The sequence below is a fragment of the Cynocephalus volans genome, chromosome 6 (genome assembly GCF_027409185.1).
Source record: "Cynocephalus volans isolate mCynVol1 chromosome 6, mCynVol1.pri, whole genome shotgun sequence".
In the NCBI taxonomy this organism is placed as follows: domain Eukaryota; kingdom Metazoa; phylum Chordata; class Mammalia; order Dermoptera; family Cynocephalidae; genus Cynocephalus; species Cynocephalus volans.
Genome location: NC_084465.1, coordinates 51933557 through 52510272, shown reverse-complemented (window position 1 = coordinate 52510272; position 576716 = coordinate 51933557). Strand labels below are relative to the sequence as shown.

General features: G+C 37.2%; 5 protein-coding genes and 1 pseudogene across 10 annotated transcripts in view; 2 read left to right on the top strand and 4 right to left on the bottom strand.

Annotated features, from left to right (window-relative positions):
• Positions 1 to 112139, top strand: part of MAGI2 (membrane associated guanylate kinase, WW and PDZ domain containing 2) — a 1312517-nt gene extending 1200378 nt beyond the window's left edge. For both annotated transcript variants that reach the window (XM_063101323.1, XM_063101322.1), the window contains 2 exons: positions 53254 to 53392; positions 111493 to 112139. In XM_063101323.1, the coding sequence (XP_062957393.1) occupies positions 53254 to 53392; positions 111493 to 112139 (786 nt within the window). The remainder of the gene's footprint in view (positions 1 to 53253; positions 53393 to 111492) is intronic.
• Positions 112140 to 174171: 62032 nt separating this feature from the next.
• On the bottom strand, positions 174172 to 319531 carry PHTF2 (putative homeodomain transcription factor 2). Of its 4 annotated transcripts, XM_063098638.1 has the most exons (19): positions 319387 to 319530; positions 285785 to 285821; positions 284760 to 284839; positions 240338 to 240394; positions 233838 to 233907; positions 233106 to 233264; positions 227109 to 227274; positions 226032 to 226196; positions 217031 to 217217; positions 210065 to 210220; positions 205005 to 205223; positions 198113 to 198241; positions 196443 to 196715; positions 196087 to 196218; positions 193951 to 194037; positions 181082 to 181237; positions 179590 to 179685; positions 177243 to 177368; positions 174172 to 176575 (listed from the first exon to the last, which is right to left on the bottom strand). In XM_063098638.1, exons 3-19 carry the CDS (start codon positions 284802 to 284804, stop codon positions 176555 to 176557), a joined length of 2244 nt encoding a protein of 747 aa, XP_062954708.1. In that variant the 5' UTR covers positions 284805 to 284839; positions 285785 to 285821; positions 319387 to 319530; the 3' UTR covers positions 174172 to 176554. The 4 variants fall into 4 exon arrangements, with proteins under 4 accessions (XP_062954708.1, XP_062954707.1, XP_062954709.1 ...); XM_063098637.1 differs by lacking the exon at positions 285785 to 285821; XM_063098639.1 differs by lacking the exons at positions 285785 to 285821; positions 319387 to 319530 and adding an exon at positions 285402 to 285420.
• LOC134381186 (large ribosomal subunit protein uL11-like) lies at positions 243168 to 243737 on the bottom strand (annotated as a pseudogene).
• Positions 319532 to 319668: 137 nt separating the features above from the next.
• On the top strand, positions 319669 to 323829 carry TMEM60 (transmembrane protein 60). 2 transcript variants are annotated; one of them, XM_063098641.1, is made up of 2 exons: positions 319669 to 320089; positions 323149 to 323829. In XM_063098641.1, the coding sequence occupies exon 2, from the start codon at positions 323199 to 323201 to the stop codon at positions 323598 to 323600; it is 402 nt and encodes a 133-aa protein (XP_062954711.1). In that variant the 5' UTR covers positions 319669 to 320089; positions 323149 to 323198; the 3' UTR covers positions 323601 to 323829. The 2 variants fall into 2 exon arrangements, with proteins under 2 accessions (XP_062954711.1, XP_062954712.1); XM_063098642.1 differs by lacking the exon at positions 319669 to 320089 and adding an exon at positions 321977 to 322044.
• Positions 323830 to 336273: 12444 nt separating this feature from the next.
• On the bottom strand, positions 336274 to 409929 carry RSBN1L (round spermatid basic protein 1 like). Its single transcript, XM_063100180.1, has 8 exons — positions 409347 to 409929; positions 372598 to 372714; positions 364130 to 364770; positions 350728 to 350865; positions 348788 to 348930; positions 345109 to 345276; positions 337004 to 337112; positions 336274 to 336921 (listed from the first exon to the last, which is right to left on the bottom strand). The coding sequence occupies exons 1-8, from the start codon at positions 409927 to 409929 to the stop codon at positions 336280 to 336282; spliced, it is 2541 nt and encodes an 846-aa protein (XP_062956250.1). The 3' UTR covers positions 336274 to 336279.
• A 60379-nt stretch (positions 409930 to 470308) lies between these two features.
• PTPN12 (protein tyrosine phosphatase non-receptor type 12) lies at positions 470309 to 576321 on the bottom strand. The gene is made up of 18 exons (XM_063100405.1): positions 576192 to 576321; positions 536509 to 536617; positions 529277 to 529353; positions 527428 to 527523; positions 525739 to 525777; positions 522736 to 522807; positions 519142 to 519201; positions 517261 to 517403; positions 512088 to 512154; positions 510239 to 510316; positions 510046 to 510144; positions 497122 to 497207; positions 480605 to 481569; positions 476749 to 476826; positions 475666 to 475733; positions 474611 to 474641; positions 471701 to 471808; positions 470309 to 471154 (listed from the first exon to the last, which is right to left on the bottom strand). The coding sequence occupies exons 1-18, from the start codon at positions 576288 to 576290 to the stop codon at positions 471093 to 471095; spliced, it is 2337 nt and encodes a 778-aa protein (XP_062956475.1). The 5' UTR covers positions 576291 to 576321; the 3' UTR covers positions 470309 to 471092.
• Between the last annotated feature and the right edge of the window lie 395 nt (positions 576322 to 576716).

The window sequence follows — 576716 nt, the reverse complement described above, 5'->3', positions numbered from 1 at the left end:
AGTTATTCCATTGCATGAGTATGCTACAACCTGTCATAGTCATCTGTTTTCCCATCCAATGGACATTTGAGATTTTCCCTGTCAATGGACATTTGGGTTGTCTCCAAATTTTTGTGACTAATACATCTTGTACATCTTTCCTGCACACCTATGCAAGATTTTCTCTAAACTAGACCGTATACCTAGAAGGGCACAGATTCTCTTTTAAAATCTAAAGCTTCTAAATTTTAGAATTTTAAAATTTAGAATCTTCCAGATTCTCTTTTAATTTGACTCTCAGACTTTAGTCTGTTACTTAAGTAAATAACACAAAAATATTTTCCTAGGTGGTTGTACAAAGTTATACAAAGTTATACACCGGTCGTATCACCAGTGTAAAAGAGTTTTCCTTACTGCACATCCTCACAAACTTGTATTTCAGACTTTTAAATTCTCTTCTGGTAGGTGGAAAATAACAGACCATTTAGGTCTGAATTTGCGTTTCTTGATTTCAGATGATGCTTATCGTTTTTCTTATGCTTATTGGGCTTTCATGTTCACTCTTAAATAAAAATGCCTATACATATCTTTCCCATATTTTCTGTTGAATATTTCTTCTTTTCATATTGTTTTAGAAATGCTTATATATTCTTGGTGGTCGTTCTTCATCAGTTAATGTGATGCAAATATCTTACCTCAGTTTATGGCTTTTAGTTCCACTTTCTTTCTGATGCCTTTTGATAAAGAGAAAATCCTAATTTTAGTGTAATTGACAACACTTTCCTTTATAGTTTCTACTTTCTGTGTCTTGTTTGAGAAATCATTCCCCAACACGTAGGCTTAAATATCTCTTATATCTTCTTCTGAAAATTTCATAGTTTTACTTTTCATATCTAAGTTTCTAATAACCTAGAATTGATAGAACTATAATTTCAATTTTTCTATATGGATAACCACAAGTCACAGCATCATTTAATGAATATTCCCCCTGCCCCATCTGCAGTGACAGCTCTGTAATAAATAAAATTTCAATAAATGCAATGATCTGTTTATGGATTCTTCATATAGTTCTGCTGGTCTGTTCTTCTACCCCTGCATCAATGACATACTTATCTATCTTTTAATGAGTGCTGAGTCTTGACAAGAAACCACCCTCATACTCAGACACACATCTAAATTCTTCAGCAGTAATTGGATGTTCTTGGGCATTTGCCCTTCCGTATACATTTTAGAATTCTCAAAATCCCATCAAAATTTTTGTTGAAATTGCTTGGAGTCTAATAAAAATGTGGAAAAACTTATATCTTTATAATATCAAATCTTTCTATCCATGAACATGATGTCGTCTATTATTTAGGTTTTCCATAAAGTGCTTAAAGTTTTATAGTTTTTTCCATAACAGACCTGCAAATTTTCCATCTGATTGATTCTCAGGCACTTTGTATGTTTTATTTTTGCCCTTGAATATAATATTTTTTTAATTTTCACACAAATGCATGTGTTGAGTGAATACATGCTCTTTTATTATTTTTTAATTCAATCTTTTGTTTTCATTTCCTTTTTTTTAATTTTAGAGCAGTTTTGGGTTCACAGCAAATCTGAGAGGAAGGTACAGAGATTTTGTATATACTTCCTGTCACCACATATGCATGGCCTCCTTCATTATCAACACTTCCCACCAGAGTGGCATATTCATTACAACTGAAGAACCTACAGTGACGTATCATTATCACCCAACGTCCATAGTTTACTCTATGGTTCACTCTTGGTGGTGTACACTCTGTGGGTTTGGACAAATGTGAATGACATGTATCCACCATTAGAGTATCATACAAAGTATTTTTAGTGCCCTAAAAATCCTCTATGCTCACCTATTCATCCCTCCTCTTCCCTAACCCCTGGTGACCACTACTCTTTTTACTACCCACATAGTTTTGCCTTTTCCAGAATGTCATGTAGTTGGAATCATACAGTGTGTAGCCTTTTCAGATTAGCTTCTTTTACTTAGAAGTATGCACTTCACTTTCTTTCATGTCTTTTCATGGCTTGATAGCTCATTTCTTTTTAGTGCTGAATAATATTTCATTGTCTGGCCGTGCTGCAGTTTATCCATTCACCAACTGAAGGACATTTGGGTTGCTTCCATTTTGACAATTATGAATAAAGCTGCTATGAACATCTGTATGCAGATTTTTGTGTAGACATAAGTTTTCTACTTCTTCGGGTAAATGCCAAGGAGCACAATTGCTGGATCATATGGTAAGAGTATGTTTAGTTTTGTAAGAAACTGTCAAACTGTCTTCCAAGGGGCTGTACCATTTTACATTCCCACCAGCGATGAATGAATTCCAGTTGCACTGCATTCTCATCAGCATTTGGTGTTGTCAATATTCTGGATTTTGGCCATTCTAATAGGTGTGTAGTGGTATCTCATTGATGTTTTAATTTGCATATAATGTGTAGCATCTTTTCATGTGCTAATTTGCCATCTGTATATCTTCCTTGGCAGGGTGTCTGTCAAGGTCTTTGGTCCATTTTTTATTGGGTTATTGCATTCTTATTGTTGAGTTTAAGAGTTCTTTGTCTATTTTGAATAACAGTCCTTTATCAGATATATCTTTTGGAGATATTTTCTTCCAATCTGTGGCTTGTCTTTTTATTCCCTGGACAGTGTATTTTGCAGAGCAGAAACTTTTTATTTTAATGAAGTCCGACATCAATTCTTTCTTTCGTGAACTGTACCCTTTGGTGTCATATCTAAAAAGTCGTTGCCAAATGCAAGGTCATCTAGATTTTCTTCTATGTTTTTGTCTAGGAGTTTTATAGTTTCACATTTTCCATTTAGGTCTGTGGTGCATTTTGAGTCAATTTTCATGTAGGGTGTAAAGTCTATGTCTAGATTCATTTTTTGCATGTGGATGTGCAGTTGTTCCAGTACCATTTTTTAAAAGACTATTTTTTCTCCATACATTCCAGGATCCTAGGCAGACAGAATCATGGTCTTCTCCTCACTCTCTCCACACAGCCACCTCTGCACTCCAGCAGCTCTTCCTGGCCCATGGTCTTACAAAGGGTTGAGGACAGGCACAAACTCACATGCTTCCTGGGGCCTGGCAGGGAACACACACTAGTGCAGAACGACGAGCTGTTGCCTCTCCTGAGAAGCAGCCACTCCTAGCCCAGGCCAACTGTTGATCTGTAGAAACGCTGGCTTCCTCCTTCTAAGTCTCTGATATTTCAAGAGAAACCAAAAATCTGCATTTTCAAAAATTAGCTAGACTGGACAAAAAAAAATTCTTAATTAAAAAAAGCTATATAGGCCACACAAAGCAAGTGTACAGGCAATGTGAGGTTCACATCTACCCTATCTTTGTTTTTTTTGTTTTGCTTTATTTTTATTTATTTATTTATTTATTTATTTATTTATTTTTAAATTTTATTTTGTCGATATACATTGTGGCTGATTATTGCTCCCCTTCACCAAAACCTCCCTCCCTTCTCCCTCCCCCCCTCCCACCCAACAATGTCCTTTCTGCTTGCTTGTCGTATCAACTTCAAATAATTGTGGTTGTTATATATTCTTCCCCCCCCCCGGTTTGTGTGTGTGTGTGGGTGGGTGTGTGTGTGTGTGTGTGTGTGTGTGTGTGTGTGAATTTATATATTAATTTTTAGCTCCCACCAATAAGTGAGAACATGTGGTATTTCTCTTTCTGTGCCTGACTTGTTTCACTTAATATAATTCTCTCAAGGTCCATCCATGTTGTTGCAAATGGCAGTATTTCATTCGTTTTTATAGCTGAGTAGTATTCCATTGTGTAGATGTACCACATTTTCCGTATCCACTCATCCGATGATGGGCATTTGGGCTGGTTCCAACTCTTGGCTATTGTAAAGAGTGCTGCGATAAACATTGGGAAACAGGTATACCTTCGACTTGATGATTTCCATTCCTCTGGGTATATTCCCAACAGTGGGATAGCTGGGTCGTATGGTAGATCTATCTGCAATTGTTTGAGGAACCTCCATACCATTTTCCATAGAGGCTGCACCATTTTGCAGTCCCACCAACAATGTATGAGAGTTCCTTTTTCTCCGCAGCCTCGCCAGCATTTATCATTCATAGTCTTTTGGATTTTAGCCATCCTAACTGGGGTTAGATGGTATCTCAATGTGGTTTTGATTTGCATTTCCCGGATGCTGAGTGATGTTGAGCATTTTTTCATATGTCTGTTGGCCATTTGTATATCTTCCTTAGAGAAATGCCTACTTAGCTCTTTTGCCCATTTTTTAATTGGGTTGCTTGTTTTCTTCTTGTACAGTTGTTTGAGTTCCTTATATATTCTGGATATTAATCCTTTGTCAGATATATATTTTGCAAATATTTTCTCCCACTCTGTTGGTTGTCTTTTAACTCTTTTAATTGTTTCTTTTGCTGTGCAGAAGCTTTTTAGTTTGATATAATCCCATTTGTTTATTTTTCCTTTGGTTGCCTGTGCTTTTGGGGTCGTATTCATGAAGTCTGTGCCCAGTCCTATTTCCTGAAGTGTTTCTCCTATGTTTTCTTTAAGAAGTTTTATTGTTTCAGGGTGTATATTTAAATCCTTAATCCATTTTGAGTTGATTTTAGTATACGGCGAGAGGTATGGATCTAGTTTCATTCTCCTGCATATGGATATCCAGTTATCCCAGCACCATTTGCTGAAGAAGCAGTCCCTTCGCCACTGAATAGGCTTGGTGCCTTTGTCAAAGATCAGATGGCAGTAAGTGTGTGGGTTGATTTCTGGATTCTCTATTCTATTCCATTGGTCAGTGTGTCTGTTTTTATGCCAGTACCATACTGTTTTGGTTATTATAGCTTTGTAGTATAGCTTAAAGTCAGGTAGTGTTATGCCTCCAGCTTTATTGTTTTTGCTCAGCATTGCTTTGGCTATGCGTGGTCTTTTTATTGTTCCATATAAATGTCTGGATAGTTTTTTCCATTTCTGAGAAAAATGTCTTTGGAATTTGGATGGGGATTGCATTGAATTTGTATATCACTTTGGGTAGTATGGACATTTTCACTATGTTGATTCTTCCAATCCAAGAGCATGGGATATCTTTCCATCTTCTTGTATCCTCTCTAATTTCTCTCAGCAGTGGTTTGTAGTTCTCATTATAGAGATTTTTCACCTCCTTGGTTAACTCAATTCCTAAGTATTTTATATTTTTGGTGGCTATTGTAAATGGGCAGGCTTTCTTGATTTCTCGTTCTGCATGTTTACTATTGGAGAAAAGAAATGCTACTGATTTTTGTGTGTTGATTTTGTATCCTGCTACTGTGCTGAAATCATTTATCAATTCCAGCAGTTTTTTTGTAGAGGTTTTAGGCTGTTCGATATATAGGATCATGTCATCTGCAAACAGGGACAGTTTGACTTCATCTTTTCCAATCTGAATGCCCTTTATTTCCTTCTCTTCTCTGATTGCTCTGGCTAGTACTTCCAACACTATGTTGAATAGGAGTGGTGAGAGTGGGCATCCTTGTCTAGTTCCTGTTCTTAAAGGAAAAGCTTCAGCTTTTCCCCATTCGGGATGATATTGGCTGTGGGTTTGGCATATATGTGTTTAATTATGTTGAGATACTTTCCCTCTATACCTAACTTATAGAGGGTCTTTGTCATGAATGAGTGCTGAACTTTATCAAATGCTTTTTCAGCATCTATAGAGATGATCATATGTGTTTGAATTTATTAATATGGTGTATCACATTTATTGATTTGCGTATGTTGAACCAACCTTGCATCCTTGGGATGAATCCCCCTCGATCGTGATGAATAATTTTACATATGTGTTGCTGTATTCTGTTTGCTAGTAATTTAGTGAGGATTTTTGCATCTATATTCATCAAGGATATTGGCCTGTAGTTTTCTTTTTTGGTTATATCTTTACCTGGTTTTGGTATCAGGATGATGTTTGCTTCATAGAATGAGTTTGGGAGATTTGCGTCCGTTTCAATCTTTTGGAATAGTTTGTAAAGAATCGGTGTCAATTCCTCTTTGAATGTTTGGTAAAATTCTGCTGTGAATCCATCTGGTCCTGGGCTTTTCTTTGTTGGGAGCCTTCTGATAACAGCTTCAATCTCCTTTATTGTTATTGGTCTGTTCAAATTTTCTACATCTTCACGGTTCAGTTTTGGGAGCTTGTGTGTGTCCAGAAATTTATCCATTTCCTCCAGATTTTCAAATTTGTTGGCGTATAGTTGTTTATAGTAGTCTCGAATGATTCCTTGTATTTCAGGTGAATCAGTTGTAATATCGCCTTTTTCATTTCTAATTTTTGTTATTTGAGTCTTCTCTCTTCTTTTTTTTGTTAGCCATGCTAATGGTTTGTCAATTTTATTTATCTTTTCAAAAAACCAACTTTTTGATTCGTTGATCTTTTGAATTGTTTTTTGGTTTTCAATTTCATTCAGTTCTGCTCTGATCTTAATGATTTCTTTCCGTCTGCTTACTTTAGGTTTGGATTGTTCTTGTTTTTCTAGTTCTTTAAGGTGAAGTGTTAGGTTGTTCACTTGCCATCTTTCTATTCTTCTGAAGTGAGCGTTTAATGCAATAAATTTTCCCCTCAATACTGCTTTTGCAGTATCCCACAGGTTTTGGTATGATGTATCATTGTTTTCATTAGTTTCAATAAATTTTTTGATTTCCTGCTTGATTTCTTCTTGGACCCATATGTCATTAAGTAGAATGCTGTTTAATTTCCATGTGTTTGTATGGTTTCCAGAGTTTCGTTTGTTATTAATTTCTAGTTTTAATCCATTGTGGTCTGAGAAGATACATGGGATAATTGCATTTTTTTTGAATTTATTGAGACTTGATTTGTGACCTAATATGTGATCTATCCTGGAGAATGATCCATGTGCTGCTGAGAAGAATGAATATTCTGAGGTTGTTGGGTGGAATGTTCTGTAGATATCTGCCAATTCCAATTGGTCTAGAGTCTTGTTTAGATCTTGTGTTTCTCTACTGATTCTTTGCCTAGATGATCTGTCTAATATTGACAGTGGAGTGTTCAGGTCCCCTGCTATTATGGTATTAGTGTCTATTTCCTTCTTTAGGTCTAATAGCGTTTGTTTTATAAATCTGGCTGCTCCAACATTGGGTGCATACATATTTATGATTGTTATGTCTTCTTGATGGATCAGTCCTTTTATCATTAAGTAGTGTCCCTCATTGTCTCTTTTTATGGTTTTTAGTTTAAAGTCTATTTTGTCAGATATAAGAATAGCTACTCCAGCTCGTTTTTCTTTTCTGTTTGCATGGTAAATCTTTTTCCATCCTTTCACTCTTAGTCTGTGTGAATCTTTATGGGTGAGGTGGGTCTCTTGTAGGCAGCATATAGTTGGGTCCTGCTTTTTGATCCAGTCAGCCAGTCTGTGTCTTTTAATTGGGGAATTTAAGCCTTTTACATTAAGAGTTGTTATTGAAAGGTGTTGATTTATTCCTAGCATTTTATTGGTTGTTTGGTTGTCTTAGGTGTCTTTTGTTCCTTGCTTTCTGATTTACTGTTTGTTTTCTGTGTTTGTTGGTTCCTTAGGTTGTAGATAGTGTTTTTGTTTGCTTGTTTTCTCTTCATGAATGCCATTTTTATTATACTAGCGGGTTTAGATTTTTCTTAGGTTTTTATGGCAGTGGTAGTTATTTTTCAGGAACCAAACCCAGTACTCCCTTGAGGATTTCTTGTAAGGGTGGCCGTGTGGTAGTGAACTCCCGCAGTTTTTGTTTGTCTGAGAAATATACTATTTGCCCCTCATTTCGGAAGGATAGCCTTGCAGGGTAGAGTATTCTTGGCTGGCAATCTTTGTCTTTTAGTATTTTGGAAATATCATACCATTCCTTTCTAGCTTTTAGGGTTTGTGATGAAAAGTCTGATGTTAACCTGATTGGGGCTCCCTTATAGGTGATTTGACGCTTCTCTCTTGCAGCTTTTAAGAGTCTCTCTTTATCTCTGAGTTTTGCCAATTTGACTATGACATGTCTTGGAGAAGGTCTTTTTGGGTTGAATACGTTTGGAGATCGTTGAGCTTCCTGGATCTGAAGATCTGTGATTTTTCCTATACCTGGGAAGTTTTCTGCCACTATTTTGTTGAATATGTTTTCAATGGAATCTCCATTTTCCTCCCCTTCTGGAATACCCATGACTCGGATATTTGATCGCTTATGGTTGTCTGATATCTCTCTCAGATTTTCTTCAATGTCCTTGATTCTTTTTTCTTTCTTTTTGTCTGCTTGTGTTATTTCAAACAGCCCATCTTCAAGTTCAGAGGTTCTCTCTTCAACTTCGACAAGCCTGCTGGTTAAACTCTCTGTTGTGTTTTTTATTTCGTTGAATAACTTCTTCAGTTCAGCAAGTTCTGCTACATTTTTTTTCAGGACATTGATTTCCTTGTACATTTCCTCTTTCAGATCCTGTATACTTTTCCTCATTTCATCATGATGTCTAGCTGAGTTTTCTTGTATCTCATTCAGTTTCCTTAGAATTATCACTCGAAATTCCTTGTCAGTCATTTCAAGGGCTTCTTGTTCTATAGGATCTAGAGTTTGAGATTTATTAACTTTTGGTGGTGTACTTTCTTGATTTTTTATATTTCTGGTATCTTTTTTTTGGTGTTTATTCATTGTGGCCGGGTGTTTCACAGTTCACCGGTTTGAGACTAATGACTAACTAGGATGTTGCTGTGGTTGCCAATTTCGTATGGCTCCCTCCGTGACTGCTCAGTTGGCCTCTAGTGCCTCGTGTGTGTGGTTGCCTCAGGTCTTGGGCTTCTCCGGGGAGCCACCTTTCTGGTCAGCTTGTACTCTGCTGGGCTGGTGGATCACGTACCACAGGGTGTGTGATCTCTGTTGAGCTTTCACTTCCCATGCAGGACTTCTCCCTGTTCCGTGTGCTCTGGCCCAGGCTGTTAGATCGTGCAGTGGCAACCCCACCGGGTGTGTGGTTTCTGTCGAGTGTCCGCCTCCCTGGCCGCACGTCTCCCCACTCTGTGCGCACTGTGCTGGGCTGGGGCGTGTCTTCTGCAACCCTCGTCTATCAGCTGGGCCTTCAAGACCCTGCTCGGCACCGCCTCGCCCAGGAAGTCTACCAGGTTTCTGCTGGGCACAGACGACCGGTCTCTCTGGGTGCCTTTGTAGCACTATGTAGATCTTTCTCGGGTCTTGTTCACCTTTGTATCCCCCCAGTATAAACCGAGTCTAGCGCCCACCTGCAGCCTGGTCTCCGGCAGGTTCAATTAGACCTGGGAACTCTCCAACCCTATCTTTGTTTTCTGCTGTAAACAGATACTAGAGCAAGGGGAAAGTGGGGTGGCTGACGGAAGAGGCTGCAGCAGCTTCTCCACCAACAGGGTCTGGGGCCCAGCACAGCCGATCGAGCTGCTCTAGGATGCCCTGATGTATTTTCAGTAGAGACTAATGCAGACCTATTTGAAATGCCTCTGAAATATGCATGCTGAGAAAAATCAGTGCAAGCTCTGGATCCTGTGCCTCACCTTTGTATTTGAAATTTTAAAGACGGTGGCTTTCACACCTTGGAAACTTATTTTGGTGGCCCAGATTACTTAGCATTTGTCATCTCTGCCAGCTCTAAGAGGAGTCTGCTCTCGGAGGGATTCCATTTCATCGTGTACAGATTCTTGTTGACCTCTCAGAGGAATCCCACTTTATCTCCACAGAATCCAGGTTTCTTGTCTGGGCCATGAGTGTGCAGCTGCCTAGCGAGAGGCTTTGTCTGAATTTGTGGAGGAACCGTCTTCACATCTTCTCATATCCGGAGCCTTTGGGGTTGAATGGCATGCCATACAGTCTTGAAATAATACACTACTGTTTCCAGAGAAACAGAGCAGGGAGGGTAAATCAGTTAGTAACAGGAGAGTCTCACACACACAGAATGTCCCAGTGGGAAAAGGCTGGGTGAAAGCAGCGATATTCACACATTAGGGGTCTATCTCAGTTTGAAGCCTCTGGTCACTGATGTATGTAGAAGAACTTGCATTTGCTCCATTTGTCTTCAACCAGCCAATCTAGGACACTTTCACTGATCAGCTCTCTTAAGCTCAGTTTCTTCCTTCCCCTGAAGACTTGCTTACAGGGAAATTCTTACCTGCCTTAGTGACTTTCTTGTCCACTCCCTGTCTTGGTCCCTTTTCTTTTTCCACAGTGTCTTCCTCCCTTGTAAGGAAATATAAGATAGTAAAATCAGCAGGTGCCCTCCAGACCTGATGATCAAATACTGGCCCAACAACTCACTGACTGTCTAGCTCTAACCTTGAACAAGTTACCCTGTCATGGGCTCAGAGCTGCTCCAAAACCTCGACCAAATACTAGGCCTCCTCTGGGCTGTTTGAAGGGCCCCACACACGTGGGGGGAGCAGGGAGAAAGTGTCCTGCTGGCCAGCAGGATCAGTCGAGTCAACCCTAGCAATTAGTGGAATGACAGCTTGTCCTCATATTCTGCAAGTTATTTAACAGAGTCAATTTTACTCATCTGTAAAATGGGAATATTTTCCAGGAAGAGCAAAGTGCCTAGTTCACTATTTCTCAAATTTCTTCTATTCTTCCATCCCCTCCTTCTCCCCAAGGCCTATACTTCTATTAAAATACCCAATACTCTAAGCTCAGAGATACAAAAGCATCTTTTAAGTGTGTGAAATACAAATCAACTCATATTGCTAGATAAAGTGATTCCTTTTCAAAACACTAATCTGATCTATTTGCCCACTGTTTAAAACCTTTCAATGGTACCCCATCTCTTTCAGGTGAAGATTAGACCCCTGTAACAAGGTTGTCAGACCCTGGATATTCTGGCCCCAGCCTCCTCCCAGCGCAGGTCCCCCTGCTGTCAGTAATGCCACCAACCAATCTCCGGGTCCCTGTTATGTCACTGTGCTTCCTCCTGCCCATGGGGAATTTGCACATGTTGTTCCCTCTCCCCTCTCCTCTGGTTAACTTCTCCTCGTCCTTCTCATCCCAGCTCAAGCACCACGTCCTCAGAGAAGGCTTCTCTCCACTCTCCCGCTGGGTCACATTTGCTTACTACTGGCTCTCACAGCACTGGGCACTTTCACAGCGTTTGTCATGGTGCCCCTTTCACATTTACCTGCGCGAGTATGTTATGAAGTCTGTCTCTCCAGAGTGTAAGCTCCGTGAGAGCAGGAACCATGTTCTCTGTACTCCCTGCTGCCCCCCAGTGCCCAGTGCCGTGCACATGGTAGGCACTCAGTAAATATTTACCGTACAGGACACTGCAGGTTTATACCCCAGCTCTGGAAGTTACATACCTAGCTATGCTCACTAAGTACATGGCCACAAAGATACCTGAGGACCAGGACATGGGACCTCATAGGTAACTGAGTGTATGAATATATATGGGAATTCAGTCTAACTCATAGACAGCTTTTTTTATAAGGTGCCTCACTGTAAACATACCATCCTTATTTGGGTACATTTAATTATGGCATATTTTGCAATATCAGTGAGGTAGTGTATGTAGAAGTCTATTGTGTCTAGCATTAAAAAATGCCTTTAATCTTAAACTATGTGACATTTCAAGACTTGTTTTCCTCATATGTAAACTACCTATCACCAAATGTGGATGACAAGGGAAGAATGGAAACAAAGTAAAATAAGGTCAAGCAGGAAATAATGAAGAACTTCAAAAGCACAAGGTATACAAAACATGGCAGAATATAGGTAACAAGATAGGTGTAGGAGCCTACTAGAAAAGGTGCACAGGAGGGCAGACAGTCGAATGATGGGCAAACCAGAGCTTAGCAGAACTTGTGAACTCCGCAGAGCTAAGCCCCATCAGGTCAAAGCAGATAAATGAGCTGAGGAGACTGATGAAATCAAAGGCAAGAGAGAAGAGAGATAACAAGTACTTAAGAGGGAAATAAAGCAGTCTGACTGGAGAAATAAAGCAATTGTATGGGCTCCAGTAGATCATTTCAGGGCTCCTGCATAGCAAAGACTATCCACCCAACACTTTATCACCTCTGGGTGCTGAGACTCAGTAAACCCAGGCAGTCCCTTTCTGCATAAAGCATCATTGCAAACGTGAGATTTTTTCTTTATTGTTTTGGCTCTGCTCCATGGCTTTTAGGAAGAAGGAAAAAAAAACTCTCAAATGATCAAATCTATTACCTTTTTCTTTTTGGAGGCTGACCTATGAACACTGTGTTAAATGAGTTACACGAGCTACTTTCCAGAATGAGGGATTAGATTAGATGTGTTGATTAGAGAAGGGAACCAAGGGGTGCTCTTTTGTCAATTATGCAGGGGCTCATTATCCCACACAGGGAGGGCTCCATTTCTCTGCTCTGTTTCTTCTTCTATCGGATGTCCAACTTTGAACCATTTCAAAAGCAGCCTCTCCTGGGGGCTAGTTAAAGGTTTGGTAAGGAATCAAAGGGTTAGTGTTAGGATTGCGTGTTGGCATGGAATGACAAAGAAGAAGGTTGAATAAATTAGAAGTGAGAAGAGTCTTCGCATTTTAATTATTCATGGTGGATTTCTTTTTTTTTTTTTTTTTTTTTTTGCTTATGGAAAAGAATGAGAAAGTTTACAAACCACTGCTGTGATCCAAAAAACACATTTTTCTTGTCTCTTCAATGAGAGGAAGACTTGTGAGTATAGTTTCCTCTTTTATACTAAGCCATCATTTCTCTGTTTTCACCTGAGAATAAACTAAGATATCTTCCCTCTTCATTGTTACAAAGCCGTGTTCATGCAAATTAGCCATCTGCTCAAGCTTATTTGTCATTCCATCACTCTCCCAGACCTAAAGCTCTTCTGGTGGGTGTGCAGGGGTCACTCAGTTTGCCCAGTTAACCTCCACTTTAATCAGAAAATGGGAGTGAAATGCACTTTGATCCTGATTCACACAGGATTCAGTTGCACAGCAGAGAGATTCAGAGGATATAGAGAATTCGGCACTCTATTGTTAAATGCAAGCCTCAGGCCATTCATGTTTTTTCTTTGGGGCAACCAGAAGCATTAGAACATGCCCCCTTCTTTCCCTGTGGCTGCTTCCTAGCATCTGCTATGCCAAACCGAGAAATGGCATTGCTCCTGCCTGTGGAACATTGCTGCCTCCTTCTCCAGGATAAAAACATCATTACTGTGTCTGACTCCTGGATGGTTCAACTTGACAAGATACTTGTTTTTCAGTAAATACAAGTAGAGATAAAACAAATGTGTAGAGAATAGATACTTCTCTGTACTGGGATCCCTCACCTTTGCTTGATCCCATACGAAACAGCGCAATCCCCAAGACAAGCTTATGGCTCATTATTTGGCAAAGCTTTGAGAGAAAAGGGGTAAGGACTGACATTCTTTGTAAATGCCTAACCTGAACTTCTAACTGCCCATTGGATGTCCAAGGCACTCATTTTCCATTTCACACCAGCCACCAGTTCTTGTGTGCCATCTCAGTGTTTCACGTCTTTGTGTAATTATCTGCCAAAAGGATGAATATACCACTGGCCTTTAGTATGGTGTCAGCAATATTAGTCTCTTGCAGAAGGAGAAGAGACTTCTCAACTTATTAGCATTACTTTGCTTGTGTATGAGACCTTGGGAGAAGTATGACAGCCCAGAAAGAGAAGTTAAGGTCAGATGTAAGTAAGAAAAAGAAGGATTAATGAATATTGGAGAGAGGTCATTTTTAATATTGCCTTCCTTCCTCCAGAAAGGGACGGGCAAGGAAAAATGGGACATATACCTAATATCAAAGGGAATTGGGAGCAAGCTGCCAGGTCAGTGGCCACAGTCAGCTAGTTAACTAGGACTTGTGCTCAGTCCTGAGCAAGGGCTGGCCTGAAGGAAGCCAGGCATCTTGCTTCAGTCTGCATCTTTCTAGAAATGGGCATGTACATTTAAGAAACACAAGTCAAATCCCAAATTATGCATTCTCTCCTTTCCTTCCATTGCCACTGCCAAAATACAGGCCCTCATCTTTGCTATCCTGAACTATTCCAGTAGCCAGATGGGTTCCACCTGCTTCTAATTTCTCTCATTCATGCTTTATACAACTACCAAAATTATATTCCTAAATCACAGGTGTAATCAAACCGCTTTTTTCCTCAAAAGTCTTCAACCACCTGCCTTTGATGGAAGGATAAGATCTAACAATGTTCAGAAGTATAAAAAAAAATTTTTTTAAGTCTCTCTGTAGTCTGGCCCAATGCAATGTTGTACTCCAACCATTGCTGGTTTCCAGGATACACTGTGCCATTTCCCACTTTCATGTCTCCTCATCCTCTTCTTCCCAAGCAGACCATTCTCCCTGTCCACTTCTTCTTTAAAGCCATGCCCATCTTTCAAGGACAAGTTCTGACTATCCCCTGAAGTCTTCACTTACTCCTACCTCTTACCTCCCGCTCCCACCCCATTCAAACGAAGTGCTCCTTCACCAGCACTCCAAATGCACGTTTTAGCTATATTTTCACTATTAAACATATTGAAGTAGAAAAGAGATTATGAATATGAATGCACAGTTTAAACAACATTAATAGCATAACTGCCCATGCAACTACTAGCCACCTTAAGAAACAGAACAAGGCCAGTATTTCTGAAGCCTTCTCAGTGTTCCCATCCCCAGCCCATTACCTTTAACTCCTCTTCTGAATCCTGTGTTTATCATTCCTTTGCTTTTCTTTATAGTTTACCACATATGGCTATATGCCTCAATAACATGTGGTTTAGCTTGACATTTTTTTTCAGCTTTATAGATGTTGTTTGTATTTTTTTTAGCTCAACATCATTTGTGAAATTCACCTGTGTTAATGTGTATTTCTGTAGTTTATTCGTTTTCACTACTGCACAGTTTCCTATTACATAAATACTGGTTTATTTATCCATTTTATCCATTTTTCTGTTGATGGGCATTAGGGTGGTTTCCAATTTTTTACTAGTAAAAATGTTGCTGTTATGGTCTCCCAGTTCATGTGTGCAAGATTTTCTCTCAGGTATATTCTGACAAGATTTGATGGGCCCTGGGGTCTCAGCAACTTTAAATTTTCAAATAATACCAGAAAATTTTCCAAAGTGCTTATACTGTTATGTATACTCCTATATGTAGCATATGAGTCCCTATTGCTTTATCTCCTTGTCAACATTTGATATAAAATTGATATTAAATTTCTATTACCATGGTGAATATGAAATAGTATATGGTTTTAATTTTCTTCCTGATTACTAATGAACATCTTTTCATATGTTTTGAATCATTCATTTTCCTCTTCTGTGGTTTGTATGTTGATGTCTCAGCCCACTTTTCTATTGTTAGTGTTCTCTTCTTATTGATTTTTACACATGCTGGATATTGAATTTTTGTTGGCTATATGTATTTCAAAATATCTTTTCCCAGTTTATGGCAGCTCTTTTTCCTTTTCTTATGATCCCTATTGATAAAATCAACTTCCTGATCTTTGTGTAATCAAATACATATATTAATACTGTATGTTGTTTGCATTTTTATGCTTTGTTTAAGAAATTATTTTCTATCTTAAAGTCATATTTTTTTCTAGAAATCTTAAAGTTGGACCTTTCACGTTTAAATCCACAATCCATCAGGAATGGGGTTTTTGTACTGTATGAGGTAGAGAGTCATCCTAAAAGATGTTTAACCATAAGATTTAGGTTATTCTAGTTTATAGTAAAATTTAATATTAGGTTACAAGTATTTTGATATGCAGTATTATGTCATAATTATCTCTGTTTCCTCCACTTTCTAAGCACAACACTTTAATGCTAGTAGGTATTCGGGGTTTGGGTTTTTTTAATTGGCACAAATGGCAGAACATTGTGGCCATTGGACACATCTCAATGCCCCTCTCCTCCCACTGTGCTTCTGACAATACCAGGCAGATAGCAGTGTAGCAAGGAGCATGATGGCTGCTTTCTCCATCTTGCTGGACAGCTCCTCTCTCACATCCTGCCCTCTACAGATTTCTCATAAACTGCTCCATTCCTCACAAGCACAGCCAGGGAACGGCACTCCTAGATACTAGGGAGTGTTGGTAATGGCCAGTCAGTTACCTCTCAGGAGTGTTATAGGATGCCAAGGAGAGGCCACAATAGAGTAGAACTGATCCCAGGCTGTGTCCAGATCATCCAGCATGGCTCAAGTGTCACAAATCATGGAGAATTATCTGTTGTGTTTTTGGATGCCAGTTTCCTTACCCACAAACTGCCAGTGAAATGAAAATTCCAACGGATTCACTTTGCTCTTCAACCACCAAAGTGAGTTAAAACAGTACTAAATACAAGCATAAAGTTCTTTTCTGAATCATGCAAGCATGAAAGGAAATATTTCAATTCACAGCCTGGATATATTCATGTACTTTTTCATGCTTTCAATTTCAAGCAATTGAGCACGATGTATTTATTCATTATTTACCAGAATAAACATTTCTAGAATATGTGGAGAAACACTGGGAAGTACTGTGGAGGGCAGAGTACCATAAGAGAAAAAGCTTGGGTTTGGGCAGATCCTAGTTTAGACACTTACCAGCTGGGTACCCTCCGCTTCCTCATCACAAAAGGGAAATCAATACGTACCTACCTTGCAGTTTCTGTAACAAATGAGATATTTAATATCAGTGCACAACGCTGTCTCGTGAGTTCTAGACCATCAATAAATTATTATAAAAGTAATGATGATGAAAAAGAGAGGGAGTAGAAGGAACAATGATTGGTTATGATGAAATGACCCAAACCCTACTCTTTGGAAATGTGTACTTTATGATGTCTATACACATCAATAACTCAGAAACAGGCTGACTATAATAAGACCTATACTCATCAAAACCATATTTTTAAAACCAAAAATTGAAATGTGATCTGACAAACAGATGAATCCAAGAGCATATTAGGATCTAATATCAAAAATTGAGATTGTCCCAGAATAACTGAGACATGCAATCCCTATAGCTATAAAAGAAGCACTGATCATTTGCAATAGAAAAGATCAGTATTCTCCCGGGGGAATTCCTTAGAGGAAGTGAGATTTGAGTGGGATCTTGATGGGCCTTCAACAGGTAGAGATGAGAAAAGAGAGAAGAATTCCAGATAGCAGAGGGAGGATCATAAAACAGGACAGAACACATGGCCCTTTCCCTGGGTGCCTTTTTATCATATGGAAAAAATTATAGATAATCTTCAGGACTCCAAAGAATTCCATTGTGTAAGGATGGAAACAGGAAATAATATGGGGTAAACTTAGCAAAATCCTGAGTATATCTCACACCCATATCCTTGTTTCAGGCAAAGCAACTCTGCTCTTATGTATCACTCATTACCTTGCTCAAGTAAAATTTCATTTGTAAAAGACTTGCCACTGCTTAATGAAAGGTAAAAACCATACTGTTGTGTAATGTGCTTGGCCCTAATTCATGTGGCCCTTTTGGTGACCCTATGATGACATTTGCTTTGGTTACTCATCTTGCAAAATTGCGTGAGTCCTACCTGGTACAGAGACCAACTGTATTGTGGGATGTCACTTGGGTCTAAAACCAAATTCTGTTGCTGTTGTTGTTGTTTGGAAACTTAATATAATTTTTTTCCAGGTTTATTGAGGTTATGATTAACAAATAAAATATATATATATATCATATATATATATATGGTATACAACATAATGTTTTGATATAAGTATACCTTGTGTAGTGCTTCCCACAATTAAGCTAATTAATATATCCGTCACCTGACATAGTTACCATTTTGTGTGTGAGTGGTAAGAAAGTTTAAGATCTTAGCAAATTTCAAGTATAAAATACATTATTAACTATAGTTACCAGGCTGTACATTAGATCTCTAACGTACCCTTAGACCAATATCTCCCCATTTCCCCTGCCTCCCGTCCCCTGACAACCATCATTTTACTGTTACTCTAAGTCTGACTTTTTTAGATTCCATATCTTAGCAATATCATGCAATATTTCTCTTTCTGTGTCTGGCTTTTTCACTTAGTATGTCTTCCTAGTTCATCCATGTTATCACAAATCACAGGATTTCTTTCTTTTTTAAGGCTGAATAATATTCCATAATATATATATTCCATAATTTTTTTATTGATTCCTCTGTCAATGGACACTTAGGTTGTCTACATATCTTGGCTGTTGTGAATAATGCCGCAATGAACATGGGAGTGCAGATACCTCTTCAAGATACTGATTTCATTTCCTTCAGATATATATATATATATATCCAGAAGTGGGATTGCTGGGTCATATGGTAGTTCTATTTTTAATTTTTTGAGGAACCTCTGTAATGTTTTCGAGAATGGCTGTGGCAATTCGTATTCCCACCAACAGTGTAAAGGATTTCCTATTCTCCACATCCTAGCCAACAGTCGTTATCTCTTGTCTTTTTGATGATAGCCATTCCAACATGTGTAAGGTGATAGCTCACAGTAGTTTTGATTTGCATTTCCCTAATGATTACTAATGCTGAGTCTGTTTTCATGTGCTTATTGACCATCTGTATTTCTTCTTTGGGGAAATGTCTATTGATATCCTTTGCCCATTTTTTAATTGGATTATTCAATTTTTGCTATTGATCTGTGTGAGTTCCTTACATATTTGGGATATTAATCCCTTCTCAGATATATGGTTTACAAATATGTTCTCCCATTCCATCATTTATTTCCATTTTTTTATTGTTCCCTTTGCTGTGCAGAAGCTTTTGATGTAGTCCCACTTCCTTATTTTTGCTTTTATTGCTTGTGCTCTTGGTGTCATATCCAAAAAATCATTGCCAAGACTAATGTCAAGGAGCTTATTTCCTATATTCTCTTCTGTTAGTTTTACAGTTTCAGGTCTTACATTTAAGTCTTTAATTCATTTGGGGTTTATTTTTGTGTATTGTGTAAGATAAGATCCAATATCATTATTTTATATGTGGATATCCAGTTTTCCCTACTCCATTTATTGAAGAGACTATCCTTTCTCCATTGTGTATTCTTGAAACCCTTCTTGAAGATTAGTTAGCCATGTATGCATGAGATTATTTCTGCACTTCCAGTTCTGTTCCATTGGTTTATAGGTTTATTTTTATGCCAGTACCATACTGTTTTAAATACTACAGCTTTATCATATAGTTTAAAATCAGAACTGTGATGCCTCTAGCCTTGTTCTTAGGATATTTTTCTATTTTTGTGAAAAATGCCATTGGACTTTTGATAAGGATTGTATTAAATCTATAGATCACTTTGGATAGTATGGGCATTTTAACAACATTAATTCTTCCAATCCATGAACAAAGAATAGCTTTCCATTTATTTGTCTTCTTCAATTTCTTTCAACTTTTTAGTTTTCATTATACAGATCTTTCATCTGCTTGATTAAATTTTTTTCTAAGTATTTTATTCTTTTTGGTGCTTTTAAAAATGAGATTGCTTAATTTCTTTTTTACATAATTTATTGTTGGCATATAGAAATGCAACTAACTTTTATATGCTGATTGTGTATTCTGCAAATTTACTGAATTCATTTATTATTTCTCACAGTTTTCTGGTGGATTCTTTAGTATTTTCTATTTAAAAGATCATGTCATCTGCAAACAGGGACTGTTTTACTTCTTTTCCAATTTGGGTGCCCTTTATTTCTTATTCTTGCCTAATTACTCTGGCTAGGACTTCAGCACTATGTTGAATAGAGGTAGCAAGAGTGAGCATCTTTGCTTTGTTCCTGATCTTAGAGGGAAAACTTTCAGCTTTTCCCCACTGAGAAACTTTAAGGACATTAATAGGCTGAAAATGAAGAAGTGGCAAGATATTCCACGCAAATGAAACCATAAGAGAAAATAGAGGTAGCTATACTTATACCAGACAAAATTGACAAAATTGAAGGTCATTATACACTGATATATATGGATGGATGATGGTCAATCCTTCAAGAAGATATAATGATTATAAAAATATATGCAGCCTACATCAGAGCACCTAAATATATAAAGCAAATATTAACAAAACTGAAAGGAGAAATAGACAGCAATACAATAATAGTAGGAAACTTCAGTAACTCACTTTCAACAATGGACAGATCATCCAGATGGAAATCAATAAAGAAACATTGGACTTGAACTACACTTTAGACCTAATGGATCTAACAGACATATACTGAACATTCCATCCTAAGGAAGCAGAGTACACATTCATCTCCAGTGCACATGGAGCACTCTCCTGGGGAGATCACATGTTAGGCCACAAAACAAGCCATAACAAATTTGAGAGTATTGAAATCATATTAAATGTTCTGATCACAATGGTATGAAACTAGAAATCAATAACGTGAGGAAAATCGGAAAATTCACAAATTTGTCAAAATTAAACAACATACTCCTGAGCAACCAATGTGTCAATGAAGAAATCAAAAGGGAAATCAAAAGTATTATAAGACAAATGAAAATGGAAACACAACATGCCAAAACTCATGGGATAGAGGAAAAACAATTCTAAAAGGGAAGTTTATGGCAATAAATGCCTACATTAAGAAATAAGAAAGATCTCAAATAAACAACCTAACTTTATACCTCAAGGAAGTAGATGAAGAACAAACTAAGCCTGAAGTTAGCAGAAGGAAGGAAATAATAAACATCAGAACAGAAATAAATGAAATAGAGATTAGAAAAACAATAGAAAAGATCAATGAAACTAAAAGTTGGTTTCTTTGAAAATGTAAAATTAACAAACCTTTAACTAGACTAATAAAGATAAAAAGAGAGATGGCTGAAATAAAATTATTTGAGTAAAAAATAAAATTAAACAAAAGAGGAGACATTACAACTGATAGCACAGAAATACAAAGGATCATAAGAGACTACTATGAATAATCATGTGCCAACAAATTGGAAAACCTAGAAGAAATGGATAAATTCGTACAGACATACAACCTGTCAAGACTGAATCACAAAGAAATAGAAATTCTAAACAGACCAATAACAAGTAAGGAGGTTGAATTAGTATCATAGCTGAGCTCCCACCTGAAGGTAAATTAGAGAGGCCTCTAGTGAGAAATAACAAGTCAGATGTGTCACATGGGAAACTACAGAATGTTGTAAGATGTGTGTAAGAATCAGTGAATCACGGGATTTTTAAACGATTGGTTGTTTCTATTCCCACTCCTGTGTGCTGGCCTTTTAAAATTGACCACAATATTATCATTGGCACATCAAAGTGCTCTGAAATGAAATAAATACATGTAAATTTTCCACTTACCTCCCAAATATCCAAGTGGCATTAAATCTTACATTGAGAAAAGTTAAGCTAGGAAATAGAAACGTGCTGGAAATGTTGAGAGAACATGGCAACAGTTAGAACAGTGAGACAAAGCAGAATGTCAGCTTTCCGGGCGAACAAAGAAATTGCTTCTTGGTGAAGCAAGGAGACTTATGGAATAAGAGCTTGGGGAATAAGAGCTCGCTATAATGATCAATGGTATCAGTGTTCTAGTAGAGAGGCAAAAGCCCTACCTTTTTAGTGATGTATTATTACTTTCAAATCAGTGCTTAAAATACTTAAATTTGAAAAGAGACACAGTGGTTTTAAGAAGCTTTGTATGCAATTGTGATGCATGTTCCTGGGTTTTACCTACTTTTGATTAGGCTGGAAAAGGCAATTGGGCATTAAATGATAGATTACTGCTGTAAAATATACAAGATACAGCAAAAAAAAAAAAAAATGGTTAATCCTTTATAACTCAGTTGTTTCCTAAATGTTTCACTAAGAAAATGACAGGATGGTTAAAATAATTCCACTTTCATTTAAATAATGTATTTAATTCTTGGGAAAGTGCTTTTCCCTTTCTAAAGACCTCTAAAACATATATGGATTAACTTCATATAACTTTTGTCTGCAAATTACAATTAAGATATTTGAGTTAGTAATTGGTACTTAATTCACTTCATGACACTTCACAAGTGAAGTGGAGAGATAAAGTGTAGGTATTGTGCTAAAACCCAAAATTCTGATATTTACTATATGTAACCTAAATATTTTCAAACTAATTTGTATTTAAAATAAATTTTTATTTGAAAATGGGGTAAAGGCATGCTATTCAGAACACATAAATAATAAAGAACTTTTATGAATTAATAACAAAAATGACAACCCAATGGGAAAAAATGGGCAAAGTACATGCTGAAGAAATGTATGAAAAAGAAGCCCAAATGGCTATAGACATGTGAAAAGATATTTAACATCAGGAAAATGCAAATTAAAGCAATAAAATAGCATTTTACATTCATTGGATTGGCAAAATTTTAGAAGTCTGGCAATTGTAAACATTGGCAAGGATGTGGGGGTCTGGGAACTCTCAGTCACTACCAGTGATAGTGTAAATTGCAGCCACTTTGGGGAGTAATTTGTCAACACCAAATAAATTTGATGGTGCACATGTACCCTACAAATCAGCAACTCCACTCCTATGTGTATACTCTGTTTTTGTTCATATACACCCAGAGACATTTTCAACAATGTTTACTGCAGCACAGTTTTTAATTGCAAATATTGGAGGGAAAAACCTAAATGTTTTCAATAGAACAGAAAGAAAAATGTAGAGTATTTTATATAATGGAGTATTATATAATAGTTAAAATGAATGAAGTATATCCTTTACACAAATATATTTCAGCAATGTAATATTGAGTGAAAAAGCAAGTTACAGAATCACATATGTAATGTATTTATGTAAAATTTTATAACTTGCAACATTATACATTATTTATGGACATACACATATGCAGTAAAAGTCATAAAAACAGGAAAAAGGACACACACTAACTACAGAATAGTTACTTTTGTGGGAAGGGGAATAAATTCAGAAAGCAAGCAGGGAGCTCTAACTCTATCCTGAAGATGTTCTTTTTTATGCATACAGGGTTTGAAGCAAATATCTCACAATATTAACCTAAGTAAAGTTGGTTGGTGAGTGCAAGGATGGTGTTTTATTATTCTCAACTCTTCAGTATTTTTAAACATTACATAATTTTAGCAAAATGAATGGAAGTTTTTATCATAGTTATTAATCTGAGAACAGTTCTCAAAAAGTCAAGTGTGAATTGTACCAAACCCACATATCTATCAGTGAACAAGCAGTTGTTGTTCCTAAATTTAATGATCTAGACCAGGGGTTGGCAAAATTTTTCTTTAAATAGCCAAATAGTAAATATGTTGGTCTTTGAGGGCCATACAGTCTCTGTCACAACTACTCAACTCTACTGTAATAGTAGTACAAAAGCAGCAACAGACGACATGTAAATGAATGAACATGGCTTTGTTCCAATAAAACGTTACTTAAAAAAACAAGCAGTGGGCTGGGTTTGGTCTGCGGGACATGGTTTATGGACTCCTACTCTAAATTCAGAAAACTTTAAATTCCACTGTCAACTTTCAGTCAAGAAGATAACCCCAATCATTAGTATTTTATATAACCAAGTTTAAATTGAATTTGAAAGTCTCCTATTGAATAAAATTTAATGTACCTAACATTTATTCGATACTTACCATGTATGTTGTATAAGATGCTTACCACGTGCTAAGTTTCCATGCATATCTCATCATCTTCTGAACAACCTCATGAGATTGACACCACCATTGGTCCCCCTTTTCAGATATGGAAATTGAGACTTACAGAGCTTAAACGACTCATGTAACATCTCTGAGTTAATAAGGAATGTTCCCAGTTCCACCAAAGCCCATACTCTTAATCATATTGCTACATTGTCTTCCTCTACAGTGTCCTTTATGCCTTTTCAATATGAATTATCTAATATAAGCAATAACAATTAAAATCAAAACACTGTTAGAATAGAACCTGGCATATTAACTTTTAATAATAAACATGCACCATGCACATTTTAGTCATTTTTTAAAAAAAAAAAACAAAAACTAGGCTAATAAGGACTTAAAAGAAGAAATGAAAATGAATTCACTTGTTGATTATCCAGAATGAGAGTAAGTAAAATTGACAGATAATCCACAAACTTCATTGAGTTCCCTGTGTTTATTCTGTTGTTCTTCTCCATGTGGCATAATAATTTAAGTTCTCAGTTGGATCTTTGCAACTATCTAGGAAATGGTGACTCGGGCCACAACCAGAGATAAAAGACTCAGTTCTCCACATTTCGTTTAGAGAATCACCAGGAGTGAGGCCAGCCGCCTCCTTGTGGGGCCTGCTGGGAGCTGCCATTTCACAGAACTGGCCCTACTGACCTGACCTTCCCTACACTCTCCCAATGCAGAGTAGAAGTAAGAGTTGCTCTCTGGGGGAAAACAGAGTTTGTGAAGCATTACCCGTTCCTTCCCCTCACCCCACCCCCTCCCCATGAGGGAAGAAGGCATCATACTTGACCTGTTCCCCACCTTCAAGACTGGAGATGCTTGACTCATCCTTGCTCTCCACCCCATGGGAGACTGACTGATGATTGTTTCTTGTCTAAAATTAGCTGAGCTATTGAATCAGCAGAGACCCTGAGGAGCTGGGGATGAGAGGATACTAGTGCAGAAAGATAGGAAACAAGAGAGAGAGAGAGTTCTGGGGCAGTTTGCATTCCCATCATTTCCCATGGTTGAGGGACACTAGAGAAGGTGAATGGAGCTTAAGCCATATTACTGGTGGGGCATTTGCTGACCGAAGTGACCAGTACAGAAGAGACTGTAGGTTGTATTATTCATAGTGGGGAAGGAGGTGCTGAATGCAAGAGGAAGAGGCCAGCCTCACCTGAATCTCCCAATATGAAGGGGAGGCTCCATAGCAGGTCTCCCAAAGAAGTGACCCAAAGCATCCTTAGGGGAGAGACAGCATTTGAATGTCCACTGAATTTAAATTCCCCGAGGTCAGAAATCTTGTCTACTTTGATCCCCACCATGTTCCCAGCATCTAACAGTCCTTGCCACCAAGTGAGTACTTCAATTAAGACCTGCCATACAGATAACTCCAAGAAGAAGAGGGCAGACTTGCCCCAGCAACTCTTGGTCTCCCAAGGGGACACCACCCCTCTTACAGTACCCTGCCATCAGAGCTTCTCTAAAAGTCTGCAGGGATGAGGAAGAAGAGGGAGGGGTTGGAGAGAGGGAAGAATAACACCCTCTCTCCACTTAAGCAGCTCAAGCCTTCAGCCTAGTCACAAGAGGGGAGAACTCTCAACTGAGGATTGCAATGCTCACTGAGCTAAACTTCTTAATAGCGAAAAATGTTGAAAAAATAATGGATTGGACTGTTCCCCAGCAGGAAAGGCGTAGGGGTCGACAGAGCCCAGCTGTAGCAGTTATTGAGAAAAGAAATCAATTGCACATTGTCTCAGTGACTAGAGACAGTTCATTCAGTTACATTAACAATGTGATATCCTTAGAAAACAAGGATTCTCCAACCATACAAGCCTGTGGAATTGTTTCTCTAGGAATAGTGATGAACTTGAGGGTTTCCATTCACATATTTGTACCCAGTTCTTTTGGTGACGAGTGGCCCACATTTGTAAAATGTGCAGCATCACACCAAGAACAGGGCAAGATTGTACAGAGACAATGAAGGAGGGATCAGCCTCCAAAAGTAGCAACATAATAGTGAACTCAGTCAGGTCTGAGGGACCAGCACTGAGATATATCCAAAGATTACTAGAAAGTGCAAGAAACGGAATGGAAGAGGTGTCAAGGGCCATAGTCCAAGGCAGGAACCAGGAACAGAAAACCAGAAAATGCACTCAAGGAAGCAGAAGACAGGAACAGAGGAAGCATCTCGAAGTGGATCAAGTCATTCTTGAATAGCCACACAGAGTGTTAAAGGCACCTGTCCAACTCAGATTAAGAGGCACGGTCAGTGGCATGGGACAGCTCAAGCTAAATAACCATGCAAAGGTTAACTTGGTATCTTGGTGTCAACAGCACTCACTCTGCATTATTCATTAGTTAATCAGCTCCCAAAGGGAAAAAAAAATACTAGAATTTCATTTTCCAGAGTTAATTTGAATTTTTGTTTCCTCTAGGCCACAGAGGGTTTGTTTGTTTGTTTGAGAATTAAATGAGATAATGCTTCTTTCTAACAAGCCTAGAGAGTATCTGGCATAAAACCATGTTTGGTAAGTGCTAATTATTGTGAAGGGTCAATTTTTTCGTCTGGGAGGTTCACAACTGCATAATAAGCTCTTGGGTAATTAATTGAGAGCTGGATATAGAGAGAGAAATCTACATGCATGTATCCAGTAGCGTAAGGATAAATGTTCACACAGAGAACTGAAAATAATTTGAGTCTAGATAGGATGCATGATAGAATAGTATCACTTTAGCTGCCTTTTTCAAAATAATTAATTATGGAACTCTTTAACAGCAGCAAGTGGTACTCTGGGCTCTGAACATGAGGGGCACCCAGATTCCCAACCACAGTCAGCTCTCATGACCTCACATCAAATTGTGTTTCTTTTCACCACCCAATATTCTATGCATTTCATTGGATGCAGGAGTCATTTTTTAAGAATTTGGAGAAAGAGTAGAGGGAACAATACGCCTGTGAATTAAGATATGCATGGGAAGAAAGTCTCCTTTCGAAAATGGTTGGTTTGCCATGGGATGTATGTGGAATTCTGAGAGCAGCCGCAGCTACATTAATCAGACAGTTATTAACCTAAACTACAAAGTGGGAGAGTTCAAAAAGTGCATTGCGAAGCTACAATAAACCAGAGGCTTTTTATTCTAGTGATTTAAGAAAGCTTTACATTTTTGTTTCCAATTAACGTATCAATAGTGATGTCACTTAAATACTCCTAAGGAATATTATCTCCTCATTATTGCCAGAAAACATGCTGCCCAATTTCATAGCTCAGCTGTTCTCATGCATGGATGGACAATCTGAATTAACTTGAACAGAAACAAGCTTTTTAGACACTCGGCTACATTCCTAGTTGTAAAATTTAAGTAATTAATATGTGACTTTAAATAGTAAAAGAAAATAAAATGGATAATGTTTATTTTGTGCATCTAAATGATAGTGATACAACATTACTCTAACTTTCTATTTATTCGGTGTTAGCATATCAATAGAAAAATTATTGTGATCCACATACTCGTTGCCAATACCATTGAATATTGTGGCAGTGAGTAAAGATTCTCTGGAGAGCTGCCTCAACATTAAGCTGTTAAAGAAAGACTATTTTCATATGGCCAAACAAAGACAGTAGGTCCCAGACACGTGTGTTTTCCCACTGTGTATGTTCCTTATGCAGTGTTAAAATTGGGCACAAGGGTATCCATGATCCTATTGATCCAAAACATCAACCATATAGCTTTGACACTCCAAAGCTAGCATTTATTTGAAGAGAAAGTGGTTCAAGTGATCAGGAAAGTTCAGATCCTTTAGTATTCACTAGGTTTACTCACAATTGTGGCTGTTCTCATCACGCTTTTAATCAAACCTTTCTCCTCCTACTCATGCTTGAATGAACCTGGATTTCAAAGCTATTTTTGACACATGATTATGTGTATTTTTAAACAATGTCCCAAAGGCTAATAATAAATCACAAACATCTCAAATAACTTCTTGTTCATGTAGAAAGATCCTTTAACTTTGAGCCAAGAAAAGATGTACTATCGTGCCTTTCTCCCCTCCTCAATAATGCTGAGGCAGCCTCACAAAGAGCAGGAAGCTCGGGGTTTTGGAATTAGAGAATCTGCATCTGGTCTTATCACCTCCACTTATAAACTATTTGGTGTTTCACAAATTCCTATTCTTCCCTCCCTGAAGCTCAGTCCTCGCCTTAAGTAAGGATAATAGAAACCAGAAGTAAAAGGATTAATAAAATGGGCTGTTTGCCCTCAATGCCCCTGCGTATGTTTTAGTGGGTGTCATAGACCCCTTGTGCTGTTATAACAGAGTACCTAAGACTGGGGGTAATTATACAGAACAGAAATTTATTTCTCACAGTTCTGGGGTCTAGGAAGTCCAAGATCAAGGCACCAGCATCTGGTGTGGGCTTTCTTGCTGTGTCTTTGCATGGCAGAAGGTGGATGGGCAAGAGAGAGCAAACCCACTCCCACAATCCCTTTTTACAGTGGCATTAATCCATTCATGAGGGCAGACCTAAACACCTCCCCAAAGTCCCCACCTTTTGGGACACTGTTGCATTGGGGATTGAATTTCCAACATGTGAATTTTGGGGTACACATTAAGACCATAGCAGTGGGTGTAGAGTAATAATTATCAGCAAGTGCTTCCTTTATCTACCCCTCAAATCAATCAACCAACCATTTTCTCTCTCATTCCGCTGACTCTCACTCTCTCTCTCTCTCTCTCTCACACACACACACACACACACACACACACACACACACACATACACACACACACCAGTTGGTACTGTGCTAAATGCTACAAAGAATTTTGTAGAAGTATAAAACATGATCTCTGCTGTCAAGCTATGTACTGGGAGGTAAATTATAAGCCCCATAAGAGTTTATATCCCAGTGCTTCTTACAAGACTCAGTAAACGCAAAAATTAGCATGTCCCCTTTCAGCCAGTTATGCCAGCAAAGGCATGGCTATGTCAAAAAGAAAAGAGATGCCTCCACCTTGTGGCTGTGGCTTCCTCAGCCAGTCGCTGGCCAAGCATTGCTACTATAAGCTTACCTCTTGTTGCAAGTAGAAGAGGATCGTGCTGTTTTTACTTCTGTACAATTTTTCATCTTCTTCACATTGTGGTAATTATTAGGGACTTCTGTTAAGACCTGTTCTCACGAAATTCAAGATAAGCTTTGGCCAATATTAAGTAGACAGCATTTATTCATTCAAGAACTAAATATTCATCAGTTATCCTGTGCCAGACACCTTAGTCAACAGTGAGCAAGGCACACCCCAACACCCCCTCTCTTAATGTTCCACACACCCTCAGCTCCCACAAGACTCTCACTCTTCCATTAATCATTTATACCCTACACAGTAATAATTTTTATCCCACTACAAGTACATTTTTATTACCTGTTATTTTTAAGGCAATGCACTAGCTCCCACAAGAGAGTATAAAGATAAAAATCCCTCTTTCCAGGAGTTTATAATTTAGCAGGTTCAGAAATGAGAGGGTGGAGGTGGGGGGCTGGCCAGTTAGCTCAGTTGACTATAGCACAGTGTTACTAGCACAGTGTTATAACACCAAGGTCAAGGGTTCAGATCCCCATACCGGCCAGCCACCAAAAAAATTAGAAAGTAATAGATACACAGATATCTAGGCTAAGAGGCAGTGTGACAGCAGATGCTGTAAGAGAGGCATAGCTATGTGCAGCAGACATGGAGAGAAGGGTGGATAAATTTCATCTGGAGTGATCAGCGATGGCTACGTGGAGGATTTGAGCAGAGCCGTGACGAATGGGCACGACTAGAAGATGAGACCAGAGGGTCCAGGGAGAATGACAAGAATAATAAAGAGGACTGAGGACAGCAGCAAAACATGCTGAGGTGGGCAACCCAGGGAAGAGTGGAGGAATGAGAAGTGGGACAGATTCAACACAGGAGAAGGGTGGAGATAAGCCAGAAGGCTGGAGTGGCAAGATCCTGAGGGGTCTTCACACCATGTCGAAGAGTTTGACTCTGTTCAAGAAGTGTGGGGGAGGAGAGCAGGTATTTGGGGAGGAGAGAGACAAAATCAGAAGGGAGCTTTAAAAGATGATTGCCGCAACCATACTGACTGAAAAAAGAGGGAAAGGAGAGGAACAAGGAATATAGAATGACAGCAAGAGAAATGGGACAGGAGAGGCAGCGGCTGGAGACCGAGAGCGGAGGATTGATGGGACCTGGAAACTGACTCGATGCAAAGGAAACTCTGAAGTCAGGCAGTTTTTAAAAGAGCGTTCAACTCAGTAACCCTGATGCCACTCAACTTTCTGTAATGGTAGCTTAAGAGGCCACCCATGTTAAAGTTTTTTTAAGGTTTTTTTTTTTTTTTTTGCTTTTTAGAAAATTTATTTATTTTTTATTGAAGCATAATTGGTTATACATATTTTGGGTGTAACAATGTTGACTATCAGGGCCGAGCACGTGGCGCACTCAGGAGAGTGCTGCGCTGGGAGCGAGGCGACGCTCCCACCGCAGGTTCGGATCCTATATAGGAATGGCCTGTGCACTCACTGGCTGAGTGCCGGTCACGAAAAAGACAAAAAAAAAAAAAAAAAAAAAAAAAAACAATGTTGACTATCATTATTTGTGTACAATATATGATGACCAAGTCATTATTAGTAGTATATTCATTATTGCAAATAGTAATTATTCTTTGTGCCCCTCACCCTATTTCTCCCTAACACCCCTCTCCTTGCCCCTTTCCCACCTCTAGTAACCATAGTTAAAATAAAATATTAAAACAAATAAAGGCTTCCAAAAACAGCTTCTCCAATATGACCTGGGCAAATTACACCACTGGATTTTTGTCCTATTCTTGAATTATTTCTTAAAGCACTCATCTGTCACATTTATTCACTGTTTTAAAATCTGTCCCATCCCACACCCAACCCATCCCGTTCTGGTTCTCCTTTTGTTCCACCTTCTCCCCGATGTCTATTTATTCTCTTTCCTTCTCTGACCTATTCTGTGCCTGGAGGAGGAGGGGAGACTGATTGCTACATCTGTATCACCCAAACTCTCTTGCCCTTTGGTTTCCTGTTGGATTTGGCCAGTGAGATATTCCACCAGGAGATTAGAGGGCAGAAAGAGAGAAAGTACATTAGTTTTCTATCTCTGCTATAATAAATTACCAGAACCTTAGTAGCTTAAAACAACACAAATTTATTGTCTTACAGTTTTGAGGTCAGAAGTTCAAGATCGGTTTCACTGGGTTAAAATCAAGACGCCACGTCTGCAGGGCTGATTCCTTCCAGAGGTTCTGGGGAGAATCCACTTCCTCGCCTTTTCCAGCTTCTAGAGCCACCTACACTTCTTGGCTTGTAGCCCCTTCCTCCAGCTTCAAAGCCAGCAGCTTAGCATCTTCTTTCCTCTCTGACCTCTGCTTCTGTCTTTACATCTCTCTCTCAGACTATGACCCTTGTGATTACATTAGGCCCACCCAGATAATCCAAGATAATCTTCCCATCCCAAGATTCTTCACATAAGCACATCTACAGCATCCTTTTTGCCATGAAAGGTAACATTTTCAACAGATTCCAGGAATTAGGAGATGGATGTCTTTGGGGAGGCCTTATTCTGTCTGCCACAGAGAGGTTGGGGTATATCTTACCCTGTTTCTCCCTGCATTGGCACTGTGGGCCTGGCAGTGTTCCTTCCCTCCACAGCTCGAGCTACAGGCAGGCAGCTCCTCCTGCATGGTTCCAGCTCGCACTAGGCCTCAATAACTTTCTTTCCTCCCCTGGGGTCTTCCAGACTAGAAGTGGTAACAGCACCCACCATGCTTATCCTTCAGTGCCTCAACAGCCCTCTTTGGTTGCCTTAACCCTGCCCACACTTCTAAAACAATCCCTCAATAAATTATCTTCAAAATCCCAGCTGACTGACACACCCACCATTCATCTCAGTATACCTTTTCACACCCTCCGTCACCCTGGTAACATGTCAGATCTACAGCTGGCACACACACAGTAAGGCAAAATGTAAATGCAATGCATGAGATGGTTAGCTTCAGGAAAATAAGGAATTGTTATCATGGGCCAATATAGCAGTCATTGCACAAAGCCTAATGCTTGCACCTGGAAAATAAATATATCTGACAAGTGTGCAGAATACTAATCCCTTATTTCTCTCAATTACATCCAGGGAAGAGAAATAAGAACCAACATGGAGTCCACAATAGAAATTTTCCCGTCTGATTTCCTCATTGTTTATTTTTCAGTCAACTAGGGAAACTGACTTCATGACCTAACCTAAGTGATTTCTGAGCAACTGGATAAACTACTACCTGAGTTGGCAATGACAGCTTTCTATTCTTACTCAGATAATTTTAAGATACTGCCCCAGTCTCTTCTTGCCTGAGCACTCAAACTAGCATATAAAAATGGAATGCAGTGGGTTTTTTTCTTTGTAGAAAATATTTTGCTTCAACCAGCTTCTTTAAAATCTCTTTGCATGCATGTCAGTTTCCACACCTGTGGTTATTTCTCTGTGTTACCTTAGGGATTGGATTATCTGCCCAGCAATCAAGTGAATTCTTTTCCTAAGAATCACAGAACAAGAAATAGCATTCATGTTCTATAAGAATTCCAATGGGCTGTATTTATCAAACCAACAAAAGATTTTTTTGAGTTTTTAAGCTCTCAGTCATATTTCCAGAAAAAACATTTGCCCCATTTCCTCATTTAATGAACCCTCAGTAGTTCAACTGCTTCTCTCCTAAATTCATTATAAAGAGCTTACTACTGTGTTTCCTTTTCTCTCTCCTCTACCATTATGATGATGATGATATTAACTACTACAGTGAATAATAGATGATTATATTTATAAAGTTTAGAATTTAAAAGGCATTTACATATGTTTTATATTATTTGATCACTGTCAAGCCTGGTTGACATATATTAGGAAATCAAATTAAAATTTTATTACAGACCTTTTTAAAATTTGGTTTAAACAATAAGGAACATAGAGTCAAAAAACAAAATTTAAAAAAATAGCTTCGGAAAATTCCTTCTTTCAATCATTCATTCATCCATTGAACAAATATACATGGATATTTCCCTTTTAGCTGAGTCCCTGCCCTTGGAGAGCTTAAAATATAGTGATAGGCAAAAGTCAATGCTTCTAAAGAAATAAACATGAAAAGCAATTGACCCAGACTGGTAGGATCATGGAAGGCTCCCTGGATGATACCATACCTGAAATTGGTCCTAAGAGATGAGTAGGATTTAGCTATTTGAAACAGGAGCAAGAGGATGCAGATTCTAGACAAAAAGGGACCAGCATGTGCAAAGGGCAGAGAAAGAGAATCATTCTAAATACCTTAGATTGGACAACAATGAACTAGCAGAAAAATAAATCAAGAAAGCTATCCCATTTACAATACCAATAAAAAAATAAAATTTAAATTTAACCAAGGAGGTGAAAGATCTGTACAATGAAAACTATAAAACACTAATTAAAGAAATTAAAGAAAACAAACTAAAATGAAATAAAAAGACATCCCATGCTCATGGATTGGAGGAAGCAATATCATCAAAATAACTACACTACCCAAAGCAATCTACAGATTCAATGCAATCCCCATCAAACTATCAATGAAATACTTTACAGAAATAGAAAAAACAATTCAAAAATTTACATGGAACAACAAGAAACCCTTAACAGCCAAAGCAATTCTGAGCAAAACGAACAAAGCAGGGGGTATCACACTCCCTAACTTCAAAATATACTACAAAGTGATAGTAATCAAAACAGCATGGTACTGGCACAAAAACAGACTCACAGACCAATGGAACATAATAGAGAATTCAGAAATGAATCCATGTGCCTGCAGCCAACTGATTTTTTTTTAACACTTACTTGTACATATTTGTGGGGTACAGTATGTTGTTCCAATTCATGCATATATGCACAGAGATTCACTTAGGGCAGACAAAGGAACCAAAAACATACAAGGGGAAAAGGAGAGTCTCTTCAATAAATGGTGCTGGAAAAATTGGATATCTATAAGCAGAAGAATAAAACTAGACCCCTATCTCTCACATATACCAAAATCAACTCAAATTGGATTAAAGACTTAAATGTAAGACCCAAAACTATAAAACTTCTAGAAGAAAACATATGGGAAACCCTTCAGGACATAGGTCAGGGCAAAGACTTTATGAATAACACTTCAGAAGCACAGGGAACAAAAGCAAAACTTAACAAATGTGATTATATCAAACTAAAAAGCTTCGGGGAGTTTCAAGAAGGCAGTGGCTGCAGCGGTTGGCGCGGAGTAGCTGAGGTGGAAAAGGCGGCCACTGGGCCTCAGGCAGCCGGGAAACTTGTGGACGTTCCTCTTGCCATCTCTTAAGGGAGGACCGCTGCTGGTGGCCGGTCGTGGGGGGTGACCGCCACTTTGCCCTCGGTAGGAGAGGCTGCCTCATTTACAGGCAACAGCTTTGAAGTGTGGAGCAGGAAAAGAACTGTTTCTTAGCTGCAAAAGTGAGTCTCTAAACAGGGAACACGGCGCCAGGGCTGCTGTGGATGCAGCCAGGATCCCGGAGGCCGGGGCCGCGCTGAAGGCAGCCAGCTGCCCTATTCAGGATTCGAGGTTTCAGGCCGGCATTAAAGAAGATTCCTGGGACCACCCGAGCCACGCCGTGACTGAACAGCCCGAGGCGGCAACGGCCAAGAACAGGGAAGGCGACAAACCAGAGACAGAGAGTGAACACCCGACCTGGCACAACCCTGTGAGTGACCCCTGGCCCAGCTCTGTTCAGGGGGATTACGCCCACCTGGCTCCCGCCTGCATCACCAGGCCACTCATCGCCCCGGGGCTGCCTCCATTTTCCCAGGTGTGGGCAGCTCCGCCCGGCTCGGCCGTCACTGAGCCTTCCCACTTGCTTGGCCCGGCGCGGGGCTTTCTGGAGCCTGTGGGCTGGCCTCCCCTCCCACTCCCTCTGCGGTTCTCTGGCAGGGCTGGTGGCGGGGGGCGTCCCCGGCCAGTGTCAGGAGGGCAAGGAAGTACGGGCGGGCCGACTGTCACTCCACCACACCCTGGACTCCGGCCCCCGGTAAACTTCCTGTTACTGGGAGGCAGATACCATCTCTGCAGCCACCAGTTCAGAAAAAAGCCTAACCAATTTCTGGTTGGGAATAGTGTGGTAGGAGAGTTCCCAGGTCCACTTGAACCTGCCGGAGAGCAGGCTGCAGGTGGGCGCTAGAGTCAGTCTATGCTGGGGGGATAAAAAGGTGAACAAGACCCGAGAAAGATCTACACAGTGCTACAAAGGCACCCAGAGCAACCGGTCGTCTGTGCCTAGCAGAAACCTGGTAGACTTCCTGGGCGAGGCGGTGCCGAGCAGGGTCTTGAAGGCCCAGCTGATAGAAGAGGGGCACAGAAGACACACCCCAGCCCAGCACAGTGCGCACAGAGTGGGGAGACGAGCAACCTGGGAGGCGGAGACTCGACAGAAACCACACACCCGGTGGGGTCACCACTGCACGATCCAACAGCCTGGGCCAGAGCACACGGAACAGGGAGAAGTCCTGCACAGGAAGTGAAAGCTCAACAGAGATCACACACCCTGTGGTACGTGATCCACCAGCCCAGCAGAGTCCAAGCTGACCAGAAAGGTGGCTCCCCGGAGAAGCCCAAGACCTGAGGCAACCACACACACAAGGCACTAGAGGCCAACTGAGCAGTCACGGAGGGAGCCATACCAAATTGGCAACCACAGCAACATCCTAGTTAGTCATTAGTCTCAAACCGGTGGTCTGTGAAACCCCCTGCCACAATGAATAAACACCAAAAAAAAGATACCAGAAATACAAAAATCAAGAAAGTATACCACCAAAAGTTAATAAATTTCAAACTCTAGATCCTATAGAATAAGAAGCCACTGAAATAACTGACAAGGAATTTCGAGTGATAATTCTAAGGAAACTGAATGAGATACAAGAAAACTCAGCTAGACATCATGATGAAATGAGGAAAAGTATACAGGATCTGAAAGACGAAATGTACAAGGAAATCAATGTCCTGAAAAAAAATGTAGCAGAACTTGCTGAACTGAAGAAGTTATTCAGCAAAATAAAAAACACAACGGAGAGTTTAACCAGCAGGCTTGTCAAAGTTGAAGAGAGAACCTCTGAACTTGAAGATGGGCTGTTTGAAATAACACAAGCAGACAAGAAGAAAGAAAAAAGAATCAAGGACATGGAAGAAAATCTGAGAGAGATATCAGACAACCTCAAGCGCTCAAATATCCGAGTCATGGGTATTCCAGAAGGGGAGGAAAATGAAGATTCCATTGAAAACATATTCAACAAAATAGTGGCAGAAAACTTCCCAGGTATAGGAAAAATCACAGATCCAGGAAGCTCAACGATCTCCAAACGTATTCAACCCAAAAAGGCCTTCTCCAAGACATGTCATAGTCAAATTGGCAAAACTCAGAGACAAAGAGAGACTCTTAAAAGCTGCAAGAGAGAAGCGTCAAATCACCTATAAGGGAGCCCCAATCAGGCTAACATCAGACTTCTCATCACAAACCCTAAAAGCTAGAAAGGAATGGGATGATATTTTCAAAATACTAAAAGACAAAGATTGCCAGCCAAGAATACTCTACCCTGCAAGGCTATCCTTCCAAAATGAAGGGCAAATGGTACATTTCTCGGACAAACAAAAACTGCGGGAGTTCACTACCACACGGCCACCCTTACAAGAAATCCTCAAGGGAGTACTGGGTTTGGTTCCTGAAAAATAACTACCACTGCCATAAAAACCCAAGAAAAATCAATACCCACTAGTATAATAAAAATGGCATCCATGAAGAGAAAACAAGCAAACAAAAACACTATCTATAACCTAAGGAACCAACAAACACAGAAACCAAAGAGTAAATCAGAAAGCAAGGAACAAAAGACACCTAAGACAACCAAACAACCAATAAAATGCTAGGAATAAATCAACACCTTTCAATAACAACTCTTAATGTAAAAGGCTTAAATTCCCCAATCAAAAGACACAGACTGGCTGACTGGATCAAAAAGGAGGACCCAACTATATGCTGCCTACAAGAGACCCACCTCACCCATAAAGATTCACACAAACTAAGAGTGAAAGGATGGAAAAAGATTTACCATGCAAACAGAAAAGAAAAACGAGCTGGAGTGGCTATTCTTATATCTGACAAAATAGACTTTAAACTAAAAACCATAAAAAGAGACAATGAGGGACACTACTTAATGATAAAAGGACTGATCCATCAAGAAGACATAACAATCATAAATATGTACGCACCCAATGTTGGAGCAGCCAGATTTATAAAACAAACTCTATTAGACCTAAAGAAGGAAATAGACACTAATACCATAATAGCAGGGGACCTGAACACTCCACTGTCAATATTAGACAGATCATCAAGGCAAAGAATCAGTAGAGAAACACAAGATCTAAACAAGACTCTAGACCAATTGGAATTGGCAGATATCTACAGAACATTCCACCCAACAACCTCAGAATATTCATTCTTCTCATCAGCACATGGATCATTCTCCAGGATAGATCACATATTAGGTCACAAATCAAGTCTCAATAAATTCAAAAAAATTGGAATTATCCCATGTATCTTCTCAGACCACAATGGATTAAAACTAGAAATTAATAACAAACAAAACTCTGGAAACTATGCAAACACATGGAAATTAAACAGCATTCTACTTAATGACATATGGGTCCAAGAAGAAATCAAGCAGGAAATCAAAAAGTTTATTGAAACTAATGAAAACAATGATACATCATACCAAAACCTGTGGGATACTGCAAAAGCAGTATTGAGGGGAAAATTTATTGCATTAAATGCTCACTTCAGAAGAATGGAAAGATGGCAAGTGAACAACCTAACACTTCACCTTAAAGAACTAGAAAAACAAGAACAATCCAATCCTAAAGTTAGCAGACGGAAAGAAATCATTAAGATCAGAGCAGAACTGAATGAAATTGAAAACCAAAAAACAATTCAAAAGATCAACGAATCAAAAAGTTGGTTTTTTGAAAAGATAAATAAAATTGACAAACCATTAGCATGGCTAACAAAAAAAAGAAGAGAGAAGACTCAAATAACAAAAATTAGAAATGAAAAAGGCGATATTACAACTGATTCATCTGAAATACAAGGAATCATTCGAGACTACTATAAACAACTATACGCCAACAAATTTGAAAATCTGGAGGAAATGGATAAATTTCTGGACACACACAAGCTCCCAAAACTGAACCGTGAAGACGTAGAAAATTTGAACAGACCAATAACAATAAAGGAGATTGAAGCTGTTATCAGAAGGCTCCCAACAAAGAAAAGCCCAGGACCAGATGGATTCACAGCAGAATTTTACCAAACATTCAAAGAGGAATTGACACCGATTCTTTACAAACTATTCCAAAAGATTGAAACGGACGCAAATCTCCCAAACTCATTCTATGAAGCAAACATCATCCTGATACCAAAACCAGGTAAAGATATAACCAAAAAAGAAAACTACAGGCCGATATCCCTGATGAATATAGATGCAAAAATCCTCACTAAAATACTAGCAAACAGAATACAGCAACACATACGAAAAATTATTCATCATGATCAAGTGGGATTCATCCCAGGGATGCAAGGTTGGTTCAACATACGCAAATCAATAAATGTGATACACCATATTAATAAACTCAAACACCAGGACCATATGATCATCTCTATAGATGCTGAAAAAGCATTTGATAAAGTTCAGCACTCATTCATGACAAAGACCCTCTATAAGTTAGGTATAGAGGGAAAGTATCTCAACATAATTAAAGCCATATATGACAAACCCACTGCCAATATCATCCTGAATGGGGAAAAGCTGAAAGCTTTTCCTTTAAGAACAGGCACTAGACAAGGATGCCCACTCTCACCACTCCTATTCAACATAGTGTTGGAAGTACTAGCCAGAGCAAACAGAGAAGAGAAGGAAATAAAGGGCATCCAGATTGGAAAAGATGAAGTCAAACTGTCCCTGTTTGCAGATGACATGATCCTATATATCGAACAGCCTAAAACCTCTACAAAAAAACTCTTGGAATTGATAAATGATTTCAGCACAGTAGCAGGATACAAAATCAACACACAAAAATCAGTAGCATTTCTTTTCTCCAATAGTGAACATGCAGAAGGAGAAATCAAGAAAGCCTGCCCATTTACAATAGCCACCAAAAAAATAAAATACTTAGGAATTGAGTTAACCAAGGAGGTGAAAAATCTCTATAATGAGAACTACAAACCACTGCTGAGAGAAATTAGAGAGGATACAAGAAGATGGAAAGATATTCCATGCTCTTGGATTGGAAGAATCAACATAGTGAAAATGTCCATACTACCCAAAGTGATATACAAATTCAATGCAATCCCCATCAAAATTCCAAAGACATTTTTCTCAGAAATGGAAAAAACTATTCAGACATTTATATGGAACAATAAAAGACCACGAATAGCCAAAGCAATGCTCAGCAAAAAAAATAAAGCTGGAGGCATAACACTACCTGACTTTAAGCTATACTACAAAGCTATAATAACCAAAACAGTATGGTACTGGCAGAAAAACAGACACACTGACCAATGGAATAGAATAGAGAATCCAGAAATCAACCCACACACTTACTGCCATCTGATCTTTGACAAAGGCACCAAGCCTATTCACTGGGGAAGGGACTGCCTCTTCAGCAAGTGGTGTTGGGATAACTGGATATCGATATGCAGGAGAATGAAACTAGATCCATACCTCTCACCGTATACTAAAATCAACTCAAAATGGATTAAGGATTTAAATATACACCCTGAGACAATAAAACTTCTTAAAGAAAACATAGGGGAAACACTTCAGGAAATAGGACTGGGCACAGACTTCATGAATACGACCCCAAAAGCACGGGCAACCAAAGGAAAAATAAACAAATGGGATTATATCAAACTAAAAAGCTTCTGCACAGCAAAAGAAACAATTAAAAGAGTTAAAAGACAACCAACAGAGTGGGAGAAAATATTTGCAAAATATACATCTGACAAAGGATTAATATCCAGAATATATAAGGAACTCAAACAACTTTACAAGAAGAAAACAAGCAACCCAATTAAAAAATGGGCAAAAGAGCTAAGTAGGCATTTCTCTAAGGAAGATATACAAATGGCCAACAGACATATGAAAAAATGCTCAACATCACTCAGCATCCGGGAAATGCAAATCAAAACCACATTGAGATACCATCTAACCCCAGTTAGGATGGCTAAAATCCAAAAGACTATGAACGATAAATGCTGGCGAGGCTGCGGAGAAAAAGGAACTCTCATACATTGTTGGTGGGACTGCAAAATGGTGCAGCCTCTATGGAAAATGGTATGGAGGTTCCTTAAACAATTGCAAATAGATCTACCATACGACCCAGCCATCCCACTGTTGGGAATATACCCAGAGGAATGGAAATCATCAAGTCGAAGGTATACCTGTTCCCCAATGTTCATCGCAGCACTCTTTACAATAGCCAAGAGTTGGAACCAGCCCAAATGCCCATCATCAGATGAGTGGATACGGAAAATGTGGTACATCTACACAATGGAATACTACTCAGCTATAAAAACAAATGAAATACTGCCATTTGCAACAACATGGATGGACCTTGAGAGAATTATATTAAGTGAAACAAGTCAGGCACAGAAAGAGAAATACCACATGTTCTCACTTATTGGAGGGAGCTAAACATTAATATATAAATTCACACACACACATAGACACACACACACACAAATCGGGGGGGGGGAGGGAAGAAGATATAACAACCACAATTACTTGAAGTTGATACAACAAGCAAACAGAAAGGACATTGTTGGGGGGGAGGGGGGGGGAGGGAGAAGGGAGGGAGGTTTTGGTGATGGGGAGCATTAATCAGCTACAATGTATATCGACAAAATAAAATTAAAAAAAAAAAAAAAAAAAAAAAAAAGAAAAATCAATACCCACTAGTATAATAAAAATGGCATCCATGAAGAGAAAACAAGCAAACAAAAACACTATCTATAACCTAAGGAACCAACAAACACAGAAACCAAAGAGTAAATCAGAAAGCAAGGAACAAAAGACACCTAAGACAACCAAACAACCAATAAAATGCTAGGAATAAATCAACACCTTTCAATAACAACTCTTAATGTAAAAGGCTTAAATTCCCCAATCAAAAGACACAGACTGGCTGACTGGATCAAAAAGGAGGACCCAACTATATGCTGCCTACAAGAGACCCACCTCACCCATAAAGATTCACACAAACTAAGAGTGAAAGGATGGAAAAAGATTTACCATGCAAACAGAAAAGAAAAACGAGCTGGAGTGGCTATTCTTATATCTGACAAAATAGACTTTAAACTAAAAACCATAAAAAGAGACAATGAGGGACACTACTTAATGATAAAAGGACTGATCCATCAAGAAGACATAACAATCATAAATATGTACGCACCCAATGTTGGAGCAGCCAGATTTATAAAACAAATGCTATTAGACCTAAAGAAGGAAATAGACACTAATACCATAATAGCAGGGGACCTGAACACCCCACTGTCAATATTAGACAGATCATCTAGGCAAAGAATCAGTAGAGAAACACAAGATCTAAACAAGACTCTAGACCAATTGGAATTGGCAGATATCTACAGAACATTCCACCCAACAACCTCAGAATATTCATTCTTCTCAGCAGCACATAGATCATTCTCCAGGATAGATCACATATTAGGTCACCAATCAAGTCTCAATAAATTCAAAAAAATTGGAATTATCCCATGTATCTTCTCAGACCACAATGGATTAAAACTAGAAATTAATAACAAATGAAACTCTGGAAACTATACAAACACATGGAAATTAAACAGCATTCTACTTAATGACATATGGGTCCAAGAAGAAATCAAGCAGGAAATCAAAAAATTTATCGAAACTAATGAAAACAATGATACATCATACCAAAACCTGTGGGATACTGCAAAAGCAGTATTGAGGGGAAAATTTATTGCATTAAATGCTCACTTCAGAAGAATGGAAAGATGGCAAGTGAACAACCTAACACTTCACCTTGAAGAACTAGAAAAACAAGAACAATCCTAACCTAAAGTTAGCAGACGGAAAGAAATCATTAAGATCAGACCAGAACTGAATGAAATTGAAAACCAAAAAACAATTCAAAAGATCAACGAATCAAAAAGTTGGTTTTTTGAAAAGATAAATAAAATTGACAAACCATTAGCATGGCTAACAAAAAAAAGAAGAGAGAAGACTCAAATAACAAAAATTAGAATTTAAAAAGGCGATATTACAACTGATTCATCTGAAATACAAGGAATCATTCGAGACTACTGTAAACAACTATACGCCAACAAATTTGAAAATCTGGAGGAAATGGATAAATTTCTGGACACACAAAAGCTCCCAAAACTGAACCATGAAGACGTAGAAAATTTGAACAGACCAATAACAATAAAGGAGATTGAAGCTGTTATCAGAAGGCTCCCAACAAAGAAAAGCCCAGGACCAGATGGATTCACAGCAGAATTTTACCAAACATTCAAACAGGAATTGACACCGATTCTTTACAAACTATTCCAAAAGATTGAAACAGACGCAAATCTCCCAAACTCATTCTATGAAGCAAACATCATCCTGATACCAAAACCTGGTAAAGATATAACCAAAAAAGAAAACTACAGGCCAATATCCTTGATGAATATAGATGCAAAAATCCTCACTAAAATACTAGCAAACAGAATACAGCAACACATACGTAAAATTATTCATCACGATCAAGTGGGATTCATCCCAGGGATGCAAGGTTGGTTCAACATATGCAAATCAATAAATGTGATACACCATATTAATAAACTCAAACACAAGGACCATATGATCATCTCTATAGATGCTGAAAAAGCATTTGATAAAGTTCAGCACTCATTCATGACAAAGACCCTCTATAAGTTAGGTATAGAGGGAAAGTATCTCAACATAATTAAAGCCATTTATGCCAAACCCACTGCCAATATCATCCTGAATGGGGAAAAGCTGAAAGCTTTTCCTTTAAGAACAGGAACTAGACAAGGATGCCCACTCTCACCACTTCTATTCAACATAGTGTTGGAAGTACTAGCCAGAGCAATCAGAGAAGAGAAGGAAATAAAGGGCATCCAGATTGGAAAAGATGAAGTCAAACTGTCCCTGTTTGCAGATGACATGATCCTATATATCGAACAGCCTAAAACCTCTACAAAAAAACTGATGGAATTGATCAATGATTTCAGCACAGTAGCAGGATACAAAATCAACACACAAAAATCAGTAGCATTTCTTTTCTCCAATAGTGAAGATGCAGAAAGAGAAGTCAAGAAAGCCTGCCCATTTACAATAGCCACCAAAAATATAAAATACTTAGGAATTGAGATAACCAAGGAGGTGAAAAATCTCTATAATGAGAACTACAAACCACTGCTGAGAGAAATTAGAGAGGATACAAGAAGATGGAAAGATATCCCATGCTCTTGGATTGGAAGAATCAACATAGTGAAAATGTCCATACTACCCAAAGTGATATACAAATTCAATGCAATCCCCATCCAAATTCCAAAGACATTTTTCTCAGAAATGGAAAAAACTATCCAGACATTTATATGGAACAATAAAAGACCACGCATAGCCAAAGCAATGCTGAGCAAAAACAATAAAGCTGGAGGCATAACACTACCTGACTTTAAGCTTTACTACAAAGCTATAATAACCAAAACAGTATGGTACTGGCATAAAAACAGACACACTGACCAATGGAATAGAATAGAGAATCCAGAAATCAACCCACACACTTACTGCCATCTGATCTTTGACAAAGGCACCAAGCCTATTCAGTGGCGAAGGGACTGTCTCTTCAGCAAATGGTGCTGGGATAACTGGATATCCATATGCAGGAGAATGAAACTAGATCCATACCTCTTGCCGTATACTAAAATCAACTCAAAATGGATTAAGGATTTAAATATACACCCTGAAACAATAAAACTTCTTAAAGAAAACATAGGAGAAACACTTCAGGAAATAGGACTGGACACAGACTTCATGAACACGTCCCCAAAAGCACAGGCAACCACAGGAAAAATAAACAAATGGGATTATATCAAACTAAAAAGCTTCTGCACAGCAAAAGAAACAATTAACAGAGTTAAAAGACAACCAACAGAGTGGGAGAAAATATTTGCAAAATATACATCTGACAAAGGATTAATATCCAGAATATATAAGGAACTCAAACAACTTTACAAGAAGAAAACAAGCAACCCAATTAAAAAAAGGGCAAAAGAGCTAAGTAGGCATTTCTCTAAGGAAGATATACAAATGGCCAACAGACATATGAAAAAATGCTCAACATCACTCAGCATCCGAGAAATGCAAATCAAAACTACACTGAGATACCATCTAACCCCAGTTAGGATGGCTAAAATCCAAAAGACTATGAACGATAAATGCTGGCGAGGTTGTGGAGAAAAAGGAACTCTCATACATTGTTGGTGGGACTGCAAAACGGTGCAGCCTCTATGGAAAATGGTATGGAGGTTCCTCAAACAATTGCAGATAGATCTACCATACGACCCAGCTATCCCACTGTTGGGAATATACCCAGAGGAATGGAAATCATCAAGTCGAAGGTATACCTGTTCCCCAATGTTCATCGCAGCACTCTTTACAATAGCCAAGAGTTGGAACCAGCCCAAATGTCCATCATCAGATGAGTGGATACGGAAAATGTGGTACATCTACACAATGGAATACTACTCAGCTATAAAAACGAATGAAATACTGCCATTTGCAACAACATGGATGGACCTTGAGAGAATTATATTAAGTGAAACAAGTCAGGCACAGAAAGAGAAATACCACATGTTCTCACTTATTGGTGGGAGCTAAAAATTAATATATAAATTCACACACACACACACACACATACACACACACACACACAAAAAAAAAAAACCGGTGGGGGGGAAGAAGATATAACAACCACAACTACTTGAAGTTGATACACAAGCAAACAGAAAGGACATTGTTGGGGGGGAGGTGGGGAGGGAGAAGGGAGGGAGGTTTTGGTGATGGGGAGCAATAATCAGCCACAGTGTATATCGACAAAATAAAACTTAAAAAAAAAAAAAACTAAAAAGCTTCTGCACAGCAAAGATAACAATCAACAGAGCAAAAAGACAACCTGCAGAATGGGAGATAATATTTGCAAACGGCATATTCAACAAGGAATTAATATCCAGATATACGAAGAATTCTAAAGTTTTTTAAAAAACTGATTTTAAAATGGACAAAGAAACTGAATAGATATTTTTCAAAAGAAGATATACAAATGGCCAACAAGCATATGAAAAATGCTCAACATCACTTATCATCAGAGAAATGCATAGCAAAATCACAATGAGATATCATCTCATCCCAGTTAGAATGGCTATTATAGAAAAGACATAAAATAACAAATGCTGGTGAGAATGTGGAGAAAGGGGAACTCTTATACATTGTTGGTGGGACTGTAAATTATAGAAGAGCCACTATGGAAAGCAGTATGGAGATTTCTCAAACAACTGCAGATAGAACTACCATATGATCCAGCTATCCCACTACTGGGTATATATCCAAAGGAATAGAAATCAAGTCGAAGGGACACCTGCACTCCCATGTTTATCATGGCTCTATTCCCAATAGCCAAGGGTTGGAACCAACCTAAATGTCCCTCCATGGATGACTGGATAAAGAAAATATGGTATACACAATAGAATACTACTCAGCCATGAAAAAGAATGAAATTCTGCCATTTGCAACAACATGGATGAGCTTGGAGAAAATTACGTTAAGTGAAATAAGCCAGGCACAGGTAGAGAAATACCACATGTTCTCACTCATATGTGAAAGCAAAAAAAGTTGATCTCATAGAAGTAGAGAGTAGAATAGTGGTTACTAGAGACTGGTGGGGAAAGGGGAAGGAAAGAACAGGGAGAGGGTGGTGAGAGGATATAAAATATTAGCGAGATAGGAAGAATGGGATCTAGTGTTCAATAGTAACATAGGGAAACTCAATTAACAGCCAAGTACTGTGTATCTTTGAATAGTAAGTCAAGATGATGTTAAATGTTCCACCACAAAGCAGTGACAAGAGTATGAGGTGATGGATATACTAAGCACCATGATATGATCATTGCACACAGTGTGAATGTCCCCAAATATCATATTGTACTCCATACATATATACAATTATCATGGGGCAGTTGAGAAAAATAAATTAAAAGGAGAAATAGAGAGTAGAATAGTGGTTACCAGAGGCAGAAAAGGGGAGGGGGCGGGGGAACCAGGGAAAGGTTGGTAGACTGGTACAAAGTTACGAGGTTATAGTAAAACAGGAAGAATAAGTTCTGCTGCCCTAGGGTGACGATAGCTAATAATATTGTGTTGTATATTTCAAGATAGCCGGAAAAGAGGATCTTGCATGTTCTAACCACAAAGAAATTATAAATATTTAGGTGATAGATATGCTAACTATTCTGATTAGATCATTATGGAACATATGCATGTATTGAAATAACAAACTGTACCCCATAAACATGTACAATGAAAAAATAAATTAATTAAAATTTAAAAAGACTAAAATAAACAAAGACCTTAGATTGGTATGAAGTGATCACCCAGAGGGCACACAGAGGACAGGGGGAGTGGAGGACCTGAAGAGTGGGGCATCCACCCCAATTAAAAGTTCTAGAAGAGTAAGGAGATTTAGAAAGCAATCTAATAAAATTCTCTGTATGAGATTAGTGTTGGTAATATTTGACAAGGAAAAAGGAAATGTTTGGTGAGAAATATACCAAATTGTAACTTAGAACTCAACTACTTCCCCAATTGGGATACTGCATTATCTTTAAATTTCACATATATTTTCATGTTTTAATTTAGAGGATTTTAAAACTGGAATGAGAAGTGGAAGCTCCTGGAGAGCACCCCCATGTACCTCCGCCAAAGCCAGCCTCCCGGTCTGACTGTCCAGCCAAGGCAACACCCCCACTGTGGGGCACTGTGCCCAAGTCAAAGGCTGAACATTTTTCTGAGCTCTGACTAATCTTTTCTAAAGGGTGGATGCACAAATAATAAAAACATGAAGGAAGGTACATCACCCACATCAAGCAGCGAACCCTCAGAATTCTGCAGCAGCCTGTAACATCTTATACCAACCTGTTTCCCTGACCTTCATGGCCCTTCTAAGCAGGTATGCACTCAGGCATAACCTTGATTAAGGACCCTTTTGTACATCCATTGGGTCATTTCACACTTCTATTTGGATGAAGTTTCTTGAAAGATGTTGGCATGTTTTCTTTTTAAGTGAATACTGTCTAGAACAAAGTATAGAGAGTCTCAGACAGTTTTTTTTTTTTTTTTTTACGTAAGCAAGGCAAATAAAATTCACCATTTGGGTGCTCTCAACATGTGTTTCAACTTCCAGTTGGGTTAGAAATTTTCTGTCTGGAAAATCCTGCTGATTTCATGGGCTCCTGTGCCATGCTGCAGCAACTGTGCACAACAGTTTATAAAAAGATCTGGATCCTATAACAGGCACTTGGATCCCATGTAACTTAACAAAAGTCCAGTGGAAGAAATGGGAATGTTAACCAAAACACTCAATGTAATCCACTGAAAAATATTTTTACTGTAATGGTTATTAAATGTTATCTAACCGGAATTAATCATGAAAATAGCAAATATTAAAGGTCACTGTCAAGTTGAAAATCACCCATCCGTTGTTCCAGCCGGGCCATGAGGGCCTAGGCATCCTGTTCTCAGAGCACCCAGTGATGACGCCTGTAGTAGCAAAGACCTTACTTCTATTTTTTTTCCTGGCACTTTACAATTTCATTCAGTCTCAGTTTCCATTACTTTCTTTCAACCATTTAGCATTTGTTTCCCATAACTTTACCTGTCTCTAACCATTTGTGCAGGTCACCATTATGTAAGTACTCACTTGTCTGTAAGTACTATTGAAATTGTTATGGTCTGGCTGAAAATGCTTAAGGCAGTATTTCAAGACAGCTTGAGGCATGCTGAGGTGCACTAAAGCTTCACTTACCGTGTGGCGAGAATGGAGATATCTGCTCGTGCTATAACTGAGAAGCAACCCAAACATTCACTGACTCAACTGCAATGAACTGGAGGCCCATTTGTCAGGAACTGTGGCAGGTATAGATGACACAAAGACAAGGAGAGTGTTCCGTGTCCATGGGGGGTCTAATGTCAGTGGGAGAAACCAACCCGTAAGCGAGGGATTATGATGGCATTAATCTGTGACCTCGGACCACTAGTCACCAAAATTGTCCACAGAGAAGTCCTTCATGAAACAAGGAATTGAGATTTACCCATTATTATTGGCATAAAATTCTAAAGAAGCTCAATTCTTCATACCTAATTACAATCTAGGATCGTCTAGGACCATGCAAAATAGCGTCTGTGGTGCAGTAGTGGTATGAGGGCAATTAGCAGATTACAACTGGCTGCACACGTTCTTGGCGATGGTCCGAACAACCCTAGGAGCTGGGACTGTCATGACTCGGGGCTAAGTAAATCCAGAATTTAATCTATTTCTTAAAAAGACATGATTGAGCCAAACCAAGTACTTTCTTATAACTCTCATATAATTTGGCTGCAAAAAAGCATATAGTACAGAGTTTACATCTTTTCTTAAACCTAAACTATTAACCACTTAAGAAACACTGAGGTGTTTTCCATGGCAGATTTCCATAATTTCAACCTTCCATGTAGGGTCTTGGCCTTCCAATAGGAAGAAGAAAAAGGTTTTTTATCTGCAGAGCCCCAGGCACCCTCAGGATTTGATACTGGTTTTGTTAAAGAAAATTCTGCCTTGATGTATGAGCAGAAACGTATGGGGAGAAATGCAGAACTTCTTAGGCTGTGCCAAGAGATGAAAATCAACTCACTCAGGTGACCCTAAGACATTGCTTTAAGGTTGTTGATTGCCCCAAGGGGACCACAGATAAAAGTATTTCTTACATAGGAAAATAAAAAATGAATGCATAGAATTCCTCTTAAGTCCTTTGGTCAGTGTCCTTTGGTCGGTTTCCTAAATTTGACATCTCTATGACCCACACAAAGCAACAAACACACACACACACACACACACACACACACACACACACGCTCCTGAACTACCTCCATCTGGTTTGGTTCTTTCTCCCCACACACACCCTTCCCCTCCCTGCCCACTCCATCTCTCTCTCAATTCCAACTGGAAATTGATATTTCAGAAATTCTCTGAGAACAAGTAGGGAGCTTTAAAACGTCATTTTTGTAATGTAGCTCAGTTGAAGATAGCTGTGTAGTGGAAAGAGAATAAAAAGAGACTACATTAGAGTCACAGCTGGTCTTTTCCTTCATCTCTGAAAAAGCTGCAAGTTTTCTCTTTGTTTTATCAAATTAATTCCCCCTATTGTGATGTAGGAAAGTGACACTCTGTGGCCACACACTGGCAACTGCAGTGAAGTCAGATGAGGTCGGAAGGTAACGAGAGAACCCCCTATCCCCCAGACAAATCCATCTTCTACATCCAGATCCTAAGAGGATGAAAGTGAAAGAAGTCACATCCCACATTTATTTAGGAAGCTCCAGTTAAAATGATTATCTGATATTGGAATGAAAACGAATTAGTAAAGGGACACAAAAATCAACTACATTGTATATTGATAAATTTAAAAATTTTTAAAAATAAACTTTAAAAAAAGAATGAAAACAAAAATGCAATATTTTTACAATTTCTGTTATTACAAGAAGAGATAGGAGTCTCAAGGCCGGGTCTGGACTGTTTCATCATTGAGACTACGTCCAAATGAGTGGGCCCAGAGTCTGTGTTAGCCGAGGCATTTTCATAACATTACCTCACCACCACCACCCCCCTAGAATTTTTTTTTTTCTGTATTTGTTAAGTTCTTGGACTATTCGCAAACAACCATTGCTCCCAATGAAGCAGAAAATCAGCAGACCAGACCCCACTGGCATGGAGGGGAGGCTTGGGAGAGATTGAAAGCCCTTAGATGAGGGGCTAAGGACCCTCGACTTGACCTTTATCACAGTAACTCTCTTCTCTTCTCCCTCTGAGAGGACCCTACATGGAAGGTTGAAATTATGGAAATCTGCCAAGCAGTGAGATCAGCCCAGGTTCCTGGGAACTCAGTGAAAATAAGGTCTCTGACTCTTCCCAGAGCCCCATCCCTGAAAACCCACACAGGGGACGTTGGCCCAGCCCGTGTGCAGCCCTTGAACCTCGCTGCTTCCTCACCTCCCGCAGTTTTCAAATCCCCCCTTTTCTCCCATGCTACTTTCTTCTCCCTTAATTCTCATAAGCTCTTTGTAGGAAAAAGGGAAGATAAACACACAAGAGAATGAAAACATCAAATTTTCTAAGTCTTGCTATACTCAAATATGGTACCAGATGTGAATGACTCTTTCTATCACAGCGCAAGATGCTTTTCACCCTTTCATCCTCCACATGACTTTTTGTTGAAACATCAGTCTCAGGACACTAGTGTCCTCAGGCAGCAGTACTTGATTTTTGGGTAGAGAGTGCTTATAACCCCTTTTCCCACAGTTCTCAAGATGCCCAGTGTGGAAATGTTTCACTCATTCATAAATACAAGTACACATAGTGTACCTCATGTCAGTAACACAGTTAAGGAGGACCCTGTCCCTTTGTCCCATCATCTCCTTTCCCACAGCCTCCTAGTGTCTCACTTGGATAGACAATATGACAACCCCACAACTCAGCTCCCTTCTTTGGTCTCCCACCTTTCTCTCCAGTCCACTCTCCTTACTGATGTCTCAGGAAGATTTCTAAACACCACTCTGCTTCCCTAGCCAGGTTACCCCCTGTTTAAAATTTTCAGTGCCTTTCTGTTGCCTTCAAAATAAAGCCCAGACTCCTGAGTAGCATAGCAAACTATTGGCAATTCCCCAAACATACCTCAGTTCTTGGGGTCTTTATATATGCTGCTGTCTCTCTGCCTGGAATGCTTTCCCCCTCCCTCACCTATGGAACTCCTGCTAATACTTCAGAACTCAGTTGAGATGTCACCGGCTCTGGGCAGCTCTCTCTAACTACTCAACCCACCCATTCTGGGTTAGATGTACCTCCTTTCTGTTCCTTAAGTGCTTTGTGAATGTCTCTGTCATAGCAAAGATGCATTGAATAGTAATTGTCTTATTTACCATTTTTCTCCCCAACTAGACTGAGAACTTATTGTAGATAGAGACTGTGCCATTTATCTCTATAACCCCAGTAGATTGTCTGGCACATAATAGATGTTCATAAATTGTTTACTGAGTGAAGACACTCAAAGTCTAGGAGGGAAGACAGAGAATCATAAATCTGCATTGAGGTGTGATAAGTAACAGAGAGGGGTGCAGTGACTAATGAACAGAGAGACTGGACACCTCTGCTTGGGAAGAGGATAGGGTCAAGGAAGGTGCCCCAGAGGAGAAGATGCTTGGGCTGACCTTGAAAACATCAGGAGATCGCCAGGCCAATGGAGAGAAGGCAAAGAGAACAGTGGCACGTGGAAGGGCCTGGATGCCTCAGTCAACGTGATGCATTTGGGAAGATTTTCCTTAGAAGAATGACTTTTGTAACAATAAGAAGAGATTGGAGGGAAAGTGACAGGAGACTATTGGAGTGATCTGAGTGAAGGCCTGAATGGAGCTAGTTAGCAATGGGATACATATGAGGACCAGGACAGATGCAGAGAAGTTGAAGAAATGAGTCCAGTGTGACCCCCAGGTCTCTGGCTTGGGTGAACAGTGATGCCATTAATCAGGATTAGAAATTAAGAGGAAAAACTGCTTTGGGAGAACGGTAATAAGCCCAGTCTACTTCTATTGATTTGGAGCTGCCTGTTGGACACCCAGGTGAAGATGTTTGGTAATCAATTGGGTACGTGAGTCTGAAACTCAGAAGAGAGTCTAGGTAGGAATGAGGACTCTACATATGCAACACTGTAGGAACTTTTACTTCTACAATTAATATAATTTACTTCTACAATTTAATACAGTGCCATGAGGTTTTACAAGTGGGTGAGGATTGCTGGGGGAGGGATAATTGGTCCCATTTCTGCCACTGGCTTAGATACGTGGCCTCTGACAAGCTACTCAACTGCAGATTGTGCCTATCGCCTTCGTAGGAGAAAATACAATTAAGGAAACTTGAAGAGCGGTGTTGGCCCTAAAACAGAATCCTGTCTTCCTGGTTCTTCTGTGGAATGTCAAGCCATGCCAGTGAGACCGACCTCCTCCACTGCCCAAAAACCATACTTCTGAAAGCCACTGAGCACACAAAGGGCTTTACCTTCATTGCATTGGAAGCCTCAGCCCTTACAGAGTCCTCTTTAGGTAGAAGTGTCAATAAACATGTGTTTGCTCCCCCCCCCCACCTTGGGGGTCTTGCCTTAATGCCCTCTTTTCATTGTGATGGCAACTTTTTGTTCCCATTCTTGCCCAGCTGGCAGCATCCACTTTAATCACAATTGGCTGTAGAGAGTTTGTCTGCAATTTTGTCTGCATTTTAGAATTTGGATGGATATCTGCTTTGTTGAAGGGATCCAACTAAAATAACATTTTTGCAAAGCAACTTATTGTGCTTTCCTGGCTAATTTCTCTTGTTACTTGCACTGAAATGAGATATATTTTAATTCAAAGTTTCCTGACAGTAAGGGTACTGTGGGAATTACATGATATGCTCCTGTTTGAACCTCTTTTATTCCAAATATCTATTCACAACGGCTAAATGGGAATTGTTTAAGGAACCGAAGCATTTATGACAATTCAGGAGGGATTGGTGTTTAACCAGCTTCTAGCAATCAGGTGTGAGCATGGCAAAGATTTAGCAAGAGCATCGGTGGTGTATGGAGAATCGAGGATATCACTTTTAATTCAAGGAGCTGTGACAGAAAACTCATCATCAAACTTGAATATCAACCAACCCCTGTTTACAAAGAGGCAACACAGCAGTAGTACCCAGGGAAATTTTAATGATGCATAACAGAAATTCTCAGAGAAGCACAAAAACCAATCATTCCATCCAACATGCTGAATTAGATGCTGCACTAAGCCAAAAGCTGGCAATACGTTCAGTGCAAAGGTCTTAAAATATCTACTTCCTGATTCAAGGCAAAGGTGCCAGGTTATTTTGAATTCTGGTATCATACATATTCCCTGATTTTTTTTTTTTTTTTTAAGGCTAAGTAGTGCACAGCCTCTACTATACCGGCTAACTATAAGTGACATGTCCTCACAACCTCCATGGTCTGATATTTTCATTTCTATAAAGGTAGATGAAGTTTGGTGGTCAGGATGCAGCTGGGGATTAGCCTCTTCTAAGAAGCAGCAGGCTGCATCCAAATTGTTCAAATGCTGTCAGGAACCAGTCATCTAGGGATGCTTTTTTTTAATCTGTTGGAAATGCAACTTGAGATAAACCATCTTTGGCTGACTTAATTTTTTTAAATTAACAGGTAGGAGATCAAATCATTGAAATCAATGGAGAAAGCACAAGGGACATGACACACGCCAGAGCTATAGAACTCATCAAATCTGGAGGAAGAAGGGTGAGGCTGCTGCTGAAGCGAGGCACGGGACAGGTCCCAGAATATGGTGCGTTTCACGTTTTCATTCACCTTTCTTCTGTTTTCTGTGTACCATAAATGCCTATGCTTATTTATAAGACAACATCAGTTCTCTATTTCTACCTAAATATATATTTACCTATCAATAGATCTGTATACACATATGTATACTTAAGCCCGTGATATATATGTGTGTGAGCTCTTTGGCTCCCACGGGGAATGTTTAAAATATCAAATGTAGGACCTTTCAGGGCATCTCTGAGTGTGCAGGGAGATCCAGCACCACTTATATGTTAGAACTTTTGCTATTTGACCAATAGTCTTCTGTTCATTTGAGACCACAGTAATTTATCGATTATTTCCTAAAATTGCTCAGGCCTCAGACTGTCCCACAGGATTTGTAATTGGGGCTGGGAGACAAGCAAAAACAAATCTTTAGGGTGTTTAAGACTTAAACTTTGGTTCATGCAATGGTTGCATTGCCTTGGCATTTAGGAATCAGCCCCAAAATTCACTCCTATGTCGTGTTTATATATGCTCTTGAGGAAGGCATTTTAATTCATAGATTTTAAAGTTATTTCCCAGCAGCCCATTACAGACACCACAGACGGCATGACTCTAGTGTAACAGAAACAGCTGGTGATCATTACACGAAAAGCATCAAAACCTGAGCTAGTCTTTAAAAATCTCAGGGAGTGACAGAGAGACAGAAACAGACAGACATCAGTGAAGACTAGTGCAGATAGTACCTGTTCAGAGTAGGGAAACAGGATCTAACTGCTGATCTGAATAATGAGCATGAACTGTTGATCTAGATAAATTGACTCGCTTCTACCTCCATCCCCTACCCAAAAAACTTCCCCTTTCAAATTATGCTTTTTGTATACATCATCTAAGTAACTGACTAATATCTCCTATTTAGCAGGGCAGATCTATATCCTGAGTTCAGTTGAAACATCTGAATTCAAAGGCCCTTAAATACATGTTTCTAGTGTTTTATGCACCCCTCAAAGCCTACAGAAAGAGCTAGCAAGCCCTCCAATTGAGTCAGAAAGCATCCAGAAGTTTCTCTAGAGCTGACTCTATGCCCAAGGAGATATTTCACCCTAGGTTCCTACCCTTAATGCTTGGATCTAATGAAATATTTTAAAATATTAATATTCGCAATAAGCACAGGACTGATTCTGCTAAGTGGCACTGGTATTAATCCCTTTGTAAAGAATCTGAACTCTTGGAATACAGTAACTTTTTGCACCCTAGAGCATTAACTGATTTAATAATATCAAAGATTCAATAATATCAAAGCAATTGAATCAGTAATGTCGAAGAGATTCTATCACTTCTTAAAATTACCTCATTTTGACAGTATGTTTCATTCCATGGAAAGACCTATTATCAATACCAAGGAATTTTCCATAGAGTTAACGTTGTTCGTATTGTTCTAACAAGTTAATCTTTAAAAGTTATTCTGACTGACCTGACTATCCTGAGCTTTTCATTCTTTGTAGAATCACTATCTGGTCCACACATTCAGCATCCATCACACCAGCTGCTTGTCAGTAGTGAGCAGCTAAAACAATACAGCTGACCAGCCTGTGGCATAACTCAAACTCCAATGCATAAGTATGAAACCCCCTCAAATCATCTTGAAGAAAAAACAAAAACATGTTTTTGAAGAAGACAAAAATTCAAGATCACATCCACATTATTTCATTAATTCTTAGCATGATCCAACAATATCTGGTTAAGGAAAAATTCTCAAGTTAAACAACACAGAGTTTTTTACATATATGGGCACACTTTGGAGGAGCCAATTGTCAACATTGTTAATTACAGCAATATTGCAGAATTTCTTCTAGATATACTCTTCTAAAATGTAATATTAAATCATACTTGCTAGTAATGTTAGAACTTGTCAGCTACTTCTGTTACTAGAGTGACATGACTATAACATAACATTAGAGATGATGTCACAAAAGAAAGAATTTAATAGGGTAGAGCAATCTCCTTTAGAGGAGTAAAAGAATAGTCATAAACTAAGTACACATAAGTTCTTCAGGAGAATATAAGCTGGAAGATGCTTGGTTATGCATGAGAAACAAAGAAGGTTAGGGATCGGGTCAGCATCTTTGAGGATACTGCCATCAAATAACAATTCTGGAATGTCAGAGTGACTAATGCGGGGCAGTCAGGGGTTCCCAAGACCACCCCACATTCAGAGGTTTTCTACAAGGGCTCCTGGGGCACAGAATATAGTTGTCCTGAGAGCTAAGATTTATGACAGCAGTGTAGTGAAGAGACACAGTGGGATCATAAGGGGAAAAGACACAGGCGGGTCTGAAGAATCCACATGCAGCTTTCCTTATGCTTTTCCTCTCCCATGAGGAGTCAACCAGAGCACACTTTTCCCCCAGCAAAAAAAATGCAGCAACCTATGTTGCTACCTAGGGAAATTCATTGGAGACTCAGTGCCCAGGGTTTCTACTGGGGCTGGTGAGGCAGGCACCATCTGCCTGGCACATGCCAAAATTCCATACTCTCAGAAGGAAAACAGGTGTTCAGCACAAACCACATTGCTTGTATGAACAGTTTAGGTACAGTGAGACACCCTTATCATTTAACGAAGGGTTTATATTAGTACAGGGGATGATTTACGAGTCACACTCCCAGACATGGGCTGACGCCAACCTGGCAAGCAGACCTGTCTACAGAGAGCAGTCTCAGGCTTGCTATGTTAACCCTTCTCTGCACCAGGAGCAAGCCAAAGAGGTGGCCACCTTCATGAACTATAGAAACAACCTCAACGTACAAGAAGTGCCCAGAGCTGAGGAACATCAGAATTCCTCCAGTGTCATCAGCTAAATAGGCTACATCATGAAGCAGAATTTTTTGTCCATGATAAACTACAATGTATTTTAATAAAATTCTCAAAGGAGAGTTTGGTAACAAAGCAAAATAATAACAACATAATGACAAAGAAAATGCTTGAAGATGAAAAGAAAATGCTGAGTTTACCAGTAGATAGAACCAAGAATGTAACCCATTTTGTCTAAACACACCCTAATCATGGGGAAACTGGTTTTTCGGATCAAATATGAACTTAAAATTGTTTGTTTCCTTGGTTTGCCTTTTAAGATACTAAACTTGGCCAAAAATCCATCCTTAAAAGATTGTTAAAGTGGATGATCAGAATCCACAGGAGACATACTTAACCTGTTAAGGAACTGTTTAGGCTTAACCAAGCCTGGGAAAGAGCGAACTTTGAAGACGAGGAGACCAGAGAATAACTGTCTATAGAAGGGTTTTAAGTGATACTCACGAGCCCTCCCTCTGATACCTACAGAATTCAGAATTCAGAATAGCTTTGAAGCAAGATACTTATCTGGACTTTTGGACTTGTCAAGGAAAAGCTGATCTCAGTCAAGAGAAATGCAAAACTCTCACTCTGAGTTCTTAAGGTGATCTGTGACAGAGAGATAAGCACAGGTACTATTAAAAGAAAAAAAAAAATACCAAGGGCAATCTGTCAGATCATTGACTAAACAAAATCAGTGTGAATCCAAGTGAGCTGAGGAAAGGAATAAACACGCTGCAAATACGCCCTCCACAATTACCATAAGACTAATCGTCAGATGACACCTCAGCCAATTCAGAGGCATAAATCAACGAATGCAGCCACAAAAGTACTGACTGCACACTGAGGCTGTCAAGCAGATGCAAGGGGAGTTGGAAAATGATAAGGGCTTTGAAGGAGAAGTTGCTTTTATAGTTAAATCCTTGAAGAGAAGCGCAGGAGATAGATACTTCAACTCTAGTCCTCAGGATAAGAATGTGTTGATTATAAACTCGATGGAAAGTGTGAGTTCCCCCACCCCTGACATGCATCTCAACAATTGGCAGAAATAAGGAAACTTTACTCCACCATACTGAGAAAAGAATCAAAAGATGATGCATTAAAAGCAGTGCCCTTCTTAATACTGGTTATTGCTAATCAAATTAAATCCAAAAAGGTTAAGAAAAAAGGAAGACTGCATTATGGTTGTAAAACTGCACAGGAATAAATTATACAAATTAGCTCCCTGTTTTAAAAAACAGGTGTCCTTCATTAGCATTCAAGTAAATACAACATGAACATACACTGATTTATAAACTGAGCCCCAGAGCCAGGATCAGGGGAAAGAGAGGTGCCACTGGATGAAAAAATTCCCAGCACAAGCAGCTCAGACCAAAGTGGAGCATTTCCCTTGGTAACATTTGCTGTTCAAAGTTGATCAAAATAAAGCAAAACAGAAATAGGCTTTTCAGTCCTGGTAGTGCTCTGGCCTGTTTATTCTCTTAAAAAGCAACAGGGCAGGTCTTTATGAATGAAACACTGAAGAAAGTCCAATCGTAGGTGAGGGTCTCAGTGGTTTTAGGAGGCCAGGCAGGATTAAAAAGGATGAAGCAGAATTCTAACAATATAAATGGCCCAGCAATAACTAGAAACCACATGCCCGCACAAAGGGAAAGAGTTAGCCGACTGGTGAATTATACTTCCATCTACACTTCTATTTTCAAAGTTGACTATATCTTTAATAGATTTGACTTAATTATGGACCCTTGGTAAATAAAAGTGTTTATGTTTTGAAGTATAATTAAACTGTACTAAGTAAAGTAACAGATGTGTTTGAACTAATGATTATAGCTAAAGAAATAAAGGGGTCAAATAGTTGCTTAGTTAAAAGTCTTCCTTTAATCAGTAAATAAAAATGACTTACGATAATCATATTGGAGCACCAGGTTAAGCAGTACTGGTCTCTACTTAGATGGCAATTAGAAATCTTTATTCTTCTTTAAGAATACGAGGGTACTTCAAAAAGTTGGTGGAAAAATAGAATTGAAGGTTAATGCAAATCTTTCCATGAACTTTTTGAAGTACCCTCATATACAGTATGCTGCCAAGTAAACATTATGAATATACCCTTATAATCTAGTTTACACTGATTTGTTCAGCAAGTCCTTTCTTCCCTCTGATCATACAAAGGTAAACTCCGTACATTATACCCTTACCAAATGTTCCATATGGGACAAATTCTGGGGTTGATATTATTAATGAGTAAAATTAATATCTCCTCAACTAAACCAGGATTTACTGAGCACCTACTGTGTCTAAGACACTTGGCAGGCACTGAAAGTAAGATTGGCCCTTGGTGAGCTGACAATCTAACAATGAGGTCATGTGTAGCTACTGTTTCTAACAGAGTGGTGACTAATGAAAAGGTCTCGAAGGATCTGCTCTCATGAAAATATTTAAGTGGGTTTATTAATTATTCATTGAGTTTAAAAAGCACTTCTACAGTGTTAAGGATCCTTGAAGAGCACTTGGCTTCTTCAGTTTGTTAAGCATTTCCTTTGTAATATTTATGCCAATAATTTATACTATCCTTGAAGAAAGGACTTGTTGAGTATGGATAAACCCCTGCTTAGACCTTGTCTGAATTATTCTTAATTCCAAGTTAGTGAGTCAAAACTTCACCTAACAAATTTGCTAATCGTTAGTCTTCCCCTGCTGTGGCCATCAGCCACACTGGGAGCCTGGAGCAGCATCGCCTCATGTCCTGGCCTCCCTTCGGTCCTGGCCTCGTGTCCTGGGGCCTCTCGGGTGTGCTGATATGCTCCAGCAGTAAAAGACAAAAGGAGAGTCACCATTCCCTTAGCCTCTTCCTCAGAGACCACGTGTATGAGAGCTTTAAGTGGCTCCATAGCCTTTGCACTAATTCACCTGCATTTTTAATAGGGCGAAAGGCACTTGCTTCAATAATAAATTCTGAAATTTAATTTTAGCTTCTGACATTCATGGTTGAGCATATCTTCCTTTTCCTTGAGAGGCTCCACAAATCACTCAAGAACACCTTCTGCTGAGTAAGAGAAAATGATAAAGCGCCCAGGGAAGGAGACAGGTTGTCTGGCAGAACCCTGGGCTGCACCATGCAAAGAACAGGGTTCTTCCCGACTAAAAGGCTCAAGACTGCTCTCTGAAGCATTTAGGTGACCCCAGGAAATTCTCTAACCATAAAACTTGCAATAGGCTCCTGTTTCATGGAGCCAGAGGCACGGGCTTCCTTAAAGAACATACAACTCTGAAATCCCTTTCCCTGATGCTCAGCAAAAACCTCATTCATTATTTTAAGCATTTTTAGGATGAGAGTGAAATGCCATTTCTTCACATTGTTTTACAGAAAAATTATGGACTATGATGATATCCCTTCTTTTTAGATACTCTTACATAATTTCCAACATGCCTTTTTCTCCTTAAGTATATGTTAAGTAACCCCCTCCCCCACCTGCAAGTCTTCACTTGTTAGATATTTCAAATTCTGATAAAATCTATTAGACCACATAGTGATCAAGAAATCTATCAAGAACCCATTTAGCTCTTGAGGTCCATCTTCCCTCAATTCCCAAACATTTAAGTTTTAAAGGAGATGAGCAGATGAAGCGATATCTTTCCCAAACCACATTGAGAAGGGCACCCCACATGGATCTTGGAAACCAGAATATTCCAGCTTCTCCAGTACCCATTCTGGAGAGTCATATTTTAGGGTCTAATAAGAACATTCCCTTCCTTGCCCCAAAATGAAGATGAGCTCTCCCACAAGAGGGCTGCTTTCCACAAAAGAAAGGCAGCTTTCTTAGAAACTGCTGAATACTGTAAGAACATTGGAATGAACATCAAAGAAGTCACAGATCCAAGAGACTGTTTCTTACATGGAGGGGGAGAGGGGGGATGAAGAGTGGAGATCAAGGAGCAAGGGACAGGGTCAAATATGGAGACTCAGAAAATCTTATGATACAGAAGAAGAGAAAAAATTAACACTTCTTTAAGAGGAGTCAGAACTCTCTCTCTCTCTCTCTCTCTCTCTCTCTCTCATACATATGAACACACACACACACACACACACATACACACACACAGAGCAGTCTTAGAGCAATGATTCAGCCTTTTAAATGCACAGGTGCCTGCACTCCCTCTCACTCTCCGCATACCCTCGGGAGATTCTGACTGAGTCCATCTGGCCCAGCACTCTATATTTTTAAAGTGCCATCCCAGAGAGTCCAGGGAATGTCACGCCCTGGAGATTGTTGGATGTAGCTCCCCTAACTCTGTTGCACAGGCCAGGCCCACAGGAGTTTGGACTTTGCATTGCCCTCTCTGTGTCCTGTTGGCCTCCTGCTGTTTCAGTGTGTACCACACCACACTGCCTCCCCAACCGCCCTGCAGCCTGGCTCCTCCTTTGCCCATCTCTGAATTGCTCTTCATTATAAGACCTGCAGCCATTGAAACCTAAAGAAAGAAAGGATACCAGATTTTCCTCCCATTGTTCTCCCACTTTCCAATTCATGGCTTTTTGACAATTTGAGCCTAGAATATGACCCTGTGGCTCACAGCATGAGAGTGTGGTTCAAGACAAGCCTTCTAACACCTCAGCTAGACCCGTTATGAAGTGGTTGCTACCTGCCAAAGCTGTTTCTCCGCTGTCTGATTTTCTTTTGTCTTAAATAGAGACATTACAGAAAAGGTTTTGATCCCTATGAAGTAGTTTGCCAAGAAAGCCCTGCTGTTCAGACCCTCAAAGCAGAGCCGAATGTCGTAAGGCAAATTCTAGGGCAGGTCTAGCCAGCTTCCATACAGTTGGAAACGTCAAATCTCCAAAGCGTCACTTCAGAGATCCCCATGCCTACTGCCCTATCCTAGTCTTCCCTAGCTAAATTACTTACCAGCTTGAGTTCTTAAACTAGAGTACTCTCAACACCTCTTTCTAGTAGAAGAAATAGTGAGTCCATAGGCCAGCGTTTTTTAAGACTTTATTTTTGGAGTAGTTTTAGGTTCATAGCAAGTTTGAGAGGAAGGTAGAGACATTTCCACGTACCTCTGCCCACACATGCAGCTTCCCCTACTGTCAATGTCCCCCACCAGAGGGGTACTTTTGTTACAACCGATAAATCTACATTGCTACGTCATTATCACCCAAAGTCCACAGTTTACATTAGGGCTCATGGTGTTGTACATTCTAGGAGTTTAGACAAATGTGTAAAGACACGTATCTTCCATTACAGTATCATACAGAGTATTTTAACTGCCCTAAAAATCCTCTGTGCTCTGTCTATTCATCCCTCCCTCCCTCCCAACCCCTGAAAACCACTGATCTTTTTACCATCTTCGTATTTTTGCCATAAGGCCAGATTTTTGTTATTCACCAACTCTGCCTACAGCTTTGCTCAGAGTTAGGATGGCCCCAATGCCCTGTTCTGATAAAAACTTCTCAATATTTCTTTTTAACTAAACTCCCTCAGTCAGGACCAACCAAAGATAAAATCATATAATGCCTTACTCCAAGTTTGAGTTATATGCCCTGACTGTGGGAAAATCTCTAAACATTGAAAATCTCATATTCTTCAATATGCTATTTGGGTTCAAGATTTTTTTTTTTTTTTTTTTGACCGGTAAGGGGAGGGAAACCCTCGGCCCGGTGTGGTCTGCACCACATTCAGCCAGTGAGTGCACCAGCCATCCACATATAGGATCCGAACCCACGGCCTTGGCGCTACCAGCACCGCACTCTCCCGAGTGAGCCACGGGGCCGGCCCTCAAGATGTTTTTGAAGAACAACAAACACGCACTTAGCCCAGACTAAACAGCTGTTAGGTGCAATGCAGCTCAGACATTTGCTTGCAGAATGACATGCTTTTACACTTCTGTAGAAAGGTCTCTGGTCTTTTCAGCACACCCTCTCCAACAAATAGTGACCCTGGCTTTGTCAGGCCCTGGGTTTCAGGGCTGGACACATACATGCATAACGTGGGCATTCTATATGCCTAGCACAGTGTGCAACTCTCTGCTTTTCACGTTTCACTGTAGTTTCTACTCCAGGCTTCACAGCAATTTAGTTCCACCATGTTCTTAACCCTTTTATCTGATCTTCTGGGCATGAGGTTTCCCAGCACATGTGTCGTTCAAGCCTAGTAAAGGCCGTGTTTAAAACCAAATGAGAGCTTTCTGTAGGTGACACTAAAACAGCTTGATTGCTCTCATACAAAATTACTTGCATCCTGGCAGGGCTAAGTGGTAAACTCAATTAATAAATCCCGAAATTTAATTTCCACTTCTGACATTCATTGTTAAGCATTAGCTTCCTTAGCACAGAGAAGTTCTACTTTCCATTTAACCTCGAGGTGTTAGGTCTCCCTCTGTACTCTCCCTTCCCTCAGACACACACTGTGCTATGAAAAACATCCCTGGGGCATAATCCGAAATCAATGTGGAATGCTATTCCATTCTCTCCTTTGAAGCCATATATACACAGCACCACGTGTGGAACCAGTTGGGCACTTATGTGGAGAGGGTCATCCATGTATCCTGGCCAAAAGGGAAGGAGGCTTCCAAATGTCTGAGCTGCGTGGATTAAGTTCTTTTAATCCCATCAACCTCACAGTGAGCACATCCTCCTTACCTCAGCCTGGGTAGAGCTGAGAACACGGGAGCCAGCATTGCAGGGAGCAGTTATTGTCTGTCCTAGGGGCATGTTGCTCGGAGATTATTGACCTAGATACTCTAGAATTTCTAGTACCATCTTGTGTAGGTAAAAAGAACCATAGTCCACGAGTTGAACTAGACACACACAGCCACTAAGAGGCTGGTCTGAAAGCGCAGCACAAGACAGATGAGTAGAGCAGAAGAGGACAGACAAGACACTGCTGCATGCTTTTTCAGCTTTATTTATTCTAGAAAGCAGGTATATCCAGCAAGCCAACTGTGAACTTTGAATATAAATAAGCAAAGTGTTAGAGGTCAGGGGACCTATAAGAATTTATGAAATTTTTAGAGAAAACATAAATATAAACATGGGGACACCATGTCTTTATTTTTTGAATTTTTTAAAATTTAGAAATGATTACTGTGACTGGTTCTCAAATGACAGCTGGTATCACTAAAGCACCCCATTACTAGAAAATTCTACAAGAATTCAGATATTACCATTTCAAATTTTATTAACATTTGTGCCTCCATGAAAGCACCTCAGGATGCCCTCAATATCTTGAGAAAAATTTACTTTTGAAATACATATATAGCTCAGTCTTTCACTAATTTCACTTGCTGCATGCTTGATAGGGTTAGCTTTACTTAAAGTCTTTATTCTTACTACTTAGATAATGTTTATTTGACTGTTCTAAACATACTAAGCAATCTTGATTCTAACAGTAGTAATATATCTTTGTCACTGGTTCTGTTAATTCTAATGATTGGTCCTAGGCTGTTCCTCCCCTTCCTTTAGGAATGGTACCTTCCAGTCTCTCCATGTGCATGAAAAGTGACAAGCATGGGTCCCCATATTTCTACTTATTGGGCCACCCTAAAGACACGGTTTGTAAAATCTGCATGAATATTATCTTTCTCTAATGAGCCTTGGTTTTGCATATGTTTTTAACTGATGTATAATGCTCTCTCTTTCATAGTAGCTTGTCTAATTACTGCTAGAATTCTGGAAAATATTTATAGCTGAGACCTTAAAAGTGGTAAGAATAGGATTTGTGGGTTCATGCAAATTGGAGATGCACCGAGTTCTGTTGAAGGGCGGGGGAAGCCTAGAAGGGCCCCACAGGAAGAAAGGGTGGGGTGAGAACAACGGGGAGCAAGAGCAGAGATCTGCCCCACACACTTCAAAAAGGCCTCCCCGGGCTTCAGTGCAAATAACTAAATTTATTGCCTCTCAGCCCAAGCATGGACAGCTCCAACCTAATCACCCTTTTTGCACCAGACAGGAGAGCCACAGTCACCAGACATTCAAGTCCTAGGAACTCAGACCTTCTGGCACTGTGTGTACTTCCCAGCCTTTGTGCAGCTATCCGCTCAGGGCCAGTCTTCACACCTTCCTTGCTCCATACTCCATGAAGCACAAGTTTGATGAGAAAAAAATTGTTTTAACCCCGTTTGTGACTATATTTTTAAAGTAGTCATAACTTTACATCCAGACAGTATCCACCACTATTTTAAAATGAATGTTCTCAAGCATTGGCTATATTTTAGCCTAACACTGTAAAAATTCTTAAGGAAAGAAAAAGTATCATATATATAAATAAAGCAGAATGTAGATGACAGCCTTGCAACGGTGATTCAAGCAACTGTTTACCTTCCAATACATTCCTAGAGCAGCCCACATTTCTACTGTCAAATCCTACAGTGGCATGTGGCTACTGCCACAATTTAATTGGATCAAGATTTGTAAATGTCATTTTGGCTCTTTAGCAGACTCTAGTACTCATGCTCAGTCTCCACAGTTAGCAATGTAAGTATAAATCAGACTGACACATTTCTCAATTCTGGTTTGATTCTACCCCATTCACACTGTCACAGCCGTGGCTAAGCATCTCTCCACCAAATTCTTTTCAGCAAGCTCTCTGAATCTTTTCTAAAACACGTTTTCCAATTGTTAATGACCCTGTTAATTACCATCCAGGATTGGTTTAAATTTAACATGAAAGACAATATCATTAACTAAATGAATTATTTAATTGGCCTACTGCTAACTAAACATTTCCTTATTACATAGTTTTATGTCAACATGCGCGTGCGTGTGTGCACACGCAGCATCCCGGTCATTCCTTGAAGTTGTCTACAAAAACAAGTTTTAAATGTATCATTTCTCAAAGTGTCTGTCTCTCAAGAATACCTTATTGATCAGGGGAAAGCTACGAGAGGGCGTAAGGCAGGAAGCTGCCATGTGCTAGAAAAGGTACAAAGCCATGGAATGATTACTGGGGAAATCTAGCCCAGTGACCACAGTTTAAAGAGATATAGATTTCTGTTTCTGACGAAAGAAAGGTCTGTATTTGCCATATAATTTACTTTAACAGTCTGTAATCCATGAGGAAGTGGGGGCCGGAATCAATTCACTGGAGTCACTAACTTGAAAGAAAGAGAGAGGGCTCTTTGTGGTTTCAGTTCAGTTCCACAAACATCTATCAAGTGCCTCCTGTGACCCCAGGCACCTTGGTCAGTGCTACGGATATAAAGATTAATAAGAGAGGCTCTGCCATGTGCAGTCGCAACCTAGCAGGGGAGACAGGGAGAGAATCAGGTGATGGTGAAAATATGAATAGTATTGGCAAAGGGTGCTGAGAACCCAAAGGAGGCAGTATACTGAATCTGCTTGGCAGAGTTGTAGAAGATTCCACCCAAGAGGTGACATTTTAGCTGGGCCTTGAGTGACAAGTGTGATTTCACCAGAGTGGGCAAGAGGTTAGGCTTTCCAAGCAGAGGAAACAGTTTGAGCAAAGTCAGGGGGACATGTTCAGAACAGCTATGACATAGGCTCGATGGGAAGGGGGACAGAAGAAATGAAAGAGGGGCTCTGTTAAAAAGGGCCTTCTATGTCAAGCAAAGGAATTCCAAGTTTGTATAATCACATGGCACCACAAAATTGTAAGTGGAAGGGTAAAAATATCTGTATTTGGAAATATACCTCAGTATATGTTAGATGGGTTTTATAGGAAAATGCAGGCAGTTAAAATGTTATTGCAAAAGTTGAAGCAAATGGTGTGAGGGCAAGAATTAGGGAAGTATTGGTGGAAATGGCACGTTGGAGTTGGATTTTGGAGATATTTCAGATGTTTCATTGACGGAAGTAACTAAACTTGGTGAATTATGAACATGAAGGAAAAGATCAGGAAGGAGGATGGTGGTTCAGGGCTGGGTGGAAGATGATGCCAAGAAGTCAGCAGGAAACACAGGGGAAGGAACAAGTGCAGGAAGACGGATAATCAGGTTAGCTTGGGACCTGAGTTTCAGGTCCCTGAAGGATGCTTAAGTGAGGCAGCCCAGAAAGAGGGCGTGTGGGTGAGGCACTCGGGAGCCAGAGCCAGAGCATTTGGGGAGTCCTGGAGGGGACAGCTAGAGCCACGAGTGGGGACGAGCTTTCCCAGAGAGACCCCATTACGTGAATAGGGAGGAGAGTCCACGTGGCACAGGCACACTTGAGTGACAGGTAAGAGAAGGTGATGAAGATCAGGAGAAGCCAGTCCAGGAGGCAAGAAGAGAACCAGAAGAGAAGAGAGAGATGGAAGCCAGAGAGGGTGTTTCAAGGAGGCTACAGGGAGAAACACCCATTGTGTAGCTGGAAACGTGGTTGCTCAGCCCTGAGATGGGCTGGGAGGGGGTAGGGAAGGAGGAGCGGGGAGCAGGGACTAGATCCAGGTTTTCCTGCCTGTTTTGCACGATGCCGGGCACACAGCGCTCAAGGACTGATGGCTGTGGCAAGGATTGTGGGTGGGAAATGGCTTTCACCTGCTGCTCCGTGGAGCTCAGCACAGGCCTCCTCCCACGCTGCCCACGTTCTGGGCCACGCCGGAAATCCACCTCGGTAACTGCGCTCCTACTCGCTCCAGTCGTGCGGACCAGGCCCTGGCTTTCTGGTTTGTTTTTTCAAAGGGCGGAGGTGGTCAGAGTGCAAAGATGAATAAGACACCATTTCTACCCTAAAGGAACTCTCTGTATGGGGAATGTTTAAGGAAAACCAGGTACCTGATGCTTATAAAAAAATTCTTTAATCACACTCTTGTTGAAATCATTTATTATGTTACTTTCCTGGCTTGATGTACAAGGTATTCCAAAAACAGGCATGCTCTGCCTAATTTCTCTTTCCCTATGACATATCACATTTTGAAATCTGTGTTTCATCAAGACTCCAGTGAAAGTGTACCCTCAAAGATCACCATTCTCACCACGGCAACAAAATCCAGTGACTGACTCTGTCCTTTATCCCCTGGGTCAGTGTTCTAGCTGGAATTTCTCTTACCTCTCTGATGGCTCCTCCGGGGTCTCTAACTCTCTTCCCATCCCTAACAGCCCTCCCCAGCCTGTCCTTCAGGATCTCATCTGCTCTCGCATTTCCACCTGTCACCACTATGTGGATGACTCTTGTGTCTCTTTTGCCATATCTGCCTTCATTCCATAGATTGATCCCAGACTTCCAACTGCCTGCTAGACATTTCTACCCAAATACCTCACGTTTATGTATTCAAAATTGTATTCACGATCTTTCCTCCTAAAATGCTCCTCCTCTTGAATCACCTATTAATTAGGGACCATGAACCCTCTTAGTTGCCCAGCTCATAACTATCTTGATTGACTTCCCCCCTCGTAAATATACAAACAGCTCCCAAGTTTGAGCAACACTTCTCTCATTTGTCACAATGGCCCTCTTCTCCAATCCTGTCGTTCTACCCCAGTTCAGTCCCACTCCCCTGGATTAAGTAGCTTTCTGCCTTTCTTCCTTGCTGCTATGATCAATGTTCCCTGCTCGATGCCACAGAAATTGTCTTAAAGGATTGACCCACTCAAAAACCTTTTCCAAAAAAGTTCCTTATATAAGTCTCCAAAGCTATCCATGATTTCTCTGCGTCCTACTGTTTAGACTTATCTCTTATCTCCCACATTGTCCTGTTACATATTTGTGCTCCAGCTACACTGGAACACTTGTCATTGTCCCATATTCCTACCATCATGGTTGGGCACATGCTGACCCCTTGGCTTCGAAACCCCTTTCACCAAAACATGTCTTCCTTCAAGAACCAGGTCAAAGGCTGCCTGCTCCATGAATCCTTCTCCACGTGCACCTGTGAGAAGTAGTCTCTCAGTCCTCTGAACTTCCCTAGTCCTGTATACATCTCTCCTGCTCTCTCTCATGCTCTGTTTTACAACATAGATAATAGTGTCCACATACTTCCTCCCCTTAATGAAATTCAGACTCCTCGAGGCCAGGAATGTTATGATATTCATATTGATATTAACCTAGGTTCTTGATACAGTGCTTTACAGATTGAGGACAAGAGAGAGTGAATAAATAAGTGAATGAATGAATAAATGTCTTGCTATCACAAAGTCATCAATTGGACAACAAATTTCAGTGTAGGTTTTTGTTGAGATAGTTATTGAAGCCATAGAAATGATAGCCCAAATTTTCACTGACCCTCTCAACCTAATCCAGCAGTAGGGGTTTTTTTCTCTTATTTTGTTTTTAATAAATTCCTGCCTATCCACGTAATGTCTCTTTCTGTTAAAAGTATCTCTTTGTGTTAAGAGTTGAGTGAAGAAAAACTGGCTAATTGAACGTTTCAGGTCATTGTTTCTGGTTCATCTAAATTTTATTGTTTATGTAAAGTGTTTTCTCACAGACTGTAGTTGTGACCTATGTTGGCAGCACAAACTGTAGTTTAACATGCCAGAGTTGCATCTGTGCTACAGAAATGTCATGTATAGCACAGTCTCCTGGAGACTCGAGGCAAATGGGACCTGTGGAACAGGTGCTCATGTTAAGTCTGAGAAGGACTCTGTGCCTGCCTTTCTGCTGTGGAAAAGGGGTCCCCACAAAAATTCTCTAAGCTCCTTTCTAGCCTTCCACATCTATAGCAAGTTCAACCAAATTTATCTCTTGGATGTCAGCCATTGTTCAATGCTATGGGAACTACAGAAAAAAATGTGGCATTGTCCTTCCCCCTGAGGAGCTCTCCATCTCACTAAAGAGCCCCACAAAAAGGGTCCTGACATACCCTTGAGGAACTAGTGGGTTTGGGATGGCCAGAGAGGAGGGCAAAGGGCTCTACAGTTTAAAATGCATACAGGATATTGCGGGAGATGATTTTGAAGCTATGAAGTGAATGACATGCCCAGAGCATGGGGTTCCTACAAAAAGCAGAGGCGGAGAGATGCCAGAACCTGGAATGCTTGCAAGAGGCTGATATCTCGAAACTAACAACAATGAAGAGGCACAGAAGTTTCTCAAGCATCACATTGCCATGGCCAAAGAAGTGCTTTATGGGTATGAAAACATTTTTGGAAAGGGTTTTCAATCCTGGCTACCTATTACAATCACCTGGGAAATCTGTATGCAGAAAATATCCATGGAGGCTCCTCCCCAGACTAATTAAACCAGAATGAGGCCGGGGGAGGTGCAGGCAGAGGCGTGCTTCTGTTGGTGGTGGTAACATACTTTCAGTTCAAAATAATGAGCAGCCAGACCTGAGAACCACTGGACTAGAGGCAGATCAGATAAGCTTTTACAATAACCTAGGAAATGCAGGGATGGGGAAATGAGGTGCTGAAAACAGTAGAAAGGAGGTACAGGACAGTGTGCAATACCAAGAGCCTGGAAAGAAGAATCAGACTTGGTGTCTGGTGGTATTAAGGAAATAAGAATTAAGGAGGACTCAAAAAATATCCCCAGGTTAGATCCTAAATATTTGGGAAAATAGCAGAGCCATTGTCAGAAAAAAAAAATAGGAAAATTCAGAAATGATGCTGTTAAATAGCTGGGTGACCTTTCATGAATCACTTAGTTTCTCTGGGCCTCAGTTTTCTTATCTGTAAAATGATAAGGTTCACATATATGATGGCTTAGTTCTTCTCAAATGCTAACTTTGATAGTACTGTGAGCGAACTAATCTGGGGGTATAAAAACATGGAATTTTAAGATGTATGTGGACATTCAAATAGTGACTCACAACAAGCAATTGCATCCCAGTCATGGGTCTTCAGCAGGTAAAACCTAAAAGGCAGGTGGAGTCCTCAGGGACGAGCACAGAAAATTAGGGGAGACAGGGAGGCCGGCAAAGGAGAGGAAGAACACAGAAATTCCCTCATTGCCTGCCCCAGGCTCTGTGTCATTTCCCTGCTACCTTACAACAGGTGAGCAGTGACACAGAGGCTACTCTCCCTCATAATCCCAACTTTAGTGTATAGACACAATTACTTAAAACAACCACTAGGAGGTGGTTTTATACACTGGGTTCGGTGAAAACTTGTTTCATGTTAACGTAGTATCTTCAAAAAAATGAATTAGGCCTTTTTGTAATTCATTATGAAAATTTACTGACACAGATAAAGCAAGTAGCAGGAATTCTTAATGTCTCTTTTTATATTCAAGATGTTTCTCTTTTTTTTTTTTAATATAAAATGCCAGAAAGGAGAAAAATTATCCTTTCCAAGTGAAATACACCATATATTGATGGCCTTTTCCCATTATAGCCCTCAATAGGTAATAAGCTATTGGGCGTGCAGCAATAAATATCTTGAGCTTGTTTTTAAGGTGAAATATCAGGTGATTCTGGGCCAAAAAAAAAAAAAAAACTCCCTCCTTACTCGGCATTTGAGTGAAATATTGATTGCCTTTTGGTGGTCAGATATGATGAAACCATGTCCTAGTCTTTCTACATCCAAAGCCTTAGGACACCTAAAAGATCTAGTTAGAAATTTTGGTTGTGCCACGGTTGTTAAAAGACACAAAGAAGAGAGTTTCAAGATGGCGGCGGCTGCGGCGGCTGGCGCGGAGTAGCTGAGGTGGAAAAGGTGGCCACTGGGCCTCAGGCAGCCGGGAAACTTGTGGACCTTCCTCTGGCCATCTCTTAAGGGAGGGCTGCTGCTGCTGGCCGGTCGTGGGGGCTCAACGCCACTTTGCCCCCGGCAGGAGAGGCTGCCTCATTTACAGGCAACAGCTTTGAAGTGTGGAGCAGGAAAAGAACTGATTCTTAGCTGCAAAAGCGAGTCTTGAAACAGGGAACACGGCGCCAGGGCTGCTGTGGATGCAGCCAGGATCCCGGAGGCTGGGGCCGCACTGAAGGCGGCCAGCTGCCCTATTCAGGATTCGAGGTTTCAGGCCGGCATTAAAGAAGATTCCTGGGAGCGCCCGAGCGGCGCCGCGACTGAACAGCCCGAGGCGGCAGCGCCGAGAACACGGAAGGCAACAAACCAGAGACAGAGCGAGCGCCCGACCTGGCACAGCACTGTGAGTGATCCCTGGCACAGCTCTGTTCGGGGGGTGGTTGCCCACGCGGCTCTCGCCTGCACCACCAGGCCACTCACTGCCACGGTGCTGCCTCCATTTTCCCAGGTGCGGGCAGCTCCGCCCTGCTCGGCCATCACTGAGCCCATTTGCTTGGCCTGGCGCGGGGCTTTCCGGACCCTGCGGCCGGCCTCCTCTCCCACTCCCTCCGCGGTTCTCTGGCAGGGCTGGGGGTGTGGGGCGTCCCGACCAGTGTTGGGAGGGCTAGCAAGTACGGGCGGGCCGACTGTCACTCCACCACACCCTGGACTCTGGCCCCGGTAAACTTCCTGTTACTGGGAGGCAGATACCATCTCTGTGACCACCAGTTTGGAAAAAAGCCTAACGAATTTCTGGTTGGGAATAGTGTGGTAGGAGAGTTCCCAGGTCCGCTTGAACCTGCCAGAGACCAGGCTGCAGGCGGGCACTAGACTCGGTTTATACCGGGGGGATACAAAGGTGAACAAGACCCGAGAAAGATCTACACAGTGCTACAAAGGCACCCAGAGAGACCGGTCGTCTGTGCCTAGCAGAAACCTGGTAGACTTCCTGGGCGAGGCGGTGCTGAGCAGGGTCTTGAAGGCCCAGCTGATAGACGACGGGTGCAGAAGACACGCCCCAGCCCAGCACAGTGTGCACAGAGGGGGGAGACGTGCGGCCAGGGAGGCGGAGACTCGACAGAAACCATACACCCGGTGGGGTCGCCACTGCACGATCTAACAGCCTGGGCCAGAACACACGGAACGGGGAGAAGTCCTGTACAGAAAGTGAAAGCTCAACAGAGATCACACACCCTGTGGTACGTGATCCACCAGCCCAGCAGAGTACAAGCTGACCAGAAAGGTGGATCCCCGGAGAAGCCCAAGACCCGAGGCAACCACACACACAAGACACTAGAGGCCAACTGAGCAGTCACGGCGGGAGACATACCAAATTGGCAACCACAGCAACATCCTAGTTAGTCATTAGTCTCAAACCGGTGGACTGTGAAACCCCCTGCCACAATGAATAAACACCAAAAAAAAGACACCAGAAATACAAAAAATCAAGGAAGTACACCACCAAAAGTTAATAAATCTCATACTCTAGATCCTATAGAACAAGAAGCCCTTGAAATAACTGACAAGGAATTTCGAGTGATAATTCTAAGGAAACTGAATGAGATACAAGAAAACTCAGCTAGACATCATGATGAAATGAGGAAAAGTATACAGGATCTGAAAGAGGAAATATACAAGGAAATCAATGTCCTGAAAAAAAATGTAGCAGAACTTGCTGAACTGAAGAAGTTATTCAGCGAAATAAAAAACACAACGGAGAGTTTAACCAGCAGGCTTGTCGAAGTTGAAGAGAGAACCTCTGAACTTGAAGATGGGCTGTTTGAAATAACACAAGCAGACAAAAAGAAAGAAAAAAGAATCAAGGACATGGAAGAAAATCTGAGAGAGATATCAGACAACCTCAAGCGCTCAAATATCCGAGTCATGGGTATTCCAGAAGGGGAGGAAAATGGAGATTCCATTGAAAACATATTCAACAAAATAGTGGCAGAAAACTTCCCAGGTATAGGAAAAATCACAGATCTTCAGATCCAGGAAGCTCAACGATCTCCAAACGTATTCAACCCAAAAAGGCCTTCTCCAAGACATGTCATAGTCAAATTGGCAAAACTCAGAGACAAAGAGAGAATCTTAAAAGCTGCAAGAGAGAAGCGTCAAATCACCTATAAGGGAGCCCCAATCAGGTTAACATCAGACTTTTCATCACAAACCCTAAAAGCTAGAAAGGAATGGGATGATATTTTCAAAATACTAAAAGACAAAGATTGCCAGCCAAGAATACTCTACCCTGCAAGGCTATCCTTCCGAAATGAGGGGCAAATAGTATATTTCTCAGACAAACAAAAACTGCGGGAGTTCACTACCACAAGACCACCCTTACAAGAAATCCTCAAGGGAGTACTGGGTTTGGTTCCTGAAAAATAACTACCACTGCCATAAAAACCTAAGAAAAATCTAAACCCGCTAGTACAATAAAAATGGCATTCATGAAGAGAAAACAAGCTAACAAAAACACTATCTACAACCTAAGGAACCAACAAACAAAGAAACCAAACAGTAAATCAGAAAGCAAGGAACAAAAGACATCTAAGACAACCAAACAACCAATAAAATGCTAGGAATAAATCAACACCTTTCAATAACAACTCTTAATGTTAAAGGCTTAAATTCCCCAATTAAAAGACACAGACTGGCTGACTGGATCAAAAAGCAGGACCCAACTATATGCTGCCTACAAGAGACCCACCTCACCCATAAAGATTCACACAGACTAAGAGTGAAAGGATGGAAAAAGATTTACCATGCAAACAGAAAAGAAAAACGAGCTGGAGTGGCTATTCTTATATCTGACAAAATAGACTTTAAACTAAAAACCATAAAAAGAGACAATGAGGGACACTACTTAATGATAAAAGGACTGATCCATCAAGAAGACATAACAATCATAAATATGTACGCACCCAATGTTGGAGCAGCCAGATTTATAAAACAAACGCTATTAGACCTAAAGAAGGAAATAGACACTAATACCATAATAGCAGGGGACCTGAACACTCCACTGTCAATATTAGACAGATCATCTAGGCAAAGAATCAGCAGAGAAACACAAGATCTAAACAAGACTCTAGACCAATTGGAATTGGCAGATATCTACAGAACATTCCACCCAACAACCTCAGAATATTCATTCTTCTCATCAGCACATGGATCATTCTCCAGGATAGATCACATATTAGGTCACAAATCAAGTCTCAATAAATTCAAAAAAATTGGAATTATCCCATGTATCTTCTCAGACCACAATGGATTAAAACTAGAAATTAATAACAAACGAAACTCTGGAAACTATACAAACACATGGAAATTAAACAGCATTCTACTTAATGACATATGGGTCCAAGAAGAAATCAAGCAGGAAATCAAAAAGTTTATTGAAACTAATGAAAACAATGATACATCATACCAAAACCTGTGGGATACTGCAAAAGCAGTATTGAGGGGAAAATTTATTGCATTAAATGCTCACTTCAGAAGAATGGAAAGATGGCAAGTAAACAACCTAACACTTCACCTTAAAGAACTAGAAAAACAAGAACAATCCAATCCTAAAGTTAGCAGACGGAAAGAAATCATTAAGATCAGAGCAGAACTGAATGAAATTGAAAACCAAAAAACAATTCAAAAGATCAACGAATCAAAAAGTTGGTTTTTTGAAAAGATAAATAAAATTGACAAACCATTAGCATGGCTAACACAAGGACCATATGATCATCTCTATAGATGCTGAAAAAGCATTTGATAAAGTTCAGCACTCATTCATGACAAAGACCCTCTATAAGTTAGGTATAGAGGGAAAGTATCTCAACATAATTAAAGCCATATATGCCAAACCCACTGCCAGTATCATCCTGAATGGGGAAAAGCTGAAAGCTTTTCCTTTAAGAACAGGCACTAGACAAGGATGCCCACTCTCACCACTCCTATTCAACATAGTCTTGGAAGTACTAGCCAGAGCAATCAGAGAAGAGAAGGAAATAAAGGGCATCCAGATTGGAAAAGATTAAGTCAAACTGTCCCTGTTTGCAGATGACATGATCCTATATATCGAACAGCCTAAAACCTCTGCAAAAAAACTGTTGGAATTGATAAATGATTTCAGCGCAGTAGCAGGATACAAAATCAACACACAAAAATCAGTAGCATTTCTTTTCTCCAATAGTGAACATGCAGAAGGAGAAATCAAGAAAGCCTGCCCATTTACAATAGCCACCAAAAAAATAAAATACTTAGGAATTGAGTTAACCAAGGAGGTGAAAAATCTCTATAATGAGAACTACAAACCACTGCTGAGAGAAATTAGAGAGGATACAAGAAGATGGAAAGATATTCCATGCTCTTGGATTGGAAGAATCAACATAGTGAAAATGTCCATACTACCCAAAGTGATATACAAATTCAATGCAATCCCCATCAAAATTCCAAAGACATTTTTCTCAGAAATGGAAAAAACTATTCAGACATTTATATGGAACAATAAAAGACCACGAATAGCCAAAGCAATGCTGAGCAAAAAAAATAAAGCTGGAGGCATAACACTACCTGACTTTAAGCTATACTACAAAGCTATAATAACCAAAACAGTATGGTACTGGCATAAAAACAGACACACTGACCAATGGAATAGAATAGAGAATCCAGAAATCAACCCACACACTTACTGCCATCTGATCTTCGACAAAGGCACCAAGCCTATTCACTGGGGAAGGGACTGCCTCTTCAGCAAGTGGTGCTGGGATAACTGGATATCGATATGCAGGAGAATGAAACTAGATCCATACCTCTCACCGTATACTAAAATCAACTCAAAATGGATTAAGGATTTAAATATACACCCAGAAACAATAAAACTTCTTAAAGAAAACATAGGAGAAACACTTCAGGAAATAGGACTGGGCACAGACTTCATGAATACGACCCCAAAAGCACGGGCAACCAAAGGAAAAATAAACAAATGGGATTATATCAAACTAAAAAGCTTCTGCACAGCAAAAGAAACAATTAAAAGAGTTAAAAGACAACCAACAGAGTGGGAGAAAATATTTGCAAAATATACATCTGACAAAGGATTAATATCCAGAATATATAAGGAACTCAAACAACTTTACAAGAAGAAAACAAGCAACCCAATTAAAAAATGGGCAAAAGAGCTAAGTAGGCATTTCTCTAAGGAAGATATCCTAATGGCCAACAGACATATGAAAAAATGCTCAACATCACTCAGCATCCGGGAAATGCAAATCAAAACCACATTGAGATACCATCTAACCCCAGTTAGGATGGCTAAAATCCAAAAGACTATGAATGATAAATGCTGGCGAGGCTGCGGAGAAAAAGGAACTCTCATACATTGTTGGTGGGACTGCAAAATGGTGCAGCCTCTATGGAAAATGGTATGGAGGTTCCTTAAACAATTGCAAATAGATCTACCATACGACCCAGCCATCCCACTGTTGGGAATATACCCAGAGGAATGGAAATCATCAAGTCGAAGGTATACCTGTTCCCCAATGTTCATCGCAGCACTCTTTACAATAGCCAAGAGTTGGAACCAGCCCAAATGCCCAACATCAGATGAGTGGATACGGAAAATGTGGTACATCTACACAATGGAATACTACTCAGCTATAAAAACGAATGAAATACTGCCATTTGCAACAACATGGATGGACCTTGAGAGAATTATATTAAGTGAAACAAGTCAGGCACAGAAAGAGAAATACCACATGTTCTCACTTATTGGAGGGAGCTAAAAATTAATATATAAATTCACACACACACATACACACACACACACACAAACCGGGGGGGGGGAAGAAGATATAACAACCACAATTATTTGAAGTTGATACAACAAGCAAACAGAAAGGACATTGTTGGGGGGGAGGGGGGGAGGGAGAAGGGAGGGAGGTTTTGGTGATGGGGAGCAATAATCAGCTACAATGTATATCGACAAAATAAAATTTAAAAAAAAAATAAAAAAAATAAAAATAAAAATAAAAATAAAAATTAAAAAAAAAAAAAAAAAGAAGGAAAAAGTTACAATGAAAAAAAAAAAAAAAGACACAAAGAAGATATACACATGGCCAAGAAGCATAAGAAGAGATGCTCAACATCACTAATCATCAGTGAAATGCAAATCAAAACCGCAATGAGATGTCCCCTCATAACAGAGGATGGCCACTGTCAAAAAAGAAATAAAACAAACAAACAAAAAATAGCAAGTGTTGGCAAGGAGGTAGAGGGATTAGAACCCTTGTGCACTGTTGGTAGGACTGTAAAATGATGCAGCCGCTATGGAAACAGCATGGAGGTTCCTCAAAAAATTACAAATAGAATTACCATATGATGGAGGTTGGATGTGTTGTCCCCTCCAAAACTCATGTGGAAATTTGATCCCCAATGTGGCAGTGTTGGAAACTGATTGAGTCATGGGGGCGGATCCCTTATGAATGGAATGGGTTAATGCTCTGGGGGGGGTGGGGGAATAATGAGTGAGTTCTCGCTCTATTAGTTCCCACGAGAGCTTATTGTTTATAGGACGCTGGCACTTCCTCTCTCTCTTGCTTCCTCTCGCCGTGTGATCTGCTTGTACCCGCTGGCTGCCTGCCAGTTTCTGCCATGAGTAGAAGCAGCCTGAGGCCCAGGCCAGATGCAGCTGTCCCAGAATCGTAAGCGAAATAAACCTCTTTTCCTTATAAATTACCCAGTCTCAGGTGTTTCTGTTATAGCAACACAAAACTGACTAAAACACCATATGATCTAGCAATCCCACTTCTGGGTATACTCATGCATTCAAAATAATGGAAAACAGTATCTCAAAGAGATATTTGTACACCCATGTTCATTGCAGCATTATTCACAATAGCCAAGAGGTAGAAGAAACGCAAATGTCTATCAACTGATAAATGGATAAAGAAAATGTGGTATATACATACAATGGAATATTATTTAGCCTTTAAAAAGAAGGTAATCCTGTCATATGCTACAACAAGGATAAACCTTGAGGACATTATGCTAAGTGAAATATACTACTTACAAAAAGACAAACACTGTATGATCATATTTACATAAGGTATTTAAAGTAGTCAAACTCAGAAACAGAAAGTAAAATGTGGTTTCCAGGAGCTGGGGGAGGGGAAAGGGTGAGTTGTTCACTGGACAAAGAGTTTCAGTTTTGCAAGATTAAAAAGTTCTAGAGGTCTGTTGCACATGACCCTACTATACTGTACACTTCCAGGTGCTTAAAATGGTGTATTTTATGTTGTGTGTTTTTTAAAACAATAAAAAAGATACTATCGCATGGGGCTCCAAAGAGAACCAGCAGCTCTAAGTCTTCAGCAGAGGTTAACGCACAGTGGATTTCCCACCTTCTGAGCTTTACTTTGTAAATTATGCTGATGCCTGGCAGTCCTTGAAGATAGTCAGATGAGAGGCGAGGAGCCTCTGGACGGAGCAATCAGTAGGAGACAGGCAGATCATTATCACAGACTGGCATGATCATGAGGTGGTTTTTGTTCAGCTTCTGTTGCTGCTGTTGTTTTGGTTCTTGCCTTTGACTGATTTTGGAATGAGGACCCCACCAGGGGCAGTAAGGCAGTAGGGCTGCATGTGTAGACAAGGAGGTTCCTGAGTCTGGTGAGGTTTCAGAGGTTTATTTATTTAGGTTCCTTTGTACCCCACCTCTTTTAACAGAAGCCTCTTCCAGGCAGTAGTTCAGGTTCAGTGAGGAGGAGGAACATCGATTGTCCTGCCAGCCACTTTAAGTAGGAGCTTGCAAAACAGACACACGCTAATAGAACACAGCTCTGATTCCCACCGAGAAGCTTGCACGCCATTGAGGGAAAAGCACCCCCACTGTCTTTAGTGGGAGCCTAGGTGGCCACATGGAGGCACTCACCTCAGGGACAGGGAACGTAAGTGTAAACACATCGCCAGGCTATTGAGTACTGCCAAATGGGATGTGAAGATCGTGGCATTCTTTTTGCCTTTCTGTGACCTTGTTTCTTGCAAAAAGTTTTACTGGGTTTCTATCTTATTTATTTCACAGTTCTTCAGCTACTGGATCAATTAGTAAGCACAATTGTGCCCAGGGCTCCATGCGTAGCACCAGATGGGCCTTGCACTAAGTTGTGTGAATGAATGAGTGACCAAAAAGGAAATAGTAGGGTTAGGCCCTGTCCTCCAGAAGATTATTCTGAAAAAGAAACCAAGCACTCCTATGAATGAAGAGGCTTAAAAATAATTGTGGCAAAAGGACATAGGGCATACACACTCCCAGATGAAGGGGGATGCCAGTAGAGGAGAATGAGTGGGATGGGAGGGCTTTTTGAAAAAGAATTCTTACCTTTACCAGTCTTCAGCATCCCAGTATAAAAATTAAAACCCTTTAACTGCAGCATCTTTTGCTTATGTTTATACTAAACTGCTCCACTTCCTACCAAAAAAAAAATAATAATAAATTACTGTGTAAAGTGACTGCATTCTAAGAAAGAACTACTATATCTAACTGGTAGACCTGGCTTCCTCCACTTATAAAGAGACATACAAAGTAAACTCAATTTGTAAAAGAAAATGGTATTGCATCCAGCCAATTCTGAGGTAGATTTCATGGGAGGACCAGCATGCGTGAAAAATCAAAAAGCTAGGACCAAGCTACAGTACCTCACAGCAAGGTAAAAGTTTACTGCTGAACAAAATGCAACAAAATCCAGTCAATTATTTTCACTTCTATGAAAATAATGACTGCTTAACATGTTGTTGTATACATTTATCATTTAACCAATCTCCTATTTGGACTATTTTTCTTTAACATTAATTTTTTTTCTAGTTTTTGCACTATTATGAAAAATCCTGCCCAAAAAGTCCTTGTAGCTGTATTTTCCCAAATATCCTTGATTATCTCCTTGGGGTAACTTTGAAAAATGAAACTACTGGGTCAAAGGGTATCTGCACTCTCACAGGAGAAGGAATGAAGTCAGGGGAGTCATGTCCTGGTTGTCATATGTACCTAGTTTTGAGAGCTACTCTTGAATGATGAAGTAAAATTTTTATTAAAGTATCTATTCCAATAACTGAGCATTTACGAGCTCTGGCAGAGGCTGTGTGATCTAATAAGAAGTGGCTGGAGCTGAGAGTAAGAGCTGGGCCAGAGCACCAGGCTGCCCCACTCGCCCAGCAAAGCACCTCAGCCCGTGGCCACAACACAGCCGTGGCTTGGACCTCCTCTCAGGCTCTGACCCAAGAAGACTCCCTCAAAACTGGAAAAGAGAGTAAAGCCCAACAATTGCATCATCTTTACGTACATGTACAGTTTGTTTTATTTTTATTATTCCTTTCGTTTTCTTCAGTTTGTTTTTAAACAGCACTGGCAATATTTCTCAAGGAAACAGAGGGCTGTGTACAATCTCATAACACACTTCCCTAACAGTTAAAAAAGACATAGACCTTCTCTGGTAAACTCAGAATGTGGCTGCATCTGTGTATTTTATTTCTCTGGGGAAGAACAATAAGTCAAGAGGAGGCCCAAGCCCCTGGCACCTCTGACATGACTATGGCTTTCTTCCGAAGTGTTATGGGCCATAAGAGCTTTACAGACACTTCTCTAAGAATAAATGCCAGGCAGACTTCATTTGCCCATGGCAGAACTGACCTAGAGCAGACTAAACCATGACTCGTCCACAGAATCAAAGCAAGCTAATGTTCAAGGTGGGGATTGGCCTACACCAGGAGACCATTGGCTTCTGACTTCGGAAGTACCACTGGGCAAAGCCAAGTTTTGTGGCCTGTTCCTGTTAACCTGAGTGTGAAAGTGCTTCAATTTGGAGATGCTGCTGAGTTAGTAATGTTAGAGGGAACCAGTGGAGCCCATGTTAACTAGTGTCACTCTTCCTGGTAACAATGCCTTAGCCCATAAAAATGTGCTGGTTCGTTAAGAAAGTCCTTATGAGATGATGTTCTCAGGCAGATTGGGAACAGGAGTAGGCAGTTCTCAGGCAGCCGCTGAGAATTCCTTAAATCAGATACAAACAGATCAGGCCCCTGGGAGGATGATCTCCACCTTGTAGCTCGGAAATCTAAGACACGAGAGGAATTTCTGATCAGCCTAACCTACAAACCTAAGGTAGAAGCAAATATTTCAGTCCCTTTGCCTTCTCTCTAATCATTCAGTGATGTTCGCCACTGAACGGCGTTAGCCTTTGGAAAATCCTCCTGTGTCATTTCACTGTTGTCCAAAGCAGACATCCCTGTCTAGAAAAAGGTGTCTTGTCTTGTGTGATCACCTTGACTGAGCTGAGAATATTCATTCATATTCAGCCTTCACTTTAAATAGCCATCCTCTTTTTTTTTAGTAATATTGACTTAATTTGAAGAGCCTATGGTGTGGAAAAAAGGAGACTAACTAAATGAATTAGAATAGTGGTCAATAACATTGGTCTAAAACCATCAGGCAACCTAAATATAAGATCTCTAAAATTCAGATGGGTTTACAGCCAAGGGTAAAAACTATTCATGGGCAAAATTGACTATGAAATGTATTATACAAACACAGCCAAAGCACTTAATAAATATGTAGTAGCTAGAAAAGTGAGTTGAGGAAACTTCTTTAGATAGGAAAAACAGAAAATTTGGACATCTTCCACCTGATGAATTTTCTCTATTGTGAAAGATTTATTGACCTTTTACGTAAGTATCATACAGCTTTCATTATCAGTCTCAATGTATGAAATGGTATTTGAAAAGAGAAATAGTGACATATTTCATAGACCAAAGAACCATAAGATGCTATAGTGAGCATCTCATTGCCACGAGCACAAATGTGTGGAAAATTACAGATATAAATTCTGAAGTACATCGGTTTTCAATGAGATCCTGAATACTTGGAGTTCTCATTTTCCCCTTCTAAACTAAATAAGAAAACACCGAGACATCCCTGCAAGGTTTTAAAAGAAGCATTGCATTGATGGTTTTGCTCTGCCAGGTATACTTTTAGGGGATGTTGTCTGACACAGTCTGGAAAACTGTATCTTTGGAACTGATGGGTTTTGTTTATCAAGTTCACATAGATCCTCCCACCCATATCCACAGTTGGGGGTGGAAAAAAGGTGTTAAATGTTATTAGGTGCTTTACCACAAGCCATCATGGAATTGCATTTCTGTCTGCAACCATTTGTTATGGGCAAGAGCAGATTACAGGAGCAAGTACAGAGCCCTCAGCCATGATTTATGGTGGAAGAACAGCTCAGAGAGTAATTCATTCAAGCAGGAATAGCTGAGCAGTGCAACAGACATTAGTCAGGGTGTGAGCACTAAGTGAAATATCTAGAAGGAAAAAACTTCAGCCATGGGTCTTAGCCCTACATGCTCTGAGCCAAAGATGAATGTAAGCTCCTCTCATTCCTCATCATTGCACTTATTTTTGGTTTGCAATGACCACTTCTGGGGAGAATCACTTTATTGATCAGATTGGCAATGTGGTAATTATGAGATTCCTTCTTATCCTTTATTTTGTAATGTCTCTTTCTCATCATGTCCTTCCTTTAAACAAAGGCAGCAAATCATAAGTTTGAGGGTGAGAGGAAAGAATAAATTTCAATTAATTTTGAGGTAACTTTTTTTAATTCCCCAGATTTCCTTACATTCATTGAAAATTCCCCAGAATGCCTTACAGGTAAGAACAGAAATCGATGGAACTATTTCTTTCACACCCATCCTTCGGTGAATGGAGGCCCTGCCAGAAACCATTCCCCTCACCCAAAAACGGTATGAAATGAAAACTCAGTTTACATAAATATGAGGGTGGAAAGGAGAAATATTATTTTTTAAAAAGAGGGAAATCTAAGTTTTTTATTGTCTGAGTTTTTTTTCCTGGGTAGTAAGAAATACCAGGGTACTTCACAGTTCATAAAAAGATTTGTATTATCTTTTAATTCTACTTTTAGATATTATCCAAATTGTTGCTAATATATTATTTCAATAATCAGGAAAAAATGTTTTTAGTGAACATGAGAAACAAAAAGGAAGAAAGTAGAATGACTCCAACAGACATCTCATCTTGACAATCATATGCAGATATATGTATGTATGAGAATATGGATTATATATATACACAGGGACTTTCAGGCAACTTCTGGTAGAAGTCACTGTTTTCTCCCTACCAGGCTTTCTTCCTGAAACACTATCCTTTAAAGTATAAAAAACAAAGTAATACCCCCTGCACAATGTAATATACCCTGCACATAGAAGACATGCCAGTGAAGACATTATAGTATCCATTTGTTTAACCGTCTAACTTCAGAGTCTTCATTCCAAAATGTCACCTAAGCAAGCCTTTCTCTTGAATTGATTCATTCCTTGAGGCAAAAAAGTTTTTAATACAAGGCACTTACCTTGGCACTATGAGGAACGGAAAGATAAATAAGCCACAGCTGTTATCTAGTAGGCAAGGCCAAGACAATTGTACCAACAAGTCAATATCAGCCAACACGTGATCAAAAGAAATGAGCAAAGTGCATCTTTCTCCATGAGCTCATCAAGGAAGACTTCAGGCAAGTGGTGGCATATGAGCTAAGCCGGGAACAAAAGGCAGTGTTTTAGGAGGCAGAGAGACAGTGGGGCCATCGAGTCATACACAAAATCACTGAAAGCGAGGGCTTAGGGTTAAGGCAAGTAAAGCAATTTGACTGGAATATAAGGTGTCTGCCAGAGAAACAGTGGGAAGGAGGGAAGGCCTACAATTTTTTTTAATATATTTTTTCAATTGTACATTTTTATGGCATACAGTTTTTTGTTTCAATACATGCATATGTTGTGTGGATATGCATGCAGAAATTGCAAAATATATTGTATAATGTTGTTGCCTGTGCTTTTGAGGTATTCTTCATAATACATTCATCATACAATCAGAATAGTTCGCTTATCTATCACCTAAATATTTATCATGTCTTTGTGGTTATAAATTCAAGATCCTCTTTTCTGGCTATCTTGAAATATACAATACAATATTATTAGCTGTAGTCACTCTAGAGCACCAGAACTTATTCTTCCTATCTAAATGTAACTGTAATTCTGTACATTTACCAACCTCTTCCCATCCTCCCCACCTCCCCTTCCCTGCCTCTGGTAACCACTATGCTACTCTCTATTTCTTTTTTTTCTTATAAATTTATTTTTTCTTACTTGACCCATGATAATTGCATATATTTATGGAGTACAATTTGATATTTGGGTACCTTTATACAGTGTGCAATTATCATATCAGCACACTTAACCTATCCGTCACTTCAAACATTTGTCACCTCTTTGTGATAGAAACATTCAAAATCCTCTCATTTAGCAACTTGAAGTTATACAGTAATTTGTTGTTCACAATAAAGTCACCCTTATTGCTATAGAACACTTGTTTTATTCCTCTGCATATGGATCTCCAATTTTCCAAGCACCATTTATTGAAGAGACTGTCCTTTCTAGTGTATGTTCTTGGGTTCTTTGTCAAAAATCAGTTGGCTGTAGGTATGTGGATTTATTTCTGAATTATCTATTCTATTACTTTGGTTTGGGTCTGTTTTTGTGCCAGTACCATGCTGTTTTGATTACTATAGCTTTGTAGTATATTTTGAAGTCAGGGAATGTGATACCCCCTACTTTGTTCTTTTTGCTCAGTATTGCTTTGGGTATTCAGGGTCTTTTGCTGTTCCATGTAAATGTTTGGATTGTTTTTTTCTACTTCTGTGAAGTATGTCATTGGTAGTTTGATGAGGATTGCATTGAATCTGTAGGTTGCTTTGGGTAGTATGGTCATTTAGACAATATTGATTCTTCCAATCCATGAACATAGGCTGTTTTTCCATTTTTTGTGTCATCTTTGATTTCTTTAATCAGGGTTTTATAGTTTCCTTGTAGAGATCTTTCACCTCCTTGGTTAAATTTATTCCTAGGTATTTTATTTTGTTGTTGTTGTTGCTATTGTAAACAGGGATTGCTTTCTTGATTTCTTTTTCTGCTAGTTTGTTGTTGGTGTATAGAAATGCTACTGATTTTTCTACATTGATTTTATGTTCTGCCACTTTTACTGAATTTGTTTATCAGGGAGTTTTTTGGTTGAGTCTTTAGGTTTCTCCATATATATAAAATCATGCTATCTGCAAAAAGGGACAATTTTACTTCCTCCTTTCCAATTTGGATGTCCTTAATTTCTTTCTTTTTCCTAATTGCTCTGGCTATGACTTCCAGCACTATGTTGAATAAAATGGTAGAAGTAGGCATCCTTATCTTGTTCTAGTTCTTAGGGAGAAAGCTGTCAGTTTTTCCCCATTCAGTATGATGTTAGCTATGGGTTTGCTGTATATAGCCTTTATTGTATTACGATACTATCCTTCTGTACCTAATTTGTTAAGCATTTTTATCACGATGTGATGTTGAATTTTATCAAATGCTTTTTCTGCACCTATCAAGATGATCATATGTTTTTTTTCTTTCATTCTGTTGATGTGATGTATCATGTTTACTGATTTGCTATGTTGAAACATCCTTGTGTCTCTGAGATAAATCCCACTTGGTTATGGTATGTAATCTTTTTGATGGGCTGTTGGATTCAGTTTGCTAGTGTTTTTTTGAGGATTTTTGCATCTATGTTCATCAGGGATATTAGCCTGTGGTTTTCTTTTTTTGTTGTGTCTTTGCCTGGTTTTGGTATCAGGGTAAAGCTGGCCTTGTAGTATGAGTTTGGAAGAATTCCATCCACAACAATTGTTTAAAATAATTTAAGAAGTCTTGGTGTTAGTTCTTCTTTAAATATTTGGTAGAATTCAGCAGTAAAGCCATCCAATCCTGGGATTATCTTTGTAACGAGACTTTTTATTACTGACTCTTCTCATTACTTGTTATTGATCTATTCAGGTTTTCTATTCCTTCTTGATTCAGTCTTGGTAGAGCATATGTGTCTAGGAATCTTCTATTTCCTCTAGGTTTTCAAATTCATTGGCATATAGTTGTTCATAATAGCCTAACAATCTTTGTATTTTGATGGTATCAGTTGTAATGTCTCCTTTTGCATTTCTGATTTTATCTGTTTGGGTCTTTTCTCTTTTTTTCTTGGTTAGTCTAGCTAATAGTTTATCAATTTTGTTTATCTTTTCAAAAAAACAACTTTTCCTTTGATCTTTTGTATTATATTTTTAGTCTTGATTTCATTTATTTTGCTCTGATTTTTATTATTCCTTTTCTTCTATTTATTTTAGGTTTGGTTTATTCTTGATTCTAGTTCCTTGAGATGCATTGTTAGGTTATTTATTGAAATCACTCTATATATTTTTTAATGTAGGCATTTATTGCTATAAACTTTCTTCTTAATACTGCCTTGGCTGTATCCCATAGGCTTTGGAATGTTGTGTTTTTGTCTTCATTTGTTTCAAGAAATGCTTTGATTTTCTTCTAGCCTCTTCTTCATTGGTCATTCAGGAGCATGTTGTTTAATTTCCATGTATTTGTGTAGTTTTGAAAGTTCCTCTTGTTATTAGATTCTAGTTTTATTCTATTATAGTCAGAAAAAATGTACTTGATATTATTTCAATTTTTTTGAACTTGTTGAGACTTGTTCTGTGGCCTAACATATAGTTAACCCTGGAAAATGTTCTGTGTGCTGATGAAAAGAATGTGTATTCTGCAGCTGTTCAATGAAATGCTCTGTAAATATCTGTTAGGTTCATCTGGTCTATGGTGCCATTTAAATCCAATGTTCCCTTGTTGATTTTCTGTCTTGATGATCTGTCCAATGCTGAGAGTAGGGTGTTAAAGCCCCCAACCATTATTGTGTTGGTGTCTCTCTCTGCCTTTAGATCTGATAATATTTGCTTTGCATATCTGGGTGCTTCAGTGTTGGGTGCATATATATTTATAATTGTTATATCCTATTGCTGTATTGTTATATCCCCTTTATCATTATGTAATGCTCTTCCTCATCTCTTAGTACAGATTTTGATTAAAGTCTGTTTTATCTGATATAAGTATTGCTACTCCTCCTCACTCTTGTTTTCCATTTGCATGGAATATCTTTTTCCATCCCTTCACTTTCAGTCTATGTGTGTCTTTGTAGGTAAAGTGTGTTTCTCATAGGCAGCATACGAATGAATAATTTTTTTTATCCACACAGCCAGTCTATGTATTTTAATTAGGGCATTTAACCCATTTACATTAAAGGTTATTATTGATATGTGAGGTCTTACTCCTGTCATATTGTTGACTGTTTTCTGATTTTTTTTTTTTGCATATTCTTTGCTCTTTTCTTCCTCTCTTATTGTTTATCCTTGTAATTTGGTTATTTTGTGTATTGATAAGGTTTGATTCCTTTCTCTTTCTAATTTGTATATCTATTCTACTAGTAAGCTGCCAGGTGTAGGACACCAGAGACCATCTGGTTCTTGACCTTAACATTGATAGGATGGATGCAAAGCTGTTGAGTGTCCAATAGAGCAAGTATCACAAGTTTATGTATTAAAACTTAGTGTAAGATGGCTGCTGGCAAGTAGGAGCTAAGGATGAGAGAATGGAGTTGAGAGGTCACATCTCCCATCCAGAGTGTGGGTTCCATGGGATAAGGCTGCAAAGCACCCTGAATATACCAGCAGAGGTTTGCTGCTTACCTGAAAACAAAGCACAGTGGGAAAGACGGGAGACCCAAATGCTCAACAAAAACGAGCACTCCCAGACCAGGTTAATAAGGGTGTTACCATAGTCACTAAACATTTTCAATTACAGGAAAAGCTAGCTTGTTTCAGAGTTAAGCCAGAATATGTCAATTACAGAAAAACTGTACTTTGATTTAGCTCTCGTTCCAACTAGGGAAGCTGTTGAGCCAAAATTTTTTTAAAATTCAGTAGCCAGGGGTGAACCAGCTATGTAGCTGCCAAGAGATCAATTGAGTTTTTCCCTCACACTGTTTCATACATATATTAATGTTTGCAGAAAATGGAAAAATGAATTGAGAAATAAGCATATAGTACTACTACAGTTCTTTTCTTTTAGAGAAGAAACCTCAAACCAGTCTGTGTCTTAAGGGATGTTGGCCAAAGAAATGGCAAAGCAGGAAGGTCAAGTGATCTTAAAAAGTTAAATCATTTCTAATTCATCTAATGCTTATTAATTTTAAAACTAAAGCATTTTTACTTGCATGCATGCTTTTTACTAAGAGAACTGCACATAGTTGTAAATGAAATTGGAGCCGGACTGTGATTAAATGAATCTTTAGATCTCAGATGAATGAAAAGAAGGTTTACCCCAAGTATACACATAACTATAAAATTGTTGACTGAAACTGAAAAGGCTCATGAAAATGCCATCATTATCAGGTGCTTAATCTCAAAAATGTATTTCTAAGGAACTTTTCTTTGTCTTTTTCTTTATCTCACCACTCAAAATATAACTCTATTAAAGTGCTTTACAAATTGTATCATATTTATTTTTTGTCTCCTTCCCCCTTCCCTAGAAAGTGAGCTCCACAAAGTCAGAAAGAGAAGTTTCTAAATTTATTTTCATATTCTCAATGGCTGTTACATTACTCTACCTTAAGGATATGAATGGGCCACTCAGTGTTTGATTGAATAAATGGATGAATCCATGAAGAAACTAAAGAAAATAAGACCCCCAACCACAGATTATTCTATAGCTGTTGCTGTCCTACAAACCTATATCTCTGCAATTTAAATACATCCTTGAGTTTCTGAAGGAGACTTCCCAAGTAAAATCTCTTGAATCCTAAGTTTCCATTCACATCTGGCCTTTATTCCCAATTTTAGCGAAAGATGACACCGGGAGGTCCTTTGAACGGTCATCTTGACTTTGCCATTGATTCATTGATTCTGTCCTTCAGCGGAAGCCTCTGTGTGCCGGCTGCTCACACACACACACAGTAGGTTAGCTCCACAAGGGCACTGACTTTGTCTGTCTTGTTGAACCTTTGTATCCTGAGCACCTACCATCCAATAGTAACCCTAAAAATATTTGTCAAGTGAGAAAATGAATTAAAGATTTTTCAGTCTATTCTCATACCAACTAGTCTTCCACACAGCTATGAAAAAAAAATAGACAGGAATTTACTAAAACTCTGCATTAGGATTAAAAGTGATTTGCTAGTGTCAACAAAAGGAGAATCAGTGTCTGAAGATATGTTAATACCATTGTGTGTGGCTCTTACACCTCTATCATTCTGTCTCTGGAGTGGCGGTGATAGCAACTAACCCTGTCATCCTTAGAGCTAGTTATGTCAGAGAGAGGAAGAAAAGATCTCTTCCCCAGTTCTGCACACACACACACACACACACACACACACCCCTCTACTACTTAAAGCAGCAATATTTGCACTTAGAAATAATTAATGACAAGCTTGCAGAGAAAGAACACCATGGGAACTCTGGATCCTGAGCATTAATAGTGTTGTAAATTTTGGGGGGAGAAGCCACACTATTTTAATAAATGTTTCTTATAAAATAATGGAATAAAGATGTCCTCCTCATAACAGAAGTATGAATTATAGCACAAATTACCCTTTTTTCCATTTACCTTTAATTAAGCTACCCTGGGAAGATGAAAGAGTAAAGAGAATGAGCTTGAACTTGAAAGAGATAAGATTTATACCCAAGCAATTGGCCTGATCCTTGTATTGTCACTATTCTTTTTGCGTTTGCTTTAGGTTAGAGCTCGGCAAAAATAAAACTTAGTAAAACTAATGATTATACCAAAAATACAGTAGTTCTCAGTTTTTAAGTTTTTGAAACTGAAACTTACATCTCCTAAGGTTTCTAATTATTTCTTCTCAGTAAATTGTGGATTTCTGTGTCCTAGGAAAAGGTATTGTGGAAAATAAAGTGCAAGACTGATTGGTCTTCACTCTTTCCTAAGCAAACAACAGTGTGAAAAGTTGACTGTGAAGACACTGGCTGCACATCTGCTAAACTTCCTTTGACTATCTTGACTCATTCAAGCATAAATGCTAAAAAAAAAAAAAAAAAAAAAAAAAAAAAAGGAAGGTACTGACAGGTCATCCTCTGGGACTTTCTGAATCCTAAATCCGGCTTTTCAGTTATTTCAAGTGGATATAAGTGGAGATTTTGACCAATCCCTTCCACCCCCAGAGGTCAAGAAAGCAGCTGTATTTCTAAAATTTAATCTAAAACTTAAGTTCCCAGTGCACCTTTCTCTTGACCTTTAAGGCTGATATGAAGCTCCAGAACACAGACTCACCATACAGATATTTTCCCATCCCATACTCCACCTGCCATACACAGAAACAATGGATCCATCCAGCTTATCTGGGATATAATCCAAAGCCTTTTATATCAATTTCGGTCACTAAAATGTAGCCAAAGAAACGATTTTTGAGAGTTAAGTCTTTTCTTATCAGGTGATATAGGTAAGAAAAATAATATCCCACTCTATATTTGTATAATGCTTTTATCTAATTATTTCACACAAGGCAACTTTGTGAAGAAGGCAAGGGAAGTAGTTAACATTTAACAGTTATGAAAACTGAGGCCCAGAGAGATTAAGTGGTTCGCCTAAAGGTCACACAGCTAGGAAGCATTAGACAATATACTTGAACCCATCTTCTGAATCCAAAGGATAATGCTCTTCCCACTGCATTGTGTCCTGCTGGCCCAAGTCAAAGGCTTTAATCGGCTTGCATCAGGGGATGTTGGTATATCCCAGCATATTGCATATATTGATTTAGTGATGGAGCCCAGAGTCCTGGGGATCTGGAAATTGTATCAGTCAGCTATTTTTGGCATCTCCATATGTCCCAGCTCTGATAGTCTGGATCTGGATAAAGCTGACTCATTTGGAGTAATTCCAGGAGATTCCATCCAGTCTGAGGCCTTCAGAAAACCTCCAGAGGATTGGATCTTTTTTGTTGAACCAAATAATAAATAACAGCATTTACTTCATCTTGCATTTACTTCATATGGACTATGTGCCAAGCACTCTAATGAATGAGCCCATTCAAACCTCACAACAACTCTATGAGGTGAATACTATAATCACTCTATTTTACTAAAAAGAAAACCGAGGCTTAGAGAGTTTGGGGTGACCTGGCTGATCAGGGAAGATGATCAGAAACTGGAAGGTGGGCAGTTTGACTCCACACCCCACACTTTTAAACCCTGCACTACAACAGCCCAGAGGAGTTCATTCCCTCTTGATCAGCCTATAACCCTCCAGACACTCCCAAAATTCAACCAGACTCTAAGCCAATACAGAGAATAATGTCTTGCAAAGCAGTAGCCAACCTCCCTTGGCTCAATGCCTGTAACCTTTGCCAGAACCAGAAAGAGTAGCCACTTTAGCACTTTAGAACTATCATGTTATTCCTCTTTGGGTTATTTGTCAAAGTATGTAAGTGTAGCCAAGGAACATATTCCTCAACCACTGAACCTGAACAAGGGCTCCATGACCCTGACTCTTTGGAGTCAACAGTATTACTCTACAAGGACCTTCTTCTATTAATAGAGAAAGAAAGGATAAAGTAAATAAAACAAGTGATCTGAGATCAGCAGGAACAATTTAGGGCCTATGTCTCCTATACTCACAGATGCTTTGAGTATTTATTTTAATGGAATCGTGCATCCTTCAGCTTTTGAAAATCACACTGGTAAAGGGAGCTCCACCTGCTCAGGCCTTCCTTTTTGACCAGCCCACGGCGTGCAGGTCCCTGCATCTGAAGGGGGGAGGCCTCATGGCTGCTCTCCATTTCCTCGGTGCTAAAACTCTTCACCCAGATAGCTGTCTCACTTGTAGGAGAAGGGGTCTGTGAGTCTTTTCTGATTGCAAAGCTTGTTTAAAGAAGGGCCATTAAATGAACTACTCAGAGGGACAAAAGGGCATGTAGTCAGGAAGGTCCTGACCTCAGCCTACCGACTGGCATTCAGGAGCTGACTTTGCAGAGTGATGGCCCTGGACAGATGACTTAATGGAAGACCTCTGCCTGAGTGAGCAGCTTTCCAGCAAGCTGTTGCAAAGTTCCCGGCCTCAAGAATTTCCTGTATGACTCTCACTCAACCAAATTTGTACCTGTATTTGGAAAGTGTCCTTCCTGTGTTTTGTGGTTTGCTATTAAGTACTCCTACCCCAAGGAGCCTCCAGAGGCTTCTGGTACAGTGTCTGAGGCAGAAGGAGCCATCCACCATGCGGCAGTCTCAGGTAGCGGGCCCTGAGTGAACGTCCACGGTGGATTTTTCTTTCCACAGGGGCTCACATGAAAGCGCACGGCTTCAGATGAAAAACAGATGCGGTCTCTGATGCTAAAACAGAAGGAGCCGGAGTTACGGTTCCATCTTCCCCACCCACTAGCACACCCTGAGCCTTCAGCAGAGCGGCCGATGGAGGGTCACATGATGCGCAGGAGGACGTGGCGCTTCTCCGGAAGCTGCTCGCCCTCCACGTGGGTACAGTGGCAGCCACAGGCATATTTTGAAGATCCTCCAGAATTATCCAGCAGCCCTGGACGGATGACTTACTGAAAGACCTCTCGAAGGGCTAACACTTCCCCAGTCAGCCTAGTAACCGTTGTCATTTCTTTCGGTGCAACTCACCCGTCATTCCTGAGTTCAGCCACAATAAATAATGACGTAAATATAGTCAACCCTAAAATGTTTCGATTCCTCAGGTGAAGAGTACGATGGGATTCCTATTAGCAACTAACTGTTTCTGAGGCGGCGTGTTTTCACCCTGCCTGCACCCTGGGATCGCCTGCAACGCTCTGTGAAGTGCGGACGTCTATGGCCCACCCGACACTCGGAGGGGGCTGGCCCGGGCGCGGCTCCGGGGGATTCTCTGTGCATCGACCTGACACCCCCTGCTCGACGTCTGCCTGCAGTGCAGGCTGAGGAGGAGCCCCTCGTTCCCAGTCTAGGGGCCGCCATCTGCGTCCGTGTGGGGCGACCTTGCCAACCCAAGGAGAGGAGGAGGGGATGGAGTCGGGCTCCCGCGGTGGGTCCCGGAGCTGAGCCCGGCGGGGTCCGGGAATGCCCAGGGAATGGAGGCTGCGGGCCGCCAGGGGGCGCTCGTCCTTCTCCCAGCGTCGTCCCCCCACCCCGCATCTTCCGCTCGGGCTTGGAGAGAGAGTGGGAAAGACTAGAATCAAACTCTCACCCCCGCCTGCTTGCAGGGCGACCCGAAAGAAGTCACAAACCTTCCCAGCACCTTCCTTTGGAAAACACATGGATGAACAGTCCCTTCTCATAAGCCCCAGAGGCATGCCCCCAAGAACACCAACGGGATGTCTCGGGAATGCTCTGGCAAAAGCAGCCAATTTGCAAGAATTATTATTATTATTATTACTAATAATGACTTTCCTGTTCAAGCCTAATGTCCGTATTAGAATAGTTGCACATGGGCTGGGAGTTACCCCCTAAATGACTCTACCCGCACATTAATGTGAGGATTAATCTCTCATCCCGCAGAATGGTGTTAGCGGGTCGCTGCGAGGTGCATCTCTCAGAACCACGCTTAGAAGGCAAGTCTCAGGTGGCAGCTATGCGGTCGGGTCCCCTCCACTAGGGGTCAGACGGAAGAATTAGCAGCGTCTTGATTACTCATCCGCTGGGGTCCATAGACTTAAAGGCTGAGCCGGAATGAAGGAAATCTACTTCCCTGGAAGAACCCCCCACACTTTTTCAAGCAATTTCTCCAGTTCATTTGTTTTGAGCACCTTTGAATTCCTCTGGCATAATCACCCTACCCTCTGTCAACACAAAGCGATTGTTTAAACGACTCAATCAGATCATGCCATGGGCGACTATTTCCATTTATTATGATTTATTGCTTGTTGAGCACCAAAGTGCCAGGCACATTCAACAGAAGACGAAGCATCGAGAATGGTTTTTCTTTCTGCTCTGGAGGCCCACAGAATAAAAACAACCTGCTCAGAGTAAAGGAAAGAGTGTCCACGCTGAGGAGGATCAGTGACTGAGGACACCTTGGGAAGGAGGTTTCATTTTCCAGATGACGAAGAACAAGACTTTTTCATTGCAGATTGGTCCTCCTACTGACCTGGAGCACGGAGTAAATTGATTAAAGACAGAATACCTAGTTTTTTTACCAGGCCAGGAAGAGATTTGTCAGAGATAGACCAAAGTCACATAATCCTCTCGAAGGCAGGAATCTGGCATTATTAGTCTTTGGTCCCCAGCACTGGCCCCAACCTGGCACCTTTAGGTACTGAGTAAATGCTTATTTAATTGATTAATTCCAGTGTGAGAAATCAAACCGTTTATTTTTACCTCACTAATCACGTCTACAATTTAGGGAATAGAGATTTTTTAAAACTCAACCTTTCAGAGAAGAGCCCATATATATCAGTTCACTTCTTCCCTGATGTTGCTGCCAGCAAAAGAGGGAGGGGGGGCAGGTACTTTGCTGCAGTGTCTGAACCAGCTGAAAAATCTCAGGAATGTGTTAAGTGGATAAACAGGTTCCACATTGTTCTTTATAACAGCTAACTTACTAACTTTTCTTTTAAAATCTTATGAGTGAATGTTAAACATCAATTAGAATCATTTGTAAAAGTTAAAAAGCGCTATCTATTAACGTGTCATTCAGATATCCTCTCTGCAGTCATAGCTGAGACACACTGTCCTGTAAGAAATGAAATTCTGCATGGCTTCATAGTGTCAGCTATGCCAGTAACACTGACTGAAGTATGCTTAGCTAAAACACCCACTAACTTGACTAAACCAACAGGTTCTCTTTAGCATTTAAAAACAAGAATTGGCCTGTGCAGCATAGAATTTTTCATTCTTCATGGAACTATTATTGATTTCAGCACTCTGGTCAAAGCTATTCTTTCTTTCCTCTCTTCGCTTGAACTGCCCCCTACAGTTCGTGAAATGATCTCACAGACTAAATTGTGAATCTTTTAGAGCACAGCTTCTCAGATGGGCACGTGAATCCCGAGGAGCTTGTTAAAATGCAGATTCTGATTCAGTGGGTCCTGCGTTGGGTGGGGGGGGGGCTGAGATTCTGCATTTCCAGCAAGCTCCCAGATGACGTCGGTGCTCCTGGTCCAGGGATGGCACTTTGAGTAGCCAAGTTTTAGAAATTGACACAAATTTTTTTCCTACAAACTTTACATAGTATATAATATCCTTAAATTTTTTATTTAGCAATATGGTACTACAATAAAATGTTAACTAAATAAGAGTTTTATAACATCAAGTGATGTCTCATATAGATACAGACATAGATACATATCCTGATATATATACATATATTTCAAATATGCCAGGTCTTTCCACCTTTCTCTAAATTATTAAGGTTGGCTGAGGTTCCACTTTGAAGAAATGGAAATGAGCGATCTCTGTCTGATTCATTCATCTTCATCCAATTAATATTTATTGGATACTTGGTATGTGCCCAACACTATGTTAGGAGCTGAAATTGCAATAGTAAACAAAACAGATCACAGCCCCTTTCGAGTAGAATTTAATTCTAGTACAGGGAGACACATTTACAAAAAAGAGTTAATGCACAAATTGTAGTAAATGTTGTGAAAGAAACAAAAAAAAAGAACTGAAATAGAAAATAACCACTTTGGACAAGATGGGAGGAGAGGCCTCTCTGAGGAGGTGACACTGAAGGCCCAGGTCCTGAAGAATCTACTCATGTAAAGACACAGGGGCTGAAGGTTTAGACTCCAGATGTGCACAGAACCCAGGAACTAGTTTCTACTTCTTCAGCAAATGGATTGAACAGAAGAAGGGGGGTATATTAATCCATCTCTGTTGCTTATCACAGAATACCTGAAACTGGGTAATTTATAAAGAAATGCAATTTATTTCTTACAGTATTAGAGGCCGGGAAGTCCATGGTCCAGGGAACATATCTGGTGAGGGCCTTGTTCTTGGTGGGATTTATACACAGGGTCCCGTGTTGACCAGGGTATCACATGGCAAGAAATGGCAAGAACAAGGGAGCTAACCTTCTCATTTGCTCTCCTTATAAAGCCATCAGAACCACTCACATGAGATCTTATTACTCCATGAACGGATTGATCCATTCATGAGAGCACAGTCCTCGAGATCTAATCACCTCTTAAAGGCCACATCTTTCAAATATCATAATTGGATTTCCCATCCTCTTAACACTGCTACAATGGGGGTCAAGTTTCCAATACATGAAATTTGGTGGGTCACATTTGACCCATAGCAGGGTACCATTCTCTGTCTAGCACGTCTACCAACATAATCGCTCTCCACTCAGCTCCCAGTGACCTTTTCCCAAGCCATCCCTTAGCTCCCCTGCCTGTCATCAGCCTATTGTTGGGGTGCTGCACTGGCACTCTTGGCAGGGGGTCTGACGCATTAGGGGTTTTCTATGAGTGCGTCAGAATCTGAAGCCCTGATAAACCATCATCCTCAAGGATAATCAAATAGTTTCTGGTATTTCTTTCCGGTTCAATTTTACTGCTGAAGAACTGACTCCAATGAAAAACTTTATCTTTTGCTAAAATTAAATTAAATCTGCTTGAAATCAGCCATTATATATGAGCCCTAAATGCTACAGAAATTGATACCAATCGGTTTGTTTTTAGGAAGGCCTGGGACTGTTTGCAGAAATACAAATTCATAGGCAGGCTTTATCAGAACCCAGGCAAAACTCTCCTTTTTAAGGTCAGGCAAACTCTCTGCTTCCCCACTCCCCTCCACCCACGCATCCCAGATTATTTCTGTCCCTAGCCCAGTCTCCTGGTAGTGTAGTCCAGCTCTGGATCCTGTCACTCTCTCCCACCTCACACCTCCCCCATTCCCACCCATACACCTCCTGTCCTTTTCCTCTCCCTTCCCCCACAGACCTTGGGAACTATGTATGATATGCACTCCAATGTGGGCTCAGACGGTTCCAAATACTGTAGTATTGTCTTTTTTCCTTTATTATAAAAGCAGGGGAGATGCAGGGAGCTTTCACAACCCCATGGATAGGAAATAAAGTTTTTCTGCATCGTCAGCTGTCTTATGGGGAAAGAGGTGCAATAATTAGGAACTGGCAACTGGAGCTAAGGACACAGCAGCACCCCCTGCCCCTAGGCCCTACAGTCAGAGAGAGGCCTGTGACCCCAGCTGGGCCAGGCTCAGGTTGTTGCAGCCCCTGCTTGCCTTTTACCTGGATGCCCCTGGTCCCTGCACCGGGCGATTATCCAGGTGGCAGATCTGCCAAGATCTGTAGCTGTTCATCCTTCTCTAGGGCTATTGTTCTGCTCATAGCATCTTCAGCAAGATATATGGGAAAGTGATAAACCTATACCTCTCCTTTTTGCTCTTTATGAGAACTTTAAATAAAAGTTACCTAAAAGCTAAAGGAAGTAAAAGGGGACAGTCCTTGGACAAGCCACTTAACTTTCATGAGCCTCAGTTTCCTCATGTGTATAATGAAGATAACAGTAGTATCAACCTCCTAGGTTTGTTGTGAAATTTAAATGACAGCATTTAGCATGAAGTGTAAGTGCCCAGTGAATGTCAGCTGTTTTTTTACTATTTTCGTTATTATTTTGAGTGCCTGCTAAATGCCAAAAACCGTGTTAGAGGCTCATTTAACTTACGAAATTTGCATGATTTTAACTTTCATAACAGATCTCTGAGGTAAATATATATCACTTATGCTCAGAAAAGTTAGGTCATTTTCTCAAAGTCACACAGCTGGTCAGTAGTAAAGCTAAGATCTAAATCTACACTGCCTCAACTCTAGATTTTAATCCTCTTTCACATTTAACAAATACTGACATTACAGAGGCAGCTATTGAAATGGAATCCACTCAGTAGACAATCCATCTCAGGCTGCTATTGGCAAGAATTTGAATGACATAGCTTAAAAAATACACACACACACACACGTACACACACAGTCACACAACGTGCATTGACCAACGCCTGATGAAAAGTACTTTGAAATGTGAGTCTTTTAAATAATAACAACCACATTGGATTCTTACTGTTTTCAGAGTAAAATTAAATTTAATCAATGCAGATTTACTGGTTGCACAAGACTTTTTGGTAGGCACTACCAACAAGACAAAGAAACTTTAGAACACAGCTTCTGTCTTCAAGGAATTTATGGTTTAGTTGTGAAAGAAAGATGTGAAAAGGTGAATAAGCGCATGAAGAAGCAAGAAATAGACTAAGGGTTTACTACAATAAACTAAAAAATAAATAAATAAAAGCCATGATTAGATGTCAATTAAGAGGGTGTATTTTAGGAAGCAGGATACAGGTTGGGCTGAAGAGCGGAAGTGTGACAAGACGACCTCTTCAGATGATGCTGTAATAATCTAAACTTAAGTTAATGAAGTCTGAGGTCAACCTTGGGATAGTGGGAATGAACCTGAGTGACATTCAGAAAGAAACACTGAGGGAACTTAATGACTCATTATATAGAGAGCATAAGGGAAAGGGAATGTTGAAGAGATTTAAACATTTCCACACTGGATAGATCCAAATCTGCTTGTCCTCCAGTAAGTATTCCCAATCTCAATTACGTCCCCACCATCCATTGTCACACAAGCTGGGATCTGAGAGTCACTCAGGACTCCTTTGCTCACCCCTACCTCCACCCATCTCCTAAGTCCTGTTATTTCCCTCCCCCACATGCCTTTAAGAGCTGATCCCTCCTGCCCTGCCCCATCCCTTCCCATCTCTCACCTGCACAGTAGACCAGCCTGCGACCATGACTTCTTCCTTGGTCTTGTCTCCCCATCAGCACCCTGTACCCCATCCTCCACCCCAGTGACATAACACACACCTCTGATGACCAGGCTTTAGGCCCTCCAGTGACTCTCCAACTCCTGCACGATGAACTCCACAGTCCCTGGCATGGCCTATATAGGAAGCTTCTCCTGGCTTCAGCTTCTGCCTCTCCACACTTCACAGCCTGCGTTTCTACCGTGGAATCTATTTGGAGTCCCCTCAATATCATGCACATAGCACAGAACTCGAACACATGAATGAGTGAGTGACTGTATGAATGTAGGGAAATCAGAATTGTGTGGCTGATTCTGAAAAAGAATGAAAAGCTTAGTTTGGGGTGTATAAAAGTGCAAGATTTGTTTTTTCTCTTTTTAAAGCAGGCAAGAGCTGGACATGATTCAAAGTAAAAGAGAAGGAATAACTTAGAAAAAAGGCCAACTATTGAAGAAATAATGGATGATTTTGCTGCTAATGATAAAATTATAATCAATCTAGTCTTCATTTAAGACCATTTCTCAGGGAGGCATCCCTGAGCCCCTAAATGAGGTTAGCTCTATCCTAAATGTTTCTGTAGCTCCCTTTACATTTTTTTAAATTTTCTTTTTATGATACATCACATTTAAGATCACTTGTTCTATGTCCACCTCCTATATTAAGCTCCATAAGAGCAAGGACGTCACTTTATTCATGCAGAATTCCCAGCATTGAACACAGTTCCTGGTACAAAGTAGATGTTCAATATTAACTAACTACAAGATTAATAGTATTTCTCCACCCTAAGAGTAATTATGCTTCTGCTTGCCAGTACCAATAAGGTAAAAAGAAATGTAATTTGTTGATAAAAGAATCTAAGACAACATGATACTCTGATTAAAGCAACACACAGTGTTTTAATAATAAGTTTTAATTCAGTGTAATTTATTTGTCAATATAAGTGAATTGTCTGTCTGTTTAGATAAAGAGGAGGGATTACCCTGATCACTCTCTTGCTTAAAGACCTTTTTGGCTCCCCATTGTCTGTAGGTGACGGTCTCACTCGTCAGGTGGCACACAGGGTCCTCTCACCATTCCCACAACAGCCCATCAAGCTCTGCACTTGCTGATCCCACTTTCTGGAATACTCTTCCCTACTCTCCGCATCTAGTAAATTCTTATTCTCCCTTCAAACTCAACTAAAACCTTCCCTGAGTCCCACATGCATAACAATCGACTCTCTCCCACAGCACTCTGTACGTGCCTCTGGAAGTCTGGAAATCTGAGATAGTATGCTATGAGCTCCTTGAAGGCACTAATTGTATCTTGTTCATCTTTACCTCTCTGGTGCCTTGCACAAATCAGTTCATTTTCTAGTGAATAAATATAAAAGAAAACCCCGAGTCCTCCTTGAATGCTCTTTCCTCACACCTCAAATCCAGTCCATCAGCAGGTCCAATCTAGTCTGTCTTCAAAAAGATATCCTGAATCTGAGCCCTTCTCACCACCTCCATCACTACCACCCAAGTCCAAGCCACCATCATTTCTTGCCTGAGCTGCCACAATCTCCTCTGACTGGTTTTCTTGAGTCCATCTTTAATCCATTCTACACACAGCGGCCATGTTGGCCTTTTAAAATATCATTCCTCTGCTTGAAGCCATCCAATGGCTTTTATCACACTTGGAATAAAATCCAAACTCCTTACTGGAGTCCTATATGATCTCACGCTTCCCCTGTCCTATGTCCCAGTCCTTCTTGTCATTGCATGGACACGCCAGGCCCTCTCTCATCAGGATCTTGGCCCTTGTTCTATCTGCCTAGAGTGATCTTAGCCCAGGTGTCCACATGTCTTGCTCCCCCTCTGCGTTCAAGTCCCTTCATCATGTCACCTTCCCTGACCACCCTGACTAAAGCAGCACTGCACGTCACCTTCCATCTCCTCAATGTACCTTACTTCTCTTCATTGCATTGATCTGCATCAGACTTTCTTTGATTACCTATTTGTGTCTTAATTTTCTGTCTCTTCCACCATGACAGTAAGGTCCATGAAGACAGGAATTTTGCTTTCTTAACAGTTGTATTTCCAGTGCATAGGCCTATATAATACACAAAGTAGATACTCAGTACACGTTTGTTGAATGAAAAAAAAAAGGATAATAGAGCAGCTGGGTACTGTGTGTCCCAACAGGGAGAGATGAGTGAGAAGAAAGAGTCTTGAGAGGTAAAGATGGGTACAGAAAAAAAAATTGTCAAAGGGCAGCCTTGCTGAAATATAATAATAATAAAACTGGACAGCTCCAGACACAAGGGCTCTGCTTCCACTAATTCATCGTCTTTTAAAACAACCAGAATTGTTTAAAAAAAAAAAAAAAAAAAGGTGGGAGGGCATGCTGATGGGGATATGGCTGCACACCACTTGTGAGGCCTTAGTCTAGAAATTTAGAGGTGAATTAATCTTATGCCTGAGTCCTGCCCATAAGTGGTTTACAGAGGAAATGAAGGGATCGTGAGGAAGGTCTGGTCTGAGTACCCCAGAGTATGGATTAACTGGAGTCCAAGAGTATCCTCTGAATAACTCATTTCCACTTCTTCCATCTTTGGCAAGATGTGGCTGTTAACAGTTTCCATCACTTCTCTCATGAAATAGGTACCTTGTGATTGATTATTCTCATCCCTTATTTCAGCTCCTGCCACTTCAGACAGGGCTGTATTTCTGTGATGAAGAACATGATTCTAGAAAAGCTTTGAGATTAAAGGTGACTTCTAAAGTTTAGAATAAAACCTTTTTGATTCAGATTCTTCTAACACTGTGAATTTGGAATTCATTATCAGTTTCATTGGGCTGAGGCTTCTCTTGGTCCAATGGTGAGGGAAGCAAATTAGTGGTGGAAACATTATTTGCAGAAGATGGAACCAATTTAAAAAGACTTCTTCACACCCAGGCTTATAGACATTTTATCAACACTACTAATATTTTTCCATTTTTTAAATTGAGGTCTAATTTACCCACAGTGAAATTCACCCTTTCTAGAGTACAATTATATGAATTTTGGGGGAAAAAAACACATACAGTTATATCATGACTACCATAATCAAGATATAGGATACATATATAGGCTCCTCAAATTCTCTCATTCTCCATTGTAGTCCAGCCTCTTCCCACACACAGCCCCTGTAAACCACTAGTCTGTTTTCTATCTTTTTAGTTTTGTCTATCTGATAATGTCATATAAATGGAATCATACAGTATGTAACTTTTGAATCTGGTTTCTTCTGCTGAGCATAATGCAAATAAGATTCACTCTTGTTGCTGAGTGTATGTTATTTGTCCCATTTCACAGCCAAGTACTATTCCATCGTACCACCATGTGCTTATCCGTTCACCAGGTGCTTATCCGTTCACCAGGTGATGGACATTTGGGTGGTTTCCAGTATTTAGTGATTATGAACAAAGTCATTGTAAAAATTCACATAAGTTTTATTTCACCCAGGTAGATACCTTGGAGTGGGATTGGTGGGTTGGGTTGTAACTAAATGTCTAAATTTTTAAGAAACTGTCAAACTGTTTTCTAAGTGGCTTTTCCACCTTTCATTCCCAACAACAATCTGTGAGAGTTCTAGTTGCTCTGCATTCTTGCCAGTTATTTCAGTCGTGGTGTTGTATAATTTCAGCCATAGTAGTAGATGTGTAGTGGTATCTCATTGTGGTTTTAATTTTCATTTTCCTGCTAATGATGTAGAGCATCTTTTTATGTGTTTACTTTCCATCCGTCTGATCATTTTGGTAGGGTGTCAATTCATATCCTTTGCCCATCTTTAAAATGGGATTCAAACTATTAATTTAATAGCTAACATGTGGATAAACATTCATATATGGAATTTCATTTGATCTTCACAACTCTGAAAGAGAAGTAGAGTAGGCATTATTTCACTTTCCAGATGAGAAATTGAGACTGAAAACAGGGACATGACTTGCCCAAGTTCACACCAAGTGGCAGGACTAGAGGTAGAAGCCTGGCCTCGCAATTGACAATCGTTCTACCCCAAGTTGCCGACTTACTCTTCCTGAAAACAAGTAAGGCAAAGCTCCACTCAGCAGGACTATGAACTGCCAGCTGAGGCTCCAGGTGACTGAGTGCCCCAGCAAAACTATGAAAAGGTAAAAGCCTGTCCTTCCCTGCTGTGTGACAGATGGTTCCAAGCCAAAACTCTAGCAAAACTTTCCTGTGCTTTATTCTCTTCTCTTGAGTCCAACTCCCAGCTTCTAGTCCTTAGAAAACAATCTGTTAAGCAAATCTTCTCTGACTTCTTCCTCTTCTTACCACCTGACTAGAGATTTTTGCATTTTAATGAGGGCTTTGAGAGACACCACTTCTTCATGCAGTGATTTTCAAACCTTTCTGTTAAAGCCTCAAGCGTCCCAAGAAATGGCCTACAGGGCCACTGTGGATAGGAGTGGGGGAGGGTGGCAGGAGGATTTGGATCCACCCTGTCTAAACAAAACAGTTTCATTTTTATCTGTTTTACATATTGGGCTTTCAATTAAGATTTTATTTGAAAAGGAGGATGTGTTACTTTCCAAAAAACTTTGAAAACCACTGCCTCAAAGCCTCTCTTTAAATATTTGAAGGTAAGAAGGCCTCCAACCACCATTGAAATACTTAATACATGCTTGAAATAAATGAACTAGCATATTTCTCATATATCCTAGAGTACAGGTATTTTACTAATTGAGAGTGATCTCTGGGCATCCCCACATCTCCAGACCAATCTGGATTAGAGCTGAGTTTCCTAAACTGTGCTCCATGACACACTTCTGATGAGTTATACCCAGACATCAACTCCCCTCAGCCCTTGGGCATTCAGGAAGGGCTTGATCTCTTCACATCTTGACCATTTTCATTTTTCTCCAGTGCACTAGGTACTATCCTTTTCTATGTGTGTCCTGTTGTGGAAAGAGTCAGAAAGCACTAAAATGGAGGAGTGGTTTGGGCTGGGATTCCGGGGTTATGTAGTCAGTAGTCCTGATTCTCACTTACTAGCTGAGTGGTTCTGATAAATTGCTTAATTTATGTAAACTTTCATTTCCTAATCTGTGAAATGGGAATAATAATACCATACTTCTTAGAACTATTGTGAGAATTAAACACATGAAAGAAAGTGAGCCAAGATGCCGGGTACCGTTCAAGCTTTATTAAAGAAAGAAATCTGCCAGGCTGTACTCAAAATGAAGGACAGCCCCAACAATGGGTTTGCAAGAGTTTATATTAGCTTTTGGGTGCGAAATGTACTGGGGGAGGGACCATTAGGTTGATGTAACTGGGTGGAGAACTGTGACGATGCCCAAGCTGGAAAGTTGTTTCTAAGTCAGGAGGCTTCTTGTAAAGGGAAGAGGGGAGGGGCTTGGTGCTGGAGTGGAAGATGAGGCCAGCAGTTATTTCATGCTAGTGCTTATTGTGTGCCCAATGGTGCCAGCCACGTCCAAAATCCATCAACACACACAGCACAGTTCCTAGTACATATAAAGCTCCATTATTAGCAGCCCCACCTAGACCTGAGATTTGCCATAGAGGTAGCTAAAACTCACCACAGATTTATTGCTGCACCTTTGATTACAGTTTGAAAATGACTGTAAATGTAAAGCTTCAGTAAGCAAATATGGTCACCATTTTACACGTTATTAATGTTTATAACACCCAGTTTACATCTCTCTGGTAATAAAGGTGAAACAAATACATGTTTGAAGGCCATTAACAATGGCTCCAAACTGGAAACAATGCTTCAAAAAGAGCAGGAGCAAAGTAAAATAATTTCTTTCAAAAATTTTTAAATGCACATTTTTTGGTTTATACTTTGTTGCAAAAAGCAATCACCTTAGTGATGGTTGAACAGATCCAAATGAACCATTGTAGTTTGAACGCAATCCTTAAAAAGTTTTTTTCTGAACACCAAAATGACTGCACATTACTGTCCTTTGATCTACCCTAATCATTTTGATATTTTCCCATAATAGTCTAAATTAGAAGAAAATAGATTTCAACACAACCACATCAGTATTCTCTAACGCCAGCCAACTATAAGTTGTAACAGAAAAGGTTTTTATAAGAAGTAACACTTACCAAATCCATGGATATTTTACAGAATAATTTTGTCATTGGAGCAGTAAAAGAATTTATGTCTCAAACTGATTCAGTGTTTCCAATATCTAATGTGAGTATTTTCAGTTCAGTCCAGGTGCAAGGAGGGATGTTCTGTGAGGGATGTTTTTTAAATATGTAGTATTATCCCTCCCCTTAAGAAATCTGATATTATTGTTCTCTGATTCCAGCTCACATTTCCAGCATTTTCACAAATCAATGCTCTAACCATAGTGATTGTCCTTCTGTACCCAAGGTTCAAACACAAATAGCATTTCAGAGTCTCCAGTACGAATAACGATGGACTGGCTTCTGCCAATCACTTTAGATGGAAGTTTCTGTTACATTGCCCCAGGAGAAGAAATGAGCCCCCATTTCTCAATCAGAATAGCAGATAGTAAAGTGATGGTGTTTCAGGTGAGCTTGTAGAACATCACCCAATTCAGAAAGCCATTCAATGACCCTGCTCCATTACCTGCCAGCTGTGTGGCCTTGAACAAGTTATCTGTGTCTCAGTTTCCTCTTCTGTAAAATGTGTCAGTTTATGTGTATTAACCTGAGTTAATACATTTCAAGGCCTTAGAAGAGTTTCTGGCACCTAGTAACAACCTCAGTCAGTGTTAGCTATTGCCATTATTAGTAGTACTGATGGGAGTAATACTATTAATATCTTCCTAAACACCCTAATCCAAAAGTCAGTCATTAGGCCCTGGGTCCTAGCCCTGTACTGAGAAGAGGAAAGCTACGTAGGAACCCGTGTGCAGGGTTTAGGGGGATCACCCAGCCCAAAATTGGAAGCCCTAAAGCCATTGGTGAGGTATGGGGTAGATGACAGGCTCTCTTCTCTCTGCCACAACCTCTGGTTCCCTTCTAATGGTTTCTCCCTTAATCTTCAGCACAGGATAAAATGAACTCTTCCTTGATTTGGGTTATGCTTTCCCCTTCTGAACAAATTTTTGCTGGAGATAAGGGCCACCTGAGAAAACCAATAATGTAGATATTTATTTTACTGCAACAAGCAGTTTATTCCTGGAAGGTCAGCTCTCTGGTTACTGTCACTTGGGTTATATTGCACAAAATAAACAAGCTGTTGAAACACGGTTCCTGTAGATGAAGATTTTTATCTCTAGCAAGTGAAAAGTGTGCATTTTATTTTTCAATATCACAGGGCTAAGATAATTTAAGAGACCATACATCTTTTAACTCAAAAATAATGGTATGTGTATGTATACTAATAATGTGCACTTATGTATTAACCAGTCTATTTTCCAGGAGAGGTCCAAAATGGCTAGGAGTGACAGTAGGGGTGTCAGATATACAGGTTCATCTGAACATTCCCTGGCACATTGGTTAATGACTCCCCAGAGATGAAGCTCCTTTAAGCAAAGCCATTACGTTATTTCAGCAGATAAGATTAACAGGAGAAGTAACATCTGTAAAAATGGAGAACCTATTTGCCCTTGGAACCAGAGCTTCTCTTTAACCCTCTCCATCTCAAGTGGCCACCAATCAAGCTGAGAATTCTTCCCAATGCGCTTTCTGTCGCTGGCTTCCTCCTTCTGCGCTCTTCCCACCAAACTCAGTCATTTCCCCTCCCACTTTAAATATACATCACCATGACACCACCACCGATCAAAACCGATCAAAGTCACAGACACAAACCTGTTTTTGACAGATTATACTTTAAATGAAAATCATTTGCCGTGAAGTGTTTCGTCAAGTAAGCATTTGGTTTCGAGTCTTCAATTTCTATTTGTGAAATAGACTTATTTGTTCATTAAATATGCATCAAGCTTATATTTTTGTGTGTCAAGTACTATGCTAGCTATTAAGTACATTATGATAAACAAAACCAATGTGGTCATTGTCCTCATGAAGCTTATGGCTAGTATTTGAGACCGATGTTAATCAAATAAGTAAGCAAATATATAATTACAAATGATAACTACTATGAGGAAATAAAAACAGGATGCTCTTGAGGAAGGTAGAGGATCACTGTAGATTGGAGTTCTCTGGGGTTACATTTAAGAGTCCTAAAGGATGAAAACGAGTTTGCCATGTAAAAACGGGGAGAGCCTTCCTGAGCAGAGTCAACAATGATGTTCCAGAATACAAAATGAGCTTGGCTTGTTTGAGGAACTGGATGGAGACCAGTGTGGGTGGAGAATAGGGGAAGAAGGGAAATGAAGCTTGAGAGGTTGGCAGGGGCCAGATGGTGCAGGCTTTTGTAGACTATGTTAATAACTCAGATTTTAATCTAAGAGCAATGGGAATCCACTGAAAGTTTTAAGCAAGGACATGATCTAATTAATGTCTCAAAGAGATTATTGCAGATGCTTTACAGAGAATCATTTGGAGGTGGGCCAGAGTAGAAGGAAAGAACAGAGTGGGTTATTGTACCAGCCCATGTAAGAAATGATAGCTCGGCAGGCTGATCCCTTGGATATGGTAACTAGGGTAGTTGTCCTGGGGAGGGTGTGTGGTTCATAGTACACTACACTTAACTTCTCTTTTCTGAGCAGCACTGAAATTTATGTTTGAAATTTCTGTCTTCAACAGTATCCCCAAGGGCTTATGAAAGATGTGCACACTGTGGCCTTCTCTTAACTGTGATTGTCTTGAGCAGTCCACGCAGGTTGCCTCCTTCCAGGGACTGCCCTGTATGGTGAATTACTGTAGCGAAAGTGAAGGTGAAGATAAGTTGACAGAGTCCACATATATTTGAAGAGAAGACTACTAAGACTTGCAGGGACAGTGTATTTGTGAGGCAAGGGAGAGAAGTGAATCAAGGATGACTCCAAGTGATGATTGTGGCACTCACCAAGATGGGGAGATAAGGGAGAGAGTGCAGAATAGGCTTGGGCAGAATAAAAGAAAAGATTTCTATTTTGGACTTGTTAGATTGAAGATGCCAATGAACTATCCAAGTAGAGATATCAAGAAGGCTGAGCAAGTAGCACAGAACTCAGCAGAAACATTTGGGAGTATTGTTGTACAGAAGCTACATGAATAGACAGACGAGAACACCAAGGAGAGACTATGGAGAAAGAAAATTACCTAAGACCAAGCCCTAATGAGGTCAGTTGAAAAAAGAGCAACCTGCAAAGTAAATTGAGAAGGAACTGCCACAAAGGCAGGATACATGGCAAGAGAATGGAAGTAGTCAGCGGGGTGACAATGTGGTGAGATAAAGTACTGAGATGAATTCAGAGAGGTACCGTCTGGATTTGACAACAGAAAGATCATTGGTGACCTTGATAAGAGCGGTTTCACTGGGGTGGGGGTGGGAGAAGGCAGGCTGAGGAAGCCAGTTTGGAATGAAAGGCTTTTTCCTTTCTCTTTTCAGCCACTGGGCCTGGAGACATTGTTTGGATAAAAGGGCTGCAGAAATCCCAGCAGGCCAGACATGGCTGATTTTGTCTTTCTGGGATGTGTCACTCTGTTATTTCTAATTTTAGTTAGAACATCTCAGACAGGAAGGATGCTGTGGAGCACATCTTCCTCGGCAACCACTTCATAAATGAACGTGATCACACAGGGTAGCCCAGGCCCAGGTTCAAGAAAGAAGGAAGGAAGGAAGAAAAGGAAGGAAGGAAGGAGAGAGCGAGGTTGGGAATAGGGAGAAAGAAAGGAAGACAGGGAAGGAAATACATGGTCTAAAGAAACCAGAACTAAGTTTGATTAATTCTTCTGGCTATTGGGTGTCAATACTTCATGAAAACTAGAATTTGAAATGTTAGAGAAGGGCTCTTCCTGTCCCCCACAATTCGTGTCACCTTGATGAGGCAGGTGTTAAAGGGCCGCCTGCTGAAGAGGCCGTTGGTGCTTTACGGAGTTTTGCAGGCTCATGCCTGTGCGATGCCACACGTGTGGTGTTGAACTGCAGAGCTCCTGTGCAGAAAAGCACAAAACATTAAACCTCACATATAAATGTCCTTCCTTTAAACCATTTTTTCTTTATGATCTAGTTAATTTTAATTTCTGATTAATATTCTTAATCAGCGGTAGCTTGGAACATTTTGACTTTTAGTTTCTCCCACTGCTGAATATTTAATGATCTATAAACAAACTTTTGATAAATCTTTTTATAATAAGAGGAATCCCTTAGTATTTGTGGATAATCTTACTTGTTAGTTTATTATATGGAGAATCACTGGAGTTGGGCACGAGTAGAAGGAAAGAGATGAGCATCTCCCTGCATCTCAGAAGTAATTTCAGGCCAGCTATGGGTGGACATTTATATGTGCGGTTTAATATTTTCCATTTTTCTGCACAGGAATTCAGCAGTTCAATGTCAGACATGTGGTAAGTCAGATGTTCAGAAATAAATGCTAAGTATTCCGTTCAGTAATGGGATCCAGTGCCTGTTGGTCAGCAGTGGCCACTGAGCATGTCCATTTCACATGCTTTGATCCTATTTGCAAGGTGACTTCTTGGGATAATTTTCTCAGTAAGTAAAAAGAGTAAAGAAACCCAAAATTTTACTCCTGGCTGACCCATTTTGCAATCTTGGTCAAATTATTTAACCTTTCTCTATTTCAATTCCCCCTTCAGGAAATAGTGTGAATAATATTAACCTTCTCCCTGTATCTCAGAAGTAATTTGAGGCTAGCTAATTGACTCCACCATATGTGGTGTAATGGTGGGGAAAAGAGCTATTAAAATGTGAAATATCATTACCATGGTCCACGTCAGAGATTACCACTGCACAAGCTACCTTCTAGTTAGGCCTTTTGAAGACCACTTTTAACTCTTCTAGGCAATATCATCATATTGGTGAAGCTGCCACCATCTATCATTCGTTCATTTTTAAACTCTCAGCCAAAAGTAGCACATATTCCAATTTTCATTCAATACATTTGCATTTCAGATTTCAGAGGATTCTTTGAGGAAACCAAGGATACCTAGGCATAGCAAAACCACACCTGGCAGTCAAAACATGTGGGAATGACTGGCTGATTGCACCTTTTCAAAACATCACCTGCAAATGTGCTACTTAATGCGGCAACTTCCACAGGAGCCCAGTCCATAAGTAGGCAGCCACTGGGGTACAGAAGAAAAGTATTTCTCAACTATGTGCAAATAATGGTCATAAATCTCCCGTTGCAAGGTGCTTTTCCCGTAGAAAGTGCATGTCTCACATCTGTGAGGTTGGATGTTTGACCCCTATCTTATAAAGGAAGAAACAAGCTCAGAGAGATCTAGTGGTTGGGCCAAAATCACATTGCTGGGAAACAAACGCCAGAGGCAGGGTTATATTCCAGATCTTCTGATGCTTTTCTAGGACTTTTTACTCACCATGTGAAAATAATAATGGACACCAATCTATGGAATGAAGAAAGGTAACACTGTGCCCGAAATACTCCATTCAAATTTCACATCAAAGGAGAAACTTTTGTATAACTGATTTGATATTCTAAAGGTGGCCAGAATTATTGGAAAAATCGAGCCCACTGCCCTCTTCCTCCTCTTATCTCTTTATGAATCAGTATCAAAGGTACCATATAAGAATCCTCAACTCTAACACAAAGTTGACCCTTGACATTCATAAACTGAATATGGGCAAGGATCCCTGATATTTCTGGCACATGTTACAAAGGCAGAGAGTTGAATCATTTGCACTGAGGCTGGTGTGTGGGGCCGAATCTCTTAGCTAGTGAGCAAGGCACATTGCCTCCCAGAATTCAAACATCAATGTGGCTTGTTTCCCACTCATGAACATACACCAATTCCATGGAGAAAAATTATACTCTAGAGTGATATCACGAAATTTGAGCATTTCCAAAGGTCATGGGACATATTCCTTACAAACAGCAAGGGTTCACTGTGTTGGATTTCTCTGCTTTAATTTCACCTTAGTGGCCAGAACTCAAGGGTGATGTTATTGCTCATAATAGTAACTAACCCATCTCAGATTCCTAACACATCTGTCCTCTTTCTACTTAGCCTCTGACCAGCCATTGCTTTAAAAAAAAAAAATCATCTCTCATTTTTATCATTCTATTTTATATGTGTTTTGATGTTGTAAACTGTCTTAGATACTTTTTGGAAGCAGAGTTTAAATCCTAAATAAATGTTGAAACTAGGCTTTCTAGATAGAATTATTTATCTTAGTCCTGGGGCCTCCCACAACGTTAGAAGTACTAAAAAGAATGAAGGACAACGATTTTTGAAAGGCAAGACAATGACAGTTTTTAGATGAATTTATCCAAATTCTGAAACTATCTTACAGTAGCCAAGAATTATGCTCTGAGTGACACCTAATGGTTGAGAAAGTCTCTCCCAACTTCTCAGAGAGGACTCAGACCGATGTTTCTCACAGCTCGGCTCTAGGGTTATCTTCTTCAGAATCCTCTGGGTGCCTGTTAAAAATGCAGATTAATTCCCAAACTTCATGCTGATGGAATCTCCGATTCGGTCCCAGGGAAATCTGTATTTTTCACCATCACCCAGGTGATTCCCGATGTATACTCGAGTTCGAGAACCATCGATACAGGTGCTACCAAGTCTGACGTCCACCCAGCACTGTCGAACCTAATACAGACATTTCAGGAAGTTAGAAGGCGCCCAACAGGCGAAGGGCCTAGGCCGGGGCTTGGCGTGGGCCTCCTGGTCTACCGGTGGGGCGGGAGGGTAGGAAACAGAAAACCCCGGGGCGCGGCCGGCTGCCCTGTTGGCAGTGAGGGCGGGGGCGGCGCTGGCTCGGGACCTTGACAACAGCCGCCGCTGGCTGCCCGCCCTTGTCGCTGGCGCAGGGGGAGGTGGCGGGAGCGTGGGCCCCGGTGCCGCGCGGCCGCTAACGCCTGTGCTTGCCGTCCACAGACGAACCCAGCGCCTGGAGCTCTCCCGCTGCCGCCGCCCCAGGTCTGCCGGAAGTAGGCGTCTCGCTCGAGGACGTCCTCTCTCCATTCTCTCCATCACATCCAGCCCCACCCTCCGACCCTTCCCACCAGATAAGCCCAGACCCGACTTGGGATATCAAAAGGGAACACGACGTTAGGAAACCAAAGGAGCTTTCGGCCGGCGGCCAGAAGAAGCAGCGCCTCGGGGAGCAGAGGGAGCGCTCGGCGAGTCCGCAGAGGGCCGCGCGGCCGAGGCTCGAGGAGGCGCCCGGCGGCCAGGGGCGGCCCGAGGCCGGCAGGCCCGCCTCGGAGGCCAGGGCGCCCGGGCCCGCGGCGGCGGACGCGGCGGACGCGACGCGAGCCGGCGGGAAGGAGGCTCCCCGCGCCGCGGCGGGTCCCGAGCTCGGCCGGCGCGAAGGCCCCGGGGCCGCGCCCGCGTTCGCGGGTCCGGGCACGCGGGAGGCCGAGGGCAGGGCGGGCGCGCGCGCGGGCTCCCGGCAAGGCCCGCGGCCCCCGAGCGGCGCCCCCTTGCGCAAGGCGGCCGTGGCTCCCGGGCCCTGGAAGGTCCCCGGCTCCGACAAGCTGCCGGGCGTCCTCAAACCCGGCGCCTCGGCCGCCAGCAGATGAGCCGCGCGGCCGCGGCCCGCCCGCCCGCCTCGCCGCGGGCCGTTCTTCTTAGGTCCCGTCTCACGGCGTTTTAAGTTATTTTCACTGTCACACGCGTAGATCCACGAGGCACCAAGGCCTGGGAGCATCGACGTGAAGTCCCACGTGTCCGATGAGCACGGGCGGCCACCCGTCCACGCGCAGACCTAAACTGATCCTAAAGCCCCGGCTCCATTGTAGGGGCTTTGGCAGCTATGGAAGAACCAAAATAACGTGACGAACACCACAGAGAGACAGTGCAGTGTGTAGCTTTAGTAAAAAAGAAAAAATTACCCCCACTGCATGAAGGATCGGATGTCATCCAAACTTTGTATCAAGAAACTGGACAAGCTAAGAGCAATCACAAACTGGAATATCGCCTTAAAAATCAAACTGCACGGAGCAAGCTGAAACTGAGACAAGATTATATCTTTTAATTGATCTAAAGTGTTGTAAATAAATTGTTCTTGACATATCTAGACAGGGGTTAAAGGGTTTCTTTGAAACATTCAGAACTGTTCGCCCATGACATGTTTCCATGGCTCGCCCTTGGCGTCCGTCACCGGTATTAGCACCGTTCCCTGCGAACTGCAGGATGGGTTAGAGATCTAGTGAATTCATTGGTGTGATGCCATTTTTGCTGCCATTTCTGTGATCAAATCATATTTCTGTACATTTTCAGTGGTAGGGGGAAAAAAAGGTTTTAAAAGTTGTATCCTAGGGAAGTTTGCCGTAAGTCAGTATTTTGCAGTTTAGCTCATAGATCTTAATTGGTTTTCCTCTAAAATATGAATCTTATAATTGAAGGACCACAATTTGTTTAGTCAAGATTGGCAACGCTGCAGTTCCTTTATGAAAAGGCTTTCCTGTTGTTCCAGGCTAGCAGAGATAGATGGCTTCTTTGTCAGCAATGTTATATTTCACTTATTGTCTCATTTTAAACTCTCTTCCCTTGACTTTATTTGCACTTTGACAGAGCAGAGGCAAATTATTTGTCCTATATTTCTCAGATTATAATGAATCTCTAATATTAAAAAATGTTTATTATAACCAATTTATTTTCATTAAAGAACATGAGTCTTTTTAGCATTCCTTTCTGCTTATCTTTCTTTCCTGATTCTTTCTCCTTTTGCTTCCATTTGGTTTACTTTTGTCTTGTATTCTTTGCCAATTATTTATTTCATTAGCATCCCCCAGATGTTTCTGTTTATAGTCATAGATTATGATTGATCTAGTAAAATTTTGAGTCTTTCCTTTCTTCCCTGCTGTTTTAGTATTTCTTTTTAAAATGTTAGCTTCAATTAATTATCTGTTGGTACTTATTGTAGCTCTACATATTAAAAGGCAAATGTTTCTGAAGGCAATTTCTCTTTGATATGCCCTGAATGAATGAGGCTTCATCCTTCCCATATTCCGCCCCTTACAAGAGTTCAAATGCAATAAGCCTCACCTCCCCGCACTTTAGTCAAAGAAGTAAAAGGCGGAGATCAGGTCCATCACACAGGTCACACATAATAGCCTCCCTTGACTGACTCTTTCCCTCTTTGTAATTGCAGTAACCTGAGCGCCAGCAGTTTAATTTCCATCAGGCATAGAGTAGTTTAGTTGTTTGACAAGAGGAGAATGTGGTTGAAAGCCTCAAATGAAGGGTCTTGCAGCTTGTAAAAGCAATTTCCAAAAATGAAACCCATTCATCATAAACAAAAGCACAAACACATGTAGCAGTTTATAATACTTTTGGTTTAATCTCAATTAGTCTTTCTCCCCTGGACTAGAAATCCAGTATAGTTTGCCATTAATTTATTGAATCTGGTTTTGGACAATGCTTCTGTAGTGTAGCTGCACGTCCTGGTACTGTATCCTCTGACCTTTATTTTCCATGTGTTACAAAAGGAAAAAAAATGAGATTACGCTTGCATAAACTCTAATTTGCACAGTTCACAGCTACTACTTGTGCAGTAATTGCTTTATGCAGCTGTAATCCATAACCTGTGAAGACAGCACATCATCTAAATCCCATTCCAAATAATATTTCTGTGTAGTGTTAGCTGTGAATTTACCCTGTACAGCTGTATCTCTATAAATATAATTCCATGTATTAATAGTCACAGAAAGACTGTAAGTGAGCAACTATTTTTATGAAACGCACCACTATGGATAAATTAACTTTTACAGAAATCTTGTTTACTGTATGATATTCTAAAACACTGTCAAATAAAATATATATCCAAAAATCTTTTCTTTTTCCAACTATATAGGCTGTGTGTTAATTTGAAATAGATAATTACTGGGGGTTAACTTAGTTTTTAAAAACTGCAGCTTTCATAAATGTTTAAGTTTAATGCCTCAAACAGGACTTCTTTGAAACTTGAATCTAAATGCAGTGGCATTACATGGGAAAGTTTGTTGGCTTTTTTGGCCCAAGTAAACTTAGAGTTTTCTCATAGACGGTCTAGTTGGTATTTGCCTGTCAGCTTATTACATCTTTTATGAATTGGCAGTATATTTCTGTTGCTTGCTACATTGATTGATACTGCACCTTTTTTCAAAAAGGATTTAAAGTATCAATCAACAATAAATTCCATCACTTTTTTTCCTTTTAATTCTCAAACGTTTTCATACAAAAATCCCAAAGAGTTCATGCAGAAGCCTTAGTGAGGAGCAGTGCATAGGTCCAAAATTAGTGGCCAAATATAGCTTTTGCTCTAGGGAGAAGGGAGAGTTCTGCATGGGCATTGGGTGATAACGACCCTGCCATCACAGAGTTTACAATCTAAAGGAACAGTTCTCAACCCTGGTCCTATCAAGACTTTTTCCACTTATGTCAATAGGAGACCTAAAATACCCAAAGTGTCAATCTTTTAGTCCAATACAAATTTTTAAATTAAATATGCTATGCATCACTTTCAGAAAAGGGAAGAGGTGACATGAAGTGTGAAATCAAACGCAAAATTTAAGATATTTGTAATAACTATATGCAGTTCTTCTATGAAATTATTGGAGAATAGCCCAGTGCAAGCTGAAAAGCAAAATATCTATAAAACAATGTAGTTAACAAGAGGGGTGTAAATATTAATAATGCACTGCTAATTGCCATTTTAAAAGAAAAACATAAAAACTATTAGGACACCAGAAAGATAGGAAATCAAAGACCAAAGGGAATAGGAGAGGGAAGGGGCCGGGACTGGGGTGAGGCAAGTGAAGCACCTGGCCTGGGCACCTCATCATGAATTCAAATGTCTCCAAGGTCAGGCAGGAAAATATGAAAACATGAAGGGAGCCAGGTGGGGACTGGGCCAAAGGACGAGCATGTCCTCCTCTAAAGCTGCCATTTGGTCAAGTCCAGTGTGAAATAGTTTTCCAGTTACTCAAGAGAAGAAAGAAAAAATGAACTCTATTTGAAATTGTACTTTTTTTAAAGTTTGACTAGTTTAGTTCACATTTTTAAGAAACGCTGAGTGAAAAGAAAAAAATAGGACCACATCAAACCATCTGCAGGCCGAACCTGGCCCACAGCCCACCAATTTGCAGCCGCTGTCTTGGAACAACAGCCAGGCCTTCGGCAGAGACCCCTTGCTTTCATCAGGGTCTGATTCACCTTCCCAGCAGTAAACAGCACAGATCGAGAGGTGGTAAAGCCTGTGGCTATTGAAGTACATACATGCCTGGAATAGCTTCAAATGTGTATTCTAAGCATGACAACTCTGCCAGAAACCTGACTGCTGTTCCTGCAGTGGAGGCAGATTTGTTGTGAAGCTAAAGAAACTGAAGCTGCATGAGCCCTGAACTTTATTTAAAACTTTATATTCTTAAAAAATAAAAAAATAAAAAAAATAAAATAAAACTTTATATTCTTTTGTAAATGAGTTCCTCCCAAATTGTGTAAGCTTGAGCTCCCCAAAGTTGAATCTACTCCTGCCTTCTTGATAATGCTATTTTTCAGGCCAAACTAATGGCAAAATTAAATGACTCATTACTGAAAGAATTTAGATTTAACAAGAGATTTCTTTTCAGACAACCATAGTGCCAGACAGGATCCCTGTAAAATCACGAGTGCTTTCCAAGTCTTAAAATAGTAAGGGTACTATGTCTAAAGATAATTCTGCCGCATGTCTGGTTCATGCAGGCCCCAATTAAATGTGTAGAGATTACGATTATGATTATTGATGGTAATAATAGCTGTGGTTGTAAACATTTGTGTATAAACAATGGAGCGACATCCTAGACTTAAGTTGAACCCTTGCTAGGCATTGGTCGCATATCACCCATGCAACTCAGTGATCAGGGACTTCACACAGCTTGAGCCTGTCCCACCACTCCTGGGGAAGGTGACTGGCAACCACAAACAACAGCTTTCTCCCTTTTTACGGGCTCTAAGAGTTTGATGGGATGTTTTCTTCTGATGAAATTGCCTCTTGGAGAATGATTTTACTTGGAAGATACTGGGACTCTGTGATGCAACAAAGTGACTCTTAACCTCCTTTCTTAAGTGGGAGCTAAATTTTTTAAAACCCTAACAAGGTGTGTCTGTGTGAAAGGAACTGAAACCTGCTCTGTGATTTTGTCCCAGGTCAGCTGACTTCACATGGAGGAACACACATCCCTGGGAGTACACATAGAGTTTCTAGGGGGTACACAGGCAGGGATAGCTTAAATAGAATCCATTTCCAGAACTTCAACTTCCATTTTTATGCATTCTAAACCTGTGGTATGCTAGTTCCCCATGCCCACATGCCCACATGCCCTTTGTGACATGACAAAGAAAGGACAGTTCTGTCAGTTGTCCTGCATTTTGTACTGTTCATTACCTCAAGGGATTAAACCTCTAGGAAGTTAAACAAAGGGACAACCGCAAAATGCAGCCCTCCTGAGTGAGAATCAAGAGGGCAAAGCACACAGCATCAGTAAGAAACATCAAAGTGGGCAACGCCCTGGCAGGATACTATCTGTCTAAGAATTAGCATCCGCATTCATTTGAATTTTCCAATAAAGTCAAACTTTTTCTGATTGGATGTGTGATTTGCCTATTATCTGGCTTACCACAAAGACTGGCTTTGCCAATAAGATTATATGGCAGATATTTCTCATCAATTAAAGGTATCAAATCTATAATTACAAGCTTTAAATATAAATATATTTAAAGCATGGATGAAAAAGGAATACATCCTTTGCAATATTTAAATTTGTGATTTAAAAAATAGAGATGTCAATTTAAAAGTGAAATTTGGTCTAGAGTTTTATAAAATTATTTCAGGGGCTATGTGAGTTAAAAAGAGCACTCATATAGGCAAACCTGCTTAATTTAGTATGATAAAATTTTTGAAATAGTTGTTGTGTCCTCTATATATAAAATATTACAGGTGAACAGAGCACAGGCCCTATTCTCAAGTTGCCTATAATCTAGTTAAAAGACCAAGACAATTAATACATGACAGAATGTGGTCCATGTGACAGTAAAAATGCAGGATTCTTGAGGATGCAGAAATGGTTAGAAGTCATCCTGGATAAGTGGCTTTTTAGTTGGGTTTTGAAGGATGGGTAGGATTTCAAGAGACAGAGGAGGCATAAGTGAGAGAACAGCCTGAGCAAAGTGTCAGTTAGGAAATTTGGAGGAAGGTTAGCAGAAAGGAAGTCGTTTATTTTGACTGAGTGTATGGGAGAGAAAGAGAAACAGAGACAGAGGGACGGGAGATTAAATGGAGAGGTAGGTTAGAGCTGATCACAAATGCTAGTAGTGAGCAGCAGAGGTCAGTAAAGGTCGCTGAGCACTTGGCTCTGGAAGTCGGTCTGACAGTCTTGTCCAGAGGGAAGTAGAGGTAGAAGAAGCTCTGGCAGATGCTTAACATCAGCCCAGGTGAAAGACTAGGAGACCTGCAAGGGCTCTCAAGGAGGGGAAACAAGCAGACTTCAGACTCTTTGGATGCCACAAGTTAGGGACAATCTCAGGCTTCAAGCTTGAGTGAAAAGAGAAAACGGGAGGAGGACCAGAGCTACAGGGGACATCACTAAGTTTTTGGACGTGTAAAGTATGAGGGGTTCTTAGGTCACCCAGATGGAAATACTTATCCAACCAATAATCATAGACTAAAGATGGAGCTGTTTCCCAAAAATGAAGTTCAGGTGAGAGACTGAGTCTAAAGATTTGGGAATCTACTCCCTAGAGCCCCACCAGGACCCACCTCCAGAGATTCTGATGTAATTGGTTGGAATGGGAAATGGTTGTCAGGATTTCTTTTCCTCAAGTAGCCTTCAAGGTTGAATAGCCCAGGATGAGAACCACTATCCTATAAGTAAAAGTCAACATGGTCTTCAAGGTAGAGAAAAAGCAAAGGGAAAAGGGACAGGACCTACATTTGGGAGGTGGGTACAGAAAGATGGGTCAGGGAAAGAGTAGACAGAGGGACTGGACACTGCACGGCCATGGAATCCCAGGGAGGAGAGGATTTTGACAAATTCCGAGTGAACATCAGTATCCACACCTGCAACGGTGTCACTTAGGATGAGGAGTAAGATGATCTTTTTTTTTTTTTTTGTGACCGGTAAGGGGATCGTAACCCTTGGCTTGGTGTCGTCCGCACCGCACTCAGCCAGTGAGCACACCTGCCATCCCTATATAGGATCCGAACCCGCGGCCTCAGCGCTCCCAAGTGCCACACTCACCCGAGTGAGCCACGGGTTCGGCCCGATGGTCATTTATTTTGATTGTTGGAGGTTCAAGAGACTTTTAGTAGGATGGTAAGTTTAGGTCATGCAGTGAATGAAGAGTAGGGAAGCAGGGGCTGGCACAAGAGCAAGAAGCACTGTCAGCTCAAAGGAGAAGCAGAATGGAAGGTCGGCGGTCAGTGGCTGGTTGGTTGGTTCTCAGTCTGGAGGTGACTTTTGCCTGCTCTCAGCCCAAGGGGGAGGACCTGATAGAGAGGAGGGGAGCTGGCTGTGGGGGCACAGGCAGTGGGTGAGGAGGCAAGAAGCCCTGGAGGAAATGGAGGTAGGGAAAGAAAATGGACATGCATGAGGGGTGGAGAGGGGACTTGGAAGGAGGACACTTTTATCATCTGGTAAGAACCAGATGATAGAGATTTGGAGAAGCACTGAAGAGTCCACATCATATACCTCTCATCTTTTCAGTTAGTTGAAATCTGCTTGAATTTGTAGACTGTACAGGTGACACTAGAGATGTGAAAAGAACAAAAAAGTATTCCTGAGAATCTTGAACAGGAGAAAGCAAACACAAAGAAGAAAAAAAATGAAAGAATGACGGAGGGCCTCTCCGGAGCTAACACCTGGAAGATCTAGAATTCAAACCCAGATCTGTCTTATTACAAAGTTTGGTATATAGTGCATGCTCAGTAAATGGCTGTTGAATAAATGAATTCTCCTTCCAAAACACTGTCCAGAGGGCAGAAAGTTGCTTAAGCCTCCCTGTGTATCTGCAAGAGTGTCTGAAGCAGACCGAGCTCTGCCTAGGACCTCCTGCGGCATCTCTTGCCCTGCCGCGGGGCACGTGTGGAGCCTTCAGCTAAGACAGCCTCACTCCAGGCTGGCCAGCAAGGACAGCGGGGCTAACCTCGCATTAAAACGGCAGAATTATTTCTCTGGGTATACGAGGGCACTTCAAAAGTTCACGGAAAGACTCTTACTATCTTTTACTTCTATTTCTCCACAAATTTTCGGAAATACCCACGTATACAGCAATTTCAAAGGATTATCATGAATATTTCCATTTGATCCTCACACTACATAAAACGGGAATGGGAAATCTTATCTTAAAAAAATAAAAATAAAATAAAGGGGAAAAAATTGAGAGAAATATTATCTTTTCACAGATGAAGAAGGAAGCTGTATGTCTTTAAGATTCCTTGCTCGCGATCACACAGCTACTAAGCAGCACAGTTTTCAGCTTCTAAATCCCGATCCAGGGCCCTTTCCATTACACCACAAGAGGAAGGGTGCAGAGAGAGCATGATGACAAGGCCACAAAGGGGAGGGCCAGGAAGTCAAGACAAGGAAAGGAGCAAGTCCAGAGGATGTCAGGAGTGGGTGAGGTGCACCGATAGAGATTGTAGGGACTCAAGACCGTAGAGCCAGGAGGGATGCTACAGAGAGGAAGATGAAGGGGTACAATTCCAAATGTGGGGTTCTTCTGCATTAATGTGATTAAATGACCCTTAGAATAAAGAATAAAATGTACTAATGAAAGTGGGATGCTCTCACAATATCTTTAAATACTTGCCTTAAGGCAAAGGCCACAGCAAAGGAAGTCTGCTGATCATTTGGAAGGGGAAGTGTCCTGTGCATCCACAGAAGTGTCAGCACGCGAAGAGTGCTTTGTTAAAGCAGCGACTGGGGAAAGATTTGACTTCTTAAAATCCAGGTGCCACCAGGAAAGACATGATCCAATTTATTTTTCCAGTCCTTAACAAGATAATAAAGAGCTGCACGTGCTTCAACTGGAATGGAAATGGAGTATAAAGAGAAATTCACAGAAAGAATGCTTCAAAACAGACAGCCCTGCTCACTACCCTTTCTTTTTTTTTTTTTTTTTTTTTTTTTCTTTCTTTTGTGGCTGACGAGATAGAGATGCTCACAGTGGGGATGGAGGGTGGGGGGTGGATTCCAGGCCTGAGGGAACCAGGATGACCAACTCACCCCAGTTTGCCACAGACTATTCTGCTTGGAAAACTGAAAGTCCACATTCCAGCAAACCCCTCAAACCTGGGCAAACTGGATAGTTTGGTCACCCTAGACGAACAGTGAGTAGACTGGGCTGGCACATCTGAGGACCTGGCAGAAGCCAGTCGCCAGGGTGCAGAGGAAGAGAGAGAACTCACCAGCACGAGGCTGGGGGCTGCAGATCACGCAGAGCCTGATAGGCCTTGGCCAGGCTTTGGGCCTCCATGCAAGGCAGTGGGAGGCCATGGATGGGTTTTAATTGGGCAGTACAACTCGATGTGATGTGGGTTTCTTGTGAATCACACTCTGGCTGTGGAGCGGGAACATCAGAAAAGGGACAAGCACCAGGTGGGAACCACCATTATCCTCCCAACTCCCTCCCTTTCTCCCTCAACCTAGTCCCGTCTCCCTCCTCTCCATCCTCTGCCTGGGCTTCCCAGCCTTGCTTCAGCCTGCACAGGCTGCTGACCCCAAGCTCATCCTCCCTGACCCTCTGTCTCAGGGCAGACTCAAGCCCTGCTGGGATGGCTCAGGAGGCCTTGCTGGTGCATTTACAGCTCTGTGCAAAACTTTCCCAAGCAGGTGTGTAATCAGTATACCAACTCTTATTTACAGATCTCAGCTCTTTTATCCAATATCATGATGTGGATTGAAGATTCATCTTGTGTTTCTGGAGTTAACCCTCACAGCACTTCGCATATAGTAGATGCTCAGTGAATACTTGCTGAAGGTTGGATAATTTTTTTAAAAATTGGTCTCTTCTCTAAATCCAGTATAGTTTCCCTTGGGTAAGAATGGATTTCAGCCTGACAAGCGGCCCTGACTAGACAGAGTGGGCAGTTTGCAATCTTTCTCAGGCTTGCAGCTGTGTCTACCAAATTCTGACACTGGGGCCTGATATTGTTATTTGAGCACCACTTGAGATGAAAGCTGGCTTCTGGGACTCATCCAGGTGCTTCATCCAAAATAAGCCCAATAACTATTTCCCCTGGACTTTCTCCTGCTCATGCTCAGGCTCAGCCTCAGCCTTACCCTTGATGCCAACATGGCTGAAGCAGACCTGGCCCCGGCTCTTATTTCAGGATGCCAAGGTCAGGACCAGTGCAATGGTGATAAGTCAGTCCTTCTTGTTCTAGCCTTCCTTGCTCACAACCCCAGAGACTGTCCACTAATATCCTTGGCTGAATTCCTGTACATTGTGGCCAGCTGGTCAGGGTTAGATTAACTTGGCCTCCCCACTGTAAATGTTTGCTGGAAGAATGTAAAAGGCCCCTGCCAGTTTGGGGCCTGGACTGTTCCAGATTCCCTCTGCCTCTCTCTGCTCCAATTGTAACTCTTCCAAAACACACACACACACACACACACACACACACACACACACACACCATGTATCCCAGTTTACTCCCCGCCCAAGCTCCTGTTATTCATGTCCAGCAGCCTTTGAGTGACAGCACTTTCGGACAGGCTATTCCAGCCACAGTCAACCCTGCAGCCTGTAACAGGGCCCTGATATTCACCACTGGCCCCTTTGATTAAGAGACTCTACCCAAGCTCCCTGCATTGGCGTCTCAAGACCAAAGACCCATATTGGCCTGTTCTCCGCTGACCTTCCCATCAGAACCTAATCCCACAACATATTTTCACTCTCTATTTTTAAAATCTGAGTCAACAAACACAAAACCAAGATTTTTATTTCCTAACCATCACCAGCATCAGGGAGTATAATGGTCTAGGATGAGGGCTTGGTAGGGTTTAAAAATATAGTTAGGTGTAGATTTTTTAAAACATGAAGCAGTCATCTGGAACACACACCTGTATTAAGGGGGCTGGGGTAGCTGGGGGTGATTTTGTCCTGAATTCCTTGCCAAGATGTTTAAAACAGAAACAGTGAATTGTCTGAACTATTTCCAGTGCAGCTGACAAATAAGCCCCACCCTCCACGCCCCCCCAAAAGCTTATTTCTCACTCAGGTAACAGGTCAGGAGTTGCTGGTTGAAGAGGCAGCTTTTCTTTGTGGAGTGATTCAGAGCCCCACATTTCTTTCATTCTCTGGCTCCAGCATCCTGCAGAGCCTTGCTTCTGAAAGAGCAGCCTGAATACCAGCAGCCCTGGCATCCCCTGGAGGCTTGTTGGAAATGCAGCAGCTCGGTCCACACCCCAGACCCGCAGTTCAGAGCTGTCTGCAAAGATCCCCATGAGCAGGTGGTGCCTATGCAGAGAAGTTTGAGAAGCTCTGCCCTATATCTTGACGTGACTCTATGTGCTTGTCAAAACTCACAGAGCTATACACTAAAAGGGTGAATTACACCTCAAAAAATTATATGTGAATAGGATTTCTGTTCAGATTTTTTAAAAGAAATTGATCATTTTTGAACTTGAATAAAATTCTGTGACTGTAATAAAATAAAACAAGTCAGATCAAGTCACTCCTCCGCTCCCACTCGGCAACCATGGGCTGCCCCCTCACACACACACACATGCCTGTCCAGCCTCACAGACACCCATCCCATACATTTTGATAAGTTATATTTTCATTTTCTTCAAACTTTTTAAAAAATTTCTCTTGAGACTTTGTTTTGTGTCCCCCAAATTCATATGTAGGAACCTAATCACCACTATGATAGTAAGAGGAGGTAGGGCTTTTGGCAGGTAAATAGGTCATGAGAGCAGAATCCTCCTGAGTGGGATTAGTGCTCTTATAAAAGAAGCCCAAGGGACCTTGTTTGCCCTGTCCACCATCTATGAAACAATCCCTCACCAGACCCAGACACTGAATATACCAGTGCCTTGACCTTAGGCTTCCCAGCTTCCAGAACTGTGAGAAAACATTTCTGTTAGTTATAAGTTACCTAGTTTATGATATTTTGTTATAGCAGCTTAGACAAAGACAAACTTCACATATAGATCTTCCTATAGGTATTAACCAGATGTGGCTGGCATGACTCTGTCTCTCATTAGTCAGTTCAACATTCTCCACCCCCTGGCCCACCACGTTATGGTCTCTGAGAGTCCAGATGCCTCCTTAAGATTTTTCTTCTCTTATTGATTTATTTTTAATTGACACATATTGATTGTACATATTTATGGGGTATGGAATTACCTTTCAATACATGTATACAATGTGTGACTGTGTGATGATCAAATCAGGGGAAATAGCATATTCATCATCACAAAAAATTATTTTTTTTTTAATGAGACTATTTGAACACATACAATAAATTATTGTTAGATATAGATGCCTAGCACTACTGTAGACCACTAGAACTTATTTTTCCTATCTGGCTGTGCAGACTTCATCTTTGATCCATGTATTATTCAGAAATGTTTAATCTCCAGATTTGGGGGGATTTTCCAGCCATCTTTCTACTATTAATTTCTAGTTTAATTCCACATGGTCTGAGGGCATTTTCTGTATGGTTCCTATTCTTTTACGTTTGTTAAGATAAGTTTTATGGCCCAGAATGTGTTGTATTCTAGTGAATCTCCCATGTGAGTGTGCAAAGAATGTGTATTCTGCTGTCGCTGGAGGAAGTAGTTTATAGATGTCCATTATATCCAGTTGATTGATGGTGCTGTTCAGTCCAAATAAATCCTTACTGATTTTCTACCTGCTGTGTCTGACCTAGCTCAAAGTCCATGGCCAATCACTATACTCACTCCCTTGCAAACACCCTCCAATCCCTTTTCCCTCTGTGCTTCTGAGCATTCAGTTTCCTAAACCACAATCCTTGTCCAATCCAGCTCTCTGCATACCCCTTGCCCATCTTCACACATGTTGAATGCAGTTGGAGGAAAACAACCATGCTGACTGGTATCTTTTCAAATTCATGACCACTAACCTCAGGAGGGTCCTGTGTCCATTCCCAGGGGTGGACCCGTTCCCATCCCCATCTTGTGAACAACTGTTTCATACCTTCTCCTTTCCCTTGAAATTGCCAACACCTCCTTAATCCTCACTCTCAGCAGATGAGCTTTCTTCCTATTTCACTGAAAAAGTAGAAGTTTCCATCACCATATCTACACTCGTATTCGTGCCCATATACTCTGTCTCCAGGCCTCTACCATGAATTACTTGTCTATGCTACTAGCAAAATGTCAACCCCTTCACTTCTTCACTGGATTCCTCCTACTTACTCAGGGACAATACTGAAGCAATCCTCTTCTCTTTCTCCTGCATCATTCCTCTGTCCCTCTTTTTGATTTTTCTCATCATCAACAGGCTTTTTTCTTAAAATGGCAGGCATGTTCTTCAGGGATTTTTGCTTTCCATTTTTCCTCTCTCCAGCCTCCATAAATGTGAAAAATAAATTTCTGTTATTTATAAGCTACCCAATTTATGGTATTTTGTTATAGCAGCTCACACAGACTGAGGCAGACTTCATCTTTCACCCAAGTTGCCCTTTTCTCTAAGATAACCACAAGACTTCCTCTCCTCTTCAGGTACTTACCAAGTGATACCTCTCAGGGATGCCTTCCCTGGCCACCCTATCTAAAATTGCAAACCCCTGTGGCTGACATACCCTAAGGTGACACCAATGAGACATGCCCTAGCAGAGTCCTTGCTCAGAAAAAGAGAACCCTCTCCTTGAGTAAGGGAAGAATCTGTTTCTTACTTCTAACTAATAAAATATGGCAAAGGTAATGGAGTGTCACCTCCTTGATTAGGTTACATTACACGGCAAGGGGATGGGCTGTCATTCCCATAAGTGTGTTGGGTTATACAAGACCCATCTTAGCAGACTAGAGCAAGACATTTTCCTAGCTGGCATGAGGAAGTAAGCTGCCATGTTTTGAGGGCCAGTGGAACTGGGAGGCCTCTAGGATCTGAAGGTGGCCTCCAGTGGATAGGCATCAAAAAGCCAGGGACTTCAGTCACACAACCACACGGAAATAAATTCTGCCAATAACCTGAATGAGCCTGGCAGAGGACTATTCTCCAGTCAGTTCTCCATGTGATTGTGTAGCTGGCTGACACCTTAATTGCAGCCTTGTGAGACTCCAAACAGAGGGCCCCATTAAGCCATGTTCAGACTCCTAGACCCCAGAAACTGTGAGATAATAAGTGTGAGTGTTGTTTTTAACTTGCTAAGTTTGTATTAATTTGTTATGCAGGAAAAGAGAAAACTAATACAATCTCAAACACTACCTGTTAACACTTTTCTATTTATTTTTTCACTTTAGAACTTAAAAACACTTAGCATATTTTCTATTTTACTTATTTACTTTGCTTATTGTCTGTGCTTCCCCCATGACTCCTGAATAAAATTCCACTAAAACAGGGATTTTTCTCAGCACCGCACTCTCCCGAGTGAGCCACGGGCCGGCCCTAAAACAGGGATTTTTGTCTATTTTTTTCTCCACCATTATATTCTCAATGCCTTCAACAGTCTCAATAAATGTTGAATGATTGAATAAATGAATGAATGCTAAATCCTGTTACCTGAGCAGAGGGATTAGTTACTCTCACATACAAGTATATCTCGGGAAGCTAAGGCATAAGAGAGGAAAGGTTTGCTGTGTTTTAACATGTTATTATGGAAATGCTTAAGCATTGATTCAAAAGCCAATGTGATATATCCAAATAACAGCTCTTACAAGTCTGGGTTATTCCAGAGGTAAATTCTAATTTCTTAGAGCAGTATTTTTCAAGGCCTTTTGACTTGACTCTCATTTTAAAAATACATTTCACATCATGTCTCGGTACACATGTAAACCCACCTTCATAATTAAAACAAAAGTTTCACAAACTAGTACTTACTCTTATAAGATGATCTGATTACTTTCCATTTCTTTCCATTCTGTTGTATTTCATTTTCAAAAACTGAATGAACCCTTACAATAGGTCCCAGAGAAACCCTCCAAGCAATTCTCCTTGAGGGCCAATGCTCTCAGTCGTCAATCTTCTCCCAGATTTGAATGGCTATGGGTGTGTCATTGTTCTTCCTGGGAAATATGATGAGGCCTCCTCTTCTGTGCTGTGTGGAAAGTAGAACCATCCTCCTTAGCAGCTGGGGGAGCTGGTGGCAGGGTTGGCATGTTCTTGTGAAACTGGCGCACCTAACAGTGGGTGTGCCTGAACTGAGAGCCACCCCCTCTGTGCCAGCCGAGCCACAGGAACACCAAGGGCCGGATGCTCATCATCAGTAGGTTGTATGAATGCTCCTGTATTCAGAAGACTCTGTAATATCCACATTGACTGTTGCAACTAGTCTTTAATCATAGTCGTGTCTCAGATCTCGAGTCACCAGCAGTCGGCCCTTGAGTCTCTGATTGTAAAGTCTTTTTAAAAAATCACTCCAATATTAGCCACCTTACATGTTCCAAATGGCATAACTCGTGAAGCTGATGAAAAATTATGGTAAAGCACTTTTGATACAGCACAACCTAATCAGTGAGCCCAGAAAAGCCAATGTTGATGAAGTGCCATTAAGTTATGGCACGAAATGCCACCTGCGGGTATATCTAATTTGCCTTTGCGAGTAGTTTTGCTTATTTGGATGTGAAATGAGTCCTAAGGATGGTAAATGGCTAAATGGTAAGCATGTAGTTCGAGAGAAAAAAAAATCTTAATCCCTTCTGAAGTTTTAGCTCAACAGTGCAGCCAGAGGGGGGAAATGCTCCTGACACCTCACTCTCTCGCTGCCAAGCCCCTGCCATTCTGCCTGGGGGTGAAGGTGCCAGGGGGAGGAAGGGGAGGTGCTGGAAGACAGAGAACGCACCCAGAGATAAAGCAGGAGTGTATTAGACCATCTCTGTTGCTTATAACAAAATACGTGGAACTTGGTACTTTGTAAAGAAAACAAAATTTATTGCTTACGGTTTTGGAGACTGGGAAGTCCAAAGTCCAAGGAACACATCTGGTGGTGGTGACAGTGACCCAGGGGTCTCACATTGCAAGATGGTGGAAGCAGAGGGAGACTGACCTCCTCATTCACTATGACATGGTCCTACAATCGAATCACTTCTTCAAGGCCCCACCTTTCAATTACCATAAAAAGATTTCCCACCCTCTTAACAGTCACAGGCAGCCTAGTTTCTACTATGTAATACTTGGGGGACACAATTCAAGCTTCAATGAGTTTGGGGGGAATATTCAATCCACTACAAGGAGTGAAGGCTGTCTAGAGCTTCTTCCTGCTCTTTCTGGCTCTCTGCTCTCCCTTTTGGCTCCCGTTCCCCTTACCTTCCTTGTTGACCTTGTCCTTTTGTTTACTCAAAAGAAAATATGGGAAATCATGTGGATTCAAGGGGCAAAATAAAAGCAGTGAGCTAAAACCAAGGTTAGTAAACAGTAAACAGGAAACAAAACAAAAAAGCTCGGTTTGCCCTATAGATGAATGCTTCTACTAGCCAGAGAATTGGAGAGAGAGATTTGAACTTATACAAAGAAAGGGAGGTGAACCTAAGAGCCCTACATTGAGCCAGGACCCTCCAGAGGGATATACTGTTTGTGAAAGAATAGGACAAACAATTCACCTCCCGGCAGAAGAAGCCTACCCAGAAGTTAGACTGTCTCCATAACGACTCTGGTGAAAAATGAATATTTATATTTTCTCCTTAGAATATGCATCCTTAGGCTTATTTCAGCCTGTTGTAGAGGTTACATTTGCATTATTCATGCTGTCAAGCTTTGGTATAAAAATTAAAACAAAGTGATGCCAGGCTGGGACTGCTACCTAATGCCCAAGCAGAAGCAAGCCCAATTCTCTGGAGGAACAAATTAAGATCGTTCCAACACACTTTCTCAATTAAAAATTACCAAATGCAGAAAGGAATAAATCACATGGATGGGAACCAGAGAAACAATACACAATAGATTTACATGACCAAGAACCTCACATGTTGGACCTGTTGGGAACAAAATTACTATATATGAAATGTTTTAGGAAAAAATGGAATCAGAAAATGATCAAGAAACAGAGAACCATGAAGATTTGAAAATGATTCTTATGAAAATTTTAGAAAGAAAAAATATTATTAAAACTAAAAACAGTGAATGCATGGGTTGAATAGAAGATGAGACATGCTGAAAAAAGAAGTAGTAAAGTAAGAGAAATTACCCAAAATCAAGCACAAGGAGTTCATAGAAATAGAAACTATGAAAGTAAAGAGGCATGGAAGATAGAATGAGAAGGTTTAACAAATGTCTAATCCAAGAGGACAGAATAGAGAAAATGTAAAGACATAGCCGCAGAGAGTTTTAAAAAATTCATAAGAAACATGAATACACATAGAAGAAGCACATTAATAAATAAAAAGAAATCCCTGCCTGGACATGTTGCAGTAAAACTACAAAACAACAAAGACAAAGATAATCCCAAAAGCAGCCAGAGAAGAAAGACGTTACCTGCTTACAAGTAATGGCAGACCAATAGCCAACTTCCCTGAGGCTACAGAGGAAGCCATGAAGGACAGGAAAATATCTGCTGAGAGAAAATAACTGTCAACATAAAATTATATATCCAGCCAACCATCTTTCAAGAACACGGGCAAAACAACCAAACTGAGAGAGTTTAGCATCAAGAGGATGGCACAGAGGGAGGACGTGCTTCAGAAGACAGAACAGGTCTGGGATGAAAGGGCTGTGTGTAAAGACACTGGTAAACATGGAAGTAAATACAAACACTAACCATATAAAGTAATAACAATTTTTAATTATTAGGGTCAAAAAAATATTAAAGCCCTCAACAATAGCTTGGAAGTGAGGAGGAGGGATCTGAGTCAAGGGTTCTAATGTCCTTGTATTGAGAAGAAAAGAATTGAGATGTCCATCAAACCCCTTCTTGGATAAGTTTGCACGTTAGAGTTTTAAGGACAAACACTGAAAAAGTGGAAATAGAGGGAATAACTTCCCAATGAATAAGAAGGGGAACTGGTGTAAGAAAAAAAGCAAGCAAGAAAGCAAACAAACAAGATGATCAATTAAAACAGAAGTTCAGAAAGATGGTAAAAAGGAGCTCTGTGTTTAAGTGGTGCATTAGGCTGGGTAGCAGGAGGAAGGGATGCCTTGGGTTATCTGGTATTCCTGCCTTGACTCAGCCCACCCTAGGCCCCCCACACCAGGCCGTCTCCAGGCTCAGCAGCCCCCTGGCAGGTGGGCGGGCAGGTGGTGTGCCTGAGTTCTAGGCGCCTCTTCCCAGGGGACAGGGAGACTTTGGCTTCCAAATCCATAGTCTTTCAACATCTCCTGGGCAACTTTGGCTCTGCCTGATTCCCGCTCCCCCTGCTGTCTCCCGGAGGGCTTTGTTTAGCCGCAGCATAGTAATATGAAATGTCCATCTACGGACAGTCAAGGCCCCCACAGCACAATAACCAGGAAGTGGATGGGCCTGGACAGAGTGCCGCGGCCACCACTAGTCACTGCCCCAGTCCTCGTAGGTGTGCAAACTCAGGACATGTTAACTCTACGTTTATTTCCCTCATCTGTGCAAATGAGGAGGTTGCACCAGATAATCGGCAAGGTTCTTTACAGTCCTAATATCCTGTGATTATGCTCTTCATTAAATATGCATCACATACACTCAGTTCCTGGGTGCATAACCCTGATAACTTGCTGCTTGTATTATATGCTCATCTGCTCACAAAACACAGGAGCAGTATTCCCTCTAATAGCCTTGTATTCAGTTATTGCCTTTCTGTAATATTATTTTTCTAAGATTTCATGTGAGGAGATCTTGAAGAATTTTTAAACATTTTAAAAAGTAAAAAGGCCTCAGCAGACTCCCTCCACTCTGATATGTCTCCTTTTGCCTTTTCTCACGTATTCAGGTGCATCAGGCCTATCGACTTGGTTGGATCTTAAGTCCTCCATTCTAGAGAACTGATGAACCTTTATCTGCCTGAATTTAGAGGCCAAGTCCTACTGACAGCACATACTATCAAGAGTTCCAAATGACCTGTAAGTCGCTGAATTAAATGGTGCTTGTACACCATGATCCCACTTGATTTAAGTGATGTTTTTGACGTGACTAATCACAGGGCAGAGCTTCACTAGCTGTCCTCATTAAACTTTCAAGGTTCTGGACTCCAGTCTCCAGCATGTTTATTTGTGCCTGCACCCTCCCATCAGACAGGTTCCGTGCCCACCGTTCCCATGCAGAGGCACCCCAGAGCCTGGTGCTCCCCGTTATTCTGCTTTACTTATTACCTCTCAGGCGTAAACTCATCCACCTGTTTCGCTGGAACAGTTGAGAACCAGACATGGGCAGGAAGCTGATACACTAAGGTAAGTAGACAGCAAGGAGATGGTCAGAGTGGGGAGGAGTATTTTCAAAATGTGGTCTTCAGATACCTACCACCAAAATCAATCAGGAACTGACTTAACATGCAGATTCCTATGCTTCACCTAAAATGTACTTAGTCACACTCCCTAGTTAAGAGGACCCATGGTGATTCTTACCTGTGCTGGTTCGAGAACTTGCATATAATTTGCTGGATGTGCAGATAATGCTTCAGCTATAGAGATGGAAGTGCCACCTCTGCTAACCGCGAGTGGAGAGGGAGAGCCAAAGCAGTGCAATTTCACATTTAGAGCCTAGACATTGATCTTCTCTCTCCAGACAGCGACCTCCTGGAATTTAAGGAAGAACTGAAAAAAATTCAAATCCTGAAAAAAATTCAGGATTTGAAAGAGAAAATTACAAAAAGATTAATATCTTAAAAAAGAATGTAGCAGAACTCATGGAACTGAAAGATTCACTCAATGAAATAAAAACCACAATTGATAGCTTAAGCAGCAGGCTAGAACGAGCAGAAGAAAGAATTTCTGATCTTGAAAATAGTCTTTTCAAAATAACCCAGGCAGACAAAAAGAAAAAAAAAAAACAGAAAAAAGAATTTAAAATAATGAAGAAAATCTAAAAGAGCTAGCAGACAAACTTAAGTGAACAAACATTTGAATCGTGGGTGTTCCAGAAGCTGAGGAGAAAGGAAAAGGCATGGAAAACCTATTCAATGAAATAATAATGGAAAACTTCCCAGGTACAGGGAGAGACATGGATCTTCAGATCCACAAGGCTCAAAGATCCCCAAACAGATTCAACCCAAAAAGATCCTCTCCAAGACACATTATAAGTTTTTAGACACATATAACCAAGACTGAACCAAGAAGAGATAGAAAATCTGAACAGACCAATAACAAGCAAAAAGATTAAAGCGGTAATTAGCAGTCTTCCAACAAAAAAAGTCCGGGTCTGGATGGCTTGTAAAGCTGAATTCTATCAAACTTTTAAAGAGGAGTTAATACCAATTCTCATGAAACTGTTCCAAACAATTGAAACAGATGCAACTCTCCCAAACTCATTCCATGAGGCCAATATAACTCTGATACCAAACCAGATAAAGACACAACAAAAAAAGAAAATTACAGGCCAATATCCTTGATGAACTTAGATGCAAAAATCCTCAACAAAATATTAGCAATCAGAATACAGCAACATATTAAAAAAATTATACACTATGATCAAGTGGGATTCATCCCAGGGATGCAAGGATGGTTCAACATACGAAAGTCAATAAATGTGATACATCACATCAACAAGCTCAAGAACAAAGACCATATGATCATCTCAATAGATGCTAAAAAAGCATTTGGCAAAATTCAACATTCCTTCATGATAAAGGCACTCAACAAATTAGGTGTAGAAGGAAAATATCTTAACACAATAAAAGCCATATATGACAAGCCCACTGCCAGTATTATTCTGAATGGGGAAAAATTGAAGGCCTTCCCCTTAAGGACAGGAACAGGACAAGGATGTCCACTCTCACCACTTCTATTCAACATAGTACTGGAGGTACTAGCTAGAGCAATCAGGCAAGAGAAAGAAATAAAGGGAATCCAGATTGGAGAAGACGAAGTCAAACTTTCCCTATTTGCAGATGACATGATACTATATATAGAAAAACCTAAAGACTCTATCAAAAAACTCCTAGAGCTGGTTAATAACTTCAGTAACATTGCAGGATACAAAATAAATGCCCCAAAATCAGTAGCATTTATATACTCAATAATGAATTAACAGAAAGAGAAATAAAGAAAGTAAGCCCGTTTACAATTGTCACCAAAAAAATATGATACCTAGGGATCAATTTAACCAAGGAGGTGAAAGACCTCTACAATGAGAATTACAAACCACTTCCAAAATAAATTAAAGAAGACACAAAAAGATGGGAAGATATTCCATGCTCTTGGATTGGAAGAATTAACATTGTGAAAATTTCTATACTACCCAAAGCAATCTACAGATTCAAAGCAATCCCCATCAAAATACCAATGACATTCTTCACAGAAATGGAAAAAACAATCTTACCTTTCATATAGAAAAACAAAAGACCCTGAATAGCCAAAGAAATCCTGAGCAAAGAAAACAAAGCCAGAGGCATAACTCTGCCTGACTTCAAATTATTCTGCAAAGTTGTTATAATCAAAACAGCATGGTACTGGTATAAAAATAGATGTTCAGACCAGTGGAGTAGAATTGAGAACTCAGAAATCACTCTTCAGGCTTATAGTCATCTGATATTAGACAAAGGCAACAAAAATCTACACTGGGGAAAAGATTGCCTCTTCAACAAGTGGTGCTGGGAAAACTGAATATCCATATGCAGAAGAATGAAACTAGATATGCATCTCTCACTATACACTAAAATCAACTCAAAATGGATTAAAGACCTAGGTATAAGACCTGAAACTGTAAAATTACTGAGGGAAAATATAGGCGAAACACTTCAACAGTTAGGTCTGGGCACAGGCTTTATGAACATGAGCCCAAAAGCACAAGCAGCAAAAGAAAAAATAAACAAATTGGACTATATCAAATTAAAAAGTTTCTGCACAACAAAAGAAACAATCAACAGAGTGAAAAGACAGCCTCCAGAGTGGGAGAAGATTTTTGCCAACTATGCATCTGACAAGAGACTAATATCCAGAATATACATAGAACTCTAGCAATTATACAGTAAAAAATAAATGACCCAATTAAAAAATGGGCAAAGGAGCTGAATAGACGTTTTTCAAGGGAAAACATACAAATGACCAACAGATACATGAAAAAATGCTCAACATCTCTAATCATCAGTGAAATGCAAATTAAAACCACACTGAGATACCACCTCACTCCAGTTAGACTGGCTATAATCAAAAAGATGGTGAATAACAAATGCTGGCGAGGGTGTGGAGAGAAGGGAACACTACTGCACTGTTGGTGGGACTGTAAATTAGTACAACCACTTTGGAAAACAATTTGGAGGTTTCTCAAACAACCACAGATAGATCTTCCATATGATCCAGCAATCCCTCTTCTGGGTATATATCCAGAGGAATGGATATCATCAGGTCAAAGAGATACCTGCATTTCCATGTTTATTCCAGCTCTGTTTACAATTGCCAAGAGATGGAACCAACCTAAATGTCCATCAATAAATGATTAGATAAGGAAACTGTGGTATATACACTATGGAATACTACTCTGCCATAAAAAAGAATGAAATACTCCCATTTGCAACAACATGGATAAACCTGAAGAAACCTATGTTGAGTGAAACAAGCAAAGAACAGAGGGATAAATACCGTGTGTGCTCACTCATATGTGGGAGCTAAGACAGAAAGAAAGGCAGGAAAGAAAGACCACAGTAGTGCTGTGATCCAACAGAGGGAGGGAACATTCCTAGGGCTCCAAATTGGAGTTGAGGGGAGAGGGGGAAGGGGATGGAGGTTGGAGGATAATTGGGAGGGGACAAAGGGTACAAAAGTAATTTCTGGTAATGGATATGCCCCCAGTATGAATCTGGCCCCCACATCATGGGCAGGAGGGGGGACAATCAGCTTTGTATCTCATGAATATTTGTAATAAATAAATAAATAAATATTTTTTTTTAAATAAAATAAATAAAAATAATGTAAAATAAACATAACCAACGTTGAGAGTAGCTTTGCTTGTGTAAAAAAAAAAAAAAGAAAAGAAAAAATGTCAAACTGGCAAAGCTGAAAGACAAAGAGAGAGTCTTAAAAGAAGCAAGAGAAAAGCATCAAGTCACCTATAAGGCCGCCCCTATCAGACTCACAGCAGACTTCTCAACAGAAACTGTACAGGCCAGAAGAAAAGGGGATGATATATTAAAAACAAAAAAGAAAAAACTGCCAGCCAAGAATACTATAGCTAGCAAGCCAATCCTTCAGAAATGAGGAAAGAATAATGTATTTTACAGACAAACGGAAACTGCAGGAGTTCACCACCACAGGATCAGCCCTACAAAAACTCCTCAAGGAAGTCCTGCATCTGGAATCCGAAAAATGATAATCACTCCCATGAATACACAAGAAAGAACAAAACCCACCAGGAGAACAAAAATGCAAATGAGACAGAGAAGGAAACTAATCTTACCACCACAAAATACCATAATGACAGTGTAACGATGCCCCTGCTTTATTTCTGGTTTTGGTAATTTCGGTCTCCTCTCTTGTTTCCTTGGTCAGTCTGGATAAGTGTTTGTACATTTTGTTGATCTTTTTAAAGAATCAACTTTTAGTTTTGTTAACATTCTCTATTGTTTTTTAATTCCCTGTTTCATATATTTGTGTTGTAATCTTTGTTATTTCCTACTTATATTTGCTTTTCATTTAGTTTTCTCTTCTTTTTCTATTTTCTTAAGGTAGAAGTTTACATTACTAATAAGAGATTTTTAATATACGTGTTTACAAGTATAAATTTTCCTCTAAGCGTATCACGATCCTTGCATCCTATAAATTTCGATACGTTGCACTTTGATTTTTAAGTCAAAGTACTCTCTAATTTCCCTGTGACTTTCTTTTGACCCATTGTTTATTTGGGAGAGTGTTCTTTAATTCCTATACATTCGTGAATTTTCTAAATTTCCTTCTGGTATGGTGGTCAGAGAACATATTTGCTATGATCTTAGTCTTTTTAAATGTGTTAAGACTTGTTTTGTGGCCAAAAAAGATAAATAATTTTTTTAAAAAATTATCCCAATAGAAATGAACTTCTAGTGTTCCTTAAAAATAAATAAATAAATAAAGATGACTTAAAAACATTAATCAGTAAAAGGACATTATGGCTTTTATTGATAGATTGAATTACCCAACTAAAACTAAAAGGAATTCATATAAGAATTATTTTAAAAGTAATTATTGACCAAAGATCTAGTCAGATGTAAAGATTCTTCCAAAATTATAGTATCTTACTCATATGTGAAATGCTATTATTTGATAGTGATAAAAAAACTTCCTGAGTACGTGGATGTTCAGCTTGGCCTCAAAGAAATTACTAATAAAGTATAAATAGTATTTAATTATTCAGGCTCCTAAGAAGAGAGATTACTGTAGTGGTCTTGATCTGTTTTGATCCCTCACCTCTCATTAAAAATATCTCAGGGATAAACCTCTTAATATATGCATATTTATTCATAAATTATATGCATCTTAGAATTTTTGAGCAATATATTAAATGTTAAAAAAGATTATTTATTTTTCAAATATTAAAAAAATACAATAGGAAGGAACAATTCTTACCTTATTCTGAGGCCAGTATTACCCTGATGCCATACCAAGAGCTAAATAAAACTTAAACACTTAGAAAAAAATATAGGCATAAATCTTTGTGACCTTGGCTTAGAAAATGGTGTTAGGTATAACATCAAAGGCACAAGCAACAAAAGAAAAATAAAGATATACTGGACATTATTGAATCATTAATGAGCAAGACTGGTGACCTTGAGCGCAGTTTTGAAGGAAAAATGCAGGAGAAAGGTAATAGGGTTGTATATGGAAGTGGCAATGGGCACAGAGAGAAAACAAGAGATAGGGAACGGGACTAATCAGCAAGAATTGTCAAGAAACAAGATACTGTGGTTCAAGAAAGAATGAAAAATTAAATATGGCACTTATAGCTAACAAAAATGTGTTGTATTCTAAATTGGTTTGCCACGTGGACAACCTCTCTAGTCCCTGGAAATGTTGAAAGATAAGTTGTTCAGTAATAAATGTGTAAGAAATATATATACATGTATATGTATATATGTATGTATATACACAGACCCCAATTTGGTTTACACACACACATAAATGCATAAAAGTAAGATAGAAGGTACACAAACACTTTTTACAGAATTTCTTTCTTATTGGAAGATTATGAATACAATTTTTATCTTCTTTATATTCTTAAATCAGAAAAAAGAAAATTTTTAAAAGAAAATAAATTCAAAGAGTTGTTTAAATTTCCTTACAATATTAATGGAAAAAAGACTAGCTTTTCCTCTCCTACCACCTTCCCTCACCTGCCACCCTGACAAGGTCCTTCCTTGGCTGAGAAGTGGCAGGTAGACCAAACTTCTAGAAGTAAAGCCATTTCTACAGACTTGGTTCAGGAGAGTTTAACCCTTGGACACAAAGTGGGAAGGATGTTGTCCACACTTTTCCCAGGCAGGTTGAGTTGTGTAAGGGTTCAGAGCAAACGCAGAGTTTCTGATCAGGCACATATGTAATCTTGGGCACATATCTAACATCAGTATCCTCAGGTGAAATGGGTTAATTTTATGGGAGTCTGTTGATGATTAAGTGAGATAAGGCCTACAGATGGGTTAGCATAATGCACTCAGTAGACGTTGGCTGGTATCACCATTGTTAGTGTTATCTGCACAGGATTATGAATTTGGCAGCTTTCAAAGGGCAGCAAAAACCTTTGAATGTTAGAGCACCTGTACCCAGAGAAAAAAGTACCAGAATTTAGAGTTTTAACAATACCCTGTACCTGACCTCACCTGACCTACAGAAGGTTAAGAGAGCCCTCCAAACGCCACTCCCAGTCTGCGCTCCCCTTGACAACCCCGAGCCTTTAATCACACAAGTCATGAACAAGGCTCAGTAGTGGAAATTGCAGGAAAATTATGGCCTCTAAGACAACTTGAGACTTTAAACTTTGCTATTTAAAAAACTGCTCAAACTTTTAAAATTCAAGCAATCCAAAAAAACCAAAAAAAGAAATGTGATTTTTAAAATTAGCAAGAATGCTCAGAAAACAATAGCCTGCTTACTTGTAAACTGTATGCCAAATGAGATGGGGTATCAGGGGGCCTTCCCATCAAAATGACAAACATGAGATAGACTAAAGCAAGACAAGAAGGCATCTCAGGGACGAGAAGTCCAACTCTGAAGTTGGGGCATCTTCAGCCCCCCCTGCACCGCTGCCTCTCTTGTATATATAAGTGCCCCACATTGAAGAGCAGCTCTAGGGTTGTGGTGTGGCCAGAGACCTGGTCAGGGCCTCCGCTCAGCGACTCCCCGGCTCCTGAGACTCCCCAGGGCCCTCAGGGTGGAAGTTTCCAGAATTAGAGTCTGTTGCAGACAAGGTGGAAGGCGGAGAATACAAACTCAAGCCCTCCAGTCTTTCATTAGCCAGGTCCATCAGTGGAGAAGCAGCAGAGGAGCAGTTCCTACAGGAAGACTCACGACAGGAAAGAAACTAGGGCCTCCCCCCAAAAAACTTTCCCTTGGAACAAAACTCCACTTTCCATTCAAGGGCCTCCACTGTGTGGCTCCAAAGTACCCTTCCCATCCTCCTCCAGGGGATTGTCTCCCTAACTGAATACCACCATAATCTCCCAGATACACTTGTCTTTACCAATCAGCCCCATTCTTCCCCCCTCTCCCAGAGTGCCAGTGCCCGGCCCATTTCCACCAGTCAAAACCCAGTGCAAACCACTGCTCTTCATGAACTTATGGCTGATCACCCAACAGGAAGCAATGTTTCTTCTGTGAAATTCAGAGTCACTGGTCAAACATCTTCTGTCATCACTGAACAAAGAATGCACCATAAGAGGCTCCATGTCCTAACTATTGAAGGAGACCATGACCTGTGAAGAGCAGGAGCTCTGTGGTTGTGTTAATGTCCCCCTCGTACCAAGCACAGAGAAGGGGCTTTGTAATGAATGAATGAACCAATGAGTAAATGGATGAACAAAAGTAAGAAAAACTGGACCCCCATGTTTCATCTCCTCAGCTGGAGACACAATAAACCTCTTAACAAAAGAAAGCTCTTGCCTCAATGACAATTTGTTTTTATTTTAACTTCTCAGTATACATTGTAGTTGATTTTCATGACCCTTTACCCATTTCTCTTTCCCCCCTCTCTCACTCCCCTCCCCCCACACACATATCTGTTCACTTGTCTTAACAAGTTCAAGGAATTATTGTGTCTTCTTCCCCCACCACCCTTTATTTGTTTGTGTTTATTTATTTATTTTTAGCTCCCACAAATAAGTGAGAACATGTGGTATTTCTCTTTCTGTGCCTGACTTGTTTCACTTAATATAATTTTCTCTAAGTCCATCCATGTTGTTGCAAAGATAGTATTTTATTCTTTTTTATAGCAGAGTACACAATATTTTATACACAATATTCCATTGTGTAGATAAACCACAGTTTCCTTATCCACTCATCTGATGATGGACATTTGGTCTGGTTCCAGCTCTTGGCTATTATAAATAGAGCTGCAATAAACATTGGAGAACAGGTATACCTTCGACTTGAAGATTTCCATTCCTCAGGGTATATTCCAGGTGCCGCTCAGACAATATAATGATGGACCAGAGACAAGACCATCAAAAATGTGAGGCACATTTCATTGATGCTAAGCACAACTAACGTTATTCTGATCTTTCCCTTCCTTTTCAATAATGAAGTAAATCCCAGTCTCAGCAAATAGCAATTCTCTACTTTTAAAGTGCACTTGGATTTTACTAATTTACTCTGCTTATGCATAATTCAAAGGGTGATTTTATTTCAGTACTTTATTTGTGCCTTCTAGTTATTATTCCTTCTGGAAATGGACCTTCACATATATTAGTCTAAAGCTCTACTGAAGGGTGTGTGTGTGTGTGTGTGTGTGTGTGTGTGTGTGTGTGTGTGTGTGTTCATGCACATTAACCTCATTTTCTTAAGCCTGAAAAATAGAAGAATCAGTTTGGGCAATTGCTTCATTGTGGTGTTCAATCTGTATGACAATATGACCTCTAGTGAGAAGTGAGGATGAGGGATGAAATGTTGAAATACCAGTACATAGGCTTATGGTTTCTCAGAAAAGATCTTGTTTGAGCCAAAAGTCCCTAATTGCAGAGGAAATAGCCTGATTCAAACATTTAACAGGCACTTTCCCTTGGATACCAGGAACTATATTCCCCAGTGCCCGAATAAGCATGATTTTTTTTTTAAAAGAAAGAAAAATCCATTTTACCCCAGCACTGTGATGCAGGACTTCCTGCTGGTGGGGGTGGGGGAGGGAGGGGGGCTGCAACAAAAATCTCACTGACTTAGGAGATGAGCAGTGAAACCCCCTGAGGGGGGGCAGGCCAGGAAGAGAGTTGCCCCCACCCTGTCTCAGCTTCTCAGGCAGCCTTCTATCAAGTTTGGGGTAATTATTGTGCTACCAGGGCTTCCTGCACCTCTGTGGGAGTAGAGATAACCCATAAGGAGCTTAGATAAAACTTGATTTTTAAAATAGCATTTAATTGCATGCCCAGGGCATCAGGAAGGGTTCATACACAGAAGGGAAGAGTCAGAGAAGAGGGTAGGACCCTCTATCAGGTGGCAGGGCTCCTCCTGGAGAGCCTGCAAACCCACCAGGAGACCCGACAAGAGCACTCCCGGTGCCCCCCAGCCACCCCTATGCTTTGGCCCACATCTCTGGCTTTCCAAAGCACAGTGCAGACCTGCCCTTGATGGACATCGGGAAGTCACAGTTCTTGGTGGCAAACAACAGGAACCAGTGAAGGCTGAAAAGAGCTTTAATAAGAACCTGTGAGAAAGACTGGAAACCAGGCTCAGAGAGTGTGCAGGAACAAAGGGAGGTTGGATGGGGAGCACGCAGCCAGACCATGGTCCCAGAGCCATCTGGTTGCGACGCTGCCGTGGGATGCGGGATGCTGTGTTCTCCATGCTCACCTCTACTACCGAGGCCACCTCAGAAAGTCTGACTGTGGGAGAGCAGAATATGCCTCCCCCAAATGTGAAGGATTCGAGCTAAAGACAACTAAGAAGCGGCAGATACAGGAAAACTTTCTGCACTCCTATCTGCCTAAAAACTGAACATAATCTGTAAGGGTGTCTCTCCTCCCCTCTCTACCAGGAAGGACAGAAGTTAATCACAGGAGACAAGTGTAGATTCAGATCAGCTGGAGACAGCACCAGAGGCATCTGTGTAACAGACTTACTAAACAGCCCTTTCTACCAAAAGTTTACCTTCCACAACTGCCCTCCTCTGGAAGCCTGCAACTGTTTTCCTTCATCTTGTCACTTCTCTAAAGTGTATTGTTCTTTGCTGAGGATGTTATATAGACCAGAGTTTTAAGCCACTGCTTTGAGTTACCTTTCACTGAGGTTTCTCCCATGTGATGTAATAAACCTACTTATTTTTCTCCTGTTAATCTGTCTACTGTCCATTTATTCATAGACTCAAATTATCAGACCTTCAGAGAGTAGAGAGAAAATTCTCTTCTCCCCAACATGACTCTGTCCATGTCTTTGTGTCTGTGGCTCTGCTTCAGCAAGGCTGGGCACATGCCCACATCCTGGTTGCCACGAGCCTCTATAACAGGTGACTAGGCTCTATGCTTCACCTAATTTGGGCTGTCTCCTAATAGAAAGGATATATGGATACCAGGAAACCAAAACTACAATCTCAGGGACCACTGTGCAAGGGCCAGGAGCCTTAAGTCTAAGGTCTTGTGCCAGTCTGAAGCCAGAAATCCTTGACTCCATGACACAGTTACTCAGTCCAAACCTCCTCCCAGGGGAGGCTGACCCAGGGTTTGTGTTTCTCAGTGGTGACCTCTGGCTAGGCCATGGCAACATAGACTGAAGGGGGTTTGCCGACCATCTCATCCAACAGCCTGGATGAGGAAACTGAGGCCTCCTGAGATCAAGTCCTTACCTCCCTCCAAGCCTCTGACTCCTGAAAGGCAGAGGAAGAATTCACTGGGTCTTGGTGGGAGTGTGTGCCTTGGGCTTTAACTTGCATGGTCATTGGCTATGAATCAGTCTGAACTAGAGTGCATTAAAACATAACTGTTTTGCTTTCCTTAAAATAGAAAACCAATTTCTCTCCTAACATTTCCATCTACATTCTCTTTGCTGAGATTTTTCGTGGCTTCTGCTGGGAAAAGTGTCTGCCTGTTATACTCCTGAAGACTTTGCCATAACTGCCTGGCGTGAACTGACTGATGCTAGCATAAATACAGAGCCCTCTGTGGCTCATTCTGAAAAAATAAAAAATCTGGTATAATCCCAAGGATTTGTTAGGAGTAAGTGCTCAAGAAGGTAGGAGTAAGACAAAATGACATGTTCATTTACAAATCCTTTGAACTCTTTAAAACCCAGCCTTTCCTCCTGATCATGTCTGTCCTTGTTTTTTTAATCACTTCAAGAAACATAAACTAGCTTCATTTCATTAGTGCTTAAAATGTCATTAAGATTAGGGCATTCAGCGGTGAATGGCTGTATTTGTGTTGCTTGAAGTGGAGCATCTATTTTAATTGTAATTAATGCTCTCAAACTAGTTAACTAATACCTTTAAATATTAGTGGGTGGGCAGGGGGAGACACAAAGCTGTTAAAATGGGCTCATCAAACATAGATATGCTATCTTTCATGGCTTTCAAGACTGACTTTTTCACATTTAACATCTTTCAATCACTGACAGCACTTTTTCTTTGTTAGTAATACGTAGAATAATGATGTATTTTACAATAGATGGCATCTCAGATTCAATAAAACACTGTATTGCAAGGCATTTGTTCATATGAATTATTGGATGATTTGTGGTTTGGGGAAGAAGATAAACTGTAGCCATTTCCTTATTTTAGCATTTCCTTATATTTAACATTTGTGGGAAATAAGATTATTCATAGTATCTACAACATAATGAAAATCCCGAGATTTTGCTTTCCTTTGCTTCATTTCGCAGTGGCCCATTTTACATTTAGCTTTCGGTAAGTCCAGGTGCTCAAAGGTTTCCATGATCTCAACATGTTTTACTCTGTTAGAGAAATAGACTGATTTAGTGACCATGTCTTCATCAAAGGTGACCTTATTAATCAGAGAAAAGTAAAACATGGAAGTTAACCTAGTTATAGAAGAACATGCAAAAAAACAAGGCCCTAACATCTGCTATAGAATAGGTAGGCTCAGTGGGGTTGTTTTTAAGTTCTTTCTTTCTTCAAAAAACGCTCTGATACATTTTAATGTAACACTTAACACTTAACTTATTTAATGTTTAATTTACATTTAACACTCTGATACAATTTAAGACATCAGCACTAGTGATGATGATCTGCCTTATTATGAGCACTTCCTGTGACTAGCAGGTCTAAGTCTCCCAAGGTGACAAAAATCAGCCCGAGAATCCAAAAGATGATACTAAGTTGTTTTCAGCTTGTGCATTGTAGCTGAAGCATCATAATTTACAGCTTGTTCAGGGATGAGCAACAAACGGTTAATGGTTTTGCTAAGAGGCTCCATGGGAAGCTTTAAAGGGTGGTTTCAGAGTCTGATAGAAATGGCTGGGGGCAAGGGGGTGGGAGGGCGGAGAGGCTGAAATTACTTTATATAACATGATTTAGCACATAATTATAATTTATGTTTATTGAGCAATTTCTGCTACCAACATTTCACCCGCCCATGTTTTATTTCCTGTAAACTTTCTAACAAATGAACCCCTTCTATGCAAGAGAAAGTTAAGCAGCAGAGTGGGAAGTGGCTTCTCACGATCACCACTGCGCAGGCAAGCCAAGGCTCACCCAGTCTAGCTCCAAAGCCACCCAGACTCTCGGCGGGGACCTGAGGCTAGTGTTGTGTGGACACAGCTCTTTGAAGGCTTCTGATGGGGACTTGGTTCTTGAACAAGTGGACTGTGAGTCTGAAAGGGCAGTTCCCCAGGCTGTGTCAGAGAAGGCTGGAATTGTACCACGCTGCCAGTTCTCACGAGCATCTCCACCAACAGGGCCAATGTCCTGGGTCACCCCATCCAAACCTGACAGTGGGGCTGGCAGGTGCTACCTGGGGCCAGGAGGAAGTCCCGCTGTGTGTGGTGAGCGCAGGCGGGTGAACACTGAGACAGCATTTGAGGGTGAAGGGTCGGCTTTAGGGCAGGGGCCGATGCTGCCAGCAGGTCGTGTGCCTGTGGCCCCCCCTTCTCACGAGGGTACGCTCCCACCTCCACCTCACCCCTCACTCCCTGAGGTGAAGGGAAAATTCTCTCCTTTTTTTTACTTAGTCTGAACCTTGGGAACTGGAGGCCTGAACTTAAGCTCCACAGTGCCCTCTGGGTTTGTCCTTAAGAGGCCTTCTGGCACTCATGCCGACAGGCACTTCTTGGGGATCTCATGGCCCAGCAAGGGAGCATGCAGTGGGCAAAAGGCAGACTCAGTGGGACCCTTCCTGCAAAGTCAGGACAGAGTGAGAGTGTCCAGGGTGGGCCTCAAGCCCAGGGGTTTTCTGAATGCCAGCCGGTTTCATTCTGTAGGTATGTCTTGCTTAAACATAATTTGGTGTGTACCAAGAACCTTTACAATTCAGCGTAGATGTAATTTTTTAAAATTATTTTTATTGTGAAAGTGGTATGTGCTCATTGCAAAGAATTTGTACAAAGAAGAAAAAAATTAAAATTACACATATTTTTTTCTCCAGAGAAAACTTGTGCTAACTTTTTGACATATTTCTTTCCAGCAGCCCACCCATTTAGTGGCATGTAACAAGTAAACACTGGATTCTTGTTTCTTACTGAACTGTGACCATTAGCTGGATCTATGGAAGGTCAGGGGCCTTACATTTTAATTCTAAATGCAATTTTTTTGCTAGAATATGCTATAATATAATAGCTACCTGGTATGTTGCCTTTTCATTTTGATAGTACCAATTTAAATGTAACATGTAGGTGATATGCAACATCCTGAAACTATGAAGAAAATAACCCTATAGATCTTATTTTTCTGAGTAAACAGATTCAGACCACATTTTTGTTCAGTCCTGAAAAAAAGAGAAAAACAGAGACATGAGATTCAAATGTGGATTAGTAAAGTGAGCTTTTAATAAGGGCCACCACTTCAGGGAGAATAGGGTATGTCCTGCACACCGAGCACTTCTGGTTTGGTAAATAAATCCTTCACCTATGTGTTCAATTTTCTTTCTACTCCCAAGGAGCCTAGATGTGATTACTCAACTAAAAATCAAGTCTGATGAGGACTTCGAATCAAGAGATTATTCTCTTTGCTTTTTTATCGATTTGTAGTCTTTTTATATAAACTCTGACTCTACGTCTCTGTTAAACATCAAATATGAGGAAAATGGAGTTAGTATTGTCAGGCCCCCTCGCCTCATATCCGGCTGGGTATGATTCAGCACATCTGTTGTAAATAAGTTGTGTAAGAGTAGTGTTCCTGCACATGTGTGCCCAGACACTCCTTGGCTTGTTGCCACTATTGTGTACTTTTGGTATAAAATGACAATGGCTCTGGGTGGTGGGGGTGGGTGGAAGATGGTGGAGGTTGGTGGTGCAGAGCCAGGAGAGGAAGTGTTCTGGGCCATGGCCCCCAAGTGCATGGGCTTTACAGGGCCCCCCACCCCTGGGGGGGGACATGAGGGGGCCACTACTGTTGCTGTGAGCTATTGCTGCCAGGGACCCCAGTGTGCCCCAGAAGGCCACCACTGCTGCTGCTGAGGAAGCTGAGGACTGAGCTTGTGTTGGAACGAACCTGTCAACTCTGCCAATGGCTCCTGAGATCTTTTCCTAATGACTTAGCTCACGACCTGCATATGAGGGGTCTGTGACCCAGCTGGCATGTGAGGGGTCTGTGACCCAGTCTGTACAACAGGCTTGAAGGGCCTGTGATCCTCCCTGACATCAGGGTTAAAGGAAAGATTCAGGTAGAAAAGACTTAGACTTGAAAAGATGCATGAATGTGTTAGCAGGAATTGGAATCACTGACTGGGAATGCTCTGGGTACAGCTGACTCTATTCTTGACATAACAAAAGTTGGTAAAAGGCCTTGGAGCAAAAATAAAATCTTAATCATGCAGATGAAATACTTAAAAAGTGATAGAAAAAGATTAAACTTTTTCTAAGAAGGGATTTGGGAACCTAGAAGAAAATGTCAAACTCCCAACAATGCTATAATAGCTACATGACTGTGTTTCCTTTAAAAATCTTAAGCACATTACAGGCATAGTTTGCTTCTTTTCATGACACCTGAAGGGTGCAGATTACAGTCTGCCTGCTCCCCTCTGTCCATTAAACTGCCCTGTCTCATTCCATGTGGTTCTGGAGGGACTGCCAATTCTAATTCCTCTTTACCCCTTGCCTAGGGAGTGGGTACGTGACCCAGTCTGTTCAATCTTTGTGCTTTATGGCCATGTCTAAGGCCTTTGGTTCAAAGCATGAGCATGTGACCAAGTAAAGCCAATAAAAGGGTCTTCAAAGGATTGGACTTCTGGATGCTGGGAGAGAATACATCTCTGTTTCCATTTCTGGGCTCATGAGCTCAAAGGTCCACGTGAGCCTGGAGAATCTTGGGGCCATTTTGTATATGTATGGAGAAAACAAGTGAGAACAAAGCAGAGTGAGGCAGAAGGAAGCAAGCAGAAAATGGGAAGGAACAGAAGGGAAAAAAAAAAACAGGATGAGGCCACGATGACATAGTTTGAACACCTGGGTCCAATTACGCCAGCACTAGCCTAGCTTGGCTTTGTAGTTACGTGAGTCAATAAATGCTCTTTTGTGCTTAAACTAATTTAATGTAGGTTTCTATCACTTGGAGACAAAGACCTAGAAAGTCTTTTGACTCCTCTTTCATAAATATTGAGAAACTAAATCAAGGTGTTGGCCAAGATTAGACAGTGAGGCAAGGGGAGGTCCAGATTCTCCAGCATGTGCCAATGGACTGACCTGTATGCTGAAAGTGACCGTAGAGTTACAGGGCTGGAGATTCCCTGACCACACCCCACACATGGGATCTAGCTCGCTTGATCTTCAAACAGCATCAGCCCTAGGCAAAGCATTGTGATTTCTGGACTCCAAAAGAACCCCAGATTCCCAAAATATTTTCCTTTCAAGCCTACAATTGTGCTTTAATTATTCTCTTTAGTTTATTTTTTTCTCATTAAGGAAAAAATATGGAATTTATTTTTAGGATTATCTCAAAGATCTGAAGGACAGAAGGTATAACAGTGCCTCACAAATATCTAGATAGTGAAAGATGCAAAAGATTACTCAGAGCCCATGTATTCAGAGCAATGAGAAGCCCGAAGGGACTGCACCAGGGAAAACTCCTTCAACAGAGGAGAGCCCAGGCACAGCCCCGAGTCAGGTTCTGCTTCAGTTTTTATTGTAAAGACAAGAAAGTTACAGAAGAAACACAAGTGGTTAATCAATCATAGTGCAAACATAAACAAAGTGGCTATGTGACAATCTTCATTAAAGCAGGTGTAACTTAAAATAGTTCAAGCAGTTTACCATCAAAAGCAGTCATAAAACTATGCTATGTGACATACAAAAAGAAACAATGAGATAATCACCATAGCAGTGCTTAGCTCCCCAAGAAACTCAAAGAAACAGCTTAGGGCAAGATGTGGAACATCCCCCAACCACTAACTAGCAGAATATCCTTGAAGATTTTACCTCACATACTTTCCCATCATTTAGGTTTATCTGCACTAAGGGCAACTGCCCCCAGAGCAATCACTTTTTGCTGTGCTTCAATTCTCTTATCTACATCAAAGGCTTTAGTACTGTGAGAGTTTTCTGGTCTTTCTTAATCTTAGCAATTCTATATGTTTTCCTAAAGGGTTGGGCTTTGGCCCCCTAAGCCAGGCTCTGGCCTTCTAAACTACAGGACTTTGGTCCTTCTACATTACAGGACTTTGGTTCTTCTACGCTACAGGACTTTGGTCCTTCTACACTACAGGACTTTGGTCCTTCTACACTACAGGACTTTGGTTCTTCTACACTATAGGCTAAACTAAGGACTTTGGTCCTCTACACTACAGGACTTTGGTCCTTCTATGCTGTAGGCTTTGGCCCTGTGAAATACACGTGTTTTATTTCTATCTCATTAATGCCAATATCCTCCACAGATAGGAGTTGGAAAATTAGAAATCTTACTCTCTGTGGTCTTTTGGGGGACACATGGTTCCTTAACTTTTGCTTTTATCTGATCTTCTTCCTCTTCTCAGCTTTTGGGTCTTTCCATCTTCAGTACCCAAGCCCTCCCCAGAACCAGAGTTACCCAACTTCCCAATTTGAGCATCTAAACAGAAACCACTTCGGTTCATGTAGACCAGTTGTGCTCAGACTATTTGGCCTCAGGGCCCCTCTATTCTCTCAAAAATTATTGAGAAACCCAAAGACCTTTTGTTTACATGGGTTATTTTTATCAATATTTACTATATTCAAAATCAAACCTGAGGAAACTTTTAAAGATCTATTTATTAATTTGTGTAATAATAATGATAAACCAAATACATGTTAACAAATATTTTTATGAAAACTGTATTTTCCTAAGCTTTGTTTTAAATCATTGCAAATATCTTTAATATCCAACCTACTAGAAGATGGCTGGGATTTCTGTTTCCAAACAAAATGAGATTACAGAAACTGGATTTACTCTCCTGCTTGAAACAAGTAAGAAACTGGACAAAACATGTAAAATAATAGTTCTTAAGACATTAGGCAGCGAAGGACAGTGTGATCACTGAGAGAGAGAAAACATGCAAGATGAACCCTACAATCACCCAAGCTTATTGTCTTGAGTTTCTAGACAGCAGTGCCAGGAAAGGAACCCAGTAAAACTCTGTGGTCTCCCTGAGTTGAAGAGATAAAGCTAGGATTGTGGGCAAGCCAAATTGGATAGAGGACACAGGGCAGAGTACCAAAAAAAGGAGAGAACTGAACAGAGAGAGAATTCCCAAGATCTCAGAAAGCATCCCTCAAGTATTCAGCTGAGAATTTATCATTGAATGCCTGTTAAAATAAATAAATCAATAAATAAACCTACCCAAAGTTAATAAAAGAATCACCAGAAAAGATTAGAAAGCGGACAGAAGGTTGAAAATAGTGTGTATTCCCACCAACCAGAGTGAAAGGGACCCTAGGCAGAAAAACAGCCATCTCTGGAGTAACTAAGACCAAGCAGAAAATTTCAGTCAGCCATTAACTTGGGAACTGATAATCATCGATTACTTAAGATTAGCAGAGGAATGGAGAGACTTAACCATATGGCTGAAACTGCTCGGAGATGAAATCACACCCCCTTATGTTCATTTACTTCAGAGGTTGCACACCTACAATTAAGGACTGAAACTAAGTTTTCTTGTTTTTCTTACCTCCCTAATCAGCTGCAGCAAGCTAGCTGATTATAAACTCTCCCCCTTACTTAAAGGAACATTGCATCCACATCAATTCGAGGTGCGAGTCAGGTATTTTTATGTTCCAATGATGCTTGACTGAGGTTATTGTCTTCGAGTTCTCCCTAGGACATAAGGACTCCAATCCTGAGATAACATCTAGGGCTTGAAGCTGACCAGTGCACCGACTGCAGGCTTTCTGATGCTGAAGCACCCTGTCCATCGTGGGACCTGTCATCTCACTCAGACCGTCTGCTGATCCCAGCCTCCCCCTTCTTCTTGCAGAACAAAGACCTTTACCTCGTCTTTCTGCCTCTTCCTCTTAACAAACCCCAGAACAGGTATTGGAAGGCGGGATGATTTTAGCCTGGTCATCCCCCAGATACTGGTCATTTGAATAAACTTTCCAACCCTTGCACCAACTTTTGGACGTTCGAGTCATTTGTTTAGTGCAAGAGGGCAAGCTGAGCCTAGTCTGCCGGTAACGATAGTAGAAACCTCGTAATTCATGGAGCAGCAGGTAGAGTATTCAAAAGAGTGTGTCTCAGTTATGAGGAAAAATTAACCTAAAACTAACCCTAAACATTGCCCTGGTCCTGCTTTTCAAAGTTTAAAAAGCAAGACCTGAAAGAATCAAACTATTTTCAAGTAACTTAATCACTTCCCAGAACAAAGCTCAAAGATATTCATAGGAATACAAAAACATCCAGCACCCAACAAGATAAAATTCACAATATCTGGCATACAATAAATACCAGGCATACAAAAAAGCAGAAAAATATAACCTAAAAGAGGAGAAAAAAAAATCAATCAATTGAAACTGAACCAGAAATAACACTGATAGTAGGATTAGTATGAAAGAACATTAAAATGGTTATTCTAACTATATTCCACACATCTGAGGAACAAGATAAAAGTTTGAACAGGCTAAGTCCAGGTATAAATTTGTAAATAAGACCCAACTTGAAATCCTAGAGAGGAAAACTACAATGTCTAAGACTAGCAATACACTGGGGATTAACAGCAGGTTATACATTGAAGAAGAAAAGATTAGTAAACCCGAAGATACCACAACCGAAACCGTACAAAGTGAAACGCACTGAGGTAAAATGCTAGGAAAAAAGTGAACAGAGCATCAATGAGGTGTGGTAAAGCTTTGAGCAGCCTGCATTTAGAGTCCCTGAAGTAGATAAGGGAACGAAAAAAATTTTTAAAGAAATAATGGCCAAGATTTTAATAAAACCAAATTTGATAAAAACTATAAATCCATACATCCAAGAATCTCAATGAGTCCCAAGTATAGGAAACACGAAGAAAACTACACCACCCCACTCATAATCAGATTGCTTAAAACCATTATGAAGAGAAAATCTTAAAAGTAGAAAAAAACCACATTATACATAGAAGAACAAAAGTAAGGATGACAGTGGGTTTTTTTTGTCATAAACAGTACAAGGAAGAAGACAAATGGAATGGGGAAAAAGTCTCTGCCAACCTACATGTTTTATTGCATGAAAATGTCTTTCAAAAACAAAGGCAAAATAAAGATTTTTCAGACATAAAAAAGGTGAAAGAATTCATCACCTACAAATCCGCATTAAAAGAAATGTTAAAGAAAATCCTTTAAGCAAAAGGTAAAGAACAGGGCTAACTGGTTAGCTCGGTTGGGTAGAGCATGGTGCTGATATCATCAAAATCCAGGGTTTGACCCCTGGACTGGCCAGCTGCCAAAAACAAAAACAGAAAAAAAAAAAAAAATGATGAACAATACATAGAAATCCAGGTCTACACAAGAGTATAAAGCAGACCAGGACTGGTAATTATGTCAATAAACATAAAGATTTTCTTTTTATTATTTAAATATATTTTTTAAATAACCAATGTTTTACAGTAAAAACAATTACAAAGCATTGTGGAATTTATAACATGTAGAAGCAATATGTATGATAATAGCACAAAAGCTCAGAGGGAAAAAACAGAAATATATTATCGTAAAGTTTTTATACTATATGTGAAGTGGTATAACATCAATTGAAAGTATACTATGATAAGTTTAAGATGCATAATATAAAACCTAAAGCAATCACTAAAACAAAACAAAATAAAAAATAGCTATAGCTAATAAGCCAACAAAAATGATAAAAGGGAATTATTTTTTTTTAAAAAACTTAATTGAAGAGCAGGCAGAAAAAGATAAAAGGGAACGAATAACTGACAGGACAAATACGAAACAAATACCAACATTGTTTTAAACCCAAACACATCAATAATCTCACTTTAAATCCAGCCATATTAATAACCATATTTTATATAAATGGTCTAAACATCCCAATTAGGTTTTATTATTTATTTTTATTTTTTTTGGCAGCTGGCCAGTATAGGGATTGAACCTGGGACTTTGGTGTTACCAGCACCACACTCTAACCAACTGAGCTAATCGGCCAGCTCTTAAACATCCCAATTAAAAGGTAGAGATTGGGAGACTAGATAAAAAAGCAAGACCAGGTAGGAGTTTCAAGATGGCGGCGGCTGCGGCGGCTGGCGCGGAGTAGCTGAGGTGGAAAAGGTGGCCACTGGGCCTCAGGCAGCCGGGAAACTTGTGGACCTTCCTCTGGCCATCTCTTAAGGGAGGACTGCTGCTGCTGACCGGTCGTGGGGGCTCAACGCCACTTTGCCCCCGGCAGGAGAGGCTGCCTCATTTACAGGCAACAGCTTTGAAGTGTGGAGCAGGAAAAGAACTGATTCTTAGCTGCAAAAGCGAGTCTTGAAACAGGGAACACGGCGCCAGGGCTGCTGTGGATGCAGCCAGGATCCCGGAGGCTGGGGCCGCACTGAAGGCGGCCAGCTGCCCTATTCAGGATTCGAGGTTTCAGGCCGGCATTAAAGAAGATTCCTGGGAGCGCCCGAGCAGCGCCGCGACTGAACAGCCCGAGGCGGCAGCGCCGAGAACACGGAAGGCAACAAACCAGAGACAGAGCGAGCGCCCGACCTGGCACAGCACTGTGAGTGATCCCTGGCACAGCTCTGTTCGGGGGGTGGATGCCCACGCGGCTCCCGCCTGCACCACCAGACCACTCACTGCCCCAGTGCTGCCTCCATTTTCCCAGGTGCGGGCAGCTCCGCCCTGCTCGGCCATCACTGAGCCCATTTGCTTGGCCTGGCGCGGGGCTTTCCGGACCCTGCGGGCCAGCCTCCTCTCCCACTCCCTCCGCGGTTCTCTGGCGGGGCTGGGGGTGTGGGGCGTCCCGACCAGTGTTGGGAGGGCTAGGAAGTACGGGCGGGCCGACTGTCACTCCACCACACCCTGGACTCCGGCCCCGGTAAACTTCCTGTTACTGGGAGGCAGATACCATCTCTGCGACCACCAGTTTGGAAAAAAGCCTAACGAATTTCTGGTTGGGAATAGTGTGGTAGGAGAGTTCCCAGGTCCGCTTGAACCTGCCGGAGAGCAGGCTGCAGGCGGGCACTAGACTCGGTTTATACCAGGGGGATACAAAGGTGAACAAGACCCGAGAAAGATCTACACAGTGCTACAAAGGCACCCAGAGAGACCGGTCGTCTGTGCCTAGCAGAAACCTGGTAGACTTCCTGGGCGAGGCGGTGCCGAGCAGGGTCTTGAAGGCCCAGCTGATAGACGAGGGGTGCAGAAGACACATCCCAGCCCAGCACAGTGTGCACAGAGGGGGGAGACGTGCGGCCAGGGAGGCGGAGACTCGACAGAAACCACACACCCGGTGGGGTCGCCACTGCACGATCCAACAGCCTGGGCCAGAGCACACGGAACGGGGAGAAGTCCTGTACAGAAAGTGAAAGCTCAACAGAGATCACACACCCTGTGGTACGTGATCCACCAGCCCAGCAGAGTACAAGCTGACCAGAAAGGTGGATCCCCGGAGAAGCCCAAGACCCGAGGCAACCACACACACAAGACACTAGAGGCCAACTGAGCAGTCACGGCGGGAGCCATACCAAATTGGCAACCACAGCAACATCCTAGTTAGTCATTAGTCTCAAACCGGTGGACTGTGAAACCCCCTGCCACAATGAATAAACACCAAAAAAAAGACACCAGAAATACAAAAAATCAAGAAAGTACACCACCAAAAGTTAATAAATCTCAAACTCTAGATCCTATAGAACAAGAAGCCCTTGAAATAACTGACAAGGAATTTCGAGTGATAATTCTAAGGAAACTGAATGAGATACAAGAAAACTCAGCTAGACATCATGATGAAATGAGGAAAAGTATACAGGATCTGAAAGAGGAAATATACAAGGAAATAAATGTCCTGAAAAAACATGTAGCAGAACTTGCTGAACTGAAGAAGTTATTCAGCGAAATAAAAAACACAACGGAGAGTTTAACCAGCAGGCTTGTCGAAGTTGAAGAGAGAACCTCTGAACTTGAAGATGGGCTGTTTGAAATAACACAAGCAGACAAAAAGAAAGAAAAAAGAATCAAGGACATGGAAGAAAATCTGAGAGAGATATCAGACAACCTCAAGCGCTCAAATATCCGAGTCATGGGTATTCCAGAAGGGGAGGAAAATGGAGATTCCATTGAAAACATATTCAAGAAAATAGTGGCAGAAAACTTCCCAGGTATAGGAAAAATCACAGATCTTCAGATCCAGGAAGCTCAACGATCTCCAAACGTATTCAACCCAAAAAGGCCTTCTCCAAGACATGTCATAGTCAAATTGGCAAAACTCAGAGACAAAGAGAGAATCTTAAAAGCTGCAAGAGAGAAGCGTCAAATCACCTATAAGGGAGCCCCAATCAGGTTAACATCAGACTTTTCATCACAAACCCTAAAAGCTAGAAAGGAATGGGATGATATTTTCAAAATACTAAAAGACAAAGATTGCCAGCCAAGAATACTCTACCCTGCAAGGCTATCCTTCCGAAATGAGGGGCAAATAGTATATTTCTCAGACAAACAAAAACTGCGGGAGTTCACTACCACAAGACCACCCTTACAAGAAATCCTCAAGGGAGTACTGGGTTTGGTTCCTGAAAAATAACTACCACTGCCATAAAAACCTAAGAAAAATCTAAACCCGCTAGTACAATAAAAATGGCATTCATGAAGAGAAAACAAGCTAACAAAAACACTATCTACAACCTAAGGAACCAACAAACAAAGAAACCAAACAGTAAATCAGAAGGCAAGGAACAAAAGACACCTAAGACAACCAAACAACTAATAAAATGCTAGGAATAAATCAACACCTTTCAATAACAACTCTTAATGTTAAAGGCTTAAATTCCCCAATTAAAAGACACAGACTGGCTGACTGGATCAAAAAGCAGGACCCAACTATATGCTGCCTACAAGAGACCCACCTCACCCATAAAGATTCACACAGACTAAGAGTGAAAGGATGGAAAAAGATTTACCATGCAAACAGAAAAGAAAAACGAGCTGGAGTGGCTATTCTTATATCTGACAAAATAGACTTTAAACTAAAAACCATAAAAAGAGACAAAGAGGGACACTACTTAATGATAAAAGGACTGATCCATCAAGAAGACATAACAATCATAAATATGTACGCACCCAATGTTGGAGCAGCCAGATTTATAAAACAAACTCTATTAGACCTAAAGAAGGAAATAGACACTAATACCATAATAGCAGGGGACCTGAACACTCCACTGTCAATATTAGACAGATCATCTAAGCAAAGAATCAGTAGAGAAACACAAGATCTAAACAAGACTCTAGACCAATTGGAATTGGCAGATATCTACAGAACATTCCACCCAACAACCTCAGAATATTCATTCTTCTCATCAGCACATGGATCATTCTCCAGGATAGATCACATATTAGGTCACAAAACAAGTCTCAATAAATTCAAAAAAATTGGAATTATCCCATGTATCTTCTCAGACCACAATGGATTAAAACTAGAAATTAATAACAAACAAACTCTGGAAACTATACAAACACATGGAAATTAAACAGCATTCTACTTAATGACATATGGGTCCAAGAAGAAATCAAGCAGGAAATCAAAAAGTTTATTGAAACTAATGAAAACAATGATACATCATACCAAAACCTGTGGGATACTGCAAAAGCAGTATTGAGGGGAAAATTTATTGCATTAAATGCTCACTTCAGAAGAATGGAAAGATGGCAAGTGAACAACCTAACACTTCACCTTAAAGAACTAGAAAAACAAGAACAATCCAATCCTAAAGTTAGCAGACGGAAAGAAATCATTAAGATCAGAGCAGAACTGAATGAAATTGAAAACCAAAAAACAATTCAAAAGATCAACGAATCAAAAAGTTGGTTTTTTGAAAAGATAAATAAAATTGACAAACCATTAGCATGGCTAACAAAAAAAAGAAGAGAGAAGACTCAAATAACAAAAATTAGAAATGAAAAAGGCGATATTACAACTGATTCATCTGAAATACAAGGAATCATTCGAGACTACTATAAACAACTATACGCCAACAAATTTGAAAATCTGGAGGAAATGGATAAATTTCTGGACACACACAAGCTCCCAAAACTGAACCGTGAAGACGTAGAAAACTTGAACAGACCAATAACAATAAAGGAGATTGAAGCTGTTATCAGAAGGCTCCCAACAAAGAAAAGCCCAGGACCAGATGGATTCACAGCAGAATTTTACCAAACATTCAAACAGGAATTGACACCCATTCTTTACAAACTATTCCAAAAGATTGAAACGGACGCAAATCTCCCAAACTCATTCTATGAAGCAAACATCATCCTGATACCAAAACCAGGTAAAGATATAACCAAAAAAGAAAACTACAGGCCGATATCCTTGATGAATATAGATACAAAAATCCTCACTAAAATACTAGCAAACAGAATACAGCAACACATACGAAAAATTATTCATCACGATCAAGTGGGATTCATCCCAGGGATGCAAGGTTGGTTCAACATACGCAAATCAATAAATGTGATACACCATATTAATAAACTCAAACACAAGGACCATATGATCATCTCTATAGATGCTGAAAAAGCATTTGATAAAGTTCAGCACTCATTCATGACAAAGACCCTCTATAAGTTAGGTATAGAGGGAAAGTATCTCAACATAATTAAAGCCATATATGCCAAACCCACTGCCAATATCATCCTGAATGGGGAAAAGCTGAAAGCTTTTCCTTTAAGAACAGGCACTAGACAAGGATGCCCACTCTCACCACTCCTATTCAACATAGTGTTGGAAGTACTAGCCAGAGCAATCAGAGAAGAGAAGGAAATAAAGGGCATCCAGATTGGAAAAGATGAAGTCAAACTGTCCCTGTTTGCAGATGACATGATCCTATATATCGAACAGCCTAAAACCTCTACAAAAAAACTGTTGGAATTGATAAATGATTTCAGCACAGTAGCAGGATACAAAATCAACACACAAAAATCAGTAGCATTTCTTTTCTCCAATAGTGAACATGCAGAAGGAGAAATCAAGAAAGCCTGCCCATTTACAATAGCCACCAAAAAAATAAAATACTTAGGAATTGAGTTAACCAAGGAGGTGAAAAATATCTATAATGAGAACTACAAACCACTGCTGAGAGAAATTAGAGAGGATACAAGAAGATGGAAAGATATTCCATGCTCTTGGATTGGAAGAATCAACATAGTGAAAATGTCCATACTACCCAAAGTGATATACAAATTCAATGCAATCCCCATCAAAATTCCAAAGACATTTTTCTCAGAAATGGAAAAAACTATTCAGACATTTATATGGAACAATAAAAGACCACGAATAGCCAAAGCAATGCTCAGCAAAAAAAATAAAGCTGGAGGCATAACACTACCTGACTTTAAGCTATACTACAAAGCTATAATAACCAAAACAGTATGGTACTGGCATAAAAACAGACACACTGACCAATGGAATAGAATAGAGAATCCAGAAATCAACCCACACACTTACTGCCATCTGATCTTTGACAAAGGCACCAAGCCTATTCACTGGGGAAGGGACTGCCTCTTCAGCAAGTGGTGCTGGGATAACTGGATATCAATATGCAGGAGAATGAAACTAGATCCATACCTCTCACCGTATACTAAAATCAACTCAAAATGGATTAAGGATTTAAATATACACCCTGAGACAATAAAACTTCTTAAAGAAAACATAGGAGAAACACTTCAGGAAATAGGACTGGGCACAGACTTCATGAATACGACCCCAAAAGCACGGGCAACCAAAGGAAAAATAAACAAATGGGATTATATCAAACTAAAAAGCTTCTGCACAGCAAAAGAAACAATTAAAAGAGTTAAAAGACAACCAACAGAGTGGGAGAAAATATTTGCAAAATATACATCTGACAATGGATTAATATCCAGAATATATAAGGAACTCAAACAACTTTACAAGAAGAAAACAAGCAACCCAATTAAAAAATGGGCAAAAGAGCTAAGTAGGCATTTCTCTAAGGAAGATATACAAATGGCCAACAGACATATGAAAAAATGCTCAACATCACTCAGCATCCGGGAAATGCAAATCAAAACCACATTGAGATACCATCTAACCCCAGTTAGGATGGCTAAAATCCAAAAGACTATGAACGATAAATGCTGGCGAGGCTGCGGAGAAAAAGGAACTCTCATACATTGTTGGTGGGACTGCAAAATGGTGCAGCCTCTATGGAAAATGGTATGGAGGTTCCTAAAACAATTGCAAATAGATCTACCATACGACCCAGCCATCCCACTGCTGGGAATATACCCAGAGGAATGGAAATCATCAAGTCGAAGGTATACCTGTTCCCCAATGTTCATCGCAGCACTCTTTACAATAGCCAAGAGTTGGAACCAGCCCAAATGCCCATCATCAGATGAGTGGATACGGAAAATGTGGTACATCTACACAATGGAATACTACTCAGCTATAAAAACGAATGAAATACTGCCATTTGCAACCACATGGATGGAACTTGAGAGAATTATATTAAGTGAAACAAGTCAGGCACAGAAAGAGAAATACCACATGTTCTCACTTATTGGAGGGAGCTAAAAATTAATATATAAATTCACACACACACATACACACATACACACACAAACGGGGGGGGGGAGAAGATATAACAACCACAATTATTTGAAGTTGATACAACAAGCAAACAGAAAGGACATTGTTGGGGGGGAGGGGGGGAGGGAGAAGGGAGGGAGGTTTTGGTGATGGGGAGCAATAATCAGCTACAATGTATATCGACAAAATAAAATTAAAAAAAAAAAAAAAAAAAAAAAGCAAGACCAAACTTAATCTTGGCTACAAAAAAACTCGCTTTACATATGTAGACACAAGCTGGCTAAAAGTAAAAGGATAGAAAAACATATGCCATGCTAAGACTAATCGAGGAAAAGCTGCAGTAGCTACATTAACATTAGACAAGTAGATTTCAGAGCAGAGAATATTACCAGGAATAAAGAGGGTCGTTTCATAATGATAAAGGGATTGACTCATTAAGTGTTCATGGCAATACTAAACGTGCAAGCACCTAAGAAGGACCTCAAAATAGATGAAGCAAACACTGATAGAACTGAAGAGAGGAGCAGATAAATCCCCAATTATAGCTGGAGATTTTAACACCCTTCCTCACTAACTGTTCGGAAAAGTAGACAGTATGTTGAAAACTTGAACAACCTATCAATCAACTTGATGTGATTGACATTTATTGCATACTTCACCAAATGACAGCAGACTACACTTTCTTTTCAAGTGTACTTGGATCATTTACCAATAAAAATCTTCCCACAAACAATCAAAGCCCAGATGGCTCCGCTGAGGAATTTTGCCAAACATCTAAGAAAGAAATAATACAATTCTACACAAGTCTCCTCCAGAAAAAGAAAGTGAAGAGGAGAGAAAACTCCCCAACTCATTTTATGAGACCAGCATGCCAAAACCAGACAAGACATAATGAGAAAAGAAAAGTACAATCCAATACAAGGGCACTTCAAAAAATTTGTGGGAAAATGGAATTAAAAGATAATACAAGTCTTTCCATGAGCTTTTTGAAGTATCTTCATATCTCTCATGAACATAGATACAAAAAATCTTGACAAAATATTAGCAAATTGAATCCATCAATATAAACAAAAAGATAATATATCATGACCAAGTGAAGGTTAGACCAAGAATACAAGGTATGTTTTAGCATTCAAAATTCAAACAATGTAATTCACTATATTAATGAACTAAAAAAAAAAAAAATTATCCACATGATCATTTCAATAAATGCAGAAAAAAAATTTGGTAAAATCTAACTCAGCAAACTAGAAATAGATGGGAAATTCTTCATCCTAAAAGATTTCCACTAAAATCTCCATTAAAAACTTACAGCTAATATCAGACAGAATGCTTTCCCCCTAATGTCAGAAACAAGGAAAGAACATTGTTCTCACCACTTCTACTTGATACTGCACTGGAGGTTCTAGCCAGTGCATTAAGGAAAGGAAAAGAAACAAAAATGATACAGATTGGAAAGGAAGAAGTAAAACTGTCTTTACTCATAAATAAATGATTGATTTGTAGAAAATCCAATAGAATCAACAACAACAAAAGCTTTTATAATTACTAAGTGTGTTTAGCCAGGATGCACAGTACAAGACCAACAAATAAAAATCAATGATATTCATATATCGCTAGCGCAACAAACCACTGAAACTTGGAAATTAAAATTCTGAAATACCACTTAACAATAGCATTCAGAAATGAAATACTTATGGATAAATCTGACAAAAAATGTACAATACCAGTATACTGAAAAGTACAAAATATTGCTGAGAGAAATTAGAGACCAAAGTAAATGAAAGGTATACTATGTTTGTGGATTGAATGACTCAAAATTGTACAGATGTCAATTCTCCTCAAATTGATCTATAAATTCAAAATCCCAGCACGGTTTTTTATAGAAATTTACAATCTGAATTTTAAATTTATGTGGAAATGCAAAGGACTTAGCCAACAACTGTGAAAAAGAACAAATTTGGAGGACTTTCACTACCTGAGTTCAAGACCTATTATAAAGCTATAGTAATCAATACAGTGTGACATACAAGATAAACAAATAGAGCAATGAAACAGAACAGACAGTCTAGAAATTGACCCACACATATATGGACAATTTATTTTTTACAAAGGTGCAAAGGCAATTTGGTGAAAAAGGTTTAGTGTTTTCAACAGTGGTGCTAGAATATAATAGTCTTATTTTAAAAATGAACTTTGATCAATACCTCACACTATGTACAAAAAATAACTCAAAATGCACCCTAGACCTAAATGTAAAACTTAAGACTAAAACTTCTGGAAGAAAACGTAGGAGGAAAATCTTTGTGACTGTTGTAGATTGATTGAATTGTGTCCCCCAAATTTCATATACTGGAAGCTTAATCCCTATTGTAACTGTTGAAGGTGGGAAATCCTATTATGGTAATTGAAAGGTCGGGCCTTGAGGAGGTGATTAGATTATAGAAGCATGCCATAGTGAATGGATTGAAAATGGTGGTCGTGGGCATGGTTTGGAGGGCTTTAAAAAGAGAGTGAATGAGGAGTTCAGTCTCTCTCTGCTCTTTTTGCTTCCACCATTTTCTTGATGTGATATCCTGCTGTCACTGAAGTCACCACCAAGAAAGCCCTCACCAGATGTGTTCCCTAAGCTTTGGACTTCCTAGCCTCTGAAACTATAAGAAATAAATTTTGTTTTCTTTATAAATCACACAGTTCCAGGTATCCTGTTATAAGCAATAGAAACAAACTAAAACAGTGATCTTAGGTTAGAATAAGATTTCTTAGAACACTAAAAGTACAATGTAAAAAAGACCAAACAGACTATTGGAATTTCATTAAAATAAAAAACTTCTCTTAAAAAAAAAAAAAACTGATAAGAGAATAAAAACAAGCCACAGACTGGGAGAAAATATTTGCAAATCATATATCTGATAACAGACTTGTATCCAGAATACATATTTTTAAAAAGTGTCAAAACACAACAATAAGAAACAAGAAGCCCAATTTTTTAAATGGGCAAAAGATTCAAACAGGTTCTTCACCAAAGCAGATGTCTGAATGCTGAATAAGCACAAGAAAAGATGCTCAAATTTTAAAAAGACAGATGATACTAAGCATGGGTGAGGACATAGAGAAGAAAGTGGGATCTTCATACATTGCTGGTGGGAATGTAAAATGGTGTAACCACTTTGTAAAGTAGTTTGGCAGTTTCACGAAATGATGAACACAGAGTTACCATATGATTCAGTCTTTCTCCTCCTAAATGTATACCCAACAGAAATTAAAACATGTCCACACAAAAACTTGTATACAAACATGAGTTTTCATATCAGAAGTATGCAAAAAATCTAAAATGTGGAAACTACTTAAATGTCCATCAACTGATGAACAGATAAACAAAATTTGGTATATCATCTACATATGGAATATGATTTTGCAACCACAAAGAATGTAGTACTGATACATGCTACAACATGGATGAACCTTGGAAACATTGTAAGTGAAAGCAGCTGCTCACACAAAAGACCGCATATTCTATGACACATTTATGTGAAGTGCCCAGAACAGGCAAATTCATAGAAACATAAAGTAGATTCGTGGCTGCCTGGGGCTGAGGTGGGGTGTGAGGGAGAAGGAATGGAGAATGACTGGACTGCTAATGGGCACAGGATTTATTTGGGGGGGTGTTAAAAATGTTCTAAGATTAGATTGCGGTGATGTTTGCATGATTCTGAATATACTAAAAATCATTGAACTATATCCTTTAAGTGGATGAATTTTATGATATGTAACATATATCTCAATAAAGCTGTAAGAAACTAGGAAAGAAAACATCCTCAACATCATTAGTCATTAGAGAAATAAAAATTAAGGAAGTGAGAATTAAAGCCAAAAGGAGGTACCTCTACACACCTATTAGCATGTCTAAAATTAAGGAAATGGGCCATACCAAGTATTGTTGAGAATGTGGAGCAACTGGAGCTCCCATCAACTGCTGGTGGGAATATGAAATGGTACAACATCTCATAGCTGTTCCTTAAAAATTAAACATACGCTTACCATATAACCCAGCCATTATATTCCTAAGTATTTCCCAAGGGAAATGAAAGCTTATGTCTATACAAAAATTTATACATGAATGTTCATAGCAGCTTTATTTGTAACAGCCCAAAACAGAAACTCGAATGTTCATCAACAGGTGAATGGATAAAGAATGTGTGGCGTATAATAGAATAGCATGCACCAATAAAACCAGACTACTGACACCTGCTACAAGATGGATGGCTATCAAAATAATTAAGCTAAATGAAAAAAGCCTGACAAAAAATGAATACACCTTAATTTATGTAAACCTCTAGAAAGTGTAAACTAATTTACAATGACAGAAAGCAGATTAGTGGTTGTCTGGGGGTGGGGGGATGTCCCGAGGTACAAGAGTGAGTGAATACAAGGGAGGGTGAGGAAGTTTATGCAGACAATAGACACGTGTGTTACATTGATTGTGCGGAGGTTTCACTGTGTACTTACCAAATTGTACTCACCAAATTGTACTCTTTAAATATATGCAGTTTACTGAATGTTAATTATACTTCAATAAAGATGTTAGAAGAAAAAGAAGATAGTTATATTCTCATATGTGTTTCTTCATTCAATTTGTTTTGATATGTTGTTTGGTTAAAGCACATGAAGAAAATCCAGCCTCATACAGATATGTTGTTGGAAAAGAGAAATATTTTATTAGCCTTTTCTGAAAATTGTGGATATTCTTCTTTGATACTTCACCGAAACTTGACAAATGGTAGTTTCTTAGAGATTAAGCCATAGAGGGGGATCTGAAACCATACTATATACTTTTGATCTTCTTATGTTCAAGTCCATTGTCTTATATTACACTTAGATGGATCTTTTACCCATTCATGATTTGAACCTTGCAGGCCCCTGAAACAGTCTTGGGAAATCACACTTTGACAATCGCTGATTTAGATTATTCAATTCTTTTTTAAAGTTCTCCCTTTTACAGGTTAAATTATCAACTGAGACATAGGCAACTCTCATAGCTGAGCTCAGGCCCTAAAGAGTCAGACCAATAAGTGAGGACAGCAGGCCTCATGGTGACAGGAAGCCTAGATGTGGCGGAGAGTTTGGATTAGTTTCATTTCTGCAAGTTGGGAAAATAGAATAATTTAATTGGGCCCCCCTTGCCTTAGGGCCAGTCGGGGGTGGTTCAATAAGCAAGTTGTGTGTGGGTGGACTTAGTGCGCCTGCACAGCGCCACCACCTTGGGTGACCACTGCCTCGGCGGCCACCACGCAAGCCCCCATGTTTTCGAACCTGCAGCTTCCAAGGACCTCTTTGTTGGTTACCTAGCTCAGAGGCCTGCATGTGAGGGGTCTGGGGACCCAGCCTGGCGTATGAAGGGTTTGTGACCCAGTCTGGACAACGGGCTTGAGGGGTCTGGGAGCTCCAGAGCCAGCCCTAGCTGGACATTGGCGCAGTGAGCAGGATTCTAACATTAGCCCTAGCGCCACACTGCACCAAACACTACTCTTTCCTCATTAAACACCCTCTGAAAACAAAGTTCCTGAAAGACTTGCTGGAACCATGTACCACAGATGAGCACTCAGGGGAACGGAGGAGTTAAATGTTACCGACCACTGAGCTGACATATTCTGTCTGAAGATATCTATCTTTAAGTCCCTGAGGCAGGAACAGTATTATGTGTCCTGTCAGCGTGTAACAAAGATCAACAGGGTCTCTGTGTCTAAATGCCAAAATAAAATAGAAAATACTGCTGTTATTGAGGGCACAAAACTTTAAGTTGTCCACACAGCATGTACGTTTGTCCCAGCTTTCTCAATCATCGTACTATTGACAATGTCTCTATCACTTGCCTAAACAATATTTTTGATAATGTAGACCAATGTTTTAATACTAACAATCCTGGCTCATCAAGAACTTGGAGAGTTAAAAAAATCTTCTCAGATAAATTGACTCAGAATCTCTGGGGGAGGGGAAAAGGTATCAGTATGTTTTAAAAAATATTCCAGGTCATTCTAACAGGCAGCCAGGGTATCATGAAGACATCACATTGTAAGGAAACCTTTTGGTCTCCCTCTGTCACCCTGCCTTTATCCTCCCCTCAGTGAGTATCTACATTCAAACACTCACATGTTTTGGAGCATATAAAAATGGTAAGACATAGACTTTGTTTTGAAGAGCATCTTACAACTCAGCTACATAGATGTTAGATATCATTAGAAAGGCAGAGTTAGGCTAGTTTAAATTATATGCCTACCTAGCATTTTAATAAGATGTTTAAAGAGGACAGAAAAAAGTAAATTGGAAATGGAAGGTCAAACTAAACAACAGAGAGCCAAGTGCAGAGATGCTGTCACTACCTGGCAGGGTAGCAGTCAGTCTAGTAGGGATCGGAGCACAGAGGGAGAAAAGAATGGAAGTCAGTCAAGGATCCCATCTTCCAGGGCTGGGGTTCATTATTTAGAACAAGACATTCCTGCAGAGAATAAGAAAGAATTGCCACCAAGAACTATATTTTAGATATGGGTAGAAATCAGTAGGAGAAGGAAGTTCTGTTCCCAGAGTTTTGAAGGACCTGTTAATGAGATGCAGCTGATTAACGCCATAGTCAGATGGTGAAATGACTGAATTAAGACAGAATGATTTCAAGAAATTAGGAAAACCTGAAACTGAAGAGGGTCACATCTGATCACGAAGGCTCTGTTTACAAGTGTGAATGCTTAATCCCGCCAGCCCAAAATAAATGAAAGCTCACTTGGGAACAGTGAAAAAGCCTAATTTGCTAAAGTGATGGACCACAGAAAGAAACCAAAGTGTTCTAAATTATCTGTCCCTCAAAAAATAGGTTCCCTCAAATTAGGACAACTGATGAAAACAGACTTCTGCTAGAATAATAAAGCAGCTAAATTCCTCCACAAGAAAACCTTTTAATTTTCTTTTAGAAACTAGATGCTTTAAGTATTTACATTAGGAAGTCACAATCAGTCTACTTCCTGAGAATAAAAGAATTCTTAATTCTACTGCTTATTAGCAGTAGAGAAAGAAAATTTGAAGAAAAATAAATCTCAGAATGTTAAAGCTGAATGAGAATATATCAAGTAATTCTAGTTCTTTCTCATCTTTATTCAGATAGAGGATAAATGGTCTTCCAGGTCAACCCAGGGAATCTTTCTGAAAGCAAAGATACAAACCTGGGTTTCTGGGATTTAAAGCAGAAACTTGCTTCTATGCCATACCTCACAGCATATGCAATTGAGATGAAAAGTATGCCATTGTAGAAAATATGGTTTTCAGGATCACCCCGAGTGACAAAAGCATGTGTAGAATCATAATGTTGAGTAGGACCAATGAATCAATTAAGCCAGTTCTTCTTTCCAAGCAGGTGAACTACAAAACTGCCTAAGGCACCTCTAGGGCTGGAGAATCCACAACTTCTTTTAACATTCTGTGTTGAGTAAGTGCCCGATGGCTTTTTGTGTGGGTGACTAGCCAAAACCTCACAATACAAGTCAAATCACTGTCTGTTGCTTGTAAATTCTGGGGATGATGAAGAACAGGGTCTGAGCTATAAGCTGTCACATGCTTAAAGAAAAATGCATGTTATCCATTTTTTAAAATTTTCATATTGAGTAATCCAAGTGCTTTCTCCCAAAGCCTTATTTCTCAGCCCTTTAACAATTTAGATTTCTTTCTTCAGAGCTTTAGTTCCTCTAGTTCATTTTCTAGTTGGAAAATCTTTAATTTACTGAGATCGCTTTGAATTCTTGCCTGTTGTCCAAATGGGATGCTAATAAAAATACTAACAGTTAATAGTTATTGTGAGATTACTATGTGCCAGACACTGAACTAAGCACTTTCTCTAAGTGGCAGGATAGCTTAGGATATTCACTCCCCGAAGAGTCTCAAAAGAATGAGCAATGCCTTTCCCTTCCCTATTCTAAGAAAATAGTTGCGCAATCCTGTTTTGAGCCTGATTCCCTCCCCTCCGGGGGTATTATTGCCTTTGGAGTCTCTAGGCTTGAAACAGAAGTTGTCAAGGCCCAGAAAGCAATTCCTCAGCCAGGCTTTGAGTCTGATGAATGGAAAACAGGTAGTGGAGACTGAGAAGTAGGAGTTTTCCAGCAGAAGGGCTAGTCCCCAAGATGGTTTGCAGATATGCCCAATACAGCATCACTGTGGGGGGGGTGTCGGACTAGGGCTCAGAGACCCTTCAAACCCATTGTGCAGACTGGGTCGCAAACCCCTCACATGTCGGTCCATGAGCCAGGAAATAGGAAAAAGATCCTGGGGGCCATGGGTAAAAATTAATAGCTTTATTCAGACACAAGCTCAGGTAGCTGGCAGCAAATGCCCTAGTGGTCTTCCAAGGCATCCCGAGGGCGAGGGGCACTGTGGATCAGAGCTACTCATCCGTTATACTTAAGCTGATAACCCAGGAACACCTGGGTGGAGTCAGACAGCCCAGGAACACCTGGGTGCCCATGCGCATCCACAAACAATAGCCAGGGAACACCTGGGCGCACGTGCATATTTACATCAAATGCTCGACAAGATTCTGAACATCTGAAGAACCCTGACCATTTATCTTCACTTTCCCTATGGGTGTACAGCACTTGTGCCCAACAGGCACAGGGGCAGTGGGCTGGGCAGCAGAAAGCAAAGGATGGAGGTGCAGGTGCCACCAGAGAACAAGGACTAGGCTGCTTCCATATTTTCCAGGCATTAGCTGAATCCCCTTGGTTTTTGTATTAGTCTTGGGAGATAGCGCTTCTCCCAACATTACATATTGAATTCTTCATACTCTTGTGTAGGTGCTCAAAGTCAGATTTGTTTTGATTTAGGAAAAATAAATCGAAGTTTTGTTGCACAGGAGCGTTGTGGAGAAAGTCCATGCCTGTTACACAGACATTCTGTAATTTCATACTCACAAGAAACACATGAGGCTCCAGCATTAGCTGCTGTCAATCTCACTTTACAGATCAGAGTTAGGGTGGTTAAGTAACTTGCCTAAGGTCATACACATGCTGCAAGACAATCCCAGCTCTGCCTGATTCTAGAACCCATCTATGATCTCTACCATAATTCAGGATGACTTGGGCTATCCTGTAAATTTTTTTAAATGATGTCATCTTGCAAATAATTATAAATTAACTTCATCATCCAAACGTGTAGGAAAAAACTGAGGTCAATTTAATTATACATACCTTTGGATAAAAATTTGTACCATGTCAAAAAAATTACATAAAAATTCTAGCACAGTAAATGGAATCCTTAACATATACTAAGTTTTAAGTTAAAAAAAAAAAATCAGTTCTCAGTCTGGAGCTATTTACTAGTAAATAATGTGACCCTTCAGCATTGGTGAAGCAACTAAAAGACATGCCAGGCACTGTACCAGGCCATCATTTTTGAGGATAAAATTCAAATTCCTTGGCTCTACAAAGTTGTCTCCCAAAATTACCCCCATACATCATTTTCTCCAGCTATACTAAACTGTTTGCACGTAATACTTTTGCTGAGAACTCCATTACAGCATATACCCTCTACAAACTGTAATTTGTTTGCAAGACTTTATCACCCGCTAGCCCCTAACTTAAATGAAAGGAGAAATTATATTTTAATTTCTATATCCTTAGCACTTAGCTCAGTGCCTAGTACATAATATTCAAAAACTATTCGTAGAATAGATGAAAGAAAACCTGAATAAGCCTGGAATTTTCAAAGTATTTTGTCTGTTTCCCATATTTCCTAGGCTGACCTCTTACCCTAACATCTTTCCCCGAACAGTAGAATTCATGTTATGAGCATCTTTCAGCACGACTAACCTGACCCAGCAATTCTAGCCAACAGCAAGAGGAAGGATATAAATAGAAGGCAGAATAACTGCCAACTCAAAGTCTGCATTTTCGAGCAAAAACAAGTAAATGCCTTTGCAAACACTGGGTATATATCTTAAAGGATGCAAACTGGTCATATAGCTTTTGGCAATAAGTCTGTTTTGCCTTAAAGCATACCTCTTAGTATCAAGGTTGGGAAAACTGGAAATTCCCATACATAAATAATTGATCAAAACTTGTAGGAGAATTTGACTGACTAAAATAAAAATACAGCCCCCAGAGTCCGGAAAACCCATCAAGGAGATTAAATAACTACAGAAAGTCAATTATTAAATTTAGCAGGAAGAGTTGGATTTAGTTTTAAAAACAAACAAAAAAATAAGCCACAAAGTTTATTTCAGATATTTGAATACACGGAATTGAATAACATCATAAAAAGGAAGGAATAAGCAAAACACTTGGTGCTGAGATGGGTGACTATTTTGTGGCTGTAGGAGGACTAAATATGTTGGAAGTGTAGCGTCAATAGTCAAATACTGCACTTAAATAGATATGTGTCAAAAGACATAGAGGGAGAGCCAATTAGAGAAGAAAAATGGCTGAAGATTGAACAGCCATTTGTGTAAGGTTTTTTCAGGTGAGAGTCATCGTTTGGTTACCTCAGGTGACAAGGGTTTATGGTGAGGATAAATGGAGACATGACTCAGGACACTATAGCCCAAGACCAGCTGGGATGATGATCTGGCAGCACTGCCTAAGCATCACTCAGTTCCTCTGCCTCTGCCAGTTCTGGGCAGTTTCTGTTACTTTCTTCTCCCTTCTCCACTGTCACTACCACCTCTCTCCTTCACAGCCCTGCTTAATTCATAGCTTCTTCTGGGTCCTGCTTTTCTAGCAATTCTACCTGTTGACACGGTGTTCTAAACTCAAATTTGCAAGTCACTCTCAGAGATAGAGTGCCTCTACTGGGCAAGGCTCTCACGCCAGCTGGTCCCATAGGCCACTCGCAGTCCCTCAAAATGGTTGGCTGCTTCAGGGCTGGGCACCTATCACTGACCCATTCAGCTACAGCCAAGAGAGGAAAAGAGGCCCAGTCCAACCAAGCCTGATGAGCACGCAGAAACAACCTCCTGCTTTGTTCATATGAAGGCTGAGGCCAAGGTAAGTCCTCACAGTGTACCTAGCATACAATGGTTCCATCCAACCTACAGACCACACGTAGTTCTCTCGTATTCTAGGTTCAGATACCTCTCAAGGAAATCAAAATGACTTATAACATAAAATCAGGAAGGAAAAAAATTAAAGATGATGGTGAGGGAAACTGAGGAGGAATCATAAAGGTGGGCAGGGACAAAATCCTGAGCTCTGAGGGACAGTTGGCCTCAGAGAGCAACATCTCTTCCACAGAGCTGAAGGCAGAAGATGGTAGAATTCATGCTTAGTGATCTCTCTTTTCAGTAAAGTCAGAGAGAAAAAAAATGCCCATAGTTACAGGATGAAAGAGGTGAAGGGTTTGATGATGCTAAAGGAGGTTTGGAAGAGCCAATTTAGGGAACATATAAATGGACGTGAAACTGATTTTTAAAAATTGCAAAATATAGAACTCAGAGAAGTTTCTGTAATATCTTGATAAGCATGATTTGTAGAAAGTCAGGTCAGGGGGGCTGCCAGTTAGCTCAGTTGGTTAGAGCATGGTGCTGATAACACCAAGGTCTGGGGTTCCATCCCTGTACCAGGCAGCTGCCCAGAAAAAGTCGAGTTACTCTCTGGCAGCTCAAATAATGAACAGTGAGCAGACAACTTAAGGTTGAGAGTTGAGAGCAGGCAGAAAAAAAGACTCTAGGGTGTCATTAGTGAGAGTATCCACATATAAATGAAACAGAGATCTAATAATGAAGAGATATGAATGGAATACGCATCTGAGAATTTAGCAAATTTGCTCGTAATTGGATATTCAGTAATAGACAGGCTTACATAAGAACGAGAACTTCCCTCCCACATGTTAGCGTGCCTGCTTAGAAAGAAAAGGAATTAAATGTTGACTTCTTATAAAAGAATTCTTCATGTATGATAATTGATATGAAGCACGATTCTTAACTATGTCTCATATTTGGTGGGGATGAATGTGATATCTTTTGTAATATGGTTTAGCTTGGAAATTTTTGTTAATTATCCTAGGTCATCACTTGTTTTTCTTATTAAAAAATCTTTCTGCACAACCAATACGTCAGTTCCTGTGCAAGGTGCTTTACATATGCTATCTCATTAATCCTCCTAATAGCCCTGTAAAATAGGTATTACTGTCAGTAATTTACAGTTGAGAAAACCAAAGCTCACAGAGGTTAAGTAATTTGCTTGACAGTAAAAGATGTCTGAAGCCAAAGCATTATGTTCTTTCCAATAGAGCGCACTGCAGAGAATTGAACAGGGAGACGTCAAGATGAATTCTGACTTTTTCCTATTGCCAAGGTTTATTGGTTTATATATGACCTCTCTACAAATATGTGCAGACAATTTACCAATATCTTTGTTCTCCCCAGGATATTTTCCTATGATTAAGTATTTTGATCAGTTAAGAGGTGCCAGATGCTTATATAAAGATACTATCACAGAATAGACCTGCATAGGAAATAAGGAGAGCTTGGGTTCTATCATTAACTAGTTGTACAACCTTGGGCAAGCTTCCAAATCTCTTTTGTGGCCTGCTATTTTATCTGGTAAAATAAGGACTTTAAACTAGGTGGTGTCCAAAGTCCTATTCAACTCAAGCCATTCATTCATTCATAACATTCATTCAGTAAATATATTGAGATTCTTCTATGTGGGAATACAGTGGTGGATACAGTTAAGATCTCATGGAATTTAGGTTCTATAAAATTCCTGATCTTAAGACAGTAATTCTCAAGGTGGTGAGGAGTGGCAGATGGGGCAGATTTTCCAAATCACTTGGGGAACACTTTTTTGAAAACATATCTATACTGCTTCTGTAAAATAATAAGAAAAATAATATATATATAGGTCTCTGCCCCCATTCCCTGGCACAGAACTCCTAAAACACTTGCACTTTCCCAAGTGATAGGGGGCTAGGAGAATCTTTTGTACTTTCCCAAGTGATAGGGGTGCTAGGAGAATCTTTTGTTCTAATCTTTGGTCTTTGACCCCAGTACCTGACACAGAGCTCCTAATACCTTGGTAATTTCCTGAGTGGTGATGAAACATCTGACACAGAGCTCCTAAATCCCTTGGAATTTCCTGGGTGATAGGAGTGTCTTTTGTTCTAAAGAGGCAACTCTTGGTGGGCTGCTGGATGGGGCTAGTCACCAGAAAGACTGAGCCATGATTAGAAGTTTGGGGCTTTCAGTCTACCTCTCAACGAGGGGTGAGAGGCTGGAAATTGAATCAATAATTGATCATACCTACATGATGAAGCCTCCATAAGAATCCCTTAACTATGAGGTTTGAAGAGTGCTGTGGATTGAATTGTGTCACCCAAAGTCCATGTATTAGAAAATTAACCTCCACTTTGACAGTGTTAAGAGGGTGAGAAATCTTATGTTAACTCAAAGAGGGGCGGGAGGGGGGCTTGAAGAGGTGATTAGATTGTGGGGACCATGCCCGAGTGAATGGATTAATCCATTGATGGTTTAGTGGTGCTCATCAGCATGGTTCTGTGGGCTTTAAAGAGGAGTGAGCGCCTTAGACCGCTCGGCCACGCTACCTGGGCAACAAGTCGGGCACAGAAAGAGAAATACCACATGTTCTCACTTATTGGTGGGAGCTAAAAATTAATATATAAATTCACACGCAAAAGAGCTAAGTAGGCATTTCTCTAAGGAAGATATACAAATGGCCAACAGACATATGAAAAAATGCTCAACATCACTCAGCATCCGGGAAATGAAAATCAAAACCACATTGAGATACCATCTAACCCCAGTTAGGATGGCTAAAATCCAAAAGACTCTGAATGATAAATGCTGGCGAGGTTGCGGAGAAAAAGGAACTCTCATACATTGTTGGTGGGACTGCAAAATGGTGCATCCTCTATGGAAAATGGTATGGAGGTTCCTCAAACAATTGCAGATAGATCTACCATACGACCCAGCTATCCCACTGTTGGGAATATACCCAGAGGAATGGAAATCATCAAGTCGAAGGCATACCTGTTCCCCAATGTTCATTGCAGCACTCTTTACAATAGCCAAGAGTTGGAACCAGCCCAAATGCCCAACATCAGATGAGTGGATACGGAAAATGTGGTACATCTACACAATGGAATACTACTCTGCTATAAAAACGAATGAAATACTGCCATTTGCAACAAAATGGATGGACCTTGAGAGAATTATATTAAGTGAAACAAGTCAGGCACAGAAAGAGAAATACCACATGTTCTCACTTATTGGTGGGAGCTAAAAATTAATATATAAATTCTCACACACACACACACACACACACACACACACACACACACACACACACACACACACACACACACACACACACACACACACACACAGAAAAACAAGGGGGGGAAGAAGATATAACAACCACAATTACTTGAAGTTGATACGACAAGCAAACAGAAAGGACATTGTTGGGGGGAGGGGGGAGGGAGAAGGGAGGGAGGTTCTGGTGATGGGGAGCAATAATCAACCACAATGTATATCGACAAAATAAAAAATAAATAAATAAATAAAAAATAAAAAATAAATAAAATAAAGAGGACTGAGGACTTAGCTCTCTTTCTGCTTATGCCATCCATGTGACACCCTGCTTTGCTTTGAAGAATCACTCCTCACAAGGCTCTCACCAGTTATGTTCCCTGGACTTTGGACTTCCTAGCCTCTGAAACTGTAAGCAATAAATATTGTTTCTTTACAAATTTCACAGTTTCAGGTATTTCTGTTACAGCAACAGAAATGAACTAATACAGAGAGTTTCTGGGTTGTCACCCCAGAAAGGGTATGTTAGCTCTGCACTCCTTCCCCCATACCTTGCCCCGTGCATCTCTTCTATCATCTGTATTCTTTACAATATGCTTTATAATAAACTAGTGTTTCCTTAAGTTCTGTGAGCTGCTCTAGCAAATTAATCAAACCCAAGGAGGGGGTCAGGGGAACCCCAATTTATATCTGGTTGGTTACAACCTGGGCCTGATAACTGGAATCTGAAGTGGACATAGTCTTGCAGAACTGAGCCCTCAACCTGTGGGATCTGACTCTTATCTCTGGGTAGATAGTGTCAGAATTGATTTAAATTATAGGGCATCCAACTGGTGTCTGCTAGAGAATCTGGTGTTAGAAGTGTTATGTTGAGTGGTGTGTGAGAGTAGAAAAAACAATTTGGTTTTTCCTATCACTAACAGTCTCCTAGACTCCCCAGGCCACTCCCCTAGAAACTAAGTACTGTGGGAAGCCAGTGCTATTAAGCATTTTTTGTATCCTTTGTATAGGCTTGGCAGAAAAAAGATGGAGAAGTGGCATTCTAAATGATATAGCAAATGAAAGAGGTGCAAGTCAAATCACTCTGTTTTGAAGCCTGAAGGTAGACTCATTAAAAGATCCAATCCTAAATTTAAAGTAAGTTTGAAAGTGCATTTGAATTAATAGTCCTTGATTAATTTAAGCCCTATGAACACTTGTACCAATCAGGTAATAGATATGCCTAATCACCCTACTGTTGGTTATGATCCCTCATGTTGAATTCATGTGGCAAAATCATTTGTTTAAAAACACCAGTATCCTTCTGACATTGAGCTTTAATATCTCAGATCACAGTCAGTTTTCTGCATTCAAATGCAAATAAACAAATAAATATTAGTGATTAGTAGCATTCTGGTGACAAAGTCTGTGTATATATTATTATTTCATGTTCTGAGAATCATAACAAAATCTGAAGTGTTTGAAAGTTTAAAAAATTTATTTTCACTCCTCCCAAATCTAATAATTATAATTAAAGTTTATGCTATAGTAAATACAAGTATACATAGAAATGTATATTACTTGAAAATTAAAAAAAAAAAAACACTGCCAGTCACAGAATGTTTTATTTTAAACTTGCTGTTGAAACTTTCAAATACAACACATGTGGCAAAGAAACAATAGTTAACACACAACATCTGCCACAATTCTATCTTTGAACTGCCTTTTCTATATTTTGTAATATGTTACAATTTCTTTCAATTTCTTACATTCATGGTATTCTTAAAGGCAGCAATGCCGATTTTTCTGCTTTGAAAACAGTTCTGTTAATGTTCTGAAACTGCTTAAGATGATAACTTTTTCCTTTTAGTATTCTATTGCTGCCCACATTAGTGACATAATTCAACATATTATTAATAAGTTGTTGAGAGGTACACTGTACTTAATAAATCAACTCTCAACTCTAAGTTAAATTGAACTTCAATCTAAAACAGGCATTTCCTAAATCAGTATACTCAGCTACTTTTCTCAAAAATATTTCCATTCTGAAATAAGCTCTTTTTTTGTGTGACACAATAGCTTCATCTTTTATTCCTAACAGAACTCATGCCGTACTTTTTTTTCTCAAAATATATTTGATATATTCTGTGCAAAATGTTAAGTTCTGTATAGGTATGTACCTTATTTGAAAAAGTTTATAAAATATAATTCCTAAAAACGACCTCAACAATAGACAATATAGAAAGAAGAAACATATCAGACAAAGCCTAATTTTTCACATGAGAAACTAAGTATGTTCTTAAAGCTCCAGTAATACATTCCTTGAAAAAACTCAGAATGCACTTTGGTCATTATCAAACACATTAGAACATAGGCAAATAAAACAAAATGCTTTCTGGTGTTTTCCATAGAAAGAAAATACATTTACACAATGAGGCTGAATCAAGGCTGATCAAAAGGAATGGTAAGAGCAAAGTGATATGACATGGCTCTGTTCTCCACACATTCCTGATTTTAATTATGATTTGGGGATTAGAACTGCACCAATCAAATAAATTATTTACAATTAATTATTTTAAGTCCCTTATAACATGATTAAAATGTGGATATTCAACATGATACACTTTGCACCAAGAAAATTCTAGATTGTTTCAAATAAATTCTTTGTTTTAGAAACCAGACACCCAGTTAAAAAAAAAATCGCAAAAACATTTCATGTTTCATGTAATTCCCAAAACACTCTTGATTGTACAAATATAACAACTTAAAATCAAGGCCCAATGTAAGATACTATCATATTTGCTCTATTTACCTAACATGCCAACATGATATGTTCTCACTGGACACTTGACAAATTACTGGGGTAGAGAGGGGGGCAGTTAACCTTCCAGGTTAAAAGCATCTAAAATAGCCCTTATATAATAGGGGAGGTGAAGGGAATGCACCAGATTAAGTTTACAGAATAGAATTTGAAGCTGAAGCTGTCTTTTCTGAAAATTTGGATATAGTTTTATCACTAGCAATCAGAGGAATATTTTATTGGTTCTTAACCTTATTCTTAAGTTGTTCCTTTGAGTGTGGGATGAATAGCATACACTATAGTGTACCATGGGGAGAAAACTTTACTTGAGTAAACATAATGTACTTTAGTAATATCAATAGGCACTTCACTTGTGAGATGAGTATATACCTCACTCAAAAGGATACCATACCATGCCCTAGTACACTATATATATCCCATATAAAGATATGCATTAAAAGTAACAATTTTAAAAAGTGCACATTTTGAGCATGCACAGTTGGAGCTGTGCAAACAGCCCAGTGTTTCAAATAAATACAATTATTACTAGTTAATTTTTATCAAAATATCTTACAGTATGGTAATCATTTACAATTATTGCTCTATTACAAGTTTTGTCATCAAAGAGCACTTGTTGACCTGTAATGTAATACCATATATATTAATACTGAAGGGTGCTTAAACTGCAGCTTAATAGTCTAGATCCTGGCATTGTTCCAAAATAATTCAAGAGAAACCCTGACTGGATCTTGATTTGCTGAAGGAAATATTATTTGTGTTTAGCTGAGTCCAATGCAGTATTCCAAAGTTAAAGAAGTTTTCTACAAGTAAGGCAAGTTCATGGCATTGATGGAGAAACAGTGCTTAGCAATGGCTTCTATTTTTACAATTTGTTATTTTGTCAATTATTTATGAACAATTACCAGGATCTCAAGTATCTGGATATCAGTTTTATCACCCTTTCAACAACTAAGTACATCAATGCTTAAAAATAAAATATATAGACTAAAAGAAATGTAAAAAACAGTGAACAAGTAAAATAAATATAAGATTGCACAAGAGAGTCTGATGTAAACACTTCAATTTCCCAGCTGAGACTCCTGAAGCAAAGAATTAGTGACTGCTTTCAGGCAGCTTAGTCAGTACTCTTATTCTGGAAAAGAGGCTACATCTTCTTTTCTCCAAATTGTCATGATTTAATCTTCCACAGCTAGAGAAAAAAATAAAAGTAGTGACCATTACCATTACAGCCAGTTTTAATATCAAAACTTAAATCATATCATATAATACTACTTTTTATTTAAATTGCATTCACACGCAAGTGCAGGTTCTAATATTTTAACTCCTTTACTCTTTTATTTTGAAGAACTACTCACCTTAAACACAAAAAAAGTGAAAATCAGATTTCTCTGGCTTTCTTTTATTGGGAAGTGGCAATATATACATATTACTTATCTAACATAGTTATCCTACACCTTACTAACAGTTAGTTGTGCATATACTGGAGGATGTATACATTGCCATAAAAAGAGAAAATACAATTTTGGGCCAAAAACAGAAATAGGGCTCTGTTTTCTTTTTTATCACATAAATTAGATTCAAATTATATGAGTAAAAATAAATACTTCCACCTATCCTGCATGAGTGTCCTACTTATAATAAATACTTTTCCAAATTGGAAGTTCCATCAGTATTATAAGCCATAAGTATATATCATTCTTTGAAATTAAATGTGAAATTATTTTCATTAATTGTGTGTAATCTTATTAAAATGACTCCATTACTGTGCATGTGAAATCTCAAAAGAGTAATAGGGTATAAGAAGTGACACAAAAATGCAACAGGTACTAAGAAAAAAAATTCTTGCAAGCTCTTACCTTTAAATTAAATCCAAGCAAGTCACTAATAACACCAGAAACAGCTGACAGGATGACAACTTGGGTGATGTTATAAAGCAGCGGATTCATTGTAAGTCCATATAATCTAAAGGGACTGTCCAATTCCTAGCAGAAGAGAAAAAAACTGTTAGCCCCAGATTCAATGAGAATATTCAGTTAAACTAATTAAGGGCAATATACAATGATGATTTTTAAAAAACCCTCTTTCAAAAAAGTTACAAATTATGGATGCTTTTAGAAAGGATAAACTTGGTTAAACTCAAGATAAGTAAATTTTAATGGTAGTTTTAATTTTTTTTAAGGAGAAAGTGACTTCTTTTAAAAAAAAAACTCTGTAACTAAATTTGTAACTCCCAATTTCTGTCCCACGTGAATAACTAGTACTGGTCTAGTAGCTATAAGGAGGTTAAAGAACATTTTTTAGTATAAGACCTAGAATAGAAACTGAAAGAGGACAATATCTTTTTGCAGAATAATTAGAAATATAATTAAATAAATTTTCTGACAATACTAATATATATGTATAAACTCCCCTTCGAGTCAATTCATTTTCAAATACATGGATTAATTAATTGATTGATTGATTCAAACATGTAAAGTTCTATTATACGCCAGGCCCTGTGCTAGGCTCTGGAAAGTTAAGATTCAGTCCCTGAGCTGAAGGGCCTTACAGTTTAGTAGACATGCAAACAAATAACTCAAATATGAGAGTCCCATTACAGAGGTATGCCTAAAAAGTAGGGGGACCATAGAGGAAGGCACTCCTGAAACTGTGGGTGGGGAAAAGTAGGTATTCCTTAAGACACAACAAGAACATGGCACATTTGAATTGCTGCAGGTTGCTCATCATTGTTAAGAGGTTAAGTACAAGAGAGAAAGTACTTTAAACTTATAAAGCTGGCAACTTAAGTAAGGGTCATTCTTTAGGCAAACTGCTGACAGACTGGGGAATTTAAGCAAGAAAACAGAACATCAGGTGTGCATTTGAGAAAGATCACTGTGTCAGCAATGTGGAAGATAGATTAGAGAGCAGCAAGACCAGAAGCCGGCATACATTTGAGTTCAGTGTGTCAAAAGCTCAAGTGAGAGACAAAGGTCTAACATCAGGCCGTGTTGATAGGGAAGAGGGGATGAATCGGAAGATATTTGAGAAGTTGAATCAATAGACCTGAGAATTTCTTGGCTGTAAAGAGGGGGAGAGAAGGTACAATCTACATTAATTCCCAGGATTCTGACTAGGAGACTATCATCAAAAAAGATACATTGTTGTGCTTTGTATTTTAGTTATTTTTATACTTCTCTCTACTCTGAGATAGTAGCTGCTCATTGAGTTTCATCTTTGTAGCTCCCTCCTGTCTAGCATAGTGCATGCATTCTGAAGATATCCAATATATATGTATCAAACAAACATAAAACTATCAATTTAAGATACTTTTTCTTATAGTGCATTTTGGCAAAAAATGGAGTTTGCTTGTAGAGTATTATATGCTTATTATTTAAATGTCATCGTCTTCAAAATACTTAAAGGAATTTGAAAAAGAAAGCAATTTGTAATTATTTATTTTATTATCCCCTTTCAATGCCTAATATACAGTAAGGCACACAGTCTATATTTAATTAATACTTTTTAGTTGACAGAATTAACCACAACATTGAGATACAACTAATTTCATATCATTTTCTGAAAACTTTTAAACAACTCTAAGAATTATGTTCAACTGGTTATAAGAATTGAGATTTTTTAAAAATATTTTTCTTTTGAGAAAGAAAAGCATTGCTAACACCATAGAGCAGTAGTAAAAATATTTTATTAAATTACCTCCAAAGAGTTACTATGAGATCAAATACACCAAAATTGCATTCCTTTTGTTACCAAAAATGATATGAAAATTAAATGTTTATTGATAATATATACTCATTTATTATAACAATTATGTATTACTACTTTTAAGCTAACTCAAGGTCAAGCAGAAGACTGCTCTGAGAAATACAAAATGAATAAATTCCCAAGTTAACATCAAACGTTCTTTTTGAAATATATTTTAAGTTCTAGGATGCATAAATTTCCAAAGATGCCAACCTCTACAATAATCTAAACATTATTAAAAGTCTTACTATACAATTTCCAAAGAAATTATTTAGATTACTTTGATTACTTTTGCAATGAAAAGTAAAATATAAATTGCATGAATGTGCTCAAATAAAATTTGGAAACAATTTGGATCATCATGAACACCAAATACAAGGTAGGATCTACAAACAAGAATAAGATACAGTGTTAGAACAGCATATTCTACATTATATCCATTTAAAATTTTTTTCTTACCTTTAGCAGTTTAGTAGCCAGTTTTAAAACATTATTCACTAGTGTCAGTTCCTCTTTTTTGTTAGGTTTCTTCTCCATTTTCAAGTAGAGGTTTATCTTTTATAAAAAAGAGTAAACAAAAATACTTAAAATTATAACAAACATTTTTAAAAGGACTTGAAAGATATTCACTAAAATAGTCATACTGGTTCTCTGGGTATTGAGATTATAGGTGATTTTAATACTCTTCTTTATACTTTATATTAAACTTATATTATTCTACAATAACAAAAATAATAACTACTATTTAAACACCTTTCAAAAGTAATCAAAAGCCAAAGCAAAAAATGAAAAGTGGATGGCATTATTTAAAAGGTGAGATGCTTTAGTCCCAGAGCTAAATCAACTTAAAGAATAATAATTAGAATAAACTAAATCAACTGGTTTGTGACTTATTTTGCAAGTCACTCAAAGAAATATTTGTGTATTTTGTTATCCATTCTGTAAAAGACAATTTTGCCTGTGCTGTCCACAGTTCCCTTCTTTGAAAAATGCTGTAATACTGAGCCTGGGGAAGAAGCAGGCCTGGCAGCTGTGCTTATCCTACTTGAATCCCGTCTTCCCGCTCCTAATGTGGCAGCCACAGCTCATTAGATGGGGAGTTACCCCAACCCAAAGCTAGTCAGTGGGACCAACATAATAACTGCCAGATATTGTAGGATCATGAGCTGAAAAGTTATGAGTAAAATCCAAGTCACAACTTATGCTGAACCAAACCAAAACCATGTGTAAGCCAAAATTATAGGGTAGCGTGTCTACAGAGAGGCCATTGGAAGAAAGGTGCAGAGAAGAGCAGAAATGAGAAACCATTAGCCTCAGAGTGAGTTGGAAGAAGTGGCTGATTTTCTCCAATTCCATGAGGCCCAAGAATACTTTCTTAGAGGTCCTTATCTTTGTTGGCTACTCTCACCTTTCCCTTTAATTGAGCTCATTTAACAGGGTTATTGATTCTTTAAAATCAAACTGTCCCTAACTAAAATATTCAACAAGTTTATTGTCAATAAGCTTTATTTAATTTTCTTTATATAATTTTTATGAAATGGTGAGAGGAAAATATTTAACAAACTCATAAAAAATAAAACTAAACATCAAAATCATTACATTTTCTCCTTTCTATTGAATAAAAATCCATGTATTCAAATGTGGCTCTACTACACTGCAAAGCAAACATATTCCACTAATGACTTAAAATCCCTCATTTCTATAAAGCATACTTACTTCCTTCTTATCAAATAAAAATGGGACATAAAAACACTAGATTAAATTTGAAATCTGAATCAGGGCAGAAACACTGAAGAAAGTCTTGTGTCCTGTCAGATTTTAAGTTTGCTTTATAGCACAAATGGCCTTAATCGAATAAACTACATTCTTTTAAAACATGAAATAAAGACATTTTAACTTAATATGTAGATTATAGACATTTATTTATAACATAATAAACATGCATACTCACCTGTTCAGTAAGTAATATTGAGGTATTGCTATATTTCTTACTTGTTTCTGATCCAAGGGTAACAAATCTCAGGAGAAAAAGTGTTAAAGAGATGCACCAGATTACGAGTTCCCAATTGTAGTGACAATCAAGGAAGATCTCATGCACATGAAGCAGCTAAAAGTGTATAAGAAGACAACATGAAGCAGCAATGTGATTCAAACAATTTCTTTTTAAAAGAAAAAACATTTTACTTCATACAGATGGTTCATAAATCCATTACATTTTTAAAACATTCCACATTATTATAAAATATTTTAAGCACATCAAAAGTATAGAATATAACCTAATCATTATCCATGTGACCTCTACGAGGTTTGTCAAATCCTAATATTTTGCAATATTTTTCAGATTTTCAAAAAATAAAAGATTATTGATCCAGCTGAAACCCCTTTAAACTTTTTCTTGATCCTCATTTCTCTCCCCACTGCCACACCCTTAGAGGTAACAAATTTTGTGTTTATCTTTTCCCTAAAGGTTTTTATAGTTTAGCTACATATACATCCTTAAACTATGTTATTTTATGTCTATTTTAAAATTAATATAAATGTTATCACATTATCCACATCATTCTTCAATTTGCTTTTTATTCCACTGAACCTGTTTTCAAGATTTATCCATGTTGATACATTTAGCTCTAAATTTCTTCATTATAACATCCTAAAGATAAAAGAATCAACCACAATTTATTGGCCTACTCTATCATTAGTATTTATTTTGTTGATGATTTCCCTTATTACAAACAACATTGCAATAAACATTCTTGTTCACTCCTGCAAGACTTTCTTCAAGAGATAATATCTAGAAGTAAAATTGCTGGGTCCTTGGATACTTACAGCTTCAACTTTATTAAATGTTGCAAATTTGTCTTTAAAAACAGTTGTACCAATTTATACTTGCAGCAGTGTATCAGAGTCCCCTTTGCCCTCACACTTGTCCACCCTTGTTATTACCAAACTTATTAACAACATCTGCCAACCTGATGGGTGTAAAATGCTGTCTCCTTGTTCTAATTTTGCTTTTCTTCTTACTTAGGGAGGATGAGTATGTTTCATTCATATGTTTACTGGTCATTGAGTTTCCTTTTCTGTGAGTTACTTTTTTATATTCTCTACTCCTTTCTGTTGGGTTATCTGCTTTTCTTATTGATTTGTAGAAGTTATTTATAAATTCTGAATAACAATACTATTTAAGTCAGTTTTTTTTTTGTTTTTGTTGTTTTTACTTTTGTTTTGGTGGCTGGCCAAAACCCATGACCTTGGTGTTATAATGCTGCGTTTTAACCAAGTGAGCTAACCAGCCAGCCCCTAAGTCACTTGTTTTGCCAATATCTTTTCTGACTCTGGTTTGTCTTTGATGGTGTCTTTTGTAGCATGTACAATTTTTATTTTTATTTGCGATCAAATTAAAATTTTTGTTTTTCACAGATCTTTAATCCATCTGGAATTTATTTTTTGTATAGTGTGAAGTGATTTTATTTTACTTCAATTTTATTTTGTTTTTCCGTTATGTAAAGCTTTCTTGCATTGATTTATAATGCCTTCTTATCATATGAGGTTCCCACATATCTTTGGATATACAGGACTCTGTTTTATCCCACTGGTTATTCTGTACCTGAGCCAAAATCATAAAGTCATTCTATAACTTTAAGTCTTTATACTTCTGGTAAGTCAACTCATTCTTCAAAATTATCTGGACTATTCTTGTCTCTTTGTGCTTCCAGATGAATTATAGAAGGTTTTAAGAGGTTTTTTTGGAAAAAATAAAGCATTCTGGTTAATCGCATGGGATTCCAACAATTCCCTGAGGAGAATCAATATGAAATTGAGTCTTCCCATCCATTAACATGGTGTACTTTCTTTCATAACCTTCGATAAAGTTTTATCATATTTTTCCAGAAGGTCCCACAGATCTTTTGTTAGATTTATTCTTGGGAACCTTACACATATATATTTTTTGTTATTAAAAATGACATATACAGTTTTAAATGATCTGTTTCTGTATACAGTAGAGGTTAGCAAATTTTGATCTGTTGGCCAAATCTACCATTAGGCCACTTTTTATTTGATCCTGGAGTTAAGAATAATTTTTAACTTTTTTTCTTTAAGGAAGAAGGGAGAAGGAGTAGGAAGAGGGGGTGGGGGAAGAAACGGGAAGAGGAAAAGGGGAATATATTTCAGAGACTGTACATGTTGGGCAAAGTTTAAAATACTTACTATCCAGAACTTTACTGAGGAACTTTGTTGATCTCTGGTTTATAAGAACAAAATCAATTTTTTATGTTGATGTATCTATTTTTGTTGATCATCTTCTAAAAAACATCATATTTTTAGCAATGTGTCTGTAAAGTCAATAATCTATGATTTTATTTTTCCTTCCCAAATTTTTTATCATTTATCTTTTTCCTATCTTTGCTGGTTAATACCCTCCAACAAAATGCTTACTAGAAGTGGTAGAGAGGGTAACTTTGTCTTATTCCTGATTTTAAAGTAATAACCCTAAGGCAATATCATTATGTACAATGTTTGCTCCAAATTTTGAAAGATATGCTGTATCAGATTAAGGACAATACTTTCAATCCTTGGTATCACAAATCTCCACTGAGAATTACAAATTGTCTTCTGCATCTATTGATCTGACTGCATGTTTTCTCCTCCTTTAATCAACTCAAGGAGCTGAAATTAATACATTTTATAAAGTTGAAATTCTCTGCATTCCAATGATAAACTATCTTGGTCAGGCATATTTATTGTTATTAAATTTCTGGCTTCATCTTCCTAGAATTTTGCTGAGAAATTTTGTATCTAAGTTAATCTAAGTAAAATTAGCTCAGAGTTTCCAATTTTATACTGTCTCTCTGGTATTGAGATTAAGGTTATATTAGCCTCATAAAATGAGTTGAGGACTATTCCTTTCTATTCTCTAGATCTTTTGTTTAAGATTAGGATTATCTGTTTATCTGAATATTTGACAAAATTTACTTGTAAAAAACCACATGGGTCTGAAGGAATTTTGTTGAGAGCATATTTTTATTTATTATTTATTTATTTTATATTAACTTCTCAATATACACTGTAATTGATTTCCGTGTCCCTTTACCTGTTTTTCTTCTCCCCTTCCTTTCTCCCCTCCCCCCCACTACACCATATCTGTTCACTTGTCTTAACAAGTTCAAGGAATTGTTGTGATTGTTGTGTCTTCTCCCCTGCCTTATTTCTTTACATATTTATTTATTTTTAGCTCCCACAAATAAGTGAGAAGATGTGGTATTTCTCTTTCTGTGCCCGACTTGTTTCACTTAATATAATTTTCTCAAGGTCCATCCATGTTGTTGCAAATGGCAGTATTTCGTTCTTTTTTATAGCAGAGTAGTACTCCATTGTGTAGATGTACCACAGTTTCCTTATCCACTCTTCTGATGATGGACATTTGGGCTGGTTCCAACTCTTGGCTATTGTAAATAGTGCTGCAATAAACATTGGAGTTCCGGTATCCCTTCGCCATTCCTCTGGGTATATTCCCAGAAGTGGAATAGCTGGGTTATATAGTAGATCTATCTGTAATTGTTTGAGGAACCTCCATACCATTTTCCATAAAGGCTGTACCATTTTGCAGTCCTATCAACAGTGTATGAGAGTTCCTTTTTCTCTGTAACCTCACTAGCATTTATCATTCTCAGTCTTTTGGATATTAGCCATCCTAACTGGAATGAGATGGTATCTCAAAGTGGTTTTGATTTGCATTTCCTGAATGCTGAGTGAGGTTGATCATTTTTTCATGTGTCTATTGGCCATTAGTATATCTTCCTTTGAGAAATGTCTATTCAGCTCCTTTGCCCATTTTTTAATTGGGTTATTTGTTTTTTTGCTGTAAAGTTGTTTGAGTTCCTTGTATATTCTGGATATTAATCCTTTGTCAGATGTATATTTTGCAAATATTTTCTCCCACTCAGTTGTCTTTCACTCTGTTGATTGTTTCTTTTGCTGTGCGGAAGCTTTTTAGTTTGATACAATCCCATTTCTTTACTTTTGCTTTAGTTGCCTGTGCTTTTGGGTCCTATTCATGAAGTCTGTACTCACTCCTACTTCCTGGAGTATTTCCCCTATGTTTTCTTTAAGGAGTTTTACTGTTTCAGGATGTATATTTAATTCTTCAATCCATTTTGAGTTTATTTTGGTATATGGTGAGAGGTACAGATCTAGTTTCATTCTCCTAGATATGAACATCCAGTTTTCCCAGCACCATTTGCTGAAGACGCAGTCTCTTCCCCAGTTTGTAGACTTGGTGCCTTTGTCAAAGATCAGATGGCTATAGGTATATGGGTTGATTTCTGGGTTCTCTACTCTATTCCATTGATCTGTGTGTCTGTTTTTATGCCAGTACCATGCTGTTTTGGTTATTATAGCTTTGTAGTACAAAGTCAGGTAGTGTTATGCCTCCAGCTTTATTTATTTATTTATTTTGCTCAGGGTTGCTTTGGCTATGCATGGTCTTTTGTTATTTCATATAAATATCTGGATAGTTTTTTCCATTTCTAAGAAAAATGTCATTGGAATTCTGATGGGGATTGCATTGAATCTGTAGATCACTTTGTGTAATATGGACATTTTCACAATGTTAATTCTTCCAATCCAAGAACATGGGATATCTTTCCATCTTCTTGTGTTCTCTTTAATTTCTCTCAACAGTGGTTTGTAATTCTCTTTGTAGAGATTTTTCACATCCTTGGTTAACTTTATTCCTAAGTATTTTATTTTTTTGGTGGATATTTAAAATGGGCTAGCTTCCTTTTTCTGCATGTTCACTGTTGGAGTATAGAAATGCTACTGATTTTTGTGTGTTGATTTGGTATCCTGCAACTTTACTAAAGTCATTTATCAACTCCAAGAGTTTTTTTGTAGAGGCTTTAGGCTGTTTAATATATAGGATCATGTCATCCACAAACAGGGACAGTTAGACTTCATCTTTTCCAATCTGGATGCTCTTTATTTCCTTCTCTTCTCTGATGGCTCTGGCTAGTACTTCCAATACTATGTTGAATAGGAGTGGTGAGAGTGGGCATCCTTGTCTAGTTCCTGTTCTTAAGAGAAGAGCTTTCAGCTTTTCCCTGTTCATAACGATATTGGCAGTGGGCTTATCATATATGGCTTTTTTTTTTTTTTTTTGTCTTTTTGTGACTGGTAAGGGGATCGCAACCCTTGGCTTGGTGTCATCCGCACCGCGCTCAGCCAGTGAGCGCACCGGCCATTCCCATATAGGATCCGAACCCGTGGAGGGAGCGCCGCTGCGCTCCCAAGCGCCACACTCTCCCGAGTGCGCCACGGGGCTGGCCCTCATATATGGCTTTAATTGTGTTGAGATACTCTCCATCTATGCCTAACTTGTAGAGAGTCTTTATCATGAACAAGTGTTGAATTTTGTCAAATGCTTTTTCAGCATCTATAGAGATGATCATATGGTTTTTTTCTTTGCTTCTATTGATGTGGTGTATCACATTTACTGATTTGCATATGTTGAACTAACCTTGCATCCCTGGGATGAATCCCACTTGATCATGGTGTATAATTTTGTGTATGTGTTGCTGTATTCTGTTAGCTAGTATTTTATTGAGAATTTTTGTGCCTATAATCATCAAGGATATTGTCCTGTAGTTTCCTTTTTTGATGTATCTTTGTCTGGTTTTGGTATCAGGGTCATGTTTGCCTCATAGAATGAGTTTGGGAGAATGGCCTCTGTTTCAATCTTTGCAAATAATTTGTAGAGAATTAGTATCAATTCCTCTTTGAAGGTTTGGTAGAACTCTGCAGTGAACCCATCTGGTCCTGGGCTTTTCTTTGTTGGGAACCTTCTGATAACAGCTTCAATCTCTTTTATTGTCATTGGCTTGTTCAGTTTCTGTATCTTCTTGGCTCAGTTTTGGTAGTTTGTATGTGTCCAGAAATTTATCCATTTCCTCCAGTTTTTAAAATTTGTTGGCATATAGTCATTTATAGTAGTCTCTAATGATTCCCTGTATTTCTGAGGTATCAGTTGTAATATCACCTTTTTCATTCCTAACTTTTCTTATTTGGGTCTTCTCTCTTCTTTTCTTAGCCTTGCTAAAGGTTTGTCAATTTTATTTATCTTTTCAAAAAACCAACTTTGATCTTTTGTATCATTTTTTAGTTTCTATTTCATTTACTGCTGCTCTGACTTTAATTATTTTCTTTCTGTCTACTAACTTTGAATTTAGATTGTTCTTGTTTTTCTAATTCTTTAAGGTGAAGTGTTAGGTTGTTTATTTGCCATCTTTCCACTCTTCTGAAGTAAGCATTTAATGTGATAAATTTCTCCCTTAGTACTGCTTTTGCAGTATCCCACAGGTTTTGGTATGACGTATCATTATTTTCATTAGTTTCAAGAAATTTTGATTTCCTGTTTTATTTCTTCTTGGACCCATATGTCATTAAGTAGAATGTTGTTTAATTTCCATGTGTTTGCATAGTTTCCAGAGTTTCCTTTGTTGCTGATTTCTAATTTTAATCCATTGTGATCTGAAAGTATACATGGAATAATTCCAATTTTTAAAAAACATTTGTTGAGACTTGCTTTGTGACATAACACGTGGTCTATCCTGGAGAATGTTCCATGTGCTGATGAGAAGAATGAATATTCTGACATTGTTGGATGGAATGTTCTGTAGATATCTGCAAAGTCCAATTGGTGTAAAGTGTTGTTTAGATCTTGTGTTTCTCTGTTGATTCTAGATGATCTGTCCAATATTGATTGATAGTGGGGTGTTCAGGTCCCCTCCTATTATGGTGTTAGTGTCTTTCTCATTCTTTAGATCTAATAGCATTTGCTTTATGAATCTGGCTGCTCCAATGTTGGGTGCATATATATTTATGGTTGTTATGTCTTCTTGATGGATAGATCTTTTTATCATTAGATAATGGCCTTCTCTATCTCTTTTTATGGTTTTTGGAGACTTGCTTTGTGACATAACACGTGGTCTATCCTGGAGAATGTTCCATGTGCTGATGAGAAGAATGAATATTCTGACATTGTTGGATGGAATGTTCTGTAGATATCTGCAAAGTCCAATTGGTGTAAAGTGTTGTTTAGATCTTGTGTTTCTCTGTTGATTCTAGATGATCTGTCCAATATTGATTGATAGTGGGGTGTTCAGGTCCCCTCCTATTATGGTGTTAGTGTCTTTCTCATTCTTTAGATCTAATAGCATTTGCTTTATGAATCTGGCTGCTCCAATGTTGGGTGCATATATATTTATGGTTGTTATGTCTTCTTGATGGATAGATCTTTTTATCATTAGATAATGGCCTTCTCTCTCTTTTTATGGTTTTTGGTTTAAAGTCTATTTTATCTGATATAAGAATACCTACTCCAGCTTGTTTTTCATTTCTATTTGCATGGTAAGTCTTTTTCTATCCTTTCACTCTTAGTCTATGTGTGTCTTTACAGGTGAGGTGAGTCTCTTGAAGGCAGCATATTGTTGGGTCCATCTTTTTAATCCAGTCAGTCAGTCAGTCTGTGTATTTTGAGTGGGCAATTGAATCCTTTTACATTTAGAGTTATTACTGAAAGGTATTGATTTACTCCTAGCATTTTATTGATTTTTGTTTAGATGTCTTAAGTATCTTTTGTTCCTTTCTTTCTGATTTTCTGTTTGTCTTCTGTGTTTGTTGGTTTCTTGGGGTGGTAGAAAAACTATTTTTCCTCTTTACTGTTAGCATTTTTGTTTGACTGTTAGTTTTTGCTCTTTTTTTTTTTTGGCTTTTTATTTATTTATTTTTAAACAATTTTTAGTAAATCAAAATTGATTATACATATTTTGGGGATTCAACATTGAGATATGTTGATCAAATCAATATCACTAGCATATATAGTATTACAAACCATAATTATTCTTTATGTCCCTTGTCCAATCTCTCCCCATCCCCTCTCCTTCCTCCCTACCCCCTCTAATCACCCTAGATTTCTTCTCTCATTCTGAAAGAATAATGGTTACTCTGTTGATTTTTGCCTAGATGATCTGTTCAGTGCTGAGAGGTGTGATCAGGTCCCCAATATTATCATAAAGTAGATGCTTCTTCTGACACTCTGAAATGGGCTTTGTGGAGAGAGACCTCCTCTTTTCTTTATGTCTGCTGGTGACTCTCCTTCTGTCAATGCCCTCCAGTGGCTGGCAGACCATCTGTGTGGAGGTTGTGGCATCTAGCTACTTTTGTGGCAGCCATGGTTATTGTGGTGGCTTTGGTGGGCCACCCACATGGAGGTGATGCTTTTGGCATGCTTCTTGGCACAAGTGGTGTGCCTGGTTGTGGGGAGTGTCTGGTCCGCAGATCCATGCCTTGGGTCCCTGGGCAGGCCCTGAGGCACTCACATGGTGTGCCTGGTTGTGGGATGGGGGTCCAGTCCCCACTCCACATCTCAGGTCCCCAGGTGGGCCTCAAGGTGCTGGCATGGTGTGCCTAGTTGTGGGAGGGGGTACAGTCCCTGGATCCATGCCTCTGGTCCTCAGGCAGGCCCCAAGGTGAGAGCACATTGCCTGGTTGTGGGAGGGGGTCCATTCCCCAACTCCATGCCTTGGGTCCCCAGGTGGGTCCCAAGGCACTGGCATGGTGTGCCTCGTTGTGGGAGGGGTGTCCGATCCCCTTCTCCATGTCTCGGGTCCCCAGGCAGGCCCCAAGGTACTGGTGGTATGAGTGGTTGTGGGCCGGGTTCTGGTCCCTGGCTCTATGCATCATGTCCCCTGACAGGCCCCAAGGCACTAGTGGTGTGCCTGGGCTGAAACTAATCTTTTGTCCTTTGCTTACTTCTAACACGGGGGAGCTTCCTGTGGGAACCAGTACTTGAGCTGTGAGGTTGAGTTAAATTGCTGCTTTGCTGCTGTTTCCCTAGGGAAGGCTTTTTGTGCAGCTCAAGGTTTAATGGTTTACCTCATAGGTACTTTTGGCTCTCCAGAGACCTGGTGCACCTGGGTTGTGTAGAAACTCTGATCTGGGCCTGAGTTTTTTCAGCAAACTGCACCCCATTCAATTCTATATTCCTGACCAGTCTCCTCTGTGTGGTCCTCCACTGATTGGGGGGCAGATCGGCTGTCCTTGCTGTGTCCCAGTATTCTCCCAGTGGGCCTGTCTCCCCCACAGCCCGTGCACCAAACACTTCCCATGGGATGGGCCCTGCACTGGTCCCTTGCAATGACTCGCCAGCCTCTGAATGGCTCCCCTTTTCAGCTGTTCTGGTTCCTCGCTCCTGTGTGGGTCCACAGGAGCCCTATTAGTAGTCCTGCTGTCCTGGGGGCCACCAAGGCCCCTTCTCCTCTGTCACCTCCAAGTAACTCCATCTGAAGGGCACAGCTGTGGCTTCTTCCAGCTCCTGCTCCAAGCGCTCAGCAGTTCCAGCCTTAAAGTGGCCACAGCCTGAAACACTCTGAGCAGTTTTTCTTTCTCTCATCGTGGTTTCTCCAGCCTTCATGAACTCTGTAGGTCTTTCCTCCTCTTCCCCTGAGCTCCAGTGGCCCCACCTTGGCTGATGTTACATTTTTATGGTTGTAAATTGGTTGATTTGTGGGAAAGAGTGATGCTGGGGACCATCTATTCTGCCATCTTGACTGGAATTCTGCTTTTAGGATTTCTGATGAAGTCTGATGTTAGTCTGATTGGGGCTTCCTTATAGGTGACTTGCTGCTTCTCTTTTGCAGCTTTTAAGATTCTGTCTTTGTCTTTGAGTTTTGCCAATTTGACTATAACATGTCTTGGAGAGGACCTTTTTAGGTTGAATATATTTGGGGATCTTTGGGCCTCCTGAATCTGAAGATCTGTGACTTTCCCTATACCTGGGAAGTTTTCTGCTATTATTTCATTGAATATGTTTTCAATGCCATTTCCTTTTTCCTTCCCTTCTAGAATACCCATGATTTGGATATTTGAGCACTTAAGGTTGTCTGTTATCTCTCAGATTTTCTTCAATTAAAAAAAAAATTTTTTTTCTGGTCTGCCTGTGTTAATTCAAACAGCCTGTCTTCAAGGTCAGAAATTCTCTCTTCTGCTTGTTCTAGCCTGCTGGTTAGACTCTCTGTTGTGTTTTTATATTGTTGAATGAATCCTTCACCTCCACAAGCTCTACTACATTCTTTTTCAGGGCATTGATTTCTTTGTACATTTCTTCTTTCAGGTCCTGTATATTTTTTCTCATTTCATTGTGTTGTCTGGGTTTTCTTGTATCTCGTTTAGTTTCCTTAGAATTGTTGCTCTAAATTCCTTATCAGTCATTTTAAGGGCTTCCTGTTCTATAGGATCTAGAGCTTGAGAGTTATTATTTTCCTTTGGTGCTGATGTACTTTCTTGATTTTTCATATTTCTGGTATCTTTCCTTTGGTGTTTAGTCATTGTGGCAGGGGTATCACAGTCCACTCGTTCCACCCTGATGTCTGGCCTGAATCCTGAAGGGACTGTCAATTCTGGGAAGTGGGGACTAGCCTGGGCAGGGGGTCCTGTGGCACCTGCCTGTTCTGGCACAGCTGACTCGGGGCGTGTGGGCCGACAGCTCTTGGGTCTCTCTGGGTGGCAGGGACGGACCTGGGCTGGGGATCCCATAGCACCTGCCTGTTCTGGCGCAGCTGACTCAGGACAAGGAGGCTTGGCAGCTCTCAGGCCTCTCTGGGCAGCAGGCATTGGCCTGGGCTTTAGCCAGTCAGGCAGAACAGTCTAGTGGATTCCCTCCAGCTTTGAAAGGCTTGCTCTGTGTGTCTGCTCAAGAGTCTTCCATGAGGGAGCATATTTTTAAACTATGAAATCAATACTACTTACAGTTATAGGTCTCCTCAGGTTTTCAATTACTTTTTGAGTCAGTTTTAATAAATTATGCATTTCTACAAAACCATACACTTAAGCTTTCAACTTTAATGACATAAAGCAATTCATACTACTATCCTTAAAAAATTCTCAAGTGTGCCAGTAGTTTAAAGTTTAATATGTACTTTTGCCTTTTAAAAATCTGTTATTTATAAGTGCATTTTGAAACTTCCAAATGTATGAGTTTTTTTGTTGTTATTGCTGTCATTGTTTTGTACTTTGACTGCATTACAGCTAGAACATGTGGTCTATGTGGTGACAGTCATCTGTTATTAGTTGAGAATTACTTTGTGGCCTGGTACACGGGAAAGTTTTATAAACTGTCCTTGTGCCTGAAAAGAATTTCATCAACTCAGAAAAGATCCCAGCCATTATCTCTACAAATATTGCTCTCCTCCATTCTTTCCCTCTGGAATTCCTATTAGATATAAGTTGGATCTCCCACCTATATCTCATTTTCCATCTCTTCATCTCTGTCCTGTATTCTAGGTCATTTCCTTTATGTCTCAGTTCATTAAATGTGTCTTTAATCTGTTATTTATTCTGTTCACTGTGTTTTTAATGTCAATGACTATATTTTTCATTTCACTGAAGTACTACTGGGTTTGTTTTCAAACCTATCTGTTCTTTCCACATAGCACTATCTGTGTCATAATCATTTTAAACAACAAAAAAAGTTTCTATCTGATCAGTTTATTAACTGAAACAGCTGGAGATCTAATTCTGCTGTTTGCTAATCTGTTGACTCACTCATGATGGGTTGCTTCTTCATGTGTCTTGAAACCTGAAGGGGATTTATATGTGGAAATCCTGTGTGGTCTAGGCTGAAGTTATATGCCCCAGAACAGTCTTAGTTTTGCTTCTGCCAGGTATCCATGGGCCTAGGACCACTTTTTATATTAACTTATAGACATGAGGATTATAGGGCAAAATGTGTAACGTTAATTTGAACCCTAAACCTGTAATATGGGCAAACCTATAATTATATATTCTTAGGAGAAATTTTTCCCCCTTTATTGCCATCCAGAGTCTAGGCAGAGTCAGATAAGTTTCTTTATTGCCTTCCCGTGCTGGTGGGCAGACTGTTTTTCTTGTTCACCTTTTCACTGAGGCTGTAGGCCACTGAAGGTTATGACTCCATGGTGTGACTATATATATATATATATATATATATATATATATATATATATGGAGGTATGCAGGTTAAGGCCGCATCTCCTGTCCTCATGTGGGCATAAAACTTAGGTCTCTAGATTGACAATGCACCTCACCCTCTTATCCAAGAGCTAACATACCATTAATGCTTATGCTTAAATAATACTCTGGTTTTCAGTTTTATCTTATTTTTTGGCCCTTTACTGTCATGTGAACTCAGACATGCATATTATATATATATATATATAAAGCTAGGGGTTTTTTCCCCTCAGTATTGTTTGGTGTTCTAAAGCAGAAGAATTTTCAGGTAGCCTAGTATGTCAAACTACTTGAAACAGAAGTTTGCATTATATTTTACAGCACAGAGTATATCCTGAGATACTTTTGTATTTCCTGACTAATCTTGGTCACTGGGAATTCTTTTTTAAAGCACGTGGCAATCAAATCACAGTGACAATGCAGAGATAAGAAACATAAGAATTAATATTCAATGTGGATAAATTAGCTTCAGAAAACAATTTTATAACTCAATGTTTGTTTTAGCAAATAAAGAAAATCAGATGGGTTCTAGAGAAACATTAATTCCTATATGTTCATTCAACAGATATTTGAGAATATGCTCACTGTTCATAACACAGAGATAAGATACACTTATTTATTCTACTGAAAAAATAAACTGCAAAAAGTCAACTTCAAAACTTACTTGTCTAACTAGGCTTATTTATATTATTACTTTGATTATTTATTATTATAAAGTCTTCTGAAACTTAGTATTTATATATCCATTGTTTCACTTCTACCTGGAACAAGTTAACTCACCTGGGCACAACAGATAAATACAACTGAGATAGTCAACAAGAAAGCAGATGAAACTATTACATCAACAGATCGCTGAGGACCTCGACGCTGAAAGGAAAAAAAGGGGAAACACTTTAAAATATATTTACTAATTAGCAGCTAATTTCCATGCTTTCAATTAAGGTGTTGATCTATCACTGCAGAATGATCATAGCTTACAATGTTGAAAGTATACCCAATTTGACAGATGGATTTAATGATAAAGTATTAATATTTCTTGAGGATTTTCAACACAGTGAAATGATGTCCACATAGCATAGCATAACTTTCAAGTATTTAATTTTGTCAAACACTAATTGTTTACTCAACAAATGTTTGTTAAGCCCCTGTTCAGAACTAGACACTGTGCTAGGTACCAGAAATACAGTAGAGAAAAAACAGACATAGTCCATACCTTCACAGGAACTAGTAGGGGTATGAGACATCAAGCTCATAATCACAAATATAGCAAATGTGATAAATTCTGATGCGTGCTATGAAGGAAAGGTATAGGACACATTGAGGTAACTGGCTGGGAAACAATTTAGATTTGAGGCATAGGAGCATGGGCCTGGAGAGATCTCCTGAAGGAAGTGATATTTACACCAAACTAAGGGGCAGTGGTAAGCATGGCACATGGCAGTGTTCTAGGCAGAAGGAAGAGCATGGGCAAGAGTATAAAGCAGGAAGCATAGTGCGTGCATTTAAAGAACTGAATTAGTGTAGTGTGGCTGGAATGTAGTGTGTTAGGGAGGAAAGTGTTTCAAAATGAGACGAGAGACATGGTACATGAGGTAAGACCTAGATCATGAAGAGCATAATAAACCCTGTTAAGATTTTGTGCTTTATCCTAAGAACAACTGAGAACCTTCAAAAAATTTTAAGAAATTATATGGTCAAATCTACATTTTTAAAAGATCTCTGGTGGCACATTAAAGAAAGTATTGAAAGGAAGAATTATGAATGCTGAAAGGCCAGTTGAGAGGCAACTGCAGGAACCCAATGCAGAAGATGACTGATGGTTTCAATTGGGGTGGTGGAAATGGAAACAAAGACAAGTAAATATATTCAAGATATATTGTGAAAGCAGAAAGGATAGGAATTGGTGATAAGTTGGATGATGGAAATGCAAGAGAGGGAAGTAAGTACCAAAGATAATTTCTAGGTCTGGGATTACACATTTCCCTCATTGAAGTATAAGTTCCTAAGGGTAGGGACTTTCATCAATAGTGAATGGCACACAGTTAACATTAAATAAGTGTTACTGAATAAAATAACCAGTGTACAAACGAATGTAATACCTACTTAGGGTTGAAAATGAGGGGAAATTTTGGATGGATTCTCACTAAGCCAAGCAACAGGATCATATTCATCCCTCCATCCAACAGAAATGTCACAGTGAGAAAAAATAATCCATGCCATTTCCCAATGGAGACTGAGTTGAATTTAACAAGTTAAACTAATAAACAGAACAATGAATTTTTAAAACATAAGGATAGATAAATAATGCAAACTTTTTTACTTCATTATTACTTCAACATAAAAAGCATTAAAGATCTAGGTATGTCAGATGATATTTGGTCTTTGGGTCAACATTATTAAGACATGAATGGGTGTTCTGAATAAACATCATTCAAACTTGCATAATTACTCCATACATAATAAAATTCACTGCTACTTAATCTTATAACAACAACAAAAATCCTCGGGGGGAGGGGGGGAAATGGTGTTTTCCTAAAACTAATTCAGATGTTTCCCTTTTCTCTCTAGAGTTTTTATATCTTACTTCCATAATTATGAAAATTATTTAAAAGTTTAAAGGAAAAGAATGGCATGGATAGAATGACTTTGAAATTCAAGCTAATATTTTAAAGTAGTAATAGGTCATTTTGGTAAAGAAACTCTATGGTTACAGACTTCTAAAAAAAAATTCTTTTTTAAGTAATGGGCTCCCTCTACTGGCTTGTGATAACCAGTCTAGGTAGAAACAAAATTCTTAATCCAGCTTTAGAATGAGTATAAATTGATGACTGTACATCTAAAGACATATTGAAAAAGAAATGGGAACTATTAGAGAGAATCAGCATGTTAAGCATACTTTTTTCGCAACCATTCTACCTTAAGATAGGAACGAAGAGATAGCCACATTTTTATATTCTGTACTTTCTTCAACCGGAAATGAGGAACCTCAGATTTTCGAGCCCTCCTTGCAGATGTTAAATGTCCAAAGAGTTTTGCAAAAAGTAATCGCTAAAAAAGATTAAGATGAGGATTAATTTTCAGTAGACTACCACGGAAAAACAAAAATCAACAAAATATAGATTGTCATGATTTTATTTGGTTAAATACTATAAAAGTAAACCAAAATAAATAGGTCAAAATGATTTAACGAAATACTAAAATACTACAGGAATATTTTGAATATTATGAAAAGGATAAAATATTCTGTATTCCTAAATCTATATTATACCCACCTGTTTATAAGTTCTTTCTGCTACACAGAGCAAAAAAAAGAAAATCCACACAAGAGACACACGAACCACAAAACTTATTATAACCATTGAAAGAACTATGACATCTTCATTAGAACCAAACGCAATCACATAAAGTTCGGAAGCAGAATGTGTTGTGAGTTGTTCCAAGTCTGTAGCTTGTGAGAGTCGGAAAACAAATGGAGTTAAACCCAGGATTAGAGAGATTGCATTTCCAAAAATCTGGTACCCTATTCCTGGTATATGGCTGTTCACCTTGAGGGAGCCGAGGGAAGAGGGGGAAAAGGAAGAAAAAATAAACATAAATTTTATCTATAGTAAAATGAGTTCCTATTAAGCATTATTTTATTTATAGCAATATGAAATCGTTTCATTAAAATGTTAGTTTTAACACATGAATAATGAAATTTAAATTTCATTCAAGTTTGACAGCCTACTGTACATAAAATATGTCATTATTTCTTCAGTTTTTTTTTTTTTAATTCATTATCAGATCTCTAATTCACTAAGTAGGTGCAAAAGGATTAACTATCTCAGTCTTATCCAGATCTTTAAAAAAAATTCTGTGTATCTCATTACTTCTAAAGTTAGGAATATCCATGAATACTGCAATATTAAAAAGAATGAGATCTAATGTCTCCTTAAACTCTAAAATCATTTTAGAAGAGAGCGTCTGACTTGGGGGGGGGGGTGAGGGAGAAATTAAATAGAGGGGAAAAAGGTGGGGGGATTATTAAAAGGAGAATTAGAAATTAAATGAGAAAATAAAAGAATTTCCAATATGCTAGATTGGTAGAAATGGAAGGGACCTTAAGTTTCATGTAGCTAACTTTTTATATAGAATGAGACTTTCTAAGTGATCTGCCAGTTCACAGATAGTTAGGTTATAGACCACCAACTAGATCCAAGTCTCCAGTGACTCCCTAGTCAACTGTTTTTAATTGCTCACAATGAGATATGTAGTAAGGAGTATATCAACATCTAGACCCAGTTATTTTAATTCCTGTCCTACGTAAAGTGTGAACAAGAGTCCTAGCATAGTAATGCACCAAAGAAATTTAGAATTGCAAGTTAGATCATACCTAGTTGTACAAAAAAATCAGGTAGATCTTAAAAAGCAGTGATTATCTGACAAAAGTAATTTAAGAGAAACCAAAATGAAAATCTACAGTATTGGTACTATTTTTCTTCAACGCACTCATGATTTTTACCACTTCCTGCCTTACTTCTATATATTTAAGCAGGCAAGGAAGCATGAATACAAATTTACTAGTTTGATTTTTTTTTCTTCATGTTTTAGGGACTAATAAACAAATGAACAGTAAGGATGATACAGAAAAATAAGACTTCATCAACACTTGTGTATGTCTAGCAGCTCCTCAATTTTATCCACTGAAAGCAAAAGAAAGGAAAAGTTTAGATTGTATCATCTCCCTTGGTCAGAGGAATGAAAACACTAAAAGATGAGAAAGGTTTGGTGACAAATGACTGTTTAAATTACAGGTGAAGGCAAATACATACAAATAACTTCTTTTTCAAGGTGAAGAAATGAGGTGAGTAGGTTATTAATATAACATTCTACGAATTACTTTATATATTGATAATCACTAAGTCTTACGCTTGAACTAAAAGAGTAAAATTTAGAAACTCACTCTGTTCATTATCATTCCACTGATTTCAAGGACAGACATGTCTGCCTTCTTACAGTCATTGCCTTCCCATACAATAGCACTTATTTTTTCTAATCCCGGGTGGGAACTATGGAGCCAGGGCAAGTGACTCTGTAAAAAATAAACAGAAGTTGGTGAATATATTTATTACATTTCATAACTAAAATGTGTGTAAATAAAATTGTGTATCTTTCTCTATATATCCAAGGTTCTACCAATATGCTAGATTGGTAGAACTGAAAGGGACCTTAAATTTTATGTAGTTAATTTTTTATATTATACATTAGGTAAATGAGACTATTCTAAGTTAAGTGATCTGCCAATTCACAGATAGTTAAGTTACCAAGCACCAACTAGATCCAAGTCTAAACACAATTTTAACTACACTAAAAAATAAAAATAATTGGTAAATACATTTATATTTTATAATGGAACATATACATGTGCATAGCTATATATTTTTATACATATAATTTTAATGACACTAATATTCTATCTTAAAATTAGCATATATATTGAACAGATGGCATAAAAAATTACATAGTTACAAAAACATAAAAGAAGTTTCTATAACAGGTATTAGGCAACCTGTTGTTCAAAAACACTCAAAAGTACTTAGTTGTCAATTAGTCTGTATTGCTACCAATATACTAACGTTAAAAGACAAATGGATATCAAATTGTTTATACCGATCATTGTCCAACTTATGATCACTGAATACAAAAGAATATGACAGCTGAGATTTGAACCTCTTTGATAGTGATAAAATCTCATCCTGAAAAAGATTCTAATTTATACACTTACCTTAAATATCTGACTTAGTTACTTTTCTGATATTTTAAGCTGGCATTTCTCTAAAGGATAGGTTTAACTTTTTTTTTTTCCTGATAGAACAAATATTGCAAAACTGAAGTACATAGAAATATCCTCTAAAGTAGAATAACATATCTCTCAATGTTACAAGGAATAAAAAAAGCTTAAAAAAATTGAAAGTTTTAGTATGATGGATCAGTTGCTTATGTCTGTTTGTTTTAGATTTATAATTAAAAGAATAAAATTCCAAAATACAATAGTTGGGTTAAAGATAGCCACAAAATTAATGAATCACTAACCTTTATATCATCAGACTTTGAAAGAAGTAACACTAAAAGATTAGACTCAGATTCAGGTCAATTCATTTACATCACAGTATTTCTAATTTCTAATTTTTTTTTTTTTTTTTTTTGTCTTTTTGTGACTGGCGTACCGCGCTCAGCCAGTGAGCGCACCGGCCATCCTTATATAGGATCCAAACCCGCAGCGGGAGCACTGCTGCGCTCCCAGCGCCGCACTCTCCCGAGTGCGCCACGGGGTCGGCCCCTAATTTATAATTTTTAAGGACTGATATACTTCCCACATTTTGTAAAAAGGATAGTTTTGGCATTCATAGCAACCTCAGGAAAATAATAGATCTTTGACATTGTAATATTCAAATTTTATAAAACATTTCCTTAAAATAATTTCTAACAATAAACAGAAGAATCTACTTAGTTATATTTATTCTTTGAAGTACAAAAATGTGATTAAAATATGGTAAAGAAATGTTTCTGTAAATTTAAGGAACATAATATTTTCCTCTAGGGGGAGTAAAGTTGCACTAACTCATTTCAACTAAGTTGAGTAATCATAATTCAATAATAGGTAAGGAAACAGAGGTGGGAAATTTTTACCTTTTCCAAAGATATAGAATTTTAACATACAGGTATATTAACTTTCATGGTATATATGAGTATTTCACTATTTGACCCTTAAGAGCTCAGAGACACAAGTTATTAATTATCAACTTAATTCCTCAAATGATGTTTCATAATTTATCCCCAAACAAAATATTCTAGTTTGGGATAAAAATAATTTGCACCAAAATATGTATCAAACTTTCTCTGGATATTTAATAATTGTGAAACATAATGGAACCAAAAAGGTAGAAAGGAAGTGCAAGAAGTTGAATTGAAAAAAGGTTAAGCCTAAGAGGCAACGGATTTCAATAACTGATGTATAGACTTCTTAAAAAAAATTTTCAGCCTGTAACAGAGTTAAAAATCTTCCCAATTACATGATAAAAGGCACATCAATACGAAGAAGATTCATCTAGAGACAGAAATAAGAAATCAAGAAGTTTTTCACTGTTCTTCCAAAAGTATTCCTTTTGTACCCAGCTACCTCCCTGTTACTCTAACCAGCATTTGATATCATATTATGTATAGAAAGCCAAAAGGCAAGAGAGAAGATAGCTATCAGAAGCTGGTGAATTTAAAAAGAGTTTGTTAATAGAACTGTGTGTGTGTGTGTGGAATGTGTAATGTATAATGAAAAAGTCTTGTTGAAACAAGGCTACCTGCAGTGAGCAGAAAGCCGCATGACATGAAACGCTTTTTTTTTTTTTTAAGACTCAAGGTAAACATCAGAGCAAATAATTACATTTTATAATTTTATCACATAGGTTCTTAACACGTTTTCAAACTAAAATTTGGAACTCATTTAATGATTGTTCTATATCTTCATCCAAAATCTCAACTGCTTTGCTCTTTGTTCATTCATGGCATGTTTTACTTCAAATAAATTCACCATGACAACCACTTTACAGGTGTTTTCAACTGTGGGAATGTAAGCATTTAAAGCTTTACCTAGTAAGAAATTAATTTCACTTGAATATGGCCTTATATTTTATTATATACTCAGCCATAATTAGAAGAGAACAATTTTCTCCTCTGGAAATGTTTCAGTTAGTATTTACAACGAAAATAAAGCAAATAATAAAACAAAAATACAAATTTGGGTATATCCTGATTAGAACACACTAATTCAAATGGTGTGTGTGTGTGTGTGTGTGTGTGTGTGTGTGTGTGTGTGTGTGTGTGTGTGTGTGTGTGTGTGTGTGTGTGTGTGTGTGTGTGTGTGTGTGTGTGTGTGTGTGTGTGTGTGTGTGTGTGTGTGTGTGTGTGTGTGTGTGTGTGTGGTGTCCGTCCGTCCAGTATTATGGTGGGTAGAAAAAGGGTCCTCTACACCTAACACAGACCTTGGTCAAATAAGAAAAGGGAGCTAATTTCCGTTACCCGGCTACTAGTAAAACTAAAAACATGAGCTTATTTTTTAGAATCCTAACAATAAGAAATGTGTTTAAAATCAAGTCTTTAATCCAAAAGCAAAACCAATATAAGTCTAGGATACCATAATTAGATGCAGAGTACAGCATTAAAAATTTTTATCTTAACAAAAAAGGAGCAGAGTGGTGTGGCAGACTTGGGGTCAATTTATTCCGTATTGACATCATAAAACAATTTTTTAAACATTTAATAAAGGCCTAATTGGCATGTTTTTGAAAAATTTAATTTTGTTTCAGGCATTCACTCAACTAATATTTATTAAATACCTACTATGTATCAGGCACCGTGTGATGCAACAATGAGCAAAAAACATATGGTCCCTGCTTCTGTGCTGCTTATGGTATCTCTGGGAGAAAAGCTTATAGCATTTCCATTAAGCTCCATTCCAATTATTCCTCTCAGTGACCTACATGAATATACAGATGACTCACTCAACACCCTATGTTCTCATGGATTGTTCATTGTTTTTTCATTTCTTCAATTCCAAAGAACTTCAGCTACTCCCATGGTTGCGCCCTGGACTTTATCACCATACAGAATTGCTCTACTTCTGAAATGAATCTTCGTCTACAACCTCCCATCTTACCAAGTCTCTCAAACCTTAAATTCTAAAACACTTGCTTTCCTAAACATACCTATTCTTCCATTTATCAGTCCCTTCCTAGTTTCATTTCCTTCTCAATCTAGCATGTCTTAGATTCCCACCAGATGCATCATTTCAATCATTCCCTCTTTTCCTTACATAGCAACTCTTTATTGAATACTTATCTCTCTGTGACGTTGGACACATTACTCAACTCTGAACCTCAATTTTTTCATCTATAAAATGAAAATAAAATAAGCTAGATTTCCATACATTGGGAGGATTACATAAGATAATGCATCTATTGTTGGTGATTGCATTATTTTCCATTTTCACTATCATGCACAATGCAATGAACATTTTTCTACATGTCTCCTTATGCCCATCTTCTAAAGTTTCCTTGGAATGGGATAAAAGGGCCCTTGAACATTTTTCTACATGTCTCCTTATGCCCATCTTCTAAAGTTTCCTTGGAATGGGATAAAAGGGCCCTAGATTACGCAGACCTTCAATTATACAATCGTCCTTGGGGGATACATTCAAGACCCACAGTGGATGCCTGAAACCATGGATAGTACTGAACCCTATATATACATGTTATGTTTTTTCTTATACGTACATACCTATGCTAAATTTTAATTTATAAATTAGGCACAGTAAGAGATTAATAACAATAACTAATAACAAAATAGAACAATTCTAACAATATACTGCAATAAAAGTTATGTGAATATGGTTTCTCTCTCAATATTTTATTGTACCATACTTATCTGTGTTCAGAGCACCACTGACCTCAGGTAACTGAAACTGCAGAAAATGAAACCATGGAAAGTGAAGCTGCAGATGAGGGACTACTGTATAATTACAAACTGCTCTTCAAGTAGTTGTACAAATTTATACCATCATCAGCATTAAATAAGAGTTCTTTCCTCACATTCTTGCCAACATTGAAATTTATCAGGTTTGTAAATTTGACAATCTGATCAATATGAAATGGTATCTCATTGTTCTAATTTACTTTTCCCTGACTACTAGCAAGGCTAACCATCTTTACTTATATTAGCCATCCAGATGAACTGCCTGTTCCCATCCTTTTGTTTATTTTTCTGTTGAGTCATTTGTCTTTTTACCTATTCATTTGTAGTAGTTCTTTATGTGCTCTGTGTAGTAACACTTGAATAGTTAATGTGTTGAAAATATTTTCTCCCAGCTTGTCTTTCAACAGTGTTTATGGCTTATTTTGTAGCCCAAAGTTTTAAATTTTAAGATATTCAAATTTATCAATCCTTCCATTTTTGCTGTCTGTGCATTTTATATCTTGTTTTAAAAAATTCTTCTCTAACCTGAAGTAAAAAACATTTTCCTCTTATATTTTCTTCTAAATGTTTTAAAGTTTTGCTTCTTCACATTAAGGAACTATCTGGAATATATTTTCATGTATGGATGATCATTTGACCCATAACCATACAGTCCACCCTTTTCTCACTGATTCATAATGCCACTTATGTCATACATTAGGAATCCATATAATCCATAATTCATATGTCTGTTTGAGTTTTCTGTTCCATTGGTCTATTTGTTTATACACCCATACCACACTATCCAAAGTATTAAATTTAAAGTGAATTTTTATATTCAGTAGGGAAAATCCTCTTGTTGTCCTTCAAAATTGTTTGTGCTATGCTTAATATTTTGCTCTTTAATATGAACTTTAAATCAGTCTAAGTCCAAACAAAAACAGTCAAACAAACAAAATGCTGTTAGGATTTTGACAGAAAAAGCAGAAATAATGAACATCTCTGTCTTGTACCTGCCTTTAACAGAAATGCTCCTAAAATTTCATTACTGAATATGATAGGTTTTGAGAAGAGCTATATTTATATCCACTCCCTCCCCCCAAATTCATATGTTGAAGTGTAAATCCCCAATGTGATGGTATTTGAGGGTCGGGCCTTTGGGAGGTAATTAGGTCATGAGGGTGGAATTCTCATGAATGGGATCAGTGCCTTTATAAGGAGATGAAGAGACCACAGCTCACTCTTTCTGCCATGTAAGGATTCAAGGGGAAAACAGCTTTCGTAAATAAGAAAGACAGCCTTAACCAAAAACCTGACCATGATGATACCCTGATCTTGGACCTCCAGGCTCTAGAACTGTGAGAAATAAATGTCTGTTGTTTAAGCCACCCGGTCTATCGTATTCTATTATAGCAGAAGGTTCTTTGATGGCTACCCTTTATCAGATTGAGGAAGTTCTCTTCTATCTCTAGTTTTCTGAGAATTTAGTTGTTGATTTTACTGACAGGACATGATGAAGAGTTGGGTAAGGGAGAGAAAGTGAGGGTTTTAAATGACCACCAAGGTTCTGGACTCGTGAGTGGATGAATGGAGAAACCATTCACCGAGAGTTTGAGTGCAATAAGAGAAGCAGATATATACGGGAAGATGAGGAGTTTGGGTTAAGTTTGATGAATTGGTGAGACATTAAAATAAAGATATCCTATAAAACTGTGCTTTGCAATACAGTACCCTATTCACATGTGGCTATTTGGTACTTGAAATATGACTAGTCCAAAATGAGATGTGCTGTGTTCAGACCGCCATTGACCTCAGGTAACTGAAACTGCAGAAAATGAAATCCACTCACACTGGATTTTGAAGATTTGGTATAAAGAAATGTAAAATGTTTCATTAATATTTTTCATTAGTTATATATTGAAGAAATATTTTGAATACAATGAGTTAAATAAAACAATTAAAATTAATTTCACCTCTTAAAAAGTTTTCATGAGACTACCAGAAAATCTAAACTTACATATGTAACTCTTATATGTTTAGGCCAAGTTGTACATGAATCTGACCATGAAGTGTGTTAAGTGAGAAAAGGACTAATGCATCTAATACACAATTTGACTTACAAAACTCCTTTTACCAACAACTCACGAACATGTGGTTTGAAAGAGAAGAGACACCACAATATAAATAATGAGATTCTATGTTTTAATAAAGCCAGACCATAGCTCACATAAAAAAAATTTACAGAAATATTATTTTAACTGAATGTAACTTTTTACTTCACCTCTATAAAATTTGTATATACATTCAAAGGAGCTTGACTTGCCCCACATAACCCAACACTGTAAACCAACCTGATGAAAAGGGTCGTCTCTATATTCTTTTTTCACACATGGATTAATTTGAGGATTTTCCACATCTGTCTCACTGGTACAAGATGAATGGCATTCTGCACAATGTAACAAGTCTTCCCATAATACATCTTCTGTTTCAGATTCTGGCCTTGTGCTCTCAGAATCCTGTCTGGAACTTGAACAGCGAGAGCTGCAACTAGTACCCGATTTAGGGGCATCCTGAAATCAAGATATTCTTTGACATTAATACAATTTATGTACCCCTCCCAACTCAAAGGATTCTTTCAGAACCATATATTGCTACTTTTTGCTAAAACAACAAATGCACCATCAAAGGACAGTGAGAGAGATAGCAAAATATTTTAAAAATATATTAGTTTTTAAGGAATAACAAAATGTCCTCACATCAAAATTTATTCGATTTCATATTTCAGCTCAGGTGTTACTTTGCATGCAAAGATTGTGCCAATTTTCTCTTAAGTTTTATATGAAGTTCAGAATTCAAGTAGGCAGAGACTAGTCCAAGTTCATTTGGTCTTCACAGTGAATATTAACCTATTTTAATTGATGTTTTTAATGAAGCTATTTTCTTACTTTAGTCTTTTTTAACAACAGTAGATTTCATCTATTTATTGCTTTTGTTTCTCAAACAGATGTTCAGTACATTGACACAGAATCGACAATCTAAACTAAGATGATAATTGCGAGTTTATGTTCTTGAGATAATACATGATATAAAAGAGAAAAACTAAAGGGTATAAATTAAATAATTTCTAATCAACTTATTTTATCCTAGGAGTTTTTAATGTATAAAATAAGGACTTGAGTTAAATTTTGACAAATTAAAAGAACTGTTACTGAATAAGGAATAGCAATAGCCATCCTTAAAGCCAAGTATGTCCAAATTTTTGTACTTGTTTCTAGCTGTCCTTTGTCATTAAGATTTGTCAACTGTACCCTTACCATGTTTTGTATTTATCCCCGTCTTTCTCATGCTATCACCAGAGTTCACACTTTATCATTCACACCTCAATTGCTATAAGTGCTTTTTAGTGGACCCTTACCTAAAAGGCCTTCCCCCTCTTTCCAGATTACCTTTCCTAAAGTGCAGCTGTTCTTGCACTCCACAAACCGAAATCCATGGCTTGCCACTGCTCTCCTGGATAAAGTTCAAATTCCTTCACCCATCATGCTTGTCTTCATTTGTGCTACTTTTTGACATTGTCTTCTACTTTATACCAAAACCTTTTCCTCCAGTGATACTGGGCGACTCCACAGGCCCTAAACACAGCTTGTTCTTTGCCATCTAACCTTTGATTATGTTTCTAACTCTTATCATTAATCTTGTTCTCCTTTAAAGAGATATTGGAAATTAAATAAGCAATGTACCTTTTAACACAAATCTGGCACAAAACAGTGGCTCAACAAATGTTAGTTTAAAGCCACCTACCTAGAGTGATCACTTTGTCTCTGAAGTGAGTTGTTATTATTTATATCCATTTGACAATAAATTTTGCACTGCTTTCCACAATCTATAATTTTGTGTATCTTAATTAGATATTCATGTATTTAATATTCTTAAATAGATTATAACTCTCAAACACACTGTAAGTACATGAAAGACAGAATCTTTTTTTGCCATCCTTACCATGGGTAACAAATATTCTGAATGAATGAAGTATATCATTGATAATTAAATTATTGATATTAGAATGGGAATCTATTTTTAGTGTGTTGATAGAGTTTGTGGGAGGAGGACTGTTAGGGGAGAAGTAAACATTTTTTGAAAAGAGATGAACAAGAAAATGAATAAAGAAACAAAAAGAAAAAAGAAAATACAGAAAGAAAAAAAGGACAAAAATCAGTCTGCTGTATTTTAGAAAAAGCACTCCAAAAATATCTGGGACTCATTAATGTTAACCAGAATATTTGAAACATAAGCAGTTTGCATTATAACAGTTTTCATTAGATAGTAAGACAGAAAGTATTAAGTTTTTAGTAACTACTAATTTAAACTTTTTGATAAAGCTAGCTTATTATTTATCACTAAATTGTGACGCAGACTTAGTGCTAATCAGATATAGAAATAAGTACCAGGATTAAAGGCCCAATGACTGTTTAGCTGAAACTAATGGATGATTCCAGGGATAAGAAAATATCTATAATTCTTTGTGTGTGTGTGTGTGTGTGTTTTGCCAAATACTGATTAATAAATGGGCCAGCTTATGAATGCAAAATCTTAAATTATTGCCTATAATTACTCACATTTCAAATAGTTTTACCTGCAATATTATGCGATTAATAGCTACTATGAATTTTACTACAAACTGCTGAATAATGCCTAAAAATAGAAATTTTAGAATTGAAGAAAATAGTTCAAGTTAACCACATTTAATTTGGTTTGCTCTGCTCATTTCAATGCTTTAGACAGATAATTAAAACTAAACATATAATCAAATTCAGAGGAGATAGAGTATTAATTTGAAGGGAATGAGGATTTATATCATAAATGCTTTGTGCTAGGCAAGTTATGTATAATCTTATTTAACCCTAACAATCTGATGAGGTTGGTCTTATCTCTTCATTATACAGATGCAGAAACTGAGACTCAGAGAAGTGAAATAATTTTCCCAAAGTCATTTAAATGGTCTGACTCCAGGCCCATGGTTTCTTCATTATGTTTCCCATCAAATATTACCTTAATTAGATGAAAAACTAATCTACAATAGAGAGTGAAAAATCAAAAAATACTTGTACAGTTAAACAAAGCAGCATGATAGAGCACAAAACAGGACAAATGCTTAAAAGAAGCTGTCAGTTCCCTAGGACAGCTCTGGTATCCCAGACAACTAAGTAATTCCACCACCATCTTCTCAACAAGAGACTGGAAGAAGCCAACCAGATATAGTAGATCGCAGAAAAAGACAAAAAACAGGGGGATTAAGTGAAAGTCTACACATTGAACGACAAGATCCCCACCTCATCCCCAACCCCCTTGGTGGCAAACACCACAGCAGCCTGGTGTATTATCTACGATCCCCATCCTACTAGAACACTGGATGATTCTTCCTGAAAAAATGTGTCCCTATAAACTATATCTATAGATATCACTATCTGGGAAGCTTACAACAAATGGCTAAAGGCTGGGTTCCTGACTCATCATCTTTCAGTGAAGCCTGCCAGTACCACCCATGCACACAATGCTTCCCCAAAGGATTTTTTTCATTTATTAGTTGGAATACTTTTATAAAGAGAAATTAAAGTTCAAACTATTCAATCCTTGGTTCCTGAGTCCTTCTGAACCCTATCAGTCTTTGATAGCTTCCATGCTCTCTATCATGTCAAGAGTTTCCAAGGTCATTTTGTGTGTTTCCTGCAACAGACAGGAATCAGGAATCAGCCACTTCTTCAAGAAGCCCTGTATTTTTTGTTTTTCTTTTGTATTTGGTTTTTGTTTGGTTTTTAGTGATAAATGGCACAATTTAGGTGTGTTTGGGTTGTCCCAAACAATTTTTTTTTTGCCTTATTCTTCAGGAAAAAATATCACCAGTAATTTAAAGAGAATACAGTAATTTATAATATAAATAAAAACTCAAAACAGCACTACATATCTTCTTTAGCAGTTTTACTTATTAGGCTATTTTACTTTTTTTTTTAAAAAAATGCCTTTTTAAAGTTGGTTTGACTTAAGAATCAAACATTTTTGGAACTGAATACAGCTTTTTAAATATCTTTTAGGCTAAGTTCTTCCCTTTACAGATGAAGAATTTGATGACCAGATTTTATTTTTATGTAACTTTTATGCCATTAAAAAAGATTTAAAACAACCAAGGCCTACCAATTACCAGCCTTACTTAACTTGAAATCTATTTATTTAAAAGTTAAGATTATAGAATGATGTTCTGCCTTTCAAGAATCTCAGTAATTCACCCATAAATATGTACGATCAATATGTCTTAATAAAAACTATAAAAGAAAGAATCTCAATAGTTCAAAATACAGTTGCAAACCAAGAAGAGCAAAGATCATGTTGTGAGAAAATAATACAGAATACAGAAATAATACATTCTGTAGGAGAGGGGTCAGACAGCCCTCTAGCTTCCTTCCAGCACCAACTTCTAGAGAACGACTGTGAATTTCACAAGCTTGGTTATCTGGTTTAGGAACAGGAGACAGTAAATCAAGTGATGTAGGTGAAGAGGAAATTAGCAGACACACTGGCTTAATGAGAGAAGAAACACAACCATACTCACCAGAAAGGTTAACTAGAGACACAACCAAAGAGAAGAGTGTGTAAAGAAGTAACTCTTCTAATACCCTGAAGGCATCCATATTCCAGCACAGCATAACATTTGATTTTTCACAAGTTTAATCCAAAATCATCAAAAAAAATATTAATATAGTTCAAGAAGAGTAGAAGGTAATGTTTATTAAACTGACATAAGGAGCAATTCATTTGCCTTGAAGCCAGATAATGAAATATTCTGTCCCTAGAATAGAAACTGAAAATGCAATAGAAGGAAATTCTTTTTCTATTTAAATAGTTTTAAGTTCAACAGGTGTGATAAAGTTGGAAATGGGTTTAGAAAAACAAAAATAAATACGGAAAAACAGAAACAAAGAAAAAAGGAACTGAATTTTACAGTGTAGGGAACTATTCACTAACTGTTGACAGTAGTATGAAGGAAGTCACTTAGAAGAATAACTTCGCTATAATCAAGAAACTATAAAGCCTTTTAAACTCTGGAAAAGACAAACACAGGAGTTCACAGATTGTCTCTCCAGGGCGGTCTTCTTTAAAAGTAAACAACAAACTGAACGTATGAGTCTTCAGAGAGAATGCACAAAATGAGCTCAGATGTGTGCCTATTTATCAGTATGTGTGCAATACGTAAATCTAAAACTGCTACTTTATAAATCCAGAACATATAAAAATAACAAATATTGATAACGATGAGAAATATTTGTTATTGCGACAATAATATCCAATTGTTGAAAGATGTTATAATTAGTGACATATAAAACAGATATACATGTATATATGTAAGGCCAAAGTGTACCTCATTAGGGTAATGTTTCTTATAATGGTGGGTCTTTCTATTTCGAACAATGCTTTCAGTAGTCCTGTCCACATGACGGCGTAATGGGTATCCTGTTTCAGGACCTTCCTCACTGGAGACTTCATCAGACACATTTGTTATTGTTCTTTGGGTATCCTAAGTTGAAAGTACACAAAGAGGAATATAGATAATTTCTAACTGACCTTTTAATTTAAAACTGCAAAATTTTAAATTATACATATGTATATATGGGTGCATCAAAAAGTCATTAAAAAATAGAACTGAAGGATAATACGTATCTTTCCATGAACTGTTTAAAGGACCTTCCTGTACATACACCTTCAAAATACCTTCTAATACTTCAAAGTGATTAGTACTCTCCGATTTTCTGAAAAAATGTCTTAAATTAGTGACTACACTTTAAAAGTATATTTTACTTTTAAAAGTAATTCAACAGTTATTTGTCAAATGTTGTTCTATAACATTTCTGTTCATAAAAGGATTTGAAGTAACTTACAAAATTAAGAAACATGAAATAGGATAAAAGCAAAACAGAGACCATTTAAAAGAAGCTGAGACCTGAGAGGAACTAATTATACAATTTTTTCAAACTGAAAAAGCCATCAGTTACAAGCAATCACTGATTTAATAATGGATTATGGGACAAGAGGAGGTGAATGTAGTTGAAAGTATGCACTTAAAGGATAAACAACATTATGTATATATATCAATTTGTAAGGGAAATACAGATTTTACTTATTTACTTTTCTTGGGTTTAAAAAATTTTTTTTTATTACTACATTTATCATTATACAATGTAATCATTTTTTTGTGGTCCTTTACCAATTTCTCACTAATCCCCCTCTCCCTACTCCTTTCCCACCACTGGTAGCCTAAGTTCCATTCTCTCCTTTGGAAGGTTCAATGGATTGTTGTGATTGTTGTATTTTTCTTTTCTTTTTTTTTTTATGTGTTTATTTTTTTTCAGCTCCCACTTATGAGTGAGGACATGCAGTTATTTCTCTTTCTGTGCCTGGCTTATTTCCTGTAACATAATCTTCTCTAAGTTCATTGATGTTGCTGCAAATGGCAAAATTTCATTCTTTTTATGGCAGAGTAGTATTCCATTGTGTAAATATACCACATTTTCCTTATGCAGTCATCTGATGACAGATACTTAGGTTGTTTCCAACTCTTAGCTATTGTAAGTAGAGCTGCAATAAACATGGAAGTGCAGATATCCCTTCAACAGGATGATTTCCATTCCTTTGGATATACACCCAGAAGTGGATTTGCTGGATTGTATGACAGGTCTACTTAGTTGTTTGAGGAACTTCCATACTGTTTCCTATAATGGCTGCACCAATTTACAGTTCCACCAACAGTGTAGGAGGGTTCCCCTTTGGCCACATCCTCACCAGCATTTGTTATTCTGTCTTTTTGATAATGGCCAGTGTAACTGGGGTGAGATAATGTCTCAATGTGGTTTTTGGTTTTGATTTGCATTTCCCTGATGCTTAGTGACGCTGAGTAGTTTTTCATGTGTCTGTTGGCCATGAAAGCCTATTCAGCTTGTTTCCCCATTTTTTAATCAGGTTACTTGTTTTTTACCGTTAAGTTGTTTGAGTTCTTTGTATTTTCTGGATATTAATCCCTTGTTGGATGCATAGTTTGCAAATATTTTCTCCCATTCTGTAGGTTGTCTTTTCTCTCTGTTAACTGTTTCTTTTGCTGTGCAGTTGCATTTTAGTTTAGTATAACCCCATTAGTTTATTTTTCCTTTTGTTGCCCGTGCTTTTGGGATCTTATTCATAAAGCCTTGGCCCAGTCCTACTTCCTAAAGTGTTTCCCCTATGTTTTCTTTTAATAGTTTTATAGTTTGCGGTATTATATATGTCTTCAATACATTTAGACTTGATTTTGATATATTGCAAGAGGTACAGGTCTAGTTTAACTCTTCTACTTATGGATGTCCAGTTTTTCCAGCACCACTTTTGAAGAGGCAGTTCTTCTCTCAGTGTATGCTCCTTGTCAAATAGTTGGCTATATACCTATATGGGTTGATTTCTGGGTTCTCTATTCTGTTCCATTGGCCCAAGTGTCTGTTTTTATGTCAATACCATGCTGTTTTGGTTACTATACCTTTGTAGTATAATTTGAAGTAAGGTAGTGTAATGCCTCTGGCTTTTTTTTTTTTTTGCTCAGGATTGCTTTGGCTCTTCAGGGTCTTTTGTTGTTTCATATGAATGTTAGGATTGTTTTTTCTATTTCTGTGAAGAATGTCATTGGTATTTTGATGGGGACTACATTGAATCTGTAGATCACTTTGAGTAGTATGGACATTTTCACAATGTTAATTTTTCTAATCCAAGAGCATGGAATGTCTTTCCAATTTTTTTTGTCCTCTTTAATTTCTTTCAGCAGTGATTTACAGTTCTCATTGTAGAGGTCTTTTACCTCCTTAGCTAAATTGATTCCTAGGTATTTTGCTTTTTTGGTGACTATTGTAAATGGACTTGCTTTCCTGATTTCTTTTTCTGCTAGTCTGTTATTAAAGTACAAAAACACTACTGATTTTTGTGTGTTGATTTTGTATCCTGCAAGTTTACTGAAATTGTTTATCGGCTGTAAGAGTTTTTTCATAGAGTCTTCAGGTTTTTCTTTATATAAGATCACATCATCTGCAAATAGGGACAGTTTGACTTCATCTTTTCCAATCTGGATGCCCTTTATTTCTCTTGTCTGACTGCTCTGGCTAGTACTTCTAATACTATGTTAAATAGGAGTGGTGAGAGTGGGTATCCTTGTCTTGTTCCTGTTCTTAAGGGAAAAGCTTTCAGCTTTTCCCCATTAGGATAATGGCAGTGGGTTTGTCATATATGGCTTTTACTGTATTGAGACACTTACCTTCTATACCTAATTTGCTGAGAGTCTTTATCATGAAAGAATGTTGAATTTTGGCAAATACTTTTTCTGCATCTACTGAGATAATCATATGATTTTTGTCCTTTATAATATCAATGTGGTGTATTACATTCATTGACTTGTGTATGCTGAACCATCCTTGCATCCCTGGGATGAATCCCATTTGATTGTGGTGTATAATTTATTTGATGTGTTGCTCTATTTGATTGCTAATATTTTGTTGAGGATTTTTGTGTCTATGTTCATCAAAGATATTGGCCTGCAGTTTTTGGGGGGTTTTTTTTTTTGGTATCTTTGTCTGGTTTTGATATAAGGGTGATGATGGCCTCATAGAATGAGTTTGGGAGAATGGCCTCTCAGTTTTTCAGAACAGTCTGAAGAACACTGGTATCAATTCCTCTTTAAAGGCCTGGTCGAATTCAACAGTGAAGCCATCTGGTCTTGGGCTTGTCTTTGTTGGGAGGCTGCTGATTACTGCTTCAATCTCGTTGCTTGTTAGTCATCTGTTCATGTTTTCTTTTTCTTCTTGTTTCATTCTTGGTAGTCTGTATGTGTCCAAAAATTTATCCATTTCTTCCAGGTTTTTTAATTTGTTGGTGTATAGTTGTTTATAATAGTCTCTAATGATTCTTTGTATTTCTGTGGTGTTGGTTGTAATGTCTCCTTTTTCATTTCTGATTTTTGTTATTTGGGTCTTCTCTCTTCCTTTTTTAGTTAGCATAGCTAATGGTTTGTCTATTTAAGTTTATCTTCTCAAAAAAACATTTTGTTTCACTGATCTTTTGTATCATATTTTGAGTCTCTATTTCATTTTGTTCTGTTCTGATCTTTATGATTTCCTTCCATCTATAATTTTGGCATTAGATTGTTCTTATTTTTCTAGTTCTTTGTCACATTAGATCATTTATGTGAAATCTTTCTCTTCTTCTGATGTGTTTATTGCCATAAACTTCCTTCTTAGTACAGCTTCTGCAGGATCCCACAGGTTTTGGTATGATATGTCTTCATTTTCTTAGTTTCAACAAATTTTTTGATTTCCTGTTTAATTTCTTCTTGGACCCTTAGGTCATTCAGGTATATGATGTTAATTTGCATTTATTAGTGTAGTTTCCAGAGTTTCGCTTGTTATTTCTAGTTTTAATCCACTATGATCTGATTAGATACTTGAAATGATTCAATTTTTAAAAATTTGTTGAGACTTGATTTATGACCTAACATATGGTCTATCCTGGAGAATGTTCCATTATATAATGGCCTTCTTTGTCTCTTTTTACGATTTTTGGTTTAAAGCCTATTTTATTCGATATAAGAATAGCTACTCCTGCTTGTTTTTGGTTTCCATTTGTGTGGTATATCTTTTTCCATCCCTTAACTATTAGTCTGTGTGTGTCTTTATAGGTGAAGAGAATCTCTTGAAGACAGTGTATGGTTGGGTCTACCTTTTTAATCCAATCAGTCTGTGTCTTTTGAGTGAGGAGTTTAATCCATTTACGTTTACGGTTGTTATTAAAAGGTATTGTCTTACTCCTGGCATTTTATTGATTTTCGTTTGGATGTTTTAAATATCTTTTGTCCTTTCTTCCCCTTTTATTGTTTGTTTTTGATGTTTGATGGTTTTTTGAGGGGGTAAGATTTAGTTTCTTTCTCTTTCTCATTTGTATTTTTGTTCTACCAGTGGATTTTGTTCTTTCTTGTGTATTGGTGGTAGTGATTATCATTTTTTGGATTCCAGATGCAGGACTTCCTTGAGGATTTCTTGCAGGGCGGGTTGAGTGGTGGAGGTGAACTCTGTTTTTTGTTTGTCTGGGAGATACACTATTTCTCCCTCAGTTCTGAAGGACAGCTTTGCTTGGTACAGTATTCTTAGCTGGCAGTTTTTTTCTTTTAGTATTTTGAATATATCATCCCATTTTTTTCTGGCCTGTGGAGTTTCAGTTGAGAAGTTTGCTAGTTAGTCTGATATGGACTCCCTTGTAGGTGACTAGATGCTTTTCTCTTGCTGCTTTTAAGATTCTCTCTTTGTCTTTGAGTTTTGCCAGTTGGCTATAATGTGTCTCAGAGAGAATCTTTTTGAATTGAATCTGTTCAGGGATGTTTGAGCTTCCTGGATCTAAAGGTCCATGTCTCTCCCCATATCTGGGAAGTTTTCCATTATTATTTTGTAGAATAAGTTTTCCTTTCTCCTCCCCTTCAGGAACAACCATGATTCAAATATTTGTGTGGTTAAGGTTGTTTGCTAGCTCTCTCAGTTTTCTTCAGTTTTTTAAAATTGTTTTTTCCTTTTTTTGTCTGCCTGGGTTATTTCAAAACTACTGTCTTTGAGATCAGACATTCTTTCTTCTACTTACTCTAACCTGCTGCTTAAGCTCTCAGTTGTGTTTTTTATTTCATTGAATGAATCCTTCAGTTCCATTAGTTCTGCTGCATTCTTTTCTAAGGTATTAATCTCTTTGTAAATTTCCTCCTTCATATCCTGGATATTTTTTCTTGTTTCACTAGGTTGTCTAACTGAGTCTTCCTGTATCTCAGTGAGTTTCCTTAAGCTCGTTGCTCGGAATTCCTTTTCAATCATTTCAAGGGCTTCCTGTTCTTTGGAGTTTGGTATGTGAGAATTACTGTATTCCTTGGTGTCATATTTTCTTGGTGTTTTGTATTTCTAGTGTCTCTACATTGATGTCTGGTCCTCTGGTAGAACTATTGCTTCTTCTATCACTCTGATGTGAGCTTTGAGGAAAGAGACTTCCTCTTCTTCTTCCAGTCTCCTCTAGTGACTGTCCCTGTGTCAATGGAGTCAAGTGGGTGGCAGGCTACCTGCACTGTGGCTGTGGCTGCTACTGTGATGGTGAGCTGCCTCTGTGGCAGCAGTGGCTGTTGTGGACCACATGAATATAATTGGTGTTTTCAGCATGCAGAGGATGCTTCTCACAGTTCCTGCCTAGGACACTGGGCTTGCTTCTGCCTTCTGCCAGGCAGTCAGGGCTGCCAGCAACTCCTGCCTAGGACTCCAGGCATGCTCCTTGACATCCAGATTTCAGAAATTCTGAAATTGAGAGACTCCAATCCCAAGTTTTGACATCTTCATGTTCCTCACACAACTTTATTAGGTAATACATACTTAATAATGTGTTTGAAATCTGTATGATTAAAAACATAACTTACCTTTGAGTGATGATAGTGATATGAGACTTAATGAGAGAGCTAAATGCTTGGAAAATCTAAAATCAGAATAAATGACTATATTTCATTGCAGACCTATGATGTTCTACAGCTACTGGCACTGAAAATATATGTACATTCAAATAGTAATACATATTTCATTCAAAATTAGAGAATCCTCTTTCATTTTCCTCAACACAAAAAGTTCATGCTCACATTCCTAAATGTAACAGAGTATCATCTTTTAATCTGACCACACTTTTTTTACTGTAGCAGCTTTTAAAGAGTAAATTATTTAACCTAAAAAATGCAGTGAAACAAACAGAAGATATTATATTAGGCTTTGTTACAATAAATCCAGAGTCTATGTAATTATTTTGGAAAAGTAAACAAATGTGTTATCCTTGATAAATATGTCCTCAATAAGAATTTTTTTTCAGATTAAAAACAAAACAGATACACTGATATCCACAGGTAATGAATGTATGAAAAATAAGATATTTTCTTATAGAGAACATGAATGAAAAACCAGTTTCCTAGTTCAGCTTTTTGAATAATTTAGATATTTGGCTTAATGCAAATTCCTACACAGGTAGAAACAGGGAAAGAAAAAGTATGGTTTAATAAACACCAAGTATAAATTATAAAGTGCTTTAACATTTCAGGAAAATTGGAGCACTCCATCAGTTCAGAAGATGACAAGTATACTGCCAATCAAGTATAATCATAACACTTTATCTGATTTTTCAGCTTCATTATAAAGCCTCACAGAATAAAGGTGGGAGAAAATACTTAGTTCAAGGGCAACTACTACTATTATCTAAGTCACTTCACATTAGCTAATGTAAAATCACACAGGCAAACCATTTAAAAAATCACACTTACTTTGCTGGTAATATTCCTCAGTGTTCCTGTGTTCCAGTCTGTCTCTTCTGGCCGAATAGTTTCACACTGAGGTTCATGGTTTTGTATTCCATCTTCACTGCTTTTAGCAGTCCTTTTCCCATCAAGGGAAACATAGCCATTGTCAGTTTCAGTTGATTTATCAATTGAATTCTTTGCTTTCTTTGATCTAAGAAGAAAAATGTGCAGAAGCATGTTATATGAATTTAGCTTATTTTGGATGGGTTACTAGTAGAAATTATGATCTGTTAATAATTACATCAGATAGTTACTTCTCAGAATCTTAATGGCTATCCTATTTTTACAATAAATAATTTAGAAATATATCTACCAGATAAACATCTAAATTAATGTCCTAATTCAGCTTATTTTATTGGTTTTAAGGTCTTAAAAACAGAAATTCTGAGACATTCTCTAATTTAAATGAATCTTTGTAATAATCACCTGATCTTTAAGCAAAGTCTAGGATCAAAATTTTGCCCATTTATTATGGTTAATAATATGTTTTAAAGTTTTATTTTAAAAACTATCTTAGTAATTATCAGGTTAAGTTAAAAACAGTGGTTTAAAACTCTAGCTTAGTTTTAATACTCTAGCTTACTGAAATACTTCACCATTAGTATATATACATAAGTATCTCTGATAAATTCATTTTAATATGCAATGGAGACATAGGGCCTTTTGTAACATAAAAATATGAGAGATTGGGCCGACCCCGTGGCACACTCGGGAGAGTGCGGCGCTGGGAGCCCAGCAGTGCTCCCGCCGCGGGTTCGGATCCTGTATAAGGAGATAAAGAAAGACTTTAAGCAAGTTTCCAAATAATGGAAGAAGCAAAAATGAAGAACACAAAGAAAATACAGAAGTAACCTCTTTTACCCACTGAAATACTCTCTGGAAAAAAATATTAGTAATCATGCAGCTTATGCTTACCTAAAAGGCTAGAATTGAGGATATTCATTTATAGGAATAAACTTTTTTTCAGTATATAAAAATAAATGGGAAATAATAAACAAGACACTTTTTGTTAATAGGTAAATGCTTGAGGAGTCCTCTTCAGAGAATACAGTGGGTAAAAGAATGGCTATCCCAAAGAAATGGTTAGTAGAAATATAATGTTAGTCCTATACAAAATTAAAATGTGCTCAATGCAGATTAAGTCTATCATAAAACATTTTTAAAGCAGTTATATTTAAATAAATTCCCTTGAATTTTCCACAAATATCACTTTTGCAAGAAAGAAAAAATAAAATTAGTATATTGCCTTTAAGTAGGTCAAAAAACAAAAGTTTTAAAAAATGAACACACACACAAACCCATTATGTTTAACTAGAGTTGCTCAGTTCTATTAAAATCTGTATCTTAGAACTGGGCAAGACCTTAAAACTCACCTATTCTAAATATTCATTTTGGAAACAACGAATCAGCAGCACAAAGAGGTCTAAGTTATTTAAGGTCACATAGCTAGTTAGAAGCAAAGCTGGTATGAGAGTACAGACCTTTTGATTATAAGGTTAACTATACTCTCCATACTACCTCCCACTGCCCACTCCTTGGAAAACTGCCCATTGGGATTTCTTCTTATCAAACTCATCTAACTCATCAAAACCTAGGAAGTTTCTGTCTCATGCAGGGCCCCTTTCCTTCCTGATCTTCTGCAAGGTTCCTAAAGGAGACAGACAGACCATACTTTCTATATGCTCTACAGAGCTCTGATGCTTTTTAGTCATTCAGAACACACCACCAGAGTTGCAAGACTTGGAAGCCCAATCTCCTTATCCTTTTCTTTCTATAAGATCCTCAGAGGCATGGTGAGACCAATGGAAAAATGAGTCACAGAATAAAGATAATTTAAGAATGGCAGAAAGAAGGAGGAAAATGAATAATAATAGAGAGGAGAATGGGCAAAAATAGAAAATAAAAGGCACAGAGGACCTTTTCTGCCTGGGAAATAAAGTGATAGAAACAGCAGTTATTAACTGTTCCCTTTACCTCTCCCTTGAACGTTGTGCAATATGCATACGTAGAAAAAGACCAAGTGAAGTTAAGTCACTTGATATCCTGGAAAATATCATTAACTCAAATATAAATAAAGAGTGTACTGGAAAGGTATTTATGAAGGTTCATGGAAATCAGACTGGGCTAAGATGCAAGGGGGAAAGTAGAATAAATTAGGTGCGAAAAGACTGGAAAAGTTGGTAGAGAATGTTCAAAAAGAGAAATTTATTTGTGAAGAAATATGCAACACCCTGAGAAAGATCAGTAAGCGGTTGAAAACATGGGCCTTGAAAACACAGTCAAAGTAGAAATAGTGGCTGAAATCTTGGGGAAACATGCAGACTGAACAAGAACTCTACAATGTAAAAAGATAAGTGAGAGGATCTTTGAGTCAGTAACAATTGCTGCTTTAAGCATTTTTCTGTGAAGAATGTATTTTCTCCTCAGCAGGACAGGGTTAAGACTACGTCAAACGAGGGGAAAGAGTACTAATAGCATTCATTGCTTATGATACCTTTCAGCTATATTTTACTTCCTCCTTTCCTTCTCTCTGCTTCCTTCCAGTCTTCTCTGGGTTGTTTCTCTCTTCACTATCTCCTCAAAGTACATGTAACACTCTCAGGAAATATGAACAGTAAGTTACTAAGCTGTAGTAGCCATTTGATGCTTCTCATGAAAACCAAATGCAGATAAATTGCAAACTAAGCTGCAGTGGCAAAAGAAAATACTAAATGTAAATACCACCCTCAGAATTTACAAAGTAGCTCAAATACAAACAGAGGCATCCTGGCAGTGGTAATAACAGCACTTGCAAGATTATCATTGCAGTGGGAGTGGAGCAGGGGCAGCCCAGTGACAGTCAACAGCTGTCCATTTGAGGACAATATTAGGGCAGGGTGCCAGGTGCATCCTAACAGGGTCAGGAGATGAACTACATACAGGGGATTAATTGGATAAGTAAAATTATTAAAGAGAATGAAAATTAGATTTTTCATTGATAGAGAAAGAAGATATAAATATACAAACAAGAAAAGATAGAATGAACCCTGTGGTATTTGAATTGGAGCTATCATTGCAAATTGATCATTTACAACATGAGGGTACTTCAAAAAGTTCACAGAAAGACTTTCAATTCTATTTTTCCACAAACTTTTTGAAATACTATCCTTATATATCTAGATAGCTATAGAAATAAATATAAATGTAAAGAGATACACACACACACACACACACACACACACACACACACACACACACACACACATTCTAGCTCTGCCCACTGGAAAGATGCCTGGGGCTAGCAACACCCCAACAGGAATTAGCACATCTTACACCAAAATTTTGTTTTCTATATACCACTCTCCTTGAAGAACTGGCTGATTCTAGGGCTGGGGCAGAGGAGGGACAAGTTGAACTTGAAACATTTTGTTGTGTCAGAAAGTAAAGAAGTGCTCAAAGAATGATAGGAATATGTCCAGAAGACAAGGAAACTACTCAGAGGAGCTCCACTGGCCAAATTTAGGTCAATCTAATCATCAAAATAAATAATGACAGTAACAAATTGAATAAAATAGAAATCCATAAATAAATAAATGAAAGCTTCTCCTTAAAGTAGAAGGCCAACTAATAGATACAGAAGGAATGATGAAGTTAGAAAAATCACCACTTGGGAACCATCATAATAATTTGGCCTAAGAATCATCAATAGATGCTAAAAATAGAAGGTGAAAGTGGGGTGAGAAATGGGTTATTTTCGGTCTAAACATATCTCAGGATATTTGTTGGTTATAAAAGGAAAAATAAATTTACATTGGAAAAACCTGGCCAACATTATCTTAATCAAGTAACTAACGTAAACATCACTAGTAATGGGACAAATCCACATTGTTTGCCACCTGATAGGGTTCAATGAGTTGAATAAAGTATAACTTCTGTAATATTCCGGTCAAAAATGCATAACTTATGTTTAATAATGAAGAAACATTAGACTAACCCAGTGGTGTTCTCATACATGTTTAACAACCAGCTCTCCGGGGGGGGAAAAAAGCTCTTGTTTGTCTATTTCCTGATTTCTACAGTGAAAATAATTCCACCATGGCCAATTTCAACTGATACTGCTGAACGTGGAATTGGGAAGAGATATGCATATTAAGCTCTTAAAAGTTACATGGAGTCAGATCTGCCATACCACAGACATAAACCCAAACTGAGGGACATTCTACAAAGTGGCTGCCTTGTAGTCTTCAAAAAATGTGAAGAACGTGGAACTCAAGGGAAGACTGAAGATCTGTTCCAGATTGAAGGAGAATGAAGACATAACCACTAGGTGTGGGACATGATCCCATATTACAACCTTTTGCTATAAAGGATATCAACAGGGGCAAACAGGATCTTAACCTGTCTCTGAACAAAAGATACATGGGAGTTCTTTGTGTTATTCTTGTGACTTTTTTGTAAGTTTGAAATTATTTCAAAAGAAAATCATATATTGAGAAAAGTACAAACTGATTTGTCACCTGATTAGGGCATTCTTTGTATTTGAGCATAGAGGAAATGCTGAAAGAAAGGCGAAACCATATGAGAGCTAAATTCCAATTATTGCAGATAAAGAGGGTCAAAAACTGGCTGCTTCAGGCCAGGTTTAGCTTCACCATTGATTGCTCTATGACTCGTATTGCCAATAATAAATGAAAGTAAGAAACTCAAAGGATAACATTAATTTCTAAAAAGGAACATAGGTGACCAAGACTCAGATGTTTAAGCAATTCCTCCTGTTTCCTTGTCTTGTGAGGTAAAAATATTAGGCAAAGGCAATGGCAGCAAGAGATTTATTTAAAAAATAAATATTGGTAAATTCTACTTACAGTATACTTTTTAAAGGGAAGCTACTTCCATTTAAGTGAACTGTAAAATATGTATAAGGGGCCGGCCCGTGGCTCACTTGGGAGAGTGTGATGCTGATAACACCAACGCCACGGGTTAAGATCCCTGTGAAGGGATGGCCAGTAAGCTCACTTGGGAGAGCGTGGTGCTGACACCACCAAGTCAAGGGTTAAGATCCCCTTACCAGTCATCTTTTAAAAGAAGTAAATCAATAAATATAAATAAAAATAAAATAAAATAAAATACATATAAAAATAAACTGAAGCAAGATAAATAGCATTTTGATTTAAAAATAAACACATATTTATAAATCACCATTCCTCATCAAAAATAGAAAGCAAAGTAGAAAAAAGCTGGCATTAGGTATTAGAGTATTATAATATAGAAAGAAATGGTACTTCTTAGAATTACAAAAAAAATCTACCTTCGATATTTACACTTAATGTACATAATACGATCACTTAATACAACCAGAGTTAACAATGTTTTAGATAAACCCAAACACCATGAGTCACAAGGCATCTGGGCAGTGAGGCTAACAGTATCTTAAAAACAGGAGACATATATCTCTATGCTGGCTTTACTTAATTCCATCGTAAAAGCAGTATTTCCTAGACATGCATGGTGTACCCTTGGCAACAGTGGTGGCCTAGCAAGGAGACAATCCCTTGTCGAAAGCTGTTTTTGTTCATGATCAACTGGAGGGTCTTAATGGAGTGAAAGGCTTGAGGAGAGTAGAATAAAAAGTACAGATGATTTGGAGGAGGGGATGGGCCCAAAAAGTAATTATGCACACATGCCCTGGTCACAAACCCTCAGGAGCTACCCAGGATACCTGCTCTAAGAGAAGACTGGCAGAGCAGAGTAGCTGTATTGCAAGCCACATTCATGAACAGAAGAGGGACCAGTTGCTATAGCCTGAAAGACAGGCAGTGTGACCTAATGGTGAAGGCATAGTAGTTGCTTCCATATAGGGGATTTGAGCATGTAGACTGGGGACACATAGAAAGAACTCAGAAGCTTAGAGCAGCTGAAAAGAGCATTGGCCTGAGAGTAAAGGCCTCCCAACTCTGCTGTTATTAAGCAATTCCACAATGTTAAGAGGAATAAGTTAAGATAAAGTCAGTGAATAGTGTTTTGTAAATTGCACATACTGTAGCAAATGGTACCAATTTTATTGGTTCAACAATGATCTCAGTCCTGGATTCTGAAAAGCTTTTTACCAAATTGAGCATAACAATAATGAGAAAACAGTTCATCTTTAATCAGAAAACAGCTCAGTCAAAACTTCAGTTTAATGTGGATCTGATATAATTAATTCTAGCATAAACCAAGGAAACCTGGCATTTAATACTACCAGAAAATGTGCAATTTCTGGTAGGCCTTTTAAAATATTGAAAATTAAATACAGATTTTCATTTGCTTTAAGAATCCCTAAGATTCTGGGGGATATGAGATAGAAACAACTTAACTTCATGATTTTCAGTATTCTTTTCAACTCTATCATTCTATGATTCTTAGATGAAAAGATCTCAGAATTAATTCTGTGCTGGGTGTTGAAAGAAGCTTTTAGGGGCAACACTAGGGGTTTTTCCTAGGAACATCTACCCATGCTAAAGGAGAAGGGCCTGGATGAGAGCCCAGAAACCCATACAAAGCCATTCACCTGGGCAGTGAACCATAAGGCTGACACCCTCCTCAATTCTACATTAGCTGCTCACCCTTGTATTCCCACCTTGACTTTAGCTCATATTTCTATTCAGAAAAACAATCAAGAATAACATTATCACATGTCCAAGAACCACCCTTTTTGTAAGAATGTTGCTTCATGTAACCCATTGTTTAAATTCACTTTCAAGACTCAACTGAAATGTGAAATCTTCCTGACTCTCCTTGGCTGAGATAGTTGTACCCTCCTTAGTACTCCTAAGATACTTTGTTTGCACTTACAACACTGCATTTTAGTGATTTATACGTGATTCTCCTCCACTAGCATATCACCTTCAGCGCTGTATTCCTACTGTGTAACACAATGCCTGGCCTATGATGGGTAATTATTAGATATTTCTTGACTAACAAGAAAATAAACAAATAACCATAAAGATACCATACACAAAGCTTAGCCATTTATGTGGTTATTTATTTTCCCATCAGTTGTGTTAACTGAGATACCTTAACGGACGTATCCAGCTTTTCAACTTATCACCAGAAACAATTTTGCTAAGTCTCAGTTGATATTTCAGTATAAGCCTTTCCTGACTTACCAAAGCCTGAAAGAGCACAACATCATCAAGATTTCAGAATTCAGCTTAGGACTTCTAAAATTAACATTTCTCTGAAAATCTTTTTCTACCTAATATTTAAAACAGCCTCATTCATATGCTGGCAAACCAACTCAAAAATGAGAAAGTTGAAAATGAGGCATCTTTAAAAATATTTAGAGGTACAGTTGTCATAATTAAAGGGAATAAATCCACAGGGAATTAGCCACTATAGTATTAATGACTAGTAGTTGTGGTCATGGTCATACTACAGCCCAACAGGAGGAAAAATGAAGTGTCATTGGACTAGAGAAACATGGTAAACTTCCCAAAGGCACCAACAACCTACTCATTTTAGGATGAATCTGAATACTACACATAATACAATATGAGTTGTAGACAACCAAAACAACTAAATAATTCCCAAAAAGCAAAATATATCCACTATACTATTTATAACTACTTATCCGAAAGCCTTGAGAAATGTTTAAGAAACTGACTTTGCAGTGATTAAACTGTCACATCCCCATTTTAGAAAGGAAAGCTATTTAGATGACCTAGCCATGGCTGGAAGCCCCCAGGCTTGGGGGCGGGGTGGGGGAAGAGGACAGGGCCCCAGCCACGCCCCCCTGCCATCCTCGACCAGGCCAGCAAAGGAGCCAGCAGTGGGTCAGCCCTGCCTCCCTTCCTCCCCCGACTCTACAACATCTTAGAAGGTAAAAAAATAAATAATAACAATTTTTTTTTAAAGTAAAAAAAAGAAAAGGAAAGCCATTTAAAAAAAAGACTATAGAGAGAGATATGGACAGTATCCAACCCAATTTAAAAAAAAAACAAACAAGAAAAACAAAAACATACTGTCTCTGGGAAAAAGAATAGGTGATTGGAATAGTCAGGTGATTTCAACTTAAATCAATGTCATATTACTGCAAACTATTAAAACTTTGGAAAACTTTCCAAAAAAATTACTGTCAATGAAAATATGCCCATGATATAATTGCTTAGTTGTATAATGCATGATAAATTTTATCAGAAGAGCACAATCACAAAATGATAAAATAATGGTATTAGTGAAAGAGTTAACAAAGTGACAGATAATATTTATTTGCAGTATCCCTTTTCTTGATTAATTTAGCACCTTTCATCAGTTACACTCAATATTTTGATCACAGCTTCTTAACATTTTTTAAACCTATGATATGCATATGTAAACTAGTACTATAACCCTTAAATGTTTTGAATTAAGTTTTCAAAATAATGATAATACAAGATTGCATTCGATTTGATTTATTTTTGAAGTTTGGTGTAATTATATTTCCTTATTTGGCAAATCTTCATTGATGGTACAGCCATAGAAAAATCCCAGTGTACAAAAGTAGAATTTCATACTACAGTATACATTTTATTCATTTAAATAACAATGCCTGTATGCTTTATTTCAAACAATTTTAGATAACTGAGGCAGAGATAGAAAAAATTTCATACAATTCACATGATATATTCATAAAGCCAAGTTTGACCTATAACATAGATAAAAATAAATTAACAAATTAACAGAAGTAATACAGAACTTGAGAAATATAAAAGAAACCAAAATCAAAAAATCCTAACTAATATACTTTGGTAGTACATATTCATTCTCGTATAGATGTATTTACACATAACCCAAAGTATTCTTTATGGTCTCTATTTTTCCATTATCTATAGAATTATAATTTATCAAACAAAATCCATAATAAGGCTGTCATATTTAAAGTCAATAATATTCATTACCTGAGACTGAAGTGACAGAAAAGGGATAGTGCATCTCTATGCCATATAAACCCTTGAATGATACAAACCCTGATAAAAAGAAAGCAGCATGCCAGAGATCTCTGAAGACAGCGCCAACACTGTAAGAGGTGCTTGTACCGTAGCTCTGAACTGCTCCCTCCTGTGTGTTATCTGTGGTACTAGAACCATCTCCTTCCCTATGTACTTCCAAATGGGCTGCTTTTCTTAATTTCCTTCATCAGAAGAGATTAAGAGTGGAAAGTAGCTTTAAAATTTTAACAACCACTTTCTCAGCAGTACATTCAAAATTTCAGAAAACATAAACACAGGAATTTTAATACATAATAAAATTCAGATTTACTGGATAAAATTTAATCCAAATATCATGCATATTCAAGACGAATTTCTACAAATGTTAAAATCTTGTTCTTTGCTCATACTGACAGGTCAGTGGACAGAAGGTTGTAAGGATCACAGTGGACAAACATTTACAAAAGCATTTCTTCCCTACTTTAATGCCACTTAGATTGAAGAGAATTATCATCTAACTAATCAACAATGTTATTTATCTAATGTAGGCATTATCTTTTAAAAATGAGACAGGCTTAAATCTTAACACCCAAAAACCACAAATGTCACAATCTCTTAGCAATGATAATCAAAAGAGGAATTGCTCCAAAAGACACTTAAAACAGAACTCCATTGTGCTGAGTGGCCAGTTATGTTTATTTAACCAAAGGGCAATATTAAACAGCTTCAAATTGCATTTAATAAATAAAGTTTAGCTGAAATTTTTTCTTGGTTCTTGTTTTTGCCAAAGCATCTTAGAAATACAAGATTTTTTAAGTGGTGGGAATTATTAGCAACTCCAGCTAACATATATTTCCTACATTGATATTAGGTGACTAGACATGAGCTTCAAGAAAAAAAAAAAACAAAACAAAACATAGGAATGTAGTCTCAAATGGCCTTGAAGCAAAACAGAAACTAAGTCATTTGGTAATTGATTCTGAAGCTCAGTGCTTTATTTGAAAGAGCAACTTTACAAGGTAACATTTTATTCTATGAGGGTAAGAGAAGTCAAAAACAATCCATGATTCAAATTACAGAAACCTACAAAAAGATCACTTTTAAACAGACAGTACCTTCTTCTTTTACCCCCTATATTTAGAGGAGGTTTGGGTGTTCTTGTTGAAACAATCTGGCAGTGCACTGTTCCCAGGAGCAGCATCAGCCATATTGGCCCAATCACTTCTGTCAGAGGTATGTTATGTGGGCTAGAAGTGGAATAGAATAATACTATTGCGGCAACTACAAAAAGGGAAAGAAAACATGTTTAATTATCTATCTGATAGTCACTTCCTCAAAATTTTTAAAATTGTTTTTATATTACCTCTTGCCTGATTATTTTTCTAAATTTAAATAAGATTAAAATGTTAAACCTGACAAGCTCTTTCAGACTTTTTTATTGTTTGTCCCAGCCTAACCATGGTAATTAGAAATAAACTCTTGGAACAAGACAACACCTAACATAGTCTCTAAAGTATATACCTCAACACTGCACTGAATATTAAATGCATATGAATCTAAGGGCAATTCTGGTAAGATCACAATCAAAAGAACCACACTAACTTCAAGTACATTTATTTCTTTGTTTTACCAGATAAAGAAGGCTTATGCTATAAAAAGTTTCTTATTAATACAGGTCTATCTCCTTAGAATTAAGAACATAAATTTACTTGGGCATGTTTTCCAGGGAAACCACTAAACACCCATCAATGCTAATAAACATTACCACGTGAAGGGGACATCTTGTTTTTCCTGCACAGCATCCCTTAAGACTTTCTGGACATAACCTCTCTTTACCTTTTGGGAGTCTCCCTCCTTTATCTGTCAATCAAATGGTTTATTTCTTCCACATCAGGGATGGACATGTAATCTAGGCTTGCCACCGTCTTAATAACTTTGGACACAAAAGTTAATAAAAAGATGGGCATGTGACCTAAGCAGGCCAGTCAGAACCTTTTTCAGGAACTAATGTAGATGCTTGAAGGAGGCCTTTCTCCTAGATCACAAACACTAAAGACTAAGAAAATGTGAAATTGCCAGAGGCCATCTCAACCACCACCCATAAAAAGCCAGCCTCAGAATGTGACCAACAAGGAAAGCAGAGTCAACAGCATAAAAAGTGAAGACATCATCTGAGCCTCTAGATACAGCCATGCCTGAATCCAGGGCCTAGGACCTAGTTCTGTTTTGAAACAAATGAAAAATTTAAATAGAAGATTTTTGTTCATTTTGCTAAATGTGATCATTGTAATGTAGTTATGTAATGTGCATATTTTGAAAAGATACACATTGATGTATTCAGGGGTAAAATGTCATGTTGTAGATAATTTACTTTAACATAACAGATTAAGTAAACATGCCAAAATGTTGCTAATTATAAATCAAAGAGATGGGTATACCATGTAATTATCATCTATTATAGGTATAACATTCAATATAGGGTGACCGTGTAACTTACCATCTAAACCAGAACACCTTTTAGAGTGAAAGGGAAACTGTTAACAAAAGCACCAGAACAACAGGAATAAACTTGGACAGTTAGACAGTCCCAGGCAAAATGGGACTTATGGTCACCTCAGTTATTGTACTAATCTATCTAGTGTCCTGATTTTTTGAAAACTTTAATGATATGCAGTAAAAAAACAAAAAACACATTTTTAAAAAAATTATTTTTGCAAAAGCTAGTTTGCATTTGGTTTCTGCTACCCGCAACTAAAAGAATCCTAGTCTAACATACCAAGATTTAAGCTTAAACACCACTTCATCTCCTAATATGCTGAGAGTCATGAAAACAAATTTCAGCTGTATGTTCTCCTAAGTAATAAAATAATGTTCTTTAAAAAGAAAAAAAGATAAAAATTTTAAAACGCCAACATCTTTATGAATTACCCTTAACTCACATTCTCTATTTTTTTAATAATAGTCTGAAATTTTGAAAAGTTTAGAGTTTTTGTTGTTTTTAATGTAAATTCTAATGTGACCTTTATCAAGTTCTTTAATATTTTTGAGCTTTGGTCTATTCTGTATAATAAAACAGTATATTGGTACTACAGGTTTTAAGTGAGGTAATACATATAAAATACTTTAAAAAGCTCCTTATACACAGTAAATGTATACCTAACAATAGTAAATAAGAGTTTTTATTAGCTTTCATTAATTTATCTATCTTTAAAAGAGATGGGGGATACAAATGCTTACTTAAGAGCTTCAGAGTTTCAAGTACAAAGGAGAACATCTTAATGAACTTCAAATTTTAGATAACCTATTGCTGATTATTTATCTGAACTCTTTCAGCCCTATGATCACCATTCTCTGTAATGGTAGGGCTGGGAGCATACACATTATATTTTCTGTATCTTAACAGGAAGTTGTTAAATACTGTGAAATTCTGACAACAGAAAGCATTAGAAAAAGGAGAGGAAGCCGCTTTGTTCCTCTCTTTCCTTCTTTCTTCTGGCTCTGTCTCCCTAAAAGTGATCATATCCCTTCCGTGGTCTCAGCTCTTGAGGCAGTGGCTCCTTTCCCATGCTTCTGGTATTACCTCCTCCCTTTTGTTCCCAACTCAAGTGAGGGTTTAGACAGTATAAGGGGAAGACATTCACTTCTCTTACATAATGCTGAGTTACACTTTTTGATAACTTAGTGAAGTCCTATGAACTAGACATTATTGCTACAGATTTCCACTAGAGATCAAGTAAGACAGAACGTTATTTATCAGGCACAAGTAGTTCCAAGGCAGAACTTCATATACTGGCTAACTAAAACACTAAGGTCAATCATCAGGAATATTAAATATCTATAATTCAATTTGTCGGCCTGTCAATCTTTAAGATTTACTGGCGAGCGTTAGACACTGGGGATAAAAATACAAGACATAGTCTCTGCTCCCTGCTCCTCCTTTAGAGGAAAAGGGAGATATATAAAGAAAAAACCAAAAAACCTGTTTTGGACTAATTGCGCTTCCCTCCCCCATAAATTGTATGCTGAATGAAGCCCAAACTCCCAATGTGACTATATTTGGAGACAGGGCCTATACAGAGGTAATAAAGATTAAATGGGCCCATAAGGGTGGGTCCTTAGACCGATAGCACTGTTGTTCTTACAAGAAGAAGGGAAGACACCAGAGCTCACTCTCTCTCCACTTGTACACAGAAGAAAGGCCATATAAGGACACAGCAAGAAGGTGGACATCAACAAGTCAGGAAGAGAGGCCTCACCAGACACCAACCCTGATGTCACCTTGATGTGCCAGCCTCAGAATGGTGAGAAAATAAATCTCTGTTGTCTAAGCCACACAATCTGTGATATTTTGTTATGGCAGCCCAAGCTTACTAATATAATACCTGTGATAAGTGCTATAATATAATATACATAGGAAAGACATGTAACTAAATTGAAGAGGTATAAAAAGATTCTCAGAGAAAGTGATGTCTGATACCTAATCTAAGTCTGAGAGAGCAAGTAGGAGTTGACAAGGTAAATAAAAGGGAAAAAGGGCTATCCAGGCAAAGGGAGTTGCATTTCTAAAAGCATATAGGCAAAAAGGCATGGAATGTTTAAGAAACAGCAAAGAACTAGTTTAGCCTGATTAAAGTGAGATAGGAATTCAAAGAGGAATTGACTAAAAACTTAGCTTTTATCTCAAAGGTAATGATAACTAGTTCTGGCACTGTAATTTAAAAGATAAATGGACAGAAAAGAGAAGATATAAGAGCTATTTGGAATAATCTGGGTGAGAAATGATATAAGCAAGAAGTGGGGATGGAGCTGAGAACACATACTTAAAAAAGCATGTAATCAAAGTAAAAAACTATATGCAGTTATATAAAACCAAATCTGACTGCATTTGATTCTTTCTGGCTTTCAGGAGATGAGAGTGAGATAGAGGAAGAGGACATAGCTCACAGCATTGCACCCTACTTTTACATGCAAGGCGATAGAGGCACAGGGGTTCCAAAGGCACCAGCAGACTAAAGTCATTAGGGTCATATCATGACTGTCACTGGTTGTGGCTAAGCTCTACTAGGAGAATGTTCAGTGTTCATCATAAGTACCTTATAAAAACTTTGGTTTTGAACAGAAAACATCTCATTTTCATGTCCAATCTAACCCATGTTTCCTATTTAAACTTAGGGAACCCAGAAAGTGAATTTTAAACACAATATAATTATACAATGTCAGTAAACTTTTAGTTATATTGGAAACTTGTTTGCCTCCAAATACTAGAAAGCAATAATATTTAAAGAAGCACAATTTACAGTGCTGTACAATCAATGGTATTGATTAATTACCACTCTAATAAGCTATTATAATTTCTTCTTTAGGTAACTAGAAAACATTTGAAGATGTTAAATTAAGCTCTATTATATCCTTCTGAGAACAAAGCAAATAAAATATAAGAAAATAACAAAACTTATGATAACTATATCTAGAAAATATTTGATAAAAATAAATTTAGAAGAACTGTCATGTAATGGCATTATTAACAAAAAGATCAACTTTTTAAAAACAGAAAGTGTGTATGAAAACTGCTGGAAATGTTATTACATTTAATTTCAGGCATTATAAGAATCTATCATAAGAAAATTCAAAATATAAGAAAAGCTTCATAAACAAATATGTTCACTTCAGCATTAATTATAATAGCAAAAGATAGCAAACAGCTTACATGCCCAATATTGATGTAGAACGAGGTATTTTCTAGTAATTTAAAATTATATTTATAAAGACTCTGATACCTGTTATGACATTAGGCAAAAAATAATATATAATTGTTTGTATAAAATAATTTCATCTACATAAAAATGTTAAAAGAAACTGAAAGGCAAGATTATGGGTAGTTTTTTTCTTTATCTTTTTCTACATTTTCTAAATTTTCTACCATAACATATATCTTTAATCAGAAAACACACACACATATGTACTAGTAACAATAATCACAAAATCCTCAAATCCACTCCCTTTTATGTACCCTGGCTTAGAAGAAAAAACTTTACCTAAATAAAAGTGTCATTTTATTATATTTTCATTTACTTAAAAAAATTCCTAATAGAATCTATTGATAATGCATATTTAAATAATCATTAGGATTATAATGTTTTAAACAAACACACACACACATTAAAAAGACTGAATGGGGGCCAACCCCGTGGCTCACTCGGGAGAGTGCGGCGGTGGGAGCGCTGCGCTCCCACCGCGGGTTCGGATCCTATATAGGGATGGCCGGTTGGCTCACTGGCTGAGCGCGGTCACAAAAAAGGACCAAAAAAAAAAAAAAAGACTGAATGGGCATCAACCAAACTAATGTAATTGCTTTGTCAGTGTGACAGAATGTGAATAGCTCCTTCTTTTGTCTCCGTACACTCTATGGTGCTGTACATGTCATATTGTATACTGCTGCTATGACTGTACACTAGAGTACTGCTGTGTTGGGAGGCAGCATAACAGAGTTGTTAGGTGTGTGGCTCTGAGGTCAAAATGCTTTACACTTGAACCTTAGCTCCACCACACTTGGTGACTATGTGGCTTTGAGCCTGCAGGTCTTTCAGGTCCCAAGTCTATAAGCTAGGCATAAAAATAGTGCCTGTACTTCACTGGGTTGTTGTGAGAATTAGAGAAGAATCTGAGAAAGCACTTAGAAGAGTGCACAGTATATAGAATTTCAATACAAAATGAGGACAGCTCAGATCACAGTAGTAAAAGGTACAAAAAATAAAAAATAAACCATACCTAGGAAAAATAAACTTGTGTAGGTTGTATTAAAAAAAAGACTGGTGTGTATGTGTGTGGGGGGGGGTGTGTTTTAAAGAGGATTTCTAATTTTAAAAAATCTTCTTAATTTCTATTTTTCTTTAGCCATCCACAGATTCAAATTTACATAATTATATCAGAAAATAGCTGCTTTGTTTTCTCTACTTTTTTTAATACCATACCACTTTTGTCTTATTAACACATTCATACTCACTTCATATTCAGTAGTAGTTGGTATATGTTTAAAATAAAACCTTAGTAACTCTAAAATTTAACATCCTGAAAGTTAAAAGCAAAATGCATTTTCCATCATTTAATTATACCTTGAAGAAGATAAAGGACAAGAAGCCAGAAAAAGATGACCTTTGATGTTACTTGTAACCACCACCGGAAGAAAAAGGGAAAAAATACAACTCGAACAATTCCCTTTCTAGTCAGAGCAGTCCAAGGACTTTCAGGCTTTGCCTTAGCAAATGCGGACCCTGAAAAAAGTAAAATAAAATGACAGAGTACATTTATTATCCTTTAATTTCTTTAGAGAAAAAATTTAAATGTTTGAAAAGCAACAACACATACATAATTTTATTCTGTAGTATGCTATGAGTGAGACATGTCCAATTTGGGGTAGTAGACACTTTAAAAAACACTCTTCATTCTACCATATTAACTCAGGTACTTTGAAAAAAAAAAACTCATAATTGAAATAACAGAATTTCTCCCACATATTTTATAAATATAGGACAATATTCAAATACCAATTGCAGTTAGGAATTACAAATTAACACTTTAATTTTCATAACCAAGTCCTATATTTTGCTAAGCAAATACGAACTGCTATTCTTTTATGCTTATTTCTTGGAATGATCTTTAGTGTCAGGAAAAACTGGTCAATGATATTTAAATTTTTTCATTCTCTTTTTTTAATTCTCTTCCTGCCTTCATTTAGGCTCACAATGTTTTTATTTCCACAAATATATATATCTAACCTATCTTGAATTCTGTTTCTTCATGGTCAATGTCTATTTCTATTAAGCATTTATTTATTCAAGACTCACCTCTCACAAGATCAACATCTATGAGGTCTGGTTTCACATGCGCTGTTTTCTTTGGTTTATTCCTTAACCCCTATAATATATTAAAAGTAGTATTGGAATTCAATATATATACATTTTTAAAAAATCTATAATAGCAGAAAAGAATCAACTTCTAAAGATTTCAATTTAAAATAAATCTTTAAGTAATACACCAGACAAAAATATAACATGTTATACATGTTTGTTACAAAGGGAACATAATTATAGTATTGTAATAAATTTTATTACTTTCCAAAAGAATATATTTGGGTATGTGTGTAACATGCAAAGCCTATTTATTATTAAAAGTAAAATTCTAATACAAAGACTATCACTTCCAAGCAAATTTGGGTGTACAGCCTGAGTGGTGTAGGAGACTGTATTGGCCCCAGAATGGCTTTAAAAGAGTATTGAGGCTTGTTAGAGGAGCAAAGCACAAAGGGCCCTCAAAGTGTGATAATGGGGGTGTTACTGCACAAAGCAGTAGATCACAGAGCTGAGGACAGATGGTGATGTGCATCTCAGGGATGCCATTATATTCACATGCCAGCCACTCGACCATACCACCACCTCATCCTCTCAGAACTACATACCATGACCAGAAAAAGGAGGAGAGGAAGGCAGTTACTGTGAACTGAATTTGTTTAATCTTGGAATTATGGAACACTTACTAAGATTAAGTTTCTGCCATCAGTGTACAGAGTGGGAGTGGGGGTGGAGATCAAAATTAGTAAAAAAACAAAACAAACAAACAAACCTATTGAAAAAATACATTACTTTATTCTTAAGACTATTCTTAAGACTATTCTGGAAGATCTTCAGAAGCCAAGTAGTGAGAGATGACACAAGTGTTTAGATAAAGATGTTTACTATTGATTTAATTAAACAAGTAACTGCAGCAAATCCTTTCTTTGGTCCTAATCCAAGTAACAATGACCCTATAAAGTAAAAACCTGATTAAGCACCATTTACATCTAAAAGAAGAGGACATTTGAGGTCAGAATTAACTGAAATGTCTACACCAAAAATGAATCCTGACTGCAAAATGCAATTAACCTTTGAACCCCTTCAAATAGTCTGTCCATGTGACATTGCAAACCACCCGGAGATAGAAAAACAATAAGGAAGGAGAAAGAGTCAGGATTGAAGATATGGCAGTGATAATTTTATATATAGTCAATCCTCATATTCTGATTCTGTATTCACAAATTTGCCTACTTGCTAAAACTTATTTGTACCCCAAAATCAATACTAGCACTGCTTTGCCCTCATTTGCAGACACGCACAGAGTAGGAAAAAAAATGATCACCCAATGTGCACATTCCGGGCCGAGCCCGTGGCGCACTCGGGAGAGTGCGGCGCTGGGAGCGCAGCGACGCTCCCGCCGCGGGTTCGGATCCTATATGGGAATGGCCGGTGCACTCACTGGCTGAGTGCCCGTCACGAAAAAAACAAACAAACAAACAAAAAACAAACCAATGTGCACATTCCTAACTGAAGTCAAGTAACGTTACATTCTGCCTTCTTGTTTCAGCTCTCATTACCGTAAACAAGTGTCCTTTTCACAGTCTATTTAGTGTCATGTTTTTCACATTTCTGTGCTTTTGGGGGGCAATTTTGTTGCTTAAGATGACCCTCAAGCATAGTGTTTAAGTGTTGTCTAGTGTTCCTACATGCATGAACACTGTGATGTGCCTTATGGAGAAAATGTGTTAGACAACCTTCATTTAGACAGGAGTTATAGAGCTGTTTACCATAAGTTCACTGGTAATGAATCAACAATATACAGTCATGTATTGCCTAATAACAGGGATACATTCTGAGAAATGTTAGGCGATTTCATCGTTCTGCAAAACTAATTATGAAAGAAAACGGCAATAAACTTTCCTATTATCTACACTGGCCAGTAGTTGCATGAGCATGGGCCCTCTAGATATGTTACTAAGTCTCTCTGTGCCTCATTTTCCTCATCTGTTAATTGGAGATTTGAATAATACCATCCCCACAAAGTTATTCAATTACAGATAGGGATTGTGGCTGGCACTCAGCAAGCCCTTGGTGACTGTCAGCTAACTGTTATTAACTATTATACTGCTATAGGAATGGGTGGGAATAATGTAAAAAAGCAAGAATTCTAAAATAGAAAACCTGTTCACTTGAGGTAAGACCTAAAGTGTCAAATGCTTGCTTTTTATCTTAAACATCTGAGCTACCTTTGGGAGGGTCACCCTGTGGGTAGGCTAGGCACCTCTCCTCAACATATTTTGCAGTATGTTTGTTTACACCAGCATCACCAAAAACATGTGAGTAATGTGTTATATGCTACAACTTATGACAACTATGACATCACTTGGTGATAGGAATTTTTCAGCTCTGTTACAACCTTACGAGACCACCATCATATATGTGGTTCATCACTGACCAAAATGTTATGTGGTGCATGACTATATGTAAAATGAGGTGTCTTTAAACAGAAACACACATAAAACAAGGATATATATTGGTCAGTTGACTAAAGTTTTGTGACTAAAAGCTCGCAGGAATCTAACTCTGTATTTCCCCCAGCAGTGCTGGTTTAGTATTTACTAATTCAGTGTTCATGGTGACTTTACAGAACTTAATTATCATGAATAATGAGAACTGACTGTATCTGTACTTCATTTCCCATTTTGTTGTTGCTATAGAGTGGATAATGGAACAGAAATTATTTACAAGAATTTGCAAATTTGGAAAGGTGATTCTAATAATACACACATTTAAACAAAATTTCATTAATGAAGCACATATTTTGATTTGATATGAAGTTTACTGCAATGGGATTTTACCTTTATTAGTATCAAAAATTTGAAAACGGGAACATATTTTAATTTACTTCTGTCTTTTATAATTCTTTCTTTAACAACTTGAAAATAACCTATAGCCAGTGTTTCCTGACTAATGTGAAGCTTCATTTACTGCTGCATACCTAAAATGTTTATCAAGTTTGTTTTAAAAACTAAAAGTCCTTGTAAAAGAAACAGTAAATCGTCTTGATTTAGATAACTAGGTTGTTTTTCAACACGGGTTATTATACTTGACCTTGTTTATATGTGGTTCATTTCCTATTTTATATTCTATTAAAACATTTATTTTGAGCTATATTGTAGAACCACACAATAACTGCCAATTTTGATAAAATTTCTCCTTCAAGGTAGCCTATCAGAATATTTAAAGAGTTTAAAAAACAAAAACAAAAAAACTTTACTGTTAAATCTAATATTAGTACTGCTACTCACAAAAAGGAAAGATATTAGTACCAAGATATGAGTATTCATAAAAACTAATTTTAATTATGTAGATATTTTAAGTTGGAAAATTTTAAATTGGTTTGGAGTAAACTACATTTACTCAAAGTAGCATAGCTTTAAGCACTATGACAGACCTTCAAAAAGTTTAAGTGGACAAACAAAAAATGAAAACAAAGTTAGTTTTTTTTAATAAGAATGACATTTTTAAAACTACTGATTTATGCACAAACTAGAAAGTAAAAACAATCAATCAATACTAATGCAATTAATCCCCAAGAATCAAATGATATATTGTTTATTGAATATACACTTAAATTCTTACAATACATTCCTATAGGGCAATGACTCAAATAGTATGAAGTTTTGTATTTTTTAAAAACCTCTAAGTACACACATTATGTTGAGCCAAAAAATGAAAAGGGTAGTTTAAGTTTAGAAAATAATTCTGTTCAGTGATCTAGGCTTCCTGTGCATGAAACTACTGTAATTCTTAAGACTTCATCAAAGAACATAAATATCAGTTTCATTTTCTGGACATCCTGTTTAATTCCCTCCCCACCCCGCCCATCCCCTTTTTCCACTATAATGACTTTATAAGCTTTTTGCTGAAGCTTTAAAAGTCTAGTAGATACTAAAACGGGAAATAAGTCTGCATTTACTTTTAAATTTTGGTCAAGGTGATCAAAAAATGAAACAAAATTTTTGGCTATAATTTCTAAAATGTTTAAGAAAAAAATAATTTGCAACTTACAAAAGATTTTATACTTTAGCGATATTAACTATGAGTCTTTTGTTTAAAAAATAAACATTTTCCAAGAAATATATTTTCATGCCTCTTTTTGATTTCTTTAGTAGTTGCTCACTGCCTTGACAATTATGAGAGAATCAATTGCATAGGATGAACTCAACACATTTGGTACAGTGTTCTTTAAACAACGGATAGAGTATTTTGGTTTTTTATCAAATATTAATATACCACAGTTATGCACCTCTACCTCCCTTAGAATAAACACAAAATTATTTTACTCTAATTTGCCTCCACTAGAATGTTTAGCAAGAATGGAATGTTAATGTAGGCTTGCTAACAAAATGACCCTTTCAATTCAAAATAACAAGAGCAAGTTTTAATACTGTTTTTAATTCTTCGCTTACTATTACAAAGTATTATCTTTAAAGAGAGACATATTTCAGAAAGAAGTTATAGGTTGTAACCTTCTCCAAGGTCATCCTGTCAGTGGCAACAAGTAGCAACTAATATAATCCTTACCCTAACCTCTATTTAGGCATTAAAATAGTTCTTTTTTTTTTTTTTTTCGTGACCAGCACTCAGCCAGTGAGTGCACTGGCCATTCCTATATAGGATCCGAACCCGTGGCGGGAGCGTTGCCGCGCTCCCAGCGCCGCACTCTCCCGAGTGCGCCACGGGCTCGGCCCTAAAATAGTTCTTTTAAAAACGAGGAAATTACATAAGTATGTAGCAATTTATGATAAATGGCTTCCAAAAACTAAAAAAAAGTTATGTATATATATTTGAAGTTTTTAAATTTCAAAAAATACCAAAATGTGCCAACTGGTAACATAACCTCTCAAGATATTTAATGTCCCCTGTCCAGTTAGTTAAAGGCTTTCTGTCACATAGAATAAAAGGTGGTAAGGCATCTTACTAGACCTCTCTCTCTGCAGCTCTTTATTTGCTTGACTATTCTAACTCTTCTTGATACTATCTCCAGACTATTTTCTCATGGATTTCCTACTTCTCTCTCCTTTACTTGCATCTCTTTCTTTGCCTAGCTAATAAATGTTGGTGTTTCCAAATGCTGCATCTTCAACATAAGTCTATTCACTTTTATGGCTATATATAATATATACATATTAACCTGACTTGCGTTTTCCTTTTTAGTTTTACTCCTAACCACCCTATTTCCTTCCTCCATCCAATCTATTACCAAATCAAACTCCCTGAGGATTCCTGCCTCAGTCATGTTCCTTCCTTTCTTTATGTATATTTTCATATGCTCTTCATCTGTCTAGAATGTCTTTCCCGTTCTCCTCCCTAGTATCTGTCAAACTCAGTTCATGAGCCACTTCCTCTATGAAGTCTTTCCTAAACTCCCCCGGGCTGTCCCCTGTACTCCTCTATAGAGACTTGCATACGACTCTCTTAATCAAATTTCTCTCATTTGTAATTATATGTCTCACCTACAAAACTATAATCTATTTCATCTTCCTGTCCCGAAGCATTAATCTTATATTTAACATGTATCACAACTTCATTAAATGTATTAATCCTTCATAAGTTTAAAGATTAAAATTGACAAATGGCAAAGAATCTTGCTCTTTATTATAGATGATTAAGTTGTCTAAACACTGACAGATTTTTTAGACAGATTTTTAAGTAATTATAGACATTGGTTTTCAGCCTAATGTAAACCTTTTTTTACAAAATAGAAAATGTCAAGTAACTAAAGTAACATCCTCTGGGCCCAGATTAAATTTAGTTCATGCAGGAACACACTGATTAGTATCTATGCAAATGAAAGATATAAATCGTTTACCAAAATAGAGTGCTGAGAAACAAAAAATTTAGTTTAAAGATAGTTATCATGCTAGCAAGGTAGCCTATGAGAATATCTTATTGGCATATGAGACGTGATTATATGTTCAGGAAGAAAATGCCTACTAGAGAAACATTTAATTAATGCTTTCTTTTCCTAAATTCTTTTTTAAAATGACCAACTTTTCAGTGACTCTTTTTGCGTCCAAGTCATTCTGTTAGTAGCACCAAAAAGCAGATCTCTATTAAACAGAGCAGCATTTGCACAGGATCACTCAGACGGGAAAAATCCTGAAACACTTACCAGTTTAATAAACTGTACAGAGCAATGACAGCATCAAAAGGGAGGAAAAGCAAACTAGAAGTATAAGGTGACAAGTGAAAGGGGAAAGAAAGCTGACAAAAAAATAACCAGAAATTAAATTTTAAAAGAACAGAAAAGTGCTAAAAAGCAAAAAACCAAAAACACAGAAGATGTGACTATGCCATCATAAGAGTATATCTCTTTATTTAAAATTTTAGATAGAATAAATATTAACTTATACCTTAAAAGCATATAGAAAGATATTAAATAAAATGTGATTAATAATCAATTTATAGAACTATGTTTCAGGATAAACGAAATGAAATAAACTTGTTACCTTGATTTCTCTTTGTTCAACAGATTTTTCCCATATTTGCTGATCATATGCTCCAATCTATAAAAAAAAAAAAAAAAAAGGTAACACTACATTAAATGATTATTACTGGTACATCTTTGCTTGAACAACAAGCAACTAAGCATTCATTCAGCACAGGTTAGATTTAGCTCTGTCTCAGATTTGTGGGATCAATATTGTATTGCAATGACTTTCAAAGCATAATGGCAGAACCAGCAGTATTAGTGTCACCTTAGAACTTGTTAGAAATGCAAACTCTCAGTCACCACCCTACAGTTATTGAATCAGAAATATGGGAGTGGGGCCCAAATATCTGTGTTTTAAAAATCCCTCTAGATGATTCTGATGATTGAAAACCACTGACCTAGGGAATTTCTTATTTAAAATAAACACAATTGCTATAGTTCTTTCTGGTACATTTGAGAAGAAAAACTCCCAAACAATAAATCCTTTATGGAGTTATTTTTAAATAAGAAAAATACTATTATTATATATAATTAAAATTAATAAACATGTAGACCAAAATTACCAAAGTTTAAATTGGAAAATAAACTTGGGAAATGATTAAAGACACAGGGAAAGAATCAAGAAGGAGACTTCCTTATAGCTTCTATGTCTATTACTCTTAGATGCTGGAAAGTTCTCTGAACTATACCTTCACGAGGGGCGGGATGAATAAACTATTCTTTGCTGTTTCTACCCATGTTCTTTGCTGTTAGTTCCTATTTCCACTTAATTTCCTACATCCAATAGGACACAGAAATGGGTGAACAATGTATAATTACGATGAGATTTTCATTATTTTCACTAATTAAAAATTAGAATCCTAATAAATTAAAAATATTTCAGATAATTACACTAAAGAGACTAGAGACAGACAATCACAAGACATAGGCAAAGATATTACAAGGAAATTCAGGAAAGAATATTTTCAGACTCACATCATTTTACCCTAAAGTCCTTTTATCTACACATTATTTTTCAAATATCACTTCAAGAAATGAGAAATCAAGAACCCCAGAATGGTTTAAGGAGAGACATGAGACGGAAGAATAAAATAACTTATTACATAACTCTGTAAGAGTCCTTCATTTTTATTACTCTCTTGTGCATTATCTTATTCATACTAATTCTTCTGGTCTTGTAATCCTTTTCTCGTTTTCACCACTTTCCTCTGACTCCTTTATTTTAAAAATCATGTTACAAAATAACATACCCTGAAAATTAAAATCTTATATTACCTAGACTGAGCTACCCAGACCAAACAACTTCATGTAACTAAAACTGCCATCAGTCTCTATAAAGCAGGATTAAGAAGCCCTAGGTAAGCAACAACCAACAGGTTAGTCCTAATGGCAGAGATGACATACCATGACTAGTTGCCCCTTACCCTCTTAAATTCTGAATTCAATCAAACAATCATCCTTCTTAAAATTAGAAAATTATGGGAACATAGATACCACAGGAATAATTCTGCCCTAACTTGATAATTCAGAAAGTTGGGCTTATTGCAATCAAAATTTATTTTTTAAATATGTAACTATTTCAATGCACTGCATACTTTTTAGTGAAACAATAACCAAAACTAAGAGTAGGTGCCAATATATTTTAATGATTATTTTGTTTGTTTGCATATACAAAAGTATGCTTAAGTTCTCTTTAAAAGGACTGAGTTTTTATTTCAAGGTGACTCAAGAATATGGACATGGAGATACATGCCCTACAATCCTAAAAGCAGGGAGAAAAAAATAAAATAATTCCTATGCAACAGACCAAATCAGAGATGCATGTCAGTCATTTGCATAACTAGGTTAAGTGCAACCCCAGCATGATACTCAATAGCCCCAGGTTTTAAAAGGTACATAAAGCCTGAGAAACCCTGCAGTGAAGCAGTGGGTAAAAGTAGAAAAGCTCTTTGAAGGCTGAGATACTTTGCTTGTAAATAGCAGAATGTAACCCTAAAAAGAAAGGGTGGGTGGGTGAATATTCCTATAAAAAGCCACAGGATAAAATGGATTGTTTTACTGGAGAGACCATTTTATTCAAAGATTTGATAGGTGAGAGGAAGAATAACTTTTACTGCAATAGTATGCCTTGTAAGGTCTTAATTTTTTTTAACTAGATAAGTGTCATTTTCAATTATAAGCAATTAAATGTCTCTCTAACTGGAAACATTAATTCTCCTTTGCAGCAGACTTCTGTTTGGAAAACATTACCAGAATGGACCTTTTAGTTACATAAGCAAATGGACTACTTTCTTGGAGAAATCTGTGAGGGTGCTGTTAACCTAAATGTAGGTGCTTCCATAAGATGTTCCAAGTTCTGTTTAGTGATACATATGCCCTTAACAAATTACCCTTACATATGAATTCAGACTGAATCATCTCTGAAAATTGTTTGTATCTTGATATATGCATTTAGTACATTAGAAGCATCATGAAATCACGGTGCTGGCAGGATCCTAAGAGGGACAGTGAAGGAATTACAGAGACTACTTCTGGCTTAAAGCCTCACTTTATTACACGCTGAAATATGGCAAGACAGTAGATCAGAACACCTGTGGCTGGAGTCAAGCTCTTTCCCTGAAAGAAACATAATCCTATTGTCAATCATCATAGAGCAAGAAAATAAATAATACTTGGACTGGGAAGAGAAGAATCATCTTTTCAACAGTTAGGGTCATGGATCAAGAATAATTTACAGAGTTGTGCTACCAAACTTAAAAAAAACAAACAACTCAACGGGTTTGCCAAAGTTTCTCTTTTTTTAGTTTTCAAAAGTTCCTTTATTAAAATATTTTCCTTTGTACTTCTTAACTAGCTGAGCACTCCACTGCACCGCTGTTGATGTCATCTAGATGTCATGAGGGTGGCAGCCATCAACATTGCAACCCACAGACTAGGCAGTCCCCAGGATATAAATGGTTCCAGAGAGTATTCCGGCTAACGGTCTGTGCCACATCTGTTGGGCAAAGCTGATGATCTCATCAAAAATGATATTTCCACGGTGTTTAATGTTTCTATGTTTCTTTCTGTCTCTTGGTGGCTCCCAGGGGATTTTGATGATCAAGGCAGAGGCAGAAGGTACCATCTCAATCTGGGCCTGGCTGTTCTGAATGGTCAGTTTCATTGAAATCCTCAGACCCTTCCAGTCACCAGTTAGTTGCCTCGATGATGTCATGAAGAACCTTTTTTGGAGACAGACCCAGGGGGCTGATCTTGGGAGCCAGGGCAGATATTGCACTGACTTCACCAACTCTGCACTTCAGGTACACAACTTTGATTTCATTGGGGTCAAACTTAGGCGTCATAGTGGAGACAGCTGGTATCACATGAACCCAGATTCGGGACGACCTAAGAAAGTTGAACCTTCGCCTCCTAGCTGAAAGCCAAAAGCTTTCCAAAGTTTCTGTTGTACCTCTGACACACAAATACTTGGCAGACTTGACTAGTCACATAAATTTGACAGCTGGTTCTTTTTTGTATTTCTTATACATAAAATTAAATCACAAGGCCAAGTTCAATTATAGCTCTCTATGAAAAGTCAGGAAGAAAATAACCACATTATTTTTTAAATACCATACAAAATATTAAAAGAAGCTCAGTAGTCTCTTGCTCAGCCCATTCTCGCCATGTGACACCCTGGTTGCCCGGGACCCTGTAGAGTTCCCACCAAAAAGAAGGCCCTCACCAGATGTGTTCCCTGGACCATGGACTTTCCAGCCTCCAAAACTGTTTAGGCGCACACCCAGGTAAGCTAGGGAAGCCAGCCCAATGCCCAGGGGTCCTGGGAGATAGGGGCCATGGGCCCTAGCCCTGCCCCTGCTGCCATGAGCGAGGGCAGCCAGCCTGACACCCTGGAGGCCCTGGGAGACCTGGCTGTGGACCCTAACCCCACCCCTGCCACCACCATCACTGCACATCCAGGCCAGCAATGGAGCCAGCCCAATGACCGGGATCCTGAGAGACAGGGGCTGGGACAGCCCCACCCCCACCCACAACCTATTAGATCCTAGAAGATACTTATTAACCACGTGTATTTCTTTGGGTGTGTGACTCATCTGCTCATTTCCTTCACCAAATTTTAGCTTAGATTTTTCTAATTCATTTTTAAGAGTTCTTTTTGCAATAAGGATATTAATCTTTGTGTGTTTTAAAAAAAAACAACTAAAGAATAGAATAATGGTTACCAGAGTCTGGGAGGGGTGGGGATGGGGATGGGAGTGGGGAAGATAAAGGGTGAACTAAAGGAGACAAAATTATGCTGTCTATCCTAAATGAATATTGTGCAAGATATGCATGTATTCAAACAACACACTGTACACCCCAAAATAAATATAAATAATATTGATTTAAAGAAAAAAGAAGCAGCTCAGTAGTAACATTTGTTTTACAGAATAGAAATTTTAATCAGATAATATGTCTTCAATTGAGAAGAAAATACTATGGAATATTTTGGCTACCTCCACATTTTAGCTACCTCCTAACTCTTCTTCCCTGCCCCTCTTCCAATGCCTCCAGTGTTACAGTGTTTAGAAATGTGCCTAACATTCTGTGGGAACAAATGGATACATACTCAAAAAATGCTTTGCTGGTAGATACTTGGAAATGAAAATACTAATTAAGTAACATATAAGTAGTTTTATAGATATCCAACCATATTCTTCATAAATTATTACCTGTTTCAAGGAGGGGAAAATGCTGTTTCCTTTATATTGTAAGAGAAGATTCTGAAATCCTGATTTACACTTTGTAACTAATAGTTTTTTATCTGGTCATTCTCTGGTGTCTGATAGGTAAGCAATTTTATCAATGCTCTTGTTTTAAGCCTGTGGTATACTCTTACCCAACTAGAGCTGACCTACAGTAGGGTTTTTCTATTCCTGGTCCCAGATGACCAAACATTTGCCCTCTACAGATTCATCCCATACTTTATACAACAGGTCTGACAATCCTATACTGATCTCTTATAATCCTCCTCATAATGACAGCAAGAACAATTCTAAATTTTCTTCCCACAAGCTTTAATTCCTAATTACTATGAACATCATCAACTCCTGGCAGAATGTCTAGCCAACTACTTCCCTAAGAATATTGAAGCCACTGATAAAAATGTCATTTCTGTCTCATCCATCTCTAGTATCTGTTTCCTCACCTAATTTATTTTTCCTTTCTTCTTTTTATAAACAAACTTTGAGCCATTATAGAGGTCAACATTGATAAAAAAACAAACCAAACTAAAAACTAGGGAGCAGCATCCTGAAAGCAGTTAAGAAGAATAAAATCAAAAAGAGAGAAAGAAAAAAAAGAAATAAGAAATTGAGATAGTAGAATTTAGTAATATCAAACAGATCAAAACTAAATGAATAAATACTCTAGATGTTTTATGACCTACTGAAGACTGTTATAAAAGGAAAATGAACACAATATAAATTTGAAGTTAATGTAGCTAATATGCTACATTACATGTATGTAAATAGAGAGAGCAGGTATTTAGGACACATGAAAACCATTAATAGAGATTATCTCAGAAGTATGGTAGAAAATAGCACTTTTCCTTTCTGCTTAATATTTTCTGATACTGTGTTACTTTTCTCCTCACAGTGGATATGTACAGGATATAAACCAAGATTCTAAACAGGTCTGTTAGACTCCAAAGTAATTTGAACTAGGCATCTAAGAAACTAAATATGTTTCATAGTCCTATCACCGAATAGTCACTTTATAGGAAATCATCTACCTCCTCCTACCATCATTCTAATTTTGTATCTTTCTATACACTGAGACAAATGAAACGGGGAAGGGGAAGAAGACGGGAGGCCAAAGAAGGGGAGATGGAAAAGGGGAAGACTGGTAAGAAAAGGGATGAGGAAGGGGGAGGATTGATAGGTACAAAAAAAGATTGCCTTTGTCTTGGTATCTGCCAAGGTCAGCTCTGGCTCCTAAGAAAAATATTTGTAATGAATACAATGGTATCAAAAGTACAAATGTTAAAATTTAAGATAATTAGATGGTGAAATGGGAGACATATATCACTTAGGAATTCTAGAAAATAACTATCTTTAAAAAAACAATTCAAAAAGCTACTCTTAAGCTATCTGATTACCCCATAAGTCATCACATTCACAATATCAGTGGCTCAGGTATCAAGAGGCTAAAGACTTGTCTTTCTTCAAAAAGGTATTTATCAATAGTTTAATTAGATTAAGAGCTTATGTAAAAGATTAAGAGTTTATAAGTAAACATAAGCAAGGCAAATGAAGCCCCAGATTTGCAAACATATTTTAAGCACCTAGTTTCCTTAATGAACAGACATATAATACTATATGTTAAAGTCCTAATTTTTCCTATCACTACCATGATTACTTTCAGTTTTCTGTATATCTCATTTAAGAAACTATGAAAAGCAAGCTATTAATTCTCACAAACATCAAATGTCATACAAAAAGATAACACAGAGCCCAAATCCATTCCTAGCTGGCCCACTCAACAAATATCAGAGACCAAACATGTGCCAGGACAAATGCAGCCTAACTTTGTTAGCAAGAGTGTGCCTGTTAAAAGGATGACAGCAGGGGCTGGCCAGTTAGCTCAATTGAGAGCACAGCCTTGTAACACCAGGGTCATGGGTTCAGATCCCCCTACCGGCCAGCCACTAAAAATAAAATAAAAGGATGAAAAGAATACCCTCAAGGCAAGAGGTTTAAAGAATCTCTCAAGACAAAATCTACTTTGAGGGCGGAGAAAAAAGGAAAAGTAAAGGAAGAAAGTGCATGTGCCCTTGGTGACCATTTCAATCTCTAAAAATTGATATTAAAAATATACTATTTTCTCTGTGACTACGATTTTGTACATGCATCATCAACTATAAGATCTTAACAGGCAAAGATTATGTTATTTTTATACCATTTTTAGTGGTTTAATAGCTGTATAACCAAAGATAATTAATTTTTATCTTTGAGTTTTCTTATAAAAATAAAAGTTATCAATCAGGAAAATACACGTTGTCGTATTTAGAGTGCTGGGTTTTTAACCCTTTGTTTTCCCCACTGCCTTAGTCAATCAGCTCTTAATGTTTGCTGACAGGAGTGGAGAAGACCCCAGACTATGCAAGAGATCTGGATTTTCATCCTATCTCTACCACAACTAGCCTAATAGACTTGCAAGTTACTTAACCTCTGAGCCTCTGTAAAATGTGGAGAACACAACATAGTTCACAGAACTAAAATATGAAAAGACAGTGTCTGGTGTATAGCTGGTGCACTATAAAAATAACAGTTCTTTTTTTTTCGTGGCAAATCTATCTAGTCCTCAAATACCTCATTTTTAAACTGATGGATCTAAACCATATTTAAATTAACTATGACAATACTTATACTCACTAATGATGATCTACACAACCATAGAGTTTTTTTTACATATCAGTATGGGAAAAAAAAAGACTCAATGCTACTATGAAAGCAGGTAGAAGCAATAAGGGTAGCTAGAAATGTCTGGGAAGAAGGTACAAAGAAAAAACAGAGGTGTGTAGATAAATGTCTTTTTCCTAGTAACTACTATAATATTTTTGGTCATTGCTTACAATTTACAAATGAAACCAGGACTGTCAGCATCCAAAATCTCATTTGCTCAGACACCTAAAATATATGGCTTGCAGTACCATAATGATTTATCTACAAATTTGATTTTTTAAAAAAGAGAGAAGTTGGAGTTTCAAGATGGCGGTGGCTGCGGCGGTTGGCGCGGAGTAGCTGAGGTGGAAAAGGCGGCCACTGGGCCTCAGGCAGCCGGGAAACTTGTGGACCTTCCTCTTGCCATCTCTTAAGGGAGGACCGCTGCTGCTGGCCGGTCGTGGGGGGTGACCGCCACTTTGCCCCCGGCAGGAGAGGCTGCCTCATTTACAGGCAACAGCTTTGAAGTGTGGAGCAGGAAAAGAACTGTTTCTTAGCTGCAAAAGCGAGTCTCGAAACAGGGAACACGGCGCCGGGGCTGCTGTGGATGCAGACAGGATCCCGGAGGCCGGGGCCACGCTGAAGGCGGCCAGCTGCCCTATTCAGGATTCGAGGTTTCAGGCCGGCATTAAAGAAGATTCCTGGGAGCGCCCGAGCAGCGCCGCGACTGAACAGCCCGAGGCGGCAGCAGCCGAGAACGGGGAAGGTGGCAAACCAGAGGCAGAGAGTGAGCGCCCGACCTGGCACAACCCTGTGAGTGACCCCTGGCCCAGTTCTGTTCGGGGGGATTACGCCCACGCGGCTCCCGCCTGCATCACCAGGCCACTCACCGCCCCAGGGCTGCCTACATTTTCCCAGGTGCGGGCAGCTCCACCTGGCTCGGCCGTCACTGAGCCTTCCCACTTGCTTGGCCCGGCGCGGGGCTTCCTGGAGCCTGTGGGCCGGCCTCCCCTCCCACTCCCTCCGCAGTTCTCTGGCGTGGGGCGTCCCCGGCCAGTGTCGGGAGGGCAAGGAAGTATGGGCAGGCCGACTGTCACTCCCCCACACCCTGCACTCCGCCCCCGGTAAACTTCCTGTTACTGGGAGGCAGATACCATCTCTGCAGCCACCAGTTCGGAAGAAAGCCTAACCAATTTCTGGTTGGGAATAGTGTGGTAGGAGAGTTCCCAGGTCCACTTGAACCTGCCAGAGAGCAGGCTGCAGGTGGGCACTAGATTCGGTCTATGCCGGGGGGATACAAAGGTGAACAAGACCCGAGAAAGATCTACATAGTGCTACAAAGGCACCCAGAGAGACCGGTCGCCTGTGCCTAGCAGAAACCTGGTAGACTTCCTGGGCGAGGCGGTGCCGAGCAGGGTCTTGAAGGCCCAGCTGATAGAAGAGGGGCGCAGAAGACACGCCCCAGCCCAGCAAAGTGCGCACAGAGTGGGGAGACGTGCGACCTGGGAGGCAGAGACTCGACAGAAACCACACACCCGGTGGGGTCGCCACTGCACGATCCAACAGCCTGGGCCAGAGCACACAGAACAGGGAGAAGTCCTGCACAGGATGTGAAAGCTCAACAGAGATCACACACCCTGTGGTACGTGATCCACCAGCCCAGCAGAGTCCAAGCTGACCAGAGAAGTGGCTCCCCGGAGAAGCCCAAGACCCGAGGCAACCACACACACAAGACACTAGAGGCCAACTGAGCAGTCACGGAGGGAGCCATACGAAATTGGCAACCACAGCAACATCCTAGTTAGTCATTAGTCTCAAACCAGTGGTCTGTTAAACCCCCTGCCACAATGAATAAACACCAAAAAAAAGATACCAGAAATACAAAAAATCAAGAAAGTACACCACCAAAAGTTAATAAATTTCAAACTCTAGATCCTATAGAACAAGAAGCCACTGAAATAACTGACAAGGAATTTCGAGTGATAATTCTAAGGAAACTGAATGAGATACAAGAAAACTCAGCTAGACATCATGATGAAATGAGGAAAAGTATACAGGATCTGAAAGACGAAATGTACAAGGAAATCAATGTCCTGAAAAAAAATGTAGCAGAACTTGCTGAACTGAAGAAGTTATTCAGCGAAATAAAAAACACAACGGAGAGTTTAACCAGAAGGCTTGTCGAAGTTGAAGAGAGAACCTCTGAACTTGAAGATGGGCTGTTTGAAATAACACAAGCAGACAAAAAGAAAGAAAAAAGAATCAAGGACATGGAAGAAAATCTGAGAGAGATATCAGACAACCTCAAGCGCTCAAATATCCGAGTCATGGGTATTCCAGAAGGGGAGGAAAATGGAGATTCCATTGAAAACATATTCAACAAAATAGTGGCAGAAAACTTCCCAGGTATAGGAAAAGTCACAGATCTTCAGATCCAGGAAGCTCAACGATCTCCAAATGTATTCAACCCAAAAAGGCCTTCGCCAAGACATGTCATAGTCAAATTGGCAAAACTCAGAGACAAAGAGAGAATCTTAAAAGCTGCAAGAGGGAAGCGTCAAATCACCTATAAGTGAGCCCCAATCAGGCTAACATCAGACTTCTCATCACAAACCCAAAAACCTAGAAAGGAATGGGATGATATTTTCAAAATACTAAAAGACAAAGATTGCCAGCCAAGAAAACTCTACCCTGCAAGGCTATCCTTCCGAAATGAAGGGCAAATAGTATATTTCTCAGACAAACAAAAACTGCGGGAGTTCACTACCACACGACCACCCTTACAAGAAATCCTCAAGGGAGTACTGGGTTTGGTTCCTGAAAAATAACTACCACTGCCATAAAAACCAAAGAAAAATCAATACCCACTAGTATAATAAAAATGGCATCCATGAAGAGAAAACAAGCAAACAAAAACACTATCTACAACCTAAGGAACCAACAAACACAGAAACCAAACAGTAAATCAGAAAGCAAGGAACAAAAGACACCCAAGACAACCAAACAACCAATAAAATGCTAGGAATAAATCAACACCTTTCAATAACAACTCTTAATGTAAAAGGCTTAAATTCCCCAATCAAAAGACACAGACTGGCTGACTGGATCAAAAAGGAGGACCCAACTATATGCTGCCTACAAGAGACCCACCTCACCCATAAAGATTCACACAGACTAAGAGTGAAAGGATGGAAAAAGATTTACCATGCAAACAGAAAAGAAAAACGAGCTGGAGTAGCTATTCTTATATCTGACAAAATAGACTTTAAACTAAAAACCATAAAAAGAGACAATGAGGGACACTACTTAATGATAAAAGGACTGATCCATCAAGAAGACATAACAATCATAAATATGTATGCACCCAATGTTGGAGCAGCCAGATTTATAAAACAAACTCTATTAGACCTAAAGAAGGAAATAGACACTAATACCATAATAGCAGGGGACCTGAACACCCCACTCTCAATATTAGACAGATCATCTAGGCAAAGAATCAGTAGAGAAACACAAGATCTAAACAAGACTCTAGACCAGTTGGAATTGGCAGATATCTACAGAACATACCATCCAACAACCTCAGAATATTCATTCTTCTCAGCAGCACATGGATCATTCTCCAGGATAGATCACATATTAGGTCACAAATCAAGTCTCAATAAATTCAAAAAAACTGGAATTATCCCATGTATCTTCTCAGACCACAATGGATTAAAACTAGAAATTAATAACAAACGAAACTCTGGAAACTATACAAACACATGGAAATTAAACAGCATTCTACTTAATGACATATGGGTCCAAGAAGAAATCAAGCAGGAAATCAAAAAATTTATTGAAACTAATAAAAACAATGATACATCATACCAAAACCTGTGGGATACTGCAAAAGCAGTATTGAGGGGAAAATTTATCGCACTAAACGCTCACTTCAGAAGAATGGAAAGATGGCAAGTGAACAACCTAACACTTCACCTTAAAGAACTAGAAAAACAAGAACAATCCAAACCTAAAGTTAGCAGACGGAAAGAAATCATTAAGATCAGAGCAGAACTGAATGAAATTGAAAACCAAAAACAATTCAAAAGATCAACAAATCAAAAAGTTGGTTTTTTGAAAGGATAAATAAAATTGACAAACCATTAGCATGGCTAACAAAAAAAAGAAGAGAGAAGACTCAAATAACAAAAATTAGAAATGAAATAGGCGATATTACAACTGATTCATCTGAAATACAAGGAATCATTCGAGACTACTATAAACAACTATATGCCAACAAATTTGAAAATCTAGAGGAAATGGATAAATTTCTGGACACACACAAGCTCCCAAAACTGAACCAGAAGATGTAGAAAATTTGAACAGACCAATAACAATAAAGGAGATTGAAGCTGTTATCAGAAGGCTCCCAACAAAGAAAAGCCCAGGACCAGATGGATTCACAGCAGAATTTTACCACTCAAAGAGGAATTGACACCAATTCTTTACAAACTATTCCAAAAGATTGAAACGGACGCAAATCTCCCAAACTCATTCTATGAAGCAAACATCATCCTGATACCAAAACCAGGTAAAGATATAACCAAAAAAGAAAACTACAGGCCAATATCCTTGATGAATATCGATGCAAAAATCCTCACTAAAATAAAATTATTCATCACGATCAAGTGGGATTCATCCCAGGGATGCAAGGTTGGTTCAACATACGCAAATCAATAAATGTGATACAACATATTAATAAACTCAAACACAAGGACCATATGATCATCTCTATAGATGCTGAAAAAGCATTTGATAAAGTTCAGCACTCATTCATGACAAAGACCCTCTATAAGTTAGGTATAGAGGGAAAGTATCTCAACATAATTAAAGCCATATATGATAAACCTACTGCCAATATCATCCTGAATGGGGAAAAGCTGAAAGCTTTTCCTTTAAGAACAGGAACTAGACAAGGATGCCCACTCTCACCACTCCTTTTCAACATAGTGTTGGAAGTAGTAGCCAGAGCAATCAGAGAAGAGAAGGAAATAAAGGGCATCCAGATTGGAAAAGATGAAGTCAAACTGTCCCTCTTTGCAGATGACATGATCCTATATATCGAACAGCCTAAAGCCTCTACAAAAAAACTCTTGGAGGTGATAAATGATTTCAGCACAGTAGCAGGATACAAAATCAACACACAAAAATCAGTAGCATTTCTATTCTCCAATAGTGAACATGCAGAACGAGAAATCAAGAAAGCCTGCCCATTTACAATAGCCACCAAAAAAATAAAATACTTAGGAATTGAGTTAACCAAGGAGGTGAAAAATCTCTATAATGAGAACTACAAACCACTGCTGAGAGAAATTAAAGAGGATACAAGAAGATGGAAAGATATCCCATGCTCTTGGATTGGAAGAATCAACATAGTGAAAATGTCCATACTACCCAAAGTGATATACAAATTCAATGCAATCCCCATCAAAATGCCAAAGACATTTTTCTCAGAAATGGAAAAAACTATCCAGACATTTATATGGAACAATAAAAGACCACGCATAGCCAAAGCAATGCTGAGCAAAAAAAATAAAGCTGGAGACATAACACTACCTGATTATAAGCTATAATACAAAGCTATAATAACCAAAACAGTATGGTACTGGCATAAAAACAGACACACTGACCAATGGAATAGAAAAGAGAATCCAGAAATCAACCCACACACTTACTGCCATCTGATCTTTGACAAAGGCACCAAGCCTATTCACTGGGGAAGGGACTGCCTCTTCAGCAAATGGTGCTGGGATAACTGGATATCCATATGCAGGAGAATGAAACTAGATCCATACCTCTCACTGTATACTAAATCAACTCAAAATGGATTAAGGATTTAAATATACACCCTGAAACAAACTTAAAGAAAACATAGGAGAAACACTTCAGGAAATAGGACTGGGCACAGAGTTCATGAATACAACCCCAAAAGCACGGGCAACCAAAGGAAAAATAAACAAATGGGATTATATCAAACTAAAAAGCTTCTGCACAGCAAAAGAAACAACCAACAGAGTGGGAGAAAATATTTGCAAAATATACATCTGACAAAGGATTAATATCCAGAATATATAAGGAACTCAAACAACTTTACAAGAAGAAAACAAGCAACTCAATTAAAAAATGGGCAAAAGAGCTAAGTAGGCATTTCTCTAAGGAAGATATACAAATGGCCAACAGACATATGAAAAAATGCTCAACATCACTCAGCATCCGGGAAATGCAAATCAAAACCACATTGAGATACCATCTCACCCCAGTTAGGATGGCTAAAATCCAAAAGACTCTGAACGATAAATGCTGGCGAGGTTGCGGAGAAAAAGGAACTCTCATACATTGTTGGTGGGACTGCAAAATGGTGCAGCCTCTATGGAATATAGTATGGAGGTTCCTCAAACAATTGCAGATAGATCTACCATACGACCCAGCTATCCCACTGTTGGGAATATACCCAGAGGAATGGAAATCATCAAGTCGAAGGTATACCTGTTCTCCAATGTTCATCGCAGCACTCTTTACAATAGCTAAGAGTTGGAACCAGCCCAAATGTCCATCATCAGATGAGTGGATACAGAAAATGTGGTACATCTACACAATGGAATACTACTCAGCTATAAAAACGAATGAAATACTGCCATTTGCAACAACATGGATGGACCTTGAGAGAATTATATTAAGTGAAACAAGTCAGGCACAGAAAGAGAAATACCACATGTTCTCACTTATTGGTGGGAGCTAAAAATTAATATATAATTCACACACACACACACAAAAAAAAAAAAACTGGGGGGGGGGCGGGGAAGAAGATATAACAACCACAACTACTTGAAGTTGATACGACAAGCAAACAGAAAGGACATTGTTGGGGGGGGGGAGAAGGGAGGGAGGTTTTGGTGATGGGGAGCAATAATCAGCCACAATGTATATCGACAAAATAAAACTTAAAAAATAAAAATAAAAATAAAAATAAAGAAATGAAAATGATGAAAAATAAAATAATAAAAAAAATAAAAAAGAGAGAAAATTGAAGAGTTAAGCAATATAACAAAGTTGAAGTTACTGAACAAAATAGTGAATATGAGAATAAAATACTAATCACTAATGAAGGAAAATTTATACCTATAATCCCCAAAAGTATGTTGTCATGGTGGACATTCCAAAATTATTCCCAGTACTTCTGTTCATATTGCTAAAACATATGGAAGAAACCCTTAAAACTATTAGGATGATTGACAACCTTCAGATAAACCTCTACCCAGTTGAAACTAATTATCATCCTGTTTTAGAAAACTTTTAATTTCAAAGTAAAGTTTTCAATACTTTGAATATTGGATAGGTTTTCACTGTTTTTTGCTCATAGCTACTGCCTCTCAAACAAATTTGTCTACTGAGCCCCTAGGAATATCTGAGTCCTATAACTGCTCTTAAAAAGCCTTGTTTCTAAACTATCCTGTTGAATAGCAACTACTGTTACTATTCCATTTATATGCTACCCTATTCCATTCTTTTGTTTTTTAATAATGTCCTATTTTTACCAACATATTGTTCAATTTTTCTGATTGCCCATTACACACACACACACACACACACACACACACACACACACACACACACACACACACACACACACACACACACACACACACACACACACACACCCCTAAAGAAGTCAAGGTTTGTTGACTTGAGACACTCAGGTAACTTTAAATGATGATCAAATGAGAAAGTTGAATCACTTAATTATAAAATACAAACTATAAATGATGATATCAGACAAAAGGTATGAGCTGAGAAAATGTCAAAGCTAGTAACTCTTTCAAATGTATAAAAATGACCAAATTGTCTTACCAAACCTCTAACTCTTCTGAATCAATCTTTTCTTAAAACTCTAAAAAACATGAGAGGACAAACTAAAGAAGCCTTTTAACCAAAGAAGAAAACAGATTTCTAGAATTCATTCAAATTAAAAATATATATCTAGTTAGCTTCTTACATTTGGATCAAAATGCCAAAGTTTGAAAATACATTCTCATCTACAGATACCAAAATCTAGCTAATTTCAAAGATTTCATTCATTATAAGTAATTAAAGCTAAAGCTACTTTAAATCTTCCTACCATCATCTAAAACCATACCCTCCCCTGCATTAACCCTAAGAATAGAATAGTGTATTACAGACTACATACATATAATCAAATCATGAATCATGACCAAGTTCCTATTGCCTAGGGAAAGCCAGTTAATGATATAGTAAAATACTGACTCAAGTTTAGAAAAAAGACTTGAAGAGTACTCTTTTATTCAATGAAGAGAAATGCTTATGGTGGAATTTGCCTCTAAGAAGTTACAAATCCAAAAAAAAAAAATTCAAAAAGTTAGCCATAATTCAAAGCAGAATCAAGTAAATACTACGGACATCAGTGAGAGACAGTCTGAACGGAACGGTATTTGTGAGGTAAAATGTACAATAGGAAATTTACTGGATATGGGGCTATGATAAAGAAATGAAGATGACAATTACTACTTTAATTACCTGGGACTGCACTAGTATCATTAACCATGGCAAAGAATAAAAGCAGGTTTGAAAAAGCTGTTAGAGACAGCCAGGAATTACGGCTAGAGTTCAAGAGATTTGGGAAGGTACAAAATCTGGAACTCGGCAGCATAAACTAGGTGTTTGGATGTGACATGTCAATTTGATCACCTAGGGAAATTGAATAGATTAAAGAGACCAAGAACAACATATTAAGGAGGATAAATATTCAAATGGAGGACAGAAGAATCAAAGTCAGGTAAGGAGACTTAGCAAAATTAGCCAGATAGGTAGGAAAAGGATTAGGACAATATATTATCTATAATAAAAGCCTAACTAGGGTAATGTTTCAAGAAAGAAGGTAAAGTAAGGAGAGATAAAAATACCAAAACATTTTGAAGTGGTTACAGCAGTTAAATACATTAATGTCAAATAATCTTAATCTCCTTTAAATAGTAAGCAAAGTCATTAGATGAGATTTAGAAGCTGCAGAGATTGAAGAATGAGGGACAATAAAGAAGGTAAAAAAAAAACAAACACTTAGTGAGATAGTATATATTGTCAACTAGAAAGTGATTAGGGGTAGAAGGAAGACAGATGCAGCTGAGCTGGTATCAGAAGCAGTCAAATCAGTTAGTTGTTTGTATTTTTTCTTTTACCACCAAGGCTCAACAGTCCAGGATCAGGAGTAGAATTTAAATATCTACCACACCCAACCACCAAATGGCTACTATATGCCAGGCATGATGCTATGCATTTGACAAGGTCCTTCATTTATTCTTTATAGCTTTCTTTCTCTTTTCCTCATGCTTTTCCTGAACAATTCATGCTAAAGCCATTAGATGGCACAGAGCCATGGGGACCCAAAGCACGGTGCGAGAGCCACAGTGGAGAGAGCCTGATACACGGGGATAGCCAGGCCTGAGGTATCAGTCCACGCGAGATATGGAGGGGGATCCCATGGGGTGAAAGGAGTCAAAGACTGAGCGGTGTGAAGACGACCACATGCAAGCATGATCCAGCACAGGATGTAAGACATCCTGGTATGGGGTGCTGAAACCCAAGAAAGATGAAGAGACCCTAGGATAAAAAGCTTGAATTGGATGAAAACAGAATCCACATAAAGGATGGGATGGCAGCTGAGATGAGAGACTGGTTACATATGTGAAGACTGATGTCTCAAAAGCCTGAAAAGGTTGCTCTCTATTTACTCAGAAATCTCTGTCTATAAAGCTAATAAAAATATAAGTTCAACAACTTATACATTCTATTTGTAAATAGGGGAATGGTTTAATAAACAGATTATGGCATATTCAAATAATATTATAGAAATTAAAATTATGTTTTTAAAGAATATTTAGTGATGTGAGAAAGTACTTTTCGTAATGTTACATGAAAACAGGAGAATATAAAAATGAAATATGATACTAATTTTGGTGAGGAAAAGTCACAATGTTAGCAGTAGGGCAATTGTATGATTTTAATTTATACTTACCTGCATTTTCCACTTTTCCTATGATAGATATATATTACTTTTACAATTATGATAAAAACAACATTAAAAACATCAAGAGAAAATGGATGGTAATATCCTTGAGTAGCAATCAAGTGTTAGGCACTTGGTGATTTTAATACATTTTCTCACAGAAAAGTACAGTGAGTGGAGGGAGGCAAGTCATTGAGAAAGTGACTGTCACTGCTCAAGATAAGCTTAATGAAGTCTCATGAAAATAAATGAAGTTTTTCCTATAAGATATATAACAGAAACTTCCAGCTAAGAAGTTTGTTTGTTTGTTTGTTTGTTTGTCTGATTTATTGATTGATTGATTGGTTGGCTGGTTGATTGCTTGCTTGCTTGTTTGCTGCTGGTATAGGGATTGAAGCCCAGACCTTGGCATTATTAGTGCCATGCTCTAACCAACTGAGCTAACTGGCCGGCAGAAGTTGTACTTTAATAACGAAACTGTCAGAAATTCTAATACTATAGAAGGGCAAACAGATACATATGTACATCCTAGGACATCAGGAAAAAAGTGAGTAAAAGAACCAAAATACACCAATTGCCCAAGAAAACAACATTCTATAGGGGATTCTTGTGGCAGAAGGGTAACTTAAATTGCATTAGGTGGTGATGGAAAGAACTCAATATGTAAACTCCTGATTTACACAGGAAAGGGAAGGAATGGAAGGAAGAGAACCTGGCAAACAGCTTTGTGGTAGAACTGGGAGAACTCCAAGTTCAGGAAGAAGCCAAGGAGAGAAAGCCATCATCCCCAGCTCTTTTAGCCTCTGTAGCAATGAGCAGGGATTGCCGTAGGAGAAGCAGCAGCAGCCATGAACAGTCTCATCTGATTCCTCCCTACTGTTTCCCTTCAGTCCTCAAAAGAGATTAACCCTCAGAGCTACTGACACTTACTAGAGTGCTTTCAGGGGTCCATCAAATGCCAAGCCACCATCTTCAATATTTAAACATTTAAGGAGCTAAATCTTTAATTTAAAGCAGTATCTAGTTGATTCAACATCCATCTATTTACACTTAAGTCAGTAAATCAGTCACTAAGCATGAAGGACTGAAGTCCTGCTATACTCTGAAAGGGACTCCCAACCACCCTGCCTGTGTTATTTGATCCTTCCTGCACATCCACCTCCCCCACAATGATCTAAAGCCAGACATCTGACTCGAGCTGAGCCAATCAGATTCTCTCTCCTTTTCAAACATCAGATGAACAGGAGAAACACAGAGACAGAAGGCTAACAGAGAGGAATAAAGTTAACATTAACAGAGCCCAAGAGAGAAGTGTCTGGAAATTCTGCCACTGAGTGACCAAACACAGCCCTGGTCTGCCTTCCCTTCCCATGTTTTGGCTGTCTGCTGTTGGCACAGTTTACACGTGTAGTGAAAAAGTAGAAGCAAAACACAGTCGCGTTTTTTCCTGGCCCAACTTTAATGAGAACGTTGCTGTTAATGCAAACTAACACCACTCTGCATAATTTACAAAGATTGTTTATTTTCCAACTTGCTGGTACACGGCAGTATGTTCTGAGTGGATTCATTGATCAAGATACTGACTGATTAATAAACTTTCCTCAAAAGTCATCTTAGCAAAGATAATTTAACTTCTGCCTTTCTACTTAATCTAACCTTGGATCATGAATTGTGAAGACCCTGCCAACGAGGGAAGAAAAGATGATTATTACTTTTATTAATCACAGGAAAACAGTTCAAATATACCTTATTTTATCAATCAAACAGAGGGTCAAAACACTTTATCCAGGGTAAATTCTAAAGTTCTATTTAACAAACCTCTAACATTACTTCCCAAGTGTTAAAAGCTTTGAGAGTCAAATCCGTAAAATTGAATATTACTCAATTAACGATTATTTGCATTTTTCAATAAATGTTACTTAAATTACTACAGACTGGAAATTATTGAAAATTATTTAAAATAAATTATTTAAAATAACTAAAAAAGGTTGACTTCTTTAGCTTCTAAACCAGAGAAACACAGTGAAAGATGGAATATAAACTTTACTTTGTCTTCATTTTACCACTAACCATGTCACTCATATTTTATATATCAAACTTAAGGGGAAAGAAACTCCAAAAAACATGAACTTCATCTTCCCATCTAGTTCAAGAAAAGGTATTCATCAGCACTGATCATAATTCTCTTAGCCAAACATGCATTTATAAAAATTGTATTTGATCAGTTAAATAACACTGACCAAAATCAACCTAGTCAGTAAATGTACAAGACTTCTAATAGATGAAACAAATACATTTAAGTTAAAATAATAGTTGTATTAATACACAATAACTGCTGCTACCATTTACTGAGCATTTGCTGTTCCCTGATAGAAGTCCAGGCAGGGAATGAGACACAGAGGACAAGTTCAATGCCACTCCTCACAACCACCTGAGAGCCCAGCCAAGTTGAGGGAAAAGGTCAGTAATATGCCAAACAGAATTGATTCTGCTCCTGTTACAAGTAAATAATCTCTTTTCCTTTTGACTTCACCTGAAAAGACCTACATTTTAAAACACAATTCAAAGACTTTATTTCTCAGACCTCACAGAGGGGAGTCAACATCTTTAGGGAAACCATTACTGATCATAGTAAAGAAGATCATGCCAGTTTAAGTCTATTCCAGGACTTCCAAAGCTATAGGAATTTCAAACTAAAATTATAATATCCAAAATAAAGAACCAGTTAAAAGAAACAGCAATGCAAATTAAAACTACAAAGAGATACCACTTCATACCCTCTAGAATGGCTATAATCAAAAAGACAGACAATCTTAAGTGTTGTTGAGGATACGGAGAAACTGAAAAACCACATACAATGCTGGTGGGAATGTAAAATGAAGCAGCCACTTTGGAAAACAGTTTGGTAGTCATGACCTGGTAATTACACTCCTAGCTATCTACCCAAGAAAAATAAAAACATATGTCCATACAAATATTGGTACATGGGGGCTGTCCGGTTAGCTCACTTGGTTAGAGCACGGTCCTCATAACATCAAGGTCAAGGGTTCGAATCCCCTTACCAGCCAGCTGCCAAAAAACACACAAAAAACCAAAAAAGAAACAAAGATTTGTACATGAATGTTTATACCAGAATTACTCAAAATTGTCAAAAAGTGGAAATAATCAAAGTGTCCATCAACTGTGAATGGATAAACAAAATGTGGTACATTTATATAGTGGGATTCTGCTCACAATAAAAAGGAACAAAGGTACACACGCTATAACATGGATGAGTCTCAAAAACATCATGCTAAGTAAAGAAGCCAGACACAAAAGACCACATGCTATATCACACGATTTATATAAAATGTACACAAGAGGCAAATCTATACAGACAAAAAGTAGATTAAAGGGTGCCTGGTGGGGGGCTGGTGAGAATCAGGAGTGACTACAAATGAATACGAAGTCTCTTTTTGGAGTGATGGAAATGTTCTGAAATTAGATTGTGGCAGTGGTTATACAACTATATAAACCTACTAAGAATTCCTGAATTATATAATTAAAACATAAATTTTATCACAAGTAAGTTATACATTAATAAAGCTGTTTTTTTAAAAAAAGAAAAAGCTATATTTTTGCAAGAGTTCTTTAAATAAAACACCGTGACAAGATGTAGAGCTAGGGCTAGGGTCTAGAGCTCACAGACCCTAGCCGTAGCTCTACAATTGGCATAGTCAGCAGGATTCTGAGCAGGTAGGGAGCCAAAAGCCCTTGGGAGAAGGAGGAAATGTGGCTACTTTTGAATATGTTGTGCCCTGTGGCCACTTTCCTGTTGACCAGGATCTGGTTGCTGTTCACTATACTGCAAGGCAGCATAGACCAGGCATTACAGTGGAAAACCCCTTGGGAGGGGGAGGAAATGTAGCTGTCCTTGGGCATGTGGTGTCTGATGGCCACGTTTCTGCTGACTGGAGCCTGGCTACTGCTCACTATGCTGACTGATCAAGATTTGAAGAAGAAAGCAGAGTTGTTGAAAGCGTGGATAAATGTCCTGGAGGATGACATGCAGGAACTGGTCACTCCTGCTTCTCACACCAGGGAAGACGACAAACCCGGTGGTGAGTTGGGGGAGACCATGCATCTCCAGGAACAACCTGTAATGCATCAGAAAGTAAAACACAAGCAGCCTATGGGACTGGGCAGACAACAAGTGGGCAATCCCCGGGTACCCAATTCACCACCTATGTTCCATATACCCAGGTTGAATTAGTGGACTTGGGGAGACAGTTCCAGCAGAAACAGGGGGAGGCCCTGGCTGCTTAGCTGCTGCAGTTATGCGACCTAGGGGTGGATAATGTGATGTGCTCTGGTGAGAAGATGGAAAAATTGGCCTCCATCACCATGCACCTGACCCTGAGGCAGCAGCTACAGAATAGCTGCAGATATGCACAAGGCCAGGTAATCATTCCTTAATGGAATGGGTGAACACAGCTGCCCGAACCATGTGGGCGAATGCTGGAGAACTGCCCAAGATTGTTAGTAAATGGCAAATGTATGCTGAGCTGGTCCAAATAATTCAGGAGTTGGGGATGCAGCAGTCCATGTTTAACGTGAACACCCATGGCCCAGACGATGAAAATTTTACAGGCAGCATGCGAGACAAAGTGCTACAAAATGCCCTGTCAATGTCTTTTGGGTCACTGATGGTCATACTGGCCCCATACATTGGTCATCCTATATGTGAAGTAATGACCATGATAGCCAGCTTGGGTGAAGTAGAGGATAGGAGACAAGCAAAAGGAGTCCGAAAGGTGGCTAAGACCAAACCCCCAAGAAATGCTCAGGATTTTATCCCAAAGCAACCAAGCAAGACTAGCCATAAGCAAATGTGGCTTGACTTGCTCACAGCAGGGGTTGATAGTAAGAAAACTGACCGGCAACCAAATGTGGTTCTATTTGCCTTGTGGCAGCAACTGCGTCCTGAACAGTGTTTCTCTAAATGTCCGGAAACAGGTAGCAAGGTACGTTCAGTGGATTTAAAGGACTTTTTGGTTGCTCCTGAGGAGGTGGATGAAATGTTCAATTTCGAATAGGGAGCAGGCCAAGGTACTCATCTTTTGGTGTCAGGCAAGGACTGGAGGCCTCATGTTGAATTAGCAATGATAAAGCTGATGCACTGGCTAAAGTAAGGTGGCTGGAGAGAGCTCCAGCAGCTAATGTAGCTGGGTGGCTACACTGGAGAATGCAGCATGCTGGCTGCAAGACCGGGTGGTTGATGGCTCTCTGGGTGCTGCATAAACCCAAGAAAAAATGCCCCTGATGAGCAGACGGGTGCCCCGATAGTCAGATAACTCATGTGAGAGTGCCCCTGCCACAGTGGCAGGCGGATCTTGTGGGACCACTGCCAAAGTCAGAGTGTTACTGGTCTTCTGTTTGTATGGCCAATTATTAGTTCCCCTATACTGTTACATGTAGAACCTACAGATCCAACAGTGTTAGTGGATAAAGTATGGTATCATAAACCAGGTAAGATACCTATTCCTGCAACCATCCTTTCTCAGGATGGCAAACTGGCATGTATCTTACCAGAGGGGCGAGAACTTCCCCTATTGGTAACAATAACTCTTCTATCTTTTCGCCCACAGTGTTCTGGCTGCAGGCACCACACCAGAGTCAACTGGGTACATACATACTTTCGTGTGACCAATGTGTTGACCTACTGAATATGCATTGAACTTCCCATCAGTATGACTACAGGATTCCCATGGAAAATCATACCAATGATGACTACTAACCAGACATGTGTGGCTAATTGTTAAAAGGAGAGAACTACAGGATAAGCCTTAAGGACAAGCCTTAAGGCATACTGAACAGACAATAGGTTATATGAATGTAAGGTCATTTAGCCTTACTAAGGGAACACTGCGGAAGATTCTGAATACATAGATTGTTCGGTGAGGGACCCTGAAGGGGTGGACTGTGAGGAAAATAGAGTAGTTTAGTCAGGCCCCCTCACCTCAGGTCTGGTTGGGGGTGGTGCAGCACATTCTTTGTAAACAAGTTGTGTGGGGGTGGAGTTATTCTGCATGCATGCCTGAGTACTTTTAGCTTGTTGCTATTCTTGTGTGTTCTTTAATGTGTGAAGCAGCAGCTTGGCAGAGCTTGTGTCTAAAAATAGAGCATGTTTATTTTGCTGGCAGCTGCTCAGTCTTTTCTTTGGACTTTGCTGGCAGCTGTTCAGTTTCTCTTTGGACTGCCTACCTCTTAGATGTGTGTGTGCTGAATAAAGACTATTCTTTCTTCAAACAAGGCTCCAAGGACCTTTTCCTGTTACCTAGCTTGTAGACCTGCATGTGAAGGGTTTGTGAACAGGCTCCAGGGGTCTGTGAGCTCCAGACCCTAGCCCTAGCTCTACACAAGCATTTAAAAGAAAACCATACATGTTCAAAATCCCTTGGATCCTAGGGAAAATCAGAATGAAAAAATTTTTCATCAAGTTTTGACTCCTAGTAGGCTTTTCCTCTCTATAATGCAGAAGACTGCTTCACACAATTCTCTCCTTTTTTGGGTGTGCATATTTGTAGGATCTACTTCCCAAAGGATTTAAGATATTTTAACATTACACAGTGCAAATTATAGTTCACTGAAACTGAGAAAGTAAATGTTAACTTAGAGAAAATGTCTACACTATATAAATAGTTGCTGTATTTGCATTATTTTAAATTTTTGGATTTATTTGAAAATATGTATATGAAACTTGCTTGAAATTATTAAATTAAGATAGTCTTTGGATGACCAGATAATTGCTGTGACAGTAATTTTTTAAAATAAGATTTTTTTTTTAAAGGGCAGGACTTAAAAGGCAAAAGACATGGCTGGGCAGGCCAAGGTTCTGACATTTACTCAGTGACTCAGAACACTTTAAGTGAAAAAAACCTCTCAGCTTGTTTCCTCAGGGACGTTCTGAAAATTGGACAGTGACTATAAATCATTTAGCATAGCACTTAGTATATAGTAAGCACTTCAGTGTTGTTTTTAACCTCAGTTATGTCTAGCATTACATGAAATACCATAATATACAACTGGAGAAAATCTGTGTAACTGGACTTCATCAAAACAACCTCTCTTATATTTGTGAATCAACACAAATAAAAGTAAGTGTTCTTGATTCCATTACATAATATTTCAAATACAATGAGAAGCTGAACCAATTTCTGATTTTCAGATAAATCAAACTATGGCATGAGCTTGTACACAGAGAGGACAAAGGATTGAACAATCATAAAAAGAACAGTTTAAGCTATGAAAGAATTTAATGCTGAAATTAAATTATGTAGACAACAAGCAATTCTTAATTAAATATTTATTGGAAAAGCTAGCTCTCTTAGCCTTCAACTTTTATTTTAATTTATATATTTATTAATTACCTATAAGAGACATGATATTGAACAAATCAGAGCATTTCTCTAAGCATCACAGATGCAAAAACAATTTCCAATTTAGGAAACTTCACTAAGAACAAAGTTTCAAGAGATGGATTCAACACACTGTGAAAAACAAAGTAAATTTGAGTAAACTTACCTAAACATTTTTTCTTTTACTCTAAGAATTTCTTAACTTCTTATTTCTCATCTGTACGGTCATTTTTACGTGATGGTAAATGCAGATTTTCCTCATCTGTAGAAAGTTATAATTATATCTACCCAAGTAAATAAAAAAGAAGTCCTATACTAATTTGTGTCATATATAGACATTAACCTAGGATACTGTATATATCAGATTACATATTTAACTCAGTTATTTGATTTTTAAAATTTAACAATGTTAGACTATAGTTTGTTGACACCACAGTATCTGCTTTAACTCTGTCTCCAATATGCTTTCAGTAGAAGAATGCTTCTATACTGAGATGAAGCAATTTTTTAAAAATGGAATCTAGTCTTATTAAATGCCCAACTTAAGACAATACCTTGTTTACAAAGGGAAATTAAATCAGAAAATCTATATTCATTAAAAATTAATTTATTTTATTGTTTTTTAAATGCAGGGGAACTAAGTAGTAGTAAGGGCACAGAACTAAATTCCTGGGTTTAATGACTCAGTCAAATCCTTTGATCTCTCTGGGTTTTCTCTTTTATTGTAGTAAAGATCTCTGAAGAAACTTCTCATTTTTCACAGATCGTTTCCCCAATCCTTCCACTCAGGCAATCATGTAATAACAATGACTGTATCAGGAGTTTTGTTTGAAAAATAATATTTATAAAAATAAGGAATAAATTGAAAGTAAAAGTATCAAAAGTGTTGGTATTGGGTAATATTCATTTAAACAAAAAAATAAATAAAACTTTTAAGCCACCCAAGACGGCAATAGGAAGAATGTCTATCACTAAAATAATCACTTGACCACTACAGCCTACAGTGGCTAGGCCCCCATCTTGGATAGAAGGCCCAACCCTGGTTATTGAAAGATACCAGCTTTCTGGTTTTTACTCCCTTGCCAGTAGAGGCAGTAAATGTTAATAATAACAACAGCAGCAGCAGCAATAACAAAAAATAATTAGCATTTATTATCTATCAAGTGTCTGACACACTTTCCATGTATTAAATAATTTAATCCTCACAACACTACTAAGTAGATTATTACTGCTATTCCTATTTTACAGTTACAAAAACTTAGGATGTACAAGGTTAAACAGTAAGTAGCAGAACCCAGGAATTCAAACCCAGACAGAATGGCTCCACAGCTGAGCCCTTACCCACCAGTAATTTCATTCATATCCTTACACATACAAAAAAAACCATATGTTCTTGTATTAGACCATTCCTCTTGCTTATAACAAAATACCTGGAACTGGGTAATTTATAAGGATACACAATTTCTTGCTTAAAGTTTCAGAGGCTGGAAGTCCAAAATCCAGGAAACACAGCTGGTGATGGTCTTGGTGGTGGTGACAGTGATGTGGCAGGGTATCACATCGTAAAAATGGTGGAAGCAGAGCCAGACTTACCTCTTCATTTACTCTCATTTTAAAGCCCTATGAACCACGCCCATGGCCACCATTTTTAATCCATTCATTATGGTATGGTGCTACAAACTAATCACCTCTTCAAGGCCCCACCTTTCAATTACCATAATAGGATTTCCCACCCTATTAACAGTCACAGTGGGAGCCAAGTTTCTAAAACATAAAACTTGGGGGACACAATTCAAGCTTCAATGAGTTTGGGGGGAATATTCAATCCACTACAGTTCTCTTGTCTTGGCTCGGATCGTTAAGAGGTGTCTGGGAAGGGTGACATTTAATCCCTAATCATTGTCAGATACTTCTTCCTCTATTAACCTTCCATGGGCTGTCTTGCCAGCAGGGAAGCTGTCAGGGCATGTTAAGAAAGCAAATAGAAATATACAAAACTTGGCTTCTGGTCAAGATGGTGGAATAAATGGTCCCCAGGGTCCCTCTCTCTCACAAATCAACCAATTTACAACTATTAAAACGCAAAGACAGCCAAACTGGGGTCACTAGAGCTCAGGGGAAGAGGAGGAGAGACCTACGGAGTTCATGAAGGCAGAAGAAGCCACGATGAGAGAAAGAAAGGATCGCTCCCACCATTTTGAGCACCGGCTGCTTTAAGGCTGGAGCTGCAAGCCACAGTTGTACCCCTCCTATGAAGTTGCTTGGAGGTGGCAAGGGAGAAGAGGGCCTTGATGGGCCCCATGCCAGCAAGACCACTAACAGGGTTCCCAAGGACCCATACAGAGCGAAGAGCTACAGACAACTGAAAAAAGGAGCCACTCAGAGGCAGATAAGTCATCTCCAGGGATTGGTGCATGAACTATCCTATGGAAAGTGTTTGGAGTATGGGTGGGGCACAGCATGGGCAGCTGATCTGCCCTCCAATCAGCACAAGACCACTCAGTGTAGAGTGGTCAGGAACATAGAACTGCAGAGGATGCAGTTTGCTGGAAAGACTCAGGCCCAGACCAGAGTTTCCACACAACCCAGCTGTACCAGAGCTTATGAAACCTGGAAGTACTTACAAGGTCAACAATTAAAACCTGAGCTGCACAAAAATCCTTCCCCAGAGAATCAGCAGCAAAGCAGCAACTTAACTCAACCACAGGGCTGAAGTGCTGGTTCCCTTAGGAAATTCCCCCATTTCAGAAGTAACCAAAGGATAACAAATTAGTTCCAGTGCAGAGTTTAAGTGATGGAAACAGTGAATAATCCAACACAGACTGAAAGAAAAAACAAAAAACCCATAGATCAGAGACAAAGTTTGATATTAACCAGTAAGAAAGGTCTAACACCACTGAAGAACACCTATAAAACCTAGAAGGACTGGAAGCACCCTGGGCTCCCAAGCCAAGGAGGTGGGCAGGCTGTGGGCCTCAGCCATGACCCCCCAACAACTGCCCGCAGCCCAGCAATAACCACCAGGCTGCTGTTCGAAGCACCCCAGCTCCTGAGCCAGGGCACTGGGGGCCAAGGGCCTCAGCCACACACCCCCAACATCCACACCCAGCCCAGCAATACCACCAAGCCACTGCCAGAAGCACCCTGGGCTCCCAAGCCAGGGTGGTAGGGGGCCAAGGGTTTCAGCCACACCCCCTGACATCTGCATCCAGTCCAGCAACGACTGAGCCACCACTGGAAGGTCTCTGGCCTCTCCTGCCAGAATGAGGGGGGTGCCACGGGCCTCAACCACACCCCTCTTCCTTCTCCTCCCACCCTATTTTCTTCCTCCTTTGCCTCTCCCCCTCCCCCAACTGCTCCTCAACATCTTAGAATGTAAAAAAATAATAATATTAATAAATAAATAAAACAGGAAAAAAAAATAGAGAAAATTTAAAACTTCCTTCTTTTTAAGGGCTGAATAGTAGTTCATTGTGTATATGAATATATGTCAAATATATATATACACACAAACACACACACAAAACTCTTCATGAAGTCCAGCTCACTCAGCCCTAAAGATATGTAAAATATTTAAGATTAGTAATCACAGTGTAATTATAAGGATTACATGTGTTAATACATACTGAGCTAACAACAGTAACAGTCATGTGAAAAGCTCAATAAATATTGGCTATTATGCCATCTTGATGAACTACATAATGCTTCCTTTTCCTTCATATTGCAGCATGAGAAAAGGAAAGAATGGATATGCTTATTTGCATTCTTTTAGTATTTATCATAGGATATAATCTGATGTATCATTCCAAAACATAACCCTGACTAAATCATGTGTATATAATATGAATCATGACTACAGCACCTTCCTTGTTTACATATTTCTAACAGTTTACTATAAATAGCATGAAAATTCTCTATCATATTTTCAAATGATTTTAATGCCAAGAATATTAACATATCTTCGTTATTTAAATATCTTTGTATTTTGTTTGTTTGTTTGTTTTGTTTTATTTTTTTGACCGGTAAGGGGATCACAACCCTCAGCATGGTGTGGTCTGCACCATGCTCAGCCAGTGAGCGCACCGGCCATCCCTATATAGGATCTGAACCCACGGCCTCGGCGCTACCAGCGCCACACTCTCCCGAGTGAGCCACGGGGCGGGCCCAATATCTTTGTATTTTTAAAAATACCTAACATATTATTGCTGCTCATTCATTTGATATTTAAAAATGAGACCATGAACCAAATAATGCATTATTCAAAACTTGTTTGGCTTCATTCCAATTACTTATGCACAGTAAAATTAAAATGGAGAAAAAGTTAAGATAAATTGCTCCTTCATACTTAGTCTAGATCACCCAGAATTAGAATCTAAGGAAACTGGACTATTTTCATCATTGGTCAAGAAAAGGTTTGCTGTAATTGCAAGAGACTAAGTAGTTCTAGAATTGATATCAAGAATAGGTAGGCCTACAGAAGTTACACCTTTAATCTTCACTATGTAGGATTAAGGAAAACTATGTAGATGAAGAAATCAAATATTCACTTACAGTATTTGTTAAATTTATAACGAACCATTTATCTAGATAAGACTGAGCTATCGTACCAACCTTTGTCAAGAACACTGTAAAAGATTTGCAATCTTACACTACACAGACCAGTATTAACTTCTTTTACTGATGAGACAATGAGGCTTTAAGAGATGTCAGGAGGTTTTATAACTAGTATTTGGGGGCAGAAACCCAAGTTCTGACTTTCAATTTCATGCCTTTTCCACTCACCATACTCTTTTATGTAGCTTGTTATATATAGGCCAGCATTTTCCTAAGTAATGTCTATGTATACTCAGGGGAAAACTTAAGTTAAATAATTTGAAAAATGATGTTTTCTCTATCCTCCTCTTAGACAGTGGATCACACTGCACATTATTTGCATTGTGAAATACTGTAGTCATAAAACTTGTTTACCTTTGTCTCACTCAATATTTCCCATGATGATTTGACCACAAAATCCCTTTATTCCACTAACACTTAACTGGCATCATACAGAACACACTCTGGGAAATGTTGCGATGGCTAAAGAATTATGTTTCATACTTAACGTAATAAATATTCAGCCCAGAGACTGTTTCACAGATTTGACTGCTCAACAGATTAAACTAAGTCATTTTAAATAAATGCGTAGCTTGGTGCATGGCACATTAAAAGTACTCAATTTAGGAATGAAGAACTACATACACTAAAAGTTTAATATAAGTATTGCCTCCTGACAGCACTGTTATCAAAGAAGCAAACATTTATCAAGGTAAATCCCTGAAATAATGGAGACAGAAAGACAACAATTCCTCATGGATTAGCAGGGGAGATTAATTATACTGCAAGTCAGGCTGTGATAAGTACTAGAATAAACAAAATACCATTTTAACACAAAGACAGAAGAATGACTGATATTATAAAAGAGAGTCTCAAGTAATTGTTAGATGGAGCAGAATGAATTTAGCTTATATCTATACCCTAAACATCTCAGGATATTAATATCTAGGATGTTAAGAAAGGATCAAGGTCTCTCTGTAGCTTTTCCTGTCCCTGTTCCTATGCAAAATGGATTGGTCCCATTTCAAATTTGTTTCCTCAAAGAATACAGTCAAATACTGCTAGTGTCACATCAAAGAGACTCGGAAGCCAACCTGAATAAGTTCCTATTGGCAAGATAGAACAATCACTGAGGACATCATTAAGAACAAAAACTCCAAAAGGTGGAAACACATCAAATATGTTTAAAACCAAAAGTTCATAATGAAAATTAAAAACAGACAACACAGTGTTGACCTTTGGAGGTTGCTACCACATTACTATGTAAACTTGTAAAAAGAGAAAGAATCAAGGAGAGAAGAAAGCACTATACTATTGCCATGAAAATAGCACACACAACTTTTCCACAGGAGCACTAGCAAGAGACACCTAATCCAGTCTCCCAGGGATTATGAAAGATGTCCTTGAGGGGAAAAGACTAGCTTTTAGTTTTAAGGGCCAACAAGAGCAAGTTAGGGGGAAAAAAAAAAAAAGCAGAAGTGGGCAGTCTAAACACTAAGGTAAAAAAGCAGCATGTGGAGACTTCAAGTAGTTTTAACTGTTGGAGGGATGGTATCAGAAGGTAAGAATAGTTGAAGGCTGAAAGGGGTAAGCAATGAGGCTATAAAACTATTCGGAGTTAGATTAGAAAAATCCTTAAAGTCCTTGTGAAGAAATTTGCAGTTTATAACACATGTGAGAAAAAGCCTTTGAAGAGTATTAAATAGGCAAGTGACAAGGTCAAATTTCTGTTTAAGATAAATCACTCTGGTGGGTATGAAAAGAAAATACTTACTGGAACAAGAATGAAGGAACAATGAAGGAAAGGAGATTGTGGCAGATTTGAGAAATATTTAGGAGATAAAGGCAGTAACAGAATCATGATTTAGAGGAAACTTTATGTAAATTCCTACAGCACTTTAAAGGAAATTCTATTGTAGCACTTACCATAAAGTATAATAGTTATTTATTTACATTTGGTTCACCCATGATGCAGAGTTTCCTGAAGATAAGAACTCAAAGTCTAATACATAGTAGGCCAATCATAAATGTTCTTTAAGTGTAGATGGGTCCAAATCCTACCAGGTCATTATTTGGGGGGGGGGGGGGGGTGAGGGGAAGAGAGAAAGTCTTGGTAATAAAAGTCTTTAATCTTAAAAATCAAACTGTACTGGTAAAATGGAATGTATTGAATTTTCCCTACATAAAGTCAATGTAATATGGCTCCACCTAGTAATTTTTCCCCTTAGTTTTCTACCAGTAAATAAAATAAACCACATAACAAAGTGTCACAGCAGACAAAAAAGCAGTAATTAAAAATATATCCTGCTGCCCACCATTTTGAGATTAGAAAAATAAGACCTCATTCTCTGATTACTCAAAGCTCTAAAAGAATTAAATTTAAATAAGGCCATCTTACTAACTTGCTCTTAATATACTTTTACCTTTTTAGAGATTGTATTAGCCCCCTTCTCCACAAACCAGGTAAACCAGACCTCTTCATCTGAAATTCTAATCCCATCATAAGAAGTTGGGTGAAAAGACACCAAAAACAGAAAGCAAACTAAAGCAAGATATCCCTTAAAATGACTAGCTAAAATATATCCTAATAAGGATATTAATTCTGGGCAAAAGTTCAGATGGGAAACTTCTAGGTTGTATACCTTTTCCAGCATTTTATTCTCTGTCAATCAGTTCTTGGTACTGAATCAACAGCTTTTATTTGAATAAACTCTACGGGCCATTTGGCAAAGAGCAATTTAGATTCTAAATTACCCTGTTAAGCAGCATTTATAAATGTCATTCTTTGTGGAACTAGAAACAAACAGCAGATTAACAACTATGTTTTAATCACTCTCAAGCCTTTCAAGGCTGGTACATTAGCCTAATTTTAGGCTGCCAATGGTAATCTATAAATTAATTTCACCACTATGTCTGTTACCATGGTTAAAAATAAACTGACTGCAAGATATTTGGAATATAACTGGAAAACATTATATCCTTGACTAACATCTCTATTTCAAATCTATTCAGCAGAGAATGAAAGAGGTTAGAGACTAGTTTAACAGTATGTCATAAAATATTTGTCTTGCCAACACCCCACAGGTATAAGAAGCTTTATTCATTAAAGAACTTCACCTCTGTTCAAATAACATAGTTTCTTGGATCTCCTCATACCTGTGTAAACAACTTTAATTTTTAGGCACTGTACCTGGCAATTGCTGTCGGCAAATGAGTGCTTCCTTTAAATGAAACAACCATTCCATTTATTTAAAAAAAAAAAAGTCATAAGCAAATAACTGCAGCATTTCAAAGTTATATACTATGTAGAAATGCCTAGTTCAGATATACCAAGGTATCTGCAAAACAAAAATTAAAAATCTATTATCAAATACTCAACTTCTAAAGAGAACAAATATAAAATAAATACTAAGCATTTGGATATTTATGTATTTATAGTGACTGAACATAGTAAAAAGATGTCTCGAAAACCTTAAAAATAAAGAATTTTCTACTGATATTGTTTCTTTGAACCCAATACTTTTATTCTCAGAAGTACTGTATATAGACCCGCTTGGAGTATGTAAACATTACTGTGTTGTAGCTCATAAGGATATTGCTAGGGAACAGTGCAAGGTATTTTTTCTATTTTTCCATCTTCTTTAGCAACAGGAGTTGAATCTATTTCTATTAAATACTGCTACTGCTAGTTCAAAAAGTGAAATTCTATAATTCATAATACAATTGACAAGATCTCTAGCCTAGGTTAACCAAAAAAAAGCAAAACAAGACCTTGAGTTCCTTTACTTCTCAATGTCTTAGTTTTCTCATCTGTAAAAATACTAGAAAGGTTCATTTCTAAGGTAACTTTCCCTCTCCACATTTCTGATTCTTTAGTAAGAAGTTAGATTCTAGCACAAAGTAATCTCTAACAGTGATAGCCTCAGGCAAAAAAAAAAAAAAAGAAAAGAAATGCGGGTTTCTGAATCATTGAAACCCTGTAAAGCTGTCAACAAAATAATTTCATTGGAGTACTTGAATTTTTACCCAAGAAGAAGCTTTCTCTCAGGTTTTACTTTACAGCAATGTAATTCATATACCTACATTTCTACTAACTGATTAAACAATAAATTAGGATAAGGCTATAGAATTGAAAATTCATAACAAAGGAGATCAGATAAATCATAAAGTGTTACAGACTACAGCCATAAATAATAGACAATAACACACACGAACCAAGAAAATATTAGAAAATGGTCATTTCTGTCCCATCTGCAGTGCCAAAAAACTTTTGGAAAGAGTCAAAACTTTTTTTAAAAAAATTTGTTCATTTAAAGAAAGATACCCAGAAAACTTACCAAATATAGTACAGTGCATTCTTCAAAATTACCATGTAAATTAGGTGGAAGCAAATTTAAACTATATCTACCCATCTATTTATCTATTCTATTACTTTTCAATGCATCATTTGTTTTGTTCCTTCCTAAAACACCTCTCTTTACCATTAAAACAAAGTACTTCAAATGATCTCAGATAAAGAATGACATATGCTGAGGAAAAAACTATTTTATGCTGAAATTAAAGCAAAGAATAAGGGAGAGAGTAATTAAATGCAAGTACAGAATTTTCAAGAATACAAAAGAAATGTGACTACTTCATCTAATGGTGTTTTTCATTTTAACAGATACAGAAATGGTCAATCTAAAAGAATAACCAAAAGCTTTAATTAACTAAATATATTATTAATAACAACAGTCCATATTTGGCAAAAGTGAACAGAAAAGGTAGAGAAATTGCTATAGCAATATTTATTGAATACCTACTGTACACCAAGCACTGTACTTGTTGTTCACATATGTTAGCTCATTTAATCATCATAATAATCTTAAAAGGATTCTCACCCAATATTATAGATAAAAAAAAACTAAGACTTAGGAAAGTTAACTCACCCATGGTTAGTAACTAAAAATAAAATCAGCCAACCTAGGATCACTCAGGAAAGCCAAGTATGTCCTCCAGTACATAGTCTGTTGTATATAATTAGCCACAAATATAAAATCCTGTAGCATCAAGGAAAATAATGGTTTTTCAATAACCTATAGCAATTATAGAAAAAAATACATTCTCATACATTTGATTTCAATATGAGTTTGAATTTTTAAAATTTCATACTTTGACTCAACTGCTACAATTTTATGACTAATAAAATGGATTAATATTTAAGTGTATACATTTATATACAATATTTTGGGGGCCTAATGGAAACAATCAGCATTTTAAGAGACAGTCAACAATCTACCACAAAGTAGATGTGACAACCCTCCAAGACTAGAACATTGACAAATATACACTCCGGTTTAACTTAAGTGCACTTTTTAAAAAGTGAAAGGATGTTATTATTATTTATAATAAATAAGACAGGAAACCTCATAATAGCTGAATTAAAGAACACAAATATCTATGAATTTATTAAGAACTGGAAGCAGAAAACTGTGCCTAATTCTGCACAAACTTATTCCTTAATACTTCATATAGGAGGCGTTAAGGGACTGACAATCTTAACTTTTAAGAAACTGAGGAAAATATTTAGGATCCTGGTCTTCTTTTATTTAGTTCTATACTGGTAGTCTAAGATGCAGCTTCAAGGAAGGAAATAAAGCTACATTATCTCCAAATGGAATCCATTAAAACCAACAACATGCTTTAGATATATTTCCGTAGTAGGTTGAATAGTGTCCCACAAAAATACATGTCAGCCAGAACCTCAGAATGTTACCTTATTTGGAAATAGGGTCTTTGCAGATGTAATTAGTTAAGGATCTCAAGGTGAGATCTTAACTTAGGTGGGCCCTAATTCCACTGACTGCTGTCCTTACAAGAAGAGAAGACACAGAAACAGAGTGAAGAAGGCAATGTGAAGATGGAGACAGAGCTTGGAATGATATATCTACAAGCCAAGGAACACCAAGGATTGTTTACCAGAAGCTAAGAGAAGGCATGGGACATTTTTTCCCTCAGAGCCTCTCTCCAGAAGGAACCAACCTTGCTGACACCCTGATTTTGGACTGCTGACCCCATAAACTATGGAAAAATAAATTTCTATTAAGTCACCCAGTTTGAGGTCATTTGTTATGAAAGCCCTAGGAAACCAATATGAATTCTTATAATATCTTAATATAACCTTTGAGTTCATCTATTTCATTATCACAATAAATCAAACCATGATATATATACATAGGAGCACTTTTAAAAAATATATTATTTAAATGTATGGTGGTACTCTAACATCATCATCATCACTGTTGTTAAATCCACTCATATGTATAAATAATATTAACCATATCTTTTTTTAAAAAATGTATACCTCTGCAAAGACCCTCACATCAGAAATCACCTTTAAAAAACTCAAACACAAATGAGTTATATAAAAGTCTCTTCAGTCTCTTTTTCAAAGGAGTTTTATTACAGGAGAACAGTGGCCTGATTAGTCAGAAGGAACAGTGGCCTAAAAGTCAGCAGACCTTAGTTTTGGTTTTATCACTAATTCATGACTATGATCAAATTATTAGCCTTTATGGGCATCAGGTTTCGTATCTATAAAGCAAAAAGTTTAACAGGAACTAGATGATTTCTGAAGTCAAACTCTTGACTACGGCATAGGACAGTTTCTTTTTCCCTTGTAAACAAATAAAACTAAGACCCAAATTATGTGTGCTAGAGATACCTAAACTGGAAAGAGAGTGGTGGGTAGAAAATTAAGAACTTCATGACAAAAATGAGAAAGAAAAATCTTAAGTAAAAAGGCAAATACTACAGCAACAAAACTAACCAATCTATTTCTGTTAGGACAAGTCTTATTTTTGGTGAGTAAGTGACATTAAAAAGGAAAAGGTGGAAAACATGACCAATGACTGAAGCAAGCAAAATCGAACTTTATAAATGCCACTTAATCATGACTTTGCTGTATGAGTGTTTAACATCAAACCCCAATAAAATACCCACTGTTCTAATACTGGATATCAGAATTCTGACATTTTATGTTTTTCATTTACAAGTATCTTTTTAGCCTCGCGAGAATCTTTAAAATTCATGAAAAAAGTATTCCAATAAGTTGAGGGGAGCAATTCCTCTAATAAGTTAGGGAAATATGAAACAATAATAATAATAAAAATAACTCTCTTTAAAGGCATACCCTGTGTGGAGCACTATGATAACACTTTACATAAATCATCAATCAATTCCATCAATTAGTAATCCAAATAAATATAAAAGACGGTATTATCATCCTTTATATACATGAAGAAAGTGAAACTCAGAGAAGTTAGGCAACTTATCCAAAATCATACAGACTTTCAAGAACAAAGATTCAAACATCTGCTTTCCAAAATCCAAAACCTGTTTCTTACCAATTAAGAGACAGTGTCTCATACAGTGGTCACCTTCAGAGCGTGAAGGTTTTTGACCTGAGTCCCGTTTTACACAGGTGTTGAGTTTATAAAAATTCATCAAGCTGACATATTGTGTGATTTTTCTGAATATATATTACACTTCTAAAAAAATTAATATGTGTGTGTACATACACACACACACACACACACACACACACACACACACACACATGCTGCCTCCATGCATTAGTCAAGACTCTTTCTTTTGCAAGTAAAAATACAATTCAAACTAGCTTCAACAAAAGAGGGGAAATTTACTGGCTGATACAGCTAAACTACTTAAAGGTAGGGGTGAAACTAATCTCAGGGTGGAGAGAATACAAGGACCAGAGCAACATGCTGGCCTGTGGGTGTCTCTTTTTTCCCATTCCTGAACTTCTCTGATGCCATCTCATTCTCTCCTTTTGTCCACAACTTTCTCTATGTTGTGGTCACCTATCTGAAGGCTACTCCAGGCTATCGTCCTTCTAACTCCTCCGTGAAAGAAGCAAGAATCTTTTCCAACAGCTCTAATTTTTCAAAGCGTTTGTACAAGGACAGCTTGGGTTTCTGGACATACCTTGACCAATCATTGTAGCCAAGGGGGTGAGACACCATCTCTGGCCTTGCCTTAGCCACATAACCATCTGCTTGGCTAGATGGAAAGAAGAATATATGTAACACAGACATGATCGTTAGAGAAATTATTGAGTACTGGAAGACACTCTAATTTCTTATCTACTATATTCCTAGACATGAGATAATTACTAATATTATTTTTAAGAGTGATACTTCATATTTACTGAGCAATTCATAAACCACTTAAAATTTTTTTAATCATATATATATCTGTTTTTTCTGGCAGCTAGCTGGTGCAGGAATCCAAATCTATAACCTTGGTTTTATAAGGCTGTGCTCTAACCAACTAAGCTAACCGGCCAGCCCTAAATCATACTTAAAGTTGATTTACTCTTTCACAAACTGTGTGAGGCACACAGGGGAAGCATTACTGTCCACAGCATACAGAAGGGAATTGAAACTCCAAGAGATTAAGTAACAGATTCAGTACTACAAGCTGGTAAATGTCACAAAATCAAATACAGGTCTGTACTCTAAGCACAGTGCTATTTCAACCATACCATACCATGGTAGTTTAAAATTACATTAAAGATTTAATAGTACATAATGACAAAGTGGTTCAAGAAAAAAATCTTAAAAGAGAAAATGTAGTAAGCCCATTTGTCTATGGCTCAGTATTTCCTTTTAGTAGATCTTAATTTTCTATCTACTACTATAACTATCCAGAGGCAAAAAAAAAAAAAGGCCTATATGGGAAATCGTATCCCATCAGAAAGCATTTATATGTGTTATTCAGGATGCTTTCAGTGGCAATGAACTAAAAAACCCTACTTCAAATGACTGAAAACATAAGGGATTTATTATTTCACACAAAAAAGCCCCATAGCAGGACATTTCCAGAGTTGATTAATTCTGTGGTTCAAACAGTCTTGAAAAATTCAGGTTATTTCTGTCTTTCAATTCTGCTATCCTCTGCCTATTGGCAAGCTCCTTTCATGGGAGCAAGGTTACTATAAAACCTTCAGGCAGCTGAGCCTCACCCACCAATGTCCAGAAATAGGAAACAGACTATTTCATTTCATTCACTTACTTACATTAAGTTAATTAATATATGAAACATTTTTAAAATGCCTGGCACATAACAAACATTATATAAGATTGCTATTATTATTATTGGTTCTCTTTTTAAGAGATGGGAGACTTTTCCCAGAAGGATTCAAGTCTCATTAGCCAGAATTGAAATACATGTCCAATTCTAAGCCAGTCACTGGCAAGGGAAAGAGAATACTATGATTGGCTTAGATTACTCAGGATTCACCCCCTCTGAGACTGTCGATACACACTTCCTGGCCACAAGGCCTTTGAAGGAGAATGAATTCCTTAACAAAGTAGAGACTCTTCCAACAGGGAAAAAGGTCAGAAGTAGTTTGGGATAGGAAATCCACTATATCCCAGTCCTCCACCACATCCTTTCTTCTCACGGAGCTAAAAGGAATCTGGAGGTGCCTTGGGGCTTGTTCTCACAACATGGAGAAAGTTATCAATGGTAGGAAGAAATAAGCTAACTGTAGAAAAGTAGGGAAGGAAAAAGAGGCAGATAGACACATCTGATGGTGGTCTAGTACTGGGATTCAGTCAACCCCAAGATAAGCTTCATCACTCTGCATGATTTTGCTGGAAAGCCAATATATTTTCCCTCTTAAGATGGTTTGAGTTATATTGGTCGCACTTGCAAAATAATCCTGACTGATACAGGAAGGATAATCTTAAAGGTAAGTAATAGCACAGGTGTTTGGAATTGAAAGCTGAGACTTAATACTTCGTAACAATCTGCATGACTGTGGGTAAATTACCACTCTGAAATGCCCTACATGTACTTAAGTATACACATACATACTCACACACACGTGTATGCACATGCACATGCATATATACACACAGCTGAACTTTACTAAAAAGGTAGAAAACATAAAATTCTCAGCTATTTATAGTTGACAGCAGTTATCAGTCAACTTCATTTTACTTGGTCTAGTTTCTCATTTAAATTACTAAATGAATCCCACTGTTGGCTCATATTTAGAAGCCATTAAACATATTCATTCAAGTTTTCTTGCTGGCCATTGACTCCTTAAAGGCAATGACCAAACTCTAAAGCATACAGTCTTTCTCGGTTCTGTAAGCTAAGTTCACTATTTTACTATCTCCATACAGTGTTGCTAGTGCTTTTCTTCCTTTTTAAATTTAGAAGTATTTCTATGCCATCCTCCTCTTATATATTCATCTCCTAAAAATAGGACCTCATTCTCTCATAATTTGATATACTTAGTCACAATAGAATCCTATGGGTCATCCCACTGTTGGGAATATACCCAGAGGAATGGAAATCATCAAGTCGAAGGTATACCTGTTCCCCAATGTTCATCGCAGCACTCTTTACAATAGCCAAGAGTTGGAACCAGCCCAAATGCCCATCATCAGATGAGTGGATACTGAAAATGTGGTACATCTACACAATGGAATACTACTCAGCTATAAAAACGAATGAAATACTGCCATTTGCAACAACATGGATGGACCTTGAGAGAATTATATTAAGTGAAACAAGTCAGGCACAGAAAGAGAAATACCACATGTTCTCACTTATTGGTGGGAGCTAAAAATTAATATATAAATTCACACACACACACACACACACACACATACACACACACAAAACGGGGGGGGGAAGAAGATATAACAACCACAATTACTTGAAGTTGATACGACAAGCAAACAGAAAGGACATTGTTGGCGGGGAGGGGGGGAGGGAGAAAGGAGGGAGGTTTTAGTGATGGGGAGCAATAATCAGCCACAATGTATATCGACAAAATAAAATTTTTAAAAAAAATGCTAAATCATAAAAAAAAAAGAATCCTATGGGTCACTATTTTTAAAGGTATATTTAGTGTGTCAATTATCTCTGAACCCATTTAATTTCAGGTCCCCATTAGGATTCATTCAAAAGATAAATAATTCCTTCTCCTCAGAAATGAGAAATAAACAAAGAAAAGAATGAGAAACTAGAAATATGAAATCGGAGTATTTTGTCACAAAAAAAAATTCAACAGCCCATTATTAACTAAAACTTACTCTGGTTTCTCCCCTGTTGTCACTCTTATTACATTAACTGTTCCTGCAAATTACTTTGTACCAACAGGAACTTTCAAATTATTCATGGCTATGAAATACTGCCATTTGCAACAACATGGATGGACCTTGAGAGAATTATATTAAGTGAAACAAGTCAGGCACAGAAAGAGAAATACCACATGTTCTCACTTATTGGTGGGAGCTAAAAATTAATATATAAATTCACACACACACACACACACACAAACCGGGGGGGGGGGGGGAGAAGATATAACAACCACAATTATTTGAAGTTGATACGACAAGCAAACAGAAAGGACATTGTTGGGGGGGAGGGGGGAGGGAGAAGGGAGGGAGGTTTTGGTGATGGGGAGCAATAATCAGCCACAATGTATATCGACAAAATAAAATTTAAAAAAAAAAAAAAAAAAATTATTCATGGCTATGATGATTACAATAATACAAAATAAACTTTAAAATTAGATAATAAAGGACTCAAAATCTCAAAGTAAACCATGCATAATTTATTAAAAGATACCTGGTATTAATTAGAATTTCTATATACATTTATAATAATTCTAAATAATCTGATTGTATTTTTTCCTGGAAATACCACATCTGATATTAGAGCTCATTTTAAAAACAGTCCACAAATCAAGTAATGGACTTTAGGGCTAGCTAGTGTTCAACACCCAAAACAAAAAAATGAAAACATCACCATTTTCCAGTGGGTTACAACTAAACAGACATTCAAGAAAACAAAGGTTAATATTTGTTGGTTTTCATTTACTGCGATACTATGCAGTATAAGCTGAATACTACTGAATAACAGTCACAAAATCAAAGAATGTTAAAATATCACAACTTTTTAAATCACCTAATCCAAGACTTCATAACTTGGGTTTCAAATCAGATGTGACATGTTGTGTATATGTACATTATATTCACTTTTCTTGAGATAAGATACTTAGCTTTCATCACAATTTCAAAGGGATCCATGATTGAAAAAAGGCTGAGAACCATTATCTAGTCAACGTAGAGAAGCGGTAATTGAGGCTCAAAGAAATAGTTATTTGCCCATGGTCAAATAATCAGCAAGTACAGCTTCAGTATTCAAGCCTTCTTTTCACTGAAGCATAAACATCCCTAAAAGTATTTTTTATAAACATTCATTTAAGAGAAAAACAAATCTGTATGACCTAAGAGCAGTTAGGGGAACTCACGGACTACTGATTAAAGGAAATACTAAGATGGCAGCCATGAAGCATGACTTGAGAAAAATTTGTCCAGTATGAAACAGAAAGACAGAATTCTAGGAGAATCATTCCCAAGAAAGGAAAAAAAATAAAAAGAAAAAAAGATAGAATATCTGAATATGACTGACTGCAACAAAAGAAATTTTATAGTTCTATCAGAGATTTCAGAGAAGAATTCAAAAAACCAAGCAAACGTAAAAAAAAAAAAAAGTTACACAGATTAGAAATATCATAGTACATTATATGATACAGCTCTAAATGATACATAAACATAATAATGTAAGCACCAAATACCGACAAACACAATTTTTAGTCATTGAAAAGATAGGGGGAAGAGGCCATTGGGGAGCTTGTAAAAAAGTTAAATCCTTATCATATAGTCAAAAATCAACAAGAAACATCTATAATGAAATGAACAAGAAAAGACAAGATAGGCATGTTTAAAAACATAAAATAAATAGCGTAAAAAAACAGTGGTATTCAACAAGGCACTATTGCATTTGGGGAGGGCAATTCTTTGTTATTTGAGGTCATCCTAGAGCACAGATCAGCAATCTAAGGCCTCTGAGCCAACTCTAGCCCATCGCCTGTTCTTGTAAATTCAGATTTTTAGGAACACAGTCATGTCCATTCATTTTACATATTGTCTATGGCTGCTTTTGTGCTACAACGGCAGAGTTGAGTAGTTGCAGCAGAAACCTTGTGGCCTTCAAAGCCTAAAATGTTTACTATCTGGCCCTTTACAGAAAAGGTTTTCCAGCCCATTGCAAGATATTTATTGTCTCTGACTCCTACCCACAAATGCCAGTATTCCTCCAAAAGTATGAAAAACAAAACCTCACACTCCACATTTGCAATCCCTCTTCCCAACTCCCTACTTGGGATGAAGAGTGGTAGAACTTTGGTTTGAGAACCACTGAGCTATAAAAAATTCGAAATGATTGCCACTGAAGAGCAAAAGTTGGTAAGGACAGAGAAGGGTAGGGGGCTGCAATTTCTTTTTTTCCAATAAGCCTTGAAACACCAATCTTTCAAAGTATTCACATGTTCCTTCAAGAAAATTAAATTTAAAAGCAAAAGGAAAAAAAAAATTCGGTTTATGTTTCTGACAACTCTTTAATATAAAATGTGATTACATTTGCTGGGGTATTTTGTGACACCATGTGTTATGGTTGCTCTGGAGAATTTTTTGGTTACATATATCCAAGGGCGCTAGGTAAATGACACTTAGAGAAGAGGGGAGTTACTGTGGTAAGTGAATGTGAGTATAATATTTCAAACTCTCCAATCCCAAGAGGGGTCAGTCAACCAAATACTTCTTTAAATGATCTTCATTGAAATTTGAAATGTTTAACATAGAAAACAAAATAGAGAAAATATTTAATAAACATTACTACCATAAGCAGAAATTAAGAAAGAGAAAAACTTTCAAAGATATATGTAAAAAAAATTTTTTTTTTAATTTTCTTTAATTCATAATTTTATTTTATCTAGCTCTTTAGCTAAGCAGACTGGTTTTTTAATTGACTGGAAGTTTAAAAGCAAAGGTGACACTAATAAAGAACCACAAAAAATTGAATTAATAGTATGTCAGCTTCCAATTAAGTACCTTATATGAAAAATGTGATATTTCATATCTGTGGCATGTTCTACCCAGAAAATAAATACAGCCCAAAACAGGGTATATTCTTCAGTTTGTCTAATTTTTAAAGTGTTTTAATTACCATTTATTTCCAATTCAACTAAATTTAAAAACTGTCTGGGTTTCCCCGTATAAGAAAAGCTTTAAATATACAATTATATTTTGTTAATAGAGACATGAAGAATAAGGCATCAAAAATTTTTTTTAAATGTGAAAACAAACAATTCACAACATACACTAAAAATCTAAGATATTATATAAAACAACATACATTTTAAAGAATGTAAACAACACTGTTTAGGAGTAAACAGTTTACTGTATTTTCAAAAAAACCGTATACCCTTTTGGACTTTAAAAGAAAAACATTACATTGGTCAAGCTTACTTTGAAATATATAGGATGGCACACTTAGTTACGTAGTTATGACAATCCTAAAACATCAAATAAACATTTTAATGTTTCAGTTTAGAAAATACAGTTCCCAAAGGTTTATTTTACTGAAAAGATCCAGCTGTTGAATTATAACTTAAAACAAACAGATGAAAAACTAATTTCTCTTGATATAAGAAGTTATAAAATTATAATTTCTCTGCTAACCTAGCTTTCTTAAAAAAAAAATTAAAGCAAGAAAAATGTCAATGCTTTTATAAAATGTTAATTATATCCATAATCCTGGAGATCTGGTTTATATTATAACTGACGATAATTAATCTAGCTACTTTGATACTGTAGAGTAAAAAGTGGAGAAAAAATATTTTTAAGCATCATCTTTCTAATTTATTTAGAAATAAAATTAGCACAAGGAGAATCAAAATAATCTTCCCCTCTCTCTCATGCTAAAATCTATTTTGTCATTATTTTCGGCAATCTTTGACATTAACCTATAGCACAAAATAAACATGTATTTTTGGAATTAAAATATTTTAAAAATTAAAAGTTTTGACTATCAACTTACCTTCTTTTGATACCAGACTATAGCATCTGTGACTTTGGACGCCATTTATTCCACTGAAATCACACATTCGTCATCTTAGGCTGTGCAAGAGAGAAAAACAAACGGCTTTATTTCCACCTTCCAAAAAGAGACTGACCAACATGCATACATAGCACTCTGGTTACTTGCAGAGCAAGGGGCATATGACTATACTTATATTACACCCTTCCTCATTACTATTTTAGCAACAGGTTCTCTTAAGTAAACAAAAATCAGTTGCCATAATAAAAGAAAATTCTTTTTGCATGAATATAACACTTGAATTTTCTCACAAAATAGGTTAGATTTTTTAAAAAAATAAACCTTTTAAATAAATTTCAGAATTTCCCAGGTTATACTTGAAATTTTTCATTTATAAATTCACATATAATAGAAACCAATTCACTCACTCAATAACAGTTCAGTTTTGCTGTAGTTTCTAGGAACTAGTACCAATTACTGTTGCTAAAAATGATGCTAGAAATGCCAAAATTTTATAATCATATTTATTTTCACTGACACTCAGTAAACAAAAAAATTGAACTAAAATGAAATAACCAGAGAAGCTAAAATTTATGTTAAATAATAAGCCAATGTTAGAGTTAATTACATAGGAATAATTACTTTTAAGGACTTCCCAGATATGTTTCCTAATAGTGTTTAAAACTTTACCACAGATCATTTCATAAGCATCTTTCTTGTGTTTGTCTAAAACAGTACAAAATACTAAACTTAATGGTGCCTTGGAGAATTCTAGACTGATTCCAGTTAACGCTAGAATACTTTTATAGTCATAAGATGACACTGGAACGGAGGGCATCTCTGGTATGATGTTAAAAGATGAGCCTAAAACAGGTACGAAAGCAGATACAAGGGCTGGTCAATTAGCTCTGCTGGTTAGAGTGGTGTTATAACATCAAGGTCAAGAGTTTGGATCCCCATACTGGCTAGCCACAAAAACAAAACAAAACAAAAAGCAAATACAAGCCCAAGAACTCATTACAAACCAGGATCATCCAAGGCCACACAGGATCTCAGGGAATCCTGAAAGTAAAATACCTTGATGAGCTAATCCTAGCACATACAGATCTGCAACTGTCAGATGCTAACACTACAGTTTGCCACAGTAAACAAAATACCAGAGGTTTTATATACCATTCTTGGGAATCTGTTTGTTTCTTGAGCATATTAAAATTCAAATACAATGAAAATTGTCATTAGCAAGTTCAAATGTTCAGATTTTCAACCTCTAAAATTTAAAACAGAATTTATTTAATGCCTGTATTTTTGACAGTATTATAGTCCAAATTATTTTATTACCTTCTCTAAGATATTAATGATCCCACCTTAACTGATAAAATTCAAGCAAACTATGTTTTGACATTCCTGACAAATACCCTGACATAATGGAAGAAGGAGAAGCACAGAGTCAAAAGACCTGGATTCAAATATTGGCTCCACTACCTATTTAATTTTGAAGAAGTCACTTAACCTCTCTGAACCTCAGTTTCTTCCACTTATAAAATAGCAATAATTGTACCTACCCATCCCTTATAGGATTTTTTGACCAATAAGCAAAATACATAAAATGCCTACCACAATCCAGAACAAACAGTAGATGTTCAATTATAATCTTTTAAAATTAATTTCTATATTTAAAAACTCCCCAATCCAGGAATTTGGAAGTATTTATATTTCCTTTTTTAAACATGGCAAACAGTTTAGAGAAGGAACACATGCAATCAGTTTTTGTTGACAATGAAAATAAAAATAGCTAGCTGATTATCATAAGATTGCCATGTCAGTTCTCAACTACAGTATATACATACACATGGATTATGTAGAGACTTCAAAGTTCATCTCCACTAAAGTTTCTCAGTCAGGTGTGGCTTCATTCACTTCTCTCACTGGGGTTTTTTGGAGACGCTTTCCCTTACTGACTTCAAATCTCCTGTTTTGGTTTTTCTGTCCTGGAAGCCTCTGAGGGTGATTTATTAACTTTTAACCATATTTTGTCCTAGAGCTTTTCCCCATGGATTCTGCTGGGGAACTATTCATTACAACTGTGTGTGCTTTCCAAACTGGTTATAACCACCCCCCTCCCAACCCCATGCAAATTAAGAAAAATGGTACAAAAATATGAAAATATAAACTTTTCATTTTACTCTCCTTTGACTTTGCCCAATCTTTACTGATAAAAAAATTCCAGATTATCTACCAAGATAAAGATCCTGTCTCCCAACTCCCCAAAAGTGCAAATGAAATACATTCCATATATAAAATGTGAAAGAATTTTTTATCACCCACTCTGTTAAATGTATGGGATATTTATCATATTTAGGAAATATTTAAATGGCCACATAAATAATAGTATTTTTTTAAAAAAGAAAAAGCTTCAATGAAAGTGAGGAAAACATTGCCTAACTCAGAATAAAATGTCTAAAAGACAACTTTTTCATGTACTTTAATCTACCAAGCTATACTTACAAATTTCAAAAACCTAACAGTACACTAGGTTTATAAAGTGTTCTAAATATTCTTACTATATTTATTTGGATCTTCAGAAATAAGAATTCAATCTATTTTCCGTTTAAAAAAATCTTTGTTCAGTAATGGTAAGGTTTACTGTGCAAACTCATTTAATAGTTTATCCACTGTGTCAACAACCTTTCAGTGACACCGAGTGGCTCATACCTATTTTTAAAACAGGTTTAACATGCTGAGATAGATTTCTGAATCAGACATCTGACAAAGCACAGTGATAGACACCCAAATTTCACATAAGTATAAACAACAAGGATTAATAAACAACAAATGATTTTATGAATAATGGAGATTATTTCTAAAGCCTTTCCAACTTCTTTGATTCTATGACCGCCCAGGAACATAGGTTTATAGTCGCTATTGTCATGACAGTTCATGTTCAATAACTGTTTAAATTATTAAATTATTACATTAATTTATTTTTAAAAAAGCATAAAAAGCTTACTAGGTACCTTGAATAGAGGATCTTAATCTTTTTTGATCAACTAATCTGAAACAAGGATGGGTACTATGATATGGAAATAATCCAATTCTAAAACCACAATCCAATTCTAAAAATCAATGTCTTCAAAGAAATGATAAATGCATGAGGTGATGGATACATTAACTACCCTGATCCAATCATTATATAAATAAACTTTAAAAATTAAAAATAAATAAATTTTAAAAATCAGTGTCTCTCTCCTTGACAATGATTTATACATATTTTATTTAAACATATCTTATCAAAACATCTGAAATTATTTTTTACTATATCAATTTCTACACATATGCATTTATGATGTCAAAAACCACAGTGGAGGGAAAAGATAACTACAGAAGAGACAGTATGTGAAGTCTGCCTTTATAGAATTTCACTATCAAATATAATTATGCCCAGGAGTATGCTTTGTACAGATCTAGTCAAAGAAATTGTCAGATTTTTAACCATTCCCTATGTTACAAAAAATCAGTCTACCTAATGATATACAAACATATTACACAAAAAATATTAGATAAATAATCAGTCTATGAAACACTGTACTTCTCTCATTATTCTGAGACAAGTTCCTGTTCCAGCATGACTCTCACTAGGCTCAGAAAACAATTTATACCCACTCCTGACACTTCGCTTATACTGTTATTCCCATTCCATCCTTTTCTCCATTCATCCATCCTTCTAAGTCAGTTCAAATCCTACTTCCTTCATGGTAAAGCTTCCTTACAAGTGCTTAATTGGACTAAAAAATGGTGAAGCTTGATGTCACTCTTCTAGCACTATTCTGTACTAATAAATCTGTCATTTAAATAAAAATGCAAAGTAATACAGCCACATAGGTCACTTGATCATAGGAAAAAAAGGGGCATAATTCTTCCTTTTTGTCTCACTAAATACTCAGTATACTGTAATATGTGGTTGAGGAAGTTGAGCAGAGAAAAAGCAATGACTAAGCATCAGAAACACTGGGTTCTAGAACCAAGTTCTGATACTAAAAGCAGTGTGCTCTTGAATAAGTTAACGGAGTTCTCTGGGCTTGTTTCTTACCAGTGCCATCTAGCCAAATATTTCACAACTCAGTAAGTTAATAATTGTTAAACAGCAACAATTCCAATAATGTACAAGAGTTCCTCTGAATTCCTTTATTAACACACCCAAAAATATTAATTTTAGTTAAATCAGTATTACATATATGGAATTTTACATAGTAGAAGCAGCTAGACAAAATGGCAAAGATCTTATTTTTAAAAGGTAATTTATGTAAATCTCCTCAGACCCTGATATTATTATACCTTGTTCCAACAACCTTTTATCACTCCCTGCTGCTTACACAATAAAACCCATAACCCCTTTAGAATTGTATGTAGCCCCTCTACAGTCTGACCCTAACCTACTTACCCAACATTATTGCTCACTGTCTTCTCGTGCATCCTATGTTTCAACCACGCCATATTTCCTACACTGTTCTACCTCTGTGCCAAAACTAACACTCCCTCTCTTTCCAAAACAAAGGAGATTTTTGACAAGGCCTTCTAGATTCCACTTTCTCCACAAGTTTCTCCCAAATTCCTCTATTCAAGATTTCTCATCCTCTTCCATGTTCCCATCACACTTAATATATTCTGTTTTGTATAAACTTTGGTGTACTCATCTGTATGTGCCTACCTCTGCACCCATAAGTTTTTGGAGAATGGTCCAATGTCTTTATTATCTCTGAATTGTTCTATAGGTTTTTGTCTATATTAAACACAAATGCTTGCAAGCCAAATTAAAAAGTTGCGACTAAAGTACCATCACAGATGAATGAATTTAAGGACTAGAATTGAAAACTCTAACAATCCAACCCCTGCAATACCCCAACATGCATATAAACACACAAACATACTCTTTCCTAATGTTAAAAGGTACAAAGATATTGTGAAGTATAATAAATATGTCCGGTTTATTTACTGACATCAATCAACCATTACATAACTATTTGCAGACCTAAATGGTCCAATAAAAATGAGTTAAAGTCAAGCCTGACAAGTCTAGTCTAACTCCATTCCTAAATACTAAAGTTAAATATAACTCAGTTGCCTTCTCCACAGCTAAAACAAGCAATTTTTAGACCTCAGAAACTGGGAACAAAGCTGCTCTGCCTTAAAAGGATAATAAATGCTAAGGTTCAAATAAAACTTTTCATACTGATACTGAAACTAGGAAAAAAGTGAAACATGGGTAGAGGGAACATGGTATGGGCAGAATGAAACCTTCTACTAGTTTCAGGGATGCTACTTTGTGATCATGAGACCTATAAATTGTCACAAGTTCTTGAAAGTTTTTAATTCTTCTTCTGGAATGAAGACAATGTTTCATGGAAATGTTGTGAAGAAGAAATACCACACACTATACATTCAAAGTTTTTCAATCTTAGGACAGAAAAACAAATGAAAAATGAGGTCTAGTAAACAGAGCTATACATTTTCTATTACACCAGTTCATAGAAGGAATATTTGTAATTGTTATTTTCCTTAGTGAAACCAAGGGATAGTCTATTTCAGGCTAGCTAAGAAAAACAATTATAAGTAACATTTCTCTAAACCTTTACTAGTAAAACATTTTGTACTATTATGAAATCTAAGAGAATCCCTAGAATTACAATCTTAATACTACCCACAGAAGCCCTCTGTAGAACTTTCTGATGGGTACACCCACCCAGTGTCTTCTTTAAAGCAACTTTTTAAATTTCAGGGTTTCTTAACTTCAGCATGTACCCACAAAACCTCTACTATTCTTTGAGCATTCCTTGGGGCTTTTTTTCTTTAATACTTAAAAGGTCCTTTAAACACCCAATTATAGTGTATTGGTTAAGTGCTTTTTGTTTTATTTCATTGCTAAACTGATTGGAAAAACCAATAATGAAATATGATCCATTTAAATGTTTGAAATTTCTCATTTACTCACAAGAAAGTTTTACCATCAACCAATCAAGCTCAACTCAAATACAGATATGCTATGACAGGCCTCCAGTAAAAACATTAAATAAGTGTCCCAGGTACTCTTTATCAAAATAGTAATGCACTAAATGACACCCAAATGACTGAAATAGTTGACCTTCAATATGATATAAATTAGAGATTAAAATTAACTATACTTAGTCATCAAAAATGCTATTGAATAAAATGTAAACATTACTTTAGAGATGTTTCAGCCAGTATCTCATCATTTATTAAAAATATTTATTTACTGAACATTTACAAATATTGCCCTGTTAGAGACAATGAGGATACAACAGTGAACAGGAAGCCCTGCTGAAACTTACACTGCGGAGACAGAAGATAGGAAATGAACAATAAACAAGATAATTTTGTGTTAAGGAAGTGCCATAAAGGAAATAAACAGGGAGATATGATTGGGATGGGATGGGATACTTTCAGAAAGGATAGCCAAGGAAAAGTTCCCTCTGAGATGATACTTGAACTGGGATTTTAAGGATGAGAATGGCCAGCTACACTAAGAACTAAAGTGAAGACACTCTAGGCAGAGGGAATAGCAAACACGAAGACCTTAGGACACAGGTGACAGTGGTTTAAGATGCAGTCTGAGAGTATGACCATGGGGTCATAGATACCATAGCAAGTAATTTTATTATAAATAAAACAGGAAGTAATTGAATTGATCCCAGCAGAGCTGTGACAATCTAATTTCCAAAAGACCATTCTGACTGCTAATGTAGAGAGTAGACTGGACTGAAGGGCTCAAAGTGGAAGCCGTGAGGATAGTTAACAAAGTATTATCATAGTCCCATGCAGATGTTGATAATATACTGGGCAAAGGGCCAAGCAACAGAGATGGAAACAAGTGGGTAGTTTTGAGTTTTATTTGTGGGTAAAATCAACAAGATTTAGGAATAGACTGGGATGGGGCAGGTTGGGGGAGGGATTAAGGATACAAGAATCTACATTTTTAGCTTGAACTATTTTCTGAGATAGAAAAGACCACCGAGAGCGAGCGAGCGAGCGAGAGAGAAAGAGAGAGAGAAAAGTTTAGTAGAGTAAATACAAAAATTTAGTTTTAGACCTGTTAAGCTGATAGTGCCCAAGACATAAAGAAGTCAAAGAGGTAGTTGGATACATGATTCTGAAGCTCAAGATAGAGATGAAGGATGGAAACATGAGTTTGGGAGCCATAAACACATCGACAATATTTAAACTCAGAGGTGAGTTACCTAGATATATGCCTTTTTCAAAACTGATCAAATCGAATACTTAATTAAGATCTGTGTATTTCACAGATCACTTCAATAAAATGATGGAACTGAATTATGTCACATAAGAAAGGTATAATTAAGGAAGAAAAGGGTTCAGCGCTATGTATACTACTATTCAGAGGAAGCATAGAATAAGAGAAGCCAGGAACAAAAAGAAAACAGGAGAGTGTGATGTCACAGAATCTGAGAGAGGAGTCTTTCACAAAGGAATGAGAAGGCAGCTAAGAGACAATTGGATTTAACAAAACAGAGGCTAGAATTTCAATGAAGCTGAGGAGATATAAGGCAGAGTGGAATGAGAAGATGAAATGACAGTTAATAAAGAGGACAAAAGTAAACAAAAAAACAAACTTGACAACATAAAAATGTAGCACTTCTATCAAAAATATCATAAACAGAAAACCAAGGTCAAGGGTATGAATCCAAAAAATATCATGAACAATGTCAAAAGACAAGCAATTGGTAGGGCAAAAATATCTACAATTGAAAAAAAGGATTACTATCTAAAATAGTTAAAGAACTCTTACAAATCAATATGAAAATGACAAACCCAACAGAAAACTGGTCAAGGGATATGAAACAGATAATTCACAGAGCACGACATACAAAAGATCAAAAATTATGAAAAAATTAGTTTCACTAGTAATCAAAGACATACAGATTAAAATAATCAGATCTTTTTGTACTATAAGATTGGCAAAATTTTATTTATTTATTTATTTATTTATTTATTTTTTTTTTTGTCTTTTCTTGTGACCAGTAAGGGGATCGCAACCCTTGGCTTGGTGTCGCCCGCACCACGCTCAGCCAGTGAGCGCACTGGCCAGCCCTATATAGGATCCGAACCCGTGGCAGGAGTGCCACTGCGCTCCCAGCGCCGCACTCTCCCGAGTGCACCATGGGGCTGGCCCAAGATTGGCAAAATTTTAAATGAAACCTAGTGCTGGTGGCTGTAGAAAAAATGTGTACTTTCATTTACCAATAATAACAATAGAGTGGTTAGTATTGATGAGCCAGTACTTTACTTTGAACCAAGCACTGTTCTACTAGTACAGCTTTTTCAAAAGGGAAGTTTGGGCTGGCTGGTTAGAGTAACAGGTTAGAGCACTGTGTTAAAACACCAAGGTCAAGAAGTCAGATCCCCATACCAGCCAGCTGCCAAAAATAAATAAATAAAGGGAAATTGAATACTATCAAAATGTTTAATATTAATATCATTCAGTCTTAACTCTAGAGAAATACATCTGTTTCTTTCTCTAGAGAAATACATATACAAAGTGGCTTACCGCAAGACTATTTGTAAAAGGGAGAAAAAAGAAAATAACTGAAAAGACTGGTGTGGAGATTTTTTTTAAGATGAAGAAAGATACAGAATATGATCTTATTTTATAAAATAAACAGACAAACTACTATCAATTTGACTAAACAAAGAATAGGCCTGGGCGGATATACCTCTGTGAACATTTGAAGGGGCGAGAGATGAGAGGGAGTTAGAATTAAAAAGGGAAAGAAAAGCAATGTGTTTTATACTCTTTTGAATACCTTGAATTTATTAGAATAAACATGTAGGACACCTGCAGAGACCACACGCCCCAAAGCACCAGTGCGCAACTGAGCAGGTAGGCCTCGCTGCCACCAGACCCCACGCCCAGACTGGCGGAGTATGCGCCAATCAGAGAGGCGCTCCCCCCCAGGAGAGACCGGAGTCCCACAGAGACCATGCGCTGCATGACGCCAGCGCACGATCGAGCAGGTAGGCCTCACCACTGCCAGACCCCATCTCCAGCCCAGCCGAGTACACGCTGACCAGAGAAGTGCCCCCCAAAGAGGCCCGAGACCCACGGGGACCATGCGCCCGAGGTGCCAGTTGGCAACAGAGCAGGCACTGAGGCAGCCATGCCAAATTGGCAGCCCTGGCAGGATCCCTGCCAGACAATAGTGTCGAACCAGTGGACCGTGAAATCCCTTGCCACAACGACTAAACATCAAAGGAAAGATACAAGAAATATGAAAAATCAAGAAGGTACACCACCCAAGGGTAATAACTCTCAAGCTCTAGACCCTATAGAACAAGAAACCCTCGACATGTCTGACAAGGAATTTTGAGTGATAATTCTTGGAAAACTAAACGAGATACAAGAAAACTCAGCTAGACAATCAATGAAATGAGGAAAAGTATACAGGACCTGAAAGAAGAAATGTACAAGGAGATCAATGCCCTGAAAAAGAATGTAGCAGAGCTTGCAGAGCTGAAGAATTCATTCAATGAAATAAAAAGCACAACAGAGAGTTTAACCAGCAGGCTTGCAGAAAAGAGAACTTCTGACCTTGAAGGTGGGCTGTTTGAAATAACACAGGGAGACAAAAAAAAAAAAGAAAAGAAAAGAAAAAAGAACTTAAAACATTGAAGAAAATCTAAGAGAGATATCAGACAACCTTAAGCGCTCACATATCCAATTCACGAGTATTCCAGAAGGGGGAGGAAAAGGAGATTATATTGAAAACATATTCAACAAAATAGTGGCAGAAAACTTCCCAGGTATTGGAAAAATCACAGATCTTCAGATTCAGGAAGCTCAAAGATCCCCAGACATATTCAACCCAAAAAGGTCTTCTCCAAGACATGTTATAGTCAAATTGGCAAAACCCAAAGACAAAGAGAAAGTCGTAAAAGCTGCAAGAGAGGAGCGTCAAATCACCTATAAGGGAGCCCCAATCAGACTAACATCAGACTTTTCATCACAAACCCTAAAAGCCAGAAAGGAATGGGATGATATATTCAAAATACTAAAAGACAGAGATTGCCAGCCAAGAATACTTTACCACGCAAGGCTATCCTTCCAAAATGAAGGGCAGATAGTATATACCTCAGACAAACAAAAACTGCGGGAGTTCACTACCACACGACTACTCTTACAAGAAATTCTCAAGGGAGTACTGGGTTTGGTACCTGAAAAATAACTACCACTGCCATAAAAACTCGAGAAAAATCAAAACCCACTAGTAAAATAAAATGCCAACAATGAAGAGGGAAAAAAAAAAGTTTATCTACAATCCCAGAAACCAACAACTACAGAAGATAAACAGTAAATCAGAAAGAAAGGAACAAAAGAAATTTAAGACATCCAAACAAAAATCAATAAAATGCTAGGAGTAAATCAACACTTTTCAATAACAACTCAATGTAAAAGTATTAAATTCCCCAATCAAAAGACACAGACTGACTGACTGGATTAAAAAGGAGGACCCAACTATATGCTGCCTTCAAGAGACCCACCTCACCCATAAAGACTCACATAGACTAAGAATGAAAGGATGGAAAAAGATTTACCATGGAAACAGAAATGAAAAACGAGCTGGAACAGCTATTGTTATATCTGATAAAATAGGCTTTAAACTGAAAACCATAAAAAGAGATAATGAGGGCTACTACCTAATGATAAAAGGACTGATCCATCAAGAAGACATAACAATCATAAATATATATGCACCCAATATCAGAGCAGCCAGATTTATAAAGTGAACTCTATTAGACCTAAAGAAGGAAATAGACACTAATACCATAATAGCAGGGGACCTGAACACCCCACTATCAATATTGGACAGATCATCTGGGCAAAGAATCAACAGCGAAACACAAGATCTAAACAACACTCTAGACCTATTGGACTTGACAGATCTCTACAGAACATTCCATCCAACAACCTCAGAATATTCATTCTTCTCATCAGCACTTGGATCATTCTCCAGGATAGATCACATGTTAGGTCACAAATCAAGTCTCAACAAATACAAAGAAACTGGAATTATCCCATGTATTTTTTAAGAATGCAATGGACTAAAATAAGAAATCAATAAGAAATGAAAGTCTGGAAACTATACAAAAACATGGAAATTAAACAGCATTCTACTTAATGACATATGGGTCCAAGAAGAAATTAAACAGGAAATAAAAAAATTTACTGAAACTAATGAAAACAATGATACATCATACCAAAACTTGTGGGATACTGCAAAAACAGTACTAAGGGGGAGATTTACCACATTAAATGCTAACTTCAGAAGAATGGAAAGATGGCAAGTGAACAGCCTAATACTTAAAGAACTTGAAAAACAAGAACAATCCAAACCAAAGTTAGCAAATGGAAAGAAATTATTAAGATCAGAGGAGAACTTAATGAAATTGAAACCCCAAAAACAATATAAAAGATCAACAAATCAAAAAGTTAGTTTTTTGAAAAGATAAATAAAATTGACAGACCATTAGCACAGCTAACTAAAAAAGGAAAAGAGAAGACATAAATAACAAAAATTAGAAATGAAAAAGGTGATATTACAACTGATACCTTTGAAATACAAGGAATCATTAGATACTACTATAAACAACTATATGCCAACAAATTTGAAAATCTGGAGGAAATGGATAAATTTCTGGACACCCACAAACTACCAAAACTGAGCCAAGATGATGTAGAAAATCTGAACAGACCAATAACAATGAAAGACATTGAAGCTATTATCAGAAGTCTCCCAGCAAAGAAAAGCCCAAGACCAGATGGATTAACAGCAGACTTCTACCAAACATTCAAAGAGGAATTGACACCAATTCTTTACAAACTATTCCAAAAGACTGAAACAGAGGCCATTCTCCCAAACTCATTCTATGAAGCAAACATCACCCTGATACCAAAACCAGGTAAAGATACAACTAAAAAAGCAAAGTACAGGCTGATATCCTTGATGAACATAGATGCAAAAATCCTCAATAAAACGCTAGCTAACAGAATACAGCAACACATATGTAAAATTATACACCATGATCAAGTGGGATTCATCCCAGGGATGCAAGGTTGGTTCAACATTCACAAATCAATATAGTGATACAACATATCAATAAAATCAAACACAAGGACCATATGATCATCTTTATAGATGCTGAAAAAGCATTTGATAAAATTCAACACTTGTTCATGATAAAGACTCTCTATAAGTTAGGTATAGATGAGTATACCTGTGTATTTCAACATAATTAAAGCCATATATGATAAACCCACTGCCAGTATAATTCTGAATGGGGAAAAGCTAAAAGCTTTTCCTTTAAGAACAGGAACTAGACAAGGATGCCCACTCTCACTACTCCTATTCAACATATGTTGGAAGTACTAGCCAGAGCAGTCAGAGAAGAGAAGGAAATAAAGGGCATCCAGATTGGAAAAGATGAAGTCAAACTGTCCCTCTTTGCAGATGACATGATCCTATATATCGAACAGCCTAAAACCACTACAAAAAAACTCTTAGAGTTGATAAATGATTTAAGCAAAGTTGCACAATACAAAATCAACACACAAAAATCAGTAGCATTTCTATTCTCCCATAGTGAACATGCAGAAAGAGAAATCAAGAAAACTTGCCCATTTACAATAGCCGCCAAAAAAATAATATACTTAGGAACAGAGTTAACCACCCGCTGAGAGAAATTAAAGAGGACACAAGAAGATGGAAAGATATCCCATGCTCTTGGATTGGAAGAATCAACACAGTGAAAATGTCCATACTACCCAAAGTGATATAAAAATTCAATGCAATCCCCATCAAAATTCCAATGACATTTTTCTTAGAATGGAAAACACTATCCAGACATTTATATGGAATAACAAAAGACCACACATAGCCAAAGCAATTCTGAACAAAAAAAATAAAGATGGAGGCATAATACTACCTCACTTTAAACTATACTACAAAGCTATAATAACCAAAACAGCATGGTACTGGCATAAAAACAGACACACTGATCAATGGAATAGAATAGAGAATCCAAAAATCAAACCACACACCTACAGCCATCTGATCTTTGACAAAGGCACCAGGCCTATACACTGGGCAAGAGACTGCCTCTTCAGCAAATGGTGCTGGGATAACTGGATATCCATATGTAGGAGAATGAAACTAGACCCATACCTCTCACTATATACTAAAATCAACTCAAAATGAATTAGAGAATTAAATATACACCCTGAAACAATAAAACTTCTTAAAGAAAACATATGAGAAACACTTCGGGAAGTAGGGGGGCACAGACTTCATGAATACGACCCCAAAAGTACAGGCAACCAAAGGAAAAATAAACAAATGGGATTATATCAAATTAAAAAGCTTCTGCACAGCAAAAGAAACAATCAAAAGAGTGAAAAGACAACCAACAAAGTGAGAGAACATATTTGCAAAATATACATCTGACAAAGGATTAATATCCAGAATATACAAGGAACTGAAACAACTTTACAACAAAAAAACAAGTAACCCAATTAAAAAATGGGCAAAAGAGCTAAATAGGCATTTCTGAAAGGAAGATACACCAATGGCCAACAGACACATGAAAAAATGCTCAACATCACTCAGCATTCAGGAAATGCAAATCAAACCACACTGAGATAACATCTCACCCCAGTTAGGATGGCTAATATCCAAAAGACTGTGAATGATAAATGATGGCGAGGTTGTGGAGAAAAAGGAACTCTCCTACACTGTTGGTGGGACTGCAAAATGGTGCAGTCTATATGGAAAATGGATTGGAGGTTCCTCAAACAATTGCAGATAGATCTACCATATGACCAGCTATCCCACTGCTGGGAATATACCCAGAGGAATGGAAATCATCAAGTCGAAGGTATACCTTTTCTCCATTTTCATTGCAGCACTATTTACAATAGCTAAGAGTTGGAACCAGCCCATAATCAGATGAGAGGATACGGTAAATGTAGTATATTGACACAATGGAATACAACTCTGCTATAAAAAAGAATGAAAATTTGCAACAACATGGATGGACCTAGAGAGAATTATATTAAGTGAAATGAGTCAGGCAAAGAAAGAGGAATATTACATGTTCTCACTTATTTGTGGGAGCTAAAAATAAATAATTAAATACACAAACAACCAGGAGGGGGGCGGGGGGGGGAAGACATAACAATTACAATTCCTTGAAGTTGATATGACAAGCAAACAGAAAGGACATTGTTGGAAGAGAGCGGGGAGAGGGAGGAGGGAGGGAGGTTTCGGTAATGGGCCACAATAATCAACCACATTGTATATTGACAAAATACAATTCTATTAAAAAATTAATTAATTAATTAATTAATTAATTTAATTAAATAAGCATGCATTGCTTTTTTAAAAAAAATTTAGTTTAATTTTCCATGAACTCTACAGATAAGAAAATGAAAAATGGAAGAACCAGGAACTAAAGATATTTTACAAGTTATTTAGCTCTTAAAAGATACTCCCCATGTTAAGAAAAAAGTGACAGAAATTATTCTTTAATAAATCCACAATGATTTCAACTTTATATCTACATATTTCAACTTTACATTGTATCCAGTGACTTCCTGCTATGAAAGCTGACACAATTAACATGTTTATACTTCCTCCAAGGACCCAACTATTGCTTACAAATCTTGACCAACTAGGAACATTTACATTTTATTCCAAAATCACAAATCTCAACGTTATTCAGTTTTCTTCTATATTTAAATGGATTCAACACTCACCACTGATTCTTTTACCATGGCTTTCCATACCTGAAGTTATTACTGTTTATTTTTGATGCATTTTAGGTTGACTTGATTTAATCATCAAGCAGTGTTTTTCAAGAAATGCTCAGAAATGCCATTTTCCCTGAGCTCTTACATGTTAGAGAACATCTGTTTGCTTCCCATATATGTGATGAACAACTTGGTTGGCATGGCAGAGACTGGTAATTAACTCCCATCATTCCATTACCCTCTTCTTTCTTCAAAATTTTTGCTGGCATATTTTTGCCCAAAATAAAGACCTTTCCTAACCTCTCCTGCAGCTAGGTGTGGCCATGACTGTATTCTGGTCCAGACACAAGCAAAATGTTGGGTTGAACTTCCAGCTGGGGAAAGCCCTTTTGTTCTTTCTCCCCTTCCCCTCCTGTTTCAGGCTCCCTCAAATGCTATTTTAATCACTATAGCTCCAGCAGCCACCATGGGCAGTGACCTTGAGATTAGCAACCAGGTGTGTTAATAGATAAGGAAGAGCCTGGATTGACTTTGGTGAAGTGACCATACCAGTTCTGGATTGACTACTTCCATAGTTTTTGTACCCAAGATCATAAATCCTTACAGTTTTAGCCACTGTTATTAGCAACCAAACCAAATCTAACTGGTACTGTTGCATATAATACTTTTGGTTCACGCATTTTTTCCATCAAAACTGTGTAAACATTGAATGGCTAGAAGAGAGGAGATCAAATTTCCATCCTCATCACAAAGAAATGATTAAGTTTTGTAATGAGGAATATGCTAATTACCCTGATTTGATAATCACATGTTATATAAATGTATTGATATTCAACTCTGTACCCCACAAATATGTATAACTGATACATTTTGATTGGAAAAAAAAAAAAAAAAAAAAACTATGTAAACACTGTTCCACTGTCTTCTGGAATTGACCATAACTGAGAAGTTTGTAGCTAGTGTGAAATTGTTTCCCTTTATACAGGTCATGTTCTGTTTTTGGCCAGGATGCCAAAATAATTCTCTCCTTATTTCTGAAGTTAATTACTACTAGGGTATGATCAATTTTAATCATTTCACAAAAATTTTCCCTGGTGTTTACTGTGCCTTTTAACCTGTGAATGCACATTTCATCTCAGAAATTTTTGTCTGGATTATATTTCTGAAAATTTTTTCTGTTCCATTTTTTGGAGTGTCTGTTTCAGGGATATTAGTTATTCTTACATAGAGAGTCTTTTCATGGTTACTTCCTTCCTTTGTTTTTTCCTGCAGCCTATTTGTAGAGTGGCCATGCCTTTCATAAATCATGTTTAATATGGGGAGTGCTATCCTAAGCTCCTATATACACTGACTTCCAATAGCTTCTCCTCAACAACCCTTTCTTACCTTAGCCAAAACTGTTTACATTTCAGTGCACATGTGTTCACACACACACACACACTTCAGTTTGAGAACTGGGTACTGCTCTTAACCTATTTGTCTATAATCTGAAGATGCAGAAAAGGGAGAGCTAAAATTAGACTGAGGATAATCATGCTGAGGTGTCATTAAATGTCCTGTACCAGATGCATCCTCCAGTCAGGGGACTGGCTAGCCTACCTACATGGGCTTTGATTCATGCCCTTAACTCAGAATACTATTCAAAATGGCAATAATCCCTGTCGCTGTTTCTGCTGAAGCTCATCATTGGCATGTAGGGTCTTCTCAAAGATTTTTCCTTGACTTTTTGCTCCCTATTCCCTTTTTAGGTCTGCTTCTCTAAAGAGTACCAGTGAGAATTCTTAACGTTTTGTAGGCCTCTTCTTTCCTTAGCCTTGCTTCTGGGATATGGGGTTGGAATTAGAAGCCTTGTCATATACAACCACTATCTTCTCATTCCTCCTTTCCCAAATTTGTCAAAGTTACAGAATAGAAAGAAAAGAAAAATGAAGCTTGAATGAAGATATATGACTGGTAAATAACCTAGCAGATCTGAGAAAGGAGAAGGCAACAGTGGAGAAAGGAGAATATCAACCCAATTCACACCACAAAATCAACAAAAGTTTCAGGGATTATTGGTTCAGGAAGCACTGGAAATGGAAGTAAATGTGGGTAGTTCCATTTAAGGGAATTAGTTGAAAGCTGTTGTATTCGTCCTTTTTTGTTGCTTATAACAAAATACGCAGAACTGGGTAATTTTTAAGAAAATGAAATTTATTGCTTACAGTTTCTGAGGTTAGGAATTCCAAAGTCCATCCAGTGATGGTGACAGCGACCTAGGGGTCTCACATTGCAAGATGGTGGGAGCAGAGAGAGCAGCAGAGAGACAAAGACTGACTCTCCTCTTTTAAAGCTCATAACCACGCCCCTGACCACCATTTTTAATCCTTCACTACTGCATGATACAATACAATCACCTTTTCAAGGCTCCACCTTTCAATTACCATCATAGGATTTCCCACCCTCCTAACAGCCACAGTGGGGGCCAAGTTCCTAATACATAAAACTTAGGGGATACAATTGAAGCTTCAGGGAGTTTGGCGGGGACATAATTCAATCCACTACAGTTGTTAAAGTAGTAGATCTGCTTTCTCACTCCACGCCAATGCATGATATTTCTCTATGACCCTGCAGATGACTGGAAGTCACACGTCTTTCTATGAATGGACGTAAATAAAATATCAATCGAAAGAGTTAAAAATATCCACCCCTGAAAAACGGTAACTGGGAAAGGGATCTAAGGCTGCAATTTTTCCTAAACTTTGTGCATCTCTGAAAACAAGTATCTGTAGAATTTGATAAAAATTACAAATTGAAACTAGTATTAAATTTTACTTTCCAAATAGTTATAGCTTTAGTAAACTGGAACTCTTATATTCGTTAAGTATGATTCAATCATGTAAGTATATCCCAAAACATTCATTTAACATATTGGACAGACATTTTCACAGATTCCATATTTGTAAATTTGCCTACTTGCTGAAATGTATTTGTAACCCCCAAAGCAATACTCATGGTACTTTCCTGGTCACTTGCAGACATGCACAGAGCAGAGAAAAATTTGAGTTGCCCAACGTGCAGGTCCCCAGCTAAGGCTGAACAAGGTGGCTCAATCTTCTTAAACAAGACAGCTCTATCATATTGTAAACAGGGTCCTTTTTGTGGTCTATTAGTGTCACGTATTTTGCATTTTTTGCTTATTGGCATTCTGTTGTTTTAAAATGGTCCCCAAGTGTAGTGCTGAAGTGCTGTCTAGTGTTCCTAAGTGCAAGAAGGTTATAATGAGTCTTATGGAGAAAACATGTTTGTTAGATAATTTTCATTTAGACATAATTTACAGTGCTATTAGCCATGAGTTCAATGTTAATAAATCAATAATAAAAACAGAAACACACGTAAAACAAGTTTATATATTGATCAGCTGACAAAAATGTTGTGATCACTGGCTCACAGGAACTTAATGCTGTATTTACTCTAGGAGCAATGCTTCAGTATTGGCTAATTCAGTGTCTGAAGTGGCCTTATAGAACACAACTACTATAAACAACGAGAATCTGACCAGACTTAGACTGTGCTTGTAATTAGTTCTGAGAAGGTACACAGAAAGTTAATGGTGAAGTAGGAATGAGGACCAAATTATATTCCCTGGGTTTTCTTCTCCTATAGTTATAGTGGCCAATTTAAAATTAGTATACATGGCTTTAAATATACCAGAATACTTCTTAGGGGATAATGGGACTATTCTTGAAACTGTGTCATTTTTAAAATACTGAACATATGACTGGACATCAAATCTTACTATTTTATGTAACACCATCATTAATACACCCAGATCATCAATTCAGGATTAATAAAAATTACATTTGAGGACTTTGCTTTATATTACTCCTAACTACCAAGCCAGCCAATGGGCCTACACTGCCTGAAAATCGGGGAATGCAACACAATTTAACACCTACTTCATCTAATACATTCTTCTACTATAAAAGAATTTTTTTTTCTATAAACCAGGAAACAAATAATTCAATTACTAGTCTATTCATATCCATACCACAGAGGAAAGTACTTTATAAACATGCTGTAACTACTATTTAAGCCAGAATGATGAGCTAAACTATGTATAGCTCATTCTTTTCATTGTTGCCTAAATCTTTTTCAACAATATAAAACACACAGAAAGTGCTCAACAAATACAATTGTTCTATTTCTCTTCTCCCCTTCACAGAACAAAACTTTGCTATCTCCTCCCACTTCTCTATGTCCTTTCTTCAAATATGTTTTCACCCCCAATACTCTACTGAAAGCTCTATTTAAGGACACCGATGATTTCCAGTTGCTAAATCTAGTGGTCAGGTCTTGGTTGCTCACCTTATTCAACCTACAGGCAGTAGATGACACAGCTGTTTATGTTCTGTCCTCCTGGAACACTTTATTCACTTAGCTTCTAGGAAACCATTCTCTTCAATTTGCTCCTCTTTGGAGCAAATCAAAACAGGTTTTTCTCTTCTCCCTTAGCTCAGTCTTTGGACATGTCTATCTTTACTCAGTCTCTTAATAATATCAAATATCTTGGTTTAAATACCACGTCTATATAGATGACTACTGTACATGTAGATTACATATACAGCCCAACCTGTCTCTATATCCACTAGATTAGAAAAAGTCAAACAAGTTTCCTTACTTGAGGACTTCTCAGAGCCTTTAATATCTTACTATGCATAATAAATTCCCAAGAGGAAATTATGAACACGTTATTTCGTACACTTAGGACAGAATCTTTCCTCATGATACATCTCGTGAGACATACTATTGACTCAACCACTAAATATAGCCTACTTAAGACATCTTTCAAGTAGTTCCAAATTCTCATAGCATAAATTAATTATACAAAAATAAGCAAACCTTTCCTCTGATTAGAGATAATAATTGAGTTTGAGATTTCTAAGGCAGCTCCCTCCATTAGAAGAGAGCTTGCCTCAAAATTTTCCTTTTGCAGAGATAAATTTCTCTCTTAAGTTCCATTCATCTGTATTAGTTATATACTCTAAATGAACACAGAATAAATATACTATTTCTTCTGCCTTCAAACAACTTAGTATAAGTATATGCTATTGCTACTCTTTTTCCAAACTAAATATTCCCAGCTCCTTCAACTGTTCTTCATATAACAGACCCTTCACCATTCAGGTAATCTGCCTCACCAGAAAAGATCTATGTAATTCCTGGAATCCAGTTGCTCAACAGATAATCTATTTATCTGAAGAACACAAAACACAGTAGAGCTATAACCTCTTTTGATAAAGATATGATCACTTGGTCATGTAGCCTAAGACTATATTCACTCTTTTTTATTTTTAGCAGCCATGACACTGGTTAACTCAATATTCCTTCCTGAAAATAAAGGTGTATTATACATACCCACACCCATATATACTCATACATATACATATAGACTTGGCTATGTTCACTTAGAGGGCTTAGAAACAATGACTCCTCAGTAGGAATAAGCACACCTAGCATCCAGACCTCAAAATAGCATTCCACAGTAAAAAAAGAACCAACACTCTTAAGAGAAATGCCTGATTCTGCAGTGGGGGCACACACAGTACAAGGTGATCCTGGACTATCTTGTTGGGTCAAAAAGTAAGAAAATGCTCAAAGAATCATAGGGACATTGGCAAAAGGGTAAAATAAGAAGCAATGAGTCCATACTGATATGAGTAGATAGATAGATAGAGAGATGGAAGCTTTTTTTTTTAAACACAGGAAGCCAGCTAATAAACGCAGTAGAAATTAGAGAATTGGGAAAATTACCATTTGGCAATCATCTTGATAACAACCGATTCATGCAAGAATAATCAACAGATGTTAAAACTAATGGGTAAGTTTGAAAGTAGTAGGATATTTACATGATCTCAAAGTATCTCTCCACAAGGTACTTATTAATTACAAAGAATAAAATAGTGACTCTACCATGGAGAAACCCGGCAAATATCTCAAAGTTATCATCATCAGTAATAGGATAAATTACAGCATTTGCATCCTCATATAATGGACTGGAAAGTATGTAACATTATATCTGTGATATTGCTGCCAAAAGTACATAACCTAAATATAATCATGAGGAAAAAACCACAAAACTCAAATTGAAGGACATTATACCAAATAACTGGCCCCAATACTTAAAACATGTCAATATCATGAAATACAAACATAGGCTCAAGAACTGTTCCAAGAACTGAGATTACCAGAGGTGGGGAAGGGGAAGAGGGAGTAATGGAGGAATTGGTAAAGGGACAAGAAAAATGATTACATCGTATAATGTTAAATATACTAATTATCCTGATTTGAGCATCACATACTACATACAGGAATTGATGTTCAACCCTGTATCCCACAGACATGTACAATCAACTATGTTACAATAAAAAATAAATTTTAAAAATAAATAAATAAATTTTGTATCATAAAAATAAAAATTTCCCATACATGTTCCCGAAAAAAAAAAAAAGTTTCAATAAGAAAAAAAATGAAAAATAAATAAAAATAAATTTCAGCAAGGGAGAAAAAAATGTACTTTCAGTTTCTTTATTTCTGTAAATGATAATAATAAACTAGTAATAATATACCATTTTCTCTTAAAAAAAAAAGAACTATTCTAGCTTAAAGGAAACTAGGGAGATATGATAACTAAATGCAGCATATAATCCTAGACACTCTTTTGCTATAAAGGACAATACTGTTATAGTTGGTAAAATGTGAATATCTGTAGATTAGAAAATAGTATCATATCAATGTTAATTTCCTGATTTTGATAATTGTACTGTTTATGTAGAAGAATCACCTTGTTTTTAGGAAAAGCCCCTATGTTCCTCAGGTATGTAGGGGTAAAGGAATATATGACGCAAATGTGTCAGGAAAAAAGTAATATATATATATATATCTGTACATCTATCAAGAGACAGAGAGAGAGAGAAGGATAAAGCAAATATAGTAAAATGTCAATATTTGGGTAATCTGGGTGAAGGTTATATAGTAATTCTTTATATTAGTTTTGCAATTTTTTTTAAAGTCCAAAATTATGTCAAAATAAAAAAAATAATTATGATAAGCTTTAATTCAGTTTTAAAATACTTCCTTTCTCATGTTAATTTTCTACATACAAACTACCAACTTAATACACATAAAGCCTTCCTCTTATAATTAAGTTTATTTTCTCATTCAGTGTGGGTGCAGTGTAAGAAAGGCATAGGGTAGGTATAAGAAAACTAGCCCTGTGTTTTGATTTTACCAATTGACATAATCTACCCCATCAGAAGAAAAGATAAAGGTCATTCTACTTGCCTGTAATCAATAAGGAGACAGGTTAAGCCCATCTTAAGCCCATTTTGCCTATAGAGATTTTGAACAGTCCTTAATATCTATTATTTCCAAAGTTAAGTTAAATTGACCATTCAAAATATGAAAAGTATTTTCACATAATAGTGGCTTTTTCAGTGTTACAAATATTTTTCAATGATGATGAAAACTGAATTATTATACTCTTAGGGAAATAAACACTTCTCATTAATCTCCATTAAAAATTATTTAGACATATTTTTACACACATACACAAACACAGAGTTTTGTCATCTATCAGAACTGGGTTTATAAAAGAAGAAAATACAACTAGTTGCTTACCTTTTAAATCATCATACATGCCTACATTTGTTTCAAGTGAAATAGGAATATCGAAGAAGATGAACATAAACACATTTAGCCAATCAAACCATACAGTGTACTCTGGTTCTGGCCATGCAAAGCTAATGCACTCTAAAACCATGGAATTTAATTATAACGATACTAAAAATGATACTTGTATTTTCCATCTAAATTATTACTTTAAAACTCAATACACAGAGATTTCCACTTTTAGCTGTGATGGAATAATGGGAACCAAATTAATATTCCCATCTTAAAAACTAAAAATTTGAACAAAATATGTGAAAGGCTTTCAGACAATGGACAACAGGCAGCACAGGACAGTGTTCCCTGAGAGAATGGAAACAAAAAAGTGAGACCTTTGATTGCTCAAGTGTGACTACAGTTTCCAGGACAAAGTGCTATAAGAAGAAAACCAGAGCCTGGAAGTCTCCCCAAGTTGAGAAAACAGATTTGAGTATTAAAGGACACAAGGCAGCGAGAGTTCCCAGGGCAAAGTACCAGAGAGAACAGAGCTGCACAAAGAGACCTCTGAAGTACAGAAAATTCTCTTGAGTTTTCAGTTGAGTATTGATCAGCACATGTGTGTAGGAAAACTATCTGAAGTCAGAGAACGAACCAACAGAAAGAAGCAGGCAGAACAATCTCCAAAAGTCACATAGGGATGGTAAGAATTCACAGCCAGAGTGGAGGAACCCAGTACTAATGGGTAATAGCTAGGATATTCAGAAGACTATTGCTTCAGTAGTAGGGTCAAATTAACCTTGTACTAAAGAATGCTCACGTCTCACCTAACAAAGCTTAAAAAGCAAGCCTTTTTGAGGATTAAATTAAAATAATACAAAGAAAATCCAGCTCCAAACAATGTAAAATAAACAATGTCTGGCATCCAAACAAAAAAGTAGCAGGCATGTAAATAAATAAGGAAATACAATCCATGATGAGAAAATCAGAAACAAACCCAGAAATGACAAAGATGATAGGATTTGTAAACAAGGACATTAAAACATCCATTATATACAAAACATTGGCAAAAGAAATTAGAGACTCAAATAAATGAAGAGAAGTCCCGTGTTCATGGACTGGAAAACTTAACTGTGTTAGTCTATTTTTGTTGCTTATAACAAACTACACAGAGCTGGGTACTTTGTAAGAAAATGAAATTTATTGCTTACAGTTTCAGATGCTGGGAAGTCCAAAGTACAGGGAACACATCTAGTAAAGGTCTTGGTGGTGGTGACAGTGACCCAGGGGTCTCACATGGCAGAAAATGGCAGAGCAGAGAGAGACTAACCTCTTCATTCACTCTCCTTTTAAAGTCCTCGAAACCATGTCCTTGACCACTATTTTTAATCCCTTCACTACAGCATGGTCCTACAATCTAATCACCTCTGCAAGGCCCCACCTTTCAATCACCATACATAATAGTATTTCCCACCCTCAACAGTTACAGTGGGAATTAAGCTTTGGGGGGACATTCAATCCAAGGCATTCCACCCCAGCTCCCCAAAACTCATGTCCTTTTCACATACAATTATATTAATTTCATCCCCAAAGTCTTAACCTGTTTCAACTCAAAAGTTCAAAGTCTCAAAGTCCCATCTATGAAATCAAAACAAGTTATCTACTGCCAAGATAAAATGGTGGGGCAAGCATTGGGTGCATATTCCCATTCCAAAAGGGAGAAATAGGCCAAAAGACAGGGGTAACAGGTCCCAAACTAGTCCAAAACCCAGCAGGGGAAGCATTAAAACTCAAAAGCTGGCAAATCACGTACTTTGACTCCATGTTCGACATCTTCTGCATACTGCTGAGGGAGATGAGTCCCCACGTCCTCGCAGCTCAGCTTCTATGGCTTTCCTAGTATCAAGCCACACTTCAGCTCTCCAGGGCTAAGGTTCCACTCTGGTAGCTCCACAGGTCTGGGGTCTCCATCGCAGTCCCACTCTCAAAACTCCACTAGGCTGGCCTTCGTGAGGTTTTTCTGCTGCAACTCCAAACCCCACATTTCCTCCTGGCATTGCTCTAGTGAAGACTGTCTGTGGTGAATTCACGCCTGTGACAAATCTCTTCCCAGGCCCTCAGGCTTTTCCATAAATCCTTTGAAATCAGGGTGGAGGCTCCCAAGCCTCCACAGTTCTGGTGATCTGCAAGCCTGCAGACCTAAAACCACGTGGACACCACCAAGTCTTCCAGCTTGTATCTTCCAAAACTTGAGTCCAGTCACACCTGGGGCCAATTTAGCCACAGGTGGAGTAGCCAAAGCAGCCAGGATGCTGGAAGAAGCAGCTTCCTGAGGTGGCCCTGGGCAGCGAGCCAATGGAGGGCACCTCAGGCCTGTTCTCTGAGACCATTCTGTTTCCCTAGGCCTCCTGGCCTGAAATGGAAGGGTTGGTCCAAGAGGCTTCTGCAATGCCTTCAGGGCCCTTTTCCCCTCCTCTTGATAAACCCTTTCTTTTGTACTAATCTTCTCAGCACATTGTATTCTTCACATGAAAATGCTCTCTGCTTCTCTACCATGTGGCCAGGCTGCAAAATTTCCAAATCTTTACATTTTGCTTCCCTTTTAAATTCTGGCTTTACATCATGCATTTGCTCCCATAACACAGCATAGGCTGTTACAAGTAGCCATGCAGCTTCCTTAATACTTTGCTGCTTAGAAATTTCTTCTGCCAAATACTCTGGAAGTTCCAACTTCCATGAAGTCCTAGAGCATGGACACAATGCAGCCAAATTCCTAGCCAATTCAGAGCAAGGGTGATCTTTGCCCCAGTTTCCAATAAGTCTCTTCTCATTTACATCTGAGACCTCCTTAGAATGGTCTTTATAGTCCATATTTCCATAAGCATTCTGGTCACCACCATTTAACCAGTCTCTAAACATCCCCAACTTTCTCTGGTTTTCTTGTCTTCCAAACTCCCACCAGCAGCTAGGCTTTTTCTAGCTTGTTCCTCCAAATTCTTCCAGCTTTTGCCTATTACTCAGTCCCAAAGCTGCTTCCACATTTTCAAGTATTTGTTATGAGCAACAGACTTACTATTGTTAAGATGTCCATACCACTCAAAGTGATCTAAAGATTCAGTGCAAGCCCTATTAAAATCCTAATGGCATTTTTTTGCAGAAATAGAAAAATTCGTGCTAAAATTCACCTGGAATCTTAAGGGAGCCCAAATAGGCAAGACAATTTTGAAAAAGAACAAATGTGGAGGGCTCACATGTCCTGATTTCCAAACATATGATAAAGCTACAGTAATCAAAATAGTATGGTACTGTCATAAACAAAAACAGACAAATGTTATATAATAGGTACCCTAGAAATAAACCCTCTTGTATATAATCAAATGATCTTCAACAAGGGTACCAACACCACTTAATGGGGGAAAAAAGTCTCTTCAACAAATAGTGCTGAGAAAACTGGACATCCACATGCAAAAGAATGAAGGTGGACCTTTATCTTACACCATATACAAAAATTAACTCAAAATGGATTAAAGACCTACATGTAAGACCTAAAACTAAAAAATTCCTAGAAGAAAACAAAGGGAAAAAGCTTCAAGACACTGGACTTGGCAATGACTTCTTTCATATGATACCAGAAGTACAGGCAACAAAAGCAAAAATACAAAAATGGGACTACATCAAACTAAAAATGTTTTGTGCATCAAAGTACATAACAGAATGAAAAGAAACCTACAGAATGGGAGAAAATATTTGCAAATCACATATGAGTTAATATTCAGAATATATAAGAGACTCTTATAACTCAACAAGAAAATCAAACATAATTAAAAATGGGCAAAGGACTTGAACAGACATTTCTTCAAAGATGATATACAAATGGCCAACAAGCATACAAAAAGAGGCTCAACATCACTTATTACCAGAGAAGTGCAAATCAAAACCACAATGAGATATCACCTCATACCCATTAGGATGACTACTATAAAAACAAAAACAGAAAACAGAAAATAACAAATATTGATGAGAATGTGAAGAAATTGAAATACTTGTGTGCTGTTGGTAAATTGTAAAATGGTGCACCTGCTGTGGAAAACAGTATTGAGGTGTCTCAAAAATTAAAAAGAGAACTACCACATGATCTAGCAATTACATTTCTGGGTATATGTCCAAAAGAATCAAAAGCAGGGTCTCAAAGGCTTATTTAAATACCCATGTTCACAGCAACACTATTCACAATAACCAAGAGGTAGAAACAATCCAAATATCTAATAATGAATGAATAGACAAACAAAATGTAGTATGTACCTTCAACAGAATACTATTCAGCCTTAAAAAGGAAGCAAATCCTGTCTAAGTAGGAACATTAGTTCCTACGTGCTACAACATAGATGAACTGTGAGGACACTATGCTAAGTGAAATAAGCCAGTCACAAAAAGCCAAACACTGTATGATTCCACTTATATGAAGTACCTAGAATAGGCAAAATCATAGAGACAGAAAGTTGAAAGGTGTTTGCCTGGGGCTGGGGTGAATGGAAAAAGAGTTATTGTTTAATAGGTATAGAGTTTCAAATTTGCAACATGAAAAGTTCTGGAGATCTGTTTTACAATGGTGTGAACAAACTTCGTTCATATACTATTGAACTTAAAAATGGTTAAGGGTAAATTTTACATTATGTACTTTTTATCACAATTTTAAAAACCTATTATAAATTCTATATATTCGAAAAAGTAGAGGAAAGCATGATCATGTTAAAGAGAGACTTGGAAGCTATAAAGATCCAAACTGAACTTATACTGATGAAAAAGTCAATATCTGATTAAATATATACTGGATGAGATTAACAGCATATTAGAAACTGGCAGAAGGAAAGGTTACTGACTTGAAGACACTCCAATAGACATTATCCAAAATGAAACATAGGCAAGAGAAAAAAGACTTAAAAAAAAAAAAGCAACAAACAGAGCATCAGTTAGCTGTGGTACAATATCAAGTGGCCTAATATATGTGTAACTGGAGTAACAGAATGAGGGAAGAAAGAGGAGGACAAAAAAACTATTTGAGGAAACAATGGCCACAATTTTCCTAAGCTTGATGAAAATGATAAATCCACAAATCCAAGAGCATAAGAAATGTATATTTAAAAAAGAAATAAAAAACTACACCAAGCACATTATAATAAAAGTGCAAAAAAACAGTGGTAAAGAGATAATCTTAAAAGTAGCAAGAGAAAAAAGATACTTTGTGTATGGAGAAACAGTAGATTTCATGTCAGAAAAAAGCAAATGAGAAGATAGGGAGCAATGTCATCAAAGTACTGAAAGAAGAACACTGTCAACCTAAGATTTCATCCCAGCAAAAATATATTTCAAAAATGAAATCAAACAAAGATTTTTCCAGACATACAAAAGCTGAAAAAACTAATCAGCTGCAGCTCAGCATTATAATAAATATTAAAGGAAGTCCTTCAGGCAAAAGGAAACCTATATCAACCCAAAGGAATAAATAGCCTTGAAAATGGTAAACATGTGGGTACATTTAAGAGCCTCTTTCCCCCCCACAAATTATCTATAAATCCCTGTTAAAGGGAAACTGTCTATATAAAGCTTAAAAAAAATCAACAATACATTGTGGGATTCAAATATAGAATTAAAATGTATGACAATAGAACAAAGTTTAAGACAGGAGAAACAGAAGTATAGTGTCATAAGATTCTTTTACTATATATATAGTGGTCTTTTACTCAAAAGTAGGCTGTGGTAAGTTAAAGTTGTATACTAGCCACAAGGAACAATGACAAAAGAGCCATAGATAATAAGTCAAAAAAAGGATATAAAACAGAATCAATAAATACTTATATATTCCAAAAGAAAGCAAAAGAACAGATGGGACAAATAAAAAACACATACCAAGATGACAGATTTAAACCCAACAATATCAATAATCACATTAAATGTAATGGTCTAAATTAAAAGGCAGAGATTAGGAAACTGGATTAAAAATAACAAGACCCAAATATATGCTGTCTACCAGAAACTCAATTTAAATATAAATACTAAAACAGGTAAAAAGTAAAAAGATGGAAAAAGATATACCATGCTAATAGTAATTAAAAAAAAAAGCTGGACTGATTATGCAAAGTAGATTTCAGAACAAAACATACCACCAGGGATAAAGAAGGCAATTTCACAAGGATAAAGAGATCCAATTCATCAAAAGATCATAACAATTTTAAATATGCAAGCATCTAGTAATAGAACTTCAAAACATATGAAGCAAAAACTGAAAGAACTGCAAGGAAAAATCAGCAAGTACACAATTATAGAGATTTCAACACCTTTCTCTCAAAAACTGTTAGAACAAGTAGACGGAAAACCAGCAAGGCTATAGAAGATTTGAACAACCAACTTGACAGACTGACACTTACAGAACACTTCACCTAACATTTTTTTCAAGTATTTACCAAGACAGACCATATTCTGGGCCATAAAACGAGTCTCAATAAATTTAAAATGATTCAACTTCATACAATGTATGTTCTTTGACTACAGTGAAATTAAATCAGAAATCAGTAACTGAAAAATATCCAAAAAATCCCCAAATATTTGGAAAATTCATTTACATACTTTTAAACAACCAATGGGGTTAAAGAAAACGGCAAAGATTTTGAACTTGAATAAAAATAAAAACATGACATATCAAAATTTGTGGAATGCAATCAAAGCACTATTTAGAGAGGAATTTTATAGCATTAAATACTTATTTTGGAGGAGAATAAGGTTTTCAATTTAATGAACTATGCTTCCACCTTAAGATTCTAGCAAATCAAGACCAAATAAAATGCAAAGTAAACACTAGAAAGGGAAATAATAAAGATAAAGGGTAGAAATCAATGAATTTGAGAACAGAAAATCAATTAAGATAACCAAAAGCTGGTTCTTTGAGAAGATCAATAAAATAGATAAATCTGTAGCTAGACTGAACAGGAGAAAAATGAAAAAAGACACAAATTACCACAGCCAGCAATGAGAGAGGGAACATCACTACAAATCTTACAGTTATTAAAAAGATAAGGGAATATTACGAATAATTTTATGCAATGAATTTGACAACTTACGTTAAATGAACAAATTTCTTGAAAGATATAAACTATCGATGCTCACTCAAGAAAAAATAAATTGGACAGCCCTTTGTCTATTAAAGAAATTGAATTTGTAGTGAAAATCCTTCCCACAAAGAAAAATCCAAACTTAGATATGCAAGTCATTTAGAATTGTCCAAAGTTTAAGATACATGGAAAGATCAAATATTTATTAATTATCATGTGCAGGCACAAAGGATATAATTTTGAAATGATTATGTTAGTATTTCAGCATAATCATTCTGAAAAGAAGCTGTGTGAAGAATTGATTAGCATGAGGCTAAATTCAAATATGATACATTTATACATTTACACCAAAAGATATACAGTAGGCAATGAGATATATTGAATGAACAGTTAGGAAATCTGTGTAGTTAAATTAGTCTGCTCTATCTCCCAGGATTATTTACAACTAAAGCCTTCTTCATAACTGTACAATTAATGGTTTTTCTCCATTAAAGAATTTTACGAATAAATAAAAAAGGTGGTTATGAGATCTGAGAAAAAAAGTCCTTTTCCTATACACTTAACCCACAACACTGAGACCATATTTCAATGAATTTTTTTACTGTCATTCAGAATAGCAAAACCCTATTTATTTACTCTACCTGGTTTAATGAGTCTGACCTACTTTCTTCAGGAAAAAAAAAAAGAGAGAATGAAGCTCTCTCCCTATATTTTCCCTTCTTTGATAAGTGGCTGCAATGATTCTTTATTCAACTCTGCCTGTTACCTATATAATATTTGATCACCTCCTTTAAAGGTTTTATTTACTTGTTTGCCATTTTCTGGCTTTCATTACTCTATTTGGGAATTATATGTAAAAAAAAAAAAAAAGCCATGCACACATACACACACAAAAAATCTTCAGCATAGTCAAATAATTGCAGCAACCATTTTTTGAGCAAGTCTTATAGAAGTCACCACTGTGTCAAGTACTTTACATACATTACCTTATTTAATTCTTAAAATCTTACACAGCCAATATTTCTATTTTATGAATAAATAAAACTGAACTTCAACCACACAACTGGTGGATGACATAACTGGGAATTAAATTTAGGAATACAGAGCATCAAAACTTGTGCCCCATACATATCATAAATTTTTTGCTATCAGCAACAGACCCTATTCTGAATGTTTTACTAAGGTACTTTCATTCATGCAACAAATACAAGTGCCTACTGCCTATCTTCGAAAATTCTGTAGATATATACTTTTAACAGCCTGAAGCTGGAAAGCTGCATACTATGCACTTTTTTTTCCTTTACTTCCTCTCATTAAATGTCAAACTTAACCATATTATGATTATTATCAGCTAGTGGTTCAGACGCAGCCATTTCCTGCCCCAGTTCCTGTTCAGTACTCAGAATGAAGTCCAGCATATTTTCTTTCCTAGCCCTAAAACTACCTGTTCTAGGAAGCAATCAGTTGTTCTCATCTGAAAATTCACCTCTGTATTTTGTGTCATTTTAGCCATTTGTATGAGGCTAACATGCTAGATGAAAAATATAGCTTTCCTAAATGTCATCTAATATTTTCAATTTATGAACATATGATTCTGGTCATCAAGTGACTTTCCACATTTATAAATTCAGTATATTTATGGTTATCTGGTAACCTGAGAGGAAGATTTAAGCATGATACTTTTTCTCTGATTTTCAGGGGCAGTCCCAACTTAAAACACTGTCCCACTATCACATCTCAAGTTGGAGTTAAGAGAAGACAGTCAACATATATACAAAGGGGAGTTTGCAATATCGACTCTATGCAGATACAGACTAGGTAAAGGGGTTAAGGCATGGCAACAGTCACTGGGAGATTTTTTTTATAAACAATCCCAAAATATGTTCCACAAATTAAGTGCAAATGCCTCTAATAGTGTTTCTTAGTCTTCTTTCACAGCTTAGAATGAAATATGTCAATAAAATAATGAAATAGTTGCTTAGCTGGACATGTTTGGAAGTGGAGTTTTAATTGCACTGGGAAAATAAGTATTGGAAGGTAAATATTAAATAAAAATGTAACAATGGACAAAGCGTTCAAGTTTTCCTATAACTTTAGTATCAAAGTATGCAATTTCCAACGATCGAAATTGGGCAGTACTCACTTTGCCCAGCCATATTTATATACAATTACCATTTAAAGTTGGCCTTCACAAATACTTTTTATATAAAGTCACAATCACAGTCATGTGTCCCTTAACGATGGACATATGTTCTAAGAAATGCATCGCTAGGCAATTTGTGTAAACAACATAGAGCATAGTTACAAACTTAGATGGTATAGCCTACCACACAGAATGTATGGTATAGCCTATGGCTCCTAAGCTACCCTATCTTTTATATGTACGGTCCACAGCTGCCCAAAACGTCTTTATGCAGCGCATGACTGTACCTACTGTTCTCTCAGCAATCCACATTCCTGTTCTGAGACCATGCCTCCTCCTGCTCTGTGTGGAATGCCGTCATTCACCATCTATGAAAACTACCTTTAAGCCTTTAAGGCTCCTGCCTGAACCACCCCATCCCTTCTCTCTCTCATAATTATTTGCTCTTTCTTCTTTATTCAGTGTTTGCCATGCACCAGTACCTTACATATTTTATTTAATGCTTAATAACCCCTCTGAAGTATCATCCTCTCCACTAAACAGATAAGGAAACTGACACTGAGAGAGGTTTGGTGTCATATTCAATGTCACAAAGCCCAACAGGGATTCAAACTTTAGTCTGTCTGTCCTTTTAACTGAATTCACTTTGCACGAAACCACATACTCTACAGTATCCTTTGTTCAAATATCTATCTCCCCCACTAAATGAGAGACAGCAGACTCCTTCATCCCTATATCCTCAGCAACACGCAACAGTGTCTATTACACAATGATCTCAAAGTGTTACTAAGTATGTACAATACTGAATTCAGTTTAGGGTTTTGCATTATTGTTTTAATTAGCCTCTTTCTACCAAGTCTCTAAGAAACCAATTTTATTGTGGTGGCAAAGTATATCTTGGAATGTTGACTTTGGAATCAGATTGCTTGGATGTAAATCCCACTTCCACCAACTCATTAGTGGAGAAATCTTGAACACAGAAGTTAACCTAAGTCTTGGTTAACTCATCCATAAAGCAGGAAGGACAGTAATCACAGTACCTTCCTCAGAGGATTATAAGGATTAAATGAGATAATATATAAGGAGTCCAACCCTTTTTTGACCCTCATTTTTGCCACATTCCACCTTGAATTCTCTTTGGATCAGTATAGTGAAGCCTTTTTCATTACAAATTCCTTGCAATTTTCCATTAAATGGACTAGCCAAAAAGGTCCCTGGTTTAAAAATTGCTCAGGCCACCTTCTTTATTTTCAGGGCCAACTAGCCAGTGCCAGTTTGGGCTCAAAAAATGTTTATTCTTGAAGGCTTAACTATCCAAGAATGCCCCTGTTGTACACTGTACTTGATTTGCTTGATTTGCTTTTTTCAGCTCTACCAGAAAGTGGTGAAAATTAGAACACAGACACTCCCCACCTCACTAACACCTAACTTAGTACTATCTGATGCATGATGACAACTAACCTCTGTGGGAGGCAAGCTACTTCCAGAGCAAAAAATTTTCCTGGAACCACCTTGTTTTTGGTCCCAGACATGGCTCATTCTTCTCAGACCTCCAGATTCTTTTTCTCTGCTGAGCCACTACAACTGGCAAGGCATACCCATTTCCTTCTCTTAAACAGCAGCCTGAACTCAAAATCCAAGTTAGGATTTCAATTTGTTTTACAACTATTTTACAACTCTAGGCTAAACTGCTTAAGTTTCCAAATTCTGAGAATTCCCCTTCCAATATTAAAAGTGTGAAAAAAGTTCAGCTTTGGAGAAAACAAATTTTACAAAAAATCTACGAACAACATCAAATACTAAATCTCTTGCCAAAGTCTCAGAGGAAAAAAAAAGGAAAGAAACATTTAAAAATGTTTGGTGAAAGCTAACCAAAAAACTATAAGAAGTATCACACGTAAGAAAGTAATCTCAAAGTAAGCAGGATATACCATTAACAAAGAAAACAACTGTAAATTACAAAACATTTAATACATACACCATAAATTTCATAATTACTTGGCATGTAAAGTACATACTGAGATTAGTAAATATTGTTCCAGATTCTGTACTTCCCTGGTTAGTATATGTTAATATAAAGCAGTTTCTTATTTTTGCCAAACTAAAAATAAAAATAGTGACAGACTGGTGACAGAAAGAGCCCTGAAACTTCAGGGAGGTATTAAATTAGAAAGCCATGACTCGAAAGAACAATACCAAACGTTGGCTGTCAACGTTAAGCAGATAAAAATAGAAAAAGGTGAAGCATGCTGATGGACCACAGTATTGTTTCCAGACGGGAAATATCCCTTAAGATCCATGCACAGGATTCAGCACCCTCTCGGCAGTGCTGGAATCAGAAAACTAAATTGTTGCCTGCTCAGCGGGTGCAGAGCAGCGACCCTCCTTCCCAGGCTGCGTCCAGCCGCCCCCTTCTCTCCAGCCCGCTCCTCCCGCCGCTAGCTGACCTCTCCCCGCCGGCCACGGCTCGGCCACACGATGCCCCTGCATGCCTTCCCAGGACGGACGACCCCCACCCCCACACAGCGCCAAGGGAAGGAAGCGGAGAAGGGCCTGGGGAGAGAGCGGAGGGGCGGGTGCGGCGGCACCAGTGCGGGCGGCGGCGCTGGGCTTCGGCCCGTCACCATCAAGGCTTGAGGACCGCACGGGCTCCGGAGGAGCGAAGCTCAGTCTCGGCCAACCGCCAAAAGATGGGAAGGGGTCGCGGCTGATCCGGGCCCACAGGTGCCGGAGGCTGCCAGGGAAGTCACTGACGGTGGAGGGCGACGCGCTGGACCCGGAGCCCCGACCTCCATCCCACCGGCCGCTTTCTTTCCTCGTCCTGATCCATCCTCGGGATTCTGTCAGAACCCGACGATCTACTCACGGCCCGCCCGAACACGGAGGTGATGCCGCTCTTACCGTAGAAGCGGGCGCCGCACCGCTAGGAGGCGGCTGGGTGCACGCGGGAGACACCGGGGCGAGTGCCGCCGCCGCAGCCGCCGCGGGAGCCGGAGGAGCTGCAGCGCAGGCGCGCTGCCTCCAGAGCGTCGGCCCACACCCCTCCCGCAGGATTTTGCGCCAAGAGTCTGCAGTCTCCAAGCGCTCGCGGGGAGGGCGGGGCATCCCTCGGGGGCGGAGCCGAGCGCTGGCTGATCTGATTGGCATCTGTGGCCACAATGGGACCACGGAAACTCCACGCTGAGCTTAGGACTGACTTTCCTCCTAACCAGTGGCAGTAGAGAGGAGGCCCACTGGGTTCTCTTACTGCCGCCTTTTTGTCGAACCTGAATGTGAGGAAAGGTCGGTTGGTTTGCACTGGCGGCCAAATAGTCCAATTACCGCGGGGGAGAGGGGCCTCTGCACCCAGATTGGCGTCCTCTGTACCTATAGGGTAGGCCCAGGGGCGGTGACAACCAGCCCCGGATGTGGGCGCGGCCCTAAGGTAGAACTGAGGAAACCTCTGCCGCTGTCTCTTAGAGAGGCGGAACTGAGGCTTTTTCTTAATAATGTGAAGGGTTTTGGATTTAATGGGGGAAAAAGTGTGGAAAAGAACAAGGACCCAAACTGGCGAATTTCTTGGTCCTCGCGCCCCTCTCCGCTCTCCGGCCAGCGGCGCTGCCAGGTGAGTCCGCGTTCGGGCCCTCGCCCCACCGTGCCTGGGCTCTGGCCTCCCGATGCCTGCATGGGCTCTGCGGCCGACTCCCAGCCCCAAATGCACACACACCTGCTTGGCACCAGGGCTTCTGTGTGCATCGTCCAAGAGCTGCGTTAAATTCCAAAATGTGCTGGGCCCGCAGTCCAGAAATGGGGGAGTCCGGGCAGGCTCCACGAGACGACTGTCGGCGTTTGCAGAGGAAGGGGCAAGGATAGTTTAGGAGCCTCCTGAAGTTCAGGGACAAGTAGGCCCGAAAATTAGCCAGGTTGCAAGCAGAACGCTACTCCTTTGAAGGACGGTTAAGTTGGCCAAGGCTGTTGTAGCACGGGCCTTTCAAAAGCGACTCATTATAAAGAGGAATTTGTGTGGGCTCATTAAGCAAAACTGTCTTTGGGATGAGGGGAGTTCACTTGGAAGAGACTGGCAGTAGCGAGAGAAGGAAATGGGGGTGGTGTGGGAAGCACCGTGGACAAATTAATAAATCCGCACACAGCTTATACAGACACAGGTGATGTGGACAGGCCCCTTTAGGTTTCTATATGGGAAAATTCCAAAGGTTTTAACAATTTTTAAAGAGTCATGTGAAGAAATACTTATCTTCTAGGTACCACCTTAAGTGGGAAATAGGATAATTCAAAAAGTTTATGGAAAGATTCGTATTATCTTTTAATTCTATTTTTTCACTACCTTTTATTTGAGCAAATTTTTGTTTTGGGGTACGCACCTCCCCCTCCCTTGAGACGAAAGGAGAGTAATAGAAAACAAATACGACTGCTTAAATTAATGAAGATGTCAGTGTAAAATTGGGGTCGTATGTCACCGTTTGTGGCTAGGTATACACAATCCTTCAAGCGTCATTTATATATAAGCAGAGTGCTTTCCTGTTGAGGGTATTTTCCTGCAAGTACATAAAGACCTTTTTGCATCCTACATCATAAAGCTTGCAACCACAATAAGATTATATTCTTTGCACCCTTTCACCTCCAGTCCTAAAGTACCTGTGGTGAGTGCAGTCACCCTTCCCATGACCAGTTGCTATTCAGTCCTGTATTAGAAAAAAAATAAAGCTTTTCTCATCTGATGGCAGATGAAAAAGTTATGTTTAAGCAAGTGTATTACCACAAATCTTTCTTTAAAGGTTCACAAAAACGGCCAGATAGATTGGAGATTAGGACTGAGCAAATATAATTTACAGGATGAAATCCATTCATAGTTATTAATCAGCACATACATCTCCAAACCCTCCTTCCAAATTCGGCCCCACACACACTATATGGCAGCCTCTGACCAGGAAAGGAAACCAGCACAGAAAATGCCTTCCTGGGAGCAAAAGTACTCACTGTGAAGCATCTGTCAACTAAGTAAACAAGTGCAAGTAAAAGGGGAAAGAGGTGAGTTAGCAGACTCATACCTAACTATTGAAATAAAACAGATGTTGTACTCTTGCACCATGATAGCCACCCACTATTTAAAGCAGTAGAGGTGTTGCAGAGTACATCAAAGTTTGTTCTAAAATATAACTAATTGAACATGCTAGTCTAGGGTATTTGCTTCATCTAGCCAGTTCCTTCACCTTTTCCTTGTTTATCTTCCTGCATCTTTACTCCTACCACCCATGCTTTTGTTCCTATCCCTACCACCTTCGTACCTTTTTGTCTTTCCATCAAGCATCCTCTTATCTCCAGTCTTTCATTCCCCAGTGGCTTATTTCTCTTACCTTATGTCATACTTAGATTCTTCCTTCCCTGAAAATTTCTTCTTGTCCATTTCTCAATCTTTTATGTCTTATCTTTCATTTTCTCTTCTCCAAATGTCTCAAGGGAATAAAACATTCTCAACTGTTTTCATTATCTGTTAACTCCTCACCCACCTGCATGCGGTCTGGCTTCTGATTTCCCATTTTACTTACCGTTTTTCACAAGGTTGGTATATAAAAATTAAATAAGTGGAGAAACATACTGTAAACCTATATGTGAAGATTAAATAAATGTTTATAACTAAGCTAAGTTATAAATTAATACATTTCGAATCAGAATTCCGAGTTTTTAAGAATTATCTTAGTGATTTTAGCACTGAAAAAATGAAAAAGCAAAATAGAAAATATGGGAAAGAAAGCAGTGAGTAGTTACCGGGCTTCCCAGATATTAGGGCATATCCTAGAGCAAAAGTAAGTCATATTATTAGTGAAAAACAGAAATATATTGATCAGTGAGGCAGGATAGTAATATAAAAAACAGCCCAAATTATAGAATAATTTAGCATCTATAATCATAAAACATCAAAAGATTATTAAGTGGTTTTAATTATTGATTGGATAGCAAGTAGTAAAAATAATGATGACTTATATCCCATACCAAAAGAAATAATTTTAAAAGGAAAAAAAATCTTAGACCGACAAAATAGATATTTATAAGAATTTTAATGAGAAAATTTAATATAAGATTCACAAATATGAATTTATATGAAAATTCATTGTTTTCAATGCCTTCTATATTATTTAGCCCAAGGAACTCTTTACAATCTTAATTCTACTTGATGTCCTTGCAATCTTTATTAACCATTCCCTCCTTATACTCTCTTCTTTTGACTAGATACCACCTCCTCCTCTTTCACTACTTTGATCTTGAATGCTTTTTCTTAGTATCCCTTGAAATTGAATGAAACATTATAGATTTGCATTGTACAAGGAGGTTAAGAACATCCCTCAGGTACAGGAATAAAGTCATAAGTGCCTGGACTTGAGTGATAGATTGGAAAGGGACGGACTGTTCTCGAGACATTTTGAATAGAACTTACTCAACGGATATCTAAAAACTTTATTGTACTTTGTCATGGGCTGTAAGAATTGATGAATGTAATGTTGTCAATGACTGCTATTAGTTTTAGAGGTTTTAGAAGAAAGAATGGTAAAATGTTTTCAAAAATTAGGAAATCTGTGAATGGGAAAGAGCCACCTTTGTTTGCTAGGAATGGATGTGATTTTTTTTCTTGTTACAAAACAATCTTGACATTTTTTCCTTTCTTAGGGTATATTTCCCCTTTTTCGACTCTGCAACAGCCTCTTTAAACTGTTTAAATGAGAATGTCCTTGGCTCAGAGAGTACTACTCACCTGGCTTTTCACATTACTCTTCTTGATCATGTTGGTGTTGAAACTGGATGAGAAGGCACCTTGGAACTGGTTCCTCATATTTATTCCGGTCTGGATATTTGATACTATCCTTCTTGTCATGCTGATTGTGAAAATGGCTGGGCGGTGTAAGTCTGGCTTTGACCCTCGACATGGATCACACAATATTAAAAAAAAAGCCTGGTACCTCATTGCAATGTTACTTAAATTAGCCTTCTGCCTCGCACTGTGTGCTAAACTGGAACAGTTTACTACAATGAATCTGTCCTATGTCTTCATTCCTTTATGGGCCTTACTGGCTGGGGCTTTAACAGAACTTGGATATAATGTCTTTTTTGTGAGAGACTGACTTCTAAATACATCATCTCACTTCTACTCCTGTTCAACAAGCTATCATTAAAGTGTTCTGAATCTTTCCAAGCTTCAAGAACACTAGTGAACTGAGGGAAAATACCAAATGTAGTTTTATACTGTTCTATAAAACGGGATTGGTGAATCATGGACTTTTAAGTCAACCCAAAGCTTAATTATTCAGTATTTCAGTTACTAATATCCTTATTATCCCTTTGTAAATAAAGTTTGTTTGGGACCTCATTTTTCTACATGACTCGTGAATAATCTGTAGTAAGTATGTAGTCAATATTTAAGGTAAGTAAATACAAAGCCTTTAATGTATATATTTGGATAGAAATTTAATATATCATGGGTTTCTTATGACCAAAGTAAATGGCCATTGTGCTTCTAAATTATGAAGGAAAAAAAACTAGTTACTGAAATAGGGGTGCCATGTCATGTTTTCATTCAGAAAGAATTGAAAGTTTGACAGATTTTTATCTAGGCTACATTTACTGTTACTTCTACCTTCTGATTGAGACAAATGAATTAGAGGTGACATGTTAAAACAGAGCAGAAGCTTCTCTCTTCATAAAGTTAGGGGGACCTGGCATTCTGGTTCCATCAGGACAGGCCCAATTTACGCCTGTTGTCATGGGATCCAAGAGTCAGTGACCCGTTTGCTCTTAGGAGTGTCCTGGTTTGAGAAATTACATGATCACCCTCCCAAGGTACTTAACCAATTCCAATGAAGCAGAGGTTGCAATTCGTATAAAAATTCCAAAAAGGCTGAAGTGTCTTATACCCCTAAAGCAGGATGATTATTCTTACCCTATGCAGCCCTCACTTTTAGCTCTGGGAGAAATCTAAAGTGGTATTTTGTTCTGTTTTAAAGAGATCTAACAAAGTGATTTCTGGCTGCTAATACAGAAGTTTGCTTTATTATAGCATCTTGGTATAGTTCTGTGAATGGGAAAAACACTCATTCCATTTCTTAATAACCGTCTGAAGATTTCTACCCTGCTAGGATGAGTTCCATAAACCTCCCCTTTCTTTCTCCTCTTAGTTTTACCCCTATCAATGTTTTCTTTATTCACCTTATTTCTTAATAACTTTAAAAATTTCCACCCTCCTGGGATGAGTTCTTTGACTCTCTGCCTTTCACCATTCTCTTGTTAATTATTCTGATATTTTTGTTAGTATCTGTAAGACCCTGAGCAGAAGCTGGAAGAACAAATTTGATAAGGCTTCCCAGTTTTTTTATTTTGCAGCAGTAAGTTTATATGGAGTGCCCATGTAAATGGGGCCACTTTAACTACAGCATTTACCATAACCTGGAAAAAGGGCATATTTAGTGAGTGGATATCCCTATCATCATAAAGCCAGTTCCACATGGCTTGCACACGAAGCATATCAGCTGCTTCATCTGGGGTGCTGCCCTTGGCATTTATAGGGGGGAGCTGGGCAGTCCCCCCTCTCAGGGTAAACAGACCTTACAGTGGCTTTTATCCAGTTCACCAGGCTGGCTGTTCCCTTGGGAATAACCAACCTCCTGTGTGTCTGGATCATTTATAGCCTTCTGTGATTGCTCCATAGCAAGTTGTAGGTCTTTCATCAACCCAAACATATTTTTTCACTCTGTAGCATTTAAAACCAAAGGTATTGCTCCTAAATTAATTATTCTCACAATCCATTTTAGTAAAGGTTCCTCAGGGAGCTAATGATACCGATCCACAAAATGAGACAATTCCTTCACACTATACCCTCTAGTTTCAATAGATTCTTGGTTTTGCCTTTCCTCCACATTGACTACCTTCTTGGTGACCAAAGGTCTAAGAGGTACTTTCTCTTTTCCCTGCATAATTTTCCCTTTTGTGAGTGGCTTTGAAGATAGTGGTGTAAGCTCAGACAGACCAATATCTGAGCTTGGCCCATCCTCAAGGCCAAACCTAGCACTCTCACATTCATTTTAGCTATTACCAACAACAATAACCAAGAGATTGTATATTTAGCATATCGATTATTTTGCATTTCCTTGCATATCCAGTGAGCCAACTCTTTAGGAGTCGGGTCTACTACCATCTTTAAATTCCATTGGTAACTTTTACCATTAGTAACTGATTGCAGCATGGCTGCCACTCCATACTATGAGTGACCATGTGGCCACCTAGGAATCAAAGGCTCCTCATTTCCTGCCCATATATCCTTTTTATTCCCAAACCACATGTTTCCATGAGCCAGGGCCACTCTATCAAATCCTACTTCTGACACCAATCTGTGAGTGGGAAAAACACAGTCTTTCCTCTGCCCTCACAACACAATCATCAACACAGAAGACCAACTTCTGATTTCTGTGACCAAATGTCTGGAGATTTCTCCCCACTAGCAAGCGATTCTCCAGTGGACAACACCTGGGTGTCCTTTAATTGACACTGTCTACCTGGAGATAGCAGATTCCACAGGTTGAGGGCTCAGTCCCCAAAAGTACCCCTCCCCTCTTCAGATGCCAGTTGCAAGTCCAGGCCTCTGGAACTTTTAACCAACCAGCTATAATCTGGGTTTCAACAACTCCTTCCTTGGGTTCAATTAGTTTGCTCAAGCAGCTCACAGAACTCAGGGAAACACGTGCTTATGTTTACCAGTGTATTATAAAGGATACTACAAAGGGATACAGATGAAAAGATGTATAGGGCAAGACATAGGTGAAGGGATACAGAGCTTCCATGCCCTCCCTGGGCGTGCCACCCTCCAGGAACTTCCACCTGTTCAGCTATCCAGAAGCTCTCCAAACCCAGTTTTCTTGGGTTTTTATGGAAGCTTCATTACACAGGCATGATTAAAGCATGGATGACCATGTAGAAATATGATTGGACCAAAAGGGTATGATCTAACACTGAGACTGGGTGGGGAAACCCAACAAGACCTGTTTGTTCAGGTTCTTCTTGGCTTCTCTGTGCTGCATTCCTTCCTCCCAGGTTTGGGGCAGGGTCCCTCCTGAAGGTATAAGCTAAGGTAGGTCAGAGAATTTCCTTCCTTGGTGAGAAAAAGGAGCAGGTAAAAGGAGACTAGGAGAAGGAAGAGTAGCATGAGCCAGGAACTATGGACAAAAACCTATATATATATATATATATGTATATACATATAAAATATCGTATCTCACTTTTAAAGACAGATAACATATTTCAGCCACAACACCACAAATTAATACAGCTGAACTCCTTGTTAGGCATTTGAAACTAAAGAGCTAGGCTTTTTTTTTTTTTTTTAAGAAAAAAAAAAAAAAAGATTCATCATTGATCAATTGCAAATGTTTCCCTGTCTTACAGTTGGTAATATGTTTCTATACATAGGACTGAGAAGGACAGTTAATATTGGGAACTAAATGTTCCAGGCTTGATTAGATATTCCTAATTCACCTCCAACATGCAAACAATTTGATCTCTGGAGTCTATCATTAAATAAATTCAAAGTAGAAGAAAGCTTTCATCCTTCTAAGAAACCAGCCAGGAGGATTTTATAGTTTAGGAAAAACTGTTCATGCAAGTATTATCTAAGAATAATTTCTCACAGGGAAAAGGAAAAGAAGGGACCGTACCACTGGCAAACAATCAGCTAGGCCAGAAGTCAGCAAAATTTTTCTATAAATGGCCATATAGTAAATATTTAAGATTTGCAAGCCATATGGTTTCTGTTGCAACTATTCAACTCAGCCCTTGTGGCAGAGAAAGCAACCATAGACCATGGCTGTGTTCCAATAAAACTTTATTTATAGACATAAAATTTAAATTTCATATAATTTTTCACATATCACAAAATATCATTCTTCTGATTTTTGTTTCAACCATTTAAAACTATAAAAACCATTCTCACCTCTCAGGCAGTACAAAAACAGGTGGTGGGCTAGATATGGCCTGTGGGTGGTAGTTTGCTGACCCCTGAGCTAAGCCATAAAACAAGTAAAAGAAATTCTGTATGAGATTGCTAAGAGGAAAGGTGGAACAGGCCTCTTCCTCCACCAAACACTTCTAACAACAAGGAAGGAAGAGAATAATTAGGTAAGAATTATATGTAAAAGGCAACAAAATAACCAACCTATTTACATATGAGGATCAATCAATTTTAATTGGATCTGAGAGGTTCCCCAAAAGTAGAACTCTTAATTTGGTATACTGCCACACTAAATAAACACTTGAAGTAGCACAACAGGTTATCATTTATGTGTGAGCCTCATTAGTTAGAATACAAGTAATGAAAGACATTAAAGATAGAAATTATGGGCCCAGCCCGTGGCGCACTTGGTAGCGTGCGGCGCTGGGAGCGCGGCGACGCTCCCGCTGCGGGTTCGGATCCTATATGGGAATGACTGGTGCACTCACTGGCTGAGTGCCGGTCACAAAAAAAAACAACAAAAATAAATAAATAAATAAATTAAAAAAAAAAAAAAAAAAGAAATTATGCTTACAGATGGAAAAAACAAATGGAATAATACATAAACAATGAGTATTGCAGAAAAATACTTGCCTAGGTTTGTTTTCAGTTATAGGATACTTCCTTTATAACAGATGTTTACTAATGGTGTTTATAAGGATAAACACATACTGCACCAAGAAAGAACTTAAACATCAAAGGCTCTTACTGAAGCCATTATTTTCCAGGTCAGCATGGACATTTAATCTGGTTTGGGCAAAAGATTTGTTATCATAAATTTTGAGTAAAAGCAACTTGTGAACAAAATAACTTTTTATAAGACTTGAAAATATGAAAAGGAGAAAAGAGATATTCAAAGGATCCACAACTTATTCAGTCACATTTCATGAACATAGGCTGGATATGGCAGCATCAGCCAGCCGGCTGTATGAAACATGAACACAAATCCACCAATGGAGAGCTTTCCAGCACCAAGAAAATTACTTGTACAAAGCTTTAGAAGTAGAGACCTATCCTTGAGTTAGAACTTACTGTAATTTTAAAAGTTACTAACCTCACAAATTTGGTCATCTGGTTTCTACTTTGCTTTTTCACAGTGTAGCAAATAAGAGGAACTGGTGTTGAACAGAACTAACAGCCAAAGGAGAGAAAACAATAGAATAATTGCTATACAGAGGCAGGCAAAACACTATGCACCTGAGTCATTAAGAAAAGCAGTTATTTCTCGATACTGAGAGGAAAATTGTCAGAGTCCTTTTAGCATTAAGAAATAAGCTACAAACTAACAAAGGAACATCCTTTAATGTTGATTGGTCATATTGGCACAGTTAAACCATCACTCTGAGCTCAAAGTATTACTGGTGTCATCCTTTATACATAAATATTCAAGATGCACAGGAGTTATGCAATGTTAAAACTAGAGGGGGAAAAACCACCTCATTATAATGATAAACTAAAGCACAGACAAATGAAATGAAATGAAATTAGCCCATGGTTATGGATAAATTGAGGAGTTCGACTCCAAATGCTATTTCCACAAATATGTCTCCTATTGAAGGAAAAAAGAAAAAGTAAAAAGCATCAATGAAAGATACTAGTTATCAAATGCTAGGCAAAGATACCATTGGGTTAAAAAGCTTTTATGAGAGGGATCTACCTTAACACTTTAATGTTTTACTCTCAGTTTTTCTGCCCTGTATTCAGGTCAGCCAATCAAATTATATTATACCACAAGGCAATTTACTACCATTCTCATCTATACACTACAATCACAAATGCAATTCACTTATATCAGGAATAGGTGGTCTGTGACAAGACATGATTCTGGACTGCCAGCCCTGCACAAAACAGTGAACTAGGAAGAAATTTGTTTCTGATGTCCACCTTCCTCCACCATACCTTGCCTGTCCCCTTATGAAACTTGTTCCTCTTCCCAGATGCCTACCCTCTGCCCAAAATTAGAGACAGGAATATATATATATGAGATAATTAGAAAGGTGTGAAATGATTAAGATGAGCTACCACAGGACTCTTCTATTCTTGTGACTAATTTTAACTCCAGGAGCAGAAGATAATATTTATAATGTCTCTAATAAGCCAAGCAATGTGCCTAGTAAGCATGTGGCATTTTCTGTCATTTAATTTTCACCACCAATCAACAGAATAAGTATTATCCTCCCATTTACAGATTAGAGAATACAGAATAAGTGAAGTAATATTCTCAAGGTTATATAAATGTATTATTCTGTATTAATGAAGCATAGTTTTACTGCCAAAAATGTCGTTAGTCTAATATCATCCCAGTGAAGTGGTCTTTTACAGGCTCTACAGAAGGATTGTGAAAATGTACCACCTTTATGTCCCTGTTCCACTCCTGCAACAGAATGTAGACTTAAAAAACTAGTGCAGGTTATCATCTTGCCTCAATATTTTCAATTTTTTAATGTTTATTTATAATACCAGTAGGGAGAACCACACAAGCTTAAACAATATGCCTCTGATAACCAGACTATCTTAACCAATTACGACTCAGAAATAGTTAAACTCTGCCTCAGGCTATGATGCTGTTTATAGGGTATTTACCATTTCAATCATTTTAGGAATGGTTAAAATTTATCTCTAATTTGTAATAATCTTCATTGTATCTCCAGAAAAACTAGTTGAAAGAAAAAATGTTCGGTAAATTTTACAGTTTTGTCGTACACAATACTTAATCTTTCCAAATTGCCCCAGGGGCCAGGATATCTAATAGCTACCTTCTTAAACTTGATCCCTAAGACTGCAGTTCAAAATAGAAACTTGGTGCCTGCAGTTTTAATTTTCTCCACTTTTCTTTCTGTTACAATCCTAGAGTTACATAAATTTAAGTTAGGGACTGACGTTTTAGATTATAGAAACCTACATAATTTATTTTCCCCACTCCTAAGGAACAATTTTTGTTCCTTCAAATATTTATTGAACACCAAGTATACTATATATTAGGTGTTGGGCATACAAAATGATAAAGAAAAAATTCCTAACTTCTAGCTAATGGTTTAGCTAGAGTCTATCATATACTTAACTAATATGTACATTAAATAGTGTAAGCAAAGGGACACAAGAAGCAGAACTGATTTTACACCAGCTACCAGGTGAGGAGACAGCAGATGAGATGAGTAAAGGCAATACAGAGATGATGTTTAAGTGGAGTTTTGAAAGGAGAAATAAGTTTTCAGTATGCTGTGTTCCATATATTTTCCCAGCAAAGGCAAAGAATTTAAAAGTACATGGAGGAAATGGCAAATACTGCCACCTGGTAAAGCTGAAAATTGGGCACATCAAATGGAAGAGACTGTTAGTACAGGAGGCTGGAAAGGATGGGCCATATCATGAAGGCTCTCTAGTACTATGCAAAGCATTTGGACTTTATTCTTTAGGAAAGCAGCAACCATGAAATATTTTTAAGCAGAAGAGTAACAATCATATCTATTTTAGGAAGGTTAATCTGGTGGTAACATAAAGAATGGATTGGAATAATGAAGGGAAGGGCAGAGGACTGCAGGCAGCTTAGAACATTTTAGGCTAATTCAAGAGTCCAGGTGAGATGAACATCTTATTGTGACTGATGTGACAAGAGGAGTAGATGAATTATGAACATTTCTGAAGTCAACTCAAAATCTCATGATAAATTGGACACAGGAGAAAAAGGAAAATCAGATTACTATGAGATGACTATGCAGAGAAATAGTGAGCCAATAACCAAATTAGGGAGGAAAGGAACAAGTAACACTTGAGAGCAAGGCAGAAGAAAATAATTTAGATTTGACCATATAGATCATTAGAACTTAAGTGAAAAAGCAGCTGGCTGAAGTCATGGTGTCATGAAGATAGCTAAGGGAGAGAGTGTACAGGCCTAAAGGAAAGACCATGGAGATAGCCTTATGTAGTGGTAGACAGGAAAAAGAAGTCTTCCAAAGAAACTGAAAAACAACAAAAAAAAGACCAGGTCATAAAGAATTTTAAGGAGTAAATGACTGATAAGTGCTGCAAGGGTTAAACAGAAGTACTAAGGAGTGCGGCCACTGGATTTGGCAGTCTAAAGGTGACCTTTGAGAAAACCATTTCAGCTGAGTGATTAAATGTGAGGATTAAAATGAAAATGTAGTGAGATGAAAAATGAATGGAAGATGAGGAAGTGAAGGTGGACAGATATTTTCAAGAACTTAGGCAGAGAGGTCGAACAAGAACATTAACGAAAGCCAGACTCAAGAAAATGGCTTTTTTAAAGATGAGAGACTTGATATTTTTTCACATAAAAATCTGGCTCAGTTAAAAATATATAATTTCAAGAAAATAGGAAACTTTTTTGTGGGGAGGGAGATCAAACTGTCCCAACAAATTTTCAACACTGTATTACCCAAAGTATTTGACTATACTGACTTTCCTCCAAGTCTGCACATTTAATAGTCTTAAGTAGATAGCAGTGGACTTTATAGGAAAGTATAGACTTAACAGTTTTTTTAAAACACTGATGTATAAATTCTAAATTTCAAAAGGTACAGAAGCATCCAGAGTTCTCATATTTTAACAGTGCAGTTCTTGGTAGGCAGATCATAGTAATGAAACATACAAGTAGGAAATTTTACTTTTAATTTCTAGTTAACATAAATTCTACTTGTCCATATTTTGTTCTCAGCTCATTCACATTCCCCGATTGGTTCTGAAGTCCAGGAAAAGCTGGAAGGGAAGATAACTTGAAATGCAAGATGTTTGGCCCTCCTTTCCCTGATCTTCAAGTAGAGATATGATATACAATGTCATAATAACATAAGTTTATGATATAAACTTACAAGGGAAAGACACCTCTGCTTTTAGGCTCTGTGTGCTTGACATTCTAAAAAGCAATCATTTCCATCTGCAGTATACAGTGGGTTATAGAAAGAACTGAACAGAAAAGCCAGGACAGAAGACAAAAGGACTTAGAGCTCTCCTGAGTTATTCTCTTAATTATCTCATCTCTCGGTGCCAAACATATCAAACATACATCTTTCATGAAATAAACAATGTATTCTAAAAGCAATAAATATTGTTTACATATCAAAGTCGTTACATCAGGTGGGAGAAAGAGTAAGAGCTAGTAGTCTACCACTATGAAGACCTAAAACCCATCATGTCACTTTTAGCAGCCTAAAAGTATTTTGAAAAGAATGGCACTTTTGTCTTCCCTTCCTGAGACAGAAATAGTCATGTGAAGGGGGGGGGGGGGTATTTACCATGCCATTCCCAGCACCCATGCCTAACTAGTTTTGTGACCTTGTTTAAAGTAATCCTCAATATGCTTCTCCTCGGTTGGCATAAATCAACTTTTGATAGTTTTTTAAGAGAAAAAAAGATTTTCAGATTGTAATCACTTTCAAGATTTTATGGTTTCTGTGAAAGACAGAAAAATAAGAATTCTTAAAGATGACAAGATTAAAATGTCAAATTTAAGAAAATAATTACAAAACAAAGGTAAATAGATTATGGTTATCAATTTTCATATTTATTGAAAGGTGGAAGACAAGAAAAATACCTCTCAAACTCCAAAAACAAATCTTGCACCTTTGCTAAATGTAAAATGAATTTTGAGATATTTCCTTTACATGACAATGAACTTGTCCAAAAAATAACAACGCAAATTTACCAAAACAGTGCTAATTTATTATTTACAAAAATCTTATTACCTGCAATAAGTATTTGGGAAAAAAACTGTTTTACACTCAGAAAAACTAATGAAAAACCTTAAAGACTTAACCTAAGAAACAAAATCTTTCCTACCCTCCACATCGCACCCCCTCCCCCAAAAGATATAGAATGGATTAAAAATGAATATATGTGGAAACAAACATAATATTTCCAACAAACTTACACACACAGAAACACACACATGCATGCACATACCCATACACAGTGTTGTGCTAGATCACCTTAATCTTTATTTAAGGTCAACAGCCTTGGTGACAAGGAAGATAATGAATATGGCTTTAGTAAAGTTTGCAACTAAATATCACAAATGCTTAATTCTTTTGCTAGCTAACCAGCTAACCTGAGTATGGAATATATATTAATTAGATAGCTAAAAGGGTATAACAAAATTAGAAAAGAAAAAAAGCACTGGAGTAGACACCACTGAGGTACCTTAGTTTTTATGTAATGGTCTGTATACCCATCTAATAATTTACATAACATTTATTCTATATAGTATAGGACCATATAGAAAACATACCGTAAGTGCTTTATTGTTCTGGTCCAAGAAACTGGAAATAAAAGCAAAAAAAACTTGTATTCAGATAAAGAACTGGAATGTACTAACTAGGAAACCATTAATATAATGTGCAACATTAAAAGAGAAATTTTTTGTGTGTAACAAAGGTAGTGAACAAGTTCTCAGATTGCATCTGAAGAGGATTTTAAAATTATAACCCATAAGACAAGGAACATAAGCATAATTCAAGGTGATAACAAGGCTGTATCCTGAAATTTTGAGCCCTCTGATTTATACCTCACCTCCACAGAGATACATGCATTTTACAAAACAATTAAACTTTTAAATTATGGATAAGTTTGGCTATAGGTTATATAGGAAACTATACCTAAACAAAACCACCATGGTTGTTTAAGATATGCTTTCCTTTAAGTTAAAAGTTTAAGGCTCATATATTTTAGAGGGATATCCTAAAGACATTTTCTTACAGTCTGACCTCAAAGCATCTATGTATGTGCTACTGAAAAACTGAAAATGAAACATACCTTATTAAATGTATCACCCACTAATTAAAAAAGAAAAAACAGAAACATTTTAACCATATCTCTTCTTATTTCTCAATACTGGTTTGTTAATTTTTGTCTCCCAAAAAGGTTGGTGCAAATCCATAAATTTAGCTTAAAACAGAAGATTAAATAGGTGGGGAGCAGGATAAGATAATGACATACATAACAAAATCCCTATTTACATTATCATGATTTATGTCTTCCCTATGCCATGAAACTTCCTTTGTTGCAAACATACTGATTTCCCACAAACCATCAAGATTTCCTACAATATTTGCCAACCTTTTAATTAATAAACTGGAGCCTAGAACTGACAATATTACTGCAGTTAATTTTTATTTGTTCTCGTGAAATGCCTCTTTCTAATTGGCTTCTCCCTAACCAGAAACATGAGCAGTTTCAAAGTGTATCACATATGAGGCCAGAACAGAAACCACCGAAATGGAAATAGCAACAGTAGCCCAAAATGTAGCACAAAGAACCCCAGTTAAAAGTATGGGATCAGAATACCAAAATAAAAAAAAAAAAGGATTTGTAATGAGTGGAGTTCCTTACATCAACACATACATCAAAAACTTTTGACTTTTAATAACAGTAGTGGAAGCAGTCTGAAATAGTGCTGAAGTCCACCATTAAAGAGATTTGTTTTATTTATCTTTAGTTAGGCACTGGCAATCCCATTTCCTACCTCAATTTACTTTCTACAGCTTCTTTTGAAAAGGAAGCATTCCCAGTTGTTTGCCTTGCTAGGGTAAGGAGGGGATCCTGAGAAAAATGAGGTACCACATAGTATTTTGTTAGCTATGTCTCTGCATATGGCAGTTGACTCATCATTGCCCTTATTTTACAATTTTGTATTTGCCATATTTTTCTCCCATTCTTCAAGAAAAATGTAAAAAAGGATTTTAATTACAACTAATTTTTCTGTAACTAAAAATTTTTTTACTCAGCTACTATTAAGTATAATACAGGTGCTTATTACTAAGAAAATTTTCTAAGCTTATCATTCCATACACAACAAAGAAAATTTATGTTAGGGCTATGTAATCTGGCCACATAACTTCATTAGTTAGAAGAGTTAGGTATCATTAACATACCTTATTTCACCAACTTTCTAAAACTGTTTCTATTACCTAAACTGCTTTCTTAATGTTGAATATAAATATTTTAAAATGTATTCCAGGAAGTAGGGCTAAGAAATTTCACATACTCATCTTATTCAGCAACTTAAGAAATTATGCAAAATATGATATTACATATATACATTCTCATACATACACACACACACACACATATATGCTTTCATAACTGAATCTTGGTGTTTAAAAATGCTTGCACAGTGTAGGGAATTTAAATATTTACTAGATATGAATACATACATTTGCACTCCATTACCATTCTAAATGGATATACCATCAGAGAATCATTATATACCAAACAAATGACTTAACTAAATTGTCAGTTTGTCTTTGCAAACCCAACAGAAAACATATTATTATGAACCTTTATCAAGTGGCTCACATTTCAGTATAAATCACACTAAAAAGATTTTTTAAAACCTATTTACACTACAGTGCTGACACATTTAAAATGAAAAAAAAAATTTTTTTTGATATAAATAATACCTATGGAAAAGCCTTAAATTGTCAAAAAGAATCCTGGCTCATATTACAAAAAAAAAAAAAAAAAAAATTATATATACATATATTAGTGTCAGCTCTATCCTAAAACCTACAACTCCCGCTCAAATGATTTTTTTGAAGACTCCTTTATGTTTAAACCTGCAATGTTTACAGTGCATCTGGCCCTAAGTGCTTGATACTTCACAGTTATGGACAGGCACTGAGGAATGTTACAAAGCTACATAAACTATATTTCGTCTGGGAGCAAGTCCTTGGCTTGCTTTCAGAATTCATGAATATTTATTACATTATTAAATTTTTTTTAAAAAAGAAGAATTTTAAATGGTATGTACAAATTTAGCACAAAATGTCATCATCTTTTCTATCTTGATTTGAATGTACTGAACTATGTTGCCTTGTATCAACTAGACTTATGAGACTTCCAGGGCACAATTCTTCCTTTAAGTCTTTGTTGCTATTTTCAGATTTAGAATCCACATCAATCTTAAATTCTGTAAACTGAACATGATCCAATTTTGCTTTAACATTCTTGCCATCCATATTATTTGATACTCTAATCTTTTCAGGAATATTAACATTCACAGGTTCTTCTTTGATTCTTACAGATACAATAGGTTCATGTTTAATCTGCTGTGATTCGTATTTAGAGTGAAGTTTGTCTGAAAACGCAGAATCCAAGGAGGTTTTGCTTACAGCACAAATCATGTTGTCAGTGTGAGGTCCAAGAACTGTTGATGTGGAATCTGGTGATGTGCCTGTTTCATGAGTGGCTGTATTCTGAGAATTGTCCTCCTCTGAGTGATATAATTTGAGCCGAACGTGCCATGCTAAACTACATACAGCTGAAACTGTCTTGAACTGATGAACAACATTCCTTGGAATAAAATAAATGTCATTATCATACAGCTGAATCCTGGCATAGCGAATGCCTTCCCTCCTCAGTTGATTAAGTTTTGCATCATCAACCCACTGGACACACTAAAAAAAAGAAACAAGGAATACTAATAAGTCTTTTCCACCATAAAAACTAAACTAAAGACAATAATTGTTTAAAATATACCTGGGACAGTGGAGGTTCATGTAAATCTAACTGCATTCGTTGAACTACTTCTAAGAAATCTTCAGCATGAAAACAAATTACATCTTTGGTTATTCGGGGTTGATCAGGCCTAAAAAACAAAATGAGATAATGAAGAATCTGCCTTTTATGTTTCACTCTGTTAAGTTCTTATTAAATTCAAAGGAAAAATAGTTTATGATCAATACCAAAGTACTATCTTATAAATAAATTAAATTATAATTGGAAAACCACTTTACATATTTAGGAAAGGGCTGACACCATTAGTTTCAACCTAACCACAGACTAAAAACAGCTCACTTCATTTTATTGTAGCTATTTGTCACAAGATTTTGAAATATTAAGATGATTTAAATCAGTAAATTATACAAATCCCAAAAAACTAAGTGTTTTGTCTTAAAGTTAATATCAATACTTCATAAAATTAGAAGTATGAGGGGAAAAGGGAATATTTTCTTTCCATATCAGATACATAGATCTGCACTGAGGCATAAAACCCTTAAATAACTCCTAATAAGTTAAGAAACATTCATTAGAAAAGTACTAATAAAATAAACTATTGGTGTTCACTGGGGTTATTAGTGTCTTTAAATATAACTCTAAAAAAATCCCAATTCCTTCAATTAATTAAAAATATACAAATACATTTTTACCAAAGGTTCTTAAATATGGATTTTGGAATGAAATTCCAAGCCACATAAATACAAAGAAAATCATACCAAGGCAAATCTTAATCAAATTTCTGAAAACCGGTGATAAAAAGAAAATTAAAAATCATACATTATATTATATACAGGGAAAGAAGGTGAAGGATGATTGCAGAATTCTCATGAAAGACAATGCAAGCCAGAAGAGAACAGACCATCTTTAAAGTATCAAAAGAAAAAGTCAATTTAGAATTCTACATTCACCAAAACTATCCTTCAAAAGTGTAAAATAAAAACATTTTTAGACAAAAGCTGAGAGAATATGTCACCAGAATACCAGCATAACAAAGAATATTAAAGGAACTTCTTCAGGCTGAAGGAAAATGATAATTAGACCTATACAAAGGAATACAGAGCACACATAATAATAAATATAAAAGATATTTTATTCTTATTTTAAAAATCTCTTTAGAAATAATTCCTTAAAGCAAAAGTCATAACATTCTATAGGGTTTATGACATATGTAAAATAAAATATAGGATAACAATTCACACAAAGGCCAGAAATGGAGGGGGAGGAGGGGTAAATAAGTAGAAGTATACTGTTAAAAGGTCCTTACACATAATATAATGAGGCGCAATATTATTTGAAGATAGACTGTGATAAGTTTGGAGCAAATCAATCAGTCACAGAGCTATAGCTAGTAAGCAAACAGTGGAGGTAAAATGGAATGCTAAAAATGACAAGAGGGAGAAAGGAATGAAGAATAGAAGAGGCAAATGGAAAAGAGCAAGACGGTAAATTTAAATCCAAATCTACTGATTGTTACATTAAATATAAATGGTCTAAATACTCAAATTAAAAGTCAGCGATTATCTCTGGATTAAAAAATAAAAAGCAATAATATATCTACGTGCAATAATATATACACACAGATAGGTTAAAAGAAAAATAATGAGACAAGATATAACATGCAAATACAAATCATAAGAAAGCTGGAGTGAGTATATTAACATCAGACCCAGACTTCAGGAAAGAAATATTACCAAGGATAAGAAGGTCATTTTATAATGTTAAAGGGCTCAATTCATCATCAAGAAGTAATAATTCTAAATGTGTAGTCACTTAATAACAGGACTTCAAAATACATGAAACAGCCTTTAAGACACTATGCCAAGTGAAAGAAGTTTATCACAACAGAGCACATATTATGTGATTCCATACATATGAAATGTTTAGAATAGACAAACAGAAAAGAGATTACTGGTTGCTTAGGATGGGGAAGGATGGAGGATTGGGGATTGGGGGTAAGGTGACAGTTAAAGGATTTCTTTTTGAGGTGATAAAAATATTCTATAACTGTGGTGATGTTGGTGCAACTCTGTGAATGTACTAAAAACCATCGAATCATGCACTGTAAATGGATGAATTGTATGATATGTGAATTATATCTCAATAAAGCTGTTAGAAAGGAAAAAATACATGGAACAAAAACTGGAAAACTGAAAGGAGAAATAAATCCAATGTTAGAGTTGGAGATTAACAAGTAGATTAAAAATCAAGAAGGGCACAGAAGACTTGACCCATACTATCAACAAAGTTGATTTACTTGGCATTCTTAGAGTACTATACCACAAACAACAGTAAAATATACATTCTTTTAAGTGGACATAGAACTTTCATCAAGACAATCCATAAAACAACCCACAAGAAATTAAGAAGAACTAAAATCATACAGAGTATGTTCTCTGACCACAAGGGAATTAAGTTAGAAATCAAAAACACCAAGAAAAAAAATCTGGAAAAATCCTCAAACATTGGAAACTAAACATTCTTCTTCTCAATAATTCATGGGATAAAAGCGAAATCGAATGAGAAATCAGAAATATCTTCTACTGAATAATAATAAAAATGCATTATAAAATTTGTGAAATGTACCTAAATTAGTGCTCAGAAATTCAGTTTTAAATACTTAGAGAAGAAAGGTCTCAAATCAATCATCTAAGCCTCCAACTTAAATTAGTAAATGAGCAAATCCTTTTCTTCAAAAAGAAAATGAAAACCAGAAAAGAAAAATAAGAAAATAATCAATGAAATAAACAGCTGTTAGAAAAGATCGATAAAATTAATACTTTGGCAACACTTATTAACATAAACAAAAATCATTACCAATATTAGCAAATAGAATCCAGCACTATATATAACATAGTATCATATATTTTATCACACCCATTATATCATGTTATATCATATATAGCATGTATATATATCATATACATGATATAGATATGATATGTATATGATCATATATATGATTGCATATACAGAATTGCAAGGTATGTATATGTAATATATATGATATATACATGATTACATGTGGTATATATTCTATATGGCATGTATCATATAGACCATATATCATGTATATACCAAATATTATATAACATATCATAGCACGTTAATACAGAATAGCCAAAAAAAAAAAAAAGCAATAGAATTAATCCCAGAAAAAGCAATAGAATTAAAGAATTACAGGTTCTTAGGTATGTCTAATTTTAAGACAATTTAATTTTTAATCTAATTTTTCTATAGTTCCCACAGCAGTATATGAAAGTTCTGGTTAATACACATCCTGGTTAGATTTTGCTACTGTCTTTTTTTTTATTGTTTTTTTAGCTATTTGAGAGGGCATGTAATGTTACCTCATTGTTTCAATTTGCATTTCCCTTATGGTGCAATTATATTGATCTTTTTTTTTTTTGACTGGTAAGGGGATCGTAACCCTTGGCTTGGGTTGTCCACACCACGCTCAGCCAGTGAGTGCACTGGCCATCCCTGTATAGGATCTGAACCCGCAGCGTCAGCGCCATCAGCACCGCACTCTCCCGAGTGAGCCACGGGGCCGGCCCATATTGAACATCTTTTAATGTGCTTATTGGGCATTTGTATATCTTCTCTTGTAAAATGTCTGTTGAAGTCTTTTGCCCAGTTTTAGTTGGGTCGTTTTCTTATTTCTGAATTGTAAGAGTTCTTTATATGTGGATATAAGTCAGATGCATATTACTTGTCTGTAACATGCATTTTTAATCTGTGTCTTGCCTTTTCATTATCTTAACAGTATCATTTGAAGAACAGACAGTTTTAGTTTTGATGAAGTCCAAGTTTATCAGTTTTATTTTATGATTCATGAAATCTTTGCCCAATGCAAAATTTTCTCTTATATTTCCTCCTAGAAGTTTTATAGTTTTAATGGTTTCATTTAGTTCTATGACCCCTTTGAGAATTTTTTTGTATGGTATAAAATGGGTCAAGGTTTGTTCTTATTTTTTGTTTTTGCATGTGATACCCCTGTTGTCACAGCACTACTTCTTGAAAAAAGACTCCTTTCTCCATTTACTTATCTTGGCACCTTTGTCAAAAATCAATGATGGGTTTATTTCTGTAAACTCTTCTATTCCATTGATCTGTAAGTCTTACTTTATACCAATACCACCCTGTCTTAATTATTGTAGCTTCACAGTAGGCTATAAAAGGACAGTGCAAAATCCTTCAACATTGTTCTTTTCCCCCCCAACATTGTCTTGCCTATACTAGGTCCTTTGTATTTCTACAAGAAAACCTAGTGGGATTTTGATTAGGATTGAGTTAATTTATAGAGTATTTGGAAAAAAACTATTAATGATATTGAGTCTTTCAATTCATAAAAAAAGTATATTACATTTATGTAAGTCTTCATTAATTTTTCTCGACAGAATATTAGTTTTCAGTACAGGTCTTGTGTATTTTTTTTAACTTATCTCCAAGCATTTCATGGTTTTTTAATGCTATTGGACATGCCTTTTTAATTCATTTTCCAAATGTTTGTTGCTTGTAAATGTTGTGAAATACAATTCACTTTCCTCTTTTGGTCTCTTATCCTGTGACTTTGACAAATTTGAGTATTAATTCTAGTACTAGTTTTATAGGTTTAAAATTTTCTCTGTGTACTATTATTTTGCCTTACCCTAACACCCTATAATTACATTTCTATGTATTTACTGAAAATAAAATCATATGTCCACACAAAAACTTGTAAGTGAATGTCCATAACAGCTTTATTCATAAAAACTCAAAACTGAAAACAACTGAAATATCCATCATCAGGCAAATGGATAAGCCAAATGTGATAAATCCATAAAATAATGTACTACTCAGTAATAAAAAGGAAAGAACTGCTAATACATGTAATAATATAGATGAATTTCAAAAATGTCATGCTGAGTGAAAAAAGTCAGGCACGTGTAAGATTCTATTTACATGAGATCCTAGACTAGACAAAACTAACCTAGAAGGATAAAAAGTAGATTAATGGAGCACAGGAAAGGACAGGGGTTATTAACTGTCAAGAAGTATGAGGGTAAAGTTCTGTATCTTAGCTGTGGTAACAGTAACATGGCTTTATACATGTCAAAAACATCAAACTGGGGCCGAGCCCGTGGCGCACTCGGGAGAGTGCGGCGCTGGGAGCGCGGCGACACTCTCCCCGCGGGTTGGAATCCTATATAGGAATGGCCGGTACACTCACTGGCTGAGTGCCGGTCACGAAAAAGACAAAAAAAAAAACAAAAAAAACCATCAAACTGTACACTTAAAATCAGTGTGTGTTTTCCTGAATATAAATTATACTTCAATAAAGTTAATTTTTTTTAAACTGGATTTCAAAGAAGAAACCTCAAATATATAAATCTATGTAAATCTTGTCTTTAATGCCTAAAGAGTTATACAATTTGATCAATAATTCACAAGCCTTGTCCCTATCTAGCTGGACATTTCTTTGTAGTCTAAATCAATCCCAATCTTTTCTTTTAAGTTAGTGTTAAGCCTGGCTCTAAGATAAAATCAAGAATCTAAGACCCTAAGACCTAATGTCTTGAGAAAATGAGAAAAACTCAAAACACTAAGATAAGGAAAAAGAGAAAGGCAACAACTTCCTTAATATAGCTTAAATTAACATCAAGGAATAATAATAAAAGGATTATAGGCCACATTGGCATCAGAGTCCGAAAGCCCTCCTATAACACTAAAAAAATTACTTTCTTGCCATATTTAGTGTTAAGAGATTAAAGTAGCACTGATATAGGAAGCAAATTGTATTTTGTAATAGTAAGAAAACTCACAGCTAGCAATATCTCATTCCAAAATCTGTTTCAAACAAATCTTTTAATCTGGTCATCTGATATATTTGATAGTTTGGTGAGTCCTTTTCACTGTGAAACTGTACTTTAATTCACAAATTGTAAATTCACAAGTCATTTTTTTATTCAACAAATATTTATTGGGACTTATGGTGGGCCTGTGAAGGACAGGACACAATCTATAATCTCAAGTCACATATAAAGTAGAAGAGAGAGCATATACCAACAATAATTTAAAGAAGCTTAAAGGAGATTTAAACAAAGGGCTGAGGCTTTCTGAAGTGGAAATATTTCTCTCCGAGAGGAAATCTAAATATGTGGCTGACTTTATTGAATACTATTTATAAATCAGATTTTATCCTAAGTAAATCTTAATGCCACTCTGAAGTCCATTATACCAAACATTCAAGAAAAACCACGTTAATTTAAAAGAGAAATTTATAATGATTTCCACAGAAGCAAATTTGCCTTTAGTCTTTGACAAAATTAATATTTTAGATGAGATCAGGCACTTTCAGGATGGTATAGCAGTACACTAAAATTAATATTTTAAACTCGATTATAGGAAGAGTATAGAAACTATATGAGAACAACCATGAACATTTTAAAATTACCACTTAAATATAACTCAATTATAGATTGTTATTGAATTACAAACTATTAATATTGTTTTCCTAAGGATCTCTTATGGTTAGTTCAGTATTACTACTTTGTATACTGAGATTGATAAAGCTTCATTTATTTTAAGAAAGAAGGTCAGTTTACAATGGCCTTCTCCCCAACTTAATATTTATAAAATATCATTATAAATTTTCCCTTTTTAACAAAGGGTCAATCTGGTACTAATACAGCCCATGAAAATAACATTTCCTTATGAATAAAATACAGGATACATTTTTCATTAAACCTTAAAAAACTATACAACAATATGACATTTTATATTTTCAGAATTTAAAATGGTTTATTTTTACTTAGAAAAGTTTCTTGCTTATTTAATATCTAATTCAAGTGCTTTAATATGCAAAATAGCATATTCCAACTGATGGAGTTTGGATGTGTTGTCCCCTCCAAAACTCATGTGGAAATTTGATATCCAATGTGGCAGTGTTGGAAACTGATTGAGTCATGGGGGCGGATCCCTCATGAATGGGTTAATGCTCTCCCTGGGGGAGGGGGGATTAATGAGTGAATTCTTGCTTTATTAGTTCCTGCGAGAGCTCCAGAGCTCGTTGCTTTAAAAAGACCCTGGCACTTTCTCTCTCTTTCTTGCCTCTCTCTCTTGCTTCCTCTTGCCATGTGATCTGCTTGTACCTGCTGGCTACCTGCCGCTTTTCTGCCATGAGCAGAAGCAGCCTGAGGCTCATGCCAGATGCAGCTGTCCCAGAATCGTAAGTCAAACAAACCTCTTTCCTTTATAAATTACCCAGTCTCCAGTATTTCTGTCATAGCAACACAAAATGGACTAAAACACCAACTCATGTTTCATACCCAAACAATACTCAATTTGAAAAACAAAAATCATACCCAATGATCTTGAGATGTGAGAAAAAAAATCTGAGAAAACTTACCTTACAGTATAATTATAGCTTTGTTATATGTGTTTTATCAACTTAATAAATGAAAAGTTACTACATGTATGGGATGACACCATAAGTATATTTAAAAGAATAATCCATTTTTTAAACTATCAAAAATTCAACGTAAAACTTGTAAGCAATGCTGGGAAAAACAAAGAAAGGCAAACAAATACTTAATAAACAGATACCAAATCTCAGAAAAGGGGCAGCAAAGTAGAACAGAAGAAAGGAAAAACACAAGAGTCTGCAGTCAAGTCTGAAATCAGTCTCAGCACTATCATGTAATAAATATATGACTGGAAAGATGTTATATGACAGCCCTGAGCCTCAGTTTCCTGTGTGATAAATATGGGTCAAAAAGTAGTTGAGAAAATTAAATGAGATGACATTTGTAAACAGCCATACAGAAAGCATCAAGTTAACCTTAGTTTTCCTTTTACCTTAATTCTTTTCACCTCAAGTCACTTAGAAAATGAAGTTAATTACTTCAGTCAACCCAAATGACTAAAATTACATTATAGCAATTTAAAATCTTCTTTAGTGCAATTATACAATGAGTATATCCAAATACTGGATGAAAAAAATGAAACTTTTTTCCCAACGTAAGGAGAAATTACTAAGAAACTTTCCAAGAAAACTTTTAGAAGCCAAAAAAAGCCTGTCATTAAAGTAGCAGTAGTATATATACCACTCTCCACAGTGCACAGCCTTCAACACTCCAACAGCAGCTGTAGTCTGTCGCTCAAAACCTTGTCCTATATGATCTGCATGGGCTCTTGTCCTGTCTTCAAAAAGCATCTCACGGGGCTCACTGGTTCGAGGTAGGTACTGAAGGTTTTTTATTTCATTGGTAGTTCTGTTTTTATAAAAAAAAATTACATTTATATACTGAGGCTTACTTGTCATGAAACATTTATATTGATATATTGAGGCTTACTTGACATCAAACAGTCAATAATCACATAATTCAGATAAAAGGAAATATATAATCACCTACTATCAAATGAAGTTCTATTTTTAAAATGAGCAAGAACAAACAAAAACACACATACAATCCCCTCATTTTTCTTTTTCCTTTTTTTTTTTTTTTTTTTTTTTTAACAGCTAGCCAGTATGAGGATACAAACCCTTGATCTTGATGTTACAACACTGTGCTCTCAGCAACTGAGCTAGCTGGCCAGCTCCCTCATTTTTCTAATATACCCTTCACAAAAGTGGCAGTTGTATATGCATCCAAGTATACATTTCTTTTTCTTTTTTTTTTTTTTTTTTTTTAAAAGATGACCGGTAAGGGGATCTTAACCCTTGGCTTGGTGTTGTCAGCACCAGGCTCACCCAGTGAGCGAACCGGCCATCCCTATATGGGATCCGAACCCGTGGCCTTGGTGTTATCAGCACCGCACTCTGCCGAGTGAGCCACGGGCTGGCCCCAAGTATACATTTCTTCACAACTGCAAACTTGGATAAGAAACTAAATAACAAATGGTGTGGTTTATGTGGGTTTCCCTATACCAGAATCTTTACCTGGTGTTTGGATCTAATCTGTGTGGGACCATGCCCATACTTAGATCACTTAGCTAACACAAGTTATTTATCTGGAACAAATAGGCAACTTTTTTAAATGCATTAATTCAATATTTATAGGGCACATGCTATATGCCAGGTACCATTTAGGCATTGGGGCTAATGAATGAGACAGTAGTGAATAAGACAGATAAGATCCCTACTCTCATAGGAGTTTATATTCTAGTGAGAGGACAAAAATAAGTAAATTGGCAAGAAAACAGGTAATAAGTGCTTCCACAAAACATGCATGGTTTATTGGAGGTAGAAAGGAAAACCTTAGCTCTGTCTTGGAAGACAGCCATCTCCCACTGACCCTCTCTTCCACTGCTCACCTTCTAGAATCCATATACATACAGAAGCTGCTGCCTACTTAGCCTCACTCATTGCAGAAACCTCTCCAATTTTGCTGTAGAAGGGGAAAACTGAGAAACACTTCTCTGGCTAGGAGTCAACATCTTACTTATCTTCCTCTATGGTTTTTCTGTTGCTTCCAGAGAGAACTCTGCATTGTCCCCCTCACCCTAGTCTACCCTCCTAGAGGTCACTCTTCCTTATTAGTTCTCTAATTTCCCACTCTTAATCCCTACTACTTATTGCTCTTTATGCACCCCTGCATTGGTCTTATTACACACACACACACACACACACAAAAATGATGCTATAATATACTTTTTTGCTCCTTGTGATTAATGTTCTACATGTGTCAGAAAGCTAGATGATGATGTTGCTTTGTGTGGAAAGCTAACAGGCTTTCAGGTCCACAAGTTTGGTCTCATTAACACTACATTGTAATGAATTAAGACATACACAGCACTTAGCACAGTGCCTGGCACAGTGTTGTTATTAGTTGGTCAGACTATAACTTGATATGAAATCATCACACATACCATGGGTTATAAACCCTGAGGTGCATGGAAGTTCCTCAAGGGGCTGATGGACCACCTAAATTATATCTAAATGTTTATGTATATCTGCATTGTTCTGGGAAGAGACTTTCAGATTCTCAAAATGATCTATAAATCCTAAAAAAAAGTTAAGAACCACTAAGAATGGCATCAGTTTTACCACTTACTACCAACTTATAAGTTAACTTGTAAAATTTCATTCATCCAATAAGTATTAAGCACCAGACACTATTTTTAGGTGCTACATATTAGTAACAAGCCTAACATAGTCCCTGCTGTCATGAAATCTATAGTTTATTCAATGACTTTTTTTTTCTTTCTTAATTAATAATCACTATAACCAGTAAAACCACCTTTAGGTATCTAAAGAAAAGCTATTATATCCCTCAGCATCACCCCCTCCATTCCCACCAATGTTAACCTACTGTACATTTTTTCACACCTTTTTCTGTAATCACATAAATATACATTTACCCATGGGTTTTTGTATTTATTTTCATAAAAATAAAATCATACTAGACACATTACTGTACATTTTATTCAAGAGTCATGGATATCCCTCCAGGTCAAAAGACATAAAAAACTATTTTAACTATCTCACCATACTCTTTAATAAGAATGTCTGAAACATTCAACTATTCCCCTGTTGGTGGGCATTTAGACGTTTTAATTTTTTTCTCACCACAAACAATGGTACAACTTATATTCTTACATATTTACCTTTAATGCTTTTATTTGGGGGATTCCCAAAAGTAGGGGTGCTAGATCAAAGAATTATATGGAATTTTATGAGCTATTGCCAGATTACTTTCACAAAATGATTAAGCCAGCTCACTCTTCTGTCAACAATTCAAAAGACTTGTTTCTTCACATCCTACTAGTCTGTAATATTATTGCTCTATTAATAATTTTGCCAATATAATGAGTAAAAATATCTTATAGTTCTTTTAAAATACACTTACCTGCCTAAGGTCTATTTTTCTACTGGGTTGTTCACACTTCTCTTGTCAATTTGAAAATGCTCTTTCTATATGAACTGTCTGTCACATGTTATGAAAGTTTTAGTCCAATCTATCACAGTTTTGAACTTTGTTGTTGATATCTCTTCTCTCCCAAATAGTATTGCCACTATATATTTTTTGGGTTCCTTATGAAGAACTCTCACAGGCTTAAAATTTTAATTCTAATATTTTTACTGTTTTATCTGTAATGTTTAAATCTTTAACTTATTTCTTGTATGATGTAGGGGCTCTGCCTTTGTCTCCTTTCAGATGAGCTGCCAATTATGCCAGCATTATTCATTAAATAAATCTTCCTTTCCCCATCTACTTCATGTATTAAATTTACTATATACTCAGATCTACTTCTGGACTCTATCCTATTTCAATGATTAAGCTTTATAGTAGTTTTTAATATCTAATGACACAAGTTCTTCCTCACCTCTCTTTCAGTTTTTTTCCTTTATGAACTTTAAAATCATTTTATTCAGTACTAGGAGTGTGAGTCCAAATGAAATGAAAAAAATTCAAAGAACTATCATTTTTATCCACAGTAGGGTTTTCTACTTGTTTTGATCTTGTTTTATACCTCCATAAGATGTTTTAGTTTTCTTAATACAGGTTCTGAATATTTGTTAAATTTATTCCAAAATAGTTTATAATCTCTGTATGAATGACATTTTTCCACCCTAATTACAATTTATTCATTTCCCTACATTTCTCATATCTTAATTATATGTGATCCTTTGTAACAAATTATATCAGCACGTGTAGCTATTTTTTAATTTAAATTCCCATTTTACTCTAAACTTTCCTTTCCTCCGATTTTCAACTAACACACATACACTCCAGCATACAAACACCTGTCCCCAGCAGTAAAAAGTCATATCCAACATACCTTTTCCTTTTGAAAGGTGACTTTGGCATATCAGCCACAGGGATCATTTGTTCTCCTGGACGTACCCACATGATGGGACCATCATCACTATCTTTTCGACTCTCTAATTTTAGACTAGATAGTGTCCCCCATGGCAGTGTACACTAGAGACAAATAATTACATAGAAATCAATTATTTCAAAATGTATCTTCAAGTATTCATTAAAGAATATTGCTCCCCTGACAAACACACTTTCATATACACCTTTATACTTAATCATTTGAAATATATACCTATTTTGAATATTCTTATATGTTCATATATTTTGCTTCAAAAAATTCTATTTCAAACACACCAAGAGAATAATTATGCTTGGATGGTTCCCTCCCCCCACCTGCCAGAGGTATGATTCACTGTATTCATCATTTGTTATTCTTCCTTCCAAACACATGGATCATACGATGTTAATAGGATGACCAAAAAAGCAAGTGCTCTCCATAAGAATCTATAAAAATGAACAATTAAATTTGAGTTTAGAAAAATGGACACCTCTTTGATTAATGATAATCAAAAACTAACAAAACAAAAAGCAAAACCAAACCAAAATCAAAATTTACTTTAGTACTTTCTTGAAGAGGTTGTTTGCCTTTACCAGAAATTAGAATATTTTAAAGAACAGAACAGAAAAGTGAGACTGAGAGAGAGAGCCAAAGAAAAAGAGAGGAAAGGGGGAGGGAGGGGGTAAGGGGAAGAAGAGGAAGGTAAGGGAAAAAAATATGACTGAGGGCCATTGTTCATGGAATGGTAAGAATGGCATTAAAAAAAAAAAATTCATCCCATAAACCATCTTTTGGAAAAGTAGAATTGATAAATTAAATTTCTCTATAAATAATTCATTTGGCTCATTTGCTTTGAAAGTTAAATTTGAAGCAACTATTTAAATAGTATTCAGTAATATTTTTAAAAATATCATTCAATAATAAATGCAACCAAATTCCATGATGTGACTAGTTGTGGGAAATAGAAAAGAAACAAAAAGTTTAAAAGGAATAAAAAAGGAAAAGATAGGGAAATGGAACAGAGTGAAAAAGAAAGGAAAAAGATATATACACATATGGGATAGAAAACAGCAAGTAGAAGTGGAAAGAAAAAAAGTTTCAATAGATGATCTGTTGAGTATTAGAGATAAACTGATCTTGTGACATTCTGCTGCTCAAGTGGACCCTGAATTTTAGTGTGGGTTCACACTGACCTTTGAATTATTGATTAAATAATTAACCTAATTACACAGCTCAGAGCTTTTTCTCTCGGTGTGATAGCCTCAGTAGTCCACAATAAGAAACATTTTCTGGAATACAGAGGCTGTTAGAAAAAAAGGTGGGTGGATTGGCAGAATCTGGCTGGAAATTACTTAGAGTTTAAAGGGGCCTTAAGCTATATGATCTGAACACCTTAATTTATGGATAAAGAAACTGGGCCTTAAGCTACATGATCTGAACACCTTAATTTATGGATAAAGAAACTATACCCAACCCAATTAGGTATAGCCAAGGCTGATATACAGATGTACAATTTCCCAGACCAGTTTTCCACAATGCCAAATTGCCATTCCTTTGTCCTAAACATTTTAACTTAGTAGGCACCCTTCCTTTACTTCCTAAATCCTTTGGCACTCAGTTTATAAAGAGCTGATAAACAGATGGAACCTAATTTCCTAAAGTAGCAATAACAAGTAAGCGTTAGTTTCTGGTTCACCACTTAGCTTTGCCATTGTAACTAGGACCAGAGAAGTTACATGTACACTCTACACAAGAATTATTGTTTCCCCTCTCTTCATTTCCATCCCTCCAGTTCAAATAAAACCAAAATTTTTATAATTCTGAAATAGCCTTTCATTTGTTGTCACCTGTAGCATGAAAGTAACATCCAAAATTTAATTACTGATATTATTTCCTCTTACTTTTAAAAATGGTGAATCTTCCAACATGTCAAGGAACTCAGGGAAGTAATCTCCCACTTCTTCATCAACTGCTCCCACCAAGCTTATCTGTCGCATTGGGCCAGCTCTGTAAGTACCATGAGAATACGTTCTTTTTACCTGAAGAATATGAATTTAATTAAAAGTTACACATAAGATAAGGCTTGTTATCACTGTGTAACAATGACATACACTGTCTCAGTATTGGAACATAATATGAGGCAAGCAAAACAAAACACAAAAGCCTTTACTAACAATAACAAATAAGAACAAATAAGGCATTAAAAAAACCTACACTAAATCAAGCTGTTTTACTTTTCTATTTCTATGCACTGCTTATGAAAACACTTCAGTTAAACAGCATAATTCTAGACAACTGACTACATCTCCTTATAATATAGAAATTCATTATTTGATCTCTAATGTCACTGAAATTATATTCAAAAGTTGGTATACCTGCATTTTTCTAACGTGATGGTTCATACCTTTTTATAAGAATTTCCAAAAATAGGCCCTCTGAAAAAGTTACATTTAACCATCACTAGTGGTTTGTATGTCTAAAAGGCTACCAGGATGATCTTCCTTTCCAGATCTTACCTGTTTACATTTCTGTTATTAACTCTGAGATCTGCTAGAATCTGAGAATCAGGAATCCTCAGTCCCAAATTTACCTTTGCTATCTAACAGCTATGTGGTCTTCAGAAATCACTTAAATTCCCTGAGCTTTGGTTTCCTTAACTGCACTGTTTTACCTCAGACTGCTGAAGAAAACTTAATAATTATATAAACCTGTCTACCTAGCAAATGGGTGGCATTCAAACAGCCAAAATAAAGCAACCTATACCTCAAGATTCACTGATACCTAAATTTTCACAAGTACATTTAAATCCTGACAAAGAAAGCTATGCATTTTTGTATACTAATACTAGTAAACAAGTTGAGTCTTATTTTAAGCAAAACAAGTTCTTTTAATAAATAAACTTTAAGCAAAATCCTTATCTTTCTCTGGATTAACTTGTGTGTCCACTACATTTAGGAGACCAATTTGTTCCAGTTTGCCCAAGACTATTCCAGTTTTAAAACTGAATGTCTTCTATATCCCGACCAAACCTGGATGGTCAACTTTTCATCACATAATGGACACAGATTATGCACACTGAAAGATGAATCCTCACAGTCACAGCTGGTACAGTAACCATCATGTAACAAAGTATCTAAGCCCCCACCCACATATTTCCAGAAATGTGATAATAAAAATTCCACTGTAAGGGCGAGCCCGTGGCTCACTTGAGAGAGTGTGGTGCTGATAACACCAAGGCCATGTGTTCGGAACCCTATATAATGATGGCCAGTTAGCTCACTTGGGAGAGCGTGGGGCTGACAACACCAAGTCAAGGGTTAAGATCCCCTTACTGGTCATCTTTAAAAAAAAAAAAAAAAAAAATCCACTGTAATAGAATAATTTAAGACATTAGAGAATTGTACTTTTTATCATAATCAGCAAAGCAATATAATAATGACACATTAACTCCTGAATAAGTTTATTTACCAGTATTCTAAGCTTCCATTTTCATAAATTGTCACAAATTCACTTCTCAAAACCACAAACCATTCCTCCAAGCCCCAAATTACAAAATTTGGGGTCTGTGCCCCCATCTTGTACTCATGATCTCATCTTTTTCCTGTCTCCTAAAAATTCCTATCATCTCCTATACTGAGGTAGGTAAAAGTTAAAACCCGACTTTACAAAAGTCTTCAGGCTGTAGATGTTCAGATGCACTAACTGTACCACAATAAGAAAATCAGTTATCAATCAATATGCATTTCTATAATATAGTCTAACAAAGCTAAGGGTATGAATCTGAACTCTAGCAAATTCACCAGAATATAACACATCAGTTCTGTTATGTGACTCTGAAGTTGTAGCTTCAGTTTTGAATCTGTGAATGACCATGAGTTTTGAGACCCCATGGCCACTAAGAAGACGAAATCATACAACACTTAAATTGTAAAACACAAATTTTTCAAGTGCTTTAGAATGTATCATTTGGCTTTTAAAAGGTAATTTAGGGAGGTACTATTTCTACTTCATAAAAATAAGTAAATTTTCTATGCATCAATCTCCTTCTCTTGTTTAAATCAGGTATCTCATTTAAACTGCTAACTAGTTCTAACAAAATCATAATCAAATAAGTCCTTGCCACCGAGGTGGCTCATTCTACTATATCACAGTAACAACAATAATCAACTAAATAATTTGTACACTTTACCATGGCAGGGAGAGAAAAAGGAATTTTCAGTGAGTGAATTCTTCTAAAATGCTAAGCACTACTCAATTTATAAGTTCACCCAAAGAAATGGGTACTTTAAACATATTTTTAAAGCTCATGTCAAATGGATTAATGTCCATTGGACTTTTTTCCAAGGGAGTACATGCAAGAATTATATACATGCATACAAAAGACACACCAATGAAGAAAAGAATGCTCTTTATTCTGAATGTAAGGAGAGATTTAGAGGTCAGAGACAGTCTTCTGTGAGAAAATATGTCTGAAATTATAACAGTCAACTTATCTAGGGGTAAAATAAAGTCGTACTATACACAAAATAATTCATTTCTCAAATAGTTAAAATAGTTGAATTCTACCTAGCTGACGTAATACAATTCAGATAACTACTTCCATTCTACAAAAGAGAAAAAAAAAAGAAAGCTACTACAACACTACTAAACTATAGAGAATAGGGAATAAAAAAATTAATAATCAGAAAACCAAAACTAATTAACACACTTAACATTCAACTTTCGTAGAGTAAAATTTCTTTATTTAAATATGAATAAAAACATTTATCACCAAGTAACAAAATATGGGTAAAACTTCCTAAGTGGTAATATTACAGACAAATGATATTTTGTGTCATAACTCAAGTTCTTTACTGTCTTTGATTTGACCAGATGTTGCTATTTTAGTTTAGAATGATCATTTCATTGAGTGAAAGAACATTATTGACCTAGCCATCTCATTTCATTCAAATTATACATATACATTATACTATGGTTTGAATACAGTTTGTCCCCACCAAAACTCTTACTGAAACTTAATCCCCAATGTGGCAATATTGAGAGGTGAAGTCTTTAAGAGGTGACTGGGTTAATGGGTTAATTCATTCATGAATTAATGGATTTTCATGGGAGTGGGACTGATGGCATTATAAGAAGAGGATGAGAGACCTGAGCTGCTTTGCTCAGCCCCTTTGTCATGTGATGCCCTATGCTACCCTTGGGACTCTACAAGAGTCCCCCATCATCACGAAGGCCCTCACCAGATGTGCCCCCTCAACCTTGGACTTCCCAGCCCCCAGAGCTGTATGAAAAATATTTCATTTCTTTATAAATTACCCAACTTCAGGTACTCTGTTATAAACAGTAGAAAATCGACTAAGATACATAAATTTCTCCTCAAGTTTACAAATGTTCTTTGTTTAAAAATAATATGAAATACTTGTCTATATTAGTACAAACCTAAACACTAAAAACTTTAACAAAATAGAGTAAATTAGAACTTAATTTCTTTTTTCCTCTATCCTATACCTAGTTTGGGACCACCTGAGAAGAAGCTGTATCTTTTGACAATTTTCTTAAGTATGGTCATATTAAAATTCATAAATATTTCAAAGGATTTGGGGGAGAACCTTGATTTTAAGTAATACAGACTCTACTCAGATTATATTCTGAAATATCCAAATTGGCTCTTTATAGTTAGTTCTTCCCACCTCATGGCAAAATACATATAAATATATATGATTACATGTAAAATGCACCTACAGACATAACTTACTATAACAGAAGTATAAATCTCTCTCTCTCTCTTTTAACCAAAATGTGCTAAAACTGTGAAGTGGATCCTATTTGCTCTCTATTAAAACCAAAGGTAAATTCTATTAGAAAATATGGTATTTATAGAAACTCTGCATTCTTAGCTATCACATTTAAAACAAAACAGTAATTTTCTTCCAAAACATTTATTCTCTAAATATTAAAGATGATACTATGTATGATAGCTCAACTGGACAGATACAAATATATCAAATTTAAAACTAAATTTTAAAATACAAATTGAAGTCAACAAAATCTTAATATTTTTTAAAAATATATAAAAATGAAATCCACATGCTTTTCACAAAAATGTAAATACTCCTTGATTTTGGTGACACCTGTTTTGTTGCAATACTACGTAGCAAATATCCACAATTCACCTATTACACAGGATAAAATTAAATCTACAACATCATAAGAAAATAAAGCCTCAATTCTCCAAAAATCACCTATGCAGCAATTTCAACTATGAAGAATTCAAGGGCAGACGAGAGGTAAGGACTGGAAGAATGTCTAAATAGCCAAAATAAATGGTCTAAATAGCCAAAATAAATGCCACAAAGATCATGGCTCGCAAAAGGTCCTCTATTTACATATATTTTCCTACATTAGGCACAATTATAACTAATCTCTGAAATCATAAAGGATAAGAAACCACACATTTAAAAGCGAAAGAAGAGTAAGAGGCAAGCACAATTGCAGCTGCCCTAGGGCACCAGTATTATAACATCATAATGACAAACCAGGACTGAAAAGAGTGTGAAATTATGCTGTATATGTTCAGTAAAAAGGATATTTTTATTAAAATCTTGGTCCTTAAAATTTTATGCTTCCATCATCTAGAAAAAAATCACTTATCTGGGGAACCTCACGTCTTGACGACACTGGATGTGAGATTAGGGTATTTACATCTATTCACTTCACTAAACATTAATCAAACCATCAGTTTTCTGATGCAGTTAAATTAACCTGAAAAAAAATCAAACATGTCACTGCCTTATAATGTATCATATTGACTTCCTAAAAAAGAAATATACTAAATTACAAAGACTATACATATGGTTCCTCTTGATTTAGGTACAGATCTCTAAAAAAGAACACAATAAGAGACAGGCATGATAATTATATATTTTTACAAAAGCCTGTATTTAAATAGTGCCTTTTAGAAGAGATCTAACATTTTTAATTTAAATCTCCTCCCTACAGCCCCCTCTCCCAAAATAAATAAATAAATAAATAAATAAATAACCACAAACATCATGGCTGCATTTTCACTTTTCTCCTTGTATTCTCTGTAAACGTTACGAGGGTAAAGAAAAAGCAGGAAATAGGAGGCTTCTTGTACTCATGGTAAGTGTCAATAACAAAATCTCAGAGAATCCTTGGTTAACGGGAAATGAATTAACTAAATTATGCTTAAACTAAAATTCTATTCATTTTTCCTCACATAATCTTTTTTAAAAAAGAAACAAAAAGACCTCTATGATTCTGAAGTCTGTTTGCTATGAAGAGCAAAAGGTAGCCTTCTTAAAGGAAATACTTGCCAAAAATAAATCTATAAGACTTAATACTGTCCTCTCTTATTTTACTTATAAAAATTGCTGCAACAGAGAAGAGGCAAATACAGTGATGATATTTAAAAAAAAAAAAAAAAAAAAAAAAACCTACAAATGACTCACTTGAAACAACTTGCTGTTTCTCAAAATGTGTTCCCTGAAGAGAGGACTCTATAGTCCAGTAAGTTTGGAAAATCCTTCTTGTTTGGGAAGTTCACCACGCACATTGGCTGTTAAAGTTTCTGAGAAGCCTCACAGCAAATAAATACAGATTATTTGGTACAGCACTATATAAACTATTTTTACTTCAAAACCTGTTTTTCTTACAGTTGTTTTAGTATGCCAGTCAACATCCCAAGATATTAGAAGTTCCTCAGAATACTTTAATCGTGATCCATAATAAATATAGAATATATAAATGTTTTTAGCTGATATCAGCATTAATTCAAAGAAAATACAAAAGTAGGATAATTATTAGAGCCAAAAATTGAGAGGGTGGGTGAGGGCAGAAGAGGCTGTTGGTTCAATTCTGTTGTAGCTTCTTTTAGGGGGTAGGAAGGAGAGGAGTCCTTCACTTTTAAAAATGAGGCCCGCTCATCGCACTCTTCCTACGGCAATGTAAACATCTGATATAAACGAGTGTGCCACAAGGTGGAGCCATTCCCCATTACATCTGCCATATACTTTCAAATAAATATATAATGGTAACAACATTTAATCAACATTTTTTTTCAAAAATCCCTATAACTTTTAACTAAAATAAGGATTAAAATATTATCCATTTTTAAATTAATAAAGAAAAAAAGCTCCTTTCTCAATTAGAACACCTGGTGCCTGCCATGATAATATTTTGTATAGATAAGTTCATAAGTTTGTAAGAGGAGGATGTGGAAGGCACAATTAGTCAAAATTAAAATTTAGTACAAAGGCAGACAATGTTTCAAAGACGGCACATCAAGTGTCTTTATTGGCCTAACACAGTTAATGACCCTGCATGAATTCAACAAATGCTAGTTTTCTCCCCTTATTCTGCATAGAAGCAGGTCTAACAGATTAGATCAGACATATTAATAGTTTCATTATTAAAACAGCAGATCTTTAATCATCAGTTAACATTCTGACACAACTTACTTGAGAAACAACTTAAAACCATGATAAAATAAAAATAAGATTTAGAGTTTGGAGGTATGGAAAGTATGGTTAGAAGACAATTGCTCCAGTTCTCACATTCTCACAGTTAGTACAGGGCTCAGAGGGCATGCTGATTAAATACAGAATGACAAGATAGATATCTTACTTATTTCTTGACAGATAAAACTCCTGTTTTACTTGACTTTTTGTACCCCTACCAGGTAGGACACAGGAACACAATAAATGTCTAAATAAATATTTGAATAAAACAGAAGTGGTAGAAAAACTAGAACAGATGTGATAGATTGCAAATAGCCACAAATATTCTTCCCAAGTCTGTATGCTCACTCCTGCACAATGTGATTGTGTCACTCCTATTAGGAAGTGGAGTTTATTTCCCCACCCCATGAATCTGGGTTTGGCCATGTGATTTCCTTTGGTCAACAGGACATTAGCAAACACAACACAAGCAAAGGCTCTACACTGGGGCTTGCTATCCTTCTACTCTATGAAACTCTGCAACCACCACCCACGTGAATGAACCCAGGCTAACCCACTACATGATGAGTGAAATGTGGCTATCACCTCAGTTGACATGAACCAACTACCAGCCGTATAAGCAAGGTGTCCCAAGACCAATTGGTCTGTCAACCATCAGATATAAGAATGAAGCCATACGGCCCCAGCTAAGCCGGCAGAGACCAAAAGAATTGTCCAGCCAACCCAAAGAATTGTGAGAAATAATAAAATTTTTAAGCCACTAAGTTTTGAAGGTTTTTGTTTGTTTAATGCAGCAAAAGCTAACTGATATAGACAGTTTACAAACTTTAGAAAAAGTCCATATATGTTTCTATTCTCAAATAGACCTTTACCATACAGTTTGATTAATATTATACCATTAACTTCAGGACGACAACACTAGAGAAATGACATGGCCTATTAACACATAATTCCACATGGTTTTCAAAACTTTCAGGCAATCTGTAAAGAAATAGATGAAGACAGAAAACAGAATACAAGTGAAAAGAATTCTAAAACCAAAGACCAAAGAATAGGAATGCCTTGATTCTTACCAGTGTCCTTTGTGTTTGTGTTTATAACAAAAAAATTATATATTTGTGTATATAACGTAAAAAATATATATGTATGTGTGTATATATACACATGTACACAAACAAAATATCTCAAATTAACATGTTTTCAATGATAAAGATGAACGGATGCAAAAATGAGTATTTGTAAAAATTATAGAGACAAACACTATCAATATAAAGATCATAGACACAGTTACATAATTTGTCATCATTTAGTTTCCACAGAATTTAGGGTAAATTATTTTGGTTGCCCTGATTTTTCTTTTAAAAAAAACAAAAACAAAAAAATAGAAAACTAAGCTTATGCAGATGCAAACTCAGCATGGACTTGGTTTGGGTTCCACGAGCCACTGGCAGTAAGGGCCATCAGCCTGCAAAATCTAAGGAATGCCATTCACATCATTGTGAATGGTTGCTATGTAGAACTTCTGTCATCATATACAGTGGCCTTTCGGGTGGTAGTGATTCTCTTTGGGGTCTGATCTAAACTTGAACATATGAGGACCTGTCCTGAACATTCAAACTAATGGGTTATTTACAACATTTCAAGCTTCACTATTTATACAGGTTACAACATTAGAATACAAGAAAACACAAAATACATATTTTAGCATTATTATATACACCCTATTTTATCTATTAAAAAAACAGTGCTAATTAATTACAAAGATCCCCATTATCATTATCATAATTCCTTAAATGCTGCTAAATATATTTTCCAAACTAAGATTAAATAAAAATAATAAAGGTCAGATTAGCACCCTTTTTCTCTATCAACTTCAGTCTACATTGTCTTCTCACATGTTTCTGCTTCTTTTGAATACTGCTTTTTGGACTGGGTTTAACTAGACCAAAAGTTTTTTTAAGAATATAAAAGGTAGAAAAGGGAATTAATGGATAGTTACTGGATTTCAAAATTTTTAAATATGAAACTTTTCTCACCACTTCTGCTTTCCTCTGCTCTATAGAAAGCATTATCACCAGGTTCTACGGAACCTAATCTTTTGGAATTTAGAAGTAAACGATAAGTCATCATGACCAAATCAGCAAACTTTATTCCTGAGCAACCACTGAAACATTAATTTGGCTTTATTACCCACAACTTGTCCTTGTTATGGTTGATATTAAGTGAAACTACATTCCAATATTGGTACCTCTTCCTTTCCTTTCCTAGAATACTGACTCTCATTGGCTCAATTAATACTATCATCTCAACCAATTCTTTTGGTGAAGACAAATTGACATGGTAGTACGTAGGCTGATCCATTTAATGCTACCAAAATATACAGTTTCATTATATGATTCTACTAACAAGCATTCATAAATGGACTAGTCTCTTCTAAATTTTACATAGCCTAAATACTACACTTTTGACATTCCAAATAACTAGCACATGCATGATAATACCATAGATAAGGGGAAGGAGGATGATGGAAGAGAAATGAGGTAAAAAATACATTTTCAATTTCTCAAGATGTGTATTAATGGCATATTCTATGAAGCACTGTGAGCATCCAAGTTCTCAAAAACATAATTAACAAAATGAATTACCTGAATACCTAGGAATATATCTAATAAAAGAAGTGAAGGGCCTCTAAACTGAAAACCAGAAAATATTACTGACAGAAAATAAAAAGACAAGGGGAATACCATGATCACAGACTGGAAGATTCAATACTTCAACACTGTAGAGACATCAATTCTACCCAAGCTTATCTACACATTCAATGTAATACCAATCAAAATCCCAGCAGATTTTTTTGTGGAATTGGAAACGCTGATTCTAAAGTTTATATGGAAATACAAAGAACCAAGGAATTCTTGAAGAACAACAAAACTGGTAAACTTATTCTAAATATCAAGATTTATTTTAAAGCTACAGCAATTAAGACAAATAGAGCAACGGAATCAGAGAGAGCCCAGAAACAGACCCACACATATATGATCAACTGATTTATGACTAAGATGACACTGCAATGCAATGGGGAGTGGATGTCTTTTTGATAAATGATGCTGGATCATCCAAATACCTATATGGAAAAATATGAACCTTGGTCTTTACCTCATATCATATACAAAATCAATTCCAGATGAACTGTAGATTTAAATGTGAAAGATAAAACAGCAAAACTTTCCTGAAAAAAAACCTCAGAGAATATATTAATGACCCTGGGACAAAGATTTCTAAAACAGGACACAAAAAGTACCAATCATAAATGGGGGGGAAATTTTATAAATTAGATTACATTAAAATTAAGAATTTCTAGTCACCAAAAGACACCCTTAAGAGTGAAAAGGCAAGATACCAAGTGAGAAGAAGTATTTGTAATACATTTAGCTGACAAAAGATTCTTGTCTACAACATATTAAAAAAAATCTAAAAATCAATTAGGAAAAAAAGCAAACAAGAAAGTGGGTAAAAGAGTGGACCAGGTACATTACAAAAGAGGATATTCAAATGGACAATAATCATATATAAAAGTGTTTCAAAAAAGATGCTTAGTCACCAGTGAAATACAAATTAAACCACATGGAGATACCACTACACCAGAACGGCTAAAATAAAAAAGACAGACACTACTAAGTGTGGCTCCTGCTGGTGGCAATGGAAATTGGTACGATAACTTTGGGAAACTGGCAATATCTAGCAAAGCTGAATATTTGCATCCCTTTTGATCCTGAAATTCTGATCTTAGGTATACACTCAACAGAAACACATACATGCACTCACCAAAAGATATTCACAAAAATATTCATAGCACCACTGTTGTAAAAGCCCAAACCAGAAACAACTCAAATGTCCATCCATAGTAAACTGGATAAATAAATTGTAGTATATTCATACAATGGAATACCACAATAGAAAAATGAGCATTGCGCTGGGCTGGCCGGTTAGCTCAGTTGGTTAGAGCATGGTGCTAATAACACCAAGGTTGCGGGTTTGAAAAATGAGCATTGCTACAGATGGATACAACCCCATCCATGAATGCAGACAGACAGACAAATCTCACAAACATAATACTGAGGGAAACAGACCAGACACAATAATGTATGTACTATTGAATTCCATTAAGTAAAAATTCAGATAAAAAAATTTATCAGTGGTGTTCAAAGTCAGGATACTGGTTATCAGGGTGTGTATTTACATGGTGGGGGTGGGCAGAGTAGTGATAAAGAAAGTTTGGGGAATGCATTTGGCTACTAGTTATATTCTACTTTTTAAAATCATGGTTGTATTCACTTTGTGAAGATTCATCAAGCTATACATTTGTAATGTGTGCACTTTTCTGTGTAAATATTATATACTTCAATAAAAAAATTACTAAAAAAAATCAATTCCTGGAGGATAACAAATTAGGCTAAGAGTAAAAGCTTTTAAAGGGAAGACTCAAGGATTAGAAATAGAACTAAACTAGAATAAGTCTGCTCATTTTTCTTCTGTTCTCTTTCGGATCCCATTCAGTTTCATAAAGCTAGTGCATAAGGACAAACCCAAGGCTACCTTCCAGTCTGCAAACAACAACTTCCTCAGGTTCCTAAATTCTTAAAAAACCAAGTAAAAGTAAGAGTTCAGGGTGAGGGAAATACCAAATGAGCAGTTCAGGGTAGTTTTTCACTAAATATTCTTCCCCACACTATAGCAATGATAAGATCTGGAGGATCTATCTTGTGATAAAAAGAATATGAACCTTTTATACACAGTTTCCTGAATTTAAGTCTAAAGCTAAAGAAGCAAAAATAGTCCTTGCAGCTGACATGTTTAGGTCACCAGGGTAGCAGGTCACATAGATATGGGGCCAGAGCCACAGCTGGTAACAAAGAGGATGCATCTGCTTAGAAGCTTCCTCTTTGTAATATATGTATATTACCCAAGAAGCCTGAAGAAGTGGTGACAACCAGGGTAGATGGCTCATCAAGGACTTGAGATCCACAACGTAGACACACACTGGCATAATTAACAAGTATAGTATTTCATTTTATTTAATAACAAAGGCAGTTTTCATGTTGTACATATTAACATCATTAAGATAAAAATCCTTATCATTTAATATAAAATTAATAGTTCCTGACCTTACTTGAAAAGCACGTAATGCAATGCATCAATGTTAAGTATTACCACATTTAAAAGATTACTGAAAAAAAACTGCATAGTATGACAGCCAGAAAGTTCGTAATATTGTAGAAACAGTCTGGACTGGGAGTCAAGAAATCTAGCACAAAACCTGGCAGATAGCAGACAAACAATAAATGACAAACAAATGCATGATATAATGCTGTGAGACTTTGGGCAAGTTGTTTCTTGTCTCACTGTACCCATTTCTTCAATGCTAAACTTAGACTGTAATAAGGATTAAATGAGTTTTTACACATAAAATGCTTAGAACAGTCCTTGGCACAGTCAGTACTCAATAAAAAGTGAACACTATTACTGGTTCTGCCACTAAACTCAGGTGTAATCTCAAACAAATTACTAACCGTTCTGGAATTCTATAAAATGACAGAGCTGGTGATGGATGCTCTCTATCGCTCCTTTTCTGCTCTAAAAAATATTTATTACTTTTTTTGTTTTTTAAAATATATTTAAATTCCAATTCTCAAACATGTTACACTTGGGAATAATTCCCCCCCACACACATACATTAAAACTTTACATACTATCATATATTCCAGAATACAGTATACTACAGAATATACACCAAATTACTATTAGTGGTGGGAGACTTAGTATATGTGGACGTGACTAAACATCCAAACTATCATTTAAGGTGGACACTGTAACTTGAACACCTATCAAAAAAAGGAACATACTCAGAGCAATGAAAAGAGCCCTGAATGAGGAATAAGATTTTGTTCTACTCCACCTGGCACTGCTAACAACCTTAAAACAGTAAGTTACTCCTCTGTTTGCTTATTTGTAAATTGAAAAAGGTTGGGACGGATGGCCACTAAGATCCCTTTGAGACTTTCTTTACTTTTTTCCTCCTTCTAAACTAGAATGTTGGCAATTATTACTGTTACTAAAAAAAAACAAAATCTATAGCACTGATAAATGCAAGTACTGGCCAATCTCCTAGCCTAAACTGTCCCTACTTTGGTGGTGGGTGACAATGGCACCAGCCTTTGAAATAGGCCCACATTCACTTTCAAGAATCAGTGGACTTGATTCTGTCTCTGCTTTTTAGAATAATTTATATTCTATACCACAGAAAAGGGTAGAAAATGGAAATTAACTCAATATATGCACTGATTGCTAATTTTCTCACATAATTACACAATAACTGATAATTCCTTTGTACTACAATATATTTAACAGTCAACATTTATTCAGTACCTACTACATGATGGACCCAGTGCCAAGCACATTTAAAGCATTATAAAGCAAGAAGACAATTTTAGGTAATTTTAAGGTAAGAAAACCTTTAAGGACTGGAAAATACAAGGCTAAATTAATTTAATTAGATCCAGATAAATCCTTGCAAAAAAGGACAACAGAATCTTAATTATTTCATTAATAATCTTTAAGAAAAAACAGGTAAGTAGAAACTGAAATTCAAACTCTGAGATTCACATCAAGAAAGTAATTTACTCTTAATGCTCCCAAATGGTTTCATTATATTCTTACCTTTTCATTTCAAACCTACAGCAAAGTTAGGAACTAAGAACAGAAACCTATCTAAAATATATAATTAAAAGTTATTTTTTAAAAAATAAAACTAAAAACCTCTTACCTGAGCATGAAAATTGGACATAGTCGTTGTCTCTATATCTTTCTTTCCCAATATCTCCATTTTCACTGGTGAATTGGGAAAATTAAATGAAAAGTAGTCTAAAAAGTCAGGTAAATAAGTAGCTGCCCCATGAACAACACCCATTACATAAAAAGCTGCAGAGTTTTCATTTTCACTGAACACTAGACCCACAAACTCTTCTGCAAACTTCTGCATCTCCACAGGAGACAGGTGGGAGAGTTCATTACTGTAGGCATGGATAACTGATGCGCCTCCATTAGGCTGGTGCTCAACATGAATGAGCTGTTTGAACTCCAAGCTGTCCAACCTTTTGAGATTATTCTGAACTCGTGGCTCCTTTAATGAAACAAATGGAAATTCACTGTTCTCTGGAATTTTGCAATCATAGTTTTTGGTATCCAAATTCTTTCCAATGTAATCCTTTATGCTGTCATTTAGGATGCCTTTGGCTTCTTGATCTTCAACATCAGATAGCAATCCTGAGCAAATGGTCTGAATAGATTTGCTATACATTTTCGGACGCTTCCGTTTTTCATTCTCTTTGTGTTTCTTCTTCTTTTTCTTCTTTACCTTTTTAATTTGTAAGTCTTCCACATTTGTTTTTGGTTTCTCCTTCCCACCTGTTGGGAAAAATTTTTTTTGAAACTCCGTACTTTAATTACTTAAAAAACCATGCTTTAGAAACTGTTTTGTAATAAATACAGTTTACTTCTGAAAATCTACTCGGAATTAGTTTTATATTTGGGACTCATTTTACACAGTATCAATAATAAAAATTTAGCCAGCCTCTCTCACCACACACACACACACACACACACACACACACACACACACACACACACACACACACACACACACACACACACACACACACACACACACACACACACACACACACACACACACACACACACACACACACACGAGGGCTTAGGACAAAGTCACACCTATAGTACAGGCTACCATTCTGACATACATAGTGTTTACTGAAGCAATGAGATGAATGAATGTTTTAGAAAGAATAATCTTCAAGTTTTAAAAGCAGAAATTCAGAAATGGAAAGCTGAACAAAGTTCAATATGAACAATGCCCTCCAGATTTCCCACTGATATATATTATCAATTTTACTTTATCTTAGGTCTTAAAAATGTCATCTAGATGTCAAGAAGATTTATAAACTATAAAGGGAGAAAAATATTTGCATAGTGTAACAGCAACAAAGACAGCAATTCCTAGCTTTTTACCAAATTTACTCCTTAGTAAGCTCCTCTTGCATCTAAAATAGGCTATTTCAGATTCACCACAGTTTACAAAGTTCCCAGTGAAGACCCACCAAGGTACCATAAAGGCGATGACAAAATTAGAATCATCTCTCGTGTCCTAAGCTCAAATGATACTCAAGTACTGGTAAAGAGTGAATAAAAAGGTAAAAGACATGTGTCACTATAAGGTTGTATACCAAAAAGCTTCTGTGAACAAAGCCAAGTAGATTCTAGGCTCAGAAATTTAGAAATCCAAAGGAAAAAAGATGAATCTACAAATGCTACAGAGCTCTTGAATCTAAGTATACATATAAATAATTAACATTATCATAGTTTATTCACTTCTATATAATAACAAAAATAGAAAAAAGTAAACATCCTCACAAGAAAGTATTGCTTCTTAATATGAAAAAGCCATTAGGCTAACAGTTGAGAAAAGAAGGAATTCATTGCTTCCACCTGTTATTTCACTTTTATAGCTAACCTACAATGAATGAAATCCTCCCAACCTGCTTCTTTACCTAAATTTTTCCATCTTTACATATCTCTTTTATTCCTTAGTAAGATGTCCTGCCTATTTACAAAAATAAGCCCCTCCCATCAACTCCAAAACTCTCTCTCTTCTTCTTCTGACCACCAAACTTCTCATGAAGAATCATCTATGCTCAGTGTCTTTCCTTTATTACCTTACCATTCTTGATGCTTAAATTCTGGTTCTGCTTTCATTCTACTCAAAATTGCTTTCCCAGAATGTTGAAATACCAAATCCAATGATGTTTAATCAAATCCTGATCACTCAAAGATTTGATCTCTCCAAGATTTGACAGAAAAATCCAGCTCATCCTTGATTACTTTTGGCTTCGATATCAATGTCTTAATTTTTAGTTTAACAGCTGCATGACTGTTTCTCTTCCTGAATGACAGAGCCATATTAATCATTCTATAATTTTTATATATTGTTTTAATCACATTCATCCCTTGGCTCAACTGCTTTCAGGAGCTCTCTGCTTACCTATAATCTCTTCAGCCTGGAATCTAAAGAGAGTGCCTTCAAATATCTCATGCTTTGTTCAAATTGCACTACTTATACAATCTCTTATAAAACATACCTCCTCCCAGGGCTGGCCAGTTAGCTCAGTTGGTTAGAGTGCAGTGTTATAACACCAAGGTCAAGGGTTCGGATCCCAGTACTGATTTTAAAAAAAAAAAAAAACAGTCCTACCTCATCTTTCTGCTATTGGCAAAAGCATTTCCTCTCCCTAAAATATCCTTGCCTTAGTCAGTACCTACCACTGAACTCTTTCTTACACGTCCTTTAAAGACACCTCTCACATCATTTCTTTCATGTTACTTTCTCTCATCTCTCTAGCTAGAACTGAAATCACTTCACTCCTAATTCACAAAAAAGTTTTTTGTTTTTTTTTTTCTCATAGTATACCTGTATATCATATGTCCTTTAGGACACTGTATGAGTGAAACAAATAACTTTTATATGAATTCAGAGTGAAATGATACTTCTTTTCCATCACTGCATCCCTCACAGCATCGGTATATTGCTACACATAAACACTTAATGAATCTATGAATAAAAAGACCTGTCTCACTAATAGACTACCTGAGGTTTATAGGTTTTTCCCCTTTCTACTCTTCGTCAAGTTTTTCCACATATGAATACCACTAAATCCTCTCCCTGAAAACAACAAAAATTACCTCAAGTTGATAACAATTCTCTATAAGGGAAGTTTAATGTTAATAATAAATTATCACTTCTAAAAATTCACAGAAGTAATAGTTCAGAAGTATGCAATGAAGACCAAATTAGCATCATTGTGAAAAGCAAAAATAGAAATCTGTAATCATTATTTACTGCATAGGTTTGTAAAGCCATAAAAGGCAAAGTGTTAATTGTCTAAAGAGTCTATCTCTAGTTAAGAAATATATTTGAATAATGTTAACAAATTCATACTTGCTGCCTAGGTATGATCAAAACATCAGATTCATGTTAATACCTTAAGAACAAAATTAATAACCAAAAAAGGTAAAACAGTAGACTAACCAACATGAAAAATAAAAGAGGTTTACATACGTAAGCAAAATCCACATAAATCAAGGAAAAAAGATACTAATGCAATAAAAAAACAGAATTTAAAAAGGTATAAAGGGCAGAGATATGATTAATAGCATTCCTAAACCCTACAACTGAAAATATATATACAAGTGCACAAATTAAAAGGTCTGCCAAAATAATCAAAATTTCATTTGAATGAAAATGTTTAATATCCTACCACACTTACACCTAACACATTTTAAAAAGTTAAAACAGTAAATATCCAGTCCTAGAACACACATGTTACTTTGAAATAAAATTGGCACAACAATTAGTATATTTCCTAGTCATGAGGATGAACCAAAAAAGTACTATAATCATCAGAAACTGAAAAACGCAAACTAGTAAAAATTCAGTTCAGAGATTCTTATATTGATCATCAAGGAGTTAAAATTCCCATGGCAACCTACTCTGTAATTAAATACTAAAGTGAACACAGTGTGCAGAAGGGATAATAGACCTGAGACTGCTATGCTTAGAAAGGCTTGCTTGCACGGCTGACCCTGGGGATTTGTATTTTGGGAGGGTTCCCACCATTCCCTGATAAGAGTGGCTCACTGTGCGTAAAGTGTTTATGCTAACAATACGGTTTATGATGAACACTTGTTTTCCTTCTGGGAGCCTGGAATTTTGTGATCATGGTATCTCCCCTGCCAGGTAAGTGGGAGCCTGGAATTTTGATTTGTGCTAGGCAAATGGTGCCTACACGACCAACCCTCAATAAAAATCCTTGGCAGTGAGTCTCTAATGAGCTTCCCTGGTAGACATTTCACACGCGTTGTCACAATTCATTGCTGGAAGAACTAAGCGCATCCTGTGCAACTCCACTGGGAGAGGACTCTTGGAAACTTAAGCCTGGTTTCCTACAGACATTGCCCCATGTGCTTTTTCCTCTTCGCTAATTTTACTTGGTATCCTTTCTACTATAATAAATCATAGCCATGAGTAAACTATGTGCTGAGTACCGTGAGACCTTCTAGAGAATCACAGAACCTGAGGGTAGTCTTGGGAAGGACATAGGTAAGATTCATTCTTTACATTAAACCAAACTGAGGCACTAGCATTCACTAGGATAGAGTTGAAGAGCTTCATATCATCTCTCACTCATTTCCTGTCTCTACATATGAAATGCAGCAGATGTATGAGAATACTACATAAAGTTCATGAGAAAATAGAATTAAAAAATATGAACCTTCCCATGAACACTTTGAAGTTCCCTAGTATATACAGAAAATTTTAAAATACTTTAAGTAAGTAAAACCATTTGGAATATCAATGTTTTTCTCTCATACTAAAAACTATTTAAAGTATACATTGCTCTAAATCTAAAATTCTTCAAACAGAACCCAATAAATCAGACCCAATAAAGGATCCCAACAGAAAGGACCTATGGCAGAAAGAATGGAATTGCTGTCCAAGTAATCTAGACCCACAAAAAGTATAACATTATAAATACAAGGGTTTATGGGAGGACAGCCCCCCACAAAGCCACAGACAAATGCACTTAATGGACCACAAACCCCTCACCCACCCACTCCCACACACATGAAGAGTCAGAGCAAGAAAGAGAGAGCCAGACTGAGCGTGAGAGAATCTGAGAGACTGAGACACACATACAATCAGAGAAAAAGAGACACACACAGAGACAGAAAAAACCACACACAGAAACAGACACAGACAGCTGTTTGTTGTTAATGGCTAATTATGAAAAAACACTTTAAAAATCACAAATTCACTGGCATTAATTTCTACCACTAACCTTAGTAAACTTTTAGTTTTAGTAATGTGAGAAATAAAGGTTACCCAGAAAAACTGAATCTGATTTCATATCTGATGTGGGAACTGATAAACTTAACTCCATCACCATACATAGAAAAAAAGTAGTAATTAGCTTAGCTATTTTCAACCTTTAATCTTTGGGAAACGACTTTGCTTTTTTTTTTTTTTTCCGTACTGCAGTGCTGTCACTCATTCCATGATTTACCTAACTGTGACCTTTGGTACACTACCAATATCCTTAGACACTTCTTTTAACCCCCATTCCACCTGCTCACCAGTAAGCTTCTTTGATATGTTATAATGATGAACTTTACCCCCCCAAAATAATATAATCATAACATGTCTGTTCTTACAACTTATCATTAATAAACATAAAAATGGCTGAAACATATATATATGCTCAGAAAGTTACTGGTGGACTTTTAGTGCAAGAGGATGACACCCACTAAATAAGTTTATGTTTCAAACTTATTTGTTCCTTTAAACTATTTCTAAAAGAGCAAATAATCCCCTTTTATCAGTGAAAAACATTTACGAGATTTTTATTAATAAAAAACTTTTTAGCTTGTATATAATTGTGTATATATCAAACCTGACACCATTTTAAACAAAAACCTGGAGGAAACACCAGTGTGGAATAGAGTCAGCATCTATTTTAGATTTCCAAATGCCACCATCAAACAATCAATGCCTGTGTGTACCACAGTTTACAACATTAGCATTATCAGAAAAATAAAATTATAAGGAGAGAATAAAGTTGGCCATAAAGGAAAAAGGGGCACACAGTAGTAAATAATAGTATATTGCCCTCATCAAATTGAATCTATTGTTGCTCCAGGACACCAACAATAAAGGATGCCTTCCCTGACCATCAGCTTGCTTGGGAAATGGTCACACACAATGAACAAATTGTTTTTGCTGGACAATAACAATAGCAAACACAGTGCTTACAATGGGACAGGCACTGTTTTCCAAGTGAATTATGTTCTTATTCATTTAATTATCTATATACCACACATTGAGAAGAGATAGTTCTGGTTTGGTTGCTTTTTAATCACAAAAGATAATCTTTCAAACATGTTCATAAAAAAGACTCATATTCAATTATTGAGTCTCTGTGGGCCAAATACTACACCTGGCACTTTCCCTCATTTAATCTTCACAATACTGTAATATAGTAATTATTACTTACCTTCATTGTATGTAAATACAAGTACATTTTTCCACAGAAAAATAAAGAAAATATTTAAAATTATTCCAAATTTATCTCATTCTTTTTCCTGCAGCCTTCTAGCTTCAGTTTGGTTCAGTTCAAAACACCACCTAAATTTTTTGTCTACCTCAAAGTCAAGGTAATATTATGTAGTCCTAGGAAATGTCCATTTGAGTGGCTATTTTCAATTTTATTTGCATGTATATTCTCTAGATTGACATAATTCACATTAATGGTATATTAGGGAGCCAGTATTCAACCGAGAACATATGAGCTTTTATAAAGTATTTCTAAGATTTCTTCTTAGGTGACAGAAATTTACATCACTATACATTTAAATGGATAGGAAAATGACTATTTGACTAAACCAGTAAAAAAATGACTATTTAACTAAACCAACAGGGAAAAAAAGTTAAGTAAACATTTCAATCAAGGGGGAGGGGGAGGGAGATTGGAGGATAATTGGGTGGGGGACACGGGGTACAAAAGTAATTTCTGGTAATGGGTATGCTGCCAGTATGAATCTGGCCCTCACATCATGGGCACGAGGGGTGACAATTAGCCTTGTATCTCATGAATATTCATAATAATAATAAAATTAATTATTTTTTTAAAAAACATTTCAATCATTAATTAGCAGATATACAGCACTAGGGTGCTTAGATTCAATTCCTGCTTCAAAGGCTTACAATCTAGTAAAACAATATACACATAAAAGATACAGAACAAAAGGATCATAATGAACAGAAACATAACAAAAGAAAGGACCATGAGCATTAAGTAACCATCAGCTTAAGCTCCGACATGTTTCTTCAGCATTGACAGAATATCATAAAAATTAAAGTTCTGACATGTAGAAAATAGAGCTTAGGTAAAGTGCCACCAAAAAACATCTGGAAACATGACACAGTATGGGATAAAAATACGAGGGGCCTTCAAACAGTTCATGGAAAGATTCGTATTATCTTTTAATTCTACCTTTCCACGAACTTCTTGAAGTACCCTCACATAGAGTCTGAAACTGTTTATCTTAACATAAACTTACCATGCACATGCAGTGTTGTAGCCTTTTCTCCCTTATGCAGATATAAAGGCTTATAAACACATAAATTCGATATCAAGTTAATCAAGGTCAACATGTTCTGACTGGCAACTGTCAGCTTGATAGGACAGCTAATGAACTTGCTAGCTGTCTAGCAACCAAATTCTATTGATTCTTCTTACATTGCTATCTAAATAAATTTAAGACTGTCCTTACTTCTAATTCTTTCAGAAAAAATTAGATTTATTGATAGAATTTATACTATTACCCAAACACTTACCCCTAAAATTCTTCTCCCACACCACCCCTCATGTATAAACAGTAATTGAGTACAATTATAATAGAGAAAAAAAGGAAACAGAGAGGATATTCTTAAGCATGCAAGAAACAAAGAGTAAAACAGTACCCCTTCTGATTTAGCTCAGAGTAAAATGTTCCCTCCAAATCCTAGACTATGATATGGTAATTACAGTCAAATATTTGTAGGAAGATCACTTCCTTCACCAACCCTATTATGATAAAAGTTGCTCTACCCTTTTATTTTAGATTTTTTAAATATGGCTAAAGAGCCAGCCTGTGGCTCACTTGGGAGAGTGTGGTGCTGATAACACCAAGGCCGCGGGTTCAGATCCCTATATAGGGATGGCCAGTTAGCTCACTTGGGAGAGTGTGGTGCTGACAACACCAAGTCAAGGGTTAAGATCCCCTTACCAGTCATCTTTAAAAAATAAATAAATAAATAAATAAATAATATGTCTAAAGACTAGTAATGCAAATACAGAATTAGATAATTTATTTTAAAATAATTTAAGGAATTTAATAGTTTAATAAAGTTTGACTTTTACAACTTTTTAATTGCTCATTAAATCAATATACTAAAGTTATAAATATACCTGCTATACATTTGCTTGTCATTCCTCATAATTAATGTTTATTCTCAGAAAAATTCAGCACCAAATAACATTTCTTACTTTATTTACTCAGCTAGTAAATATACTGAACAGAGTGATACAGTATAACTAAAATCACTGAATATAAACTTACTTTTCAGCAAAATCTTTACTTCCCCATTCTCTTTCTTGATCTCATTCATTACTTTATGTTTCTTTTTTTCTCTCTCCTTTTCTTTGTCTCTTCCTTTAATTTTGTCTTTGATTTTATCTGAAAGACAAAATAAAGGGAATGTTTGAAACTATTACAATTTTATTTTTCTCCATGAACTACAGTTCAATTTCTAGAATTACAATACACAAATAAAATCAGAATGAGAAACAATATGCCTTTTTTTCTTCCTCTCAGGTTTTGGGGAATATTTCTAAATTTCCTTTCTTACTGAACATGGATTTCAAAATTTATCATTATACATTTCATTCTAATGTTTATTCTTCACTTACTTCATCTCAACCAAAATACAATATTAGACTAATTTCAAGTCACTTAAAATAATTGGCTAACTTTAATCAAACAGAAAGCTAAAGTGGAAAAGTGCTAACTTTTAAATTGGGCATACCTTGAAAGACAACTCTCCCCACCGCCCCCCACCCCCACCCTCCAAAAATAAAAGGAAATTGAGCATATCTGGATTGGTAACATAAGATTGGGACAATTTCTCAATCTCAGTTTCCTAAAATGTAAAATGGTGGCTGATACCTTCTTCATAGGGTTACTGTAAAGAATAAATGAAGAAAGATATAAAATTAGTACACAGAGTCTGGCATATATAAAACTAGATGTTAGTTCCCTTACCCTTTCACCTTTTAAAAAGAATATGACTGATCTGACTAGCTGATGATATTGTTATATTAAAGTATATAACAACTCTAGGAATCACTGATCTGCGTTCTAAAATTTCAAACTTTGATTTTACAAAATATTTGATATACTATTCTTATTTGTTCAATCAACTTCCTATGCACCCAGCAAATGGCAAAATACACAGAAAAATGTAAAAACAGTGACACAGTTCTTGTCCTACAAAAGCTTACTGTTGACTACAAAGCCATGACAGAAACACACTAAAGCTGTAAAATATTCTGAAACATAACAGAGATTACATAGTGTATACACATACTGCATAATCTCTTTAAAAATCCCTCCTTACTTTCCTTTCTGTAAATACCACTCTAATCCAGGTCTTAATCACCTAAAGATTAGATTACTGTCTAGATCAGCACTGTCCAATAGAAATATAATGCTAGCCACATATGTAAATTTACATTTTCTAGCAGCCACATCAAAAAGTAAACAGATGAAATTAAATTTAATAATATACTTTATTTAACCCAAAATATACACAATATCATTTCAACATGGAACTGATATTTTAAAATTACTGAGATATTTTACACTTTTCTTAATAATAAGATTTCAAAATCTTGTGTATATGTTATACTTATGACGCATCTCAATTCAAACTAGCTCCACTTTAAGTGTTCAATAGCCACATGAGACTTGTGGCCACCATGCTGAACAGCACACGTCTAGACTACTTAAATACATAAATTCTCAAAAAATTAAATCCATGTGCTTAATTAACATTTTAAACTATACCCATAATAATAAAAACTATAAATTTTAAAAAAGATACTTTTCACACATCAAACTGACAAAGTGCTTTTTTTAAAAAAGTGATAACACTCCAAGCAGATGAGAGAACAGTTAATGGTACAGCAAACCAAAACAGGGATTTACTGACTCAACAAATATGTAGTTCTGAGTATAAGAAAAGGGTTAGAACAGGTGAATAAACTAGATAACATCCTCATCTGTTCACATATAACAAACTCTAGAATAGATTAAGCTATTATCACAGTTCTGATTAGTTTGCTACTCTTACTTTCTGATGTTTAAAGTACTTGAAATCCTGTCATAGGCTGCCATACATCTATAAAATGTTACTCCAAATACCTAGAGCTTAGCCACATATGTAGGTTAATATTTCCTAACTAACCATTTTTTTAAAAATGAACTATTTACATATCATTTAAAATCACAACTGAAGAAAACAGTCATCTGAAATGTCTGCATTTCTTTTTCCAATTATCTATGTTAATCTTGTTAACCTAAAAGTGTTACTTCAATAACTATTAAATTTTTAAAACTTTATTAAAGTATAATACACATATAGAAAAACGTACGTAAGTGTACAGCTTGATTTTCACAAAAATGAAACATACTTGTGAAACAGCACCCCAGAATCCTTCTGTGTTCCCTTCCAATCTTTATGTAGTACCCTTAAAGGTAATCATGATCCTGACTTCTAAATAACTATAGACATATAATGGCATATAATCAGAATATCATACACTATAAGCCCACCACAATCACAAAATATAAATATTTTTCAGAATAAAATTAAACTATTATTATCAGGTAATAACACCATAGCACAGTATGACCCAATTATTTTAAAACTTACAGGTTAACATATATATATTCAGAAAAAAGACTGAAAGATTATAAAAACCATTAATTGTAAGTGGTGGAAATTTTCTAAGATTCTGTAATGGGCACAGATTATTTTTGTAACACAGGAAAAAGGGTCTCAGAATATGCATTTGACTATGACATAAATAGTTCAAGTAAAGATAAGTTGAAGATATGAAGTGCATATATGAAAAACATCTAAAGAAACAAAAACAATGGCATAGCCAAGACAGAAGAATCACTGACAACATAATTACAGTTATCCTCTCCCCACACCCAAAATCTTCCCAAACACAAATCATCCTATATATACATAACAGGAAAACATTTTTGTGGCATTGCTGCTATCCCAACCCACACACTGTCTTGTTCCCACCTCTCAGCCTTTCAACCTACCTTTCATCCTTCCTAGAATTTTTTGCTTCTTGTCAGAGCATATTGTTTTTCAAAATCCAACCTTAAATGTCTCCATTAAATTTCCTGTAATCATGTTTACCTAGCACAGCTATTAGAAAGTGGAAAGCCTGCAAGCTCAGAAGACCTAGGTTCAAGTTTATGCTCTGCAACTTTGATAACTGACAAACTTCTAGTTCTCCAGTTTCAGCTGTAAAATGAAGTTTGTGTAAAGATTAAATAGGACATACAAAAACATTTTTAAAAGATAAAAGTCTTACAAATGTAGAATATTTTCTGTGTCTATCTATTTATCCATAATACTGGGCCATAATAGTTTTTAACCAGAATTCAGAACACTGTCTATAAAATCTCAAGTCTGCTGCTACCACACTCTAATGTATTAATATTTATAAAAGTTACTTCTAAATCTTTTCAAAAGGAAGAGATTATGATGGAAAACAGCGCTCTAGCACAATTGTTTACTGTAATACACTGTTCCTAAACAAACTGTGGTCCTTCTTCACCTTTTATTCATTTTTTTTTATGACCAAGAATTTGTATAGTTTTATCCGTCATGGTCTAATCTAATCCACATCCAAATACCAAAAAAAAAGAATCTAGACACAGATCTTATATCCTTCACAAAAATTAACTCGAAGTGGATCACAGACCTAAAAATAAAATGCAAAACTATTAAAACTCCTAGAACATACTATTAAAACCCCTAGAACATAACACAGAAGAAAATCTAGATGACATAGGGTTTAGCAACGATGTTTTAGATACAACACCAAGGCACAATTCACGGGGAAAAAAAAAAGAATTAATAAGTGGGACTTCATTAAATTAAAATTTTCTATTCTGCAAAAGACACTGCCAAGAGGATAAAAAGAGAAGTCACAGGGAGAAATATTTGCAAAAGACCTATTTGATAAAGAACTGTTATCCAAAATAGAAAACTCTTAAAACTCAACAATAAGAAAACAAACAATGCAATTAAAAACTGAGCCAAAGATCTTGACAAACACCTCACCAAAGAAGATATACATTTGGCAAATAAGCATATGAAAAGATGCTCCACATCATGTCATCAGGGAAACTGAAATTAAAACAACAATCAGATATGGCCCAAATCCAGAACACACCACTACCAAATGCTGACAAGGATGTAGAACAATAGTAACTCTTTCATTACCAGTGAAAATGCAAAATACTACAAGCACTTTGGAAGACAGTTTGGTGGTTTCTTACAAAACATAACATATACTCTTATCATATGATCCAGCAATCACACTCCTTGGTATTTATTCAAAGGAACTAAAAACTTATGCCCACACAAAAAATCTGCACACCGACGTTTGGAGCAGCTTTATCCATAATTGTGAAAACCTAGAAGCAACCAAAATGTCCTTTAGTAGGTGAATGGATAAATTTACTATGGTACATTCAGATAATGGAATATTCTTCAGTGCTAAAAAGAAATGAGCTATTGAGCCATGCAAACACATACAAGAAACTTAAATGCGTATTACTAGAGAAGACAGTCTGAAGAGGGTACATATTGTATGATTCCAACTATATGACATTCTGGCAAAGGCAAAATTATGTATACTGTGAGAAGATCAGTGGTTGCCAGGTGTTGGAGAGGAAGGAAGGGATGAATAAGTGCAGCACAGAGGATATTTAGGGCAGTGAAACTACTACTCTGTATGATACTGTAACAGTAGATACATGTCATTACACATTTGTCTGAACTCATAGAATGTATAATACCAATAGTGAACCCTAATGTAAACTATGAACTTTGGGTAATTACGATATGTCAACGTAAGTGTATCAATTATAACAAATGTACAAATCTGGTAAGGGATGCCGATAATGGGGAAGACTGCATGTGTGGAAGCAGAAGGTATATGAGAAATCTCCATACCTTCTGCTCAATTTTGCTGTGAATCTAAAACTGCCCTAAAAAATAAAGTCTATTTTTTTTTAATGCATAAGTAAATATACAGGGAGGTAGGGACAAGGGGAAACAGATGCAAATAGACCCATGATACAGTTTGAACCCAAACAGGCAAAAGGAACATAAGGATGGAAGAAAGGAAAATGGGTAGATGACTAAGTCATTATCAACCCAGAACGAAGAATAAATTATATATGAGGGTGCTTCAAAAGGTTGGTGGAAAAATGAAATTAAAGATAATACAAATATTTCCATGAGCTTTTTGAAGACCCCTTGTATGTGGAAAAATAAACATGAGCTGAACACATGCTTTAAATGTAAAAGTTAAGATATATAGAAGAAAACTGATTAAAATCATTTTAAATAAAATAGAAATGGGATTTTCAAACATGGTCAATTTATGATTTGGCAGTATATGCCACATATTCCTCAGTGTAATATGTATTTCATTCACCCAATAAACTTCAATTGAGCATTTATGTGCAGGAGATAAATACAAATAATAATACTGCAATAAAGAATCTTAAAATCAACAAGATACTACTTGATTCCTATTATAAGTACCATTTTGGAAAACCAGTATTAAGTAGTGAAATCATTTGTTTCATCCGGCTATAATAAAATTCATTAGTCGTTGCCAGTATTAAAGTCATAATAATATAGACATAAAAGTGTGTGTGTGTGTGTGTGTGTGTGTGTGTGTGTGTGTGTGTGTGTGTGTGTGTGTGTGTGTGTGTGTGTGTGTGTGTGTGTGTGTGTGTGTGTGTATCAGATGAATTACTCCAGTAAGAAAGTAAAACTTTAAAAAAGCATAGTTAGAGAATCTTTTTAGGAGATTTATTAAATAGATGTGTCAACAACCAATTTATCTGGAGTCTTCAGAATTATTTCATAGACAACAAATGACTGCAACTTTTTAAAACCATTCTCATGACTTTTTTAAAATGTACCACATACTTCCCTGTCTTCTAAAATATAATAATTTAGTCCTTTCATTATGATAAAAATTTTACCTTCATTATTATTCTCATTTAATGACCTCAAAAACATGAAAAAAATTAAGTATTCAAAACTAAAAAATAGTAGTTGATCCTCATTTCATTTTATTCTGTCTCCTCCCTTAATTCTCAGCTGTTATTTTTCACGAGGTAAGAAAGGTAACAACCATAACTCTGGAGGTCACCTATAGGCCCATTCTCATTTGTTCTGTGCTAAGAAACTAGACAAGGTCCATTAGTACTATTCTGTATAGTAGAGTAAGCAGATTATTACAGCAAATTTCACACTGCATTGTAGTTAGTTACAAAAATATCTGTCTCATCACTATTATCATCCACACCAGTGTAAACTCCTTGAGGGTAAAGAAGACTCTCCCTCAGTAAATGCTTGTTCGATACATGAAACAGGCTCTGTGATAAAGTAAGAAATTGTGTTATTTTCTACAGTAACAATGACTTTCTCTTCTGTAGGGTGCTCTGGGTTCATCTGTGTTAATCCTTTCTTCTTTTCCTCTGCCATGCCACAGCACAGAAGGGAATTCTTAGTCCTTAAAGTCTTCCAGGAACAGTTCCTCAAATTTATTTCTTATCTAACTGGCCTGACCATTTTTGACAAAAAGTTCTAAGACTTAATGAATCTACTTCATACGTTAGAGATACATGATTTTTCTGGCTAAGTGTAAAGACAAATATTTTCCCCAAAAAACAACAGGTTAATTCCCTTTCTATGTAGAGCTCTTTTTTTAAATTGACGAGTAAAAATTATATATAGTTATGATGTACAACATGACCTTTTTATATTTGTATACTTTGGGGAATTGGCTAAATCAAGCTATTTAACATATGCATTACCTCACATACTTATTTTTTTTTTGTGGTGAGAACACTTAAAATCTACTCTCTTAGCAAACTGCAAAATATTCAATATATTAACTGTAATCAGCAAGATGTACAACACATCTTTTAAAATTATTCCTCCTGTCTACCTGAAATATTGTGCCCTTTGACCAACATGTCTCCAATCCTCCCACCACCCCCCAGCCTCTGGTAACAACGTTTTACTCTGTTTTAATGGGTTCAACTTTTTTACACTCCACATATGACATCCTGTGTTATCTGTCTTTCTTTGCCTTGCTTATTTCACGTAACAAAATGTCTTCCAGGTTTATCCATGTCATTGCAAACGACAGGATTTCCTTCTTTTTTAAGGCTGAATATGTGTGCACGTGTGTGTGTACACACAACATTTTCTTTATCCATTCATCTGTTGATGGACACCACTTAGGTTGATTCCATTACCTTGGCTATTGTGAATAATGCTGCAATGAACATGCAAGTGCAGATAACTCTTTGACATACTGATTTCATATCCTGTGGATATATACCAGTAATGATATTGCTGGATCATAAGGTAGTTGTATTTTTAATTTTTTGAGGAACCTCCATATTGTTTTCCATAATGGCTGCACTAATTTACATTCCCAGCAACACTGTACAAGGGTTCCTCTTCTCCACATTCTCACCATAAGTAGAGCTCTTTTTATATAAAGAACTTTTATAATTTAATTTAAAAAAACAAGAAAACTAAAAAAATTTAATTTAAAAAACAGAAAAGAGAAAAAGGTGCAAAAAACATAAAACAGCAAATTTCAAAGAATTTTAATATTAAATAAACATGAAAAAGTTTCAAAGAAATACAAATTAAAACAGTATGAAAACATTTTTCACCTATCAAATTGACCTTTTCTTTTCACCACATCCTACCTACCTAGCAGGCAAATTAACCATTCAAAAAAATAAATAACTAACGCTGCCAAAGTGAAGTGAAATAGGCACGTCTACACAATGATAATGAGTGTAAACTGAACGTCTTACTGGAGGGCAATTTAACAATATGTAGAAAAAGTATTAAAACTGATCATTTTTTTCCTTTGATCCCACAATTCTAAAGCTAGGATTTAATAAAAAGAAAACAATCAAGCCTACACAAATAGACATATACAAAGGTCCTCATCCCACATTATTTATAATAGTGAATAACTGTAAATAACTTAAATTTTAGTAATGAAGTATTGGTTAAATAAATTTGGGTATACTCACACAATGGAAAATTATGAAGCCATTAAAAATCATGTTTAGAACAAGAGTCAACATCATTGGGAAAATCTTTGCAATGTGTTAGAGGAAAACTGAAAGTCAATGTATATAAATATAAATCTATAAAAGGATCCCAAAACTATCATATATGAAGATACTTCAAAAAGTTCATGGAAAGATTTGTATTATCTTTTAATTCTATTTTTCCATGAACTTATTGAAGTACCCTCACAGGTATGTACACGTACACACATATGTATGTGTGTACAAATACATAATACACATACCAGGATCTTAAAACAAGAGAAATTATTTAAAAGTTTATATAAAGAAAAGTTGGGCTTCCCAGCCCTCCAATGACAGTCAAATGATCATTTTATTCTCACCTCTTAATGCAAACACTGAACTTTCATTTTCCAGAAAAACTGAACTAGCTTCAAGAATCAGGAACCCCAGGTAATGCAAAGAGTGGAACTGAAAACAAGCTAATTGTACCTCCCTAAAGTGTTTAAACCAAATTAGATTTTAAAAAGAGCTTGGGAAACTAAAAATACAATAGCGAAACTGAAAACCTTAATCAAAAGGTTAGAAGATAAAAGTTGAGATAATTTCCCAAAAAGCAGAGCAACAAGACAAAGAAATGGAAAATAGCAGAAAATAAGGTGACCTAGTAAGGAGATCCAATATCAAATTAACTAAAATTTCTGAAAAATAAAACAGAATTTTATATAGAAGTATCAAATAAATAATCAAATATATTTTCCTAAAAAAGATCAGTCTCCAGAATGAGAGATTCCATAAGGGACAAGGACAAAGAATGGAAACTGCTACCATAAACCCCTTCCCCCCACACACACACACACCAGGCACACGATCATAAAATTTTAGTACACTGGGGATTAAGAAAATATCCTAAAAGCCTCCAGAGAAAAGAAAAAAATAAAAAACACTTCACATATAAAAGATCATGTAACGGTGTGGAAATGAACTCTTCAGCAACAGCAGATGCTAGAAAATAATACAGCAGTGCCTTCAAAATTCTATGAAAATAATTTTTAACCTAGAATTCTACAATCTACCAAACTATCAATTATGAGAGAAGACATATTCACACAAGCTAAAACTCAAAAAAATTTATCACACATGCATCCTTTGATGCAAACTTGAGGGTGTGATCAAGTAAACTAAGGAGTGAACAAAGGAAGAAAACATGAGATTCTGGGAGAACCCGGCACAGGAGAGCGCATAGAATACACGAGAGCTGTGCATCTGGCTCAGAGGGTAACCAGTTCACACTGAAGTACCAAGAATGGAGCACTGTAAAAACAAGACCTCCAGGAAAAAGAGGGAAAGTTGGCAGATTTTCTCTTATCACAGAACACAGAGAATAGGGTAGAAAATAAAGCAACAGGCATATTTGTATGTGAAAAAGAGGCAACTTTTGACTACATGAAAACCAAGAAAGCCATACAGAAAAAGATCTCTGATCTACATTGAACAGTACCTTTATTTGTAATGGCATTATAAGCATTGATTATTGCTTTAACTAAGTTATGTGAAATTATTAGAAAGACAGGAAAGTAGCTAAGTTAAAAAAAAGTGGTAATTCTTATCTATTGTAACAAGAATGCATAAAAGAATTACATAAAAGTGGTAATCTTATCTATTGTAACAAGAATGCACTATATGTTTAAAACTGATCAATCAAAAGAAAGTAGCATGAGATTTTATTCAGAAATTTGTAAATAAAAGAAGATGAGATAAGTAAAAGCATTACAGCTGGGATGGGGGGATAGGAAAAGTCAGGGCATCTCTTATTTTAAACCTTTCAGTACTGATTTTTTTAACTAAACTTCATTTTTTAAACTCACAGTCATGATCTTCCTCCCTAAAACCCATAACTCTAGTCTAATCATGAGAAAAACATATGATAAATCCCAACTGGGGGACATTCCATATAATACCTAACTAGTTCTCCTCAAACTATTGAGGTCATCCTCAAAAGCAAGGAAAATCTGAGACACCACAACAGCCAGGAGGATCCTAAGGAGACATGATGATTAAATGTAACGTGATATCCTGAACAGAATAATTAAATATAAATTGGACATTAGGTTAAAAACTAAGGGAATCTGAATAAAGCATGGACTTTTGTTAATAATGATGCATCACTATTGGTTTATTAGTTGTAATGAATGTACTACACTCATATAAACATAGGGTTTTAATAACGGGGGAACTGAGTATAGGGTATATGTGAACTCTGTATTATCTCTGCAACTTTTCTGCAACCTAATACTATTCTAAAATAAAAAGCTTATTAAAAATTTATAAAGGCAAAACTTAGCTAATTAAAAGAAATATAGACGCACACATGCATGCACATGTGTGTATAAATTAATATATAACAGAAAAGCTCCAAAACACAGTCAAGTAAAAAGAGCAAGTTATAGAAAAATGCATACAGTATATTTAAAAAGGCTTTTAAAAATAAACTACATAATCTTTTCGTGTGAATGTGTATGTGTGTAATATGTACATATTTAAATGGACAGAAAATCTGATGGGCAAAGGAGCTAAATAGGCATTTCTCAAAGGAACATATATGAATGGCCAACAGACACATGAAAACATGCTCAACATCATTCAGCATTTGGGAAATGCAAATCAAAACCACTTTGAGATACCATCTCACTCCAGTTAGGATGGCTAATATCCAAAAGACTGAAAATGACAAATGCTGGCAAAGATGCAGAGATTTAAAAGGACCCTCCTACACTGTTGGTGGGACTGCAAAATGGTGCAGCCTTTATGGAAAACAGTACAGAGGTTCCTGAAACAATTACAGATATACCTACCATATGACCCAGATATTCCACTGCTGGGTATATACCCAGAGGAATGAAAATTATTATAACAAAGGGATACCTGTACTCCCATGTTTATTGCAGCGCTATTTACAATAGCCAAGAGTTGGAACCAGCCTAAATGCCCATCATCAGAGGAGTGGACAAGGAAAATGTGGTACATCTACACAATGGAATACTACTCTGCTATTTAAAAAAAATAAAAAATACTACCATTTGCAGCAACATGGATGGACTTAGAGAAAATTATATTAAGTGAAATAAGCCAGGCACAAAAAGAGAAATACCACATATTCTCACTTATTTGTGGGAGCTAACAAAAAATAAATAAGTAAATATACAAATGAATGTGGAGCGGGGCAGGGTGGAGAAGAAGACACAACCATCACAATTCCTTGATTTTGTTAAGACAAGTGAACAGATATGATGTAGTTGGTGGGGAGGGGACAGAGAGGGAGGAAAAGGAGGAATTGGTAAAGGGACACAAAAATCAACTATATTGTATACTGATAAATTAAAAGAAAAAAAATTTGCAGCAACTCATTATAAATAGATAACGCCAAAAAAAAAAAAAAAAGAAAACAATCTAAAAGGACAAACACAAACACTTAGGGTGCTTACCCCTGAGGAAGGAAGAAAAGGAACTTCTGCTTTTATTTCATATACTTCTAAATTATTAGAAACTTCTACAACAGAAAGGAATTTATATGTTAGGTATAATTAATTTGTGTAATTGTTAATTAAGTTGGTAGCCTAAATCTCCTTTCTGAAAGAAGAATCGATAATTATGTTCAGGCAAATATTAAATAGATAAATATAGATTTAGAATCATTTGCAGTATATTAGAAGGAAAGAGACACATGAGAAAAACACTTCAAAATAAAATCCTGAATTAATATATAACATAATACACACACACATATACACATGAAAATAATCCTACCTTTCCAAAGGTCTCCCTTCATTAAACTGTTTAAGTGCTGTTCTATCTCACTTTATATACATTATCTCAAGGTTATGTTATAATCAAGAAGAGAACAAAAGGAGAAAATAAGATGCAATTATATATGTATCCTGAACATGCATGCACACATACATTATTTACTAGGTTGAATAGCTTTTAAGAAAAAGATAGAAATCCCACACCATACTTTGACTCATCAAGCCAGATGAGAAAGTATAATTTTGGTATAAAGAAAGTTCTTTATAGAGGTTCGGTAGATCTTTTCAAATTAAAGTATCATAAAAATCCACACTGGAGTTTCTTAAGAAATGTTGGTAGAAATTCATACTTAAACTTTCAGCCACAATACATTCTTGCAGCACAAACCTCAAATAGGCTTAATGCTATCTCAATTTTGCCTGCCCTGGATCTGGGCCATAATTCACACCATAATAATGCAGCCCATGAATCAACTGGTCTCAGAAACATCACTGATATTCCCCCTTCTCCCTCCCACACCCAGCCAGGAACAACCCATGGCAGGAAATAGATCAGAGAATAAGCAGGAAGCAGAAGAAAAAAAGAAATGTACAGAATCTAAATTGGGAAGCAGGAAGGAAAGTAGAGCTACAAAATGATAAGAATGCAAATAGAAAAATAAAAGATGAAGGAGTTCAAGGATACAGTAAAAAGATGAGAAAGGACTTATCAATGAATGGGGAAAGAAGTGATTTATCACACCCCCTCCCAAACACAGTTAATCAAGGCTACTAAATTCAAGAGCTTCTTAGTCCTTTTTCCTCAGACCTCACTGCAATATAACATTATTGAGTTCCTCCTCAAAATTTCTCCCTATTGTCAGTGAAACTTCACTGTCCTACCTGACTACTCTCTCATTCTCACAATACCATCACACAAACCTGCACATTCCCCTAGGATCTGTCCTAGGCATGTTTCTCTCTTCTCTATACTTCTTCCAAAAATGCACTCCTGTGACAAACTATAACCTCTAGGCAAATGAATCTTCAAACTAACCTCCCAACCCACTCTGTCTGCCAAAACCCACGCCTTCATCTCCATAAAATATATTTAACACCAAAATTATCATATTTCTAATACAAAAGCAGTTCAAGTTCTCCTTCCAAGTCCCCATTTTTGTTAACGGCACAACATCCTCTAACATCTAAATACAAAAAAATTTCAATAACTTTAACATGTCTTTCTTCAATTTTCCCCTAACATTAAATCATTTGACCCAGTTCAGTCTATTTTTCCGTTGAAATATTTCCGTCCTCCTTTTCTTTGCCATAGTCACCACGATAATGGATTCTCATTACCTTTTGAAAGAAGAGGTCTCCCTACCTATAGTTTCTCTCCTCTCCTCCAAGCCACTAAGCATAGAGTGACCAAAAAATACTTCTTAAAAGTGTTGTTTATCATATCACTCTCTTCTGCTTAAAACAAATAAACTCAGCTTGCCTCTGCCTACCTAAAGAAATTCTCACAGTATACTGTTCAAGAATTTTCATAGTCAAGACTCACCTTACTTTAGCCTCTTCTACTACTCACCCACACGTGTATACACATAATATTCCAGAATGTTTGATTCATCATTACTCAAATGTTTCACTCCAATATTTTTGCTTAATCATTTAGCTAGAATGCCTTCACCCATCCTAACTCTGCCTGCCAAAATCTTACACATCCTGCAAAATCTAATGAAATTCAGCTTCTTTCATTCAGCACTCCTTGATCCCTAAAATTATAAATGATCATATCCTCCTCCTCCCTCTTTTATGACTTGATTCTGACTTTTTTATAGCCGCTCTATTTGCCCTACTGGTTTGTAAGCTCCTTTGCAGTTATGTATCTTATTCATTTTTGTTACCTTCTATATAACCCAGAGTAGTGTTCTGCACACAACTGATGCTCAATATGAATGAAGTTTCCTGGGTGCAACAGAAGAAAAGGGTTAAAATAAAAAGAAACAAATTAGTAGTGAAAAGCATCTGAAGGGTCAGCAATCAAGACAAGTAAAAAAGCAATATCAAGAAAAAGTAAGAAATGAGAGGAGCAACAATGAGTTCTTTTACATTTCAGCTAATTATCTCTCCAATTACATTACAAATTCTCTAAAGGGAAGATATAGAAACAGTTTCCTCTTTGCATTCCCCGCAGTGCCAAGCACACAGCAGGCAATAAGTAAACATTTGTTGAATCTGCATAAGAAAGAAGCACAAGAGCTAGCTGGTTAGAACGTGGGCCTTATAACACCAAGGTCAAGGTTTCAGATCCCTGTACTGGCCAACCAACAAAAAAAAAAAAAAAAGGAAGCAAAGATCAAATTAGATAAATCATGATGTAATATAACAAAGTAAATGCTTTTCTAGACTCTAGAAATGAACAGGATTATAGTGGAGGTATGACAAGAAAATAATAAACAACACAGTGTTGGAGTGGGGCAGCTGCCAGAGAAGTTTCCACAAAATTAGTTTTTCATAGGAAACAACTTAGAGATCTCTCCTATTCCCCTCATTTTACAGAGGAAAAAGTTGAAGTCCAGAGTTTAAATGATTTTCCAGCGATAGAGACTGAGTAAGTGGTAAAACTAGGATAACTCCTATCCAGATCTCCTAGTTTCTAGTTAATAGCTCTTATACCATGCTTGAGGAATGAAAATCAATAAATATAATGAGGATTCTTTGGATAACAAATGTTTTATGATATTTAGTGAATATATATAGTTCCTAACTTACAATCTGCACAAATAAGCATTTCTTCTAGCTCTTCTGCACCAAATCTTCCCCAGCAGATACATAGTAGGTGAACGAATAGTGTAGAAATGGGTTCTGAAAACTCTTCCTTCCCAATTAATGGATGGTTGAGATTTGACAGACTTGAGGCATATGGTATTTACAATACCTGACTCCTCCTCCTATACAGGTGTTTGCCCATCCATATCGACAAAAATTGCTAAAAGGGTGAATGGTCCTCACGGACATAACTGTAAAAACTGTTACATGTTAAGAACCCTAACAATGAAAGACCTGTGCAGATCCAGTCAACTAAGAATATAAGAACTTGTGAATTGCTGAACTGAGGGAGTGTGGAGCCACAGCTAACATCTGGAATCCTCAACATCGCCAAATGCAGCACTCTTAATTCTGTTCGTGACACCAATTGTCTAGCTACAAGACCACACTAGTTGTCAGGCTCTTTTACCTGCCAGTAATCCTGTACCAACTGGGCCAATTGCAGAGGTAGGCTGGGTCTGGAGCTCACAGACCCCTCAAGCCCGTTCACAGACTGGGTCACAAATCCTTCACATGCCAGGCTGGGTCCCCTGACCCCTCACACATAGGTCTATGAGCTAGGTAACCGGCAAAAGGTCCTTGGAAGCCGTAGGTTGGAAAGCATGGCTGCGCTGGGCAGATGCCCACCTGCTTGCTTCATTAAAACTTCTCTCCCTCTCTCTCTTTCTCTCTGAAGAACACAAGAATAGCAACAAAACTAAAAAGACACATTGGCATCCGTGCACACTAACTCCCCCCCCACACACACAATTTGCTTACAAAGGATGTGCTAAAACCACACCCAACTGGACCTGAGGCGAGGGCCCTGACCAAACTATTTTATTTTCCCAACAGGGAGAATTGTGGAATTTTCTGTTGCTTGTACTTATAAAATCGGGGCTTGTATTAACTGATCTCTGAAGACCCCTTCTTTCCTAATATTCCTTGATTCTATCATTCTATTTCATAAAAAGTGAAAAATTTAGCACAAGGATGCATAAGTAACAATATCCTTGTACAGAAATGCAAAAAAATATTTGTGCCTGAAGATATTATTAGGAAATTCAAATTGTACGATACTTATCTCTTACTATTCAGGAAGAGGCAGGTAGCTTTGGCTAACATATTCCAGACCCAAAAAACAACAAAAAAATTTTTGAAAATAGGACAATTTAAAACGGCTGGTATTAAGAAACCTAATTGTATTGTAATATAATGGAAATAGCTCAGACTTTGTAGTTTGTTATCGGTTGAAAGTGTTCCCCAGAAGTTCATGTATTGGAAACATGATCCCTATTGTAACGGTGTTAAGACGGTGCGAAATCCGATTATAGTATTTAAAATGTGTGGCCTTTGGGAGTGATTGGATTGTGACGATGTGAGTAGTGGGTTGATGGTTTAATGTACTGTCATGGGCGCGGACTGGTGGCTGTATAAGGAGAGCACATTAAAACACTCTTACCATTCTCGCCATGTGACAGTTGCCACAAGACTCTGTACAGAGTCCCCACCACGAAGAAGACCCTCACCAGATGTGGCCCAGGACCTTGGACTTCCCAGCCTCCAAACTATAAGAAATAAATTTTATTACTTTTTAAATTACCCAGTTTCAGGCATTCTGTCACAAGTAACAGAAAATGGACTAATAGACATGTTTAAGTTCAAATTCCAGCTCTGCCAATAACTGACGAACTGACACAAAGCAGGTTACTTAACTGTGTTCTGCCTTAATATTCTCATCTGTAAAAGATAACAGCACTTATATTTTAAAGTTTTTATAAGGATTAAAGGTAAAATATGCATTATTTCCAATACTATGCCCAATACCTAATTATAGGCACTTGACAAATAAATCTATTAACTACGAACAGTAGAATTTTATTAGTGAAGCACTCAGTAGTATATGCATTACAGATAGACAAAACAGTGTAGCAATAACAGTCACAAGAACACACACAGACGAGTAACAAGAAAATTAAAAATACATACATACATACATACATACATACAAAAAAGCCAAGCCAGGCTTAACAGGACAAAGTGGTCTGGGTTTCCTCTATTGCGACAAGAAGAAATTTTAGGTCAGTTTTTCCTCACTGACCTAGCAGAAAAGATGTATCTCTAAAACAGAAGTAAAATTACTTCTTCTCAATAAATTATACTGTCCTTCAACATTTTAACTAAATAAAAAGGAAAAGAGAAAAAAAAAAAATATATATATATATATATATATATCATGAACCAAAACAGGAAGCAATAAGACATTATGTGTGATATTTAGGTTACAAAATTAAATCACTCTAAATCACTGAATCTTATACTACAGCTGTTATACAAGTGTGGCTCTTCCACAGGCAACCTGGGGCATTCTAAATCTCCAAGTCCACATTATACAATTATATTATTTAAATTACACTCTATAATGCAAATGGTAAAATCATGTATTTCTTTCTGGTTAACGATGATGATGTATATGGGCATATATTATATTTTTTCACACAACCAATTAAAGTTCTAAATTTTCACCACGCTTTTTTTTTTTTTTTTTTTTTTTTTATTTTGTCGATATACATTGTGGCTGATTATTGCTCCCCATCACCAAAACCTCCCTCCCTTCTCCCTCCCCCCTCCCCCCAAACAATGTCCTTTCTGTTTGCTTGTCGTATCAACTTCAGGTAATTGTGGTTGTTATATCTTCTCCCCCCCCCCCCCGGTTTGTGTGTGTGTGTGTGTGTGTGTGTGTGAATTTATATATTAATTTTTAGCTCCCACCAATAAGTGAGACACATGTTCTCACTTATTGGTGGGAGCTAAAAATTAATAAATAAACATACAAACAAAGGGTGGGGGGAAGAAGACAGAATAACCACAAAAATTCCTTGAATTATTTAAGCCAAGTGCACAGATACGATGGGGGGGGGGCTGAGGGGAGGGTTGGAGAGGAATGGTAAAGGGGCATGAAAATCAAGTACAATGTATTTTGAGAAGTAAAATTTAATTTAATTTAATTTTAAAAAATAATAAAGTTCTAAATTTTAAAAAAAGTTATGTATTTAGCTAATATCACTAGATAACTCTCTTACAGATGCTTTATCTATTTTAGTTCAATTTAAAATGTGCTCTAAATAAAATTTCACAAAATAAATATATCTATTAAGTATCCTACTATGTGTACACTGAGGAATTGGTTCAGACTTTCAGAGATAAATCACAAGAAGCCTTATTGTTTCCAGCCAGATGTCTAGGTGTCCCAATCTGACTGCCATGTAAGAAATCCAACTATCCCAATAAGGAGACCATGTGAAAAGGCCCTGAGACAACATGGAGAGAGAAGGGCTCAGCTCAGCAAGTAGCCATTCCTAATAAGGCAACAGGCATGTGAGTAAAGTCATCTTGGACTGACAAGACCAGACCAGCCCAGCCACAAACTCAACACCGCTGAGCAACCCCAGTCAACACTATGTGAAGTAGAAGAATCACCCAACCAATCCTGCCAGAACTCCTGACCCACAAAATCATTGGATATAATAAAATAGTTATTGTTTTAAGCCACCAAATTTAGGGTAGTTTGTTATGCACCAATAGATAATCTAACCTTCATAAATACTTATAATGTAACTGATGAAGAAATTGTTTTGGTTATGTATGTACATGTCATGCACTCACTTCAGAGAAATGTCAAAGAAGAAATTTTCTCTTACGAAATACACAAATATATTAAAAGCTATGAGTGAAGGGCTACAATAAAGATGCTTAGCAATAAATAATATCAGAGCTATAAACAGAATCAAACACTGGGAAATTATTTCATCTCTTAGCTTCTGTGACATTAAACAGCTCAGTCTTCCTATCCAGTTACAATGAATGTTATTTCCCATGTTAGCTCCCACGAATATTACTTCATATAATTCTCCCTCTACCTACAACTCCTTTATCTCTGTTGAAATTGTACCATACTATCCTTCAAAGTTTCTCTCAAACATCCCCTCTCCCCTCCTACATGCCTTCTCCATTCCTTAACTGCCTTTCTTAATACCTGCCTGTCGCCACTCCCACCATCACTACTTTCTACTTGTGGCATTTAACTTATTCAACTAAATATTATAAGTATCCTGCTGGATTGTTTAAGCAACTTAAAGACAGGGACAGTATACTATTGATTTTGCCACTTCTGTTAACACCTTACCACAGCATCTAAGTACTAAACATTGTTGTCGGGTTGAATAGTTATACTCTGCTAATAGAGATCTTGGATATCAAAGACGAACACAACGTTTGAAGTACGAAAAAGAAATCACTCCCTGAACAGTACAAAGTATCCTACCATAATTCATTCTGTTTCTAATAACAAACAATTGATAACATTTCATTGTTATAAAATTATATGCCCAATTATCAAGTATATGTAGAAAAACCAAGAACTTTCCTACATATGAGTAATAAAAAAATACAGAGAAAAAGTCACAAAAACAAAACAAAATATTAGAAAAAACTCATAAACTGTATTAAATACGAATAAATCTTTATGGAGATATAAAAGAATAGAACAGGTGAAGATATACATGTAGCTTTTAAGTATAAAGATAATTCTGTAATAATTACAAATTGCTCCTAATCTAATCAATAAATTTAATGAAAATCCCATGACATGATGGGAGTGGGAGAATTTTATAAAATAATTCTCAAGTTAATCAAAAAGGGAAAAAAGAGTCAGGGAACCTTGACCCAAACCTCAAATACAAAAATTTTCAGAATGCATTGTAGAAGACCTAAGAATAAAACCTAAAACTATAAAATGTCTAAAGAAAACATACAAAAAAATCTTTGTGACCTTGGATTATACAAAGTTTTCTTAGGTAAGAAACAAAAACAACAAACCATAAAAGAAATTATAAAGCGGAATTTATCATTTGATAAATTTTTCTGCTGTGAAAATAAAAAATTTCTTATGTGAAAAACTGTGAGAGACAATATTAAGAGAATAAAAAGACACAGAATGGGAGAAAACACTTGCAAAACACATATCTGATAAAGAATTCATCCCCAGAATACGCAAAGAACTTTCACAACTTAATAAGAAAACAACCTAATAATAGACACTTTGAACAGAAGCTTCACCAAAGAAATACAAATAGAAAATACGTACAAGATGTTCAACATCACTAGTGTTAGGAAAATGCAAATTAAACCACAATGAAATACTACTACACATCCACTAGAATGGCTACAAATTTTTAAGCTGACAATATCACAGCTAGTAGGAATGAAAAACCATACAGCCACTTTGAAAAACAGTTTGGCAGTTTCTTATAAAGTTAAACATCACTTACCATATAACCCAACAATTTCACTTCTAGGTATTTACCCAAGAGAAATATCTATTCCAAGATTTGTCCATTAATGTTTGTAGCAGGCTTATTCATAATCATCAAAAACTAGAAACAATCTAAATATCCATTAACTGGCAAATGAGAACCAACTTGTGGTACCTCCATACAATGAACTACTACTCAAAAATAAAAAGAAATAAATTGATTCATGCAACAACAATGAAGAATTTCAAAAGCAATATGCTAAATGAAAAAAGCCAGACACAAAAAAAGCTAGATAGTATAAGATTCAACTTATATGACATTCTGGAAAAGGCAAAACTACTGAGAAAACAAATCATCCCTGGAACTGAAGGCGGTACGAGAGCACTGAGTGGAAAGAGGAAACTTTTTGAGGTGATAAAAATTTATGTCATGTCTGTGCTTGGTGGCTGCCAACTACATATACTTATCAAAATTCATAGGACTGTATACCTTAAAAGTGTGAATTTTATTTTATGTAAATTATACCTCAATAATATTTTTTAAAAGCCAGGAAAATTATAAAAATGAGTATGGGGATCCTTGCCCCGTAGATATCAAAATCTACTCTAAAGATACGGTAATGATGAGTATGTTACCTAAGCAGAAATGAACTGACAGAGATAAATGTAAGGAATTGAGAATCTAAAAATAGACCCAAGTGCAAAAGCGATTGATATGTGATACGATAAAAGGTGACAATTCAACATCTGTGTGGGAAGGACGGACTATTCAATAAATGGTGTTAAAATAACTACCTAAGTATTGGAACAAAATTAATTAGGATTCCTACCTAATTTTGTGTCTAAATAAACGTCAAAAGAGCAAAGATTTCAATCTATAAAGTTATATAAAATAGTAGGCTACATAAGAAAATATTTTAATGAACTTGAGATGGAAAAAACTTTTCTAAGAAAAAAAAGCCAGAAAAGAATAATACTGATAAATTTGAGTACATAAAAAACTTCTGTATGAAAAGAAAGACCAAGCACATCCCTTTAAACAATGTTCATGAACTAATGACAGTTTATAGAGAAAAAAACTGCAATATATAGAGTTAACATGTCCAATACACAAAGTTTCACATACCAATTTTTAAAAAAAGATGAGTCTCTCAATAGACTGTGCAAAGTACATGAACAAATGAATGAAACACAAAAATATGTTAAATCTTAATAATCACTAATAAATGCAAAAAATAACGTAATTTTTCAACAATCAACATGTCAAAGATTTTGAAATCTGAGAAAACTCAGCATTGGAAAGGATGTAAAACAATGGATGGTCTAACATAAAATGAAGGTGGTACAGCAAATTGTTTACCTTTTAGGAAAGCATTATGTATCAAAATTTGAAGGGTACATACCTTTAACATCACCCCCTCCCAGTGACTCAACTTCTAGGACTATCCTAAGAAAGTTGTTAAACAAGTGATTAAATGTATACCTGTCTGGCTACAGCAATTGTAGGGCTGTTTCTGACGTCAATTGTCTAGGTATTCCACCACGCTAGTTGTCAGGCTCTTTTACCTGCCAGTAATCCTGCACCGACTGGGCCGATTGCTGAGCTAGAGCTGGGTCTGGAGTTTCCAGATCCCTTAAGCCCATTCACAGACTGGGTCACAAACCTTTAACACACCAGGATGGGTCACCAGACCCCACACATGCCAGGCTGGGTCACTAGACCCCTTCACGCAGGTCTATGAGCTAGGTAACTGGCCAATAGGTCCTTGGAAGCTGCAGCTTGGAAAGCATGGCTGTGCGGGGCAGATGCCCCAGGCAGATGTGTGCAGCCTGCTCCACTCAAACTACTCTCTTCTCTTTCTCTCCTCTCTTTCTCTCTCTCTCTCACTCTCTCTGAACACAAGAATAGTAACAAAACTAAAAAGATACATTGGCGTACATGCACACTAACCCCCCCCCCCAACACACACACAATTTGCTAACAATGGATGCCGAACCACACCCAACTGGATCTGAGGCAAGGGCCCTGACCAAACTATTCTATTTTCCCAACAATACCTATGAAGTTTTATTTTGGCATCATTTATAATAATGATAAAAAAAAAACAACAACAACTAATGTCCCACAATATGGTATCAGTTAAATACATATCATACAAACATGAATACTAGGTAAGCAATTAGAACTGATGGATACAGATCTACATGCATTGACATGGAACAATATTCCTAACAAACTGCCAAATGAAAACAGGAGGTTGCAGAACACATATGGATTGAGAGTGTGCATAAAAAATTAATCATATATATTTACAGTAGTCTCCCCTTATCTATGGTTTTCTTTCTGCAGTTTTAGTTACCTGTGGTCAACCGCAGTCTGAAAATACTAAATGAAAAATTCCAGAAACAATTCAAAAGTTTTAAATTGCATGCCATTCTGAGTAACATGATGAAATCTTGCATGAGCTCATGAGCCTGGCCACTTGGAGCATGAATCAGCCCTTTGTCCAGTGTATCCACACCATATATGCTACCTGCCCAATACTTACTTAGTAGCCATCTAGGTTAGTGATTGTGTTCAAGTAACCCTTATTTTACTTAATAATGGCCCCAAAACACAATAGGGTCAAATGTGTCCCCCAAAAGTTCATGTGTTGAAAAGTTAATCCCCACTGCAACAGTATTAAGAGGGTGGGAAATCTGATTGTAGAATATCTGAAAGATGGGGCCTTTAAAAGGCAATTAGACTGTGAGGAATGTGTCCTTGTGAATGAATTGATCCATCCATGAAATAATGGTAGTGCTTCTGATGGCTTTAAAAGGAGAGCAAGTGGAGGTTAGCTCTCTCTTGCTCAGCGCATTCTCACCATGTGATACCCTGCATCGCTGCAGAAGGCCCTCAGCAGATGTGTTCCCTGGATTTTGGACTTCCCAACATCCTAAACTTTAAGAAATAAACTTTATTTCTTTATAAATTACCCAATTTCAGGTATTCTATTATAAGCAATAGAAACGGACTAATACAAGTAGTGATGATGGAAATTCAGATATGCCAAAGAGAAGCCGTAAAGTGCTTCTTTAAGTGAAAAGGTGCAAGTTCTCAACTTATTAGGGAAAAAAAAAAAAAAATGTATGCTGAGGTTGCTAAGTCTACAGTAAGAACAAACCTTCCATCCATGAAATAGTGAAGAAGAAAAAAGGAACTTGTGCTAGTATGCTATCACACCTCAAACTACAAAAGTTATGGCCACACTGTGTGGTGTTTAGTTAAGATGTTAAAGGCATTAAATTTGTGGGTGGAAGACATGAACAGAAATGTGTTCTGACTGATGGCAATCAGGTTCGGTACTATCCACAGTTTAAGGCATCCACTAGGGGTCTTGGAATGTATACCCCACAGAAAAGGGGGGACTACTGTATAAAATTCATACATATACAAAAAGAATATGTATAAAAATTATATACATGTACATACTATGTGAAAATATAATCATTAAAACACAGCGACAGTATGATCTGAGATATTTTACTACAGTTTGAATATTTTTACAATAAACATTTTTATAATTACAAAAGTAAATTAGGCAATTTTCATTATGATTACAAAATAACATCACACAATTACAAAATGTCAAATGAGCTTACAAAGAACCTTCAACATTTGGTCTAAACCTCTCACTTTACAGATGAAGACACTTAGAATCACACAGGTTTTGCTGCTTTCATTAAGATCATGAGTTGGTGGTACAGCAAGAATTTGCTCCAAGGCTTCCTGATGCCCTTTCCATTGTACGTTACAAAACATTTATGTTTTCACTCATAATTCTACCTATATAAAAGTATAAAAAACAAGTCAGATTTTACTAAAACTGATTATTGACTCTGTGCTTACATATGGTTGTTATTTTTGAACAGAGAACAATAATTTACAAGATGCCACTATTCTGCAATAAAAAAACATATTTCCTCCTTTACTATATCTACCCATCCCAAATTGTTGGTTAACACAGTTTTTGTAAAAAACAAAACAACAACAAAAAAAACTTGAAAGCATGAATATCGTTTTTGTACTATGTAGTGATAACTTTATTTTTTTGAGGGTAGTGTATACAAAACGGCGATTCTGATAACTCAAAGTGAATCAAACATAATATGATTAGTATTACCCACACAGTTAATTTCCTTTTTAGTTCTCAAGCCATTAATACCTACCTGCCTCTTATGCTCACTTGACAATGCCCACTGTCTTTTAACTACTGGTCAACTTCTCATCCCATTATTACCCTTCTGCTGTTCTCAGTTTCAAATACCTGCCAAAATTTTCCTGAATGACTATCAGGCATCTCTTCTGAGCAGGCAGAAAAGGCTGAAATGTACTGCAACTCATCCATTTCCCAAATATTTATCAAGTACCCAGAGACTGAGGGCCTGACCCAAAAACGAGATAAACACAGACCCATATTTCACAGAACCTATAGACTTAGTGAAGATGACAAACAAGTAACTAAAATGAAGTGAAGAAAGTTAGGATAAAGTTAGGATGGAAGAACAAAATGATATGGGAAGTGACAGCACAGAAATGTAACTTAGACCAGAGAGAGAGTAGCAAAAGTCTCCCTCTCAAGTTGAAACCTAGAAGATGAGTAGACATTAGCTAGGTATAGTAGAAATACAGAGCTGGGAGTGGAAAGATAATGGGTAGAGAAAGTTCTAGGCAGCGGGGTGCTCTAAGGAGAAGCTGAAGAGCTAAACAAGAATTGATAATCCAGATCTGTGGAAGACATTTTAAAGAATTTGAACATCATTCTATAAAGAGAAAAGCAATATGACCAGATATGCATAAGATTTCTAGTTGTCACTCTGGCTATAGCATGGAGAATGAATTGAAAGAGCAAGCACAGATCTAAAATAGGAAGCCAACTAAGGAGGCCGTTGTATTACAACCCAGGTAAGAGATAATGGTAATTGGAACTAAGACTAGCAGAAAGGACAGAAAAATACAGATATGAAAGACAGTGACTAGAAATGACAAAATTTGGCTACAGGTTGGATGAGGGTAGAGGGTAGAATCCAGTTCTCAAGCTTGAGCCAATAGATATATGATGGCACTGAGATATGGAACACACATAGCAAGAAAAATTGGGGTAAAGAAAACTAGAGTTTGAACATATTAATTTTACAATTCTACATCTAATAGTGGTTATGTCAGAGACAGTTGAATATATGTATCTAAAACTCCAGACTGAAATCTGGAGTGTGCTAACAATGGACACTAGAAAAATAACAAGACAATCAGCAAAGCCAGAGAAAAGAGTACAAAAAGCCCAAAACTAAACCAAATGCTGAAATTAGCAGCAGCAGAGATAAAAATGGTGGGGGAAGGGGGGCATGGAGAAAGGAGGGAAGAGGTAAGGACAAATGGAGGTAAACTGTTAGCCCGGAGTAAGGGTTAAGGGACTTCACAGTGTGATGGTTAATTTTGGGTGTCAAGTTAACTAAATTAAAGAATACTTAGAAACCTGGTAAAGCAATATTTTTGTGTGTCTCTACAAGGGTGTTTCCAGAAGAGATTAGCATGTAAACCTGAATGGACTGAGTGGGAAAGATCCACCCACAATATGGGTGTGCACCATCCAATCCAATGGAGGCCCAGAGACAGCAAAAACAGAGGAAAAGGGGAATTTCTCACTCTATTTCCACTTGGAATACACTCATCTCTCCTGTCCACGGACATCCAAATTTGAGACTTCTTCAGCCTTTGGGTTCCAGGATTTACATCAGCAGCACCCTCAGCTCTCAAGCCTTTGGCCTTGGACTGAGAATCACACTACTGGCTTTCCTGGTTCTTCCAGACTTGGACTGAGCCACACTACCAGCATCCAGCTTTCAGATGGCCTATCACGGTACTCCTCAGCCTTCATAATCACGTGGGCTAATTCCCCTAGTATATCCCCTCTCATATACTTATATACATATCCTATTGGTTCTGTCTCTCTGGAGAACCCTAACACAGGGACCATGCCTAATCTTGAGGGTTTTTAAAGGAAAACTTTCAAAAGTTCTGAATAGTTAATTGGTTAACCTAACAAGCAAGGAAGGATCTGAGATTATTTGCTCCTCACAGAAAAAGTAACCATTGCTGCCTGCCACTGAAAGTGGACTTAAAAGGGTCCCCTCCGCACACATATACACAGGCACAAACTAACTTAACAGAATCCCTTCTACGTGGAAAAGTATTTTTAAACCTCACCCACTGACTCGCCACTAACTTTGAATTGTATCTGATAACAAAACTCTAATATAAGATACTTGCCTGCATATCAAACTCAGTTCTCCTGCAGGCCTACCCATAGTTTTTCAATGATATTCTTTTTCTCTCTATCTGAAACTATAGAAATTATCTATGAATCCTACTTTCTTGCTGCATATTTGATAATCAAGATGCCCTATCATATATTCCCTCTCAAAGTCTTTTCCTTTCTGTATCCAGGAGTACCAATCATTTTATGACTAAAACTACTTAACTTTACTAATACAGTAATCTTCAATATCCCTGGTCTCCAATTCTTCTCTCAGCCATTCTATCTTACAAAATGCTGCCAGGTTCCTTATTCCTAAAATACAATTTGAATACATTATCACCTTACTAAAAACTGTACCTTGCTGTGTTGCCCACAAAATGAAGTCTGAACTCCACATCCTGGCAAAAAGGCAGACTGTGGCAGACTTTCAACTGCCATGCCATTTTATCTCCCAACTTTTTACAAAAGCATTAATCCCAACCAAATGGGTCTATTCACAGATCACTGAAAATCCACGAACACTCCCACCTCTAGAATCTTACTCACACCATCTCCCTTCCCCCTGAAAAGCCTGTCTCCATCATCCCCATTTATTTAAATTCTTCTCCTCCTCCAAAGCCCAGTTCACTCATTTGGCAATCTCACAATACAAGGTATAATTCTGAATGAAGGAGATTTTAAAACAAAATTAACATAGTTTGCATAGTAGTTTACAGCTGGACCACCAAAGTCCGACTATCTTAAAGATCTTAAACCTAGCTTTACTACTTATATTTAAATATTCTGAGCTTCCATACAACATTTATAAAAGGCAACTAACTAAACTTTAAAGGAATTGTGAAAATTATATATGACTATATATAAAGTGCTGAGTACAGTTCTATAAATGTTAGCTGCTGTTATTGTTGTTTCTGTCTTCAAGAAGCTTATATTCTAGCTTAAATTGCACCCAATTAATCACTTCATCAGCTTGTAACAAATCTCAAAAGTACTTGACGGAATTTACTAATTCTGACATTCTCATTATTCTCAAATAAGAAAACTGAATAATGGTGAATTTTTATTCCCTTAAGATATAAAGTTCACCAGTGATTCAGCCAGAAAAATGATCTACATCTGCTTTCCAGACTACTGCTGCTCCACATGAAAAACCAATGAAAGTGGCTCTGAATTAAATTAATATCTAAAGAAAATGCATACCCTTTCTATTAAAAAAAAAAAAAAAGCTAACAAAAAATAGCCAAAGAGGGTAGGTAATATTAATTTATTCATTAAAAAGTATTGCACATTTTTTGTTCAGATCAATCACTGAGTGTAAGACAAAGGTCATAACACGATTACTAAAATACCTGGTCTGAAGGAATTTATATAAAATAGTTTAATGAGAATTCATATGGGTATATAGTTAATTTGCTAGGCAACAGAGGACATTATGGAATAGAGATTATAATCTTGAATTATACATAGTATTTAACACACTACATTAGTGTATATTCACAATATTAAAAAACTGGTAGAGGCTTTTTACTTTGGGCCTATGTTATCATTTATGTAAAACATTACTAATTTTAACTGGACTACAACAATCAGTTTTTAACTACAAGTGCTCGGCAAGTAACCTTCCAAAACTCAAACCACGGTGAATTAAGAATTCAAGAAAAGTGTTCACCATAAGATTCTGGTCATACCAATAAACTTACAGTATTTACTTTAGTATCCCAAATCAAAATAGATTGACAAATTTTAATCTTGATATAGGAGTAGCAATTTATTCTGAATTCCCCATCCCCAAAACTAATTAATTTTACATTTAGAAATAATTTTGCATCGTTCTTTAGCCCCCAGTGAAATGAGTGACTCAGGCTGGCATCATTAATTGATAATAAAGCCATTAAGTAAAAGATAGTTGGGGAATTGGATATGCACAAAGCATTACCCCACAGATTACTAGCTAAATGCAAATAGAAAAATGAACCATTACAATAGAAAGACCTAGTGGTCACCTCGACGAAGTGATCAAATTTAGCATCATTAATAATGGGACAACCTGAATATCATATGCCTCCTGATGAGATGCAATATGAAGTACACCTATAAATTATTCTCACTGAAGCTGTTTAATCTGAATTCAATCAAGTCTTTGTACCTAACTTGCACTTTACAAGAAATATAAAGGATCGTGGTAAACATCACCACAATATAACAATTATTTTAAAATTATGAATATAGGAAAATCTACAAGATAAGAGGTATGTTGGACTGGTATCTTCAAAAAGTCAATATCATATTTTTAAAAAATGAGTGGGACAATTCTAGATTAAGGTAAATAGATGTAGTGTGCTTCGAGTACAATTGGGGAACTGAGGGTAACTAGAAGAATTTATACATATATGGACCAACTATATGGTTAATTTCTTAAGTGTTTTAATGCTATTGTGGTTATGTAAGAAGATACCTTTACTTTTAGAACATGCTGGCTGAAAAATTTAAGACAAATATCATGATGTTTGCAATTTACTTTCAAATGATTCAGTAGATAAAATATTAACAGCTGAATCTAGGGGGAAAATCTATACGGGATCACAGTGTTATTCATTCTTTCAACTCTGTACACTTAAAATTTTTTAGAGTAAAAAGTTAGGAAAAAATAAATAACACGAACATTCTCTAAAAGTTCATCTCTACTGTTTAAAGTTCTTCTTCCTGTTTATCACAGCCTAAAGAAAAAAATTAAGTTAACTGTAGCACTGTGTAGTTAGGCTCATACCCTGGCAGAGATGGAGTTGATCTAAATTCTTTACACATTAGCAATGCAACTCTGAGGAAGTTAGGAAAAACTCAGTTTTAATCAAAAAACAATGAGATAATATGGCACATGGCAAGTACTCAATAAATACCTTTTCTTTCTCCCACCCCTCAGTATTTTATTTCCTTCAGCTGATGTGATTGAAAATACAATGACTTCACAGCATCTACTTCAATTAACTGTTATGAGTTTTTGTATTAGTTTGGTTTGCTTTTTTAAATTAATTAATCTTCTGGCATTAAAGAATTAATCTAGGGCCGAGCCCATGGCGCACTCGGGAGAGTGCGGCGCTGGGAGCGCCGCGACACTCCCGCCGTGGGTTCGGATCCTATATAGGAATGGCCGGTGCACTCACTGGCTGAGTACCGGTCATGAAAAAGACAAAAAAAAAAAAAAAAGAATTAATCTAACCCTTGGGCACTGCTGGTGGAATGTAAAATAGTGCAGCTATTATAGGAAACAGTACGGTGATTCCTCAAAAAATTAAAAATAGAATTACCATACAATCCAACAATTCCACTTCTGGATATTTACTCAGAAGAATTGAAAGCACAGACTCAAACAGATATCTGTGCAGCCATGTTCATAGCAGCATTATTCACAATAGCCAAAAGGTGGAAGCAATCCAAATGTCCATCAAGGGATGAATGAATAAACAAAATGTAGTACTATATACATATAACAGAATATTATTCAGCCTTAAAAAGGAAATTCTGACACATGATACAATATGGATAAACCTTGAAGATATTATGCTAAGCAAAATAAGCCAATCACAATAGGACAAATATTTTATAATTCCACTCTCATATGAGATACTTATGAGTATTCATAGAGACAGAAAATAGAATGGCGATTGCCAAGGACTGGGTTGGGGCAAGGGGAAGGAGAAATGGGTAGTTATTTTTAGGGATTACGTAGTTTCAGTTTGGGAAGATGAAAAAAGTTCTAGAGACAGATGTGGTGATGGTTATACAACAATGTAAATGTACTTAATGCCACAAACTATACACTTAAAAATGGTTAAAAACGGTAAATTTTATCTGTGATGGTTAATTTTCTGTGTCAACTTGACTGAGCTAAGGGATGCTCAGATAACTGGTAAAACATTATTTCTAGCTGTGTCTGTGAGGCTATTTCTGGGAAAGACTAGCATTTCAAGCAGTACACTGGGTAAAGAAGATCATCCTCACCAATGTGGCTGGGCATTACCCAATCTGTGGAGGGCAGAAATAGAACAAAAGAGGCAGAAGAATGGCAGATTTGCTCTCTCTGCTTTGAGCTGTACCATCCATCTTTCTCCAGCCTTTAGACACTGGCGCTCCTGGTTCTTGGGCCTTGGGACGCAGACCAGGACTTATACCACTGGGCCCATTGAGCCTCCAGCTCACAAATCGCAGATAGTGGAACTTAGACTCCAAAATCGTATGAGCCAATCCCTCATAATAAATCTCTTTCTATATATCTATATATATCCTATTGGTTCTGTTTCTCCAGAGAACCGTAACACATTATGTTATGTGAATTTTATCACAATGTTTAAAAACAGCTTTTTAAAGAGTTAATATAAAAATATACATGCAAATCTATTCCAGATTGGAGATATGCCAAATTAATGAATAGTTTGGGGGTGAAGATATATGGGAGATATATCAAATTAATAATAGTTTGGGGTAGAGAGAGAATCTCATTCTTTAATATACCTACATAAACAATGAAACTTTATAAGCATTATTAGTTATGTAACGGGAAAAAAATCAGTCCTAGTTATTTTTAAGTAAAATGACATGTCTGGAAGAGGCTTTAAAACGCTGAAGCAAAAAATAAAGATAAATGGAAGAGGAAAGCTGAAACGTGAATTGCAAAATGTTGGTAACTGTTGAAGCAGCATGATGGGCACATGCAGAATTCATTATACCATTCTAATTTCTTTTGTATTAATTAAAAATGTTCACAATAAAAAATTGGATGTTTTCCAATCTATAACTTAAGAAAAAAATAAAACCTACAACATAAAGTATAATGTACTTTTGAAAATTAAAATGTTTTGAAGTTATAAAAATATTAGTTCAGTTGGTAAGAATGCACTTTCATTATTGATTCTAATCATACACACACAAAGATTTTATAAAAGCCACATTTCATCATAATTCTTTTTAGTCTAACAAAAATGAAGTATTTTATTTTTCAATATCCTATCTTAAGTAGTTTATCCATAATTTGAAAAGTTTAATTCACTTGAGGATGGTGAAAAATTAATGACATTTATTATAATCAATTTAAAACCTAAAATATAAAGTTCTTTCAAAAGTTAGTATGGTTCATAATAATACACTAAATATTCTCAGAAATTGGGATACCACAGTTAAATTAGGTTATACCTATTCATGAATTCAGTGACACTAAATGCCTCCAATGTGTGAGGCAGGAAAGAAAGGTTGGGAACTAACATCACTTATGAATGCCTACAATATGCCAGACTCATATAATTCTAACAACCACATTGTGAAAAGGGTATCATCCCTATATAACAGATGTGTATGGGCTCAAAAAGACTAAGTGACTTGACTAATATCACACAAACAGAAACAAATCAAAAATTCATGATGATCTCTTGAAAAATATACCCAAACAATAGGGAAAAAAAGAAATAGAAACACTAAATCCATTTTTGACATAGTTAGGAGATACTACAACTATAACACGAAATGTAATATATAAAGACAGAAAGCTGATGGTGGAATGGTAAATGCCTCAGCATAATAGAAGACAGAGATAATGACAATCTTATTTACACCTCAGAAAAGCTTAGAAACTGGAGGCACTAGGAAAACAAAGGCCAAAACACCTACACACAGTCCTAAGGAAACAAGAGAGGTATGGTCTCCAGCAAAACTGAATCAGAGTAGCTACAGGTTCAGGGGTGTCCCCCACAGAAAAGGGAGAAGTGAAAAACTGGTATGAAAACAGGGAGACTCAATGGAAATTAATGAACTGCGAGACTTGTAGCTTTCTTCCCTCACCAATCTCTAGAACCCTACCATCTAAACTCATTACCTCTGCCAACCCCTCTGCTATGGACTGAATTATGTCTCCCCAAAATTCATGTGTTCAAGCCCTGGGTGACTGAATTAGGAGATAGGGCTTTTAGGAGGTAAGTACGATTAAAAGGCATCTTTCCCTCCATGAGGAATCAATGAGGAAAGGCCATGTGAGCACACAGCAAGATATCTACAGGCCAAGAAAAGAGTCCTCACCAGAACCAGACCATGCTGTCACAATGATCTCAGGCTTTCAGCCTCCAGAACCGTGAGAAAATAAATTTCTGTTGTTTAAGCTGCCCAGTCTATGGTATTTTATTATGGAAGCCCAAGTAACTAAGACACCTCTCCTCTCTCCATCATTCCACCTACACAGAAACAGAAAAATGAAGAACCTTTATCTGAAGAAACTGAAAGCCTTCTTATCCAGCACCCAGAGAAAAGAAATAAAGGTAAAAACATAAGGGTCCATTAATCACTAAGCCCTGCTCATTCATGCCTAGTGAGCTTTCAGCTTTGGTAACTTTCTCTCAAATATGAAGAAACTGCTAAGGATCACACAGATCTGAATAAAGCCTCCAATTGAAAAGAAAGAGACCAAACAAACTTGAAAAAAAAGTTAGAAAAACCAAAATCATTTTAGGGAACAGAAGAAATCAAAGAAACTATACTTAATATCCTTGAAGAGATAACAGAATATGCTGCACCCATTAAAAAGGAGCAAAATTCTATAACACAGGAACAAAGAACAAGAGCTCATTTTTTAAAAAAATTCGTTTTAAAAAGCCGAAATTTGAAAACTCATTGAAAGAATTGAAACATCCCAACTAGAACAATAAACAACTTTTTGGAGATCAGACTTCTCAATATTAACATTGGAAGCCAGTCAGTAATGGAACACCACCTTCAAAATTTTGAGGGAAAACAATTCCAATATAGAAATTTCTCAAAAGCCAAACAACCAAGAGCAAGGGTAAAAACTAAATCCCCCAAAATATACTTCTCACATGCTCTTTCACGTACTGGTAGAGGAAACCAAAGTGAGGGAATAAACCAAGAGGAAGGTATGGGATCCAGAAAAAGGGAATTTAACAGAAGTGAAAGAAATTCCCAGAATGTCAGCTAAGAGAAGTCCCAAGGTGATAGCTATGCAGCAGGTCTAGAGGAAACAATCCAGACTGAAGCAGGAAGGACAGCTACAGAAGGGATGTCTACAGGAATAAATGGAACTGATAAGTTTATCTGACAGATTTGCCCATGTGGAAAATTGTACCGAGAAGCATTTTATGGAGCTGCTGGAGGGTACAGAAAGACTTTGCCGGAGAAAAGTAAGCAAATTAAAAAAAATGAGGCATGAAAAACAAAAGGTTACACAAGAAATCATAGTAAACTATACTCTCACCAGTGACAAATATTTGGACATATAATGAAAATGCTGAATATGAATTTATTTCATCCTAAAATTATAGAATAAAATATTAGAAAGATGAAGAATGTAGTTTGAAAGATCTTCAAATTTACCCATCCCTTTAAAATCACTGACATTTACATGCATAAAATTTTCAATTCTAAGAAAAGCTCCTATTCTCATTAAATTCTGTAACTATACTTTCAAGGCAAAAATGCAGTGAAATGCTCTAGTTTTGTCTTGGAATACCTCACAGCATCATGCTAAGAAAAAAAATAAGGTAATAAATGCAAAGCAAAAACACTAACAAAAACTAGAAGACCTATACAAATTTTATTGGTTACTGGAATCAGTTAAGGTACACTGGTATCTAATGATATGTTTGTTCTGTTGTTTGTCATAATATAATTATAAATGTTGGATACCATCAGTACATGTCTGGTTTTACTCTCTACATTTACCAATTCGATAATTTATTCAGTCTTACAGGAAAATGGGCTGTTAACTCTTCAGTAGATTCTCTCTCTAAGCACAAAACCTGGTTATTTTCTAGTTTTAAAAATATAAAGCGTTTTGCACTTTTTCTTATAAGAAATAAGTTAAACTTTTACTTAATGACTCAGGCTATCATACAAGTCAGCTACAACATTATGACTAGATGGCCTTACAGATTTTAGCTGTGTAAGGCATCAGCCCTCATACTAAATGGGCCTAGACTAATATGCTTTTATAATTCTCTTGCTCATCACTGTTAACTTTCAAATCTACTGTCAATGTTCGCTCCTCTGTCAGGACTGACCCACCTTTTAATTGGTTATGGGATTAAAAAAATTTAATAACCATGTTTCAGACTCAAATAACATTTACTAAATGCCCTGCCAGGCCCTTTCATGTACATGTTTCATTTAATCCCAACAATTTTTGTTAGAATGGTCACCAATGTAAAAATAAAGCAGTTCTAAAGACTTAAAAAACAAAACAAAACCCATACTATAAATAAACAGAAGAGGCTTAATTGTTCAATGAAGTTGTGGGGGGTGTCTAGATCTTTTAGGGGTGTGTATGTGTCTCGGTTTGGTTTTGTTGAGGGAGACTCTGTTTTCCTTGTTTCAGTGTATTTAACTTCCAGTTCTGACTCAGATTGTCTAATCAATGAGCTATGAATAATTGAGGGGTAATTGAACTATGTACAGCCAACTTAGAGCAACACTAAAAAGAGGTACATACCTAAAACAGACGCTTGGTCACCCATTCACTAAGATTTTTACAAAAAGCACAGAGAAATGAGCACTGTATTACAAATTAGGTATTTTATATTCCCAACTGTATCTACACTAAAGGCACATATGTAATCTTGCTATTTTAATACCATTCCTTAAGAATCTTCTCACTTGGTTAAAACAGAACCTCAGTTCAGTTAAACCCAAACTTCAGAAGGATATGAGTACTTACCAAGTTAAGAGGGAAAGATTTTCACATTAAATTTGCCATCAAGACACTGAAAAGTAATCATTTGCTTTCTTAGTTTTTCCTCACTAAAATAGCATTTCTGTCTAAAAAACCAAAAATCTTACAATAGTATTAATACCTAATCACTACTTTTAAAAACCCACATAGGTCGTGGGAAAACATCTTCCTCATATATTAATGTAAAAGCTATCACTGCTTATATTCAGGCTTAATAATGTAAGCAGTAGCCCTCAAAAGAAGGATTCTAAATATAATTCAAAAGAGTGCAAAAATTTCTCACTGTACTCAAATACTAACAGTCAACTCTGTACCCCATAAACGTGCATAAATAAAATTTCTTTAAAAGATTTCTCTTTTATAAACATTTCAATTTAAGGGCTATACCTGTATTCTACATTTTAAGCCAGAACTGTTAAAGACTACTACTTATTTCTTTCTTTTCACTCATTCCAATATTCCGACAAAGTAATACCCACATTCACTTCCTCATTCAGAGAACTTACAAAGAGCAAATGCGCAGTTTACACACCACCAATAAGACTGGTACCTAGATGCTTATGAGCAGACTTCCAGGCACTTATAACTTAAACTTTACATACAACCATTAAAACAAAATATCTTTAAAATACTAACCACCTAAAATTCCTGAGTAAAAGTAACAAATTCCATCCCCAAAACCACTGTCCTAGAAGCAACACTCTCCAAAGCTGACAGATCCTTTACATTGGGCCAGAGTACCCACGCTTCTAAGCGTGTTGTCTACGCTTAGAAGTCAAAGCTTTGCTACAGGCAAAACACATCAAGGAAGAAGTAACACTAATGCCACATACTCTCACGCAGCATTGTTTTAAATTCTGAAAATTAACCATTCCAATTCACACACACAGAATTTTTCAAGATCTAAGCTACCATCAGATCAGCAACGCTAAAACTGCTTGACATTTCATTTTTTCCCAAAAACAAAACCAAAAAAACTTTATGACAACACTGGGTAGCAATTATATTTATAATAAAGATCATTATGAGCTTTAAGCTTGTAATCACACAAAGATCTAATTTTCAGTCTAATGTTGTACTACGGTCAGATCTCTGTGCACCCATAGCTTAAGAGCCAGTTCCACCTACTTTAACGAAATCCTATCTGAAAAATTATACGACTAGCCTACATATAAAAAGAAAACTGATCGTGCCTGAAAAGAACGCTTTAAGAATCTGCCTTTTTCTGATTCTAAAACATTTTGCAGCCAGTTATCTGGCCGAAAAACGTCAAGGCTCCTGATTTTATCATTTGCTGCAGGAAAAAAAGAACATGGCTGCAAAGTCTTTCGGAAGGGTGGTATTTCCAATAGGACCACTCAAAACACTAAAGGATGTGGAGTGGAGAGGAGGCTGAGGGAGGCGGGCACCTTATGAAACAGCACACTTCGGTCCCTGCGCTCTACCTCATTTCCCTAATAGGGATGAAATGCTCAGGCCTCCGGCAGCTTCCAGCTGACGCCAATGCTCTCCACACCCCCCTTTTTTTTTGACAGGATTTGCTGGTGTTGGAGGCTGTGTCACAAATATGAATTCCCGTGATCACGTCTAAACGGACTAATAATCAATCAAGCATCTTTTACAAGACCAACCCCTTCCTCCATCTCGTTTCCTCCAATCTCCCTCCCTAGCCAAACACACTAAAGAGGGTCCTCTAGACCAACTTCCGAAAATCCTGCAGAGCATAAACCGGGAGGAGGAAACGAGACAGAAAATAAGAGTTTCGGCCATTCCTCTCTTTGCGACCGAAATTACAGGCTCCATTTCCTGTCGCCTCGGGGACTGCAAAATCGCCTGAGAACGGGCGCCTCCCGCCCCCTCCAGGCTGGCGCACGCGGCCGCCGCGCTCCCCATTCCCCGGCCCCGCGGGGGCCAGGGGGCGGCGGGGACCCGGGGCGCCCGCCCTCCTCCTAGCTCCCCGCGCCCGCACCCACCTCGCGGCAGCGGCTTCACCTCCCCGTTCTCCTCCCGGGCGGCCCCGCCGGCCTCGCTCGCCCCGCCGAGGCCGTGCCTCCTCCTCTCCTTCTCCCGCTTCTCCTTCGGTCTGCGCGGCTTGGCGTTGGCAGACGAAGCGGCGGCCGGCAGCAGGAGATGGTGAGGCTGAGCGTGCAGCAGCGCAGGAGAGACCAGCAGTTTGCGCGGCACCGGCTGAGACAAGGAAGCGGAGGCTGAGGAGGGGACGGCCGTGCCAGCGGAGAAAGAGAAACTGCTCCGAGAAGAGGACGGGGAGGGGACAGCAGACAGAGCGGCGAAGCTCCAAGACGCGGAGCTGCCATAGCTCTGAGGCGACGGTGCCGCCGCCGCCGCCGGCTGCAGCTGCCTGCTGTTCCCGCCGCTGCCCCCATCCCCGTTCACTCTCCGCGGCGCCTTCTTCTCCTCAGTCCGGACCTTCTTGGAGGAGAGAGGGCCTGGTGGGTCCCGGGAGGAGGGCTGCAGCTTGCCAAACGGTTCTTTCTCCGACACGGCGGCGGCGGCAACAGCAGCGGCGCCGTGCACTGTGCTTGGCGGTTCCGCCATTTTGCGTTCCTGTTGTATTTACTCTCCTCCGCTCCCCGGCGCGGGGTAAGGGGCGGGCCCTCCGGCGAGGGACGGGGGGGCGGAGCGGCCGGGACGCTGGCAGGGCCTTCCATTGGGCGAGCTACGGTGAGGGATCCATCTGGGAACCAATTAAAGGCGCGAACATGAGCCGAAAAGGCGGGATCGCCAGGCGCACCCGCTTTGGAGGTTGGAGCTCCGCCGGGCGCGGCGAGTGGCCCAGCAAACTGCAAGGGGAGGGTTTTCCAGCGGTAGCCAGCGTGAACTTGGGTGACCGGGAAGAACTCCCGGCCCGAACCCCAAAATCTGCCCCGACCAAGGTAGCGATCAACTCTGCCTCCAAGACTCTGTCTTACTTGTACCACTTTCTCTTCCTTTTCCCTGGGGTGCCTTTGGTCTCTCCCTGTCTGCGCGTTCAGAAAGGAGGATTTCGAGGATACTCCGCTCAGAGGAGAAAATTTTGCTGGGAATTTAGTCCTTGTTTTTGTTAGTCGGTAGTTGATTGATGGGAGGGGCTGAAAATCACTTGGTGTGGTGACAAGTTATCTTACTACTGCTATGTTCGAGAACTTTAATGCGTTGGGGGAGATAACTTCCTGCAAACCTAGAACTTACGGATCCTTCCGAGCTTGAAGGTAAGACTGTCCCTGGGTTTGTAGACTTGTTATGACTCTACTGATTGGACCCTTAAAGGTTTTAATTTATAATTATACTTAGACTCGCCAAGAAAAATCTGTTTGCAATATTTATAGATGTTTGAAAAGCAATAGTTTTTTTAATTTTCTGTATTTTAGCGTTTAGTTAGAACCCTGAGTTCGATGTTTTGTAAGCGTGTGCTTTGATTTTTAGCTCAGAAGATAAGGGATTTGGGGAGATGTGTTACAATACGGTTCTAACAATAACAAAGAACACGATTTTAATTTAACTCTTAGGTTTCACATGGATCGGAAAGTCAAAGGAATATATGTAAAAATAAAAGTAGTCAAGTCAGGAGATGACCAGTGAGGATATTTTATGAGTCCTAAGAGGATCCCGTAACTTTCTGGAAACAGTTAAAAGTAATCTTTCAGGAGTACCCACTCTTGTGACCTCAAGAAGTTGGAATTCTTTATTTTGTTTCCCTTTTCCTTTTTTTTTTTTTTTTTTTTTTGATTTTTTGGAGTCAAAATTTAATATTGGTTTATAGACTTATTTATTTTTAGATTCCTCAAAATTTTTTAAGTAATTAAAATATTTACTTCCTTTAATACCTAACAGTGAAAGCAAGTAAAAACTTAGCAATTGGAATTGACTGGCAGCAGATGTCTTTCATGAAGAGTAGCGTCATTGGGAAAGTGGACCTAGAGGATAGGGCTGGAAATCACCTGCTACTCACTAGCTTTGTGGCCTTAGCCAGACTGCTTCACCTGTCAGGACTTCTGGTTTCTTATCTGTTAAATGCATAAATTTAATTACATGATCACTAAGGTCCCTTCCACACTCTAAGCTTTTGCCATATTAAAGAACCTATTCAAAATCACACTGAAACCATTATAATTAAAATAGTTTCTTAATTGTTGACCCTTCTAATCTAGAAAAGTATATAGTGCCTAGAAACTTGCACCACTCATTCCCTCATCTCCTGTACAAAAGCATGGAAAATCTGATTTCTTAAGGGCCCAATTAAAGTGTACTCTCACCTGCATGAATTTGTTACTCTTCACACTATATTACACTATAATACACTGTTATCAGGCCTGGCCCTAAGTTTGTGGAGCCTGGGCAAAAGTGTGGCTATGGAGGCCCATATACCATCTATTTAAAAGTTGTGAACAAGATAAACTATTACAAAATATATTCTATTCTACTACCTTGACAAATCCACTTTCAGAATGTTCTGGAAGACTGGATTTAAATTTAGAATTCTGAGTCCCTGAGTGACCCCACTTCCTTCCCATCCCCAGCTGCTTCACCCACCACACGAAGGGGGGCCACACATGCACCCAAAATGTCTAAGCTTATGTGCATATCCCCCACCCCTGGAGTAGTGATGTACACTCCACACTTCAGTCTGCCCTCAGATCTAGGTCATCTAAAAGGGGAGGCTCCAGGCAGACATGGCCCCTTGACCTCATGGATTCCTTGCCCTTTGCAGTAGGAGAAGGGCCAAGCTGACAGGGGCCCCTCACCCAGGTCTAAGAGCAGGTCTGTTATAAAACATGCTTGATTGCCTGGTTTCTTTCCTGTATAATGAGCCATTCCTTTTCAACTAGATCACTCCTAGCAACATTTAAGTAGGAGAGAATTTTTACCATTATCACCAATTCCTTTTGCCATAATCTCTTTACTAGTGCTAAAACCATTCACTCCTCTCCATGTCCACTGTTGGCCACCTGTATTAGTCCGTTTCTTTTCTTATAACAAAATTTATGAAACTGGGTTATTTATAAAGAAAACAAAATCTATTGCTTACAGTTTCTGAGGCTGGGATGTCCAGAGTCCAGGGAACAATCTGGTGAGGGTCTTGGTGGTGACTTCAGTGACGCAGCGTATCACATTGTGAAATGGCGGAGCAGAGAGAGCAGAGAGACAGACTCTTCTTTTAAAGTCCTCAGAACCACGCCCCTGACCACCATTCCAATCCATTCACTATGGCAGGGTTCCACAATCCAGTCTCCTCCCCAAGGTCCCATCTCTCAATTACCATGATAGGATTTCCTACCCTCAACAGTTAACAGTGGGGACTAAGGTTCAGTGAGGTTGTGGGGGCAGCCTCTTCCAAGTGCCAACCCTTCTCACCTATAAGACTACACTAGTCTTTTTCATGGTCTCCTTGTATTCTAGTTTTCTCAAATCTGTTTTCCATTCTACAGCCAGAGTGCTCTTTTTATGTTTTTACTTTTTAATTTTTTGTAAGTGACTGTCTTTTCCTTTTTTTATTTTTAACTGAAGATAGGAAGTTTAAATTTTTTTTATTAGTTATGAATATTCATGGAGTACAAAGCAAATTGTCACCACTCGTGCCCAAGATGTGATAGCCAGATTCATACTGGCAGCATGCCCATTACCACAAATTGTGATTATACCCCGTGTCCCCCACCCAGTTATCCCCCCAATTACCCCCAACCTCCATCCCTATCCTCCATTCCCCACTCCGCTGTGTGTCCCTAGGTATGTTCTCTCCCTCTCAGAATGCTCTTTTTAAAACCTAAATTTGATCATGTCTCTTTCCTTGCTTCAGACCTTTCAGTGACTTTCATTGCTCCTCAGATAACAGAATTCTTAATATGGCCTATAAGACCCTCATAATCTAACCGCTTCTCCTTCTGTATCAAAGTAGTAGGCCTTTAATTTCCAGAATTCATTATGTTATCTTTCGACATAGGAATATTGTGTCTGTTGTTCTGTCTGTCTGGAGTGCATTTCCCTTTACCTGATGTTTATATGATGGTTTGGATAATGGACATAAGGGATGCAGATATCATGAATGCCTCCTATATTTCTAACCTGCATAATTTGATGGACGGTGGTACCATTCACTGAGCTAGGAAACACTGGAAGAGTGGCAAGTTTCAGGTACTCTTTGATCTTGGACCTGGTGAACGTGAGGTGCCTTTGAGATACCATATCCTTCAGATCTTAATTCAAGCCCTACCTCCATTGAGAACCTACTCTTCTCTTTCCAATCAAGTTCCTTTGTTGTTTGTTCCTTTTCTTCTCATACCCACTCCTTCTTGCTTATTTGTGGTGGTGGTGGTGGTGGTGTTATTGGCTCACTGATCATCTCTCCCAACCCTTTCCAGTCCATCCCATGTAACAACAACTCTACTGAAAACATACTACACCCTGCTTCTGCATTTTCTTGTCTAAAACTGGCCGCCCTCTGAGGACACAAACTATATATACTCTTTCTTTCTTTCTTTTTTTTTTTTTCCTGGGCAGCTGGCCAGTATGGGGATCCAAACCCTTGACCTTGTTGTCACTCTAACTAACTGAGCCTACCGGCCAGCCCCTTAGACTATTTTCAAAACTTGCTCATTCTCTCTGAATTCTGCATCACAGAATTTCAGGTTATTATTATGTTTAATTTTATGCAGGGAAAAAAAAAAAGAAGAAAAAAAAAAACCTTCCTCTTGAGGTCTTTGTGGTATGGCTATACCATCCTTTGCTGACTCCCTGGTAATTTTACTACACTTTGTTTGTTTGGAGACTTTGATACATGGCTCATATTTCTCCTCTATACCCTCCAGCCATCATTTAAACTGACTTCAGTGTCCATGCTAATGACCAAATTCAATACTCTCACCTCAGTGTTTCTTTTTGGACTTGTATTTCCATTTTCTTTCAGGCACAAACTCCAGTGGACCCTCCCTGGTCCTTTTCATCACTCACAACTCTTCTATCTCTGAAATTCTAAACTACAGTATTTTAATACTTAGCTTTCTTACTCCTTTACACCAAGCCCTTGCCCTTTGACCTCAGGACTCTCCATCTTTCTTTTTCACCTAATTATGATTGCCAGATACAGGACACCCAGTTAAATTTGAATTTTAGATAATGAATAAATTTTTTAGTGTAGTATGCCCTATACAATAATTGGAACATATTTATACTAAAAAGACAAAATAAAACAAAACCCTATTCTTTGTTTATCTGAAATTCCTTTTTTTCCCCTAATAAACCTGACAGCCCTACGGTATTACATTTCTTCTATGCTTTCCCTATCCAGCCTAGAACCTGTGGCATATTATTTGTACCAGACACTCACCAGCACCTCAGTTCCTCGATGGTAGTTCTCTTCATCTCTATCTATGCCACTAACTCCTAACCTCAGGTCATCACATCTACCTGCTTGTCTGTATCCAAGCTGCCAAGCATTGCCCTCTCTTTCTGTGTAAGTGTTGGAGATTTTTAGGGATATGCATTGCTCTTTATTGCTCTTTGCATACTTCCATGTGATGTTATTCATCACAGTGTCTTCTTGTATCTCTTAAATGTGGAGAATTCCCAAGTCTGTTTCTCCTGCCTTGACCTTCTTCCTGATTCCTGATTCATATCCACGTACCCAGTAGACATCACCACCTGTGTAACCACAGACACCTCAAACTTTATGTCACCCATTGTCATCCTCTCAAGTGTTGTTCTCCTGCATTCCTTATCCACGTTGTCATTCAAACTACAAATCTAGGGATGTTCCTTGACTCCTTTTTTTCCCTCACCCTCCACAATTCAATCATACCATCTCTAGTCAGCTTCTTTTCTCTATTCCCACTGCTGATACATGCATTTAGGCCTCAAGTCAGCTTGGATTTTTGTCAATGGTTTCATTCCTAACTAGTCTTTTGGTTTCAATCTTCTGTCTTCTAAACTATCCTAATATTCCTACCAAAATTATCTCTCCCACTCACCTGCAGTTTCCCTCTGTTTCATCTGTTCTGAACTATGTGTATCTTCAGTTTCCTCTGCCTGGGATACTCTAGCAAAGTTCTATTTATCTTTCAAGATTTGGCTCAAGCATCACCCTAGTAACATGTTTCCCGACCTGCCAAATCAGAGTTGATAATTCTTTTGTACCATCATCATTCTGCCTAGGATCATTTAACATATTGTTCTCTGCTGCTAACATGTGAGCTCAAGAGAAGAGAACATGTTACTTATATTTGTATGCATAGTATCTGGGGCATGGTCAGTGCTCAATAAATGTATAGTGAAAAGAAGTATATAAAGTGCAGGCTTGTTGTCTTTATGACAAGAAGAGAACCAAAGGTTGCAAACTTAAATGCTAAATGTCTTGGTAGGTGTTTTAGTCTGTTTCATGCAGCTGTAACAAAATACCTGAGACTAGGTAATTTATAAAGAACAGAGATTTATTTTCTAACAAATGCAGATGATCAAAACTGCAATGAGATATCATCTCACCCCACTTAGAATGGCTATTATCAAAAAGTCAGAAAATAAATGCTGATGAGGATGTAGAGAAAGGGGAGCTTTTATACATTGTTGGTGAGACTGTAAATTAGTACAGCCACTGTGGAAAACAGTATGGAGATTTCTCAAGCAACTGCAGATAGAACTACCATATGATCCAGCAATCCCGCTACTGGGTATATATCCAAAGGAATAGAAATCAAGTCAAAGGGATGCCTACATTCCTGTGTTTATTACGGCTCTGTTCATAATAGCCAAGAGTTGGAACCAACCTAAATGTCCTTCCACAAATGCTTGTATAAAAAAAATTAGGTATATATACCCAATAGAATACTACTCAGCTATTAAAAAGAATGAAATTCTGCCATTTGCAACAACATGGATGAGCTTGGAGAAAATTATTTTAAGTGAAATGAGCCAGGCACAGAAAAATACCACGTTCTCCCTCATTTACGGAAGCTAAAAAAAAGTTGATCTAATAGAAGTAGAGAGTGGAATAGTGGTTACTAGAGACTGGTAGGGGGAAGGGGAAGCGGGGATGGGGAGAGGGTGGTCAGTGGATATAGAATATTAGAGAGATAGGAAGAATGGTATCTTGCATTCTATAGGAATATAGGGAGACTACAGTTAACAACAAAGTACTTTTTATCTTTGAATAGCTTGTCAAGATGATGTTGAATGTTCCTAACACAAACAAGTGACAAATGTTTGAGGTGACGGATATATATAAAGCATCCTGATATGATCATTGCACATAGTGTGAATGTACCCAGTCATCATATGGGTCAATTATCATGGGTCAATTAAGAAAAATAAAGAGAAATAGAGAGTAGAATAGTTATAACCAGAGGCAGGGAAATGGGGGTGCTGGTGAAAAATTGGTGAACTGTTACAAAGTTGCAGTTAGGTAGGAAGAATAAGTTCTGGTGCTCTGGGGTTACAACAGCTAATAATATTGTATTGCATATTTTAAGATAGCCAGAAAAAAGAAACTTTTTTTTTTTTTTTTTTTTTTTTTTGTCTTTTTGTGACCGGCCGCACTGCGCTCAGCCAGTGAGCAGCGCACCGGCCATCCTTATATAGGATCCGAACCCGCGGGCGGAGCACTGCTGCGCTCCCAGCGCTGCACTCTCCCAAGTGCGCCACGGGGTCGGCCCCAGAAAAAAGAAACTTGAATGTTATATCCACAAAGAAATGATAAATATTTAGGTGATGGATATGCTAACTATTTTGATTAAATCACTATACAATATATGCATGTATTGAAACAAGCTGTACCCTGTGAACATGTACAATGCAAAAAAAATTTAAAAAAATAAAATTTTTTAATTAATTTTCTCATAGTTTTAGAGGCTGGGAAGTCCAAGATTAAGGTGCCAACAGGTTCAGTTGCCTGATGAGGGCTGCATTCTCTGGAGGGCAGGAATATTGTGTCTTCGCATGGTGGAAGGAGGAAGGACAGGGAGGCCTAACACTTTTGAAGCCTCTTTTATAAGGGCCTTAATCCTGTTCATGGGGGGAGGAGACCTTATGGACTAATCACCTCTTAAAGGCACTATCTCTTACTATCATCATATTGGCCATTAAATTTTAACACCTGAATTTTGGAAGGGACACATTTAAATCATAGCAGGTTAAAAAAAGAAATTAGGTTGAATATAAGTTAATAGGAAGTGGTGGGGACTGTGGGAAACTGGGAATATATACCTTTCTACAAGATACATTTGCTTCTCAGCTCTAGCTAATATGGAAATGAAGTGGTCCTACTTGGTAAATACGTAGATTTTTTTAATGTGAAGTTTCCTAAGAAATTATGCAAGCCAAACAAAACATCTGTGAGTCAGATACCATCCACATTCTACCAGCCTGACTTCTGATCTAGAAAAGAGTGGCTTAGTTTGATTAAGGTGACTTATGAGAGTTTTGTTTATTTTAATCCACAGCTCTACCTTTGCCAGTTGCTGGAGTGGTTAGTTGCTAAGCACGTATATTCAAACTTCCAGCCATAATAAATGTGTGTTAGCAGTGCTTACAGCTGTCCTCTAGAGGTACTGCCAGAATCTGATTTCCTCCTCTATTCCTGAGCTAACTGCAGTTTCACTCTGCAGGTATATTGTCCTTTGGCCTTGTCCTGTTTCCTGACCCCCTTGGATGAAGAAAGCAGTTCTCTTCTCTATTTGGCCTTGTACTTTATGCAACCATGAAGACATTTCTTCTACCCTTATGGCATGGACAAAGCCCTACTTCCACCACATTAATCTGCTCATCTTTATGTGTCTTTCTCACTTGAATCAGTCAGTAGCCAGTTGTAAAGGCTGATTCTATGCTTTAAGAAAGCCTGACCTTTTCACCTTTTATGCTGTCAGTTCTAATTTAGTCCACACTCTAGTATAGGGGCCAGGAAACTTGGTCTGTAAGCAGCCAGATAGTAAATATTTTAGGCTTTGCAGACCATGTGGTTTCTATGGCAGCTAAAAATATATAGCACAAAAAGCAACTGCAGACAAAATGTAAACAAATGGGCATGGCTATGTTCTAATAAAACTTCATGAAAATAGGAGGCAGGATGGATTTGGCGTGCAGAACATAGTTTGCTGAGTCTTCTAGGATTTTGATTTCTACTGTATACCACATGAAAAGATAGTTGAACATCTCATGTCACATCCTCTGTTGCTCACACCACTTCAGCCACACTAGCTTTCTCTCTCTTCCTCGAACATGCCTATTCATGCCTCAGACCCTTTGCCCAGACTGTTTCCCTGCCTGGAATGTTTCCTCCCTCCTACTGAGACAGAGTAAGGCTAGGCCTGTGAACCAAACTGACTCGATTTTCCCTGAAGAGGATACTTTGTTACTTTTCCACTCCACAGTCTTGAGACCCCCCCCTCCAGGACACATGATTAACCCATGGCCCACCCTAATAAAATAAGCTGATAGGGCTGAGCCCGTGGCGCACTCGGTAGCGTGCTGCGCTAGCAGCGCGGCGACACTCCCGCCCGCGGGTTCGGATCCTATATAAGAATGACCGGTGCACTCCCTGGCTGAGCGCCAGTCACGGGAAAAAAAAAAAAAGAAGAAGCAAAAAAAATAAAAATAAAAAAAATAAGCTGATATAAGGGGAATAGATATCCACTGAGTTGCAAAACCCCTCCCCAAGGCTTGTTTATTGTAACTGTAAAAATTAAGTTACAGAGTAACTTTAAGACCCCTTTCAGAATTCCTGCATGAGCACAAAGCTTTGAGGTGACTGCTACAATGACCCTCCTGGGGTGATGATAAGGAACACCACCATCATCTTGGACCCAATGAGCAGGTGCAAGGACCAAAGCCCTAATTGAGTATGCTCCCATGATGCAACCAGGAAGAATAGAATGGACCACATCCAGTGATTCTGGCCTGCACCCCTTAACCCCTTTCCCTATAAAAGACCCTAAACATTTCCCCTCAGGGGACTAGCTTTCCTATAGCTACCCACCTTATGCATAAGTCTATCTCTTTAAATAAAGCATTGTTTGCTTTACTGATGGGTACATCATTGTTCATTTCAATGACTTTGGGACCCAAGTAACAATACTCCCAACTCTCCTCTTCTTTCAGATGTCATAAAGGCCTTCCGTTACCATTAAATTTAAGATGGCTCTCTGTTTTATTATTCTCTATCCCAACTCCTGTCTCTAATAACACCCGAGTTGTTGGTATAAAAACAACAGGTTTCCCTAGAGCCATATATAACCCACCTTGTGAGTCTGATTGTGTGGATTATATATGGGTGCAGCTGCTGCTGCGCATTTAGATAGGTCCAGCCTCTGTGTAAGACACAATGACCACAACAAAGTTAACTTTTTACAACATTGTCAAATTGACCATTTGGTGTAAATTTTTTTTAATCAAAGCAGTTTACATTTTAAAATTGTTATTTAATTGGAAAAACTCTCAATAAACTAGGAACAGAAAGCACCTTTCTTAATCTAATAAAGTGTATCTACAAAAATCCCACAGGTAACATCATACTTAATGGTGAAAAACTGGGTGCTTTTCCCATAAACTGAGGAATAAGGCAAGCATCCCTATTCTTGCCGTTTTTATGCAGCATTGTATGGGGCATCTCTGAGGTGGGGCAACAGAGAGGGTGTAATTCCCTTTATGTAGGGGGTGCATTTAGCCCTTAGGAGGGCAAAGGAAAGGAGGCTCACACCCTTCTTAGCAGTCTCTAGTTTTAATTTGGTAAGTGTTTCTTTTAAAGTCTGATTCATTCGTTCTACCTGTCCTGAACTTTGTGGCCTATAAATATAATGTAAATTCCAATTTTTTTTAATGTTTTAGCTAATAATTGGGAAGTTTGGGCTGTGAAAGCCAGGCCATTGTCAGACCCCAGGGTCACAGGTAGGCCAAATCTGGGGACAGTTTCTTGTAACACTTTTTTTAGTGTTATCTGAGCAGTTTCAGTTTTGGTAGGAAAGGCTTCTACCCATCTAGAAAAAGTGTCTGTGAACACCAAAAGGTAGCAATACCCATATTGTCCAGGTTTTACCTTGGTGAAGTCAATTTCCCAGTTTTTGCCAGGGTTGGTTCCTTTGCATTCTGGTTCCAATGGGCAGCCTTGATTTTGGCCCTGGATTTACTTGTGAACAAATTTCATATCTGATAACAATGTCTTTTGTTATTTTGTCAAGATCTTGGATGTAATAATATTTTTTAAAAGTTCAGTTAATTTTGTGGATCCAAGGTGTGTTCCCTGATGTATCGGCTTAATCAGCAATCTGCCTGTAGCCTGTGGCAAATAAATCCTGTGGTCTGGCAGAATTTTCTAATTCATGGCATTGTTGGAGGCTTTTAAGATCTTAGCATGTTTTACTTCTTCTTTAGTATAATGGGGAGTCAGTGGCAATTGAGGTGCCGGAACGACTATTAAAGCGTCAGATGGCCTCACTGGTTTTAATGTGGCCTCTTTGGCAGTCAAATCTGTAGCAGTGTTGCCTTGGGTCTCAAATGAGTTATCTTTCTAGTGCCCAGGACAATGTATGATGGCCATTCTTTTTGGATACCGTATGGCCTCAAGGAGGGCTAGTATTTTTGATCTTTTCCATGCTTTAAAGCCTGTGTTAGGGCTTTTGAACAGATGTTCTTTGGCTTAAGGCTTGAGCCCAAATGACCCAATCTAAAGTTACCATGGCTCTCCCGGCATACCTGATTCCGTTGGAGACGAAACTGCTTCCATCAGTGAACAGCATTTCATGAGGCTCTGTCCAGGGCACATCAGTCAGGTCTGGAGAGTCTCGATTGTTTCAAGACAGTCATGGACAGGCTCGGTTGGGTTGTCATCCGGGAAGAGGGTAGCCAGATTTAGAGATGTAGTTTTTAGAGGCTGATCTAGAAGTAAAGCCTAATACTGGGTGAAGCGGGAGTTGGTGAGCTAGCGTTCAGGTGCGCTTTGTAAGAGTGGGGGGCCACTAAGCATATATCTTGTTAGCCTATTTTACTAGTAAAACAGTTGCCATTATGGCTCAGAGAGAGGTTGGCCATCCTGTAGCTACACTGTTCAACCTCTTGGAGAGGTAGGTGATAGGCCTCTTCTATGGTCCCAGGGTTTGGGTGAGCACCTCCCTGGCAATGCCTCACATCTCGGCAACAAACAGGGTGAAGGGCTTCATCAAATAAGGTTGGGGAATTTTTAAATCCTTGGGGGAGGTGAGCTCAAGTTAATTGTCCAGAGTATTCTCCCCCAGGGTCAGTCCATTCAAAGGCAAAGAGAGGTTGGCTTACTTTGGCCAGCAGCCAGCGGGAGGCTGAAGAAGGCATCCTTAAGATCTAGCTTTTTGGTTTTATTTCTCTTCTGTCATTAGAGACCCTCTGGGCAATTTCAACCATCTTGGATAACAATTTCCCTTTAAATCCTTCCTGTCTTGGGCCGAGCCTGTGGCGCACTCGGGAGAGTGCGGCGCTGGGAGCGCAGTGACGCTCCCGCCACGGGTTCGGATCCTATATAGGAATGGCCGGTGCACTCACTGGCTGAGTGCCAGGTCACGAAAAAAGACAAAAAAAAAAAAAAAAATCCTTCCTGTCTTTGAAGCTTTCTCCTAATGTCTGGGGCTGACTGGGTAACAAAGGCAATATTTATTACCTGCTGGTTTTCTGGGGTCTCAGGGTCCACAGGAGTGTAGGTCCTGTAAGCCTCCATAAGGCGTTCCAGGAAAGCAGCAGGGATTTCATTTAGTCCCTGAATAGTTTTACTTACTTTTGATAGGTTAGTGAGCTTCTAGGCTGCTGTGCAGAGTCCCCTAAGGAGAGTCTGGTGATACAGGTCGAGAGCCCCCTTACTTTGGTCCATGTTTGGGTCCCGCCCGTGTCTGTTAGAGGGGAACACACATTCGAGGCGAACGGGGTCATCAGAGGGTCAGCCATCATGACCAGTAACAGTTTTCAGGGCTTCCCTCCGGATCCACTTGCATTCTTCTGACATGAAGAGAGTCTGCAGGAGCTGCTGACAATCTTCCCATGTAGGCTGGTGGGTAAAGAAAAACAGTCTCCAGGAGGGAGATGAGGCCCTGAGGTTTTTCTGAAAAAGAAGGATTTTGATTTTTCCAGTTGTAAACCATGAAGGGAGCCTGGTCTTGAGGAGTTTCAGGAGGCAAGGGAGCCTGTTGGAGCGAGAAGGGTGTTTGGAGGAACATCAGGGAGAGGCAGTGCCACTCTGAGTATGGGAAACAGGCAAAGAAAGTCCAGAAATACACCGATAGTTCTGGTCAATTGGTTTTTAACAAAGTTGCCAGAACAATTCTTTAGGAAAAAGCTATGTGTATGCCCTGAAAACTATTTACACTACCATTTAAATATTTTATTTATATCTACCTAAATGTTGACTCTGACAACTGTTACACTATGGAGTTAATAAGGCTGTATTTTTTATAAAGTAATGAACAGAGTATGCTTTCTTAGCTGCCTAATTTATATTTTTCTGAAGTGTTTTGTCAGTTAATGCTTTCAACCAACTTAAAAGTAATGTTTTCCTCATTTTCTCCATGAGTAGAAAGAATGCAAACAAACCTGTGTTGAACAGTAAGGACAGCATGACATAAAGTAACAAAAGCCAATAAATCGAAAATGAGGTTCACATTCCGGGACTAATCTAACAGGCTTACAACAGTTTTTCAAATTCTTTTCTTTGGTTACAGTATATTCAGAGATTAAATCATTGCTGTTATGAACTACTGCTGTTTAACTTATCATCAACCTTCCCCCAATTTTTTAAAATCTTCACCAGTGAAGGGAAAAGAAATTATTAAAGGAAATACTCTTAGCTTATTTTCATTTTTTAAAGCCACCTTGGGCCTCCGAGGTGTCAGAGAGTACGGGAGGCGCTGTGGGGGAGGTGCTCTTCTTCAGAGAAGCTGGAAAAGAAGGATTAGTTAAAAGCACAGATTGTGTTCTATTTCCATTCACCTTGGGACATTTTTTTTTTATGGCACCTTTTTAGTGATGACAGCTTGTCAGAGATTATATCAATCCAAACCTGTATGTAAGGGGGTTGTCCCACAGACCCGTTTGGAGGAATTTTGTCCCATTTGTTATATCAGACCACAGTTAATGACACGCAGAAACACACAACTGGCAACACACAAAAGACAGAGACAAGTGGCCACATCCAAAATTACTCTTAAGATATCCACAGACACAGCAGTCACAATGACAAAGATGAACAGGAAACACAGAAACACAATTCCTATTGACTTGCAAGTCCCAAATCCAAATTGCCAGTGGTCCCAGCGACATCTCAGGGGCCCAAGGATTAGGGGAATTAATGCTGTGTCCAGCCTCCCACTAAGTCCAAACATTGGTGCACTGTCCCTTACTGAGATCTCACCTACCTGGGGAGAGAGTAAAGTGCCCCGTCTGCCTCCAGGGAGAAGAAGAGGAACAGCTTCTCTGTCTTCTCCTAGGAGATAATTGCAGAGAGGGATATACTCACGAGAGAATCTCGCTGGGGCCTCCAAAATGTTGTGAGGCACCCTCCCACAAGAAATGCATTTACATGACACTCATGCAGAAAAGGGCAGTTTATTTACTCCAGCTGGCCAGCGACCATCTCCCAAGGAGCCACCAAGGAAAAGCGGCCTCAGGCCTTGGTCTTGTGGGGGTTTTAAAAGCAAAAACTACATCCCGTTGGCACACGGGTTTGTCCAGGTGCACAAAGCAAGCTAGGGAGCTAGATTACAGAGGCCAAGAATGAGCCTTTAGAGCAGTCAAGCAAACAACTTTTCATTGTGTATGTTTCCTGTTCCCATGTAATAATTCACCATGTATGACTCCTGTTTCTATGTAATGGTTTTTGTTTCTATGAGATGGTCAACAGTTTCTCATGCAGAAGGAGGGGTAGTCTGCAGGTCAGATGGGGCAAAGTGGAGTTACTTAGGTTAAACAAGCAATTCTACAGAAGCAGATAGCGTACATTATGAGGGTGTAGGGAGCTCTATTTCAACAGCATTCTCTTTGTTACTTTCAGGGTACCCATCACAGTTTGTAATTATTTTACAATTATCTGTTTGCTTCTTACTTTCTGTCTCCGTCAGTAGACAGTAAACTCCATAGGAACAGGGACCATATCTTTCTTAGTCACCCTTATTCACCAGTGTATCTCTAGAATCTCTACAATGCCTTGTACATGTTAAACACTCATCAAATGTTTATGGAATGGATGAATCAGTGACTCAGCTTGAATTCTGATTAGCCAATTTGTTTTCAACAGGAACTGATAGAATAGTTCTATATTAGTCAAAAGATACATCCACAGAAAAAAGTCAAAATTTTAGCATTGTGATGAATCACGTTGTACCAACATGTGCATTTTAGTCAGTATCACTGTGTTGTAATGTATTAGTGCACTGATACATTGAAAATTCACACAACTCAGAATGCCTTTCTATGACTCTTTTCCAAAGGTGCAGAATACCTCTAGGTGTAAAAAGCCTGTAGACCAACATTGCAAATACCCCCTCCATCCACACCTAACCCGTTGAAGGTACTATTGGAATTAACTATAGAAAGGAAACATAATTTAATCTGTATAACATTATGTTATTACCCATTCTATTGACAAATAATACTTATTAAAGTTAATATCCATGTATACATATACGATAAGAGAACACACTGAAATATAGATTCATTAATTTCTCCAGCATCCACCAACACTGGGCTCTGTAATAATTCCGTAAATATTTTCCCTCATCCTTGTTATAATCATTATTGAATTTAGGAAGTAGAAAAAGTCCTATTCCAGGTTCCACAGTTGAGACAACCTACAATGTTGTAAATAGAGATATCACAGGTAAAAATAAAGTAACTCTGTTTAAAAAAATAAAAGGCAATTATTAAGAGATTGGGTTACAGGAAAAAATTAAAGTAGCCAAATAGCGTTTGTTTAGCCATGTAGAGTTCAAAAAAAAATTTTCTAAATAAATGAAGGTTGGGTGTTGGAACGCCAAGGGAAAGTTGTTAAGTTCAACTTCCACTATCAGGTCACTTGGATATCTCAAAAACACTTCAAACTCATCATGTCAACTCCTTTCACAATATGTTATAGGCTGCTCTTCTTCTCAGACATTATTAAATGATAGAAGCCCTCAGGTATCAATTCAAGGGCCTTTTTTCCCCCCTCACATTATTCTTTTTCCTGGCCAATCTCAAAGACACTGGAAATTTAATATGGTTTTTATATTTATGGCTCCTCAATTTCTATCTCTAACTGACTGCTCCTCTGTGTTTGTGACCTCAGCGTCTTCCATGGATATGTCAACACTTCACATTCAACTTGTCTAAAGCATGGACTGCTAGTTTCCAGCTGAGTATCTGTTTTCCCCCTTCTCCCTTGCCTGAACCTTTATTTCACTGAGGTTGCAGTGTGCCTAGCTAAGAAAAAAAAGTAGGTTGTCCAATCTCTCTTTCTCTTAGGGATAACAGTGAGATGTCAGGGGAAGTCTTTGGGGGAGGGATTAGCCTATTCGTTCTTGCCCCTTTCTTTCCTTCCTGAAACTTGGGGTGGGGTGAGTGGAGCAGTAACTATTAAGATTGTAAGCTTTCAGCCCATATTTTTGTTTTTCAACATTTCAGGTAATTCAGGTAAATCAAATTCTCACCTCTCATCCAGTAATATCATTTTACAACAAATATGACTTAACCACATACCCAACCACAGTCTTCTTTCCACTTTGAATATGTACTTAAGCTCAGCAGAAGAACAGCAACTAGGGAAAAATAAAGCTGAAAATTGTAGGTGAGGTATCAGCCACTTCTTAAAGGTTTCACTGGAGAGCCAGTAGCAACCACAAAGCAGGAAGCAGATAGTAGGAAGAATAGAGGGGGCCAAAGTGAATAGAAACTATCCATAAATGTCTATTCTGGGGTTAAGTTCACTGCTAGAATTTATTTGGAACTCCATCAGATCATTTTGATACCTATTTTAAGAAGGAATAGGAATCCTATAAAAGGTATGACAGGAGCCTTATTCAATGATGTAAATCTCTAAAAAGAAAAGCATAAGTTCTGCAGTTCTAGTCAGTTCTCCAGGAAGCAGGAACTATTTCATGTAAGAACTGGTAGGTAGAGGGTAAAGTGTATTATGACCTCAAAACCTAGGTGTGGCAAAGAGGTGTAAAGAAAAATGACAGACTTATAAAATGTCTGGACTGAAAACCCAACCCTGTACTCAGTTCGTGAATTTCCTTTATCATATATCCTTTACTTTCTTTTTGAACAGGAAAACTGTACCTTCAAAATAACTATTCTCAGCTTCGTAGTTTCAGCCATACTCCAGGCCATGATTGGCAGGTAGGGGGATAGTGTTTACTGAGTGCCTCGTGTCAGTCTCACGTTTGTGGGTGTTTTGCTTCATCCCAGCTTTGAAAAGATTTCCAAGGCATTTTTCAAAACTGAGCTGGAATTTCATGTTCACTCTGACTCTAAACCAATTTTTTAATATGTCCTATCCTGCAGGAGGAAGCAGAAGTCTAAAGCATCAAACTTTTAAATCCAACCATTGATCAGTCTTTTTAGAAGTTTCAGTTAATTGAAGTGCTTTATTTAGAAAATATGCATTTTAAAAAGATGTAACGTTTCTCAGGATGCTGGTAGACACCCATGCTTTTATCTCATAGAAGAGAACAGACCAGGAGTATTTCTAGAGGATGGAGTGAGGGTGGGAGGAGAGAGAGACAGAAAGACCTATATAAACACTGGCTTGAACTTCTAGAGACACTGCATATTTCAGTTGCTCAGAGAAGATCTGGGTAACTTCAACATCCTGAAGCAGCGTAACAGATTCCAAGGAGGGATGACCCACAGAAGAATACAGTTTTGTGCAAAATACTGCACGTGCCAGTATAGCCAAGAAATTACAAAATTCTGACTGTCACAAGTTATCATTTCATTATTTTAATTTTGCAAATTCTACTTTGAAAGTTTTGTCTGTATAATTTATGTACAGAGCCATGAAGTAACAATAGGGTGATATCCTAGTCATATATTTTACCTCAGATTCAAGTGCTGGCTCTCTTTGATTCCCCTCAGATTAATAACTACTTCTGTACCATTAGTTTGAAAATAGATGTGTAATTAAAACAACTAAACTAAAGAACCATCAAAGAAGTAACCACTTGTTTAACTTTTAAATCTAATCTAAGTTATGATGAAGTCTCTTTACTTTGTAATTCCTATTCTCAGGATTTTAATTCTTATCTTTTTTTCCCTGTTTAATCCCTACATTTGGTTTCAATGGGTGGAAAATACTAAGTTCTAGACTAATGTTCCTGGCAGTTTTCCATCCGTTAGTGAAGTAACAGAAAAAGGAGATACAAACCAGAAACTAGGAAACCTTGAACACAAAGGCATGAATCCTGGGGTCAAGGTTTGCCAAATCCGACCTTGGCAACATAGATGGACAAGTCCAAGGGCAAAGTAAAAAAGATGTGCTCTCTATTTGTAGAATTCCCTTTAACCTTGGGTGGGGTTTGCCCTAAAGTCTTAATCTTGCCAGCTGAGCTTATAAACACTGACAGTATGCCTTGCTGGCCACCTTGATCTAGGTCAAATGTGTGCGTAGTGTGGACACCCAGTCTCTTCAGCTTCTCTGCATTGAACTATGGATAGGCAGAGCTGTTAGAGGCACACAGTTCCTCGTAAATATTGTTTGATGACGATGCCCGCTGAAGTGCTTTAGTGATTATCATAGGAAAAGAAGCCTAAAATAATGCAACACCCATATAAACTACAGGTATACAGTCATAATGTGGGATGCTTGTAAATGAATGACTCCGTTTGGGGACTAAATATCACTTCTGATGCTCCAGGTAGAGGCATTGAACAGAAAAACACAAATAGTCACATTAGTGGCAAATGATTTTTTTTTTTTGAGATGTGAAGGACATTGTTATTTTTATTTCTAGCAGACCAATTTGTCTATGATCACTTACGACTATTGAAAGCATAAATCATATTTACATCAATTTATATTGCCTCCACCCTGCCCCCTCCCATCCCCAGATAATCTGTTATGTTTATAGTGACATATTTAGTAGTAGTTTTCCAGGGTTTTGTTTCATTCGGTTTTGTTTTGCTAATTAATGATGTTATTGTTTTCCACAGTTTCTTTAATCCTTGGTATGCTACCACTTATGCTATAGGTGTTTCTTATACTGTCTACTTTTTTTTTTTTTTTTTTTTTGTCGTTTTTTCGTGACCGGCACTCAGCCAGTGAGTGCACTGGTCGTTCTTATATAGGATCCGAACCCGCGGCGGGAGCGTCGCCGCGCTCCCAGTGCAGCACTCTACCGAGTGCGCCACGGGCTCGGCCCTTATACTGTCTACTTATGGATTCTCTTCTTTAGTTTATCTTCAAGTAATTATTAGATAGTCTGCTTTTTGTTTTATTTTTCACAAACATTAAGTGTTTAGTCAGTAAATACTTCTGAAGCAGTCACATATTGCCAGGCACTAGGCTAAGTGCTAGGAATATAGCAGGAGACAGGGCAGACATGCTCCCTGTTCTCATGGAGCTACCTTTACTCTAATCACAAGAAAGATCTGTGTCCAAATAATTTTTTCATTGGTGCTTTGTTGCTCAAGACTGTAGTCTCATTTCTTACTGGTTTATTCATACAACAGTGTTGTGTTCTACAGTGCACCCAGCACTGTGTGACAATAAAATAGAGAGGATAGATGTTAACAGGTAAATTATAAAACTCTGGGTTAAAATAATGCATTAGTGGCAAGAGTTTTGTGCAGTGAAAATGCAAAAGGCAGATCGAGTACTCTAGTTGGAGAAGTTAGGGAAAGCATCTGAGAGAAGATGATATTTGAGCTGCATTTGTAAAAAATTAGTAAGCAAAGAAGATGGGGAAGGACTTTCTAGGCCAAGGAAAGAGCATTTGGAAAAAGATGTGGAGTAATGACATATCCAGGGTGGTATTCTCTGTGAGAAGTTCATGGTGGTTCAAGTATAAAGGACATGAAGTGCCTTAATAGGAGAGGAGTCTCTAAAACGGGTGAGAGCCAGGTTATGAAAGGTGTTGCTCTTGACTGCCTAGGCATGCAGAAGTCAGTGAAAACATTTTGTTAACTTAAGAGCTTTGATGAGGAAGATTAAAAAATGTTCACATAATCATGTTTCACTTCCTGCTAATTGCTCACAGGCTTCACCAGGTACTGCTTCCTAACTTTAGCCAACCAGATCTACGTGTCATCAAGACCAATTTGCCATTTAACTATCCATGTAATAAACACTATTAACTATCCATGCATTAAACACTATTTCAGTTATTACAGCTTTTCTTCAAACCAAATAACATTAGGAAAACATGAAATTCGGGAATTAGATTTACCTTTGCTATTGCTAAATAATTATGAGAATTTAAAATGTCATATTCATTTTATACAACTTATCTCTTTAGTTCCCATTTATGTTTCTATTTATGATTACTTGTATTTCTTATTGAAAAGCATAAAAACATTTTGAAATTAAAACAGTGAAATTGTAAAATACTTTGATGTTGATTACAAAGCAGTATACAGGTACTTACTTCCTGATTTTTCTGTTTTTTAAAAAATGAGTATTTTTTGAAGATATTTTATCCCACATACAGAAGCAAAAAACAAGGAAAAATAGATTAAAATACTATTTAGCTAAATAAAGCCAAAGAGAGTTTAATAGTAATTCTTACAGAAGAGATCAAGTTAACGCCCCATTCTTCTTCTTTTTTTCTTTTCTGGAGTTAGCCAGTGCAGGCATCTGAACCTCTAACCTTGGTGTTACAACACCATGCTCTAACCGACTGAGCTAACCAGCCAGACCCAACACTTCACTCTTGAAAAGGAAACTCTGAAAGTGGAATCTGTTTGTGATGTTAGAATAAACCCTTCCTTCATTTGAAAAAGCACTTACTTTATGCTAAACTCCATTTTAGTCACTGGAAATACTTGTCTAAAATGAATAAAACACAGTCCTGGTCTCAATGGACTTGTTGTCTAGGAAAGTGTTAAGTTGAACCACATAAAATTGCATTGTTTTTGTAAATCAGAAGTGGTCAAATATCAGTTCAGCCTAACATATATGTAAACAAATTGCACTAATAAAGACAGGAATAAGGTGCTACATGCACTGACAAAGTGCTTCATGGTGCCTAGAGCAGTCAGTGGAGGCTCCCCAGAGGAGATGATATTTGAGCTGAGTTTCAGAAAATGATTGGGAGTTCACCATGTGTTCGCAGGAAGCAAAGAGAATGAGGGTATTCCAGAAATAGGAAACAGCGTGTGCAGAACTGTTGAACCAAGAACGACCTAGCACATGTGAGAAACTGCAGACAGTGCAGACTGGTTGGAATGTGGATATGTTGGGAGTGACAGGAGATGAGACAGGCGAAGAAAGCAGAGGGCAGATTGTGGAAGGTTAGATGTGTTAAACCAGAGCTTGATCTTATTCCTGAGATCATTGTGATGTGTGTAATCCAGGAAGTGTGTGAGGCAATCTGTCTGGATTCAGAAAGAAAATATTACTCCTTCCATGGGTATCTACCTTTGTCTTAAGTTTTTAATTTTCTAATTGTGTAGGAGTTACAATGTATGCAATTCTTATTGCAGTAATAAATGTAAATAATTTATAAATAAATAAATATATACATATTATGGTGTGTTATGAGTTAAATTATGCACCCTCAAAATTCATATGTTTGGGTCCTAACCCCCAGTATCTCAGGATGTGACCTTATTTGAAAATAGGGTCATTGCAGATTTAATTAGTTAAGACAAGGTGAAGTTAAGATGGAGTAGGGGGTCCCCACAGACACACAAACAGGAAGAATGCCACTTGTAGATGAAGGCTTGGGGTAATGCTTTTACAAGCCAAGGAACTCCAAAGATTGCCAGCAAACCATCAGAAGCAAAGGAAGAGGCATGAAACAGATTCTTTCTCATAGCCCTCAAACTAACCATGCTGATACCTTGATCTTGGACTTTCAGCCTCCGGAACTGTGAGACAGTAAATTTCTGTTGTTTAAGCCATCCAGTTTGCGGTACTTTGTTACAGTAGCCCTAGCAAACTAATACATAGTAATATGTGGGCAAAAAGTTTGGAGACGCTGATTGGATGATGGGAGCCATTGAAGAGTTGGTTTGTGTTTAAGAGTCCAAACTATTTATGTCCTATCTTTATTCAGTCTCTGTATTCAATTAAATATATTCTACCTTGAAAAGATTTCTTGATTTCTCAGTATTTATTCTACTTTTTAAAGCCATTATAGTGGGAAAACAATTTGTTCATATTTGTGGTACAGTTTTTTGTTAAAGGAAAAAAGTAATTAGGAAATATTTAACCTTTAGCTCAAAACAGACAGGATAGTGATATGCAACAGTTTTAGGGGGAAAAAATTACATTTAAGAAAAAAATCACTTAATCCCATGAACAGAAGTGGAGCCAAAATCAAAAATAGGGTATGTTATGGATGTTTGCGTTCCCCTCCCCCAAAATGTATATATTGAAATCTGATCCTCATTGTGATGGTATTTGGAGGTAGGTTCTTTGGGAGGTAATTAGGACGTGAGGGTAGAGCCCTCATGAATGGGATTAGTGCTCTTATAAGAAGAGGCCAGAGGCTGGCTGTATTATATTTTCTGCATTTTTAGATCTTTGTGGGCCATGGAATATTTAAAGATGTTTGACCTTACTCATGCAAGTCAACCAAAGCATTTTGAAATAATACTGTTTTTTTAAAAATCCACATGTATTTGTAATAGTGCTGTCATCCTTTAGACAAGTAGTTTTCAGACTTTTTAAAGTAATAGAACCCTTTCTTCAAATTAAATCTTATGTGGAAGTTTAATACACAGTAACTATGGCAGGCAGTTTACCTCATCATAGAGGACTGGCTCTTTGTAAAAATATACCCTTGATGTTTTACATCTTTGTTTCTTATGTCTAGTCTGGAAGTAATGTATTTTATGAATAGGTATTCTATGTTCATTGTGTAATTTGTTAGCAAAATGAAAAGGAATTTACACGGATGGGGATAATAAAGATGCTCCTGATCTGTTATCATAGGACCTGTTTGGAGTTGCTTGCAGTTGTGGTGTTGGATTTATAGGAATCCACCCATCCTCTTTAATTTAGATCCCTTTGTGGCCAGCATAGCAGTCTGTGACCTACAGCCTCTTGGTCATTAATATAATGTCTCCTGCTCCACAAAAATACATTTCTCAGTAAGGGACTTCCCTTCCTCTGCTTTCACTACCGCTCTTTTTGATAATTTTTTATTTTGCTCTACTCATTTAACTCTACCTTTACCACCTTTAGACTCTAATAGACTCAAAAACCTGTTTGTCCAGTTTAGTACATGTTTGTTTTTTTCCTCACCCATGACTTATAATCATATTACTGTAAGCTGATAAATATTTGGAACTGTATGTACTTTTTATATGTTTATATTCTTATCAAAACTAGCACCATATGGGGATGTTGTGGATAGTAGTGGAGTCTTTCAGAATTAGGGTTTTTGTATTCATGGTATTAGATGGTTCATTTTTCCAAGATCAAGATAGGTCACCTGGCCAATCTGATGGCCCATAAATCACAGTTGAGGGACTTTTGTACCTTTTTCTAAAGGGTACATATAAAAAGATATAAATAACAAGCTATTCAGATAATTTGGTTATCAGTGAATCATTTCAATGAAAATATACCCAGACTCTTCACTCTTTTAGCAAATGTTTATTGAACCCCTACATGGTAGGGGTTAGCAGTCATCATGCTAAGCTTTAAGAATACAGTGGCAAATTAAATGAACATGATCCAAGCATCATGTGATAGAGATATTACACAAAAAATATATGTACATATAAATTATATAATCTCTGTACAAGTTATGAAGGAAATAAACAGGGTTCTACATTGGGAGTAGAAGAAGCTACATTACATAGAACAGAAAAGGAATAGGAAGTCAAAAGTAAAGCATTCTAAGCAGAGAGATTAGTTTGTGCAAAGGCTCTGAGACAGGGAAGACCTGGGATTGTTTGAAGAACAAGACCTTAAGTTTCACGAGGAAAGATTTTTTCTCTTTTGTTTAGAGCAATGTGTGTTACATAATAGGTGTAGAGGAATATTTATGTATGACTGAATGAATGTCTGTAAACCTAGGATTCGGTGAGTACAAGTTGATTTGGAGAAGTAGGCAGGAACCAGACCATGCCAAGCCCTGTTAAAAACTGAGGGATCAAGTCTAAGTGTTCTGGGAAGCTAGTGAAGGATTTCATGAGGGGGCAAGTAATAGGATCTAATTTACATTTTATAAAGATCACAGCTGTTGGGGGATTATTTGGTAGGCAGCAAAAATGGAATAAGGAAAACCCAGGTAGATGGTGCAGTGGACCAAAAGAAATCATAATGACAATGTTACAGGCAAGGTCAATTTTCAAGGTCAACTTTTGCCCATTTCACAGCTTCAGCAGCTGAGCAAAGTGACAGTATCCAATTTATCTTTGTACCCCTAAGTCTCCACAAACTCCTCAACATCCAGACCAATCCTGGAAAGAAAATAGCCTTTGGCTAGGAATTTAATCAAGCCCTTGAAGAAAATAACTTTGAAGTTTCTCCTGGGTCTTTGTGTAATTAAGGGAGTGACCATCTTAAATAAAATTACAAGGAAAATTGAGAATGTGGATTATTCTACAAGATAACTGATTTGGTCTTGTAAAAAAAAGTGAGAGAAGTGATTTGGTTATCTGTTGTGTAAGTATCCCTAGTGAGTATCTCTTTTGAAGAGGTTTTACTACACAGAAGCAAAAGCAAGGGAATATAATTTTAAATTACTGTTAAGAACAAGTGGAATTTAAAGTTAAAAGCACAATACCATTTGCATTAGCACCAAGCAAATGAAATAAGTATAAATCTAACAAATATGTACATGATCTATACACAGAAAACTGAAAAACTCTGATGAAATCAATAAAAGAAAAACTAAATAAATAGATACTCCATGTTCATGGATAGGAAGATTCAATATTGTCAACATGTTAATTCTTCCCAACTTAATCTATAGATTCAAAGCAATCCCAATCAAAATCTCAGCAAGTTATTTTGTGAATATCAGCAAACTGATTCTGAAGTTTATATGGAGAGGGAAAGGATCCAGAATAGCCAACACAATATTGAAGGACAAGAATAAAGTTGAAGGACTGATACTACTTGACTTTAAGATTTATGTAAAGCTATAGTACTCATGAAAGACTGGTACTGGTGAAAGAAGAGATGAATAGAACAACAAAACAGAATAGAGAATCCATAAATAGACCCTCATAGATCACATAGTCAATTGAACTTTGACTAAGGACTAAAGGCAATACAGTGGAGAAAAGATAATCTTTTCAATAAATGGTTATCCATTTATAACAATGGATGGATAATTGTTATAAAATGAATTGTTATAAAATGAATCTAGATACAGACCTTACATCCTTCACAATACTTAACTCAAAATGGGTCACATACCTAAATGTAAATTGGAAAACTATTAAAATTCCTAGAAGATAACATTGAAGAAAATCCAGATGACCTATGGCTTGATGATGGCTTTTTAGATACAACACCATAGGCACAATCCATGAAAAAATGAATTGATAAGCTAGACTTAATTTTCATTAAAATTTTCTGCTCTGCAAAAGACACTGTCAAGAGGATAAAAAGAGAAGCCACAGATTTGGAGAAAATACTTTCAAAGACATGTCTGATAGAGGACTGTTATCCAAAGTAGGCAAAGAACTCTTAAAACTCAACAATTAGAAAACAAACAACCCAAGTAAAAACTAGGTCAAAGACCTTGACAGGCAACTCACCAAAGAAGATTCACAGATGGCAAATAAGCATATGAGAAGATGCTCCGCATCATATGTCATCAAGGAAATGCATTTTAAAGCAACAATGAGATAACTACTACACACCTATTAGAATGGCCAAAATGTCCAGAACACTGACAACACCAAATGCTGCAAAAGATGTGGAGCAACAGGAACTCTCATTCATTGCGGGTGGGAATGCAAAATGGTCCAGCCACTGTAGAAGACAGTTCGGCAGTTTCTTGCAAAACTATTCGTACTCTTACCACATGATCCAGCATTCCTGCTCCTTTGTACCCACACAGGAATGCTTATAGTAGCTTTATATTATACTTCTCGCCATGTACACAAAAAACATTACTCAAAGCAACACGAATGCAATTGAGAAACCCTAAGGGACTGCACCTCAGCTATTCCTCTGTTAGAAAGAGAAACGGGATATAGCCCCAATTCAAAGTTAGCTTCTGTTTTTATTGTAAAGACAAGGAAGTTTCACAAGAAAAATCAGTTGATTCAATCATTTCAAAACAACACAAAGACATGGGCAATGTGACAGAAGTTATCTATGGCTAAGTATAGCTTAAACAACAGAAACTAGTAACATCATTTACAATTAACAATGTGACATTCCAAAGTACAATTTGTGAAAAGCTAAGTTGATCAAACTGTGATCATTATCTAATCTAAAATATAACCTTTCTTAAATGATTTAAGCAAGAGTTACACTCTTCTGATTAAATCTAAGTATAATTGTCTCTAAAGTTTCCACCAACAAACAGCTTGCCCTTAGCAAACATTTTTTCACATTTTTCCCTATAGCAATTCTTTCAACATCTTTTAACAACAATCAGTATGTTAAATAATCAAAGTACATAATCCCATCCCTAAACAGTGATTAGAATTGATTAGATGGGATTTTGCCCGATAGCTGTAGACCATTGTCTCCTAACTGAGGACTTTTGTCCCATACATTCATTACCCAAAAACCCTATCTAAAAATCAACTGAGAATCAACATATACTTGATTAGAATTAATTAGACAGGCTTTTTGCCTGCTAGCTGTAGGCCACAGCCTCCTAGCTAAGGACTTCTGTCCCATAAGTTTTTTAGCTAACGAGCCCTGTCTAAAAATCAAACGAAAAATCAAGATTTCTAACCCTCTACAGCTTTATTCATAATTGCCAGAACTTCTAAGAAATCAAGTTGTCCTTTAGTAGGTAAATAAACTATGGTACATCCAGACAATGGAATATTCTTTAGCACTAAAAAGAAATGAGCATGAAAAAAAAAAAAAAAGCCATGCAAAGACGTGGAAGAAATTTAAATAAATATTACCAAGTGAAAGAAACCAGTCTGAAGAGGGTACATACTGTACGATTCCAACTCTATGACATTCTGGAAAAAGTAGAACTATGGAGATAATAAAAAGATCAGTGGTTGCCAGGAGTTAGGGGGAAGGGAGCGATGAATAAGTGGAATACTGAGGATTTTTAGAGCAGTGAAACTACTCTGTATGATACTATAATGGTGGGTACATGTCATCACACATTTGACCAAAGCCATAGAATGTACAACACCAAGAGTGAACCCTAATGTAAACTATGGACTCTGGGTGATAATGATATGTCACTATAGATTCATCAGTTGTAACAAAAGTACCACTCTGGTGGGGGATGTTGATAATGGGGGAGGCTGTGCGTGTGTGGGGGCAGGGGGCCTGTGGGAAATCTCTGTACTTTCTGCCTTCTGCTCAGTTTTGCTGGGAACCTAAAACTGCTCTAAAAAAATAAGGCCTATTAAAAACACCTTACTAATTAAAAAAAAAAAAATACTGTTCACCTAAATAAAGCCCGTGAAACTTAAACTAACGGTTATTATATAGAAGACTTGCCTCTCTCACACCTCCTCTGGCACTGTTGTGAGGGGATGGCATCTTTTCATGGAGACTGTCTGTAGTTCTAGGCAGTGGCCAGCAGAACTTGAGCCTAGGGACTGGAAGAGAAGTGTCTCTGAAGCTAAAGAGCAATTGCATGGCGGATAACTCAAGGACATTAAGACAAAGCTCACTTTTTCCCAATATATACTAAAAATAGTCTGGTGGCCTGCAGCTGGGAGGCTGATGGTTGTTTTAAAACGTTAGTTAGCACGTAAATTCTCAATGAATGGAGATTTACTTCTTCACACTGTTTCACTTTGTTTTTGTTTTTTTCCCTAAAAGATGATGGGTAAGGGGATCTTAACCCTTGACTTGGTGTTGTCACCCCCACACTCTCCCAAGTGAGCTAACCGGCCATCCCTATATAGGGATCTGAACCCATGGCCTTGGTGTTATCAGCACCTCACTCTCCCAAGTGAGCCCTGTGCTGGCCCCCATACTGTTTCACTTTTGCCCTAATTGTCAGAAAAGTTGTTTTTTTACTGAGCCCCAAATTTTTCCATCCATTGTAGTTTTACTCTCTAGAACCTCAGCAAGTAAGACTGATCTCTTTTGTTGGAATTTTAAGACTTCATTTAATTTGTTTAGAATTGGCTACCTGGGCTACTTTTAATCTTTTAATCGATGACAAGGGAAAATGAAGCCGTGGCAAGAGTTAAATTTACCAGATGCAGTAGACAAGGTGCTCTGTGTGAAGGCAAGTTTTGTCTTAAGATTTGCCAGGCATTGCTGCCTTTTTAATGAGGCAACTCAGTCTCTGCCTGCATAACTGCCCTAATAATTTTCCCAGATCTTAAAGGACCCCCGGTTTCCAAGTGGGCATGCCTCTGCTGGAAGAAGAATAACCAAAATAATTAAAAGCCAGATCACTGCCCCATTTGTCCCTTCTCCTCCCCATTCCTAAACCATTTGCAAAACTGATAGAATAGTGTCAAGATCCTCTCTCTGAGTTCTGTGGTATTACCCATCTTCTCAGCACCTCACTCCTGGCACCACCCGGTGCTTCCCTGTCCTGAGATTCTCCCAGGTTCTGCAGAAGGACTGGCTGTCCCCTCGGCCACACCCTCCCTCTCTGCATATGTTGGACTGCACTGTCCCCTGCCCTCTTTCTTCAGTAGCTATTCCTCCACCAGTTTTCCTTCCTCCAGAAACATAATCTCTCAGCCATGGATGGCCTCCCTGCTCTTCTCTTCATGTTGTAATTTTCTGTCTTTTTTTTCTTTATTTTCATTTTAATGGAGTCTCAAGGGGGAGAAGATATAAATTTGTGTGGTCAGTCATTTAACTTGAACCAGAAACATCTAACACAAACATGTAGTCTGTTATACAAACATATTAAGGAAATTTGGAAAATAGAGAAAAGTAAAAATCTATAATTGTGTTACACTGACACAAATCCATTCATTCATTTATTTGCATATTTATTTATTCATTCACCTTATCAGACATCTACTAAATATCTATGTGGTCTGAGCACCATGCCTTCCAGAGAATTAAAGTTGAGTAAAGGAGTTGTAGTCAGGTAGGAATAACCACTAATAATATTTTGATATATTTTCATTGAGTCCTAATGTTATTATAATTTTTAAAAATATACTGCAATTATACTGTCTAGCCAGTCTTATAGCCTTTATATCTTAACTTATAGCATAGCAGGAGTGATGAGACAGGGGCAAAGCTGTTTATTCTCGATTCTTGCCCATAAGGAATAAGATTATGTTATTTTTAACCTGAGTCTGGGGTGGACATGTTCTATAATTCATATAGCAGGTCCTGTTCCTTTTCTGCTTCACAGAGCCTGTCTCTAGATGTACCGTTTTTCTACCTTACAACTGGGTCATCAGCTGTGGGGGGATAGATGCTCCTCACTGCCTTGCAGTTTTTCAGCAAAGGCACTTGTAGAGCCCACCCTTACCAAAACGGAGGCCAGGCAGAACAGGCATCAGTCTGGGGAGAGAACCAGGCCTTGTAACCTGGTCCAGCGGCTTCAGTCCCTTACAGCTCAGCCTGCACAGCAGGTGGCAGAGGTCGCTTTCACAGCCTAGGCCATCAGAGAGTGACACTGGATGTTTTCTCCTCTCCTGACTCAACTCTTCCTCCTCATTTCCTGTAGGCCTCTTTTATCTCTTCCACCCCAGAGTCCTAATTTCCATGAAAGACAGCTTGTTTTTCTCTGGAATGCCAGCCATCTCTCTCTAAGGAAAAAGTAAAGGCTTAGTTCATTTGATCTCTTCTTGTGTCTTACAAATTTTACAGCTTTCAGATCAAGCTTGCTGATGAAAACAACAAAAAATAAATAAATTTCAAAAAATAAACAAATTTGACAGCCTCAGGCATCCATTCAAGGTCTATAGCTTTTATGACCTACCTGGTTTCTGCTCCCTTTGTAGTTAGAATCATATTTTAATGTAACTAAATTATAATCCATTAATTTTTTAAAAATTTAATGGTTTTTAGTACATTCACAGAGTTGTGCAACCATCACCACAATCTAATTTTAGAACATTTTTATCAGCTCAGAAAGAAAACTCATACTCATTAGCAGTCCCGCCCCATTCCTCCTACTCTCCTGCCAGCCCTCTATATGGACAATCAGTAATCTACTTTCTGTCTGTATAGATTTGCCATTGCTGCTGTTTGTGGAGGGGAGTAGTGCAGATGAGGAGAAGGGTGAGCTCTGCTTGAGAGACTTCTCCCTGTGACCTCTGCTTGTCTGCAATCCCCTTTGAAGATTTTCTTCCAAAGATTCCCATCTGTTCTCCAAAAGACATTCACATATAATATTTATAAACATATATAAACCTAAATTTGATCTTATTTCATAACCTTAACCTTACTTCTTATCAGTGAGTAACCCTACCTCACATACTCACCCACCTTGCCCACAATTATTTCAAAGCCTTGTTGTTCGAACTGACAGTGAAGGGCGTCATACTTCAAACACTATCCCCTAATTCCCTAATTCCCGGGTTTTTCAGATCAGGCTGCCATACTTGTATCTTGCTGATTTTAGTTAAGACATCCAAAATACTTGGTAATGGAGAAGGGTGGGAGACAATAGAATGAGCCATGAGAGTGACTTGGAGAAACACCCCTGTATTAGTCCGTTTTGTGTTGCTATAACAGAATACTTGGAACTGGGTAATTTATAAAGAAAAATGAAATTTATTGCTTACATTTTCTGAGGCTGAGAAGTCCAAAGTCCATTTGATGGTGGTGACAGTGACCCAGGGGTCTCACATTGCAAGATGGTGCAAGCAGAGAGAGAGAGAAAGACAGACTCTCCTCTTTTAAAGCCCTCGGAACCATGCCCCTGACCACCATTTTTAATCCATTCACTATGGCACAGTCCTACAATCCAGTCACCTCTTCAAGGCTCCACCTTTCAATTATCGTAATAGGATTTCCCACCCTCTTAACAGTCACAGTAGGGGTGAAGTTTCTAATACATAAAATTGGGGAACACAATTCAAGCTTCAATGAGTTTTGAGGGGGACATAATTCAGTCCACTACAACCCCTCTCTGTCATGTGCACAACCAGAATTGAACATGAGCAGATGAGGATGGGTGGCAGGTCAGTTTGATAAAGCTCTTTAGTGGGTGTTTTTTCTAACCAGAGCATCTTGGCCCCCCAGCATCCCAGGCCCTCAGGAGTGGTACACTGTGAGATCTCCACTCCCCACAGCCACCACTGGCTGAGGGGAAGCCTGGCTGACTGAACATAGCTGAAGGGTATGACTCTTCATTGTCCTGAAGAAAGTTATATGCAGGGAGGACATTATTCCTGCAGTAGACAGCTGGGAGGCTTCACCATGGCAAACAAGCCCAGGAAATCATGGGAGCATTGTGTACATAAGAAACCAGGAACCACAAGCACTAAATGCTGGGATAAGAGGAAGACCCTCTTTCAACCCAGGTCACGAGGCAGTGGCATGGTCAGATGGCCCTACCCAAGCTCTTCCTTTTCTTCCTTATTTGTCTTTCCACCCCCCACTCCCACCCGGATCTCCTGCCTCCACCTAGCACAAACGTCTTCCATAGCAACCCCATTCGATTCTCCCAAACTAGTGCCCCTCTGGGCTCACCTTGGTTGCATTTCCAGGTGCTAAAGATACACAAGAGGGTAAAAAGACCGGTTCACATGAGTTCAAGAAAAAAAGAGTTCTCTCCTAAAGCTACAGCTACTGCAAGAAGGCAGAAGAAAGCGAGATGGGCCAACAAGTTTCAGCCATTAGCACAGCCTGAGCCAAAAGCAGCTAGGCCAGGCCCAGAGGGTAGGGTAGAGCCACATGCTCCAAGATCAGACCCGTGCAGACAACACCTGCCGATCAAGGGTCAGAGGCCTCAGGATGACCTGCTGCATCGCTAGCGCTCTGGCTGCTGAGAAATGACCAACTGAGTAGAGGCTGACTCAGCCTTCCCAAACAAATTGTGTTGCATTAGCATTTAAGATTGTCCATCAAAATAAGAGAGTGAAATTGCAGAGTCTCAGTATCTTTGCTGCAAACCAAGTTCCAGCTCCCCTACATCCACCTAAGGAGAAACGTACTTGCAGCTTACCAAGGGTAGAAAAATATCCTCTGTAGAACAGAATTCCCCAGCTGTGGCAGACCAATTTAACAATTGCTTTACTTGGTAGTCAAAGTTCACTTTAAATGTGGGTGAAATCAGTAGGACAGAGATACCCATGTGTACTCCAGGAGGCTTAAAGCCAAAGGAGAAGGGAATGGGGGAGAAAGAAAAGATGTCCCCAGGAGGCTGTGAGGTCATGATGCAGACTGAGCTGCTCTAGTCACTTGAGGGTAATTCAGGTTGGAAAATGAAGGCTTCATTGGCTCCCTCTTCCTCTGATGACCTTGTCTGTGGTGCATTGTAAAAAAGGCAGAGCCAAAATTCAGCAGAGCAGCACTGGGCCCAGCCACCGAGAGAGGATAAACATGTGGCCATATCAAGCAGAGGCCTCACCAAATACTCACCTCTGGCCTGATTCTGCTCAGCTTCCACAGTCTCCCCCTTCCCATCAATTATTCCTCCCCTTTACACCCGGAATAGAGCACTCACTCAAAGTGCCCCCAAAGGCAAAGTGGTTGGAATTCCTTTATCTATAGGTTAGAATAGTGATCCTCAAAAACTTTTTGTGTCTCTCCAAGAGAACTTGAAAAACTTTGCATCATCATAGTTTTAACATCCACAGTTTTTTATCATGAGTTTAAATATTTACTAAGGATATCATTTCTAATGACATGTAAATGTTGATATTTAAAATAAAATTGTTACAACATTTTCCAAAAAAATTTTTTCATGTGTATATTTTTGTCCAGATGAATTTTACCCTGCTTTATGGAATTAGACCAGAGAGGTGCCACCAGGCAGGGTTAATTTTGGCCTGTATTTTTCTCAAAAAGCTTTGAATCTTCTCAAGTACTTGAACAAGTATGTGGGCTCACCAGTTAGCTAAGTTGGTTAGAGTGTGGTGTTAGAACATCAAAGGTCAGGGGTTTGGATCCTCGAACCGGCCAGCTACCAAAAAACAAGCACGTGGTTGAGACTCAACTCTTTGCCATGCATTGGAATGAGATAATTTTTTTTCTGTACATTTTTATTTATTTATTTACATTTTAAATAATATATTCAACATTGCATAATGTAATCGCTTTTTGTGTCCCTTTACCAGTTCCTCCCTTATCTCCCCGCCCCTTTCCTGCCTCTGGTAACCTCAGATCTGTCCTCTCCTTTTGAAAGTTCAACATATTATTGTAATTGTTGTATCTTTCTTTTTCTTTCTTTTTTTTTTTTTTTTTTGTGACCGGTAAGGGGATTGTAATGTAACCCTTGGTTTGGTGTCGCCCGCACCGCGCTCAGCCAGTGAGTGCACTGGCCGTCCCTATATAGGATCCGAACCTGTGGCCTCGGTGCTCCCAGCACCACTCTCCCGAGTGAGCCATGGGTTCGGCCCATCTTTCTTTCTTTTTTATTTTTATTTATTTGTTTTTTAGCTCTTACTTTATGAGTGAGGGCACGGTTATTTCTCTTTCTGTGCCTGGTTTATTTCACTTTCTATACATTTTTAAAGACTGATATTACCAACTGTTGGCCTGAATGATAAACACCAGTGTCAATATGGCTTCACATACATTGTGTGTCCCTGCAGGATGCATGAGCTGCAAAGTGCACCCCAAGCAGTTGAGTGAATGAACTGATTGCGTGCAGTTGTTGAGTATCATTCATTTAAAAGTCAGAAAATGTCCAGTGGTATATAGCATCCTTTGTGAATAGGAATGTCCTCACCATATATTTTGCTAATGAAAAATATACAACATAGGTGTATTTATGTAAAGTTGCTGACATCTAAAATTCTTATGGCATAACATTCAAAACAGTCTCTCTGTATCACCTTTGGCTCTTTTCATGTCTTTTTTGCTAAATTTAAAATAAGTTTGTATGTCTCTGGAAAGATGGATACCCAGGAAACTGATAGCATTGGTTGTCTCTTGGGAGGGGAACTGGGTGTCTGGGGACAGGTGTTGGAGGGAAACTTCTATTGGATCTCTTCTTGTAGCTATGGAATTTTAAGCCATATGAACGAATTACAGTTCTGTTTATTTTATTTTATTTTTTTTTTTGGTGGCTGCCAGATCAAATTTAAAATACAATTTAACAATAGGACAGTTAACTATTTAACTATATAATAATGTAAGGACTTTGCTTGCCATAATTGTAATAAAATGCACTTATTTGGTTTTCAGTCACTAAAAAAATTTCTCTATTTCTTAAAGATTTATCTAATTTATCCAACAAGCATACACGATAACAAAACAGCAACAAGAAAATTACCATCAAGTAGATATCAAAACAGTATGACAAAGCTGGATTAGCAGTAAGGGGCCCAAACAAGAAACTAAGACTCAGAGTATCTCAACTTTTTAGTCTAAAAACTGAAAGATTAGTACAGTGAACACTCATATTCATTAGATTTCACCAATTATTAAATATGTTACGAATACCACATTTGCTTTATCACTGCAATCCATATGGGTCTTCCACACATCTGACAAACTCCAGTATTATCTGTCACTGTGATCTTGTTAACAGCTTCACTGGAATGTCCTATCAGGACTTTGCCCTGTGAAACCATGTAGTATATTATTCTCCTATCACCATAGCTGCTGGTGTGGTATCCTCAGATACTGCAGACCTGGGGGTGCTACCTGCTTTTACCACTTAGATCCGGGCCCTTTTATGGTATATGAAAGTCATGAGAACTCAGCACTAACTCAACTGGTTAACGCTTGTCTGATGTGGTATTGGGAGGTGCTGTGGGATTGGCATAAGGGAAGGGAGGAATGAGGGCTCCTTGAAGGAAGGGGAGTACCTCCATCCCTGCCCCCTCTCCCGGTCCCCCTATGCACACACAGAACTACCTTGTTCAGGAGCTGAGAGACTTAATACCAGAGCTCCTCTCACTAACATGGGTCCCAAAAAGGCCCCAAAATTACACCATTTTTTCTTTTCTCTTTTCTTTTTTTTTCCTTCATTTTTTCATTCTTCACACTTGGTCTGATGATTTTTATTTGTTAAATGTAATCCATCAAAAGCTTTTTCTGTTTTCTAAATTATTTCTAAGCATAAAATTGAACTTAATTGTTTCTGTAACAGTATATACAGAATTCTAAATTATAACTCCATTCATTGATTTCTTAAAAGCTTTTTAGTTTAACATTTTCACAATATTTAGTCTCTACTTCCATTGCTATATGTTTTGTTTGTTTGTTTTCTTAATCCCATGATTTAACTTTCTGTTTAACCTAAACCTCTGACCTGGGAACCATCTCTTCGCATACTTATAGTTAATCGTTCATCATGCCTGAATGTCTTGCATTTGACTGAACATGCCCAGTTCTTTTAATAATTTCTCACAGGTCTAATTTCACAAACCTTTAATCAGTTGCTGTTCTCCTCTGAACACTCTCCAAGTTTTTTCTCTTTATATACAGTATGGCAAGTAAAATTAAATACAGTTTGTTCCAACCGAAGCCTACCCAGTGCCAAATAAAGCAAAAATAATTGCTTCTCTCCTTTTTTACACATATGCCTTAATTCAGATCTATAAAGTATTTGTCTCTTATTTCAACGTAGAGAAGACTCACCCAACTTAACACCAACCGTAATTGTTGGATCTCACTTGGCTTCGTTTCATCTATGGCTGCCTTAGCCGGTATTTCCACGTTTGTTGGAATTCAGTAGCATATTAAAAGTTAAATGTTGAATTCATAAAAGAGTTTCTTCCACACATTTTTTCTTTCAAGATTTTTCCATGAACAATTGGTATAAATGTGAATTTAGTGCTTAGGATCTCAAGAACTAAGGTTTGAACAATTCCACTTTTTTTTTTTTTTTTTTTTTTGGTCGTTTTTTCGTGACCGGCACTCAGCCAGTGAGTGCACCGGCCAGTCCTATATAGGATCCGAACCCGCAGCGGGAGCGTCGCCGCGCTGCCAGCGCCGCACTCTACCCAGTGCGCCACGGGCTCGGCCCCAATTCCACTTACTTTTGTGGTAGAAACTGGAAAGAAGGATTCAGATGGAGAAATACCAGGAGAGATTGCTGAAAACTGTATAAGAAGTAGGCTGCTTTTGTTTTCTCCTTTCAGAGTTCTTTGGTTGTAAGCAAAAGAAACCAATTTTTGCTAACTTAAGCAAAGGGTAATTTGTTGGAAAGATATCAGAGGATTTTCAGTTGGCTGGAGAACCATGCTTAGAAATAGCAAACACCAAGGACACTCCGTAAAGTAGGGATCTCAGCCATTATCCCAAGAAGAAGGTTATTAGTGTCCACTTGTTGGGACCATTCTTTGGTTCTTCTCTAGTCATCCAGAGTTCTCAACCCTGGGAATGGGGCATGAGGCACTGTAAGGGACTCTAAGAGTAATAAAACACAACCAATGCCTTTCAGGACATTACAGTCTAGGAAGGACAGGAAGAGATCCATGAAAAATGAAATATAAATCCTAGCATTAAACATGCTATAAGAAAAATAAAATGTCCTTGTAACACCAAGGTCAAGCATTTGGTTCCCCATACCAGCCAGCAGCCAAAAAAAAAAAAAAGTAAAATGTGCTAAAAGCCAGCTTCCCAGTTGTCTCCTGATTACAGAGAAAATAGACACTCCCAATAACTCTCACTAGAACTATGGTTGCTGATGAAGTACATTTAACTTAGCTGTAGCACCTTCTCATTTGTCTTCTCATTCAACTTCTTCTCTCAGATTCCCTAATATTTCCAGTCTGGTAAATGGCAAAATAATTAAAAATACAATGCATGACTTTACTACACCCTAGGTTTTATAAAAGTACCCAGTGCTTCTGTTTTACCATTGCTCTAGAAAATGTTCACTTTCAGAGGATGCTTCATCTACCTCATTTTCTTGGATGTCTGCTTGCCTAGCACTTACTTGCAACCTCAGTAGTATAACACATTAATATGTCACATTCTGATATGAGGTGATCACAAATAATTTACCTATAACAAGGTACCAAAATTTTGAATTATTTATCTATGTAAATATATATACACACAGATGTTTATGAAGGATTTAAAAAATTGCTTTCTCACATGCATTTCAATGATTTCCTGCGAGAGAAAGGGGTAAAATTACAGCTTGGCATGCAAGGAGTTGTACATAAACCACAGCTTATTTTCATGGCTATTTCAAATTATTTTTGTGTTTTGAGTTCACTTTTTAGAACTTTGCCCACAACCAAAGATAGAAGAGGGAATTATGAATGAAGGCATCAACATCTGCATTACAGAAAAATAAAATGAGCTTATGAACATAATTGTTAGTAGAGTCCTAGCAGTTATGAAAGCCAAATGGAAACTCTCAAAGTCATGTGAAAATCATCTGTACATTAATAACATGGCGAATGAGGAGAATCTACCAATGTTATGTTTTTATTTTTATAGTAAGTTGTATTTATGCCCTTTTCAGTGGTGCATACTTGTTTATTAGTGTTGTGAGTGGAATAGAGGTTGGGGGAGATATTATGGCATCTAAAAATTAGATGAGCTGTATTTTAGTGATCCTTATATAACTGATTCATTCTTGTATTCTTCATGTTATTAAATGAACATTTAACAAAATATTTTTGTAATGTTATTTTCTTCACTCACCAATAAAAGTGTTTCGGGTTTTTCTTTTTTTTCTGCAAAAGGTGGGTACCTCTGTGGAAATACGGCACATAGATAAACATCATCTATCCTTTGTGATAATGTGGAATAAAGATTAAGAAACACTGCTTGTTAATACTCCCAGCGTTTTGGAGAATAGGTATGAAATCACTGAACGTTGAGGGAACTTGATCAGATTCTTTGTGGATAGTCCAAAAATTACTGAATATTGATGGAACTTGATAATTTTAAACTTCTTAGAGACTTAAAATCATTTCTTGGAGACTTAAAATCCAGGCTATGTTGGGATACCACAAGCATCTATGAACACATCATTTTGATTGTCAGGTGGTATCTTCCATTCTCCTCTTCTGTGGTGATGTTTACATAGATGTGGCAATGCCTCCTCTTAATACCAAAGCCAAGTTCATCACCTCCGTCAAAGTAACTGATGCCAGTGACACTGATTCCTCACAATCTTAATGACTCAACAAGGTTTTAGTGAAGTTGTCCCTTTAGCTTTTCCCCTTTTATCACAGCCCCCTTGCATTAGAGCCCTGGCGTGAATCTCTAGGAACTAGAATGAGTGTGAAGTTACCAAGACAGACCCTCAGAATTACACTTTCCCTCAGACACTGGACCCATTGCCTGTTTGAAGTTGATTCTTCATGGGTTTTGCATTTCTGCACATCTGGTGAGTGAAGCACTGACTGCCCTGTGTTCAGAACTATCTCTTCCAGGATATTTGTATGGTGAACAGCTTTAGAAGATAGAGATAGTGTCCCCCAGAGCAAAGGGCAAGCTTACTGCCCAAAGATTCAGGTTCCCTAAGCTGAAGGTTCCTCCGGTAATGAAACCACGGCAAGTGCAGGTGTCATCTGGCCTTCTTTTCTTCTCCCTGTGGGAACTGGGACTCTTCAAACTAATGCCAAAACAAAAAAGAAAACAAAAACAAAACCTGAAAAAAAAAACAAAAATAACCCCTGATACTCTGGCTATTGTTATAGCTATTAGTAATAAACTTTCCTTTATTTCTGGCTTAGAGTCTAATATCCTCTACCAGCATCCATGTGGCAGGCTAACATTTTAGCTTTTAAGTAGGTAAAATCTCATATTACTCACAGTTCTTGACATTGCCTTAAACTAAATGCATGAGCTTTGACTCCCAAAAGGCTTTTTAGTCCCTCATATGAATATATCTGCAGGTGGATTGGCTCCATTGGTGCTCCAGATCTACCGATCCATGGATGCATCCTAGAGTGGACAGAGTTCAGACCCAGTAGATGATCCCTACTATACAACTCTGCAAGTGTAAGTTGTCGTCATTATCGTAAGTCAGGCTTTTCTCACTATACTCCTATGATGCTTGTGCCATAACTCAGGAGGACTTTCCCCTTGAAATACTTCTGCCTCTATTCTGCCTCTTTGTATTTCCTGTCTTCCATGAAGCCTTGTTCACGTACTCCACCTGTATTAGATCTTTCCTGGTTACGTGCAACGGAAACTCAACTCATAATTAAAGATTAAACACTGGCTAATGACCAGCAGCTAAAGTAATGAACATATTCCTTACTTGGTTTGTTTATTCTTATATTCTCAAAACTAATTTCCTTGATCCAAAAAAAAATTAATATATAAAAGTGCTGACAGTTTATTTCCTGGCTTGAAATGGAAACTTATGAAGTTCAGACATAAATGTAAAATTATAATGCCTATTTACTAATAACTCTAATGGAGTTCTTATCATTAGGATTCTTAAGAACTTCAGCCAGTTACAGAAGGAGCGCAAGAGAGGATCTCAATTTCAGGGGCAGTGCTAAAAGCAGTTCTCCTGAGCAGCCTATCATATCCCCCTTCTTATTTCCTCCCTACCCTTCTTACCTTAAGAGCAAGTCAGGATCTTTGCTCCTACATATTCCTGGGCACTTTCTTTTCCTTACTTCTCTGTATGTTTTTTCTAAAAAATATAATTCCCACCTTCTTGAACTCATGCTGTGGCTGAATTGTGCCCCCTCAAAAATTCATATGTTGAAGTCCTAACCCTGAATACCTCAGAATGTGACTATATTTGGAGATAGGGTCTTTAGAGAGGGAATTGAGTTAAAATAAGGTTATTAGGAGGACCCTAATCCAATATGAGTGGTATCCTTATAAGAAGAGGAAATTTGGACCCAGACATATGTAGAAGGAGCGCCCCATGTGAACATGAAGAATGCCACAGGCCAAGGAAAGAGGCCTCAGAAGAAAGGAATTCTGCCAACACCTTGATCTCAGACTTCTAGCCTCCAGAACTATGGAAATACAGATTTCAGTTGTTTAAGCCACCCGGTCTATGACATTTTGTTATAGCAGCCCTAACAAATTAGCACGTGCCATAAACATCTACGTACTCAGTCTTGCTGTTCACTCCCCACCCTGCCCTGGGATCTTCTGCTACCTCTGACTCCCCTTTCAGTATTCAATTCACTAAATCCTTCAGATTACAAAATGTTTCTTTGAAAGGTACAATGAAACACTTTTCTTGTTGATTCAGTTTTCAACATATTGTCCTGTCATGCAACATAAAGTTGGTTTTGTTTTTGTCTAATCAGCAGCCAAATCTTTTCTGAGTTCCAAAGATCTCTAACATTATTTCAAAAATGTTCTCATCTATTTGTTCTTTTATGTAAATTCAATCCCAGAGATCTACAAAATAAATGCATAAGGCACAAAAACTTAGGTGAGAGGCAGGAATAGACCTCTCAAAGCTCTGGGCTTGGGCCTGTCTATAGGGTCGTACACTTGAGACTCAACTTTCCTTTCACCGGGTTAGTTACAGGAATGTGTCAAGCAGTCCACTGCACAGCCAGGACCTTTAGAAGAGGCCAGAGTGATCAGAAGGGTAGGGAGACCCTTTAAAATAAAAGGATGTGAGCTTCTTAAGGGACCAGATAGGATCTGCATCCCAGTCAGCCAGTGGCATCACCAGGGTATCAGAAAGATAAGGAAGTTTGCATTTCAGACTAGGAGTATGCTGTGTTGTGTCCTTTACTGGGAACTATCTGGGTACGAGTTAATTAGTATACACGATGCCATGAAAAAAAACTTTATATCCTTTAATAGTGTCTATTGGCATCTTTTTGTCAGTCACACTATCATCCCATTGTGACACCCATTCATGAGATATTAAAGAAATTATTGGATATTGTATAAAAATAGAAAAAGAAATTCAGAGTGAAAAGTTCTTTTGATTTCCATTGGACTGCTTTTGATAAGCCCCCTGATAATCATATTGCCTTATCTCAAAGTAACACAGGTAAGGTCATTTTTAAGCATCACTGGAGGCATGCTGGTGATCAGTTGTTTTTGCTTGTTCCATGGTTGCTGAATACCCACCAAATCTGAGCCAATTTCTAGAGGGAGTATGGGTCAGCCAAAATCCAGCATTACTATTAGAAAACAGCTCTCAGCTCATCATTTCTATCACTGTCAATAGCAGCACTGGAAAAAGGACTAAACAAAATCATTACATAATTGGGTCTCTGAAAAAGTTAACATTTAATATTTTTGCAGCAAACTGTGATGGGTCAACATGGCTATTCCTTTTAAATTAAGTAAGGTAAATGCCATTTATAGAAATGTAACTGGATTCTCACAAAACAGGGCTAGAAAAAATGTAACTGGATGATATTTGAATGATGTCTTCTACGGGTATATTTTTGTTTTTGTCTAATTTATCAGTAAAGGAAAACAGGCAGAGCCATTGACAGTATTTAGGTTAAAATACTTCCTTCAAAATGATTTAAGGATAAATTCCTATATTGGGAGAAAACTTTTGTTCCCAAATGACCTCTGTTTCCACTGATTTTAAAAACAATACTAAATTTCTACTTGACATAAAGAGTGTACAGAGTGACATCATGCCACTGAGACGACAGAGACTCAAGGATCCCAGGGACTGGACACTGAGATCTTCCCAGAATTCCTCCCAAGTCATCTTTTGTTTACTCCAGACAGAGGTGTCATCATACCATGTGGGAGTGTATTTTAACAAATCTTGTTTAAAACTATTTATTTGAAACAATTTTAGGATGTAACTTTATAAATAAACATGAGCACTGAAAAAAAAATGTATTCCAACACCAGCTGGCATACTGCAATTTAATTCTGGCACTAACCACCTGGAGTTAGCTCAGACCCTACAAGTTAAAGGCTCAGTCCTCCACATGGCTGCCCTCACTTTAGATGCCAGCAATACTTGGGGTGTCCTCAGGCCACCCAAACTTCTGATCAATTGGCTACAAATGTAGAGGTTCCCATGACTCCCTCAGGCTCAATAATTGGCTAGAATGACTCAAAACTCAACGAAGTGCTACACTTAGTTTTATTTTGAAGGACATACATAGGACCAGCCAAATGAAGGGATGCACAGGGCGAGGTCTGGGAGAGTCCCAAATGCAAAGTTTCCATGTGCTCTACTTGTGGAATCAGGGTGTATCACCCTCTAGGCACATTGATGAGTTCATCAGCAAGGAAGCTCCACTGATCCTTAGTATGCAGTTTTTATTGTAGTTCTTATGAGGTTACATAAGAATATTGGCCGAATGATTGAACTCAATCTCTAGTCTCCCTACTCTCCCTGGAGGTTGGGCTGGATCAAAGCCCCAACCCTCTAATCACAGGATTGGTCTTTCTGGTAACATGGTCCCATCCTGAGCCATCTCATTAGTAGACACTCAGATGTGATCCAGCAAAAGTACTCCTATCATTCAGAACATTCCAAGGGTTTTAGAAATTCTGTGCCAGGAACAAAGACAAGAAAAATTCTTTGTTATACAACTGAGTGGAATTAGAAAACTGAGAGATTTTTTCAGAATTATAAATTAGTCAGTGGCAGGTTTAATAGCAATGGTTCTGGGCTATTACTTGTCCCCAAAGTAGTTATATAATGGTCAAGTTACTTTTTCTGTTGAACTTCATACTATCTCTGTACCATTTAGGATAACTCATAATTTCATCCAGTTGAACTGTCACTGCTGTCCACAGAGATGGGTAACTGAATGCTGTCCTCTGCATTTAGCTGATTATTACTTTCCACTGTGAACTGGTAACATGTGAGGGTATTCTTCTCATACTGGTACTATTTTTAACATTCTTAGGACACTCCTTCATCCATCCTTTAACTCTTGCCATTCATCCAAAAAAGATAATTTTGTAATCTTTGGGTGATGATGTACATTTGACATCAGTTGAATACATATTCTAAGAAACGCATTTTTCACATTTTTCCAAAACCTTTTTTTTTTTTTCTTGTCACTCTTTCCATGATCCCCTCTCTCCAACTCCAGTATACCAGAAATCAGAATGTAGTATTAGAATTTTCTTTGGAAGTCAAGATGGATCTGTGTCAATTAGGATGCTTTCAGCTGCAAGTAAAATAAACAAACAAATGCCTCAACTGGCCTAAACCATTCAGAATTTTATTGGCTCATATAACTGAAAATCAAGAAGTAGGATGAGTGTCAGGCATATAGCCAGGACTCTGGCACACTTTCTCAGTAATTTTCTTTAGCTCTACGAGCAGAAATCAAAGTAGTATTTTTTTTTGGTTCATGTCTAGCAAGAAAGACTGGTTTCCTGTCACTCTCTTTAAAAACAAAGAGAAACTTTTCCAGAAGTCTCCAGCAACCCTCTTCTGGAACTGAATTGACCAGAGTTGGATTATTTGCCTATTCCTAATAGGAGAGATTGGATTAACATAGTTATCTTAGTCCACGTAGAGCCTATCCATGGCTCTTACTCTCATGGGTTAGGAGGAAGGGCAAGAGATAAATATGTGAACAAAAGAACTGTTAGGAAGGTGGAAGAGAAAAATGAACACTGGGTGGGCAACCAATATTGTCCATCATACCTGACAAACTGATTTAGCAAGTTCATTACGTAGCACCTACTATTCTAAATGCTTTACATGTATTAACTTGTAACAGCCCTATGAGGTAGATACCCTTATTGTCCCTATTCTACAAATGATGAAGTTGAGAGAGAGAAAGAGACTTGCACTGATGCTGCACAGAGATAAATTACTAACTGATATCACAGTAATATTTTTAACACAATCCATTTATTTGGGGGTGATGAGATGTGAGTCACTTCTTGTCTGATTTTGTGGATTGCTTATAAGAGCCTCCTAAAAGTAGTAAATTATAATTTAAAAATAATTCGAGTAACGTAAGTAATTTTATTGAGAATAAGAATATGTAAAGGCTGGCCAGTTAGCTCAGTTGGCTAGAGCACAGCCTTTTAACACCAAGATCATGGGATTGGATCTCTGTACTGGCCATCTGCAAAAAAAAAAAAAAAATATATATATATATATATATATACTTTTTATATATATATATAAAATGTGACAGTAACCATACTGACAACAGCCAAATATAACTATATATAATGTAACAGTAGTCAAAAGGTGAAAACAACACAAATATCCATTTACAGATGAGTGGATAAACAAAATCTGGTGTATGCATACAATAGAATCTTATTTAATAAAATTTGAGCCTTAAGAAGGAATGAAGTTCTGATACATGCTACAAAATGTTTGAAACTTGAAAACTTCATGCTAAGTGAAATATAAGCCAGACAGAAAGGACAAAAGTTGTATAATTCCATTTGTTTGAGGTCCATAGATTAGTAAGATTCGTAGAGACATAAAGTAGGATGGTGGTTACCAGGGCCTCTGGGGAAAGAGGAATGGGAATATATGATTTAATGGGTACAGTGCTTCAGTTTAGGACAATAAACAAGTGCTGGATATGGATAGTAGTGATGGTTTCACAGCACTGTGAATGTACTTGGTGCCACTGAATTGTACACTAAAAGGTTTTTGGAATAGTAAATTTTATCTTCTGTATATTTTACCACAATAAAAAAAAAGAATATGTAATACAGCAAAGACTGTTATAATCCTGAGTGTCCATTTTTCCTTTTTTCCTTTTAGTAACACACCTCCTATGCACTTTAGGTGATGGGTGGGCACATGACTGCTCAGTTAGACATTTTCCGGCTTTCCTTGAAGCTCAGTGTGTTCATTTGAACTAGATTTTGGTCAATAAAATATGAATGGGAGTGATCGGCATAATTTCTGCTTCGATGTGATAGAGTTTGGATGTGTCGTCCCCACCAAAACTCATGCAGAAATCTGATTCCCAGTATGGCAGTGTTGGAAGCTGTTTGAGTCATGGGGGCGGATCCCTAATGAATGGATTAATAATGCTCTCCCTGGGGGAAGGGGGGTAGTGAGCGAGTTCTGGCTCTGGTAGTTCCTGTGAGAGCTGGTTGTTGAAAAGACCCTGGCATCTCCTCTCTCTCTTGCTTCTTCTCACCATGTGATCTGCTTGTACCCGCCAGCCGCCTACTGCTTTCTGCCATGAGCAGAAGCATCCTGAGGCCCATGCCAGACGCAGCTGTCCCAGAATCATAAGCCAAATAAACCTCTTTTCTTGATAAATTACCCAGCCTCAGGTATTCTGTTATAGCAACATAAACGGATTAATACAGATGTCCTTAAAGATAAAAGTGCTTACTCTCCACATACTCTTTTGCCTTACTCAGGGGCTGGAATGTGGACATGGTACTGGTGAGCTACCTCTACCCATGTGGTTAAAGATAACTGGTGAGCTGCCTCGACTCACATAGTTAAAGAAACAGTTGCCTTTTACTCAGATATGGAATCCATGTGCTGAGGCTAGAGACACATTGCCAACTGGGTCCCTGGATGACCTCATGGAGCAAAGTCTGTCTATTTCAGCAACTGTTACAGGGAGAGACATAAACTTATATCTTATTTAAAAGTGTTACGTCAACTTAGCCTAAACATTAACTAGTACAGCTAACAGTAAATTAGCACTAATGTGTCTGGCACATTGCATTCACAGTGAAATATAGCAGAGACTATTATAATCCTGAGTATCCATTCTTCCTTTTTCCCTTTTAATAACAGATCCCCTCTGCACTCTAGGTGATGGGTGGACACGTGACTGCCCAGCTAGACATTTTCCAGCTTTCACTGACACAATGTGTTCAACTCCTTATATGGATTAGCTGATTTAATCCTCACAACTACCCTACGATCTAGATACTATATTAACCTCATTCTATGAATGAGGAAATTGAGGCACAGAGTGAATTAAGTAATTTGACCAAGGTAATATAGCTAGTAAGTTGTAGAGCTCGGAATTAGGCAGTTGGCTTCAAAAACTACCTGTTATTGGTTAATTTTATTATATCCCTTGAGAAAATCTGAGATGCTTTGAGGGGTTAAAAGTAGACAAATTCCTGTTTAACCAATCAATAGTTTTCCATTTGTTCAGTTTCATGTCCAGTATCTACATAGGAAAAATGAATTCATAGAACTGTTGATTATTTCATTTTATTTATTTCTTGCATTACAGAATCTTAATTTGGGAGAGACTTTTTAGACATTCCAGACATTGGAATAATGTCTGGAAAATAATAATCATAAATAAATACATAAATGATAAGTAATGATAAATAATAAATAAAATAATAAAATAATAATGTCTCCAAAATAATTTTGGAGACTAACATGGAGTTTTTTTTTACTTTTGGTTTTGTCAAGGTAAGTACAATGAAAAAAAAATTAATTCCTACTATTCACAAAAAGGACATTTTAACACCAAATAAGTAGAAAAGTCATAAAGACAGAAAAAAATTTTTAATTAAATTGGATAATTTTACCTTTATGAAAATATTACTCACCACATAATTCCTATTTTTCTTAGTTTACCAGTAACTGGTAGAAACTTTAACATAGAGACACACCATTCTGAGGAAGAACAAATGTATATTTGGCTTCACCACCTCCACTAACATTCACTGCTGGACTCTATCACATTCCACCCAGTGGCAGTAAGCCTCTGATGACTCACTTGGAAGAGTATATTTTCTCTAGGTGTCTAACAAGTCATCATTGGGCCATTTGAAAGTCTTGTGGGAGGTCTGCAAATCATACATTTCTTTAGTGAGAGGGAGCACTAGTTGTAGCAGGACATTGCTTTGCACATCTAACCTCTTATAGTTTATTTCATTAAACTGAATTTTATGACATAAAAATAGTATATACCTTATTTCCTTGCATACTTCTATCTCATAAATTTCTCCAAATACCTATTTTGTGTATAAAGGATGATTTTACAATTTTAAAATCTCTGTTCTTATCCCTTGATCCCCACCTAGGCAGGCTACCATTATGATCTCTAAAAGGAGAACTGCTAGATTTGAAATTACTGTTTATGTTGCTTTTTGTGGAAACAATCAAAAAATAATGTCTCTCATTTTCCTGTAGAGACAAAAATACTTTTAAAAATTCTTCTGATAACTTTTCAAGATGTATGTTAGCTTGGTGAACTTGTGCTGAATATGGAAATGCCCTTCCAGCCCAAGGGAGTTTCAAAGAAAATTATTGCCTTAAAAATTTTACTTATTTATTTATTTATTTAGTGGCTGGCTGGTACAGAGATTGAACCCTGGAACTTGGTTTCAAAAAAAGGTAATTTAAAAATTGCATCATATGCTTGAATTTTCTCAGGTATCACTGGTCTGTGGGTATACAAGGGGAGTAATATTAACAGTAATGATCCAAATTCCACTGATTCACAGAAGATATTCAGCCACATTTCAAAACTTCACATTTATTTCCAGAAAGCCCTAGGGCATGTTGGAAAAGTGCCCAAACAATTCTGGAAAGCTTTCCTGTGGCCCCCACCAGAAGGCAGTGCTGCTGTGCCCAGCAACAGGCTCCTGCAAGACCTGTCCCAGCAGTCAGCTGAGCCCCAGTGAGGGATGCAGTGTAGGCTTAAGCTAGCTTTCCTGCAAACATGTGGAAAAAATGGCCATTTCTGTTTAGTTGCAGCCCCAGCTCTAGGATGGTCAATCTATGCTTTTATTTTTAGGTTAATGCTTACTTTTGTAAAAAAACAAACAAAAAATGGTTATAACACCAAAGTCAAGGGTTTGGGTCCCCGGACCACCAACTGCTAAGATTTCTTCATGTGACTGGAAAAAAGAGTTACAGTTTAGGTTTTAGGTTTTATTTTTCCTTTGTGTAATTTAACAGTATCTATTACATCACATAGCTATTTTGAGTCCTAATACGTTCAAAAGCAGGCTAATTGTCTTAACTTTGATTATTAATGACATTAGATATATGAAGATTATATTTGGAATCAAGCAGTTGAATTCACTCATTTCTTCAGTGAGTATTTATTGAGCACTAATATGTGTCAGGCAGTGTTCTATGTATATGCTGGGGACAAGTGATAAACTAAGTCTCTGTCCTCATAGAGAATAACAATCAAGAAAATTACAAACATTTATTTCATGGTATCAGCTCATTTCCAAAATACAACATCCTGACTTCACCAAGTTTTCTGAGTTTCTGATCTAAAGCATTGCTACCTTCAATAGCACAAATCATTTGAGGGAAAGAGGGACCAGCAGTGTATTTTCTCTTTTGTAATTAAAAAAGAGGAAAGAGAGTTCCGAGGGTAAAGACAGGTGTTTCAGTCTTCTTGCTGGATTTCAGATTGAGTCTCTCACTTTGATTCCACTTACCCTACATACAACTCCTCCCCTAGACATTTCCCAGTACTTGACATGACACTTGTAGACTACAGAACAATGTATTGTCTACTGCATTTTATGGCATTTGGAAGCCCTCTGGTGGCCAAATACTATACCTGAAAAAAAAAAATCCTTTTGAGTGTATTCATGTTTGTAATTTACTTTGAAATGTATTTTTAAAAACATAGATTAATGGGCCGGCCCGTGGCTCACTTGGGAGAGAGTGGTGCTGACAACACCAAGTCATGGGTTAAGATCCTCTTACCGGTCATCTTTAAAAAAAAAAAAAAAGATTAATGGGTGAATACAGGAATGCATAGACATGTGATAAGGCAAATATAACAATGGTAATTGTAGAATACAGGTTGATGGGTTGATGGGTCACTATATGATTCTTTCAACTTTTCTGTGTTCGAACACTTATTTAATAAAATTTGAACAAAAATCTATTTGCTAGAATCTGAAAATATCTTGTAGTTCATATTATTGAAAAATTCAAGACATTTAAAATACCTTTCAATAAAATTGTCTTCATTAATGAAGATGGATTAATTTTTAAATGTTTGAAAAACACTTGTTTCTTTTTTCTAACAGAAAGTTTAGAAAATGTTAATGTCAAAAAGCTGTATTTTCTTATTTGCTTGTTTTATAAAAGGCTTATATTTGCATCCCCACACTGGCCACCTGCAAAAAAAAAAAAAAAAAAAGGCTTTTCTTCCTAGAATATCTATTTTACAAACTCAGAAAATTATTAACAAGTTAACTGAGTTCACTTATTTATTTTTTTTACTTGAAAGGCAATTTGTTTGAGAACTGTTGACAATACTTTAGAGGGTCAAGGTTCAATGTAGAGAACTTGATCCACTCTTAATTAGTTTAAGCCAAAAGGGAATTACTACATGTTATGTTCCAAAAGATTGGCAGGGCTAAAGTAACAGCCTGTAGGCTGAGATTGAGTGACTCACAAATCCATGCTACAGAACTGGAGCTGTTGAAGGAATGCTGCTCATGCCATAGTCAGGAAGTCACTTGTTGAGTCAGGAAGCTGTCTCCACAGCCACTGTTTTTAGAACCACATTATCTTCACTGTAATACCCACCATCAAGAAGGATGCCTCATAACCTGTCTCTTCCCCACTCAATTCTGAATTCCTCACTATACACATATGCCTCTAGTTGGTGAAATTTAAGTCACATTCATAACCCTAGCTGCAAGGGAGTCTGAGAAATGCATTTTTAGCTTTCCACACACTGAAGTCCAGGAAGGCATGTTAAGAAGAGGATGGCATTAGATGAAAGTCTGCTGGGAACTTTTCAATGAACAGATCATGCTGACAGTACCTGAACACACTGATCAATACTACTACTGAGACATAATGAACCTCCTGATGTGTGCAATAGGAAGTAGAAAGCAGAACATATGAAGCATTCTTGCCGAAAACATCAAACCTGAATCAGAGAAAGCATCCAGATCTAACTACCAAGTTTATAAAAACAGAGAGATAGAGGCACATGTTAACACTATCACTGGGGATGCAATCAGCAAAATCCAGAGTGTAATAAACTGTCTAAGACAAATGGCACAGTCTCTTCAACAAATACATGGCAAGGAAAAAAAAGGGAGGGGAACCTAAAGTAAGAGATTAAGAGACATTTCAAGTAAATGCAATTTACTTATTGAATCTTGAATTCAAACAAACCAATTGTCAAAAACGTTTTATGAGACACTCAGGGAAATTTGGATAATTGGTCATATCAAGGAATTATTGGGGATTTTTTTAGGTGAGATAATGGTATTTCAGGTATGTCAACAATTACTCCAGTCACAAATAAACTCTTTGCTTTTTCAGATTTTTACCCATTGTTTTTTTTCATAATTAATTTACAGCCCCGTGCTTTATACTGGAGAGAAAATTTATTGAGCAAAGCATTTTACATATGTTAAATAATTTAATCCCTGTAACTATCTTATGACATAGGTAAATTATAGTGTTCATTAAGGTTTTGAAAACACCTATTACAGCCTTTCTGAAAGTAGATAAAAACAAATGTCTATTTTAAAGTACACTTAGTATGTCCACGAAGGAACAGGAGGCAGGCAGTTTTTGATGGGAAGAAAGACCTAAGGCATCTTAGCTAATTAACGGGTAGGGTAAATTATCAGATAATTAGTTATCAGATAACATCTCCTTTCAAGAAAACAGATTTGTCAATTCCATAAAGCAAACATTAGATGTTCAAATTATTTTCAAAATTTTCCTCTGTCCCTGAAACTATGAGAGGGCAGCTATTGTCTCATTATAAAGATGAGGAAAAACCCAAAACACACCCCCAGCTAGGATGAGATAAGTATAAAAAACCCATTGAATCTTGCTGTCAAACATATCCAAGGGATGACATCATGGCCATCAGTGCCCCCAAACTAGTGGCTGCAATCTTGACTTTCCAATTCTGTCAATGGGCTTAGGCCATGTATTCTGAAATGTTCTTGTGGGCAGGGAAAAAAAAACAAACTTAGATATTACTGTGGTTTGTGACCCTTTAAAGTTCAAACCAACACAACAGAATCTTTTTCCTTAGTATATAATTTCTCTCAGTAGGGATATTTTAAATTTCATTTTTTTCCTGATGGGGGTGGTAACAGAAAGAAAAAAGCTTCAAAAATACTGATTTAGACCAAAAGATAATTTATTTAGAATACTATTATTTTAAAATCATCTTTCACATTTGTATTAGTCTGTTTCTGCTGCTTATAATAAAATACTTGGAACTGGGTAATTTATAAGAAAACGAAATTTATTGCTTACAGTTTCTAAGAGGCTGGTAAGTCTAAAAGTCCAGAGAACACATTTGGTGAAGGCCTTGGTGGTAGTGACAGTGACCCTGGGGTCTCACATGGCAAAAAATGATGGAGCAGAGGGAGACGAACCTCTCGTGCTCTTCTTTTAAAGCCCTCAGAACCACAACCCTGATTGCCATTATTAATCCATTCACTATGGCAAAGTCCGAATCACTTCTTCAACGCCCCACCCTTCAATTACCATAATAGGATTTCCCACCCTCAACAGTTACAGTGGGAAATAAGCTTCTAATATATGAACTTTGGGGGACACAATTCAATCAATCCACAGCAACATTCTTGGAAATGGATACCATTACATTTAAAACTTTTTATTAATTTTTAAAACTAATTATTTTTCCTCAAGCACATATACTTTCTTTTCAGATTTCAGTTGTATTGCAAAATAACAATACTTCATTGCTTTCCTAAAAATGATCCACTAAGATTTTTTTCAAGGAAAATTGTAGCATCTCTGCTTAGAGAAGAATTGGTAATTAGATGATTAAAGGGATAACTGGATATCTCCCCTTAGTAACTGCAGCCCCAGTTGGCTTGAGCAGTCTACCTACAAGTGAGCTTATTAAACTAAACTTGGTGCTTTGTAAACAATCTAAAATGTGTTGGTAAACTAACTATTCAGATTTGGTGTCTCATACTTCTAGGTTTTTTTCTCCCCTACTCCTGATTATATGGAATTTCTGTATAATTGTCTAGCTTAAATTTAAGATGTGAGATTGCTATTCTCTACCATGAAAATGACAGTGCCCTGAGGCAATACCAGAAATGTTACTTCTGCATGTCTTTAAAGTTTATGTAACAGGGATCAAATCTGAAAAAGGTGCCCCCTTCACTATGACTGAATGCCGCCTCCATTCAGATGATTTCATTACAAGTAAGCGTATCTGGGTCTACCTGTAAACAAGAAATTGGGTTAGACCCTCAAGGAACCTGCAAGCTAATGTGGAAGATATATTTTATAAATAACTGATTTAAAATATGGAAAAACAACATAGAACACAAGAGCTAAGGAGGCCTGATGGAAGGAGCAATTGATTCTGCCAGAGGTCAAGGGAAGTAGATAGGCTTTATGAAGAAAATACTATTGGTGGACTTTGAAAGTTATTGTGTTTGTCAGTTTTCTATTGCTCATAACAATACCTGAAACTGGGTAACTCACAAAGAAACAATTTATTGGAGGCTGGGAAGTCTAAGATCCAGGGGGCACATCTGGTGAGGGCATCCTTCTTGGTGGAGGGTCCCAGCAGTCCCGAGACAGTACAGGCTATAACATGGAAAGAACTGACGAAGAACTTTTTACATGCTCACCTGTTCTCCTTTCTAGGTGGCCACTGGTCACTGCCTGATAACCCATTAATCTATGATTAGATTAATCCATTCATGATGTGAGGGCCCTTTCAATCCAATCACCTCTTAAAGGCTCCACCTTTCAAATACCATATTGGGGATTAAGTTCCAACATGAGTTTAGGGGACATTTGAAACACAGCAGGTTTATAACCCCACTTTTGCATTTGGAGAAGTTGGTAAGGGTGTTCCATGCAGGGGGTGGTTGTTTGGTGGGACCAAATAGGCAAAACACAGAGGTGTAAAATTCCAAGGTATGTTTGGGGGTTAAGTTTCTATAGTGGAAAGTTAGGGTAGATGGGGCAGTTGTGGCACATAAGGCTAGAAAGCTTGGAGCCACATCATGGATCTCAAATGACATGTTAAGTCCTCCCTGCTCTCATGATTACTTCCCTGGGAAGAATTACTTAAATAGAGCTGTTACTAGAATACATACTACTACCTAACTCCAGTTCTGCCTCCTTTCCCACATCCTTCATCCAGCATAGAGGAATCAAAACTTCCCTGCATTATAACCTTGGTCAAGTTACTTAACTTCTCTCTGTATCTTGATTTCCTAATACATAAAATGGAGACTGAAGATAGTGCCTATCTTGTTATTTCAATGAGTTACTTAAAACGGTATGTGAACACAGTAAGCACCATATGAATGCTTGCTACATAAATAATTTGTAGACAATGGATATAGCATTACCTATCAGAAATCCTCAAGTAATTGTTTTGAGGCATAGAAAAAAAGAATTTCAGTCTGTTTAGATCTGTGCTAACTTGCAATCAGGGGCTTAAGATTTTTCACAATAAAAAGTATTAGGTATATCATTATAGCCTTAAAAAACATAACTGCTAAAAGGACTACTAGTATACTCTCTCATTTTAGAGTCCAAGTTAATGCTTTTTCAGAGCTTGAAGCTTCTTACAGAGTTCTAATTATTTAAGGCTTGGTTTAAGACTGGAAATTCACTGGGTTTTAGCTACAGTCTTTTGACATTTTCAGTATTCATTACTAACACTATGCTGTAGAAAGGGAGAGAGAGGACACACAGGGCCACTTTATACACCTATGAACAGTGGAAAAGTGATAGTAGATAGGAAAAAAGTACAATTTACATTAAATATTTGTAGACTTATATTTCCTGTTCTCTATTATAATTGTTTCAGTTGTACATTGCTGCATAATAAACTGCAAAACGTAATGGCCTTAAGACAACACTTTGATTTCTCACAGTTCTGCAGATTAGGAGGGCTCAGCTGGACGATTTTCATTTTTTCCTCCACCTGGTGTTGGCTGGGACTAGCTAGGCATCTCCCCACTTGGTCTCTCATCATTCCATGACTTAGCCTGAGTTTCTTTACATGTCATCAAGATCCCAAGAGACTGAAATAGCCAGGTCTCTTAAGGCCTAGACCTGGAATCAGAATTGCCTCAGAGGCACATCTGCTGCATTCTCTTGGTTAAAGCAAGCACAAGGCTAGCCCACATACTAGGGGTAGGAATGCAAATTCCACCTTGATGGAAAAAGCTTCAAAATAGGTGGCCATGATTTCCAACCTACCACAGTAACTTAGCAAGTTGACTGTAAAATTATAGTTGACCAGGTTGGTAAAAATTCCAGATTCTGACTTCTGCCCCCACAATATTTACCTCATCTTGTCCTAGAAATTACCCTACTGCAGGATAGAAAGTGGACAGAGACTAGGAGAAAAAGCATGTGGATGGATGGTGTACTAGTCCATTTTTGTAGATAATAAAATACCTGCAACTGGGTGACTTATAAAGAAAACAAAATTTATTGCTTATAGTTTATGAGGCTGGGAAGTCCGAAGTCCATCTGGTCGTGCCAACAGTGACCCAGGGGACTCACATTACAAGATGGTGGAAGCAGAGAGAGCAGCAGAGAGAAAGACAGACTCTCCTCTTTTTTTAAAGCCCTCAGAACCACACCCCTGACGACCATTTTTAATCCATTCACTACTGCACGGTCCTACAATCCAATCACCTCTTCAGGGCTCCACCTTTCAATCACCATAATAGGATTTCCCACAGTGGGAGCTAAGTTTCTAATACATAAAACTCAATTTGAACTTCAGAGAGTTTTGGGGGGACATAATTCAATTCAATACTGATGGCCTTCATCAGTTTTCAAGCTGTATGTTTGAAAGCCTATGAGTGACATTTGACTTTAGTAACCAGCACCTTTTCTAGTTACTTAACTAGCACACACAAGTTTCTTGCCCATTAAAACCTACACTCCTAGTTCTTCTGGAACCTAGAGGCATATAATAGGGTCAGTGGTTTAAAGAGTGAGGATTTTGGAAAAGGAGCTAGGTTTAAATTCTGGCTTTGTTATCTATTATCTAAAGTCTGTATTTCTCAGATATGTCTGTAAAAGAGATAATATCTACCTCACAAGGTTTTTGTGAAGACTGCGTAAGATTAAACATAATTTTACAGAGTATACAGAGATTAGTAGAGTGCCTGGCACATAGTGTGCATCCAACAACGTTAATTTTTATTAGATAGGCCCAAGTCTGCATGAAGGTACATTGCTGCTTTAAGATTTGCTCAAGCCTCTTGCAAGGTGGTTATATGGGGCATTTAGCACTAGGGCATTCATAAAGACTACCGAACAGTGAAGCCACCCAAAAAACTAATGGTGTACTAGCTTTCTGAATTTTGAGTGCCTTTCCAGATTTTTTGACCCACAAGTTTCCTTTTAGTGTGCTTTGCTGCCCCCTTCTGGTGGAATGGGAGAGAGCTAGATGACATTCCAACCCCTACAGTCACTCAATTTGCTAAAAGCTATCAATATTTAGAATCCTTAGTCAAAGAATTCAACTTTCCTAAATCTTTGGTCTTAAGTTCGAATGAATTCTAATGAAAATAAAGTATAAATATAAAATTTCTACCTATAAATTTCAATTTATTTGTTACATGAAAATTGATATTGGTAGATGGAATAATTAATATTAAAATGGTAGCTCACTTTATATTGAAAAGATCTAAGAATACTTTGTTTTCTGAATGGCAATAGAAAACTCCTTATAAACTACATTTCACTTTCCTGAAACAATGAAATGTATGTATATAGAATTTAAAAATGTTTTCCTGGGCCGAGCCTGTGGCGCACTCGGGAGGGTGCTGCGCTGGGAGCGCGGCGACGCTCCCAGCGGCCGCGGGTTCGGATCCTATATAGGAATGGCCGGTACACTCACTGGCTGAGTGCCGGTCACGAAAAAGAAAAAAAAAAAAAAAATGTTTTCCTAATGTTAATCTCAGCTAATCTCTCTATATCTTTCAAATTATAAGACCTATGTAGTATCCCTAACGTTGGTATTTAACAATTTTTGCATAGAAGCTGCCTGCAAAATGTTATTATGTATTTCAAATTCAGTGAGAAAAGCAAAATACTTAGATTTTAATACAGTAATTTAAATGATTTTTCACATTCTTGTTTTAGAAGATATTGAAAATATTCCAGTAGATTATATATGTAGACAAAAGTAAAATTTAGAAGGCACAATACTTCAAAATACCAGATGTTTAGATGATCTGTATATCTGTATACTTATTAAACTGTTAATCCTACTGTAGAATCTTTTTTTAGTCAGAAAAACATTATTTTGGTCCTTGATTTCCAGAAAAACATATTTTAAGGAGAAATTCAGACTATTTTTTGTTTACTTCATGTTTGGTTATTTGGGTACAAATCTCTAGTAGCTGAAGAATATGTTCTTTCTGAAACATTGGCAAGAGTTCTAAGTCACAAATGCTAGTACATTAAATCATAACAGTACATATGCCGTGTTAACTAAAAAATGTAAAATGACTGGAATCTTTGGAATTCCCTTCCCCCAGTAATTCAACAAAGCCCAGATTTGTTGAAGTTTAGATTAGAACACAGAGACCCATCTCCTTGAGCTACCCAAAGATTGCTACTTTTCACTGGTTAAATTATTTATGATCTAAATATCAGTCATTTGCATATCTTACAAGATTTATTTATGCACTGTGAAGACAAAGAGTAGAGGAAACAGGTTGCAGGAAATCTGTTAAGAAAATACAGTTTATATTCAAAACTCGATCTACTTTACACAATTAGCATAATACGCAAGGGCTGCTCATTGAGTGGTTATATGCCAAAAATCCTCGTTAAAACTTTGCAGTTCTCCATCTGCTAGAATGAAAACATGAACTTCTAGCCTTTAAGAGACCCACAATTGGAGAACAAAGTATTAAAAAACAGAAATTAATTCACATCTCATTATTTAGAAAGCTATTATGTTGATACCTAAAATAACCACTATGTTATAACAGCAAGTTCAAGGGTTTGGATCCCCGCACCAGCCAGCCGCCAAAAAAGTGAGATGAAATAAAATAAAATAACCATTAATAGCAGGCAGTTAGTTGTTATCTGTGTAAAATAAAAACAAAAGCAGCGAGAACTTTCCTAAAACCAGAACAAAAATGACCTAATTCAATTTAATCTTGTATTTAGGATGAAACTAAAGTGACTTCATAGATGGTAATCGAGTACTAAATATATATTTCAACAAAAATATTACAGTCAGAAAGCATCTTAAGGCTACTTATAGTTAAGATGTCAATCTTAATGTAGGTTGACATTAAATCATATGTCAAGAGGTATAAAGTTTAAAAATACAAAGACTTACTAATAGAAAGGTGTTTGGAAATTTAAATTAAAACCAGGTATAGACTAGTTACCTTAACATGGCTATGGTCTTTGTTGCATCTATTCAACAGATTATTTTTTTTCTACTTATATCAGGGTAATATTTAAGAAAATACTTATATTCAAAATTCATTGTACTTTGTTGAGTATACATATGCCAACATTTCCACTAAATATCCTGGTCAGTACAGCAGAAAGTATAAGTATAATGATAAATGAGTAGAGTACTTTATAGATGCCAAGAGGGAATGGTTGACTTAGTCATAAACAGGACAAGATGGGCCGGCCCGTGGCTCACTCGGGAGAGTGTGGTGCTGATAACACCAAGGCCACGGGTTCGGATCCCATATAGGGATGGCCGGTTGCTCACTGGGTGAGTGTGGTGCTGACAACACCAAGTCAAGGGTTAAGATCCCCTTACCGGTCATCTTTTAAAAAAAAAAAAACAGGACAAGATGAGGGGTTTCATAGAGAAAATGACATTTGAACTAAGTCTTGGTAGATGAGTGGGGCTCACCAGAACAAGGACAAAGAAGGGTGTTCAAGACAGAGGGTATAGGATGACTGAGAAGTGGGGGCTCATGAAACTAAGTGATTCATCATGGCTGGAGCACAGGTATAAAGGGAGAAAAGGCCAGAGAAGTCAGCAGCAGACAGATCTTGAATGGGAGTTATGCATGATCTGCTAAGGAATTTGGACCTGACCCTGTAGGCCTGGTTCTTCAATTTCATTACGCAAAGAATCACTTAATGGTACTTGTCTACAATACACATTCTTTAGCCTCATTCTAATTTGGGTCCGGACCTTGGAACCCGAGTTTTAAGGATACTCCTTAAATTCTAGTACAGGAGAACCTGGGCCAGGTTTTGAATGCTTTGAAGAAACATTACCATAGGCACTGAAGAACCATTAAGGATTTTTTAGGGAGAGGTAACAATTAAGAAAAAGGAGCAGACCAGCAATCTGATCAGCCTTTTAGAAAGATCAGTCTGGTAGGAATAAGGAAAATGGATTGAAGAGATTAGAATCTAAAGTGCAGAATGAATCAGATGACTGGCACAGGTGACTGAAGAAAGGTGGCACAATTCACCAAGATAAGGGATAGTATCCGTGTTTAACTTAAATCATATTTTAACAGAAATGTAAAGATTTACCATATAACTGCAAAAATGCATTTAAATATCAAATAGTTTATTTCCCCTGGGTTTTTTTGTGCATACTCATGGTTTCATTCATGTCTGTAATTAATGCACAATCTCAAATCTATATTTCTACCTGTGGACTGGACGTGCCTTTCTGGATGTTGGATATATGTTATCTAAAACTCAACATATTCAAAATTGAGATTTTTCGTTTCCAAGCCACAATCTTAGGAACTGAGAGACCTTCCTTTTCCGTCAGATGCATCTATTTGTCTAAAGAGAAGCAGGAATTCTTAACTTTCTACCTACAGTATAATAAATTTGATATCAGAATATAAAAAGAAAAACTGATACACTGTCAACACTTCATATTTAAGAATTTAATATTCACAGTTTCAACTATTTTAAGTGACCCCAAAGATCTAGAACATATAGTCATATTATTTTTTGCTCAGGCAAAAATCTTTTTTTTTTTTTTTTTTCCTTTTGGCAGCTGGCTGGTAAGGGGATCCAAACCTGTGACCTTGGTGTTATAAGACTGCATTCTAACCAACAGAGCTAACTGGCCAGGCCTCGGGCAAAAATCTTAACCACACACCTTATGAGGCTGTTACATCTGAGAAAGTCACAGAGCTAGTGACTGAGCCTAGCTCAGCATTGACATATAACTATGGCTTTATTGACATAGAGTCCATATTGTCCATAAAGTAAAAAATACTATTTGTGAAAAATGGCTCTCAAAAGAAAGCTGATAGTTTATGATGGAAAAAGAGAGATTTAAACTTCTTTGAAGCTCTACCCTATCTACAAGGTAGAGGTTTTAGAAAGCAGCAGAATGAATTGGAGTGTCTTAGATACAAATGAGTCTACCATACACTTTACATAAAAAAATTAAGTGATTAACTATTTTATCAAGTGTTCCAGGTAGCATAAAAATTAATCAGTGGGAGAAATGTAAAGCTGGAAAAAGAATTTAAAATATCATAAAGATGGGCAACGGAATGAAAGAAAAAATCCAGAAATTGACTCTCAGACTAATGGACACCTAATTTATGACAAAACTATATAACAGTGGAGAAAAAGTTTTCTCAGTAGATGGTGGTTGGTCAATGAAAAAAAAATCTATCTCATACCATACATAAAAAAGTTAATTCTGTGGATTTAGATAAAAACATAATATCGACTAAAAAATAAAGGTTCTAGAAAAACTGTAAATCACTATTTCGGGGAATGCAAAGATTTCTAAAAAAGGACACCAAAAAGCATAATTATATATATAAAAAGAAGATTGATAATTTAAACTAAATTAAATTTAGCAACTTCTATTTATCAAAAAATCACCATTCATAGCATGAAAAGGCAAACCACAGCCAAACCCACAAGGATTAAAATGCAGAATATATAAATAATTCCAACAAGCTGATAAGAAAAACAGACAATCCAGGAGAAAAACAGGTGCGGAATTGCCGGAGTATAGGGTATGTGTATATTCAGCTTTAGTTGATACTACCAAAGAGTATCTGCTTAAGACTTGAACAGGTAATTAACAAAAGAAGTTATCCACTTGGTCATACGCATGTGAAAAGGTGCTCAACCTCATTAATCATCAGGGATATAATATATTCATATCATAAAGCAATACTACTATGTACCCATTGAAATGGGCTAAAATAAAAATTATTGGCCATATCAAGTGTTAGCAAGGATTTGTAACAATTAGAACAACTACTCTGGACAACTATTTGGCAGTACCTACCAAAGCCGAAATACATAAGTATAACCTATAATTGGAAGTGGAACCTAAAATTCCACTCCTCAATATATACCCAACAGATAAATGTACATATGTGCACCAAAAGATACATGCAGAAATGTTCACAGTAGCATAATTTGTAACATTTCCAAATACCAAATGTCTACTAATAGCAGAACAAACAAATTGTGGTATATTCACACAATGCAAAACTCTTATCAATAAAAAATGAGCAAATAACTGCTACACATATGAAAATGAACAAATTTCAGCAGCCCAAGGGGGAGGTTTCTCAGTGGTTAATACTTTTCTATTGCTTGACCTAGTGGTGGTCACACTCACAAGGGTGTATATATTTAATGATAATGAATATGATTTTTGTACCCTTCTGAATATATATTATACTTCAGTGAATGTATTCTAAGAAACTCCCTCCCAACAAAAAATAGATTTATAAATATTCATACTCATGACTTAAAGATAAAACTGAGCCAGCAAGAGGACTGATAGTAAGTCTAATTTCCTAGGAATGAGAAATGAAAAATCAAGACAAGTAGGCACTGTAAAATTGTTTTTGTTTTTTTAATGGCAGGTCAAATATCCTGAAACATACATAATTTTGATAGTCTTCTAATCCCAGTCGAGTTCAAATATTAAAGTAACACACACAACCTAAGAGAATTCAATATTGTTCCAAGGCACTTACTGAATCTCCATGACTAGATGAAAACAAGAACAATTAGCATAAACAATTAGACAGTATATAATATAAAAATAACTTTTTGCTTACAATTTACAAAATGTATTATTACAATCTTTGATCTCTGATAACCTGCAATGCTGGCTGCATGAATCCAGCAATTTTAAAATTCAGAAACTATTTTCTAAAACTTCAGGGCAAATAATTTACAAATAAGGTACACAAAGATTTAGACCATGCAGAAACTTCTTACATCTTCTGTTAATTATATTTTATGACTGCCACTTTATCAAATTATATACCTACTTGCCCTGTACATATACAAAATAATGCACACATGATAAAACGGCAAAAGTGTAGTCCTTAAACTCAATTTATCATAAAACTATTACTATATCAACATGTCTACAAGCAGCGTGTAACAGGGTTAAGAGACATTAAGGCAATAATACTTGAAGTTACAAAATAAACCATATGTAATACTTTTTCCTAAGTGTAGTAAAAGGCAGGTAGATGGTCCCAGCAAAAAATAATAAGGTAACAATCTACACTGCTGTTAGTCCCACATTTTAAAGATGGAATACTATAAACCTGGCTTTCAGTGGCACTTGAATTTTCCAGTATAATTTAAAGTCTATTTTAGCTCCCTGAATCATGTCCATTCTGAAGGTGGATCTCTTGGTCCTTTGGGTTTTCCACAGCGATTACCAAAACCTATAGTTAAAACACCACAATAATTGGTCAGTGTTCGGAAATATTTTTGTACTACTAAAACCATGTCCATAGACACCTTCATTTTCTAGAGCAAATACATTTCTATAAGGGTGTTTAGAATTTAACTAAACAAAACTTTGTAAATATAAAACAACTGTAAATTTATTTTGGGTAACGAAAAATAATTTCTTAAGTATTATGCTAAAAATAAAACCAATTCTATCACAATGTAAGAAAAACATCTAAGATATTTTAGTCTTTCTATCACAAAAGATTTGTTTATATACTACAGTTTTTCATGTTCTAGTTTTCAATCTCAGTATGGAATAGAATAAATTATTTCATTTATTTCATGACTAATTCCCAGCAACTTTGATTATACATGTTTATTCTTGGCAAGTGTCATTTCAACACCTGAATAAATCATACTACAAAGTTCGGTAAATTTTGCTTTAAGGAAATCCTAGAATGCTGGCAAATGACTTTTTCTCATTCTTGATGGCATTAACTACTTCATGCTTTAAAATTATTTATTAAACAAGTTACCAATATCTGTGGCTTCTGTTGGACTTTCTGATATTTGATCTTTCTTGTCACTGAAAGTAGGTGGACATTCTGTACAAGTCTCTGTGTGAATACCTCCTGCTAAATGATCTAAAATGCAAAAACAAAACCCCTGTTAATCACCATCCTTTGTAGCATCATACACAGAATGCTTTAATTCTTTTAATGTGTACAATGAGTTAAAAGAACAAGTTTTCTCTCTTGGGCATCATAACTTTGGAGGTCCACATAAATATCATCAAAAGGGTAGAAGCACAGGAAATCATGTTAAGTGTTCTTGAGGGCACTTAGAAATCCTCACTGAGTACTTCTGCAATGTGAAGATTCTTGTTATGCTTTTACTTTACAAGTATTTCATAATTTGGATATTGGCATACATTTCCTGAAGTAGTTATATGTGCTTAAGTTCTATGGCAGTAATTGCAACTGAAATGCCTTTATGTGGAAATAAACAGCAAACCAGTTCATAGTTAACTAACAGACTATCTGCCCTCAAAAGTAGTAATTCTTTTAAAGTTTTATGCTATTTAACTTGTAATTAGTTTATTCATTTAATTACAAGTGTGTAAGATTAGTAACAAAAGAAATTAATAATCACCATCTTGTTATGATTCATTCATTACTGTGTTATGATTCATTCATTCTTTCACAGTCTTTATCATTATCATATCAAGATGCTTAAAGCCTAGAGAGGGGTCAGCCTTATTTCTTATTTCTTATAGAAATAAGGCTGGAGAACAATATGATTAGAGAAAAAGTATTTTAGGCCTTGCAAGCGACGTACAATTTCTGTCACATATTCTTTGGGTTTTGTTAGTTTCTTTGTTTTCCTTTTTAAACAACACTTTAAAAATGTAAAAACCATTTGTTCAGCTCAAGGGCATAACAAAAAACAAGCCAAAGGCAGGATTAGGCCTACGGGCTGCAGATTGCTAACTCCTGGTCTAGGAGAGACGACAAGTACATTAATTATTATAGTAATAGTGTAAGTTTTATAATAGTATAGTAGTAGTATAAGTAGTATAAGTTTTATAATAAAATTATGCGCAGAGTGCAACGGGGACAGAGAGGAAAGGTGAAACCAGTGGTGGTGAGGTATTCAGGGCCATCCTCCAGGAGGAAATGATGATCTAGTCATAAGGTCTCAATTTTATTAGTGAAATAAAAGGTCATCTAAGAGTTAGTGGGATTGATAATTTAGAAGAAAAGTAAAAGTTTCCAAAATTCAAGGGAAACAGAAAGCGTGCCAGCTACAGCATATAAGAAGCAATGCTGAGGACCCAACTGTGGGTGAAGACCCAGATTGTAGGTTCAATCTGTAAAACTGAGTGATGTCCCCCAGCATCCAGTAATCCCAAGAGAGATAATAAAATGGTATGGGAGTTAGGAGCAAGAAAGTTGAGGATAATTATAAGTGTGACTAGAGTGATGGGGATGATATTTAGGTTGGATAGAGAGGAAAGAGAAACCAGAAAGGGAGGTAACAGACTTCAAGAAAATAAAAGATACAGGAGTCCAGCAGCAGTAGTAATGAGGGTACTTCAAAAAGTTCATGGAAAAATAGAATTAAAAGATAATATGAATTTTTCCACAAACTTCTTGAAGAAGACCCCTCATATGATAAAGATAATTATAATAGCAATATTACAATTTGAGTGCCTATCATGTGCCAGGCACAGTGTTTGATACTTTTATATGTCGCTTAATTTAATTAAATCTTCACAACAGTCCTCTAAGGTAGATACTATTTCTCCATCTCACAGATAAGAAAACTGAGGCTCAGAAAGATTAGGTAACTTGCCTAAAGCCACAAATGAAGTAAAATGGCAAAAATGGGATTCCAACCCAGGTTGGCTTGGCTTTAAAGCTTCTTCTCTTTTTTTTTTTTTTTTTTTTTTTTTTTGTCTTTTTCGTGACCGGCACTCAGCCAGTGAGTGCAGCGGCCATTCCCATATAGGATCCGAACCCGTGGCGGGAAGCGTCACCGCGCTCCCAGCGCCGCACTCTCCCAGGTGCGCCACGGGCTCGGCCCGAGCTTCTTCTCTTTTCATTATAATATGTTGCCTCAGAAAAGAGACAGAGGGGCTCGCCAGTTAGTTCAGTTGGTTAGAGTGTAGTGTGACAACGCCAAGGCCAAGGGTTCAGATCCCAGTACTGGCCAGCCACCAAAAAAAAAAGAAAGAAAGAAAAGAGAGAGTAATAGAGTTTACAAGATGAAAGAAACCCATTAGGCCAACATCCAGGGTGTAATCATGGGAGAGAACAGCTGAAGCGGAATGCAGGGCAGGGGCAGAGACAACAGGTGAACTGTACAGGCAAGAATGTTTGATGAGCTGCTTACTTAGTCAATGACATAAAAATTAATAAGAATTTGGCCTATTTTAGTATGACAGTAAAAGTAACATGGTAGAAAAATATTCTAACTTGGCATTATAATGCTGATTTGAATTGCATAACTTTATTGGTCTTCACAAATAAATGTAAAAGTCCTAAAAGGAAGATTTCTAAAAGACTTGATTTTTATGGACCCAATTCCATCCTCTAGGTAAGTTTGGTGTGTTTCTGCAAGTCAGGATCTAGTGTCTAAGTGTTATTATAAACAACAGAAAATAAACTATAAGAAAATATTTTAAAAATAAGTTCTTTCCCTTTAGCCTATAACTACTAACAATAAATGTTCTCATGATTTTCCAGATCAATAATAATATCTGGTGGTAGTAATTAATTTGGAAGAATTACAAGTATATTATATAAACTAAGCTTCTAGAAGAGTTGTCCTAGATATTTTCACATACAGAAATAGTCAAATGGCACAAACCATGAAACATGCCACTTTATAGAAATTAATTTATAAAATCTATAGCAAAAAGGAAAAAAAATCTAATAACTTACCACATTTTTCATTTCCGGAGGCTGTCAAGCCCTATAAGGAAGACATTCAACAGCTATTACAATACATTCATTTCATGTATAAATAATAGAAAGCTTGGTCTGTTATGAGTATGAGCAAGAGATCAAGGTCTATCAAGATTTTCAGTGTCAAAGGGAAAGAAAACAATGGTTTTCAATTACGCTTAACCTTTTTAAATGTTATGCTGTTTTATACTGAGTAAAAGTTTTTGGATGAAAACTGGAAAAGCAAGAGCTACTGCATAAAGGAACATACAGTTGCATTTTGCCAGCCATCTATCATATTTCATCAAATTATGATATGATTGATTATATAACATCATTATGAGTTATTATTTTATGTACCAATTAAACTATATCACAATATCTTATCAATGGTAAGACATGCCCCAATATCAGAGATATTAAAATATGAGGGGATATATAAATGATATTTCCCATGGCTAAAATATTTAACTACCAAAACATCTCCTGAACGTGAAAGAAACCTCAGGTGGCCAAAAAAACCAAAGGGAGGGACCATGTGCCTAGTGTTACAACGGGGGAACAAAATTTAGGAAGATACTGTGACCCTTTAAATAGTAACTCGGCCAAAATATTTAACTACCAAAACATTTCCTGAATGTGAAAGAAACCAAAGGGGGCCAGAAAAACCAAAGGGAGGGACCATGTGCCTAGGGTTTTAACAGTGGGAATAAAATTTAGGAAAGCACTATGACCCTGAAAATAGTAACTCCTGTTCCATTCATATCTCCAAAATGATTTGGAACGTGACATAATTTATAAATTTTAAAAGCAGCATGAGAAAATAATACTTGGAAGTGAAGGTCATGTGTAGATCAGGTTGCCCTTTTTAAAAATTTCAGATCTCACATTTTATCTGAAATCTTAGCACAAGAAATGCTGATCAAACATTATAAACTATATTTAATGGTCTTACAATGACAGATATTGTACCAAACAACTACAAGATAACTTAACAAAACAAAAGAGTAAAAATATTAAGCTATAGCTATTCCAATCCCAAAAGGACTCACTTCAGCCTTCTTTTGTTCAAACCGTTCCTGACTTTGAAGTTCACTCCATTCAGGTATTATAGGTGTATCTGAGAAAAATGAAATCTTGTAATTAAAATTAACATCTTTAATTCTTGAAATTTTTTGCATTACAGTAATACAAAGACAAACCCTATAGATTTTTAGAAACTATAACATCCATAAAAATTTTGTAGTTTCTTTTAACTTAAGAAAATCCCTTTAGGTTTCCTTCCTTAAAATTTAACTAAATGAATTCAGTCATCACAGTTTATTGTAATCTATAGATAATGTGACAGACTTATACAACTGAACTATACTGCTTCACAGTTTTTAACTTTCTTAAAATCAGCCACAATTTGTGACATATTGGTAAAATTGTAACTCATATTATACTATAGAGCACCTCTACTGAGCAAATGACGCTAAATACATTCAAGCTCTTTCTGTATTCTTTTTTAGGGGGATAACAGTATGTTATCGATGCTTTGAAATATGATCACTTTCTCCCAGTTCTCACTAATACTCTAGTAGTTTTTTTTTTTTTTTTTTTGTCTTTTTCGTGACGGGCACTCAGCCAGTGAGTGCACCGGCCATTCCCATATGGGATCCGAACCCGCAGCGGGAGCGTTGCCGCGCTCCCAGCTCCGCACTCTCCCAAGTGCGCCACGGGCTCGGCCCAATACTCTAGTAGTTTTAAGTGTCTCTCATAACTAATCAAGTAATGCCCATCTACAACTTAAAAATTTACTTACCTAAACTGGCACCTAGTGAAGCAATTAATGTCTTCATAAATAGGTGCTACTTTTAATAAACAGAAAGACACCAAATTGCAAATACATTTTTAATTGTGTTCAGCTGAATTGCAGTATCTAATGTAAGTACAGCCATTTTAGCAATCTTGGCAATTAAAAAGTACCATTTTTAAGTATTTTTCAAACAAGCAATTAAAGGCATTTGTCAATATCAATTCAAAACTTTTTGAATTTAATTATGCAGCTCAGTAGCTACTAGATTAAAATCAGCCACGTTTTCCAATTTATTACTAGATTATGAAGTAAATGTAAAAGCAAAAGAGGAACTCACTATGTTCACTTGCTAATACAAAAGACTCAGGAGTTCTTTCAGGTAGGGGAGGAGGTGAATCTTCACTAACATCAACATCTAAATTAAATACATAAAATTTAGACAAATTATTAAAAATGAACATGTCATCTAAATAAAATCAGAGCTTTCATGACATTCTAAAAATCTGTCACAGGTATCTAAGAGAATCAGTTTTTAAAAATGCAAAAAATAAACAAGAAACCTTTACCACTCAACTCATTGTCAAGAAGAGTTATGAAGCTTATTGAGCAAAGAATGAACTTTATCACTACTGCACAGAGAAAATGACCCTTCTAGAACTTTCCTGACACTCTGCAGACATTACTCAGAACGGCCTCCAAGTCTGAAGGCAGTCTTGAATCGATAATCCAGCAGGAAAGCTCTCCTGAGCTTACTGATGATGCTTTGAGTCCAAAAAGGAAAGCTTTGGATTTGACTTAAGCTAGCATTTCCCAAACTGGATTCAACTACCTAACTCCTTTAATGATTTTTGCCAATTATTATGTACCATCTGTTCTATTCACCTTTTAAACCTCACTCATCTTAAACTTAACTATGTACTTCGGTCATGTTTTAAACAGCAATAACTGAAATAACATTTGAAGTGCTGGCTATTTTTCTAGTACACATAAAAATATAGTTATTAAAATTTTAAATGTTCGGGGGCCGAGCCCGTGGCGCACTTGGTAGAGTGCTGCGCTGGGAGCGCGGCGACGCTCCCGCCGCGGGTTCGGATCCTATATAGGACTGACCGGTGCACGAGTGCCGGTCACGAAAAAACGACAAAAAAAAAAAAAAAAAAAAAAAAAAAAAATTTTAAATGTTCGGGCCGGCCCGTGGCTCACTCGGTAGAGTGCGGTGCTGATAACACCAAGGCCCCGGGTTCGGATCCCATATACGGATGGCCGGTTCGCTCACTGGCTGAGTGTGGTGCTGACAACACCAAGTCAAGGGTTAAGATCCCCTTACCGGTCATCTTTAAAAAAAAAAAAAAAAATTTTAAATGTTCATTTATTGCCTAAAATCTTGTGGACAGTGGCACATGACTGTACTTTGAGAATACTGACTGAAGCCATATATAAGTTTTTCGCCAGTAAAAACAAAATTAGCTCTTGGAAGAGATAATGCATTAAGTAAGACTCATTGGTTAGCCTTAGAATGGCTTAGGGTAAATGAGAATATTAGATCTTTGACACCAGAGGTAGATCTTTTTCTAATGGAGGTAGAAAAAGAAATTATGAGGATACAATTGTGCATGTGGATTCTCAGGTTAGGGAGGATGGGATAAAGAAAAGGAAGTGTAAGAATCCTATATTATTTTGCCCATTGTTCTTTTAAAAAATGAAAAATCCTGCTATGATACTCTATTTTACCATGTAATCTGATAGGCTACACACTAAAAAGAGATTGAAAATTAAGTAAAGCCTTTTCAATCTTCAAACAAGCATGAGGCAGGTCCGATTGTTCTTGCCCCTCCTACATTTGTTTAACTGGAGACTCAAGAAAATACATCCTGCTGAGAGAAGAGTTCCAGTCCAATACTTGATATATCTACCAAGAGTACCAGAACTCTCTCTTGCCACTAAAGAACTATCTATCTTATGCAGTAGAGGCAGTCTGAGCCATCATATTTCTCCTTGTCTTCTTGTTACTAACAGCTCACAGTGAAGAGATGGCTGTTGGAAGGAAGGGACGAATAATCTTGGCATTGTGGTATCATTTCATAAACTAAATGAACAAAGCAGGAAGGACCGTTCTGCTTGTTTACACTAAGTACCTATGAAGTATCTTACAGAATTTCTTTTTTTATTTTCTAACTGTGGCCCTTGCTTCTCAGCTTTATATTTCTCGCTGGATCTCTGGATCGCCTTTCCAATATGACAGACTTTTTTTTTAGAGGTTATCCAACCAGAAACTCTGTATTTTACAGGTTTATGCAAATCACACACTGTACAGTGCCTACTGTAGCCACATTTAAGAACTCTTTCAGGAGGCCTGAGTCAAGATTGAAATCAGAATTCACAGCCAGGAATTTTTATCAAGCATTAAGTTATGCAAAAGGTTATTTCAGGTATCAACACAAATGTTTCAGTTAATTCACTAAAGTTCTAAGATAAACAAAAAAACCACTTGATTCTTCTACCAATGGTTCTACAAGGTAAAGAATCTATAAAGTAAATAATAACAAATAATCCATAAGATAAATAATAAATAATCTATAATCTACAAGATAAATAATTAACAACACATTAAAAATAGGATTACTTGTAGTTATGTTGCAGCAAAGAACATTTACAGAGAAAACTCTTCAGTTACTATCAAACCAATAACATAGTTAGGGTAGGGTGAAAGAAAACAGAAACTCTTATTTATGGCTATCTTTGCGTTGAAATACAAATACTATTGGAAGAACAGAAATGAACTGGTATATAGTCGTATGTTTTCAACCATCTCTGTACAATATATCTTACTTTAAAGGAACCCCTTCTGTTACCACCAGAAGACTGGTTATGTGGCAGTAACTTTTTATGAGCATATCATATCATGCATTCTTCCAACCCTCACCAAATTTCATTTCCAGTAATGGTTAAAAACAAACAAGTAAAAAACAAACTTCTAGGTCAAGATATATGCCCAATATACTAAACAAGCCCAAAATAAAAATTCTTCTACATATTTTATGGTATAGCTACAGCATGGCAGTTATATTTCAAACTCTGAAGATGAGAAAGAAGAGATATTAACAATTTAAAATTGTGGTAAAGTAAGATTTATTATGCTAACCATTATCTTCCAAACATTCTTCTAATAAAACTGAAGAATCAAGAAAACAGAATTCTGTAATTTAAGAAACTAGCTTAGACTCTCATCTACTCTACTAGATACAGTCTCAAGACAAAAAAAAAAAAAAAAAAAAAACCAGTATGTGTGAGTTAACACCACAGTATAAGTGGTATTATGACATATTATTATGTCATCTTTCAAGTTCATAATACTTATTTTACCTGCACATTATAAATACCAGTCTGTGTGTGTCACTACCAAAGTTTGCTGATAGGTAAGTTACCACTGATAATCAACATATCAGTAAATAGCTTTCATGTTTCTGTATGTTCTCAACTTTATGGTCTGTTTTAAAGGATGGCCAAGATTATTTTGAGCAGATTAAAGAGGAGTTTCAAGAACTAATAATACATTTTAGGAACTCAGTGTATGTATTATCTTGAAATACTAGAACTGCTTAAAGAAGAGAGTCATTAATTAAATAATAGCTTTGATGAACAGATTTCTATATATCCCACTCACTAAATGAATTAAACTGCCCATATTCTACTGAGTAGTTTGCTCCTGGGTTAACTCAGAGTTGAAAGCAGCCTTATATTTGCAAGCATTTGTGAAAGGGGGGGAGGAGGGTATTTTGTAGTTAAAGGAACAGAAAAAAGATGACTAAGTAGATATTTATGAGAAACACAGGTAAAATTAAATGGCCATCCAAGCCATTCAACGGTATTACTTCAAGTGATTCTATCTTCCCTAAATTATCTCTAATTATTTAGTCAGATAAATTTTTGACCTATACAAAACACTAAAAGCTATAATTCGAAAGAAAATTTCCAGTTATAACAATCGAAATATTTGGAAACACAAAATCCAGTAATGCAATGTGATCAAATTAAGGAAACAATAAAAGCTCAAAACATTAGTATCTAAAACAATTTTGTTGTAGGTTCTAGAGTGTAGTGTGAAATAAAACATAATGAGTTAATACAACTAAAGTGCTTAAAACATTGACTGGCACATTGTAGACATATTTAAGTGTTAGATATATTATTACCTTTTTCAGCACCTGAATGTATTGTTCCTGTTATATCAAGTCTAGCAATGGACATTGGCAATACTTTCCTAGTAGAAATGCTTTCAGTACTGGTGGCAGCAGAAACTGTGGCACTTGCTGTCGAAATATTAGTTTTATTCTTGGTCACAGCACCATCAGAGTTCCTTTCATCTGAGTCTGAGTCATCAGAGTGAAGAGGATTAGTAAAACTGAGAGGTGCTCTGAAAAGAAGTGAACTATTATGATGATCCACAAGATCATGGGTTTCAACTTGTGTTGTACAGCTTGATGTTAAACTCACAGTTTTCATAGTTTGACAGTGGATATCTGAGGATTTGCCTTCAGATGAATCACATACAGATACAGCACTTTCAGGTCCATGAAGTGACCATGTTACTTGTCCTTTCTCATCAAGAGGCAAGCAGTCTGGCCTTGGAGGTGTGTCTGAATTCTTCTGTGATTCTTCTGGAGCTTTGTTTGACTGTGTTGCACTGCAGTCCACACACGAATTCTGAGAAATGTCATCAACTTTTACATCCCCGGAACTTAACTCCTGTGGCTTAGAGATTTTATCAATTATACAAGGTAAAGCAGATTTAATTTTAATTGCATGTCCCCTATTCAAGAGTGTATTGCCATCAAAACTTTTTGGTCCTTCTTGGAGAGGGACCTTCTTAATCTCAAAACTTAAATTTCGCTCCATTTTTTTATCTGTCTGTTCAATAGCTGGTTCATTTTTCCCTGGAAGTTCTGTTGATTTATTATAGTTTCTATTGAGGTCTGTTGAATGTTGTTCTGATGAAACCATGTGCAACACTGGTTTTGGATGGTATCTGTCATTGTCCTGCCATACAGTAGTGACCGTCGGAAATGCTGAAGGGGGAGAAGGTGTCAAGATGGGTGGCACTGGGTGAGGTTCTGGAGGCTGTAGTATTTCTTCTTTAGCATCTCCTTCTACAAGGCAACTGAAAAACAAACGTTAAAAGTATTTTTAAAATGTCTATCCTCTTAAAAATAAGTTGATAGATGACAATTACGTAGCTAAGTTTATTATACTGAAAGCCATTAGAATCTGTGGCTATAAACAAAAAATTATAATTTGTCAAACAAAGAAAATTTAATGTTTATCAAGGTAATATACATATACTGTTTAAAATGTCATATAATACAAGACCTTTAATGGAAAACAGTAGTCCCCTCCCACAGCCATCCAGCTAGCCAAAGATATCCACTTTCAACTTTTTTCCCCCAGCTGCTTCTAAGATTTACCTCTACATTTCAAAATGTTTCCATTGATCTTTTTGTTTCACACATTCTCTACTGACTTCGAACTATGGAAGTGTCCTCTTCTCCATCTTCCTGATACTGTTATATTGTAATTTTTGGTGGGTTCAATCATTGTTGGTTTTGGGGGGGGGGGAGGGGGATGGCCAGTAATCAATCTTTTGACTATACTCACACCTATGACACCTATGACACCATCATTTCATATCTTTTCTTCTTTAACTTCTTGTTTTTCTCTAATGATTGTCTTGGATTCTAATGGCTTAGTTTGGTATGAATCATCAGTAACTCATCTCTTCTTCTAACTCTCCCACAGACTTGTACACCTCCTTTCAATTAGATCAAGCACACCAGGTAACTATCAATAGCACAGACATCCTTCTTAGAAACCTTGGGCCTCCTGCTCCAGTGTGGACCACTGGCTCTCTAGACCACCACAGGGTTGATGTTCTCTCAGGTTTCAGACTCTCCTGTCTCCCAGGTCCCATCTCCTCTTTCTAGGTACACTCCCTTATTTTGGTTGCTTATATCCTCTACTTGCTTCTCAAGAACTAAGTATAGCAGGCAAACATCTTTAGGGCTTGTATAGTACATTTTCAAAGTTACTGATTTTTTTTTTAAAGTACAGAATTCTAGATTGGAAATAAGTTTCCTCCAGAATTTTGCGATTCTTATTCCAATTCCTTTAACTGGGAGTTTTTTTTTTTTCTCTCAAAACTTCTAGATTTTTCTTTTTTATTCCTGATGTTCTACAATCTCATGGTATAACTTTAAAAAAATCTATTGTATTACAATTCCTTTTTTATCCATTATATTGGGAACTTAGAGCATACTTTCTATGTGAAAATTCATGTCCTTTAATTCTAGAAGATTTTCTTACTTCCTTACTAATTTCTTCTCTAGTCTCCTTTCAGCCTATTATTAATTCAGTGACAGACCTCTTGGTTTGATTCTCTAGTTTTCTTATCTTTTTCTTCTCCTATTTCCTATCACTTTATCTATTAATTTTTCTTGGGAGATTTCCTTGACTGTTTTCCAATCTTCTGTTTAATTTTTTTTTTTTTAGTTTATATTATTATACTTTTAATTTCTAAGAGTCTCTTATTTATTACTATCTGATTCTTATTTCATGGTTGTAGTATTTCCTAATGACTGAGAAAATTGGGCAGTTGTTTCTTTTTTCTCCCCCTATCTTTTTTTCTGCTCTGTATTGTCCCCATTTGCTGTCTTTCATGTGTCTTTTTGCTAAATGTCTGATCGTTCTGTTCACTTTTATGAAGGAAATATTTAAAATGACTAGAGGGCTGGCCAGTTAGCTCAGCTGGTTACAGCACAGACTTGTAACATCAAGGTCATGGGTTTGGATTTCTATACTGGCCAGCTAACACCTCCCTCCCCCCACCCCACCAAATGACTAGAAAATGTGTATATGTATGTAAGGGGAGGGGGTTTGTGACAAAGCATTCCTTTGACCACATGGTGATTCAGTACTACCCTTGCAATATCACTGGTGAACTACAACTACCAATATCTATAGACTTCTCCTTTTGGGTTGGCTAGTTTTTCAAGAAGTTTACATCTCTTACCAGAAGTGGCTACCAGGATTCTGGGGAATCTCATCATTCAGTATGCAGATTCTTGAAAGTAAGGCACCACAACCCCACCATCAGCTGGGCCTGATGTGTCTGGAACTCCCTCAGTCAATCACTCCAGAGTAAATCCCTCCTACTGTATGCCCAGGTATGAGAAAGACAGTCACATGTCTGCTCAATCTGGTAGAAGGAAATGTGGGATTCTAAATGTTCTTTATAGAGACATTCAAGCACTCTTCTTCTTTTCAGTCCATCCGACATACCAACCTATGAATGACTTCCAATTTCTAAGCCTTTTTATCAGCTTTTTATCACCTATAGGAAAGCAAGTTTTAGCTTTCTCTCTTCTGTTAAGACCCTCTGTTGATTCAATGCACTTTCCCACTTTACAAATTTTGTTGACATCTCATCTGCTATTATCTCCTCTCCAATTTTCTGTTGTTATGTTTATACATTTTATATTCCTTCACTATCATTTTAGGAAGTCTGAGGAGGGAACAGAGTTAAAAGTATTCAAACTGCTTTTTTAACCAATGGTCTTATAAATGCTTTTAGAAGTAGTAGCCTGTGCATGATGTTGATATGTACATAGTAAATATATTCTTGGTTACTCAAATTTGATTGATAATTACACTAACAGATTTTTTTTCTTATCCTTCCTTAATTTAAGGTTGGTTGAAACAGGGTTTAAGACACTTTTATAGCACTATCATGTGCACAAAAATTATAAGCCCAATCACAAAAAAAATGTTACATACTGATTTTCCACTAGTATCCAACATTCATATTTTCACTAGATATTTTGATGTAAAAAATCTCCAAATAGTACTAAGACCAGCTAGATAAACTATGACTTGCATAAATATTGCTCTTAATTTCGCCTGTTCTGAAGGAAGGCATTTTTCACTTCTCAAAAATAAAACAAAATATTTGAGACCTATCATATGTTAGGCACTGTACCGGTACCAGAAAAGGACAGAAAAATGAACACAGCAGTGGATACCTAAGAAGTATAGAGGAATAGTGAAACATAAGGCTAGAAAGGTAGTTGAAACCATGCTGTAAAGGCCTAGAATTTCACGTTAACAAGTTTGGACTTAATAATAAAGAAGATTTACATTTCATTTGTTTGGCCAAGTCTTAAAATGAGTGTCTAGATAATCTTTGTTTCAAACTGATGTTTTATGAAAACTCAAAATTACTTTCCTTATAGTAATTTAGGATGGGTTAAATATGGGGAGGAAAAATTATGGAGGTGAAGGAAATGACAACTAAAAAATTAGAACATAGCACTTTAAAAACAAAAGACCTTCACTACTATCCTTTCTTATAGGGATAGTTTATCCTTTCTTATAGGTAATATCATATAATGAAAAAAAGCATTGGCCTGGAAGATAAGAGATTTGTGTTCTCAGCTGAACTCTGCTAGCCTAGGCAGGTCAACCACTTTTGGAACCAGCTATATTAACATCCATGTGATCAAGATCACTGTTCAGTCACTGAGTTCATTACAACGCTTATCACTTTGACATATCATCAACTGCCCACAGAATGAATAGAGAATACATGGTGATCTAAAAAAGGAAGATGAGACAACCTATATAACAGATGTTAAATTAATGCTAATGATTATTTTTTAACTACCTAAAATTGTAGTATCTCCTATCCTACTTACACTTCGGAGTTGAGAAAGATGCTCCACCTGCAATCTTTTCTGACCTCTATCAATACGTTTTAATACATCTGAGATCAAAGGTATTTCTAATGGTGAAAGGGAACAACACAAAAATTAGAAAGAAAAGGACTAAAGCACAGAAAGAATAGAAAATTAGAGAACTACAGTAAAATCATGCATAACCCTACTAAAATCTAATCTATCTTAAAAGATGCCCAACTGGAATGAATAATTTAATTAGAACTTTAAAAGTTTTATGTAGTCAAATGAATCAATGTTATCCTTTGTGATTTCCTTTCTCTCTTCTAATTCCCTTCTACGAGTTTGTCAAACATTAAATTTTATTTTGTTTTTAATGATTTAACTTTTTGTATTTAATTTATTTAACCATCTGAAGCTTATGATAAAAAGATTTAAATATTTTTTTCCCAGAGTAGTGGATTGAATTATGTCCCTGTAAAACTCACTGAAATCTGAATTGTGTCCCCCAAGTTTTATGTATTAGAAACTTAGCCCCCATTGTGACTGTTAAGAGGATGGGAAATCCTATTATGGAATTGAAAGGTGGAGCCTTTGAAGAGGTGATTGGACTGTAGGACCATGCAGTAGTGAATGGAATAAAAATGGTGGTAAGGGGCATGGTTCTGAGGGCTTTAAAAGAAGAGGAGAGTCTGTCTTGCTCTCTCTCTGCTCCACCATTTTTGCAGTGTGATACCCTGCCATCACTGAAGTCACCACCAAAGAAAGCCTTCACCAGATATGTTCCTTGGACTTCGGACTTTCTAGCCTCAGAAACTGTAAGCAATAAATTTCGTTTTCTTTATAAAATACCCAGCTCCGTGTATTTTGTTATAAGCAACAGAAATGGACTAATACACCCAGATGGTTAATATATTACAATGTGACTTAATAACTCTTTTCTTTCATCCTATTTAGCATATATTAGATTCATTTGTAATAGGACCTATTCCCTTGTTGCCTATTCAAATCCATCAACTGATATATTCTGTTACCAGTAACAGATTTTATTTAAAAGCTAAATTACATTTAACTTTTCCAAACAAGAATTAAAATTTTTCATTAATGCAAATGAATACATTTCTATTTAACGTTCTACCTTCTACTTAGGTAAGGTTATTTTCAGGTATTTTATGTCCTGAAAGGGATCTCTCTTTTCATCTCTTCATCTCCTATTTGGATGACTTATAGGAGAGCTACTGATACTTCTACTTTTATCCAGGCACTTTGCTCCTCTTTTTTTATAAATTTACTGTTTTGAGGCAACTTACTTGGGTTTAATATAGCTGTTTTAAAAAGAAAATCAACAAAAGGAAAACAATATTTCAAAAAGAAACAAAGAATTTTTTTAAACAGAAAAAACAGTGAAGTAGAATAATATCTGTTTTGTGTGATATGGATTTCTCCCATCACCTGATCTTCTATACTTGCCATTTTCCCAAGGTTCTAGGTCACCAATTTTCCACCACATCCTGGGAAATTTGAGAGTTACCCAAATCAGGTACTTCAAATGCCTCTATTTGAACAGAACTTAACCCCACAAATGCTCTCACCTATCTAGGATATTCTAGGAGCTATACATCTTAGAATACCCTCAACAGGAAAGGTCTGAAATTCCAGTTCATTCTCCCAGGCAACACTTAAAGAGAGTAGATACTGATGTATATTTCTGCCAGATAACAAATCTCTCTCTTTCAAGAACTCTGTTAACATTACTGTTTCCTGCTTTTCCTTTATCCTTGATCATTTTTGTTTTTCCTTTCTTTCTTTTTTTTTTTTTTTTTTTAAATCAAAAGTTTATTTTTAAATGTACAAGAGGCTCCAAGATAACACTTCACTCTACCTATAGGGGGCAAAAGATGTTACGGCAGGGAACCTAGAATCTAGATTCTAGACACGGAATCTAGACATTTAAATAGGAATGGAATCAAGAATCACCATCGCCTCAGGCACAAGGAACAGCTTAGTTTTTGTCAGATTCTTAATTCCTCCTGTAGCCAAAGGGCCCGTCCCCTTGGCTTTTGCTTTCAGTTCTTCAAGTTTTTTCTACTCCTCTTTTTGTTTCTGTTTTTAAGCCTTATCTTCCTCATCCATCTCCTTGGGCTGTTTCTTGCCACCTTTGTGGATGGACATGGCACCTGCTGCCCTTTTTCTCTTTTTTATAGCTTTCTTTTAGTCTGCTCTTCATAAATTTTAGTGTTTATAAGGATAATCTCCATGGTATTTTGTTATATCAGAACCAGAATCTGAAAGATTTTATCCATGCCCAAGTCTTCTATTATTAGTTATATACTGAACCTTCAATAAATCTTTGTCTCTAGCCCAGACATCAAAATGTCTAAAGCAGAACCACATTCTGTCTTCGTCACAATCTTATTCCTACTTAAAACTGTTTGAATAGAGAAGCATTGGAAGAAAGCATCAAGCGTATTGTCACTGTCTCTGAAATACTAACTAGGTTAGGAGAAATTTACTAAGGCACACATTTGTGTCTCCCTAATAAATTTCTTGACAGTTTATAGAAATAGCTAATAAGGTATACTTCTAAAGTGCTCGTGTTAGTGAATAGATTACAGAGAATATTATTAGTTTAACAAAGTATATATTAAAAACAGAAAGTGAAATCTGTTATTCAAAATCTACAGTATAATTTCCTTAAGTATTTTATAATTCAAAAGCATATGACATTAATTCTAATATAACAAATGTGAGCCTTCCTCTCTGGATTCTTTCTCCAATAACATGTACTGTAAACAACCAATTAACCTGTTCACTGTTATTGTAAGAACCCAAATGCCCCAAGGGATCACACCCTGATCACATAAGTCCTTCTCGGCCACACCCCATCATGGTGCTGGTTGCCCTCTAAGTAGGGAGTGTATTTTAAGCCAATCAGCCTTCCCTAGAAGCCCTATATATATGTGTGTGTGCCGCCTCATAAACGAGCCCTCTCTGGTGGATACTCAACTGGTGTCGACTCGTCCTTTCATTTGGTGCTGAAACCCGGGACGGGGCTTCTCTCGAGCGGCGACACTTTTCGGATCGCAGCGGCAACACTTTCCGAGCCGCCCCTCAGGGCTCCCTAGAGCCGTAACACTTTTCAAATCTCAGCGGCAGCACTTTTCGAGTCGCCCCTCAGGAACTCTGTCCCGCCAGGACCGGCCTCCCTTCCACCGCTCACCATTGATGGTCCACCCTCGTCCATTCTTTTCGGCGCTGGCTCCTTCCACTCACCACCGGCTCATCATTAGGTAAGTCCCCTTTCCAAAAGGGCACCAGCCCTTTTTCAGGCTACCACAGGGAGTCTAGATCATCTGGTAGCCCCTAACGCCCATACCCCACCCCACCACGGTCTTCACGACCACAATAAATTCCCAAACTGTAACAGGTTACAAAGCCCCAGTAAACTTTTACTTTCATTTTTAGAGGTTAAAAGCCCCATTCTGTTCTCTCCTTCACCCTCCTGTCCACCACTCTCTTCTCTCCACTTCCCGGGTCCGGGACCTGACCAGAAAATCCTGGCGCTAGGTTCCTTCAGGCACTGGGCTTTTGCCCTAGAGAAGTAGAGGTCTGAGTAACGACCCACACCTCCCTTCTCTCCTCCTGGTTCGTACCTGAACCTGCCGGGACTGACATGACCTACTGGGGACGCCCTCTAGGATCCCACCTTTCCCAACCAGCCGAAGGATCTGTCCTATCACTAAATCTCTGTCCGATTTCTGTCTAAATTCCCATTAAGAGACCAGAATGGGCGCTTCCTCCTCCTCCCTAGGGGACTCTCCACTTCAATGACCTCACCAACCTTTCCCTCAGGCCGGATACTGAGCCCAAACTCCTCACCAAATTCTGTACACAAGATTGGCCTTATTATCCTTTAGATAATCAAAACACATGGCCCCCTGAGGGCACACTAGATCCTAACATTCTACGAGACCTCTAACTACTGCCAGCGCCTAAAAAAATGGAAGGAGATCCCCTACATCGAGGCTTTTCGCCTCTTGGCTCAGAACCCTGCCCTCTGCTCCTCCTGTGCTCCCTCTCAAGTCCTTTTAGCCTGTAAACCCTCTTCACAGTCACCCCTCGATTCTTCCACCTTCGACCCTGCTGATGAACCCCCACCCTACCGACCTCATCCTCCCCCAGTGCCTCCGGCGTCCGCTCCTCCTCCCCCGTCATCCGCGTCACCTTCTGCACCTCCTGCGCCATCCACTCCCCCGTCTTTACCCTCACCTACTCCTGACCCACTAAGCCCCCCTTTCACCCGTTACCTCCCCCCGCCCCTTTAACAATCGCCCCACTACGTGAGATAGCTGGGGCTGAAGGAGTAGTTAGGGTCCATGTTCCCTTTTCCCTAGCTGACCTTATGGAATTAGAAAAAAGACTAGGCTCTTTCTCTACCGACCCTACCACCTACATTAAAGAATTCCAATGGATCCTGCAGGCCTACAGCCTCACACATCATGACATCTTCATGCTCCTAGCCAATACCCTCCTCCCCGAGGAACGCCGCAGGGTCTGGGATACAGCCCTAACCCATGCCACTGACACCCATCGTACCAATCCGAATCACCCGCCAGGCCCCCAAGCAGTCCCAGAACAGGAACCTAATTGGGATTATAACAGCCCAGGGAATCCAGGCTCGAGACCGTTTTGCCTCTTGCTTAATAATTGGACCTATTTCCTGGCCCAATCCTACCCCGACATTAAAACTAAACTTAAAAAATTAGAGCAGGGTCCTGCAACCCCTCAGACTGAAATCCTGTCAGTGGCCTTCAAGGTTTTTCATAATCGGGAGGAGGAAAAGGAACGTCGAAAACAAAAGGCCGACCACGCCAACTTCCAGATGTTGGCCCGGCTTATCAAACCCCCTGGGCACCCTCCCACAGCCTCCACCTCTAAGCCTCCACCTGGAGCCTGCTTTAAATGTGGAAAGGAAGGGCATTGGGCAAGGGCTTGCCCCACCCCCAGGCCACCCACCACTCCTTGTCCAAAATGCGAGAAGGGACATTGGGGATCTGATTGCCCCCTCGCCCGAAGGGGTGAGGGACCAACTGCCCCACAGTCCCCTGAATTGTGGACACCACCTTTGGAGGGCCTCGCTGAGGAGGACTGAAGGAGCCTTGGGCCCTTCCCGACCATCTCTATAACAAAGCAGGAGCCCAGGGTATCCATGGTTGTGGACGGCCACCCAATATCTTTCCTCCTGGACACTGGAGCCACCTTTTCGGTCTTAAGGGAACATAAAGGCCCCACCACCTCCAGCAGCTCTCCTATAGTCGGGTAGGAGGTAAACAAATCTTTCCCCAAAAACCCCTCTTTTGACCTGCTGCCTTCAAGGCACTCAATCCGTTTTCTCCCATTCCTTTCTAGTCATGCCACAATGCCCCGTCCCCTTGTTGGGTTGGGACATTCTATCACGGCTTCAAGTCTCCATTACTTTGCCCCTGGTCCTCTTCCTCTTCCCCCGTTTCCTTCCTCCTAGCGCTAGTTCAAGCCCAAGATCCTACTAATCCCACCCCTCTTAACACACCCTGTTAACCCCACAGTTTGGGACTCTGCCAGCCCTGCTCTGGCCCAGTGTTCCCCTGTACGCATAAAACTAAAAGACCCTTCCAAATATATTTGTCAGGCTCAGTATTCATTAACCACAACAGCCCTCCTTGGGTTAAGCCCCATCATTCAGTACCTATTTAAAAAGGGTATCTCCGTCCCACTCGCTCCCCTTTCAATACTCCCATACTCGCTGTAAAAAAAACCTAATGGTGCCTTTCATCTCGTCCAAGATCTCCACCTAGTTAACGCCGCTGTCATTCCCATTCACCCCCCTTGTATCAAATCCATACCCCACTCATTTCTCAGATCCTCTATGTTCATGAAAATACGGGACAAGCTCTGGGCATTCTAGGACACAATTATGGCCCCTCCTTTGCCCCCGTAGCATACCTATCAAAACAATTGGACCCCACTGTACAAGGCTGGGCACCCTGTTTAAGAGCCCTGGCAGCAGGGCAGTTACTGCATAAGGAGGCATCCAAATTAACATTTGGGGCACCTCTCACCATTCTCTCACCACATCGCCTCAAAGACCTCCTTACCTATAAGGCTCTCCAATCCCTCCCACCTTCCAGAATCCTAACCCTCCTATCCTCGTTTCTGGAAAATCCTGCCCTATCCTTCACTACCTGCCCACCCTAAATCCGGCCACCCTACTGCCTATACCAGATTCCCCCAACACCCCTTTGCACAGCTGCATAGAAAGCCTTCAAACTTTTATACCTTACCGCTCTTCCATCACTGAGGGACCTCTATCTCACGCTGATCCCACATGGTTCACGGATGGGTCCTCATTCAGGGAAGGAAACACTCATTACGCAGGGTATGCCATAGTCTCCCTTGATTCGGTTATGGAGGCCCAACCATTACCCAAGGGTATTACCAACCAGCAGGCCGAACTTATCGCCGCCACGCGAGCCTGCGTTCTAGCTGAAGGAAGAACTCTTAACTTATACACTGACTCCAAATATGTCTTTCATATACTTCTCTCATGCCGCCATATAAAGAACGTGGTCTGCTTAACACCAAGGGTAACACAATCACCAACTCAGCTTTAATCTCCACATTAATTGAGGCATCCCATTTACCTTGTGAATTAGGAGTCATTCATTGCAGAGCCCACCAGAGGGACGATTCCCCAATCACTCGCGGGAATTGTAAGGCTGACCTCGCCACACGCACGGCGGAACGTCACCCACAGACACAAAACCAACTTCCATACGGCTCCCAAGGTTCACAGACACCCTCTCAGCCTCAACCACCTAATGATGATAAGTCCTCTCTCTTTCGCTTGCTCCATGACCTGTTTCACTCTAGCCCCCAAGCTTTATCCCAGTTTTTACAAGCCTTCTTCTCAGTCACCCCTTCTGACAAAGCCCTCTTGCAAAAATTTCTTCCTCATGCACAATCTGCCAGCGTACCAATCCTAACACCCCTCTCAAACCTGGGCCATACCCCTCCCACCGACCCAGAGGTCTCAAACCTGCGGCCGACTGGCAAGTCGATTTTACGCACATGCCTTCTGTCTGGCACCTCAAATACCTCTTGGTGTTTGTTGATACCTTTTCAGGATGTGTAGAGGCATTCCCAACATCCAATAAAAAGGCCTCCACCATAGCCCAGACTCTCCTTTCCCAAATCATCCCACGATTTGGGATGCCCACTTCCATTCAATCTGACAACGGTCCTGAATTTACCGCCCAGATAATACAAAAACTCTCCCAGTCACTCTCTCTCCCCTGGCACCTACATTGCCCTTACCGACCTCAGGCATCTGGAAAGGTAGAGAGAACCATACTAACTAAATTGTCTCTAGAGTTACACCTTGATTGGGTCCGTCTTCTACCTTTCGCTCTACTCAAGACCAGAGCTCTCACAAAAAAAGCCCTCCAATCTTTCCCCTTTTGAAGTCATGTATGGTAGGCCCCTCCTACCCCCAGGTATCACAGCAACTGAAGGACCCATACCACCCACCATGGCCTTACCCTTGCTCTCCCACCTTTGCACCGAATTATGGAAGTACCAGGACCGGCTACTTTCAGATCCGTCACTTTCCAAAAATAACCTTTCACTCAGCCCAGGCCAATTAGTATTCTACACTTCCCTGGAACCCAAAACCCCCCTAACCCCGAAGTGGGAAGGCCCATGTCCTGTCATCCTTTGCACTCCAACTGCTGCTAAACTTGCCCTGCCAGGTAATCATGTTACTCCATGGATTCATATTTCTAGGCTGAAGCCTTACACTCAAGATCCGCCCTCGGCCACCGAGAACTCCAATAACAAGCTGCAAAAGAACTTAACACACCATTCTTTTAAGTGTATCCCTCATCCTACCGACCCTTTCAAACTCTGCCTATCCCGGACCTCAGCCTTACCCCCAATTCCAGAGACATGAACCTTCTCCTTGGCTTTTCATTTCACCCAGGGAGCTTTCAGGCCCCTCTGCTAGCTCCCCAGGGTCACCCATTTACACCTGGCAATAGATCATTTCTGAAACACTCATCTTTCTCTCTCTCTCTCCCGGAAATTGTTTTCTCTCATGCGACTGCTCCTGGCGGCCGTCCCCTTAAACGCTTCCCTTCCTCAACCATTTATAACCACACTGTCACCCCACCAGGCTCTTTCTTCTGGTGCAATGGAACCCTCTCTACCTCCATCCTGCCTAATCTTACTGCCCCATGCCTTCTTGTCACCATCGTCCCTCAACTCACTCTGTACACCAGTTCAGAACTGTTCCATCTTCTTCATCCCCCCTCAAGGCAAAAAAGGGTCGCCTTCCTCCCGATCATGGTTGGTATTTCCCTAACAACATCAGCGGTCGGAGCCGGCATGTCGGGAGGAGCCTTAGGACACAATTTATGGGCGGTGAAGACATAAATGCTAAACTTGAAGGGGCTCTGACCTCCACTGCCGAATCTCTTTCCTCTCTACAGAGACAAATTACCTCTTTAGCTCAGGTCACCCTCCAAAACCGTAGAGCACTAGACCTCCTCAGTGCAGAAAAAGGAGGTACTTGCATCTTCCTTGGGGAAGAATGCTGTTATTATATCAATGAATTCGGTCTAGTAGAAACAAACATCATCAAACTCACCGACTTTAGCTTCCAGCCTACAAACCACATCCAGTTCTAACCCCTTTTCTTCTTTTATCTTAAACCCTATCCTAACTTGGATTTGGCCCATTTTGGGACCTCTAATCATTATCCTCATAACCTGCCTTTTCTTGCCCTGCATCATTAGGTTTCTTCAAACCCAAGTGGGAAAAATCTCTAATCAGGCCTTTAACCAGCTTTTGCTTAGAAACTACCAGCTTCTAGGTACTGATGAAACCCCCGCCTCATCTCGTGAGCGCCTCAGCCGATGCTGAAGAGACACCACCTTACAGAGGAAACGCATTCCTACACGTCCTTGCCACCGACGCCTGGCTGCTCCCTCCAGTCTCCAACTACCAACAATGGAACCGATGCATATTCGACTTGTGGCTTCAAGGAACGTTTATGGACTTTTCCCCTTTTGAAATTACTTGTTTCTCCACCCTCCTTTGGGGTTTCATAATGGGTATTTATGTACCTTCCTCCCTTTGCCCCCCCCACAACGCCCCAGTTCAGCAGGAAGTAGCTCGATGACTTCAATGTCCCCTTTCCTAAAACAAGAAAAAGGAGGAATGTAAGAACCCAAATGCCCCAAGGGATCACACCCTGATCACATAAGTCCTTCTTGGCCACACCTCATCATGGCGCTGGTTGCCCTCTAAGTAGGGAGTGTATTTTAAGCCAATCAGCCTTCCCTAGAAGCCCTATATATATGTGTGTGTGCCGCCTAATAAACGAGCCCTCTCCGGTGGATCGTCAACTGGTGTGGACTCCACCTTTCAGTTATTATAGTGAAAAAAGTAAAAACGGTCTATTTTTTTTTTATCAATCTTATGATTTTATGATTTTATTTTCAGTTATGTTGTAACACTTTACAACAGTTCTAAAACTCATTCCAACTTAGAAGTCTCAGGTATTTGTGGAACACAAAATTCTGGCAGTTGACTCCACTGCATGAAGAAATAAGATGACCTGTGCATATAATATAAAATCACACATACATAAAACTTATAGCACACATACCCAATAAAAACCTGTCTTGAGCTGAATGAATGTTTTTCTGTTAATACTCATCTGCTACTTCTTTATTATCTTTTTGCTTATTAAAGAATAACAGGAGTCACACTTTTGAAAAGGTATAGGAGAAAGGCTTAAAATTTAAAACATTCAATTCATCTTTTTTCTTGTAAAATTAGGAAGACGCCATCACTATATGTTGTTAGAAGTAGAAGAACATATAAATCATAAGTATCGGCGTACACTTTGAGAACCTCTACATTGGCTCAATCTGAAAAACCAAAGTATAAGATATTAGGGAGCAATAGCAGGTTCCTTAATTTCCTTTAAGGCCAGTAGTTTCTTTCAGGACCCTAGAACTCTTACGTGGAACTGAAGAAGTTAGAGAACTAACAGTCTACAGGTTTCAACTGGCTACCTTCCACAGGAGGGTAAAATGTCAATTTTGTTAGATAACAAAGTGGAACTCCAACAAAAAAGTACTACTGTGAAGGTTTGTTAGCACAATTAATATCTTGAGTATTTAAATGCTGAGACCTAACCTCAAATATATATATAGGCTTCCTGATCTTAGAGAAGTATGCAGAGGTGTTCCAGGGACTATAACCACTATATCTTAACATGTACCTACATGCTTTATAAATATTATTATCAATTGTTAACATTACTGAAAATGCTCATAGTACTATATCTCAATACAGTGAGGTAAAGAATTTTCAGAGAAGTAGCTTATTCAAGTTAATTCAATTGGTAAATACTGACGTTAAAATTTGAAATGAGACCTACCAATGTAAAAATCCTCTTTATAGTAGGTGCTATGGATTGAATGTCCCCCCAAAACTCAATGAGGCTTGGTCCTCCGTTAACAGTGGTAAGATGGTGGGAAATCAGAACATGGCAGTGTTGAAAGGTGGGGCATTTAAGAGGTGATTGGATCTTGATGACTGTGCCCTTGTGAATGGATTAATCCACTCATGGAGTAATGGGTTAGGAGGGTTAGTGGGTTGTCACAGTAGTGGCACTCATGGCTTTATAAGGACAGCAAATGAACACATTGAAGAGCTCTTGCCATGTGATACCCCAGGTCGCCATGGGAATCTTTATAAATCCCCCTCCCAAGAAGATCCTCACCAAATGTGTTCCCTGAACCTTGGAGTTCCAGTGTCCAAAACTGTAAGAAATAAGTTTCATTTTCTTATAAGCTACCCAGTTTCATATATTCTGTTATAAGCAACAGAAAATGAACTAATACGACAAGGTATACTGGGTGCCTCTTTCTGTACTTAGAAGATGCCTTCATAGGCAATTAGAACATTGCATGGTCAAAACTGAGACGAAATAAATTGCTCCTGAGGAATTCAGGGATTCTGACCAAACCTTTAGTTAAGGAGAAAAGTTGCATGCTTTTTCTTTTGCAAAGAGGGATGATCTCATTAAGGTAATCTCTTGGCAATTAGCAACTCAATGCCAAGACCCAACTCTAGCCACCTCACCCAGCTTTAGTCAACTTTTACCAAACTTTTAAGGAGGAAAGAATTCGTGAACCCTGTATAAAAGAATCCTACTTCGTGGGAAGGTCAACCAGTTTGGGCAGATCTATGTGCAAGAAAAAACGCTATAAAATATCCTGACAGTTTTATTCAATCCTTAAGACAATACTTAAACAAACAGTCCCCCAAGGATTAAAGTGACTTACTCATAATCCCAGAGCTAAATGGCTGAAAAGGATTTGAAACTATATCCTTCTGACTCTATATTCTTTCCATACTACCACATAACTGACCTAGCTGCTACCCTGAAAGAGAAAGGAGGGAAAAAAAGGGACAGGGATATATGTGATTTTAATTATTATACATGAACTGGTATGAAAGCAAGAAAAACCGGAGAGAAATAAACCTATCTTTGCTAGTAATGTTGTTAAACATTTTCATATTACTGCTTCAACATGCATACAATTTTTGGCAAGCATATTACTTGTTCAGTCATCAAGAGAAAATCAAAATTTTTAGAATAACTAAAATTTTAGTTGTACCATGTACCAAAACATGAGCTATGATCAATTCATGATTGTGCCCACTGCTCTGGTACAGTGCACTACTGAAATTTTATCCAAAATGAAACAAAAATTTTAGTACAACAGTAATAAATCAGTTGTCACACATATGCTACATCGTAAAAGAATGATAAAGTTATAAAAGTAGCTTAGAAATATTCAGAAGCTATTTTAATTAACAGTGAGTAAAATAAAAGTATCCTTTCAAAGGAAATGTTCAAAGATATAAAATACCTGCGAGTTCTGGGTGGTTTTGGAGGAGGAGAATCTTGTTTTTCAGGATCTATGGAGCTGATTATATTTTCAGTGTTAATTTCATTCTGCCAAGGGAAAAAAAAATACTTGAGTAAAGTTAGGAGAAAAATCATTTTCCTTCCTCAAGTTTCAAATAAATCATTTCTGGGCTTTTGAATTCTTAGAACAATGCCAATTTTTCCAAGTAACAAAATGGGTCATATTCACTGGCTTTATATTTTAACCGGAAGGACCAAACTTCAATCGGAGAGATTTATAAGAAAAAAACCAGCCCATCCTAGTTACTGAAAGATCAATTGTGTACAGTAGCATTTCAACACATGGTACTGTAAAAGAACATATCTCCCAAGAAAATAAAGATTAAAGAGGTAGCCTTCTCCCCAGGGATTGCTACCACTAGAAATTTAGTATGTGCAGAGAGGGAAAAAAGCCAACAAAATACAGCTTATATCTTTCACTTTTCCCATCTTCTTTTGAACTGCTTTATTGTGACTCCCCATTACTACCTAGTACTTTTAAATTGGTCCCAGGAGTCACTTCAGTCATTCCTTGCCCCACCCTTCCTCTGTCACCATGTGGAGTGCCCTACTCCCTTGGGAATATAGCCCCCCTATTACTGACGAACCAAATGGACCCAAAGAAAGGCAGGGAGAGCCCATCCAGGGATGTCCTTGGTTTTTGCTGGTCACAAAGACCAATGACACCATTACCAATGATGCTCAAGAGTTAATACAGCTATAAGAATCTTAGGTTTAGAACAGCAAATACAGGAGCTGTGAAATTACTATATAAAATATTGCCTTGAATTAGTTTCACTTCATATTTATCTAGCTAGGCTATGCTAATTCTGGGTCAAAAGACAGGAATAATATTCAACCTTGCCCACATTGCAGATAATTTCAGAAAAAGCCATCTTTGCATATTCCATAAATTAAGAAGGTCTGAAACTGTAGCTGTGTTTTGTTGTTGTTGTTTTTAATCAAAATGCACTTCTACCATGAGTACCATGGTACCTTCTTTGTCTTTATAACTGTTATTTCAAGTATTTCCAACTAAAGAAAATAGAGATTTCAACTTCCATCCATTTTTAGTGCACCCTATCTCCTGATATATAATCTGATGGATTAGAAGAGCTTTACATATCTAACTACCTGACCAGAACAAGAGTTAAATCCTAAGACTAGGAGTGTTCATCATTAATTAAAGTCACCTACCATAATAGAGGCATCTGTTGAAGGGATATCTGCTATAGGAAGGGTAACCATATATAATTTATTGTCCAAATCAGGGCTCTTTGGAGAATGAAGAGGAGCACTATTAATTATTACACCTAGACCACAAGTATAAACTTAGGCAAATCAGGACTTTTAGTCACAACAGTTTTAGGTGCTCAGCCACCACCAGAATTGAGACACTGCATCATAACAACAAGTGACATATACTGATTCATTTGCTTATTATTTTCATTAATCACAAAACCATACTCCAATAACTCTCATTAATATTTTGTAACAAAATCTGTACATATTTGCATTAACTAGTTTAATAAAAATTAAAGGTGAACCATATAAAATTGCTTCTATGAATAGTTTCTAACCTACAAAACGCAGCTATTTTTTGTAATACAACGTAAGTAACTTCACGTCATATCAACTTAGGTTTTGCTGCCAAATGAATATAATATCAAATTCACAAAAACAATAAAACAAACAAACTTACAAATATACAGTAACAAAAATAGCATGGTACTGGAATAAAAACAGACACGTGGACCAATGAAACAGAATAGAGAACTCAGAAATCAACCCATGTGTTTACAGTCAACTGATCTTTGACAAGGGCTCCAAGAACATACATTGGGGAAAAGACTACCTCTTCAATAAATAGTGCTGGGAAAACTGGATATCCATTTGTAGAAGAATGAAACTTGATCTGTACCTCTCACCATATATCAAAATCAACTTGAAATGAATTAGAGACAAATACAAGGCCTGAAACTTTAAAACTCCTAGAAGAAAACATATGAGAAATGCTCCAGTATTTAGGACTGGGCAATGACTTTATGAATAAGACCCCAAAGGACAGCAATAAAAGAAAAAATAAACAAATGGAATTATATCAAACTAAAAAGCTTCTGCACAGCAAAGGAAACAATAAATAGAGTGAAAAGACATTCTACAGAATGGGAACTATGCAGAATTGCAAACTATGCATCTGATCAGTGATTAATATCCAGAATATACGAAAAGCTAATGTTGCAGCAAAAAACCAAATAATCCAATTAAAAAATGGGCAAAGGAGCTGAATAGACATTTCTCAAAGGAAGATATACAAATGGCCAATAAGTATATGAAAAATGCTCAACATCACTAATCATCAGGTAAATGCAAATCAAAACTACTCTGAGATATCACCTAACCCCAATCAGACTGGCTATTATAAAAAAGAGAATAACAAATGCTGGCGAAGATGTGGAGAAAGAGGAAACCTCCTGCGCTGTTGGTGGGACTGTAAATTAGTACAGCCATTATGGAGAACAGCATGGAGTTTCCTTAAACAACTACAGATAGAACTTCCATATGATCCAGCAATCCCACTACTGAGGATATATCCAGAGGACTGGAAAACATCAGGTTGAAGGGATACCTGCACTCCCATGTTTAATGCAGCTCTATTTACAATAGATAGGCAATGGAACCAACCTAAATGTCCATCAATGGCTGACTGGATAAGGAAATTGTGGTATATATACACAATGGGATACTACTCAGCCATAAAAAAGAATTAAATTCTATCATTTGTAGCAACGTGGATGAGCCTGGAGAAAATTATTCTAAGTGAAAAAACCCAAGGAACAGAAAGAAAAATACCGCATGTTCTCATTCATAACCAGGAACTGAATCCATAAACAAACAATAAAAAGAGACAGAGAGAAAGAAAGAAACAACAATCAGTAATACGTTGAACTTTTAGAAAACTAGAGGTAGAAAAAGAGAGGAGGGGGGAGGGAGGGGAGCTAATGAGAAATTGGTCAATGGATACAAAGAATGATTGTGTATCGTAATGATGAATAAGTTAATTATACTGATCTAACCACCAGGCATTGTACACAATTATTGAAAATCAACGTTGTACCCCACATGTATGTATAATAAAAGAAAAACAAAAAAAACCCAAAAACTAGGTTTTCAGAGCATTTTGGATTTTGGAACTAATGGTAAGGCATTGTGAAATGCAATGAACAAAGTCAGCAATAGAGAGGATACAAAAATGTAAAGAACATGGTACTTAAAGATATAGTCTAGTAATACCAAACAAGTAAAAGAGTAATAACAATACTATGAAGTTATAAAATCAGAGGAAGGAGATGTAGTTGAGAATAATAAGAATATAACTGAGATACTGAGAAGTTGAGAACATTAAGGTAGGATATAGAATGGCACTGAGGGATGGATAAGGTTTTGACAAAAAAATTAAATAAAATAAAGAATGGGGGTTAGAGGAGAAAGAATAAGTGGAGTGAAGAGGAAAAATTAAGGGCATTTGTAGGCAAATTACCACATGTACCAAAGGAAAGAAGGTGTCATGAAGGATTCCTCATTCTGGGTGAAAGAGTGACAGAGCCATTAACAGAACAAGCCAAGGAGGAAGAACTTCTGGGGAAAATAAGCTTTCTGAGCATGTTGAGTTTTATATGATGAAAAGAATCAATGTGGCAATGCAGAACTGCAACTCGAGAGAGAGCCACTGCCTGAACAACATGAACAAAACCTACTGGTCACCAAACTTTGCAACAGAACAATGTTCTTTTTGGATTCTGTAGTATTTTTTTACAATAACGTTTGCTATACTCTTACATCTGCTGACTCTCTTTTATTACCTACAGTTTTTGAGCCCACTTTTGTCCTAATATATCAGCTCTCTTTAGCTGATTTCATTACTAGTTGAAGCAATCACTAACTTTTGAAATTAAAAGGAATTTTAGAGATTAAATAACTCACTGGAAATTAGGTTCTAGTGTATTCTCTTTTTTCAAGCAGAGCTTGCTCAAGTTATTTTGTGTACCAATATTTTCATATAACCGAACTATATAAAAGGCCACAAAAGAAAAATCAGAACCTAATTATCAAATACTTAAGGATATATTATCAGCTGCAGAACAAAATAAATACTAAAACAGGGTGCTTTAAAAATAAATATTATGTTGGAGAAAAAAACATTCGGAACTCAATATTACATCTAAAATGCACAACAAAAACACAACAGAAGAACCATAACAAAAACTATTATTACTATTACTCAGTCATTCTAGAATTGAAAATCTTGGTGTTGACAATGCCAGTCATAATGGTATCTTTTATATACTAGATAAAAAGGTATAACTCCAACTTCTGTTGCTCGGGGGCTACACTTGGCAATTAAGCAGTGTGTAGCTATGAAGGGTAACTCTTCTTCACGCAGGAGTTTACAGTGTTGTGTAGGATGCAGTTGCCACATTTGGGACCCTAGGGACCTTGCAATACAGTTATCTCTGCACTTACATTCTCTCCCCAAGATGGATGGTGACACTTATCAGGGCAAGACCCTGCACTCACAGCCCAAGGATTGACACATGGGAAATCAGACCCTTATTTTCAGGTTACAGCTCAGTTTAATTCTTCCACATAGCCAATTGCGCTATTATTGTTTGGGCTTCAATTATTTTTTGTTCATTTGCAAAAACAATCCATGGTCATTGTTTTTTAAATTTACTTTTTACAGAAAAGCACAAGGAAGAAACAAAAATAAATTATAATCCTAACACCAAGAGAGAATAACTTTAAAAAAAAAAGATAAAAAGGCATGCATATACACCTTACAGATGTTTACTTACTGAGGTGTTTCTCAATTCTCACAATATGACTCAGAATTCAGAATTACTTTTCTTTAGATCTACTCTGGGAAGTCATTAGTTGTAGATACCTCTAACATATATCATTTATTGTACAGTCTTATATTACCAATTAGTACTTAAAACTAAAATTTCTACAAAAATTCTGGAACATAGAGCATTTTTAAAAAACATTTACCTCTCAATTAAGTTGTCAGAGAATAATAAGTGAAGATTTACTGTTTCTCATAGCATAGCTTCAGAATGGTATGGTGAGTACATATTTCAAAACATTTTACTCAATCATACAGTCCTAAAATAAATTTTCCCAATTTTTTAGATTCCACATTTTCTCTAACTAGGATTTACAGTCTTCAACCACAAACAGCCATCCTATAAAAACAACCATCTATATTTAAAAGCTCCCAGAAAACAATATTTAAGAGGAAAATATTGAAAAAGTTATTAAAAGTGACAATCTATACGTCTCTTTTTTTATCCATTCATCCATTAAAATATGTATCTCTCACCCAAACATTTAATGTGTGTCTACTATGCACCAGGTAATGAGATAAGAAGCAGGTTTAAAGTAACCACTTATATGCTATTGGGTATTACGTCATCCCATCTCTGGCAATATATGATTTCTTTTCCCTCATATTCCTTAGTCAATTTGTAAACCCCTGACCCATCACAAACACTCCTTGACAAAATTATAATCCTAGTGTGGATTTCAGACTTAAAAATGAGAGAACAGGGCTGGCCTGTGGCTCACTTGGGAGAGTGTGGTGCTGATAACACCAAGGCCAAGGGTTTGGATCCCTATATAGGGATGGCCGGTTAGCTCACTTGGGAGAGCGTGGTGCTGACAATACCAAGTCAAGGGTTAAGATCCCCTTACTGGTCATCTTTTTTTTAAAAAAAAAAAAAAGAGAGAGAGAGAGAGAGAGAGAGAGAGAGAACAATGCAATATTTCACACATCATTTTCTATAAATTATTTAAATACAGTTAAGAGCTTTTTAAAAATGTAACAATGCATATTATAATAAAATAATTTCCTATACATTTTAAAACTGTAACATATAATATAATAATGTATAAGTGTAAGAATATATCTTTCACTTATAGGAAATAGTAGTCAAAAACACCTGTATTTTCCAAGTATAAAATCCTTAACTTTGAAATTAACTTTGGGGCCGAGCCCGTGGCGCACTCGGTAGCGTGCTGCGCTAGCAGCGCGGCGACGCTCCTGCCGTGGGTTCGGATCCTATATAGGAATGACCGGTGCACTCCCTGGCTGAGCGCCGGTCATGGAAAAAAAAAAAAAGAAAGAAATTAACTTTGCATTTATGAAATAAAATGGAAGTATTTTACAATTAAAGTTTAAAGAAAAATGTATAGCCTACTCAGCTTTTTGAAATATTAAAGTTCTCAATTTAGATAAAGTTATACAAAATAATATATAAATATCCTATTTTATATTATAAAATGTTTGGCTAGATTCAGAACAGGTTAAAACAGGATTTAATTAAACTAAAGGGAAAAAGAGATGGCAACGTACAAGGCCTAGCTGCTCAATGATTCCTATTTAATGAAGAAATAAGAATGAGGTCATATATATAAATCTTAAAACCCTGAATTGTTACCTGGCTAATAAAGGAAATACACAGTTCCTAAAACCGATGGACAAAATTAGATTATCTTAACATATTGAGATCAGCATTTCTTAACAAATCTCTCATTTGGAAAACCAAGAAATTTCACACAAATAGTCTGGAAAATTGACAGAATCATTTAAAGGGGAAAAAAGTAAAGCAAAAGTTATAAATTTTGCAACTCATTTCCTCATACTTGGTTTATCACATGATACATATTATAGGTTCAATGATGACGATGTAAAGAAATTCTACCAAAGAAACCCAAAATAGTTCAGCACCTTCAGGGACAAGGCAATTACATATAGAAAGGAAACAAGAGAACTGGTTAGAATACAGAGACAGAAATGAGAACACTATGAGAATACAGCATTTTTCTCAGGTCAAAATATTGAAAACCAAGGCCCCAAGACAGCAGTGCTGAACTGACAGCCCCCATGGGATCCAGGCCAGGTGAGTCCCCACCCCGAGAGGTCCAATCTGCTGACCCCAGGCCCCGAGGCAGCAACAAGCAGCTGAGGGACAGCAAACCTCCCTGCCACTGCTGCAGACGCCAGGGTGGAATGAATGGACTGTGAAAGCTCTGCCACAATGACTAAACACCAATGGAGAGATACTAGAAATGTGAAAAACCAAGAAAGTATGACACCACCAAAGGAATATAACAACTCTCAAGTTCTAGATCCTATAGAACAGGTAGTGCTTTAAATAGACGGACAAGGAATTTCGAGCAACAATTCTAAGGAAACTAAATGAGATACAAGAAGACTCAGCGAGACAACAGAACAAAATGAGAAAAAGTATACAGGACCCAAAAGAGGAAATGTACAAAAAAATCATTGCCCTGAAAAAAAATATAGCAGAGCTTGTAGAGCTGAAAGATTCATTCAATGGAATAAAAAACACAACAGAGAACTTAACCAGCAGGCTAGAACAACCAGAAGAAAGAATTCCTGACCTTGAGGACGGCCAGTCTGATTTAACATAGACAGATGAAAAAAGAAAAGAGAATTTTAAAAATTGAAGAAAATTTAAGAGAGATAACAGACAACCTTAAGCGCTCAAACATCTGAATCATGGGCATTGCAGAAGGGGAGGAAAAAGGAAATGGCACTGAAAACATACTCAGTGAAATAATAGCAGAAAACTTCCCAGGTACAGGGAGAGATACAGATCTTCAGATTCAAGAGGCTCAAAGATCCCCAAACATATTCAACCGCAAAAGGTCTTCTTCAAGATGTGTTACAGTCAAAGTGGCAAAACTCAAAGACAAAGTGAGAATCTTAAAAGCTATAAGACAGAAATATCAAGTCGCCTATAAGGGAGCCCCATCAGACTAACATCAAACTTTTCATCAGAAACCCTAAAAGCCAAAAGAGAATGGGATGATATATTCAAAATACTAAAAGGCAAAAATTGCCAGCCAAGAATACTTTACCCAGCAGGCTATCCTTCTGAAATAAAGGACAAATAGTATATTTCCCAGACAAACAAAAACTGTAGGAGTTCACTACTATATGACCAGCCTTACAAGAAATTCTCAAGGGAGTACTGGGTCTGGTACCCGAGAAACAACCATCACTACCATGAATACTCAAGAAAGAAAAAAACCCACCAGTAAAATAAAAATGATAACAATAAAAAGACAAAAAGTTTACCATCCTAAGAAAGCAAAAAACACAGAAGATAAAATCAGAAAGAAAGGAACAAAAGATATTTAAAACATCCAAACAAAAATCAATAAAATGCCAGGAGTAAATCAACACCTTTCAATAATAACTCTTGAAGACTGGATTAAAAATATGGACCCAACAATATGCTGCCTTCAAGAGACTCACCTCACCTGTAAAGATACACATAAACTAAGAGTGAAAGGATGGAAAAAGATATATCACACAAATAGAAATGAAAAACAAGCTGGAGTAGCTATTCTTATATCAAATAAAATAGACTTTAAACCAAAATCCATAAAAAGAGATAAATAAGGCCACTATATAATGATAAAAAGATCTATCCAGTAAGAAGACATATCATAAATATATATGCACCCAATATTGGAGCATCCAGACTTATAAAGCAAACACTATTAGACCTAAAGAAAGAGACAGACACTAACCCCACTCTCAACATTGGACAGATCATCTCGGGAAAAAATCAACACAGAAACACAAGATCTAAACAACACTTTAGACCAGTTGGACTTGGCAGATATCTACAAAACATTTCGTCCAACAACCTCAGAATATACATTCTTTTCATCAGGACATGGAATGTTCTCCAGGATAGACCACTTGTTAGGTCACAAATCAAATCTCAACAAATTCAAAACAATTGGAATTATTCCATGTAGTTTTCCAGACCACAATGGATTAAAACTAGTACTCAATAACAAATGAAACTCTGTATATTGCACAAATACATGGAAATTAAACAACATTCTACTCAATGACATATGGGTTCAAGAAGAAATTAAACAGGAAATCAAAAAATTTATTGAAAATAATGAAAATAATGATATATCATACCAAAACCCATGGGATAGTGCAAAAGCAGTACTAAGAAGGAAATTTATCACATTAAATGCTTACTTCAGAAGAATGGAGAGATGGCAAGTAAACAATCTAACACTTCACTTTAAAGAACTTTAGAAAAACAAGAACAATCCAAACCCAAAGTTAGCCCACAAAAAGAAATAATTAAGGTCAGAGAAGAAACTAAATGAAATAGAAACCCAAAAAACTATTCAAAAGATCAATGAAACAAAAAGTCGGCTTTTTAAAAAGGTAAATAGAATTGAAAAACCATTAGCAAGGCTAACAAAAAAAAGGAGCGAAGACCCAAATAACAAAAATCAGAAATGAAAAAGGTGATATTACAACCAATACCTCAGAAATACAGGGAATCATTAGAGACTACTATGAACAACTACATGCCAACAAATTTGAAAATCTGGAGGAAACAGATAAATTTCTGGACACACAAAAACTACCGAGACTGAGCTAAAAAGATATAGAAAATCTGAACAGACCAATAACAGTCAAAGAGATTAAAGCTTTTATCAGCAGTCTCCCAACAAAGAAAAGCCCAGGACCCAATGGCTTCACTGCAGAATCCTACTAAACGTTTAAAGAAGAATTAATACCAATTCTCTGCAAACTACTCCAAAAAGTTGAAACAGAGGCCATTCTTCCAAACTCATTCTATGAGGCAAACATCACTGTGATACCAAAACCAGACAAAGATACAACAACAAAAAAGAAAAAGGCCAATATCTTTGATGAATATAGAGGTAAAAATTCTCAATAAAATACTAGCTTATAGAATACAGCAACACATACGTAAAATTATACACCATGATCAAGTGGGATCACAAGAATGCAAGGTTGGTCCAACATATGCAAATCAATAAATGTGATACACCACATCAACAATATCAAAGACAAAAACCACACGATCATTTCTATAGATGCTGAAAAAGCATTTGACAAAATTGAACATTACTTCATAATAAAGACTCTCTATAAACTGGGTATGGTGGAGTATCTTAACACAGTTAAAGCCATATATGACAAACCCACTGCCAATATCATCCTGAACAGGAACAAGACAAGGATGCCCACTCCCGCCACTCCTATTCAACATAGTGTTGGAAGTACTAGCCAGAGCAATGAGGAAAGAGAAAGAAATAAAGGGCATACAGATTAGAAAAGATAAAGTCAAACTGTCCCGGTTTGTAGATAATACATGTAGATAATATGATCCTATATGTAGAAAAGCCTAAAGACTCTACGGAAAAAAAATCTTAAAGGTTGATAAATGATTTTAGCAAAGTTGTAAGATACAAAATCAACACGTGAAAATCAGTAGCATTTTTATACTCAAAGAATGAACTAGCAGAAAAAGAAATGAAGAAAGCTAGCCCATTTACAATAGTCACCAAAAAAATAAATTACCTCAGAATAAAGTCAACCAAGGATGTGAAAAATCTCTACAACAAGAACTAAAAACCACAGTTGAGAGATATTAAAGAGGACACAGGAAGATGGAAAGATAACCCAGGCTCTTGGGTTGGAAAAATTAACACCGTGAAAATGTCTGTACCACCCAAAGTGATCTACAGATAAATGCAATCCCCATCAAAATTCCAATGACATTTTTCTCAGAAACGGAAAAAACAAGCCCAACATTCATATAGCATAACAAAAAAACCATGAATCGCCAAAGCAATCCTGAGCAAAAAAATAATAAGGCTGGGGACATAGCACTACCTAACTTTAAACTACACTACAAAGCTGTAGTAATCAAAACAGCATGGAACAGGCATAAAAACAGACACATGAACGAATGGAACAGAATAGAGAATCCAGAAATAAACCCATATACCTACAGACATCTGATCTTCAACAAAGGCACCAATTCTACACACTGGGGCAGAGACTGCTTCTTCAGTAAATGGTGCTGGGAAAACTGGACATTCATATTGAGGAGAATGAATCTAGACCTGTACCTCTCACCAAATACCAAAAGCAACTCAAAATGGATTAAAGAATTAAATATATGTCCTGAAACAATAAAACTCCATAAAGAAAACATAGGGGAAACACTCCAGGTACAGACTTTATGAATACGACCCCAAAAGCATAGGCAACCAAAGGAAAAGTAAACAAATGGGATTATATCAAACTAAAAAGCTTCTGCACAGCAAAAGAAACAATTAACAGCAAAAAGACAACCAACATTGTGGGAGAAAATATTTGCAAAATATACATCTGACAAAGAATTAATATCCAGAATATACAAGGGATTCAAACAACTTAACAGCAAAAAAACAAGTAACTCAATTAAAAAATGGGTAGCTGAACAGGCATTTCTCAAAAGAAGATATACAAATGGCCAACAGACACATGAAAAAATGTTCAACATCACTCAGCATTCAGAAAATGAAAATCAAAACCACTTACACATGCCACCTCACTCCAGTTAGGATGGCTAATATCCAAAAGACTGAGAATGATAAATACTGGCGAGGATGCGGAGAAAAAGGAACCCTCCTACACTGCTGGTGGGACTGCAAAATTATGCAGCCTTTATGGAAAACGGTATGGGAGTTCCTCAAACAGTTACAGATAGATCTACCATATGACTGCGCTATTCCACTGCTGGGTATACACCCAGAGGAATGGAAATCATCATGTCAAAGGGATACCTGTACTCCTATGTTTATTGCAGCACTATTTACAACAGCCAAGAGTTGGAACCAGCCTAAATGCCCATCATTGGATGAGTGGGTGAGGAAAATGTGGTATATCTACACAATGGAATACTACTCTGCTATTTAAAAAAAAAAAAAAATCAAATACTACCATTTGCAGCAACATGGATAGACTTAGAGAAAATTATATTAAGTGAAATAAGCCAAGCACAGAAAGAGAAATACCTCATGTTCTCATTTATTTGAGAGCTAATAAGAATAAGTAAATATACAAACAAATGAATGGGGGGGTTGGGGAGGGAGAAGAAGACACAACAATCACAACAATTCCTTGAACTTGGTAAGACAAGTGAACAGATATAATGTTGATGGTAGGGAGAAGTGAAAAGGAGGAATGGGTAAAGGGACACTATATATCGATAAATTAAAATTAAAAGAAAAAAAAAGAAATATGAACATGAACATGACAAAACTGTGTCTTAGGAAGCTAGTATTTTAGTGCCTACAGTTTTCAAAGATCGTGTTCTTCAGCTACATTATGCATCACTATTGTTTTAAAATGTACGGGCATTGTATAAAGCATTGAATAAAGGACTGTATAAAGGAAAAAAAAAATTCTGAATACCCAATAAGATTTTTTAAGGCTTGAATGACATTGAACTGTAACACACCAAAAAAGGGACTTAATTGTGGCCTATAATTCTGTTTAATTAAAAAGCATATAAGTCAAGAGTTCGGATCCTGTACTGGCTAGCCACAAATAAAAAAAAAACATATAAGAAGAAAATAAAATTGAGATAGAATCAACTTATAATTACTTAGGTGGAGATGAAAGGGAAGAGGAGAGAGAACAATGCAGTAAATTTTTTAAAAAGTAATTTATACTTGAAACAATAACAACTTATACAATTTTTGACATAAGATCTTCTTACCAACCCTTTATTTATAATGTTATTTAACTTGTATTGGAGTCATTAAATATCTATCATAATAATAAAGATACAAACAGGAAGAAGGAAATGAGTCAACAAAATCCAGGTTAAGTTTAAATAACTGTCATGAATATTCTCATGGTAGATAAAACACAAAATAATAATTAAAAGTAAATATTACATCTTGGTAAAAAGTAAAAGTTTACTAAAATTAATAGGCCAAGAACACCTACCACTCCATCAGGAACTTTCTGGGTTCCATGAATTTCATACAGTTGTAGCTGTTTTTCAAACAGTTGAGCGATAGCTCTGTGAACAAGCTCATATTGTTCCTATGAGGGAGAAAAGGAAGGGAGAAGACATTAAAAAAAACCCAAGAAGGCATTTACAGAAATATAGTTTATAAAGTGAAATAAACAACTATACCTTTGTTTGTACTGCAGAATGCCTTTGTGTTCTCATTTCTTGTATTAAATTAAACACATTAAATTCCTCTGGTATTTTCTAAAACAAAGAATTTAATACATAAACTTTGGACAACTATTCAGAAAACAGTAAAATACTCTTCAACTTTTCAGAACTTATATACATGCTAGACTGATGAAAAAGATTTGATTCCCCAGGTTATTGCTTGGGAGTCTATACAGATCAAAAGATTTTCATATCAAGTCTTAATCTAAGGCCTAAGATCATATTTATGTTAAGCCACACTCAATCAAATAGTGACCATGTTCGAAATACACAATTTTTATAATGACCAGATGTTTATTTTGTTTGCTGGCAGTCATTTAAATGTCTCTTCCCATTCCAGTTTTAATCTTTGACTCTTACGTTAAAATGTGATTAACTTCTAGTTACATTTTGCTCACTTAAACATTTTCTTTTCTTTTTTCTTTTTTTTTTTGTCTTTTTCGTGACTGGCACTCAGCCAGTGAGTGCACCGGCCATTCCCATACAGGATCCGAACCCGCGGCGGGAGCGTCGCCGCGCTCCCAGCGCCGCACTCTCCCGAGTGCGCCATGGGCTCAGCCCTCACTTAAACATTTTCATTTGAGAATTAGGAGATGATTATGGTTTTTGAGAAATACAAAATATTTAACTCCAGAGAGCTTTTCAATTACTGTTTAAAACTTAAATATTCCCTAGAAAAAATAAAAACTAGAAAAGATGACAGGTAAAAAAGAGAAAGAATAAGGGGAAGAAGAAAGGAAAAAAGAAACTAAACATTTTATTAATCCTTTTTTATATGACACAGATTGACATATTCGTAGAACTATAAAGCTGTGAAGGATTAAAAACTCCTCCTAGGGGGCCAACCCCGTGGCTCACTCGGGAGAGTGTGGCACTGGGAGAGCAGTCGCACTCCCGCCGTGGGTTCGGATCCTATATAGGGATGGCAGGTGCGCTCACAGGCCCCTTACCGGACGCGCGCGCACACACACACGCACACACACACACACACACACACCACACACAAAAAAAACCTCCTCCTAATGCACAGAAAATAAAGGTATTAAGGAACCAGCAAAATAACCAAATATATACATAATGAGGAGGCTCATGTTCTTCAAATCTATGATGAGGGCTGTGTTTTATTTATCTTTGTATCCTCCAGAGTATCAAACACAATTTCTTGCCTATATTAGTGGTAAAAACAACAATCACAGCAATATCAACAGTAATAAAAATTAACAATGAACTGAGAACTTGCTACATGCCAAACATAGTTCTGGAGAACTTTACAAAGGTTAACTTATTGATTCTTATGCATTAAAACTATTACGATACCCATTTTCAGATGAGGAAATTAAGACACAATGGATTAATATTTTGACAAAGGTCCCACAGCTAGTAAAGGACAGGGCCAGAATTTTAATCTGGGCAGTGTGCTCCAGAGTCAGCATTCATAACCACTATACCATAATGGCCTTAGTAGATATAAATATCTACTGAATAGAATATATTTACACCTAAAATAAATATAAAAGGCAATGCGAATTCTGTATTTGGAGAAGTCAATGTACAGTTTACATCCCTAATGCAGGTATTTATTCACCTAGAACAACACTCTTGCCCTGTTGCCCAGTGCATTGTCTCAAGGCAATATGCAGCATTTATACATTTCTATGACCTTTATTTGTTACAGTCGTAAAACTGCTTCTGAAAAAGTATCATGTATAACAAAACATATGGTGTAATTTATAGCAATTAATCATTAAGTATGAAGATTATAATAGATCAATTGGATATAATGCTACATAAAAATCATTCTTACCCCAGCTTTTAGTAAATTCCATGTATAATCTATGGCACAAATGGCACCTGTTCTTCCACAGCCTGCACTAAGGATATAAAGTTTGAAAAAACAATTTGATTTTTGTGATAAAAGAACTATAAAATAAATGTAGACGAACATGTTAATATTCAGAAACAAAAAATCACTTAGGAAATTTGACAAAATACAACTTATTTCGTAAACAAACTGGAACTTAAAGTGTGTGCATAGCAATATCCTTTACATTAGTATTTATATCTTTTTAAAATTTATTTTAAGGAACTTCCAAGAATAAGTGTGACTCACAGAATACCTACAAGCCCTCACTTTGGAAGTCTAATTCTATACCAGAAAACATGTATGGCTAGCATCTTGCAGAGGTAAATTTATTCTAGGTTCAAGATTGCTCTTGTATCTTACGGTAGAGGTGGAAACAGTACATAATTTCAATCTGCAATAGGTATAAGAAAGATGAAGAATGGTGTAAGCCCTAGAAACTGGTTTGAGCACCAGCAGTGATTTCACCAGAAGAACAAAGATAACTGATATGCTCTCACCTCCTAAAAAACTAGTGGGAACTGGAGAATGTAAAGTAAAATATCATAGGTATTTTATTTTAATATATAACAAAAATACTTTAAAGCAACTGATTACTCAACTAGAACAAGGCACATATACCTGGAGACTGAAAATTACTATAGATGTTATTGACCTCACCAGAATAATCTTTAGGCAGAAAAAAGTTGTGTAGCATTTTAATGCATATCTTGAAACTTTTCTAAGTATCAGTTGTTTTTTAAACAGGTAACCTAAAAATTCCTGATGAAAGTACAGTATAAGCAACCTAATAAGATTTTTAAAAAGCTCTTAATAACATCAGTATTCATTTTTAGCTGCTGATAAATTTATGAATCCCATACATCAAAACATTTCTAAAATTTTACCTGAGTTACTAGGGCTAAATGATATATTTTTTAAATTTGATAATTAAAAGTATGATAGTACAAAGACAAAAACAATCAGATCAATAAAACACAATATTAAAATTCAGAAACAGATCTGAGTATATGTAAGTATTTAGTACATAATGGTGGGCTCTCCAAAGGGTAGAGAGATTAGACCATTCAATCAATGGTACAGGGAAAGTTAGCTATGAATGAAGAGCGAATTGGATTCTTATCTCATACCTTAACCACAAAAAAATTCCAGATAGATTAAAAATATGTTAAAAAATAAATCTATAAAAGTACTAAAAGCGATGGGCAAAATTTATACACTACTGTATTAGGAAGTTTTTCTAAGCATATTTCAATGAACCATAACCATAAATGAAGAGATTTGCAAATCTGACTACATGACAATTTAAAACTTACATATGTCAAAAGATAGGTAGATTTAAGACATGAAAAACCATGGTACCTACAAACATGAGTAAAAGTTAGTATCCTCAATATATATATAAAGAAGCTGTATAATTATTAAAAGATGAATGCCTGCTATAAAACAATAGGCAAAATATACAAATAAGCAATTCATAAAAAGAATATAAATGGGGAGGAGGGAAGCTTGCCTGTCACACAGGCATTAAAAACCAAAAAAAATAACACATAGTATTGGGGAGTATATGGGGAAATTAATACTCCCATATACTGACAGTGGTAAGATTAACTGGCATCAATTTTCTGGATAACAATTTTTAAACATGTATTAAAAGCATGAAAAGTTTGTCTTTTGATCTAGAAATCCCATTCCTAGATATCTAACCTAATAACTGCAGATGTGCTCAAAGATTTCACCATAAGACTGGTCACTGAAACAAATTAAAAAAAAAAAAAAAAAAAAAAGACAGGCCACTGAGCATTTTAAACTGTTTTTAAAAATAATTGAAAAAGGATAAGGGGAGAAGTAATAAAGAAAGGTTAAAAATATAGTGCAGTCATAATGTATTAAGAAGAATATTTACATGATCTAGAAAGATGTACATGATATATTAAATGGGGAAACGCTCTTTTAAAAAAATACTATATACACACATACACATACTGAAAAGACACATACTAAAGTTTTAACAATGGTCATTTCTACTGAAACTAGTGGAAGAAAAAATTTCCTTTTATGGATGTGTTTTCTGAGCTATTATGGTTAACATACTGTTTGGGTTCTTTAAAAATATTAAATGGCCAAATTATTTTTTAATGGAAAATGTATTTCTGAACTATACCCACTGACTGAACAGAACTGGTAGAACAAGAAATAATTTCAACTAAGTTGTAAAGAAGTCAAGTCAAAGCAATTTATCTTTTAAATTCTACAATTAAATAGACTTTTTTTAAACCAGTCAAATATTTAATTAAATGATCAACTAACCACTCAATTAGCTACAGAAAAAAATGTTTTTCCATTAACCAAGTTGTTAACTGAGTCCCACATCTTTACCAGCAAGTCACTTTCCTGTCCCATGAATAAAAAGTCCTTTTACTTCACTATTTGTAGGCACTACAGTCAGACTGACTGGATAAGAAAACTATTTTCCTGCTCCGTCTCCACTAAAAAAAATCTTTTGACTATTTAAGTAATTAACCAGTAAATCTCTAAGTCTGAAAAAATTTCATTTACTTTTCATAACAAATGTGAATGTAGACACAAGTCTCTTTGAGGGATAAACTGATAGCAGTTTTATAAAATAAGTACAGTGATTATAAGGCATTTAGAAGAATATAATGTAAGAAAAACCGCCTCAGAATTCAGGTAGCTTTTATTATTTGGAAATCCATACACTGAACTATATAATGAACTTCCAAAAATTAGGTTTCAAAGTACCCTACATAATCCACATTATAATGACACCTATATTCCTAAACTACTGCAAACATTAATATCCCCCCCTCCCCTTTTGGGGGGGGGTGGCTGGCTGGTCCAGGGATCTGAACCCTTGACCTTGGTAAAGCTGCACTCTAACCAGCTAAGCTAACTGGCCAGCCCATAAAATTTTCTTCACTAATTCAATTTTCTATTTTTCCTTTTAAAAGGGTGTTCTCCATAACATTCCTAATTCCATAAATTTAGCTTAAAAAAAGGAAAGCCAAAGTGGCTACTACATTTTTTCTTTGTTAAGTACACTGTTTGGTATCTTTCCTTAAGTATACTTCCTTGTCAAGTTTCTTGAAAACTCTATTTTTTAAAAAAGTCATCCAATGGAATCAATACTCTTTTAAAAGTGTCCCAAAAAGACAGCAACAATGAGTTCTATGAGCACAATCATAGGCTGTAATCTGGAAGCCACCTGGAGTAGAGAGGTTGTAAACTGAGTCAGTGAACATAGGATTATCAGTATTTAAGGATCCAAGAATCATACAGATGCTTATGATCTATGGGCCCAAACAGGCATTTCTTAATTTCCCTGACCTGATAAAAAAAAACTTAAGAACTTCTTCCTCCCAACAAGAATGTTTCCATGCTCTTCATTATAACCAGAATTGAGTGGCTTGAGAGTTGGAGAAATGACCAGATAACAGAAATAAACCAAAATGTTAGATTAAGAACAACTGGTTATTTTAAATTGATTTATCTTATATAAAATATATTACAGAATTAACCCCAATCCAAAAATTTTAAATTAATTGTCCTTCGTCCTCAAGAATGAATACTCTCATATTCATTCCCCACAAAATCAAAGGCAGGTTTACATGATTTCTTACATGTCCAAATGACTAATTTTGCAAAAACTATTTGAACTTTGAACATTATTTAAATAAATGAAACGGGTAATTTAAAGTAGATGCATCTACACTTAGTACTTTCATGTTCAGAGACTGCTTGAACAAAGAGGCCAGTAATCACTTAGTCTCATGTAATGCTTATAATGAAGTAATCTGCTATAAAACATAATTTAGGGGCAGGCTAGTTAGTTCAGTTGGTTAGAGCACAACCTTATACATGGGTTCAGATCCCTGGACTGGCCAGCCGCTCTCCTTCCCCCAAAAACACAATTTAATAAAAATGTCTAGAAAATGTGTATCAACAGTTTATATTACCTTACCATAAGAATGCTAGCTTCCTACTCAGATTTCAGTAGCTATAAATTATATAATTTAATGATATGACATGCAGTGGTATAAACGTGGGAACTGATGTTCCTCAGGAATGGAAACAGCTTTGAGTTTTTCATCAATTCTAAGATATACTTTTTAATCTACACTGGAACAGCTCTGCAATCAGTTACAGGCATACCTCGTTTTATTGCATTTTGCTTAATTGTACTTTACAGATACTGTTTACATCACACCATCAATGGCTTCTTACAAACAACCTTATTCCTTTATAATTGGCAGTGATTTTTTCAGTCCTAATGTATATAAAATAACGGTCTGTCTTAGAACTGAAGATATCTGAAATTGATAAGATCCTATGTATGTTCATCTATACACACTAAAAAAATCTCATGTCAGTGTTTATCAGGCATGAAAATTGCTTGGCCACTGTTTCAGGGAAACTGATTTAAAAAATAAGTCATTGGTTTTTATTTTCAAAAACAAGTTTTTATCTCCTTAGGAAAGTATACTTAGTAATTTGTTTGTAAAATAATATTTAGTTCACAAGACCTCTATTCACATAAAAGCATTCATTTTCTGTATGTTTTCTTTTTTAATTAATATAAATAGAATTATTACCACATTGATTTAAAAAGTAGAGTAGGGGCCGACCCCATGGTGCACTCGGGAGAGTGCGGCGCTGGGAGCACAGCAGCGCTCCCGCCGCGGGTTCGGATCCTATATAGGGATGGCCAGTGCGCTCACTGGCTGAGCGCGGTGCGGACGACACCAAGCCAAGGGTTGTGATCCCCTTACTGGTCACAAAAAAAAAAAGTAGAGTAGGATGGACATCTATGAGACTATATGTTCTAATTGGTGAACCATAAAGGGTATGTTCTATATACCTTTCTATCATATAAATAAAACATAGAATCATTTATTTGAGAGTGGTAATGTAACATTACATTAGTCTGTCAACTGATGAGATTACATCAATTTACAAGGCCTCAGTCTCAAACACACTCTATTAAGACTATGAGAAATTCAGGATTGTTATCATATTAATGCAGAAATAAAACTTTTTATATTATGAAACTTCAAGAAAATGACTGTATTTACATATTTAGAAAATTCTTTTGTACCTGCAGTGAATACAAATAGGTACATCTTCATGTTCTTGGTATTTCCTCATCAAGCTTATCATGTCCAGAATAGAATCAAATGAGGAAGGAACATCATGGTCTGGCCAGTTCACATAATGAAACTGATATAGTCTACGAGATTCCTTCAAGAAAAACAAAAATTTAACAATTATGAAAATTACATTTACAAATTTTAAAGGTGCACATTTCATTTAACTACCATTTCTAAGATACTTGTGTGGTGTTTATACTGCCTTAAAAAAAAAAAAAACAAAAAACCATGCAAGAATAGTCCACATTTATTGACTCCTTACCACATACCAAATATTGACCTAAGGCCTTCACATGCAACAATTTATTTAATCTCCATGAGGAAGGTACTGTTAATACTATCGTATTTTTATAGGTAAGGAAATTGAAATAGAAAGATTAAATAACTTGCCTAATGTTTCACAGGAAGTAACAAATGCGGGATCTTAACCCAGGCGGTCTTATCTCCACCGTGTGCACTTTAACCACTGCATTATATATACTATTTAACTAATCCACACTAATAAATGAATGAGCAAAATACCGCAAGCACCGTGTTAGAATTCATTGTAATTAGAAAACAAATAGAATATCAAACCGAAAAAGAACTGAGAAATGAACTCATCCAATCCCAAACTCACTTGTCTTATACATGAGTAGTTCTCAAACTATAGTCTGGTACCTCCTCCCCTCCCCCTCGACCCTTTTGGCAGGGAGGGGTGGTCTATATGAGTTTTAAATTATTTTCGGAATAATACTAAGGAGTCATTTGCCTTTTTCTCTTAACAGCAAATGAAATGTATGCTTGTATATCATGTTTTTAAAAAACTTGTTTTAATTTCAAACATAGTAAATGTTGAAAGATAAGACCTACATAAACCAAAGCTCTTTGAAATCTTAAGAGTCCTAATGTCATTATGTTTTGAAAATGGTTATTCTAGGTGTTTAACAGAAAGAACACTGCTTAGAATCTAGGCAAAACTGTATTCAAATTCTACTTCTGCCATTTACTGAGTAACTTCAGGCAAGTTCTTTAACTTCTCAAAACCTCTGTGTCTTCATCTATGTGCAGTGGAAATAAAAGTATTCTGTTATGAAGTTAGGAGGATTAAGATGCCTGATACACTACAGAAACTCAATAAGGTACTTATTACTACTATCCAATAAAAAATAGCAACCAAAGTATAATAAATGATTCTTCTAATGTGACGCGATTAGTAAAGTTGGGGGAGTGAGTAAGCGTAATGAACTATGCTTGCTTGTCAACAGGAAGGTAGGAGGTTGTAGGTTATGTTTATAAATGCATGATCTGGGGAAGAATGATGTACTTCATGACCAAGCCGAATTACTTCCAAAATAAGAAAATAAAAATATAGAGATAAGGAAGAAGTAGACAGGAATTCTCTAACGTCCAACAGATTTTCCTCTGATTTCTTCCTAGAGAAATCATCATTTTATATAGCTCTGAAACACTGAAGGCAAAGTCTTCAAGTAAAAAAAAAATATGTCTAAATGAAGACTTGGTTTTGATGGTGACTTGTCTCTTTCCAAAAAACTGTAAACTAGTAAAAGTGGGTAATAATTATGTAAACAATGCCATAACCTGCTCACTATTATAGAGGAAAAATATTTGCTACAAAGAAATCATAACTATTCCAAATACAGTAAATTTAATTTAGAGAAAGTTGTTCTATTATTACTCTGTTGTATAATTTGATAAAGATAAGGTTCAAATACTAAAATAAAAATTACACTGATTTTCTTCAGATTTCCTTAACTGTGTTAAAATAGAGAGTATATACTATTTATATATCTTCTCTTAGAGATTGTATCTAAAAGGAAAGTACTTACATTTTGAAATTCAAGTAAGAGTGTCCTAATGAAATAGTCTGTTCTTGCTTGTTCATCTTCCTAAAGAGAAATATTTGTGAGTCAGTGAAAACACTGAAATAAAAACATATAAACATCAAAACAAAATATTTGTATTTAAAGCTCACAATATAAAATTAAGCTTTCAAATTCCAGATGTACCTGATAATTATAAAACCACCATTCAAGTTGTTTATCTAAGTTTAACTTATAGCTTTTTTTTTTTTTTTTTTTTTAACAGAAATGTCTGTTAACCAATTACTTATTTAGGAATCTATCACTCAGTAAAATATTTGCAAAGTAGTAACCATCCCCAGAATCATATAACAGAAATAATAGTAACAGAATGTCACTCTTCAGTATCTACCACCGTATCCCTTACTTTCAATTATTTTACCTTTCCATAAGGCTAGGTTTTCCTTACCTAACACTCAACTCTCAGTTAACTGGATGGCAACTGGGGAAGGGAAAGAAAATCCCAAATTACTATTATTCTAACTTTTTGAAAAGTTTCTTACTATCGTTTAGTCAAAATTAGAAGTCTCTACATCAGTTTATCACTTAGAAAATTACTTTTTACTTATTAGTTAAAACTTACAGATAGTAGAGGACAGTAATTGTCAAGAGCAATAGCATACGTTGTTTTATTAATAAAAATAATATTCACTATTATTCCTACTTTAATTTTTGAAATCACAGTAATTTACTTTGAACATTAGGAAGGCATAGATTTTACTTTTAACAAAAAGGAGTATGGATGAGACACTGGTCTAAAAGTTAACTTTTTGGTAAAGGAACAGATAGTAAATATTTTTTGATTTTTGGGGCCATAAACTCTTTGTTTACTTTGCCGTTGTAATGGACAGATATATAAATTAATAGGCTTGGTTGTGTTCCAATAAAACTTAGTTTACAAAACAGGCAGTGGGCTAGTTCCGACCCACATGTAGTATGCTGACATCTAAGTCTAAGTGGATTACATGCACCACCAACATGCGATTGAGCTCCTGCTAGCCAGTCCTCTCTCTTCCACCACATTATCCTTCTCCTCATCCCCACACTGAGAGCTCCACAAAAGACTGTCATTTCTCAGTCTCAAACACTCTGATTGCCAAGTAAAGTCACTCACAATGATTATTTTTACCAACAGGCTTTCTATTTATGAACTTGATTTTTGTTAGCAGTGAAATCAGTGGTAACAAATCCTGAGTTGTCTGAAACAACCACAAGACATACAAATTATTTTCCATTTTAAAATCTTCAAGGAAAAAATTTTCTTCTTCAGCAAGGATGTCTTTTTTTTTTTTTTTAAAGAAGACCGGTAAGCAGATCTTAACCCATGACTTAGTGTTGTCAGCACCACTCTCTCCCAAGTGAGCAGCTAACCGGCCATCCCTATATAGGGATCCAAACCCGTGGCCTTGGTGTTATCAGCACCACACTCTCCCAAGTGAGCCACAGGCCGGCCCCTAAGCATCAGTCTCGATGCTGACAAATCAAACCAGCTGTTACTAACCAAAACAAACCTCTTATCAAGAGGACTTTATAAAAAAATATCTTTTAGTTCAATTTAAAAACCATCATAAAAAGTCAATTCATCTTTTTCCAAATTATAAACTATTTCATTCTTTTCTCTATTTTTGTAAGTAGTTTACTATTCCTGATTCCCAAATGTTCAAAATGTTCAAGCTGTTTTGTTGTAGACTGTTAAGCACTATATTTTCACTTGAATTGTGATATTCACTAGTTATCTTACTGTTAATTTTACAAATGTTCAACACAACCACATGGCACAGAACCAGGTTTCCTGGACTATCTAGGGACCTAATATTGTAGAATACATTCTGGATTGGTAAGGAGAGGAAGTGTTCTCTAACTGAAGTAGACATTGTGATATGTTTTGGTTATTATTCATTACAAACAATAAGAAATGCAATAGTATTTTTAAAAATTTTTACACAACTCACAAACAGTTCATTCTAACCACTAATTCAGGACTTTAGACTGCATATTAAATCCAGGAAGTTCAACTGTGAGTTAAAGTGAACATTACAAAACCACACTGCATTTATAAAGTAATATCATAATATAGCTTGAGTCCTTTTCTATGTCAACCTAGAAGGCACTAAGCTTTGGGTATGCACCAGAGGAGTTCAGAAGTCATAAGTACAAGTAAGTCATAAAGTTACGGAGTTCTTGAACTCACCAATGACAAGTAAAATAATATAAATTATTTTTCATTTAACCATAGAAAATGAAGTCAAAAACAAGCAATTCTGAGATGGGGAATGTGATAGTTAATTTCATATGTCAACTTGGCTGGGCCAGAGTGTCCAGATTATTTGGTCAAACATTATTCTGGGTGTTTCTGTGAAGGTGTTTTTAGATGAGATTAACATTTAAATTGGTGGACTTTGTGTAAAGCTGACTGTCCTCCATAATGTCAGTGGGTCTCAACCAAACAGCTGAAGGCCTGAATAGAACAAAAGCATCAACCTCATCCAAACAAGACAGAATTCTCCAGCAAACTGCCTTCATATGCAACATGATCTCTTCCTGATTATACAACAGACTGTTTTTGGACTAGAACTGAACAACAGCTCTCCTGGATCTCCAGCCTGCAGATTTTGGACCATAACTGCTTGAGCCAACTCCTTAAAACAAATCTCTTTATATATATGCAGTATACACATACACCCCCCTACTGGTTCTGTTTCCCTGGAGAACCCTAATACATATAAATTACTCAATTTTCATGTATGCCCAATCATGGTCTTTTGAGTTGAGTAAAAAGACATTATTTCTTTTAGGTGATTAAAAACGATGATTATCATTGGCACCTAAAGAACATTGTTGTTTCTATTCTAAAGCTCGCTTACGTTCTACTTCTTTTTGTCTATCCCCTTGTTTTTCCTACTCTCCTTCTTTCTTCCTTCATTGTTTTTTAAATTCATTTTCTCGGACTTTTGCTTTGTTAAGTTTTTGAGCTTGAATTTAATTCATTTCCAGATGTCATTAAATAGTAAGGTATACATTTTAAGTTTCATATCAAATTATCTGCCAGAAAGGATGAATCTTTACTTCCACAATGTCCATTCTCAAACTCATTTTACACATAATTATAACAATTTGGGGAAATATAACATAGGTATGAAAGGTTAACATGATACACTATACTTCAGTCATCAAGGGTCCTCCCTATTTATTCAATTTGAAATAAAAACTTTACATCAATTTCCAAATAGATCACTCAAAGTACACTCTTACTCCGCTTACTCTTACATACATAAACACTTACTGTCAATTGATATACAAAGGCTAAGAAAACTAACATATTAAGATTTCAAGGAAATTATACATTTATGAAAAGTCATTCTCAAAGCTTCTAAATTTAAAGGCAGTATAAAAACAAACATTATTAGTATTTGTTTATTAGAAGTAAGAGTAGGTTTATATGGAAGCATTAGAGAGCTTGGCTTATATAATCCTGGGTTCATACCATATTACAATTTAACTATTTGTCAGTCTACATGCCAATATTATGATTAAATAATGTATATAAAAATAGGTACTTACACAAGAAATTTTAAATGGTGCAAATGTTACAGGGTCTTCTCCATACAAAGGCCAATAACGCTCACATTTTTTCTGTTGTCCAAAAAAAAGTTAGTAAGTAATCCATATGATAGTTTTTTTAAAAAAACTTTTACAAATATTTAGTGTCTTGGGGTTCAGCTTGCTACTCCTTCCCAAAAACAGAAGAACTGATATCAGCAGGCAAGGAGCTGGGAGAGCTTAGACTTACCCAACTTATTTAAGGTAGGCTACTGTGTCTTCTCCAATATTAGTCATAAGAACCTTATTAACGTAAGCGTATAAACTGTTCATTGCTACCTGCCTGATATCCAGAGTAGAGAAAAAAGATCCTCTTCCAGAAAAGAAAAAAATTCCTTTTAAAGAAAAAGTTCTGGAAAGGAGGTCCATTTAGTATAAAGCATTGCCAAGCAAGTTTTATTGCTTATAATATGACAATCTGTAAAGTATCTGGCTGATTTCTTGTTACGTGTAAAATATGTGGCATGGTGGAAAAAGCATTCTACTTGGTATTAGAAGAATTTTACAGGTACCAATTTTACTGTTTTATTTACCTTTAGTTTCTTTACCTGTAAAAATGAGAATAATCCTTATCTTACAGGGTTGTTGCATGTACTAAATTTAAGAATGTATTTCAAATGTTCTATTGATGGTAAAAACCCTTTACAAGCATTATGTATTATCTTAACTATCCAATTTTATTCAAGATTACAGAAAGTATAATCAGTGTCCTCCCATTTTAAAAAGCTATTGAAAGAGACTTCTCAATTTTCATTGGTTTCGAATATCAAGACCCATCATTTTAGGAAGTTAGGTAAGTGAATGAAAAGCCTAACTTTATAAAAGATACAGTTATTCAGATACTAAGAAATGATGCAATTTTTATCAAGACCCTACAAAATGAAAGCATATAAGTAAGTGACCACCCAGCATGAAATAAACCTTTTGGCAGTAAGAAATACATCCATAAATTTCTAATTAATTCTCATAGTTCCAAATACAGTAAGTGGAGTTATTACCTACAGGGATTAAATGAATTTAAGTTAACAATATTGCTCACAGGGCAAAAAACCAGAACTGTCTGGTATGTCAGGTTCACTGAGAGTGAATACTACAAATATCCTAGAGGCCTAAAACCAGGCCAGCTTGGTTTTCCAGGATAACTTTATATAAAATGATAATTTTTGTCTTCTACCTGGTAAAGTTTTAATATCTTGAAACAGACAGAAAAACAAGCTACAAGAGATTAATTTAGATAAGAATCAAAAGCTGTGTGAATAATATGCCCTTCATTCAGATAAGCAGTAACTAAGGATTATTTTGGTATTTATATTCTAGATATAAAACTAAAAACAATTGATACCAAAAACTGTGTTAAACATCATATATACATAATCTCTAACCCTGTAAGGTGGGTATTATTTTCATTTCAGAGATGAGGAAACTCACCATGTTCAAAATGCTAGTAAAGTTTGCCCAATTTCACTATCTATGCTCTTTCCATTAGGTCACATTCAAAGTCAAGATTATCAAAAAATTCATAGGTTCTAACTCATTCTCAATCTACTACTAATAAAACACTCTGAATCACAAAATCTTTAGCTTCAAAAAATTTTATACCCAAATCAATTAAATTTTTCACTAGGTGCTATTACTAATACACAATGTAAGCTTATCAATAGAATGAAAAGAGAAGTAAGTCCTAAACTTTAATAGTAACTTAAAACATTAGGAAAGTGAAATGTACATTTCCTAATACAAGTGATTAATAATAATAGTATTGAGGACACATAACTTGATTACCTAATAATTTCTCAGTTTTTAAATTTTCTAATGTTAGATTGTTCATTTTCTGTCCAACACTACTCACACTTAATACTGGTAAAGAATATGGTTGGGAGGAATGAAAGAAATTATTGGTTAAAAGAAAGTTTCCCAATCATTTACATAACATCTCATATAACTGAAAGACAATACCTTGCTTTCGCAATGCATTTCTTACTGAAAAAAATTTCAATAAGAATTTTTGCAAGTTACAAATGATTTTTAAGTTTAATTAATGAATGATATTAGTATAAGAAAACTTCATATAAAATAAATATGTAATTTGTTTTTTATTTTTATTTTATTATTTTTGTTTTGTTTTGTGGTTTTAAAATTTGATTTGTATGTCACACTTATAGCAGGCCACACTTGAGGTTTTATTTAACTACCTATTCTCTGTAAATATACTGTTACTTCCTACAGTGAGGACTTAAGAATTGATGCTGCAGGACATCACAATGGCTTTAAACTAATTTCACTTGTACCTAAAACAAAAATACCAATGTTAAAAAATCAGAGTAAAGAATTTTCTTCTCTGAGCTTTGAAGATAGTATAAAAACAAAAAATATAGTGGTATTTACAGACTAAACAGAACAGAATCACTGTATCCTTTATAAAGTTAGGCTATTATCAATCTATAAATTGATGATAATAAAGCAAGGCTGGCTGGCTGGTTGGCTCAGTTGGTTAGAGAGTGGTGTTGTAACACCAAGGTCAAGGGTTCAGATCCCCATACTGGTCAGTTGCAAAAAACCAAAAAACAAAACAAAACAAAAAAACAGAATTATTTTATTTAATACATTTTCATTTGCTCAATTTTATTCCTATTTTAAAATATCTTTCAACTTTAGTCCACAAATGGTGTTCTATTTACAAGACCATTAACAATTTGAAGATGAAGTAACAATACACATCAATTATTTTATGTATATCATAAAACATACAAAATGTAAAAAAAAGTTTAACGGCTTTAGAGATTATTTTGTTCCTTGTATCAAATAAAAGAAACAGTAGAACACAAAAAGGAAAACAAGTATCTACTTTTAACTACTTGGGCTCAGACTATTATAATAATAAAAAACCAGAAATATCTATTCCTAAAAATGAAATAATAAAAGGAATAGTCCACAATTATTTTAAGTGTTAATAGGTATACATACCCTTCCCATCTCAAATTCTCGACAAGCCATTACAATGATCTGAAAAGAAGGGGGTGTGGGCAGTGGGATTAAAAATGCATCAGTTAAACACAATTTTACTTTTTAAATAAAATATAAATTTCAAGAATTACTTTTTATCCTGAGCAAAAGTGTATCTGGTTTGTCTAAAAAAGTAGTTTTAATATTAAAAGTATAAGTTAAAGAAACTATGAAAATCACACCTCCCAAACAAGTGCTAACTATACAGTAACAAATTAAATTGGCTCCAATTAACATAATTTATTTGGCTTGAATTAAATTATGTGACTCTTACAGATTTATTTCTGACTTTTGCAATTATATTGAAACACCACTTTTAGGATATTTACCTAATTAAATAACACTGTTAATTATTTAAAATATGTTTAATAAAATTATCTAAAGATTGAATACATTTAACACTGTTTTGTAACATAAAGGTTACTATCTCTGCCCCCCCCATCTTATAATGTGAACTTCCAAACATACAGCAAAGTTGAAAGAATTTTACAGTAAACATTGTAGAGATATTATTTACATACTACCATTAACATTTCATTATTTATAGTTTTATCACATAGCTATCCCTCTATCAACCCATCTTGTTTTCACAAATGCATATATCTGTGCAACCCAAACTCCTATCAAGATTTAGGATGTTCGGGCCGAGCCCGTGGCGCACTCGGGAGAGTGCAGCACTGGGAGCGCAGTGACGCTCCCGCTGCGGGTTCGGATCCTATATAGGAATGGCCGGTGCACTCACTGGCTGAGTGCCAGTCACGAAAAAGACAAAAAAAAAAAAAAAAAAAGATTTAGGATGTTCCCATCATAAAGTTTCTTCATGCCCTTTCCCAGTCAATCTCCAACTACTACTAGTTTTAAACTGAAATAACAGCAAACACTAAAGACTGAAATTCTTCCTGTTTTACTAATCTTTCAGACTGAGGATGCCAGTACTTTAGAATCATAATTCCATAGAAAAAGCCTACTAGAATGCTCATGAGAGAGGAATGGGAGCTCCACATTACTGATTTTCCACATCCACATAATCAGACTATATCACTAGAACAAATGCTTGGGTTCCAAGAGCGATACACAGTAGTACAGGATGGCTCTCTGCAGTATCCTTACTCACTTATTTCCCTGCTTCCAAACCTAAGGGTACAGTATTTCCCTTCACCCACAGAGCAAGAGAGAACTAAAATGCCCATGGCTTGATATGCTTCTAACGGAACGAACTTCATGGTGTGTATGTGTGAATTCTCTTATACTTTATATAACAATTTGTAGTTGCTCACATATATTTTCCTGGGAAGAGGGATTCAATAGGGTCCGTGACCAGAAAACGTTAAGAACATGGCTATATTATCAAACACTTTATTGATCTATTAAAGCACTAATCATTTTCTGCCTTTTATAAATTATTTGGTAGCTGTCTTATTAGTTCCAGGCTTAGGACAAGATTTAAATTATCACAACCTCTTCTTAAAGATTTTAGACTAATTAGTGAGAATTTAATGAGACATCCTAGAAATCAGTTTGTCTTTTTAGTACACATTAGCTGTAACTAAACATATCATTATGGCTAAAAAGTCCTCTCATTCCTTATTCAGTAAAACATCTTATGTCATAACACTTCTCAAAATATATTATGAAAAGTAAGTTACTTACTACAACATTGTACTCCCATATCATCCTCCAAAAATCGATTACTGTATTTGCTAAAGGTCCTTGGGTTGCCACATATGCTTTTGGCCCATAGACACCCTAAAATGATTAAAAGCAAATTTCACATTTATGATTACCAAAAATATTTCATTACCTAAATTTTAAGGTTTCAAATTTTATTAGAAATACCACTGTTTTGGGGCCGCCCCTTGGCACACTCGGGTGAGTGCGGCGCTGGGAGAGCAGCAGTTCTCCCACCGCGGGTTCGGATCCTATATAAGGATGGCCGGTACGCTCACTGGCTGAGCGCGGTGCGGCCGGTCACAAAAAGACCAAAAAAAAAAAAAAAGAAATACCACTGTTTTTACCTAAAGCGTTTCTAAATACATAAATACATAAAAGCATGACAAAATATATTTAATTCACTTCAGCTTTTGGTGACTGTTATTACTTTTGTGTGTTTATCAGACATAGTGCACAGAATTGGTGAGGACCATGTTCTGTTCGTTAAAAAATTTTATTTACCTAGAAATTAAAAACAAACTACCCTAATACCTAGTCAACAAAGCTAACTGTAGCAGAAATATAACAGCCTGCTTCGATTCTAACAACAATACCAAAACTAGTTAACGGTTCTTTCTTAACTAATTTCTTCCATAGCTATTCAATTTAAAAGTTTATTGAGCACCTACTATACAGGTTTTTAATAATAAACCCAAGAATATATCACATAGGATAGCTAAAATACTAAACTGGCACATAACTGAGTAGTACAATAAATCAGTGTCATTAAAGCATAATTAAAAACTAGAACTTTTAATAAATGTCCTTATAAAAGAATAAGAACACTGACAAATCTGAAACAGCAAACCATCTATTCATTACTTTTTGCTTAATCTATTAATTCTGGTTTTTACCACAATAATAATAAAATTGACTTTGTTGAAAAAGAAATTTTTATTTGAAACCATGACTGTTCTATGTTGACATAGATATTAATTTTACCATATAAACTCTTACCAGTTAACATTTCTGTCAACAAAATATATTAAAATAGGAAGAAATATATATAAAGTAACTGAAAATTATAATATCATACAAGTAAAAAGATTAAAAAAAGAATAACCGATGAAACAAATTAAAGCCTTTTACTTAAACTCAATCAAGTGGCAGTATGCATCTATCTCTATTGATAACTACATAAGAATTTGAGTGCTTCTAGAATCTTCTGATCCGTAGTCAGACGCGTTATCCATTGCGCCACTGGCCCCGTTGAATTTGAGTGCTTCTGATCAAAGGGCATCCAAACAAAGGTTATTTAATCTTGGATTTGGGTCACACTTGAAACAATGACAATTGCCAAGAGTGTTAAAACAGTTTATGTTCTATAATTTTAAGTTAGTCTTATCTAGTGATTTCAGCCCTAGTAATTTATTCTAAGAAATTGTTCAAAACAATAAAAATGTTCACTGCATTATTATTATAAAGAAAAATTAGAAACAACCTGTATTATAGGTTCAACAGCAGGGAATGACCATGTATATTTGTTACATGAACTCAAAGGGATAATTGAAAAGATGCTTTAGTAAAAGGTAAAGTGTTTATGAGCCTTCAATGTAAAAGAAACAAAACAAAAACTTTATCTCCACGATCATAAAACTAAGCAAAAACTGTTAATCTATATGAATAGGGAGGCTAGAAGACAGGCACATAAAAATGTGCCAGGGCAGTGGTTTTATTATTTCTTTTGCTGTTGGTACCGTGTTTGGGCAATTTTAAAAGTTTTAATAAAACTAGTATACAGGAAAACATCAAGTATGACAGAGAAACACCATTTAAAATGAATACATACCTTAATAAAATTTGCATTGATATAGTCTGAATCTTGAGAAGGAGTTTTTAAAGTCAATTTAACTCGGCTGTGATCAACTACAAGAAAAAATTTTCATAAATTATGTCTGGTTGGTACACAGGTATTTTCTAATGAAGCATAAATAAGGTTAAATAGAGAAGTAAGAACATTTATTTTAAAAAAACAATGAATAAAAATGGACTCTAGATACCAGCAAGGTAATTTCTAACATTATATTAACAGGAAACAAAAATAAATTGTTTTTTAAAAAAACTGATCTGAAGCAGTGTACTGAAATTGCAGTTGGAATCATCTCCGGAACTCTTTTAAAATACAAATTCATGAAAAGTATCCCAGATTTACTTAAAGCAGAGTCTAGGATTTAAGCCTCTACAGCTTTTAATAAGCATACCAGGTAACTGATGAGCACTAACCACTGATACAGAAGCTCATCTGCCAAAATTCTAATTAGGAAATCTAACTTGCATATTTCATGAGAAATTATAAAAATTAAGTAAATTATGGCAAATTAATGAATTAGGATGATACATAAAGGGTGCTTAATATCATGCTTGGCCAGTAATATTTATTATTAGGTATGGTCAAATATGGGTAAAAAAATCTTTATTATAAAGTTCAAAAATTTTATCTTTATTAATTTTATAGTTATGTGTATTTTTCTTTTTTAATTTTTATTTTTTTCAATAAAGATTATATGTATACTATTTTTAAAAATTAGACCTTAAAGAAAGATATAAAATAAAAAGTAAGTCTTCCCCTGTCCTTTAATTCCAGGGCTCTCTCTTTCCCAACAAAACACTATTAAAATTATTTTTTTCCTTCCAAGTGGAATTTTTATGTGTATTACTTATATACTTTGAAAAACTACACAAATGCAATTATACTATACATACTGTGTTGCTCCTTGTTACTTTTCAGTTAATAATATATACTGGAGCTCTTCCCAGAGTACATACAGATCTTATTCTTTATAACATAACAGGGAATTCCATTATTTAGATGGTTCATTATTTATTTAACCAGCTACATTAATGATGGACCATTTATTTCTATTAGAAACACTATTACAATGAGCATTGCTGTAGGATAAATTCCTAACAGAGGATTTGCGCTACTTGCCTTCTAAAAGATATATAATAATTTACACGATACAGGTGTTATTAATAACAGTGGCTGGGTATTATCAAACTTTTTAATCACTGACAACCTAATAAGTAAAGATATCTTGTTTTGATCTTCATTTCTTATATTATGTAAATGACTGCACATATTTTCATATCTTTAGTGGTTATTTGTGTTTCCTTTTCCCTAAACTGCTTGTTTATATCCTTTGCCCATTTTCCCATGTCTATTTTTTCCCACTGTAGTCTATGAAATCTGTGTGAAAAAAGAAAATCAGCCTTCTGTTATAGGTAGTGCAGTTTTTTCCAGTTTGTGTTGATTTTTAAAACTTTGTATTTAGAACTAATTTTAGATTTATAGAAATATAGCAAAAACAGTATAGAGTTCCTATATACCACTCACTGAGCTTCCTCCATTATTAACATCTTACATAACCATAGCACAATAATCAAAACCAGAAAATTAACATTATTATTAAACTATTAAACAAACTATACAAATTTTGCTAGTTTTTTTCTGGTATCTTTTTTCCCTTTCCACATTACATTTAGTTATTTTTTCTCCACTCTCCAATCTATAAAAGTTCCTTTGATTGATTTTTTTTCATGACTGGAATTAGGTTAAGCTCTTTTTTTTGCAAGAATACCACAGAACGATATTGCACCCTTCTCAGTGCAACACATCAAGGGGTTCATGATGTCCATATGTCTCGTTACTTGTGATATTAACCCTGGTCACTTGATTAATAGGGGATTGGCTGGTGTCTCCACTGTAAAGTTACTATCTTTCCCTTTGTTATAAATAAATATTTGTGGGGGAGATACGTTGAGACTATGAAATCCTAAAGTAGTAGGACTGCCTAATATTTGTTGTCTCTGGTTTAGAAAGAACCATAACATGTAACATTTGAAATGCCATTATCATATTATGATCCCTTCTAATCCACTGACAATGAACATTAAAGGCAATTAAAATACAAAAAGATAAACACAAAAATGGGAAGAGACATGAACAAACATCTCAGCAAACTCAAAAGACAACCAATGAATAATTAACTTATGTTTCACTAGTCCAAATTTTATACAAAGTACTAGGGCCCAGTTCTGCTGATTTAATTTTGATGAAAACTTCTTTGGAAATTTGTAAGAAGAAACATATTAGAAAGATATACTGGCCTCTGATGAAAACTGTTAATCTCATCATGTTTCCCGGAAAGAAAATGTTTACATGTTTATCAATGCTCTGTCATTTATTCACTCCTCCTGATATGTCACTTTTTTTAAAAAAAATGCCATTTGGGATAGAAAATAGACATACAATTAGGATTCAATAGTTGGAGTAAAGATAATGATGGTTAAGATAATGATAACTATGCAAAGCTTCCTCTTACATTTGCCAGTAATGAGTCCCAATTAGTTACCCTTATTCATATGGCATATTAGGCCCTATTCAAAGTATCTCAGAGGCAGAGTACGATAGTTGGTTTACCACTGAGTCCTCAGTAAATGCTTCTGGTGATTTTCACTCCAAATGAGAATAGTGGCTCCCAAATTGTAGTTAAGACTGGTGCCAGGCTGGCTACATGCTGGCTGGGAATTTCCTTTTTTAAAAAATTTTCTAAGATGGAAAATTCTAAGCATACACGAAAATAGAATAGTATAATGAATCCTCATGTATCCATTACCCAGCTTCAATAATTACCAACATTTTGCCAATCTTATTTCATCTATCCCCCATAATTCAATAGACGAGGGATGGGGAAAGCAAATTAAAACACAACATTTCTGAGTCCTAGGATCCTGCAGTAAGTTTGATTCCTTAAGTTCAAAATTAGGCACAGAAATGCATTTAAAATTCCCCACTTACATTCTAAAACAAAGGCAAATCTTGTACTGAACAGCTATAGTGTATTATTGAGAATTTAAATCAGTATTATGCTACTTATGTAACATATCACATGCATTTTAACAATTTTCATTTGTGTTATTAAGCATAAACATGAGTAGAAAGAATGTATATATCAAAGAAATGAAAACAATCATTTTTCTCCATGGTTTTGCTGACTGCCTCTACAATCTCCCAAGAGCCTGAATCCAAATAGATAAAACTTATATTGGCTACATAAGAGGCTCTTTAAAGCAGCATCACTTTTTTTTTCTCCTGAACAAACATTAACAACCTATGACAACGAAAAGGAAATATACAAATAACATCACCTCCAAGAAAACAGAAATCTCCTATTAAGTAAATCCTAGCTCTGAGAAATAAAAAATCTCCAAAATTGACATTAGAATAGTCGGGGTGCCCTGATCCATCACGTCTAAAGACTAGCTCAGTTTTAGCCCTTCCAACAGACAAAACACAGGTCATCCCTTGACCCAATAGTAACTAGAAATTTCAAGGACTGGCCTCAATATCCAGAATATATTAAGAAACTCTTACAACTCAGTAAGATACAAAAACAAGTTTTAAAAATTGACTTTTCACCAAAAGAAATACACAAATGGCTAATAGCACATCAAAAGATGCTCAATATCATTAGACATTAGGGAAATGCAAATTAGAACCCTAATGACATACCTCTATATACCCACTAGAATAACTATAATCAAAAAGACCAAGAGTAACAAGTGTTGGTGGGGATGTGGAGGAACTGGAACCCTCATACATTGCTGTTGGAAATGTAAAATGGAATAGCAACTTTGGAAAACAGTTTAGCAGGTTCTTAAAAAGTTAAACATAAGCTTCCACAGACACAGCAATTCCATTCCTAGTTATCCACCCAAGAGAAAAAAGATTGTATGTCCACACAAAGATCTGTATGGAAATATTCAAAACATTATTCACAATGCTCATCAACTGGTGAACGGATGAACAAAATGTGATAAATCCATACAATGGAATATTATTCAACAATAAAGAGGAACGAACTACTGATACATGCTACAATACAAATGAATCTCAAAAATGTGCTAAGTGAAAGAAGCCAGACACAAAAGACTATATGAGAATATTGTATGATTACATTTATAATACATTTCCAGAAAAGAAAAATCTATACAGACAGAAAGCAGATTAGCAGTTGCCTGGGGCTGAAGGCTAAAGGTCTGTTGGGGTAATGAATATGTCCTAAAACTGGATTTAGGACACTGGATTGTGTTCATTGCTGCACAACTCTATAAATTTACTAAAAAGTCATTTACTAAAAAGTACATTCAAAGTGTGTAAATTTCATGGTAAGTACCTCAAAGCTGTTAAAAAAATACTATTTCTTCAAGCACTGAACATGTTAATCATACAAAGGAAACTGATGACTTAAATTATTCTCTAACAGTAATAAACATACACCTCGAAGTATAATTACTTTCAATATAATTTTCCAAATCAGAATAACTAGAAATTTATTGGAAACCTACTTATCAAACCTTAAATAACTTAAAGGAAAAAAGGCACTGCCACTCTGACTATAGCACAGGCTCTAGGGCAAGGTTTCTTAACTTCAGCCCTACTGGCATTTTAGCAAGGAAAATAATTGTTTTTGTAGGGCTGTATACTGTGCATTGTAGGATGTTTAACAGCATGTCTGACCTCTACCCAGTAGATGCCAGGAGAAGCCTACCCACCTCAAATCCCCAGTTGTAACAACCAAAATGTCTCCAGACATTGCCAAATGTCCCTTGAGGGGCAAAATCACCCTAGTTGAGAACTGATGCCTTGGATACAAGCTGTATGGTTTCTACTGAATGCATATCACTCACACAATCCTAAAATTGAAAAATCCTAAATTGAAGCACCAAAAGTCAGGGACTGTCTGTATATTATTCTCAATAGCACTAATCACCATTTGACAGACAATATGGGGGTAATTCGAAAAGTTCATGGAAAAATGGAATTAAAAGACAACACAAATCTTTCCAAGTACTTTTTGAAGACTCCTTGTGCAAACTCTACAAGGGCAGGTGTTTGGGGCAGTTTGGTTTTTGCTGTATCACTAGTACATAGCATATGCTGAAAACTTTTTGTAAAATGAATGAAACAACATATGAAAACAGAAATCTGGAGCTGTTTAAAATTTATTTCCCTAGATGACAGAAAAAGAAAGTAGAGAGACTCTTTATTTGACTATGTGTGTTAATTTCAGAGCACCTCAAGATTATCTTGCTTAATAAAAAGTGGCCTGTGCAATCCCCTATTCCAAGGTGAACCATTCATATGCTGAAACCTAATCCCCAACGCAACAGCATTCAGAGGTAGGGCCTTTATTAGGTGATTGGGTCATGCCCTCATTAATGAGATTAGTGCCCTTATAAAAGAGGCCCAAAAAAGCTTTTTTCCCCTTCCACCATGTGAGAGGATCCTCTGAAAATGTACTATCAGTGAACCAGAAAGTGAGCCCTCACCAGATACCTATTCTGCTGGTGCCTTGATCTTGGATACCAGCCTCTAGAGCTGTAAGAAATAAATTTCTATTGTTTATAAGCCACCCGGTTTATGGTATTTTTGTTATAGCAGCCTGACCAAACTAAGACAACTGGTGAGAAAAGTCGTGTACATTTTGCAAAAGCTTAATGATTGGTTACTATGAGCTATGCACAATTCTAAGCATTTTATATTAACCTATCTAATGCTCAAAATAATACTAAAAATTATTATGATTGTAACATACACACACACACATATATATATATTTTGGTGGCTGGCCGGTACAAGGATAAAAAGCATTATTATTATAATCTCCACTTTACAGATAAGGAAACAAAGGCTCAGAGAGGATAAGCCCAAGGTAATACAGCTAGCAAGTGGCAGAGTCAGGATCTGAACTTCCAGAGTCAGAACTCTTCACCAGTAGTGCTATGCTGCCACTTGTTAATTCTGCTAATCCCGGTCATCCACTTGTCCCACAGCTAAGAATGAACAACAACAACAACAAAAAGATGAAGAATTAAATTTAGGCAAAAAAGTCAGTGAGGAAAAGGACAAGAGGGAGGAGGTCTGAAAGATTTGAAAGAGGGTTGTCATGGAAGAAGAAAATTTCAGAAATAGGGACTGGTCAATAGCATCAAAATAGTTAACAGAAAAGAAAAAGCACTGAAAAAAGACTACAGAATCTGGCAATTAAAAAGTCACTGGGAACTTTGTCAAGGACATTTTATTTTTATTTATTTATTTTTTTTTTAAAAGATGACCGGTAAGGGGATCTTAACCCTTGACTTGGTGTTGTCAGCACCACACTCAGCCAGTGAGCGAACCGGCCATCCGTATATGGGAACCGAACCCGGGGCCTTGGTGTTATCAGCACCGCACTCTACCGAGTGAGCCACGGGCCGGCCCTGTCAAGGACATTTTAGAGAGAACAAGCTTTAAGAACGAATGAGAGCTGAGGAAATGGTATCATGGAATGTAGATATTTCAAGATACTAAAAGTGAAAGAGAAAAAAATACGACTGGCAGCTTTAAGAAATAGCAGGTATGAGGAAAAGTTTTTATTGTATAGAATGCAGACATAAGCACGCTTTTAAAGAGTTAAAGTTATTTTGCCAGAAAACTCTGCTAAGAATATAGTTGCAATATTATTATTAGAATATAATGCCATCAGTCTAAGACATATGCTCAGAGATACATATTCAGACTGCTAAGACACACAGGCATTTGAGTCATCTATGGTTCACTTTTTATGCATGACTAATGAATTGAGATTCTTATTGCCAACAAATAATAGATAAATCAATATTTTTAGTATTTTACATCATTTATTCAGTTCTCTCTATTATTTTATCTTAATGAAATAAATTCTTTGAACAGAATCCACAAAAGATAATGTCACTTAGATTTCAGTATTTAAAAGTCATTTAGTATTAAAGCAACTGTGACCTTAAAGGGAAAAAAAAAAACTAAACAACAACAAGAACTACCATAAGAAGGAAAAATAAGAAGCACAATTACAAATCATTATCTTGTTGCAGACTTTGAAAGAGAGGTTAATTACTACCTCCTTAACAATCAAATTCAGGAAGAATAAAGCTAATTAGGTTACATAAGACTAATTAGCATTTGTTTGTTCTATTATCAAGGGCATTTCACAAACTTACATGGCAGTATGTCCTTATATCTGTTCTTTTTTACATTTTCTTCTTTTTCTCCAGTGGCTGTGGGATAAATCTTTTCTGTTCTATATTTGGTAGACAATCTTCTTAATCGCTTAAAATACAAAAAAATAAAATTCAAGTTTAGAGACATTGATATTTTCAAATTTTTAATGATTTACAAACAGCTGTTTACTGAATTTTGCTGATCCCAGTTCCTCACAACTCATTTTCCTGTTTCTCTAAGCTCATAATTTCCCTGTCCTTTAATAATTAACTCTAAGGATAATTTTTTTAGCATAAGTGCAAACATAAGATAAATATTTATTCCAAATGAGCAGCAAAGGGGACAACTAGAATAAAAATAAGTAATTTTATTTAAATATATCATTAATAAGCTGAGTCAGAATATTTAACTCAGTCCTTAACATACTCATGTAATTTGTTTTAACTAAGTGTTCCAATAAACTAGTTTTTAAGATATGCCTGAAAGAATTATGCACAGGTTTCTTTATTTCTTCTCTCAATAAACCATGAACACCCATGATGTGCCAGGCACTCCAAGGCATACGCTTATAATTACTTATAAGACACTACGAAACAAAGTTCTTTCATATTGAATTGGAAATGACCAACAAAGACCAATTCTGCTTATTCACTGCATTACAGAAGTGGTTTGTGGGTTAGTGACAAATTCTTACCACATATGGCAGTAGGGATGTTCTTTGGGCTAGAATATTTCTCCATGTCAGTAATATACTTCCTGCTTTCAGAAGCACTGAAAGTCAGCATTGTGAATTGTTTAAATTGTCCTCAACTACATTGCTGAAATGTAATTTCAAAGGAGGCTACTTTCTTTCAGGCTTAAAGACACACTGGTGAAAATGAAAACATTCTGGTTGCACTATTCAACAAATTATTAAATACAAGAGAAATGAAAAGAAGTTTGGTAACATTTAACTTTTTCACCATTTTAGTTTTGCTACTTGAGATACTGATACTTAAGCAACTAAGAATATTATTTCTATATTTTTTTAAAAATCACAGAGCTTTAATACAAGATTCTTTCCTTATTCTTATTATATTTTAGCATAAAGCATTTGAAATAATTTTACAAATAGGCACTTATATATACAATGGTAAAACTTTTTTTCTTTGAAAAAAACTAAATTTTATCATCACAATCTTAAGGACCTAAAACAGGAATACAGATTTTTTTCTTTAAGATGAAAAGACTTATTAAAATCTTGTTCAGCATTACCACAATGCCAAAGTAAAATATCCCACATTAATGATGCTATTTCCTGTGGTAATAAAGTTCTGAAAATATATACATGTGTTGGGGGGTAAAAAACTGTATTCAAAAGTAAATGGGCTGCTGGTGAGAATGTAGGGAAATCAGAACTTCAATACAATGTTGGCAGAAAAGAACATTAGCACCACCTCCTAGGAAGGTCATTTGGCAATGACAAATGCACATAATCCTTTAACCTAGGAACTGTACTTCTACAAATTTGTCCTCCATATAAAAATGGCATATTCATGAAATGATGTATGCACAGTTATTAACTGCAGCACTGATTATTAACAAAAAACTGCAATCAAAAAGGTCAAGTATAAATAGATTTGTTTCATTCATACAATCAAATATGATATATTTGTATTTGCTTGTACATGTACATAAAATACTTCTGGAAGAGAAACTATAATAGAGGTTGTGTGGGGGGGGTAAGGGAAATGGGTAGCTGTGGGAAACAAATGGGAAGGAGACATTACTACATATCTTTTTATACCTCTTTGATTATATGAAAGTATGCTTGTTCAAAAAATTTAATATAAAAAAAAAAGTAAAGGGAAAGTAGAAAAGATTGTCCATGATCTCATTACTCCATATTAACAAAGATACTCATGCTTACTTACATACACACCTTGAATATTTAATCACAATTTTTGTATTTTCTCTGCTCAAAGATCAAATATATGAAAAGATACTGCCTTGAGTTGAATATCCCCCCAAAACTTAATCACCACTGTAACTGTTGAGGGTGGGAAATCCTGTTATACTAACTGAAAGACGGGACCTTGAAGAGGTGATTAGATTGTAGGACCACGCGACAGAGAATGGATTAATAATGGTGGTCAGGGGTATGGATCTGAGGACTTTAAAAGGGGAGCATGAAGTCTGTCTCTCTCTGCTCCATCATGTTCTGCCATGTGAGACCCCTGTATAGCTGTAAAGCCACAGAAGACTCACTAGACATGTTCCCTGGACTTTGGACTTCCTAGCTTCCAAAACTGTAAGCAATAAATTTTGTTTGCTTCATAAAATACCCAGTTCCATGTATTTTGTTATAAGCAACAGAAGTGGACTAATAATACAGATATATTTTCAGATATTTATAGTATCTTAATCCATTAATAAATATTATATGTGAATCTGACTTATAGAAGGATATCAATTTAAAGATTTGAAACACAGGGGGAAAGGAATGTATCTTAGGTCACTGTCACTGAAAAAAAATACATGACTACAAAGGAAAGGGAAGAGGGGATGAATTTAATTATAAAATATGAATGTACTTCTGGAATACCTGGTGCAATCGCTCCAAGCATTTCTTCTTTCACATGACAAACTGCGTTAAGAAATGTACAAAGATTTTATGCGAAATACTTTACATTTCTCATATAATAAACCTTGTGAATACCTTTGTATCGCAAATAAATATCTAATTTAAATTTGAAATTTTATTTATTTATCCAGTTTTCTTAAAGCCTGGCACACTGTGAAATACTTTCTACATTCAAGCTTAAAATTAAGAATGTTCTTCTAAAGTAAAAGTCTACTTAAACACTGTACTTAGAAATTTTCACACCCATCAGAGACACAGAGATACAAAGTCCATAAAACACATAAAAACTTTACTTTGTACTTAAAAATAAATAAAATCAACACCAAGAAAATTATACCCAACTGTATTAAAAATATATCTTCAAGTAGGGACTTACTTCCTACCAAAAAAAGTCAGCTTTATCATTAACTGCTTGAATTAAAATTCTGGATCTGCCACTTTCTAGCTGTATGACAACAAACATATTTAACCTCTCTATGTCTCACCTTCTATGAAATGAAGATAATACCTCCACTCAGCAAAGAGCCTAGTACATAACTGCTAAATAAATGTTAATTATCATTATTGAGTCAATTACTAAAACTCTTTAAATGTTATTTTCTACTTCAGATTTATTTATTTCCTTAAAACCCTTCCTAGATCAAAGATCAAAAAGAATTGCATATTCTGGGCTAATTTGTCTGCCAAATTTGAGCATGCTCCAGAATAACCTGGAGGGCCAGATTGCTGGGTCCCACCCCTAGAGTTTCTGATTCAGTAAATCTGGGGTGGAGCTGGAAAATTTGCATTTTTAATAATTTTCCAGTTGATGCTACTGCTGCCACCTGTGGCCATGCTTTAAGAATCACTGGTGTAAGGTCTCTGGGCCCTAGAGGAAGGAGTATTGTGATTGGTTAGCACAGAGGAATGGAGGTCCATTTTCAATAATTCTTAGGTTCCTCTGTATTTTATGTACAAGCTGGCAACATCAAATAATTTTAAGAAAAGTGATTAGGGATTTTTCTTGGGAAATTGGGGAAGTGTTAGGGATGAAGAAGGAAAAATGTAGTTAACAAGTAGCAAAATAAAAAAGGGAGGGAGATGGGGGAGAGGGAGATCATGGTTCAACAACAAGTGAGATCAAAAGCACTGGCTATAAGAAACAAAAGAGGCTTAAATAAAAGAATTAAAAGGTTCTGATGACAGGCAAATAAGAAAACCAAAAACTTTTCTATATCTCATAAAGCACCAGGATAATCCAGCACTGTATGGACATGGTAACACTTTACACCAGCAATGTGACTGTCAAAAAAATCACCATAAAAAGTTGCTTTCCAAGATTCTATCAAAAAATTTCCATGATAATCATCTTTCTTTTCGTATTCTTTTTCTTTGCTTGTTAGCAGTCATTCCACTTGCACACCTCCAAATCTTATCCATCTTTAAGCCCTAGCTCCTTAACAAGAGTTTCTGATGCTCCTCATCCAAAAATAATCTTTCCCTTCTAACTTCTTTTTACCATTATACGTACTCTTAGAACTCTTCCCATTTCCCACTCTTATGATAAATATATAAAGAAAATACATTTTATTTTCCCTACTAAACTATATACTTTGCGAGTACAAATTAATATTTGAAATGCCCTGCATCCCTACAGCAAACTAGATGCTTTTTTGTTGAATAAATTAATCTTAGAGGAAGATTGGATTTGGCCTAAAGCAGAAGGTTTTGTTTTCTTAAAACCATATCATCAACACTAATGTCCAAATAGTGCTTGAATTGAGGTAGCACCAAAGTTCATTTAACCGTATGAAATAAAAAGTATCTACGCATATAATTTCACTTTAACTTCCTGATCTAGTGAAGATGTTACTAGAAAATTAAAAGAAAAATTTGCTATGTTATTGAGAAACATGCCATAATGTACTAAGGAGTCTTATTCATTAGCACAGTCTATGTGACAGGCTGTATGGGAACAGCACTAAACACTAATAAAATAATTTGTTTATTAGGTAATATAATTATTTCATATAATCCTAAAGCAAGAAAAGATTTTGAATCATTTATTTACTGTCTTAATTGGGCAAAAATATAGCTAAATGGTATATTTATGTAAGCTTATGAAGACCCATCACATCCTTTATCATGTGTGATTTTTTTAACTAAGCAAACACACAAAAGACTTTAAGAAATATGTTTTCAATTAAGTCTACTCTTAAAGGTCTTGAAAAAAGTCACATAAATGAATTCCTTAAATAATTGCTCTCCTACATCAGTTACTGTTGTAAAAGTCAAGTCTGATCATTTTAGTCTCCCATTTAAAAACCCTCCAATGAGTCTACCATCTCCAAGAAAAACTACCAATTCCTTAGTTCAATTATAAAATATTTTGAATGCTGCTTGTCAATGTCTAGCCTCTTTTTATAACACTCAGAGTTTGATGCTTCCACCATACAGCATTATTTACTATGACCGCCAACCCACCAGCAACCCTCCACCCTGACCATCAGTTTCAAAACTTGCTCTTGCTGGTGAGTTAATACCAGGACTCTGAGCTAAAGTCTTACTTCCCTTGTGAAGCCTTTCCTGAACCTACTGTCCTTAACTGCTCCTCAGCCCCAGCAGTGAGTCCATAATATTATGCTCTATTACCACTTACAAAAAGTATTTCAATACTTGCCTGTCTCATCAACTAGACTATAAAACTGAAGGCACAGACTGGACTATCTATTGGACTTCATAGACCAATATTTAATGCAAAACAAATTACATTAAAAATAGGTGAATTAAACATTTATTGAGTCTTCTCAGACAAGTCGTAGAAATGTTTTTCATACATTAGAATTTTTGATGCCAACAAAATCTGAATTTAATATTCACTTTGTTCTAATGTTCCAAACACATTGTTTTCTCTATTTCTTAAAACATGAAATTTTATTCCCCCAATCCTAAATCAATAAATGGGGTCTCCAAGGCCTACAAAAGTCACATGCAATATGATTATATGATTGTCCTCTTTAAGATAGCTGTTTGTGTGTCAAGATTTGAGTTCTTAAAAGGGTAGAACAACTTTGTTGTTTCTCTAAGGACTGAAGTTACTGAGAATGTGTTTATTAAATCTCTCTACAGCCAAATAGCTAACTATCTATTGGACTGCCCACTGGGTTTCTCATGGGCATCACAAACATGCCCAAAGAGCACTACTATTCAACAGCTGCTCAAGCCAAAAACCTAGGAGTCATTCTCGATTCCTTCCTTTACCTCACCTTCCTTCCCCTCCAGTCCATCAGCAAGTCTTATTTAGCTGTACCCCCCAAATGTATCTACTTCTCTTCATATTCACTGAACAGACTTTGAACTAAGAACACATTTAGATAGACAAATATTAAATTTGTTGGAAAACAATAAATGAACACAAAAAGAAATAGAACTAAAATGGATATTAACTCAAATTCCTTTTTGAATAAGATGGGATATAAATACATATCAGAGCTTAAGATCTCTCTTGCTGTTACGAGACCACACATCACTGCCCCAAATTCCTCAAAACAATATGAGTTTCACAAGACATTACCTTTGGTAAATATGCACACAAGAATATACAAATCTTAAAACTCTACCTTATACAGTAAAATAAAAGTGGAATTACTTTAAGCTTACAAGTTATACTGCAGTAAAATACTAAGGCTACCTAATCCATAAAACCATGCTTTTGTCACTGCTCTGAAGAATTTGAGGCAATTACTGAAGAATCCATTTGAATTTCAAAAGGTAGCAGGTTTGGGACATAGTTGGCGCTCAGTGATACCTGTTAAATGAATAAATTCACCTGGTTTTTAAACATTTTTATTTATTTATTTTAGGCTAGTCAAGTGAAGCAGTGGGAGTGGAAAAGGAACAAAGAAACCTGTAACTGGTTGTAATCAATTAGTTGTAAACACCACTGCACATGGACCTGCCTTATCTGGTTTATAGCTGAAAATTTTAATTGTTCTCAGTAACAAAAACCATTCAATCTTAATAAATACTATTTACCTACCATACAAGTTGCATATGCATAACCAAACCAAAATAAATTTTTTAAAAAAACTTCAAATACAAAATAATAGCAGTAAACAGTAAAATCAGAGCAATTTCCACACAAAGTACACTATACTATTTCTAACTGGCTATTCTTAAATGTTTACAAACAGACTTTTATATAAAAAATACACACCTCTAATAATAACAATTACAAACGACTAAAACAACCAAAGAACCTTGCAACTACAAAACTGCAGTCTACCTTTAATTGCAAAATACAAGGGTACTTCAAAAAGTTTGTGAAAATAGAATCAAAAGATAATGTGAAGTTTTCCAAGAACTTTTTGAAGCACCCTTGTATACAACCCTGCCTTTCAAAATTCATCTTCCTATCTTTGCTCATGCTTTACCCACTGCTGCATAACAGACTAACTCATCTGCCATTCTTTTTCAGAAATGCATGGCTATGCCTCCTCATTTGAAGTTAAGTCAGGACTAGTAATAAAGGACATAGCTTTTAAGTAAATAGGGGCCGATCTTATCGGTCTTTGGGTAACAAAATGATTCTGTGTTTTGTTCATGTTGATTTCTATGCTTTAGTTATTCTCCTAGTTGTCTGCCAAGCACTCCTTGCTTTCTACAAGGTCAGTACACAAATCACCTTGGGGAAACATTTCCTGAGACTACCTAAGTAAAGGCACACACCCCTATCATCCACTGCCTCCCAAAATGGTTCCTCATCTCTATCCACAGCCCTTTTTATACACCTCTAATATAGGACATATTCCAACGTACAATGACTGCTTATAGGGTACTTCAAAAAGTTCATGGAAAGGTTCGTATTATCTTTTAATTCTAGTTTTCTATGAACTTTCTGAAGTACCCTCGTATATGCACATCCTGATAGAACATAAATACCCTGAAGATGTAGACATAAATACTCTGAAGATGCAGACCATATCTTCTTATTCTATTAATACCAGCTGCTATCAGCAAAACCTGTGACAAATAGTAGGATGGGAGTAAAACTGTTTAGGTCTTCTCCGGTGATAAGGCTGGGAGAAAATGGATGCAAATCAGAATTGACCAGGATACTTAAGTGATGTTTCTCTACCCAATACCTACACCTCATTTCTACTTCACAATGGGACAGCTTTGAGCCAAAAAAGCCAAGGTTCAATTCCCAGTTCCATCAACTAGTAGCAAAGGAGATATCCCCAACATAGCTTTATAATCCTCCCTGAGTGGGTGTAGAGATATTCATTAATTTCAATATTTTTTTTAATAAAACTTTGTATTGTAGATTTTATGTTTAAAAATAATAAATGTGGCAAAACATAAAATCTAAAAGAAAAAAGATAATTAAAAAAAATTCAAGCCTGTAATAATTTTGTTTTGTGCGGTTTTTTTTTTGTTTTTGCACAGTCTAGAAAACAAGCAAATGCTTTTCTTAAAGAAAGGCTCCTGTCCCCTGGTGAGAAAAGAAAATACAAACTTGTAATGCAAGTTTACCTTTTCCCTACAGTGTAGATATATTTTTATGAAAATAAAATTAGAATCCCATTTGATTTCTTGAATTTATGACAATAAAGTTTTGTCACATATATTTTTATTGAAATGAAGGTATCTAATACTGTACAATATTGAGAAAAATATTCCAGGTTTACTTTATTTTTATTTGTTTCAACTTACAAGTCCTCACCTTCTCTTTCACCAGTTTCATAAATCTAATGCCCTTCTATCCATTTAACTCATGCAACCACTGGTTCCCACCAATTTTCCAAGTCAATCCCAATTTAAATATTTTGTCCCATTGCTCCCACAGTAAATTACTCAGAAATTCTAAAATCTGGGTATTAAAACTATGGCCCCTGACTCTGCCTTTCTTCACCTGGTTATCTGTCTTGATTTTGATTTAAGAAAACACAATCGCTATAGTCCACTTTCATCTCCATAGGGAAATACTCTGCGAAACCCGACTCCTAAAGTATTCCAAAGCAACCCATCACTAATCTCATTATCCCATAATATGTAATATAAACATATAGTAAAACTGAGAATATTGAGTTCCATTGTTAACACTTAAAGCTACAATAATATCAACTCTCTTTACCTCTAAACAAAAAACAAAAAACCCAAATGAATAGCACGGATGCAGAATTCATATTTATCAGTGCAAAAACAAATATAGCACAGGAAGTCACTCTTGTAGTCTGAGAGCTCAATACACATTTACCACTATATGGAAAATAAACTATTTTTTGCAAGGCCAGACTGCCACAAAGCTGTGGTCAACAGACGAAACTTTTGAAAGAGAATTATATACTTCCTGGTAAACCACTAACTCTTGAACCTCCTGAAAAGTTCATTTTTTCCCTTTACTCTCCTGAAGTTACTTTTGTAAAGTCACCAATAATCTCCAAAAGGCATCAAAATTTCAATAGCCTCAATTCCTATATTTAACATAGAAATATTCCTTTCTTAGATTCCATGAAACAACTGTCCTTTGATTATCCTCTTACCTACCAGTCCTTTCAGCTATCAGCTCCTCCTGATCACCTCACCTCACCTCACCTGTCAGTTTCTCTTGATCACCTCACCTATCACCTCCTCAGTTTCCTAGCCCCTAAATGTATGTGTTCTGTATGGAATTGTTCGCTCCTCAGATTTTGTCTTTTAACAAGTTTATTCCCTCCCTCTCATGCCTTTACTGTTACATTTATGAAGATCCCAAAATCTCTACTTCTAGTCCTGACTTTTCTTTTCAGTTCCAGTTTCATATTCTAACTGCTTACTGAACATCCCTGACAGAATATCATTCCTGCAATTCAAACTTAACTAGACACACAAAAAAACTCACCTGGTTTTTCAAATGTCTCAATATCCCTTTTTTTATTTTCATGGCACCTCTGCCCTCCTTAACCATTAAGGCTTAAAACTGCTAGTAGTTTTGGACTTTTGTACACATCTGCTTCCTCTCATATCCAATCAGTTTCAAGTTCTGGTGAGTCCACCTTAGTAAACATCTCTCAAATCTGGCCCTTACTTTCTAAGTCCCACTGCCAATAAAGAGAGACAGTGTGTCAGCATAGGATCACAGGTAATTTTTTTTTTGTTTCATTACATTGTTTTTTCAATTAAAAATGAAAATAATTAAGAAACCCTTTGAAAAACCGAACAAAAAAGAAATCGGAAATTTGGTGGACACAGCAAAATAAATAATCTAAATAAATAAGTAAATAAGTAAAACAATGCCAAGGAGACAGAAAAAATGCATTTATGTTCATTAAACAATGTAAAGCACCCTAAGCAACATTTAGCAAAGAACATGCCTTTAAATATGTAAAGGCCAAGGTGAGTACATGAGATTTATTAACAGATGAGGAATTTAAGTGGAAAATTTTAATCGGCTGCCTCAGATAAGCTGAACTGTTATTGAAACCAGCAGATACCAAAATATCTTTATTTGTATACTCAAATATTATCAAACTTTTCTATAATTAAAGAGCATTGTAATCCTTATCTGTGCCCTAAAATTTGGTGCCATACCTGAGTAGGATACTTGAGATCACACTGCTTGTTACTAGCTACAGTTCCTCTTTAAAAACTCAGAAAAAATATTTTAATGGTATACTGCAAGTTTATTTAGACTGCATTGAAAATAATAAATCATAGACCAAATTCTAGGGTAGAATAGATCATCATTGTTCTCCTTAATCCTTTCCACTATCAGTCTACACAAATATTAAATAAGCCTTAGCTATTACATATTCAAAATCTTGAAAATTACCTGGCAAACTAGAATAAGCTTATAAGTCATATTCTTACACCTTCCTATTCCAACTCCCCAAGTCTAGTAAAACCTAAGGCATTATTATTAAGGGATTTGCTATGCCAATTCTTCCAGTCAATGTTTATTAAAACCTCTTTGTCTAATATAAGGTGTTTATGGTATTAAGAAACAAAAAGTAGGTGTAATAAAGGATCTGCCTTAACACAATCATCACCATCTAAAAAAAAAGAAAAAGAGAGATCAATCAGAAATGAAGCCAAACTTTTGTTTGTAGAATTAAGTTTTAAATTCTTAAAAGAAACAGTTTGGCACTTCCTCAAAGTATTAAATACAGAACTACCATATGACCCAGTAATTCCACTCCTAGGTATATATCCAAGAGAATTGAAAACTTTTACATGATCCACAAAATCCTGTACACAAATGTTCATACCAGCATTATTCATAATAGGCAAAAAGTGGGAACAGCTCAAATGCCCATCAACTGATGAATGAATAGACAAAATGTGATATTTTCACACAATGGAATATTATTTGGCTATAAAAAGGAACAAAGTACAATGTATGCTCAACATATGATGCTAAGTGAAAGAAGTCAGACACAAAAGGCACATATTTATAATTCCATTTATATGAAATGTCCAGAATAGGGAAATCCAGAGAGACAAAAAGTAGCCTATTACTTAGCAGGGTGTTTGAAAGAGGGGAAATGAGGTATGACTGCTAATGGGTACAGGTTTGCTTTTGTGGGTGAAGGAATGTTCGGAAATTAGATAGTGATGACAGATGCCCAACATTGTGAATATACTAAAAACCAGTGAAATATAAATTTTAAAAGAATGAGTTTGATGATATGTAAATTGTCTCAATAAGGCTATTATAAAAAAATTCTTAATAGGTCAGATGACATTGTTTACAGTAATCACTGGCAGCTTCAGAAGCAGGCCATCCAAGGCATGTGTACCCCCAACCTGACATATAAGGAACATGCATCTTTCTCAAATTTATTCATCTACTTCTATTCTTTATCTCAGACCTTCTTAGGACATTAATCCCACAGGGCAAAACACAACAAGAATGTATGAAATCTAACCTAAATAGGAGTAACATAAGGAAATTACAAATGAACAATTAGGGCTATTAGAAATTTTGGCCCGTGAACCTAGCACACACCTTTTTGAGGAAAGGATGAGTGAGTATGAAGAGTAGGAGAGAGAAAGTATCAGTTTTAAATATGAGATGATACCCAAACCACAGTAATAAAACTAGATAACTAATTTGGAAGACTATATGTTTAAGAGAGGAAGATAAGTAGAAAATAGGGGGAGATATTGGTAAACCATCTGAGATCAGGGTTAAAGTCTAAATTCTGTAATACTAACCCAGGACCAGGACTAAAACAAAAAAATTAAACCCAAATCTGGGTAATTAAGCAAAAAGATATTCTTAAATTCTCTGGAGAACTGGAGTTTATTTTTGATACCAAACATTCAGATTCTTTGCAAAAAGTGTTTCATTGTGGCATTATTATAGACTTGGACATGAAAGGCCAGGCCATACTACTAAGAAGATATGTGCATCCTAAGTTACCAAAGGCATGACTTTATTTTCGAATATCTCTTCATGATAATAAGTAGTGCTTCTCTTTCTTACACATAAAAACAAACAAAAAGCCCAAAGCTCAATCATGATAAAAACTAGGAGCTCTCTATATACGATTATTAGGATTTTTGCAGTATTTTTAATAAAAATACAAATTTATGATAGAGGAAATACATAACTAAAAATAACTTTAAAATATAACCCAGAATTAGTTTCTTAATTTAAAAAAGATACTTTAGAGTCCCTTTATCAAAATAAGCCAAGATTTTAAATGAAAAATGTGACTTTTCACAATTTCTGAAATCATGGTCAAAGTCACAGAAGGGAATTTATTAATATTTCCTCCAGCAGCAACTTTACTGCGACAAGCAGAAGATATGTCAATCTGTATAGCAATCTTAGAGGAAAAATGATAAACAACAGAAACTTTAGCTGATTATAACTATTAATTAAACCACTTATGAAGCCACATCTACCTGTCCTATATGATGAGAGCATTTTACTTTGAGAATGTATCATTTTGTTTTATTATGATTGCTCAATTTTTATAAACTGATTGGTACTTTTCTCTTTGTGCTAAACATGGGTATACACAGAAACATGATATAAAAACACTTACAACTCAACAACAAAAAAAACCCAACCCACTTAAAAAAATGGGCAAAGGACTTGAACAGACATTTCTCCAAAGCACATGAAAAAATGCTCAAAATCACTAATCACTAGAGAAATGCAAATCAAAACCACAATGAAATACCACTTCACACCTTTATGATGGCTAGTCAAAAAAAAACCAGAATAACAAGGGGTTGACCAAGATGTGGAGAAACTGGAATCCTTGTGTGCTGTTGGTGGGAATGCAAAACGGCACAGCTGCCACAGAAAACAACATGGCAGTTCCTAAAAAAATTAAAGTATTATCACCATATAATCCAGTAGGGTATATACCCCAAAGAATTGAAAGCAGGGTCTCAAGCAGATATTTCCACACCCATATTTAAAGCCACATTATTCACAATAGCCAAAAGGTGGAAGCAACTTAAGAGTCTATGGATGGATGGATGGATGGATGGATGGATAAACAAAATGTGGTATATACAGCATACAATGGAATATTATTCAGCCTTAAAAAGGAAGGAAACTTTGACACATGCTACATCATGGATGAACTTTGAGGACATTATACTAATGGAAATAAGCCAGTTACAAAAAGACAAATATTGTATAATTCTACTTATATGCGGTACCTAGTCAAATCCATAGAGGCAGAAAGTAGAATGGTGCTAGGGGGCGGGGGGAAGGAAAGGATGGCAAGTTGTTTAATGAGTATTCAATTTTACAAGATGAGACAAGTTCTAAAGACCAGCTGCACAACAGTGTGAACAAACTTAACACTACTGAACTATACACTCAAAAATGGTTAAGATGTTAAGTTTTATGTTATGTGTGTCTTGTCACAATTAAAATTTTTTTGAAAAAAAAGGAAAAGAAACCCTTTTTAGTTGTTTGCACGGAAATTAAATGTCCTATCCAGTGTAGAAAGGAAGAACACCTCGTTCTGGGTATCATTAAAGTATTTCAGATTGCCAGGCCACATAATGTTCAAGTAACATTAGATAGCTCTGCTCTACTCATGAGTTAACAGTTACGATTTTCAAAAAAAAATCTACTTTTTCACTTTGTTGACATACTGAATTCACACATTTACAATAAAAAGAAAAGGTAAGATTCAGATTTAATTATCTTTTCAATTATCAAGAAAAAATTATGAGATACTAATTGATATACCATCAATTATCACTTTCAGGAGGGATTTTGTTACAGTAGACCTGCCTTGTGAGAAATGTTAAAAGAAATGCTAAAAGTTCTTTACAGAGGAGAAGAATTATATAGCTCAGAAACTTACATTTACATAAAGAAAGGAAGAAATCAGAGAAGGAATAAATGAAGGTAAAATGAAAATGTTTAATTTTCTTATTCTTAATTGATCTAGCAGGTAACAGTTAATTCAAGATAATAATAGCAACAATGTATTATGTATGCTTGTGTGTACGTGTGTGTGTATATGTGTATATGCTTATGTGCAAGGGAAATAATGCCAGCAATGATACAAGGGATGGGACAGAAGGACTGGCATAGTGTTATCTGAAAATGGACTTGGATTAGCTGGAAATATATATTGCACACTCTAGGGCAAACACTAAAAAAAGTAAAAAAAGAAGTACAACTGATATGCTAAGAAAGGAGAGAAAATGGAATCATATAATATGTTCCATTAAAAATGCAAAAGGCAGAAAGAGTGGAAGACAGAAAGAGGAACGAAGAACAAGGGCAACAAATAGAAAACAGTAACAAATATGGCAGACATTAACCCAACAATATCAGTAATCACTTTGAACCTCATGGTCCAAATGCACCAATTAAAAGAAACTGTCAGAGCGGATCCAAAAACAAGATCCAATTATATGAGTGCACTGTCCACAAGATATCCACTTTAAATATAAAGACATATATAGTTTAAAAGCAAATGGATGAGTGGGCCGGCCCGTGGCTCACTCGGGAGAGTGCGGTGCTGATAAAAGCAAATGGATGGAGAAAGATATATGATGCTAACACGAATCGAAAGAAAGCAGGTGTAGCTATTTTAATTTCAGATAGAGCAGACTTCATGGCAAGTAATATTATCAGGAATAGAGGGACGTTACATAATGGCAAAGGGGTCAATTCTCCAAGAAGAACTAACAATCCTTAATGTGCATGCACTTAACAACAGTGCATCAAAATATGTGATGGAAAACTGATAAAACTGCAAGAAGAAATATTTGAATCCACTATGATAGTTGGAGACTAACACCCTCTAAAAGAAATGGACACTTAAACAATTGCAAATAGATCTACCATACGACCCAGCCATCCCACTGTTGGGAATATACCCAGAGGAATGGAAATCATCAAGTCGAAGGTATACCTGTTCCCCAATGTTCATCGCAGCACTCTTTACAATAGCCAAGAGTTGGAACCAGCCCAAATGCCCATCATCAGATGAGTGGATACGGAAAATGTGGTACATCTACACCATGGAATACTACTCAGCTATAAAAACAAATGAAATACTGCCATTTGCAACAACATGGATGGACCTTGAGAGAATTATATTAAGTGAAACAAGTCAGGCACAGAAAGAGAAATACCACATGTTCTCACTTATTGGAGGGAGCTAAAAATTAATATATAAATTCACACACACACATACACACACACACACACACAAACGGGGGGGGGGTAGGGAAGAAGATATAACAACCACAATTATTTGAAGTTGATACAACAAGCAAACAGAAAGGACATTGTTGGGGGGGAGGGGGGGAGGGAGAAGGGAGGGAGGTTTTGGTGATGGGGAGCAATAATCAGCTACAATGTATATCGACAAAATAAAATTTAAAAAAAAAATAAAATAAAAAATAAAAATAAAAAAATAAAAAATAAAAAATAAAAGTAATACAAAAAAAATAAATAAATAAAATTAAATTAAATTAAATTAAAAAAAATAAAATAAAAAAAATAAAAATAAAAATAAAAAAAAAATAAAAGAAATGGACAGATCCAGCGGGAGAAAATCAGTAAGGACATGGTTGAGCTCAACAACACCATCACTTAACTGGATATAATGAACATCTACAGACTACTACATAGAACAACCACAGAATAGACACTCTTCGCAAGCCAACATGGAACACTCACCTAGACAGACCACATTCTGGGCCAGAAAATACACCTTAACAAATTTTTAAAAAATGGAAGATAGCCAGAAAATTTCCAAATACTTGGAGATTACTTAGAGAACACATTTCTTAAAAATACATGGGTCAAAGAAGAAATCTCAAGAGAAATTTTAAAATATTTTGAACTAAATAAAAATAAAATACAACACAAAAGTTGTGGGATATAGCAAAACCACTGCTTAAAAGAAATTTTACAGCATTGAATGCATATATTAGAAAAGAAGAAAGATATATACTGAACTCACTCCAACCAGGTGATAAAAAATACAAAGGTGACCATTTAACATGTTTTTTACAAGGTTAGCAGACTAAAAGCAGCCTATTCTTTGTACTTTTACAGACTGAATGAAGGCCAAACTCTAATTTCAATATAGAGTTTCATGTTTCAATGGAGTTGTTACATTGATAAAAACAGACTGTTAAACCATATGAAGTGGCCACCCATGTTATTTAGCAAAATACACATTAACTAATAGAGTACTAAAGGCATATGAACAGAAATCATTGTAGAGATGAAGCCACCTCATTCTCTTGATTAAAAATGGTTCACATGAAACATTTTGAAAAAATTTCATGGTAACAAACATGGGACATTAACATATTCTATCCATACACAATATATTTAAGGCAAAAGATTCTGACAAACAATTGAGAGCCAAAAGAAATATTAACAAATTATCTGGGGTCAGGTGACCCAGGCAACCACTAATTAAATTCAAATGTTCTGTCAGTCTCTCTCTCAAATTACAAATGGATGATCATGCTGCTGGTGACCAAAATGACAATACTGAAAAAGGAAGCAGAACATAATACAGATGTTCCTCAGTATCCACTGTGGATTGGTTCCAGGACCTCTTCCCTACATACCAAAATCCACTGATGTTCGAGTCCCTTATATACAAGTAAAATGGCATATATGCATATAACCTAGGCACATCCTCCCATATACTTTAAATCACCTTTAAATTACTTATAATACCTAATATGGTGTAAAAGCTATGTAAATAGTTGTTATACAATATTTGTTATATGTATTATTTTCATTGTTGTATTGTTACTTTTTATTGGTTGTTTTTCCCTCAAATATTTTTGACCTGTGGTTAGTTGAATCTGCGGATATGAAGAACTGACCACAGTTAAGAGCACAGGTTTTATAGATGGAATAGTTCTGCTACTTTCTACCTGTGTGACCCTGGGCAAGTTTAATTTCTCATTTCTAAAAATAGAACTTAGATTTGTCTGACAATCTAATATAAAGCATCTGGTGATATTTCTTGCAGCTTATATCGGCAAGGAATATAACATTATACATACGATTATTTGTGTTTTCTATAAGTATATTATAATGACTAATTTATTTGATAAGATTTAAAAAGCACCTAGAGTATAAAGACAATGTAAGACCCAGTCCCGGCCACAGAAAACCTCACAACCCAGTACTAGAAACAGAAAAAGATGTAATTGTAATATATGAATTATATTAGAGATAGCTACAAAGTGCTATGAAATCAAAAAAGGAGAAAAGGTAAGTATGTAGTACCCTTATTCTGTCAAATCCAATTTATTTCATCAACAGTTTTCTGCCATATCACACACTACGATTTAATGATTACCACTCCTATCCACCCAGACTGATGCACCTTAAAAGGGAAAAGTTCTGTACGGTATTACCGACTAGTTGGGGTTCTGCTGCTCTTAATGTCCCAACCAAGCTTAAGGACAACTCTGGCACCTGTTTCCTCATCTGTAACATGGACATAATACCTTGCTTAATGGGGTGCAGTGAGAAGTATGAGAGTTCATTAAGCACAAACTAGCACCAACTCAACACTTGTAATGTTTTTTTAAATCACCTTGATTCCATGATCTCTGGACTTTAAGCCAATTCTGGTTGCAATGGTCAATTATCTTGCTTTAGAGGGACAGCACAAGGTAAATGATAGCGCAAGGGTGGCAGCATAGAGGGTAGAGAAATGGGAGAAGGAATACAGGATTAAGAGAATAGGAGATAATGACAATAAGCCAAATCAACAGACAAGCTTTTTGACTGGTCCCCACGCCCCTTCCCAGCTTCTCCCTAAAATGACTACAGTGGGTTTATCTTTCAGGGCAACTCATATATATATAACAGGGTTTCATGGACAAGGGCAATTCTCTCACTGCTTTAAAATAAACAAACAAATCCCATTCTCACCCATTAATCACTGCCTAAAACTTTCTTAACATCTTCCATTTTTAAAGAACCTTATTTTTTAAAATGTAAATTTGCCCTATCCATTTCTCAGTGCTTTTCACAAAGTAACCCATGACTTCTAATTGCCAAATCCTGGTTTAAATCCAAATTCTCTTTCAAACTCCTCAATCTCCTTGCCCTCTATATCACCCTCCAGGTTCTGCTCCTAACTTCAGCACTGAGAGCATATCATTCTCAACCAGACACTTAAATGTCCCTAATGTTCTATGTTCCTCTCTGTTATTCTCAGTTTATATTCTTTATCTCAGAAATCTCACCTTCCATAAGCCCAATGATCAACAATACACAAAAAAATTCCAGAACTGTAGGGCAGACCCTGACACCACATTCACCTGAAACTTTAAATACATTACTATAACCTCAATATTTCCTTCGGACTATCTTCCAGACAAGTCAAACTCAACACCTCTAAAATAAACTAATTACCTAATTTCTCACTATCTCACCACTATCGCTTAGTGTCCAAGTTAGCATGCCTATGTTTGTCCTCACCCTTCATTATCACCAAGTCTTGTTACTACCTCAAAACTGTCTTCCAAATTCACCCCTTTTCTCCATATTAACTGTCATTGTGTCTTTAGACGCTCCTGCTTAGACTATTGGAATAGCTTTCTAAGTGGTCTCTACTTTGTCCTTATCTGTCCACCTCCACAGAGCTGCCAAGGTGATCCTGTTAACACAGAATGTAAGAAAGATAACATCATACCTTAGATAAAACCCAAAAGGTTCTCATCTCACTTATAGTAAAAGCCAAAGTCCTTATAATGGCCTACAAGAAAACACAGATAGTCTGCCACTACTCCCAACCACACTGCAAATCTACTATTCTCTTCCTTGCTCATTCCGGTCAAACACAATGGCTTCCTTGATATTCCTTCAACATACTTTTTCTTCAGGTTCTTGGGCACTTACTCTTTCTGGTTGGAATGCTCTTCCCATAGGTAACTGCATGGCTTACTCTCTCACTATTTCAAGTCTCAGTTCAATGTCCAAACCAACCAATGTAATAATATCTCCTATACCTGCCATACGGTAGATTAATCATATTAATAGCCTATTTTTCAACCCTCTCTGAATTTAAACCTCATGTAACCACACAGTTCTTCTGACTTAAAAGTGGTATCTATTTCCCTACCTCTTGAAGTTAGGCTGGCATTATAACTAGCTTTGACCAACAGAATGCAATGGAAGTAACAGTTTGCCAGTTCCAAGCTTAGACAGGCCCTACGTATTTCCCCTCACTTGCTTTTGCACTTCTGCCACAGCTATGAGGATGTGTCTGGGCTAGCCTACTGGGGAATGAGAAACATGTGGAGCAGGGTCTTTCAAATAACCCCAGTCACCCCAACCACAGCCAGGCTAGATGTGCTGATAGTCAGCTGGTTCCCAGAAATGTGAATGAACCCAGTCAAGACTGGCAAAGCTGTCTAGCTGACTACCCACAAAGTAAAAGCATTTGTTACTGTATGCCTCTGAGGCTTTATAGTTGTTATACAACATTACTGTAGCAATAGATAACTGATACACTGTACTCACTTTCCTTCCTACTCTGCTTTATTTTCTCCATAGCACTTAAGATCTAACCTACCATATATTTACTTGTTTGTTAGGTTAATATGACTCTTGTCAATTGAATGTACGTTCCATAAAGATTTGTATTATTCAGGGTCTAGGATAGTGCCTGGAACCTAGGAGGCGTTCAATAAACATGTAATGGATGAATAAAAATAGCACCATGAGTTTACTAAAACCATCTGAATCTTTGTTAGATATCTTTTGCATCTATGGAGGCCCTTATACTTAGAACCAGACTTTGAATCACTATTTCACAAAGTGTTAAAATCAACATTTTTACAAAATAATATGATTTTACCAAGCAATATAGTTTTTGTACCATTACCATGTTTTAAAATTGGAAATATTACTTGCATAAGCTTTCTCTCATCCTTTTCTAATTTTTGGTAATATATTACAACAAATTTTAGTGTAGTAGTGAAAGTGTATAATTTACAAATTAATAAATATATAGAAAGAAGGCATGTGCATAAAACATTTTTACTGAAAGAAACTATGGGATCAAATGTTTGGAGAAAACTGGCTTGGAGGAAAAAGTGAAAATGACCAAGAATGATAAAAATGAAGTCTTTAATAATCTGTTCCCAATCTCCCTTTCTGATAATATATTTTCCACCTTGTGCATATACCCTAGAGCAGGACAAAGTGTGGCTTACTGGTTGCCTCTTTTGTAAATAAAGTATTATTTGAACACAGCCATGTTAATTTGTTTATGTATTATCTATGGCTGCATTGCAACACCAATGTTGAGTAGTTGCAAAGAAACCATATGGCCTACAAAACCTAAAATATTTATCTGAACCTTTAAGAAAAAGTTTACTGACCTCGAACTTTAGACCAGCTGTTCTCAAAACGTGAGACCTCTGGCGGGTCCTCACCCTTTCATAGTCTGAAAATTCAAAACTATTTTCATAAAAACACAATGACATTATTGGCCTTTTTCACTGTGTTGACATTTGCACTTTTGATGCAAAAGCACTGGTGGGTAAAATTGTTGGCAACTTGGCACAAATCAAGACAGGGCACTAAACTATAAGTTTTTGTGTCCTTCATAACCATGCACTTGCAAGAAAAAAAAAAAAGGCCAGTTTCTCTTAAGAATATTTTTGATGAAGCAGTAAAAAATTATAAATTTTATTAAATCTTGACCCTTGAGTACATGTCTTTTTAATATCCTGTGTGACAAAATGGGGGAATACACATAAAGCATTTCTGCAGCATTCCAAAGGACAATGGATGACTCTAGGAAAAGATCTTGTGCAACTGTTTTCAACTGCAAGCTAAACTAGCCACTTTTTTCCATGGGCTACCATTTTTATGGACAAATTATGGTTACCCAGACTTGATATTTGACAGACATTTTCTCAAAAATGAACAAAGTAAGCCTATCACTTCAAGGAAAACAACTGATACTATTAAAGCTTTCAAGCAAAAATCAGAATGCTGGAAAGAACCTGAATTCACCACCATTAGTTTAACGGCTTGCAAATACTTTAAAGACTTTCAAATGAGACTGGTGGTAATATTAACATACATTATGATTTGATACGTAAGTAAGATGTGTTTTTAGAAGTTCTGAAAAACTCAGTAAACCAGTATTTTCCCAACACCAAACACATATTTCAAAATCATAGAAAAAAAAATCCATTCAAAATGCAAGAAAGACCAATGTTTTTGAAGTGACAGAATAAGAAAGTCAACTCATTATCTCAGACTCTACATTACAATCAAAATTTAAGAAACAACAATTTGTTGAGTTTTGATGTAGTATCAAAGAATATTCACAATCTGAAAAGGCTAATAAAATACTCCTTTTTCCAACTAAATATTTGTGTGCAGCTGAAATTTCTTCATACACATCAATACAAGATAGGGCAACAAACTGAATGAAGCAGATGAGAATCCAGTTAACTTCTAGTAACCCACACATTAATGTGATTTGCAAAACAGTGCCAATCTTCTAAATAAATTTTTTTTTTTTTTTTTTTTTTTTTTTTTTTTTTTTAAAGATGACCGGTAAGGGGATCTTAACCCTTGACTTGGTGTTGTGAGCACCACGCTCAGCCAGTGAGCGAACCGGCCATCCGTATATGGGATCCGAACCCGGGGCCTTGGTGTTATCAGCACCGCACTCTCCCGAGTGAGCCACGGGCCGGCCCCCTAAATAAATTTTTGTTTTAGAAAAGTTATCTTTCATAAAATTATTTATATAGAGAATTGGCTAATTATTGTTCATTTTTAAATGAATTAATAAATATCTCTAAAATTTGTTTCAATTTTATTTACCGTGCTATTTTAATTAGTCTCTTTGTATTCTAAGACAAAAAATGGGCAAAATATTATAGATGAGTCATTAGATTTATCTGTGTATGTCTGTCCACAGCACACAATAGAGAACTACTCTAGCTTTTCATGAAGAACCACTCATAAGAAATGTTAAGAGCGGTTTTGTGAATTGGTAAAATAATTTCCAAGATTCCTTTTAGTTCTGAGATCCTACTAATTCAAAACACAGGGGTTCATAATAACTCGCAATGACCTACCTTCTTTGTCAGTACTTCTATTAGTTATCAACAGAAAAAATAAGAAAGCTGAGAGAGAGAAAAAAAAATTAATTTCAAAGGCATGAGGTAGAAAAGTAGATCTGAAATTCTGAACTTACCACTCTCTCATGGGCAAGGGGTACAAATAATGGTTTTGGAATGAACGGTTTCTGTTGCTTTAAGCAAAGCCAATACTTGAAGGTAATAATGTAGAAGGACTTTAAAAAAAAAACACATCCTATAATCTTTCCCAAAACAAAACACTATTTTCTATACATTACTTGCATTTTCCATATAAAAGTCAGAGCATAAGCACCAGTCAGAAGGGCTAGGTTTTACAAGGATTTGGCTCTTCCATATACTTATTCTCCCTATCTTTGATTATTAACATAACAGGAATATTTCACTCAATCTTTGTGAGGACTGTTTGATATAAACAGCTGAAACAAACACTATTATTGAAACAAAGTGTTCAGTACAGCATTTAGTACCTAAACGGTCAACAAGAATTACCCCAATATTTCCAATAGCACTTATCATAACTCTATTTGCATAAATGCATGTCTCTCCCCTCCAGAATTTCTATGAAATCATCAACTCCATGAGTGCAATTTGTCTATTTAGTTCACTAATATATCCTCAGAACCTAGGAGAATACCTGACATATAATACGCACCTAATAAATATTTGGGACAGAATGATAGCAAGAAAAGTACAACCATAATAATTGCTTAGGATTTTTTAAAAATATTGACTGCTCAAAAAAGGCTTAACATTAATGGTAACTTTTAGTGTTACTTAACAAATCCAAAAGATACAGAAATGTCCTGCTTTATGTCACAGATGAGGCCCTTTACTGTTTATAAACAGCATTAAATACACTAAAGGAACTCCATGGGGTGGAGAAGGAAAGATTAGACAATTTCTGGTGCTTTCTGATAAAAAAAAAAAAATTGGAGAGGTAAAAGAGGAAAGAAGCAAAGAAGTTAAGTATGTAAAACACCTACATACTATGTGTTCAATAAACGTGAGCTTTCTTCTCTTCTCTTCTTCTCAGCAAGTTCTTCCTTGCAATGAATCACAATCTGTTTTCCACTTTTCCTTGCAATGAATCACAATCTGTTTTCCTCTTTTAACCGTTGACCCCATTCTGCCCTCTGAAGCTAACAATACATTTTCTAAGTAGGAAAGAGTAGAAGAAAAAGCATGGGTTTGAGGACCAAGCCCAACTTTACTACCTTATGGAAACTCTCAGCATGAATTTTCCCACTTGTAAAATAAAATCGACAGCACGTATCTTTCACAGGGTTAGTTGCTGATGAAATTAATGTTGGATGTCAAAATTCTAACTTTAAAATATTATAAGATAAAAGTTTGTTTTAGGTTAAAGAATTAAATTATACAGATACAGTATGGAATAACCTGATACATAAGCTCAGATTTTTAAATAAAGACCTAGATATTAACCGCAATAAACTAATTGTGAGCCAAAAGCAAAAACATTATGTAAAAAAAAGTCAGAAGATCCACTGTATTCTTCAGAAACAAGATCTCAACCAGTACTCTGAGATAAAAGTTTCTAGATGCCATAGTTTGAGGGACAATGAAAAATTAGAAAGTATTTGGTCTGTCATATGAGAAATGATTGAGTATTGAAAATGTTTGGTTTAAGAAAATGCCTTAGGAACTAACAGATAACCTATAACTGTTTTCAAGTGTTTGAAACAGCACCCTGTAGAACACGATGAAGGACAGTAAACTACTTTGCTATGTATCTACTCCAAACCAGGCAATTTTTTTTTTTTTTAAGTGAAGGGCCACTGAAAATTTCCTCCTAATTATTCAAAAAAAAGCTTGTTCATTTTAGAAAACAGAACAATGCAAAGAAAAATAATCCAGAAGTCCAACATCAAAAGATAATCATCACACCAAATGACATTTAAACTTTACTTCTAGTACTTTTACAAGGGTACTTTTAAAAGTTTGTGGAAAAATAGAATCAAAATATGAATCTTTCCATGAACTTTCTGAAGTAACCTCGTGTACTAATTTATTTGTTCAAGGGATCAATTGTGTGAGAGAGAGTCACTAGAAGTAAAATAAGTAAACAAATACGGAGTATATATAATTAAAAATTTTGAAAGTGCTACAAAGCTATTGAATCTGGGCTAGCCTTGGGATTTGCTTTGTCCGGTAGAACACTGCAGAAGTGACTCTATTTGGATTAGAGTCTAGGCCTCTCTCTAAGAGGCCTTGCGACTTCTTGGATCCCTGACACAACCATGCTGTGAAGAAGCCAGGGATAAAAGAACAAGTGGAGAGAGGACCAGAGGTTCTAGCCATTCCCATAGAGTCCCCAGACATGTGAGTGAGGTCATTACAGAATACTCAAGCTCAGGCTGGGCCTCCAGCTGAATACTGCTGCATGATCCAAGAGTCCTGGCAAGACCAGTAGAAGAATCCACCTAGTCAACCCACAGAATCATGAGAAATAATAAATCATTATCATTTTAAGGCACTAAGTATTGGAATTGTCACACAACAATAAACAAGTACTACAGAGTTGCCAGTACAGTAAGTAATGGCTAGGTGTAATTCAGATATAACTGTTGTGATCCACATCACTGGAGTGTGGACTATTATGCTAGACACCCAAATTGCTAACATCAAGCACATCACAAAGATATGTTATTTCTGTTGGGTCTTTTATTTCCTGCCCATCTACACACTCCTTTCTTAGCCCCCTATAATTAAAATTCCTGCCCATTAGTATCAAAGATTTTTTTCCCACTTCTATCTACAACATTTTAAAGACAAAATAGTGAATTAAATTTACATTCTATTTTAAAATAAAATTTTCTAAACCACCTTTAACAACTAAAAAAAATAGTGAGGTCATTTTGGAACATATTTGAAAATATTATAGATACAGTATTAAGAGTTGTAAATAATATAAAAACTGCCATATAATAAAGCAACAATAGCAAATTTAATGCATTGGTTAAATATTCATCTAATATTTCTAGTTTAGATTAAGTTGCATTTTCCAAAAACACTTTGAAAATAATACACCAGTCATCACAAGAATGTAGGATGTGAGAAAATATTAATATTTTATTGTTCTTCCAAAATCTTAAACAGCTTTAAAATAATCCACGTTATTGTTATCAGTTTTACAAGATTAGTAAGATCCTTTGGTATTTCTAAATATTCAAGTATTCAATTATATTTCCTGTAGTATCTAAGAGTATGAAAAATATGAAAGCATGCTACATCTAAGCCAATAATAGTGTAGAAAGAGAAACTAAAGTAGGTAAAACCAGGTTTAAGTGATGCTGCACTATCAGAGAAGAAAGGGCTTTAAAAAAAGAAAAGAAAAAAAAGATGGTTAAGAGAGGTCAAAAATGGTAAGTACTACTAGTAAAGTACCCATTGGTTACATCCAGGTCTCTAAGGAAACCATGACAAATGCAATTTGAGCAAAATGTACCTGACAGTGGGTTAAAGGAATGAAGGGGGCCAAGGAAGTGGAACTAGTCAATGCCTACCAAACTACTCATTCAAGAAAACATACTTTAAGCCTTCATTTCACAATAATAATTCATGTGAATATTGATTTTCACAAGTAAATGTTTTCTGTTTCTGGCTCTCAAACTATTAAAATACTCATATTCTTTATGTAAAAAGACTAAAGCATCTGGTACATTAAGACATTAAAACCACATTTCTCTTACTTTAATAATTAATCTCTCATTATCTAAATCATGAAGTAATTTAAAAAATAAAACTTTTTACTTCTGTACATCTAATAATGCCAGTGAATGGGTTTAGAGATAAATATTTGAACATATTCAATCATTTCAGTTGCAAAACTCTATTACTGATATTCTATGTTACTCCTTGGCATTTATATCATCTATTTACAGTATCAGAAGTAAAGAACTACAAACAACTAGGCATAAATTACAAGAAATTTCTAAACTACACAGTACCTCCCAACTATCTCTAATACCCATTTCCAACACACATTAATGAATCTTACACACAGACAAGGCCAACTGACAAAGTAGATAAAGATGAGTAGGCAAATAAAAGAGAGGTACACAAGGAGACAGAAAGGCAGGCACTGACAGTCACGCAAACACAATATTTACAGAAGGTAAGTTTTATATGATTCATGAACTAAAGTTAAAAGAACTATATACAGTTAGATCATGTTAAATAATGCAAAATCTAGTGTGAATAAAATACATTAGTCTTTCAGACAGTGATATATTTCTGATATATTTTCAAGGAGTGAATACACAGTGACTAGATACAATTCTTTGATAAAAGCAATTTTAGGACAATATTTCCTTGCAAGAAGATTCCATATTCTAACATTGAAAAACTATAATTTAAATCTTAGGTACCATAAATATGCAGTTTATAGATAATTGTACAGCTTCCACACAGACACCTTAAATGTTTAACCTGATGTTTAATATAAACTGTAAATGTGAAATAATGCTCTGCCAGAGCTAACAGAATCTTCTCTCAAGTCACAAAGACTCTTTGTGCTTCTTCTTCCTTCTCTGAAAGAAGTTGTATGGAGTTTATTTACATAAAATAGTAGTGAATTTTGTTTTCCAATTTTGCTTCAAGGATTCTGTACTAGACACTATTTGGACTGCCTGCCTAATTAGCAAACCATCCCTCCCTTTCTCTAAGAAAAATTCCTTCCATACAGAAATGAATAAGCTCCCCACCGTGGTCAATTCCACACCATTATATTACTTAACATCTATCTTACTGACAAGTTGATTGAGTCCTTCAGGGATTTAAAAGTGTCATATAGCAATTCTGGTCATTCAGAGCTCTTCCCCTAAACTGAGGTAAAGGTGAATGAAACAGGTTAGATCAGCATAAGGGATGCCTTTACTCAGCATGTGCAGCCCCAAACAGAGAAAGTAAAGCAGAAGTGCAGGAAAGTAAAGTATCCAAGTAGCCCGAAAGACAAAGAAATAAACATGGAAAACCACAGAAAGACACAGAGGTTGGCATGGAGAGAGTCACCAAGGTTAGGGATGGCTCTTCTTTTCTTGGTTCCTGTCCCTCAAGCAGCTCAAGGTCAGTATTCTATCACAATAAATTCTTTCTTCACTTAAGCCAGTTGGGAAGGAGGCTGCAACCAAAAATCTATATTGACAGTAAACTTTTTTGTAATTTTCAGAACATTTATGCTCCATTTTGGGGGGAAAGGGGCTTTAATGACTTTTTACTTACCTAGTAAGAATGCAAAAGCTGGCCTAGGCACCATCATGTCATAGAAAAAGCATCTGCTTACATGATTTGGGTCAAACCCACCTCTGCCACCTTTCTAACTGCCAAGATCTGTAACAAGCTCCTTAATTTCTGAACGGTTTTAATGTTCCTTTTAACACTAAAGAGTCTGTGACTTCAGGAGTAAAACCATCAACAAGGTGGGGGAAAAGGTATCTAGAAAAGCTATTCTCCACATTTTTGTAACATGGGATCTAGAACTTTCCTTTCTCACTTTGGTTCTAGTTGGAAATGCAGAATCTCAAAACCTCTTCAAAGTCATTTTATGTAAAATTTAAATTTGCTGAGGAATCCAAACTGAGCAAGAGAGTCACCATTATGAATAAGCTGCCTATGTCTAAAGGCTTTCTTTTTAATATAATTTTTTTTTACAGGGTACTTTTAATAGATCTGACAGAAGCCAATGAAAAACACTGATCTAGCGATCTAAAAACTGTAAACAGGTGGAGTTCCAGTCAAGATGGCAGAATAGGTGGTTCTCAGTGTCATTCTCTCCCACAAATCAACGAATTTATGATAAAAATGTAACATCAGCCAAGCTGGGGCCACTGGAGCTCAGGTGAAGAGGAGGAGACACCTATGGAACTCATGAAGGCAGGAGAAACCACAATGAGAGAAAGAAAAAACTGCTCTCAGCATTTCAGGCCGGCAGCTGCTTTAATGCTGGAGTGCATGGAGCAGGAGCCAGCAGAAGCTGCAGCTGTGCCCTTTAGATGGAGTTACTTGGAGGCAGAAGGGGAGAAGAGGACTTTGGTGGCCCCCAGAACAGCAAGATCACTAACAGGGTTCCCGTGGACCCACACAGGAGTGAGGAGCCAGGAGCCAGAACAGCTGACAAAGGGGAACCATTGAGAGGCTGGTGAGTCAACACAGGGGACCAGTGCAGGGCCTGTCCCATGGGAAGCGTTTGGAGCACGGGTGGTGGGTGAGACGGGCCCACTGGGAGAACACTGGGACACAGCAAGGACAGCCGATCCGCCCCCCAGTCAGTGCAGGACCACTCAGAGGAGACTGGTCAGGAATGCAGAATTGCATGGGGTGCAGTTTAATGAAAAAACTCAGGCCCAGATCAGAGTTTCTACACAACCCAGGTGCACCAAGTATCAGAGCCAGAAGTACCCATAAGGTCTACCATTAAACCCTGAGCTGCACAAAAAGTCTTCCCTAGGGAAACAGCAGCAAAGCAACACTTTACCTCAACCACACAGCTCAAGTACTGGTTCTCACAGGAAGTTCCGCCTTGTTAGAAGTAAGCAAAGGACAAAAAATTAGTTCTGACCCAGGCACACCACCAATGCCTCAGGGCCCACCAGGGGACATGAGGCATGAGGCCAGGGGCAGGACTCCTGCCCACAACCACTCACACCGCCAGCACCCTGGGGCCCCACCCAGGAACCCAATGATTTGAGCTGGGGACTGGACCCCACTCCTACATCCAGGCACACCACCTCAGGGCCTGCCCAGGGACATGGGGCATGGAGAAGGGGACAGGACCCTCCCACAGCCAGGCACACAGTGCCAGCACCTTGGGGCCCATCCAGAGACCTCGGTCATGGAGAAGGGGATGGGACCCCGTCCCACAGCGAGGCATACAGTGCCGGTGCCTTGGGGCCTGCCTGGAGACCCAGAGCATGGAGAAGGGGACCAGACCCCACTCCCACAACCAGGCACCCCTCACCAGCACCTTAGGGCCCACTCAAGGACCCAGGGCATGGAAAAGGGGACCAGACCCTGCTCCCACAACCAGGCACACCTCACCAGTGCCTTGGGGCCCAGCCAGGGACCTGGGGCATGGAGAAGGGGACTGCCCCCCCTCCCACAACCAGATACCCCGCGCCAGCACGTCAGGGCCCACCTGGGGACCTGGGGCATGGACAATAGGACTGGACCCCCAGCCCATAGGCAGGCTTACCATGTCAGTGCCTCGGGGCCCATCGGGGGACCTGGGGCATGGAGAAGGGGACTGGACCCCCCTCCCACAACCAGGCACACTGTGCCAGCACCTCAGGAACCAGACCTGGGGTATGGAGCTGGGGATCGGACATTCTCCACAACCAGGCACACCGCCAGCACCAAAGAACATGCCAAAAACATCTTCTCCACGTGGGTGGCCCACCACAGCCACACGATAACCACAGCTGCCGTGAAGGCCGCTAGATGCCACACCCACCACATAGATCGTCCGCCAGCCACTAGAGTGCCTTAACACAAGGAGAGTCACCAGCAGAGATAAAGAAAGGAAAAGGATCTCTCTCTCCACAGAGCCCATTTCAGATTGATGGAAGACGCATCTGCTCTATGAAAGTATTGGGGGACCTGATCACACCTCTCAGCATTGGACAAATCTTTTGGGCAGCAAATGAACAGAGTAACCATAATTCTTTCAGAGAGTGAGAAGGAATCTAGGGTGATTAAAGGGGGATGGGGGGAGGGAAAGGGGGTGGGGAGGGATTGGACAAGGGGCATAAATAATAATTACAATTTGTAACAATATATATGCTGGTAATATTGATTTGATCAACATATCTCAATGTTGAACCCCCAAAATTTGTATAATCAATTTTGATTCAATAAAAATAAAAAAATCTGTAAACAGAGAAAGCACTACTTTATATATCTGAGATCAAGTAAAATTACCAGATTTAAGAATACTGACCATGTAGCTGGAACTCAGTTTTTAAAAAAGTCCTACTGCAAGATTAAACAACTATGCCATCATAATGGGACATCAAAACACCCCTCACCAAAACACTCAGGAACACAGAGACCAATTTCATATTCATCTTAAACTCTGCATTTAAGTTGATCTTCCTTTGGAAATTCCTATTATCTGGGTATATGGGATTTGCTTATTTTATACATTGCCGCACTGTTCCTCATCTAAAACCCACAGTTCTTAGTGCCATGTCTTTGAAAGTGCTGTTTGTTTTTTACATCTGAAATGCCTTTTATCCTCCTAGTCCACCTGACAAACTCTTCCTTCAAGAATCAGCTCATATGTGACCTCTTTGTAGAAACTGTCCATGATCTATTCAGGCAGATTTAGGCTCTCCTGCCTCTTGAGTACACTTCCATTGGAGCAATACGACATCTTGAATTACCATCGAGCACCTTCTACTTACTATGTACTAGGTTAAGAGCTTTACAAAGATTATTATCTTATCTTGGTCTTGGTCTTTCGAGGTAGGTATTACCTCTCCAATTTCTCTACGTAACCTGCTGTATTAGTCAGTTTCACATCTCTTAGAACACCTGAAACTGGGTAATTGATAAGAAAATGAAATTTCTTACAGTTTTGGAGGCTGTCAAGTCCAAGGGGAAGGGTGTATCTAGGGAGGGCCTTATTCCTGGTGGATACTCTCTGCAGAGTACCAAGGTAACACAGGGCATTACATGGCAAGTGGGAGAGACTGTGTTAATGTGCTCACTTGCTCTCCTTATAAAGCCACCAGTGCTACTCTTGTGATAACCTACTCATCCATTAACTGATTAATCTATGAATGGATTAATCCATTTGTGAGGGCATAGCCTTCACAATCCAATCACCTCTCAAAGGCCCCATCTCTCAACACTGCCATACTGGGAATAAAGCTTCCAACATGAGCTTTAGAGGGGACAAAGAGTCAGACCATAACATCTGTTCATAATTGCAGCAGAGACACGATAGACATTAACATGGCTCCAAAGCTCATTGTCTTTCTACTAGTCTAGAGGTTCTAAGGTTTTTGGAATCCATGCCCCTTGAAAATCTGAGATATGAACCTTATTCCCCCCAGAATGGGCTTACACACAAAATATTATATATAATTTGAAAGGGTTCACAGATCCCCCTGAAGCCATCCGCTGCTCCAGGAAAACTCCTGGCTGCTTCTCACAAGTCCATTCACACTTTGTAAACATCCTGAGGGAAATGACTATAATATTTTCAATTGCCAGTTTTAAAATCCTAGGGCATGGTAGGCACTTAAATATCTCAATAAATATCTTTTGTGTAAATAGATGGATGGTAGAGACCATGGGTGAATGACAAGGACAAATCTCTTCATTCCTTTAGAGACTACCAGGGTAGCTACTCAAATGTTGTTAAATAGCATTTTAAATACAGATTAGATCTAAAAAAAAAAAACTTATTACAGGAAATGTAGAGGTTAGCATACATTCCCCCAAAAGTCTGTCTGAGATTAACATGATCCACATTCCACATTCTCCTGAAAAAACTTCTAGGGAGTAATTACTGTTTGTTTCTTATATCTGCCATAAGCCAGCCACAGATACAGTATTGTACAAAAGGAAACAAAAATTTTGTGTGATTTCAGAGGGAAGGAGATAATTGTCAAGGCTTAACTGCATGAATCTAAAAAATGTAAATATTACAGGAAATATGAAATGTTGGGAGAGGAGTTCAACTCTTATTTGGAAGAGAATAGTGGCTTAGAACAATTGCATATCACTTGACTTACTGAAGCATGTTTACAACACAAATCTAATGAAAGGTTTTTTTTCCCTATGGTATTAAAAATTAGATTTGACAATGGAGAACAAGTGCTTTATGGGTAAACTGGGCTAAAATATTTATCCCAGAAAGTGAGAATTAATTAGGTTCTGGCTTCTGAGTTCTAAGTGAACACGGTGAAGTCATTCTACATTTTTATTTTTCTGATCTTCAAAGCACAGGTCTATGAAATAAAAGGAAAGCTTTCTAAGAAAGGGAAAAAGTATGTTCAATGGTACAACCACAGATAAGCAAGATTTCATTCATTTAGTAAGGATGCTCAAGGATAAGGAATAGCTTATTACAGAGGAAAGAAAGGAGACATACTGCATAGTATAGAAGTTTAACACTGGAAAGGTAAAGTGAGACTATGTTAAGAAGGCTCTGGAATGCCAGATGAAGAAGTATCAACTTTATCCGATAGCCCTGTGATTATCGACTAGGGGCAGAGTTACAAAATTGAAGGAGGGGAGAAGGAGAATGGAGGAATCATGGGAAGAGTGACAGATCATAATTAAAGTTTGAAAAAAGCAAAGCTTGGATCCAATGCTTTGAGTTGGTTAGGCATAGTGTCTCTTAACATATTTTTTTGCTAATGAAAATGAAATCATGTTTCCAATGTGGTCCTATATACATATTAAAGAAAACATACAACTAAAACTAAGAAGCAAGACAGGGACTCAACCCACTTCTGATTTTACAAGTATGGTTTCCATTAGCTTACAGATGCCAACACTTGAAAGTGGTATTTTAGGAAAGTGAGTATGATATGTGGAATGGACTGGATGTGGCAAGAAACTAGAGGCAAGGAGAGAACAGCAATCACATGTAATCACTCTCCAAACACCCACAAGTTCACTATTTTTGAAGAGATGCCAGTTACATGCTATCTGGGTTTTATTAATTAAACCCCAAACCAAGTTTAAAACCGGATGTTCTAAGATAATGTCCCCAAAGTGTGATTCATGGGGTGAAAACCAATTTTAATAAAATCACATTTAAAAGATTTGAATTCAGTCTAGCTCCTTATCTTGTATTTTCTTTTTTAGTGGATGTCAAAAATACAGTTGTAGTTATGTGAGCACACCTGTGTAGGAAGGGGCAAAGCAGTTCTCATGTTAGTCTACAAAACAAGCCCTTGGACAGTTAAGAATTCACCTGAAGAATAAATTTCTGCCTCTAAACATTAAGCTCGCCTACAATTTCTGCTCACGCAATGGACATTAGTGCCTATTAAAAGTCAGGCACTATGTTAAGCAGTGGGGATACAGAGATAATTGAGTCCCAGTTTCTAGTCTTCGAGGCTTTTAGACTGGGGAACACAGAAACGTAAATATTTATGAATCTAATGAGGTGAGTACTATAGAAACATAAGTGTTTAAGATACAAAAAATTGAACCTATCTAAATGTAATGTCTTACTTTCCTTTCAAAATCCTTTTTCCAAACTAAATGTCAAATACTGGAAAAAAAAAAGTTAAGGATATTCTAAAAGGAAATACAGTAAAACATTCTTGAGAATTAATATTTGAGGCAATTTTTTAGTGTAATGTCTCAATAAGCCATGTCTAGAGAGTTACTTTGAAGTTCACTTCTACTTTTGTAGTTAAAATATAAATGTGTTTGGCTGAACACCCACCAAAGCAAGGATAAGAAAAACCATAACTAAACAAGTGGCACTGGGCAAGCACTAAGATTAGCTCAAATGCAAGAACTAAAAAATATTTCCTACCACTTTAGCTTTGAAAGACAAGTTAGACATACAAAAACCTACAAGCCAACCACAAGAAGGTATCACTTCGCGCTCACTACAATTCCTATGATCAAAAAGACAGACAATAACAAGTATTGGTGACGATGCAGAGAAACTGGAACCCTCATTACAAGGGATCATCCAAAAGTTCATGGAAGGATTTCTATTATTTTTTAATTCCATTTTTCCATGAACTTTTAAAAGTACCCTCATATACTCCTGCTGGGAACATAAAAAGTGCAATAGCTTTGGATAACAGTCTGGCAGTTCCTCAAAATGTTAAACACAGAGTTGTCATATCACCCAGCAATTCCACTCCTAGGTATATACCCAAGAGAACTGAAAACATATGTCCGTACAAAAACTTGTACACAAATGTTCAAAAGTAGCATTATTCATAACAGCCAAAATGTGGAAACAACTCAAATACCCATCAACGGATGAATGAATAAACAAAATGTGGTATCCATGCAATAAGATTATTCAGCCATGAAAAGGAATAAAGTATTGCTGAACCATGCTACAACATAAGTGAAGTCACAAAACACCATATATTGTATGATTCCATTGATATGAAATATCCAGAATAGGTAAATCTGCGGAGACAGAAGGTGGATTAGAGGTTGCCCAGGGCTGGGAGAAGGAGGAGGAGTGACTGCTAATGGGAATGGAGTTCCTTTCCGGGGTGATGAAAATGTTCTAAAATTGATTGTGAGGATGGTTGCAAAATTTCATGCACATACTAAAAACTATTGAATGAAACATTTTAAATGAATTTTGTGGTAGGTAATTATATCTCAGTAAAGCTGTTATTAATTTTAAAAGCCCTACAAGCCACAATATTGAATAGTTAAATAAACAATGAACATTTTCATACTTATCTCTCTGCAGCATACGATCTTTCTAGGCTTTCAGTTTTCATTCCCTTTCTAACATTTCAAATCCAAATTTTGAATCAAAAACTTCAGAAGTCTTACTTAACCAAAAGACAAGGCTCTTGTTATCTTTCCTTTAAAATTATACTTAAACCATAATCATTCCACAAGAGGATATACACATAGGTAAGAAATAATATGAAAAAATTCTCTATTTCTCATTTCTTTTTTAAAAAAGGCAGAGAGTAGAAGGGGAGCTTTCTTTCAACTTATGTGTTCCTCTAGCTTCTACTTTCAGAATGTTAAAATAAATGGAAAGAAACTATACCCACACTTCACCTATTTTCTCCTCAACCCACTATAATCTGGCTTCTTCCCATACCCCAACCTCAAACTGCTTTTTCTAGCCATGAAAGCACTCCTACTTAACAAATGGAGTGGGTACTTTCTCAACCTCACCTTACTAGTCCTCCCAGCATTATCCGACTCAGGTAACAACTCCTTTCTTGAAACTCTCCCAGATTTTCTGACATCTCTGTTTTCCCTCCCTCCTCTTTGACCACACCTTCTCAGGAACAATTAGTAGCACTTCCTTCTCTTGGCTGCTCTTTTAATACTGATGCTCTTCATCCTAAAGCGGGTCATTCTACATGCTTGTCAGAATAAGCTCATTCACTCCCTTGCTTTCAACTACCTCGTACGTGCTTATACAATGACACTTAAATCTTTAACTCCATCCTATCAGAAATCTTGAGCTCCTCATGATCCTACTGCATGCCTCAAAGGCACCTCAGTCTTAATATATCCAAAAGTAAATTTATCTTCTTCTCCCTTGAAACTTCCTTCCACATCTTGTTTGGTCCCCTCTATTTTTCTCCTCCTTTACTCCTAATCCCATCAAATGGTACCCTCTAAGCTTGGGTGATAGACCCAGCTAGAAATCTTGGAGTCATACTACTTTACCACCTACATCTAGTGTATCACTGACACTTCTTTCTTAATCCTTACCAGAGCTGCTGTATATTCTCTATTCCCCCTGTCTTAGTTCAGTTCAGGCCCTCACATCTCCGCTTCCAAAATGCCATCCTTCACGCTGCTATCAGAATCAATGTCCTAAAACAAAAGTCTGTCAAATGACTGTTTACCATTCTTAAAACATTTAATGGCTCTCCAGAGACCCAGAGACTCTCAGCTTTTCTATCAGAATCTACCTGAATGACATAACTGAAGACTCATAGTAAATCCCAAAGAGCAGGCTGAGGGATGAGGGTGGGGGGAAAACTGCTGGAGTGTTGGGCCAGCATGTCTATTTTCTAAACACCTCTTAATATTTCCTATGACTCTAAGAGTTGCAGTGCAGAATTGTCCAGAATTACTATTACTGGTCTGTAGAATAAATCTAAATATAGCACAGATATAAGATCCTTCACAATCTGACCTCTACCTAACTTTCCCAGCATCACCTTTAGCCTTTACTATGTATTAATTCACTGGTTCTCCAAGTATGGTCCAGCCCTTCCCACCCCCACCCCCAACTATTTCAGGGTGCCTGGGGAGCAAAACCTAGCTCTGTCAAAGATGAATGTACCCTACCCTATCTTATACATTTACTTGTCATGATCACAGTCTGCTATCTTGTAAAGACTAGAGGGCAGGTCAGTTAGCTCGGTTAGAACACAGCCTTGTAACACCAAGGCCAAGGGTTTGTTCCCCATACTTGCTAGCCACAAAAAAAAAAAAAAAAAAAAAAGATTGAAAGACACAATAGTCAAGATCAAGTTCTGGATTTGACACAGATGAGCTGTTTACATGCAAATTTGTTTATTAGCAAAATTAGCATGTTTTCAACATGTAAGTATTAATCTGGGTGCCACAGTTTACACAATCTCAGTACCTTAGTTTTCTCCTCTTTAAGAGGGCACAACAGGCCAAGGCCAAGAATAGACAACTCATACAATAGTTAATGACAAGTGGAAAAATTTCTATCCTCAACAGTAATCCAGAAATTCAAATTAAAACCATAAAATAAAACAAAACCAATTTCAACTATAAAATAAAGATCAAGATAACTATAGTATGAATACTCATACATTACTGACGGTTGTATAAACTCACTTTTTCAAAAAGTTATTTATGAACATGTGTATTAAATGTTTATCCTTCTACCTAGTATAGTACTTCCAGAATTATGTATGATAGAAGAAAACAGAATGGCCTAAACATTCAACCATAAGGAAATGGTTAAGCTATAAAATAGTTACCAGGTGAAATATTATACAACCACTTAAAATTATTTCTACAAAGCAGCTGTAGTAATAAACACTTATCAAAATGTTAAGTTAAAAAAAAATACAAAATGGTACACATAGCATTAAAAACATTAACAGAAGTAGCCTTTGGGTGATGGGTCTACAGGATAGCTGGAGAGAACAATGGAAAAGGACTGTGCTTGGAGTCAGACCACAGTTTGAATGCCCACTCCACTTTCCTAAGTAGACTTTGTTAATTATTATTATTAACTATTCTATAATTTCCAAACTTGAAGTAAGTATTATTGCTTTACAATGGAACAGGGTTATAATATCTAGATTATCTCTGGAGCTCAGCTCTAAAATGTTAAGATTAAAAAATGCATTTTTAATCCACATCAGAATTTAATAATAACAGAACAGTTAGAATCCATCAGCTGATCTTTTGTTTTTCCGTGACAGAGGGACATAGTTCTTCCTCTCCAGACTTCCAGTCACGGGAAAAAGCAGCACCAACTACCGGCAGCCATAATTATAGCCATTAATTATAGATTATCAAGTCAAAAAATAAAGCAAGCACTATAAAAGAACAGACTTAGTCATCAAATCTCCAATGTACAATCACCTAGCTAGGTATTATGGAGAAAAAGGAAATCCATTTAGTACTTGAGAAATGAGATCTCCAATAGGAATTCCTGACTCATCCCCAAAGCATGAATCCTAAGGCTACTTCCCCTGTACAGGAGTTCAGAGACTGGGCACCTGTCCTGATGGCCTCCATCACCAAACAATGCTCCTTCCTGACAGGATATGCCCAAGGATAACAAGATCACTAGCATGCAAACAAGAAATGACCACGGATCACACCACCTCTTCTTCCATAACCAAAGCAAGACAGTAAAAGACTAATTTTAAAGGTCTTATATACTCAGAGTAAATATTTCTTTCACTTTTGCTAGAGAATAGTAAAAAGGGGACTCCATCCAATTATTGTAAATGACACCATCCAAAAGATAAACACAATAAAAATCCTCAACAGTAAGAAGGGAAAATATTCTCTCCTTTCTTTAACCTTCTCAGATCAAAAAGTAATTTTTCAAAACTACACAGGCTAAATGTCAAGAGAAAAAGTTTAAAATAAGGAATAGATTACTTAATTTATATTTTCCAGTCTTCAAAAGATACTACACCAAAACCTTATTCCTATCTTCTATTATTGATCAGGGGAGGCAGGAATCACAAAGCTCAACAGTACTATTATAATATTTTGTAAGGTCAAGGATCTATTTTATAAGTGTTAACAACTTTAACACTGAAGGTTTACAAGACCAAAGTCTCTTTAAAATTTGAAAAAGTATTTCAGTTCTAAAAGTCATTTCACCTGCACTTTGAAAACAACTGCACTTTGAAACAAAAACTAGCCAATGTTTGCTGACCAGTCATTTTTAACAGACATTAACTGTGTATCCCTTTCATAACCGAATTTCGGAGTTAAGTGATTATTCTTGGAGGTGTACCTTGTCCAGGAGCAAAATTTTTCCTAGCTGATTTCCCATTACCAACCCCCGCCAAGGCTAAGGAGCGAGCAACCAACCACTTCCCAAAGTCCTACTTCCTTTTCCATTCCCCAGACCTCCAGGGTTTCCAACGCCCCAGTCTTGCGCAATATCCGTAGGAGCAGCAGCCGCCACAACCACTGCCTCCTAAGTCGGGAAACAAACTCTGGAGGGAACATTGTCCAGCAGAAAAATAAAAGGGGCGGGGAGGGGGGAGTAATGTAGGAAGTCGACTTCTGGTCCCACGCCTTCGGATCTGACCCCCTCATACTGATACATCTAGAGCAATTTCACGAACAAGACTTTTGACCCTCACCTCCTCTCAAGCCAGCCTGCAAAAGCAGAGGGCGGAAGGGGGGCAGGAGGGCGGGGGGGCGGGGGCGCCGGGAAGGTTATCTCCCAGTTCAGGGCTTCGGCCCGTAACGTCGCCTCCGCCCCACCAGGACTATTGTTCCCAAGTTCCCCACCCCCACCCCGGATAGGAAGTGATAGTCACATCCCCTCCGCCTTAGGCAATATCCCCCAGGGAGTCTGAAGCAGGCTTCCTGTAGGCTTATCCCTCGGCCCCACACTTACTCCCTCAACCTGAAGTGACACTGACCCGAAGACTACCTCACACCTAGGTCTCCAGAGAGAAGAGACCGGACGGGAGTAAATGGAAATTAGGTAAACCACGAAATTCCTTACGGACAATCCTTTCCCAAGAGCTGGAGATCATTGCGAACCCAGGAACAGCAAAAGTCCTACCTTACCTACTTTGAGACCAGCTCGAGCAAAGGGACCCCGCGAGTTAATGCCAACCTCAACACCTTGGTTGCTCCGTCAGCCACGATTCGCTCTCCTCCCCGCTCACAGCCAGACCCCCTGCCTCGACCCTCCTGGGAGACGCAGGCTGGGTGGGAAGGTGTGTAAAGGCGAGTCTCCCCGGCCTGCACCTCACTCGCCTGCGGCTCCCCGCCCCAGAAACAATAGGTGGTCGCGGGCGGCGGTGCCCGGTCCGGGCTCGGCCCGGCGGCCGCTCCCTTCACGCCCCGGGCACCCGCGGAGGGGGCCGCGAACACGGGAGGAGAAGAAAGGAGGCCGAGGGGCGGAGGTGGTCTCACCCCCCGCGAGCTTCCGAGTCCACTCGGTCCTCGGGGTTGTTGCGCGGCCCCTCCGCCCCACTCACAGTCGTACACAAAGCGCAGGCGGCCCGGCCCGGGGAAGGCAGCCGTGGGCTCCGGTGCCGGCGACAGGAGGCGACAGCGAGGGGAGAGACTCACCATGAAGTCCCGGGCGAAGTTGTCCTCCCCATTGTGGTCCGGACTCTTCATGGCCTGGACCCTCTGGATGAATTTCCTCAGGATCTCCACTTGCTCCATCCTCCCGCGTCCCCCCGGCTGCGGTCGCTGGCCCCCCCTCCGCCCGCCCGCCCGGCGCAGAGCTCGCTCCGTCTTCCCCAGCTCGCTCTCTCTTCCCGTCCCTCCCTCCCGACCACCGCCAACCCTCGCCGCTCCCTCCTCCCCCCTACCGCCCTAGGCGGCTGCGGCGGCACCGGCCCGGCTCCCGACAGCACAACTTCCAGGAGCAGCAGCCGCTCTCCCACAGTACGAGACGAGCCGCCGCGGCTACCGCCAACCCCAACCCCCAGCTTGCTCCATCCTCCTTCCCCGCCCTCCTCCTTCTCTGTCGGAGACGCCGCTGCCGCCGCCTCAGGAACACGGCTCTCCGCTCGCCCTGCCCCCCCTTCCCGGTTCTTCCTTCCCCCCACCCCCCACTAGCAGCCGCAGCCGCCTCTCCCCACGGGC

Bases quoted from the DNA above. Each gene is read 5' to 3' on its own strand.
- PHTF2 (XM_063098638.1), bottom strand. From the start codon at position 284,804: ATGGCGTCCAAAGTCACAGATGCTATAGTCTGGTATCAAAAGAAG. The intron at 233,265-233,837 runs GTGAGTCTTGAA...TACTTTTTTCAG, and splicing joins AGATGTTGATCTTGTGAGAG to GGTCCGCATTTGCTAAGGCA. The intron at 226,197-227,108 runs GTACTGTCTGTT...CTTCTGATGAAG, and splicing joins ATAGGGGGTAAAAGAAGAAG to GAAATTAAGAAAAGCAGCCC.
- TMEM60 (XM_063098641.1), top strand. From the start codon at position 323,199: ATGAGAATGTCCTTGGCTCAGAGAGTACTACTCACCTGGCTTTTCACA.
- RSBN1L (XM_063100180.1), bottom strand. From the start codon at position 409,929: ATGGCGGAACCGCCAAGCACAGTGCACGGCGCCGCTGCTGTTGCCGCC. The intron at 350,866-364,129 runs GTAAGAGGTTTT...CATATTCTTCAG, and splicing joins TGTCCAATTTTCATGCTCAG to GTAAAAAGAACGTATTCTCA. The intron at 348,931-350,727 runs GTAAGAGGAAAT...ATTTGTCTCTAG, and splicing joins AAGATTCACCATTTTTAAAA to TGTACACTGCCATGGGGGAC.
- PTPN12 (XM_063100405.1), bottom strand. From the start codon at position 576,290: ATGGAGCAAGTGGAGATCCTGAGGAAATTCATCCAGAGGGTCCAGGCC. The intron at 517,404-519,141 runs GTAAGTACTTTC...TTTTTCTTGAAG, and splicing joins TCTTACTTGAATTTCAAAAT to GAATCTCGTAGACTATATCA. The intron at 475,734-476,748 runs GTGAGTTCCTCT...CATTTTTCTCAG, and splicing joins TGTATTAGCAAGTGAACATA to ATACACCTATAATACCTGAA.